This window comes from Pleuronectes platessa, chromosome 7 (assembly GCF_947347685.1).
Source record: "Pleuronectes platessa chromosome 7, fPlePla1.1, whole genome shotgun sequence".
Classification (NCBI taxonomy): domain Eukaryota; kingdom Metazoa; phylum Chordata; class Actinopteri; order Pleuronectiformes; family Pleuronectidae; genus Pleuronectes; species Pleuronectes platessa.
In genome coordinates, this window is record NC_070632.1 from 10349158 (window position 1) to 10894188 (window position 545031).

At 42.5% G+C, this 545031-nt stretch overlaps 37 protein-coding genes and 3 long non-coding RNA genes across 69 annotated transcripts; 22 read left to right on the forward strand and 18 right to left on the reverse strand.

The window, feature by feature from the left end:
• Positions 1-2088: 2088 nt before the first annotated feature.
• On the forward strand, positions 2089-4741 carry LOC128444266 (F-box/LRR-repeat protein 14). Its single transcript, XM_053426637.1, has one exon. The coding sequence runs from the start codon at positions 2695-2697 to the stop codon at positions 3904-3906; it is 1212 nt and encodes a 403-aa protein (XP_053282612.1). The 5' UTR covers positions 2089-2694; the 3' UTR covers positions 3907-4741.
• Positions 4742-6154: 1413 nt separating this feature from the next.
• LOC128444624 (ELKS/Rab6-interacting/CAST family member 1) lies at positions 6155-23053 on the reverse strand. 2 transcript variants are annotated; one of them, XM_053427190.1, is made up of 21 exons: positions 22880-23053; positions 20907-21667; positions 20622-20810; positions 17722-18013; positions 16592-16719; positions 16406-16480; positions 16150-16305; positions 15888-16055; positions 15496-15663; positions 15222-15359; positions 14975-15115; positions 14671-14811; positions 14394-14587; positions 13824-13835; positions 13252-13387; positions 13007-13138; positions 11911-12071; positions 11503-11650; positions 10810-10905; positions 9569-9754; positions 6155-9090 (listed from the first exon to the last, which is right to left on the reverse strand). In XM_053427190.1, exons 2-21 carry the CDS (start codon positions 21450-21452, stop codon positions 8953-8955), a joined length of 3345 nt encoding a protein of 1114 aa, XP_053283165.1. In that variant the 5' UTR covers positions 21453-21667; positions 22880-23053; the 3' UTR covers positions 6155-8952. The 2 variants fall into 2 exon arrangements, with proteins under 2 accessions (XP_053283165.1, XP_053283166.1); XM_053427191.1 differs by lacking the exon at positions 13824-13835.
• A 4166-nt stretch (positions 23054-27219) lies between these two features.
• LOC128444331 (serine/threonine-protein kinase WNK1) lies at positions 27220-57325 on the forward strand. Of its 7 annotated transcripts, none has more exons than XM_053426737.1 (28): positions 27220-27445; positions 30657-31896; positions 41163-41335; positions 41628-41848; positions 43469-43626; positions 44914-45002; positions 45096-45315; positions 45443-45544; positions 45689-46064; positions 46156-46316; positions 46753-46833; positions 47204-47239; positions 47450-47584; positions 49113-49192; positions 49283-49439; positions 49531-49647; positions 49927-50040; positions 50144-50192; positions 50290-50433; positions 50742-51715; positions 51811-51885; positions 52016-52135; positions 52232-52526; positions 53049-53211; positions 53314-53507; positions 53661-53798; positions 53896-54119; positions 54244-57325. In XM_053426737.1, exons 2-28 carry the CDS (start codon positions 31105-31107, stop codon positions 54616-54618), a joined length of 5763 nt encoding a protein of 1920 aa, XP_053282712.1. In that variant the 5' UTR covers positions 27220-27445; positions 30657-31104; the 3' UTR covers positions 54619-57325. The 7 variants fall into 7 exon arrangements, with proteins under 7 accessions (XP_053282712.1, XP_053282718.1, XP_053282717.1 ...); XM_053426742.1 differs by lacking the exon at positions 27220-27445 and adding an exon at positions 29250-29307; XM_053426739.1 differs by lacking the exon at positions 27220-27445 and adding an exon at positions 29288-29315.
• A 107-nt stretch (positions 57326-57432) lies between these two features.
• rad52 (RAD52 homolog, DNA repair protein) lies at positions 57433-61428 on the reverse strand. Its single transcript, XM_053426746.1, has 11 exons — positions 61278-61428; positions 60952-61007; positions 60161-60262; positions 59874-59967; positions 59714-59781; positions 59451-59569; positions 59286-59361; positions 58967-59196; positions 58375-58565; positions 57813-58052; positions 57433-57720 (listed from the first exon to the last, which is right to left on the reverse strand). Exons 2-11 carry the CDS (start codon positions 60994-60996, stop codon positions 57659-57661), a joined length of 1227 nt encoding a protein of 408 aa, XP_053282721.1. The 5' UTR covers positions 60997-61007; positions 61278-61428; the 3' UTR covers positions 57433-57658.
• Positions 61429-63229: 1801 nt separating this feature from the next.
• Positions 63230-70948, forward strand: prr5a (proline rich 5a (renal)). The gene is made up of 12 exons (XM_053426745.1): positions 63230-63364; positions 63440-63623; positions 65001-65131; positions 66765-66890; positions 66971-67051; positions 67587-67635; positions 67774-67831; positions 67922-68013; positions 68107-68247; positions 68618-68753; positions 68852-69130; positions 69238-70948. The coding sequence occupies exons 2-12, from the start codon at positions 63555-63557 to the stop codon at positions 69525-69527; spliced, it is 1452 nt and encodes a 483-aa protein (XP_053282720.1). The 5' UTR covers positions 63230-63364; positions 63440-63554; the 3' UTR covers positions 69528-70948.
• A 1033-nt stretch (positions 70949-71981) lies between these two features.
• Positions 71982-74200, forward strand: tmem60 (transmembrane protein 60). The gene is made up of 2 exons (XM_053426747.1): positions 71982-72125; positions 72351-74200. The coding sequence occupies exon 2, from the start codon at positions 72437-72439 to the stop codon at positions 72839-72841; it is 405 nt and encodes a 134-aa protein (XP_053282722.1). The 5' UTR covers positions 71982-72125; positions 72351-72436; the 3' UTR covers positions 72842-74200.
• On the reverse strand, positions 74021-84305 carry LOC128444102 (lysine-specific demethylase RSBN1L). Its single transcript, XM_053426410.1, has 8 exons — positions 83801-84305; positions 83449-83568; positions 81733-82424; positions 77759-77896; positions 77486-77628; positions 77098-77265; positions 76856-76967; positions 74021-76534 (listed from the first exon to the last, which is right to left on the reverse strand). Exons 1-8 carry the CDS (start codon positions 84288-84290, stop codon positions 74819-74821), a joined length of 3579 nt encoding a protein of 1192 aa, XP_053282385.1. The 5' UTR covers positions 84291-84305; the 3' UTR covers positions 74021-74818.
• A 5767-nt stretch (positions 84306-90072) lies between these two features.
• Positions 90073-96551, forward strand: LOC128444835 (nucleolar protein dao-5). The gene is made up of 2 exons (XM_053427496.1): positions 90073-93685; positions 95462-96551. The coding sequence occupies exons 1-2, from the start codon at positions 90124-90126 to the stop codon at positions 96160-96162; spliced, it is 4263 nt and encodes a 1420-aa protein (XP_053283471.1). The 5' UTR covers positions 90073-90123; the 3' UTR covers positions 96163-96551.
• Positions 96552-97190: 639 nt separating this feature from the next.
• On the forward strand, positions 97191-102003 carry fam185a (family with sequence similarity 185 member A). Its single transcript, XM_053427141.1, has 8 exons — positions 97191-98539; positions 98642-98751; positions 99474-99566; positions 100076-100214; positions 100938-100979; positions 101072-101167; positions 101256-101390; positions 101747-102003. Exons 1-8 carry the CDS (start codon positions 98122-98124, stop codon positions 101857-101859), a joined length of 1146 nt encoding a protein of 381 aa, XP_053283116.1. The 5' UTR covers positions 97191-98121; the 3' UTR covers positions 101860-102003.
• Positions 102004-103145: 1142 nt separating this feature from the next.
• fbxl13 (F-box and leucine-rich repeat protein 13) lies at positions 103146-119151 on the reverse strand. The gene is made up of 21 exons (XM_053426411.1): positions 119143-119151; positions 118886-118992; positions 117724-117817; positions 117549-117616; positions 113231-113385; positions 112710-112819; positions 112535-112633; positions 111589-111684; positions 111354-111489; positions 107867-107919; positions 107327-107427; positions 106710-106839; positions 106147-106245; positions 105859-105979; positions 105612-105774; positions 105079-105198; positions 104853-104976; positions 104657-104737; positions 104234-104368; positions 103565-103728; positions 103146-103457 (listed from the first exon to the last, which is right to left on the reverse strand). Exons 1-21 carry the CDS (start codon positions 119149-119151, stop codon positions 103268-103270), a joined length of 2355 nt encoding a protein of 784 aa, XP_053282386.1. The 3' UTR covers positions 103146-103267.
• LOC128444589 (leucine-rich repeat-containing protein 17) lies at positions 106238-111270 on the forward strand. The gene is made up of 7 exons (XM_053427142.1): positions 106238-106769; positions 108228-108373; positions 108458-108934; positions 109086-109285; positions 110010-110165; positions 110599-110740; positions 110824-111270. The coding sequence occupies exons 2-7, from the start codon at positions 108249-108251 to the stop codon at positions 111107-111109; spliced, it is 1386 nt and encodes a 461-aa protein (XP_053283117.1). The 5' UTR covers positions 106238-106769; positions 108228-108248; the 3' UTR covers positions 111110-111270.
• Positions 119152-119465: 314 nt separating the features above from the next.
• LOC128444591 (uncharacterized) lies at positions 119466-121750 on the reverse strand. Its single transcript, XR_008339165.1, has 3 exons — positions 121398-121750; positions 120692-120791; positions 119466-119549 (listed from the first exon to the last, which is right to left on the reverse strand). It is a non-coding gene; the product is annotated as an uncharacterized LOC128444591 (long non-coding RNA).
• On the forward strand, positions 121303-124888 carry armc10 (armadillo repeat containing 10). Its single transcript, XM_053427143.1, has 6 exons — positions 121303-121827; positions 121962-122107; positions 122254-122388; positions 122528-122704; positions 122808-122879; positions 123067-124888. The coding sequence occupies exons 1-6, from the start codon at positions 121569-121571 to the stop codon at positions 123316-123318; spliced, it is 1041 nt and encodes a 346-aa protein (XP_053283118.1). The 5' UTR covers positions 121303-121568; the 3' UTR covers positions 123319-124888.
• Positions 124889-125614: 726 nt separating this feature from the next.
• Positions 125615-144521, forward strand: LOC128444404 (DENN domain-containing protein 5B). Its single transcript, XM_053426880.1, has 21 exons — positions 125615-125885; positions 130697-130806; positions 131467-132172; positions 132614-132801; positions 134391-134909; positions 135023-135251; positions 136431-136581; positions 137591-137681; positions 137766-137885; positions 137990-138142; positions 138296-138374; positions 138470-138545; positions 138860-138988; positions 139072-139193; positions 139378-139523; positions 139681-139799; positions 140633-140817; positions 140996-141078; positions 141552-141678; positions 141923-142097; positions 143140-144521. Exons 1-21 carry the CDS (start codon positions 125777-125779, stop codon positions 143321-143323), a joined length of 3801 nt encoding a protein of 1266 aa, XP_053282855.1. The 5' UTR covers positions 125615-125776; the 3' UTR covers positions 143324-144521.
• Positions 144522-146130: 1609 nt separating this feature from the next.
• Positions 146131-152970, forward strand: sinhcaf (SIN3-HDAC complex associated factor). The gene is made up of 6 exons (XM_053426149.1): positions 146131-146327; positions 149367-149494; positions 149581-149680; positions 149779-149902; positions 150017-150167; positions 150721-152970. The coding sequence occupies exons 2-6, from the start codon at positions 149367-149369 to the stop codon at positions 151058-151060; spliced, it is 843 nt and encodes a 280-aa protein (XP_053282124.1). The 5' UTR covers positions 146131-146327; the 3' UTR covers positions 151061-152970.
• Positions 152971-153613: 643 nt separating this feature from the next.
• kxd1 (KxDL motif containing 1) lies at positions 153614-156340 on the forward strand. Its single transcript, XM_053426150.1, has 5 exons — positions 153614-153766; positions 154034-154154; positions 154669-154821; positions 154910-154956; positions 155039-156340. The coding sequence occupies exons 1-5, from the start codon at positions 153664-153666 to the stop codon at positions 155293-155295; spliced, it is 681 nt and encodes a 226-aa protein (XP_053282125.1). The 5' UTR covers positions 153614-153663; the 3' UTR covers positions 155296-156340.
• Positions 156341-156824: 484 nt separating this feature from the next.
• Positions 156825-162112, forward strand: ergic2 (ERGIC and golgi 2). 2 transcript variants are annotated; one of them, XR_008339094.1, is made up of 13 exons: positions 156825-156905; positions 157097-157253; positions 157950-158058; positions 158289-158335; positions 158421-158488; positions 158636-158676; positions 159049-159150; positions 159286-159378; positions 159504-159559; positions 159681-159779; positions 159873-159970; positions 160056-161161; positions 161259-162112. XR_008339094.1 is itself a non-coding variant. In XM_053426148.1 (13 exons), the coding sequence occupies exons 1-13, from the start codon at positions 157148-157150 to the stop codon at positions 161337-161339; spliced, it is 1143 nt and encodes a 380-aa protein (XP_053282123.1). In that variant the 5' UTR covers positions 156854-157147; the 3' UTR covers positions 161340-162112. The 2 variants fall into 2 exon arrangements, 1 of the variants encoding a protein (XP_053282123.1); XM_053426148.1 differs by having other exon boundaries at positions 156854-157253; positions 160056-160218; positions 161082-161161.
• A 478-nt stretch (positions 162113-162590) lies between these two features.
• Positions 162591-234219, reverse strand: LOC128443924 (membrane-associated guanylate kinase, WW and PDZ domain-containing protein 2). Its single transcript, XM_053426151.1, has 22 exons — positions 233922-234219; positions 214339-214455; positions 200089-200208; positions 196232-196456; positions 194147-194396; positions 193497-193576; positions 185241-185298; positions 184339-184460; positions 183503-183685; positions 179918-180444; positions 178547-178712; positions 173001-173032; positions 171724-171916; positions 171505-171620; positions 170880-171072; positions 170147-170386; positions 169302-169487; positions 168563-168878; positions 167719-167938; positions 167274-167417; positions 166614-166752; positions 162591-165672 (listed from the first exon to the last, which is right to left on the reverse strand). Exons 1-22 carry the CDS (start codon positions 234217-234219, stop codon positions 164978-164980), a joined length of 4620 nt encoding a protein of 1539 aa, XP_053282126.1. The 3' UTR covers positions 162591-164977.
• A 5738-nt stretch (positions 234220-239957) lies between these two features.
• On the reverse strand, positions 239958-249546 carry LOC128444363 (guanine nucleotide-binding protein G(i) subunit alpha-1). The gene is made up of 9 exons (XM_053426818.1): positions 249044-249546; positions 245683-245725; positions 245237-245378; positions 244056-244213; positions 243786-243914; positions 242660-242789; positions 242427-242580; positions 241162-241354; positions 239958-241064 (listed from the first exon to the last, which is right to left on the reverse strand). Exons 1-8 carry the CDS (start codon positions 249159-249161, stop codon positions 241164-241166), a joined length of 1065 nt encoding a protein of 354 aa, XP_053282793.1. The 5' UTR covers positions 249162-249546; the 3' UTR covers positions 239958-241064; positions 241162-241163.
• Positions 249547-258357: 8811 nt separating this feature from the next.
• On the forward strand, positions 258358-265402 carry LOC128444642 (muscarinic acetylcholine receptor M2). 2 transcript variants are annotated; one of them, XM_053427219.1, is made up of 4 exons: positions 258358-258487; positions 262848-263087; positions 263290-264150; positions 264648-265402. In XM_053427219.1, exons 2-4 carry the CDS (start codon positions 262917-262919, stop codon positions 264957-264959), a joined length of 1344 nt encoding a protein of 447 aa, XP_053283194.1. In that variant the 5' UTR covers positions 258358-258487; positions 262848-262916; the 3' UTR covers positions 264960-265402. The 2 variants fall into 2 exon arrangements, with proteins under 2 accessions (XP_053283194.1, XP_053283195.1); XM_053427220.1 differs by having other exon boundaries at positions 258434-258530.
• Positions 265403-268095: 2693 nt separating this feature from the next.
• LOC128444356 (S-adenosylhomocysteine hydrolase-like protein 1) lies at positions 268096-277602 on the forward strand. Of its 4 annotated transcripts, none has more exons than XM_053426805.1 (17): positions 268096-268409; positions 272333-272444; positions 272953-273090; positions 273214-273314; positions 273545-273647; positions 273742-273836; positions 274132-274238; positions 274315-274431; positions 274507-274570; positions 274679-274767; positions 274881-274951; positions 275052-275146; positions 275255-275353; positions 275916-275984; positions 276082-276160; positions 276277-276397; positions 276495-277602. In XM_053426805.1, the coding sequence occupies exons 1-17, from the start codon at positions 268236-268238 to the stop codon at positions 276499-276501; spliced, it is 1641 nt and encodes a 546-aa protein (XP_053282780.1). In that variant the 5' UTR covers positions 268096-268235; the 3' UTR covers positions 276502-277602. The 4 variants fall into 4 exon arrangements, with proteins under 4 accessions (XP_053282780.1, XP_053282783.1, XP_053282781.1 ...); XM_053426808.1 differs by lacking the exon at positions 268096-268409 and adding an exon at positions 269045-269108; XM_053426806.1 differs by lacking the exon at positions 268096-268409 and adding an exon at positions 269471-269582.
• An 8679-nt stretch (positions 277603-286281) lies between these two features.
• On the reverse strand, positions 286282-293496 carry LOC128444118 (ubiquitin-conjugating enzyme E2 H). The gene is made up of 7 exons (XM_053426425.1): positions 293208-293496; positions 289757-289833; positions 289488-289562; positions 289333-289372; positions 289098-289150; positions 288306-288434; positions 286282-287977 (listed from the first exon to the last, which is right to left on the reverse strand). The coding sequence occupies exons 1-7, from the start codon at positions 293258-293260 to the stop codon at positions 287853-287855; spliced, it is 552 nt and encodes a 183-aa protein (XP_053282400.1). The 5' UTR covers positions 293261-293496; the 3' UTR covers positions 286282-287852.
• A 3808-nt stretch (positions 293497-297304) lies between these two features.
• On the forward strand, positions 297305-303915 carry LOC128444961 (kelch domain-containing protein 10). The gene is made up of 10 exons (XM_053427684.1): positions 297305-297533; positions 298451-298543; positions 298810-299031; positions 300173-300327; positions 300431-300579; positions 300667-300751; positions 300842-300908; positions 301008-301055; positions 301148-301287; positions 301648-303915. The coding sequence occupies exons 1-10, from the start codon at positions 297449-297451 to the stop codon at positions 301855-301857; spliced, it is 1254 nt and encodes a 417-aa protein (XP_053283659.1). The 5' UTR covers positions 297305-297448; the 3' UTR covers positions 301858-303915.
• On the reverse strand, positions 303900-313607 carry LOC128444958 (uncharacterized). Of its 2 annotated transcripts, none has more exons than XM_053427680.1 (20): positions 313396-313607; positions 310464-310619; positions 310266-310372; positions 310065-310173; positions 309258-309374; positions 309106-309167; positions 308668-308820; positions 308377-308568; positions 308166-308265; positions 307944-308085; positions 307641-307824; positions 307329-307428; positions 306343-306470; positions 306199-306230; positions 305800-305912; positions 305557-305702; positions 305378-305472; positions 305218-305296; positions 305007-305115; positions 303900-304591 (listed from the first exon to the last, which is right to left on the reverse strand). In XM_053427680.1, the coding sequence occupies exons 1-20, from the start codon at positions 313463-313465 to the stop codon at positions 304518-304520; spliced, it is 2268 nt and encodes a 755-aa protein (XP_053283655.1). In that variant the 5' UTR covers positions 313466-313607; the 3' UTR covers positions 303900-304517. The 2 variants fall into 2 exon arrangements, with proteins under 2 accessions (XP_053283655.1, XP_053283654.1); XM_053427679.1 differs by having other exon boundaries at positions 310059-310173; positions 313396-313604.
• A 3440-nt stretch (positions 313608-317047) lies between these two features.
• LOC128444959 (zona pellucida sperm-binding protein 4) lies at positions 317048-321112 on the forward strand. 4 transcript variants are annotated; one of them, XM_053427682.1, is made up of 9 exons: positions 317048-318119; positions 318156-318378; positions 318607-318791; positions 318895-318992; positions 319072-319232; positions 319321-319513; positions 319682-319829; positions 319913-319988; positions 320069-320301. In XM_053427682.1, the coding sequence occupies exons 1-9, from the start codon at positions 317112-317114 to the stop codon at positions 320170-320172; spliced, it is 2196 nt and encodes a 731-aa protein (XP_053283657.1). In that variant the 5' UTR covers positions 317048-317111; the 3' UTR covers positions 320173-320301. The 4 variants fall into 4 exon arrangements, 3 of the variants coding, with proteins under 3 accessions (XP_053283657.1, XP_053283658.1, XP_053283656.1); XM_053427683.1 differs by having other exon boundaries at positions 317048-318056; XR_008339222.1 differs by adding an exon at positions 320828-321112 and having other exon boundaries at positions 317049-318378; positions 320069-320280.
• On the reverse strand, positions 321099-326609 carry tmem263 (transmembrane protein 263). 2 transcript variants are annotated; one of them, XM_053427685.1, is made up of 3 exons: positions 326288-326609; positions 323844-323914; positions 321099-322967 (listed from the first exon to the last, which is right to left on the reverse strand). In XM_053427685.1, the coding sequence occupies exons 2-3, from the start codon at positions 323908-323910 to the stop codon at positions 322669-322671; spliced, it is 366 nt and encodes a 121-aa protein (XP_053283660.1). In that variant the 5' UTR covers positions 323911-323914; positions 326288-326609; the 3' UTR covers positions 321099-322668. The 2 variants fall into 2 exon arrangements, with proteins under 2 accessions (XP_053283660.1, XP_053283662.1); XM_053427687.1 differs by lacking the exon at positions 326288-326609 and adding an exon at positions 325358-326281.
• Positions 325493-330683, forward strand: LOC128444963 (uncharacterized). 2 transcript variants are annotated; one of them, XR_008339223.1, is made up of 2 exons: positions 325493-326397; positions 329102-330683. It is a non-coding gene; the product is annotated as an uncharacterized LOC128444963 (long non-coding RNA). The 2 variants fall into 2 exon arrangements; XR_008339224.1 differs by having other exon boundaries at positions 329105-330683.
• Positions 330684-331705: 1022 nt separating this feature from the next.
• Positions 331706-340741, forward strand: si:dkey-103i16.6 (uncharacterized protein LOC557125 homolog). Its single transcript, XM_053426564.1, has 8 exons — positions 331706-331992; positions 337458-337689; positions 338421-338630; positions 339143-339375; positions 339497-339597; positions 339689-339850; positions 339942-340154; positions 340241-340741. The coding sequence occupies exons 2-8, from the start codon at positions 337466-337468 to the stop codon at positions 340394-340396; spliced, it is 1299 nt and encodes a 432-aa protein (XP_053282539.1). The 5' UTR covers positions 331706-331992; positions 337458-337465; the 3' UTR covers positions 340397-340741.
• A 36-nt stretch (positions 340742-340777) lies between these two features.
• Positions 340778-352785, reverse strand: ric8b (RIC8 guanine nucleotide exchange factor B). 2 transcript variants are annotated; one of them, XM_053426563.1, is made up of 10 exons: positions 352594-352785; positions 352095-352142; positions 351384-352007; positions 350008-350102; positions 348452-348602; positions 347797-347892; positions 347410-347554; positions 345334-345478; positions 345118-345237; positions 340778-343062 (listed from the first exon to the last, which is right to left on the reverse strand). In XM_053426563.1, exons 1-10 carry the CDS (start codon positions 352675-352677, stop codon positions 342954-342956), a joined length of 1617 nt encoding a protein of 538 aa, XP_053282538.1. In that variant the 5' UTR covers positions 352678-352785; the 3' UTR covers positions 340778-342953. The 2 variants fall into 2 exon arrangements, with proteins under 2 accessions (XP_053282538.1, XP_053282536.1); XM_053426561.1 differs by having other exon boundaries at positions 347797-347895.
• Positions 352786-355191: 2406 nt separating this feature from the next.
• rfx4 (regulatory factor X, 4) lies at positions 355192-370818 on the reverse strand. The gene is made up of 18 exons (XM_053426565.1): positions 370573-370818; positions 368194-368280; positions 367991-368051; positions 365611-365734; positions 364284-364345; positions 363711-363924; positions 363155-363232; positions 362875-363038; positions 362290-362390; positions 362115-362173; positions 361845-361989; positions 361438-361532; positions 360824-360941; positions 359676-359795; positions 358876-359037; positions 358556-358721; positions 358302-358440; positions 355192-356712 (listed from the first exon to the last, which is right to left on the reverse strand). Exons 1-18 carry the CDS (start codon positions 370613-370615, stop codon positions 356440-356442), a joined length of 2211 nt encoding a protein of 736 aa, XP_053282540.1. The 5' UTR covers positions 370616-370818; the 3' UTR covers positions 355192-356439.
• Positions 370819-373501: 2683 nt separating this feature from the next.
• Positions 373502-395467, reverse strand: polr3b (polymerase (RNA) III (DNA directed) polypeptide B). Its single transcript, XM_053427747.1, has 28 exons — positions 395302-395467; positions 395020-395052; positions 394422-394478; positions 394142-394206; positions 393940-394015; positions 393609-393709; positions 393314-393405; positions 393059-393176; positions 392306-392414; positions 391360-391482; positions 388558-388674; positions 388336-388473; positions 386969-387130; positions 386052-386252; positions 385077-385239; positions 383843-383996; positions 383627-383701; positions 383375-383473; positions 383141-383268; positions 381823-382032; positions 381548-381706; positions 380913-381030; positions 380182-380324; positions 377594-377697; positions 375307-375473; positions 374640-374753; positions 374335-374508; positions 373502-373855 (listed from the first exon to the last, which is right to left on the reverse strand). The coding sequence occupies exons 1-28, from the start codon at positions 395371-395373 to the stop codon at positions 373726-373728; spliced, it is 3402 nt and encodes a 1133-aa protein (XP_053283722.1). The 5' UTR covers positions 395374-395467; the 3' UTR covers positions 373502-373725.
• Positions 395468-396073: 606 nt separating this feature from the next.
• On the reverse strand, positions 396074-399147 carry endouc (endonuclease, polyU-specific C). The gene is made up of 8 exons (XM_053426860.1): positions 399008-399147; positions 398797-398850; positions 398411-398510; positions 398219-398330; positions 398017-398138; positions 397034-397146; positions 396742-396892; positions 396074-396658 (listed from the first exon to the last, which is right to left on the reverse strand). The coding sequence occupies exons 1-8, from the start codon at positions 399130-399132 to the stop codon at positions 396383-396385; spliced, it is 1053 nt and encodes a 350-aa protein (XP_053282835.1). The 5' UTR covers positions 399133-399147; the 3' UTR covers positions 396074-396382.
• Positions 399148-400065: 918 nt separating this feature from the next.
• ppfibp1b (PPFIA binding protein 1b) lies at positions 400066-421105 on the reverse strand. Of its 7 annotated transcripts, none has more exons than XM_053426763.1 (27): positions 420581-421105; positions 414539-414620; positions 413759-413964; positions 412707-412796; positions 412479-412592; positions 411713-411853; positions 411092-411184; positions 409477-409594; positions 409254-409298; positions 407784-407845; positions 407610-407694; positions 406651-406778; positions 406052-406149; positions 405520-405589; positions 405132-405306; positions 404685-404717; positions 403976-404117; positions 403587-403718; positions 403277-403427; positions 403032-403143; positions 402749-402837; positions 402432-402554; positions 402216-402341; positions 401941-402129; positions 401506-401670; positions 401263-401328; positions 400066-401165 (listed from the first exon to the last, which is right to left on the reverse strand). In XM_053426763.1, exons 2-27 carry the CDS (start codon positions 414600-414602, stop codon positions 401082-401084), a joined length of 2901 nt encoding a protein of 966 aa, XP_053282738.1. In that variant the 5' UTR covers positions 414603-414620; positions 420581-421105; the 3' UTR covers positions 400066-401081. The 7 variants fall into 7 exon arrangements, with proteins under 7 accessions (XP_053282738.1, XP_053282739.1, XP_053282741.1 ...); XM_053426764.1 differs by having other exon boundaries at positions 411722-411853; positions 420581-421104; XM_053426766.1 differs by lacking the exon at positions 409254-409298.
• Positions 421106-421792: 687 nt separating this feature from the next.
• Positions 421793-424641, reverse strand: si:ch211-245j22.3 (uncharacterized protein LOC563798 homolog). The gene is made up of 5 exons (XM_053427252.1): positions 424359-424641; positions 423682-423814; positions 423152-423301; positions 422940-423045; positions 421793-422229 (listed from the first exon to the last, which is right to left on the reverse strand). Exons 1-5 carry the CDS (start codon positions 424427-424429, stop codon positions 422093-422095), a joined length of 597 nt encoding a protein of 198 aa, XP_053283227.1. The 5' UTR covers positions 424430-424641; the 3' UTR covers positions 421793-422092.
• Positions 424642-424723: 82 nt separating this feature from the next.
• bmal2 (basic helix-loop-helix ARNT like 2) lies at positions 424724-437511 on the reverse strand. Its single transcript, XM_053427253.1, has 17 exons — positions 437384-437511; positions 432790-432919; positions 432622-432675; positions 432457-432498; positions 432120-432277; positions 431817-431896; positions 431269-431361; positions 430777-430894; positions 430111-430260; positions 429695-429938; positions 429366-429472; positions 428913-429063; positions 428744-428796; positions 428529-428640; positions 428351-428441; positions 427905-428004; positions 424724-427794 (listed from the first exon to the last, which is right to left on the reverse strand). Exons 1-17 carry the CDS (start codon positions 437442-437444, stop codon positions 427637-427639), a joined length of 1902 nt encoding a protein of 633 aa, XP_053283228.1. The 5' UTR covers positions 437445-437511; the 3' UTR covers positions 424724-427636.
• Positions 437512-480297: 42786 nt separating this feature from the next.
• Positions 480298-481892, forward strand: LOC128444889 (uncharacterized). Its single transcript, XR_008339199.1, has 4 exons — positions 480298-480405; positions 480811-480993; positions 481613-481699; positions 481827-481892. It is a non-coding gene; the product is annotated as an uncharacterized LOC128444889 (long non-coding RNA).
• A 23320-nt stretch (positions 481893-505212) lies between these two features.
• Positions 505213-514138, forward strand: slc17a8 (solute carrier family 17 member 8). Its single transcript, XM_053427147.1, has 12 exons — positions 505213-505313; positions 507049-507304; positions 507728-507846; positions 509780-509894; positions 510313-510400; positions 510860-510946; positions 511822-511964; positions 512052-512201; positions 512315-512447; positions 512747-512857; positions 513241-513368; positions 513809-514138. The coding sequence occupies exons 1-12, from the start codon at positions 505213-505215 to the stop codon at positions 514136-514138; spliced, it is 1761 nt and encodes a 586-aa protein (XP_053283122.1).
• Positions 514139-517293: 3155 nt separating this feature from the next.
• nr1h4 (nuclear receptor subfamily 1, group H, member 4) lies at positions 517294-529151 on the forward strand. Of its 5 annotated transcripts, XM_053426393.1 has the most exons (12): positions 517456-517774; positions 517883-518041; positions 518802-518985; positions 521443-521820; positions 523876-524016; positions 524916-525058; positions 525156-525254; positions 525645-525744; positions 525881-526027; positions 528133-528246; positions 528332-528622; positions 528790-529151. In XM_053426393.1, the coding sequence occupies exons 3-11, from the start codon at positions 518889-518891 to the stop codon at positions 528592-528594; spliced, it is 1482 nt and encodes a 493-aa protein (XP_053282368.1). In that variant the 5' UTR covers positions 517456-517774; positions 517883-518041; positions 518802-518888; the 3' UTR covers positions 528595-528622; positions 528790-529151. The 5 variants fall into 5 exon arrangements, with proteins under 5 accessions (XP_053282367.1, XP_053282368.1, XP_053282366.1 ...); XM_053426392.1 differs by lacking the exon at positions 517456-517774 and adding an exon at positions 517294-517449 and having other exon boundaries at positions 528332-529151; XM_053426391.1 differs by having other exon boundaries at positions 528332-529151.
• A 1118-nt stretch (positions 529152-530269) lies between these two features.
• c1qtnf13 (C1q and TNF related 13) lies at positions 530270-533171 on the reverse strand. Its single transcript, XM_053426412.1, has 2 exons — positions 533102-533171; positions 530270-531318 (listed from the first exon to the last, which is right to left on the reverse strand). The coding sequence occupies exons 1-2, from the start codon at positions 533169-533171 to the stop codon at positions 530270-530272; spliced, it is 1119 nt and encodes a 372-aa protein (XP_053282387.1).
• A 2605-nt stretch (positions 533172-535776) lies between these two features.
• On the forward strand, positions 535777-541841 carry ube2na (ubiquitin-conjugating enzyme E2Na). The gene is made up of 4 exons (XM_053426396.1): positions 535777-535930; positions 538264-538510; positions 539426-539566; positions 540519-541841. The coding sequence occupies exons 1-4, from the start codon at positions 535901-535903 to the stop codon at positions 540563-540565; spliced, it is 465 nt and encodes a 154-aa protein (XP_053282371.1). The 5' UTR covers positions 535777-535900; the 3' UTR covers positions 540566-541841.
• Positions 541842-545031: the final 3190 nt, after the last annotated feature.

Genomic DNA, 545031 nt, shown 5'->3' on the forward strand with positions numbered 1-545031 from the left:
CTTCATTCATTTGTCCTGATTTGAACATGGAAGAATGTTCAGCAGGTATATTCAATTTGTTATTCCTATAAAAAATCCTGCAGTTTTCCTCTGTGTGCATTTTCTCTCTGTTCGAGTCCTTGCAACAGCTCTGAAATAAAAAGCTGCAGAGACCCACAGTATACGAGGTGTAAAATGTCTGGAGAAGTGTGGGTGAACTCTGTGGTGGAAAACGACTCAGAGAACCAGAGCTTCACAGGATCCCGGAGAAATGTCAGAAGTTGTAGAGATTTGAAATTCCAGGGTCCTGAGTGAGCTGTTGTCCGGGCTCCAGCATTTCTAGCAGTATCCATGAAGTTAACTACAATAAACTCTTGTTGGTCCTGCTGGAGGCACTCATAGCAGACACCCTGTAAACGAAAACAGAAACATTGGCGTCACAAAATGGAATATTAATCCAAGGTGACAGTTTGATATAACAGTGAAATGTGTGATATTAACAACATTAACGCTGGTGTGTACGGCAGCAAGCACAAAAAGACCCTGAAACTGAAGCAGCTAAATGTTTACATGTGTGTTTTCCTGTTCGTGCACAGAAAATGTCTCTGGCATTTTATTGTGCACAGTTGTGTAGCTCTTACTGTGTGTAGGTTTCTGATGGCTGTTAATGTGTAACCAGCCCGTTGCTTTGTGTGAGCATCCGTGACCCGGAGCCACTGTGCCTCTCCTGTCAGTGTAAAGAACTCAGTGTGACTCTTCAGAGCGGCCGGAGGTGACCGGGTCAGTGAACGCCTCGCTGCAGTCACTCTGGGCCTCCTGCCAGGTCAAAGACATTTACACCAAGTAGTACACATGAGGGAGAGAGTTTTCACTGTGCTCCTCTGAATGGAGGCCTCTCTCTCTCTCTCTCTCTCTCTCTCTCTCTCTCTCTGGGCTGATGATGCATGTGTGAGTGGATCTAGTATTTTCATTCAGAGTCTGTTTCCATCTGATCAGGAGGAGGAGGAGAAGGAGGAGGAGGAGGAGGAGGAGGAGGCAGCCTCTCCGGTTGTCTGTAGTCTGTGAAAATATAATTACATTACTCCTGCTCTCAATCTTCTCCACAGGGAAAAAACACAGCTAAGACAGTTTTCTCTGGAGACGTTACTACACAAAAATATTTATGCTGCTGATCTTTTGCATCACGCAGCGTCATTCTACATATGCGCCTGGAGAGGTATAGTTCGCCCGGTGGAGGTTGGTTGCATGGAGTTTATTGCAACATCCACCATCGGATGGATCAGAGATCTGAGAATCCCCGGACAAGCCCTGCGCCCGACCATAAAAGAAACTGGGCCATAAGATGTTCGAGACATACACCCAGGTCTGATCAGCCTGTGGTTGGCCTTGTGATGAAAAGGAGAAAACTCTTGTTGACGCTGAGGTACACAACTGAACATATGTCCGTAACAACCACTGGTGGTCGCCAACATCCGTTAACTGGTGGTCGGCATCTTAACTGGTGCTGGAGACTTTCAAATGCACAAGAATATGCTCCATCTTGTCTCATGTAAGATAAAATAAGATATGATGAGATGAGATGAGATAAGATAAGATAATTCTTTATTAGTCCAACAATGGGGAAATTTGCACTATTACAGCAGCGAGAATGAAAAAAGGCATTAGTGAGGAATAATAGGTAACATGCAATACTTGGGTGTAAGTATTATAATACTTAGGTGTAAGGAATTTTAAAAATATAGAAGACCATGAATGGAATAAAAACTATTATATACAGTGCAAAAACAAGAAAAATGTGCGTAGCGTTAAAATATATACAGTGAATGGAAACTAAATTAGATAGAAAAAAGAAAGATAGATAGATAGATACTTTATTGCTCCCCGGGGGAAATTTAGGCTACCTAACTATATTATATCAATGGAAATTTTTTATCAGTTTTAACATCAAATTTATGTGGTCATCACTTATTTTAATCAAACCATATTTTGTGTGAATATTGTCAACACAGAAAATTACATAACTGCTGTGGGTGGAGGTGCTTTGGGAGCATCCATCCATCTGTTCCACTTACCTCCAGCAGGCGCCGCTGGTCCGCGGGTGAACCGGCTTTGAGCGCCCACAGTCGGCTTCTCATTAGTGGGAGACCGGGATGCTCCGCCGCTGCTGGAAATGCTTCAGGACCTGAAGGAGCCTGGGAGCCGTCTTTGTACCAGACACCAGCTCCGTCTCTGGAAGTTTATACCAGCAGGAACATTTCTGGATCCGCTCTGCGAGGAGCCAGAGTGAAGAGCAAGTTGTTTGGAGCCGCCTCGGAGCCGGAGGTTGTTCGTCTTTGACGCTCACAAGTTTAGACAGCTAATGCTAACGCTAAGCTAATAATATTAGCCTCGCTCGCTAGGTAAATACGCTGCCCCTTTTCGGACTTTCCTGCCTCGGCGAACCACGCCGTCCACCTCGGACCCGCGCCGGCAGGAGACACTTTGCACTACATCTGATTCAGGTTCGACGGGGAGGCTCACTCCTCGGAGATGGGTGGATTTTGGTGGCGCTGTACCTAAAGCTAAGTGGCTGTTAGCATACTAGCTAGCTGGCGGTTGCTAACGCCGCCGAGCCGGCCAGCCAGCAACTTCCACCGCGGAGTTTCAGCGAGCTAACCACGGCTCTATTGTCGCCCACAGGCCGCCTCTGTTGCTGGAAGCAGCCAGCCTGCACCCATGTTTGAAATGGAGACGCATATCTCGTGCCTTTTCCCAGAGATCCTGGCCATTATTTTCAGTTATCTGGACGTAAAAGACAAAGGGAGAGTAGCCCAAGTGTGCGCGGCCTGGAGGGACGCGTCCTACCACAAGTCGGTGTGGAGGGGGGTGGAAGCCAAGCTCCATCTGCGGCGGGCGAACCCGTCTCTGTTCCCCAGCCTGCAGACCAGGGGGATCAAGAAGGTCCAGATCCTCAGCCTGAGGAGAAGCCTGAGCTACGTGATTCAGGGGATGCCGCACATCGAAAGCCTTAACCTATGTGGCTGCTTCAACCTCACAGACAACGGACTCGGACATGCCTTTGTGCAGGACATCCCGTCTCTGCGGGTGTTGAACCTCAGCCTCTGCAAACAGATCACAGACTCCAGCCTGGGCAGGATTGCCCAGTACCTCAAAAACCTGGAGGTGCTTGAACTCGGCGGCTGCAGCAACATCACAAACACCGGCCTGTTGCTCATCGCCTGGGGTTTGCACCGGCTCAAGAGTCTCAACCTGCGCAGCTGCAGGCATGTGTCCGATGTGGGCATCGGGCACCTGTCCGGCATGACCCGCAGTGCTGCAGAGGGCTGCCTGTCTCTGGAGAAGTTAACCTTGCAGGACTGCCAGAAGCTGACTGATCTGTCCCTCAAACACGTCTCAAAGGGCCTGAACAAACTCAAAGTGCTCAACCTCAGCTTCTGTGGAGGAATATCAGACGCTGGGATGATCCACCTGTCACACATGACCCACCTGTGCAGCCTGAACCTGCGCTCCTGCGATAACATCAGCGACACGGGGATCATGCATCTGGCCATGGGCTCACTCCGGCTGTCTGGACTCGATGTTTCTTTCTGTGATAAGATCGGGGACCAGAGCCTGGCATACATCGCCCAGGGCTTGTACCAGCTCAAGTCCCTCTCTCTTTGCTCCTGCCACATCAGTGATGATGGCATCAACAGGATGGTGCGGCAGATGCACGAACTCAAAACTCTCAACATTGGACAGTGTGTGAGAATCACAGACAAAGGGTTGGAGTTGATAGCCGACCACCTGACCCAGTTGACAGGAATTGATCTGTACGGTTGTACTAAGATCACCAAGAGGGGTCTGGAGAGGATAACGCAGCTCCCGTGCCTTAAAGTGTTAAACCTTGGACTGTGGCAGATGACCGAGAGTGAGAGAGTGAGGTGAAAAGTAATCTAATTTAGTAATCATGTGTTTTCATTGTGCATAGCGCTCAGTTTCTTAATTTTGATTTCTAAACTGTGACTAAAAACAAGGAGAGGGACTCATTGATCACTGGAATATTGTTCACCTCTGCTGCAATATCCACCTTTACTCTGACTTTCTCAGTTTTATTCTCTCTCTCTCTCTCTCTGGAGGTGCATCGTTTAATCTCAGCCGGTGTTCAGTTCTTACTATCTAGCTACCTCACCCATCTAACACAGGAGTGCCTACGATTGCTGAACACCAGAGTACATCGCTTATTTTTGTGACTCACCCACCAGTGGAGATTTTGATATTTCAGAAAAGTGTCATTGCAGAATATTAGGTAGATGTTAAACTCTTAACAGAAAGGCTGGAGAACCTTGGATTTGAAGTTTTGATAGATTTTTTTTTGATCTGACGTATTTTTTTTTTACTTGTAACCAGTATTTTTTTTGTAATGAACGACTGTTGTTGACAAAATTGTACTTCAAATTGAAGTGGGTGGATCACTCCTGTTTGTCATTGTTTACGTATGTATAGTTGGCTATGTTTCGTATTCCTGAGGAAACAAGTATGTATCAGATGTTCCGCTATGCTTCTCTGTCTAAGGTTCATCAACACGACTCCAATAACGCATAGTAATTAACATGCTGCCAAGGCTTTATGCAATACCTTAAACTGATCACCAGTGGGTTTTCTCCTGAGGAGCTTCCAACGATAGTGTCAGAGTATTTGTTTAAAAAAAGCAGTAATTTAAGATTGTTTTATATTCATACAGTAGTGATATTTATGAATAAAGATGGCAAATATGTTTCAATCCTGTCGGTTATTTGAAATTGTTTCTCCCCCCCCCCCCCACACACACACTATTTCATTAATGATGATAATGTTGTCAGAACAGGGTCTTTTGATTTCTTATGTTTAGTAGCTCAGAGAAAGCCACCACTAAATATAACCCGAGTGAATCATGTAAATGAGAGGAAGGTTATTAATTATTTCACAGGAGAGATACAAATTATTAATACCTGGTATTTGACGAGCCTCTACAGCTGAGGGGGGGTCACACCTCATACTCATTTAACAAACTGACATCGCATCTATGGTTAATGTTTGAATCAGTATTTTTAACAAGTTGTAACGTCACACAGTATTTATTAAATCCCTTATCCCTTTTATTAAAATAATACAAAGTGTGTTTCAGCAACAATTCAAAGCCCCATTTGGCTAAATTTGTATCTTTCATAGCTTTACCAGAGAAAGACCTCAGCTCTCACATTACAATGCATGTTCTCAGTAGGTCTATGAGGACTCAAGGGGCCTGTCTATAATACTGATGAATGCTTTATGGTCAGTCACAGACACTTAGGCCCCGGTACACTCACCTTTCTGATGTCAACAATGCATTGTTTTCTTAAAGAAACAACCCACGCGTTCTTCATCCTGATGTCGAGCGTTCACATTTTGAGAAGTGAGGACACGTTTTGACCAAAGGGTCCATTTAGTAGCAGTAACTACATTTGTACCAAATTTATTTTATATTCATGTAGCATTATGATATACGGTGTAGATTCTACACTGAACACAAATGAACGCAAGTATTTGATACTCGTGTATTAACTGACACTTGTTTGGGTCACGATGGATGCTTGTGACTGGGTAACCAAAACAAATCAGACATTTCTTAAGGAGTTTAATAGATTAATATTGCAGGGGTGAAAGTCTGTGGCCATTTAATGTGGCATCTATTGCACTTCTGACCCGTCCTGGGAGAGGGATCCTTCACATGTGGCTCCCTCAGGTTTCTACCTTCTTTTCCCCCTGATAAATTGTCTTATTTTATTTTTTTTTCCTTACTCTTGTTGAAGGTTAGGAACGAGGTTGTCACACCTTGTTAAAACCCTTTGGTACAATTTGTGATTTGTGAATATGGGCTATACAAATGCAATTTGATTGAATCAGGTCAGAGATTCATCTCCCCAATAACTAATGTTATATATGGAAGAACATGAATATTTTTTCAGGATAAACATGAGATATAAGACTTTGACACCCAATACTATTTTAGATGCATTTTATTGCCTTTGAATCAAATCCTTAATAGCAGCAATTGTCATGAGAATTTGCCTTTAAAGAGTGTTTGAATAGGCAGATGAAACAAACTCATTGGGTGAAATTTAAAGTATAAGAAGCGGCATTATTTCTATTTTGGTCAAAAAACAAACAGACGAGACCAAGGCTTATAATTTATTTATTTACATACATACAAAATCCAAGTAACTCACACACATGTCTGTTTTGCTTTCTTTTAACAGTTTGATTCTTACCACAAACAGACAGAAGGCAGTACATTTCTTATCCAAACGCCAATGAAAACAGATACCATGAGTTTGACTGAAGCCCCTTAATCGGCTCTGTGTTCCTCAATAAGGAGTAAAAAGAAGTGACAAGACATTAAGGCAAGGGCAGTGACACACAGGCCATAGTGAGGAAACGGAAACAGTTGAAACAAACGCCGCCATTCTTTCTCCGAGCCCAGCGGTGGTCGGTACGAGGGTTGGTTAGGAGCGGAAAGAAATAAACCCTCACTCAAACTTTTACAGACGAGAAGTACAAAAACAAGCATCCAACCAACGGCCTCCAAAACAAGAGATGGGCTTTGTTTTCAATGGTAGTTGAAAATCCAGACACCCAAATTTATCAGTTTATCACCCACATAAAAGGGAGTTTGTTAGAAAACCTATTATTTTTTAGACGTATACTGACGCAGTGTTTTACCGTGTGTTCTGTTACATTATGTTCCGATTATGTAACACCAGAAGATGGTTGGAGACTCGTTGGAGAAAACGAAAGACAACACTGTAAATCTCAGGATAATACATTTACATCTCATGAGGTGGGAATCTATATATATTTAAAAAAAAAAAAAGATAACTAGAAATAAATGCAAGAAACGTACTCTCCCATCACACAGTCACGGTTTGAAAAACGTTTGTAGTTCACACATTATTTTGACACAATTTTTTTTGGACACTTCTTCCCTCAAGTTTCCGCTGAGGACAACACGCACTCGACTGTCGCTCTGTTCAGAGCAGCTCGCTCCTCAAGATTCTGTGCAAACATTCAATGCATATCCAGACAGTAAACATTTTTTATATATATGTATTCTTTTTTTATATATCTCTATAGAACATGACTTTCCGCAAGTTATGGCAGTACTGTCACACACACACGCACACACATTTTGTCCTGTTGACAAAAATTAGACACAAAAGACAAACTGCACTGCTTGTAACTTCTGATTATTATTATCTTTTTAAGAATACACAACACCTTCCACTTAATTACCTTTATTCAGTCACTGTACGTGTTAAATCTCACGTTATTTACAAACTGATCTAAAAAGTCAAAATCTGCTGAAAAGTGACTTTCATTTCTTGTAAATGTAGATGCACTTAGTAATTAAAAACCTCAGCCCTGAAGAATTCAAAACACGGATAATAAAAAGGAGGCGTCACTTGCATTTTGAAGTGACCAGACAAACACAAGAACAAAAGGGGCATCACTCGTTTCCTTTTGGGGAAACTGAAGATCAGGTGGGCTTTAAGTAAAAACTATGGGAACTTTGGATGAGACTGATCAGTGGATCAGATGAAAACAAAGAAAATCCATACATCATGCCTTAGCACCAATATTACAGAGGAACAAATCTCCCTGCGGTAGGTCCAGTACTGATCTCTGTGCATGCTCCAAGGCCACTAAAACGTTCTCAAACGAAACATTGCATACCTCATAACAAACTGGACGCTGTGTGCAAAACCCATCAAAAAAAAATTATACATCACCGACATTAAAAGCTAATTCCCCCCCCCCCCCCTCTCTCTCTCTCTCTCGTCCATTGAAAACTGAAGTGTAACTAGGTTCTGATCTGTGATGTGTGTCAGAGGTCAGGCCACCGTCGACCGTCAAATGTACCTGCGACCTCGTCCTGACTGCATGGACAGATCCACAGCTCTGAGCTGAAGAAACATTTGGACAACAGCTGCGTTTATTTGGTTAAAAAAAAGTGATGATCAGCCTCCAGCAGCTGTTTCTTAAACTAGTGACTGGGTTCCAACCTGATACTCGGGGAACACAGACCGAAATACAAACAAGCCTCTACATGGCTCCGTGATTTCCACACTGAGCTCGGCTCCTCTCTGATCCCCTCTAGATGTAGCAGCTCCCCAGATCTCCCAGGACACCATGTGCTTCCCTGCCCCATGTGAGGAATAAATTCCATCCCCTTTTAAACTTTAAAAGGGTTTGTGAAAGGAATCCAAGGGGTAAAAGACTGAGACAGAAGAGGGTGAGGTAACTGTGCTTGATCTGGCGGTTCCTGCAGTGAATGGCGCTGTCGGGGGAGAGGAAGGTCGGCAGTGTGCTCCAAGACTTTGTGCGGAAAGTTTGCTCCTTTCATCTGAAATCCTTTCTCTCCCAACGCACCTGTCCAAGACTCACAGGTGTGCAATGATATTTTTGCAAGTATCCTACTGGCAAAAATCAAACATGGCGTATTCACAAGTGGTAAAACGGGATGTGCTTAACTTCTGGAATGACGCTGTTGCACGTCTGACATCTGTTCGGCTGTCTAGGTTAACTGTCCCACTGTGAGCCCACCATCTGCCATGGTCATCATTAATTGATCAGACCTCAGATTGCAACTGGTAATACGAGTGGGTGACATGATATTTGCTCAAAGTGGCACATTTATCCACCATTTGATAAGACTGTGAATGTCCCTAATTTGATTTTTGCAGGCCTGGCAGTACAGACACATGAGACAGGGAAGCACTCAGGGGTCATGGGAGTTTGTTCCAGGGTGGACAAAGGGAACAAAGGGTTAGAGCTCAGTGGGTTTGTGATAATGCCCCCCACCTCTTCCTTTCTTTCTACCAGGAGCCTCATTGTGTGGAGGTAGGGGCACCTGGGCTCGGCTACAGGCTTTACAAAGACCACGAGTCAGCCGGGTTGGGTCCGAGGTCCGAGTTGTCAGCACGACTCCTCCAGAGCATTGACAACCTGCTCCAGGATGTCAGGGCAGTAGTCCGCGATCTGCTGGAGGACAGAGTTGGCGTACTCCTGCAGGTCCCCGCTCTCCTTCTCACACACTTCCAGCTCGTGCTCCAACTGGACAAAAGAGAGCAAGAGTTAGTCCAATGAGAATCAGTACATCTAGACACAACCAATCAGCAAGTTCTGCATTCATCTAAATACTAATTCCACAAATCTGTCTGTCTGTATGTGGAATGCGTATCTTGAGATCCATTCCTCTTATTGGCTTCACACACTTATGTGTTTATCGTTGGGGGTCAAAGGAAGTGCAGTTTTGAATTTGGACATCAGATACATTCAATAATAATAAACAGGCGCTCTGTAGCAGCAGCGGCTGGGCCTTATCATCTTTGAACATGACATTCTCCAGTTCGAGGTTCTCCCTTAATGAGTCCAGCTTCACTGAACTATTAATAAACAGTTGGAAGGTTTTTGGTGTAGTGGTGGTAGCAGAGCTTCAAGGTTCTGTGGACTGAATTCTGCAGCGGGTCTTTACCTACAGCAGCAAAAAGAGAAATCGGCAATAGAGCGAGAGCGAGAGTTTCTCCACTACCTGTTGGACACTCATCTTCTGGAGCTCCTCCTCCCAGTCTTCGGGGTCACCGTGGTGGTAGTGAGAGGGTGGCGTGAGCTGGCTGAGGATGCTGGGGTCCCGGTCGTGGCAGAGGTCTGTCAGGTGGGCGATGTAGAGCTTGAGCTTACTGCGGTTCTGGGACAGGGCTAGAAGAGGGGGTATCATCTGCAGGGGGGGTGGGGAAGGAGGTGAAGAGGCACGACAGATAAAGATCAGTAGAGTAGTAAAAAATATTTTTTCATCAGACAAACAAAAGGAGACGTTTTGCTCTCATTTCACTGGTTGAACACACGATGACAGAACCAAGCACAAGACACAAGTTGACAAAAGAAAGGTTTTTCATGGGACAAAAACAGAACATCGTCATCCACATGCATGCTCACGAACTCATCACCACCAACAACAATCAACCTCCCTGGGTACATTAACAAATGTGTGCTTGTTATTTATATATGTACGGCTCAAGAGGGGGTCTTACAAAAAAGGGACCTTCTCCCTCATTGATTATGTCGAGATTAAACCCATTATCCAACACAACACCTGTTTGTGTGAGTCAAAATTCATCACTATTCATTAGTGTCAGAGCAGTTACATGCAAAGCTAAGATGCTTTCGTTTGAGACAAGCGAGCCAGGATCAAACTCATCTCATCCTCTTAGCCCGTGCATGCAAAAAACCCACAGCACTGATCCCACGAGCAACAAACAGACAGTGTGGAGTCACAGGGGTGAGTGGTGAGAAATCACAGAGCAATGACGACAGCGATCACCAACATTAATTAGGAAGGACAAATGAATGGAAGACATGTGGACATGCCGCAACAGATACAACGATGGAGGGTGTGACAGGTTTGGCTTTTCACACAAGCTCACCCTTTCTGAACAAAAATGCTGAGAGAGAGAGAGAGATAGAGGGGGAGGGCAAAAGGTCGGCTACGCCCAAATACCCTCCTCATCATCCTGTTAGCCAGAGCGTAAGCCAATTGCAGCGTTAGAAAAGAACATTTGGTTAGTGTGTTTAAAAACCTCAAATGTAAAAAAAGGACAAAGGAAACATTTCATTTCATAACAGTAGTTCTCTTCATAAGGCAGATTTCAGTTCAACCGGCTTGACAACACACATGTTAATCAACAGTCAGCGGCAGAAATGTAAAAAAAAGAGAGAAGTATTTGTTGATGAATTTCGGACATGATCCGGCTAACTGGTGGTTCGGTAAGTTACCTGATCTGGAGAGGGCTTGTGGTTTGTGTGGTCGGGGACCGTCTTCAGATGGTCATCTTCATAGTTGTCTGCCATCAGCTTCATCCGGTTCTGAGTCTGTTAATTAAAAAAACAGTGAGGATTAAAAATATAGAATAGACTTCTTCTGACATGAAGACGAGAGGGGAGAAAGAGGATGGGGTGGGGGCATTTAAAGCCTAGTTGTAGTTGTCTTTTATTTACTTCATAAGGTTTATCTATGCTCAAGATTAAGATATGGAAACAAACTGCGCCTCCTGTCCACACTCTGCGCTCATGTAATCTGCATAACTTGGGAATATAAAATGATAACTTTCGACAGATATTAGGGGAAAAACGTAAAGGAGACATCTAGGGAATTTCTGTAGAAAAAGTTCCCATTGGTACCGATAATCCTTGGTGATTTATGCCAAAGACATATTTAACTGGTATTTGACATGCGATTTTGCAGGGGGCCAGGTGGTTACACAAACTATTGTTAGTAAAGTCACACTGGCAGCGAGAGTCAGTTCCCTCTTATACTTCCTCTAGCAGGACACTAAATCCCTGCACCCTGTCCTGAACTCATGAACATATCACACGTGAGACATGTAAGAAAGGGCATAAATGTGTTCGATCATATTAGGCTTGAACTGCCTTCATGTCTTAGTCATGTATCCCCTCCTCCATATTGACCTGCTGTTTGAGCTGTTGCACCAGTCTGTCCTTCTCCCGCTTCAGCAGGGCCACCTCGTCCTGAGTCTTCTTCTTCTTAGATGAGGACAACTCCAGCAGAGCGATGTTAGCGTCCTTTTCGCTGATAGCAGCCAACAGTGCCTCCTGCCTGTTGGGTGGATGAGGAAACAATGTGGCATTTAACCACACAAGTAAATAGCCCAATTATCATTTATAATTCATTGCACACAATCATCGTGCCAGCTGGAGAAGGCCAGAATCGGATGACATTATACAAGATGACTGTAGCAATCAATAATATTCCAGTCTACTCCTGTGTGTGTGTGTGTGTGTGTGTGTGTGTGTGTGTGTGTGTGTGTGTGTGTGTGTGTGTGTGTGTGTGTGTGTGTGTGTGTGTGTGTGTCTTACTTCATCTCGAGCACCTCCTCCAGGTGTTTCCGGCGCTCAGCTCGCAGGGTTGTGAGGTGTGACTCTTTCTCACAGAGAGACTGCTGGGTGGAGGACAGTTTGGCTCTCATGGACTCCAGCTCCTGTTTCACCTTCTCCATGGCCCCCAGCAGCTCCTCCATCTAGGTACACACACACACACACACAAAAATTCAATCATGAAAAGAGTAAGAACAGATTATCTAAATCCTTCAGTGAAAGCACAGGGCTTTTTACCTGAAGACTTTTTAAAGGATTTTCCAGATAAACTGCTCTAATAAGATGCAGGGCGGAATTTGAGGGCTTAAAGAGAAAGTCTGGAGATCAACTATAACACAGGTACTACAGCACTTCATTTATTTACCTGCCATTTACTTAAAACATGTACACAATTTAATCTGCAGTGTGAATACTTCAAACATTCCAAATCGTCTAATTTAAATGGATATTTAACGTTTGAACAAATTAAGCATGTTTTTTATAAGCAAACAATGGGTAAACAAAATGGCTTTTTTTTTTTTTACATGAGCTGGAAACATCAGCAACACTTTGTAAAGACATGCAGTCCAACAACAATCAAACTCTAAAAAACGACCAAACTTCACAAACATGTTCATGGCAGGGCTGTTGTATGGGACTGCATGAATTGTAGCGGTGTTACTGCTGCTGTATCCACCCCATGTAAAGCAGTGTTGCTCACTGATAAGAGGTCACATATACTGGGCTCATACCTTGGACCACTTAATGTGGGCGAGGTTCGACTCATGCATTGGTTTGAGTGAGTGCTTCTGAGGGGCGGTGTGTAGCAGAGAGAAAACAAGAGAAAACCACAAGCAAAGATAAAAGAACTGAGAAAGAAGGGGAGGCCAGAGGAGAGGAGGGAGGTGAAGAAAGGGATGAGAAACACCACCATGACAGCAAAGGGTATGGAGGAAAGAATCTCAATATCTGAAGGCGTTTGTTTTATCTCTATATAGATGTGTTTAGATATGCATGTACTGCAAGACGTGATCCTGTGGCTTGAATAATATTGCTCTGTCCTGATCCTGTGTGTTTGGGGTGGGGGGGATTCGTGTACCTGTCTCTCCTGCAGTGACCTGGCAGACTCCTCCTGAGCAAGCACCATCTCTCGCTCAGCAGTAATCTGGACGCTCTCTCTCAGGGCCTCCTCCAGCTCCTCTATACGATCCGACTTCTGACGCAGAGTGTCCTTCGGTGCGGGAGAGCGAAAAGAGGTCACATCAAGGTTCATCAGTGTGAGAGAAAATGCAAACCTTGCTGCACGGTACGTACAGTCCCAACGAGCCACGCATTAAGCTTTACCTTCACATGCTGGGAGTTCTCAGACAGGTTGTCCTCCCTTTTTCTAGCCTCATCCATGAGTCGAGCGTTCCTGCTTTTCTCCACCTGCTCCTTGTGCTTCAGAGAGGCCACCTTCTTCGTCTGGTCCTGCTTCTGCCTGTAGGTGCATGATGGGATAAACAGGAGGAGTTATGTACATGTCGGTCTATGGCTCCCCATGACAAATATATGCAAGTTTATAACGTGGAGGGGGGGGAAGGTGCAAATGAATCATGTTTTAAAGAGCTGTGACTATGAAAAGCTTTGGCAGTCACAATCGTAGCGATACAGACTTGCTTCGGCCAAATCTTCGACATCCTTTAAGGAGTCAATCACAGATTTGACTCCGGGTGAGAGACAGAGCAATAAGAAAGCGAGAAAGGAAAAGTGAGCATGAGCAGGGGTAATGAAAAAGACAGAGTTCAATATGTCAGGACAAGCCAGCACCACCGACTGAGGAGAAGCGAGAGGTGAGGAGGAGCAAATGGAGAGAAATGTGAGAAGAAAAGAGTCAAAAGAAGTCAGGGGGGAGAATGAGAAAAACAAATACTAACCTGGAGGCCAAACTGGTGGGGGTAGAGATTTCCGGTGTAAAGACAGGAAAGCAGTTAAGAGAAAAACAAACTCAGACTCAGAGCAAATACGGTGGGAAAAGGAGAGGAGAGATCAGAAAAAGGATCATTTAGGGTCTTTGACTCTGATGTAACAAGGTCACACAAAGACAACACTTCATGAAAGAGGGCTTGTCTATGTCGATTTCTGGAGCTGTAACTACCACTGTCAAAATATGGCAGTAGCCACTTCAGCTTTTAAAACGATACTACAAAAATACCAAATGGCAATAAAATCCACCATTAGCAGTGCCAGGGGCAACAGTCTCCAGGACCACATGAAGTCACTGAAGGGAAATTTGCTGCAATTAAGAGGAAGAGTGGTCACATGTACTCGCTAACAGGGAGGAAAACACATGTCAGGGACCTCAGGTGCTGAACAAAACTAAAACTACACGTAAAAGACTCAATCATTAAAAACGTCTATAACACAGACACAACAAGTTACAGACAATATGACTTCTGTGCTAACAAACGTGACACTGTCTACTTCAAATCCATGTTTCCACCCACCTCTCCAGCTCATTGATCTTTTTATCTTTGTCATTCTTCTCATTCTCCATTTCCCGGAGGATCTCCAGCAAGCGGTCCACCTCAGCCTGTGCCTTCCCAGAATCCTCCTTGTGGCGAGCCACTTCCTGCTCCAGGTTCTTAATGCGCTCAGCGACCTCGGTGTTAGCCTGAGCCTCCAGGGCTGCGTTTTTAGCCTGACAAGAAGAGGAGATGCTGGAAATCAGCTGTTGTCTCTTTCAGGGTTAGTGGACAGAGGGGATTGATCTATGTATCTTACTCTCTTGAGATGGTTCTCCAGTTTGAGGCACTCCTCCCTCTTCTGCTCCATTGTGATCTCAAGGCTCTTGAGTTTTGAGTCCTTCTTCAGCCCAGAGGAGGCCAGGGATGATGCATGCTCCTTCAGGTCCAACAGTGAAGTCTTCATACACACAAATACAAAAACAGCGTAAGTATAACGTATCACAGATTTTCATCCATTGGTCTAAGGAGGCTGAAAACACATTGTATCTGACATCCATGACTCATCATCCAACTGTTTTCTTGTTTAAGTGAGAGTTTGTTTTTTTGAATCCATTTCTCACCTCTCTGTCTGACAGGTCTCCCTGCAGTAAACTCAGTCGCTCCTTCAACTCTTTCAGTTCCTTCTTGTTAGAGTCAATCTCCTCTGTCTTCTCCCCATTGTCTCTGTCTCGCTGCTCCTTTAGACGCTCAATGATGCGTTCCTGGGTAACAAACACACGTTGTGTTCACAATTGCAATGCTACACATGCAAAGAAGTCTAATCTGCTAAGGCACCAGTCACGGGGGTTTGTGCAGACATCAATTCACCTTTTCTGCGAGAGACTCCTCCAGCGTGGTGAGAGCAGTGTCAGTGTTGGAAGTGTCTGCTTGCAAAGACTTGACTCTCTCCTTCAGGCTGCTCATCTGCTTCTCCTTGTCCCTCAGCTGCTCCTGCAGGTTCTCAATCTGCAGAACAAACCATCAGTCAAAATAAACATCCCGACAGGAAACATACTGAGACATGATGGATGCATCTTTGTAGCCATTTCACACACGAGACTCAACAAAAAGATCTTTTAAAATGGCTCTCAGTCCAAATCACCTTCTTCTGCAGCACATTCACTTTGCGCTCTTTAACCTCCAGCATGTCTTTGAGGTCATGGATTTCTCCGTTGAGTGTGCCCTTCTCTTCAGACATTTCTTGTATCTGCTTGCTCTTCTTATTCAGAGTTGTCTCTTTTTCTTCCAGGCGCAGACGCAAGGCATCCACCTGAACAGGAAACGGCAGACAAACTGTAACTGTGTCCAAATCTCAAGTTCAAAATAAAAAAGGCATAAACACATTGTTACTTCTGTGCTTTTGTTTGAAGTATCATCAGTAATAAGTGGCACAAACTCGTCCCTTACTGTACAAAGTACTACCTTTAAAGAGCACTTGCTATGTACCTATTCTTCTGGGCACTCAAAGCATTAAGACATGTATATTTGCCGTACCTCTGTCTGTAAAATGGCAGCCCGCTGCTCCTTGGCAGTGAGAGACTCCTTGAGGACTTCAATGTGCTGCTTGCTATCTGAGAACTGGTTGGTGAGCGTCTCAAGCTTGGTCTGCAAACCAAGCAGCTCAGAGTCCTTCCTGGAGAGGTCCTGCTTCACCTGCTCCATCTGAAGGACAAAGAGAAGACATGTTTAGGTTTAGATGTGAGGTGAGATGGAATCACAGCAGTCAGTTCAAACTAAATATCCTGTTGTCTCGGACCTTGTTTTTCATGAACTTGGTGTGGCTGCGGTAAACTTCCATCTGCTTCATCTCCTCCTGACGCTCCTCGCAGCTCAGAAGTCCATTGGATTTCAGCATCAGCATCTCCTCCTCCATGTCCCGCAGGTTCCGCTCCATTGCATTGATTTTTGCATCCTGAGGTGGATGAAGAGGAGTCAACACACATGGCATGCACTTCTGTGACACACCACACCACACATCATTACACACAGTCCCTCTGGTCAATATCCCCCACCTTCATGTCGATGACAGTCTGCAGAGCCTTGGTTTTGGTGGACTCGGGAGTTCCCTCATACCGACGGTGCAGCTCCTGTTGGGTCAAATGAGGTTGTATGTTGCTTGTACGTTTAAACTACAGTACAGATGTGAGCTTTCAGATTCATGTACCGGTTACATCTCCTGTGTTTGCACTAGACCTTACCTCTCTCAGCACTGTCACCTCTCTCTCTCTCTGGTCCAGTAAACTCTCGAGGTGATGCCGGTGCATCTCAGCGTCAGCCAGTCTCCTGGTCCGCTCCTGGTCCTCCTCTGATGCCTTGGCAGACTGACCTGACACAGGAAACACGACAAACCTTGTTAACACGATGAAGTCTGCATTGGAAAAATTAACTAAGAATGGTTGAAACCTATTTTGTAGTTGATGAGTAACCTTATGCATCCCTGTCTAATGACTTTATGACCTGAGCTGTAACTGTTTATGACATGACATGAGAACTGCCAGAGCCTTTTGCGACTTAATTACCCATCAAAGGAAGGAGTGGATGTATTCTTATCCCCTTAGGGAACACATGTGAATCAGCTGTTGTGTTTAGATTTCTCTCCTTCCCCCACCTATGGAACCTGTCTGGATTGGCTCAGGGGACAGCACTAAATCCTGCTATATAAGATGTGTGATTTTGACTGCTCTTCATCTTCACTCTGAGATCTTTAGGACTCTTGGTGTGTTGATCCTTTCTGCATACATGCAATACATGTTGATAACTTTGTTGTTTCCAGCCTCTTGTATCTCCAGATTTCTATCACAGGTCGCTAAAAGGCATTTAGGTAGTTGAAAATTAAGTCATTTTGAGTTGAGCATCATAAGTCACGTGATTTTTCTTACACAGACTGTAATTTCACAGGTTGCAGGATATTATAGATATTTTCTGGGTTTCTTTTTTATAGTGTACCGCTTATTCCACTTTGTCAACTGTGATATTTTGACTATTTTGTGCCCCTAAGACCATAACATGCAATTGCTCTGAGAGACAGCCCTCAAATGTTCTAACCCTGAGAACCACGGTTGGGTTTGTGAAGCACGCGTTGTGGTCATTTTGAAGAGAAGAGAAAAGAAAAGAAAGCCATATTTGGCCAAAGGGGGAAATTGTTTGGATTGAGATTAGAGGGGAAAGGAAGCAGCAACAACATTTTGAAGCAGCAGCTTGAATCTTTTGAGAACCAAAAATATTTGTGGAAGAAAAACCAACAAACTCTTATTTTTATACTTTTTTGAAGAATCTGAATCTATTTGTAAACCTGCTGCTGTGCTTCTCTCCTGAGGTTCAAAACTACCTTTGCTCTGCAGCATCTCCAGAAGCTTCTTGATGGATTCGTCTCGGGCTCCCAGGGTTTGCTTCTGTGTGTCAATCCTCAGCTCCATCTCCTCCAGGGTCTTTCTCAGGAGGAAGAGCTCTTTGGCCTGCCGCTCGTGCTCGGCCTGCAGCCGCCGGTAGTTCTCCTCTGTGGGTTCAGATGTCAGGGCCAGGTCCCGGCCGTGGCTGGAGGGGTCTTGTTGAAACAGCTGGTTCAGGTCCCTCTGGATCCTCAGCTCATCCTGGAGGGCCTGGACAGTCATCTGGAGATGCTAAACACAAATAAGAGACACGCGCCTTTGTAATCATTCATCTGTTTTACATTTTGTGCGCCAGCCTTTATTACAAAATGATTAATGATTTAAATGGCACAGGGTCTGCACATGCCACTTATGGAATGGAAGATAATATTGTGTTACAGCCAGTTTAAAATCAGCCTCTAATCGTGACTGAAAATTTAGTAGTGTCCTAACGGATGCACCCCCAACAGTCAGCGACAGTGTTACCTTTCATGCCCAGACAAATACAAGTGGTGAAACACTATCAGCCCAGTATAGTATTGCATTGTTTGTGGCATCTGACGCCATGGACTCTTGGCAGTGCTGCCGCGAGACAGTAACACAAGGCCGTGTTACACTCTGGTCTGAACCAGCTGTGACCGTTTTCAGATGACAGAACAAAGAGAGATGTCAGTGTCTTCGTTTCTCTCCTCCGCCCCCCCCCCCCCCTTCCTTTGTCATTCGCTCCTTCTACCAGCACACACTATTCATCCACCTTGCCTGCTCTCACCCCGTCTCTTCCCTCCAACACTCTCACCTCCCTCTAACCCTCCCTTTCCGTCAACCTCTCCATCCCCTGACTAAGGCTGACTCACTGCTGTGACTGCACCGATCCACCATCAGAAACACACACACACACGGTAAGAGGCATGCACAGACACGCACGACAACACACACTCACAGACACCTTCTCCCTTCCCCTCCTATATTCTCGCTCTCTCTGCCTGAGGAGAGATAACAGTCGGGCGTTTGAAAGAGCACAAAGCATACGATATGTGATGCACTAACTAAACAGTAAGTCACAGCTCGCGGTGACACAGCGCACACAAAACCAAACCCCTGCTATAAAAACCATCCACACCACAGGAAGGTTCCAATTAAGATACTCAGTGGGTGACACATGCTTCCTTAGTCTTTATTCTCTTCATCGTACCATTATAATCTTATATCTGAAATCACCAATATGGTCTTTTGGTCGATAAATATAATTTGCATTTCACAACATCCTATGATAAATGTGATTATTATTTATTAGCAAGACAACCGAAGACAATAAAGTGAGCATTTTATCTTATTTTAATGGAAAAAGGAAGGTGATAGCACTATCAAACACTATTACCCCATCAGAGCAAATGGCATACAAACATGTTGTGTAGAAGAGATTTGGAAAAACTGTGCAAATATCAGTAAAAAAAGCATAGAAATGCTACAAAACTACACATAAACATGAACCTGCAGCTGTAGGCAGGGCCAGCTGGGCCGATGTTCAATGAGGCCATGCAGTTTAACTGAGGCTATAATTAATCAGATGCCTTTCAGTGTATGTGTGTGTGTGTGCGCGCGTGCATGTGCATGTTTTCCGCTGCATGTGTGCAAGCATGGGAGGTGGAGACTTGATAGACGAAAGCAGAAATCTTTAAATTACAGCACCCACTAATTTGCCCTGCGTAGTCGGACATTACTGGGAATTAGTCCTCTGTGTGATTCTGTGACTCAGCAGGAGTGAAAACAGCACATTACACAGGTCGGCCCCCCCATTAGGAATCACAAAGACTATTTGTCCTCATTACTGAAACTTAATTTGGACGGCTCACACAACATACTATAGGCTTTAAAAATAGATCTTGTGATTATTTTGATTGTGCACATACAGGGTCTAAATGTGTATGTAAGGAGACACAGGCTGATGGTGCTAGAATGTGTCTCAACACTTTTAGATCCAGAGCCAAGGATGAGAAGAATGAGAGAAAGTTGACACAGATGACATGACAGAATAAACAAAGTGTTCAAAAGGCCTGTGTTTTTGCATTTGAAATCAGTAAATAAAAAGGTCAGTTAGATGATTGGCAACACGTATTCAACTCTACAGGTTCACAAGACTACCACTTCTTTTTGACAGGTAATGAAAGGATGGGATTTTTCACACATCTTTAAAAAAAAGATGGAATGAAAGAGGAGCTTTAGAAAACCATATAATCTTATGAAAGCAATAAAAGCAGTCAACAAGTCACGCACACAGAGCTTTTCTTCCATCTCAAGCCAGTTTGTCTGACAGGCATTTACCTCATTGTTTGTCATTTCTTTTATTATGTAACAAAAACAACTGTGCCAAAAGTATATGATAAACCACAAGAGTAGTTTAGGTTGAATATTCTTTACAAGGCAAAAATATGACCTCAAAAGTGCTATTTGCAAGTGCTGTGTTATAACTGACAACATTCTTAAGTTGATTTTTTTCTTATTTTTTAAAGTCTTTAATCTACTACATATTTACCTTCTTTTAAATTAAGTTTTAAATCTCCACATTTTTTTTATCCTGTTCACCAAATCCAGCAATTTCTGAAACGTATAGAGATGATAATGCAGCCATTAGACTTATGGCCTCTTTCATCTATTAAGCGTGAGCATATAGCTGCGTATAAGAGGATTAGCTAGAGGTTCAGAAAAGGCCTATAACCTATGCAGTGAGAGGAGAAAGAGGGAGAGCAACACACTTGCACTAAAGCTGACACACTGTGTGAAATCAATTTGAAACAAGCAGATTGATGACTCTGTTCCAAGTTGAGGCAATCTATTAAACAAACAAAAGGCGAACACTCACCTGTGCTTCATCTTGAATCACGCGGTACTGTTCCTTCCAGACGGTGATCTTAGAAACCTCGTCTTTCCTGAGCGCTCGCTCCTTCTTCAGCTCTGGGCTCCAGAAGGTCTTGATAGAATTCATAGAGGAACTGAGTTTGCTCTCCTTGACCTCAACGTCCCGCCGCAGCATCTCGTTCTCACGCAGAACCTGAGAGAGCGGGACAACGGGTTAGCACGTGTAAATACTGAGGGTACAAGTGTGTGTCGGCTCAAACGTCCTTAATGGAGAAATTTAGTGAATTACCTCTTTCAGTTGTGCCTGCAGGTCCAGTATGGTGTTGTCTCTGGCCTGCCTCAGAGAGTGGGGCACGGTGGAGGCCATGTGGTGGTCCCCAAAAGCTAGAGCATCCCCTGCCATCATGCTTACAGGCAACATAGAGTTGCCAGTCACTGAGGTGGAGATGTTGGGAGTGCTGGCCGCCACTACTCCACAGCTGTTGCCCCTTGACCCATACGTGACCCTCTGTCTCCCCATGGTCGTCATTGTCCCACCACTTTTTGGAATGTGCTCCCCGGTCATGCCGACCTCATTGTCACTCAGGTACATCGGCCCCGAGGTGGCGTACGCGGCGTTGAGGGACTGGATGTTCTCCATGGAGAGCGTCTTGCCTCCTGCCCCTCCAGGGCCCCCTCCGCTGCCTCCGGTGCTGTTGGTGCGGCGGTGTCCCATCCGAGGGGAGCGGGGGAGGCGAGGAGAGCGGCTCGACCCCTGATTACCGGTACCGCCTGCATCTCTTCCTGCACTATGGTTGGCCTCCCCTCTGCCGACAGAGCGGGCGCTGCTGTACATCTTCAGCGGAACGGGGAGAACGGAGCTAAACGCTGAACTGGGACAACAAGCGTTTGTTACGATCTCACGGATTCTGTGGTCGAGACTGGGAACAAACGTGCAAGGATGTGGAGGTGACCCTGCTTCAACTGGAGATGGTCTCGACGAGGTTCATGATAAGACTGACTTCCCTCTTCCAATAGCAGCTGTCCAGGGCAACTGGATAAGACACTGATCTGTAAAGAAAACAACACAGTTGTCCCCATCACATTTCACAGCGACAACAAAGCAGTCCATGTCAAACCTGAAAGCCTTTCTCAAACATATCGGTGTCATCGTGCAGTCTGGAGTTCACTGTGGGTCATGTGAGGCGTTTTCTCTCTCTCCACCACCAGCAAATGAGCGATATTGCGTTTCAGTCTCTGGTCCCAGTTTTTAATATCCATCCTTAAACAACACAAATAGGATCCGTGCTTTTCTTTCATCGTCCTGACCGGGCTCCTTCCTGCTGTACAGACGGTTATGCAACTGTGTATAAGTCATGTCTAAGAACAATAATTATTCTCAGATGGGATCCGTTAGCACAGACCGGACCAGATGTGCTTTGAGACACAGATGTGGAGTCTGAGGGCTTTCTCTCCCCCCCCCAATGGATGCGTCGAGGCTGTTGCCCTACATGTTCACTTCAGGTAGCTTTTGTGTTACGGACGTGTATGCGTCCGACAACATTTCCCACTATAGCCATTTAACTGGGCAGCCCTGCGTGGCCTTGCTAGCGGCTAACACACCGGCTAACGGTAAAATGCAGACATCCCCACCTTTAAACCCCCGTTATCCTCAAACCTCTGTCGTCTAAGCCTCACGCGGATGCAAACACATTTTCTCTGGAGAACTAAATCCTCCATCCGAGTCATTTTTCTTCCTGCTGACGCGGTGGATTAAAAACTAGCCAGGGAGACACAGGGGATCGACCTCGGTGGACATTGTAAGAGGGACATGAAAAAAACATTAAAACCACAGCTTGTGGAAATGAACGCAGACACACTCACAGCTACACAACCTGTGCATTAAATACAGGGTGAAGCTGTGGCACATTGAAGCCGATCTGAGGCGCGTTGCTCAATCCTCTCGACAGCCTCTGCTCTGGAGACACCCAGAATCCAACCAGGTCCATTTTCCTGCTCCTCTGCTCGGCGGCGTTTCGTACTCAGCTCCCGGTTTTCAAGACCGGGAGTCGGCTTCGGGTCGAAGCCACAACATAACGGTTAGCTTGAGCTTTAGCGACATATGGAGGCTAGCCCGTCCAGTTTGATGTGTGTGTATGCCTGTGTGTGTGTGTGTGTGTGTGTGTGTGTGTGTGTGTTTGTGTGTGTTTCTCCCCTCCTCCTCCTCTCCTCGCTAACACAACCGCCACTGGAGGGGGAAAAAAACACTCCACGCACAACTACCTCTCCTGGTGTCGGGTGGAGCTCAGGCCGGTGCCGGCGGTGGATCCTCGGTGAAGCGGGTGGAGGTCGGCTGCAGCAGCGGTCATGTTACGTTAATCGCGCCGTGGACGTGTATCAGATTTGACCATCTTCTCTCTCCAGCGGCTCAGCGCAGAGCCAGGACGCCTCGGTGACGTCAAGCCTGCTGCGCGCGCTCACGACAGCCCTCCTCGCCACGCGTGAATTTTAAACGCGCGGTCACGAGGCTGTGTGGTGTGGAGGGACCAAGGGACCGCGCCTGCGAGCATTTACTCACAAATACACATATATATATATATAATATTTTTATTCGGGTTTTAATTTCCTCCCTTGAAAATAACTGTAAATTATTTTGAAATACTGGATACATTTGTCCCCAGCCGTGGAATACCACCCACTACCACCAGGGGGCATGACTTGCCCGTAGGAAAATTACAACCCACGAAATGGTTGACGCAAATAACACATAATGAGAAAAATACTATTTATTTAATTTTGTTTTTAATATTTGTTTCTTCTTTGAGTTCTCCAAACAGGACAAAATAGCCCATACCTGTTTATATCAATATGTTGAAGTATTTGTTAAGGATTTCATTACGACAGATTTTAATGTCCCAGGCTTGTTTATTTGTCGTGGGTTAGGATATCTCTAGATTCACAAAAAAAATTCTTTTGATCTATATTTTCTATATTTTATAGAAAAGGCTTTCAGCTCAAACATATGTGATTAGTTGTGTATGGTAATATCATATATTCCTCAAAAATTATTTTAAATAAAAATATGTTTCAGCATCAGAATCAGATTTATTGCTGAGTAGGTTTTTAAAGTATAAGGATTTGCTTTGGTGCATAACAAAAGTTATTAAAGAAAATAGTTGGAAAGCAAACTAAGAGGTAAGTATTGTAGTTCAAGGAGAAATACAAGGACAGAAACATGGTGATAGTACAAGATTGATTTCCTTTTTCTTTTCAGCATAAGAGTATATAATGATAAAATAATGATATTTTAATCTATATTTATTTTATTTTGTTCTATGCTGGTCTATGCTATTTCCGTTTGTTCTTGTATGGCGCACTGTGTCTTCTCTTATTGTGCAGCACTTTGGTTAACCGGGGTTGTTTTGAAATGTGCTATATAAATAGACTTGACTTGACAAATCAAACATTTGCAGTGACGCTGCAACAGTAAAAGAGAAATGTGAGTGATTCCGCTTCACCTGAGGTTCATTTCCACAAAAAGACACTGACTGGAAGTGTCTAAATTAACAGACTAGAAAATAATTGGGAGGCAAACTGTATTTTAATCAGGCACGTGCACAGACATTTTGGGGTGCAGGTGCTCAAACCAAAAAAAAGGGCAACCATCCCCAAAATTGTTTATGAAATTAAAAATAATAATAATAAATAAATAAAAAACACAGAAGGATATTTTCAACTTATATATTTATTTTTATTAACAAACTAACTCAAATGATCAATTTGAATAAATAAATGAATAACAGGCAAAAACAGACAAAACAAGGCCATATTGAATAACCAAATAATATGTTAATGTTAGGGTTAGTGATGTGACGGGCTCCTCTGGACCGGGTAGGGTTACTGATTCTCCCTCATATGTTTTACAAGTTGATGGCCTGATCCAAGATAAAAGAGAGCTGCTAGCCTGAGCTGCTTGCTGCAGTTCCCTGTCCTTCTGCTTTTGGAGTCTCTCTTTTCTTGGCATTATGCTGCAAATTTTGTAAATGAGATAAATCAATGTTGTGCATAATTATCAAGAGTGACTTACATAATCTCTATAAAGTTGACAACAAAGTACACACACATTTTTTTACTGTTTTCTGACAGAGTGGAAGCATAAGCAGCATTACACTAGTAATATACCACAATTTACCTCTCCAGACTGTCATGTAGCTCAACTTAAGACCTACCTTTCATTTAAATAATTACGATTTTAAATTAAACAAAACTAGTGAACTTGTCTAATTCGTAGAACAGTAAAACTGCCTTTAAATTATCTGTCTGCCTGTCTGTCTGTCTGTCTGTCTGTCTGCCTGTCTGTCTGTCTGTATCTCTCTCCCTCTCTCTCTTCATTAAACATGACAAACGTCACTAAACAGCTGGACAAGGCTTTGAAATCACGGAGTTTTTTGTTTGTTTATTTTTTAGGAAACGTCGGACCAGTTGCGACGTAATGTTTTCAGCGGCGCTAATGTTGTGGTTCATTTATCACCAAACAACGTCGGGGGATTGCACAAACACCGTCATGAACTAGTTCATAGTTCAGTTCATGTCATAGTTTTAAGGTGGAAAGTGAGAATGAAAGACTTAACTTGGTAAAGAAAACCTTATCCATCACTACCCCTTTACTGTCGGAGTCTTTATCAGACAGTGTGTAAAAATCCCTCTCTGCTTTCTCTTGCCATCTGTATATGAGACCGAGAGCTGTTGTGTTGCAGGTATGGCCTGCCCCTTTAAGGATAGTTCGTAGTGTGTGACGTAGTGCACCAGGGTATTGTGGGAAAAGACGCTAAAAGTGTGTGTAGAAGTGACGGACCACCTAGCGGTGAGGCGAGTGTTGCTCCTGCTGTATATCCGAGAAATAAAGTGGCCGCATTCCAAGTAAAGAAACATCTCCTCGTACTTCTTCACGGAGCGGTCCGGACGGCTGGTTACCGGCCAGTCAGCGAGCCAAGATAACCAGTGACAGGGGCGGCTCCTGGTACAGGCGACATAGGAGACTGATTTATCATGACGTGACACATGCAATGTAAAACAATACATTAACGTCACACCATCATCCTCTAACCCCGGGGACGCACCGGAGGTAGAAGCGCTGCGAAAAGCGGTACGCCTCCTTTCCTCGCCCATGTTAAATACTTTGGCTGTTCGCACCAGCAGCGTAGTGTCGGGAAGAACCGAAGCGCCGCGGCCACACACACAAGCACATAATCTCCTCTGAACCAGAGCGGAGAAATGATGATGATGAAAAATGTAATATAAAAAAAAAATATAAAATTAAATAATTTATTTTTTAAATAAATAAATAAAATTAAATAAAAAAATAAAAATAAAATGCGCCCATTGCGCACATCCTGCGCAAAAGTCCATTGCGCACATTCTGCGCAGAAGTCCATCGCGCACATCCTGCGCAGAACCATACTGCGCAGAAGCCCATATCCTGCTAGCTTTTTTTAATACAATTTTTATAAAACTTTTCCCTGTTTATTTATTTAATTAATTAAATTTCATAGTTTAATATGTTTTGCAATTAATAGGAGAAATCCTGCAAATTTTAGAATTTCAGTATATTGCCAGCGAGACAATGGGAAAGAGTGGGATTCGTACCCGAGTCTCTATTGTGAGAGAGCAGAAGCCCTGCCGACTAGGCCACTCCGCCTGATGATAACGCTAAGGAATTAAGCAATTATAGCATTGACAAATTATCAGTAAAACTTCAGAGAAAATATTTTCTACTTTACTACATATATTTGACAGCCTTACTTAAAAGTTACTTTTATATTTTTGGCTTTTAGATACTGGATGATTTAACATACTTTAAAAACCTATTGTTAGAGAATAACGCAGTACTTTCCAACCTTGTCTTCGGACGCCTTACAAGAATCACTGTCTGCTGTGATGTCCTGAGGCTGCCCCCTGCTGGCTGCTGGGTTCCTCTGATGCTCTAGCTTGGTTTGTGCAGCTTGTGATTAAACCAAAGTTGTCCATAGAAGAAAATCTTTAATATCCTTAACGGGCAATTTGATGTACAACCAGCAATCATCAATTGATGACAGAGAGAGTAATTTTTATTCGTAAATATTGATGAATGAAGAAAAAATTGGGCTCCAGCAGAAGGGCACTTTTCTCATCCAGGGCAAAAGGGCCAGTTCTTGAGCACAACTAGGGGTCTATCTGTGCACGTGCCTGATTTTAATAAATGTCTTATTATACGCATGCCACTGCACTTTACTTTTTAAAATTTCTTTACAAACCACTACAGTCAACTACTTGTATTATGTACATTCTCAGCCTTTTTTATTTTATCCTATTGCCTTTTTTAATATATATATATGTTTGTATTATCTTGTCAACCTCATTCTGACCTGCATGCTGCTGTAACAACTACCTTTCCCCCGTGTGTGGATCAATAAAGTGTTATCTTCTCTTATCTTATAGCGGAAGTTCTATATTAAATGTTGTTTTTGTTGTTGAATTAATTTTAAGACTAAACTTTAAACCCCTGGAATAGAGACATAAAAAAGCACTGATAGCATGACTGTCTGTGTGTGCGTTGATGATGTCATCCCTCCGCGGCGCATGCGCTTGAGGAAGAACCAGTTTCTTGGGTCAATATGTAGCAACAGCCCCGCTTGTTTGAGAGCGAGCTCCCAAATCTTAACTCTGACATCCGCCGTCGAACGTGTCCTCTCCCCGCGGCAGGATTATACACATGTGTGTCTCCTCTTCATCTACACCGAGACGGATTCACGCTGTGCGGAGGATTTCATCGCCGCCGTCGGTCAGCTGTGTTGTGGATACGTTACGGAGGTAGGTCGCTGTCTGTCTGCCGACAGGTGTCGTACCGAGGAGTGATCGTCTGCCAGAAAGTGATTACCGTCCGCGGGAGCCTGTTCAATTGTGTCTCCCTGTTTACCTGCGTCTACATGTGAATCTGGCTCATTACAAATACACAGGGGTTTTATTTATTTACGTGGCAGGTGTAGCAGCTGGATATGCCCAGCTGTTATAAAATATAATTCCACACTGCGTAATAACAGACAAATCAACCGTTAGCGTTGTGATACTTCAGTCAAATTGAATGGGGGGGTTAGCTGGGAGGTGGGCCTGGCTCGGTAGGCCATCGGTTGGACCCGCCTAGCTAACGTTAGCTTGCCGTGTAGCTCTGGCGCTATCTCTCGCTGCCTGGTTGCTTTCCAACCGGCGTCACACTGGGCCAACGCATCCGGTGGTTTCAGCTCGGCGTTTACTGTTGGGCCACCAGGACACGGCGAGCTCAGAATGTGGCAGCGGCAGCTCGTGGAGGCACTTCCGGTGAAACTGCCACTGACTCGTTAAGGCAGTTGCCACTGCTGACACCCTGTTTGGGGAAACTACCGCTGAAACTTTACACCTTTGTCTTAAATGATGATGGCGTGAAGCTTTTATTAATGTAGCATTAACCAATTCATGTTCATGCCTTGTAAACTACAAAGTTTTTTTTGAATATTAAAGTCTCCGCACCTCTGTAGCCCCTTTTTAAGGTTCCATTATTAACATTTACCATCACTGACACAATATATCATTACAATAGACAATGCTATAATTTAATGCTTTAATTTAGTTATTATGATCTGCGGTTGCACAAACTACTGTAATATAAAAAAGGCGATTATTTACACATTTTGAATGTCTACCTGCCATCAAAAGTAGAAAAGGTTATATATTTCAAGTTGTTTTTGGTAACCTCGGTGGGGGATGAACTTGAAATGACTGGTTAGCCAGGAAAGTAGAAATATCAGTTTGCTTCAATATCCGTACGTTTCACTTTTTTAAAGAGGATAAACCAGCCCGAATCAATATTGCTGTCCATGGAGTCACCGTCAGCTAAATATAAATACTGAAGACATTCAACTTGGTTAAAAAGTAGTAGGTCATTAGCTGTTGGTTGTTTACAGCTTTTTTTTTTTGCCATTTATCTAGGATATGCACTGATGCTTTTACACAATAGAAATTCATAACTCTTGAGTCCTTGGAGAATGCCTACGAGATCCCATCATAAGGTAAACATTTGGGCCAAAGTCAACTTGAGATAATAAATAAATCTGTAAATGGTTTAAATGCAATTGGAAAGTAACATTTTGAGTTTCTCTTTTTTCTGTCTTGTAAGACAAAAACACTGAATACATGTATTCAGCCTAGAGAGATTACAAATAAATGGAGAGTTTGGCTGGTCCGACCGTTACAAAAAACTTTGTTCCTTTTGAGGTATTTCCATTTACTGTGGTACAGTTGTAGTCAATAAATTGCTACATGAGCCGTGGCATTTTTATATACTCAGGCACAGTATCAGTCACACTGTTACTGATACGGGGGAATACAGTCTTTGAGTTCTTGCATATGGATCTGATAGATGTGGCGTTTTTCTTGATTCATTTTGAGGTCAACCCTCCGAGAGCAAAGACACTATATACTTGCTTATGACAGTTTGTTAGATACACAACTTTAGTTGCTCTCAGACAGTGTGGCAACAAAGGCCACTGCCTCCAAACAGACTGGTACCAAAAGCAGCTGCCTTTACATATTCGTGGCAGTTTTTACTGACACAGGAAGTTCCTCTACGAGCTGCCGCTGCCACTGTGTGATCTTGCCCCTACTGACTCAATCAGGGGCGGAAGCTTGGACGTGACACGGTACACACGTCAGTACACCACAAACGCTCAATTTTAACTTAAAAAAAACGTGTTACACGTGATAACACACCGTGAAATAAACGCACCTCGGATTTCTAAACACAGCCAGGGATGTGGTTTTGAAAAAAACGGGACGTGGGAATCATTCATGGCTGGTTAAGGATTAGCTAACGACAGCTAACTCGCTGTGTGTGCTAGCTGTGGCCGTTAGCAGGCTAACAAAGAGCAATTGCTCCTCCTCGCTTTGTATGCTCGATGTTGCTGTATTAGATGGTCCCGGTGTCCCGTAGGAGACGGTGAGGAATGGGGTGCGTTCGGGGAAGAAGTGTGTGTGTGTGTGTGTGTGTGTGTGTGTGTGCTCGGTTTAAAATATGAAGCTAACGAATACGCGGTGTGTGTCAGTTTTTGTGTATCGACATGTTCTGGCCGCTAACGTCGCCTCGGTTTGGCTTTGACATTGTGGCTCCCTGAGCTGGAAATGGCTGCATCCGAGTCAGGGTATCGATGTGTAATAAGTAATAAGGTTGTCATTGCAGGCCTGTTAACGATCCCGGTTACACGTGTCTTCTGCTGCTTCAGTTTAAATGCTGTGGTGGGCTTGTGCTGCTTTAGCACGGTATGTGCAGAAGCCGTTCAGGTAATGGGACTTAATCTCAGTTAATCGTGTTCATTAACTTATTAAGTGTCTCTGTGAGTTTGATGTCGTCCTTGTGCCACAGACTGAGAACAAATCGGTTGTCATCTGTGCTCGGTTAGTTATTTCTGAGCTTGAACAAACGTGGGGCTGAGAGGGGTTACTGTGTCACTGCAAAGGGCTGCTAGATGCATTAAGTATTGGTCCCACCTTACTTCCTTCGGTGCTTACTTTAACTATTGATACAGATATAAAACATGTCATGCTTGCTAATCAGTTTCATGTTTTCTTTTAATCGATCTGGGCTCAGCAGGGAAATATTGTCCAGTGTGTAATGTGATTAAAGTTGAGGACCTGCAGTGGAGTCACGGTGACGGGAAACATGTGCCCTCACTGTGCATGACATGTCCTTCGGCAAGACACCAAATCTTATCAGAGAGGGAGTGTGTCACTAGATGGTGTTGCTTCAGTGCAGCCCACGATTAATGCTCATGTAGACAAGCAGTAGACTGAAGTATTGTCTGAGGCACTGGTTATATGGTTTGTGTCAGCTGTGCTTACCTGTAAAGCAGTGTTATTGAACTTGATGTATACTGTAAATTCTGCTCGCGAACACTTAGGCGGGTTTCTTACTAATCTTGTTGACACTTGACATAACGCGGGTTACTTCACAAAAGACGTCACTGAACTTTTGTTTTTTTCTGTTCTTTTGCAGTGAAACTCTACTGGAATATATATCTGGAGTGTGCCGACATCTTCCTTGGCTTGCAGTAGGACGTCCCTGTCGTAGGTTGTGCATTTGTTCCTCACCAGTGATCCCCTATGCTTGAGAGAACCTGGAGCCTGAGTCTGACAGGATGGATGGTGTGGACCTAGAGAGACTCGCAAATCAACATCAGCCCTCTGTCTCTTCCTACGGTGTTCAATCCTTTTCTATCTACGAGAGAACACCTCCCATTCTACACCTCCAGTCTCTGTACTATATGTGTAAAGACTGATCAATAAAAAGACAGCAAGAGATAGAAGTTGGAAGACTTTCTATCTTGTGCCTTTTTAAAGCAGAGATACATATTGAATATACAAGGCTATATCACGGACATGGAAATATCCTTGTTTTAATTTGACAGTAGTTGTACCCCCTTACTCTTGGTGTGGGTGGTGGGATGTCGGAAAAGCCAGATGACAAAATGGTGAAGTTCCTGGCACCCCCCCAGAAGAGTGGAGAAGGCCCCAGTTCTGATTCAATGATTAGTGATAGCCGCCAACCGGCAGAAGTGAGACGGCGGCATCACACCATGGAGCGTGATCGGTGTAACCCTGAACACCGTTTCTTGCGTCGGAGTGTCATCAGTGATTCCAATGCTACAGCATTGGCCCTCCCTTTACCCAGCAAGATCCCCATCCCTGCTCCCCAACGGGTTCATTTACGTGAATCCGTCCCTCAGCGGCAGCAGGCTGCTGCTGCTTATTTGCCCCGGACTGAAAACACCTTAGCTCAAAATGAAAAGTCTGCTGATAGTGGCAGAGGAGTAGTGGAAGGAAAAGACATAGAAATAGCTAAGGTGGAAGTAGTGCCTTTAGAACAGGAGCCTGCCAATGTACAAGATGTCTGTGACGTAGAGGTGGTGGTAGTGTCCCACTCCGTACCATGCTTGGAAAGAGATTTGCCAAGTCGAACAGAAACTGAAAGCACCACTGAAGTGAAGTTGCATCCTGGAGAAGGGGAGGAAGGAGAAGATAAGGACTCTGCTAAGGCACGGGCAGAGGCAGAGCAGAGGGAAGCTGAGAAAAAAGTGCAGGATGACATCGAAGAGGCAGAGTCGGTGGCAGTGGGAACATCTCCAGATGGGCGTTTCCTAAAGTTTGACATCGAACTTGGTCGTGGCTCCTTCAAGACCGTCTACAAGGGCTTGGACACTGAGACCACAGTGGAGGTGGCTTGGTGTGAGCTTCAGGTATGAAATTGGGATAACTAGAAGTTCTTACTGTTGCCCTTCACTTATTTCCATCACTCTCATTTCAGTTTTTTCTTCACTCTAACTCTGTGCATGTGTCTACACATTAACAGCTGGGAGGACATCAGTTACTCATGTTCTTTGATTGAGCGTCCTTTGGTGTTGCAGTCTCCTGCGAGTGTCCATGTTCAGGCCTGCTTTTACTAGGCCTGCTTTTACCAGGCCCTAAACAGGGTGGAGTTGAGCTAATGCAATTTTCTTCCACAATGTTACCTGAGATATAGCCTTTGTCATTTCCCTTCTGAGTCGGACAAACCTTGCAAATTTCAGTTTTTGGGTACAACTCAGTCAACAGCGGTCGTAAGGACTGCACATTATTTTGCCATAAAGATGCACTATCAAGGCTTGTATAATAAATGTTTATAACTATGACCAATGAATAACCAACACTTGAGATACAGCACAATACCCTTGAATAGATATCAAGGTAGACTTTTTTTAATTGCACTGGTAGTTTGCAGAATTGAGTAATAATGATAATGATTTCCTGTATTCAGTTTCCACAGTAGCGAATTACTTTAAAGGCCCCTTTTGAAATTAATTATTATAACTTTCCTCCACACATGCAGAATTATCTTAGCAACACATGATGCTGTAACTGCAAATTCTTGTCTGCAGAAAGGGGAGATTTGTTATTTAGGTTAGGATGAAAATCTATCCAAAATGCTGTAAGAAAAAAAATGTCATTGTAATGATTATAGTTTGCAAACATTTCCAGGAACTGTTGTAGAAAGTGTATTCGGTTATGTTTTATTCCTCTTTGTAAACCTGCTCTATAGAACCAGATATATTTATATCTTAGTTTTTTCCCCTAAAATGCTTGTCTAAATGCTTTTTGCAGATGTGCTGTCTCCAGCTACATGGCCCATAGCAAAGTTTGACCTCATTCGCCAGATGAATGTTTGCTTTTACTGTCACGCTTTCCCCATGTCATGAGAGGCACAGGCCTCACACAGCAGCACATACAGCCACAGCTCATGCACACTGGGTTCAGAACAATGTGAAGATTGAAGGCACGTGCCCCTCCCCCCTCACACAGAGCGAATCACGCACATGCGCAGTGGGTTTCTGCTCCGACCGCTTGTCTGAATGTAAAATGGGTCACATTCCTGATAGAGGAATCTCCTGTGTGAAGCAGTGCAGGCTGGTCTGCCTGCCAAGGCCTGTTTCTTGGGTCAACCCCCCGGCCTTCTATTTTTTTCTTTAATCTTTTTGTTTCAAATTCCGACTACAACAATTAGTTAAAATTACACTGTAGGTCGTTTTTATTTGTTTTTCTTGTCTAAACGTAACAATCTTTTTTTCCCCTCTTTCTTTCTCTTTGATCTAAAAACAACTTATCGGCCAACTGCTGTAGCACACATGTGAAACTTGATATTCTGTTCCTTACCCATAGTGAATGCTCCAATTTATCTTCTTTGTTAGTTCTTTGATTTCCTCTATGGCAAAGTGATATTTAGATGAGAGGTTCAGGTTAGTGGTAGGGCTACAGCTAAGGATAAGTAGACATCACAAGGCAAAAGACTTGAGTCATTCACAAGTTATTGTTTCTTGAGTCAATGATTTATTAATTTACTTGAGATCGGGGCTTGAATCAGTATGTGAGCAGACAGAAAACAATCTTTGTGATATCCTGTGACATTGTCTGGACCAGTTTGAAAAGGCAAGCGGAAATCCAATTGTCCTCATCCATCTGTTTGTTCACTTGGTGTGTAGAAAATGATCCCCCTCACTGCAGAACTCAGCTGGATCTTTGTCAGGTTCTACTTGTATTTAGGGTCCGATCCAGTGGATAGGGGAGATTTACTGCAATTCCTAGAATGGAATGAGAACCAGCTTTGTTTAAGGCTTGTGGTCTGTTCTGAAATATGAACTTGTAACCTGACACTCTCGTTCCCCCTTCGTTCCTCTGTCAACTCAAGAGTTTCAGCACTACAAATGGTTCAACTACACACACACTGGCTGAAATCCCCTAACATGTGGTCCTTAAAGCTGTCCCATGATCTCTCAACTGTTGTTACATTCCACATACATCCTGAGGGCACATTTCTAGAACATAATGTTAAATTACATACAGTATGTATTTGGGTTTTCTCCCTCAACTCTCAATTGTTCAGTGCCTCTTCAAACAAGCATGCTATTAGAACCATTTCTTCTTGGCTGCTTTTTGACAGCAATAAAAGAATTATTGACTATTTTCATAAAAATGCCAATATTTGTCTACAAAGAAAATTTATTCGGAGAGAGTTTGTAAGATTGCATCAATTCACAAAGGAGCGTGGGCTCATTCTGTAATACAATTCTTGCTTTGCTTCCCATTGATGCTAGATTCAGTGAGTAATCGGTCTTGCACCTTGTTTGTTCATTGGGAATTTGGTGTCAGCCAAAGCAGGACTCTACGCTTGAATGCTGATAAAAACCTGTCCAGCAAGTTTTCCCTTCTTAACTCTTTAAATCTTCCTCAAACATTGCAAAAAATGTCCAGGACAATACTGGCAGTCCCGTCCGGATGTAATGCAGTGTTGCTGCAGATCCCTACACTGGTGTTAAGTTTTACATGTAGGTGATCAAGCAAATGGGTTTTTTGTGTGTACTTTGTAATTTATCACATTTATTTTTGGGACAAGGGACCATGTAGGAAAGGACTTTTCATAAACACGTATATCTGTTATACCCTACGTCACACCAAGGTTTTAAGTAGTTAGAGCTATTTCACTCTGAAACCGGAGAACTCCACTGTTGGATGATCCGGTCAACTTTCCCTCAAGCCATGTTGCAACCACGGCTAAAAACTTGAGTGTTTTAAGTCTAAAGGAAATGGCCCTGGTTTAGTGTGAGGTACCATCTGTCCAAAGTCTTTCAAGAATTTTTAGGCGTCCACCCTTTTTCACCCACCCATGAACCCACCCATTTGTTTCGGATCTCACATTGCAGGCATGTCTGCTCAATAAGTAGGTCACCACGGAGAGGAAGCTGAGGAATACATTAATGCGCCTCCCTTTTCTTACTCAGTCATCCATCTTCGACCATGTCATCTTCCACTTATCTACAGTGCCTTGCATAAGTATTCACCCCCTTTGGACTTTTCTACATTTTGTCATGGTATAACCACAGATTAAAATTTATTTCATCGTGAGTTTATGTAATGGACCAACACAAAATAGTGCATCATTTGGAAGTGGGGGGAAATATTACATGGATTTCACAATTATTTACAAATAAAAATCTGAAAAGTGTTGAGTGCATATGTATTCACCCCCTTTACTGTGAAACCCCTAACAAAGATCTGGTGCGACCAATTGCATTCACAAGTCACATTTGCAAGTCACATAATTAGTAAATAGGGTCCACCTGTCTGCAATTTAATCTCAGTATAAATACACCTGTTCTGTGACGGACTCAGAGTTTGTTGGAGATCATTACTGAACAAACAGCATCATGAAGACCAAGGAGCTCACCAAACAGGTCAGGGATAAAGTTGTGGAGAAATATGAAGCAGGGTTAGGTTATAAAAAAATATCCAGAGCTTTGAACATCTCTCTGAGCACCATAAAATCCATCATAAGAAAATGGAAAGAATATGGCACAACCGCAAACCTACCAAGAGGAGGCCGTCCACCCAAACTGAAGAGTCGGACAAGGAGAAAATTAATCAGAGAAGCAACCAGGAGGCCCATGGTTACTCTGGAGGAGTTGCAGAGATCCACAGCTGAGGTGGGAGAATCTGTCCACAGGACAACTATTAGTCGTCTACTCCACAAATCTGGCCTTTATGGAAGAGTGGCAAGAAGAAAGCCATTGTTGAAAGGGATCCATAAAAAATCCCGTTTGGAGTTTGCCAGAAGCCATGTGGGAGACACAGCAAACATGTGGAAGAAGGTGCTCTGGTCAGATGAGACCAAAATTGAACTTTTTGGCCTCAATGCAAAACGCTATGTGTGGCGAAAACCCAACACTGCCCATCACCCTGAGCACACCATCCCAACAGTGAAACATGGTGGTGGTAGCATCATGCTGTGGGGATGCTTCTCTTCAGCAGGTACAGGGAAACTGGTCAGAATAGAGGGAAAGATGGATGGAGCCAAATACAGGGAAATCCTTGAAGAAAATCTGATGCAGTCTGCAAAAGACTTGAGACTGGGGCGGAGGTTCATCTTCCAGCAGGACAATGACCATAAACATACAGCTAGAGCTACAAAGGAATGGTTTGGATTAAAGAATGTTAATGTCTTAAAATGGCCCAGTCAAAGCCCAGACCTCAATCCAATAGAGAATCTATGGCAAGACTTGAAGATTGCGGTTCACAGACGGTCTCCATCCAATCTGACTGAGCTTCATCTTTTTTGCCAAGAAGAATGGACAAACCTTTCCATCTCTAGATGTGCAAAGCTGGTAGAGACATACCCCAAAAGACTTGCAGCTGTAATTGCAGCGAAAGGGGGTTCTACCAAGTATTGACACAGGGGGGTGAATACTTATGCACCCAACAGATGTCAACTTTTTTGTTCTCATTATTGTTTGTGTCACAATAAAATTTATTTTGCACCTCCAAAGTACTATGCATGTTTTGTTGATCAAAAGGGAAAAAGTTTATTTAAGTCTATTTGAATTCCAGTTAGTAACAGTACATAATGGGAAAAAGTCCAAGGGGGGTGAATACTTATGCAAGGCACTGTACATCTCCCTCCCAGGTATCCTTTGGAAGTTCTAGGAGCTGCCTGTCCATCTGGCTGATGGTATCCGCTGAGATTGACATGCTATATTTAAACAGTGGAATAGTGACTCATCTGTAATTATTCTTCATCATTGCAAGTCTTTAAGTTTACTTCACAATTTTGAATTTTAGTTGTTTATTTCTGAGATGGACATAAACAGAATTCGGAACAAATATCCTATTTAGTAAAGTGATTGCATATACATATGTTATCTGTGGAGTTATCCACAAGTGCAGGCTGTTTTCAGTTGGACGAGCCTTGCCTATGAAAAAAAAATGTTAAGCCGATGATTCACACAAATCAACAAAGTCACACTCAGCAAAACGAAATTTAGTGGCTGTCATCAACAATGAGAATACTTTGACGATTCATGGTGTGTGTCTCGACGTAATTAAGATCCGATGATGAGTCATACAGGCAGACGTGAAATAGCTTGGATCCATTCTTTTGTCTTTTGCTGACAGTCACAGTGATCTCTGACCTCATTTCCATGTGTCAGAGTTTCTCTGTAAAACAAAACAGTTATTTCCAAACAGACCTCAGATCTCAAACAGTATCTCTCAAAGGGCTGCATCGAGCCCTCAGTGTCAACCTCAGAGCAGGGACCTGACAGAGCCAGCCTTTGGCATGATCACGTGCCTTTTTCACTCACTCTATTTTTAGTATTGTTTGGTTATTTATGATGGCCATTGCCTAGAAGCAGTATTTTCTGCTCCACTTTGGTCAGACTGTAGTTAACTGGCTTTAGGTGTGTTTCACATTGGCTGGAAACCCCTTAGGTCATAATATGTCCAGATAGTATTGGGGCTCAATGATTATTGTTAAAATAATATAATGATATGTATAGCAGTATGTTTCTGATGGCAGGGTAGAATCTTTAAATGATGAATTGATTTTCATTAAGTTGTGTTCAACTGTTTTACTTTATTGTAGAGGAAATTAACATGGGTAGAATAAAAAGTTTTAGTTATAATTGAAATGAACTAATTTGGATGAGATCGTCACTGTCTAAAAACATCATTTTGTCAAAGCAAAAATAAATGAAGCAAGTGTGTTTTTCATATAGAGCAGGGAAGTATGATCAGATCACAAGTGATCACTTGAGTCACATGTAGAGACACATCCTACTGTGAGGTGTAAAGTGATGAACTTTGAGCTCTCCACTTATGATCAGATCCCTTGTGACACATGGTGATTAATACCACATCTGACTAGAGCCTCATTCACTGTTTAATTTTCCTCCCAGTGCAGCAAGTGATTTCATACTAAGGTTTGCTTACTGGTAGCTGATGGGCGAGGTCACTCTTGTTTAAACCTGAGAGCAAGGTGTTGCAAAAGTCTGTGTGTCATCATTTAAAATGGATAAAACGTTTTGTAGCCTTCATAATTTGTTTACATTTATATCTCTCAGTCAAAGAAATGCCTGCGTGGTGGAGGTGGTGGTGATATTTGCCCGCTGTAACAGATGACCCAGGTCATCCTCTGGGTGACTCATACCCAGATGATGACATTTTTTGACAAACACTCAGCAGTTAACCAATCAGAAAAGAGCATTTTGGGCAAAACACATCATTCCACACTGAGGCTGAAAAAAGGCACAGCAGAATCCTACTCTCTCAACCGTACACTGGGTTTATATCATATCTTCTGTGCGAATTGGGTTTGTGCTTTGACCTTGGTTGCTATGGGAACTGCCATTGGGGGGACTGGGCCAGCTGGATCCTTCCAGTGTCTTAACAGATATCCTTGATACAGAGAGTGAACTATTCTTTTAGGGCCAAGTTGGAAGTGATCTGTGGAAACACTGTGTAACACTACCCCAACAACTAAAAAAGGAAGAATTACTTCAGTCATATAAAGCTGCTCTGGTTTAAGTGCAGCTGCTGGTGCCTCTCCCTCAAAGGGGCGTGCAGAGTATGACCACACAACCAGGTGTAGAAAAAAATAGACATGGTCAGATTTTTGGTTTTGCTAATGGTGAACATCATGTTGAGGTTTTGAGCGTCACAATCTATATTAGGTCAATTAAGGGAGATTCTAAGAGGAAGAGGGATAAACAAACCACAGCCAACTCGGCTGATGGGTTGACTCACCTGTCATTCAAGAAAATCTGCACAAATCATTACTTTGTTATTTCACTTAAGTAAGTTACCTAAAGTGACGACACACAGTAATTTGTCAAAACGCATCGTAAGCAGGGACGTTAATTATCCTATGAATGTCATAGGTCTGGATAGGTAACCTTTGGCCTCGCTGCTTAGGGCTCGTGGATGTGATAGGAACTGTCACCAGTGACAGTAAGCAGGTCACATGGTTCAGAGCTTTCAAGTCTTTCAAGTTACAGTTGATAGGGGGTGTGATGTCTATCTCATGATTTAAAGATTGTAAATTCCTGGAGAGATTTTACTGGTCCGGGGCCTCTTAAAAAATGCTCCACAGGCCCTACATTCTTTTAAGGATTGATGGCTCCATACTAAATAACGCCTACATATCTACAAGTGACCTATTTCTCTGTTTTCTTATTTTTTGTGTTGGTCACTTCAGCACAAACTAAATACTATTATCTTACAGAATGTCATCATCCATAAGCCATATTAAGAAAGGGACAACAGCCTCGAGTTATCTTTGACAAGTACAATCTGCTTCTTGTCTCTGTACAGAAAAACGTTGAAGCCGCCTGTTAAGTAGAGATCCTGAAATGTTTAAGTCACAGCAGTGTGTTAGCATGTGACTTCACAAATCACCACAAATTCCTCAGTTTTTTATGCAGAGGTTAAGGTAGATGTGCGTTAGGCAAGTGAATTATAATATATCTTACAGGTAATGCAGTTCTTACTGGTTTACACTTGTAAAGGGAAGTATTGGCAGTGATTGTATGTGGAAATGCTTTCATTGATACAGCAGTTAAGTGTGTGTGGGGGTTGTGGTGCTACACACCCAAGGCCTGGAACTCTGTGACTGCTGCTGTGCATATTCTGCATGACTTTTTCACATGGGGCACAGAAAGACAAATGGGAGCCACTGCCCCACTAGATAAATACTCTAGAAAATAGGTCAGTCGATCCAAGTCCATGGAGCCTCCACTACTTGTCTGTCTTCTCTAAACCTCTGGTTTCTTGACATTCTTTCTGAATTAGTGTCATCTCCTCTGCTCCTAATTCTTTAAAGGTGTGTCATACACTTTTCATTTTGTGTTTCCTGCCCTGTCTCAGACAAGACAAATATTCACCCTGTAACCTCCAGAACGCCTCCAGCAACGGCCACAGCACTCTCAAATATTTTTTTCATTGCGTGTTGTCACTCACTGGAAAGTTCACAGTCTGGTGCTGACACACCCACAAAGTCAAACATGCATTCGCCACAGGGCTCCAATGGGCTGAATTTCCTGGACAGCCTGGTCTATTGCCAGGTCTCTGGGGTTTTCAAGGAAACTCTTTAGCTGTGGGGTTTCACACCCTAACTGTATCTCGCGCACGTTGCATATACAGGCCATACCAGGAATTGCTCAGGAAACATGAGGCTGGCTTTACACATTCCAGATTTTTGTGAAGACGCCAAACGGCATTTCTGCCTTATCCATCTTTATTTTCTAGTCATTTTATGGAATGTTAAATCCATCAGGGCATATTGCTATCAGGTCTATATACATTTCCCCACAAGTAATTGACAAACCCCTAAGCTGCCACACATTTGTCAACTCATATCATCCTTATCTTTATTCAGAATAGAAGACCAGTTGAGCACAACATTTGCTTCATACTAGTTACATATTTAATAATCATTAACATCTATCAATGTGGCTAAAGTGAACAATGCTAAACAGTCTTATTTACCAGAATGAACCAAACAAGAACGCTCCTAATAAATAATAAATTTACATGCGTTACAGCAGGTGTTTTTCCAGATGTTTACCAATGACGTAATGTACTGTCTATTTATAATATCCTCTGGTTATGGTGATTTATAATTTATTTCCCTCGCATTGCTTAAACCTACTTAAGAGGAGAGTGTGTTTCTGTTTTTTTGTTTGTTTATTTTTGACTTAGTCTGCACTGTACCTCTTAACTTGTTTTGGTTTTCTTCCAATCTGGGACAAAGCTAGACACGCTCCTTTTGTTACATAGTCGTCTGCCAGAGAAAACGGGGACGCATCCCTGTGTCTCAACTGTGTATATGCTTGAGTCATATGACCAAGTGCTGAAAGAAAACTATGTGTTCTAATACCTTTTTTATTAACCTTTCAAATACATTTTTAACCCTTTAACCTGGAATGTCTTGATGACTAACTTATGATACATGATTGCATTCAGATGCTGCATAGGAAAAACATTCTTTCATGGCCATTAATACTGATAATCTTTATCATTTCAGATATTTGTACCTCATCTTTTCATAACTCTTTATAAACCCATACACATCTTTATAAAGCATAGCCCTCTGAGTTGTAGAACATTTTCAAACGTCTCCTATTCTCCTTTTTGCCCCCTGCAGGATCGTAAGCTGTCAAAGACAGAGCGGCAGCGCTTCAAGGAGGAAGCGGGGATGTTAAAGGGACTGCAGCATCCCAACATTGTCCGTTTTTACGACTCGTGGGAGGGACCCTCCAAAGGCAGGAAGTGTATTGTTCTGGTCACGGAACTCATGACATCTGGCACACTCAAAACGTGAGTCTCCAACTGGGCTGAAATAAACCACAAATCAGGACTCGTATCATTTTGATAAAGCAGCATCCAGATTATTGATTATGATTTTTTTTTTTTATTATCTCAGGTGTAGATTTAACAAAGTAGTAATGTAATGATACTAAAATATAGTAATAATTGAATGATTATTTAATACAATGCTTTCATTTTGAAGTCTCCAGGAAAGACTAGCCTAATTTGTTCCGTGTTACATTTGATACTTTAGAGAAATGCAGCAGAGAATGTTAGAAAATGATGATCCATTTTCTTGCAGATATCTGAAGCGTTTCAAAGTGATGAAAATTAAAGTGCTGCGGAGCTGGTGTAGACAAATCCTGAAGGGTCTTCACTTCCTCCATACTCGGACTCCCCCGATCATCCACAGGGACCTTAAGTGTGACAACATTTTCATCACAGGCCCAACAGGGTCTGTCAAGATTGGTGACCTGGGACTGGCCACACTCAAGCGTTCATCCTTTGCCAAGAGTGTTATAGGTACGACCCCAAAGTCACTTCTATCTCCTTGCCTTTATCCTGCTTTGGGACAGCACCTGTTCTGAGGTCATGATGTTCTGTTTGTATTGACAATGATGGTGTTAGAAGAAGATGTTTTCCATTGTCTTGTTTTCTGACGATGTGGTTCAAAAACAGACCACAGCGTTTCAGCTGTCTCTCAAACCACAGCTCAAATGGAGGCCAAATAATGTGGTAATCTTAGGCAGATAACCACAAGGCTTTCGCTCTTTGCACTCCAACAAGTTTGGTCACTGTACAGAATATTCTGTTCCATGTTTCTCCAAAAAAAGAGAGTTTCTTTTCCAGGCAACTACTGAATGTAAGTAGAGCCAAACATTTCTCATCCTGTTAAATATTAATACCAGTATTATAATGGTTGTCATGCCTTCTTGCAGGCTAACCTGGTCATGGCTGAAGGTATGGCCATTGCGTCTGTTGTAGACTGGTCTTTGTCCTGTGGTTTGGAAATATGTGGTCTGTTTACCGGTAACACTGATAATGTTTAACATCTCTTTCTATGGATTTGCCTCGACAGGTTTTTTGCCTCTAGTGTTTGTCTCTTACTGTCTTTTAAAATATTGCAGGACTGCAGAATGTTTTTGCTCCTTCTTTGTGTCCAGGGAGCTCTCCACATTTTCTCTCTGTCAGCCTCTTGCCTTTTTTTCCTTTTATATTTTTATTTAATTTTTTTACCTTCACATTCTTGGGTATGTTTTTTAAAATGTAGGCTCTAGCCTCAGCTGTGCCCAATTCTGCTGTTTGGAATGAATAGGGTACTGCTGGTCATTGAGTAAGTATGAACTTAAATGGGCCTGGTAAGTCTGACAGTGTGCTGTAACATACATCAATATCAAAAACAATTACATTCAAATAATCAATCAGTTTTTCTGTGTAAGACCTGAGATTTAATGTAAGATAATTAATTAATAGAACAAGACTGATACGCATGAACACACTGCTCAACACAGTAACTAGCTATGGAACATGCTTCTCTCAGCCTTGGCCCTAACGTTTGCTCCTGCAGGACAGGAAGAGATGGTAAGTCAGACTACCAAAGGTAGGTGTAATATAAGAGGCAATGTTGATGTGGTTGTAAGGTAAGGTCTTGACAAAAGTTTTTTCCATAGCTGGTCATATTTTCATACCCAGATCATTGGCATCCTTTTGAAATGTCACTATATATTGGCCTGGATATAAAATTCCTAATTTTAAAGCTAATCTTTGAATGTAAAGAACATTCATTTTGGCTAGCGAGTGTGTTCTGCATATCGGTCACATTATATCGCACTGTGTTAAGGTCTTACACAGACAAACACGTGCCTTCTTCTCTACAGTCTAACTGAGCCCAGCTTCTCCCTCCTTTTTTGTTTTCTGTCTCTTTTTTTGCTTTCCTTCCCCTTTTTCTTTTTTTCTCTCTCTCTCTCTTCCAACTTTCACCTCACAGGTTCTACCCCCGAGATGTCAGCGGCTGGTCACTCTTCTCAACCTCCTCTTCCTCAACCCCTCATGGGTTAGAGGAGCAGAGGGTCAATGGGTTGTGAGAACCCCAGTCAATCAGTAAGGGAGTTCGCGAGTTCTGAAAAGTTGTTCTGATTTAAGGTACCCCTGAGTTCATGGCGCCTGAGATGTATGAGGAGAAGTACGACGAGTCAGTGGATGTGTATGCCTTTGGAATGTGCATGCTGGAGATGGCCACCTCAGAGTACCCTTACTCAGAGTGCCAGAATGCTGCACAGATCTACCGCAGAGTTACCAGCGTAAGTCCTCTTTTCAACCATCCACATCACCCCTATGCCCCTTCCTTCACCTCTTCCTATGTGCCAAGAAGGCTAGTGTCCCATTCTGGACATTTTTTATAGTTCGGCTCACTTCTTTACGCAGCTCATATTACATTTCTGTCCTCTAGTCTTGTATTTCAGCTCTAAACTTGATTGTACTCCTGTATCTCCTTTATAATTTCCCCTTGCTCTTATTGAGTGACCTTCAAATTTAGAAAACCTTCAATAGAAAACAAGCCTCTCAGATCACCTCATATTGTTTGAGTTTTTCTCTTCCTCGGCGGTGTGGTGTATGTTGGTTAATCATGTAGATATGAGGTGTGGATGATTGAACAAGTACAGCCCTGCTGTTTCTCTAAGGGCTAATGGTTCAGTCTTGTCATCATTGCAGAATGTGCAGTAGCTGTCTTAGGAAAAGCAACATATTTTCAGTGTTGTTCATACAGGTTACCTTTGAAATGCATGGGTCACTGATATGATTCAGTCATATGATTCATACAGTTATGAGTCTCATAGATAAAAAAAAATGTTCAACCTGTTCCCAGGCTGTTATCTGGAAAGTATGTCAGTTTATCATTAACTGCGTAAGCACAAATACTGAAGTCTTTGACACGTGACTCAAAAGCGCATTTTCATTCCCCCCAGAGCAGAGTAGTTATTTTGTTCTTTAATGAGCCGTTAGTAGCCCATACTGTAGCGCAGCAGACACACCTGCCTCAGTTTAGAAGCAAACTGCTATAGTGTTGTAGGGCCTACATATAGTTAGGGGAACATCCTCTGTTTTTACAGTTGTACTCCTTGGGGATATAGGTTGTTCTTTCTATTTTCTTATTTCAGCGCAGCTGTGCAGTTCTCATCCATTCATCGTCGCCCATCTTCCTGTAGAAACAGGCAGTTTCCTGTTGCTTATTGCCTCAATTCATCATCTCTCATCAGCTGTCCTCCACCGACTCATGCCCTCCTTTTCCCATCGCTTCACATTTCACAATCTCTAAATGCCGGCAGACAGAATGCATAACATCCCTTTAACAGATTGTTTCTTGGGAGCAACCCTATCCAATTCATTCAGCAAAATAAATTCCAAAACAAATTTAAAGGATAAAGTTAGTTTAGGTGGTCATTATTTCAGTTATTAACTATTTTTGTAATGCTACTGTTGAGTCTGAACTAAAAACGACAGCGAGATACCGGATGATTTCCAACATAAAAAAAAAGGTCAAGTGAGAATGAAAACTATTCTCATTCTGGGTTCTGTGTTTCCCATAGGGGGTGAAGCCGGCCAGCTTCGACAAGGTGGCCATTCCTGAGGTGAAAGAGATCATCGAGGGATGTATTCGTCAGAACAAGGATGAGAGGTCTTTAACTCAACAAGACAACATTTAATAAGTTGAGCACCGTCAAGGTCTCCAGAAAATCCTCTTAACTCACTGCCTGTCTCCTCTTTATAGGTATTCAATCAAGGACCTTCTGAACCATGCGTTCTTCCAGGAGGACACAGGGCTGCGTGTGGAGTTGGCAGAAGAGGATGATGGAGAGATTGAGGCCATGAAGTTGTGGCTGAGAATTGAGGATGTAAAGAAACTCAAGGGAAAATATAAAGAAAACGAAGCTATTGAGTTTTCTTTTGACCTCGTCAAAGATGTCCCAGAAGATGTGGCTCAGGAAATGGTGAATTAAACTATAAAATCTTTAAAAAAAAACTTATTAACACGTATAAACACTGCCCAACAAAAAAAAAAGATCAAGATTAGTTTTTGTTGTCATCAGTATCTTCTACTTTGTCTTTGCACTGTAGGTTGAGTCTGGGTATGTGGCTGAAGGTGACCACAAGACCATTGCGAAGGCCATAAAGGACAGGGTGTCTCTAATCAATCGGAAGAGAGCACAGAGGCAGCAGGTGTGTCCATACAAGCCATAGACTATCATGTGTTATCATATCTGTCATAGATTGTGTGTAATTGTGCCATGATGTATTCGTGTGACTCGCCTTGTAATGGCCTCTTTAGAGATTTTAATACTTTTGGTGCCGACTGTGTTAAAGGTCAGAGAAAATCAGGAGAAGAGACGTCTGGAAGAGGAGCAGCAGAATCAGGTGCTGCCTGTACAGCAACCAGTCCAACTAACCAGCACGGAGCTGCCTCCACCCCAGCCGGTGCCTCAGACTGTGTCTTTTATCCCTCCACAACCAAACCAACACAATCCACAAATGTGTGCTCAACCTGCATCTCAGAACCTTCCTATTTCGAACTACAACACTACTCAATCAAACCAAATGACTGGCATGGGTCAAGTGATCCCTTTTGTGCCCCAGTCAACTGGGCAAGTCCAAGTTCATGGTCAGATCATGGCCACCATCCAGCCGGAGTCGGAGGAACCTGAAGCCGACCACCACAAACAGCTGCAGCACAGTGGAGGAGGTTTGTATCAAAGAAGATTTATGGTCAAATACACCTACAGCCAGATCAGTGCGTTTAGAGTTTAATAACTTAACCTTCATGTGCTCCTCAGTTGGTCACATTGGAGACAGACTACCTAGTTCCACCATCCTACCTGAGGCCCAGCCTCAGCCTGGAATACCCTACAGCTCCACTCCCAGTCAGCACCCACAGCCCCCAGTGTCGTGCCTGCAGACACAAAATGAACAAATGCAACAGCAGCAGTTGTCACTGGTGAGTCATTATGAAAGTAGGACTGTGTGTGTGTGTGTGTGTGTGTGTGTGTGTGTGTGTGTGTGTGTGTGTGTGTGTGTGTGTGTGTGTGTGTGTGTGTGTGTGTGTGTGTGTGTGTGTGTGTGTGTGTGTGTGTGTGTGTGTGTGTGTGTGTGTGTGTGTGTGTGTGAAATGCATTTCCAGTCATTCCTTATAGTTAAGTTTATATTTATAACAAACATACAGACTAGTTTTCTGTGTATTTGATTTAGCTTGTTTGGCCGCCTGGTCTTTGTTTTCCAATGCCCAGTTATACAGTCAGCAGTCCTTGTCAACAGTATCAGTTGCGTGTGATGTGACCAAAATGAACATAATCCTCTCACCCCCGAAAGCATGGCCCAACGGAACTTAACCTGTACATTGAAACGTGCTCCGTGTTTACTTTCTGGTGTTCAAGGTTCAACCCCAGATTCAAGGTGTCCAGGAAGTTGTTCCTCTCGCACCTACAAACCAGTCTGTTCCCGGGGGACCTCAACAGGTACATGTTGTCCTTTTTGTGTCGTAACAACCTTTACACAGCAACTTACCACCAACTGGCTTATTCACTGCCCTCAAGTTAAAGTTCAAAGCTTGTGCCCTAAACAACACATCTAGCAGTAATGACAGCGTTACCTGAACAAACACCTAGCGGACACTCCTATATCACTGCAGCGAATGTGAACTTCAACCAGTCTGTGTCAGCACAAAATGATTGTCAGGGGGTGTTAAGTTAAACTTTAAAGCCTATAGCTTCAGGCAGCTGCATTAAAAGTAGATGAGTGTTCCAAGTCCTAGTTTTTCCCTTATTATTTTTCTTTGGATTCTCAACTTTCCTACTCTTACCCTTTGTTATGTTTTGTTTCTTATAGTATGGAGTGTACTACCAACCATCGCTCCCCCCTCAGGTAGATAAAACGTCCCATTTTCCTGTTGCCACACCCACAGACTTACGGACATCATGTCCTGGCTGCAGGGGGGGGGGATAAACTCCATGTCTCTATTGTTCTGCCGGGCAGTCTTTGTGGTTTCAGGCTTTACCCTCATTGCCACTGTTATAATGTGTCTGTTTTATTCTTGTTTCTACCACTCAATCTTTATCACTTCTATTCTTTTAGATTCCCAACCAGCAAGGGATGATCCCCCCATCATCTCAGTCATCTGCTTCACAGCAGCAGCAGCACCCAGAGAGCAGCTCTTCTCTTCAGAGCTCCACTCTACCACAGGCTCAGTCTGGAGCCCAACCGCTACAGGTGCCGCACACTCCTCTGCTGTTGAGACTTATTATGCATATATCTTTGAACTTGTCTCTCCTTCATTCATCATTTGCTAACATATGAATTTCCTACTGTCCTTTTTTATTTTTTCTAATCTTTTTTCTCCTCCTTTTCTCGCACATTATTTCTGCGGCCGTCCACTTTCTTCTTCCACTCTTGCGTCTGCATGCTACTCAATCCTGCATGACTTTTAGTCTTGGGCCAATGATCCAAGTACGCCCATCATGTCTCCTCCAATCAACGCTGAGCATCTATATTTCCAGTATCAGGCCTCATGCCTCTCTGTTTTGCAGGTACTCTATAGAGCACAAAAGTCACTTGTGTTTGTGTGGGTGTGTTTGGGTCAGGTGTGAAACATGTGTCTCGCACTTCCTGATACAGTTTCTCCTCCCTGTAGCATTTTCCTGGTTTCTCATTTGGCATATTTTTTATACATTTACATCAAATTCAATAAATACAGTCATGTAAATTATATTATAGCACATTATAGAGCCTTAGTAGACACACAAGTAAGTTAAGCTTAAAGATTCCTTTTCCATCCTCTGCATTAACACCACCACAGACCAAAATGTCTTCTAATTTATCAGAGCATTGCACAGTATTTGTTTTTATGATTCGGATTTGAGCAATGCCCCAGTTCATACAAGCTAGGTGCATGTAATAAATAAAATACATTTTATCACAGTTACAATTCAATGATAGTATAATAAAAAACAATAAGGCAGGAGCTGAATGGTGACAGCGGAGCTATAATCTGTGTCACTTATATTCAAATGACACAGCAGAGGAAATGAAATGAATTATTTACAAGCTACTGTTGCAGCCGTGTTCCAGGGCAAGAGCATGTTGAGTCAAGCCAGCTAGTATGAACAATATCAGAATCTTATGTACACAGTATGTTGTGTCTGGTTATCGAGGGATAGCTCCTGTGGGAATTCAGCAACATAACCGACTTGTTTTTGTGCTTAAACCTTTTTAATTTGTAATAGAACAAAATTTGAATAACAAAGTAAAAAGGAGAATTACAAGTCAAACAAACTCAAGAAAAAAAAGGAGTTCAAACTCCAGTCTGGGGTGAAAGTCATCCACCTCAACTTCATCTGTATGTACTTGGTGGCTCTTTACACTCTACTCTGACCTCATCCTAAAGTCTGTATGGCATAAAACAGTCAGCACTTAGACGCAAATACTACACCAATATTTTCTGTTCATGTTCTCTGCCTCATATTTACACTGAGGGCTGAATATTGGAGTCTGGAGCCCGATACAACTCATTTCACCAGGTGTAAAGGCTCCATCTGGTGGAGGAACTCGTTTTAATCATTACGTTTGCTTTCAATAGTAGGTCAGCATTAATTATAAAAATGAAATTGAATGAATGAGTAACACACCGATAAACAATCATTGGTTTACTGTTTTTAAACCCCTTAATTGTTTAAAATATATTAATGCAATAATAAGGGAACTGAAATCTTGGCCCTGATTTGAAGTCTTTTTGTTTCAGGCCTCTGTGAGTGTTCCTCGGTCAACATCAGGCGAGCTGCTAGCTGGATCTTCAGTTCTGATTCTACCATCTGTAGAAAGGTGAGATCCGCATTTTCATTTTTAATGGAGGTTTCATGAGCCCCACAAAACCTGCCCGATCTCCCTCTCATGGATTCATGTCTTTCACAGCTGCCTGTCGGATACAGCTTCTGGTCTTAGTGACGGCAACGACGGAAGTTCAGGAGGTCGCCATGACGGCCGCTCACTGAAGCGTCACCAGAGACGATCCGTGCGCAGCCGCTCCCGACATGAGAAGAGTGCAAAGGCCAAGCTGAACGTGCTCAGTGTAAGGAACTGAGCTGATCATGTCCTTTCCTTTTTATAATCAAGCTCTCGGTCACTTATCATTTAAATTCATTCAAATGGTTGTTTTGCAGATCTCTAATGTGGGTGACAGAGTTGCAGAGTGTCAGCTGGAAACCCACAACAGGAAGATGGTCACCTTCAAATTTGACCTTGATGGTGATAATCCAGAGGAGATCGCACAGATCATGGTAGTACTGGTTTGATTGATCAATAAACATTTATACAAATATTAACTGTCATTAACAGAATTTAATTCAATATATTTATATAGCTCTGCATGGCTACCACTCACAAAATCCTATTGAAATAACAGCTGATGACGACAATTCCCTGTGAAATGCACATTCAGCTTTTGTTCTTCCTCTTTAATATCAGCTGCCTCAACCATTGACCATAACGAAGCCATTCTGAGGATCACTCTCACAGTACATGTAATGGTAGTTGCTCATTTTTGTTTTCTGTTCCAGGTTGAGAGTGAGTTCATCTTGGAGTGTGAGCGGGAGTCTTTCATCGAGCAGGTCCGTGAAGTCATAGAAATGGCTGACGAGGATGGAGAAGGGATGAAGGAAGCTTTTCCTCAGGTAAGTCTTTACCACACATCATCTTCTTCACCCTCCATGACAGTTTGGATCTGCGCTGTCTGACCCTATAGATCTTTGCCAACGACATGTTGTCTCTTTGCAGATGAGTGACCTCCAACAACAGCCTGCGCTGTCTGTTCCCATGCTGCCAGGTAAATGACCTTTATCCAAATATACAGTGTTTAATGTCCAGTTATTGATTTTCCACCTGCCTCATATCTGACTTTTCCTTTTTGGCCTTCCCATCAGGTATTTCCCCCAGTACGATAGCGCAGGTAGTTCACTCAGCAGGACGGAGGTTCATCGTCAGCCCGGTGCCAGAGTCTCGTCTCAAAGAGCAGTTCTTTGGAGTTTCTTCTGCTAACACATCATTTGGAGATGAACCTAACTCTGGTGAGATTAAAGTTTTTATTCAGTTTGGAAATCAGATGTAGAAGATGTCTGTGTTCTATTATCATATTTAATATTAGTGAGTGGCCAAGGATTAATATTGTAGCACATATACGTCTTTATTGTTGGCTATTAAAAAAAATGTTGCTCCTAAAATATAACATCATAGAAAAAAAATCGCCATTGTTTATCATCTGCTTTTCATTATTTCACAACTGTTTGCACAAGCAGTCCCTGCTCATTTCTCTACATTTGTAAATTTGCCTTTATATAGTTTTCATATCCAGTAATTACTCCCCTTTTTTCCCTAGCTCCCCTTTTGGCACTGGGCCTTTCTCTGTCTGCTCCATCCGGGATCCTCCAGCAGGCCTTCAGTAACATTAGGCAGTCTCGTTTAGAGAGGGGCAACACGGTTGACCCCCCTTCTTCTGAGCAAGAGCCAGCCACCATTCCTTCCTCTGAGGCTGGTCTCGGCCTGAGTTCTACCAATATACTGGCTCCTCCGGAAGCTGTAGCTTCCACCACCAGCACTACTTTCCCTCCTGTGTCTCCCCCATCTACTGTGACATCCTCACTGCCTCCCTCCACTGGGAGGGTTTCCCCTCCACCTATACTCCACCATACCCAATCTCCCGTTCCTGACGCCAGTAATCCCAGTCCACCCCCTCAGTCTTCTAGTGAAACACCCTCCTCACAAGTTCCAGCACCAGCTCCCAACATCCCTCCCTCATCTTCTACCATTTCTCCTCCATCAGCACAGACCTCCGTCCCCGCAGTCCCTGGGCCTCAGACAAGTAGTAGTTATGTGTCTGTCTCTTCTGTTGCTGGAATTCCATCTACCGGTACTAGTACTCCCCCTGCTTCAGACCAGCCGCCTTTTAATGGTGCTGTTACAACCTCCCAGGCCGCCTCAGCTCAGCCACCACCTCCCTCCTCATTCACTGGTCAGAATCCGGTCCAAGCACAGCCAGTGGAGGCAGAGGGGGCTGAGCTCCAGTCAAAGGCCGCTGGTGGAGATGACATCCAAGCTCTAGATAAGAAGCTCCGGTCCCTCTTTAAAGACCAGAGCGCCGCCTCAGCGTCATTGGATCCTAGTCAGAACACGGGGACCTCCTCTCCTCCCACTGGGACTACTTCCCCTCCACCTGGAGCTGTCATGGTGCCTCCATCAAACCTTCCTCTCACTTCTGGGTTACAAGGGGTTCTTGGCTCTATCACCACCCCAGGACAGAGTTTGACCCCGGGAGGACATACCAATACCCCCCCAACAAAGGCCAGGGCACAGGTTAGTGAAAATTGCTGCATCTAATAATGAATCCAACATGCAGTCTATTGCAATAATGAATGATATAACTCTGCTCTTTGTTTGTATTTTTTTAGACTCTACCCACTGGTTTTGATCCAGCTGCTACACCCCCCTCTGACATCATACCCCCGTTTCCTGGACCAAATCAGGTGAGATCTACATGATCCCTGCAACACTCCCTGCCCCAGGGTTTTTAGAGCACAGAGTTCCAATATATCACGTGCACTACTTATTGAACCACTTATCCTGTTCCTAATTTCCTATTTGGAATTTCCACAGTTGTATCAACCTATGGGTAACTTGGATGTGCAGTTGAGGAGAGCTCTGAGCCCGGAGACAGTTCAGGAGGGTAACAGCGCACCGCTTCCAGCAGCAGGTTTCACTCTGGGACGATTCCAAGTAAGTTTGACGCACAGATTCAGAAAACATGCCGGTGAATTCTGACTTAAAGTTTGGGATCATTTTTATAATAATTACCTCCCTCCTCTTTCTCAGGTATCCATTCCAGATCCCCATAGCGCTGTTTCCTCTTCCTCCCTCACACCATCATCTACCACATCCTCCTCCTCCTCCACTTCTTCCTCCCCCTCAAGTCCAGAAAATACGCTCCACCGGTCATCCAGTCTGTGTAAAGTGGTTTCTGAAACTGATGGTGTTAGTGGAGCCTCATCCCTCTCTGCCGTTCAGGCCAGTCAGCCCACCACCATCGGACGCTTCCAAGTGTCCGCGAGCAGCAATGCCACATCCGGACCCGTCAACGGCTCTCAAGTGGGACGATTTTCAGTCACAGGTGTGTAACAGGTTCACAGCACATCCATTAAGTCTTAAGAGACTGGTTTGATAAAGCAGCTTAAAACCCTCCTCACACTGGACTAATGTGTCACATAGGGTCCTACTATATCACACACTGACGAGTTCCACACAAAACTGATGCTTCACGGTTTTATCGGTTAAATCACAGCTATCATCGTAACTGAACTGATAAAAGGAGAGATGCTGAAAGTAGTTTTATCACAGCCGTCCGTTTTCCTCTGCCTCCTTCATTATTTCTAAATATATTCTGTTGGCAGACGCTGCAGTGGGAATTATTAATGAGAGCTTTCATAGAATTTCGAAGTTTAGTGAACCTATCTATCTCCTCAGCTTAAAATGCATTTGGTTTTCCTCATATCAGAAGATAGTCTTTGAATCAGTGTATTTGCAGGAAACACTTTTTTTCTTAATCCCTCGCACACAGAACATAAATGATTGTCAATAGTACATTTTTATCCGTTCTGTGAGGCAGTGACCTCATGTGTTTTATTTCCCTCAGTGACTGCAGCGACAGGCTCCAGCCCATCACACGGCTCCAGCCGGCAGAACGGACCCTCGTCTTCCACCTCTGACCCACATAACACACATTACAGTAGTGACAATGACGACTCGGAGACTGAGGACGATGCTTTGCAGAAGGAGATTGGCAGTCTTAGAGAGAAGTATGTCACATATTCGTCCTATTTTACACTACTCTTATTATATGTTACTCCACAGCTATGAAATATTCATTTTTTCTTTCTTCTTTCTTGTCCCGCTCACAGACATATGAGCGAGATTCAGGCCTTACAGTCGCGTCAGAAAGAGGAGATTGAGGCTCTGTTTACGCGAATGGGGAAAAATGCTCCTTCCTCTGTCTGCTCCCCTGCTGCGGCCATGGCAGGAGGTCGACGTAGGCTGAAAAGCAAAACCTACAAATCCGGTCGCAGCAGTGGACAGCCCAGCCCCCTCCACTCAGGTGAGTTCACTGAACAGGCTGTTGTGTTTCTCAAGACAAATTTAATATCAACTTTGCGGTCAATACCTAGGTTTGTGTTCTGTTTATGCTTTACCAAAGATCCAAGTTGTTCATGGGTATATCTGAACCTCAGTCTGTGCTTTGGCTCCTCAGGATCCCCTCCAAAGCAAAGACCTCCCTCATCAGAGGTCTCACACATGACAACAGAGGCATCCCAAGCAGATGGCAGCTCGTCCATACAGCAGCTCCGATCCTCTCCGTCCATGCCCAGCCTCAGTAGCTACTCCGCAGGTTTGTGCACAGAGTTAATCTCATCTCAGTGACTTGTTGAAATGATTTCCTAAATGAATTGTCTCATTCACATCTCACCTCTCTTCTCATTTGTCAGGATTGAGTGGGACCAGCTCCTTAAACGGTTCAGGCCACTGTCGGAACCATTCAGCTTCGATGACCCAGGGGACTGGACCCGCTCCTGCTTCCTCTCACACCCAGAAGGGTCAAGTCACCTTCACTCAAGACCTGCACCAACTGGTGGATAACTGGGCCAGAGACGCCATCAGCCTCTGCAAGAAAGGTCCTAAAACTGGAGCACAGGCTGCACCGGGACAAGATGTAAGCCTTCACTCAAAATGATCCTTGGCATTTTATGATCACGTCTGATATTTATGTTTACCTCTTACTTTATATAATAATGCAGCGTCATCAGTAGTAAGATTTTGTTTTCCCTCTATAACAGATAATTCCCCCAGCCAACATGGGCCGTAAATTCTCAGCTCCAGGTTACCTCTGCCCATCGCTGCCCACGGCTTCTAACGCCACATCCACCACCACTACCCAGCTCCCCGCCCCCGCCAATCACTCTGTCGCTATGGCCCCCCGCAAAGGCTCCCTGGGCCCAGCTGCTCCGGGGTTTGGATATCCCCCTCCCCAGTACAGTGCTCCCCAGTGGGCAGGACCCACAAGCACGTGCCAGGTCGGCAAGCTTAATCCTGCGCAGCCATTACCTACGACAGCCTCAGTGACCACAATGCAACAAGGCTACCACATGGGAACCACACCAGCACCCCAGAATCCAGTCAGCCATGGAGGGTCCAACCTTAGGCCGACGTAGCCCAGTCAGAGCCCCGGTCCAGGAGGAGACTGCAGGGCCACACGGGGCCGAGAGCCAGACAGTCGCTGATTGAGAACCACTAGCTCTCTTTGCTAGTCAGCTGGCTGTGCTTTTTTTATTTTTATTTCTTTAATAATTTTGTGTTATGAGTCGACCTGTGTCCTCTCAGGCAGAACAAAAATCTGTTATCGGAGGGAGCGTGCAATACACACCCACAGCACATGAGTCCCACACTTAGCCTGCCATTAGCTGTGGAAATGAGCCGTGAGGAGTGAGGTGGTAGTGTCTGGTGATGTAACGACCCAGAGGCACAGCCGACAGCAGCCAAAGATGTCTTTCTGTGAGCAGACGCTGTAACGTCGTGATTTCTTTATGAAGAGGAGGGATTCTGGTGGACATCCTAACTGGTCCTGTCTTCAATGAGGACAGTTTGCACCACAACACAACACACACACACACCTGACTAAACATTGACCTGGTTGAGGGACTCGGGGTGGTAGGTTATGTCGTCTCAGAGAGTGAAGGGCGAATGTGAGTGTACAGGAAGTGGAAGATACGAGTGGGACAGTTGGTCTGTTCCAGTCGAAGCAGTAATGAGAAGCGAGGAGGAGAAGAAAGACAGAGTACGTCAGGCTGGAGTGTAACGGAGAGGGTCGGAGTATGGACACCTCCCAGATTAAGTAAACGCAATAATGGCAAAGACTAGATGAACTGTCCCTCGTAACTGTGGCCTTAATCCCCAAACACATGAAAACTTTGTACATAGATATTTCTTCACTGGGTTATGATTCCATGTTCAGCATATTTATGTCCCTGTGAGAGTCTTTGTGATTTGAGTTGTCTCTTATCAGATACATTTATTATACTGATTTATTCTTCACGTCTGTCCGGTAGGCCAGTGGGTCTGCCACATGGAAAAGCGTTGTCCTGGTGTTGACCGCCACTCGAAGCTGAAAGCTGAAGAGGTGATGCTGCTGTAGATCACAGACTGGGTAGTGGGTGTTTGCAGGGTGATACGTTATTTTTATTTACACAGGAATGAAACCTTGTCGAGAATCTTAAGTTGACACATTGAGCCGCTTCATTTAGTGTTTAGCTCTGCGATACATCATGTAGAACGATACAGTTTTGGTTTATTAATAGTAATATTTGTACATTTCTGAGTAAGGGGTGGGGTGGGGGACTCAACCTCCCCGCTCCACCCAGGTGTTTACAAAGATCATGCACATCTCTAGATTAACAGGTCGTCACATTTAATATATTTAGCCGCCACCTCTCAAATCACAAGTGTCTGGGGTTCTCTTCCTGTGGTCTGTTTTTGTATGCGTTATTTAATAAATCCAGCAAATGTTCTTTATGGACCTGTATTCAGCCATCAGATTTTGATGTTTCACTGTAATTATTATTAAAGGTTGTTAAACAACACGTAGATAAAGGAATATAAAAAGTGCAATTGCAGGGTTGTTGTTATTGGTATTCTACTCGCCACGCAGGAGTAAATCCTGGGGTTTATTAAGCTCATCATCTATAACTGCCCTGCCCCCCCCCCCCACCCACCCTTTTCTATTTTATTGTATATACGTTCATGTGAGGAAAGTGGTTTCACGTAACGCTCGACCACTCTACATGCACACGCACTCTAACCTGTAAACGTGAGGGACACTTTAGTGCCTTGCATCCTCACTATTGACAAGTTCCAGATTCATTTAGTCCTGTTGTATCTGTGACTGTGCTGCAGAAAAACTTAACCTGTAAACACAACCCGACACACAACTCAAGAGGATGTAACACTCTGAAACGATGGACCAGACACACAAACACACAAACGCACACACACACGCAGAACAAAGAGCACACTGACTAATGTGGAAACCAATTTTCTTTTCTCTCTCTACAGTTACATTTTGTGTTGGTTGTGTAATCAGCTGTGAATTTCTATTAGGCTCATGCGTACAAGGTTTTGGCTGGCATTTATTTCTGTGGATTTATCATAAAAACTGTTTTGTGGAAGCACTTGTTCAGGCAGCGAGTGAGCGCGCTGTACAAAGGCTCAGAAGTCTTCATGCTCTTTTCGTCTCCTCACCTCACGGTTGCCATGCTGTCATTGTGACTCCTTTGCCTGCTTGTAGATTGGATGAATAGTAAAACTTCTCTAGAGAAAAAATAAGTTACTGCAATGCAGAATATGCAATGTTTAAAGTTTTATAAGGGCCGAGGGGGTAATGGAAACATTTGCATGCTGATGAGGGTTGTTACTGACTTCAGTGTTTTTGATATTGGAATATTAGTGATCTTTTTATTATTATTTGCCTTCCTGAGAGTCATCACAAAGTGTTGACACCTTAAATTGCCATTCGCCAATATCACAGACACATTATCAGACGATCCGCATATGAGCTCTGCATGCTGGCTTCACTGGTGTGTTCTCTTACAACTGGCCACTGTACAGCACAAGCTCACAACAAAGCTTTAGGTCCATATGCTACTATGTAACAGTCACAGAGCTCCATCAGTACTGTGTGAAGCTGCTGACACCCAGTGATGTTGGTCAAATTCTTATCTCTGATCCCTCCCTACAGACGTCCTGTGATTCAGTGTCTGTTTTGTGTATGTTTTTCCACATTGTACAAAATGTAAAAACAAATAAAAATATCAATGAAAGCACATGTCATGTATATTGCTGTCATTAAAATGTTCTAAACCAGAATGTTATGTAGTAATTTGTTACTGACTGAACATTTATCCAGGGTGAATTGGGTTGTCTTACTATCACCTTATAGTTTAAAATACTAAAATGATATCTAAAGAACCTGAAACATTTGACTCGATTAGCAGCAGCTTATTAAAGTTTAGTATCTTTTGATCAGATAAGTTCTAGCATTCCTCCAAACATTACAACTGACTGACCTCTGTGGTATTTATTTATTTTTTAACACACCCAGGTAACAGCAGCAAAATTGGCTTCATTCGAACATTAAAATGAATATAAACACAAAATTAAATACGGCTTCATTCTATACAGTGCCGAGGATGTAAACTCTCAGGTGTCCAGCCTGCGTTTCTTCATGTGCTCTCCTTGTCTGTACGGACTGAAGCCTTCGCCTGTAAAGTGAAAACAAGAAATTAAATGATGCTGCATTGAATTCATTTAACAGCTCATTTACAAAAAAGCAAGTCTGCTCCTGGAGCTTCACCTGGTCTCCCCGGATACTGGTTCTGGTACTGAGGTGTGATCTGAGCCCTGTCCTGTCCTCTGCCGTGCGACGGGCCCTCGACTGGTGGTCTGCCCAGGGATCTCTGCGGGGTCCTACTGCGGGTCTGCATCTGATGATTCCCGGGCGTGCCGGGCCTGAGCCCATTGGACGGCGGCGCACCTGTGGGGACATCCAGCTCCTCGATCCCGTCCAGATTGAGGTCCCAGACTTCAGGGTCATCTGCAGACGGGGACGCTAACAGCTGAACAAAGGCAGGTTTCCTCACCTCATAAACTGTCTAAGTAAGTTGAGCCCTCTGGTGGTGAGTTTCAAGAGTTGGTCAAATATATTTTGTGGCATTAAAAGTCTCGTTTTTCTTCATGGTCTGAAAAGTAAAAAGTCACAGATTCCAGGAATAAAAGCTCAAACTGTTTTAAAGAAGTTTCACAGAAGAAATGTATTGTTTGAGAAAAAAAGACAGAACGGTCTGTCCAGTACCAGGTAATCTGAGTTTGAGGCAGCAGCTTTCAACGATGAATTATTTAACACGTGAAACCCTTACCTCCACTTGTTCCTCGACCAATAGGAAACTCCGCCTCCTCAGACTTGGCCTGGTCCTGGTTTTGATGCTGCATCTTTTCCTCCATCTCTTTCCTGAACTTCTGCTGCAGCTGCTGCTGTCGAAGCTTCCTCAGCTGCTTGGGGTCTGCGTGCATCTCGGACCCGTCAGCGTCCACCGGGTCCATGGCAGGTCTGAGAGGAGGACAGGGAGAAGTGATATCAAATGTGACAGCTACAGAGGAGATGAGGTGGTGTAAAGTGGCATTAGAGGTCAGTGTGGACATGGACCAAACTAAAAAGTCAGAATACACGTCAAAAAAAATAGTCCTCAAAGATGGTTTCTGTCCTTTTATGTCATTCTTATCACACTGATGTATGCTCAGTGTTATTTTGGTTTTAATTAATTATTTGCAGCTATTAACAACGGGTGAAACATAATGATCGATGGCTGAGTTGGTGGGAATTCCACAGCTTATAACCATGATCACTACAAAACAGTCTCTGGCTCCACAAGCACAGGATATTATCATCAAAATGAGTCAATAAATTGTTCTTAATCCAACATATGAACCCTTAAAGCAAGAGCTGTTCACCTGGTGCTGAGGTTCTCACTCTTCATGTCCGGAGCGGGGCCCGCTTTAGGAGTATGAACGTCTGAACAGTTCTGGTTCTGCTGGAGGATTCTGGGCTCCAGCGGCCCCCTGGCAGGACCGGGCGCAGGTACATGCTTTTCCTCTCGGACCAGACTGGAGACCCGGGCCTTCTCCGCTAAAGGCTCCCCCGGGGTGCGTTTGGTCTGCGCTGGGTCGAGAGGAGGAGGAGGCTGCGTGTGGAGGAGAAGTGAGAAGTGTCAGCTGCCACAGATTTTGAATGAAAATAAAAAAAACGCTAAATGCTAATTGTTGAATTGACCTTTTTGGGGATCTTGTTTATGGCGAGGAGATATTCTTTATCCAGGATGCAGTTTCCGAGGGAATTACCGAAGCATCTCAAGAGGACGGCACATATATTTTAGGTTTAAAAACAATCTGAATGTAGTTTTTCTTTATAAATTGAGTAAGAAAATGTCCTCAGTACCTCAGTGCTCTCTTCATGCCGTCAGTCACAGCTTCCTTTCTGGCTTTTTCCAGTGCCAGAGCTTTCGACTTCAGTCCCTCGCTGACTCCGTAGCCGACATCCTCGTGAAATGCCCCGTCCTGCAGAGAGGTGCACGTTACACACAGAGGGTGAGCGGGGGGGGGGGATGGAGAACATTTCTGCTGAACTCAGTTTTGATGAGACGATCTGATCATGTAACTATTTTAGCTAGAAGCACAATGAAGAAAAATGCGAGATCTCACCTTCAGCTGCACTTTGATAAACGCACTGACTCCGACATAAAACTTCCCGTTGATGAGGTCGATGAAGTCTGTCAAACACAAACAGATCCTGTTACTCTGGCCGTACGGCTGGTCTGATGGGAAACAGCATCCTCCGGAGAAGAGGAGCTCAGAGTCGTACCGACGTTCTGCTGCGAGATGGAGTGAGACCATCCGTTGTATCCAAACATTTCGTTGGCCAGGCCGATGACACGATGTCCCTCGACATAGCAGACCTGTTCAAACCAGAGCGACACAGAGCTGAAGCCGAGGGATCTTATGCAACTTTTGGTTGTAAAGTTTTTTATTCCTGCCTGATTTTTTGCTCAACCCATCTGTCGTGTTGATACTTTGACACATTTCTAGAGTTTGTTTCACCGCTGGAGCGAAACAGTCGAGACACTGACAGAAAGAAAAACAAAGACTTGCCTTCTGTCCTCCTCCAGCCACCCTGGTGCTGATGTACTCTGGACCCAGCCTCTGCCGCAGAGCGTTTTGCACCGCCTGGTACTCATCGGCTGTGTAGGTGCACTGTCAACACAGTACAGATAAGAGAGAAAACACACAAACGCCCAGACACACACAAACGCCCAAGCCCACACACACACTAAAATCTAAGTTTTTACTCTGCTAAGGAGGTGACTTTTACGTTCCTGTCCGTTGGTTTATCAGAAGGAATATAAACAAAATATCTATTAAATGTATGATGGGACATGGGCCAGGAAAGAACTCATTAACTTTAGGTGTGGATCCACAAGTTCTTTATTTTTATCTTGGCCTAACCTTCACCTAATTTTGGGGCCAAAAGGCAAGTCCCAATAATGTGACTGTGTAAACACACACATGCAAAGAGAGTAAGATGGGTGAACGTGCACCATTTGTAATGTGTGTCTATGTTTGTGTTGAACAACTGAATCTGAGCTTGTGTTTCCATCAGGGATGTTTGATGAAAGATGTGAGGAGACACTGGATCCTTCTCATGGACGCGCTCTGCTGTGAATCTGTTGCTCGGTTGTGTGAGTGGGATCCAGACTTTAACAGCAGACCCCTCTGTGCTCATCCTGCTCTTGAACTGGGAAACGCCACTGACTGGTTTTATCGTAGCTGAGCTTTGCCTTTTGCAATTCAGTGACCTGAGAGGATGCATGAGTTTTAAATGAACCTTCACAGGAGTGGGCTGAGTGGTGCGATGTGTCCCCGCCCCCCTGTGAACCACCTACCTGTCCGAAGCTCCTGGCTGCAGCGGGGCTCTTCTCCTTCTCCATGCTGCTGCTGGCTGCCGCATGGACAACAGCACTGGTTAATACAGATAACTAACTTATAACTAGTTAACCAACTAACTAGATAACTAATGAACCAACCAGCTCTGCCGCTCGCTTATCAGAGCCAGCAACACTTTAGCCTGTTCACTGGAAGCTAATCGGAAGTGTAGCTCCCTTTAGGGTTTGCACATCAGACTAGCTTACCGTCACTCTCTAATAACAAATGACACGTGACTCGACGCCGCAGTAAATGAGCTTATATACAAATAAGAACGCAAACTCACGTGATAATATTCCTTAAGACGAAGGTTCAGCGATGTATAAATCCCCCGCAGTGTTTGTCCAGCTGCTACATTTCAGCTAATATGAATTAAACTGATTTAAACCAGAGTCCATGAAGTAAACGCTTTTATGAACTTCCCGCTCGGGCTACGGGGGGCGGGGCCTATGCAGCCTTCAAGTCCGTCGGAAATAATAAAACGTATTTTTGTGTGTTGGGTTTTTGCAAAGATTATAATCGGGATTTATAAGACTGGTAACAGACGGTGTGGGTTTTTATATTAAGTGTTTGTGTCTTGCTGCAGTTTTGTTGATGTGGATTTCCCCCCATCACTTCTCCAGGGGTCTGCAGCCTCATCATCCTGCTGTTACCATAGGAACCATATTCGGTTACTGAGGGATTATTATTTTTCAGTACTGAGTAGTAAGTGTGTATTTAACTAAAGGTACTAGAGACACCGTTCACTTTCATTTATAATCATTGTATTCATATAATAAGAAAGATGTAGAAATATAATATCGGACTTCCACTGTGGAGTTTTTCCATTTGTTTTTATCCACACTGAGAAATTTTGCTGGTAATTAAATGAATAATAATAATAACACATTGTATTCCACAGGGTCCAACTGGACAATAACAATTAAGAAAACAAAACATCAAAGACACAGAGCAAAATGTTACACTACACAATGTTACAGTGAATGAAATAAATAAACTATCTTCCGTATAGGGTGTGTGGGAATCTCCTTGATCCAATGAGAGAGATTTACTGCACCAACAGATAACTGTCACAACATATAAGTGTCATCATGTGTTTATTTACTAATGGTTATATTTGTGTAGCAACAACAACAACAAAATGGAATTCTTATGTTTGGGGATTAACTGACAGTTTCTTCATGAATGATTTGTCTCCTACAAATGCACACACACAATGTATCTTCTAGTAATTTGCACACGAGACTCAGTTATTTACATGAGGACCCGTTCAAATGGAGGATTATCTTCAAAATGCCTTCACTGGCAGATGGCAAAGACACAGCTGCATAGATTAGGGTCAATGAGTGCTATACTGACTCCTATTCTATTTACTGTATATAGTTGTGTTGGCCACAGCAACAAGGCACATCCCTATGCCTGATTGTACTGTAACGAACTGTTACTACTGCAGCTACCGCCTGGTTTGCTCTCAACCAGCCTGTGTTTTTCATGTTGTTGGGTTAACAATCTGTGTGTGTGTATCTATAGTTATGAGGGCCAATTTCCGGTTCAATACCATAGCAAATTACCAAATGTTAACATTGTGAGAACATTTAGGCTGGTCCCCACTAATCCAAAGGTCTTTTTGGGGGTTAAGACTGGGTTCTAGGTTTAGAATCAAGTTTCGGATAGGGTTAGGGTTAGAGTTACTATTAGGGTTAGGTTAGGTTTAGAATTAGGGCTGGGCTGGGCAATAACAATAGTTGTCTCTCTAAAGTTGTCCTCACAACTATAGAGAGACAAGTGTGTGTGAGTTGTGTGAGTGTGTGTGCAAGTGTTTGTGTGCGTGTGTTAATGTCTCCTGCGTGAGTGTGCGTTGGACTGAGAATTGTCCAGACACGTCCGCAGCTCGATAAACTCAATGCAATTATGTTCTCTTAGATCCCACAACCCCCCCCCCCTTTTCCGTTTGGCAAACTGGTTGAACCAGGATGCGCGTCCACGTGCGGTCCGCGTGCACGCGTCCAGGTTCGTTTTTGCATCTCGTCAAAACAAAGCGGGGGCGCGCCGGCACAGAGAGCGAGCAGAGCCGCGGTGCACGCTTCATGAATGAGCCCCTCTCCTCCAGCACCGCAGCCTGGACCCTCCATCCAGCCGCCCGCGCCCTGACTCCGATGCCCCGCGTGTGTGCGCAGTCCGGCGGGGAGCAGCGCAGCCGATGAGCCCGGACAGTGGTCGTCTCGCGGCAGGACTACATGAGAACACGCACACCCCACCACCAGGAACAAGCCGACGGGAGAAGCAACGGTGAGTGCGGGCTGCGGTGGGCGGGCAGAGGCGCATGACACACGGGAACTTTGTGTCCGCCAACGAGCCAGGTTCTATCCAGAGGTGCGTCCAGCGATCCGCGCGCGTGTTGACAAGACGGCCACGTTGTTTACTGTCACGCTCGTTTTATCCACGCAGGTGAAAAACGAGAGGAAAAGCTCCACGTACGCACGACTGCCTGCACATTCCTCCCTACCGTGGACTGTTGACTGCGTGTCCGGCCCATCGATTCCCTGGGTTATGTCGAATAAACATGTGGATCGGCTGTAGCGGGGGAACAGGAAACAAATGGGGATTGATGGAAATGAAAAGAGGAATCGATGTGAGTGTGGTCGCCCTAAAACACAAGGAGGAGGAGGAGGAGGGGTGAACAAAAGCAGAAATGCCCAGACTGGCGTGGCATGTATACAGTGTGAGTGTGCGTGTGGGGGTTGTGTGTAGTCTGTGTGTTTGTGTGTCTGTTTATGTCTGAGATGTGATGTTAGTCTAATGCAACAGATCAGACACACCAGTCACTGATCTCTGGATCACACACAGAGAGGCAGGTTTGTGTTGTGTCTTTGTCTGATGACTGACAACAGCCCAGACTGTTGTTCTCCCCTCTGACCAGGGGATGGTGCTCCACCGTGTACAGTAGGTTTCCATGGGGAGACACCCAAATACACGGTAATACACAGAGAGAGAGAGAGAGAGAGAGAGAGAGAGAGAGAGAGAGAGAGAGGTTACGTGGCTTTTACAAGAATAACAATCTGCGCCCACTCACACTCTACATGCACACACATGCAGGTCCCTGTTTTCCCCTGATGTAATATGTGTGTGCGTGTGTGAGTGTACTTGTGCTTATATTTCTGTGAGGACCATTTGGAGCGTAGACTTTACAGGGTGAGGACATTTTGGCAGGTCCTCATTTTTTCAAAGGGCTCTTTGAGGATTAATACTTGCTTTGGGGGTTGAGATGAGAATTGGGTTCAGGATCAGGGATTTAGTTGTGATGGTTAGATCAGGGTAGGGGGGGGGGGGCGAGGGAATGCATTACACTAATGTGCTCACTAAGATAGGAGTTCAAGAAATTGTGTGTGTGTGTGCTTGTTTTTGTTGCCTCTAAAGGACCTTTTCCAGTATTAACATTGACTTTGTCAGGACCAGTAGACCTAACTGGGACCAAAGCCTGGTCCTAATGAGGCATAATGTCAATTCTCAGGTTAATTCTAAGGTTAAGTGTAAGACAGGAGTTATAGTTGGGTTAAGTTGAGGGTTAGGCATGAATCTGTACGGGTTAAAGTTAGGGTCAATGTTTTGGTCAAGCCAGTGTCCTAACAAGTATAGCCTTGCAAACTTGTGTGTGAGATTGTAGTAACTTTCGGAGCGTAGGTTGAGCTCCGATTGCAGAACACTCCTCCATAGTGTTGTAATAACGGTCAGTGACAGAGGAAACCAAAAGCAGTCGACTCCCTGTTTTGCTGCTGTGCCCCTGTGACTGTGAGATTTACTGTAAATTTGTATCTTGTAGTGCTTTTATGTTCCTCTTTCATTCATTGACTCAGATTTAAGGGCGGCAGCTGGATCTCAACTGTGTCAGAGCCTCAGACATTTGTCTCTGATGCCTCACACATCCATGAGAATAGCTGTTTGCCTCACGTTGCTGCTTCAACGTAAACCCAAATAACCATTCCTCCATCATTTCCTCCCTGGTGCTCAGATGCTCGATGGACTCCGGAGGAGGCATGCCTCCAGGCCCTCCCCCCGACCCCTGTCCCTCAACTTCAGCACCTTCTCCGCCCCTCCCCCGAGCCCGGACATGGACAGCAGCAGCGAGCATCCAATCAGAAGGTAAGGCTCAGTTCCTGGGATTAACATTTCACAACATAAAGCAGTATCCTGGAAAATGCATGAACTATTCATTAGCATTAGAAAAAGATCCCCTCGTGTCTGGTCCCAGAAGGTTTCATTAACCATCAGAGCTTCGCCTGCAGCATGTTGACCTAATGATAATGATCTGCTGGTGGGAGGTTGGATTGACTTGTTTCCTTATGAGTGTACATCTCATCAGTCTGTACACCTGCTTTCTGTGGGTTTTGACACTTCTGGGTCTGGAATTTTTTTTTCTTTCTTTAACATGAATTGAAGTTGAGGACATTTGTATGAAAGTGTGCACTTAAAATTCTGATCACACCCTTTGCTCTAGAAGTGAATCACGATTTAGGAGAATTGCTCTAATGGACACAGAGTTGATCCAGGATGGAAGGCGAAGGGCCCAATAAAAAAGGGCCAGCTTCTTCTATACAGCTCCAGAAAAAAGGAGAGAATTTGCGAGAAATGTTAACAGTAGTTTAAAGAACCGCCAACAAAGTTCATCTTGTTTTAACACATCTATAAACATTTATTTGTAATTAATTTTATTGTTACATTTTTACGAATTCAAATTTGTATATAACAATAATATTGTGTGGCTTTATAGAGATTATGAGGCAGAATATTTTAGATTTAATGGATTAAACATACAAGTAATAACATATGAATATGTCCGTTTCTTGATTGATGGATTTTGTGACCATTGGACGAAGCTATGCTAACAGTTTCCCCCGGTTTCCTGTGTTTGTGCTAAGCTAAGCTAACTAGCTCCTATCTCAAACTTCATATTTACCACACAGACCGGAGAGTTGTATCACTGCTCGTCCACGTCTAAGTGAAATGTTAAAATAAACTTTTAACCCCTTCGTGAGTAGTTCAGACAACACTGACACTGAATGTGACCCAGGGGGTAGAGATAGGTTTTTCACAAGCTGTTCCAGAGAATAAAAAAGAGGAGGAAGTGGATATGGTCATCAAATAAAGATATTATCAGCATCCAGACTACTGTATCAGCCGGTCGCATGTATTGTTCCACTTTTTGACTTCTTGTTCTGCAGCAGCTGTGTTGAAAACCCCTCTCCACTGTGTTGTATTGTGTCGCTGCTTCCTATCCCTGTTTTTGTTGTTGCCAATGAACCGGATGACTTCCTCCTCCACATCCCCTCAACTGCTTCACCCTGCTTACCCTGCAGAATGTTTGGCATCTGTGGTTCTGCATAAATATTTGTTTGCATCAATGGCTGTATTGTACCAACATGGAAGCAGTGAGGGAGGAAGAGAAGGCCCCCGACAGTGCATGTGCTATTGTTATTCCTTCTCTTCTGAGATCTCAGGCGGTGCGGAGACAACTTGGCCCACCTCTGGGCTCGGCTCCTCCCATCCTGCTCTTAACGTGCTGCCCCACTCCCGCGACGCATTATCCTGTCCTACTTCTCTCCTCCTCTGTCGCCGGCCACTCTTTGTCTTGTCATTGTGCTTTTTCTGTCTGTGTGCTCTCTCTCATTCTCTCTCAACCCAGCGCCTGACCACCCAGCGCCTGACCTTCTTTCTCTCCTGTCCATCACCTTGCGTACACATCCTCTCATCTCTTCCTTTATATCTCCCTCATGAGGACCCTGCACCGGCTGAAGTTGATGAGCTCCCCCAGCCTGAGCGAGCTGGGCAAGAGTGAGAAAAGTTCACCGGAGGACAGAGGGGAGAAGCAGAAGAGGGCAGGAGCCAACGCCACCTGGAACAGGTACAACGAATGAGATGCAGGAATGGCTGGTGTTTAGATACTCTGCGATTCAGACCGATTTAACGTGTCTGATGTTACAGCATCCACAACGCCGTCATCGCAGTCTTCCAGAAGAAAGGTTTGGCAGATAACGAACTCTACGTCCTCAACGAAAGTGTCCGGTGAGTTTAATCACAGAAATAGACGCATGCAAACACAGCACAAGGGAAACCTACCTTATTTTAGACTGTCGATGTCATTCAGTGCTATAATTAGTTGAATTACTGTCTGTTTTGTGTATGCTGACTGAATGATTTCTTGTGAATGAGGTTGTTTTTTGTGTGTGTTGTGTGTGTGTGTGTGTGTGTGTGTGTGTGTGTGTGTGTGTGGGCCTGGGGAGTCATGTGGTCCAGCCAGATATCTCATTATCTTACCAGACCAGATCCCTCCCTCCTGTCACATCAGCCTCCGTTGTAGCTCAGTAACACGTTTCCATGTACAGAAAAGCCACAAAAGGATTCACACACACACACACACATTTCTTAAACTACACAACAGACTCTGGATTATAACGCAGGGAAACATGGGGTTTGGTAGAGTGCTATTCGATCTGTGGTTCAGTCGAGTAGTTATGAACAAGTACACACACATTGTTACTGACAGCGATTGAACAGTTTCCATGATAAATGTTTATGTAATAATTGTTGGTTTTCTCAGGCATCTGCTGAAGACTGAGCTGGGGTCCTTCTTTACTGAATACCTTCAGGTAACGCACCTCTGGTTTCAAATGAGAACTTTATTCAGATGCAGTGAAACTCCCTGGTGAATTTAACAGAAGTATTAATTATAGAGAGAACACGGGACAGTGACGGCCCCTCAGATAATAACTGTTTTCCTTTCACAGAACCAGCTGCTGACAAAAGGCATGGTCATCCTCCGGGACAAGATAAGGTTCTACGAAGGTACGAGTGCTTTAATATGTCTGAAAATATATTGTAGTGAACCAAGCCTAAATTAACTGTCTTCTTTGGCTCCTCGTTCAATCGGTGCAGGTCAGAAGTTACTCGACTCTCTGGCAGAGACGTGGGACTTCTTCTTCTGTGACGTCCTCTCCATGCTGCAGGCCATCTTTCATCCGGTGCAGGTACACAAACGTCCTCAGACTCTGCTTGTTTGGGTTGTGTGTTTGCCGCCCAAAGGGTAAGTTTCCAACTGCTCTGGTGTTTTCCGTGTGCAGGGTAAGGAGCCCTCGGTCCGACAGCTGGCTCTGGTGCACTTCAGGAACACCATCGTCTTAAGTGTAAAGTTAGAGGACGCCCTGTCTCGACCCCGGGCCCGAGTTCCCCCCTCTGTTACACAGATGCTGCTTATTCTACAGGTACGGGCCTGTAGGCACCAATCACTGCTTCTCTCCTCTCGCACTGTTTGGAAGTTTCTGTTTTTAATAAGGACAATCAGCATTCAATAATTATGGTAATAATATGAGTAATACTAATACATTTATAAATGTATCACGTTTTACCAAGACATTTCACATGGTCTTAAAAAAACAGAGAAACCAAGGACATGCAAATTACTGAAAATGGAAATTACAAGTCAACAAGTCACTAACACGAGTGTGTGTGTGTGTGTTTGTGAGTCACTAACACAGACCATAATCATCTACTGTTTCACCCCTTTGGTCAAAGGTGAAATATATAATCAGCGTCATCTTTAGTTGACGCTCAGCTCACTGTGTTTGTTTATAGGGGGTCCACGAGTCCCGTGGTGTGAATGAGGAGTACCTGAGGCTGGAGTGTCTGGTCCAGAAGGTGGTCTCCCCCTACCTGGGCACCCACGGTCTTTGCTCAGGAGATGGAGAAGAGGCCGACTGCTGTGTCCTTGGTGAGACAGTGTGGATATAAACCCTAAAAGCAAAGTATTGATGTGGGGGAACGTTTTTTTAATCAACACTGTTCCTTCTTTTTCCTCTGGTCTTTCAGAGAAGCGTTTATCGTGGGGCTGGCCCAAGCCCGCAGATCAACCGTCTAAAAACCCTGTGGTACGATCCAAGAGCTACAACATCCCTCTGCTGCTGACCCCGGTGGCTGAGTATGACCCAGATGCCAGCTCTGTTGGCAGTGGGGGAATCCGACGCCACTCGGCCTGTGAGATTATCTCATGCTCGGAGGAACAAGGCCTGGCTTACGCTGACATGGCCCCGGGATCCGAACTGTCTGGCGCCTCCTCCAACAGGCTGTGTGTGGGCTCTCACTTCAATGGTACGACAAAAGACTGAGACCTCTGTGTCCAATCATTATGTTGTTTGTTATGGAAAAACAATAATCATAATGTTATCTGTAATAATCCAGCTCCCTGTCATTCACAGGTATTGTACAAGCAGGAGCCAGTGGCGTGGCCTTGCCTCTCCCGTCTCCCTCCATTCATCCCCTCCACTCCTCAGGAGCTCTCCACGGCACCGAGGCCACAACAACAATGACGGATCTTAGTAAGGGCGCATCCTCCTCGCCGCCCAGTGAATCATCCAGCCCCGAAACCATAATTGGACAAGTGCTGGACTCTGCAGACTCGGACTCAGATGGGATATTTATTGATTTCCCTTCTCACTCATCAGAAGCTATGGGGTACACTCGTGAAGGCAGGCAGAGCACCGTGTAGCTGTGGTCGGCTTTAGGAACACATGTGGTACATGCACCAATAACCTGGGACAAATATCAAACGTACACTTCATTACAGGGGCTCATTTCAAAGTGGTGTGTAACAACCTTGTAACTCTACAATGACTCTTTTTAGAACCATGAAAAACACAACACAAGCTACCCTATTAGTAACTAATTTAGCCTTTTTATTTATTGTTTTGGGTATTTTGGCTTTATTGACAGGACAATCCTGGTATGAAATGGGGCGAGAGAGCCGGGAAGTCCCACAGCAAAAGGGCCAAGTCAGAACTGAACCCGCAGCCACTGCAGGACGACCAAAGCTGTCGAGTTTGTCCTTTAAAAAAAAAAAAAACTGAAACACTGTATGATTTTGAACTGTTAAGTAAATATAATATATAAAGATGTCAATATTTATTACATCTTCCATAGAAACAAATGGACAAAGACCTCGTTGGTTTTGATCTTTTCATTGGTTTTGCTGACGAAAGCATAAAAACTAAACTATAGATTATCATCATGTCCTGTAAATCTATAGAGGGGCACCTTATCCTTCAAATGGTCAAATTACAGTTTTTCTATTGTGCTTTTCTAGGGTTACTCGTCTCTCAAAGCTTTACACCACGAGTCACATTTTCCCATTCACACACACATTCGTAAAGTGTTTATATGTGCCTTGCTTTACCACACACATAAACTCCCTTAGGGTTCAATGTTTTGCCAAAGGACACTTCAACACATGCTTGTTTGGAGGAGGATCGAACCACCAACCCTACATCCTGAGGATAAAACCAGTAAAACCGAATCAAAGTGGGAGTTACAAGGTTTTCACTCATCTTTTCTGCGGACGGGTATTTTACAGCTGCCACTTAAATGGAAAATGTCTGGAACTTTTTTTCATCATGAGCTTGTTTTGGCAGCAACACAGTGATCACGTCCCACTTTTGTACGAAACCTTCTGAAAATGTTGAATTGTTTTTTTTATTGTCAGCCGCACTTAAAGAGGTCCAATGCAAAATTCTCTTCTTAGAACATCAGTGTGACAGCATTTGCTTTTCTCCATTAGCTGTGTGCAGCAGGAGTTTGAGGAATATGCCGATGTTTATTGTTTACAATCGACAAAGACATGAATATTTTGACTGAATGTTGTCTCACACACTGTATTTTGCACCACCACTACCCTGTAAATAAAAGTGCATCGTTGGTTTTTAGGACAGCTAATTAGTGTAAAGTGAGCTTTTACCTTGAATTCAGATTTTAATAAGGCATTTTTAACTGAAATCTTTTTCAAACGATGTTTTACCTCAAGCGTTTTGTACTTTACTTTTTTGACAATCTATGATGTCTACGGAGTTGTACTTTGTATTAATTTGTTATACTAGCCCAGTAAAAAAATAAATACATTTTAGTAATGTTTAAAAACATGAGTCGTCGCCCCTTATTGTAAATAACTGACTTACTGGAAACAACATTTGTCCCGAGTGATGTTGTCATGTGTGTGTGAAAAGAGTATGATGCTGCACTGGTTGGTCTTCATGAAAAGAGGAGGCACTTAAGTTTTTGTACTTAGTGATGCTCCGTTAAACCACCTAAAGTCAAAACCACAGCCAGGCTTTTAAAAATAATGAGGTCATGAGTTTAGCGTCCCCCAATGGACAGCCCTACCCCTGCTCGGCTCTGGGTAGTTTGACCCAGCGTTGGGATTTGTCCTATTTGCCTCCACCAAGGAGTTCATGTTATCATCTGTGCTTGTTTGTCTGTAAGTTTGTCGCATTACACAAAGACAACTGCACTGATACAACTAAACTTACCAGAAGGATATAGAATGGGTCCTGGAAGATCCCATTGAATTTATGTGTAGCGAGATAGGCCTTTTCTCAATACATGTATCTTCATGAAAAAAATAATAATCAGGCACTGACGGATATTTTTGATTGTGTGAATTTTTGGTGCAGATCTGGATCTAGTGAATTTAAATGTAGTCTCATAAGGGGGCTGTTGGGCCTGGTGTAATATGTTCTACTGACTGCGATGCTAGTTTTAAAGGTTAAATGAACCGTATATAATTTTTTTTAGGTCTTATCAGCCGCTCAAAGCGTTTCACAGTGCACACTTACCCATTTATGCAAACTTTCACTAAGTACTTTGGAATGCAGGCTGGATGACTATCACCTGAGCCACAGTCATAACAACATCAACAATAACCACTATTTGCATTTGTATTTATAATAATAATAATGTAACAATTATTATTATTATGATAATTGTTAATATCCTCATTATTATTGTTGTTATTATTATCATTATTAATATTACCGTAATAGTTATCAATATGATTATCATGATCTCCACAGAGTTTGTAAACGAGCTCACAGACTTTGTTTTGCAGTAACCTTTCAAAAATGTAATTAAAGATTTATATGCGTGCTTTTATTTTGAAGACACCAAACGGAAATGTGTCGGTAGCTGTAGCTGTAGCTAGCTGCTGTGTTCTCGTATCGTTTGTTTTTTTCCGGGGCTGACGCTGCTCTCTCTGTCGTAGAAGTAGTTTTGTTAACTTCGGCTGTAAGAGAACACGCTGACCGTCCTGGTGATCGAGGTGAGACTCTTTCATTTGTGTTTTTATCCGGTTTTGTCGCAGTTAGTTGAAGCTCGCTAGCTGCTAACAGATAGTAGCCTCAGTCCTGGTCTAACGCTCAGTGAAGAACATAAACACTAGAGGTGGTGTTGTAAGACCAGATGTGAGTCTTATCTTCTGTTCCTCATGTGATCCTCACGTCCACCAGTGTCATGCGTGTGTCTGTGTGTGTTTGTGTGTTTTCAGGTGTGTCACCTTGGCTGTGGTCCTCACTCCTCTCCTCAGTTTCTCTCGGTGGTGGGTGACACTGGCTCCCTGCCAGTCCTCTGCCGATGAAGATGTCCCTGGCCCAGCGGGTGCTCCTCTCCTGGATCTTTGCCCTCATCTTCCTCATCATGCTGGTCCTCAAGCTGGACTCCAAGATCCACTGGAACTGGTTCCTGATCTTCCTCCCCATCTGGACCTTTGACACCATCCTCATCCTCATGCTGATCGTGAAGATGGCAGGACGCTGCAAGCCAGACTTTGACCCCAGAGACGGCGAGCAGAGCCTGAAGAAGAGGCTGTGGTACCTGACGGCCCTGCTGCTGAAGCTGGCCTTCTGCCTGACACTGTGCTCCCACCTGGAGAGGCTGGCTGACATGTGGGTCAGCGTGGTGTGTGTCCCTCTGTGGGTGCTGCTGGGGGGGGCGCTGGTGGAGCTGGGACACAGTGTTTTCCACTACAGGAGGGACTGAATCAGAGGAGCCTACAATACTTGATTTTGAACATGACAGACTTTTTACTCTCAGGCTTCTCGAGCAATGGATGCACCATTCTGATCCGCTGGACTGGGATCAGAGCTGACGCAGACCTTATGAAGCGCTTTGTGTATCAGGCTGACAGGGCCGATCCACTTGAGATGCTGTCTATTTGTCAATGTCATTTTAACATGTGATGTTTCTGCCTCGAGCTCAGCAAGTTACAGCAGGTTCCAAGCCCAAGAGGCTCCAAAGAGTTCTTCACACTGGTTCACAGGTTTTAAATCCGATAGGCGCAGAGCATTCACATGTGTGCACCAGTTCATTGTGACACTAAATGTTGCTCTACAATTCACCTCTACACTTTTTGGGGGGGAGGGCACACACTGTATGGACACACATACAGTATTGTCTGCTGTGTCCATGTAATACTAGTGCCACATTGACGGTATGAAATTACTCTCTGCACTAGCATGCACTGTGCACCACTGAACCATATATGTTGCTGTCTATGGAGTCTCTGTGGCATCTCTGTGTGTTTCTGTAAAGCAGTTAGAAATCTCACAACTTCCACATGTGATGAATTTGTCAGTGCATCCCAGAATGTCCTTCTGCCACTGAAAAGATTCAGTTTGAATGTAATCCGGAACATTCTCTGGATATATGAATAAGTCCTTTGCACTGTGCGGATAAAGAATTGTAGTTCACATCCTTGTGAATGCAAAATATAATTCTGTAATACATATAATACAATTTCTGGTGGCTATAGGGCCAATGCTCATTAACTGTTGTCAAGCTTGAGTTTCAATTCATCCTTTGTCAGTTATATTGCGTTAATCTGGCAGACGCTGGTCGGGGGGGGGGGGGTTACAATAGGTACATCCAGTTCCATCTCTGTGCTGTTTAGCTGTGGTCGGCCTTTTATTGGGGATAACTGAGCTTTTCTAACGAGTTAATGGTCTATTCCAACATGACATGCTGATTTGACCATTTTAACATCCTCTCATTTAGAAGATTAGCACCTACTCTAGCATTTTACGCAAAGTTCCTATGAGGCTGATGGGAATTTCTACAGATATCCCAACATGTGAGGGAGAAGTGGAGTGACATGTTTCCAAAGCAGTTGTTGAAACCTGGAGGATGTGAAAGGCAGGAGAGACATTAACATCGACTACGTATTTTTGAACCATTTATTGAGAGGTTCTGATCAGAGTATAAATCACACTACCAAGTCTTATCTTAGGAAATAAAATGTATTTACAACAAAATTTTCACATACATTGGTTTCAAATAAAAACAGACAGTAAATAATATAAATAAGTTCTATGGAAAATAAAACTTGTTTTACAAAAAATATATGCAATTTCTGTATACATTTTCTCACATAGGTGCTAATAACATCTATACTGTACAGTTTTGGTACATACAGTATCATTTACAGCCCTGTGTGAGTCAGAGACCAGTCTGAAAACAACTACCTCCTCCGCTTTTGGAGAGTTGGAAACAACAAACTCCATCGTCTAAAGCAACATGGCAGAGAGGATTTCACTGGCATTCTGTCTCAACTGGTGAACACACACGATTCCTACAGCAGGGAGTGAGACTGGTTGTTTTCAGATTGGCTAGTCCAGTACCTAAAATAGGTGCTTTAAGAGCGAAGCTAAGTAGTGCACAGGCACCGACGCACGGGTCACATTACAATTTGTATAGAGCCTACATACATTCGCTAACAAACGTGAAGTGAGCTACTTAGCTTACATTCTTAGGCACTGTTAAAATACTTGGGGGGGGGGGGTGCATCCACGTTTCGCTACCGGAGAAATTTGGCCGTGTCAGCAAAGAAATGGAATGCACCTGCTCGTCTAATTACAAATTAGAAAGACCAGTCCGTGTCTAAAGGAAGGATACAGTTGCAAATATTTTAACAAAGCCGCAGCATACGTTGCACAGTAAAAATAGAAGACACCGAGACATTCATAGTAAGAAGTCTTTCTCTGTTTGGGGCGTGTGTGTTTTCAGGGGATGTTTTAACAAGTGCTGCTGGGGCCGAGTGTCCTGTAGGGGCGGGGCAGGTTTCCCCTGCACTGAGTCCTTTACTCTGGCTCCTTTAGAGGGCACAAGTGTCCGACTGTCAGATCCAGGCTTAGAGGAAGAGCCTCGAGAGTCACTGTGGTGGTGCGCCTTAGGCCGACTGTCTGTGAAGGAAAGGGCGAAAGTTTGGTGAGCATCCATCGGCTTAAAGAGGTCAAAGGTGATGAGTGTTCGTGGTTTGTGTTCCGGCGGTTTCTTCCTCTCGTCTTTACTGCCGACGTCTTTATCCTTCTTTCCTTCTTTCTTAACCTGAATGTTGGCAGGTTTGGGAGGGCCCGTCTTCCCGTCTTCTCTCCCCGACTTCGCCTGCCCACTCGACATGTTGCTCTCCTTGCCCTCCCTGTGCCCGCTCTTCTCCTTCTTCCCGTGTGAAGACTTGTGTTTATGCGAGCAGGCGTCTCGAGCCTCCTCCCTGTCTGGCCTCGTGTGAGATGCCGCGTGTGCACCTCCCCTGTCTTTCTCGTGCTCCTTCTCTCTCCTGACATTGGCCTGCGTCTTCGAGTCCCACTCCTTGGCCCACTTCTCATCTTTCTGAACATGCAGGGAAGTTTGAGAGGCTTTGCTGCCCTCTCTTGTCCGCTCCTCATCCTCCTTTTTCCTCATCTGTGGCACAAGCTGTGTCGATGTGTTTCCCTCTCTTCCCGCCTCGGCCTTCACTTTCTCATGCTCTCTCACCCTCTCCCTCTCTCTATCCTTGTCTTTCGGCCTGTCCTTTTTATCCCTCTCCTTCTCTTTATTTCTATCCTTATCCTTCCTCTCCTTCTCTTTAGCCCTTTCCTTTTCATCTCTCTCTCGTTTTACCTTTTCCTTTTTGATCGGTGTGTTATTAGTGGTCGTTATATTATCTTTAGTTTTCTCTTTTAGACTTTGACCTGGCAGAGTCGTCTTTTGCGGCCTCTCTTCCTCCACATTGTTCTCCTTCCTAATTTGCTGTAGTGATTTTAAGGGTGTACTGTCCCCTCCACCCTCATGGCCTTTCTGTGGTGTCTGGCATGTGTATGCACTACTATCTTCCCCTCCCTTCCCCCCCTCTTTCTCATCCTCCTCAGCTTTAGGGTCCATTAGTGTATGAGTGAGAACAGCTTCGTCTCTCTCCTTCTTTACAAAGTGAACAGACTGTGTCGTTGCCAGCTCCTTCATCTCGGTGCCGTTCTCTTTCTCTTCCTCCTTGAAAATCTGTCGTGGCATATGTGAGGGCGGCCTCTCCCCTCCTTCGATGACCTCTTGCTCCAGCTTGATCACAGCCTTTACAGCAGGGTCACACTCCTTCTCTTCCACCTCCTCGTCCTCATCGTCCTCCTCCTCGTCTTCCTCGTCCTCCTCGTCTTCCTCGTCTTCCTCCTCCTTGATATGAAGCGTGATGTCCCTATGGGCACGCTTCTCTTCCTTCTTCACCTCTTCCTCCTTCTCTTCGTGTTGGTGATACTGTTTGAGTCGGATGTGCCAGGCCAAGCTGCAGACAGCAGACACCGTCTTGAACTGGTGGACGACTCCTCTGGGGATGAAGTAGATGTCATCGTGGTAAAGTTGGATGCGGGCGTATCGGATCCCCTCCCTCCGGAGCTGGTTCAGCTTGGCGTCATCAATCCACTGAACACACTGTAGAGACAGGAAGACACGTCATTCAGCGGTTCCACCATACAGGATCAACTGATGCACTCGACAAGCTAACAGAATAACACCGGGGACTTCCTCTGATATAAATTGATTATCAAGAGACAATGGGGAATGGCAGAAGTCAATGAAAAGCTCTAGTTTTTTTCTATTTTGCACTTAAAGACGCAGCGCTGTGATTTTACTCTTTACGGGAAAAAAAGTTTACATAACACGTGTAGTGTTCACTTGTATGTGAATCTTTAAAGAAGGTTTGACAAGCATCTGCTGCACATCACACTGACATGATTTATAAACCTGACCCACCTGAGACAGCGGGGGTTCATGGAGATCCAGCTGCAGCCTCATGACCACTTCTGGGAAATCTCCGGCGTGGAAACACACAACATCTTTGGTGATCCGGGAAGGGATGTCACTCCTGTGAGGCGAAAATTAGAGTTAAATCTGAACACAATAAATAACTTTTCTCATAGATGTTGTTACATTACAGCGTTATTAGTTTTTTAAACCATAACTAGATGCAAAGTACTTCTGCACTGTGTACTCACTCCTCTCCGCAGCGCACAGCCTTCAGCACTCCTACAGCAGCAGTCGTCTGTCTCTCAAACCCTTGACCGATGTGATCCGCGTGCGCTCTTGTACGATCCTCGAACAGCATCTCCCGGGGCTCACTGGCTCTGGGTAGATACTGCAGGTTCTTTATCTCGTTGGTGGACCTGAGAAACATTTATTAACAACTGTCAGGACCAGCTCATGGCACGTCTACGTACCTGTACATTGCATGTGCAGGTACGAGACCAGGCAAAAATAGTTCATGATAAATGGGGCTTTGTTATTCCAACTCTACTTGAAGCTAATTTTTCCACCTGAGGACAATAGTGAGAGGAGGCCCCCTGTGCACTGGTAAACATTTACAGACTGAGTATCTCCACACACCTTTTCCTTTTGAAGGGCGACTTCGGCATGTCTGCCAACGGGATCATCTGCTCCCCGGGTCGGACCCACATGATGGGGCCGTCGTCGCTCTCAGTGGGGCTCTGCAGCCGCAGACTGGAGAATGTTCCCCAGGGCAGAGTCCGCTGCAAAAACACAGGGTGAGAACCTTCCAGTTTCATAATGACTCGCAGCCATACACAAGGAAAAAGAAAGACAGATGTTCACAAGTCCTCTAGCTGAGTGTATATACACAAATATCACAAAAACACTGACCTCCAGGAAGGGAGATTCTTCTAACATGTTGATGAACTCTGGGAAGTAGTCTCCGACCTCCTCATCCACAGCTCCGACCAGACTGACCTGCCTCATGGCCCCGGCACGGTATGTTCCCTGGGAGTATGTCCGCTTCACCTGCAGCAGGGGAACACAGAGGAAACAGATCAGACTCTCACCCCCAGGCATCAATTAATCTTACTATGAATCTAACAATAAGAACACGTGTAGTCTACTGCCAGCTGAAATTTTTTTTAAACCGTATTTGCCTTTATGGTCAACTACTCAGGCAACCGTGGTCAATTATGAGACCAGCGCCACTGACAGTGTATACATGTATTGTTGTTATTCTTCTTATTGACTGCTTTCAATAAGGCCTTAGCTTCAGAGATCCAAAGCTGCACAGTACTTTATATACAGACACAGCAAAAGAGCGAAGTCCCTAATAAGTTAAATGACTCGGTACCAGTTGCTGTGACATAAATCACAATGCATGATAAAAGCTAATCTAAAATTATTTCTATGTTACCATGAATAAAACCATCAGTGCTACTCAATAAGAAAAAATATATGATAACGAGCACAAAATAACAAATAGGAGAGATTGTGTGCTCTGTGTTAATGGCTTCACCACAGTGCAAATAGGTGAGATGTGAAACCACAGAGGAAACAGGAGTTAGGTGTTTTGACAATTACAGATAACGACAGCAGACACTGATGTGGTCCTCGACGTGTTTACTTCACTGAAACCGAGGTGTGAAAAAAAACAGTTGTTCACACATGAATGAGAGTCTTACTCATGCAGAGTCATTCTCAAAACACTTTTTATAAGAATCTCCAGTCTAAAATTACATCATAGGTCAAATAACCACAAAAAGTCAGACACATTTTTACAAGCGAATTAAAGTTTGCACTTTAAAGTCAATTCATATTCATCTCCTCTGAAATCTGTAAGTTCCAATGGATTGACCAGACCAACACTTTATCTTACCCTCTGGAGACACCATCCCTTTTGACTTTAAAGGTCATATATATACACAAGATTCCCTGCCCGCACAAGCACCAGCATCTCAGACCGAAACAAATTTAGCTAGTTAGCAAGGAAAGACATGTTTGCATAATTGTGCCGTGCAATGTGTAACTCATAAACTCTTAAAAATGTGGGCGTAGCCGGCGTCACAGGAGACAGGTGTGTTTACAGTGTGTGTGTGCTCGCAAAGACGTCACAGAGCAGGAGGACGGTTGTATGTTCAGTGATGTTCAGTGATATAAACGTGTCCACCCGGGTGTCACGTTTACATCACTGAACATCCGAGCTCTAAGCCACCTCGCCTGTTAATGAGAGGAGGGCCCATGGTTTCCAACAAAACAATATCCTTACATAGAAAACTCTTGTTGGTTACATGCATAATACATAATCTTTAATTTGGTGTGAAAAAGGGGATTCATTCTCCAGAAGAAAAATTGCATAACTATGGATTAAACATAGTCCAGGACTGTTTTAAGACAAAGGAGCATTGATCAAGTGGCCATGTAACTAGTGTACTATGTCAACAATTGTCACTGAAAATTATTTAAAAAAGGTAAACAGGTTTCAAAAAGGTAAACAGCCATAGTGTGTGCCCCAGCCTGGAGGAAAACACTCAGGCCCCATAAAAATATGTTTTAGATTTTAAAAGCTTTTCTTTTTCTCCGTTTATTTCTGGTGTCCAGTCCACATTGCTCCAGAGTTTCTCAGATCCCTAAAAGAGGATTTAGGAAACACTGCTGACCCTATGTCAGTTTGAAAACTCCAGGATTACATTTTAGTCTGGATAGGTAGAAATGGAGACAAAGACATCCACATTCATTTTCTGATTGGGTCTCAATCAACAACGTTTAACCAACGAGCAACTAGGATAACAACTCACTTTCTCTCCAGGTCATAATATCTGTTCCTCCTCCGTAGCAGTTTTTCTGCATCTGACTGCAGAGTAAACTGCTTCCTGTTTGCACGGACACACGCAGGCCCAGTGTACGTATATGGTCATGTGATGTGCACTTCCACATGTGTTAGTATGGAGGGAAAAGGTTCCTGATCCGGAGCGAATAACATCTGGACAGAGACCAAGCCTCAGATAAAACTATACTGTGTGTTTGTATATGTGTTCCACTGTATCCATCACTCCTGCATGTGAACTAAGAGCAAGTTTATGTACAAGTCTGTGATTCAGACAGACCACGTTTAAACACAGCCATGAATCAATCAGTCACTTCAGTCGAGGATCACTCAGCAGCGCTGCTTCACCATCATTGTTTGCTGGTGGAAAAATACAAGTCCACCGTCCTAATAATCAACTGACGTTTAATACAAACTGGCTAAAATCAAGAAAATAAGCTGACAGCTGTATCGGGTTGGTCTTTGTACAGTAACAGGATCCAATGCATCATCTGCCTCATGTTGGTAGTGGAGGAAAATCCTGGTGCCAGACGAGCTGAAGCAGATCTGATTACAGAGCTCATGGAGTATCAGTGCGATCAAGAGAGAGACCTTGGACAAGTTTTCCTCACAGTGACGGGTCCTTGGAATGAACAATTTTAGGTGTGCCTGAGCTAAATCGATTCTCTCAATTTCTAAAAACGTGTTCAAGTGATGTACAGGCTGAGATTCAGGTGTAGGACTGACAAAAGTTAGGATTATTTACAAAATCCTGACGTTTTAAAATGTAAATATTGACTTTATCAAAGAGCTGTCTACACTGAATCAAGTTTCTTACTCACATCTAACAGGATGCAGCCACTTGTAACAGATATTAAACAATGTCTGCTGTTTCTGAACAAACCTCCTGGTTATTCTTTAGCTATTCATGCCTCATTATTAGAGTTGATGTTAATGTATTTCTAACACACGTGCAAATGGTTAACATTTTACTACTAAAATGGAAACAAACTGTGAATCAAATATTAACTAGAATGGCACTCAGTGGAGCACATACCTCTCACATCCCTTATGAAACCAGATTTTAATTCACTAGATCGAGATTGTTATTTGGATCTAAACCGAATAGCTTTAACGTCCCTGACAAGACCCATTAACTGTTCTCTGAGAAATCAAGGAAAATGTTAAAGAAAGTGGGGGGGGGGGGGGAATCCCGGATCTGCCCCCTGATCTCGATCAGCACCAATATTTTATGAGTTCTTCTTTGTTCCATAACATATCCTTCCACTAAGTTCCATGGAAATCTGTCCAGTAGCTTTTGTAATCATGCTAACTAATCGACAAATAAACAAATGCAAAGGATAATAACTTCCTCTGTAAATTTAACTGGGGGGATTTCTGACAACAATGACGAATTGGTCCTACAGACGTGAAAACGTAGGATGTATTTAGCCCTTAGTGACCAAGCTGTCGCGTACAGTAGCTCAAGAAAACAGACAAACGTTTGTGTGAGGTTTGTGTGCTCGATGGTGAGTGTTTTCCCCCAAATATGAGATACAACAAAAAGTGTAGAGTTACAACCAGAAAGGGATTTTTTTCTTTACAGAATAACTTCTAAATATGTAAATTTGAGAAACAGGAAACGTCAAACCAAGACTACAACAGAACAGTCTCAAATGCAGACCCAGTTGTTGTGTCCTTTACAAAGCGTACCACAACAGTTTAAAACTCATCCATAACCAACTTCAGCTCTGCCTTCTGAGACTGACGTGAAAGCACAACTCTAATGATCAATATAGAGAACTCAAAAGTAGGAGATTTTCAAGAGACCAACTACAAGTGACAACAGAAGACGCGACACACACCCTTACCGCTCCTAACACAACATGGCCACTGAAACACTTTGAACACGGAGGTAGGGATGGATTTAAAATCAGGTTGACTGCTCATACCTCCTGACTACAATCCAATACTTCACAGACACAAAGTGCACATGTCAGCAGCTTCTCACACACACACTGAGCCCCCCCCGTTCAACACAAAACAACCATCTCACCTGAGAATGGAAGTTGAGCATGGTTGTCGTCTCTATGTCCTTCTTCCCGAGCACCTCCATCTTCACCGGAGCGTTGGGGAACTTGTAGGAGAAGTAGTCCAGGAAGTCTGGGAGGTAGGACGCTGCTCCGTGAATGATGCCCATCACGAACGAGGCCGCTTGGCCCTCGTCCTCGCTGAACGACAGGGTCACAAACTCCTGAGCGAAGCGCTGCATCTCGGCCGGGGACAGAGCGGCGAGCTGCTCGCTGTAGGCGTGCGCCACAGACGCTCCCCCGTTGGCCTGCTGCTCGACTTGGATCAGGTGACTGAACTCCAGACCGGACAGGCCCGGCGCCGGGGTGCAGTGGAGCGGCGAGTTGTAGCCAAGCCGGTCCCTGACCATGGTGGAGATGGAGGCGGAGGTAGCGGCAGGGTCCTGGTAGTGTTGTTGTGGAGCAGCGGTGGCGTGGAGGTGGCTGCTGCCGTCGCTGCTGCTGCTGTTGTTGTTGTTCCCATTGATTCGACTGAGGAACTCGGGCAGACCCAGGGACACTCCTGAACAAACCGTCTGGCATGAGCGATGGTACATTTTGGGTCGGCTGTAGCGCTCCTTCCCCCGCTCCCCGTCTTTGTGCTTCTTTTTCTTCTTCTTCTTGAGTTTCTTCAGCAGGAGGTCCTCCTCGGAACCAGCGTTGGGCTTCTCCTCAGGCTCTGTGAGAGAGAGAGAGAGAGAGAGAGAGAGAGAGAGAAATTGTTTACACTGCAGGTTCAACTTTTAAACCTTACAATATGTAGAGCTGATTTCAGATATGAACTCTGGGAAATGTCTGGACAATTTGTTCCTGACTTTCTCCGGGGTTCTCTTTTCACATATAACAATGCAGCAGGAGATTTTATGAATCAGACACATTCAATACAAAAGGAAAATCTCCTGAGCTCTCGGGTGGGGGCTGGTGTCTGAGAGGAGCAGGAGTCAGGACGTGATGTTTAAAACCCACTGAAGAGATCACGTGTCTCTGTTTACAGAACATAGTCACCGGCGTCGGCTCTTATCACCACAAGCTCTCAAACCACGTTATCTCTCCAAGCTGACATCTTCCTCTGTGTCTACTATGACGCCTCTTTCTTGTGTTCTTTGGGGATTGTTAAACATGCGTCTGTCGTCAAACGGCCACGCGCTCAAAGCGAATCCTCTGGATAATCTCCTGCTGTATTCCCACATGGGCTCCCTCGGACAATAGCCAGAAAAGAAAAAGCCTGACTTGGACATTTGCCTCGTCACACTTACACAGCACCGTTGGAAAGTTTCAGGAGATTATCCGGAGTTCAGTGCACGTCTGCAAATAGCTCTGCTGAGATGAAGATTCAGAGCAACTTGTGGTTACATCAGAACGTCGAAAACTTTGAGCACAAGTATGGAAATGTATTCCACCAGGTTACATTTTAACAAACTAAATTAATGTGTCTAGTGTTTCTGGTTTGCAGTTTAAATTAACTAACTCAAAAAGCACATGCAGGTTTGATGTTTGAATAAGATATTGGATCCTGCTGCACTCATTTAATCTGTTTTGTGCTGATATAAAGAGACACTTTCATCCACAGATCCCACTGTGCTGCTGTGAAGAAGAACCCTGTTCACTGTGTGTGTCCAACACAGCAAAGTGATTAAAGTAATCACATATAATTCAAAGTCCTCCCGGAACAGTGAGGAATAACTTTGACTGCGAGTCGGTACCTTTCAGTGGAGAAGCCCCCTCTCCGTTCTCCCGGCTGATGTCCTGTGCAGGAGGCACTTGGTGATGTTTCCACTCTTTACTCTTCTTCGTGTCTCTGTCCTTCTCCTTCACTCGGTGATCTGCGGGGAGGCGGTGACACGAAAACACTTTTACATCCATGCGGAGACACATCGGTGAGGAGAAAACATTTCCACGTGTAGAAAACCTCCATCTGGGCCTAATAAACACTGGGGCCTGTGGCTCAGGGAATTATGTAATAATTCACTAAACGCTATTATCGCAGTATTTGCTCACATGCGGCTGTTTAGCAGACGCCAGGCGGGCGGCACGCACCGCTCCGTGGTCACCTACCTCTCTGGAGCGATTTCACGTCGCCGTTCTCGGTCTTTGTATGGCAGCTAGCTGGGCTCAGTCGCTCCACACCCGCGGGGGAGCTCCGCTGCGCTTCGTCGCCCTTCTCCTTCTCCCGGTGTCGCTTCTCTTTCGCCTTCTTCACTTTCACGGGCACGGCGAGGAAGTTGCTGATTTTGAAGATCTTCCGAGCGGGGGTCGCTGGCCCCGCGGCGGCGGCAGAGTGGCTCGCCTTGGCCGGGCCGAAACTCCATTTCGCTGGGCTTCCACAACTCTGCTTCCCGTTGTGTTTTTCCCCTGCGCACACCTCTCCGTTCACTCTCCGGTGCTTCAGGCCCTTCTCCTCCACCCGGACCTTCTTGGGGGGCGGCGGGTAGATGTCGCTGGAAGACTGAGGTCGGCTCTCCGGCGGCCGCTTGGCTATCAGGGGTTTAGGGGAATTTGTTTTGCTGTTTGCTGCGAAATGCATGGAGTCCACGGACTCGGCCATCTTGGAAGTTTCTATTTTTTACGGTCAGACGTAAGTGGTGCGTGAGAGCCAGCCTGGGGGCGGAGCTTAGTGAGCTGCGTCAGACGCACGGGGGGCGGAGAGTGGAGGAGGAGAGTGTTTACAGCGGAGTGACAACAACAAGCTGTGTGCAACTGGCTGTGCACACACTGCACAACACACACTGCATAACAGTAAGCTGTGTGCAACTGGCTGTGCACACACTGACACACAATGCACAACACACGGACACACGCTGCACAACACAACACACACTGACTGCACAACAACAAGCTGGGTGCAACTGGCTGTGCACACACTGCACAACACACACTGCATAACAGTAAGCTGTGTGCAACTGGCTGTTCACACGCTGCACAACACACACTGCACAACACACACTGCATAACGACAAGCTCTGTGCAACTGGTTGTGCACGCCCTGAGACACTGCACAACACACACTGACACACACTCACCGACTGACTGCACTGAACACAACACACTCACTGACTGAGTATAACTTGTCTTAGACTGACTGAATATAACTGAGAAACATCTGTGACTACATAGTTTGTAGTCACATATGTTGAGTTATTTATATTAGAACTTTTCAAAATGAGCTAAAAACAAAACACTGGAGAAGAGTTGATGAGATGAAATACTTGCTATAAACAGTCAAATGTTTTTTCAATTGAATTTATAGGATTCATTCACACCTGACAAATATTTTTTTTACTTCTTTTTCTCAGTTTAATCTTATTATTTACAAATATATGCTTAAAATAGAAAACATTATTCATACATATATGGATGTAGATAATTGACCAAGATTTTTTTTTTCCTGAGAGCAAAGCATTTCATATATTAAAATGATCTGCAGATGTTTTGAGAGAATATATCTGATTTCCAAAATTAACAATTTCCTGCTGCTTGTTAAAGTAATATATTCATTAGTTGTAAATGCATGGAATGACTCTCTATCCTCAGATCTTTCCTACAATGTCACTAGATGGCAGTATAGCGATGGAAATGTATATTTTTTGTCCCACTGAGCCTGACAGCTGTGTTCACTGCACAACAAGTCATCATATCACCACTGTTATAAACATTATGTGATTAAAATTTCAAGGAAATCCTATGACAACACACTACTTAGGTACTTGGATGAGAATGAACATGTTATCGTGACAGAAAATTCAAACAAATCCTATAAGAATGTTGAAAGTCACATTTCTCTGTGACGTTCTGTTAAACCTCTCGGACCTCGTCCATTTAACTGCTCCACAAATCTGCAGCCTCTGAAGTACAAGTCGTAATGTGTACACGGTGTTCATCAGTGCTGACATTGGCTTATACTAAAATGAGACTTGTTTATTTCGTTTGACCCAAATATTTTATTGGGCAAATGTTACACTGAGCACAGACACTAAAACAGTTGCTATAGAGAAGGAGACACAGCTCAGAGGACAACAAAGATTCTTTTGGTTCCCGGAACATCAGGTGGCCTAAAGTGAATAATCCTTTAGCCCTGGTGGAAAATACATTCACTCAAGTGCTGTAATCAAATAGAAAAATTGACGCTATGGTGCACCTTTTTTTAAACCACTTAATTATTCTCTTCTACTTGAGTTCAGGGGGAAATATTATGGTTTCTATTCACTCGTCACGTCTCTTAAACTCGTTTGTAGAGGATCTAATAAATATAATACATTTTTCAAAATTAATCTAACATTATAAAATAATCCAATCAAAACCACACTTCTTATTCATCACTGCATCAGTATTAAATAATATAATAAAATAATTTAAATCATACATATAATCAAAATAGTTTCGCCAAATTTGTGAATTAAAACACTAAATCGAGAATTGACACACAGGGGATCAAACCGTCGTCATTCTGGTAAGGGCTCAACCCTCTCTACCACATGAGCCTGAGTCACCGCAGTGTAATGATGTAACTTTTACCCAATTCAATAATCTGAATACTTTCCTTCACCACATAGACCTTTAGTATAGTGTAGTACCGTCCCCGGCCTGTAGTCTCCTCTTATAGTAAAGTTGGTAGAGACCAAAGGAAATCACAATGTCAACACACTGGGGGGTCCCATCATTCTGTGCACCCACATCCACTCTTCACTTTGTATAATGCATGATTAGCCACAGCTGCTTATGCAGCACAGATCCAACCAGAATGAACATCAGGACAGAAAACCAAATAACTTCACGGCAACTTTTAATTACCACATTTTATAATAACTGTAAAATTGTTTTGTTCATTGTGGAAAAATACCAGTTTATTTCTCCTACATGCCAGCTTCTCACAAATGTCCCCTTTCACCCCGGGGTTCCGTCCCTGTGGGCAAAAGGTGTCGGCAGCAGATAACCTGTTCCCACGTTACGCCTGCTTTTCATATCCTTCATCGAGACAAGGATTCTAATATATTAATTTCAAGCCACGTCTTAATGACGTCCAGGCTTTTGGAACAGATAAATTGACCTGAAGTTATCTAGTGTTGGGGAGCTGCAGGAAATCCAGCCCAGATGTGAGGGACACTTAGTCGTTTCATTTTTAAGAATCATTATCGGTCAATCGACCAATGAAAAACTTTCTCACACATGGAGAAGGAATGTATCAGTTACAGCAGAATTAGGGAGCTGGCCATGGAGATTTTAAGTGAATATGAATATGCGTGTGTGTGTCTGTAAGATAGACATAATAACGATTAGGAGTGCTGCTTTAATTTTAAACAGATACATACTGATTCCCAGGATTAATGCAGGTGTTGTATCATTTGATTTACAAAAAATAATATGTTTATTTGCTCTCAGAAAGCAAACAGTGAGTCAGCAGAAAGACATTCTCCAGGTAGGTTTGAAACCTTCAGGCGGGCAGATTGAGTGGGGTTTTACTAAAGGCTGGCGCTGGACCGTGACGACAGCCGCTGGGTTCACTCACTTGGAAATGGGACACTTATCCACATAACAGACGTGAGTGACGACAGTGGCTCCTCTGCCCAAAGTGGATGGAGATGAAGCGTCCTGCCGGGAAGCGCATGCAGCAAAACTAGACTGATGGTCAGAAGTTTATTCTAGTCTGTGTGGAAAAAAGCGCAGTGTTTACACGATCCAGGACAGAGAGCGGGCCAAGTCGGTACACTGGGGGAATTCAAAACACTGTATCCCAAGAGGGCACCATGGGGAGAAAAAAAAACCTGCTGTCCATAAATGGATAAAGCCAGGAGAGAGGGTATTACAGGGAATAAAAGAGCTCCTGACTGTTCTCTGCAGCTGAGTCACAGGATTTATTTAGATTGGCTGATATCAACTGAACAAACCCCGTTGCCCTTTATCATCCACATTCTAACCTCTAATCCTTTTCATTCTCCAGGCAGAAGGTTAACTCGCTGTGGCTGAGCAGCGACCGTCTGAGATTTGGCTGCGCTGCTAAAGATGTGGCTCGATGATAGTTAATCAATATGGAACAGTGTTCTGACAGAGCGCTCTTGAGAGTGTAAACATTTCTCTCACACTATTTCCCAGTGTAAGTGTTGTAGTATTGAAGAGTCTGCAGAAGGTGAAAGGATTCTTGAGTCCTGGCTTTCACCCTTTCGTCAAATTTCAGATGAGCTCATGGCTGCATTAGCATGGAGGAAGGGTCAAACTTGAAATTTCAAAATATAGGCTTGGATAGACAGCTGCTATTATGTCTATTCATTCACTACAAGGGTTGACTGTAGTCCACCAGGCTCTAGTTGTAATATATAAAAAAAATTAAAATCTAAAGTGAAAAACTGGACTGAAATTCAAAGAGTTGTTAAGCTCTTGTTACTCCACCCTGAGGCTTTTCTCTGCCAGTTAGACTCGTTTTTCATTTCATAAGTGAAGTTTCCCACAGTCCTCTCACTAAACAACTGGTTTCCTTCATCATTATTAAAGGACAGCTGAGAAACCTCTCCAGCTTCGGGCATTTGGAACAAATGTCCAGTGAATCAGACAGAGACACGGGGGTCATGTTTCCCTAAAGGCAGACTTAATAGATCCCGTTCAAAATATTTTAGGAGGCCACATGACTTTTGACCATATAAATGTAATCACTTAATCTGTTGGTCTAAGTGAGCATTGGTGCCAAATTTGAAAGGATAATTTTTAAACGTTCTTGAAATAATGTGTTCACGAGGCAAACATGTTTTCGTCACAGGGACCATGACCTTTGACCTTCAAACTCTAATCGGGTCATCCTCGAGTCTGACGTCCCTATGGGTGTTCCTGATATTTCACATTCACGAGAACATGAGGTCGCTGTGACCTTGACCGATCACTTTTGACCTCCGTAATCTAATCAGTTCATCTGTGATTCCAAGTAACCACTTGTACTAAATTTGAAGGAAATTCCCTCGATGCACTCTTGAGCTATCATGTTCACAAGAAGAAGATAAATGGACGTACGGAGGGACAGACAACTCCAAAACATAATGTCTCTGGCCAATGGCTATGGCTAGGACAGAGGTATAGGACAATTGAAGTATAACTCATCTCTCATATCCCGTGGTGCAACTGACATCAACATCCTGGATATGATAAACTGAAGCCTCATCATAGAAACTCCCCACTTAGCAGATCCTTCATTTGGTTTGATTTGTGAATATGCAGACTTCCAAGATTGGGGCTTTTAGCTTAGAATGACTAAGAAGAAAACCTTCAGAGACCTTTACTGTCTGTACACAGTGAGTTTGGCTTCTACACCCACAGATTGCATCACTGATTCTCTCCACTTTCTACATAATTCAAGGATAAGCACTGTCTGAACAGAGTCAATAGAACATGAGAAACGTCTCTCCCCTGGAACAACATGTATATCAAACAGCCTTCATCGACAAATCTGACTTTCCTGGTTTCTATTAACTCAGAAGCTGAACTGAACCACACAGCTTACATTAAAATGAAATACGGTCTTACAAATCTGAGGAGCAAATTCTTGGCTCTGGCCACTTTGTATTAAATGCATAGTTTGACCTGTCGCATCTGTCCTTCACATGTTTATAGACCACTGACAGGAAGCCTGAGGCGCGCCTGCCAAGGCAACTGTGGCACACATGCATATTCACGGCCATAATATACTTATCATTACATCATGAAGGGAGTATTTATTACAAATGGTCTTCATTAAATCATGTGATTAGAATGAGGATGAATTGAAATGTAACTCGAGTAACACTGAGAGCATATTCATCCATTGAGCTTTAACAGTCCCCTTATAGAACCACGTTTAATTCTGATCCATTAATTAATCTTTGGGGGGAAAAACCCACAATGTCATAGAAATTGATAAAAAGTTCCTTGATGTGCACTCTAATTTTATGGCTTCCTTCCAGGCCAATGTCCCACCTTTGGAACAAATTCCAAGGAAATCTGCCCAATTGTTTTGTGTAACCCTCCTGACAATCAATCACATAAACAAACTGGAATGGCCATGAGCAGTGTGAATACCTTTACCCAGGCCCCAAGAAATGCAATAAGGTTAATAACAGAAGGAGAATAAGACATATACTTTCCAATGTTTTCAACATTGTGTTTTCTCATGATTGATTTAGCTGTTATGACAACCCTATCTCAGAGATACCATCACTCTCACCTGTGTTCCTCTCGGGCGTCTCACTCCTCGAGTCTCGGGGATTTGCGTTCCACTGAACAGCTCCATCCCTTCTGCCTCCCTCCTCATCTCCCTCCCACCTCACCCCCTCCTCTCCCTGTCACTGTGCTTCACAAACTGAGGTGGATCTTTTTTTACGCTCTCTCCCTCCTCTCCCTTTAGTCTTTACTCCCGGGACGTGATGAGGATAACAGTGCTGTGGGTCTATGGGACCCTGCTGGCCCTGTCGAGCCTCTCCCGGACCACAGGGGCCTCTGGTGAAGGAGACCTCCTGGGAGATGGGGGATTTGCACCCTGCGCTGCAACTTTGGAGCTTGAGGGGCCATGCATACCGGGGCAGGAGGAGGACACATGCCCCTACCTCTTCACTCTGCCACCGCTGACTGTTCATCTGCCGAAGCAGCTCATAGAGCTGGAGAAGATCATGAAGGATCTGCAGAAGCTGAAGGACAATGTGGATCAACTGAGGAAGATGTGCGCTGATTGTACAGTAAGACAAACTGAGAGAGTGTGTGGAACGCAGAGAGAAGGAGAGCGTGTGGCGACAAATGAAGGAACAGATAAACAGGAGGATGAGAGGAAGTGGGTGAATGACAGAAAAGATTTAAGAGAGGAGTTTGGAACAGATGTGGCTCAAGTGGAAGTGATGAAGAAGGTAGATGGTGACACTGACTCAGAAGTAAGAACAGTTTTAGAAGAGAGAGGGAGAGAGAAATGGAAAGCAGAGGGAGAGAATATTGAAGTGGTCGCAAAAGAAAAGGAGAAAACAGCAACCTTATTAGAAGTGGCATTAAGAGATGGAAAAACTCAAACAGAGGGGGGAAAGACAATGGACAAACTGGGGCAGCAAAAGGTGCCAACTTCTGGTGAAGAGGGAAGAACAGTGGACATGATGAGAGACAGAAATAAGGAGAAGGAAAAAGGTACAGCGAAAGACAAAGAGGGCGATTTAAAGGAAGATCAAGTGGATAAGCTGCAGAGTGGGAAAGAAAGAAAGACGACCAGTGATAACAAACACAAGGAGAAAAGTGAAGAAAGTGACAAACACTTGAGGCGAGATGAAACAAAGGAGACAGATAAAAAGACCCAAACTGAGGAAAACAGGGGCAGTGATGGAATAAAGATGTCTGAGGACCACGATGAGCATACTAATAAGGAGCGAGAGCAACGTTTGCAGGACAGGAAAAAGAAAATGGAAAGGGGTCTAAGAGTGGAGCAAAATAAGGAGAAACCAAAACAGACTGAATCCATTGGGCGCGCAGCAACACAGAGGACTATAAAAGAGGGGGAGGAGGAGGCGGAGGAAGGGGAGATGGGCACAGAGATCAAACCCGAGGGAGAAGAAATGGTCGGGACTGTGCAGAGAGACAGCGACGAGGATTTAACGTCCAACAGAGCGAGCGAAAGGACAGACTTTGTTCCAGTGACTCCATTAGCTCCCATTCGTCCAACACATGACTCCGTGGACTCAAACGAAGTCACAACCTTGACGTCACCTCCTCCTGCTCCTCGTCTTCTGTCCAGTTCACGTTTGATACCACACGACATTCAAGCAACGACGATAGCTGCTCACAGAATTACGACCCAAAGCACAGACGGTGACGGGACCAGCATCTCTGAGCACCCACGCCCTGATGCAGAGGCAGATGTTGGGGCCACAAGGACGCCAACAACAACAACAACAATAAGCACACTGGGCGTCCCCGGACAACAGATAACCAGCAGCCCTACAAGGTTCACATCAACAACTAGTCCGAGACCTGGGGTAGGTTTCCAGGATCGATCTATCTCAACCGTGGCAGCTACAATCACCTCAACTCACCGTCAAAAATTATACACAACTACAACTACAGGAGTGGAAGACCGCAGCCAGTGGACAGTGAAGAGGAACGCCAGCTCAAACACTAACGCTGGAGTGAAACCTCGACCAAAGCCTGGTGAAAAGCATAAACCAGGAAATAAGCCTGAAGCCGACCGAAAGCTAAAAAATCCTAAGAATGTCCATAAACTTGATGGGACACCTTCACCCGGCGAAAGAATTAACAACGACCAAAAGCAGAGGCCTTCGCTCCAAAAACCCACAGCCGAGCAGAAACCCAAACCTGGCAAAGATCCTCCAAAAGTCCAAATTAAAAAACCAGACCAGGGAGCTCCACTTCAACATGTGAACAACAATCCAGGGCCTAAACAGGATCAGGATCTCACAACGGATAAAAACAAATTAGATGTTCGAAAACCAAAATCTCCTCTCAAGTCTGTACCTCCTGTCCAGAGACCTACATCTGATCAAAGACTAGTATCGATAAATTCAACTGGTTCTGACAAAGATCCTCTGACTGAGCAACCGAACTCTAAACCAGAGAAAAAGCCAAATCGTCCTCTTAAAGCAGGCAAACCTCAGCCAAAGCAGAAACCTGAGAAAAAGCCGAAAGGTAACGAAAAAGAAGAATCGGACTTCACCTCTAAATCAAACCAACATTTCACGCCTGAATCTGAAAAAGCAGAAACAATTAAGCTCAAGGCCGCAGAACCTGAGCAAGAGTCTGTGACAGAACTAATGAGGAAATCTGATGAAAATCTGTCTCCTGAGTCTAAATTGAACCGAGACTCAACACCTGGACAAAACATTTCACAAGATCGTATTAAAATACCTTCTGATAAAAAGCCTAAACCCAGCAAGAAAACCCCTGTGATTAAACAAAACCCTAAACCTCGCACCCTCCCTAGACTTTACCCCAAACGTCCAGAACTTGGCAAAAAGACTAAACCCAGTGTGAAGCCTAAACTTGGCAAAGTACCTCAAAAAAATCAGAGTCCTAAAAAACCTGTACCCGGCCCACTGCCTGATCTTAAACCAGAATCTGTACCTGATGAAATCCCTGCAACAAAATCCAACAAAACATCCAAACTAAGGCCTCCCACCACACCCGGGCCCACACTGATGCCAGGAGCAACATCTGGTCAAAGGACAAATCCAGCAGTGCTACTAAAGTCGAGCCCAAAGACCAAAACAGATTCAGATCCTCACATCAGTGGGACGACCGCGGATGGCATCCAAAATTCTCAAATTTACGTGCCACCTACATCTGGTGCTATAAAACCGACGGCTGAGGCGACTCATTCCCCGGCAGACACAGAGTTCAGCCACAGCACAAAAAAAACTATCACTCCGGGTCCAACGACCTCCGACAGCCGCGAGCCTGGACCCTCTCCTCTGCTTCACGCTCTCCTCCAAGGCTTCACCGTGAGCCCTGACAGCAGGGTTACGTCTGATCTGAGGCCACAAACAGCCGGACAGCCCTCATCGATCCCAATGACAACAAGACCAAACAAAATCATCCACAGGATCCTCCCGAGTGTTATCGCTAGCACCAGTCCAGGATCCACAAGGCCAAATCCAGATCCTAATGCCGGCTCCAGCTCACAAACCACGATACGTCACGATGTGGAGGAAATGGCTCCCAGACAAAATCCACATCCAGACAAAATCACCCCTCCGGTCCCTTCCCCCCGAGCCCACACGACCTCCACACTTAGCCCTGACTTCAGGTCAACCACTCCGGTCACCTCTGGCCCTGAGTCCCCGGCGGTCGAGTCGTCCACTCCGAGTGCACGAGAGCTGCGGGTTAAAATCAACCAGGTGGCCGTTCTCCCCAGTATCGTGCGTCCAAAAGAGCTTCCTGAGGACGACCAGGGAGGCAGCAGGACGGGCCACAAACTGCCAACATGGACATCATCGAAAGGCAAGAGATATTAATTCAAACTGTCACAACACGTTTGTTTGATCTGTGTGCCGAACAGACATTGAAGCAAATAACCCAGGTTTGAAACATCATGCACAATATTGTAATCATACTTTAGCTTGAAATCTATAGGGAGAAGACATAAACAATTTCACATTGAAATACTTTAAAATTTACAACTTATATCCCTAACGTCTCCTGTCTTCATCAAAAACTACAATGGCAGTCAGTAGAGTTCAAACCTCCACCAAGGCCCAACAGTCCCCTGATGATAACATATTGAAATTCCCATCTGGATTTTTATCTGCGCCAATTTACGCACGTTCATAAACATTAGGCTCCTAAAAAAAAGTTATTAAAAAATAATTCCTGGATCTGCCCTCTGATCCAGATCCACACAACGATGGAATAATTTCAGGTTCCACCAAATTGCGCAACAATCTGTTGAGCAGTTGTTTGTGTAATCTTCCAAACAGACAAACAAACTAACAAACAAATGCAGATGTAAAAATAAACTCCTTTGCAGAGATAATAATAAGGTCTTAGATAAATCTGCTGAGGAACTGTTGTAAATTATTATTTCAGTGCCTTATTATTGTCTCTCTTGTTAAAAAAGGGAAATTGGTATTAGCCTGACAGGATTTAATCCCCATATGGCAAGTTCTAATGATCCTCATATAAAAGAAGACAGTATAACTATATGGTTTGTGAGATCATCTTTGTGCCATACATCAAGGCTATTTGTCAAAGGAGGAATTTGCATATGTGTGCACAATGTGCGTGGTGATAAGGGATAAAACCACAAGAATGCAGAGGCCACCGTGTTAAACACATCCTGCAGAGCAGCGTGGGGAACAGCCAGTGATGTGTTAGGCTTCAGATGAGTTCAGGCTTCATGCAGACCCAGGTGCAGATCAGGGGGATGACCACATCTGGTCCCCTCATTCTTTACACACGTCACACATCAAAACATTAAAACATTGAACACTCAGTTTATGTGTTTGTTATTCTATTGCTGACACTTATTTTGAATTTATCTACTGTGGGCTGTAAGTAGAATATTCTACTCAGCCCGGAAAAAGGAGGCAGAGGAAAGATTGCTTATTTTTTAATGGTGAAAGAAAGTGAGTTTAACAGAAAATGTGAAAAACCAATTAGGTTTAGAGATAACTATATCAGCACTGGGTGACACTTTAAACAATGCAAATGATTGGATTCAAATATTGATAAAGGTGAATTACAAAACAAAGTAAATTCTCACTATTTAAGAAAGTGAAGTGGGAAAAAAAAATCCACTGTGGGAGGCCTTATAACAGAAACTCTTTTATGCCAGTGTAAGAAGACAAAGATGAATGCTAAATTAAAATTTAGATTTAAAATGAGATATTATGTCATGGTTTTGTGATGTCGAGTCCTTATTCTGAGATACTAAGTTGATATTTTGAGATAGTATGTCATTATTTTGTATATATTATCGAGTTATTATTTTTGAAATATTGACTCATTATTCAGAGGTGTAGTCATTACTGTGATGTATCTATCAATAATGACTTTCAGGAATGTTGTAAAACACAGGGGCAGAGTTTCCATCCTTCAGAAACACGGAACTATGATGAAGTAGGTTCTGCTCTGACCTGTTGAACTCGGGTGACCTCAGCCAACATGTCTGCATGGTCTTCATCTGCCAGATACGAGCAGAGGCCTCAAAGCCAGAAGAAGGATTTGCTTTTGAAATGTTTTTTAAAAGTTGTATTATTCTCTCTTCCTCCTGTGCAGTGAGGAGGGACTGCTCGGACCACCTGCTCAGAGGGCAGACCGGCGGCGGGGTGTACCTGGTGACCCCTGACATCCGCAGCCGGAGCTTCTCGGTCCTCTGCGACATGGAGCTGCAGGGCGGAGGATGGACCCTCCTGCAGCGGAGGCTCGACGGCAGCGTCAGCTTCAACCGCACATGGGCCGAGTACCGCTCCGGCTTCGGGCAGCTGCGCGGGGGGGAGTTCTGGCTGGGGAACACCATGATCCACCTGCTGACCCGGGACAGGGACATGGTGCTGCGGGTGGAGCTGGAGGACTTCGACGGGGTGAGGGAGCACGCGGAGTACGCGCAGTTCAGGGTGGCCAGCGAGCGGCTGAGCTACCGGCTGACGGTGGGAGGGTACTCCGGCACCGCGGGGGACGCGCTCCGCTTCAGCGGGAGCTACGACCACAACCAGCGGCCGTTCACCACCCCGGACCGGGACAACGACCGATACCCGTCCGGGAACTGCGGGGCCTACTACAGCTCCGGTTGGTGGTTTGACGCCTGCATGGCTGCCAACCTGAACGGGAGGTACTACGTGGGGACGTACCGGGGAGTCCGGGACGGGATCTTCTGGGGCACATGGCCCAACATATCCACAGAGTTGTACCCCTCCAGTGACAGGAGGTCCTTTAAAAGTGTCCGGATGATGATCAGACCCAAAGGCTTCAGTCCATAACATACATATCATATATAATAATAATAATAATAAAACTCATCACACTCTCCTCACTGTTAATGTGCACTATCAACACAACACTGCCACCTGGTGGTGAATGAAACGAGGATGTATATATTTTAAAAGGCTATAATCACAAGTACAGTGTACAATAAAATGTAAAATAACTTGAGAGAGATTTGTTCAACGACGAGAGAGAGAGAGATCCTCTTATTTTTCTATGACGATTGTGTGAATCTGACGGGTATGAAGCCAAAGAGACTGATATTTTTATTATTACAAGACTGGAAGTCCAGTGGATGGTTGAATGAAGCTGTGTGACATAATGTTTTATAATGAAGTTTGTTTTGTGAAGATGAATAAAAATAGATGACATTAATTAATCGCAATTCCCTTGTGTGTGGTCTGGTGACTACAGTACAAAACCACCGGTGCATTGAATAACACGCAGATAAAAGATCACAGATACGTGGGGACACTGTTTGTAAACAGATATGTAGACTTCCTGCTTAAAATGGTGTCAGTTTAAAGGGATAGTTCACCCAAAAAATGAAAATTCACTCATAATCTACTCCCCACTATGCTGATGGAGGGGTGGGGTGAAGTGTTTGAGTCCACAACACACTTTTGGAGTTTCAGGGTTTAAACAGCCTTGCAGCCAAATCTAAAGCAATTGAAGTAAATGGCGACCACTTCTTCAAACGTAAAGAGGTTATTCACACAAGGTCTAAAGTCTAAAGTCTAAATATCGGCTGTTATTCTCCTCTGGGCTCTTTAGGACATTAAGGCTAAAATGTGGTGTAAATAACGACGTTTCAAGTCGAATCTGAATGTCGGGGCTTGCAGACACTTGGACGACACCACAGGATCAGTATGGTGGAATTTTAACTTTTATGGTGGAATTTTTTAACTTTTGTTATTATGCGTTTGAAGAAGCGGTCACCATTAAATTCAATTGTATTGGATTTGGCTGAAATGCTGTTTACCCCTGAGACTCCAAAAGTGTTTTGTGGACTCAAACACTTCACCTATCACCTCCATCGGCAAAGTGGTGAGTAGATACTGAGTGAATTTTTGTTTTTCGGTGAACTATCCCTTTAAGTTAACTTTATTAGAAAAGCAACCACAGATTATTCAGGTCAGATATAAATGCTCGAAACTCGGCCTCCATTTCCCTAGAGCCTTTGCGTGAAAACGTCACAAGAAGAGTTGCTTAGAAATGCATCCTGATTGGACAAAACCAGAAGGGGGTGGAGCTGTGTTTACACAAGATTGTACTTCTGGTCTGTCAAGTGAGAAGTGTGAGATTGATCCAGACCAGAAGTAAAGTAATTTGCCTTCAAAATAGAAGCAGCAAAATAAAAGGATTAATCACAATCAGAAAGAGACTAAGAGAATTACAACAAATAGTAATACAGAATATAAACTCATATGTTAACAAGGGTTAATAATGATCTTACAGTTGGATCTGCTCATTATGTCTGTGTTTACATGAAACTACTCCTATATTAGATTTATATATTAACTCTATATTTACCCAAATCCCCCCATAGCAAACCCAAGGCCTGATTGTATTCCAGCTTAGCCTCATGATTTTAGAAAATTACTTTTAACATTTCTTTAAATCTACTTTGAATGGCAAATATCAGCAGTAGGTGTTTAGTCTTTTCTCCTTTTTTAACCCTTTCTTTATATTCTCTAGTTTGAATATAACGGATTTATTCATGTTTAGATTATTAACGTATACCAGCACTGAACATAACAAGCTGCTGGATCATTTGCTTATTTGTTAAAATTGTAAATGTCGCTTTTATCCTGAAAAGCTTCAACAGGAAGTCTGGTTTGATAGTCCCCAGTGTGATTGTGGGGACCATGTTGCCTGAGTGGCTGCTCCCCTTGTGTTGACATTAACCTGTGGCAGTGTAAAGTGCGGATGAGCCGGTTCATCCCTCGGTGACCATGATGTTCTGGAGCTCAGCAGCTCAGCGGGGAGGTGTGGTGCTCCTCCGCCGCTGGTCCCTCACTCTCCCCCGGTGTCCTCTACACACCTCACGGTCCTTCTCCACCTCTGTCCCCGCCGAGTGTCCCGCTCACCAGGGGGCGCAGCAGCCTGTCAGGCGGTGGGATCTGACCGTCAGCCCCTTCGTCTCGGTGCGGGCTCGCCTCTCCTGCAGCATCTCCATCCGCCCGCTGGACCCGCACACCTTCCCGGAGGCCGACCGGGCCTTCGTCGCGGTCCACGCGGCGGACGGCGAGCAGGAGGTCGGTCTGGATCAGCTACACGTGCGGTACGATGACCGGAGCCGAGAGCTGCTCATCTCTGCAGGGAAGGTGAACAGCAGCGTGTCCATAGAGGTGGCTGCTCCCATTAAAAGCAGTGAGTGTGAGGTGATGGGTCAAGGGAAGAACATATGAAACCTGTCATTGATCATCCTTCAACAATAACGTGTGTGTGTCTTTGTGTGTGTGTCTGTGTCAGATCTGTTCATTACCACCGAAGGACGAGGCAACGTAAGTGTGAGGAAAATGGAGTGTGACATCTGCAAGGTGCAAACAGAGAGAGGGAACTGTTTGCTGGAATCTGTCAAGGTGGGTGGTGGCATGAAACTTGAACTAATGATGAGAGATAGAAGAGGCCCTGATGTGGGGTAGCCCTCATTGTGGGTCTGAAAAGATGATATCAGCAGATATGAGACACTTTATGCTGCTTCCAATTTATTCATCTGTTCAAAAAAGATTATCGTTGACATTCAGGAAATGCATGGCTTCAAAAACAACATCCAAAATAATAACAGCATATGTCACAAAAAAGTACTAACAAGAAAACCCTGTGGGGGTCCCCCTCTTCAAACGTAACCACAAAGGCTTCAGTCCTTAAATAATAAGAGCTGTGGTTTTAAATGCCACATGCTCCCTCAACAGGAAATGACTTAATTAGAGGAAGGAAATTAAAACCACAACAGTATGTCAAACAAATCAGGACATTTCTGCTCAGTCCAAAGTACAGCATGAGACGCAGCGATATTGACATCTGACAATAAGTGATTCCAGGTCTTTTCAATTGTGGGTTAGAATAATTTTTTCAGTTTTGAGAAAATACACCACCTCTTAAATCCGGCTGGTGGGGATAGGTGGAGCTGGGGATTCCCATTTCAACAATATCAATGAAAAGTGGTGGATGTTGTCATGACCTTATTAGCAGAAGGGATAGTAAGCGAGGGGGACGACACTCCAAACTAATCAGCTCTCGGGGGGGTTTTCAGAGAGACTTGTCCCGCTGGCTCGTCTCACTGCTGTGTGTTGTCTCTCAGAGTCATCAGGTGGAGGTGCAGTCCAGTGGAGGACATGTCACAGGTGTGGGCACCATCCACGGCAACGTGGACATCAGCACGCGAGGGGACAGTGTGAGTAGGAGTGTGTTTTTCCTTTGGAACTTGTTGAACTCGCACTCAGCTGACATTAGGGGGCAGCAGCAACCTGAACACACAATCCATAACTGTCCAACTATGACTGCAGGCATGTCTGTCTGTGTGCGTCTGTTTTTGTGTGTGTGTGTGTTTTGTGTCTCCATCCTAGAATGTTCTTAACAAGAGCTCATCCGATGGACATCAACCTTTCTGGGTGTATTACTGAGGACCCAAAGAAGTGTAGTGATAATTGTGAAGTTATTGAATAAGCAGTTCCTGAGAAAATCAAAAGTCGGATTTTTCCTCCATTTATTTTAAACTGTAATCCATGTTATTTTTTAATTAAGACACAACTCTCCGATAGTGTCCCTGGCGACATCATGGAAGGTCTCGCTCCAGGACACCTCGCTCATCTGTCCTCATGTGTTTAGAAAGCTCTGAGCTTTAAGTCTAACTACATCACCTGCCTGTGGCCTCGTGCACTGATGGGTTGCATCTGTTCGCAGGCTGTGGATGTCAAGAAGCTCCAGGGCACCAGGATGAATGTCTCTACAGAACACGGGCCCCTGAAGGTCAAAGCCATCTATGCCGAGTCCAGCTGCATCTCCTCGTGCTCAGGCAGAGTACAGCTGGGCCACGTGCACGGTGAGCCAGTAAAGTCTATTGTGTGTTTTACTGGGTGCAAACTGGGAAACAATTCAAAGCAAAGTGAAGATCTCACAGCATTGGACAACATCAGAGCACAAATATTTGAATAAATATTTAGAAAAGAAAAGTAAAACATAATAAAAATGATTTAAACAGTTGGTAAGAACATAAAATATCCTGTAGCTGTTGTTGGTCACATGTGAAATCTGGGAGCTCGGTGATCATTTGGCTTCGTGTGACACATCTGGGTTGTGTTAACTTGGTCGGTAAGGCAGGACTTTGGAACGCAAGGAATTCTGGGCTCTGACCCAACAACGTCCTTTTAACGGCAATGTGCTCACAATTATCCATGTATTCTGGACTTGCTTGTTTTGGAGGTGGCTGTAAAAGAGGGTTGGTTGTAAAAAAATAACTAAAAACCATTGCAGGAGGAGGTGACCTAATCAGAAAGACAGCTCCATGTCATGAGCAGAAGGATGAGCGTGTCATCCTCGTAGAATTTTAAACTGTTCCTGACACCGTTGAGCCTCACATCATAGAATCCATGGAAACAATTATCCCGTGAACTTCAATAGTTTCGGTTTATGATACGTTGGAGCAAATGCTGTGTCTCTAATATTCCACAATCCTTACGTCTCTGTTTACCTACATTAAACCTTAAATGATCCGACAGCTTGTTATTTGAGTTAATCCTGACCTTGTGCTGCCCTCGATTCAAAGGTGACGCCTCCGTGAAGAACGTGTCAGGAGATACAGTCATAGGTAAGCAGACTGATCACATTATGACTTGCGTATGTTTTCTATCAGCGGCTGCTGAAAAACAAAACACGTGAGGCTTTCTTTGCTTTTCCAAGATGGTTCAAATAGTTTCCTGGAAGTCTTCTCTCACAGCGGAGGCATTGATGTCTACGTGGGAGATGGCGGCAGTGCTGTACTCCACAGCGAGGAAGGTAAACACACGGTGTGAGGAAAATATATATATCTGATGAACCATAGGTACCTTTTCGAGGTGTATTCTCATTCTCTGGTGGTGCACAGGAGCTGTGTCTGTGCGCGTGCCATCCTCGCTGAAAGCCGGGGTGGAGCTCTGTGGAGCGGCGCTGGAAATCAGCCAGGATGTTATTCTGGACGGAGCAGAGAACAACACGGCTCAAGGCCAAACCACAGTTACTGGTAAAACATTACTTTTCATTGAATCAAGCTTTTATTGATTGTTCATGAAAGAGCAAGGATCTCTGCCAAAGCAACAACAGGCTCCCTTAAATTCAAGCTGTACTAAATTGCACAAACTCATAGATATCAGTCCTGTAAGTGTGTTTTTCATCAAGATTTCTACATTCATAATTCACAAAAATGGAGGAAAATACCACAAATTCTGGAAAATTGCGAAAACTCACAAAAAAAAAGTTTTTTCACTAAGTTTCATGGAAATCCGTCCAATAGTGTTTACTTTATCCTGTTGAAAAACAAACAGGGACAATAATCTAGACCTTTTATTCTTTTCGTCACATCCTCAAATCTTCTCTCAGGTTATCTGAATGGAGCGTCTCCAGTGGACCGGTGGGTGAAAGCTCGGGCTGACAGGGGATCCGTCACCCTGAAGACACAGAGCTGGTTTGAGTCGTTGAAGCTGGGGAGCTGAGTTGTGACTGACAGGATTTTTATTTTCCTGCACCGAAGCTTCACACTTACTGACAGAGACGTTTACCTCACTGATGCATTCTACTCTCTGCTCAGGATACACTGTGCTGTCGATGAGGAAATGATGTCTATATAGTATTTAACAAATGTTCTTTATAGGTTAAATCACTGTACATACTGTATCATAACATACTGAGGGTGGGGGAGTAAACTCTAACTTACAACTGGTTTGTTCTGAATATTATTGATAAAATATGAACTAGAAAGTTTTTATAAGAAGTCTCAGTTTGTGACATTAGCATGATATATCTTTAACTATTTTACTCTTACACTGTCATATCTAATTAGTTACAGATCATTCCTGTTATTGAAAGAACTAAATGTTCATCTTAACAATGAATATTTATATCTTTAAACATATTTTCCACAATCCTCTTTGCATATCCCAAAAGGGCCACAGGTTAGAGCCTGAATTGAACTGAACTATAATGAGCTTCATCTCAGTGGAGTATCATCTATATCCCAGAATGAGTTTTCACATGAAACAAATCCACACTCTGTCAGACAGTAGAAATAAAGTATCAAAGCGATACATCAAGGTTGTAAAATGAAAATTCATCACTCGAATAAGCATAAATAGACAAAACACTTTTAAAGAGAACGGGAACAACAATGTGTTCACAGACATACGCTCGACAAAGATTACAAATTATAAAATTGTTTAATGAGTGCCGACATTTTAACTGGTTTCAAGAGTCCAAATTTAAAGTGCTTCATATCTGGTTTAACAAATTAACAATGATAAAGCTTTGCCACAACAAAAGTATAAAGCTACACATTTTTTAAATATGAACAAAAGTCATGTCTTTGTTGCTAAATAGGGCCGGCCACACTGTCCCTGTAGTATCATCTGTGATAAATCATTAGTTCTCAATTGTGTCTACAGCTCAACTGTAGATTGTATCTGTGTCATCTAAATCTATGTTTCTTTTAACGAGATAAAAGAAGAGCATTTTAAATTAAGTTTGTCAGTCAGGAATCCAACATGGTTAGAGGGACAAAGATCAATATTACCAGCTAAGATTTACATTGAGAATGAGGCTAAAATTTAGTTGTTACAATTGAGTCGTGGCACATTTGCGATGGCTGGCTGAACAAAATATATGTGAAGCGCAAGAAATGCATGCGTACAAAATAAATTAGCTGTATAAGGAAAAGGGGCCCGTGAGGAAAACAGTGAAACATAGAAAAGCCTACAAGGGTCAAAGTTAATGTGAAAGTATGTGCGGCTGATATTGAATTATCTCTAATGTTGCTTTGTCGAAAAATGCATCTAGTACAAAAACATGATGTAGAGCTGCCGCTGTTATTTGATTGATTCTTTTTCTAAAGCACTAGTAGAGATCCGTTTAGATCCTCTCTGTACGCGCTAATCTGGTGATCACTGAGTGCTCCACCACTTCCCAGGTGTCTATAGTCTTGATGGGCTTCGTTACTTGAGGCCGAACCTTGCCCATGTTGTGTACAGGCTTGAATGGGCAGTAGTCATTGCTGTGCTCCCAGTGCTTCACACGAGGCTGCAGCTTTAAGGCGGCCGCCCTGAAGGAACACATACACACACACACACACACACACACACACTGCTCATTAAACATCCTCATGCAGGACTTTGCGAAACTCTTTTAGAAGTCTAGTTTGTGTCCTACCTGGAGATGTTGCTGCAGCAGGTCATCTTGATGGAGGACAGCGGGGGGCAGATCCTCTCTAGGAGTCGTTGCGTGCGATCTGTGAGAAGCACGCAGCCGCTCACATCCAGCTCTCGCAGGTACTGAGCTTCACCCGTCAGATACTGCATCGCCATATCGGTCATCTGAGGCAGGGCAGAGGAAACAGGAAAGCGTGGCATGAAATGACAAGGACACTGCAGAGGGAGGTCGATGCACACATTAAAACACAAGGTGTTGGACCAATGAAACAATGTGAGTAAAGAAAAATGAAGGGCAACATAACAAGGTGCCTTTGAACGCTTAAAGATCTCAGTTTGCTTGAATTAAATCAAGATCCACGACTTATTCCATTGGAAATCAGTGAAAATGTTCAAGGATCTGGATCTGTGTCCTGATCCAGTTCTTCCCTGTTCCAAACTACATCCCGCTACCAAGGTTTGTGATCATGCGTCCAAAAGAGTTGTGTTTCTTACGAACAAACAAAAAAACTAAAAAAAGACAAGGGTGAAAAGAAACTCCTTTTCACCATGTTTCAAGCTACTGTACATGCTCTTCATCCTTCTTCACATGACATGACAAGGGGAAAGACAATAGACACTTAGGGCTTCAAAAGAGTGTGTTTGCATGTGTGTGTCTGTTTGTGTGTACCTTTGGACAGCCTGACATCCGCAGTGTGAACAGACTCCTGCAGTAGAATGAGAAGGCTCTAATGGCCAGGTCAGACAGAGCGACGCAGTGAGACACATCTACATGTTCCAGATCTTTCATGTTCTGGCACAGGATCTGTTGTAGTGGGGAACGAATGAAAAGATGGAGAGATGTTAGATGAAGCCATGAAGGTTAATGGGAAACCACATCTCCAACTAGACTGATAAAATGTCACATCTCCATCTTCACATCTGTTTGTAGGCACAAACAGTAAGTGAAGGAAATAAGGACTTTTCTTAGAACTGACTAGAAAACGGTGAGTACGTTTATTTCCTGTCAGCTGTCGACATTAACAAACACTGGAGCACAAAGTGAACTAACTCATCAAAACTCAGGTGTTGAATCTCTAGCTGTATTTTTTACCTTGATGCCATTATCTGTGATTTTGACACACTCTGCGAGCACTAAAGTCGTCAGGTTAATCTCCTCCATGGCAGCCAGCCCCTAAAAAACACCACACAAGTTCCAGGTTACAGACTGTTCAACACAAGAGTCCGTTATCTGCTCTGCAGGAATGTGCGACAGTAATCGAGTGTGAGAGCAAACATGGAAATGATACCTGGTCCTGGATGTTGCAACCTCTGAGGTCAAGCGAGCGGATGGAGCTGCCTCTCAGCCACTCCAGGCTCGCGTCGGTCAGCTTCGCACAGTAACTCAAGTTGAGGTGGGAGAGTTTACACAAGCTGATCGATTGTACACACAGACACACACACAAACAGAAAACAGCTGCAGTGTGGCACTAATCAACAGACCATTATGTGTATGTTTGTGTGTATTTTGTCTACCTGTCTGCGATCCTCATGACAGAGATGTCGGTGATCAGACTGCACTGACTGACATTCAGCTCCCGCAATTTGCCGGCTGACCAGCCTTCAGTCAAATATTTGATCCCAGGATCACCCACCCTGAAACGCACATTACGTCATGTACAGTATGACATCACCATCTTTGTGAGACACATCTTTGATGCTGTAGTGTCCCGGAGGGCAAGCATCAAAGCTAACGACACAGACTGATTAAAAAGGCTGGTGCTTTGGGAAGAAGTGGCTGAGGACAGAATTACAGACATCATGGACGAGGCCTCACGAAACAACCGACAAACTAAAAGAGACTTCAGCCACAGAATCATTTTATGTGGCTGTGTGAGGGAGGTATAAAAGGTATTTCAATTCATTTTCCTTCCCCTCAAGGACTAATTAAGTTATCTATTTATCAATCTATCTATCTATCTATTTATCTATCTATCTATCCTACTGTATATCTATCTTTCGATCTATCTAAGCTAGCGTGAGATGCTTCAGCAGTTACAAACACACACTTGCTGCAGAGGGAGATGTCCAGGTACTGCAGTTTCCTCAGGGTGGCCATGAACTTGAGGCTGGTGTCGGTCATTCTAGAACATTTTGCGGCGTGGAGTCTGAGGAGGCCTTGTGAGCCTCTGCACAGAGCCTTCCAGCTGACGTCTGAGAGCTGGGAGTTTCCTAAAGACAGAACAACTCTATTCAGCTTGTGTCGTTTCATGTGTATATGGAGGCTTCAGGCTCGAGGATGCAACATGACCTGACCCTCTGTACTGAAGCTCTTCAGCGTGGCTGCTTCGCTGATGGCTTTGAAGGCGATGTCAGAAAGATGAGGAGCATCCAGGAGAGAAATGGCAGAGAGATCGCGACAACTGGCAAGTAGTGCCTATAAGAGATGAGGGAAGATTCAAACTGGTCTCTGCTTCAGGGGGTTAAGGGGTTAAGGGAGTGTGGACACACAATTATGCATGAGCTGACTAAAAAAATTCTTTTCTATATTTTCTCATGCAGCCCTTACAGAAACCTGAGATTGTAAGAAATGCACAAACTCACCAGGATACAGTTATCAGACAGTGTGGGCATGTCATTGATCACAACTTCTCTGAGCGAAGGGCATCCCGCTGAAAGGTGCGTGAACCCGTTCACAGTGATCTGGGAGGAGAGAGGGGAAAATGTGCGTCCACGTTGGAATCTGAATCACTTTCCTGGATGCTGTTTTCCTCTGTCTCCACATTCTCTGGGCCCCATAAAGTGAAACCAAACATCTGGAGCCAAACTAAACGTACGCACATTTCCAGAGAAGAGCGTGTTTTATGTTGCGGCGCATGTGTCTCATGTTATGGAGTGTGCACATCATGAGTGGGTGGGCCAGAGATGATTGTTTAAACCCAGCCCTCCGCTTGGTCACAGCTGCCTTTGACTCTGCTTCTCCTTCACTTTTTCATCCATTCGCTTGAAGCACTGAACGAGTGCAAACAGTCAGCAGGGGGAGAGCCAGAAAACGAGAGGAGACACGTGCGAGCAGAGAGCAGGGACTGGAGTTATCCAGGACATACTCTGCATCTGCAGTTGAAGCTGTGACCATACACCAGACCAAGAGGAGAGCAGCAACTGACCTGAGTGCAGCCGGACAGGTTGAGGTGGAGGAGATTGTGGCAGCCCTTCCCAGTGGTCAGGTACAGAAATCCTTTGTCTGTGAATCTGGTGCAGTAAGCCAGACTCAGGTACTGAAGGTTGAGACAGTTCCTGTTCAAAACGGATTGTTAGATTCATTTCTAAGAAACAAATTACTTGTGTTCAAGCTTTGTGTAAACAACCGATGTTTTAATGTTGTGCTCAACGAAATTCTATCATGGGACAATGTGAAATATGTACGAAAACATTTTACGTGACACTGCTACCCCCGCGAGAGAGAGAGGGAGAGAGAGCTAATGACTGTTACTGTTGTTTCACTAATCTTTCGATGATGCAATCACACAGACTAGCCTGTTGTGTTGTAAAGTCCACATCTGTTATTCTCAAATCATTACACTGGCTGTACACACTCTGCTTTCCGACATGAAATAGGACCCAGCAGGCTGCTGGTGGTGGACAAACACAAATGGGGATAATTCGGGGGTCTCTAGTGCCAGAGGCCAGGAAAAGATCACAGTGATACACAGCTGTGTACTAGAGCACGACTCGAACCACAAGACCTAACGTCTGATGGATTTACCACATCTGGAGTTTTTACCTGGACAGCTCTCTGAGAGTATTGTCTGTAACAAGTGTGCAGGAAAGGTTCAGGTAGAGCAGGCAGGGGCAGCCCTCCACAATATCCTGAATCATCGCATCCTGGCAAAGAGCACAGGGTCAAGTGTTACCAGCACAGCAAGACAATCAAACACAATCAGTGGTGCATTAAACACCAACTTTTCTTTGTGTGTAATCTTGTCTAAAATCAAACAACAAACAAACCAACAAACTGACTGGGGTGAAAACATAGCCTCCTTGGCCGAGGTGAAAATGTAATAAGATGCTGGAAAAATTTGACTCTAATCTCTAAATATGATAAATTATGATCATAAAGATGAAGACTGAGCAATCGTAGAACATGTTTAAAGGACATTATTGTTAATTTATCATTTTCAATGCTTTATCAATGTTAAATTGTTAGCAAACGTACAATAAAGTTTGAACAGGATTATTCGTGATGAGAAGAAGATGGATTTTCTTATAGATTTAGGATTTTATCACCATGTAAACATTATAGTCTTAACAGTGTTTTACTTACTGTGACATTAAAACAGTCGGATACATTGAGCTCCTGGAGATTTTTGCATTCACCTTAGACAAAACAAGGTAAAGAGTAAAGAGCAGATAAACAGTTGATTCAAATGTGCTGTCCATTTCTTTTGGAAATACATTCCTCAACAACTATGATGTAGGTTGTAATTTGAAGATATATAGTGTGTCTTGGTTCAAAGCTGTATATACATTCCTGGACGGCTACGATCTCTTATGTAATGTGCAGCCTCTGTGCAGAGACGGCAGCAGCTTTGTTTCATCAACAATAACACTGCTTCTGTTTTCAAGCCTGTCTTTCTGAGACTTTTCAAACTTCTGCTTTGGCTCCAGCTCTTCTACTTGAAAAGACCAACCCTGCAGAACTGAGGATGCATATGACCTCCAGTCTCCTCTTCGCCTCCCTGCTCCTCCTCCTGCTCCCGAGCATCGACATGAAAAGGTCGGGAAAGGGAAGAGGCCTCAAAGGAGCACGACACAAACTCACAGGCAGCCGGTATGGATTTAGACTTCAGTCTGATGTGTTCACTCCATTTTATCACAGACTCTAATGATAATTTCTTGTGTTGAACACTGCCAGGGTCAGAAGCAATGGGCGTCACAGCAGATCAGGCGCCCACAGGCTTCTGTCAGGCAACTGCTCCGAGTCAGCAGAATCTGGAGACGTCTTTGTGGACTGTCAGGAACGAGGTCTGACCTCCGTTCCCAATGCCCAAACCTGGTCCAGAGCACCCAAGCACCTCCTTCTAGCCAGCAACCGTATCAAAGTCCTACGTGAGGGGACCTTCTTTGGATATGAGAGATTAACTACTCTGGACCTGCAGCAGAACCAGATCTCTTCAATTGAGGATGGGGCCTTCCAGGGCCTGGAAAATCTGAAAACCCTTCTGCTGCAGCACAATCGTCTGGAAACGCTTAACGAGGAGGCCCTCATCCCCATGCCAAACCTCCGCTACCTGCGTTTACACCATAATCCCTGGAATTGTCTGTGCTCGATGGACGGTCTTATAATCACCCTTCAGGTCCCAAGCAACCGTAATTTAGGAAACCATGCCAGGTGAATGTTTACGCCAATGGATGATGATCCAGTGTGATCTACTGCTCAGATCCCAGAGGTCAAACAAGTCATCACTGAATCGCAGAATGACAAACTGCCTCCAAGTGTCACATCAGAAGGATTCATGACTCAACTGTATTTCCTGTTCTAGGTGTGCAGCGCCCGTCAGGCTGAAAGACAGGAAGCTGAAGCAGATTGATCCTGAGTTACTCTGTAAGGCGTCGACCGGTTTCCCACAGGACGACACCCCCGGCCCATTGGTGCCGGTTCCATTTCGCAGCAAACCAGACATCACCACATCTTGCCACACCTACCACTTCCCCCAAATACGAATTGACTGCAGCAAGCGAGGCAAGTCTGTCATCATCCTATATTTGTTCTAATATGGCTGATTAACTGTACCCCATATGCTTTGAGTTATGAAATTCAGACCGTTCCATATGGAGCAGAGGGGTTAAATTAAATACTTGTGTAAGCCAGAGAGTTTGTTTGCTCATGATGAAATATTACTGTTGCCTGACTAGAATGAATAAACTTTAAATTCCCTGAAGGAGCTTACGGGCTAGACACGGAGTTGGCAGAGGGACACATCTGGTTTTGGCAGGTGTTTTTTATTCAATGTTATATTGCTCGCTTCCTCCACATCGGACTGATTCTATGTTAAAGCCATTTGTCACCTTGTGAACAAATTGGAAAGCACCAGCTAAACAAAGTTTGGCCACTATTTCGGAACAAGTCTGTTGCAAAACATAAAGAGGCATTTCAAAATTTGCTAAGAATAGAGTAAATAATGTTTTACGGCTATTTGTCTCCTACTGGCAGGAGGCCTGGACATTAGTGTCAAACTCAGGTCGTGGATTGAGGCAGAGCACATTTCACAGCGTCTGTATGAACTAGCAGTGCAAAACTCAGAGCAGTCTTTGGTGGGACAGATCTGGATGGTAAAGTTTTAAAGATCTAATGAGTTCAGAAAGTAAATTCGGGGCATGTGATTTTAGTTAAGTTATCTATTAGCAGTCATAAATAATGGAATGTATTTGAGGACCCCCTGTAAGCCCTCCCTCTGTGTGTTCAGGTCTGACCGAGGTGCCGACAGGTATCGCAGAGGACGTTGTTCGCATTGATCTGTCAAACAATTTAATCCGTCATCTCAAAGCCAAAGACTTCCAAGCAGCGAGGAGCCTCAGATTCCTGAACATTAGTCACAACAACATAGAGCACATCGACACAGGTAAAAACTTGTGTGTGTTACATTATTGTTCCTGTAAATCTGTGAGTCATTATCACTGAATGTTGCAATATGTGTGTCAGTTTTTTACACCAAGGGTTAAAACTTACACAATCAAAGCTGCATTTTATGACATGAGAGCTTTGTTACACAATACAGCTGACTATTGTTCCCGATTCACTGTTTTTAGAAACATTCTGCTGCATTTGTGCAGATTGTTTTGAATAATGAGTAAAACATATCATAAATGGTTATTGTACCCAAGTGATTAAGGAATAAACTGAACGTGAGCCTCTACAGTTGGATCTCAGTTTGATTGCACCACTAACTTTTACTTTTCTTGTCTAAACAGCTACTAGGCAATAGGACTTAATATTTTATGCTAAGTGAGAAACCAGCGGCTGCTTTGCCCATGAATCTCTGTCCTGTCTCGTAGGGTCCCTGTCTGGGCTGCTGCACCTCCATGAGCTGGACTTGTCACACAACAGCCTCCATTTTATCAAGTACGGGGTTCTCGAAGACCTTTACTTCCTGTCAGAGCTAAAACTGGGAGAGAACCCTTGGGTGTGTGACTACAGGTGGGTTCTCCTGCTCAAATCTGTACAATTGAATTGGCCACAAACGCAAATCCTTATTAAAAATCGGACTCCATTTTCCTCAGCATCCACTACATGGTGTACTGGCTGCGTCTGCACCCAAGAGTGAGGCAATCTGGCCTCATCTGTCGCTCCCCTCCTGAACATACGGGGGAACGGGTGGAGGCCTATGTGAAATCCTACTACATAGTGTGTCCAAAGGACAGACAGAGCAGCAGAACAGACCGAGAACAAACAGACCCTGCGCTTTGGCCCTCACCGATGGAGGCGCAAGGAGAGCTGGAGGAGGAGGAGCTGGAGCCCAGCCACTTGAGGGTTCCGCAGAAATACACAATCTTCAGACTGTCCTGAAAATAAAACCTGGACCCTGATTGTTTTTGTTTTCCCCTTCCTATCGTTTCCTTTCATTATATTATAAAACAGTCTGTATCAGATGGAGAAACGATATTTTTCAGTGCTGCTTTTATGTGTCGTCAGTGTTGTGTAATCCAAATATAAGATTTGTCAACTTATTCACTGTCTTGTAATTATTACTTGTAAATCATGATCTGCAATGCACACACAAGTGAAACCTGTTAAGATGGAGAAAACTCACTGATACATCTGAAGCTGTTCCATGTCAGTGACGTGCAGCCTCGCAGGTTCAGATAGATCACAAATGGTCGGTAGCTCTGCAGAACCTGTTTCATCGTGCTGTCGGTTATCCAGTGTTTCTCTACAGAGACGTTGATCTAACAGGGATGAAAATTATGAGGCATTTGAACTCCTGTTATAATTATGATTTAAAACATTTCCCTTAATCAAATACACGAATAAACCTCTGTACAGACCTGGCTCCACAGTGTGCTGGATTGGAGTACAGATTTCCATGCCCAGCAAACCTCAGCACAATTCAACCTGTCTCCCAATTCTAGATACTGAAAGATCTGAAAATAACAGAAATATGATAATGCTGAAAAGTGTCAGATGAAAGAGGAGAGACATAATTTCTTGTTCGACTAAAAATGGATGCAGCTAACACCTCCTCTGTGTCAGATATTATGAGAAATATCCACAAATCAGTGAAATTGAACAACTTCCACACTCTGACTGACTTTTGGTCCATAAGTTTTTAATTTCACACAACCAGCCCCCGCTATTGGAAAAATCTGGCCGATGTCAGGGGGCAGCAAGGCACCCAGATGTGGTGTTTTATTGCCACCTCTGGCACTGCCACTTTGCAAGGCACAGTGAACAAGCAGCCCTTTTCTCTCGCTCCAAACATAGGCATGCTGGAGCACTATTTATTGTGAGAGGTGTTGGACAGAAACTCCAGAGAAAACAAGGCAAAAAACTGCTCTCGCATTTCCAGCCAATGAGAATCCAAAGCAAACAGGGGCTACAACAAGTCAGTGTTGGAAGAGTGGGGAAGTTTTCAAAATATTTATAATCGAGATACTTCAACGATTACATAAGATCTACAAAGATATTACAATTAATATACATGAAACCATAACTCTGCAGCAGATATTGTCTTATAAACATGGTCGTCTCTGTGCTGAAAGGTGGTAGGGAGACTGCAACATAGTGTGTGGTGACTGACTTTAATCAGCTGGCCTCTCAGAGACTGGAAATATGTTTTTAGTGATTTTCTTTGAGTATTATGTAACAGGCTTGTATGATCTCATCAGCGACTGCTTTGAGAGCTGAGAAGTGAAGCAGCCACGCTTGAAAACCAAGGCCAGTGTCAGTGCGCGTGTGAACTTCATGAACACTGGGAGGTTTAAGATCTACTACCTTCAATGAGAGGCTGTGAGGGAGCATGGAGAGTCGGTCACATTCTTCTCCAGTCTGGTTTTCTCTGTTGACTGTTTCGGAAAAAATCATATCCAACCTCTGCAAGAGGAATACAAAGACGATGAGGAATGTTTCTAGAAATCAACATTTCATATCAAATTCCGCATAAAAGTACCTTGAGGTATTCTTTTGTTCTCCTTGACTCCATTGCAACATTGTTCCATGCAGCTATAATGCGTCGAAGGCGACGGGCGTTTACGAGTCTCTTAAGTTTCTCGACAGCAGCTAGGTTGCAAAGAAAATAAACATCTCTTCAACAACACAAGTGTTTGTAATTCTGCATCTGTTTTTTTTTTAGCCAAGGATAACTAAATCGTAGCAATAAAATCATGATCACAAAGTAGCATTCTAGTGAATCTTGAGACAAATTTGGCATTTAACATTAGAGCCAAGTTTCAGAGGTTAATGGTGAATGTACAGAGGACAAAATGAGTCACAAGAGTGGGTGTTTACAGCGGGGGAGAAGTTATTGACAGGAAAGACTTTCAGTTTGGACACATTTCTTTACCACAGCGCTTGTTTTCTCTGGCGTTAAACACGAGAGTCACAGTATGCAAAAACAGTCAGTTCACATTAGTTCAGCTAACAGCCCTCATGAAAACTCTTTTTACTCAGAAATACTTGGAGGTCACCTACCAGCCTGGGTCATCTTGTGTAATTCTACCCATTTCAACCATTTGGTGAGTGTGGCCTGCTGGCATCTCCTCTCAGACTGCTTCATTCTCACGTCAATCTTCAGGGACACCACTGCGGTATCTCTCTTGCTCTGCACAGTGAAACTCTTCCACTTCCTGTGGACACAGGTCATCATTAATTCAGAGGACGGGTACGCAGCCAGGCTGTCGGAAACCTGCATCTACTCAACAGGACAGTAATCATTAACACTGAAATAATACTCATGGATTCATTTTAATCATTATGGCAAATAAGTTCATGCTAAAGATTTTCTCAGCTGAAGCAGGTTTGGACATTGAGACAGATCCGAGCGTTCGACACAACAGTGATGGGCCCGAGATGGAGATGATTGAGGAGGTGAAAGGGAATCTGTGAAATAGAATATCCTCATGCACGCGCTCACTTGTTGACAATGATCCAGAGAAAATGTTCAACACTTTCATTCACGTGTGTCAAATTACTGCCTGAAGTCCCTCTCTCTTGAAACGTTTCTAAGAGTGAATTTGTGAGGGGTGAACATGTATATGTAAACAGAGGTTTAAACATCTGATTGTTCCATTGTTGAGTTGCTATTCTGTGTTTTCAACATTCATCTGGAGTTAACCTGCTGTTATCAGCTGTAGAAAGAGAGAGAGCAGGGCAGTGTGGATGAGAAGGGGCAGGACTTGTGTTGAACTGAGCTGTTTTCAGACCTCACTTTAAGTTATGAGTGGACTGGATGTATAGGAATAATTAATATATTCAAGATGAAGGCATAAAGAGGGATGCAATGTGATGTTTTAAACTACCTGAAATTTGTCAGATACATTTCTGGATTCATTTGAGAGATATTTAAGTCTCTGCTCCACTGCTCGTCTAATTGGTTTTCACACAGCACCACCTGCCTGCAATCACCTCGCAGCAGTCTGTGTGATCAGAGTGTGAATGTGTGAGGATCCTTCCCTGTCGTCTTCCTGCTCTCAAACTTTCTCTGGTGAGAGACAGATCGGAGCATGATCGACTCTTACCTGGTCTGGTAGTTTTTATATAGTAGTCTGTTGCTGCTGCCATGGATCTTCTGTTTGGGTAAATAAGACACAAAGAGTGTATCTTTGATTATATTGGCTCCGTTCTAAGTTTTTTTTCATGATTGTCTCTCAGGGTTTCTCGGATTTGCACTCTGTTTTTATGGGGTTGCATTTGTTTTCCTCCACAGAAAGGTATGTTTCATTTTAATATTTTTTTTAATCTTTAGTCACAGCTATGTTCAACCTCATGAATTTAATGTTTGTTTATTTCCTGATAGGTTGGAACATTGCACATGGCCACTATGTCGATGAGAACCCACAAACCTCAAACCAGTTTCACTCTGGAGCCTTTCTAAGCACAGACTTGAAGGATCCAACACAGGTTACAGCGGACCAGAGCTTTGCTTCCCCTCAGAGAGAACCGGTTCATTTTGATGATACCAGACTCGGTGAAAACATGGTGCAACACCAACCAGACGCGGGACAGGAGCAGGATGATTATTCGGCGGTTCCCTCTGCTCCTACTGTGCAGAAATATGAAAGCGACCAACATCCTTTCGGTTTTTTATTGAAGCAGTACACGCCCGTGAAAAATGTGGAGGGCATCAGCTTCCCAACAATTAAAGATCTCCAACGGTTCATAGAGACGATGAAGAGCTCCTATTTAATACCAGGAAGCGACTCAAGAGGACATTTTCAAACTGCTCGAGAGACAATGAAAAATGAGTTGATTTCTGATGCTCAAAGGATTAAGGGAGAGTCTTCCACGTCTAATTCTGTGCACGATGGATCTGCCCATGATGACCACAGTGAAAATGTAGTCTGGAATGAACCAGAGGCCAACGACCACAAACCAATAAGCCAAAGCCTCTCTTTTTTTAATCCCGTCGACTCCACTGAAAGTGTCACTTCTCCCAGTGGTTATGACGACCACGACTCTGGCTCCAGCTCCGCTTTCTACCCGCAGCATAATTTAGGAGCCACAGAACAGGTTTCAAGTGATTATGGAAGTTTGGCCAATTATGGCATTTCTGGGGAAAACACAGATATTTTCTCAAGTGCTGCTGATGATCAAAATGAAGTTCAGTCAACAAGCCACAACCTCCCTGAACAAAGACTTCCTGGCCATTTATTAGGAAGGTCCCTTTCTTTCAGGAGCCATGTGACTGCATCACCTGTAACAGACATCCCATCTCGAGATCTCAGCTTCTATTCAAGTAAGAAATTAATTGTAAAACCTCTATCCTCTGAGGAAACTATGCAACAACCCACATATCTTTCTCCCAGTGGAGACTCTTTAACTGGGTATCAAAAGAGTAGAGATTTCCAAACAGAGGAGAAGCCCAGAACGACAGAAGCTCCACAGAAGCCTTTTGATTCCTATAGTAAAAGTATAATTATTAGAGCACCAAGAAGACAATTATACATGCCAGGTGTATCCAAACACAAGGAAAGACCTGACAAATCAGCTCAGATATATAAACCCACTGTTGGGAAGGAATCAAACGATATGAACCCCCCACCCATCATCCACCTGCCTGAATCCTCTGGTTCCAACTTTGACCTTTCACCTCAGAGGAGTAGCAGTCATGTGGGTGTCGAAGCAAGTGAACCTCAGGATCAAGTGTTTAGCAAAAAGCTGCCGCTCAGATCTCACCTGTTCAGTGTGGAACCTTCCAGCTCTCAACAGTCAAGCAGACATGATGGCTATCTCCCAAACCAGAGAGTCCGTGTTTCCCGTCCGTCCATCGGTGCTCAGGCAAAACATGAGAAATCTGGCCTGTCCAGACAGAATCGAGTGTCCACCATTCAGGAACCAAAACTAATGAATGATTATGCTCCTATTCAACGTTCTCGTGGCTTAGAATCCACCCAGAGGGGGATCTCATCTCAGATTGATGATGTACATGCCAGTTATCCAACTAACTCTCCCCCAAACTCAAAACTAGAAGTAGTTTCAAGACTATTTGGCAATGAAGCAAAGTCCGAAAACTTTGACAACACTGAGTCTGAAAGGTTTCCATCTGGTAATACACATAAAAAAAAACGGGATCCCCAAGGCATTTCTCTAAATGGTGGATCTGGTGGTGATACCACAACTGACCCTCTACATACCTTCAGACAACCACCCAATGTACAGAAGCATCCAGTCAATGTGAACAGAGAGCTCAGCACCACGGCCTCCCGCCGCTCTAAAACACTGTCCAAATCCAAAGTGTCAACTTCTACACCCGGTGGTGTCTTTTGGAGAAAAAGTGGAAACACAAAAAGGCTTCCTCCTCAAAGAGGCTCCAAAGCATCACCAAAATCCACAAACACATATGTTAAGCAGTCAAGAAACAGCTATGTAAGGAGCAAAGTATTTCTATCAAACTCCCGTTATTCACCATATCAGCACGCTGAAGACAAGACCATTAAAGACCAATGGAAATCTGACCCAGCACAAGAAAAAGCCCCGCTGTTTGATGGAGGTGGAGAAAAGTGGAGGAAGAATCAACACTTTCAGTGAGAGGAAATGGTATGGAAAAACGTTTGAATATTTACATGTAAACATAACTGCTGCGCCTTTTAACTGGAATCATTTGATATAAATATGAAGCTGGAAATATTTGCCACATCTTGATCCTTAATAAAATCATAGATGTTGGTAAAGAGTCAACTTGAGTATGAAAATTGTGGCTGTGATTTTTTTCTTTTTCTTTTTCCTTTCTCTCAATTGTAGGTCCGATCCCTGATTGGCCGAGAGTCATTTGTGATTGTAAGTGTTCCTACTAAGGACGTTTGTTTAATTCTCAAATTCCCCAAAACTGAAGTGTAACATTTCTTTTGTTTTGTTTCTCTTTCCATGCACACCAAGTTGATATTTCTGAGAAATTCCATGTAAGGTGAGTTTCATGGCCCTTTTATCCCCTATAAAAAAAAATCATAACGCGTGCTTGTTCTGAAGTCAGTACTGTAGGTGCTATATGACAATGGATATCGTGATACAATATAAAATCTGATGCACTGTCAATATCACTCCCTCTTGGGAACTAATTCTAATAATTTGGATAATACTTCGACACAAATTGAAAGTTTTCACAGAGGTTCTAAACAGAGGTATTCTGATTAATAACCCCCTTATTTATTGGTACATAATTCAAAAAGTATTTTATTGATATTTATTATTCTATTAGATACATTTACAAAATGTGCTATATAATGATATGCATCTGGAGATGATGTGACCTATATCGGGATGAGATATTATTCACGTAGCACAGCAGGCCTACCTGAAGCAGGAGCTTGTTAGACTTTTCCTGTAGCAGCAGTATGCCTTCTCCAGCAGAATGAAGAACAACTAAGAATGAATGCACAGCAGCAGTTATTATAAAAGTACTGAAACTGACTCATTTGAATCCAAGTGATTTTTTTTTTTTCAGTGGCATGCATGCTACTAAACCGTACTATGTCGTCTTCTGGATCGATGGTGGCGCACATACTCCTGCGAGTCAGAGAGGGCGATGGTGTGCACCGGTTTGCATCCAGAAGAAACTTGTACCTTGAAAAAACAAAGTCAGAAACAAATGATGATCTCAACTAATATACTGAATTGAATGAATGAACTATGCCTTTTAAAAGGACTAAATGTGTTATAGTAAAAGGCTAAACTTAAATGGCTAAATAGCTGGAAAAGTCCTATTCAAACTAGAATCTAAGTTGACAATAAGCATACAGTTAAGATGGAGAAGATACCAATCAAAATTAAAGCTTTGATTATTCATAATTTGTACTTAAAGGGTCCCTTAAATCTCTTAATGTAAGTATCGTATATTCTATGTAGCCGAGAGGTCGATGATGTTGTTGATGATGAAGAAAGGACTCCGAGGACCTAGTACCTTCAGTATAACAAAGTTTATTACACAGAAGTTTCACAGGTCAGGACGGGCATCTAGAAACCCGGAGACATCACACAGCCAAATGGTGAAAATCTGACTTGCAGGGGTCTTACACACAGTTATATAGGGACATTGGTTCCTCCCTTGACTTCAGGTAAATGACGTCCCCTTATGGGATGTTTGACTAAATAAGGGCACGTTTTTGTGTCCGAACATGAAGACACATTGGTCAAAAAGATTCCATCCACCAGCTGGTCAAGACAACTCCCTAGGTCAAAGGTCATACCAAAAAGGTAGAGAGTAAATAAGACAAACATCTGGTGGACTCTCTGAGAATGTCTGAGTGTCCAGAGGGCAAGCACCATAAGTGTAAGCCTATCATTATGTTTTAAGCACATGTCAACATGTTTTACTCTAACGAATACACGACATAAGAAAAGTCCCAGTGGTGGGGCACCAGGGAACGTGATGCAATTGTAAACACAATGTGATTATTAACCAAATTTACTATCTGCAATTTGTTTATGTACTTCATTCATGCCCTTCCTCTCACCGAACAACATTTAAGTGTCAAGGGATTTTATGTGTGGAAAGCTGTGGTTTCTTCCCTCCCTACATTAGTGTTGATGGCTCACCATGATTTTCTCTTGCAGCAGTAAAAGAAAAGTTGGAAAAGTGAGCCACCGTGTGCTCGTCTATAGAAGAGTCCTAGAAGAAGGAGGTGCACCTACCAGTCTACATCCTGGACATAATCCGGTCCGTAGAGGGCCAGAAGAGTGTTCTTCAGAAACTCTATGGGATCACTGGGACATGACAGACCTGCAGCTGTCAGCAAGCTCTGTTGTCAAAGAGGAATATGATAATAAAGATAATGACCCGTTGATCAAGAATAATGAAGATTCAGGTGATTGTCAAAGAAACAGATGGTTCTCATGTGTAAAAAGTACTGAGGAGCTGACCTCAGGGCTGTGGTTCTCTGTAATGTTACTGTCCACATTAGTTCCACTTAAAGGTTAATGGTGTAGAATTTAGTGACATCTAGTGGTAAATTTGCATGTTGCAGCTGAATACCCCTCACCTCACCCTCCCCTTCCAAACATTAAGAGAACCTGTTGTCATAAAAAATCAAAAGGTAGAGGGGAGCCGCTCCCAATGGAAATATACAGTATTTAAATATAAAGAGCCCATTCTGGGATAAAGAAAAAAATTTGTACAACTCACGATGAAACACGCTAGTCAAAACATCACTGGGATTATTTGATATTCAAATATCTGCCAATAAAGTCATAGAGGACCTTTAAAATAACTCGCCTTAGATAATTGTGGCAGAACCCGGTTCAGTTCTATCTCTTCCAGAACAGGCTGTGTGTTCGCCATCTTTAATCTGTTACACGTCTGCAAATTCAAAATATCACGTTAATATTCAGTAAGGGCAAGCTCAAAACGTGGCAGCGGTAAGTCGTAGAAACAGCCACAGATATGTAAGGGTGCCTTTTATGCCCCTCTGTTTATAAGCAGCTGTCTTTGTTGGCAGCCGTCACAGTTGCCACAAGTGTTTGGGGCTAGTTGTCACTGCCGCCACACTCTGAGAGCAAACAAGCTGTTTGTGATTCATACAATAAGACATATACTGGTTTATTAGATAGTTTGTTAGCTCTCGGGGGGGGGCTGGACTCAAAATGTATCAAGAAAAGCTCCACATCTGTCAGATCCACATGCATGATCTTGGTGTCTCTGAATATGCAAGAACTCACAGACTGTATTCCCAGTATCAGTAACAGTGTGACTGTAACTCATTGAAAAGAAGGCAGGGTTTCAGTTTCAGTCATTAAGAATCATGTTCCTTTGACATCAAAGCCAAGTCCTGCTACATTCGTGGCACATCTAAAAATAAAAGTTCAGGAGGCCGGAAGTTTGATTTGATTAATGAGTGACCCTTACTCCTTGTGCAAGTTGATGGGAACAATGTCATTTGTTTGATCACCGAATATAAACCAGAAGATTTTGCATGAATTTTCAGAATTATAGTCAATTAAATGTGTCCCACACTGAGATTCTTGTAAGGTGTCAGAAACTACACCTTAAACTACTGGGTTATTTTCTAACAATAGGTTTTTAAAAGTTTTTAAATCATCCAGTATCTAAAATCCCAAAATATAAAAGTATATTTTAAGTAAGGCTGTCAAATATATGTAGTAAAGTATAAAAATATAATGGTTATCACCAGCAGCATAGAATGACAGACACTTAAAAAAAAAGATAAATGGAAACTAACACTACATTCAAAAAACGATCTGATTTGCATATCTGTAGGAAAGACCAGATATTAAATCAGATAAAGATAAGAACAATAGGCTACATAAATAAACATATGGAAATACCTGAATATACAGATGGTAATGCAGTGAAGTATCCACTGGCCACCGCGTTGCACATTGTTACAGTAATATCACTTCATTTTTAAATGCAGTTAAAACAACTCAATATCTAATCAAAGTGATGACACAATACTTAAGAGAAGAAAAGAACCTCTTTACCTTGTTCTCTGTGATCTTTAGGGAAACCCAGTGTGGGTAGTGCTAATCTCCATTATGTGCTGACTAGTCAACTTCTTCCATGGAGGCTGGATTTCTCTGGCTTTGAAATAAAAAGGTTGTGTTATTTGTTCTGTGTCGCTGTTAGGAGTCTGACGTGTGGCACAGGCACAGCTCATAAATGATCAGTAGACAAAAATAAAAGAACAAACGTGGCATGGTCCCATCCAATCTTACTAAAGTTTAACCTAAAACATTTTTTTCAGATGAAAAACAGTATATCTGCATATTAATATAGAATATATATATATATATATATAGGCCGCATTAAAACACAGTCCACCGAGCCCAGAGAGGAGAAGAGCATAAAACAGACGTTGCCAGGTAACAACAAAAGTTACGTTAAATGTTGGACAACAAATGACTTCGAATGTACAAAGTTCACATGGCTAAAGTTTACTCGAATGATTTTAATTAAAATAAGTATTTATGTGAAAATTAAAAGGGTTTTCTACCTTATAAATTACTATTATAAAACTTTATTAGATCTATCTGTTTTGTTCATACCCCTCATAACCAATAACTCCGCAAAAGTTTTGGTCGGCCAACCTGAGCCTCCCGGAAACAGACCCAAACATTGTTGACAACTGTAGCTGGTCAGCAAACTTCTCCAGCTCGCACCACGATGGAGCCGTGTACGTCACTTCACCTGGGTTAATAGTAGTGTCCATCGGTAGTCACCAGTGTTAGCTAACTAATGACCCGGGTTAGTTAGCAAGCAAGGTCACAGACTCGACTCCTGACGCGTCTGAGCCTCTGTAGCTTGACGTTGGTTAGCTAGCAGGGCTCGGCTACAGTTAGCAGCAGCAGCAGCGGCAGCATGGGCGATGGCAGCATCACTCCCCGGTTCGGGAACATGAAGGCGCTGCTCGGGATCGTTGCCGGAGCCGGAGCTTCCTACGGGATTTACAAGCTCATCAGCGGAGGCAACTTCAAGAGGAACAAGAAGAGCAGCACCAGTGACACCCCTGCTGCCAGGAGCGGTCAGCCCGGGGATGGTGCCCACCAGCCGGGCAGCCTGTTGGCTAAAGTGTCCGGACTGGATGTGGTCTGTCCACGACCTGCGCATCCTGCATCAGGTACCTAATAATAATAATAATAATATAATAAATGATAAAGTAACCGATGCTCTCACCAGCCAGCTTATTTTTGAGTGTATATTTGCTCCAAGTTCCCTGTGTCATGAGGTTAAATGGCTTCTTTTGCTCCCAAGGTGTTATCATCCATCAGTCCCCTGGAAACCTGGAGCCCCAGCACCTGCACATGCTGCTGTCATGTCTGCAGAGCAGCAACAGTCCCTCTGACAGATGTCGGATTCTGCTCACGTTAGGAAACGCTGCTGCCTTCACTGTGAATCAGGTACAGTAACTGAATGCTTTCTCTAAAAGCTTCTGCACGTCAACTTAAGACTGGTTTCTTTATTGCCAATAAAAGAGACTTGAGTTGTCCTAAAATTCATGTATCTTCAGTCATTTTCTTCACTCTCTTTATCCCTGTTCCTCCAGAACCAAATACGGGAATTTGAAGGGATTCCTATTATCGCCGGCTTCCTCTCAGATCCGGCTGCAGAGGTTCGAGTGCAGAGTCTGACTGCTTTAAATAATCTCTGTATGAACATCCAGAACCAGGAGCAAATCAAGGTTAGTTTCCATCCTGTACAGCATATATCAAGCAGTCTAACTCTGAGATGGGGTTGTCTTGTGTTCATGTTCAATCTTGTACATTCATTTCCATTTTCTGCGGGACAGACCTGTTTCACTCAAAATCTTTTCTTCCTAGGTTTATGTGCCACAAGTGCTGGAGCTGATTGAGATGTCCCCGGTGAACTCTGACCTTCAGCTTGGTGCTCTCAGGCTGCTGACAAACCTGTCAGTCACAGACAAACATCAACACTTGCTAAAAGACTCGATTACACTGTTACTTTCTCTTCTTGTTGTGAGCAATGAAGCATTACAGGTAGGGAGATCATGATATTCCATTCGCACGTCTCTGAGATATTAATAATATGGTGGTATATAGTTGTTGGTACATCCTCATAAGTGAAGTAATTTTGTTTCAGGTTCAGGCTTCTAAAGTCCTTGTGAATGTGTCCTCTAATCCAGATATGATGGATGACATTGTTCAAGCTCAGGTAAGGACAAAGGAATGAAAAGGAAGTCTTAATCCTTTCCAGTGTAGTTTGCATGTCTGTGCTTAAAGTTCATCAAAACAAAGAAATATTGCATAATTCAACATCATATTTGTTGTCAAACTGTTGTAGAACGGCTCCATATTTCATTATCCTAATGTGAATCTTGTTCTTGTTGTTTTGCCCCAAGGCTCCAGCGTCTGTTGTGCTCCTGTTTGACGCACGAACCGCCCCTGCAGTGCTCCTGCGCCTGCTGACATTTGCGGGGAACTTAAAGTCCTGGAGGCCCTCGGCCCAGGTAGCAGATGAGCTGAGGCGGAAGCAGGACTGCCTGTTCCGAGTCATGTTGGATGAATCCTCCCAGCTCCACAGCAGGCTGGTCCAGCTGCTCTCACACCCCGATGGGGAGATCCAGGCCCACGTGGCTCGTATCCTGACGTAGACTTCTCTGTCTGCGTTCCTCATCCATGCACTGCTTTTGCTTCCACACACTTTGCCAAAGCCATCAACCTATCACCCTTAAAGTTGAATCATAAATCGGTTGACTTTAAGAGCAGGCTGTGTAGCTTCCTGCCGATACTCAGCTTCCACTCTCACACACATTACCTACAATCCCCAGATCAATATTATTACCACACAAAACTAAATGATCTGTTCCACCTCACAAGCCACTCCCCCACCCACCCCCCTAATTTACAGTTACTTGTGATTTGTTGATGAGCAGAGCGTGAGCAGGAAGCAAGAAAATAAAAAAAACTTCTCCCTGTTTGCTTCCTGCCACCAACACACTGTTTCCTTCAGAGCTCCACAGTGCCCTTCCTTCTTAACACCACTGAGGGGAAATTTCTGAACCCAAACCCACTGCCAAAAGTTTTCTAGAGAATGTGTCTGTATGACCTTTGCAGCATGACCCAATACACCACCCCCTGTGGTTGAGAGAGACACTTCTTATTGGGAGAGCTGGTTTCTTGTTGCACTCCTCAGCATGCCTTGGAAACACCAATGAATGGCGGTAATACAGCTCCAGTCCTTGTTAATCTATCGACATGTTGGATTTCAAAACTATGCTCTTATTTCAAGCGAAAGTAAGATCATTTGTCTGTTGATTTCATTTGAAAAGCCAAAAGGAGCTTAGACCCAGAAAGAGGAGATGGTCTCACATTCTCTGAATCTATGACCAGAAGAAGGGTTCAGTGTATGAGGAAGGTTTTGAAGTTGAATCACTGCCGTCACTGCGTTAAGAAAAGCTACCTGACGTGTTTATGGGGCTTGGTTAGAAGACCACCTGGATAAACCTTGTACACCAACCACAGCTGCCTGTACTCGGACACGAACAGTGTTACTGAATGTCTCGACTGGCCAACAACCACCTGTGAATCCTCCAGGGAGTAGCTGGAGGAAGTTCCCAGGGAAAAAGGATGTCTGGGCCACGACCATTGTTTTACAGTTACCGCGAATACAAATGGAGGAGAGGTCCTCCTTTGACAAAAAGCAATAGTGATAATAGCTGTGATTTCTGTTTGTGAAAAACGTTATGCATAAAATAACTAGCTCGTTGGATGACAGCAATGATTGAATTATAAATAAAAGCCTTGTTGTGTTAGGTTGTGCTCTTGCTGCAATAAGACAGGTTTCAAGTGATTGATCCACATTTCTAGCTGCAGGACTGAAGCTGTGGACACATCTGCTCACTTGTATTTACACAAAGGGAGGAAGGGTGAAGGTTCATACCTCTGACTTGCATGAAAAGTGATGATTATCTCGGAATATGATTTTATTTCAATGCAAGGATTTTATGGCATGAATCGATCCAGGTGTATAGAAATGCTGCACATTATTGATGTTTGGACACTGACTTTATTTTAACACAAATCTGAAATATCTCTCAGGCAATATACTTCTAATAGAAAAGATAGAGCAGGAAGAGGGTGGTTTCCTTTTGACCTAGATTATCATATTTATTTAATGAAGTTTACAGATGAAATGAGACGTGAATGTGTGTTTGAATGGTTGAATAAAAACCTTATGACCTATGATTGTGAATATCCATCTCCCTTATTTCTCATGTTTAATCAAATATATGAAACAGCATTAAATGCGTGGGAAACGGGGATGAGCAGGGTTTTGGCTCACGCTTGTCTTACATCTGAGAAATGTCAAGAATCAGAAGATTTAAGGGGCTAATGGTGGCCCAGATTAGATGAGTGGTATATGGGCCATATTTACCATTTACCACCTGGGCTACTTTAGGCTCAGATCCATTTTGTTAAGGCCCAAAAAGCCAGAAGTGCTGCATCACTGCCTGAAGTGGACCAACATCTGGATGCTAAGAGAGAAGTGCAGTGCTGTGTATGTGTTGTTTCTCCCTGCCTGTATTTATATTTTTATATTTTTATGTTTTATTTCATTGCTGCACATTATGAGATGTTGTATCTCAATGGGACTTTGGTAGTTATATAATAAAGGATAAAGAAAATGTTTTTGTTTTTTTAGATAATCTATGATCTTCAATTAGCAAATTTGATATCTTAAAAAAATCACAGCCTGATGATGATGATGTGTTTAGGTCTTTGTCTCCCTCTCTCCCTCTCTCCACCCCTCTCTCTCTCTCTCTCTCTCTCTGTCTCTCTCTCTCACACAAACACACACACTCACACTGCCTCCTCCCCCTCTGAAGAGACGAGGTGACCATCTCTGGATCATCCCGACCGGAGTCACACGGCGGATCAGTGCGCGCACCCCAGCCGCCTCACATCGCGTGGATCAGGACCTGAAGGACGAGGTGCCGGTGGAGCATCAGGGACCGCGCAGCATTTCGGATTAGCCGCATCAGCTATGAACATCATCCGCGGGCTTTGGCAGAAGTGAACGGGAGCTCTCACACCACCACACCGTCGAGGATGAGCGGGACTGCGGCGGCCACAGCGGCGGCTTCCTGCCGCTTCGCCCACTACTTTGTTGTGTGTGGAGTGGACGCGGACACGGGCCTGGAGCCGGACGATGGAGCAGGTAGAGTGTCCACACAAACACGAGAGAAACACATCCACAATGCAGAAACCCACCATGTGTGTCATGTTTAACATGTATCTCATTGAAGGCCCATTTGTTCCATTTAAATGTGTTTTGATTGGACGCCACATATTTTTTTTTCTACATTTCACAGGGTTGTTGACAACACAATATCTGCAAGTGGCCTGTGTAGAATTGACCAACAGCAATTTATTTTCTATTTTGTCATATTATATTTTGTTATATATTCCCATCAGAATTTGCTGGTATGATTTTTTTTTTGCCAGGGTTTGTGTGTTTATCTTTTGAAACAACATTTGGCTACAGACTATAATTTTGGTTATGAAACAGACAAACCGTCAATCAAAACACATCCAATAGAATAAATATTTCCTTGTGAATTCGAATGGAATTTAAAATGATTATTGCCCTGCGTTATGCCACAGTCTTGTTCCTTTGTGTCTTTGCTTGTGGGTGGAAAAAAAAACCCACATTGCACGTCTGTCCCTTGTGTTTTCATCATGTAAATCAAATCATTTCAGAATATACACGGTATATAGCTTCGCTGGTTTTCTGCAAGTCATCCACTGCTACAGCTGCATGAGGAGGATAACGCAGAGAAAGGGATGGAACAGAGAACGGACAACAACATCGTCCTGTCTGCCTGATAAAGCCGGAGTGGACGGGTTCATGCGGTTCTTCATGGATGACACAGGGTTGTGTGTGCATGCATACTGATTACACGCTGCCCTGTGTGTATGTGAATAAGCGCTGATTGTCTCGGCCCTCATCATCCTCCTGGTCAAGATGTTTGAAGGAAACAGGACTAGTGATGAATTAGGGGGTTGCTATGGCGATGGCAGCTGCAGTGATGCTGCCTCTTGATGGTTTATCTGTGGTGGAGAGGACAGAGCCGTTAGAACCAGAGACATCAGGTGGTGCTTGTGTCTTCTGAGCTGCTGACACTCGGCTCCTTGGTGTGGGGACGGTCACAGAGGAGACATGTCCCCACGTGTCCTGCTCTCTCTCTCTCTCTGTGTGTGTGAGGAGACAGAAGCGTGCAGGTGTGATGAACACCAACACCCTGGACGTCACCTCCAGGTTTGAGTTCTGAGGCACAAACAATAGTCACACCCTGATTTCCCCTTGTCTCCTTTGTGGCAGCAGTAGAGCATCTCCCTCGGGGGGGAAAGATGGAAACCAGACGTGCTCATCACCCCCCCCTCCCCCTCTTTCAGTCAAATGGATGTTGGATAACGCCACAAATTAGTCAGAGCAAGAAAAATGTCAAATGTAGGGTGAGCTCTGATGGAAGGCACTGCTGCAGATTAGTTAGTGCTGGTAACTAACCAGCGAGGACTTTGATAGCCGGCCCCCTGCGGTGAGTGACAGCACTGCTGGCCATTGTGTATCTGAGCTCTGCCAATCTGCTTATGTAACAGCAGGTCATCTAAGACCCGCTGCAGCAGGAGGCCGTGCTGCTGTCCAGTGATCAACGTCCATCTGTGAACGTGTGTCGGCCTTTGCATGAGCATAAGGTGGTCGAATAAGCTGCAAGCAAGAGGTGATTCGTTCTTTCATGGACATGAGCCTGAGAGCAACACACAAATGTTTCTGTGAGGTCATATCTTGTGTGTGTTTGCGTGTGTGTAGTGATATCAGTGCACGCCTACATGGACACAATCTGCTGTTGTTGGCTTCTCAATAGATGCCACTGTGTTTTTCTGCAGCCAAATCAAATTTCACATGACGTTGCCCGTTTGAGTGCTGAATGGCCGAGGCTTCAGCTTCCGTTCAGGCCACATGACTGTCACAGGGGGATGACATCAGCGGAGGGAGTAGAGAGAGAGTAGAGATTTTAGAGCATATCACACTCAGTAATACTCGTGCGGACGTATTTTAGTTTTAAGCCCTCAGCACATTCTTTTATCCTTTATTTTAAGCAAACGAGCCCACTACCAAGTCTGTGTCTCAGGCTCAGATTAGAATCCAAATTTATTAATCGCATGATTCACTTGAGACGTAAAGACAGCGATTTAAGCAGGTTGAGTATAAAAGGAAGAACGTGCCGTCATTGTGATCTCTTTTCACATCTGTCCTCATCCGCTCATGTAGTGATGTGATGAATGGGACGGGGAGAGTAATTCTGATGGTGAGTGTGACAGATGCTCAATCCTCCCTGATGACGTGCCTCTGTTTTAGCAATGCCGACCATTTGGGGCCATAAATCTTTGTGATGAATGTCTAAACCGTGGGATGATTATAAAACACGCTGTCGTGCTCCAAAAACACTGACAATATTTACGTTCTAGTGATAATAGGACGATGATATTAGAGTGAGAGGGAAGAGTCGGTGGAATTTGGAGTACTGAGGATTAAAGCAGCAACAATCAGATGAATTGAGTCAAAATAGAATAGGCAACAATTTTATCAATCATGCAATTGTTTAATCCACTTCATAAAAACAGATTTGGATTTTTAGGGGCTGATGCCTATACGATAGTAGAGAGTAAAAAATGTCAGATACAGATATATCGGCCGATATATGTATTTGTTAAAACCCTTTTCAATCAATCAATCAATCAGATTTTATTTGTACAGCCCATATTCATAAATAACAATTCGTCTCATAGGGCTATAACATGTTGAGACATCCCCTGTCCTTAACCCTCAGCAAGAGTAAGGAAAAACTACTTAAAAACCCTTTTAACAGGGTAAAAATACATAGAAACCTCAGAGAGAGCCACATGTGAGGGATCCCTCTCCCAGGACGGACAGACGTGCAGTAGATGTCAAGTGCAGGAAAACATCATCAAGATTAAAGTTTTTTAGCAGCATTGATGAGGGTAAACATCTTGAAGGATAACTTCAATACGATATGTCAAGTAGTCAAGCTGCAATCATAGTCCATGGTCAGCAGCCGGCTAGATAATGATCCATCATCCTGGTCAGATCCACTATAGTCCACAGTCATTGTCCACTGCCGCTTATTAAGGTCCATCATCAGGCGCCGCCTCGGCCATGGTCCACCACCATTATCTCACTCCAACGCCACAAAGGATCCATCATTCCCACTAAGATGAGCCTCTGTGGCTTTAGTTGACAACTAAATGTTATTGAGGTCTGATATTTTACAGTTTTACCCTAAACTTGATCATAAATAGCTATAAATGAAAAGAAAACATAAAAACATCCAAATATATTGATCAAATATAGATACAAATATCTTTTCTACATTGTTTATTGTGTAAAATATCGACATAATCAATATACAATACACTAATATCAATATGTCTGTGAAAGGATCATTGCGGTTATTTGGGGTTGCCAGTTAGACAAATCAAATCAAACTATGATTATTTGAAACATTACTTGGGTTTTTATGTGACAGTTTTCTCTCATTTCATAGATAAGATGATTAATATGATTCATATGAAAATAATAATTATAATACTTGATGATGTAATGCGCTTTGAAACACTCTGGCTGGTGTATCTTTTCTTGCTTGTATGTGTGTGTGTGTGTGTGTGTTTGTGAGTGTGTGTAAACAGAGGGAGGAAGCCTGCTCATTACAGTATAAAGGAAACAGCCATTTAAGGCGTCATCCAAACACAAACAAACCTCCCTCCACCTCTTTCACAGATAAAAAGAGAGGGAGAACGAGAGAGGCTGCTTTTCTCTGGGCTCTGAACGAACTGTGATGGGAGCTCGTGTCAGGAGGGGTGTGGGTTTTAACTGGATCAGCTGATGGAACCCGGGCTGACGTAAACCAGCTGACGTGCGGAATCTTCCAGGCTGCAGCGGATGTGGCTGCCATGGCAACTAGGTGTCCCTGTGCAAAGCTCCATTCTGTTCCAGTTTGTTTCCTCAGCAGAGAACATGGACCCCCCCTCTCCCCACCGTGATCCATTCCCTCCAGTGTGTCCACCTGCCAGGCTGACACGCTTTAACTCGAAGTGGTGCTCCCTCCTCACTCCGGCTCCTTCGCGTCATCTCGTCCATCAGTCGGCTTTTTCTTGTGGTTGTTTTTGTTCTCGGGGAAGATGTCAGTCAAAGCGGAACACTACTGCTGCTGAGAAAAGTCATGGAGGACACTTGAAACGTGAGGAACTCAGCGAAGAGTGGCGTTCAAGGGCATCCCCGCAGAAAGTGGATGAATGATGAAAGCCCCCCCCCCCCCACCTTCACTTCTGTCAGTCCATTACACACACATTAGTTTCTTTCCGCGGCCTGCTCTCTCTCTTCAGCGGCTCCTCCTCGTCCACTCGGGCTCACACACACACACAGTCCTCTGAGTGTAAAGAGGAGACACTGGAGCCAGGCAGAGCAATGCATCAGCTGTGTGCAGTGCGAATGCAGGAATAGAGATTTTCTTACATGCTCTGCAAACTCAGCCCTTTTGTATAAATGTGGCTGTTGCATAGAAACCTCTCATCCTTTATCCTCAACCTGATAAAACTCCCCTTGTATGAGAAAGCAGTGTATATGTGTCATCGTGGTGTGAAGGATTCTCTTACTGCAGGAGAGTTGCTGCACCACTGTTCCCGTACTGTCTCTATGGAAATGAGCTGCGTTACATAACCCCCCCCCCCCCCCCTCACTGTAGAACGGCCTTTCCTGTTGACAGCGGATTATTATTATTTTTTTCGGTGTCTTCCTGTCCGAGCCTTTTTTTCATGACTCAAAGCTGCTTTCATTTTTGGACGTCCTCTGTTCCGTCCTTTCCCCCCGTTGTTATGAATTGTGACTCAGCAGGGATGAAGGTCAAAGATCGCTGTGCACTGACCTGATGTGAAATGTCTGTGTTCCAGGTGAAAGCTTCGAGCAGAGTCCCGTTAGACGATCCTTCAAGTCCAAGCTCCTGGTGCACTACCCTGAAAACACAGACAGGAACCCCTTCAGTAAAGATGCCGTCAACATGGTGAGATTTTGTTTTGTGCATTAAATGAACTGTTAGTTACAGGAATCAGATACATTTTTAGATTTAGTCTTTGTTGTAACCTGGTCTCCAGAGACATTATAGTAATTCATATTTATTTATTAATAGCATCAGTCAAACCGTTGGTCCCAATAAACAGTTTTAATGTGGTTGTATTGAACCATAAAAAGTTCATTTTTTATTTTTAATTAAAGTTTTTCAGAAAGAGAAATGAATCATAATTTCCAAAACTCAACAAATTCAAAGAACTGTAATGAAATTTATAACTATAATAACTAAATTAAACGACAAACATCCAAATGGGACATTTTCCATTATCTGAATTTAGATAAACAATATATTTCCCCCATTTTTTTTATATTTTCTATCAATGCTACAATATGAAATTTGTTCATGTGCAGATTTTAGCAAACCAGTCCTCAAATGAAACCGGTTTTCCCTCCATGATGTTACAGTCACAATCCAGTCAGATGCTCCACAGGGGGCCACTTGTAGGGACCCCCAGTGTATACAACCTTGGATTAGATTCTAAATTGTCCTCGAGGATTTCAGAAACACCTGAAGGTTTAAGTCGCAGATCATTGTCAACATTAAAGTGCCTCTTAATTCTAACCCTCTTTCCCCCTCTTCCTCTGTCTTCAGCTGTGTATGCCGAGGGGTCTGTCCTTCCGCACTCAGACCGACAGACTCGATCCTCAGTTCCACTCATTTACACTCTCCTCTGATGATGGCACACGTTCCTACGGCTTTGTCCACACGTTCTACGAGGAGGTGACCAGTCCTCAGATCATCACTGCCATGCACACCCTCAGTCAGATGCACCACGTGGAGCACCAGTCCTCCTCATCGTCCTCCTCTCCCTCCTCCTCGGCTTCATCCGCCTCCTCGCCCTCCACCTCCAGCATGGACTCTCTTGTGAGCAGCCTGGACGAGTCAGACGCTGAGTCCCTGGCTGCGGTGTCTGGCTGCGCAGGCTCCTTCGATCCAGCACGCGACACCCTGTACGTGTCCAAAGCCCTCTGCCTCCTGACGCCGCTCCCTTTCCTTCAAGCCTCACGACAGTTCCTGTCTCAGCTTCACCTGGCTGCGACGTCGCAAACAGCTCCACCTCTTCCTCTGGAGAGCTACATCCACAACATCCTGTACGAGGTGCCCCTGCCTCCACCCGGCAGGTCGCTGAGGTTCCACGGCGTGCATCGCCCCATCGTGTGCCAGCGGCCTGGGCCGGGGGAGCTGCCACTGGGGGAGTATCCTCTGGGAGAGGCCTTCTCCCTGCTGGGTGTCGACAATATGGTGCAACTGCTTACCTGTGCATTTCTGGAGACTCAAGTTCTGCTTTGCTCTCAAGGTAAAAAGCCAATTAATCAATTAGCTTGATACAAATCAAAGGAAGATATTTTTATATTATTATAAAGAATCAATTTAAGACAATGTGTGAGACCTTAATCACTATCTATCTTTGCTTTTACAGAATAAAAAAATACTCAATGCAAAGCAGCTGATTGTATTAATATTATAATATGATCAACATAACATTAGAGTTCCTTATTAATAGAAATGGTCCAGACAAGTTCAAAACATGGTGCAAAACTACAATCTAAATCTCCACTGATCCAAATTCACAACAATTCGATGTGTTCCTCCCTGACTCGTACCACGTACTGCCAAGTTTCGTGGAAAATCCGTTCAGTTGTTTTTGTTTAATGTTGCTCACAAATGTTACATTGAGTGTGACTATCTGAGTCATTCTCCCTAATGCCTCATATTTCACTTGCTCTCCTCTCCTCAGACTACCAGCGTTTGATGACGGTGGCAGAGGGCATCACCACTTTGCTTTTCCCGTTCCAGTGGCAGCACATCTACCTGCCCATCGTCTCTCCGCCATTGCATCACCTCCTGGACGCCCCCATGCCCTTCCTGATCGGCATCCAGCGCAGAGATGGAGCTCAGCGCTCCTCCCTCCACCTCCCACACGAGGTACAGCTCCGGATAAGCAGCTCATTTGTATTTATTTATTTTACATCCGGATGCAGACATTTCAATAAACATTCACTCAAAAAATAATCTAACAATCTTTTGTCAAACTGAAACTCTATCACACACATTTGCTGATCGCCTCTGTTCTGCTTGCGTAACAATTTGCCTCCGGCCTCGGTCTTGTGGAACAGAGACGCCACGTTTCCACAGAGCTGCCCCCCCCCCCACACACACACACTTCAAACCCAATCCTGCAACTGAGATCACTTTATGCTGCATGAATCTCTCACTGACGCCGCTTTGAAGTCGCTCTGCCCCAGAAAAAGAGGCGATAGAAAAGACAGCTCGAGGGGGGATGAAAGCAAAAAAAAAGCAGGGCAGGAAATATCCAGAATAATGGGACTCGCTCCATAATTAATGAGGATTAGGGATCACCGCTTATTTCTTGAGTTGTGCAATTTGAAGGAAATGGGAAATGTTTTAATAATGCATGTGTGATTGGTTGGAATAAAATCAGAAACGCAAGAAAAGCCCAGTTTCCCTGAGGTGATCTGAACAATTCAGTGGTTGATATGCTCACAAATTGATCTAATGCACAAAACAACTGGAAAAAGGAATTGTATTTGTGTGAGTTCTGATCCCCTTGTTCTCCTTTGGCTCAAAGAGAGGATGAAAAGACGTTGAGGAGTGAAGACATTAACTGTCAGGCCGGAGGATGTCTGCCTCTGTCCACTCCTCCTGAGGCCGTAAACTGTCGACCTGAGGTCATTGCTGGAGGTCGAGTGGCTGCTGACTGCGCTGCTTACAGTAGCAGTTTTTAAAATGAGTTCCTATCCTTCACGTAAAGTTCCATCAGTCATTGCTCGGCAGCTATGCAGGCTCAGTTTTCACACAGGTTAATGGCGTCATTTTCTGGTGTAAAAGCCTGATGATAGCAGCGGTGATAGCATTAATCTTTACCTAAGCCTTCACATGCTAATGTCCTGTGAGGGTTTATCACAGTGAATTGCTAAGAGTATAATAATGAAATATAAATCTTCATATCTCCTAATTGGATATCACAGCTCAGCCTTTCTATGTCTACAAGAGATGAATAAGAGTCCGTGCATCGTGAAAGTAGACTGTGTACAAAGATGGCCACTCAGCTCCACTTGTTCCCATCACCCAGAAATTAAGCCAAAATATCCTGAAAATATCGGGAGCTGGACTCTGCACAGTAGTGATTGTGGGATGGAGCTGCAGTATTCAGGGCCAGCCGATGAAACGCACTCTACAAATTGAGTGTCAGTCTCATGAGGTTTCAAATAATTACTGGAAAGTCAGCATTTGAACCAACCTCTGTGTGATGAAAACAACCGAAAATGACAGATACCATCTAAGAAAAAAATATTTGACGTGTGTGTTGACAATGGCAATGTCCCATCCATTAACATGGAGTTGGGGTTTTTGACCCACACTGCAGCCAGCCACTAGGGGGCGATCAGGACACTTTGGCCTCACTTTGGAGGAGCTGCCATGTCATGTTAAACCTTTATTATCTGATGGATGAGCCTGTTGATTATAATTGTTTGTCTCCCGCTTCCTCACAGGCAAACCTGTGTATCGTCGACATTGACAACCACTGTGTCGAGGCCCCCGAGGACCTGCCCATGTTTCCAAACCAGGCCGAGCTCATCCAGGAGCTGAGCGAGGTCCTGCTGCGTTTTGGGCTCTCTCCCCAGGGAGGTGTGATCACAAAGCCCCCCACCACCCCCACCACCAACACCCCCGCCTCGCCACGCGTCAGCAGCCTGGTCCTGGAGGATCTGATGGAGGACAGAAGGAACGGGAACCTCGGCGGCGAGGAGCTGGCAGTGCTGGAGAGGCTGCAGGCTCTGGCAAGGAGGTGCGGAGGAGGGAAAATGTCCGACGGCGAGCAGACGCTGGGACACGTGTTCGAAGAGGAGGAGGAAGAGTTAAAGGCTGCGAAGCTGAACATTCAGCTGAGGGAGGTGTTTGCTGGACGGTTCTCTGCCATGTTCGGCCGGTACGACGAGTTCGTCATCCACAGCGCTCTGGATCTAGACTCATGGCTGAGCAACCGAGAGGGCACGTTCAGCTTTGACAAGGTTACTATTCTCCAATGATCTAAACGTATATCAAAAATGTTTAAAATGTTTTAAATTTTTGATTGTGATAGATAATCAATGCTTTTCTTCACTCCTGGTTCATAATGTTTCAGGGCTCCTTCCTCTCGGTTCAGCCCACGACTCACCTGCGTTTCATGTCTCGGTTCCTGGAGACGTCCATGTTTTCTTCTTTCGTCGATGGGAAAGTGATTTCTCGCTGGGCAGAAAGAGATCCACTGCAGCAGCTGTTTGACAACCGGCTGGAGAAGGAAGGACTGTACGACACAGACAAGGACTCGCACAACTGTCACTACAGGAAGTGCACCACGCTCTTTGAGTCAGGTACAGTGAAGAATTACATGCATTGGGGCCGAACAATTACAAATTATGGAAATCCCCATAGCATATACCTTTTTATTATTGTCATTACAAATCAAATTAGACTTAGGGGAACATACTGGTTTGGCACCGACCCCAGAATGAAATCACATCATCGTAATTTTCGATTTCTTTCCAGTGAAGTTAAAATGAAAAAATACCGATGCCTTTGAAATAATGAGTGTTATCGCAATTGCAATATTTGTGTAATATAATCTATTCAGTTGCAATATGATTTTCTTTTCCAGTATCCCTCCCTAACATACACAGTGATGCATGATAACATATACAATATGAACACTGTATTCCTATATGCTTCAGCACAAGGCACAAATGCAGAAAAAGCCCACGTCAAAGCTTTTTCAGGTCCAGTGTCACAGCTGATATTGTTGCTCTCTCACCAGGAAAGACTTAATCTGACTTGACATCATCTCCATAGAGTCTCATGTGAGTCTCAGTAATTGCATGCAGTCGTTTAAGAAGCTGTACGGTTTGATCAACCTGCGACAGACCGAGAGAAACACTGGGTTGTTTCACCAGTGTCTTTTCAGGCTTTAGCAGTGGATTTAAATCCCAACTGCTAATGTGAACTGTGAATGAAGTGGGTGCCAGATTTTTGCAGAGTGAATCTGTAAATCTGTTACCATCTGTCCCTCTGTCCGGAGGTTATATGTCCACTATGTTGCTCGGCCTTTCTGCAACCACAGTTTCCAGCACGGAGGTTTTTGCTTTAACTCTCCACATTGGGGAATCCTCCACCAAAACGTTTGCATTTGGAAATTATAATTGGTGGATAGAGCTCTCGAATGAAAAGGAAAATTAAACAATCTGATGAATAATTGAGACACAATAGGAGCGGGACAGAGTTTGACTCGGGGGGGGGGGGGGGGGGGGATTTGAGAGGGGGTGAACTGAATAAAATGGCAGAGAGAACATTATATAAGAAAGGCTAAATGCTTTGTGTCCTCTGAACACTGTTGCTCACATCTCGGATCGTCTGCTTCAACATGCACATTCAGTTTTTTAATCTTACCGATTTGTCTCTTATTCATCTCATTCTGTATCTCCCTGTGTTTTCTTCTATCAAAACAAGCTGAGTAGCAATTAACCAGCTTGAATACGTGTCTGTGTGTGTCTCTGCAGCTCAGGCCACTGAACGCAGACTGCTGAAGGCCGACCACACAGCCATCCACCCCCACCTGCTCGACATGAGGATCGGACAAGGTCGTCACCAGCCGGGCTATTTCCCCAAGCTGCAGGCCGATGTGCTCGTCCAGGGACACAACACCAACAAGTGAGGTTTTCTGCCGTTAGTCAGTGAGAAAACTATTTCAACCAGGGCTCAATCCACGTAAGACCGAGGGGTAGTTCTTGACCTTCCAACTCATTTGAAAATGTATTTATATTTATGCTTAAACCCATATATCCACACATTTTAGTTTAAGAGGAAAGTCACTGATTGTCATTCTAGATACATGTGTGATGTTGTAAGTTTTTCAATTTATAATCACATTAAAAGAAATGTAGAAACCGCTAAAATGATTTGCTAAATGTGATGGATGAATGGTTGAATGTTAAATGAAGATTTAGAAAAGTGACATATTTAGACAACACTAACTTACCAATATAGTTTATTTATTTGTTTATTTGGAAGGATCCCCATTAGCTCTACCCTAAGACAGAGCTACTTTTCGTGGCGTCCACATTTAAGACATACATACAGATATCAAACATTTAAAAAAAAACATTAAATACCAATATCAAACATTTAAAACATACGTTACATTATAATTATAAATATGTTACATTATAGATATCAAAAGTTAATATACATACAAATAGTGATCATATAATATTACAAATATCAAAAATAAATTTAGTGGTTATGCAATATTACCTTTGTCATGATATAAAACACTGATATATACAATTCAATAGAAGTGAAAAACTGCAAACCATGTAAGCGAATACTACTCCTTTATGTACAGTACCTCACCATCTAGTGTCACAAGTATGCAGTAAATAGTTTTATAGCCTAAGTAAATGTATATATGTGAAAGGGATTCATAAAATTGCAACCAGCAACCTGCAACCTTTTCTGTCTTTAATAGTTTAATGCAACACGCAGTTTAAAAAGATTAAAAAAGTCCTCCAGAACCGCTGCATATGGTTCTTGTCATTACAGTACATCATAACATGTAGTATCCAGGTTCTACCCAAATCCAAACATGTGATACGAACACAGAACCTCATTTGCGAACACTTTTGTGAATTTAATTTTCTCGTGTTCTCTGGGTGCACAGGTGGTCCAGTCGCGTGACAGCATCCCGCAGGTCTGAACCCAAGAGGTCGACGACAGCTGATCACTCGGGAGTGGATAATGAACAGAGACAGGTGCTTCTCATCTTTCAACACTCGGACTCTCAGAGGCTTCAGGAAGGTCACCTCTGATTCATGACCTTTTGGTTTGCCCAACAGAAGCACACGTTCATGAGGAAGAACCTCCGCCAGGCCAAGCTGCTCGACCCGTCGCCTCAAGCCGTCACTCAGACCCACCGAGAGTTTGTGGACGGGCTGCTGAGCGAGTGTCGTCTGAAGGTGAGCGCGCTCGTTCTGCGTGGCGAGGGGGAGGTGCTGCTGTCATTGATTTCTCAATTTAGTGCTTGTGGTTCGTGGCCATAAATCACTCTCTGGCTCTGTAGACCAAGCGGATGCTGATGGAGAGGATGGGGAAGGAGAGTGTGGATCTGGGTCAGGGAGAAGCCAACATCACGGGCCTGCAGGAGAACACACTCATCCACGGCCTGTGTGACCTGCTGGAGAGAACCTGGGGCCACGGTCTGCAGCTGAAACAGGTCAGACACTCACAGACGTGTAATTAGACATGCCCTCAAAACACAGAAGCATCTGGAGCTGTGCAAACACATTGGCATCAAGCACATGTCAACACAAAGAGGTGACTGCATGAAGCGGTTCGATGTTGACGAGTGTGTTTTTATCCCAAACAGGGGAAGTCTGCTCTCTGGTCCCATCTGCTGCACTACCAGGCCGCCCAGGGGAAGACAGAGACACCAGCTGAGCCTCCAGGTCAGACACTCGCCCCGCTGTTATGGTTTTTCTCTTTTTAAATCAATGAGCTCAAACTTGACTGATCATCGGTGTTGTACTCGCTGCCTGTTTAGGGTCCAACGGTTCAGAGCAGAGGACGTTTGATGAGGGCGCTCTGCTCCTGAGAGGATCCTTAACACAAGACATGAGGTAATGACAGCAAATGTACTGGGATGCTGGAACGAGTCTTGTATCTGTGTGGTGGAGGCTGGTAACGGTGTGATTCTGATCTCTGTTTGATTACATATGCAGATGGAAAAAAAGGCCTCAGGCTACAAATTAGTTTCCACTTTCAAAGAACAGATATTAGATATTTTAGCTGAGATCTAGAGGAAAACAATGTATCCAATATCTAATATTTCCAGAAATCTAGCACAGGCAAACAGCCCACTACAAACAGGCAGTTCGGTTCGGTGAGTTGATGATGGATGAAACATTAAGGGGTCATTACATTAATCCTCCAGGTTTATCCAAACCATGAGTGAGGGTCTGTCCGAGGTTGGCCAGGCCCGGTCCTGGATCCATCTGGCTCTGGAGAAGAAAATGCTTTGCCAGCACCTTAAAGAGCTGCTCACGAACCAGAAGCTGCTCAGGTCAGAATTCATCCACCGTTGATTCATTAGATTTATTATTAAAGGCTGTAACTTTGACAGAGTTTTCTCTTCTTCCCTGACAGGCAGCTGTACAAACCTCATGCATTCCTGCTGTGCGAGGAGGAGAGGGAGCAGTTTCTGTTCCACCTGCTGTCTCTGAACACCGTGGACTACCTCTGTTTTACACGGGTGTTCACCTCCATCAGTGAGTCCTGTGAACTTTAGAGAGAATTTACTGGTTGGATTATAGCTTTAAAAAAAAACAATGAAAGTTTGCTTTTGTGTTTACAACTTTCAAATAAAGGTGTAGGTCCAGCAAATAAAGGTCATTTTAGTTGTGAAAGAACCGGCTGAATGATTTCGATAACCTTTTCTCTCGGTGTCTCCAGGTATTCCGTACCGTGTCGTTATTATACCCATGAAGAAGCTGAGCATCGCCATGGCAACTGTCAACCCCTGGGTGTGTGTGTCAGGAGAACTCGGCGATTCAGGAGTGAGACAGATCACGAAGAACACACAAGAGATTTATTTCCAGGTTTGTATTCACCCCTCTGTGTTATTATCAGCATACACATATAACGGATGCACGCACACGCACACACACACACACACACACACACACACACACACACACACACACACACACACACACATAGAGCTGATGTCCCTGTGGTCTGTGCTTCTCCTTGCAGTGTAAGAACCTGGGCAGGCTGAGCACGCTGGAGCTGGGACAGGAGAACTCGGGTTTGCTGGCCAAGTGTCTGATCGACTGTGTGATGGTGTACAATGAGATCACCGGACACACATACAAGTAAGACCTGATTCTAAATGAACCTTTGTGTCACATACTGGATGTCCAATGTCCAATAACATAATTACAGGAACCAAACTCCATTTTCCCATTTAGTTCTATTTCCCCATTATGTATTAAGGTCTGTGGGCTGTAACTATGTTTTCTCTGTTCTTTGTGATATATCAGATTTACATCAGTAGACAGTTTTCCAACTTGTGTCTTTTGAGCCTTGTTGTGGATTATACAGTTTTAGAATTAGTGGATACTTCATTGTTGACTTTCAGAATACCCAGAGATGAACAGGCAGCATGTTATGTTGATCATTTTTGTGTACCATGTATTTGTACATTATATGTGGATTATCATTTTTTTTTACTGTCAAAGGGTTTAAAACACATATGTCCCCTTAAAGCTTGTACAAGTTTCACCCAATTCAGGATTCCACATTAACAATTACGTAGACATAAAAAACAAATGCCACTCCGTAGAGCATTACCTCTGCCATGGGTCCTGTCTCATAATGTTAGAGCAAGTGATTAAAACATTCCTGAGTCCGCCCCTCCTGACCCGTGCCAGGATTGTACTCGGCTCAATCCATTTAGTAGTTTTTGTGTAGCCTACTCTACTTAATGACGAGGAGGAAATAAATATAATGATATAATTTACGTCTTGGAAAAGCTCTAATCTAAATTATATTTGATTTTAAATTATTCATCAGCGATGTTCACTCAGGACACTCCACCAGCTGATGGGAACAGATGTCCCTCTCCTTCGCCGTGTACTTGCATAATAAATAGCTTTTAAATTCTTTTTTTGAATATAATGAAGCTCTGTGTCCTCTTTCCTGTCAGGTTCCCATGCGGCCGCTGGCTGGGGAAGGGCGTGGGTGACGGCAGCCTGGAGAGAGTCCTCATAGGTCAGCTGGTGTCACCTGGTGGGGAGGAGGACTCTGGAAGGTGGACAGGGACGCCTCCGGAGCTGGCCTCTCCTTCTCAGAGCGTACGGGCAGTGCTGGAATCGCTTGGCAGCCGAAGCAGTACGTGCTGACAAAGAACACATTCTTTAGTACAATGGCTGACCTACTTGTTGGTTTATGCCCACCACAATAACACATTCTGCTGCTGTATCACCTTTCTATTGAGCCCCTGTTCCCTTCCGCTCGTGTTTGTCATCGCCCGTCCTCATGTTTCTGTTTGTGACATTTATCTTGTCAGGGATGCAGTCTGTTGAAGTGCAGGAGAACATGAGGGAGACGGCAAATAACCTTGTGAAGCACTTCCACAAACCTGAACAAGAGGTAAGTGACTGTGAGAGTGAGCTCACGCATTCATGCAGCCTGTTGGTTCACTAATATACAACGAGGAGAGATGGTTAATGCAGAGAGGAGCATCTCTGCAGCGACACTCTGACGCCTGTGTGTTATTTTGATCTCCACCACGGCTCATTATCCCAGCTCCTCCGGCCCAGGCCTCCTTTGTGCATCAGACTCTCTATGTCAGCAGCAAGTTGAAAGAGCAGAAGAGATTTGATGGATCGGTTCAGTAACAAGCCTCCAACTCAGTGCCGTAACATATTCAGTGTAAAGGCTTTAATGCACAGGCTCTGTTCTGTTTACATGCCCGTAGTAAATTAAAGGGGGAGCATCCTTATATATTAGACATTTTCCCTGTTCTCTGTTCTGCTTCCCATCACTTCTATGAGATTTGCTGAAGTTGTAAGATGAGCCTCGTGCTCACAGTTCCTCTGTCCTCGTGTCTTTTTTCCTCCCAGAGGGGAAACGTGACGGTCTTGTTATGTGGTGAGGGGGGGCTGGTGCTGTCTCTGGAGAATTTCCTCCTCCACGGGCTCAAGTCCAACCGTCTCTTCCAGCGGAACGTGTTCGTGTGGGACTTTGTCGGTAGGTGCAAGTGCAAGTTCATCACGATCATCCAGAAATGTGACGTTTGCGTCTCCCAGATGTCAGACCCCTGTCTCCATCTAGTGGCAGTGAACATGAACTTCACATATTCAATTCCATGCAACAAAACATGATTGATGTTTCATTAACATCAGTGTTACAGCATCCATCTCCAGTGTTTTGTCTTATTTTTCAGTATATTAATAAGTCATGCACTGACGTTCTGGTAAACTCTTCCCCACAGAGAAGGCCGTGGTTTCCTTGGAGAGCGCTGATCAGATGGGTGATCTGCAGGGATCCACCTTCACGAGGGGTCCGCCGTGCGGCTCACTGTGCCACTACGTCAACGCCATCAACGCCTCGCCCCGCAACATCGGAAAAGAGGGAAAGTTCCAGCTGTTCGTCTGCCTGGGAATCAGGTGAGTGTTTACCATATTACGAATGGCCGTTTTAAAACTCAAGCGAGACACTTGAAACACTAAAACTGCTTTCAGAAAAGCACTGAGCTCTAAATATTCTCCTGAATTTTTCTGGCGGGGCTGTATCTGAGTGGGTTGCTCTGGAGATTCTCCTTTTTGCTGCCAGAGAATGTCCATGTGAGAATACTGCAGGATCATGGCCACAGAATTCACTGGTGACATTTCTTACAGATGAGGGATACAAACAAACAACAACATTAATACAAATATACCAGGATGAAAAACATGGAATACACTGAAGAAGATGTCAACTTGGAAAGACAATGACATTCAAGAACTATTGACGATAAGGACAGATGGCCTTGTCAATGTGCTGTAAACAATAACACGTGATTCATGCTCTGGAATTTAGACATCATGTCTTGCCTCCTGTTTTCTTCACCAGTCCAAACCTGAATGCTGCAGGGATTGTCCTGTTATTGTGAGTGCGTCTGAGCCAGACAATCTCCCGAAAGTCAAATAAAATAAGAATATAGATTTATTTCTTAAAAAGGTCTTTGACTTGTTAGGCTTTTCCTCCCGAGGCCATGAGGAAGTGGCCTGCAGCATAACTGCTTAACTGTTTTCTCTCACTGACCTATTTACATGACAGAGTTCAGGGAGGGACAGTGTCCTCCTTCGTTCTCTAATGGTTGGACAGAGGCAGAGGCACAAGTGAAAACAGTGGGATATGTTTTAAATGCAGGGAGCTTGCTAGTTCATAGTTATAATGTTCTCAAAGTGCACATGTCAAAAAGTGTCTTAAAAAATATATACAAGCCACGCAAAGCAATCAAAATGCTCTTTTAAAAACTATTTTTCTGAAGTGTCTTTTTTTTTTTTTTCCTGCATTAACTTGTTTAAATTTGTAATTGCACAATTTATTTTCTGTTTAAATGTCTGTGAAGCACTTTGCTATAGATAAATGTATTACGATGATGGTTATTATTTGTATTATTATTATTATTATTATTGGACCCTGACCACCTTCTCCTCTGGACAGGGACCGGCTTCTCTCTCAGTGGCTCCCCCTGTTGGCAGAGTGTCCCCTGACGGCGCGGACGTACGAGGACAGTGCTCTGCTGAGGGACCGTGCAGCCGTACACTCCCTGTCTCGCATCGTCCACACGCTCAATGACTTCGCCATCACCCTGGAGACGGCACTGGTCAAAGGGGTTGACCTCTGACCCTCAACGAAACGCATGGAGACTAACAGCCCCCCCGCCACTTCTGTGCAACGTACTGCAGGAATGCTGATGGGTTGAAACGTTCATCTTTCCATGACTTTACGAGACTTTATCATTATTAAAAAAAAAGGACACTGGACCAGAGGAAGCTTCAGACGTATTGCCTTGTTCACTGTATTCGCTTCAGGACACAGTCTGGTTTTTTCGCGCTGCGCTTTACACTGTGAAATTCCTGGAGGAGAAAATCCAAGTCGTTAATCATCTCACATTTACAGTAGATATTCTCACAGCTCGCTCCGTTTACTGCACCTGACCCTTAGGACAACTATAACTCTCCTTCTACCGCCGTATTGCTTGCACTTGGAATTTAAACTTAACACATGCATGGCCAAATTCTGTTTCCTTGTTTGTTTTATGTCTTTAGTGTGTTGTGACCTGAAATATCAGGACTCAGGCCTTATTATAGAAAAACTATTTCTTGACGTGATTCATTGAATATCTTAGTAAATATAATAAAGAAAGCTAAAGCTCCTACAGTATAATATGTTATAATAGGTTGTATTATTATGCTCTTGTTATACTGTGAAACGTCTGGCCTGATTCTCTTTGCTTATTTCTTTGGGGTCACAGACTGCAGAGTCGTGCTCATGAGATCCTCCCATGTTGAAACACTGAAACCAAACTGGTGTCCCAGTTGTGTCCATTCAAATAGTCTTTACCATTTTGTCAGATTTTTTTTTTCTCCTCTCTCATTGTAAATATTTTGCTTCATTAGACTTTTGATGGAACTGTGGCCATTTGTTCTCATGCTAAAACGAGTCTGTGACATCTTTCCTGTATAGAGGCATCTTGTTTGTGTCTGTGTAAAACAATAGATTCCACTATACTTTACTGATTATGTGGATTAATAGTCGCGTTGTTTATTTCTGAACTGTTCGATTGTCTTTGCAAAAAAAACAACCACTGACAATGAATAGAGCACAGGTTCTTAAAAAACAGCTAGGTATTATTTTGATGTTGCATTTAACAGTTTGAGAATTGTGAAAATGCTCTCTCCTGCACTCTCCTGCAAGCACTCTGTAACCCACAACGACCACGCCTTTATTATCATTGAAGTACAGATTAGAGAAAGCAATAATGAGCTGTTATTTATGAAATGTGTTGTAAAAGATTAAAGTAAATATTGACATACCTGATAGGTCTTGGTCCTGTTTTTTGTGCCATTTATCTCAAATCTGTGATGTTTGAACGGATATAGTAAAAAACGCTCATGTAGTAAAAGACTAAACAAAATAGACTTTAAAGGCCACTCCCTTCCTAGTTGTTGTTTTTTTAACAGTTGATGTTAACAACAAATTTGACTTGTAGATTACCAAATGTTGACCAAGTACTAAATACATATACACACAGACAAACTGTGATCTGTGGACATCTAAAACATTTGAGGAGAGTGTTTGCCCGGGCAGCAGTGGTGTGCATACACACAAGGGAGACAGAAATCCACCACACAGTGTAATGCAATCCCATTCCATAACCTACTGTAGTGAAGATTGGGACACTGAATTTCCATCGAGCATTTTTTGAAGACATATAATTATGTAACTAAACGACATTTTGGTGTTTGTTTTTTACTTCCAAAGACTAAGAGGGTTTATTGCAGAGCCACAGAGATGATCGCATTAGAGTATGACTTCTCACTATCTGCAATTAAAGGCTCAACGACAGTCATGTAGGAACTCAATAACAGCAGCAGGAGCAGAGAAGGAGAAAATATTTACATACTAAAGTTAAAGTACAACTATACCACAGGGAAAATACTACAGATAAAATAAAGGTCTGGCATTGAACCGTCAGTATAAACGAGGAATTACATTTTTTAGATTAATGAGCTGATTCCTTATTTGACTAATGGACTGATTGTAAACTGATTGACGCTCATCACAACTGCCTAAAGTGAAACTTTAAAAACACTCGCTCTGAACAACCAACAAACCACGAAATATTTGGCCTTTTTAAGTGAAAATTGACATCAACCAAATATTTGCCAATTCTGTTCTTTTCAAATTGTAATAGCTGAAATAAAAGGAAGTGGGAAGTAGAAATAGCAAAGTAGAATTTAATATAATATGATATAATGTAAGAATAGAGTAGTTTAGAATATGTTACGTTATAATATAATATAATGCTATGTGACATAATATAATGTAATGTAATGTTATAGAAGAGAATATATTATGTGATATATTATAATATCATATAATGTGTTGTGTTAAGTGTTGTGATAATATAATACAAATACAATATACTATAAATATATATATTCGTGTTCATGGCACAGTATTAAATGTACTTGGCTAAATCCCACCAATGGACAAACTCGTTCCAGAGGTGTCATCACACACTGTTATTTACGTGCAGCTACAGACAGTGTGGTTATGTGAGGGGGGGGGGGGGCGGCTCGCTGGTGGCCTGCAGGTCCTCCGCCGACCACTGGACGGAGACCCCATGTTCCAGCCTCACTGTATTCTCCACTAATCGGCTCCGCTGTCACGCAACAGAAAGCAACAAAGCGCATCTTCGTGCGAGGCGCCTCCTGGAGCCCTCGCCTCCTCCAGACGGGCCATCTGGCGCGGTGTAGTAAAACCACAGGCCCCGCCCCTCCGCCGACATTCTCCAATGCGCCATAGCAACCGGGGCCGAGCCCCCTGTTCCCGCGCAATGTTCCCATCCTTATAAGGGCAGCAGAATGCAGACGCACGCCCACGTCACACGTCGTTTATGCAAATGGCTTGATTGAAGAAAAGGAAAAGAGCGTCCTGCTCCGCTGTGAAATGGAGGTGTGGATACGGCGCATGCGCAGTGCGTCCACAACTCTCCAGTCCCGTCCACAGGCGCAGACATCAACAAGAGAGCGGGTTTACTGGTGCGGCTTGATTTTCATAACAGTCCCATCGCGACCACACGGAGCTGCACTTTGACTCGGCCGGCCGCGACGCAGAACAAGGTAAAAGAATGACGCCATTTTGTTGTGAAAGTGTGTAGTTGTTGTGTCGCTTGTGGTGGAGGTTAAAGTCCCCGCGGAGCTTTCACATGTGTGTTGAAAACAAGCTTCCACTTGTCCGGGAACGATCGGTGTGTGTCCGGGGCCTGCTGCAGCGGCCACCGGGTGCCCGGCCCCACGTGTGTCCACCTTACAACCGCGGAAAGTGAGCGCAGGAGATGCGGGAGAAAAGCCGTAAAACGTGATGCGTGAAGCCGCGGTGGAATGGCCTCCGTGTGCACGCGTGAGGCGGAGCACGGGCTGTTGTTGTTGTCGGTCGCTTCGGCGCGTTTGTGTTTAAATCGACGGCTGGATGGGACCAACGTGTGTGTGTGGTAGTGCGGTGTTAAACTTCATGTTGAATAAAGCGTGGTGCACGGTGCGTGTGCACAGCGGCTGCAGGCGGCTACACATCTTCCCCGGCCAAATAAACCAAGTTGCTCTCACGCCCACTCGGAGCGGAGCTCCGTCTCAGCACGCGGGTCGCTGCTGTCAACAAAACAGAAAACACCAACTGTTTACTATCAACATCCGCTTCCTTAAACTCCACCCGGCTTAAAGATGTGTATTTAATTGCGTTAGAAAGCGGTTTAAACTGCGACCCGCCGCTTTGAACTCGCTGAACATGTAGTTGGACTGTTGCAGCGACGCGGCTCCGGAATAACAAAGAGTAAAGATCAAAGTACACAATTCCCCGCGAACTACTTTCTCTCCTCGATCGCATTAAAAGCCGTTTTTTTGGTACGCAAGAACCGTGTCGGTGTGAGTTTGTGAAGGACCACGTGAAAGTTGGCGCAGGAAAAGTCGGCCATCGTCGAGCTGAGGGCTGCGATCATAAAATGGGTGCGCATGAAGCAGGTCGTGTGGAGAGCCATGCTTCCTCGCCGGAGTGGGCGGCGAAAAACTGGCGACTCGCACTTCGATGGAGGCAAGTGCGGTGCTCGCTGCGTGCTTTGATCTCGTGGGGGGGAGAGGACGGGCTGTTCGCGACACTCTGCGCCGCTTTCGAGAGCGATTTTTACACTTTCGATACGAATGCTGCAGTTTTTTGCGGAGAAATCGCATCACACCCCCTTCTCCACGCCACCTCCGCCTTTGAAGTGTGTTGCCATGTTGAGTTACGTCACGTACTGTATTCTGCAGCAGAGATCGTCGGCCACTGACAGAGGACTCACACGAAGGCCCCACAAAAACATATTCTTGAATATATGCACATTGTTGCTTTTATTAAAAAACTCCTACAAAATTGCATCTGTAGAAATTATCAACAAAGGTTGATTTACGTTTCCATTTATCGGCCTTGTGATCATATAAATGCTTTGTTTTATTGATTTGTTGTCCTTTTATATTATCTTTTTTTTTTAATCTTACCCACCCCGAATAATGAACCTGTATGTTAACGATACTCATTACTCTGAGGAACACTTAACCAGTCATACAGTGTCAGGAGCAATCTAACGACAGTAACCCTGTGCACTACCCATCCACCACAAACCCTAATTATTTATTTACTATACTGTTGCTAAATTCATATATACTGTACATCATACAAATGCACTACAGCATAAGATTCAGTGTGTGTGTATATAAATATACACATATATGCATCCTGTACATAATGACCCACACTTGATCCCGCAACTTTGCACTCTGCACCTTCAACTACCCCATACAAGTAACCTTTAGGTTATTGATCATAGTTCTCTCTCTGATAATAATTAATATTTAGATGTTTACTCTCCACCTTTTCACATTTTGTTTTGAGTTGCACTACTCTCTTGTACAATTTCTCTATTGCACATAGTGGTCATGTTTTTTCTTGCTAGTTCTGGCAGTCTGTTGTTAATTGTCTATTTGTGTTAGTACACTGAATGCAACTAACTACACAAGATGCCCAGTGTATGTACTTGTGCATGGCAAATAAAGCCCATTCTGACTTTTCATTCTCTGTACATGGAGAGTTAGAGTTACAACCTTCGCTCAGTAGCAGAAATCCTTCAACTTTAATAATGATGATCTGATATATATCTTGATGATTATTGATTGATTGCTCTTTTTTTTAATCACTTCCTTTTTCGGCCATATTTCTCATGCTGTCTCATTCTCTTAGTTTTAATGTCAAGTTTTTACCTGGTAGATTTAAAGCTTGGACTTGTTAAAAGTTTTCACTGTGGTATTCCATTCTAACCCAGTGTATTATTATTTCTTTAAATACTTCCACACCAGGAGCCCTTTTTCTGCACTTCTCACCTTCTCCACCACCTTTCCGACCTTTTAAACAACAGTATGTGATAAAAGCATGGGAGTGGGAGGTCTGTGGTTTCCCCTGCTCTCTGTCTGCTCTCTGTGGCTCCGCACCGTCAGAAGACCCCGAGGACTGATGGCGAGAAAAAAAAACAGTCTGGGGGGCGCGGCTCGCAGTTTGCCGCAGTTCAGGTCCACATGTGCTGTGCAGAATAAATCTTGCCTAGCAACTAAACCCTTATTCCGCTGCATAACCTGCGCATCTCGAGTGATTTTGTTTTACTCCTCGAACACATTCATCCCATTTCTCTTGCAGCACAACATTGCATTTATATAATCTTGATTTTTAACCACGATAATTATTCTCTGCAGCCTCGAGGCTCAGACGAAATGTTGTATTTTGAGTTTCCTTAAACGGGGCGTTCGTTCTGTGCGCAGCGCAGTGACATGATCTGTCTGACACGCTGTCTGACTGCTGACCTACTTCCCTCATGTGGGTCACAGCGGAGAGATGCTCCAACAAAATCGCTTTCCCTGGATGTTTTTAAATCTCCAAACCGTGACCAAAGCACTCCGTATTTACATTTTAATATTCATTCATTCACATGTGGCTAATCTGCACAATAAAACACAGCGTCTGATCTGAGCCACGAGGCTGCTGCTGCTGCGGGAGCATGATGCAGCTGACTCACGCGGATCAGAGTCCGGGGATGCTGATGCTTCTTTAATTTTATGTATTTGTCTGTTTTCTGCTGGCAGATGTTTGGCTTTCACAAGCCGAAAATGTACAGGAGTCTGGACGGCTGCTGCATCTGCCGTGCAAAGTCGTCCAGCTCTCGTTTCACGGACAGTAAGCGCTATGAGAAGGAGTTCAGGAGCTGCTTCGGGTAGGTGACACACCTAAGCACATGGTCTGTAACGCATCTCATTGATAGAAAACCTTTCCCACTCATGATGTGTAAACCTCTCACAGGTTGAGTGAAACCAGATCTGGAGAAATCTGCAATGCCTGTGTGCTTCTGGTGAAACGATGGAAAAAGCTTCCGGTGGGAACCAAGAAGAACTGGAACCATGTGAGTGTGGATCTCTGAGCTGCTGCTGGGTCATGATAAAATACCAGAACCATTCAAGCATATTTAGTCATTGAACATTTCTCCATCCCTCTGCACAGGTTGTGGACGCCAGGGGAGGTCCCAGTTTAAAAATAACCTCCAGGCCCAAGAAAATAAAGTCCATCTCTAAGAAAGCTCGGCCGAGTCAGATCAGCAGGCTGCAGAAAGAGCTTAAAAGAAACAGTGAGTTTTTTTTTTTTTTTTGGGTCATTTATTTTAATAGCAGTCACTCATCTCATAATCTAAATGCCTTGTCATACCTACCACATGTCTAACAGCTAATAATCTGCTCACCAGATTCCGATGCTCACAGCACCACCTCCAGTGCCTCTCCGGCTCAGTCTCCCAGCTACAGCAACCTGTCGGACGACGGCTCTGACACTGAGCTCAGCCCGGGTTCCAGCCGCTCCCCGGTTTTCTCCTTCCTGGACCTCACCTACTGGAAGAGGTAATAAACAGTGATACATCTTTATTCTACAGACTCATTTAGGATTTAAAACAACACACCAGATTTTTTATTTTTTATTTTTTATTTTATGTTACACACATTTAGAAAATCAAGACGCAATTTTTGTAAAGGAGGCCTTTTTGTGAATTTACTACATATTCACATTGTGAAAATGAAAAGTTCTTATAGCCTCTGCACATCAGTAGTCCACCAACACATCATGCATAGTTCAAATTAAATTTTTCAAGGTATCTCTGCATGCAATAGCACTATAGACATGACCTGGAGCTTTAGGAATGAAGAGGGAATATTAAAATATAATTTTTTTTAGCATTGACTGAATGGAGTCTATACAGCGACCAGAGAGTCAAAAGCTTAAAACAACTGATGATGTCTGTCACATCATTTGAATAGTTATTTAATAATGTCAAGCATCATTAAATGGCAATTTTACTCTATTTGCAGAGTCACAGTATTAATTAATGTTAATGAATGACTGTAGATGGAAGGTTTCTCCTGCTTCATTCACTCTAGTGTATTGTGTTCTGTGTAGGCAAAAAGTTTGCTGTGGAATCATCTACAAGGGTCGCTTTGGAGAGGTGCTCATCGACCCACATTTGTTCAAGCCGTGCTGCCGCAAGAAACAGCGACAGCAGCAGCAACAGGAGGAGGAGGAAGACGAGGAGGAAGATGAGGAGGAGGACGAGGAAGAAGAGGTGGAGGTAGAGGAAGGCCAGGTGGGAGCTGATGTCGAAGGGGGAAAATCCCAGGCTGAAGAGGAAGTGAAGGAAATTCCAACGTGTGAGGAAAACGCACAGCCCGCTCAGCTATGCGTTACCATGACAACCCCTCCAACCAGGGGCGTAGTGATGGCGGCAGAGGCAGGGTGGTAAATCCAACCCCCCCTCCCTCCTCCCTCCCTTTGCACACATCTCTGAAGAAATCTCGGGGTTCGGTTTTTTTCTCTCGAGCACTCACAGAAAGAAGTTGCCTCAGATTGCCTTCAGTCACAAAGCAGCTGAAAATCCTTTGGTCTTCTCCATAATGGTGTTGGAGATTTGTTTATTATGTTTGAACTGTAACTTATGAACTGTCGTGTTTCCTTTTTGTCTCTCTTTTTTCGTTTGTATTTAATATTCTTCCCATTCTGATGGCGGATCCTCATCCATTGTGTTTTTGATATACATTCGATTGAAATGCTGGAGCTCTTGTTCGCTGGTACATCTAAAGATTTTATTCCAAAACGCAATAGATCCACCGGCTCAAAGAAAAGGGTGCTACTTGAAATTCATCACTCAACATTTCAAACATGCAACTGAAATCATTCTCATTGGGGATATTTTACAAGCCTGTTTAGATTGTCTCTATACTCAGAGTAGATGGCTCTTTCCTTTTGATGGTGGATATCTCGTTTTGGAATGAATGACACTTTACACTGATGGAGCACAGACCTGTACAGTAGCCCTTGTGTTTGTCTCTATTCACATCCACTCCTATCAAAGCATTTGTGTTTGTAAACTGGATTAGCGTCTCTGTGTGCAAATGCGTTCGTGGTCCCATTGAAACGAGGCCTATTCACAGCTTCAACAGCAAATACACCAGCCTTAATTATGTGTTACAGACAGTGCTAGTGTTAATTTTGGATTGGTATTAAGGAACAAAAAGGGACAGTAGCTATAGTTATAGTGGCCTGAGCAACACACAGTGCATTTTGCATGAAGGGCGAGCCACTCATCCAAAAGACCTAACGATCTTATGCATGAGTCTACGAAAATTGCATGGCCTTATATAAACTGTAAATCTTATTTTTTATTTTTTTGGATCCATTTCTCTGGAGTTTTAACTTATTTTTGTATGTAAAAAAAACTTAAAAAGAAAAATAGAAAATCTCTTTGCATAATAATAATACTTCAAAATACGACAGCAAAACACATAATCGGTCTATAGTCATTCAGCAATATCAGCATCAGTGTTTTTCCTCATTCCTGGGTCAGTATACGGTAAAAGACTTTATACAAGCTAAAATTCTATGCCATTGCCTCTTATATACCACACGTGTTGTGATATATAGCCTAATATTACTTTATTTATCAAATGAAAGCCAAAGCACATTGAAATTCACCCAATGTCAAATCAATGCAGGTTTTCTATGGACACTTGTGCTTGTCCGAGGTCATTTATATGTATGTTTATGGTATTCTGAAAACCAACACTAATATGAAATTTCATACCTGTGATGTTGTAGTTGGGAGCAGAGGGTGTGTTCTGTACATAAGGGGTTGGGAGAGCCACGTGGCTCATATATGGGATTAGTTATTTATTTATTTCATATTTATTTGTATCACTGCGTCCCTGCTTAGAAGTGTAATACTATGAATTCTGCTCTTCTTTAGCTTTTGCGTAGCATGGTTTTTGTACATCAGAAATCGAATGTAATTCTCACGCAGGCTCTGTTTAACGTTGCGTTGAATTACCGGTTGTCAATATTTGTGAAATGATGTCAAGTATTTATTTACTCATCGGTTGAGTTGCGTGCAACCTAACTTATTCTGTATCTTCATTTTGGATCTGTATCCTATAAGCAGAGAAATGATAGATTGCAGACGAAATGTACTTCTCCCCTGTTTAGCCTGTAGCTTAAAATGTTCAAGAACAGTAGGTTATCTAACTGTAGACTTGCATGTACTGTTGCTATGCATTTACTTAGCTGACCAGTTAGACAAAGCAGTTTTGTATTTTTTATAAATCATGTACTTTTTTTACATGTCCCTTAATAAAACCAATTTTGTGATTTTTCTGGAAACATGAAATTACTGAAGTTATTTCTATGAGGTGGGTGAATCCACACGAGTTTAAATCGAAATCCAATCATCAATTCATGATTGGAATGATTAACTTCTTTTGAGAACATCTACTTTCAGTATGTCTGATATAAAGTTATGTAACAAAGTTAAAGTAAATTTACAACATTTCAAAGATATTCCATATAAATGCTTCAACACTGCGGGATGCTTTAACACAGTTTTTTGGATGTTACCTATTCATGAATGTAGCACATTTCAAATATTATTTCTGAACATAATTACGTAGTTATCTAGATATCTATATTTGGACAATTATATATAGTGTATTTTATTTGCACATATATTTAGGTCCTACATTTAAATAATTATTATCTACATTTGAAATCTATGTTTAGCTGTCTATAACGAATAGATATTCTGGAATATAGGAAATTAAAATGTATATTACTTTGTATAATATTTAATGCAATGTGAAATTCTAATGTTTTATATGTTTAACAAGAACACCGTTTTATCTTTCGGTGTGAAGTGACCACCGTATCGTTGTTATTGTCGATAACAACGAATAAAATATTGTTAACCATGCGCATTTGTAATTTGCGCAGATTTAAATAAAGAAAAGAAAAATAAATTAAAAAAAAGAAAAAAGCCCCGGAAACGTCGGTCCTGTGACCGGAAGTGCAGAAACGCGGATGTGCTTTGTTGTTGTTTCTCCTCGGCTGTCAGCTGTTTTCTGCAGAAGTAGAGTTATAATAGCAGCAGAGAGAGGAAACAGTCGCTCACCAGAGGAAGAAGGTAACACGACCGCTGCTCTGCTTGTTACTTTAGCTCGGAAGCTAACGGGGATTATATCCGTGCTATCTATGACTCGTTGCAGCTGCTGTGATGAAAATATCCGAGTCACTGGAGAAGATGTGAAGTTTAATAACGTGTCTGTTCAAAACTACAGTTCCTTTTAATGCAGATATCAGCCCTGACATCCGCTACTAGAGACGCTGCACACGTGGTTTCATTCAGCTCTATACCACTCTCACAGGTCTGACTTCAGGTTTGTATTCCCAGGTGTTTTCCTCTGGATCGTCGTCATGGAGGAGCCCACAGCCTCCGGTGTGTTCTGCGGCCGAATGCTGAGCATGGTCAACTCCGAGGACGTCAACGCCATCATCCAGGCTCAGAGACACATGTGAGTGTTGGTGTCATCTGATGACCATCACGTGTCACTCCTGCTTCCTCTTATCACTGCATAGGAAATGTTGTGCTGGTTAGACCTCGTTCAGACCTGGTATTAACATCCATCCTGAGGGATCCAGTCACAAGTGGTCAGCTCTATGTACAGGTCTGAATGCACCCAATCGCATCTTCAGTGCTCCTTTAGGTCTGATCACCGCTATGTGAACACAAATCCTTACTAACTTACTCACTAGTACTGAGACACACACACACACACACACACACGCACACACCAAAACATACACATTTGTAAACTCAGACTTGGTCAAATAGAACATGATTGGGTCTTTACCAGGTGATTATTTTTTGTGTGATCATTTGTGATTGGATTGCTCTGGAAGGATGGTATCACCAGGTCTGAACAGGGCCTCATACTTTATTTGACAGTGATGCTGCTCTGTCCCTTCCTCATTGCAAACTGGCCCCTGAAGATTATTGTTGTTTTGCTGATTAATTGCGGGAAACAGGCTCGACCGCTTTGAGAAAACCAACGAAATGCTGATCAACTTCAACGGGCTGTCAAATGTGCGACTGCAGCAGATGAACGAGCGCTTCCTGCTCCACACACGAACGCTGGTGGAGATGAAGAAAGATCTGGACAGCGTTTTCAGACGGATCAGGTAAACGCTGCCCCACCAGGGGAAACACACACAGACACACAAACACACAAACACAATCTCTGATTATTCGTCTACTTTTCTTCCCCAGGACACTTAAAGGGAAGGTCGCTAAGCAGTACCCAGAAGCTTTCAGCAGTGAGTTCTCATTTTCATTTGTCATGCCAACAATCCACTCCTCCAATTCAGCTCAACCAAATTTCATGTCTGAAATATCTAGATATCCACGAGTCACCGATTCCAGAGGACGACGATGACCAGTTTGACCCAGTTCCCCACAGTCTCCCCACAACGATCACCACGGCCACCTCGGAGCAGAGCACAGAGTCATGTGACACGAGTCCAGATGTGATCTCACCCACTGTGAGCAGATGCTCCGAAGATCTGTCTCAAGAACCGCCTGACACGCCCACCTCCGACGTCCCAGAGACGGCTGTCTTACAGGACGAAGGGCCTGACTCTGTACCTGCGGAATAGAACAAACACTTTGAATGGATTTCAGTCACTTGTAGTTGAGCTTCAACCTTAAAGTGATTTTAGCAGGAAGGTGGTGTTGTATTTATGTTGGTCTTCATGATGTTTGCTCGTTTTTCCAGTCACACTTGAAGTATTTGTTGGAAAGAGCTTCACAGCCTTGATCGTGGAGGTGGCTGTGAACTCTCTCCGAGGATGTTTGCCATGCTTGTTTGTTTTTTTGCCTACTCAGCACTGAAATAATGCACATTATACTTGAAGTTGTACAGTATGTAACTATGGATACACATGTCTTGATCACACCAGAGTAAAAGCCCTCACTCCTTATATGTTCGGAAGCATTTTCTGTTTGAAGAGATGTACTTCATGTAACTTGAATGTGAATGTTTTCTCTGCATTATAGTTAGTGTGCAAGTATTTAATACTGTTGTTGTGGTGATAATATTGGCACAGCATTATTAGTCTATGGACCTCTGTTACAACCAATGATTTCAGCAGAGTTTTATCTCCTGTTTATCGACCCAAAAAATCATGTCTCCTCTTCCATCTCGGGGAGGTTGGATACTAAGTTCACTTTTAGTTATCTGTTATTCTGATACAGAAAACCTTTTAAGGACCCTATAGATTTTCTCTTTGAGATGGAAACCACGTTGTGTGAGTGAATGATCCAACCACTCTGCTTCAATGCTACTGATTAAAGATGCAGTTATGGTTTTAAGAGGAAATTCGTAAATCAAAATCCAAAATAGGCTTAATTTGTTATTTCTGTCATATTATCTATTCACACTCTTATTTCAACCGGAATGTGTTTGTGTTTATGTTTTATATACTTAATCAGTGATATGTCTAGCTAGACAGTAAGTATAAATTAAATGAAAGTGAGAACAATTACTGATGCTTGACAAATTGGTTTTACAGAGGTGAATAATATCTTTGGTAAACTGTGTTCTTCAGTTAAAAAAGATGTGATGTAACAACTGCTATTACAAACTGAACCTGTTAATGTTCCAACAGAAAATAAAACAAGGATGCAAAGTGATAGAAATTACATTTAATGAAATGATGAGTGTGCATTTATGTTCCTCATTAGAAATAAATAACTTGATGTGCCTTGTGAGAATAACCCTGAGCAATAGAAAAATAAAATTATTATAATATTACATAGTTGAACTCCACACTTGTGTGGGTGCTGAGGTAAAAAAAAAATGCTTCACTTTAATAGCACAGATGTGACATAAATATAAACATTTATTTGACTCAAAGCTCTTAAGTAAGCAGAGAATAACTGGTTGGTTAGGTTAACTCAAACGTTTTTTATAGGTTAATCCTGTAGAGTTACCAAGTTAAACTACAAAAGGAAACTTCCTCCAGAGAACTCTGGAGCCTGGAATCTAAAACCAACCATCAAAATGTCCGAAAGTGCATGAAATCATTGTTTATATGCTCAACAAAGATGTTCTCCAGTTTTCATAAATCACATTAAAAGCCCTGAATTGGTGTTGGCAGTTCGTCTACAACCACCAGAGGGCGCTAATTCGGGATGGGAGCAGTTTTTCCAGACAACGAGGTCAAACGTCACAGTGACTTCCACGTCACATGACCGGATACTCCAGGTTCGGTGTTTAATCCTGATCACATACACTGTAAATATAGAGTCAACATGGATAATTAACGCTTTAAAAAACAATACAACCATGTTTAATTTAACCTCCGCCATGTTCTAGCCTGCTAAGCTAGCAGGTGCTAACGGTGAGCTCGATTGTTGTAATGGTCAAACGTTCAATCTGAACTTTATCGATCTCAGCTCGTCTCGAACAACCAGAGTCTCAGAGGATCGTTGAGCTCCAGCTGCGACATGAGGAGACTCACGAAGAAGAAAACTCTCACTCTGGTCAAGGAGCTGGACGCTTTCCCCAAAGTCCCGGAGAGCTACGTGGAGTCCACAGCCAGCGGCGGGACAGGTACCGACACAACACAGACACTACAGACAGCCGACAGATACACACCACAACACAGACACACTATAGATACACCACAGAGACACCACAACAGACCACAGACACCACAACAGAGACACTACCGACACAACACAGACCACTGACACAACACAGACACACCACAACTGACACACTACTCAGACACTAGAGACACTACAGACACTCTACAGATGCACCACTACAGAGACACTACCGACACACTACAGACACACTACATAACCCAGACATACAACAGACAAACAGCACAGACACAACACTGACACCACAACAAACACAATACAGACACACTACACAACCCAGACTCACTGCAGACATACTACAGACACACAACACAGACACAAAGCAGATACACCACCACAGACCACAGACACACAACAGGCACACTACACAGACACAACTCAGACACATGACAAACTCACAAAAGACATCATAACAACCCACAGACACACAACCGATTCACCACAACACATGGCAGATACACAGCAGGTGACAGACTCAACTGTAGTGTCCATGGAGGGAGTGTAATGTCCCCTGTGTGTGTGTGTGTGTGTGTGTGTGTGTGTGTGTGTGTGTGTGTGTGTGTGTGTGTGTGTGTGTGTGTGTGTGTGTGTGTGTGTGTGTGTGTGTGTGTGTGTGTGTGTGTGTGTGTTTCCTCTACAGTGTCTCTGATCGCCTTCACCCTCATGGCTGTTCTCGCCATCCTTGAGTTCTTTGTGTACACGAGGACGTGGATGAGATACGAGTACGAGGTGGACAAAGACTTCAGCAGGTGAGACTCACACACGTGGTTATTATTGTTGTTATTATTATTATTGTTGTTGTATTTTATTATAAAATTATTTGAATGGGCTGGGTGTCTACTGCAGTACAGTTCAACATCAGTACAGACGACTTCCTTCAAATTGATCCTTGCAGGACTGTTCATCTGTGTTAGTTTGAACTTGGTGTTCATGATGAATGGTGTTAATGGACACGTCTGCATCTGCTCTTCATTTACAGTAAACTCCGGATCAATGTAGACATCACAGTTGCTATGAGATGTCAATGTAAGTACAAACATCTTCGGTTTCATTGTCATTTCTTTAGTTTACAAAAGAAAGTATGATGATGTGTTTTTATGCTTGTGTTCAGATATTGGTGCAGATGTCCTGGATCTGGCAGAAACCATGGTCGCATCTGATGGTTTAAAATATGAACCAGTGAGTTTGAGCTCCTACATTTACTTCACTCAACAATAAAGACGAGGAGAAAAAGTGTTCAACTCCATTACGACTCTTATTTATTAATTTTTATTCAATTCTTAAAGCTTCTTCATACTTGTCTCACAATTTCTTTTTCCTTTCCAGGTCAACTATGAACTGTCTCCACAGCAGAAAATGTGGCACATGTAAGAATAAAACTGGTTGTACCTAGAATATCCTGGATCCTTTCTTTTATTTACATTCAGCAAGCAGTTGTCTTTAAGTGGCAGATAATCAAGTGTATACTCAATGCGATTGCTACAGGTTGTTTTGAAAATTACTATAATGTTCAATTAATCTGTTAATTATTGATTTATTGTGAATTAATTGTTACAGCTCATTAAGTGGCAGCAGTAAATCTAAAGCAAACCAAAGATATTCGCCAACTATATAAAGTAGTAAAGTCATTGGTACCGTGTGATTTCACCTGATTTGTACTGATTTAGAATTTAAAATGCTGGTTCACCTTTTGACTTTCCTCTAATTCGAAGTGAGCTCTAACTTTCTGTCTCTGTCAGGACTCTGCTGCACATCCAGGAGCGTCTGAGAGTAGAGCACGCTCTTCAGGACATCATCTTCAAGGCAGCGTTAAAAGGAGATCCTCCTGCTCCTGACCAAAGGTACAAGCTCCTAAAATATTCTCTTTTCCTTTTAAAGTTGGAAAATATTATTACAATGATAAGGAATTGATCAACCTCACATATAGCTTTAATAAATAATTCCCTCGTCGTTTTATTTTTTCCTTTTCCCCACAGGGACGACAGCATCACTTCCCTCACCGCCTGCAGGATACATGGACATATGTATGTTAACAAGGTGGCAGGAAACTTCCACATCACTGTTGGCAAGTAAGTGTCTGTCTGGTGATGAACACGCTCATAATGATGTGTTAATAACTTAGTTATTAGATATGTTGCATTTATCCAGAAGATGAGAATTAAACCTGAACATGTTGTATCATTGTCCTCCACAGGTCCATCCCTCACCCCAGAGGTCACGCTCATCTAGCTGCTCTCGTCAGCCATGACTGTGAGTTTTTTATTTTTAACAAAACATTGATGCTCTGCTTCTTTAATCACAGTACAAATGAAATGGGCTGTGACATATTAAATGTTGAAGATAACGGTTCTGACTTGTCACTGTGCTGCAGCTTATAACTTCTCTCACCGGATCGACCACCTCTCCTTTGGAGAAGCGATTCCTGGGATAATCAGCCCGTTGGACGGCACAGAGAAAATCTCAGCTGAGCGTACGTCCGTGGCCTCAAACACAAATCAATTATTGTTTTCATTTATGCTTTAATATGCTTTTTTATTGACGGTGCTGTGACAATTCTCTGTAGCAAACCACATGTTTCAGTACTTCATCACCATCGTGCCCACCAAGCTGAACACCTACCAGATTTCTGCTGAGACGCATCAGTACTCAGTCACAGAGCGGGTAGGTTTGAATTCAGCTCATGTTTGTGTATTTGTGTTGTGTGCTATCTTTCAGTGCGTTAATATGTGTTTGTGTTCCTCTTCAGGAGCGAGCGATAAACCATGCTGCAGGCAGCCATGGGGTCTCAGGGATCTTTATGAAATATGATATCAGTTCTCTGATGGTCAGAGTCACTGAACAGCACATGCCTTTCTGGCAGTTTCTTGTCAGACTCTGCGGCATCGTCGGAGGAATTTTCTCCACCACAGGTAGATAAACTGTTTTACCTAGTATAATGATTCATCAAGTACCAGATGCATATGTACAAAACTAAACTGGAGCTTTATGATGATTGGGCTGGTACCTTTAGGCAACAGCCACACGTATATGTTTTAGATTTAAAACACGTCCCTGTTGCTACATTTATATATGTTGTTGTTATTGTTGGTTTGAAATGTTGTGTTGTAGTATGGACGGGCAGAAACAAATCAAAACAATTGACTGCAGGGGGTATAATCTGCTTCCTGTTTACACTGGTACCCACATGACCAGTGTATGTGAATGGTCATGTGATGTGCGTTTACAGATGCATTTAGTATGGAAGGGAACTATTATTATTATTATAATGGAGTTAAAACCCTTTTTGTTTTACAATGCTGCTTAAACACTTATACTCGCATATTCTGAGCAGCCATTGGCTTGAAATGGATTAATTCATCTACAATATAAAAAATCCATTAACAGAAACTTACAGAAAGAGAAAGATCAAGCAAAGTGAAAATATAGGAACACACTCACAAACAGTCCCACATGGAGCTAACAAATTCATTTTTATACTGGTGTGAACTGAAAACAGAGGCAGCACATGTAACCACTGTTCCTCATGCGGTGATGGAGTCACTGTAGAAGAAGAGTTCAGTTAATGAGAGCAGACATTCAGTCTTACATAAACAGAGTAAAGCATCTGGGAAAAAGCCATAAATCCTGCTGCATGTATTATTTATGGATTTCTGTCAGATGCAGACTCAACATCGTCTTCTATATAAAAAAGCACAGAGAGATCAAACCTGCTTTCACCTCATCTGAGCTCATGAATGTCAGTGTCTGTGAACCGGGTCTTTGTCTCTCGCAGGGATGCTCCATAGCATGATCGGCTGCCTGGTCGACGTCATCTGCTGTCGTTTTCAGATGGGAATCTACAAACCTCTGACGGTAAACCAATCAGTGATCCTCGCTTTGAATTGAAACCCGTTGTTAAATTGATGAGGGAAATCTAACTCTCTTGGTGTTTTTCATTATTAATCATCAGGAGGCTCCTCTGAATGAACAAGAAACCAGTGAAAGCTCAGTTCCTCCTCCTCCTCCTCCGGAAGATCTCTCACAACAATGAGACGACAACAACTCAGCTGCCGTCGGCTGACGACTCCCCAGCTGCACCTAAACCACTAAAACAGCACAGCCTGACTCATGTGGGTTTTTGGGCCGAGGCTGAGATTAGGGAGCAAAATACAAACATGAAGAACAGGAATTGAGAAGATATATATAATTTTTAACATAAAATGTGAACAAACACATTCTCTGCAATGTTTATCCTGTAAATTTAGTTTAAATATCGGCAAACGCAGATGGCGATACGTCTGTAAAAGGCTCATATTGACCTGCTGATAAATTGATCGGGTTCTACCAATCAGCGGTGAGATGCTGGGAAAATGTTTACAAGTTGTTTTATTTTGAAATATGTGTTTCTTCTGAGAAATGTGTAAATAATTGTATCTTGTTTATTTCTATTGGATGGATGTGAGATTGTTATTGGTACCTCCTCTAATGTAATTTCCACTGGAAGCGTCACCAGGACCAAACTACACACATGATTTACATCATTATTACAGTGTGTTCAGACCCACACAGGAGTTTCTGCTGATTCTCACCTTTTCTCTGCGTTATATTTCCAGCTACACACTTGATTGACAGATGTGGTTTTAGCTTTTTTCAGATTTTTTCCCCCCATGTTCTTTGGTGACATCAGAAAAAGCAGTGAAGAAAGTGTTCAGCCCCGTTTAGAACTGTGTGAAAGTCTGGTATTGTGCCTGTGTGTAAATGATTGTTGCAAACATGAGGCTGACTTGTTAAATAAAATCCACTCTGATGTGGTTTCATTGTAAATAGTTATCTGTGTCTCTGGTATGTTCCCCCACGAGTGCTGCAAAAAGATCACCTTTGCCTAAGTTGACATTCTCAGGTTCCCTTTTATAAAAATTCACAGCTTGAACTTCAAACTGAGGCCTTTCCCGTTGTTTGTGTTGGATACTGAAGATGTTTGGTTTTAATATCAAAACACCAACTTTAATTTCCTGATATTTACATCTGATCTAGAGTTCTAGGTGAGCAACAGTGTAGCTATAAAGCAAATACAATTTTAATATTTCGTTATTTATCCCTCACCTGCCATCATATCATCAAACATTAGTGATAATGTAAAAATCTGGAAGTGAAAACTGATGTTGAATGTGTGAATATTCACATTTGAGAAGCTGGAAATAGAATTTAACACTTTCCCCATTAATTGATTAATCTATTGACTTATTGTTTCAGAGGTTATGAAGTAAAACAACAGCCAGAGAATAGTATTTTACACCATGTCAAGAGTTTATTTGACAGTATTTCAGAATATCTTTCAGTAAACAAGTTTTTTTATTTTTTAGCAAAATGTAATATATCAGTACTGTCGCATTTCATAAAAATAGTTGTTCACGTCTTTGAAACTACAGTATCAATGATACAGTAAACCATATTTGTAGGAATACAGCTGTACAAGGTGAATAGTACACAATTAACACTACACAGTTATACTTGATCTCAATGGGGATTTATGAACGTGCCATCCTTCACGGGTTCAGATAAAGCATTTTTTTGTTTTGTTTCTGTTTACAAAATCACTCACAGCAGGCAGGGGGGGAGGGGGGGGGGGGGGGCTGGATGACATAATCTCTCACCTACATACACTGAACACCTTCCTACGGCCTCATGGCTGGTCCCATGCTAATCGCTAACCTGAACCACAGGTGTATTCACCCTGTCCAGTCAGCTCACCAACATCCAGAGGACTTTTTACCCAGAAGACACTGGGACGACTCTTTACGCACAGGGTCGTGCTCGAGTTCCAGATCCAAACGCAAACGGCTCGGATCTGTCGTCATTCAATCCCACTTTTAACAATGCTTATGTTTCTTCTTTTAAACTTATATTTCCTTCAGTACTCAAAAACGGTGGTGGTCGATTTTGAATGAGAGCAAACGAACAATATCAAAATGGAGATAAAAGCAGGAGGATGGTGACTTGATCTGTGGTTTAATAGCAGCATGCCTTCGACTCGATAAATGTATGTTTCACGGAAAATCGCCGCTTCCTGCGCTTGTGTGTGTGTGTGTGTGTGGAACAGACAAATAAAGCTGAAATTAACACACAACCGAAACCAGGGTCCACTTAGATAATAACCCTGTCTGGAATAACGTTCACGGCTCGACTCTCCCAGGTTTACTCTCCAAGACGAGGGTGTAATGCTACAGGCTACATCGTTTCCCCTCTCTCGACACCAGGGGGGGACGAGGGCAATCGTAGACTTTGATTCGCTATAAAGCTGAGAGTGCATCAAGATAACTGCAGATACTGCTCGGTGTTAAGTCCGAAGGAAACAGGCCCCACAACTCAACGGGCTGCTGATATGTGTGTGCGTGGTCACTAACATCTGTTTTGCATTCAGTTCCCAGAACAAAACAAATCCCTACAGCTCTGCATTAGTTTGAGTAAGGCACTCCGCCCCACCTCGTAACCATCGGCCTCCTCCTCCCCGCACCGATGCCCCTCTCCCACAGTGATGTGGTGCACTTAGCACAGTAAAAGGCATAGAAATGGGAATTATAGACGGGACAGTTTTTTTTTTCTTCTTTCCTGTTGAGCATCAAATGAAGACAGCACAGCTTCGAAATTCTGCACAATGACTGCATGGTTGACTTGTGATCGTGTTGTGTACATCACTCAGAACAGTATGATGAGTTCTTACTAAGCCAACTGTCGTCAGTCACCCAGAAGTTGAGTTTAATGAAGAAAAAAAAAGAAGAAGAAGATGTCTGTCTCACATGAGACTGTTCAGCTCCACAGAGGATGTCCTCCCGATGTTCTACCTCTAGAAGACATGTGAGTCCCTGTGTTACGACATGGTGGTTTTACATCCATGCACACGACCACTGCCTCCCTCAGCGGTTTGGTGACTCTCACAGTCTTTGATATGTAGTCATAGACGAGGCCGCGGAACTATTGATCCTAAAATACTGTCCTGTGTTTTTTATCTTTTTTTCTAACTACAACACTGCCTTAAAAAACACCGACAGGTTTGTTTTGGAGTTTACCAAATGTACATATTTATCACATCTTTACATTTACAGTATATGATATATCGGTAGGCGTGTGAGATCTTGACATATGTCGGGTTAACCACATGGGTCAGTGCCATGTCCTCCAGGAGTTTCAGTGTCACTTCCTCCATCTGACACATTTGTCGTCTCATTTCTTGCCACTGCACAGAGAAAAATGGAGCACGAGTAAACCTCTTGGCTGCACATATGTCTCTCTCCGGAGACCAACCTTTTTCCGTATGAGGTTATGTTGCACTAACCGATGTGAACCAGATTCCGTTGAGCGGTTAAAGTATGTTAACTCAGACATCTGAGTCTCTCCGTCTGGGATCAGAACATCAACTCTGGCCTCCGAGGGTCTAAAATGTCTTCATACCGAGTCCATCAGGGTTTATACTCTATGTCACAATAGCTGTGAACATTTCTCTGTTTTTAAGGTGGCGGGTGTAATAATCATCTGGTAAGAACAAAACAAAATATGATTTTAGAAGTAAATGGAGAAGAAAACAGAACAGAACGAGGGAGCGAGGGAGATTTACAGTTGTCTAAGATATCTGATGGTGAACTGAATGAGGAGCCAGACAGTGTGATCCAGTTCAAACCAGCTAGATCCTTTCTACCTGCTAACAGTGGAGGTCCAGGACCTCAGCGTGCCAGGCAGTTTATCAGACCCAGGAATGTTCCAGGGTCCGGGGGAGGCCGCTGCACTCCTCGCAGGAGGATCCTCCACAGTTTTCGAGGGGCAGCAGAGCCCACTGTGACCACCGGCCCTCTCCTCTTCTCTGAGGTACAGACCTCGAGACACCGGCCTCTCCTGGAGGTTGACGTGTCCATCTCCACTTGCCAGAGAGGCTCCGTTTGAATTCACACTCACATATGTGTCCCAGGGCCAGACAGTGCTCATGGCCTGTGTGTGCAGGCCCTTTCTCTCACAGCAGGGGGAGCACGTCTCCTTCGGCCTCTCTCTTCTTTCGACGGCCCTCCCCAGGACAGCTTTATGAGGCAAAGCCCGAGGCTGTCTGTCAACCAGTCCACCGTCCACCTCTCCAGACCCCTGAGGGGCTCCCTGCCCCCTGATGATGCCCCTCTGCTGGGTGGACCTGCCACCTGTAGCCCCTCTAATGGAGCAGTGGTCTGTCAGCTGTGGAGCTTTCTCTGCCATGCACACTGTGGCCTCTAGGAGGAGTTGATGGGGGGAGTCTGGGGCTGAGGCTGGATGGGATGAGAGCAATGGAATCGGGTGGGGCTCAAGGGTCACTTCCTGCAGGGCAGAGTGGGCTGTAGAAAGGGAATCCCAGGGGTTGGTAGAGTCTGCTGGGCGGGAACAGAACACAGTCAGCTGCACTGAGATGAAAAAGAGGGATGGGACCAGCATGCACGTGCATAGAGAGAGAAAAGAGAGAGGAGAGGAGGAGAAGAAAGAAAGATGTACATAATAACACAGTGACACAACACATCCTGATAAACCTGAGAAACCTGCATGCATTACATTACATTTCATTTAGCTGCTGACCACGTGATTTGTTACACCCACTGCAAACACCACATCTACACATACAGACGTGTGTGACGGGACTTCTTTATAATATTATAATGTCATGTGACAGACTTATCCTCACTGCCCTCTTCAGGAAGATGCAATTTCAACTGGAGAGGGTCACTTCTTGTAATATTGCACGACAGCACAAACAACACACACACACATACGTCTGCTGTTTATCTCATGCGTACACTCATGCACACATGAATGCATGCCTCGAGTAAATCCACCGAGCACACAGATTAGACAGTATGGAGAGGGAGACGTGCAGTTTTTCACAAACCGTGTCTTTAGAGTGGCCCATTAGGAAGAAATAGGGGGAGCTTAGTGTGTCACCTTTCATGCACATGGAGAGGTTGGGAGGTACCATTCCTGAGGGAAGGCAAGTAAAAGCCTATACCAATCATTAAACTTAAAGCAGAGGGGCTAGAGAGCAGGTTGTTATTCTAGTGTTTGATCCATTTTTTTTTTCAACATAAAGAAAAGTTTTAATTCAGATGACAGAATAGAAGAGGAGTAAAAATGCACAACGATATTAATACATGTTGTTAATATGCTCTTGAGAATATTTAGCATTTGCAAGAAAAAAGCAGTTCTGGTTAAAAACAGTGATCAGTTCAGGGACTAGAGACAGAGACAGAGAAGAAAAGTTTGGACATTCGGAGACGTCTGTTTCTGTCCGGGGGGGGGGGGGGGGGGGGGGGGGACTCACCATAATCTGGCACCTGTCCCGTGCCTCTCTTTAACAGCAGCCTGACCCGCCGGCCTCCCGCCTTGATGAGTTCAATGGCTCGGGCATGAGTCATGTCTCGAGTGCTGTCCCCGTTAATCTCTATGATCTGATCCCCCACCTGAAGGACACACACAGAGGGCACGGCCGGAGTCTGTCAAACTGTGCTCGTCCAAAATACGTCTGTTCAACACAACCACTGGAGCAACCGGGAAATACACTTAGACAGAAGTTACAGAGGGTGAGCGGAGGGTTACTCTGTCACCTGGTTCACATGCACTTATTCTCTTCCTTCTCTAGCATGTAAGTCAAGAGGGAGAGAAGGACAGACAGTAAAAATAAATATCTGAATTACAGATACAGAGCAGAGGAACAACAGATGTGTTTTTAAAAGGTAAAAATACTTATTGAGATTGAATGCTTAGTGTTATACTTTTACACCAACTTTAAATCTACTTAAATATAACACGAGGACATGTGTGATTTTATTTTTGTCAGAAGTCAAGATTTACAAACTTAGACGCATTCTCATGTGAGTGACTGGATTATTACACTTCACATCTTCATATCAAACCAACGGTAATCATCTCCCAAAGAGCATTTTAACTTTATAAATGTCTGGTCTCATCTTCATCTCCTCACCCTCATCCTTCCATTACGTATGGCAGGACCGTCTTCAGCAAGGCGCAACACAAACAGGTCCATCTTGTACTCTCTACCTCCGCGGATACTGAAGCCGAAACCTTTGGCACATTTCTCCAGCTCCACTGTGAAGTAGTCGTAGTCCTGCGGAACAAAACGCACAGCGCATGCAACAACACCTAGAGCAAATGACAGTATGTGACCATGGAGAAAAGAAGGATCTCAGGCACGCTCCCCACTGTGTGCACACAGGTGTGTAGACTTCCTGCTTAAAACAGTGTCAGCTTAAAGGGATAGTTCACCCAAAAGTGAAAATTCACTCTTTATCTACTCACCCCTAGGCCGATGGAGAGGTGGGTGAAGTGTTTTGTGGACTCAAACATTTCACCCACCCCTCCATCGGCATAGTGGTGATTAGATAAGACGGTTGTTGGCGAAGCTGTACCTGGGGTCTGAAGTCAGCAGGGAGCCCCAGGGGGAACTGTGCTGCGGCAGGATGTGGTCTAAAGTCCAGCAGACCCGGCGGGTGTCGATAGTCCAGGGTGGGAGGCTGTCGATAATCGGTAACCGGCGGATGGCGGTAATCTACCGGAGGTTGCCTGTAATCAGTGAACGGAGGATGGCGGAAGTCAGGTTTGACATCCTGTCTGGCTTTTACCTCTGACCTGTGAGGGTAAAAACAGAGCTAAATGAGAGGAGAGGTTTGTGCCATGATGGCGGCGCTGTTTTAAAGCTACACACTGGACCTGACTGTCCCTCTGAACTCAACCTCACACCCCCAGGACATCTCGTAGATATGTACACGCTCACAGTTCAGCTTGCCACAAGAGGGACGAGGGCATAAGGATCAGTGAGCGTGTGCAGGCGACGAGGCTCATCAGCGGGAGGATGGAGATATCACTCTGTGTTTTGAGACTTTTATCAAGGTCCCACTTGTAAAACGAGCACAAATCCAGAGCGCTGGGAGTGCTGCTCTCAGTGTCGTGATCTGACTCACATGCACTTGCACTTTCAGAGTTTTGACACGGAACTGGGCCTGATCGCTGGGTTCCTGCATTATAGAAGAGGTACCTTCAGTAAATTATTCACTGACACTGTAAGAGCTAAGTGGCGTTACGCAACAAAGTTGAAACCAGCCTGAGACTGAGAGTCGGACAAAAGACGGCTCGCTCTCATCTCTACACACCGCTGGATGTCGGTCACCTTTAAAGCCTCCTTCAAGACACAGAACTGTTTAGCAAATCTCACAAAACGCTCCTGCTGGATACCGACAACATCATCCGTCTTACCTGCCGTCGTGGAGGTAGAGCTGTGGAGGGAGGCCGGAGGGCTGGCTGACCGGGCTCTGCTGGGATCCAGCTGGTGGGGGCTGGGAGGCTGCGGGTGCAGGAGGGCCCGTCACCGCTTGACCCGTCTGAGTGAGTGTCTGGCCGGACTGGACAGGTGCCTGACCTGGCTGCATGGCCGTCTGGCCCGGCTGGGGAGCCGTTTGGCTGGGCTGGATGCTTCCTTGGCTTGGCAGGGCTACAGGGCTGGGCTGGGTCTGAGGGCTGTGTTTCTGGGTCATGGGGCTCTGCTTCTCTGAGCCGGGGCCAGAATGAGAACCTGTGAGAGAAAGAGAGTCAGACAAGAGTTCATCCTCGGTGGAACATATCAGCCTCTGAAGGTGGAGAGATGTAGACAAATCTGAAAGAGATGCTCAGGAATTTTTGTTTTGTAGCAATATATTTGATCAAATGACTGAGTTACCTGCTGAAGAAAGCTTGTTATAAAATACGCAATCAGAGCATTTGATAGTTTCTCAATGTCATTAGTCAAGGTTGAAAAAATGGTTGCTCTTACTGAAACATTCGAGTTTGCTTTGGCTTTTTGTCGCGTCAGAATATTTCACATAAAGTTTCACCTTGACCAAACAAAATAAAATACATCCTGTTTACTGACTTCAGCGGGTTTTCATCTTCGAGTACAAATACAAACCTAAACAAGCAGCCATTAAAAACTCCCATTGACAAACCCTCAGACACTCACCCTCCTCTGGAATGATGTGCAGCGTGACCGTTAGCCCAGCGTCTTTGATGAGCTTGACGATGTCTGCGTGAGGCATGCTGATGATGGACTGTCCGTTCACAGCCAGGATCCGGTCGCCCACCTTCAGCTTCCCGCAGCGGTCTGCCGGGCTGCCCTCGATGATTCGTCCTATTTTATGAGGCACAGCTGGAGACAGACAGAAACGAGGGGAAGGAAAGATGTGGAAACAGTTTATACAGTCAGTTTAGTCAGAGTCAGTTTTAAAGCAACAGTTTTTCTACAGATATACAAATATGTTTAATGAAGCTCTATCACAAACCTTTATATTTTATCTTAATATCTTTTATTGCCAAGAATAGTTACAGAAAACTGAAAATTCATATCAATATTCTCTGTGTTTGATAGATGTGTGTATTCCTCCAAATCGACTCCAGAATCCCACAATCTGTTTAAAGACAGCAGCTCTTAGTGTAACCACACAAAGACGCATTTAACACTAGTAACACTTACTTTGCTTTGAATTAAGATCAATATGGGACTAAATAAATAGACCTCGGCTACTGCAAGTTCTCTATCTATTGACTGGGATAAGAAACACTGCTCGAGTAAATAAATTGGTAGGGGACCCGGAGCCCACTGGTTATTAGTAAAGCAGACACAATGAATATTAGATTTGTACTTCTGTTTTACTCGGAGTAGAAAAAAACAATCTGATCTCCTATAAGTGCTTTTAATAAATGTTTAATATTTAACGGTTTCTCAAATATACGACCGACAGAGACATCATGTCATTCCCTCAGGATCGTTGGTCATTAGGATTTAATCTTTAGCTTTAGGCAACTCACTGATGACAGCGGCGTTCTCCGGTCTGTTCAGGGAGCTGATGATGACGAAGCCGAAGCCCTCGTTCTCCTTGCGGTGAATCACCACATCACTGGTTTGCAGCCCGGATCCCTCTGGAGGAGAGGTGGCAGCGGGGGCAACGATGGCTGGAGGGCCCGAGGCCGAGGCGGCGTCGCTGCGTGGGGAGCTGTGTTGTGTCGACACTGAGCCGGGGCTGCGGCCGTTCACAGGACACAGTTCACCTGGAGGAGAGGAGGCGTGAGAGGGGAGAGGACGAGTGAGGGCAGCCTCTGTGCTACTGTAAAACACAATCAGTTCACTCCCAGAGGCTATTTATTCATTTTTTAAAAGCAGCTCAAGATGTAGCCACCGGAGGAATTCCAGGTCTGCACACCTCTGCACCTGCAGCTGGGACTCTCTGTAGAGGTCTAAGTCTGCATGTGTCTGCCACATGACATCACTGTTGTATTACACTTAACGACCCAAACCACAGAGGCAGCTACTCTGCTCCCAGCGAATAAAGGATAGACGTGTGATCTACGTCTGCAGAAAATGTGTGTGGGTGAGAAGAACACGCAGATCCCACACACAGACTGTCAGCATGTGTGTCCTGTCCAAGTCGTCTTCTTCCACTCGATGCCAGTGAAATGTGCAGCATGTTCTCCAGGCTTCGTAAAGTGTGAAAAAGAAAAAGAAAAAGAACAAACAAAATAAACAGATCAAACTTGTCCTCACCGGGCATTTGCACTCTCCTCCTCACGGTCAAGCTGACTTGACCGTTGCGAGCAGCCGCATGCATCAGGTCTATCACGTATTTGTGCGGTTTCCCAGCAACCACGTTTTTATCCACAGAGATGAGCTCGTCCCCGGGTTGCAGCCGCCCATCGCGCTCGGCGGGCGTGTTCTCTATGATGGCGCCGATCACAATCTGTTTAAAGACAATCGATGTTAGCAGCATAGAGGACGACGAGGGGGGACGAGACAGAGACGCGGGGAAATCACACACACGTTTCTTTATCGAGCTTCTTAAAGTCGTTTTGGATGAGTGGAACTTTTTTTTTTTTTTTCACTTTCCAAAGATTCTGCAGCCATATTCTCCATGTATCACAGTTTGCATGCTGGTGGACACTTGCACACGTTGGCAAGGCGTTACTTCAGTATGGGAGGTACTGAGCAGTTAGAGGGTGGGTGTATGCGTGTGTGTATGCGTGTGTGTGTGTGTGTGTGTGTGTGTGTGTGTGGATGGATGTCATGTCTGTTGTGTGAGCTGTAACTGGATGAAGAGTGTGAGATGAGGTTAAGTGCAGGTTTGTGTGTATGAGGTCAAAAATGTGTGTGGTCCAGCCCGTCCCATACGAGCCTTGTCACGGGCGTCCGGACTCACAGCCTGCACGGCCTCGTCTCCCCCCAGGATACGGAAGCCGAACCCGGTCTTCTCCCTCAGCAGGTGCACCTCCACCTCCTCATACTCTGGACCTGGCACGCGGAGAGGCAGACATTTACATTTAATTCCATCCTCTACTATGTGTGTGACGTGACAGTAGCTCCCTCTACCATGATCTAAAGGGTCTATACTCACGTCGGCTCTCGTAGATGGCTCTCGACTTCTCATAAAGGTCATAAGGGTCAGGTTTGCTGAGGTCGAAGCCTTCGGTTGAATCCGGCACAGAGGTGCGGTGCTGCGGCTGGTTCGGGAACGAAGTGCCAGGCGGCAAGAGCTGACCGGACAAGCTCGCCTGGGGGCTGCCATGTGGGTCCCACTGGTCTGTCAACTACAGGAACGAGAGATGTTTAATTGAAGGTATGGGATCCCATGTTCACCGTGACCCAACACGCCTGTTCTTCAGTTCATGGAGGTGAGCAGAAGAACCCTAATCCCCATCTATTCCAACACAGGCTACAACTGGTTAAAATGTGACACTTCAAGAACAAGACATGAAAATGAGAGTTGGAATCTGACGCCACCTCCCACTTGAACAATGGAATACTGCGTTCTAATGGACCAGTCTAATCTGTGTAGTATTGGATCACTTTGGGGCGGCTGTGCACGATGGAGCTTCATGTGTCACTTCTTGAATCAGCTGTAGAATGATCAACATACACTGTGATCTCCTTTTCAAGCTTTTCATATGAGTGGAAGTTGCAATAAAGTAAAACAGCTTTTTAAGGCAGATTTAATAATGAATTTACTTCCCTTTTAACAATTTAAACTCACTCTTACATACAGAGGGCTTTACAGTCAAGCTCCTGCATTTTGTGGCTGCTCTACTTCACCCTCCTCACTCATCAGCGTGCTCTCCTAGGTCCACTAAGCTAATGCACTTGTTCCCGCCCACACACTTTAAGAATCATGGCACTGGAGTTTTTGACGCCGTAGAACCTAAACTGTGGAACATTTTGCCCCGAAGGTCTGACGATTATGTGGATTCTGTAAAAAAAACCAGCAAAAGACCCATCTGTTGAAACAGGCGTCTGGGTAATCTGTTTGTAATTAAACTTTATTTACTCACTGAGATGAGATGAGATTCTTCATGTCGGCATATTCTGACTAATATCATGAATGATTGCTGATGGTACGAGTGGTAACAGCTGCAGTGTGAGTGTGAATCTGAGGAGCTTTTTCCCATCTGGCTGGATCTGATGTGATCGAACCAATGAGCTCAGGTCAGGAGAGACTGGTTCATTTTACAATAAAGCAGAAGACAAATGCCTCCGAGGCAACAACAACGATCCTATCAACTGTTATTTCTCTTCCTGGCTTCGAAAAACGAATCACACACAGACAAACACACACGGACCAACACACAATGGACATACAGCGAGCACGCGGACGCACATTTGGTTCAATCATTGTACCTGTTTGGACGCCTTCCATGGAGAGATGTGGCCTGAGGGAGGAAGAAAGAAAACACAGATGAAAGAGAGCAAACGCCAACGATCCGTCTGTGCCTTATCAAACACAAAAATACAGACAATTAGAATTATACAAACAAAAACATGTGTAATGGAAGCTACAGTTTGTGAAAAGGTTTCTGCGAATGCGAGTTGTTAAAATACTCAGTTTCATATTCTTCTGTTTTGACTTTGTGTAACTTTTCCTGAACGGGTTTTGGTCGTTGCATTTGTTTTCAACATAATTACATCATTAGCTGCAGGCAAAAACAAGGACCCCCCCTCCCCCACACACACGCACTCACACACGCACACAAACACTTATCTGTGTAGGTCATATTTTATCTGCATGTAGAAAGCAGGGAGCACTATGCAACAATCTCATCAGCACGGCTCCCCTGTGATTCCACTGAATCAAAGACATTCATTACATGTATGCTGCTGAGACCCAGTTAGACGTGAAGGGGGGAAACATGCGAAGGCGGCCTCGTGTGTAAACATGAAGTCTGAATCTTTACACATGTGGATAGAAACACATACAGACATTCATCATGCACAAGACTCCCGCTGCACCGCCGATGAATCTTTTAACAGACGCTTGTAAATTATCCTTGGGGGGAATCCAGATATATAAAATTTAGTTTATAAGATTTGTGAGGAATGGATTCAATATATCTATGGAAGTCTCACAAACGACATCTGCCTGCTCTTTTAGATGTGGGAGATTGGCACTTGGCGACGGCCCAGAAATCAGCCAGCCACGGGAGATTTGAGGAAGATGACATATGACACATCACTTCCAGTCCATGAGAAGATAAAATGAAAAGTAAATTCATCTCTGCCAGTCCCCACACCGTTTAACTGTAACTTCAAAGTTTTTTCACACTTTTTAACCTTAGCCCTCCACTCAATTAATTATAACTACCGGGTAATTATAATCAAAAGCAGAGAGAAATAAAACTCCTCCTGTCTGTTACTGCCAGGAAGGTTTGAGGAGAGCTGTCTGTGGTGCTGAACTGATTGAGCACCGTGGCAGCAGCAGAGGGAGCGCTCTGAGGGGAAGTTGGGAGTAATAACCGGATTCTGCAGGGAATACAGGCCTTCAGGGACACTGCTGAGGAATTCTAATAACTCATTCTCATGAAACATTCCTTAATGACACACTGGAATGAGTGGGAGCCACCAGGCAATTGTCCACTCATACTAAAGAGGAGCGTCATCCTTATGGATGCATTAAAGCTTAATTTAAATGCTAATCTAGTTCATTGACATATGTGCCGGATGTGTAGTGCTCTCGTATGCACGCTGATGAATTACAAATGAATGACTGATAGACAGGTTTCATGTGCCGTCTCTCTCTCTCTCTCTCTCTCTCTCTCTCTCTCTCTCTCTCTCTCTCTCTCTCTCTCTCTCTCTCTCTCTCTCTCTCTCTCTCTCTCTCTCTCTCTCTCTCTCTCTCAGTGGTCAGGCAGTCTGGCAGGCCGCAGTCACAGACTAGCCTGCTGAGTTCTGGAAGGCCTTCAGATCCGCCTGATTGGCTCGTGCAGCCAGACAACCTTTTCTTTGTTGCCATGATCTGCATCCTTATTGGTTGAGCAAAATGTCTCCAGCCTGTGGTTGGCTCTACTTCAAATTGGGATGTCGGGAAGGAGCTGTGAACACGACCAGAGCTCAGTGGAACTCTGGCAGAGAGCCCACGCTACAGCGGAGCAGTCAGACACAGAGACAAACACACACACACACACACACACACACACATAGTCACACATTCAGCAGAAGTCTAACACCTTGTCTGTAACACAAAGAACCAATGCTCCCAGTCACATATCTGCAGTCATGTGTGCTCCCTGAATTCTGCAAAGATATCCTGCATCTGCAAACACAAACAGGCTCCTACTCCTTCCTGATATTTTGCATATATGAGTCAGAGAAGGGGACCTTATCCTCTTCCCCCCTACAAGGAGGAGAAAGTCACACACACAGAGCCAGAGAGGTTCCTGGTGGGTCAGGCCGATAGCCCCTGTGGGACCTCTGTCTTGATTTGTTTGACAGATAGCACTGATTTCAGCTTCCTATTTGAATGGCGTATCTGACAGGGAAACATGTGTGTGCCTTTGCAAAGGTTAACCACCAGGTGGCAGATGTTTGCTCTGCGGACATAAGATTCACTGCTGCTCACTGCCAACACACACAAACATGCCAGGCACGCACACAAGCGCACAATGTATTATTTTTATATTCCTGCAGCAAACACTTGAGTCATTTGTGCTGCTTATCACACTCAGTTTTAACGTAATAAGGTGATTGAATAACTCACTAAACAACATGCAGAACACAATCAATTCACTTGCATAAAGCAGCACTTTGCCAGTTCATCTCCAATACATGTTGATATTGTACCAACATCACTAAGAGCTATTGTCTCCATTGTTTCTCACATCTGCACTGCAATAAAAATCACTGTCAGACTTCAATTAATTCAACCTGAGACGCACATGAGACTGATTTCCTTCATTCCTAATTAACTATAACTCATAAATGGAAAAGCTGATCTATAATTCTTCCCTATTGCTATGTAATCATCTCAGAAACGGTGCAAAGGAACTCTCCTGGAAAACTAAAAAGTGAAACGACAAAATGAGAATGAAAACTTGACAAAGAGCTGCCGGGCGGCTCGTGGACAGCAAAAGGTGAAACTGTGAACTTTGTCTTTTTAAAAGGCCAAACAAGAGACAGTGTTAGACTCTCTGGACTCACATCTTAGTGATAAATCACCACAGGTCGAGTTCTCTCTCTGTGTGTGTGTGTGTGTGTGTGTGTAGGTGTTTGCCAGATGCCCATGGGCTCAGCAGTTCACGCAGCCTATAAGTAATTATCAAGTCATGTTTCACCCTGTGACCAGAACACTTTTTAGAGCGAGAGCACATGTCAAACAAATACAACTTTCACGTGTGCAATTTAACTTCCTTGCAGGTGGCCAAGCTCACAGGAAATAGTCGAAGTGGGGAAATGGCCACACTCCATGGCGCTCTGGCAATATTACAAGAACCCTGCACTTAAAACTTCCCCACTGTGAAATCTTTTCTCATTCCCCTTTTCAGGTACTTTAAAAAACTCCATTTTGATTTATATTCTCAGACCCAGGGTATGTGGTCTTCTGCCTCATTCATTTCAAGAGGAAAGTAAAAAGCTGAACGTGTGCAGGAGAAAACTGCAGGTGGCGAGGAGCAGCTTGTGTATGTGCAGCGGTTTGTTACAGAGATTGGACCTGAAGCATTATGGAAAAACCCTGGACCTGAAGTTCCCTTTTTCACTCTCAGTTTAATACACGAAGGGCTTAAACTGAGAGCAATCAAAAATATATTTTTCAGGTTTAAGTTGAAACAGTGGTACCATGTGAGAATGTTCCAGAGGAATCAAAGATATTAATGAATCATTTAAATGTACGTTTGGAGCTTTTTGGCAGAAACTGTGCGTGATCCAGAATCTCATCATAACTGACCATTTGTACTCAGAAAACTGTAAAAATACTTTTTTTTATAATCAAAGCTTCATCATTTCAGAATTCAGATTTCAGTTGGTACATAAAGCCAAACAGCATCATGCCAACCAGCTCAGTTTGCCAGTGAGACACTCTCATTTGTTTTGAGCAGGAGTGGCTCCAGTGGGAATGTAACTGCTTTCCCCACAGCACTGGTGATGCTGCCTCTCATCCCAGAGCTCCACTGCCTCTTACATGTTCAGCTGCTTTATGATAAAACACTTCCCCATATTCAAGCTTCAATAGAAAAGATAAATGACATGTTGGGGATAAAGCTGCACGGGAGAAAACATGGTATCACACACGCAACAGTCACTAAGACATCTGCTTTGCATTCTTTGTGTATTCTCTGCATGACTCAGCACATATGGAATGCACTAAATAAGACAATGTTTTCAAAATTCTAGTAGTAATAGTATCCAGGGCTGCTTGCTGCTGTAATGATCCAATTTTCCCACAAGGTAAAAATTGAAGTTTAATATTTCTCTCTACCAAAATACAGAAACGTTTTGTCGATACAACAATCCAGAATTGATAAACTTTTGAGTAAATCCTATTGTTATTTCAAGACGTAATATGATAAGTTGTGCAGTTTTTCCTCAGGCAAAATTCTTCTTCTACCTTCAAAACTGTTAAATATTCCAAAAATAAAATGTCACCTGGAGACTTGAATAAAATTACATGAAAGTGTTCAAAAATAGAGCAGGTTTTCAAAATGATCATAATCAGGATCTCTCTGACTGTCAGCTCCACTCGACTCGCTCCTGTAAAGCTGCAGCTGGGGTTGAAGATCTCCACCAACTAGATTTCAATTCCGAAGTCAGATTATATTTAGCTGGACAGTCGCTCTGCACTGGACCCTTCTTTATGTTTTCCAACTTTTATTCTGGTCTTTCAAAAGGTGCAGAAAAGCCACATGCACTCTGACATTAATCGTACTGTAATTATTTTTACCACAGCTAATGACAAATATAGATCAAGGAGTGTCAGCAGGTACTAAATGGGTTTGTGTGAACCTTTTTATTCCTGGACTCCACTACAGTGGTTTTGCATTAGTCACACTTCAATAAAAAGTCCTTATTTATGTCAAACTGCCTGTGAGTCAGCTCGTCATTGAGACGCCTGACTGAAACAACATCAGCTCAGGCCTCCTCAAAAGTCCACCACAAGTTTATCAGTGAGCATGAGGTGATCATCCAACAGTAAAACTGAGTAGGTAGTAGCTAATAAACTGGATGTAATTGATTGGAAATGGCTAAATCCATCAGTACATGTGAAAGCACAAGCCCAATGTGGAACATGAGAGTGGACAGGAGGAACATCCACAGCAACACAGATTACAGTGGGACGTCTGTTCAGTAAATATTGTGACTTTACATTTTGACGATGTGACTGAGAAGTGGTTCTAGTTTGTAAATGTGGGAACAACGTACAGAATATCAGGAGATATAGAAGCCCATTTTATTGCTGAACAGTGAACCTGCACTGTTGGTTATTTGTATGCCAGAGTCTATTAAAGCCAATAAAACTATTTGACTGTTTTGGAAAAATGAGTTGTGTTCAGAAATATATGAATCTGTGCGAGTCACATATAGAAAGAAAACTTTGGACCCAAGCCTTCAATTTAAAATCTGAACTTTTGATTCAGAACTTTGGCAAAATTTAAAATAAATATCTCACAGAGTAGAATAACTAATTAAAATAATAATAAAAAGTCATTCGCAGTCACTATATATCCCCCAAAACAATGCAAATGGCTTTATCCATCAATACAAGTATCAATTTACATTATTTTCCAATACTTTAGAGTAAATTACCCCAGATTTTATTACGTAAAATGTTTAGGCTTCCTTGTCTCCCTCCTGAATGATGAACGGAAAAGAGTGAAGTTGTACTGGAAGTGTATAAAATAACAACCAAGGAGACAAACAAAGAGAAAAGAAAGAAGGGAACAGTTCCTCTCTCTCACCTGTTCCTCTCTGTATCAGGAGCGTGGCCTCTGCTCCCACAGGACACTCTTTCAGCATCTCCACCACTCGCCCGTGTCCAGCTGAGGCCACCGGCTGCTGGTTCACCTCCAGGATCAGGTCTCCCTCTATCAGGCCCGACGCTGCCTGTGAGCCCGGGTCCAGCACCTGCAGCACAGGAGCACCACGTGTCCACCCACAGTCAATTTCATCTGCTCTGATCTAATTTGTGCTGAGAGATATTAATGAATCATTTTCATTCTGCAAACCAGTTATCTATGGTTGGTTCATAAAGCCATTTTATTTTAAATGATATTAACTGGTTCAAAAATCAATCAAGAAACGTTATACTGATTAAAGGTTTATAGGACCAATCATTCATTCAAGATACTTTAAAGTGCAATTACTTTACTCCGGTAAGCAGAGTTTTTATTTGTTTAAAGAATAATAAGTCTTGAATGTCGAACATAAAGCAATTATGTGTTAAGACAGATGTTCAGTTTTTATGTGGCTACATAAGTAAATACAACAGGGATGAGAAATAGCATCTGGGACAATGAAGCTTATCTGTTCTTCACTGCCGGGACTACAAGTACACAGGTTAGGAGTTTTTATTCTATGCACCACTGGTCAAATATAAGAACACTTTCCCCAGGGTAATGTCTCAGTGTTTCTGCAATGAACGCACATAAATTATAAAGACATGGATCTTCATTATGCAGCCGAACATGACTCGTGGTTTTCTGCCTAAAATGCATCAACAAATATTTATGAAAAATTAAACAGATGTTCAATGCATGTTTTGCCCTTACAGGTCTCTTTCTTTCCCCTTCTGTTCACTTTATCCCAAGTCAGCTTACTTATATATACTTGCAGTGCACTATTGTCTATAGGATATAAAAACAGTTTGTTCCAACACTGACTTTGTACAGGCAGAGTTTTGGAGCCATCAAAGTCGGGGACACCTGTAGGAATTGTTTGTTTCAACTTACAAGGATTCATTTGCTTCCATTTCTGCAGAAAAATGTGAATTTACCAATTTCTCAATAGTGTTTCTTCTTCAGTAAAGTCTTCATTCATCACAGTGGCAGTAGCAAGCAAATCCAACACAAGCGGAACAGATTTTCATATTATCTCTTTCTTCTGAGTTGCATTGGCTGATTCAATTTGCCTTGACCTGCTGTTTTAACTCTGCCACAAGTTGAATGTATAACTCAACTCAAATACTGAGATAATCTGATGACTGAGATCCAACTGCTCACATCCTGAGACACAGACAGTGAAATACAATTACAATTCAAACACTTCTAAAGCCTCTTATTTCTGCTCTAATCAGAGTCTACTCAGTGAAAGAACAGTCCCTGGTACGTCACCTGTTTCACTCGTTGACCAGTGGGACTGTCAGCAATAGTGAACCCAAATCCTTCCGCTCCTTTCACCATAGTAACCGTCAGCAGCTCTGCCCCTTGTGCAGTTGCCCCGGCAACCCCTGCAGTTCCCGAGGAGGCCATGGACACGTTGTCTTCGTGAGGCGTGAGCGCCGAGGCTGAGCCGGGCGTGGTGGGCGGCAGGGAGGAGCCGTCTAGATGCGTGTCCCCGGGGTGATGCCCAGCCTGGGCCAGAGCCTGCGGGGGCAGCTGGGAGCTCAGGGACAGATACTCCAGGTACGGGTCGTAGCTGCCGCGGCCGTTCACCACCAGGGGGCGGTGCTCCAGGCCAATGGGTGTCAGGGAGGCGCTCGCGGCTGCATTGGGGTCCTCTGGGTCGAAAGGCAGAGGATATCCTCGACAGAGCACAAGGGTCACACTCTGACCAATCGGCACCGACTGAAACAGTTTGACCACGTCGGCGTGCGTGGTGCCGAGCACACAGATGTCATTGATGTAGACGATGACGTCACCTGAGGAGGAACGAGAGCAAGGACAAAGTCACACCACGTGACACAGACCTCATCATCTGCTCTCAGTGGTTCGTGTGCGTAAACATTCTGTGCCGCAAAAATACAACTTGTCACTTCCTGTTGCCATAAATGTCATGTCTCTGCGGCAGCCGGACACGAGGGCAGCAGCACGGAGGAAACACACTGTCCCTCTCCGGTATCACACAGGAATATAATAACCGTTCATGGCCACTGCAGGCGATCTGCAAGTGTAGGTGTGAGACGGAGAGGTGAGGCGAGACGGGGTCAGCGTCTCTGAGACTGTGACAACCATCTGGTGCACACAGCCATTAACAGAGACCCTCTCATCATTAACAGCTCAAATATGTGCATGGAGCTGCACAGTCACAACGCATTAGGATGATGCATTTTCTAAAGATCTGGCGGTGAGAACGTTTTTGATCTTTGTGTGTAAGAAAAGTTTGATCTGTCAGGTCCCACCCGCGCTGTCTGGCAGTCTAAAGCCATCACTTCACTAAATCGTACATTTCTATTCACTTTCACTGGTTCCCCGTTGACATTTTTCTCGCAAACCAATCACAGCGAGGTGAAAGAACTTCACAAATGCGACACCAGATACTCTGTCATCTCTGCTGTAGTTTGAATGTGCGGAAAGTTATGGATTTCTGCTTTAAAGTCACAGCCCCATGACAAATGCAGCTGCCTCAAATCCTCTATTTCACAGTTTTGGGAGGCACACTCTTTCGCACATGCAGATACGCACACACTCCACGTGGGCACGTGCACACAGACAAACACACACCCTGACATGTCACACGCACAATCCTACACAATCCCTGAGAGCAATGCCGCACAGCTCAAACAGGCCAGCTAATCTCAGCCAGCGAGTGCCCGTATGTGGCAGTGTGACTACGCCTGTGTGTGAGTGGGAATGTGCGTAACACGAATGTCACAGAGCAGAGAGGAGCAAGAGAGAGAGAGAGCGAGAGAGAGAGAGAGAGAGAGAGACAAATCAGAACAGAGACAGAGAGAGGGGCTGACAGACCAGGATAGAGGGATGAAGAGAGAAAAACTAAAGAGGTAGAAAGAGAAGGGAGATGAAAATATATTGAGGCTGGAAGCAGGGGGAAGTGTCAGATCACGTGGTTAGATAAGAAAGCATAATAAAGGGTGAGGCAGATAGACAAAGAGAGATGGAGATAAAATGGAAAGAGATGGACTCCAGATAAAGAAGAGAAACGAATAGACAAAGGGAAGAGACATAAAAGCTCAGAGAAGCGGAGAATTCCCATTTCTGAAATTAGCTCTAAATGAGCAGTGTAGACACCAGTCGTGCCAGACAAAGGGCCAAGTGGTTCTCAGAGGAACAGGTAAAAAGCCTCATCAAGCAAATCCTCCTAGCTTATGAGACTCCAACTTACTGTGACTTTAACGTGCAAATATACAGTAAATGTGCAGGTTTGGATCTGATGTCCGTCTCGAGGATGTTGTTTATGAAAACATGCTGGTTTGTTGCAGGGATCCACTCGTAACCCTCCAGAAAAAGCAGGTTCCCTCACCCTCCTACCGAGAGGTGAGCCATGTTAGACCGTATTACCGCGGTTCGGATATTAAAGGACGTTTGGTTTTAGGAATCAAAGTACAAATACAAACATGGGACAGTTCAGTGGCGCTGCTGTACCGCTGTATGACATGTTTTTGGATGATTCTGTGACCGACGGTGCAGCTGCAGTGTCACGACAAAAGCAGAAATGATTCTCCTAATGAAGCAGCTGTTGTGTGGCGACAGTCTGGAATCAGTCAGGGCCCAACAAATGAGCTCCTCTCATTCTCTTTAACAGACGCAGAGTGTTGTGGTGCACTGACAGAGGGCAGAGAGTGCGCTGAGAAACTGGAGTCCTTGTCTGGGACACACGGTGCTACAGGCACTAACATAGGGCATCCCAAATATGCCACCGAGGGCCAATGATGTCCCCTTTCAAGAGGAGTAGATGTTTGAGGGGAAACTGAAACCTCTACCACTCGGTTTCTCATTTGCTTCGTGAGTATCGCTGCAATTTTGTGAACATTGATGACATAAATAATTTTCAGGGGATTTAAACAACTCTGCGTTGCGTTGTATCTCTAAAAGATTCAAAATGGTGAACAATGATTGAAGAGAAAACCATTGCAACAAAAACATCAGCTGTAAGAAGAGGTTTAGAAGTTTTATTATAAAAAGGTTTTTCATGTGCCTTATTTTTTGGACTGTTGTTTGTCCATCCACATGTGTCCGTCCCTTGGATCGGTGGAGGTTGACGAGGAGGAGAAGCTGATCTGTGCTTCATTTGGACGAAAACAGACCAAAAAAACTCTGCAGGACCTCAAGACAACAGAATATCACCCACTGGTTTACGATTCTGTTTCTGCTGTTATTGTTTTAAGTAAGTCTGAAGTGAAGCTGAGGCAGTGAACTACATCTGGCATTACTTGTAACACCTGCAGGGAAACAGCTTAAAACACATGTGAGGGCTTAATATCTCCTAAAGGACGATAAACACGCTCCAAACTACTTCTGGAAAACAAATGACCTGAGGATGAATTTGATAATGAATGATGATAATGAATTTTTAAACTGAAATCGATAAGTCACTAAATCCCTGAAGACAACATATCAAAGACACAAACATAATGTTATATTGTGTGTGACGTCTCCGAGGCTACAACCATAAAACCTACTGACGCACTCATGCTTAGGATAAGAAATATCTAACTGTTGAAGCCAGAACTTCACAAAAACACACAATTTACTGGACTGTGTTGTCCTCCGCTGGCATTCAGGTCAGAAATCACCTCACACACAAATAAAAACCTGCTTGAATGGAATTAGTCTTTACATCAGATCTGCTTTGGCAGTTAATTATTTTTGGGGAAATTATTACCAGAAGGATTATTTTCTGCTCAAGCATTTATATGAACACGCAATTATAGTATCAGCAGTGACAGCTTGTTGTTTGTTTGAGGTCTTAACTTATTTCTCAAGCAGTTGTAGAAATTCTGCAGAGATAATCATGAGTACCTGTGTCCATCTTTCCATCCTGAGCGGCAGGTCCATCTGGTATCACACTCTTCACCTGCAGGAACTCGTCCGGCTCGTCGCCTCCGATGATCGTGAAGCCAAATCCCATGTTGCTCTTCTGCAGGCCGGTGGACAGGAAGGTGCCCTTCAGTTGAGTCGGGTCTCTTGTAAATAACGGCTTCTCTGTGAGGAGAGAGGATTTTGAAATTGTGATTATTTTCATTTCCTCGACATTGTCAGAACTACGTACATTAACATTTGGTTTGTCAAATAATTCCTTTAGGATTTTTTTTTTTCGGTGCTGAATTAATTAACTGCACATTTCATCTGAATGTGACAACACCAATAGGACCACATGTCTTTAAATTCCCTGATGAGCTGAGTCATTTGAAATGCAGTTTTCCCTCATATGAAGCAGTACATGATGCACTGGTCTAGGACGACCTCATATGCGTGCCTGGATCAGCCCACTCGGGGCCCGAGGGCGAGCATGTTCTCTGTCCCCCGCACTGCCAGCCATCTCCATTCGACCCTGTACATTGTAACATTGTGCATCTGCCCCATCAAATATGTACGAAACTCCCCATTCTCTGACATATTTGGGGAAAATAAGAAAAACTGCACAATGCTCGACATAATCAAAATCTGTAAAGACAAAGGAACAAACAATTTAAACATCTTTCAGCACATGAGTTTTCAAGGGTCCTTTGTGCCCTGGAGACCATGTGCCGTGCATGCCCTTTATGCAGTCCTGGCATTTTCATATTTGTGCAACTGAGTGAGTATGTCAGCATGTTTTTATTACTGCACATATTGTCAAAGTGCTTCACGTGTACCTCTGTATATAGTGGGCAAAGGTAGAGCGGACAGTCCCTGGCTCTGCATCTGTTGCTGCTGCTCCAGGCGTCTCTTTGCTTCGAGGACTGGGTTCTCGAACTGAGTCCTTCGATTGATGTGACTGAAAATATAGTGAATCATTACAAATAATGGAGGGCCTTTCGATTTCAGCAACTTAAACCCAAAAGTTAAAGTGCTCATTCAGAAAAATGTAGCCTTCAGTGTTACTAAATAACCTCATACACCTGTGTGTTAGCTCGACTCAGCCATGAATCATCTGTTAGGTTTATTGCACGTGTTCGGGGGGGAAAGATTCATCAATGCTTTGAGTCAGGTGCCCTCATGTTATTTCCAGCTCACAGGAGCCAGAGCAGAAGAAGATAAAAGAAATGAAAACACTATTTCTCTTTGTTGAATGTGAATGAAATTACTCGGTATAAGAGTAAAGGGTTATACTCCTTATACCACTGAAAGTCAAAAGTCAAGCTCACACACTTGAATTGAGAGCAAAAAATATATACTAGCCTTCGACACATGAGTGTTTCTATTGGCTGTAAGATATTTTTTTCTTTTTATAATAATACTTTTTGCTAAAAAGATTTGAAGCTGCATCCAAATTTTGTAAGGGAATACGTATTCATTTCTTATTACAGTTAATCTAGCTTTATTAAAAAATGTGAAGTACTTCAAAATAAAAGCAACATATTAAATACGTTTGATTAATCCTCAAGATTTTATCTTTCAGACGAACATTTTTTGTCAAAGTTCCGGCGAACGAGCTGAAGGACATGAAAAAGAAGTGAGACTTTATCCATTTATAATTAATAACCAGATGTTGTAAACCGTGGAAATGCATTTCCTGTTTGACTACAGAGTTAACCAAGTCAACAGGGAGACTTACTCTACATAGTAGCTGCCATAGATGGGGTCATCTATCTTCTCCCAGCCATAGGGCAGCTCTGAGACGCAGGGGGAAACAAGAGGAGGGAAATTAAGTCACTTTATGCTGAGAGCAGAAGAAGGGGGAATGTAGACACTAAATTGAACCAGTGAGGGGAGACGACATGAATCTCAGGGCTCACAGCTAGACGCTCCCAAAGTGCTACTTTAACAGAGAGACAACACTTCGATCTGCAGCGGTGGCTTCTTCATGAAGACAAGAATCACAACAGAGACATCAATATAAAGCTGCAGGAGGAAAAAAAGAACATTTAAATCGTCTGGCACATCACATCCTGCCCTCTCTCACTTTTTCTTTCATTCTCTTCCCTTTGTCGTGTGCACAAATCCTTCAGGGCCAAAGTAGCTTCACTAAGCTACTTCATGTTTGTCTCCTCTTCCTTTCACCCACCCACTCATTTTCATCTTGGAAGTCTTCCTCTACTGTCGTGTCACTCGTCTCCCCTCCTCTGCCCTTGTGGCTCTCTCACCTCATCCAACCTTTTGCTGATTTATCACTCCTTTTCCCCATCGTAAAAAGAACTGGGTCAAGGCAGTGCTAATATTCACAGGAAACAAAACCCTGTTCTTTTCTTTTACTTCTTCTTACTTCCCACTGACGCTCCCTCTGCAAACTCCAGGATATTTTGTTTTTTCGGCTTTATTATTCATACTTCACTGAGGCATAATCAATACACAGAGGAGATTGATCCAACACTATACGGCCGAGGTAACACACAAATACACACACACCCACAGTAGCAGTCGATCCCCCGGAGCTGCTCCCCTCCCTCTCAGACTTATTAGAAGCACAGCACGTCTGATTAGGATTCATCAGTGAACACCACTGAAAGGTTGATCTTCTTCCTTCACATTAATTCATCCGCATGTCTTGTTTAATAAGAGTATGAGTCTAATTCATGACTATATCTGTAAGTGGGCATTCTCCAGTGGGAAATAAAAGCAAACCTGATATACGCTAACGGTGAGTCATCAGGGACCTGGCATGAACTTATTACCTAAACACACACATGCACGTATATATACACAGAAAGAAGCACAAAAGCTGACAGCCCTGCTGCTAGAGGAGCTTGAGATGAATAAATAAAAAGCTAGACAGAGATGGGATGGAGTGTGTGTGTGTGTGGCTGGGAGTTGGATTAGTATGGAAAGGTGTGTGGTGGTGGCAGCTGCAGGGAGTTTAGTTCGCTGCTCAGTGGATCATTAGCTTGCACAAGACAGTAGCTACTCATGTCTGCCACTGGAAACGCAATGTAGCAGATCAACATGAAAAAGTTTTGTGTTTAAATCAAACTGGGCCTGATTTGCAACCTTGTTTCCTGTGGTTTGATGTGAAGGTTCAAATTCATATCAGGAATATGATTTGGATATCACTGGGAATAAAGTTCAACATGGATTTATGGGTATTACGGGTTTTAAATGAACCATGTCTTCTCAACTTCACTTCGTTATTCTCGAAATCTACCAGAAAATTCTTTAAATCAGCCCCAATGCTCATCATAGATTCTAGATTATATTCAGGTAAAGTCTGTTTGTGTCTGAACACTATTTCACATTAAAAAAAACTTTGGCTGCTTTTATGAGATAAAAAGTGGGTTTTAGTATGGAAATTGTTATGTTAACAAACTTAACTTACAAGTCGTTTTGTGTCCTGTTCAATTTGGGTATTAATTATAGGAAAATTGAAGAATCCTGCCAAGTTTTCTCTGAATGATGTTTTTATCGTTCACTTGTTAGGAACGAAATATGCTGAACGGTGCATTCGACAGATTTAATTTATCCACGTTCAGTTTCTGTGCAGTGACTAACTCCGGATAGTTGCTTTCAAATTAAAAGCCCATAAAGAAAAGCATTATCAAAATTATTTCTCCAAGCAAAGTGTGGTATTGGCAAAAGGACAGAAAAATTATAAATAATAAAGAGCTTGAAACACAACCCGAGCCTCTCAAGTCTTTTAAGGAATCAGAGAGGCAGACACACACACACACGCACACACGCACACACACACACACACACACACACACACACACACACACAAACACACAAATCTCCAGCTCTATTATTTTTACAATGATCTGGTCGGTGTGATGCTGATACTGTGGCATCGTCCCCTCATGCTGTAATGTAATTATGAACAGATATGTTATCTTGATATCAATAACCCATGTGTGAACGCGTGCCGCGGAGTGTGTGTGTTTGTGCATGTGTGTGTGAGTGTGTGTCCTGGCTTGCTAAGCCTGCTGAGTGTGCAGCTCAAGGTGAAAAGGGTGTATGCCGCAATTATCTTTTGTCTGCTTTACCGTTTGCTCAAAGTGTCGGCACTGGGCCGCCATTACCTTAAATAACCCTGCTCCTCCCCGGGATGGAAAAGTCTGAGGGATTCACACTTCAAACCACCTTAAATTCCCTCCCAGCCCATCCACGAGCCGCCTTAAATGTCTGACTAACTCTTCCACGAGTCGCTTGCCCTCCCCCTAAAGTGAGAGGGAGACAGTTTCCATGGAAACCACGAGTGGTCTTTTTTGCTCGCCCGAGCTGAGGGCTCTGTCTTGTCTCTATTTCCTGCCATTAAAATAAAGAGAGACACGGAGAGAGAGGGAGTGTGTGTATGTGTGTGTGTTTTATGCCTCCATATGAGTCTATATTTGCAGTGTGTGTGTGTGTATGTGTGCGTGTGTATAGAATGAGCATCGAGGGACTTGTTTGTGTTCTTGTTTAAAGGTTTGTGTATTTGCGCCTCTCTTGATATAAAGTCTAATTGTGGTTGCTGTGCATTAGATGACTCATCTTCCCACACACACAAAGTTTCTCCCAACAACAGGCATCCACACATTGAACTCAGAGGCCAGGTCGAAACCTCCATGACTGGACACAGAATGGTCAATGTGCAGAATTGAGAAGGTTTGATTATAATTAGCATATTCCTTATGTCATCGCATCATATTTGCATTCTGCCTGGTGCTGGATAGTTTCAGCCCTGTATCTGTTTGTTTATCTCCTACTCTCTGTGCTCACATGTACAGGAAGTAAATAAAGATGAATTACACATACAGCTGGTTTCATTTACATGTTACTTACATACATGTTACATGCAGAACAGTGAGGGAATTGTGGCTCAATAAGATGACATGTTAACATCTGGTTTTAACTAGAATCATTGAGCCTGATCGCAAAATGATAAGTGACGAAGAAATATATTCTTGACAGATGTTTAATGAAAGATTGATGAATTTCATATCGGTGTTAACCGATGTGAATAAAATAATGAAGTTGATGAGCCTCAAGTTACTTGAATTAATGAGTCTATTACAACATAGATCTGTCGAAAGAGAAGATCCTTGGTCTAAGAATCATGAAGCACAATAGAAACACCTCAGTATTCAACCATATGATAGGAGCAGATTAACAAGTCTGGTTCACTACAATTCAGAACATTGTTGTTATTATTTTCCTAGGAACGGACACTGACCTCTCAACTTTGTTCAGGCCTAAAATACGATAAACACACTATTTTAAGTATCAAAATATGTATATGTATATGTATAGTAACAAATTCCCTGATTATAAAAGGCAGATATGAGCAGATTTAAATATTATGCGCGTAAGCTGTCCAGTCGTAAGTCGTGTTTGCATATAATTATTCAGGTTTGTTTAAGAAATCTAAGAAAGTTGTGTATGTATAAGACTTTTATTTGTATGCGTGTGAGGTTTTCAGTAAAGTTTGTGAAGAAGTTGGATGTCATGAATATATATGTGTAAATAATGTTTCTGATTGCTCCTCAGAGAGGGAGCAGGAAAATGTGATCACAGGGGAGAGAGAGACGGCCCCGATCAGGACATGTCTGAGTGGAAGAACAGGGACCGAACTCAGAGGTAATATTTTGTCCGTCATTATCCGACAGATCTTTGACTCTACTCAAACTCAAACCATCTCTATCTCCATTCATCTCTTTCTTGCTGATTTTAAAGAAGAGGCTGCAGCAGGGCCTCGCTCTGTTCATCCTCACCACCTCCTGCCTCTAAACGAGCATGAGCAGCATATTTTCATCAACAGCACTGAGATTACTTTGAAAGCAGCCAAGGGATTGAGTGCGTTTCAAAGGCAGGACTGAAACCAACACTTGCCGGGATTTGAAGCTTGTCCTGCTCTGTTCTTGCCTCCTCTGAGGAGATATGGGCTCGTGTTACGTAACAAAAGCCTTGCCTGACAAAAAGACGGCAAGCGAACCGGATCTGTGGTAACAAGTCTTAGAACTCTCTGAGTCAGCTTCACCACGCAAATACAACTGCAAACACAGAGTTCTATGCAAATGCAAAAAATCCATTAGCAGGCTAATGCGTTTTGTTTATGCACACACAAAATGCATCGGAAAAAACACACATATAATTCTTTAGAAACAAATACAGCATCTTGTGTTGAGGATTGTTTCACATCTGTCCTGAGTTATTTGCCCTCCACAGCAGCAGGTGGTGCTATGAGGCTATTGTGAACGTGAGACTGATGGCTAACTGAGCTTAGTCTCTGACAGCTACGCACAAAGCTTTGTTTAGAAGAAAAAAAAATTTGCATTTAAATTCTCACTTAGAACAAGGCAAGCACGCAAGAAGTCTAACCTTCAGAAAACAGGCCTACAGTTCGTCACTAAGAGCCACATGGAGATCATTAAAGGAAAAATAGCAGCTTGCTGGATTGAATGAATGTAAAAGCTTCAGTCATCCAAAAGGCTGCTGCGCCAGCTGTAATGAAAACAATTAAAAAAATGATAATTTCCTGGCAACTAAACCTGTTTATCTTGGGGCCAGAAACACAAAGGTGCTGTGAGAAGATGTGATGTGTCACCCAAGACCTTGACAAATGTCTTCAATTTAAATTCCTCTGCCAGTGATCACTGAAGCATCCTCTTCCTTTAACCCCGTGCATTTCCAAAGATAGAAACACGCGCCGACCAAAAAACAAGAAAGCCCAGATCAACTGCACAGGATCTAAACAGCAGACGAATGTAAGACAATGAAGACAATGAGGAGAATGGAAAGACTGAGGAGACTGAGGAGAGAGAAAAAAAGAACTAATGAAGGGGCGTGCATTTAATTTAAATACATAAACGTGGCTCAGATATCTATCTCATTCTTCTCTGAGAGGAAGAGATCTGCAGCGGTCATGCAAAATGCAAACAACAGAGTGAGATCACATGTCACTGAGTTAACATGGCTGATCGCCCGGTTCAGATGCTGTCACTGACATATCCTAAAGGAAAACTTTGATCTCGATGATAGAGACTTGGAGTGCAACCTGCCAGGTAGGGCTAAATATAACCCCCATGCTGTTGGCTGTTTGTGACCTTCTATCAAAATACTTTTTATAAAGAGCAGAAGTGAAACTGGGGCTGTTAGAGGGTTATGAAAAACATGGTATTTTGTGTAGACATTCATTTCCCCCAGCGGATGAATCACATCATCTCTGGTGACACCCTGACTTTTCCTCCAGCGCCACCACGTGTTTGACAGTTTAGTGTTTTAGTGAAATGTCTTGACCACTATTGGATGGATTTCCATAAAATATGATACAGACATTCATGTTCCCTACAGAGTGAAATGTAACATCTTGTCCCCTGATGGTCAAAGATAGATTTTACTTGACATTTGGTTTAAGACCAAATTAACAGCAGCCTCGCCTGTATTTTGTTTTAGCATACAAACAGGCTGAATGATGATGTTAACATGGAGGGCTGGGGAATGTGGCAAATCAAAAATCAACAGGACAAATGTCACATTACTTCAAGTTCAAAGAGCGATTATAGCTCCTGAGTGAAGGTTGTTGTTTTAGAATTCTTCTTCATGGGCAGAGAAACACTCGCTACACAGCAAAACATATAAAAAATCTGAGGTCGAACATTCAAACCCATCGTGTATTATACCTCCTCAGCATGCGTGTACAATGAATAAGAATTATATTGACAAATATCGAGCATTGGTTATATTGTCATTGATGAAATATAAATGGTGATAGTTGCCATTTTTCATCACTCGGCCCTATAAGCAAAGTAAATAATATACCTGCCTAAAATAAACACGTTAGCATGTCATTATTAACATATTAGCAGGCCGATAGTCAAATTAATAAATTCTAATATTGCGTGCATAGCATGTAGATATTTATTTTGTATGGTTAGTGAACCCGAACCCAAACAGAGCCTGAAGCAACAGCAAGTTGTTGCACTGATACACAAAATAAGTCTTCACAGAGCTGGACAGCTGATGGAAAACTGGCTTCTGAAGATCCCTGACTGTGGTGAAAACTGATCTTTGCTCTGCCAAAATTAAGCTGAAATACTTTGGAGAAGGGTTTGTGACAAGACAGCAGTAGTGTGTGTGTGTGTGTGTGTGTGTGTGTGTGTGTGTCTGTGTGTGTGTGTCTGTGTGTGTATGTGTGTAGAGAGAGAGAGAGAGAGACTGAAAACCAGTTTGTGCAGAGCTGAGTGGTATTATTGGAATTCCTGTCACACTGCAGCCCTTTACTGGAGAGACGGAGGGAGAGGGAAAAAAGAGGGGAGGAAAATTGAAGAGAGGGAGATTGAAAGGGGTAAGTGACAGAGACGAGAGGTAGAGGAGTGCAGAGGGGAGAAAGGAGGAGGGCGGAAATTGAAGAGATGGAGACCAGAGGAGAGCCGCAGAACCTATTGATTCAGATCTTGCTCTGGTGAATCACATCACAACCTGATTTGCCGACTGAGGGCGGCGACAGAATAAGGGACGTATGATCAACCTCACTGTAATAATCTGATCCCACTGAGCCAACACAGGAACCCTCTTAATCATGTGACTGACATCAGCGCTCGACTCTCGTTGATCAAATTCATGTTCTTGTTTATTTGGCATCTGAAATAAAATGTTTGGACACCTAAGATTTTCATTCAAGTAAATTTGCTTCCCTTGTTTCAAACCTTGAAAAACAAAACCACTGATATTCTATGGTCTTTTGTCAACAAATTCTTTGAAAAGACCGAAAAACAATGAAGTGATCTGACTAATTTGTCTTGTTTGTGAAGCTAGAGTCTGATCTACTTCCTTTCTCTGTGTCATAGACCACCTTCGGCATCTAAAAACACATAAATGAGTCACTGAATTCCACGAAGAACCATCCTGCTGCTGCAAATCACCACAGCAATCATCTGGGACCCTGTTAGAGCCCCGATGATAAATCTGAAGAGCCATGAATTGATGAACAGGTTAGAAAATAATAAAAACAATTTCTGCTGCACGAAAAACCTTATTTTTCAGACTACTTTTATAGATTTACCTCTCGAGGCCTCTAAAATCAGTCAAGTTAAACAATTCTTGGAAAAGAAAATCACTCTGATGAACAGGCAGAATGTGATGAGGCTTTTTCACCGTCTTTTGAAAAGCTCTCGTTGTACCTGAATTAACAGCAGCTTAAAGTAGTCTGCAAAAAAATTAACTTTGTACTCCTGTTTGCGTAGCGGTTGAAAAGTATTTAGATTTATTTTAATTTTAATTACAAAGCTCTATATTATTGATCGTTTTAATACGAATTTTCAGTCGGACAAATCAGCTCAAAGCTGAACGCAACAAACAGGAGAGGAAGTCAGAGAGTAACAAGAAACACGCTAACACATTGTTGGTTGTTTCACAGGATCTGTTGACAATGAGACAAATCTAATGCATCTGTTATTTTTAAACACAATGAGTTCTGCAGCACATGTTAGTGTATGAGTTTTAGTTGAGTGTGATGTCATAAAGAACGTGCACATTAGATGAAGAAGAGACAGAGACAGTGAATATTGACTGTATCCTCAATGCATTCCTCTCAGCACATGAAGCAAGACCTATCAATATTAATGAAAAACTAGAAACCTGCAAAGCTACAACTTAAGTATCACGTCTATTCTTTCTCTATTTCATAACCGGTCCTCCTCCCCAACCCTGTGGTGAACAGTGCGACCGGCGGCAGACTAACAAACACCTCAAACAACAGTGTTTTTGTGCCCTTTTTCTCGCGAAGAGAAAACATTGTGGAGCAGCAAGTCAGCTGCAGACAACACAGGTACTCAAACAGCAGGAAACGCAGACACGGCACAAACCCACAAAGGTTGAAAAAAGACGAGCTCGGCTCAGATGAACACGCACCGAAGCTCAGAAGACAAGAGAGCAAACATGCAAACGGGTCGTTCACACTCACCGTCTTCCCTGCATTCTTCTGGTGGCTTCGCTTTCTTAGCGAGCCGAGGATCAAGCCATGATGTTGTTTTGGTGTTGTGACTGAAGGAGGGGAACAAGAAAGGGACGTGTACATGAACGAGATAATAAAGGGAAGGGGGGGCAAACGAAGGTCACGCAGAGAGTGACGGTGAGGGTAAGAGAAAGAGATGAGAGCAAAGTAACACTCGTGACCCGAGCATGTGTGTGTGTGTGCAGGGGCAAAGAGAAACAAGGGAATCTCCAAGGTAAACTTAAATGGTCATTAATCCACTAATTAGCCCTCAGCCACTAATTAGTAAGGGTGAGAGGAGAGGGCAATAGTTCCCAGGGTTGTGCATTTGTGTGTGTGTGTGTTTGTGTGTGATTAGCAGTATTGAGTTACATCAACTATTCAATAGAACTACAAAGTTCACACAGCCAGCCATATTTAAAACGTCGCACATTTTGTGAGGTGCATCACATTTTTCCCCCTTTATTATAATTTTTAGAAATGTTCCTTATCATGTTATAAATAAAGACTTTACCTCATGTTACAGACACAGACATGAAGGAACATGCTGTTTCTTGGGGGGTAAACCCCTTATATTGCAATAAAAAACAATAGATTTATATAACTCTATTTTCTCTTACTCTATGAAGTAGACCTCCCCCTTCTCAGTGTAGGCCATCTCCCAGTTGTCAGGCAGAGGACCGAGCTCTTCCTCATCGGCATCTGGGACTTTGATTGGGGATTTGGTAGGAGATTTTGGAGCCTCTTCATCTTCTTCTTCTTCTTCCTCTTCTTCGGTGGGGGGCTCAGCGCAGGCTGGGGCCTGGCTGGAGACCTCAACAGCAACCTCCCCAGAGGCATCTGTGCTCTTGTCCTCGTGTTCACTGGACTCTGGATTGAGCACACGCACGCACACGCAGTCACACACACACACACACAGAGTTATTCTCAAATTCACTCTGTACACACATGCAGACCTGGATGCACACGACACACGCCATGCATGATGAGTCAGAGCCGAGTCACTGCAGAGCTATGAACCCCCAGGAGGGAGAGAGCAGGAAAGAGGAGAGCGAGAGGGGAGCGATGGGGTCTGAGGACAATGAGCATGAGGAGAAAACAACATGGAGATGTCAGAAATGGAGAAACAGGGAAAGACATTGACTTCAGGGGTCAGGGACTGAGTCAGAAACACAGGGAAAGTTTCTTTTTTTTTGAGTGAGCAGAAGAGCTGGTGGCATGTAAGTCAGAGGATGGGGAGCATATGATGAAGGAGAGTGGAGCACATGAAAGGGCAATATGTGCCTATAATATCTACTGTCTTAAAGGGAATGTAAGATGGAGGAGAGTCAGTGCTATTTCACAATACTTATTAGATTTCTGGGTCTATATCTCTCTCTAGACTTGTTAAAATGTGTTGCAGAATCTCACAGGACACTTTAGGTAGAGTCAGGAGGTCATTTTTATCCAGGCACTGTTTGAAATGAGAGAGGAGGCACTTTTCCAGTGTTTCTAAATCAATCCTTTTTTTCCTGTGACCAGCTAAAATGTCTTAATCTAGATTTTAATCTTTCATGCATCAAGATCAACCAGATAATTATATCTAGTTGATCTTGTTGAAATTAATATGGGGTTGGGCACTAAACAAAATCAATTATAATGGCAATTAAATTTTCTGCAATTTTAGCAATAAAACAAAATTCCAAATTGTGCTGATATAGTGCTTATGTATTATGCGAGCAGTTCAAAAGTATAGCACATAATTGATCCACATCAGATTTGTAAAATGTGGAAGAGTTTAAAACCACAAGCTTCACTCAGGACCCCAAATCTGTCTTTAAGTTCAGAAGAAATAATAAAGCGACTTAGGATAGTGATTTATCGTGATAACTATCAGTATACACAGATTTTTTAATCTTTTTGATCATGTTTGGCTATATCGTCTAGCTCTAAGTGAAATTAGCACAAAACACGGCTGTCAGAGAACGGGGGGGGGGATATAACAAGACTAGAAAGAGAGATAGGGGTAAGGAGATGAAAGAGCAGAGGCCAGAAGTGACAGGACCACAGAGGCAGGGGAAGAATCCAGGGAGTTGAGAAGGAAGAGGATGGTAGAGGAGCGGAGGAGAGTGGAGGAGAGTTGTGGTATTTATAGAAACAAGGACAAAGGCCAGTGGCAGGAGAGCAAAGACAGCAGGGAAGACAGAAATGAGAGGACAGAGAGACGATAGCTGGAGCTACAATGAGACTATGGACAGCGATCGGGGTGGAGGTGTTAAGGTGTCTTTATACATTCTTCCTGTTACAAGCTTATTAATAACTTTGTCCTTGTCACTTATGAGTGTTAGATCTGCACCGGCTGAACGATAAACTCTGCAGATATGAAACAGGACTGATGGCTAAAACAGACTCTTGATTTATCCTGAAGGGACAATAACATATGAAAGTGAGAGTTGCTATTACAACTGGCTTGATGCTCTGGTTTTACTCAATCATGCCAGTGAGACTCTCATAAATAACTCAGGGGGCAGTCAAAGCCTTCACACCAGATTGTCTCCGCACCAAAATATGATATAATAAAATGCCTTCATGGTCAGGGCACTTGTGAAACTCAGATCGAATTTAATTTGAGTCAGTAGCAGATGGAAAATTTGCAATAAAGGCATCGAAACAGGAAATTGATGTTTCTCTCTCTCTCTCTCTCTCTCTCTCTCAGGCGACAGTACCTGGTGTGATGGCCACCCCATTGCCATTGACTATCGGGCTCTCCTCTTCCTCCTCCTCGGGCGGCTCCAGGCTGGCGCGTTGCTCCATGTTGCTGACTGACTGGTTCCTCTTCCTCTTGCCCTGGGCGCTGGGCCGGGCTCCGGGCAGCAGGGCCTCACTCACATTCAGAGGAGGGGCTGCAGGGGACGGCTCGGCTGGAGGTTTTGGTGTGCCGTAGAAGTTATCTGAGGGCAGAGAGGCACGGCAGGGTTTGTGTCAGTGGCCATATGTGTGACTACCTCAGGTGATATAACGCACCGTCTGTTAAGCAGAGCAGAGGTCCACCCATTGAGGGCAACACGCGGTTTGAACAGATGATTTTAAAATGTAAGATAGAACCAGCAGGAACTCTATTTGACTAAAAACTTGGGATTTTTTATAAATCTGAACAATTTTTTGGATTTGCATGCTGGCTGATGTCTGAAAAATGAATAAGCATTAGCTGTGGCTAACAGTTGAGCTCTTAGGACAGATCTGCCTGCCAGAAAAAAAAAAAGTCTTATGAGCTGAACTCACATTAGAATCCAGACTTTCATTTTTACATCATGAGCAACTTTTATTTAAGATGCCAGATACTAATGCTTAGTGTACTAAAATGACAACATATTCTCATTTCATACTGAAATCTTTTCCATTTTCCAGTCTCACCTACTTAAACAGACGTGGAAATAAGGGCCAACACATTACACAGTGGATTTCTTTTAAAGAAATAGATAAAAAGAAAACATATAACACAGCGAGGGAGTAAAAAAGTCCAGCCGCCTCATGGACATCAATGCAATCAATGACTTCCATCATTGCGTGTTTTTCATCATCCGTCCTATATGTCCTTCTTTTATAAGGAGGAGCCACCTCTCTGACTCTGTGTTCCAGCCCTGAAAAGGAGACGCTGCAGGTTTCTTCAAATTCATTTACTCTTCAATCGCTGCTGTATGTCCTTCCAGTCCTCACCTTACAGCTCACAGTTTTCTAAAATACAACACTTTTAAATAGGATAAAAACTGTAAACCTGTGACACCCACAAGGTAAAAGTAAATTAACTGCATTTCTATAGAGCTATAGATATTCTTCTACCTCACGTCATTCACAAAGACACCTCAACATGACCTGAAACACACACACAGCCGAAACCCAAAGTAGTGACTATTCATTCAGAAATGTCTTATCTTGCTGCATATCCTCAGCTATCACTCAACAGGCCTAAGGAGCTTTATTCTGCAGAGGATATACCAATGTATGGTTCAACCTTTTTTCAGTCTGTTTCAGGTTTCATTTTTTTGTAAAGTGCAGTAGTTTGGTCTAATATGACATATCAACACTTTCTCCTCATGTAGATTGTGTCCTGGAATTATTGTTTCTCTGTGTGTTTAACCACCTTTTGTTAAATACAAGGAACATGCTGCTTAGGCTCTGAAGTATTTTGGACATGATATGGTTATGGTGTTAACCGTGTTATTATAATAGACAGATCAACATTAGGTTACAGTAAAATAGCCTAAATTTCAATGGTACATTTCCGGTTGAATTAGATTAACTGACTCATGAGGTCACTGGCTCTCAAAGCCCAAACCAGCTGCCTGTTTATCTTAATGAAGATGACTCTTCCTAAACTCCATCTGTTGCTGTGGACAGACATGGGACAGTATGTTTAGAGGGAGATTATTTTACAGCTAGCTGGAGGAATACCATATTAGTTAGAGGTGGAGTTTCAATAATGGCCAATTTCTTTTCCTCAACAGGAGGAGTTTTTCCGTCTCCTGAGAGAAAATAAAATACTTGTTGCAGAGTCCTAAAATGCAGGACCCCAAAAATAAATAGAGAAATGCCTCCAAGGGCAAGCAATGTCCCTGTTTAAGCTAAATTAATGATTTAGAGGTTGAGAAAAACCCTGCAGTGTGGTTCCTCTGCCTAATGATGCACACAAACCCACTTTAACATAATGATAGCTCCTCAGTCAGGCTACAACTACAGAGTCTTAGAAAAATACATGTCTCCATTAATATGTGTGTTATCTATAGTTTTGTTTTAATTAAGTGTTTCAGTGAAAAAAAATGTTAAATGTTTTTCAGTAGTTGACAATTTCCCAGTCTTTTGATACGCCTCTGGAGCCATCTTGACTGCACCCACTGTAATGATGGTATGGGAAATTAAGACAAGTTAATAACAGCACCACATATAAGTATAGCACTCTCTGTTTGACACTGACTAACACCGAAGCGTCGGAAATGTCATGGCTTTCTACAAGTTCAGATTTTCAGCTGTGCTTAATATACTTTTTTGACTCTGCATATTTGCTCTAAAACCATAATATAGCCCTGCTTTTATTTGAAATTTAAACAAGACCGTCACTGTCGGGGAAATATTTCGTGATTAAATATCAAGAGTTAGTGAGAGGCACTGATGTCTTATTTTATAATCCTTCCAAATGGAGAGGAGGGGGGGTTTCACAAAGAGGAAGCGGGGGACATGGGCGATGGGAGGAGACCAACAGCAAGAGGGAAGGAGGCAGCGCTGAAGGACAAACGAGGGATCAGCAGCACAGAGACCACAGACATCAGTCTACTTCCATCGCAGCAGGAGGCGGATAGATTTTAAGGAAGGCTCAACTGCAGCCACCACTTCCTCAAGAAGCGCAGTCACCCTGCTGCCCGCCAAAGAGAACTGTCACGTCCTGACCAAAATATAAATGTTCCCACACAGGCACATATGAACGATGATTAAAGTATGAAACTGCATGGGCAGCGAGCACCCACCTGTAAAAGCTCTAAACACAACCTGAAGAGATGCTTTGCAGAACATAAGGCATGCAGAGATACGTTTAGGACAAGGTTCCTCTTTATGAACCAAACTGGTTTTGTAACATGCAATATCTGCCTTCAGTTGTGACCTATGGTTGTGACTCATCACAAACCTGAGTGATACACAAAACATGCACACGTGTACACTACAACTACCTTGAAGAGTTTCCTGATGATGCTTCATGTCTGATTTCCTTCAATGCCCTTTTCCGATCCTTTTCCGTTCTTATCTCTCGTCTCTCATTTCTTCCTCTCTATATTTCTACTCTCTCGTTTTTTTCTAAGGTGAATTTCAAAAGGAGTTACTGCACGTACAGCGCAGCCACCCAGAAAGAGACAGCTTCCCCCAGTGGGAATTAGTAAGCTCTGCGAAACATTCACCGTAAACACGCAAGACACACAATTCGAAAATGAATGTATAAAAAAGGAACACACACATACGCGCACATGTTCCTGTACCCCCCTAGACACACACACACACACACACACACACACACACACACACACACACACACACACACACACACACACACACACACACACACACACACACACACACACACACACACACACACACAGTAATTTGTGTGTGAGTGCGTTCAGCTGCACAAGCTCTTCATTTGCTACTGGGCAAATGAACCAGCAAATCCCCGATGTGTAGATGTATCCCTGACACCGTAGCAAAGCAGATGCAGACTTAACATGACTCGGAAATGGCATTCATCCAGCTCCCACGTGCACACACATGCATATACACACACACACACACAATCACAAATTTAAGTAGTCAGTCTGCCTTTGAGGAAGCTGTCGTACACGAATCCCTGCAGGAGACTCATTTTGTTTACCTGAGCTGTGTGTAGGAACATCACCTGACACACCTGATCCATCAAAGATATCCACATTCTAGCACAAGACGCCGGATTCATTTAGAAAATAGTCAAATGACTCCAACGTCATCTGTTCCCTGTAGCACACAATGGTTCCTGCCCAGTGGCCACAGCGCTCCCACAGCTCACCTTCATAGGTTCCACTCTCTAGCAGGGCTCCACTTTGCTCCAGTTCCATAAAACGCTCCACACTCACGAAGCTGTAGTCCACCCCCGGCACCTCCCCCTCCTTAGGCTGCCTGGTGGTACCTGCAAAATGAGAGAAAGGGGGTAGAGAGAGAGAGAGGAGGGGGGGAGAGAGGAAGAGAGAGAGAGGTCATCAGAGCCAAACAGGGCACTTGAGAAGAAAAGGCAGGAAGGCAGATAAAGAGCCCAGAAAAAGGACTGGACAGAAAAAGACGGCATATTTGAGGCTACAAAGTGTACGAGAGGAAGTGGGAGGGGAAAGGAAATGGAACAGAAGAGGCTGAGTGAAGAGTCATCGCTTGCGATCGCCAAATCCATTCACACAATTGAGTGTGAGTGACAGTGTGAGACGGAGGGAGACAGCTATAGAGGAGAAGGGGAAGCATGCTCAAACAGCGAGCCGCCATCATTCAGTCCCTCTACGAGCCAATCCGGTGCCGCTTTAGTCACGAGTGAGTCGATATGACACTTTAACCAACTATAACTCAAACCTCCGTGCCGACCGGGTTATTGTGGAAAACAACAGGAAAGCAGAGGCGCCACATTACCATGCAGCAATTACAGCCTCCCTACATCAACGCTCTGGAGATCTCCATCAGCACTGCAGCGTCGGGGCTCGGCTCTGTGATTGCAGCGATGGGAGCGTCGAGTTTAATGAGGTGCCGTGTTTGTGTCTCTGCCAAGTGGATTTTCATCCTAGGCTCAGTCAGGTCCGCCGGTGTCGATCCCCGCTCTACATTGATCATGCCTGAAAACAGTCTCTGGCCCAGTGCTCTTCCCAGCACTCGGGCCCCAACTGGCAAAATCTAAGTCAGATTATTGCAGACAGAGCAGCGCAGGTGCCAGAACTCCAGATCTGGATGAAGTGTAATGTTTGTTCTCCAATGGTCCAGGAGTACAAAAAGGGGATGAGCAGTTCTGACAAGGTTATGACGAGTGAAAAAACAAGTTCCCCTCTCATTCTGCATTTAAATTCCATAGTTTTCTGACCATGTTTGACACCTAAGTACAAATTGTTAGATGTGTTTCATGTTAACTGCAATGCAGACTTATACTATTACTATTATGATAAAAGGAGTACTGTGAAGGGGAATTCAGTAAATACAAGAGTATATAATTTCCTCACGAATAAAATAGCAACATAATTGAAGTGTGAGCTGTGAGAGTGGTGGACGTGTGGACATGCACACACACACACACACACACACACACACACACACACACACACACACACACACACACACACACACACACACACACACACACACACACACACACACACACACACACACACACACACACACACACACACACACACACACACACACACACACACACACACACACACACAGGTTAGTCATCCTATGAAGAGCTGAACTTCCAACTCCTCTCCAGAGTGTGATATCTTAATCATTAGATCTGTATTGATTGTCTGTCACCACTTCGCTCCTGCAGTGCATCCACTGAACTTTCTCTACTGTATTTACTTCACCCGTGGGAGCAGAGATGAGAGCTGAGCAACACACAAAGAGCGAGGAAGTGACATCGCACCATCCAGCACCTATAGGCCATCTATAAGGCTGCTCAGCGCTGCCATACTGTGTACAGAGGGGTGTTTGTCTGCACTTTATCTCTGCCTGTCCCCTGACATGTGTGTTCAGCCAGGTGTTTGTCTTTGTGGCTTTAAAAGGCGATAAAGTGCCCACTGCCAACAGTAATCTCATCACGGAGCTGATCACAGCTCAGTGGGACACTGTGCTTCCTCGACACTGCAGATATGAGTGAGTGTGTGTGTGTTTTTCAGTGTGTCCCACCAGTGTTTGATGTACTCTGATTCAAACTCTAAACCAGTTGAATACATTAGGAGCAGTTGTAATGGTTACATAGTGGGGCTGTTTTTTCTTTTGCAATGATCCGATTATTAATGCATTACAGAAACATATGAAGTAACAGTTAGTATGACACGATTCACCACATGTTATGCAGTGTGAGCCAACATGTGTTGATTATTGCACAATGCGATTCAATGTGACACAATTCAAATAACATTTTAGATCGTTTGCAGCTCAAAATATGTTTCATTATTCCATCATCTGTTTCTCTTGTACAGGAAGTCAGTAAACCAATTAACCAGGGCTTTTTATGGTTTTACAACCTCCCACATTTGACAGTTAAACAACGTACGGATCCTCAGCGCTAACGATGAGTCACATGGTGCAATACGCCGTAACTACCGTCAATTGACAGATGTGCTGTGCTTCCGACAGGTAAGCTAACTCAGCAGCTAGCAGAAGTCACCGGTTCTGTAGCAGACTTGTCAAACTGTCCCGTGTCACTCGTAAAAAACTTCTGATTCGTGACATTTCAGTGAAACGTGCAGCTCTTCCTCCTCCGAGACAATCTGTGACTCGCATGAGACAGATTTGACGAATATTTGCCTCTGACAGCTGCGGAGATGAGAGACCCTCCTTCATCTAAAGCCATCGATAAAGCATTGAGTGGAACAAGTACCAGTCCCTGCTTGCAAATATCAATTAGCTATTATATAAACGCAGATTAGAAATATAAATGCATAAAAGGAAAAAGAGCTAGAAAGTTAGCAAGAGTTAGAACCATCTCAGTAATAACAGGTAGCCTGGATGTTTGATTCAGGTAGTATTCATATATTAATACAAACAAACAATGTCAAACCTCAGTAAGTAGTTTACCCCTGTATGACTAACATAATTAGTTGCTTCAAATAAGTAGCTTTAACTCAATCAATATTTCTTTTAAATAGCTGTAGGTTGTTACTCATTTTGTCCGGCTCCTGTATAATGTAATATAAAATAAATGAGTTGCCAATAGGAATCATTTTGACCATTTTAGGATGTATTGATTTTATTCCCTGGTATTTTATGAGACTGCAGTTTATGTGCTTATGTCCTGGATTGCATTATATCACAAGATAAAATATCTTCCCCACCCCCATTAGTTGACTCATCATCCCTCCTCTGACTCAGACTGTACAAAGATTTAACATGTTGACCACCCAGTGCTCAAAGACAATGTCTACACAACTGCATTTGTCAAGAAGCTTCACAGACCAGCACGATGAGACCCACTCACTGAACTACACCACACGGGAAACTTAAAAACAAATCTTGAAGGGGACCATCCATTGTGTGCAGATCTACTCTGAATACCACAGCAGCCCGGCCAGCCAGGCGGGGCCGGTCGCCTTCCACTGGGTACAGCTATTGATCTGTAAGATCAGAGTGAAATTATTCTGCTGCCCACACCAGAGTAGGCAGAGCCTGTTGGAATACTGATGACGTGCCGATGGCCTTCTCCCACAGCTTCCTTCACTGGACACACCAGTCGAACAGCGAGGGAGCGAGAGAGAGAGAGAGAGAGAGAGAGAGAGAGAGAGAGAGAGAGAGAGAGAGAGAGAGAGAGAGAGAGCGTCTTGGATCTGAGCTGAGAATATTGATCGATTATCTGGCCTTGAGATAGGAAGAGAGTCTGAATGTTCCTCTTTCCTTTCTTTTCACACATTTCTACTCAGAGCCATTTAACACATTATCTGTTTTTCTTCCCTGCTCTCTGCTCTTCCTCTTCCCTCAAGCAACACAACTTAATAACTGTGAAGTCGACCTTGTTATTAAAATGAACACTGTTCCCAGAAAAATCCATGCTCTGCTACTGCTGCCCCTGATGCTGCCTTTTTCTATCTTCATGCTATCTTTAACCATACACCAACTCCCTTTTTATTCCTTTTCCTTATCCTTGAAAACTCCGGGAGAAACCAAAAATGATTCTAAAAGAGATTCTATCTATAATTGATGAAGCCTCATGGATGAAGGCTGAAATGTCTCCAGCTCAGTTCAGGGGTCATTTTTCTTTATACTTTTCGGTACATAGCCACAAAAGCTCTGATACAGAGCTTTAATAAATGAGCTGAACAAACCAGGACAAGCTGCAGGTGCTGAAATGAAAAAGTAGCAGCAGACTGAGAGCAGGGGCAGTGACGCTTCCCTGAGCCAAAACCAAGGCTGCTGTCCATTATTGATTGAACGTCGTGCTCTCGCTAACAAAGGATAAAGTCGGCTGTGAACCGAAATGGTCTTTGCATTACAATCGGCCGGTGTAGCCAAACCTCTCAGAGGTGACGCTGCGAGTATGGGTATGAGCGCCACAGAGATTTATGCTTAAATGACTTAAAGCAATAATAGCATAGTAAAGCTTCAGAGCTGCCACTTTAGGGGGTGAAGACATTCTCCAGCTCGAACCAATGGCGGCCGAGCGCTACAGAATATTTTAACATTAGTGGAAGTGCAGGAGAAAGAGAGAGAGAGTGAGAGAGAGAAAAGAGAGATTACGTAGAAACATAACAAGGAAAGTCCATTTGGCACTAAAGCCAAAATAGCTTAGATACTGAAATAACTCAGACGATAAGAGGACAAATACCTTTGCTGAATAATAGAGTGGCAGAAGAGTGGCAAGGAGAAAAAAACAGTAAAATACAGCAACAGAGAGAGAGTGAGAGAGAGAGAGAGAGAGAGAGAGAGAGAGAGAGAGAGAGAGAGAGAGAGAGAGAGAGAGAGAGAGAGAGAGAGGAGTGATTGGTTAGCCTCGCTGTGCATCCACTGCAGCCTGCGACTGAGCTGGATACCGGGCACGTGTACACATGTTTGTGTAATGAGACAGGAAATCACCAAGAGGGAGCAGCGGAGCGGGGGGGGGGGGGGGGGGGGGGACTCTGAGCTAAAAATAGACTATCGATGGACTGATTATCATAATAAAGGGAGGGGGAAGGTGGTCAATTACAATCTCAGTTTGAGATTGTGTGGGAACGCTGAGATGGGGGGGGGGGGGGGGGGGCTTATAGGTATGATTGTGTCCTCCAAAGTTCTGAGACAAATTGCTGGAGAAAGAAAAAACTCCTGCAGCATTTGCAAACTGAGCGGTAACTGGACAGAGCTACACACCTGGACTGGACACACATGGTCCCACCTGAGCCTCCAGCTCTTCATCTCAATGTGCACAGACATGCATTGTGTTTGTCTCTCCAGCCCCTCATGGTTTCAGCACATCATCCATCAGAGCCATCAGGCTGCTGTGGGAGTTGGAGGGATTTGTTACCGGGAGCCAGGTAACACCAAATCTAACGGTAACTAAAAATAATCTGTAAAAAGGTGAACGGGCGTGATGCTCCTTCACATTAATCCACCCGGGGATTATTGTGAGAGTGTGAAAGAGAGGATTCAAACGTGCAGGTACCGGTGCGTTAGCTCACCTCTCCTCTGAGCTCAATGCAAGTCCAACCTCACCTAGTAGTGCTGCATGATTCTAATGCAAACCCTTTCATTTAAATTGAGACATGTTGCTATTTGGATGTTACAATCCCACAGGTTCTAACTATTTTCCATATTTTCTAAAAACTGTGTGTAAAACGATGCATTGAAAAAATGTTTACCCATGAAAAACCGATCCATGTGGGAATATAAAGGCAACATTGGATTTTGAGATAGAGCCCTGTGGCCACACCAAATGAAAAAATACCGAGATGCTGTCCTTAAAAAAAACGAAACGTGTTTACCCAGAATCCTTTTCAGCAAGCACGGCCACACGGCAGCACGAGCGCACGGAGGAATGTGAAGCCTGTTGTTTCCAGCACAATACCCACACGTTCACTGCTGCTTTCTTATTCACTTACTGTCTCCTTCTCGCATCTGTCTATCCATCCATCTGTCTTACTCTCTTGTCTTCTCAAATTGCCTTCCACCTTCCATCTTTCTCTCACTCCACTCATTTCCAATTTACCTCATCGCCTCTTCCATCCATTTGTTTCCCTACCGGTAGCCTCTGTATCCCCATTACTCTCTCTGTCTTTTCTAATCCGCTCCCTCTTCCCTCGTTATCCTGCTCTTTCCTTTTGTCTCTCCGTCAAGCTCTGTCTCTCGCTTTGGTCTCTCACGTCTCATCCACTGTCACTGTTCAACCCCCCCCCCCCCCTCGACTTTTCCTTCTTCCCCGGCTGGCAGATGTGACGTGTGACAGCAGGTCTATAGGAGAGGTTTGATTGAGAGCACACACACACACACAGACACAGACACACATCCTTATTTACACTACAAAGCCGACACTTCAGACGCAGCGCCGCAACATAGCAACAGTATGACAGGAGCGTCTGCTGCCACGACAACACGTCAGCGCCTGGCAACACAGCTTTGCCATGGCAACAAGCCGCAACGTCTACATTTGCTTTTCTACAGAAACAATATTTATGTCAGATGTGACACGGAGACGTTGTGCACACACAGCCGTTTTGGCTTGTTGCAGTCACCGAGGTGCTCAGCTCAAGCCTCTGGTCTGTGTCTCGCACTTCATCAATCAATTACCGTCACAGCCGGGCCGCCGAGAGCTCAAACCTGGTTACCTGAGACTCATTCAGCTGGTGTGTTTAAGCGGCCGGGCTAAACTCAGGACAGCAGCCGCCGGGTGGGTGGATTGGACTGAGGGACCTGGACGTCGGCCTCTCCGGGGTGAATCCCTGGTTGAGGCGGGACGGAGCTCTGCCCCCACAGATTCAGTCTGTTTGCAGTCGGCAGTGAGATAGTGTGTGTGGGACGGAGGAGAGATTGGACTACTCGCTCGGTTACAGACACATCCAGTGGGACAGTTAAAAGACAGATTGCTGCGAGACAGTGGTGGTACGGTGGTTGGCAACAATGCATCACAGCAGGAGGTTTCTGGATTATATGGGTTAATCCGGTTAATCTGGATTCTGCTAATTGGCAAAGTGAGTAGGAGCGTGTCCTGAGTGTCTCTCGCTACCATCCCCTGCTAGCATAAAGGATAGTGGACGGATGGGTGGATGTTGTACCTGCCTACAAAAGTAGTTACAATAAGAACCAATAAATATAAGATTTAAAGGCTAATAGAGCTGAGATGACATCTGGTCAATGTTTATAAACAAAGCTTGTATCTAGTTGTTGTATAGCCTGTGTAATGCCAGGGTCAATTAGTTGATATTTGATTGGTTTAGTTCGGAAGCTTCATACAAGAGGACAGCCAGGATCTGTCCAAAGAAAACTAAATCTGCACTGGAGACATTGGCAGGTAGATTTTCTCCCTTTTTTTCCTTATGACTCCTGACCACAGCTCCATATTTACTGTAGTATATTTACATATTTACCGTACTGGTCTGATGGTATTTCTCCAAAACGTCAAACTCTTTCCTTAACATCTATCAATCATCAACCTAACACAGGTACAAAATGAATCCTGTCTGTTACCCTGAGCACCAGAGACAAGTAGTCATTACTCGTTCTTTAATCAAGTGCTGGATTGATGAGTCGATAGACAGGAAAATAATCAGTGACAGTTCTGAAAATCGGTTGTAATAATTTCAGTCATTTATCAACAAAACATTTTGAGCGTATTATCTTGTCTGTGCGGGATGGGTTTGGAAAATTGGGGGAAAGTATCGACTAAAAACAATGGGAATTTCTATTGCAATTGGAAATAATCATTTCACTCCTACTTTGTTTAAATTGAAATTATGTTTTTGTTAATTATTTTACTCTCTAAGACATTGTTATTGCACAGCTGTCTGGGTGGAGACAGTAACATGCACCTGAGAATTTGAGATTATCTTTTTTAATGAAAAGAGGATTTTTGTAGAAATCTCTGCAAAGTAATGAACTGAGCTCGAACAAATGTAATCTGCTGTCAGCCTGAAAACTGTTATGTGGTAGAAATGTTTTTAGACTCTACCAGACTACACTTAAATTGAACTCTATTGAAAAGGCCCATCTCACTATTTCTGTTGAATATATCTTCTATATACAGTGAGGTCGGTATGGCATATCTGTATATGTATATGTATACATATATGTTTGGACATTTTGGACACACAACTCAAGATTTCAATGGATTTCTGTGTACATGACAACCTGCTTTCGTAAAGACGGACCTTTCAACGGCCTGAGCAAAGGAATGAGATCTCAAGAAAGAAGGTAACGTTAATTTCCGTCAAAATAGGACCTGTACCTTTTCAAGAGATATTCCTTATAAGATATTTGTCAGGTTCACTAGCAGCTGCAAAGACATCTGTGTCGCCCAGTGAACGGCGACTGGTGGAGCTGGTGTCTGGGTGACATTGAGAAATTACACTTGTACTGAGGTGTTTCCTCTGGTGATGGAAATCAGCCCTGATAGGCTGAAAAGCACCTTTATTAGTCTGCAGGGCTGACTGACACAAGACGACACTGTGCGCCTCTTGATGATTCACACGCACTGAGCTGGTACCCGGTGTGTGTGGTGGTATGCACTGTAATGTGTGTGTATGTGTGTGTGGAGGGGTTAAGGCTGACCGGAGTAACTAGTCATAGCTCACTGAGGTGTCTGTGCTGTGTTATGTACAGTGAGCGCAGACACCTCAGTGAGCTTGGCGACAATAGATGAGGAGGGTGAGGTGATGAAGAGGTTAAACTACAGACAGGAGCACAAGTATTGAAAGCATCACAAAAAACGAATTAAGTGATTTGCTGCTGAGTGAGAGGATTGAGCTGAGGAGCGCAAAATGAGACAGCACCTGTCCAGAGCTTAGAACGTCGAGCACTTTGCAAACATCACCAATTCATTAATCATGTTTAATATTTGCTATTTTCATTTAATAATATTCACATCATTCCCTCGCAGTTTCTTTCATCTGTGGAACAACCTTATCCAGTGTGCCAATCAAACTGCAGGGAGCACAGAACCACATCAAAGCGTGTCAGCCAGCCCTTTAACAAGAGCAAGCCAGCAGGCAAATCACCCCGTTAAGGAGAAGGTCTCTCGGGGATAAAGTCTCTCTCACACACACACACACACACACACACATAGATGCAAGGACACAATCACGACAAAGAGGGGTCTGTTACATTCCCGTTATTATGTTATTATCAGTTCAAACTATTAAATCTTAAGACACAAACAGAATAATCAATGGATGTAAATCCATACATTGTACATGTGCGCACACACACACACAGTCTATAAAATTCAATCTTCCACTGTAACAGACACAAGAAATTAGTGTTATCTTTATCGCCTCTTCCAACTTCACCATTACCACGATGACAAACATCCTGAAATAACCATCATCACTCGTCTTCCTCGCCGTTTGCCTTATCACCATTAGACACAGAACCAAATTAGAGTTAAGGCTCCCTCAGATTCAAGTATGCAACTCTAAAGAAGATTAATCAGTTTGCAAACTCTCAACAGAATTCATACTAAAATCAATGTGTTCCAACAAAACGCCCCAAAACTCAACCTATATTCTCGGTTCAGTTCTTTTCAATTCCAGAAAACAAATTTGGCTGCAACAATCACATATTTTTCTTCAGCCAAACAAATGGAAAAAAATCAATGAGATGGAGGTGGGAGAGTTTGGTGACTACACGCTGGGACAGATTCCTCAAATCGTCACAGAGGAACAGACTCAAGGTTTCTATCAAGAAGCAGATTTTGTCCCTTTGTACTTACGGTGCCACAAATGATCCAAAAACAGTGACAAAATAAGAATCACACAAGAATAATGGTAAAACTAATTAAATGTATTTTAAATTTATAATAAAATAATCAGGCATGTTTGTAATGGAGGCAGCGTTTTGAAGCGTGTAGTGTGTGGTAGGTGCAGAAAGCAGAAAGTCGACAAAATGCTCAGATCAGTCCTTTCCCTTCTGCTCATTGGTTCCTGAACCAGGAACCATGAATCATTTGAGCAGCAGGTAGAGATAGAAACATGTCAAAGAAGTAAATTATTATATAATAAAATCGGGTTGGACATAATTAAAAGTATATTTAATTAAAACCCAGCTTTGTAACAGCACTACATTGGCACCCATGAGTAAAAACTGTTATAAAATAACAATATAAAAGTGTGAATACAAACAGTGTATCTGTGTAGAGAGATAATGTGATGTTTACCAACAAATACACTAACTACGCATAGGTTTTAAAATGATTAAATTAAATAAATATAATCATTTTAAGTTAAGTCCAGTCACCAGCAGCAGCTCCATCTCAAAACTAATTTGCCTCATATCTTAACAAATAAAATTCCAGTGAAACGTTTGAAATAGAAAGCAGAATGAAGATAATAAGAAAGTCCGTTATCACAAAGACAACCTGTTAATTGCAGATTGACCAGTCACAGCGGATCTAGATGAAAATCTTCTCGGGTGTTAAGGGACTTTATTTCTTTTCACTATCAATAAAAAATGGGAAATCATTTTGTGGAAGACTGACCCAACAGGAAATTGAGTTTTAAACTACACATCGAGCAGGAAGAGAGATTGGCTGCTAGAAAAAGATTACACACACACACACACAGAGTGATGCTGGCTGGGGAAAACCAAAATGGAATATACAAGAGCCTTTAAACTATTTATTATATCAATATATTTTTTGTACTGAATGTGTTTTCTATTTGCACTGTCACATACAGAGTGTGTGCCGTTCTATATGTAAAGCAAAGATGGTTGAACAATACAACAGTCCTTTAAACATAAAACATGATTTACCTCTTCTTAGACATTGTCCATACAGTGCAGTAAGTAACACTACCTGTGGAGGTTTATGTTTTGTGGAGAATAAAGCTTGTTACATGCTTGATACTTAGATGTTTACATTATTCAAGTCTTTTTTTTTTCATCTCGAGCTGTGGTGTTGAGCGACATGGTGCAGAGAGCAGTATAAAGTATTTTGTCCAGGAAGGTGCTTGATACAACGCCATCAATTCTGCATTAACTGGAGTTTACATTAAAATGTCCTGCACGCGACAGGATTCTTCTTCATCAGTATCAGCAGGGGCCATCAGCCCTATCATCGTCACCAGCCTCCACATCCTGGCCGTGTTCCTCCACAGCTTTCTTATCTTCTCCTCCTCTGAAGTCTCCAGTGGAGGATTCCCTGCCAGAGGCTGCGAAGCTGCGGGACAGCATGCGTCCAGAGTCGCGGATGTGAAGTGACAGAAGCGGCATGTACACTATTTATAGGCTATCTGAGTAGAGAAACGTGCTGCTCACTGTTGAAGCTATTTATAGAGCCTTTTACTGAGGCCTCTGAGTAGAATGGAGGAGAGGAGATGGTTCTCTGGGGAATGACTTACGAGGCTCCCTCACATCTTCTTCTACCCCCAAGGACCACCTCCTTGGACTCACGCGCCTCTGCTCAGCTCATCCCTCCATCCTCTTCCCATCCTCTCACGTCGACTCTCGGCTTCTCAATTTTGCTCCTCTGTCCGCTCTCTTCTTCCCTCCACACCTCTCCCCTGCTGATCTCCTCCTCCTTACCACCTCTCCCCCTTCATTTTTCCCCCACCTTCTTTTAAAGGCTCTTTGCTCATGTCCGCATTCATCATCTGCCCTCTCTGTTTACTATACCCCCTCCTCTCCGTTTCTCCCATATATTTTCCTGATGTCCTCACTTCTTCGTCTCGTTTTACTACCTTACACTCATTTCAAACAGCCCCTCACACTATGCAGACAGTAAACCACCTACAACTCTTCTCCAGGTTCCTCAACAGCAAGTGCTCCTGCAGAGGCTCAGACTCATTTTCTGAAGTGGTCAAGTGATCCGTGTAAATGAATTGAAACAGTGCCACACATTTCTACTGAGAAGTATATTAGACTATCAGTAACAACTGCATCCAATGTTTCAATCTGAAAACTGAGATTGATCGCCCATTTCCCCCCAAGTTCTCTCTTCCTCTGCCTTTTAGTTTTCCTCTGCTTGACATTTTGTGAAACCACTGATTAACTCTTGCACAAGCTCTTATTTATATCAACCTGTGAGTGAGTGTTGCTCCCTTATATAGTGTAAATATGTGTCTATATGAATGTTCTTTAAGTGGAAGTCGTGTTAGCATTTGGCATGTGTATGTGTTGAAGTGTGAACGCATGTTAAACAAACCGGCAAACAAGTAAACACACAGAGAGCCTGCAGGCAATGATGTGAAAAAGGTTATTAATATCAGACGGGAAATTATCACATTGCATTCACTACATTTTTGGGGGGGAGAATAGCGAGACCTTGAGCCGAATGATGTAACAGGATGCAGGAGTTGATGTCAGCATGTGAGCCTTCTAGCTGTATGAACACACACTCTCACACACCTCCTCCCACGTCCTTCAGTGTGACAGCATGTTGTGATGCAGAGTGGCGTCTGCTTGTCAAGCTGACAGACTCGCACTGACAGCACGGTCAGACCGCTGCAGACACGGGAGGAAAAAACACTAATTTTATACCCCTCCGAGCCACAACAACAAACTGCCTGCCAGGCACGAGCAGCGCGGCGCTCAGGACCATCGTCCATGATCTCTAACTGTCTGATGCTGTGTCACTCTTAAGGTTGAGCAACGCCGGCTCCTGTGCATCTGCAAATGTATATGAAACGTCCAAGCGTGCAGATGACCTGCAGACCAAAGACGAATTAAAGCAGGTCGGTGAATTCTGTAATATCACAAAATGTATTTAAATAAATTCAAATATTCAGCCTATGATTCAAAGCTGCAATGCAGGGGGTCTGTGAGTTTGAATTTCTATAATCTTCATTCCACTGCATCAGCTTTGTTAAGTGATAGCCAGTTAATTATGGGGATGTCATTACCACTCAGACATCACACAGAATAACCGTCTTTCTGTTCTCACAAAAGGGCTGGAAGTGATTTCAAAGATGGCGAAGAAACTATGGTTCCTGCTTCCAAAAGGGGCCTGAACCGTCCTTCGGCCTCGACAGGGCTGAAGTGAGCGAGGACCTGCAGTGTTGAACCTCAGCCAGTCCCCATCACCTCAGCTGTCACCCTGTCAGTCCACTTTCGCTGCACTATTACACAGCCAACAGGCTCAGAGAGGTAGAAAAGGAGAGGGAAGCAGGGTGGGCTATCTGGAGGTAAAACTGAGAGGCAGAGAAAATGTGACAGAGGGAGGCGGTGACCAAAAGCAATCAGGGAGGGAAAGAAGGAGGGAGATGCAGGGGGAACATGAGGGAGAGCAAAGCATGAAAGCAAAGAGATAAAGTGGAGGGAGGGAGGGAGGGAGAGGAAAAAGAGGGAGAGAGAGGCTCAGGGACTGTGCAGCTGTGGAAGTGAATTAAACAATCACTTCTGTGTCAGCAGCTCAACACACCGGCAGAGGACTTCCAGTAGAGTCGAAGTGCTCGGCCGACGCAAAAACTCTCAATGACGTCAAGAGGTAGCTCGGTTTTCTAATGATTCTGTATCCGAATCTGTCTGTTGACAAACAAACAAACGGCCGGCTTGTTCACCTTAACACCCAGACAACACAACCGAAGGTTATTAGACAGGAGCCTGATACATCAAATCAGAGAGCACTGATCCACATGCTGCATGAAAGCAGTCACATCTGTAGTCTGCAGAGTCGAGCATCACAGTGGCTCCAGTCTCCAGAGAAGCTGATTCACGAGCCACTCCGTGTATTGACAGCAGGGCGAGCTGCCGGGGACGACGTCCCCTCCATGTTAATCGCGGCAATGACATCGTCCCCGCAACAGGTTAATTGATCGCACAATACACAATCCACAACCTCATGCAACCGACAGGAAGGACGTGTCTGTTGGAGGCTTCGTGTGTCCAGCTGGTTCAGTTTCTCACATACAGACAAAAAACGACCTTCTTCCTAATGTCCAATAGATTAACCTGGTGTTACCGTTGTGCACCAATCAAAAGCTGGTATCTGTTTTTAATGGTTAACAATGCTGATCGGTGTGTATCTGCGTGTGTGTTGTGCATGTCGATGTGTGCTGAAGGGGGGGAGGGCGTCACGGCAACGCAAGCCTCGAGACAAGAGGGTGGTTGCCGTGGAAACCTCAGGCTGAGAGCTCGGCAGCCGGACGATGGAGGGAGAAGAAGGAGCGATAGACGGAGAAAGAGCATGTGTGATGAAGACATACGAGAGCAATGTCCCGAGGGCGAGGAGGAAAAAAACTAATACAGAAAAGGAGAAGGAAAATAGAGCCGGGGGAGGAGGGAGGGGAAAGCGATATCTTTAAAAAAAAAAGAGATAAAGACAATGAAAAACTACACACACACACACACGGCGAGGCAGAGGGAGAGGAGGAAAAGATAGGACTGGCATGATGGAGGGATGGAGGCCAGAAGGAAGAGGAGAGAAGAAACAGGGCCATGGTGCACTCACAGGGAACGGTGCGGAGGTAGAGGTTGTCTCTGATGATCTGCTGGTGGTCGTGGTCCACTGAGCCCTTGGAGAAGCGCAGGTTGAGGTAGTGCCGCAAATCCTTGTCAACCACTCCCCCTGGACACAATGACAGGAAGAGAGATGTTACAGCTTGCTTTCATTGCGTTGGAGTGATCTCCAAACATATCACTGGATCTTTTGGATCAAGATCTTGAGCACTGTCCATTCATAGATAATTAATGATGCCTGTATTGGAAACAACCAGAAGATGCACTCAAACCCACAGAGCTTATAATTCTAGTGGCCATCCTGAAAGGTTCCAATGACAGCGACCATCTCACAACGAGATCTGGGCAAAGCCATTCAGGAGGAATCAAGAATACTTCATATTGATGGAATGGAGCAGCTTCAAAAGATTTCCTTCATCCTAAGTCTCAATATTTTTCTCAGCACGTGCAAACTTTGTCTAGCTTCAACAAACCTGATACAGAATGAATTATATTAGAAACTAGCAGGTGTTGAAGGCTAAAATTGAAGATGATTTTTTGTTAAACCTGAAGGAATAAAAGGTGAAAATTAAGGTTCAGGGCACTACAGGAAAAAATGTCAAATCTCTGTTTTAATATGATGTTAAAATGGTTTAAACACGTTGAAAGCTCTCACTGATTGTCACACCAAAGTCAAACAGCAACAGTGATTATACACACTGACATTAATACACACACACACACACACACACACACACACACATATCATGGTAATTGTGTAAACCAGTGATCCCCTTGGGGCTAAATGTGCGGTGTCAGCAGGTTGGGTGACAAAGGGCTACAGAGGACAGGAGCTCACACCACTTCCTCTCTGCCGCTCGGTCTCTGTGGCTGGAGAAGCTGTCTACCTTCTCGCTTGAGTCATTTACCTGAAACACGAGGGTGAGAAACTTAAGTGCCGGCAGAAGCCAACCGAACAGCGGGCCAACGTATCTGTGCTGCACACACACACACTGTATGATAATGGCCATGAATAGTTTCTCCTCCCTTCATTCCAAATCAAAGAAGCGAAGGAGGATGAGAGGAGGAGAAGTTGTTCTCCACACAACGCTCAGTATGCAAGACTATCACATCCGACAGCGGGGGGGATGAGGTTATAAGCCATGCATTGACAAATGATACACATGTCTTCGAAACTCATGCATACTCTATGTGACCTCCTGCCAAACTAATTTGACAGCGTTGGGCCTACCCATAAAGATGAATGCAGCGGTGACTTGTCAAAGGAAACATTCAGCATACACAGTCAGAGAGAAGATTCTTTACATCCACTCTCACTGCACCGGCTGTGTGAATACATGCATGCATGACTGTGTAGGACTGTTGACTGTGGCTCTGTAATAATGAATCCTTTTGGAATAACATCTTATGTAAACTGGCACCATTTTAGCGAAGGCTGTGAATTGCTTCACAGAGGAGAGGAGAGGAGAGGAGAGGAGAGGAGAGGAGAGGAGAGGAGAGGAGAGGAGAGGAGAGGAGAGGAGAGGAGAGGATGCGAGGGACAGAAAACAAAGGAAGATAGGGAGAGATCTTGATTAGGAAAATTAGGACTGCCGCAGTTTTCAGAGGGCTGAACATCAGACATTTGACATGCACAGACACCAACACACATATATGTGCATGCACAGCAACACACACACAAAGACATGGTCAGAGGGAGCGATGGAGAGACATACACCGTCAAGAGGAAAGCAGTGCACCTCATCAGCAGCTACCACAGATGTTGAGAAAAGCCGTCCTCTCTCCACAGGTATACATCCACAGACAGCCTGTCCTCTCAGGCGTCCTCTAGCCTTGCAAACAACCGCTGCACATCTTCCGCCGCCTTGGTGAAAACCTCACTGTCGTTCCCTCCTGCCTCCGCTTCTCAGCCGCTGCTCCAGCACACGCAGCACACGGCCACAGCCAATTTTAATCCCAGAGAGGAGGATGAGGGGGAAGGGAGATGGTGAGAGACGCGGAGAGATGGAGAGAGACGACGACCATCGGGAGAAAAGAGAGGAGGAGGAGGAGGAGATGTGCCAGTGGGATGCCGGGCTACATCAACCTGCCTGTGGATCGGCGAGGCAGCTTCCACAGTCTTGCAGCAGCCCCTATCTGCTGCTGCAGTTATTGCACTGGAGAGTGTGTGTGTGTGTTTTTATGTGTCTGTGCAATTTGTGTGTTGGACTGAGATTGAGAGAGAGAAACATGTAGTGCACAGGAAATAAATGTCCATGTTTGTGAAAGCATTTGTAGATGTGTGTCTGTCTTTCTGTGTGTGTGTGTGTGTGTGTGTGTGTGTGTGTGTGTGTGTGTGTGTGTGTGTGTGTGTGTGTGTGTGTGTGTGTGAATTCACCCAGATGCTCCCTGTCATTCCTCAAATACTCGGTGTGTCGCCCACCAGATGCTCTCCCTCTTTGACCTTGTGTGAACGTCACCAACTAGAGAGAAAATACTGAGAAACGCAGAGGCAGCAGATGTCACACTGAGGTTACACACTCGTACGCACACGTGGGCCTGATGAGCTCACAGCTGCAGATGCCAGTGACGATGCCTTGAGCGCCGTCTTGGGCAGGGTTCGGTCTAAACACACGGCATAAACAAACACCAACTCACGATATGAGCACTTAGCTAAAGGGCTCAATTGAGTGTGAAGGAGGATATAGCTAAATATATCTAAAAGGAGCTTTATTGGTGCAATGTTCAAATTGAGCAAATGTAGCGTGCTCAGAGTCAAACCTGAATCTGTAAACATCACAGTCAGCTTATTTTGTGACTGGCTGCTCCGGCAGAGCAGGAACAAAAATTCGGAGGAAGACAGTTTTATAGATTTTTCCAAAAAATTGTGGCTCACCAAGGGGAAAACGATGACAGCCGCGATCAGTCACAAACTCATCAAGGCAAACAGCAATCATTGCAGCTACTGCTCAGCGGTGCATTGCATAAGTACACAGGTCCATGCAGGTCACAGAGTCTCCTGCCCATCAACTGGTCCAATCGTGTAGTGACATTTCAACAAGGTGGCCCATTGAAGCTGTCAGCACCACATTCCGTCCTGCAGCTCACTACCTGCAGTAACTGTCTCCTCCGGCAGCCTCCACCTTATTAATCAACATACCACGAAAGCACAGCGGCTCTCGGTGGACGTGTCCTCTGAATTTATATGTTCAATATCTTGCAGGATGTGTCTTCTCTGTTACTGCTGGAGAACGTAAGTCTTCAAAATGTAAAAACAACTATGCAGTGACAGGTTCTGTGTGATGAGAGGGAGCATTAAGACACAATCTGTTTGTATGTTTAACCTTGTAAAGCTTTTCGTTTCCAGATAGAGGCAAACACGACATGCCTTTGTTGCTTAGCAACACAAAAAAAAGCTGATTTGTTTACACAGCTGTTGATTTACCAAACACACCAGCACTGTACTGGGAGCAGCACCGGTTATCTGTTTCTCAGTATATCAATAATCCTAAATAACTTATTTCAATGATTTGATGGTATCCACATGGGAGATATTCTACAATAAAGTGCACTTCAAATGTCAATAAACTCATCATAGAAAAATCAATACAAATCTAAATCAATAACAAATCATCTAACGATTGGGGCATTTATACAATAGACTGTTTGTAAAGAGGGACTGACTCATGATTGGTTGAGCGCAGGTATTAGAAGGACATCCCAGCCTGAGCCTCACAGACTCCAAATGGTGGCACTGGCAGTGGTCGTTTTGTTTTTTTACTTAACCATGGGGAATGAGGAAGTGGAGATCTGTCGTCCGTCTTTATAAACAGTCTCTGGTTTATGCTCTCAGTTGATGTGATACAGAAGAGCTGGACGAGTGGGGAGAGAAAAAGGAAAAACATGACATGCGATTGGACTGGAATAAAGAGAAATTGCAATTTACGTGACATGCATCACAGCCCCTATGATCTGTGAGCGGAGTGCTAAAGGTTATTTTGCTCTACAGAACAATGTGGAACAGAAGGAAGGAGATATATTCATACAAGACTCATAAACAAAAGCCATTTCAAATGAGGGCACAGCGGAAATATATAAACTACTCCATCCTAAACAATAGATATTTCTGCAGTTTTACAATTCATAATCTGTGAGCAGATCTAATTGGTCAGTTAGTATTTTTTTATATGACAAGCACTATGAAGGTATAATTTGAGACACCCTATAGTGAGTAAATCTAAAGCATAGTTTGACATGTAACAGACGTCTGTATAAAGAAGCTGCTGTTCTTCCACTTAATGATGTAAATACCACAAAAAAACGACCCAGAGCCCACAGGCTTGTTCTGGTATTTACAACACTTCAGTAAAGAGCCTGCAGTTGATTTCAATTATCCCTGTGAACAAGAAGAAGCAGATTTGACATGAACTCAATCACTGTTGCTGCTGATGTGGTTTATTGACTCTCTCTGAGCAGCTAGACCAACAGAGCTCCCACTCTCACAGAGGACTTTGATTTTCTCCTCATTAAACAGGGAGAAATTTGGGATTAACGTCTCTTTCAAATGTATTCTACACCATACAAACGTTTTCTGTGACACTTTGACCACATAATAGAAGGAAATCCCTTCAGCTCGTACCTTATTTTGAATATTAGAGATGACAACAACTTGATTTACTTGATTTTTATGTTTATGTTTACGGCTGTATTGACAAATGGGTCATAAATCAGAATCACTTCAGCTCGGTGGGCAGTTTTTAATCAAAATGAATCTGACCTGCACAAATACACATAGTGTTGAAACTCCCATTGACCAAACCTTAATATATTTAATATAAATTTTAATTCAAGACTACATCCATACTAATGCCTTTATAAAATGAGGATCAAATTTCTTCCCAATTTTTCGTTTCCTTGTTTAAATGATCAAAACCTTAACATGGTGTTGTTCAACTTTCCATCTTTCCCGGCACGTTTATCTGGGGGAACATTACGGCACAGGAGGATTAAAGCTGTGAGACAGCAGGCCTGATAATGATACAACTCTTCTCCAGGAGGTTAATCCTGCACTCAACACCCTCAGCAGGTCAAGATCACACTCCACGTCTAACCTGAGGCTGAGCTAACCAGCATGCACACTACCAGCTCAGACAAAGACTGGGAAGTCAGATATTCAACACAGCAACACAGAGCTCATGCTAATTCCATTTCTCTTTTCCTACTGTTACTGTTACTTGTTGAATTCCACTGGCAGACACGATGTTAAATTGTATCAGTTTTTTGACCTTTTAACTTGTACTGAGCTGTATTTGTGTTAATATTTGGGCTGCAGGCTGAATTAGTCCTACTATTGTTTCAGATGAGTGACTTGATCTGCTGTTTTCTCATATTGTTATATTTAGGGATGCACCGATATGGAAATTCTTGGCCGATACCGATATTTAAAATAACAATCTGGCCGATACCGATACCAATACCGATATTTGTTTATTTTCTTTTTGTTGTTATTCATTCACCCTTTTGTGCCAGAAAAATAATTAAATCATTATTAAAAAAGCACTATTCATCACTCTTATCTTTTAATGAGCACAAATTGAATCAGATTAATGAAACAATCTCTGATTTAACTAAACTTTATTTAACAGAGACCTATTAGGCCCATTTTACCGCAAGTTGAAATGGTTCCTTGGGATCTTAATGAAATGTCTGTAACATATTTTGGTCAAAATACCACAAGGGTAATTTAAAACAGCACCTTTTTACCCTGTCTAAAACAGCCCTGTTAAAGTATCATTATAGAGAACGCTCTTCTCATTGATTTACGGTAGCAGTATTGCCCGTTTATTAGATGTGTTACGGCTTCTGTGTGTATAACGTATGTTGTCAATTCCCTTGTTACCTGTGCATGAGACGGATGAATAGAGCCGGTGCACATGAGAATAAAGTACTTAAACAGACGCTACGCTCATACTTTTTACGCCAAGTTACACTGCGTGAGTCAAGATAACTTAACAAGCCCTCCTCAGTTTTACCTGTTTTGAGTGTCGGGCAGAAATCACATCGCGTCAACACCCACCGTGGCCCTTCGCGATGCTTGTTTTAATTAAACAGTCGGATTCCCCTGGTCCGCACCAGTTCTCAGTCAGCTGCTAGGCGCCAGCCGGAGGGTTCCCCCAGCAGTCGCCGTAGCTGAGGTGATCCGCGAGAAGGGCCCGACACGAGTCCAGAGTGGCCGCCGCTGACCGCGTACCCAGTCCCCTCCCCGCCTTCCGCGCCGGCGCCGTGAGGTGCCACCGGATGAGGACCTCCCGGTGCCGCACACTGAGCCTCCGGCGGCGCGGAGAGGAGGGCGACGGAGGGACTGCTCCCCCAGCCGCGGCACGTGCCCAGCGGTTTTACCACAAATATGAACATCGGCCAATGATATCGGTGAAAGTCAAGTTTATTACCGATAAGCCGATATCAGTAAACGTGGCGAATATCGGCCGCTACCGATGTTCGGCCGATATATCGGTGCATCCCTAGTTATATTCTTATTATCGCTAATTACTGCTTGTTTACATTTTATAGTGTTATTGTTTCAAATTACTAATTAGGATTAAGTGAAAACTGTCCAGCATCAACCAAAGTTAGCAGCAGCCTCCCAGAAGCAGAATACTCACAACACAACCAAATGCAGGAACCCGGCTGGATTATATTTTAGCTCCTTTTCCAACATCTGGCTTCAATAACTTTGATAAAGTTACAAATTGAACAACAAGTTAGCTTTGTCACTTTTTGTGTCCCTGTTAAACACTTTCGTCATCTGTCAAATCAAGTCAGCACATTTAAAACAACAGGTGTTGAGCCAAAGTGCGTTATAAACATGGCAAAGGAAAAACACACAAGAAAGCTTTTGAAAACTTGGAACTTGCTAAATGTTTCTGTTTATCATGTGTATTTGCAATGCTCTGTAGTTGGTATTGCTGCATGTACTTGCAGTAGATGTGTTTTCAAAGGGATGAAGATGGTTTTTTAAGGTTGCTTGTGTTTTCTTGATTTTGGTTGTTGAGCTCTCAGGGCCACCGTACAATGTGAACTTCACAAATTGGGGGGAAATGGTTTATGTTGATGGTTTATCTGTTTAACTTGCTAATAACTTGTCTGTAATTTAATCTGGAGCTTGCTTGAGGGAGGAGCAGTTCGGTGTAGATACCAACAGGAGCCATTCTGTTTGTATTGGGGAGGCATAATTAGGTCGGACCGGCCCCTCTCTTCCAGGAGGCCGAGAGTGAAGGGAAGCAAATTGATTTTTTTTTAAATCTCTCTCCTCACAAAGTTTTACCATTCTGCTCTTAAGTGCAAACAACCTTGTAGTCATGCTTTAGGGACAGAGGCCTGCATGCAAACTCTGACTCATACTGCACATGAACAAACACACACACGAGGCCAAGTGTTAACAGATACATGTAAAACAAAACCTCATAATTACAGAGGAGAAACAGTGAGACAGAAACCTGGAGCAGAATCAAGTCAAAGTGGAGGAACGTTGCAGCAATTCTCCAAATCCGACCTCAGTGTAGTTTGACGTTTTTCCTTTTGAGGTGAGGTTGACCAAATGTTTCCACACTGGTGTAATAACTCCATCGTGATTGGTTCAAGAGAGTTATGTATAACATGCAATTGAATAAAAACATGAACCAGCACAAGGAGAATACCACGGCGAAGGGAAAAAGGGAGCCACAAACAGTTCCTTCATCCTGTACCCAGAAACAAGATGGTGAACATTTGTCTCACAGGTCTCAGAGAGTTTCAGGATCCTTACACCCCTGCACTCAAAACTTTCAACTCCAAAAACACACCTCCGATGTAACTTTTCTGCACATGATCCTTTGTCTTCTGTTGTTGACACACACACGCACACATAAACAATCCCTCCTATCCTCTTGCTAAAGCACAGATACACTAGATATGCACCAAAAAAACCCCACAACAGATCGAACTTCAGTGACACAAACACATACCCGTGCTCAGCAAACCGAGGGGCTGCCTGGCCGGTTAAAGGCTAAGATCTGAGCTGATGGTCGGGGGTGTCAGGGGACGCTGAGGTGAAGTGCTGCTGTACCCCGGTGGTTGTCATGGAGAACAAAACTCACAGTTTCTGATCGATAGCTTTTTCCAACACTCCCACAAGAGGTCACACAGGCCACAGAGAAGAACCAAACTGCAGGGCGGGAGTCTCACACACAGGCTTACAGTAAATAGAGGAAGATTTCTTTGTCTCTCATTCAAATTCTGCTCCACTGTGCATCACACACAATGTTCCCCCGTGGTCATCTCCAGCAAATACCACCAGAGCCAACCACTGAACAAACACACACACATTCACACACACAGAGACTATCATCATCCATTTTATAGAACTCCAACCTCAGTTCATGTTTTATACTACTGCTATTTTCACTGTGTATACATAAATCACCTGAGGGAGGATAAAGAGTGAATCTAAAAATAAATATAACATTTTCACAGCAGGAGCATGTTTGCATCAAGTTTATGTGTTTTCCTGCCATGACGAGACAAAATGTCTGCTCATTAACATGGGGACGATTTAAGCAACAGAGGTCTGATAACAAACTGATATGATGCTGTCATGTTCAATGTAAAAAAAAAAGATTTATTCAAGAAGTAACAGGGGAAAAAAGGAAAAAAGGAATTTCCAGCTGCAGAAATTAATGTGTGTAAAAGGAAAGATGGAGGTCTTTTTATTATTATTATTATTATTATTATTATTATTATTAATGTTTTTGCATCAAATGAGAGAAAACAACTGTCCGCTGTTTAGTTTGTTTGTTTGTGTGCCTGGCTCCTGCAGACTTGACATGAAGATGCTTACAACATAAACAGGTTAACTTAGTGTAGAAAGATAAACTCAAAGACCCAACAAACACTTCACACGTACCTTACTGTCACTTCCAATGGAGATGAAGTTGTAATTTCATTCTTCAAATCAACCTTAATCACCGTAATTCTCCGTAAACTCACGTTTAAACCTATGTTTACACTTTATTCTGGCTTGAAACATTTCTATCTTATCTTTAATTAATTTCTTCAGACCAGGTTCTCTGCATTTTAACAACACTTTTCAACTATTCTGCATTTCCTACTATGCTTTTTGGACTCTATTTCTATAATTCTTCTATTCTTTACCTCATTTCCTTTCTGTTTCTCTTTTGACCCAGCTGATATTTTAGTTTCACACTTTCTTTCTCTCAGCATCTTCCTCCCCCTCTCCAGCCTTCCAGGTAAGACCAGCATTGTCTGCACACTCTGTTTGTTCTTGTCTCGCAGTCCCAATTAAATACAGAAGGCCTGTGCGTGTGTGTGTGTGTGAGAGAGAAAGAGAGAGAGCAGGAGTGTGTGCACTCTGCAAAGGTAGTGAGTTTCTACACGTGAAGACCATTTAGAAGGGGATGAAGTATCTGTTTCCAGTACTCCTAATTGCATTATTACAACAGGCGGCAGGGCCCATTATTAATAGTAAATGACAGACACTCTCTCCTAAAGGTCTTAATATTGATTCCCCTCTATCCTCAGACTCTTCTTAATGATGATGTTCCTCCATGTCTTCCTCTGCAGCACCGTGATCAAGGCCAGACACACATTTACAACCTCTGAGTCCCTGTAAAGAGAAACAAGCCACCACTACAAATGAGACGTCAGGATTAAAGGAGGGAGGTTATAGGAATTGCCAGTCCTGATATTCCTCATACTGTCCTCCTCCCACACCTCCCCTCACCTCAAGTCAGCACTGATGAGATAAACACAAATGTACACGAGGTGTGTTTGCGTGCGTGCAGCGGCTCCTGCTTTAAACGTGGCTTTCTGGAGATGTTTGTCGCTCTTGATTGCAGTCTCCAGCTCGAGCTCCTCACACTCTATCAGGAACAACAAGCAGGACGTCTCCTAATGAGAAGCAACAGACTAGAGACTCAAAGAGGCGGAGAGGAAGGTGTTTGTGGGTTGAAACACTTTGTCTGCAGAAGGAATTTGAGCAATGATTTAACACAATGATTGGGGAAAAATATATTGTTGATTCTTCCCAATCATATATACATATATACCATCTATATACCATATATATATATATATATATATATATACCATGGAGCCTCAGGGGAAAAGAGAGTAATAAGAAACTCATTGGTTCTGGGGGTGCAGCGGTCGATAACCAGAGGGGTTCAAACCAGCAGGGGTTCGTTCAATACAAAAAAATGAATAACTCTGACTGTGGCTGAGAGAGGGCCGCCCTCTGAGCATCGTAATGATTCTCCTCTCCAATGCTTCATTTGGCTGTTATGGTCTGATAGTCTAATAAAGTCTGTCTGTAGTGATTAAAGGGACCTTCATGGTGCTAAATCCAAAGCAAAATGAATTGAATTCAGCTCGACTGTACTGACCTGACTGCTCCTTTCTTTTCTCTATTCAAAATGTTAGGGTGAACTATATATGAAAAGGGATATTATATACGTCAGCTGGAGAACTACTTAGAAGTGCTTCGTGACAAGGACCTTTTCCTCTGAATCTCTAACTCAGTGCCTGTTGCATTATGGATGTCTCCATATATAAATCGCTTCAGATATTATTATTATGACCAGAAAAGGTCACGAGCAGAAATTGGAGCACTTAATACAATCTTGATAGTGTACTTTACCATAATGGTTTGTTCAACTGTATTACACTGTAGTACTTCGTCGCTGCTAATACAGTGAGTCAGCTCCAGAAAGAATATACACAGTAGATACGATACGTAAACTTTTCATCACAAATGGTCAAACTTTGCCACAGTTACCATGGTGATGCCATTTGGTGAAAACGTTTGTCTTATTGTCAACAAGTCGACACTCTCCATTTGACACCAGTTTTAATGGTCACGGACCAGTTCAGATTTCTACACAGCAGCAACTGTTAGATGAAATAAAAGGTGTGAATCTTTACCCTGATAAAATAAAGTGGACAGTAAAGTAAACAGCATCATCTGAAGTTCAAACTGTAGGTGCTCTTAAGGACACTGACTGATTAGACAGCTACTGTCCTCTACTGGTGGGAAGAATCACTACAGTGATGGAATGGTGCTTAAAGCAAACACATCATCTGAAAAGGAAGCTGTATGCTGCTGCAGTATAATAACTCCACGAGTGTAATTCAGATTCATACACTGAACCACCTTTGATGAGGTAAATTCTGTTGGAATCATTATGTCTTCATTTTGAAAACAATGATTGATATAATATCAGTTGTAACCAGGAGCTCCTGTCCAGAGATGACCGGTTCATAAACCCATTTTAAACAGAGATCTTGTTATATGGCCTAACAACATCAGCATCCTGTCCCATCAAACCACCTCTCAGGTGATGTGTAAAACTCCCACTGTAACGTAGTGACAGCTGTGTCACCCCATGTTCGACTGACAGGTATCTACTGGTGACACATTATGCACACATGTGGTTCATTCACATACTGAGCCTGCAGTGACGGTTTTCAAGAAAATCAAGTAAGCCATTTCTTTTTTTTTTTATTCTGAGACACTAGCAGCCACTGATCCTGACGCCAGCTCTTATAATCCTCATCAGTCAGATCGGAATCCCACAGTGAAGCTATCAGATTAGCGCTGCTGGCTAATCTACACTGTGTCAATGAGTGAAAACCATCCGCTTCCTTCTGTGCAGCTGCTGTGCCTGACTGAATAAGATATGATTCTGTGAAAGTGTGTGTGTGTGTGTGTGTGGGGGGGGGTGTTGTTGTTATTTCAGCACCGACCTCCGTATCACATTCAGAGATAGAAACACGCAGGGAATATTATGGAGCTTGTGTGTGTGTGTGTGTGCCAGCAGACTGAACAGGCATACAAGGCCACAGACTGAACTGAATGACTTTCACTGGTTGTCGTGATGCGACAGATGTCCAGGCTGCCTCTACCTCTGGATGTGAGAGATGGTTGAATCCTGCGGTGTCCTCACTGAACCCCCGACTCCATCTGAGTGAAAAGACTCCGCAGTAGTACATTTCGTTTTTGAAAACCCTTCGGAGCCTTTGTCACAAGACTGAACCAATTCTGTGTCAACTGCTGCAGTGGTAAGAGGATCCTGAGATGTTTAGAATTACAACGAGTCATGACACAGGGACAAAAACTGCATGTTTCTTGAACTAAGCAGAAGGAACATAAATTAGTCTGTGTTAGTTACCTTAAACTATGGGTGCTCCACCAAGTGGTTGGAGGAGTAAATACAAATAAACATGAGAGAAAAATGTATATTATAAGTGACATTAAGTCAAGACATTCTGATATTGAACCTCGAACAATCTTGAGCTGTCAATCATGACATGTCACCGAATTATCATAGCATCAAGGAACTAATTACAACAAAACATAAAACCTTCGGAAAAATGAACTGTTGAACAAACAGTGTGAGAACAGCCAACTAAAATAAGAGACACCATCTAACAAAAAAAAACTTATTGTTTGGTTCATCTCACATCCACCCTCATGACAGAGGCAGAGTTCATGAAACGTACTGCAGCCAGCCACTAGAGGGCGATCAAGATTATTTGGCTTCACTTTTGAGGAGCTGTCATGTCATCCATCTTTATTTACTCTATGGTCGACACCAGCACAGGCCTGAACTGGTCCGATCAGAAAACTGGACACAGAGTGGACTGAGGCTTTAAGTAAAACTGCTTTGACAAAACCTCCTGTCAGTCGTGTCTTACAAACACAAACACATCTTCTAAACACATTTCACAAACACATGAGGCCACGCTGTCCCAGATTGTCTCATGCAGAGTGTCCATGCTGAGGAGAATTACATTGACCTAATTCACGTAACTGGACCAGTTTAGATATTTGTTCATTGGAAGGCTGAGCTGGAGTTTGATCCTCTGAGCAGAGCTGCGGCAGCTTCTGGCCTCAATAAAATCACCCTCTGACAGAACTCATCTCTTGGTGAGTTATTAATACCAACGGAGCAACATGTCAGGCCTTGATTCTTCAAGCTTGTCATCAACAAAGCGACGAGAGGGCAGAAGAAGGTTTCCTCCGCTCCATCTGTCCCTCCATACTGTGCTCACGTTAGGAGAACTGGCAGGAATCGTACAGGCAAGTCAGAAAAGTTCTTTCACCTCTCTCACTGAAAACAATGTGTCTGTACTCCTGACTTGTGCACTGGACACCACTCTCACCAGCTCCCTCCAAGCCGTATCTCACACCATTGTGCCCGCAATCACACAAATTAAACTAGAGCGACACTCAGTAGAGCTCATACCCCCGCACAGGCCCAGCAGTCCCATTAAATTCAATCAAGCTGCTCCAAGCTTCATACACTCAGAGATATCAGTTTCCTAAATATGCTTGATTGATTTTTTCCCTCAAGATCCATGAATTATTCCCTGGGAAAATGTTGAAAATCACCTTAGCTCACAATGTTAAAGACAAAGAAAAAGACCACTGGACCCAGTCCAGAGCCACAATGACATTAAATGGGCACTTCCCTGGCCGACACCACATCCTTCCATTAAGTTCTGTGATTATCTATCGAGTAGTTTTTGCTTAATCTTGTTTACAAGCAAACCATCAAACGGACGGGGGGGAAAGCATAACTTCCTTGGCAGAGGGATTAAACATGTTACAGCTCCAGAAGGATAGGGGGCATCGATAACATCCTTTTAAAAAAGAGACATTCAGTCCCTTTCATCTTTTGGTTGAACTCGTATTTTGATTCTAAACCATTTTGTGGTTATAGATGAAAAAATCCTCCCAAAAATAAGATTTCTAAATTTACTGGGTCGTAAATGCGACCCCATTGTCATTGAAACTTCCAAATGTGCTGAATGAGAATGTAAAACTGTCGGCAACTTGGAGAACTGTGCATCAAATGGACTGTCAGAGAGTTAGAGTTATGGAGAGAAGTTTATATTTCGTATCAACTATATGGAAACATACTGTACAGGAAAACTGCTGAGTTCCTGTTCCCAGTAATGGTGGGGGCCCCTGACCTGGCCTGTATAAGCTGCTGCACAGTGTGACGGAGGCTGGTTGTGCTCCACTTAGATGTTAAAGGGCATGTTAACATTTTCAAACTCATGTTGCTTTCCCGCAGTAAGGACCACATATTGTTCTCATAAACCCGGGTAGATGACAGGTCCTGGGGTCTTCCTCCCCCACAATCCTCTCGGAGAGGTAAAAAACACAATTTGGAATGTAGAAAATCTCATTTAACAAAAGGCAATATCAGCAGCGATGTGTTTGTGGCTCTAAACTGCTTTTCTCCTCCAGAGCTGATACTTCCTGGTGGAGAATATAGCGTTTTTTCGGTTTATTGTTATATGATCCAGAGCAATGTCTCTGGATTGAACCTTAATTTGAACGGACGGGAAAAATAAAAGTCTAAAAATAGCTGACATTAATATTATTTATATCACTGCATTTGCTCCATAGCTATTTATGACAAAAGAAATGCATGCTAATTAAGGCGACTAAAAAGAGAGCTGCGTTATTTAGAGGTGGATGCACATTTTATTCAACCTAAATGATAAGCAGCACTGAAATGGAATTAACCAAATATCATTATGAAAATTATGTTCTGTAAATGAAATCAGTAACTATTAGGCTCAATTAGGGAGAAAGGAAAGACAAAGAGGAGGACATCACTATTTGTCCATTGTGCTTGAGTCATTATGACAAGTTGACACAACAAAGACGGGTCATAATTACAGAAACAGGCACTTTAGTTCATCTTATTTATGAGGAATCTGTCAGTGACAATATGAAAAGAAAAACAGACGACTGCAATTTCTTTGTCTCCCAAAGTGTGTCTTCTCACACCCTTTACCATGATCGTCCATGAAAAAACTCCACCTCCCTTTTCACATCTCTTAACCGTCACACACACACACACTTGCACACACACGCACACACACACACTCACACTCACACACATGCACGCTTACACTCACACACACACATTCACACTTCTAGCCTCTCCATACTGTGCTGACACCTCTAGGCTCGCTTTTATAAACCTGCCACGCCGAGTCGAGCAGCTGTTTGTGTTTGCACCTCGCTCCTGCTTGATGCTGCTGAGGAGATGAACACTGATGAGAGATGAGAGATGCTTAGCACTTGAAATATGTACAGAGCCAAAACCAGCATTCAAAATAAAGTCTACAGCAATATGTTCTTGTACATTACAAACGCATTCGGAAGAATTCTGATAATTTAAGTTGAAAAACAATAATTTTAATGAAATGATTGAAAAGCACTAACAACATTATGATGGCCATAAGGCCTGTATTGCAGCGATATTTATATAATTTGTTATAAACTGTTTCTCAATCTGTGTGCTTAACCAGATTTGTAAGTATGTAAAATAATGTGCTGAGATTCACAGGCACCTGCAAATGACAAATTCAGAATCTGTGTGTGCGTAATCAATTTTGTAAACGTGTAAAAAAAAAAGAAGTGTAATGAGATTTGTAGATGTGTAGACAAATCTATAAATGGGTGCATAGATCTGAATAAAACATAGGGTATTAAAACCGATGAGTGTATGTGCTCAGTTACATTGCACATGATAAAAGGACCTGTAGCGCCTTCCAGATGGCAGCAGTGTGAAAAGATGGTGACCTGGGTGCAATGAAGATGTTTGTGGTGGAAACAGCAGGTTCTGTTAGTGGAATGAATCCATCACTTGTTTTATGAGTTAGGGACCGTTGCTTTTTAACTGTGGAGTCTCAAAATGTCCTCAGTGAAAACAAGAGTTCAACAGCTCCAGAAAATATGTGAGCGCCTGACTGTAGATGTTTCAGAGTTTAACTTACATATTACTCCTTCCTTCTGGCTAATGTCCCACTGTACAACCAGTAATCCTCCCCCACCACTCACTCAGGCATATACAGTAATATATGTGCAACATCTCTTTGTAACAATGGAGTCTTTTCTCACACCATTGCCCAGAGACTGTGTGCAATATTATTCATGTAAACAATGTGCGATATTGCACGTTGTGTAAATACTCACATTATTCTCTCTTGACTACACTTGATATCTACTCTCGCCTTTATCCTGCTGCTGCAGCTACGATGCAAATTCCCCCCCTGTGGGATTTATAAAGTTCATCTTATCTTATATAACTGTAAGAGTCGGTTTTGTTTTGATTTTGTAGTGAAGATGGGTAACTTGCCATTAGTTGAGACAAGGTTTCAGCAAATCCATGACAGAGAAGTGAGACACTTGAAACAGTCAGAACCCCCCCCCCCCCCCCCCGTATTTGTATTGAGAGGAAATGGAAGGACTGTTTCTCAAATTCAATGAGACTTTTATTATCTTATTTAAAAAGAGACGTCATTTACGTCACAAGATTTTCACTTTATTACCTTATTTGCAGTTTTATATATCTTACCTTATTACAACAGTTTTTCGTTTATAATGGGGGTCTATGGGAACAGTTAGTGCGAGAATCTCCGGCTAGCCGCCAAAGAGAGACGGCAGGGAACCAGCCCAGGGGAGTGTGTTACAATTTCCATTTTTCTGAAGTGGATTCCCAGTTATTTTTGGTAGTAAACATGTGCAAATTATATCTTTTATACTTTTTGGGGGGTTTAAAAATTCATACTTTTTACATGCAACAGATGTGCTAAGCAACTGCAGGCTGTGAATTAATTTGCAAACATCACTTTAAAAGCTTGAAATATCTTTCATTTCCCTTATTCTCCATGTCACATTCGGGTGTTGAAATGCTTTCCCTCAAAACCCGGCCTCTCTGAAATAGCAACTGCTCACATGCATATTTGCTCTGCTCCTGTGCAGAAGAGAGAACTGTAGTGAGAGTAAAGGTCAGGGTCAGAACAGAGACGGGCCGTGACCTCGCTCTGGAGGCCGGTCAGGCCTCTCTGTCACTGCCCTAGTCCCCCCGGGACGGATGAGGGGGTTTCTACATCCTACCTGACTGAAAATAGCTTTAATAAAACGAGTAGGTCTGTGCATGTTCGCATGGACAGTCAGACATAGCTGTGCACCCAGACAGGACATCCATCTCTGATTTGTCTGCGCGTGGCCTCTGAGCCGAGCGACTGGACTGCTCCTAGACGATTTCTCTGCGGGTTGCAAGTGTGTCAGCGTCTGTCTGGAAGCGCACTCCCATAGACACACTCCTTTCTCCAATGGATGGTATTCAAATAGTAATATGACAGACAAAAGGGAGAAACAGAGGGGGTGAGAAGAAAATATATACATACAGAAGGGGACAACAAGCTGTACAGACTCAAAAAGGAGTGTGTCAAGGGCATTTTGACTGGAGAACAGGCTGAGCTGGGTGGTTCAATAAACAGACTCATGTATAAATGGATAAGAGAGGGAGGAAGAGAATTGAACTGTGAGATACATGCACATTAGCATTTAACCCCTCACACATCACAAGACTCGTCCTCTGTCAGCAGCTCCGACTCAATAATCAATCACATTAACACAACCCATGAAAACATTGAGCTGGATGTGCGAAGGCAAATCTTCTGTGAGCAAACTCGGCAATGTCCGAAAATAACTAAACCGCTTTGATTGTGTTGCTTCACTGATGTCCCAGAAACACTGTAATGTTCATTTCATGGCTCAGGACGCTGCCCCCCCCCCCCCCCCCCCTTCTTTCAGCCACTTATTGGGACTTAAACTGAGCCTCGGAGGGTGTGAGGCTGATAAACATCTCCTCCGCTGCTCCTTCAATCCAATGTTCTAGTCTCACATATAGTTTGCTTTTACACTGGCTGACAGAAGCAGGTCACTCAGTCAACAGTGTTGCCATGAATCCACTGCTACACTCAACAACATTACAACAAGCCCACAGCTCCAGAGGCCACAACAATTATACAACACACGATCAGAGCATCGGCCGACAGTGACAAAACCCTCAGAGGCTTATCAAAGCGTGACTGTGTGTGTGTGTGTGTGTGTGTGTGTGTGTGTGTGTGTTTGTGTGTGTGTGTGTGTCTGTCCTTTAGTATTATAATTTAAACCTTTGATTTTCAAACTTTTATTGTTATTTCTATTCATGTTATTGTAATTTTATCCAATTTATCAGTTTAATGTTTATGTATTTTATTTCTGATTGTATTATGTGTGTTTGTTTTAATCTGTGTCCAATGTTTATCTTTCCACTTTCCGCATAGTTTTGTGGTTACAACTTCCATCATGTTTTTTGCAGCACGTTGTGCTTCCACCTACACTGAAATGTGCTATTTAAATAAAACTTTGTTTGTGTGTGTGTGTGTGTGTGTGTGTGTGTGTGTGTGTGTGTGTGTGTGTGTGTGTGTGTGTGTGTCTTTCTAGAGTTTTTAGAGCCAATTTTGTTCAAAAGCCATCATTGCGCAGGATATTTTGGTCGGTCTTCACAACTCAAATGGGCTATTTGAGGATTAAGACTCATGGTTAAAGGGATAGTTCACCGAAAAATAAAAATTGCCTCAGCACTATGAGCATGTGAGGGGTTCACGCTCCCATTGCTTTGTCCGCTAGCATCGTTACTTCCGGTAGGAAACTTTTAGGCTTAAAACACAGTAAATTATGGCGTATCATGTCAAATATATATGTCGGGGCCTGCAGACACTTGGATGACACTACAGGAGCAGTAAGTTGTGGGGAACAAGGGGTCACTTTGGCTGCAACACTGTTTACCTCCAAAAGGGTTGTGTGGACTCAAACATGTCACCCACCGCTCCATCAGCATAGTGCTGAGGGAATTTTCATTTTTTGGTGAACTATCCCTTTAATGAATGTGTGTGTGTGTGTGTGTGTGTGTGTGTGTGTGTGTGTGTGTGTGTGTGTGTGTGTGTGTGTGTGTTAAATCCACACATGCTGACTACAGTATGGATCGATATGAAAGCACGACCAACAGTAATCAGGCTCCACGACACGTTATTTACATCCGTGCGTAATTATACCGTAATAACACGTGTACAGCACAGCAAAAGTCTAGACTGTCAGCCGACACACTCACAGTGTCTGTGTGTGTCTGTGTGTATGTCTGTCTGTGTGTCTGTCTATGTGTGTATGTGTGTGTGTGTGTATGTGTGTGTCTGCAGCTCAGACTCTACGCTACAGCAGCGGAGAGAAAAAACATCTGATCCACGGCGCAGGCCTGTTTTTGGTGAGACGAGGAGCTCGAACCAAAACAAGGAGAGAACCGCAGGCTGTGGCATCGCGCCCGGGCGGACACACCCCCTCCAGGCAGTGGCATCGAACCAGTGGCACTGTGGTAAACAAACGGCGGCGGCGGTCTAATCATTATCGTCAGGGATCCTGGTGGACTGGACCCGTCATTACGGCTCGTAATTACAACCCAGCAGCAGCAGCAGCAGCACACGGGCCTACAAACAGCTATGCGCTTTGTTCCACCAGAACACACGACTTGTGCCTTTTACTGACAGACGAGTACACGGATGACATCTTGATCACACCAGCCCCACACACACACACTCACACACACACACACACTCACACACACAGACAGTTACACACACTCACTCCACCCCGCCTCCCTCGTGCGCTCCCGGTCCCCCTCCTGGTCTCACCTTGTTTGACACACTTGAAGCGGACCGGGTCCTTGCAGTGCTTGATCACCGCCGTCACGTCCCGGGTGGTGAGCCCGGCCACCGGCATGTCGTTGACCTCCAGCAGCAGCTCGTCCTGGGCCAGCTTGCCGCTCTGGATCTGCCCCTTCCCTTGCTTCACCTCGCCGAAGTGGGGGAACTGGCCGTTCTCCGCGCCCCCCTTCAGCTCGAACCCCAGCTCCCCGTCCTTCCCCCGCGTCACCACCGCTTCGTGGACTTTGTTGGTCCAGTGGTTCTTCTTCTTGAGGCTCTTCGACATGGTTAGGGCGAGTTGGTCTCCACGGGCTAGCCCATACAAACGCCTCCTACCATTTCATCTCGTCCCAGCCTTTGTTGGCGACCGACCGGCTGCAGCTTCACGGCGCCCGTCGCTCCATCACCATCGGCGGCGCACGCCAGGCGCAGTGTTCGCTCGGCGAGCCGCGCGGTCGGACGGACGGAGGGCTGCGGTACGGCGCGGCGGCGGCGGGCGGGCGTGTGGAATGATTATTACTCTGTCAGACACACAGACGCAGGAGACAGATACTGGCGGATGACCCGGATGTGAAGCCTGAAGGAGGGGAGAGATGAATGGTTCTGGTTCGGCGTTAAAGGATGGAGAGGAGGGGAAATAACAGGAGGCGCTTCACTCCCACTACACTGCCAGGGGCGCTTCCTCAGGCTGACTGTGATCACACACAGACACACACACACACACATACGCGCAATGGCATGCACGATCAGGCTGGGAGGAACCTCGGTTTTCACTGTTATACTGTATATAAACCAAATCTGTCTATGATATAAAGCTGCAAACATGTTGGAGAAATGAAGTAGCTTTGCTTGACTTTGTAACCAGATGGCCCCAGTTTGTGGTTATTACTGTAAATTAATGACTCGATTGTTTAACACTCCATGAACCACTTAAAGCACATGAACTGCAATGAGATAAAGGCCTGAAGGCAACACCAGTGTCCAGGAGACATCTTGTAGAATTTAAAACCAACTATAATTATTACCATTATTCCAGTTTGTATTGTGATTACATGCTGCACCCAACTTATTGTGAGTTTAAGAATATATAATCAGCTTTATATGTCACTTCCATTATACACTTACTGCACACATGAGAGTGAAATGTCATACTACACACTTAAAAACCATATAAGGAAACATTAAGACACAAGATCTATACATGTAAAAATTAATAAAAACAAGAAAATATCAGCATTCATCGAAGGGAACTTTATCAAATATGTCACAAAACAATATATCTGTTTAATAGATTATGTTGGGGATATGTCTTGGTTTTGTAGGTTTAGACTAAAAGTCTTGGATAAGGTTGGGAGGAGGGGCTCTCAATCCATTACCTCACTTTAACATGTTTGACAAAGAACAAATGGACAGCAGGGAGAGATAGTTTCCTCGTGTTGTCGTTTGAACAGATATCAAAATGTTTAGGGCAACATGTCCTGGGTTCAACTCCCCACTGACCAGACAGTCCACTGTATGTGTTTCCAACCCCTTTCTGTCCATCTTCACCATCTCTATCGAATACAAACACAAAGTGCCCCCAAGAAGTACTTCAACTATATGACCTCTTGAATTTGGTCACCGTTACATAATTGCCCTGATGACATAAATCCAAATCCAACTGGGAATGACAAATCCCTTTGTCGTCATGACTTTTTCATGAGTGCATGGCTTTCCAAAGTGGGTGAAGTAAAGTTTCATTCAATATTAAACAGAAAAGTCACGAGCCGCTCCTCTCGATCCTCTGTGGATGACGGTCCCTCTTACTGCCACTCACAGTGTGTGTGTGCGTGTGTGTATTTTCAGGACATGCAATGTGTTTTTGTAATGCGAGTACCCTCCCTACAAAACAACATTACTGTACACATCCCCTTGTGCATTTGCAACCAGTAAATAATCCATGAAAAGCACTGGACTCACTTTGACTGTCACTTTACTTTACTTCAGTGTCTTGGCATATAGGTCACACATGCATTCTGGTCACAGCGAGTGCTCTTGACATCTTTTCTAAGCCGATGATGATGCAAACTAGATGATTTATCAAAGACTAACCACCACAGTGGAGAAACAGCACTGACATAATCCAGAAAACTGCCTGGATTAGGAGATAATGTACTCAGAGGGGAAATGAATCTCTGCTTTGCCTTATTTGTGCCTCTGCTGGTGGATGTGAGAACTGCAAAAGGCCTGTCGTCTGCACCAAAATACACTGTGTAGTTCAGAGATTTGGAAACACGTTATAGTAAATTCACAGTCCAGCAGAATCTGAGTCACAGTTCCAACTGCTGTGTGATTTAAAACAGGATTATAATCTGGCACCTTGGGGTTCTTTGTAGTATTTCTTTCTCCACGGGACTCATTGTTCCTCATGAGCTCATCTATCTATATCTGGATCAGAGTATTTCACTATTTTGGACTTAGCTTTGTGAATAGAAGTGCGATAGAAGAACAAAAAAAGAAAAGCCATCAGCTGTCGAAAGCTTTGAGCTGGAGCGGCTAAATTTGGAGTCACTTCAAGCAACTCGTTGCCGTTTTAAGATTTCCTCCTGACAAGGAACTGAAGTAGAGCAGCAGCTCTCAGAAGCGTGTCTGGGCGGCCAGTCACACATGGATGGTTTCAGTGGGAGCTGAGTTTACATGAGCTCATAACAGGGTTGTGATAACGTCCACTGGTCTGAGGTGTAGTGAATACTACTGCAGATATTTTCTGAACGAACATTCAGCATTTGCAAAAATCTCAGCTTTTAAGTGATTCTATAAGAGGCCCAAGCGAAGAGGATACTTTATCTTTGTTATCACCCTGCATGCTGGCACAGCCGTAGGGAGAGTATTGTTATCGCCCCTGTGAGTGTGTGTGTGTTTGTGTGTGTGTGTGTGTGTGTGTGTACGAAATAACTCAACAATTACATGGACCGCTGATTTGTCAAAGTGACATTGATCAGAAAATGATTCCCCATCATATGATATCATGTGATACGTGACATCATGAGGAAGTCACGCATAAGTCAAAAAATGACATCATCTGTTGTTAAAAAAGTGCATTATTCCGAGGTGTCTCTGCATTCTATTGAACTATAAACATAACTCATAGCTTATATAGATCAAAACATCATGTTTGATCAAATTATCATGACATCATCATGTCAGAAGGTAACAACATAAGGTCATAGTGGAGTAATATAATAACTTCTGCCTATCATAACATTAGACACTTTTCTAGTCACATGCCATAGATGATTCATCATTATGACATGGCCTCATTACAGAATAGAAAGTTAATTGCCCCTCCTATTCTTGTTTTACCCTCTCACTGCCCGCTGTGTGTTTGAGCAGCTGCAACAGAATCTTACCCTCTCTGTCGGAGTATTATTGATCCACATAGAACCGTTATATTATCTGTGATCGTAAACATCAGAAACATCCATAGAGGCTGCCTCGGCGTGTTAAGTGGGGGAGGGAGACGGGGGGGAAAAAGGATATTATTTCACATCATCACTATAGACATAAAATAATGAGCATCCTAAAGCACTCTGCCAACAACACCAGGCAGCCTGCACACTCAGAGGGGGATTTTCAATAGAACTCATATGGATTTAGCTCAGTGCTTCTCTCTCTGACTCTTTGCTCTCTGCATTTGCTGTTGGGGAAGAAATGCATACTAAGTTGTTTTTATTGCTCGGCAAAGACGGGGTGGAGCGGGGGGGGGGGGGGGGGGGGGTCACCTTCACGCAGACATTCATACGCTCTCAACAGGGCGAACAGACTCCTCCCGTCTTTATCATCATTATTTAATCCACGGACGCGCCCGGGCGTAAAAACTGAGAACAGACTCCAGACGAACACATCCAATATCACCTGCTGCATTTGGACATAATATTTCGAAGACATTTTAATCTTTAAAGATATATAGATAACACGGTAATGTCAGAAGTTGGCTGGATTGTCTCGAATAAGCACCAGAATAAGTTAACTAGACTGAATGGTTCAAGGGAATTGGCGACTGAAATCACTTTGGCTTGTTCTCAGAGCTCAGATTGAGATTTAATTATGCAGGGGAACTTGTGATGTATTACACCTGTAGGAAGTCCAGACAAACCAAACCACACAGGGATCTTCACTAGAGCCACAGAGACAAAGCAGCTGACATAATAACAGACATATTGGTATGGGCTGCAGGTCAGTCCATAGAATAACAAGAGAGCTCAGTAATGATATGTTGGAGGTAAAGTGGACTGTGGGATGCCGTCACATTTTTCAACCATAATATTTCCGGCTCCATAAGATTTCTTTGAAAAGATATTTAAAGCTGCACCAATCGGTATTTTGATATTGACTATAATTGATATTTATGATATAGTATAATAGTATAATTTATCAAATGAAAACTAGAAAGGCACAAAGGCCAAACCATCCAAAAAGATTGTCTAGTTCTTGCAGCAGAAATATAAAAGAAAGCAGGACCGTTCTGAACATCCAAACTATTTATTTGTCATAAAAAATAATTAAAGAAACCTGAAAACCCTGGATCTGCTCATTAATTTGCATTTACACTAAAAATTAAAGAGTAATAACTAGCACCTCTTAAAATCACGAGTTTAATTTAGCTGACAGTCAACTATTTAACATTTTCATATTTATACTAGGTGTTTATCTTATCTAACTACTCACAAGACAGGGAATAGCATATTTCTCAAAATGTTGAACTATATTCCAAAATAAACGTATAAACCAACCATATAGGCAAATACATCGTTGTTAGATATTTTTTAAAGTTAAAAAACATCAGTGCTGCCTTTCAAAATCCAGTCTCAGTGGTAAATAATCCGTGTCTACATGATTATCAGATAAAACTCTCATTGCTTATAAATTCTCTCTCTTCCAGTCTTCTCAGATTTGAACACTTTTAAGTGATGTACCACTTGACTGCAGAAACATGAGCTGGTTATAACATACTGTCGTTTCTTCAGATGTGATCTGATGTTTGGAATAGATCCTTTTTGCCTGGACTCTCTGGTCGGCTCCAGTCTGCAGTGACGTTCTGTTTGATCTCCTTCATTAGCATCATCCTCCTCTTCTCTTTCCTCAACCACATACCTTGGTTTTGAAGAAGCTTCCACGTCCTCTGATCTCCCTGGGAGGGCTTTGGAGATTAGTTCAATGAGTCTGCAGTTAGCTTTTGAAATCACACAATGACTCCCAAAAATAGTGTCCTCTAAGCTAATGCCTAATCGTTGTTCTTGAGCAGTGATGGCTTATCTTAGTCTGTGAGGCAGGAGTCAGCCTGAGCACTGCTGTGACCAATTTACAGGATGAGTGTGAGCTTCATTTCAGTGTTTATTATATCTAAACAAATTTGAGAACGAGTTGTGTTCTGGTATCATATCACGATCTCTAAACTGTTTATTTTTAATGGTTTGTTGGCTGATGAATAATATAGGAGACTCTTGGCCACAGGTCGGTTTTAAATCACCTCAGCCTGTTGGAAAATTACTTTTTGATTCCGGTCAAAGATTAATTAGTCCTAATCTCAGGGCATTTCCAGTGTACATTTTAAGTAAAAGGCAGATACATCTTTGTCAGACACAATCTGTTAATTATATTAAAAGTGGTGAGTAGATTTTTCCTCAGTCGTCTCATTTATGACCATCAAGCAACAACCACTTACATAATGTGTCCACTAGATGGAGCTATTTGCAGTTGTAACACAAAGACCGCTGCCATTATATTTTAGTGTTAAAAGTCAATCATGATCCTAGATTGAGTGTAAAAACTATGAAATGTGGAAATTTGAAACTTGCAGGACAGATTCTGACTGATACACTGAAAATCTAAAGAGCATTAATTATGAAAGTAGCAGCCAGATTGTATATTGACATGTTTTTTTTGGTCTTCATATCAACCTTTAACGTTCATCTCCATCAGGCAAACTTTCACCTGCTAAAGGAATAAATAAATATTTACACAAAAAGAGACGAGAGAAAAGGGTGTTGCATAAGTTGCCATGGTTTCACCACAGCCCCTCTTTTATTAGCAAAATCATGGATATTAGTCCACTAATGTCCCCATCCAATGGAAACAGGGGACTGGGGGGGGCTCTAGGGGAGGGGGGGTATGTAACGCGAAACCACCACAGCTCATAGTCATAAACAGAGCACTTGTACCCAGCCACCTGTCCGTCCGTCCGTCTGTCCGTCCGTCTGTCTGTCTATGCACTAAACTCTACATATGGTCCTATTGTCTGCTACAAGGCCGCCATTGGCATCCTCTTTTCAAAGCTTCTCTTTACGTCGTGATTCAATCAGGAATGTTTAAGTTTGTGGCGGCGCTCCAACAACGTGCGCTCGTTAATTAGATTGAGTAGCTTCTATTTGGCCAGTTAGAAAAATAAAAAAAACTTTGAAAGAGGATGACAAGTAGAGGAATAAAGTCCCTTTGTTTTATATTGTGCACTCACTGAAACACTCAGTCACACAGGCTTTGGGCCTCAATCAAGAAAAGAAAAAAAGCTCCTGCTCGCAGCACACACGCAATCTCCACACATCCAGAGAGATTTACACACTTTTCTCACAGTATGTCAGAGTCAGAGTGAATTGGTCTACAGAGTGACTTGGTCTTGCTTGGTTTTGAAAAAAGATGATGCAACAATGAAGTAATGACAAAAAATGGATAATATGGACTCCAGGGGGCTTGCAAAGAGTTGAATGGTAACGTCTACAGAAATCTAAATTCAAAGTCAACAAAAATAAAACACTGCAACTAAGGCATGCAAGGCACAAGCGCCTGGAAATAAAGACAAAAAGTGTTCATTTGTGGACCAAAAAAGAGGTGAAGGCCCCCCTTTTTATATAAAAATTAAAAATAATGATAAGGTCAAAGAAGCACATTTTAAAAACTGTGAAAAATCCCCAGACATAGACAGTTGTACAAATATTTTACACAGAACATTTTTTCTACAGACCGTCTTCAAAACTTTTAGAGATGAACATAAGTTAATAAGAGGTTAAAAGTGACATTCTCCGCAGGGTCCATAAAGGTCCCTCCAGTTTGACTCCTCTTGAATAAAGTCACTTGGTAAGTCGGCCACCAGGCTGCCTGGACAACAACAAAGAGAACGATACAACGTGATTAGAGGAGAAGAATGTGACAGACCACCTTCATCCTGCTCGTCCCCTGCAGCAGCAGACTTTACCTTTAGAAAAGGCCACAGTCCTTCAGGTTGTTCTTGATGATGACGTCAGTGACGGCATCAAACACAAACTGCACGTTCTTGGTGTCTGTGGCGCAGGTGAAGTGAGTGTAGATCTCCTTTGTGTCCTTCCTCTTGTTCAGGTCCTCAAACTGGCACTGGATGTAAGCTGCTGCCTCCTCATACGTGTTAGATCCTAGAAGGAGGCACAAAAAGGATACAGTTAGGAGTAGTACAAAAAGAAAATTACCTTTTTACCATAAAACAAAATAAATAAATACAATTGCAGAGTAGAACACTCCAGATTTGATTAAATAAATGTCTTTATATGCACTTAAGTACATCCGTGCAATATAATGCATTTCAATACAACGGTCCTAATTATATGTATTTATCATTCGTTCAAGCAGTGAGATTATTATTAATGGTAGTTCCTGATGTAGTGGATAATATTATATTCTGCCCCCTGAAGTATGATAAATGTGAAGGATAAAGAATTCTCAGTAAAATGAAGTCCAGACTTTGTAGAAAAGGTCCACGTAGCAAAGAGAAGCCTGATTACTTCACTATATTGGATGTTCTCAGAATCCCAGAAGATATTCTACATCATTAGTTACTGGTTTCACAGTAATGCACAGTTTTTTCTGGGGAATTTCTCATTTCTAAATAGGTTGTAATTTATTCTTTCAATTAAATATATGCAAGTAGCAATTCTATTGGTGAACCTGACAATGATGTATTGTTTAAACATGAAGCAGCCCACACTGTTGAGGAGCAGAGCAGGGAGGAGGTTTGTGTCAGCTGTAGAGACTGCCACACCTTTGAGTGGCCACAAGAGGCTGACAAACTATGTTAAAAAAAAAATATATATATAACCATGTTCTGGGCCTTCAGATGAGGAACTAAAAACCAAACAGCACGAAAAACTAAGCTTTAACATCGCAAGTGATTTTAATCACATCACTCATTAATATGAGGGCATAGCTGCTTTTGTGGTACATTTTCAAGACGTGTCGCTTTTTAACTTATTAAAACCTCTTCAACATGATTTTAAAATCATCTTGTTTTGCAATCGTTAGCACTTTAATAGACCTCGAGTTGAGACTGATGACATTTGAGATTTATAGACCTCTGGACTTACATGTAAACTATTCCGCAACGTAAAGAGCATATATATATATATATGGCACCTTAAAGGATAACGTATTCACATGTATAGCACAGCCGAGCCGCACACAGGTAACCCTGTATACGTTTCTTTCTCTCACCTGCATATTCTGGGTAGCAGATTGTGAGAGGACTCTTTTTGATCTTCTCCTCAAACAGGTCTTTCTTGTTGAGGAAGAGGATGATGGAGGTGTCTGTGAACCACTTGTTGTTGCAGATGGAGTCGAACAGCTTCATGCTCTCATGCATTCGGTTCTGAATGGGAAAATGTTTGAAAGTGAATAAAGAGGAGGGGATGAATCACAGGCTGTGTTGAGTTTAGACAGGTTTTTACCATCTCCTCGTCCTCGGCCAGCACCAGGTCATAGTCACTCAGGGCCACACAGAAGATGATGGCGGTGACTCCCTCGAAACAATGGATCCACTTCTTCCTCTCTGATCTCTGACCGCCTACATCAAACATTCTGCAGCAGGAACACGGAACCACAGTGTTACATCACTGCAGCACTCCAACAACACATTTTCACTTTGAAGCATTTCAAATCTGATACTCTATTCATTGGACAATAATTGTATATTTCTCTGTAGAAACATTTTCTATCCTCAGGGGGATCCTGGAAATACGACTGGGACATAATGCTACCGCTCTGGTCTTAGTTTGACTCCGGCAGGTGGAAAGTTTTTTTCCCTGGCATATAAGATATCCTAATCATCTGACTGTACACAATTTATCAGCCTTTAATTTCTCTTAATTCATTCAGACCCTGTGCTCATGATAGATTTCAGTTAGGGAGACATTATTATAAGATATTACGATATTAAGGATGTGGTAAGGGTCAGAGTAGAGTTTACCAGGACTGTTGGACCTTGGCAGAGGTATGCTCTCTACTGATCATAGTTGGTAGAGCTATAACCATATGTACCATTTGGTTTGTCTGTCATCAGGGTTACTCAAAATCAACTGAACACATTTCTGTGAAATTTTTAGGGCAGGTTCTTCTTTGGATCACAGGCCATGATCCATAGAAGAACCCTTGGAGTGGATCTGCGTAAAAAAGGGGATCCAGGCCCCACTTTCTTTAACATGGTGAGATAGGGTGTTAGCCTTGGCAGAGGTATGAACTCTCAGAACGCCCTTTTGGTTTTCTGTGGTTTTCTCTTACAAATCAGCAGCTAGTGATGTAGTTTCAGCAGTTTCTGACACAGCTAAGTTTGATATCTATACATTGACTTACAACAATTTGCGCTGTGTCATTCCCACACATGATTGTTGCCATTTTTGTCACCATTTTTCATGAAGGTACATAGATAGCCGTGTAAAAAGATGAAACCCCATTTTTGACCCTCTATAAAGCTCCAATTGGGCCGTACTTTTTCAAGGGGTACATACAGCTTCCACAGAAAACAACCCTGAACCCATTTTACTCAGTGAACGGATCACCCATGGCAGTTGTACTCACTTGAAGTGCAGGTCCTTGAAAGTGAAGTGTGTTTCTACAATACCAGTAGTTTTGACTCTGGTCCGCAACACATCCTGTTGGGTGGGTACATAAGAACCGTGGGATATCCTGTCCAGGTCATTTAGGTAGCTTAGAAAAAAAAAAAAGTAAAGTGACAGAAAATAAAGATTTACACTAGATACAGAAATAGAGGTTTGCGGACTAAGACTGATGAGTGGTAGTTATTCTGTCAGGTCCACATTAGATCCAGTGTCAGTGCGTACTACTCACTATGCTGCAGAGTCGTTGAGCTGGTACTCTCGGGAGCGGCTGAAACAGGCCTGAACTCCTCCGTCCTTCCACAGCCGCTGGATGACCCCAGCCAGCTCGCCTGTCATGAAGCCTTCTTCTGCTGAACCCGCCAGGACGAACAGCTGCCGTGCATCATCCTGAGGAAACAAAGCCAAGAGGACAAAGACAAAAGTCCAACGTAAGTCGCAATCCACAACTTTTACACCAACAAGGATGGTTCGTGTAATTTTAGTTACCAGTTATACATTTTAAATTCTTTTAAAACTCTAACGATAATGAATGTTTACAGTGAATTCATTGTCAAAACTAACAGCATCATGGTATCACAGAAAAAGGAAATCCCAGTTTGTTTAATAAAGTCCCAACTGAGTGAATTAAATAAGTAATTTCTCATAAAAAGAAACAAAAAAATAACTTCTTCACACTAAAATATCTCTGGTAATTAAAAACAGCTGTCTTTAAGAATAAATAAAGAGATAAATTGACAATGAGTTTGTCTCTGTCCCGGTCATCCTTTTACATGAAATTAAAAGCGACAGTGTCTTCAGCAGATCAGGGGCCAAATATCGATTTCTATAAAGCAGAAAATCAGGAGAGAAAAGCTCTAGGTGTAAAATTGGTCACGATGACAGAGCCAGGCCAGTCACGCTGAGGCAATGACTAAGCCTCTTGTTATTCCAGGAAATATCTTGAAAAGGAAACAGGAGTCTCTTTAGTATGAAGAAGAAATAAAAACATTCAGCAGTTTGCACTGTGTAAATTTGCAGCTAATGGTAATAACACGCTACACTTTTGCAAAACCCCAAACTAATTTACCAAGTCTCCAAAAAACAAGGGAAAAAAAGCAATTTACTGTAAAACACGTTGTTGTTGTACAGACAAGTTAAAGTAAAAGTCCTGGTCAGCAGAACATAATGTATAGTCTTAGGGTCATACAGACAATACTCATTTCAGTAAACCTTGTGATATTAAAACCCTATCAGCTCTCTGTGACCTGCTGCAGATGAGCGTGAAAAAGAAAACTGTTCAATGCGGCATGATGACCTTTGAGTAAGTAGCTGTATGCCCTTACAGCACTGAGGTATACATTAGCGCTGAAGTTCAACCTATAATAGGCTAAGAAGAGCGTAAATGCCAGCTTTGTTTTCCCTTGCACTCACCGCTCTAGCGGAATCAGAGAAGTCGATCTTGAGGCGTCCCATCGCTCTGATGATGGCGATAATGGACTGGATGGTGTTGCTGTAGACCACTGCCTTGTACTGCTTACACTCCTCCTCAGAGTAACCTGCTTCGTGGATAATCCTGGAATACAAAACAAACAATGTAAGTCAGGAGGCTCCAGGTCGCTGAGAAACGTTGATTAACCAAAGATTATTATGACAACAGGCTGCTATGGGCTGAGAATGGCAAACTGTTGTGCCAGCATATTTCAGACGATGGAACCAAATTGTTGCTATATACTGTCACCTACAAAAAGAGAACTAAAATTACAGTTATGCAACATAAACAAACGTTTTACTTGGTAAAGTGTTATTAGCTCTGTGTGAACTCTAAGAGCTGTCAGTGTAACTCAAACACTGAACATTTGTTGTTCATCCACACTTACTTCATCTGTTTAACAATTGTGCTTTTCCCAGACTCTCCAGCTCCTGAAACAGAAAAGATGGGGCAAAACAAAACATTCAATATATTTCAATTAAATATTAAAACAAGTTAAACTTTAAATCATAATTAAGAAAGTAATGAGCATCATGTCACTTCGAGTATGAATCGCAGATAAGTGGGCCTCTCCTGTCATTTATTTTGATGTGACACACACGTACAGACTTAAACATTGATGGAAACAGATGTAAATATCATTTTGGCCAAAAGTTCAGTTTTATTACTCCGCTTCCCATTAAGTGACAGGTAACACACCTGAGAAGGAAACAATTAAAACCAGGTCACGTTATCACACATCCATGTGTTTTTGAAGATGATCTTTATTAGCTTACTGTCATTTTAAGCTGCATTGGCGTTAGATTAAAAATGCACTCGTTTGATTCTGTTAAATTTACAGTGAAAATGCTTTCCCTTTAAAACAGAAAATGTCAAACCAAACCAATTTGTATTCTAAGTCACTCTAAAGGCCTGGAGGGGGAAAGAAATCCCAATCCAAACTCCTAAATGGATATTTCATATCATCTTTGACACCTCCAAATTATATCTATGTGAACCCGTAGCATATTAGTTGCTACACTGTGACATAATGCAGTGAAGAAGTGTCTATGGGTCTGTCGGGCCAGGTCACAGTGCAATTGGATTAATCAACTGGATCCTCTCAGCAATGAGATTATACCAAGCTTAACCGTCCCTGGGTTAGAAACTCACGCTGCTTCAGACTGATTGGCTAGATGCAACTGTCAGAAGCATCTCATATGGACCATTTTGATGTATGTGCCATCCAATCCCAGCGCTAAATGGTGCAGGATGTCAGCCTCCCATCAATCTATACATCCATCACCTATACCTCTTATCCTCTGAGGGTTGCAGGGGGCAGGAGCCAATTCCAGTTGACATTGGACAGGTTGCCAGTCTATCACACAGCCTTCAAAGGCTTCCTGCAGCTCCCTATGAGATCCTGGACTGTTTTCAGCTGAGCACACAGCATTTTAATTACCGCACCACTGCAGGGACTCACTGTTCCCCAGTGAGCAAAACTGTTCATCAATTCACCGTCCCATATGATAAACAGCCACCCAGCGCAGGCACAGAGCTAATATTACAGTAAACATCACAACACACTTAGGTTTAATTCCCAAACACACATTCAAGGCTCATTGAGCAGCTAAAATTGAAGTACCCAATGGCTGCTAAGTCAAATGGTTCAAGTTTGTCACTGAGCTATAATATTTTATGTGGCTACACAGACTGAATCAGGGAACATGCATACCTCTCAGGCTGCATGAGATGCAGGTATCTCCCTCAGCAGATAATTAACACTATGCCAGCATCAAGCAGGCCATTTTCTGCTATTGTATCATGAACATGACGCTGCACAAAAACAAAGAGCACTCTTTATGATTTGCAAACATGACCTACATCTGAGGCAGACCTCCCACTCTAAACATCCATCTAAGGAGCATGTCATTTTCCGATAACTGCATTAACACAAACACCCCCGCTGGGATGCCCGACAGAGCAGTAAACTGCAAAAAGCACGAAGGGGAAGGCAGCCTTTCTATCTTGCTCAGAGACACACACACACACGGTGGAAAGATATTCAGCGTTACAAACGTGGAAGTGAGCCGCACTTATGCGTTCAAAGATATATTGAAATAAACCCATCACATTATAAATCCACAAAACAATTCCACCTGTCTAATGCAGGTGCTTGTGGGATTCATGGCAGTGGAAAGAAGCAAAACCATGAAAATTCAAATCAGGTCAATCTCAAATGACGCACACACACACATACACACAAGCACCGAGGGCTGCGGCTGTGCAGCTGTACAGCGTCTGTGGTGAAGTCACATGTCGGAAAATAAGTCATGCCACAGACACAACCCTGTTTCTTAAGAGCTTCAGTAAAACATGCTTGATACTGTTGCATCCTCCGAACAGCTTGTGGACGACATGGCCCGGGCAGATGTCCAGTTATATGGACTCGTCGTCTCTGTTGTGTGTATGTGTGTGTGTGTGTGTAGTTACCACAGATGACTACTGCTGTCAGCCAGGCTGAATAGGTTGCTATGCAACCTCATGGCCGACGTTTGACTGAGACAGGCAGCAGTGGATATCAGCACCCAGCGAGAGGAAGAACTGAAAGGTGTGGCAGCTGTCTTTAAGACAATTACACACATGAAGCTGCGAGATGAAATACTGGTGCAGGGATGTGAACATGGACATCACCTGGAAGATTGTACAAATACACGTTACCGCCCAGCTGGTCGTGTGTCCGTGCTGTACAGGGAAAGGCTCGCTCCCCACATTCAAATGACCACACTGATGTTTTCCCTCTGCAGACACCACAGCAGCTCAACACAACATGGATCACGCACAGTACAAAACCATCACAAACCAGATGTCAACACATTATATCTAGAATGTGATCATTTACGATATTGTGTACATCTCACGAAACACTGCAGATAGGATTTATTGTTCAATTCTTTCCTCCAGGTCCTGATGGAAATCATCACATTAACTGTGTTAAATTACATCGCGAAAGACAACAACGTGTGTCTGTGTGTGGTGAGGATGAGGATTAATAAAAAAACATATGATCGGGTCTATAGACATTAGCGTGTTCCGTCCAGTTAGCCAGATTTCTCCCCCTTTTTTTAAGGGCGAACCGGCCTAAACAACGCCTGGTGTTTGTTGTATGTGATTAAACGGAGGTTTAACATGAAGACGGCTCACGACCTGAATGTTAATCACAGCCGTGAAGACGAGGGGCCACAGCCGCGGCAGCACTGCGGCCATTTCAGACTTGTTGCGGGATAAAAATCTCATTCACAAGTTCGAGCCCCTCTGCGAGCTAACTAATCCGAGGCTAGCGTCGGGGCGCTAACCTAGCTACAGCAGCTAGCCGCTTAGCTAAATTAGCTCACTGATTTAACGGCTGGTCGCTGTCGGGATTAGAACTAATCTCGCGCTGAACTGATAACTGGTTGATTGTCGGAGCTGCTTTTAATTTATGGAGGTTAACAATTAAATTATAAAGACACGAACTCCAGAGGCAAACTTTTTTTTTTCTTTCTTTCCTTCTCTTTCCTTCGTCTTCACATGAAGCCGAGATCGAGTCTGAACTCCTGCGCACGTTCCGTCAACTTATTCAACCGTGAAACTTTACAGATGGCGGAAACGTGCTTTGATACATGTTGGGTTAAAAAGAAGATGAAAAATAACCAGGGACGGAAGGTGGAGGGTTCGATCCCCAGCCAACCGACCCGCAGCCCCGCTCCTCCCTTTCGTGTTCCTCTCACCGAGCAGCAGCAGCTTCACCTCCCGAGCCGCCTTCTCTCCGTCGTCCCGCAGGTTCCTGTCGATCATCTTGCTCCTCTCCTGCGCCACCTTGTCGTCCGTGCTCAGCGTACATCCCATCTTCTTCTGCCCTGGCCTCCGAATAAATAAAATCTGTTGTTTAAAAATAAAAAGAGCGGAACTCACGACTACGACGCAACTTTAAACTAGGGGCGCAGCGACATGCAGAGGCTACCGAGCTAGCATCCAGTGAGGAGGAGGAGGAGGTGGAGAAGAAGAAGGAAGGAGGAGAAGGAGGCGGTCTGTCTCTGCTGCTCCGCGGAATCGAACACGCCCTTGTCTGTCTCACGCTCCGGTGTCACAAACCACGACGTGTGGAAATGGTAGTTATCCACAAAGTGCGGCTCTTTGGGCGGCGGGCTCTGCTCTGTGTGTCCGGGGAGAAGCAGCAGGAGGAGGCCGATGCTCTGAGTCTGAAAATGTTCGCTTCCTGTTCTTCTTTCAACGAAACCCCCCCGGGACTGCGCATGCGCCGCAGAGCAACAAGCTTCTTTCAAATCTTCAATCTTCGAGCGAGTCGGACCTGTGTGATGTCAGGGCCGTGCATAGACCTGCAGAGTGCCCTCTGTTTAAGTTACAAAGGGGCCCATGGAGCAAAACATATTTATTTTAGCATAACACGTTGAAGTATTGAAACCCTTAAACAAACTGGAATTTAAACAAAATCATAACCAAGTCATACTCTAGGGCTGCTGCACATACACGCTACTAATTGTGTCGGAGTCCCCCTCTTGTTGTGTATACTTGTACAGCTAAGATTAAATACAACAAAACGTTTCCAACTCAACTCCTGCTTACGCTGCAAAATGTATCAGCCTTTTCCGCCTTCTCAGCCATGACAACATCCATAGACCTTCCCCTGTTTTGGTTGTTAGCTGCAAAAAAGAATACATGCAAGTGTGGCAAGATGACAACATCCATGTTTTTCTTCTGAATTAACAGTTCAGAAGGTGACAGAATGCACATGAAAGGTTTTTACCAGCAACAACGATAAACAAAAGAAGAGGAAGAAGGATGACTCAAGTTCCTGTGAAATCTCAAGTCTCTGGAATCTCCTCTGTGAAGTCGTATCCTATAAACAGGAAGTGTGTGGTCTGACATTCTGGCGTAGTCATGTAGTTTACGCATTTGGACAATTATAATATTAAACATCAGTTAAATCTGCTATTGGTTTCCTACGTTTTTAAGAGAGATTACGAGTTGAAAATACTCTTGTGTGCACAGCCCCTAGACTGAAGCTGCTCTCAGACACTGAGCTCTGGAGATTCTCCACCAAAACATTGATGCACTAATGTAGTGTCAAAGAAAGTTTTTTTTTTTTTCAAAATATCTATTGTATACTTATTCTTGGGTATATGGGACTTTGGGTTTCCAGTTTCCACTTCCCCCTGTGGCACAATAAACTAGTGTTCAGACATTCAGGAGACAATTCATGCAAATCAGCTGATTGTGTTTGTTTTATGAAACACATGAGTGGGAGAGAGACATCACACTTCATCCATGTCGTCCCTGCTGATTTGCATCGCCAGCTTCTGTCATGAGCTGAAAATGCAGCCCATACAAAGAAACTACAAAATTCCTGGATCTGCCCCTAATCCAGATCTGAACTGAATGTAAAGGGATCTTCCTCGGAATCATGCCTCACCTCTCCACAAAATTTCATGAAAAATGGTGGAGTAGTTTTTGGACAATCCTGTTCACAGCAAACAAACAAACACAGGCAGAAACATAACCTCCTCGGTGGAGCTAACCAGGAGATCCTATCAGCAACTGACTGAGGATCTAAACAAAAAATGTACTGATGGTCGCAAAGTATGGAGGCTATAAAAACATCCAGCTTGAAAACGTCATTCAGAAATGGCAGCTAAGGGGAAGTGTGGAAGTCGAGACAAGATCTGAAAGTCAGGAAAACTTTCAGATAAAACCGCACATCTGCTGGAGGAAAAGGGGAAGTAAAAACCTCCATGTGACTGAAAAGGTTCCACACGAGGGTTTGACTGACACAGAAGCATATGTGTGGTGCTCACATGTGCAGGAAAACCTGGAGGAACCGATACCTGTGACCTCATAACAAAATTCAAAGGTCTGAGGTATATATGTAAGGAAAAGCCAGAGTTGCTTTGGAAACTAGTGCTGTGGACTGGTGTTACTACGATGGCCAAAAGTGGGTTTGGACCTTTACACCCTGGAAATTGTAAAGGATAAAGGGAAGAATGGAATTAGTGAAATGTCACCAAATTCTGAATGCAATGTCAAGCACTTAGTCAAGACTGAAATGATTGGGGGTCTGCACTTATAGGGGTACAAGGGCCGGCCGATGCCGCCTGCGACTGCCCTAGCCTTGGGTACGCGGGGGTCTCAGAGAGATGGAAAAGAGACTCTCAACAGAACAGTGGTCCAAAGCAAACCTTGAAATCCACCATGAGCTACTTCAAGAAAATCAAGCTGACACGTGACCCTTCAAGGTCATGGTATCTAATGTCTGTTTGCTGCAGACGCATTTACTGAATGTCTTTACTCCTAAAAAAATAAAACATGTTTGGTTTGGTCAGGGGACCCCAAACCTTTTTCATACAGCTTGTCAACTATGTAAAAAGTTTAGCTTGATTAAAATTAAATATTTGTGAAAACTGTGAAGTAACGAAAATTAAGGCTATGTATCTGATAATTGAACGTTTTTAATTTAATATATTGATTTTATAAAATGATTTATGAAATGTATTTATAAGAATTTCAACTTTCATAGTTTTTGTATACATTTTTAATTTAATATATCAACATTTTGAATTCATAGTTCAAAATATTGATTTTGATCTTATATTAGAGTTACCATCTCATAAAGTGACGAAAATAATTGTTTTTAATTCAAAAGTAAAGATTTTCGAACATTATGAATTATAAAAAATATTGAACTTTTTATTCTGCCTAACTTTTGTCTAGTGTATCCTTATTCTGGTGTAAATGGGACGTTGGGTTCACAGTTTACACTTCCTTTTTTTCCCCTGACACAATAAACTAGTGTTCAGACATTCAGGCGACAATTCAAGCAAATCAGCTGTAAATAGATTGCTGTGCTATTTGTCTTTTATGCGAGTAGGAAACGCGTGAGTGGCAGAGAGAGAGCGTGAGACAGGCATCACACTTTATCTGTGTCGTCACTGCTGATTTGCATCGCAGGCTTCTGTCATGAGCTGAAAACCCTCAGTGATATGTTTGCATGGGCAGCTCATACAAAGAAACTACTCAGACAGGGACACATTCAGTAATGATGTGTTGCTTAATAGTGATGAAACTACATTTTGGAATTAATTTCTTTCTCTTTTTCCGCCTCTTCTCACAATATTGACTGAAAACGTCTTGTTTAAATCCCAAATTCTTCAAATACTCAAATTCAAGGTTACAAAATAATAAAATGAAGTTAAAAAGAGCTTCACACTCACCCTCAGTTTCAAAGGAAAGATATGAAATGGATGGGTAATGAATGGGCAATGTATGGCAGCCTTTGCATCAGCATTAACTCTTAAAGAGATTTAAACTCTACTGGGTACAAAGATCATTTGGTTGGACGGTGGAGCCCTGTTGACGCGATGCAAAGATAAGCTGCGGCTCACAAATGAGGGTCACACCCTGTGGTCAGGCTTTCTCCACGACCACATCCAGGAATTCAAATGACCGGCGGATGATTGTGTGATTCAACCTCATTAGCTTTGAGGGCCAGATATGTACAGCCTTATACGAACCGAGCATGAATATATAGATTACAAATGTTGTGACACGAGAGGTTCAGAAGAAAAAGATGCATATGGATGAGTCTTATTTCATGAGTTATATAATAACTTGGAAATGACTCTATCGACCCACGTGCTGTAAATATGGTGAAGGACATCCATTCAAATCTGTCTTTGCCTATGTTGTGCCACACGTAATGATCAGGCTCAGTTGACCTGACATAATGTTCGCGGTGTTATTATTGGGATGGGAGAGGATTTAAAAAGTGGTCAGAATTCATCTCCTCACTTTGCATAACATTTGCAGATGTCCCCTGCAGAATGTAAACTACCGCCATATTTATTTTCCCTGTTGACTTTGAGCGAACATGGAAAGTTTTTTTTTCTCGATGCACAATGATGCACAATGAGAAGAAGAGGCAGTCGGAAAACAAACCGTTCAAAAACCCTTCATCATTGAACGATACAGGATGCATCCAGTCAGGGTTCTGAAAGGTGTGATGGTTTCTTTGTGTTGTTTTTTCTTCTGACCGGGGAGACGTGTGTGATATTGTGTTGCTATGCCAAAGCACCCCAAGCAACAGGAAATGTTCTGACTCCTTCAAGTGACAGAGCCTCATGAGTGCGAGTGCGAGTTGAATGGTGAAATGACGGAGCAGCCTGTCAGCACTCTGATGCTCATTACGTTCCACAGAGATCGTGGCCTGCAAGTGGGACCCATTAGTGTGTGTGTGTGTGTGTGTGTTGGTGTTTGTGTTGGTGTGTGTGTAAATTATATCCAGCCGTTGATATAACTGCACATACACCTGAAAAACATATACTTTCTACTCAGCCCTTACTACATTACACATCATTCTCCTCCAATTAAATATTTAAAGGGTCGATACCCCCCTGAATAACTGCAGGACTGAGACCAGTGCATCTGTCTGGTTGTGGCAACACCAGGCTCCGGTCATATCATCATCTGCTCGGTGTCAAAGCCATCAACCAGGAGTCAGTGGCTGGTCGGAGGAGGATTGAAAAGCTCATTCACTAACAACCCAGGTCATTAAAAAACACCCTCCAGTGGAGACAATCCCTCCCTCGTCTTCACCTCTTATTAATTAAGCCTCATAGTTATGTCACATGATGACAACACAGCCATCTCCATGAGAACTGAGCGAAGGCCACCAGCTCATGAAAAGAGACAGACAGCTTGTAAGAGTAGACCTGAGTTATGATGTCTGGTGACAGTGCAGATCACACGTTATCCACACGTTTCATCATCAGACGCTGGAGTTACTATCAGGAGATGGTTGAATTCAGTCATAAAACCTGGAACTGTATACCAAGCTATATTCATCTTCATTCATTTGGTGAGTGACTGGTTTGTAAAACGCTGCAGGCATGGTCAGGTCCTTTTTTGTTTTAGGTTCTGTATTCGGTTGATTTTGAGTGACAGCAGTTATCCACATGAGGCCGAGTTCATGAAGAGAGAAGTTTTACATTTGTCCCGCAGATGGCAGCAGAGCCATGAAACTCCCCATCAGGAAAAGACACAGACATGAGAGCAGTGGCTGACGAATGGACATTTAATTTGACCTTTAAACACAATAATACGACACCTTCCATCTGTGGTTTTATGTTAGTGACGAGGTTCCAGCTACGTTTGAACATACCAATGATTCCCAAGGTGTCAGTGGATCTGGTGAAAGATATTCTTTCGGAGAAACCCTTAAACAGATTGAACTACTTTTGTTTTGGTTATCTCTGTTTTTATCCGTCTACCTTCAGAAGAAAGACTTGTTCTACACCTAAGCATAAAAGCAAACACTGTTAGGAAAAGGTTTCAAAAGAAAAATATATATCTCTTGACTTTCTCCATGACAAGGTGCCTGCTGAATCGTTCTAGAGTTTAAAGACTTGAGTGCTTTAGCTTTAATGTGGGAGTATTCCAACTGTAGGTCTACGGAGACCAGGATTCCTTAATGTAATTCTGCAAACTTCATCACCATTAATTGGCAATGAATTACAAAATTCTCAAAAGTTAATATTGTTTAATACTATGAAATGTACTATCTATGACCATTAGCCACAATTTGTGCATCTGAAACATTTTTTTTATATTCATGGATAATATTATCAATATTACCAGTGTAAATATATATATATATATATATATACATATACCAGTGTATAAAACCCTGTCCCCTGTAAAATAAAAATTATGTTAAACTCATTTCACCACTGTTACCTATGCCAAAGACAGAGGGCAGACAGAAATGATATATGTCTTCATTTGATATTACTTAGTATTGTTATTTCATACAATACAGTGTTTTCTGATGTAAGAATAATTATTGTTTTTATCCTGTTTAGAAGAATCTTTGACAGTTATGTGTAACCATCAACATTTCTCATTACAGGTAATTTATTTTGGTGAATATATTCATGTATATGCTCTGGAACTTTAAAGATTCATTTAGTAGATTTTAGAGACATCTAGTGGTGAAGCTGCATGTCACAGCTGAACACCCCTCCCCTCTGCCTCCCCTCCCGAACATGAAAGAGAACCTTAAGTTGTCATAAAAACTCAAAAGGTGCAGAGGACTTGGTCCCGATGTAAATATAAAGTATTTAAATATAAATAGCCTATTCTATGGTAAAGAAAACAACAATTAGTACAATTAAGATGAAACACACAAGTGAAAACCCTACTAGGATTATCTTTTATTCAATTTGTACCAAGACATCCCTTTCACCTAAGTCTTACACACTGGACCTTCAATGTTTTAATGTTAATGCAGGCTACATGCTAGCTTATTCATCTGGAGTTAATATCAGTGTCAGCAGTTAAACAGATTCCAGGTTATCCAGATCCCAAATGGACACGATAATGAATTATAATCGGTCTTTGATGAGAGATTATGCGGTCCCAATTTGCTACTGGTCCTGACGAGAGTTACACTAAAGTTACAGTAACATTTGCATATGAGCACATGTTGTGTCATTATGCACAGAGAGAAATAAATCAAGTGAGAAAAGCTAAATTTGTGCTGTGTGACTTTCGAAGTTTTCTCTCTCCCTCGGTCACACTTGTTCTGACCTCCATGGCTTTGTTAATAAACTGAATGCACCAGTACATTTCAGGAAATGTGAGGCTGCCATTGTGTGTGGCCCTTCTCCATTCAGACTGCAGCTCAGGGGCCCGAGCAGATGACCTCATTTCCCTGCAGCCAAGGGGCTTTTTCTTCATATAGTGAAGAGGAGAGAGCTTCATGAAAGCTGTTTTTATTTATTTAGTCCTTGTGCACATAGAATTGCTGATAAAACAAACTCTTGAGTAAGTATGTTACTGTCACTGTGGCGACACTAGGAGATGTATTTAGTTTCTTAAGATTTATGGTGTGAGAATATTGTTCCTGTAAAGGTGATACATTTGTGTCTATATTTAAAAAGTAATGATCAAGGAGAAGATTTGTGTGAATGGGCAGTGTCTCTCTCTGTGTGTGTGTGCGTGTGTGTGTGTGTGTGTGTGTGTGTGTGTGTGACTGATGCCTTATAACTCAGATTATATATATCACATGCCCTGAAGCTGGTCGCCTTTATGGTTTCTCTTTTCAATTCCAAACACTTTCATGAATGTATAATGGACCCTGTCTGATTGGGGGGTCAGCTTTCGAGAAACCCTGCTGGAAACCCGAACAGTTAATGTATTTGATGGAACTGAGACCTTTAACCAGCCCATTCGCATATGGCAAGTGGCCGGCAAGGAAAACACACAACTATACGACCCCCATGAATTAAACAGTCAGTGTTGAGTTTTAAAACCACACAAGAAACTGCCTGGAGGAAGCAACGTAAAGAACATTTCTCTGGTTCTATTTTGGCATTTCACTGAATCAAGAAACTCCCCATAAAATATGGTAGTGTATGATACAAGTGGTTCTACTACTTCACAAAAACTGTATAAAAGTAAATGTTTCCGTGAAAAATGTCCAGCTTCTCGTTTGGTTGCATTGCAAACATACTGACATTTCTGGACTATAAATCACAAGTTGGGATTGTGCGACTATTTCTTGGTGACTTGTGGTTATTCTCTTTTTCCAGCGTGGTCTCCAGTCTTTAAGTTTTTTGGTAATTTTATCTTATTTGGTCAAATATTGTACGTTAACATGATCTCCAGTTGTTGGGAGAGTGGAAGTCACATCTGTACGAACATGTAACATGAATAGATTTCCAGTCAGAGACGTGTTTATCCTGAAAAGCAGAAGATGTAACAAACTGACTGCAGCTTCATATCTATGTTGGGACATGACAGTGAATTCATTGGATTCGTGGTCTCTTCTCAGCAAGAAGGCAAATAGGTGTATTTCCAAATCTATTCCTCAAACTATATAACATTCACATGGTCATTGACCATTACACCATTAAAATAGGTTACTAAAACTTATGGTGATACATGCGTAAAGCCCAGCGAGTCCTGGAAATTCAAGGAGCTTGCAGGAGACAGGAAACCAAACACGCACACTGGTCGTGGAGACAGAGAGCCTCATATTGATTTGCGTTCATGACAAATGGCGAAACGGCGAAAGTGGAGCTCAGAGGCACACACACCAATAGGGTTTTCTACATAACCATATTGACATAAGAAAATAGCCAAATAAAGTTTTCTGTTCCACAAAATCATCTCACAGATCAATATTGATGTGATCTGCCGAAACTCTGAGTACATCATATCATCAAATTTACTGTCACTTCCATAATATACACTCAGCACAGATGGGAGCAAAATAGAGTTCTGCACAGATCAGTCACGTTTAAAATCCACGATCATTTTCTCATGAAGTATATTTCCTTGCCCAGCACAGGTCTGTTTGTTTGATGACACACTTCTCTTTACGTTTGCAATATTGTTTTGTGGGAAAGGTCCGTTATTCTCCGGGATAATTCCATCAAAGTAAGGTCATCCACCAACTGGGGCAGCCTGCGTCACCGGTTTGGTTAAAAGGTCACAACCGCGGAGACTTAAAGGTTAAAGTCCCACAGCAATGAAAAAAAAGCAGTGTCCTCCTGTTTTTAATAGTGCTCTTGTATTTTATTTCACGATGCAGCCACTCAAACCTTTTCCACATGATCGCCCACAGCTTTATAGTGCATGAGAACATGATGTGTTTTATTTGGGGGGCGGGGGGTGTCGAGTTTAGTGCTCTCCATGGTTCTGAAACACAGGTCTCTGTCTGTTTCTCTACGTCCCTTGTTTATACAAATGTTTGGCCCTAGCTCAAGAGATTTTTATACCGATAGACCTCATAACCCCTCCCTACTCTCAGTCTGTCTGGTAAACACACACACACTAACACACAGACACACGCACACAGACACAGACACAGACACACACACACACACACACACACACACACACACACACACACACACACACACACACACTAACACACAGACACACGCACACAGACACAGACACAGACACAGACACACACACAAACACACACACAGACACACACACACACACACTCACACTGATTCTTGTCAGAGGAGGAGCGACATCAACGTCAGGTTACTTTCTGCTCCTCTCTCTCTGCTTCAGTGTGTCGACAGAAGTGACAGGAACATGGACAAAACCAACACAGCTCCACAGCGTCGTTCCCCACAGACGAGGTAAGACGACATTTCCCCGTGGATTTCTACCAAACTGCTGCAGGTGAGAAAAATCCTCAAAAGTTAACCTGACTATCAAGAGATTTCAATTCCAAATCTCGATACAAATTATAAAATTGCGTTGTCCAACTCTATAGATGAGCAAATATATGTTTTACCACATATGTAAGTTGGAAAGTGCATTTGCTACATTTTGAATTTCAAACAAATCCCATGTGTATCCATATAATCTCTCTGCTACTGTAAATTAAAAAAAGTAAAATAATGATAATCTTCTCATAATAATAATCTCATAATAATAATCTGCACTCATTGCAAAACTAGACGGTGAAGAAATTAAAGTAAACACTATGGGGTCATTGTAATACAAAAAAGGAGGATTACAGGAATATAATGTGATAAATCAATTTATTGATTGAAATCTTGCCCTCCCTACACTTTTTCCAGTTCCTGACTTTTTATTTATTGTACAGTAGAACTGTGTTTGTATTGTTCCCCCGAGGCTGCTGCAGAAATGTTTATCTTCATTTGTCTGTTCTAAGCTGAAAGGTTTCAGCATCAGATCCTGACTCTGGATTCCAGAGTCTCCCTGCTCCCGAGGAATCCCCCCTGCCCACTCTGTGTTAGTGTTTAAAAAGTAAATTAGATTTCAAACAGACGGCTCCTCCCTGAAAACTGTGGAGGCCTACGAGAAGAAATGAAGTTAGGTTTGTTAATCTTTGCTCATTAACTCTCTCCCACTCACGTCCCCTGAGATGGACTTGTTCTGCTGGCACTATAGTTTCCTTTTTTTCATTTGATCATTTTCATCTTTTCCCTCCTGTCTGAGATATTTCCTCTGTAGTTCCACATTTCAGTTTAATTTGATTTTATAGTCTATTCCATTTATTATTCAAGCTTTGCTACTTCCCTTGCAGTACGTTCAGTGTTTTTTCGTTTCTCTGTTACACTGCAGTGTGAGGCCAGAGCTCAGGTTGATGTGAAATTTCCCACTCCTCTTGGAATCACAGGGAACCCACTTACAGTAACTAGGGCAACAATATCAGGATATTTGCTGCAAAATACTGCCATGGAAAAAGCTATTTCCAATCCGTCAAATGTTGCTTTTATAAATCAAATACCGTCAAACAATGGCTCAGACTTAGTGTATGTGCTTTATGTTAATTTCTTTCTTTGTACCTTTACATAATTTGCAGTTGTTGGTTGAAGTCACGTCAGTGCAAACATCCAAAATGAAGAGATTTCCAGCCAGAGACGTGTTTGTCCTGAAAAGACCGAGCAAATAATAAAATACATTTACAAGATAAAATCCTTTCGCAATGACACAATGAAAAAAAGTCATCCCTTTGATCCTTGCGGTCGTTAAATCCGTCTTCTGATGAAACTGTGAAATGTCGGCTCTCACGTATGTGTTTCCACAGCTGCTCTCTGTCCCTGCAAACAAGCCCCAAAGAGAGCAGAGAGGTTTTAAAGCGGAGCTCCTGCTGCCAGAAGAGAACTGCAGCACGAGCAGCGTATTACCGGTACAGCTGTTACACAGGCGGCATCTGTTGGATCTAATTACTCTCTGTGGCCTCTGTGCCTGTCAAAGAAATGCTGCTGGCCCCTGTGACTCTCTCCAGTCGCCCTGAACAACAGCAAGGGAGGTCCAGGTCCTGTTAGTGTGAGTGGAGGGGAGAGCAGAGGTGTAGGTGGAGGTGGGCTCGGGAGCAGGTAGTGATCCCCTGATCTCTCTCTCTGCAGCCATTACATAACATATAAACATCTTTTCACAGGCTTATTAGACAGTAAGTTACGAAATGTGCAGGAGCGTTTCTAGGGATTTTGGGGCCTGGGCAAAAGACACCTATACATCGAATCATATTAACCTCCTAGACACTGAGTGGGGCCGATTCATCTCAACTCGGGGCCCCAAGAAAGTGTTCTGCAACTTTACTTGATTAAATAATTGATATTAACCTCAGTGTATTGATAGCTTCTTAAAAACACATTCAACAAATAGTACTCCAAAGCAGCATCGTCATATAGGAGGGATTTACTTAAATGTTGAATTCAAATAGAGTTGTAACGTACTGGTGCTTCCTCTTTAGTATTCCTATTTTACGTTCCTATTTTACGTTTTTACGTTATATCAGATGCAGTAGAGCAGGACACATCATCCATATTTTAATTCCACACTTCCTGGTTCCTACGTTACCCACAATGCCACTTGAAAGTTAACAGCTTGACCAAGGGGAATCTTGTGCTAGCTTGAACCGTTAGCACCAAGCTTGGGTTACCGAGGCCAGGTGACCTCACCTGTCTCTTTCCCTGCTGTACCAAACGTTAGCATTAACAGCAGGTTTTTACTAATCTAGCAGAAGTTGTGAGTTCAGTAAACTTCCTTCCTTCACTTGATGCTAACCCTTGTGTTGCGCTACTTAGCTGTTCCCTGGTCAGGCGTTCCCTGCTCATCTCTTCCCGCTAATGAGTCACTGCACTAGAGTCTATTCTGCCCTGAGGAGGCAGCGCTGCTCGGACTCCATATTACAACCTCACGTCTCGTAAACACAATGACGACTGAGGCTCTTCCCAAACAGCCATTACCCCCACCCACTCTCAGCAGCAAACCGCTTTTGGCAGTTTACAGCACCTTAAAAGGATGATGTTCTTTTATAAATATAAAATTCATTGACAGAAAAAGTACTATTAGCCTAGCTCTTCATCCATTTACATAACTTTTTTACCAATAATATTTCTAACTTTTCTGATTCCCTAAATTTACCCTGTATTAACCATCACTGCTACATGGCCCATTCATAGCTCCACCTTTTGAATCCCCTCAATCTGGTCATGTGAACAGATTGTTGTCCAATTCACATAATTAATGCACGTGCACTTTAACTTATAACCCAGATTCTTACTACATTTGCCCCAATATTATATCATCCACTTTCACCGTAAGAGCAAATCGTCCTCATGACCCAAACCCATATGAATCACGAGATGTCAAGGTCGGGTCACGCACACACTCGAGCTCTATCTCATTTGTGACACAGAAGCCCCAGAATGGTTCCATGATGATAGTGATACTGGTAGAGATGCTGTAATGAAGTTTGGTCTATCTGTAAAAGCAGGAAGGAAACATCTCAGGTACAGTGCGCTGTTATCATGCAGTCTAATGGAGTCACTTACAGGGTTTCAGCCGTGTGTAACAACCCTTGTATTCTCATCTAAGTGTCTTTACATTGATTTTCTGATCAGAATACATCAGTTAATCACATTGGTTATGCTGTGTACATTTTCCTTTTTAACATAATGCTAACTGGAATGATACTTTGCCTTAATTGTGGTGTTTTGCAGTCAGTTTGACTGACTGGAGCCATTTTATAAAACACAACCCATTGCAATACAAAATAACATTTGCATATGATACATTGTTTAGTAGATGCTTTTATCCAAAGCACCTAACGGCGACATAGGGGCAGGATTGTTAGCGTGGGTGGCCCCAGAGGAAATCTGTTAGAACTCACAGAGCAGGTTGATCACAAAGCACAAATTATTCTGAACATAACAATTTATTTAGACATCGAGAATTTGTCCTGCTATGACACTAAAACCATGGTTTCACAGACAAAGCCACATAGACACAAGCAAGACACTCATGAGCATTCAGTAGCTTTTCCAAATGAAAATCTAAATGTGCAACTCTTGGCAGCACCTTTTTCATATCTAGGAGCAGAGAGGTTTTTAGGAAATGACTTGTGTTTATGCGTGCAGGACCAAAACAACAACTTGACATTTTTGAATTGGCTCTCAGGCACAAATGAGATACTCTCAAAGGGCATTAAGTGACTTTAAATGGAAAATGAAATCAGTTGAGGTATAGGTGGCCCTGTCTGGTCAGATTGGTTCAGAGTTATGGCTTTCAGGTCCATTAATATCTTAACACAAAAATAGGGACGTTTCTGACCTTATATTAGTCGGTTGAAAGTTTTTTAAATACAGTTTATACAATCAGCATCATATCTAAAATTAAATGACACTGTAGAAATTGATTTGCAGATATGAGACAACACCCACTCTGCAGATTGACAGTTAAACTCTAAACCAGCCTCAGCTTGTTGTTCCTGATATGAGTGTGTGCTGTTCATATTTAATCACAGCTTCTGCAGCCTTTATTTGCCCACCTGTTCATCCTTCACACCTGAGCCAAGCTGCAAGCTCAGAACCATGCCATCACCTGCCGGCTGTGTACACGCTCAGCTACGCATGATTTAGCATCTGGGACTGAGTGGGCAGATAAATCCACACGGTGGCACAAAGTCCGAAGTATCAAAAATAGTTGTGTAGAAGCTGATTCTTTCATTGTGTTTCTCAGTACCAGGTGTCGTACAGATGTGACCCACGCCTGAAGCATCTATGAGAAGGACAACCAACAGGAAACAGAATGGAGACCGTGAATTCATCCCACGACACCAACATCAGCAGCGTCGATAACAGCAGCCTCTTCTCTGGGAGTCAGTACACGGCTGTGGAGATAGTGCTCATCGTCCTGGTGGCCGGAACTCTGAGTCTGATCACCGTCATTGGAAACATCCTGGTCATGCTCTCCATAAAGGTTTGACTTTTCTCATTTTAATCATTCGTGTTTAGTGTGTTTCTGCAGCATCCTGAGAAAGCACAGCCAGATTAGGAGATATGACTTTCAGCGGGTGCACCCCTTCGAAGAGTTGTAATCTAATAGAAAAGAGAAAACATAATTTACGTTTTACAAAAAAAGATTAGGATCTGACCGCCGGCTCCTTATTGTTTCTCTGAAGGTAAACAGGAACCTGCAGACCGTCAACAACTACTTCCTGTTCAGCCTGGCCTGTGCAGACCTCATTATCGGTGTCTGCTCCATGAACCTCTACACTGTCTACATTGTGATTGGCTACTGGCCTTTAGGAGCTGTGGTCTGCGACCTGTGGCTGGCTGTTGATTACGTCGTGAGCAACGCCTCGGTCATGAACCTGCTCATCATTAGCTTTGACCGTTACTTCTGTGTCACCAAACCGCTCAGCTACCCGGCACACCGCAGCACCAAGATGGCGGGCCTGATGATCGCCGCTGCCTGGGTGCTGTCCTTCATCCTCTGGGCCCCGGCCATCTTGTTCTGGCAGTTCATCGTGGGTGGGAGAACCGTGCTGCCAGGTGAGTGCTACATCCAGTTCTTCTCCAACCCGGCGGTTACATTCGGGACGGCCATAGCAGCCTTTTACCTGCCAGTGGCCATCATGATCTACCTCTACTGGCGCATCTCCAAGGCCAGCCGCAGCCGCGTGAGGAGGGACAGCAGGAAGACCTCGGGGACCAGTTTGGGGGAAGGCCACTCTCACAGCCCGGTGGACACATGTGATACCCAAAGCAACTGCGTGGAGACAAGGGAGCCTCAGGAGGAGGCCGGAGGTGGGAAAGAGAAAAAAATGTTGCAGCAGCAGAACGGAGGTGGTGCCTCTAAGAAAGAGACGAGTGACCAGACGGACTCTGAAGGCGTCCAAGCTTCTACATCTAAATATATGGTTGCTGTACCTGTGCCAGCACAGACAGGATCAAACGGTGGGAAAAAGACAAATCAAACTCCATCCCCGCAGAGCTCAGGGGTGGACAGGCAAAGTCTGGTCACAAGGACACTGGTTAAGGTAAATGTTTGTTTGCTAAAACCACAAAACTGCACCGTGTTGGTTTTAAAAGATAGACCCACTGCCTCTTATACCAAGTTCAAGCAAAACCATTTCCAAAGTCGTCGGATCACTGCCCAGTTCACGCTACATGACTTGCCCTCCTGTGATCGGGAGTCTTGTAGTTGTTGATTTCATACAACATGACTGACTGGCAACAGGGGGTCATATACTACATGATCTTTAGCCCCCCCAACCGGTATCTCTGGTCCAATCTGATGGGCTGTAGTAGTCGCAGATTCATTCTAGGCGAGCCTCTGAAATTTAAAGAGCTCCCACATGGTAATTGGTGGCTGCTGATCGATTTCAATTTGGCTCCAAAATTTGTCAGCTGGTTTGAAAATCATGCTAAAGATCGTTTTGTGCAAATATATAGGTTAACATTTCCAATACAAGTTTATAAAATACAGTAAAAATAAATAAAATAAAGTTTATCCTCTTTTAATCTCCTTTTCCAGGTAACAAAGCAGAGCGCCGTGGCAAAGTGGAAGAGGAGGGGCATTTCATCCCGGGAGAAAAAGGTGACGCGCACCATCATGGCCATCCTGGTCGCTTTTGTTGTCACGTGGACACCGTACAACGTGATGGTCCTGATCAACACCTTCTGCACCATCTGCATCCCAAACTCACTGTGGACCATCGGCTACTGGCTCTGCTACATCAACAGCACCATCAACCCAGCCTGCTACGCCCTCTGCAACGCCACCTTCAAAAATACATTCAAGCACCTGCTTCTGTGCCAGTACAAGAAAATACGTGGAGCACGATGAGCGTTAAAACACGGACTCACGTGGGTGATGGAGTCAATATGTGATTGTGAGATGACACTAATATTCGAGAGAGCACGCTGCGGAAATACGGAGTAGATGTGTTCTCACTGTTCACTTGAAATTCATAATCATACTTAAATTCTAATGACTTGTTTGTCAGGATCCCTCCAACACGAGTTTCAGCAGTATGTTGTTTGATATGCAACCTCATTTTTACCTCAGCATTAAACGTGTAGTTAATGTGATACAAGTGTAAGTCTACTGTAAAAAGAAGTAGAAATAGAAATATGAAAAATACACTGTGTTGTTGACATGTTGTTGCAAAAAGTGACACTGAGCTGTGATTCTGTAAAAACCTGCTTGACCCAAGACGAGAGAAAGTGTGTGTGTGTGTGTGTGTGTGTGTGTATGTGTGTGGTGTGTGTGGTGTGTGTGTGTGTGTGTGTGTGTGTATGTGTGTGGTGTGTGTGGTGTTGTGTGTGTGTGTGTGTGTGTGTGTGTGTGTGTGTGTGTGTGTGTGTGTGCGTGTGTGTGCGTGTGTGTGCGTGTGTGTGTGTCTGCATGTCTCCTCTATATATAAATGTATCAAGTCATATTATGCTCATGACATCTGTAATTAATCCATGTTGTTGTGAAATGAGCCTAAATGTGAGATTTGTCCAGATCTTTCCTTCTGTCTTGAAATGTTATATGATCTGTTTCCTGTAAATAAAAGATGTCATGATAACACATTAAACAAAGCATCAGGTTTTTTGTCATAAACCTAATACAGTGTATAATGTGCTCTGGGTTAAACATATTGATGAAAAGGATAAATGATGACATTGGAATAAGAACACATATTACAGAGACGGCCATATTAATATGTTTTTCTGTGGAGGCACCTTAGCAGCAGGTACTATAAAGTAGGATGAGGTTAGGGATGTCATTTCAGGTTTAAACCTGGGATTTCAAAGTTTTCATGTTTCAGATGGTGGTTGACTTCTTCACCATGGTATCTCATGTTCTGCACCTGATCGGATCAAAGCAGCCCTAAGACCAATCAGATTTCTAGAAAACTCTCATACAGGATCCTGACAGGGACACAATAGCTTACAATAAAGTGAAGGATATTTAAATTGAATTGCTGACAAGCAATCATGCAAAACCATGAGAAGTCCTAAAATCAACAAAGGGTCCTACAGTGAAAATCTCTCCAGCCACCTAGGGAGATATATTTATACCCGTCGTCTTTTAACACCACAGACTGAAATTCCTGCACTGAATAGAAATGAGAATTTGGCTAGAGAGAGAGAGAGAGAGAGAGAGAGAGAGAGAGAACAGGACAGGACACAGTGTCCCTCTCCCACTGCTCCACCCTCTGGACTCGGTGTCAGAAAACCTCCTGCTTCCCATCAGACACAGAAACAGAACAAAGGGAAGAAAACTGAATTCCTCCCACAGTCTGACCACAGACTCAAGAATGGACAGAAGGTTTCTCTGTCTCAACTGTGGGAAAACGCCTCTGTGTTGAAGTTTTGCGCCCTCTACTGGAATAAAGAGCATGTTCCTGTTGATACTTCCACACCTAAGATTTTTTTTTTTAAGATTAAGATGCATTTATTTATCCCAAACACATGCACAGGCTCACTCATGCAGGTAGGGAAATGTAACCTCTGCTTTTGACCCATCTGGTGCAGGACACACAGAGCAGTGAGCGACCATGTACGGCGCCCGGGGAGCAGATGTTGGGGGAGTAAGGTGCCTTGCTCAGGGGCGCTAGACAGGGTAGGGAGAATCCTCTTGGATTTTTGGACAGATCAATCCAGGTTCGTCTTTTTGTTGTTTCTCCGTGGAGTCGAACCAGAGACGAACCAGAGACCTTTTCTGCCCATTGTCCAAGTTTCTGCCACTAGTCCACCGACTCTCCTTCTCCATCACCTGAGGGCTCACTGGTGGAAACCTGAACACTTTTAACCATGTGCTGTTTGCACTGGTGCCACATTTATTAAATATTTGTGACAATGAATAGAATAGAAAACCTTCCAGCACAAAAATCCAATTAATCAAATAAAAACAACAAATGCAGGTTTTATAATGACGGCCACCACAGTTGGAACAAAGTTATCTTTCTTTTACCCACACACAGTAGAGAAACAATGACTGGTGGCCACTTATCACCATATTGTGTAAACATGTATTGAGATCAGATACATCTGGATCACTATCAAGATCCACACCAAATGTCAGAAGTCTACAGAAGTCTGATTATTTTTTAATCAAGATCTCTGCGTTATTTATTGAGAAATTTAGAAAGTGATAAAGAAAGTGAAAAATAACACTTGGATTCGCCTCCTGAATCAAATCTGTTCCAGAAGTTAATGGATTCCTCCTACTGCACTTTCTTCCAACAAGTTTCAATTTAATTGGTTCTGTGGTTTTTACGTAAGCCTGCTAAGAGACAGAGAAACAGTCAAACAGAAATAAAAACATAAAAAGGCAAGAAAAACCTGTTTGAGTATTCGACCCTTCCCTTAGAGATTATCCAAAACTGCCAACTTTCAACATGTTAAACTTCAACAATCAATCCTAATGAACACAAGAAGTCTATTTGATTAAATATGGTTTATTTCTGCATATTTGCCATTTTGTCTTACACTCTCTTTTATCATCAGGCTCATCAAGCAGGTGGTCTGTGACCACAAGGCCACTATTGATGCTGGAGTTTAATGTAAACACGTGTGTGTTTGTTTATGATGTAACCCTTGGCTTGTTGTGTGTCTTTGTTATCAGATGTTATCAAAGACAACGCAAAAACAAGAAGCGTCTCCACGGTTCTTAACACATTAAGTATTTTATTTGTATAAACTGGAGACACTTTCAACACCAGAGACTGTACGAGGGCCCTCGTCCACATCTCCATCGATCCCACTTCAGTCGCACTCAGGAATCACATTCTTGCATTTCCAGGCTACATATCGCTCCGTGTCAAAAAGCCCTGCTCACTTCAGTGTTTACTGTGTACACACTGCATCCATGACTAATTATCTACTTTACATTTAGTCAAAGTAACCCCAGAACTGCTGTTGTTTGGAGTCAAAACACCACATGCATGTGGGCAGCACACGGCTGAGCTATCACCTGCTCTACTGTCACAGTCATACGAGCAGGACTCTCACTGCAACACTGGCAGCCAGGGGAGACATGGCAGAGGAACAGGACCACACAGGATCCCCCTCGGAGGACCTGCCTCTAACTCAGGGTTATCCTTAACTAAGAGCTGGACTGAATGGAGAGATGGAAGAGGGGGGTGCTCCTGGCTCCACAGATCAGGCAGGGAAATGTGGCCCCAACCTGCTGCAGATGCTGAAGGCGGCAGAGAGCAGGTGGTCTCCTCAGGGTCAGGACAGAGACGGAGATGACACCTCTGGGGCAGGAGAGCTGGTTACTGAAGCTCTGAAGACAGACATGGTGAGCAGGGACACTGATAAACGTCATGAGTCTGACCCCACGGGCAGCGTGGATCTGCATATGCTCAGACTGTTAATGATTTGAGCTGCTATGGAAAGGCCCCCGTCAATGTTTGACACGAAGACACAGATTTACACATCAAACTCTGGTTGGGGATCTGGAGGAGTACAACTGTATATGTATTTTTAAATATTTTAACTAGGGTTATGTGAAATTTGATGCTGATAATGAACTCTTTGAGTCTGTCTATTGGAGTGTAATGGCACAGTAATCGGGCCGTCTTTAAAACAGGTACAGACATGGTGGAACAGCGGTGCAAAAGGTTGCCAGTTCGAAGCCCAGCTCATTTGGGTTTTTCCTTTGTGAAGGTAACACGTTCTTCCCATGTCAGCGTAGGTTTTCTCTTGGTGCATCCTCCCACAGTCCATAGATTGATGGAGACTGGAGGTTTTTAGGGGATCATGGGTGTGAATGTCTCTGTGAATCGTTGTTTGTCAGCCCTTTTCTGACTCTGTGGTTCTCATACCATATTTGGACAAGAGGGCGGAGGTGGAGAGGTGGGTCTGAACCGGGCATGTCCCTTTAAGAGTAACACTGCAGAGCTGCTGGCTCATTTAGCAAAGAGAAAACAGTAAATCATATTGTCTGATTTATAAGCAGAAACCGAAGATGACTGACTGTTCGACTGACTGTTCGACTGTAAGGCTTCATTTTGTTTCCACTTTCCTGTTTCTTCTAACATGGAGCTGCCTTCTCCTTTCTGTCTCATTCACAAAGTGAATGTATGGCCATACATGTGCTGCCTATATAGCCTGAGAGCAGAGTGCACTTTACTGAGCATATACCCACATTCATCCGTTCACTGAACTCTCTCATCCTTCTCTCCATCTGCAGCCGGTTTCTCCTCTGTCCTCTGTGAGCCTCACAAAGACTCCATTCACTTCCCCGCTCTCTGTCCTCTCTCACCTGTCACCTGGGCCTGGGGGGCACGGGCGTGGCGTAGAGCGTCACTCTGTGTTACTGTGTAATCGGTTCAACGGCATCAGCTCGCAGCACTGCAGGGTTTTCAGAGGGTCAGTGTGGGAGCCGCCTGCCAGCATGAAGAAAGTGTACAGTCTAGTGAACATAACTAAAGCCAAGGACCAGGAGGCAGTGCAGCCCATCTGTATCAAGGTAGCACTGCTTTGATTTTAGAGGCATTTTCATAAGAAAAGGTAATTGGAGTTTTATTTTGAAGGGCAGTGAGTCAGACATTCAGGTGCAAGCTGTTTTAATGGGAATACTTGTACAAACGTTGCCCTTTATGCTTGCTTTTTTAGACTACTACAACCTTGAGTTTTCCTGTCATAGAAAAGCAGAGTAATGTGGAAAAAGAAAGGGAACAGCCTCAGTCTTTATTTGTGCTTGAAACAGCAAATCAATGGACCATTGATCTCTGAAGAATCTGTTTTCACAACCACAAAATAATGATAGTTTTTTTCATTCACTACTTCAACTGTGAGTTTTCTTGTAATAGAAAAGCAGAGCAATGCGGGAGAGGAAAGTAAAAAGCCGTTATTATTATTTGTGCTTAAAAACAGCAACTCAATGCACAATTGTTCTCTGAAAAGTCTGTTTTCACAACCACAACATAATAATTATTTTTCATTGTACTTTCACAGTAGCCAGCCTTGAATTCAAACTGTCAGTTCTGTGACCATTAAGTTAACTTTGACTCTGCTCCAAGTCACAGCTTAATGACTTTTTGTGTTAAACATTAAGAGGCTGCTTGAGTAAGAACCTGCTTCTGTAAGTTTGTATTCAAGTGATCATTACTCAAAAGTTAAATTTGACAAAAGTCTGTATTTTAACTGTCTTTATAAAATATTGTTGAATATAGATTAAATCAACCTGAAACAATTTTGCCCCCAACCTGAGTGAAGCAGGGGTGAGGTGATTTTTTCCAATCTTTGTTAATTGATGACCTCAGCTTGAGCTCTCTGTGTCACCTTGAGTGACCTCTGGGATCTCATGTGGTCTAATAACAGAAAGTCAGAGGGAAGCAGGAAGCTGCTCCACAGAAATCCTCCTTTCAGACGTCCACAGGTCTCAGGTCTAATTGTTGCTAACGAGGACTTGAAGGCTCAGTTTGAGATCTGTAATGAACGTCACATGAGTGAATAAGAGTTGGCTGCAAGAAATATTTCTGAAATACCTGGAAATATTTCTCAGTTTGGCTGATGGTGTGAACCTCCAATAATTGACTTGATACTGTCTTCGAGTTTTAATTCAGCGTCACCTCTTTATCATTATAATGTTTCCAGGTCACTTACTCTTAGCTTCACACATTTGCAACGCTAAATCAAAGGAACATATTTAGTTACTCTAACATCTTAAATAGATGCTAATTAGAATACAGCGACATTCTAAAATCAATAGATTATAGTTTAAATGTCTACAAATATAAAAGTAGTGGGTAGTTGTGTAGTTAGCTATTGTGTTTAGCAATAGCAGGTTGACCAAACAAACAAATTGTCGAGACCATCTTTAAACAAACTTGCAAGATGTGTAGCTTCCTAACTTTTAACATCTTATCTCCTAAATGTCTTGGAATGTATAAACAAGAATTTGAGAACTACAGCCTATATGTGTTTGAGTAACCTCCTCGCAATGTGCAGCATCACAGTTAAATATAATCCTCTCTTCACCCATTTAAAGCTGTATAAAAAACAGACAAGGCATTAACAGCCTTTTCTGGTGTTTGAGGATTAGTTGCTCGGCAACTTCAGTGTTTTAACTGCAACGTAATGCTGTGGAAAATGAAAAAGGGTCAAGATAAATGGAGTCATCATCCTTTATGCCTGATTAAACATCATAATCAGGGTCAGTCCAGGGTCAGAAGTTAATACCACATTCATCACACTATTACATGCAATGATAATAAAAGAAAATGTGGAACTAATCCAAAGTATTTCAAATGTACCAGGAGTAATCTAACAGAGAACCTTACATTAAATGGCATGTATTCAGTAATCTGTAGTTAAATACATTTAAAAAGTATAAACCTCCCAACTCTGATTACTACTCATCAGCAATTTAACATTGCTCTCTCATAAAGTTGGGGCACTTGACCAAAAGAGTAAAAAACTGTGCAGCTAAGACATTAGCTGACTTTTAAACTCAAACTGGATCCTACGTTTCCCAGAATGCAATTCAACAGCATCTTTCATTTGACCTAATTCCCACATCTGTCCAACCACATGGCCAGTTTGTAAACTTGTCTCAGAGCTGATGCCACAACAACCCTGATGTTCTCACCATGATTCCTCAAGAGCCACACACCAGTTTGAACCAACAGGTTTCTCCTCCCTGTACCTCATCTCATCTTTACATGTTAAAGTGGTGGAGGATCCCTTTAACTAAATGACTCCACTCAATCCATGTGTATGTGTGTAGGAGTATAGTCCTATATACAGTAGCTCTGTACACAGACTTGCAGCCGTAAATCTTCCAACACCTCATGCACATGTGTACTTTTGGGGGGTGGGGTCGGTTTGGGGGTGTGTCTGGGGGGGGGGGGGGGGGTGCAGGCCATGCCCCCCTCATTGGAGCCAGACCCCTCAGGCTCAGGCAGCAGAGTCGGACTTGGCAGCCAGGGAGCCAACATGGCCAAGTGGGATCCGTGTGGCAGCAGCGCAGCCTTCACACAGCCACACTGGACGGTGAGATAGCAACAGACTCAACGAGGAGTCGGGACACGAGGAGGAGGTTCACGAGAATTATGGGGGTTAATAGAAAAGCTGCTGTGATGTGAGGGGCTTCAGTGCAAGTGTGCCTGCATCATCATGTTGTGACCTGCAGTGGAACAACAGCTGATGGCCTCTTTCTCATCCTGTTTGTTCTGTGCGTTTGTGTCTCTTCTTTTTTTTTTTGCGTCTCCACAGCAAATACAGTTCACTGACCAGAATGAGGAATTCAACAAGCGTCCAACCAAGACAGGTCATCGCTCTCTGTCCCACTCCATCTCACAGTCGTCTACAGACAGCCACAGCTCAGGTATGGAAACATGAAGACACACCCACACACACACACACACACACACACACACACACACACACACACACACACACACACACTCTCACACACTCTCAAACACACTTAATTCTAATCACATGTCTTTGATATATAAACTGAGCCGGTTCTGATCCCATCAGCACGAGAACCACAGGCCTTGAGGATTAGCCTCCCTGCTTTCTCCCTCAGCTTAAATTAAAGGAATCTTAATTTAAAGGAAAAGTCCTCTGAAGAATGACGTCTCTTTTATTTGATGAGAATCGGCTCTGTGAGCCTTTTTCAAACATGTCAGTCACTGCCAGGGTTTGTGCAAAAGGCTCATTTCCAAAAGGCTCAGGGGAAAGACTCACCTGGTTGGAGTCTCATACCAAACAGGTCATCGAAACAACACAAACAGAATCAATGACAAGCTTTCCAACAAGCTGCATTGCTATAAACGTGCACATCAGCTGAATATTTCTATGCACAATGTCTAATTTCTGTGGTGCAGTGTGCAGCGACAGCTCCGAGGATGAGCCAACTCCCAAAGGCAAAGTTCAGAAGACTTCCAAAGGCTTTTCAGACTTCTGCATCAAAAGCATCAAGCAGGCTGAGTCTGGACGCAGAGAGATAGAGATCGCACAACAAGGTGAAAACACACAATCCCCCTATTTATGTGAGAAAGAGAAATAAAATGTCATAAATACAAAACGATTTATCATTTATTGAGACGGTTCACGATGTCTGTGCTGACTGTGTCTGTGGCATTTAGAAATGCCAGCACTGATGGTCCTGAGGAAAAGAGCAGGTGGAGAGAAACCTCTGGCCGGAGCCAAGGTTGTGGGCTGCACACACATCACTGCACAGACAGCGGTCAGTGCAACACACACACACACACACACAGACACACACACACAAACACAATGTATTTACTGCTTTTACATGATCAGCGTGAATGCATTTTGTCTGTCACACAAGACTTTGTAGGCCCTGCTTTTAAAGGTGCTATTTAAATTAAATCAGTATGATTATTATTATGATTATTTTATCATTATTTACAGGAGGACTGATAGAAGTTGAACATTTGAGCCGGTGTCTTACAGGTGCTGATTGAGACTCTGAGTGCGTTGGGGGCTCAGTGTCGCTGGGCGGCCTGTAACATCTTCTCCACTCAGAACGCTGCTGCTGCTGCTCTGGCTGAAGGAGGTACACACAGATGTTTACCTGCTGCTCCTCCGTTTTCTTCTCTTTCTCTTTTCCTTCTCATCACAACTCTCTTTGCCTCTCGTTAACCTCTCAGGCACCTCCGTGTTTGCGTGGAGAGGAGAGTCAGAGGACGACTTCTGGTGGTGTATTGACCAATGTGTCGGTGCAGAGACCTGGCAGCCAAACATGGTACTGTGAGTGGGAAGGGCACCAAACAGAAACTGTGCAGCTCTTTAACACAGTTCACTCAAAGATTTGATTTTTTTTTTTACCAGGAAGTTATGTTGATGTTTTAGCACTTTAAGCCAAAACAGTGTTCATTCCCTTTATGGCTTTGCAACAATCAATATCTTCAAATCAAACAAATCCTACCGATTTGAAATATACTTAATTCAGTTTTGGTGAACGTTACCTTTGATTTGTGTTTAACAGCTACAAAGATTGTGCAGTTGCAGAGTTCATCTGTCTTTGTCCTCCTTGTCAGATTCTGGACGACGGAGGCGACCTGACCCACTGGATCTACAAGAAGTACCCGAGTCTGTTCAAGAAGGTCAAAGGCATCGTGGAGGAAAGTGTTACTGGAGTTTATCGGTCAGTTTCCCACAATGCTCCAGTCTTTTCCTGCACGTTATTCTCCAGCTCACACGTGTATCTGCGACTGTCTCAGGTTGTACCAGCTGTCTAAGGCCGGCAGACTGTGCATCCCGGCCATCAATGTGAACGACTCAGTGACCAAGCAGAAGTTTGACAACCTGTACTGCTGCAAGGAGTCCATACTGGACGGGTGAGGACTCGTGTTGTGATGCTACACTGGTACAAACACTGGGGCAGGGATCTGACTGGTGAACTCTTCCCTCAGGTTGAAGAGAACCACTGACGTCATGTTTGGAGGAAAGCAGGTGGCGGTGTGTGGATACGGTGAGGTCAGTACAACTGCTTCAGGGTAACTCCAGTCTTTAGGAAAAAAAAGAGAAATTATCAAGTTTAAATTTGAGCACCTGTCTCTTCTTTCTTCTTCTCTCTCCTCGTAGGTTGGTAAAGGTTGCTGCGCTGCCCTCAGGGCACTGGGTGCTGTCCTGTACGTCACAGAGGTGGATCCCATCTGTGCCCTTCAGGCCTGGTATGAGTGGAGGAAGCTTTTATCAGCACAGATGTTTCCTTCTGTCGCACACTGTAGCCAAACATCTGGAAATATGCTAAATAAAACCCATTCTCTAATCCCCCCCTCCTCAGCATGGACGGCTTCAGAGTGATTAAACTGAGTGAGGTGGTCAGACAGGTGGACGTGATCATCACCTGCACAGGTGACTTTTACAAACAGTACTCTTAATGAGAATATCAATAGAATACAACACATTAAAGTCTATTTTCATCAGGCTTTATTGAATCTATACTTCTCTGCAGGGAACAAGAACGTGGTGGGGAGGGAACATCTGGACAGAATGAAGAACGGCTGCATCGTCTGCAACATGGGACACTCCAACACTGAGATAGATGTGGTAAGAACACTGATTGCGTGGGATCCTGCGTGTGTTTTATATATGTGTGTAGATCTTTATATGTTGACATGGTCGTGTGTGTGTGTGTGTGAAACCTTCCGCTCCCAGGTGAGTTTGCAGGCTGCGGATCTGAGGTGGGAGCGTGTGAGGCCTCAGGTGGATCACGTGATCTGGCCCGATGGGAAGAGAATTGTCCTGCTGGCTGAGGTGATGATACTGTTACTGCTGTAATTATCACACAACTCTACCGAGGGAATAATACACAGAAACACTTTTACTGTGAAATACAAACATCCTGAAGGGGCTCAAGACGCTGCTCTAATTAACTGGCTCTCCTGTTTATTACACAGCTAACATCACTGAATTAGATCAAACTATATCGGTTACTCCATTGTCTGTGAAGTTCCTCTTTTTTTGTTTGTTCAGTTCTTCCCTATCAGAAAACTCTCACATGGTGTTTCCCATATCACTGCCATCTGTCATTGAAGGGCTCGGTGCTGATGAGTCGAGCAGCAAGAAGAGATTTCCCTAAACATTTTAACCTCTGACTTGTTTTCATCTGCTTGTTTGTTTGTCTCTCAGGATAAAGTTTAATATACTGGACAGATCAGGTCTGGAAAGAACCGGGATTTTTCAGTTTCTTTAACATGACTCTGAATGCCCCTCTTGATAAAGTTTATATTTCTTCAATACACAATCCGCGAGGTTATGATCGATGGGTTCTGTCACATTCTTTATGTTATTTTCAGTCTTCAATTCTTCCTCTCAGGGCCGTTTGCTGAATCTGAGCTGCTCCACAGTGCCGTCCTTTGTCCTCTCCATCACTGCTACAACTCAGGTACGATAATGCAGCTTTTTTATGGATTAACTTAATAAAAGAACACAGGGATCTCTTCACTCTTCTTCACGTGTAACAAAAGTCACTTGTGTTTCAGGCGCTGGCTCTCATAGAGCTGTACAACGCTCCAGAGGGACGATACAAACAGGACGTCTACCTGATGCCCAAGAAGATCGGCAAGTCCTCTGCTCAAACAGCCTGAAACACACACCGCTACAGTTCTCCTGGTGTATTCAGGCAGAAGGTGACGTGGACTTAAACATAATGAAGTGTATCCTTATGTGTTTTTCAGATGAGTACGTGGCCAGTCTTCACCTGCCGACATTTGAGGCTCACCTCACAGAGCTGAATGAAGATCAGGCCAAGTACCTGGGCATCAGCAAGCAAGGGCCCTTCAAACCAAACTACTACAGGTGAGGACGTGAACACTCTTCCTCTGACAAAAAATGCACACGTTGGCCTTTTTGTATTTGATAAGAATAATATACATATATATATATGTTTAAACAGGTATTAACTTGTGAAGCTGAAGGACAGAAGCTCTTCAGTCAAGCTCTTGTGGATTTTCATGTTACTCCAAGTCCTGTGGGCAGAGCACTGGCGCCCCCTCCTGTGTGAAGTTCGCTTTCACGATGACGTCACTTGTTTTTCTGTGTGTATGTGTGGTTGCATCTGTTTTATGTGTTGAACTGCTCCTAGTTAGACAGTAAATCCAGAATATACTTAACAAAATGTAAAGAGACACACAAAGAGCTGAATTTTTTTTTATCTTCACTTCGAATCATAGATAATGACACTCATTGACAGGAGCAGGAATCAGTAATTTCACCAACAACAACGTATCACTGAGAAAAGAACACATATACACATTAATACATATAAAATGGTCTAATGATCACATGGCCTATGACTAAATATTTTTAGTTTAGCCCTTATTGAAAGCCTCTCGTTGTGTTTCTGTCTCATAATTCTAATAAAGCAATAAAGTAAATTGTGTATCAGAAAATGTTTAAATGTGTAACAGTCAAAACAGTATTTTTCTTTGTTTGGTGTCAGAAACAGTCTCAAGATCAAACCCTATGAAAATATTACGGAAGCCCAATTTCACCACTGTGATGAAAATAATAAAGATCCTGTAGGCCATTTTAATGACAAGATTTCTCAAAATTATGACTTAGTATTCCCTAATTATGATCAAAACGCAGCTAACTGATCTTAAAAACTGTAATCTCTTTATATGCGTTTATTAATGATACATGATCTGAGCGTCGAGCATCTGTCCTGTATAACACATTTAAAGTGGTTGTATTGAACGGAATTGTATGTGTTTGTAAACAAAGCAACTCACATTAATCCCATTCAAAAGAATTCAGAATGCAAAGAGCAGAGTGTCAGGTGACTTTTAAAATACATGTCTAATGAATAACGTTCATATATTTGATAAATATATGACATGCTAGGTCATAACTATGAGATTCTACTTTAAGTCATACTTTTGAGAAGGTTTGTGAATATAATGATTAACAGGATTTAAAAAATGTTCATCACAGTGGCAGAAATGTGCTTCTATCAAATACAGATTGTTTAAGTTTCCTATTAAACTCTAAATAATGATAAATTGCTCAGTGATCCAGTAATTATGGGAGACTGTTTTGCCCGCTAGGTGGCGTAGGAGCATTCATTTCTCTGATTGATAATTACAATGGTCATCAATGCTACTTTCCTTCTATTAGCACACTTACATGTTTAAGCACACACGTACACACGTACACACACACACACACACACACACACACACACACACACACACACACATTCACACTCTCTTGCAGACCTTAACCTTACTTTTCTAACCTAAACCTAAACTTGACCTCAACTTAACTTCACCTTAAACTTAAACATATCTTCAACATTAAATTCAATGGTTTATGTTACTGGGATTAAGAAAATTCTCTATGTCTCCATGATGTGACGATGTCAACACACATCACAGTTACTGTATCTGTGGTGAATGAAAAGGGTCTGTGTTTGAGGTGCTGTGCATTTAAACATAAAAATATCACGCTTAAATAATAAATGTCAAGACTGAGCTTTTTTGTAAGAAATATGACTCTAATGGTGAAAACAGATTCCAGTTATTAATTCTGTAAAACAGACAAACTGAATTAATAAGAAATAAACAACATGCTGCATCTCCATAGCGTCCACATACAAAACATCATATATATCATATCATTGTCTCAGGTAAGATTTACCATATGTATATAGTATAGATACAATCTAAACTAGTATTTATCACATCACTATTGTGGTGATAATTAGAAAAAACACATGATCAAGATGTATTTAAATATCTTAACATGTAATTCAACAATTAAAAATAATCATTATTCATACGTATCATAGTCAGTTCTTTATTTTAGTGACCTCCTATAATAGGTACATTGATAGTTACGATTCATTTTAATACCACGACAGGTTGTTTCGCAGCCGTTTGAAGTTGTAGTTTGATTTAATATTAGTTCACGAAACCCTTTCTGATCCAGACAGTAGCTTCACTCACAGGACGAGCTGTGGACATTGGGGGGGGGGGGGGGGGGGGGGGCTCCTGCCAGACGCTACGTAATAAACTGCTGCTCGTATGAGAATCATTACCTGCTTGCCTCGATGGCTGCACCCTGTCTGTCTCTGATCATGAAGAACTAAAAATACCCCCCCGTTCCTGGATTACTGTAATCCAGCGCCTCCTTGTGTTTGTGTGTCTGTGTGTGTGTCTGTGAGTGTGTGTCTGTGTGTGTAATGGCTGAAGGTCCTTCCTGAACTGTACACTGTGTTTTGTGGGACATCAGACTGAAGGTGAGTAAAATATACCACCAGTCCCTCTTCCTCTTCCCTCTCCTCCTCTTCCTCTCTCTGATAATTAAAAAAAATACTTCACTATTTTACCTCAACCGCTTCATGTTTCACCAAAGTGACAATAAATAAATCTGACAGACAATAAATCGTGTGCCTGCACCCAACTCTGGCTCAGTCTCTCTGACTTTCAGGTCACTTTACATCACTTCTGCAATTCACCTCCTTCCTGTTGTACTATAATCCTATGAATTGAAACGCACCATGCAGTTGATATGTGTTTGAAATATCTTTATTGAAACAGACAGAGCAACACAAGAACATACACTTACTGCAGAGGAACAGTTGACACCCTGATAAACAGCCATTAGTGTAAGAGATTAATGAGGGGATCCATTAACTTCCACACCCGATCTAATCTAACGACACCCCTCATTCTCTTGTATTACCACCGGTCAGAGGGGGGTTGTGTGTGTGTGTGTGTGTGTGTGTGTGTGTCTCCTTGCCTCCTCCCTGTTCAGGGATTCTCCCTAAAGAGCTTTGATGCCGTCTCTGCATCACTACAAGGCCTAATCACCCGCACCAGCTGTCATTGTGTCGGCCTCCCTCCTTCCTCTCTGTGCGTCCACTGGCACCACTTAACCTCACATCCTCTGCAAGCGGCATTAATGGACTCTCATCACACTCGTATTGAAACACGATCAACGCACATCAGCCGCTGACGGCTCAGACGGCCCCAAACCGGACTAACGCCTCAGAGACACAATGAAACGTCTGGTCCTCGTTTGATTGTTGGGTACTTTTGTTTAAACTGCAGACGATTTGTCGTTTTATTCTAAAATGTGTAGATTTAATCTTTCTGGATTGGCCTTCCTCTCGTCTTCCTCATGACCCTCTGCTGCTCTCAAACTAAATACTATCGTAATAATCTTGCTGCAGTTCCCTATTGTTAAAGGATATTCTGTACCTGTTTTAATCCAGTTATAACACACAAAGAAGCAACACTGAGGAGGTTATGTGTCATTGCTGTTTGTCTATCTTTTAGGGGATTATCCAAAATCTACTGAGGGTGGAGTACGAGCCAATGAAGAACCCATTGACTTTAGGTGTGGATTCAAGAGGGGTGGATGCAAGCATTACGGAGAGATATTCTATTTATTAATTAAATATTTAAATCCAAGATAAAGTATTAGAAGTTTGCATTGCATCCAAAGACAAATCCTAAATGTCTTTGTGCTTTATTTTATACAAATTTGCTGTCATTTGATCTGTAAGAGAAATTTATCTTCCAGAAATTAAAAACAGCAACAGGATTTTAAAAGCACTGTTTCAGTATAGCCCAAAGTTAACCCTAACCCTAACCCCAACTTTTTCATACATTTTCTACGATCAAACCTTATAATATATTTTATCTACCTAATGTTCCAAGGCTAATATGAGGTACATATTTTCCACCGAGGAGGTTGTGTTTCAATCTTCATTGGGTGTTTTTTTTAATCTGCTATTCAGCCAGATAAACAAAAGAACTATGGTCAGGAAAGAACCTATCACATTTTGCCATAGATCCAGATCAGGGGGCGGATCCAGGATTATGCTTCAACCAATTTAATGGAGAGTAATTTAAAGATATTGCTGAAACTAATCAGACATTGTTAGGGAACTGATATTTATGAGTGTGTGTAATTTAGCGTAGATCCAAACAATAAATCTGGATTTAGTGAAAGTGGTTTCATAAGGGGACTGCTGGACTTTGGCAGAGTAAGAACTAGTTTTAATGTGATTTAGGCCTAAAAAAGTCAAATTCAATAATTTTTACTCCATAAATGATAAGAACCATGATTAAGAAACTATGTTTAATTTGTGTTGAATTTAAAATTCCCAGAAACATCACTGAGGATGTCACCTCAATGGCAGCTGCTGTAAAGTGTTGTAGGACTTGACGAATCCCGGACGTACTGATGAATCTTTTGGGTTTGATGGTTTGACGCAGCACTAACATCACTGGTGTTGAACCTCAGCAGTGCCTCAGCTTAGACCCTCTGTGACTGAGCGGGATCCTGTTGCACCTTTAGCTGAGCTGCCACCGCTGACACCAACACTGAGGATTTACAACCACAGGCTGGTTCCACAGCCAAACACATGAACACCATTGATTTATTGATCAGGGCAGATGATAGTCAGGTCAGTGCTTAATGGCCTTAGTATGGATTTCTGGGTTTGGGCCCGCTAGTCAAAGGTCTCCCCTGGTCCATACCTTTAGTGTTTGAGGTCTAAGATTACACTCAGGGTTTGATGTCATGATCAGCTAAGTGTGGCCGGGACAACCCTGAGGGACGCCATATATCTGAGGGAGGCAGGACAAAGAGAAGCTGTAATGTCCTGATGTTTGTCTAACAAACAGAATCACTGGACTTATGCTTATCTTTTTCTGTGGTCAACACCCCCGACCTGCCACCAAGACGCCTCTGGACACGGAATCGAATCCTCCGCCTCCGGAGATGAGTCCTGGGACGATGGCTCTCGGTCAGTTGTTGGCAAGTCTAGAACCACCTGATCCTTCCAGCCCACCAGAGTGAGTTCTACCATTGCCAAACACTGTGGGAGAGTCAATGCCACCAGATCTGCGTGATGACTGAGGATCAGGTTACATGGGACAGCGTTTCAGAGATGGAGCACAAGCGGAGGGCCTCCATCGCAACCGTTGAAATCTGAGATGCACGGTGCAATCGATCGGATCCATCGTTCATCCTTCCCTCCCTCTCCAGTCTGGGTGTTTCTCTCACACAGACAAAGATGCCAGGATGTTTATGAGCAGCTGAGAGTCTGTCTCGTCCGATATTGGCACTACACATGATTGCTCAAAGTACGAGAAACAAAGCAAAAATGTGCTAGTGCCAAAATGGGCAAAGAAGATGGGAAGCGTCTTTTAAGGTGGTTACGAGCGGATCTGTCTGTTGCTTCTACGTTTTAAAGTTAAAGCTGAATCTGGAAGTGGACAGGATGGATCTGTCTCTACTCTGTTTATGGCCCTATGGTAATTCACTGATTGTGTGCTGTGACAGTGAATTCTACCAGTGCCATACACAGAACAGAAGGAGATATGATTCACAGCTGAATCAGAACCTGAACATCTTCACTGCTTTTCTTGTCTTGTCTGTCATGTGGAAATGAGCTGATAGAATCATAATCATAATCACCTGCCATCTGCTGCCGGCTCGTACCAGCCTGTGGTTGCACCTTTCTAAAAGTTTCCATTGGAATGTTGTTCTGGTTTTAGTCATTTTTGGTAATTTTTCTGGCCTCTGTGTGAGCCAGACCCTGATCTTGATCCTGGTGGAGGAGCTGCTCTGCCACTCAGATTGATTCTGGCTGTAGGGAATGATGCGCTAAGTGATTTTTGAGATGCTCCAAATGGGTCCCAATGCGGGGCTCATCTTCCCGTTTCCGGGAGAGATCAATAGAGTAAAAAGCTGGAGACAGACAGAGAGAGAGGGAGAGAAGGAGAGAGAGAGAGAGAGAGAGAGAGAGAGAGAGAGAGAGAGGGGGGGGAGTAGTGTATAAACAGAAATCAGAAGAAAACTAATTGTAGGACTGAGTTGCATGTTATTTGTTTCTCCTCAGTCTCTTCTATGATTAGTTGGGGATTAGTGTCGAATAGATAAATAAAATATGTTCAACAGAATCCGATGCAATTATATTCCAGGCTCTAGTGGAGGATAAACACCTTCTGTAGTCGCCTTTCGTGGAATAAAGTCCTCAGATCTTTACATCATGTAATAAATCTTAAAATGAGAACATGAACTCATAATTTCAACTTTTTTTTTAACCCTGGTGACACGTACTGATTATAATGACATATGGATGGTAGCCTGATTAAGGTAGTTAGGGAACACACATGCATTCATGGAGCTTTACCTAAACATGCAGAATTCTTCTTACCTTGGAGCAGATCCTACATCCTCACTGTTCACAACACCACTTAGAAAAGGGCAAGAAGACAGTTGAGCCTCCACACGCATCCAGCAGCAGAACATCTTCACAAGCACACAGTCACTCAACTGAATCACAGATGAGAAGTGCGAGGCTTTTTCATCCGGAGGAACTGCGCTGAGTTTTTAGTATTTTAAACTTCTTCTTCTTCGTCGTCGTCGTCCCGCTGCTGCTCCGCTCAGAGTCGCTTTAAACTCCGCATCTCCACCTCTCCGTCCCGCCCGGCTCCCTGCTTGTTTGGGCTGCATGTCAGGGGATTTGCTAGTGGACAGGTAATTAGTTGGTAAGCGGGTTAACCCAGTGGCAGAGTAGTAATCCACGCCGCCCTCCTCCCTCTCCTTCTGCCGCCTCTAAACAGAGCCGGCCTGCAGCGCGCTTCCTCTGCGCCTTTTACGCACAGGAGGCGCACTGCGTTGGCGATGGCCAGAGACACTGGGACACCGCTATGCTGCTCATATCAGTTTGGAATTATTCAAAAAACAAGTCAGGATTATGATTAAACAAAATGAATCATTAAACTAGATCCTATTTTACACAAACCCTGAAACAAAGCAGATTGTAACAGAAGAGAAAAAAACGGTTATCACTTTCAAATCCTCCACAACATCCAATACAACCCTGTTGAACAGACATACCAGCATCCACCGGGTGTGGCATCTCTCTGCGGCCAGGCTGGTCGCTGCTCTCTCTCCCTCCATCCCTCCCTCCCTCTCTTCCTTCCCCTCCTCCTCTCCCATCCCTTCACGGGACTGAGGAGTTTCTCTGAGTCCATGGCCTCCTCAGCTCCTCGTTTTATACGCGCACCCAGAGGTCCGTGCATGGCTCATTTACCTGCTGTCGGTGATTATTAGCCAGATTGCAGGTGGAAAAAGAGGCATCATCCTTTCAGCTGACGTGAAGCCGTCATGGTGCCACAGGACAGGTTTGGGTTACGGCTCTTTTCAAAGTTGACGCTGAAATCCACCCGGTCACCCTTTGTCCTCTCCATACATTATGAAGGAGGCGCAGCCGGCCAGCAGCCTGCTGCTGCTGCTGCTCGACTTACTGTGACACAGGACTTTATTTATTCAAATATAACCTTCTGATATCAATGATTAATAAGTCAGGAAACTCATCCTCACTCGTTTCTATCAGTTATTGGTGGATTACAGTTTTTCAACCTCTTAAAAAGCAGCTCCACCCTGACTCTGTTACAAGTTTATCATCTAAACACTGTCAACTATTAACCAGCCAGTTTCTGTATTTCATTCTGATACCACATATCTATACAATCGTTTTTATCACACTTAAATTAATGACTGTATCTCATAGCTGCTGCAGACATGGACGTATCATGGAAAAATGGGGCCTTGGGCACCCTGCCACCCCTTACAGAGGAAAACCCCCTATACTAGAAAGAAATATTTACATTTTTGTTTCCTTGTTATGACGCCTCTATGTAGTTCTGTCAGGGTTTTGTCCCTTCTGTTACATTTTGGGTCTTTCCTTAAAAAATATATTTCCCTTGTTCACCTTCTTGTCAAAACTTAAAAACGGATGAGGAAAATGAGATATAATTTAATATTATTCTCATAAAGGAGCTGGTCATCCACATGCACGAGCATAACGAACCTGACGCCAAATTAAACTGATGTTGAAACAGGAAACCTGCACAGAAAGAGGCTCGTTGGCCACACACCTATGAATATTTCATGAGATCATTATTGTCTGCCTGTGTCTGTCAAAGAGCATCATACTCCAGCATCTCATGTGCCGGGCCTTTTTATTTATTCATCATGATGGTTTTTTAAATGTATCCAATCCATTGCTGTCATGAAAAGTCAGGAACTTACCGTACACTTAAAAAAAAAAATAGTTTCTAGGTTTCCAACCAACTCCAGTAGTGTGGCATTCAATTTAATTCTTTGAAAGTTTTACAATGTGAAGAAAACATACTATGGAGGTCAGAACCCACCTTTATCCACACTTTGCCGTATTGACTAAATATCTATACAGCACATTATCATTTCAAAATTATATGTATAACAGCAGCAATGGGCCTGTTCTATATAAGTGTACCAGTGTGACATTGAGGCAGCATGTACAACACCAGGAACCTGAAGCTGAAGCAGCTAAATGGAATCATTGCTTTTATTTATTTATTTTCACTCCTTTGCTTTTCCTACTGACATGTCAAAATGTCTCGATGGACAGAATAATAATGTACTTTAAAAATGTTTTATAGGTTTGTGTCATTAAATTCTTATTAACATGATTTCATAAGTTAGTTTGTTTTATATATTTAAAGGTGAAGGGGTTTTACATAGGGCAAAACAGAAATTAAGGTTTGTACCTTTGTGTCTGAAAGACAGAGCTGCCATCTAGTGGCCAGAGAGACAAATATAACAATCATGACTAACTTCATTTTGTATGTGACTTGTCCCACAACATCCGACTAAATAAAGTTAAACTACTATATGTATATTTTTTAAAGAAGATTTTGAAAATACAAAAAATGTAAGGCAAAAACAGTCATTTTCTTACCACAGGTCTTGAGATGTTCTGACACCGCCTCATAAACAGAATAGTAACATTGACAGTTCAGGTTTATTTTTTTCTTGTTTTATTTCTTTCTCCAAGTTACAAGGGAAGCACATTTATTAATTTTTTGCCTTTAAAAAAAAAAAAAATCGGGGATATCTTGACTTGTGTCTTGGACATCGGGCTTAAAAGACAAAAATAAAAACATTCAAAGAAATTATAGGCATCAGATATATGTCTCATTAATAAAAAATACATAATACACTGATGAATCCAGATGATGACAAACAAGGCTGGAGAGTGGATTGTTCTTGTGACAACTGACTGTGTATCATGTCGTCCTACACCAACATATATTTGGTTACCGAGGCTAATTCCAGCCAGTTTAACTATTTAACAAATACATTTTAATGCCATGTCAAAACTGTGACATGCTGGTTTTAGTAACCTATCTTATTCTCAAATGAAGGTAAATCCTCTTGCAAGACACCGTGGAAGAGATCCTGATATCATTTAAAAAGAAAATAAAGGGAATATTATAATTAATTCAGGTTTGACTATAATCCTATTTTTCTCCAAAGAGAAAGAAATAGCCCATTTTGATGGTGATGAAGTAAGATACTAACTTACAGATGTTTTTCTTACAGATACAACAAAGTCTACAAACAGGTCTGAGGTGCATTGAGTGCACGCTGCAAACAAGTATCAGGCTTGGAGCCTGCAAAACACACAAGCCAGTGCACCACCAGGAAATTCAACAGTAAACTGTCACTTCTCTGTTAGCACCTCCTCCGCACAACTGCTGACAGACACATGAACCTGTTCGGGGTTAAATCAGGACCAAAGCGAAGAATCTGAAGAAGAACAAACCTGTGCTCTGAGTTTGAACTCATCGGAGATGGCCATGCAGGAGTTTGACACTTTGAAAACACTATTAATTTCACCATAAACACTTTATTTTCAAATCCAACCTGAGGAGGAATTCCTATGTGTTCTGCTTTTTTCGGGGAGAAGTATATGTATATAAAAAAATTAGGGCTTGAAGATTAATTATAATTTTGTCCCGCCATCTTGGAAAACAACAGGCCATCAAACAGCACGACAAAAGGACACGAGACAGCGTTGAGTGGTTGAAACAAAGAGCACTTCTGTCTCACAACGTAAATCTTCGTCCATGGAGAGATTTGCATAAGAAAGGGGGTGCAGGGGTGCAACACGTCTTTGGAGGATTTGATTCAACAAAGAGTCATCCCACAGACAAAGATGTATTAATTCTCCTCATCTTTACAGGACATAGTCTTCAAACTAGTGGGTTACATTAAGTATTAAACCATACATTATGATAGAATTCACCACCCGCAAAAAAAACTAACTATCCCTACGCAAGTCAAACACCTATTATAGTTCAACACAAGCAATAGGCAAATTTTAAGAAGTTCAACAATTCCACAAGGACCTGGGTAATCCCCCCCGACAAACCCCGCCCGGCTCACAGAAGACGCAGGCCTCCTCTTCATTTCTACAGCGTTACAGCTCCACAAAGCCCTACACAAACTTCACTTCTGTGTCATGCCACAATATACAAAGATACTCAGAGAATGACAAACACTTTCCTAAAACGGAGAGAAGGAGGAGGAGGAAGAGGAGCAGGAGGAGGAGGGGAAGGGTGTTGGAAACAAGAGGGATCAGGATCGTGAACCTTGTCCTCCACTTCTCCTGAGAAATCAGTGGTCAGTGTGACACGGGTTATCAAAACGCCATGATTCTTCCTGGATCACATGCACACACAGACACCCACTGGCGTTTTCTGGTTGATGCATCGGTTGTTTGACGGTGTGTGTGTGATGTGTCAGCAGAGAGGGCGTCTGCAGCCATGCCGTCCTGTGGCCCTCTGGTCCTCAGATCCTCGGGGGTGATGATTGTAAGGGAAGCTCCTCTAGGCTGTAGCGGCAAAAAATGAAAGGGGAAGGTGGGGGGCGATTCCACGCTCTTCTGAGTCTTGGGCCTGACTAGAAATAACGGATCGTGATCTTGCAGACATCTGTGAGCGAGTTGAAGGAAATGTTGAATAAAAACTACACAAAAAGAAAAACAAGAGCGTGTTGCAACAGAAAAGCTGATGAGCTGCAGGTTGTGGATCTAAAGAGGAAACCGGGTGTAAACAGTCTAGTTGTGTTTCGATGACAGTCCTGCTCCCCGCGCTGGTCTCACTGCTCAGTGCGAACTCCGCCGAGCAGTGTCACTGAAGCCGCTGAGGATCATGGGATTGAATGATGAGCTCCTCTCTGATCTGTCGGTGTGAAGGAGGGGGCAGGCGGTCGTGAACTCCTAAGTAAGGGTTAATATTCAGCGATATTATACTGCAAATCCTCGTGTAGCAATAAAAATCGTTTGTGTTGCTGTAAAAAATTGTCTTAAATATGAATATAGTACTGAGTTTTTCTGCTCTTTAGGAAATAATAGTCTGTTGTGAGGTGAAGTGGGGCGGGATCTTCCTCCCCTTCACTACAACTCCATGTCCTGAGCCTCGTCCTCCGAAAAGTCTGACATGGAGCTCTCGGAGGAAGAGTTGCCCTCTCTCTCCTCCTGCTCCTTTAGAGCCTCCTCGGTGGCGTACTTCTGGATGTACTCTGAAAGAGAAACACGACGAGGTAGAGAGATGGCTGACCATGGGATGTTCACAGTAACTTGGCAACAACCGAGCAGCTTCTTATACTTTCACAGAGTGTCAGGTGATTTCAGGTAGACCTCAACAGATTCATATTGTGTCAGACATTTCGCTCTGTGGTTGTTTTCCTTTCAGCTTGAATTGCTACAGTGGCTCCTTGCAAAATCGCAGTTGCATTATAGGACTGCAAGAAATCTAAATTGAATATTTTAATGAAAAACACTGAATTATTTTTACTTCAACAGTATATCCACTTTTAATAATTATGTGGTCAGAAGCTTGTGTGCTACCTTTAATCTTGTGTTTATAATCCTCTGGCCGGTGCAGGTACATGGCGGCCGCATCTCCGTTCAGAGGGTCGATGGGGTTGGGGTAGGCGAGCAGCTGAGGGAGGAACGACTCGAAGATGTTGGTGAGGTCTGGTGGATGTGGGGAGAAAGATTAGTCAGTACACAACAAATCAAATAAAGCCACACACGTTACAGCAAGCTGGACTTGCTTTCATTACGTAACGAGTCATCCTCTTGTGTTTACAGCTACATCTTCATCCACTAAAAAAAAAACATTGGAAAAAACTATTGACACATTATGGCTGTGGTTGAAATGTTAAAGGAGACAAAGGAGGCTGATGTTCAGGTTCATATTTCTATTTGGGTTGTTACTTGAACCTGTCTGATTAAGCCTGCTGTGATTGGTCAATAGCTTCCAGCTCATGTCAGAAATGTCCGACTCCGCTCTCACTTTGCCTGTTTTTTTTGGAGGTTCTCCTTCAATACCAATGAAACCCTCTCTGAAAGTTGTATCACTATTATTGTTGTTGTTAACAAAGTGAGTATGTTCACTACATCGTGTTCAGAGTCCTCTCAGCCTCAGCACCTTCTTATCTGTCACTATGACCTCAATACAAGAGGCAGCTATCACTCAAGTGTAAGCCGATTAAACCAAGATGCTCTGCCTGCAGCTCTACTGTCGACGTGCATGCTGCTCGCCTTGAGTTGATTTATTGGTCATTACTGTTTAACCGAGTGACTGGTATGACTACATAAGGGTGTGCTGCGATGAGAGCAGTGACTGTGACCCACCGTAGAGAGCTGTCCAAGTCTGGTTAATGACGTCTAAACACACCGTGCCTGACCTGAAAGACGACAAAACAAAACACCGTGACTCACACAAAATAAGAGCCTCACAGAGGTTGTCAAAGCAAAGGAGGGTGCAGAGTTTGGAGTGAGTCAACGAAACCAAACAGCTGAATATCATCGACAGCGACAATAAAGAAGAACTAAAGAGGAATAAATAAAGATGAATAGTTTGACTTACGCTTCATCAATGTTGGGATGGAAGATTTTATTCATGAATCCTGGGAAAAAAAGCTTTAATTATGATGCTGTCCTCGGTTTAACAGAACTTACAGTAAAGTTATATCGCTCATCAAGATTCAGCACAACACTTGATTCTTGATGATTATTTCATACCTATAGATGGAGATTTGAAGGGGTATTTATCCGGCAGGTCCACCCGAACCTTCCACACACCTTCTTCATATGCCGCTGGAAAAAATTGAGATTGATCAAAAATATTCTCCAAACTAACACAGTACTAAAAAAGCATTGTCCATGTTGTTGAAGGAATATACAGTATGGCATTTTGGAAAACACATTTATTAGCTTTATTGAGAAGGGTGAGATGAGAGGACTGATATTTTTCACAGGTGAAAATGTGGTAAGTTGGAGGCGGCTCTTACTTCCAGGTGGTCCATGGAACTTGACCACAAACTCGTTGAGTCCACTGAGGATGGTGACCTCGTGCTTGCTCTCAATGCTGAACATGTGGTTTAGGAAAAGGAGCACCCAAACAGCCGAAACACATTTCTAACAAAACATATTTCCATTGTGCCTACATTTCAGACTCTCCCCCTGTGTGAACTTGTCTGGGGCAGAAGTCAAACGTAGGATCAATAACGTGAGGCGGTGAGATCAATTATGCAATGGCCACTCTCAGACAACAAACAACCGCTCTCCTTGGCAACAAAACAACTTCACAATGAGTCAGGACGGAGGAACGTAGATCTAAAGGAAGAATAGAAACTTTTTCCACTGCACATTCCAAAATAATCACACATCACTCATTCATTCCATATTATAAAAAGGTACTAACATTAGAAAAGGGTCTATCAACAACCAAACATTGAGTTGCTGTGTGCATTGAGCGTAAAACCTGTGGACTGATGTAAACTTTCATGTTTCCAGGCCGATGACAGCTGGACAAGATGGAAGGTGACTTGGGCGGGAGGATGTGTCATAATTGCAGCGTGTGGCGACAGCAAGGGACGCGAAACTGAGTTAACTGTCTGACTGCAACACGGAAAGTCAGTCAACGGCCATGACACTGACTCTATGAGGCATGGAAATTTAAAACAACCGACGGAACTGTTACACCCTGTTTCATCATCCAGTCATAAATCCTTTTTCCATCTCCATCTCAACAATCTAAGCAAGGTAATGCTATAATGTCAGTTTAGATGACACAAGATAATTAACATTTTACAGATGAAGGTTTCAAGACCTCAGTCACGAAAAAGAAAATGTCATGCAAACCACTAACCAAGGAGAAAAGGTTGCTCTGAATGTGATGTGATGGCTCTAACAAATAAAACATCTTATAGATTGAGGCCTGTGCAGTAGAAAAGGCCATCTCTCTCTCTCCTGCCTTCCCCCGAGGGTTATCCATAGAAACCAGGCATATGCTCACTCAAGAGTAAAGTAAGTACACAAGGGAAAAGCTTTATTTGGACTAAGGCTCCCAGAGCACTGACTTCTCATGACATTGTGCTTCTTGGCTCTATGTCCATTTATGCAATCAAAAAAATGTAATGTCCTCACCTGCAGTAAACCATGTGGCAGTAAATCTGGTTCTGACTGATGTACATGTGTTGGACTAACAGTGATGTTTGTCAGGATGGTGACATACTGTAGCCGTGGCAAGAGGCCTGAATCAGCTGGTCTAATCCAACACATGTGATTTAAAGCCACAACATGAGACTACTCTAGATATACACACGGTATATTCTGTTGAACACCAAGTTTGGAAACTGTTGGAGTAAGATCCACAAATGTAAGAACTGCAGGATGAAATGTGTTTTTCCTTAGTGACTCCTGATGTCTATTTATAGATCTCTCATTCATATTTCATAATCACATCGACGAAAAACAAAAACACTTACTGTAATCTGACTTTCTCCTTTGTTTGTGTCCTTTTTAATGACAAGACTGTATGCCCATTACCACACCTTTTATAAATCTGCTTTAAATGACATGCACACAAAAAAAACTTGTACCAATTTACCTGAACATTTAATCTGCCTGAACTTAGACAGGAGGAAGTGTTAAAATATCCAATTAATACGAGTAAATCCTTGAATCAGCTCCTTTGTATTATTAGGTCAATTTGTCTGTTTTCAAACCGATTGTGCTCAACTGTTGAAAAATACTTAAACTTGCAATAATTAAATCAGAAATACTCTATTTACAGAGACACAAGCGTAACTGGATATCTTTGTTGTCATGGCTGCAAAAATATTTTTTTTCATTCACAATAACATATCAATATACTTCTGATTAATCAATTGATCGTTTAGTTTATCAATTGTGAGAAAGCAGGCCAGGCCCAGGCCAGGGGGGACGTCTTCAAATTGTTTTTTTTTGTCTGATAAACTGATCCAGATGACCAAACTTTACATAAAAACAGAAAACAACATTTCACAAACTGGTACGACATGGAATGAGCGAAACTATTATCGGTACAATATAAATCTTCTACGGACTAAATTGACGAATCAACAAATCGTCTAATTGTTGTTAATGACCCTGGAAAACAAAACGCCCTGTCCCCGCCGTGGACCTCACGCTCCCAGCCCCCAGTCCCCGTGCCCCGGACAGCACGCTTGTTGTTCCGCGATCAGCTGTGTGAAGCCCCGCCCCCTGCCATGTTCCGGATGGTAACAGGCCGACCAATCAGAGAGCAGCATCTCGCTGCAGGACAAAAACAAAACAATGCAGCTCACGCTGTCATTAAAGCGTTCGAGCAAACTTGGGTGCAAACTGCGAATAACGAGCAGCCACACAACGATACACACACGACACGACAACACCAGTCAGCTGCCAACAAATTAAAACACAATGTCGTCGGAAATCAAGCCCCAAAGAGAGCGATGTTAATAAAAATAATTATATTTAAAAAAGGACAACGTATCATTGGCCTTTTTCCCATCTCGCCTTTCGACAGCTCAAACCAACATTATATCTTAAGAATTTATTTTTTTACTGTAAAATATGTTGTAGACACGCAAACCGTGACTTATTCAGCAAAAAAACACGACGTGTATCCTGTTTTCAGTCCCTTTGTACCCTCCTGGTATTTAGGCCTCAATCTCTAACAAAGCACAAAGTATCAAAGTCCGTTTATATAATGGTATTAAACGTTGTTATGTCTATACTCGATCATTTGTCAAAGATCGTCTCTGTTACGCTCCAACGACCTCATTTGTTCGCTCGGTGATTAGCATGCTACACAGCTAGCTTCGCATGCGTTAACGGTGCTGAAAACACAAATACGCGGACGTGTCTTTCCGAACGAGTGTTTCCAAAATGTAAAGAAGCCCTCGACAATCCCTCGCGTTGTGTTGTCAGTCCGATGGGAAGGTATTTTTACGGCCAACGGGCAATCGCATCGCCCCCCCCCCCTCCCCGAGCTAAAGCTAGCAACGGCCAACAGCTAACACAAGAGTTCGCGAAGCCTAGTTAACGTAGCAGCAGATTCCACTGGTGATAACAATTGGATGCTAGCAAGAAGAAAAAAACACACAAGTAATGTATTAGCATGCTAACGTTGGCTAACTGGCAAGTAACGCCACACGAACAGCAGTTGACGTGTAGCTCCCTTTGGCTATTCGGCTAACTTGGGCGAGCTAACGTTCCAGCTGTCCCTGTACATCACGGGGTTGAGGGGGTTAGACACTTTTTCACAAGATTGACTAATCTCTCCCAGGCAGGAAACACACACTATACATCACGACAACATCCAACACGGAGAAACTGAGCGTTTAACCCCCACCAGCGCAATGACACTGGCCATAAAAACAAGACGAGCCTGTTAGCTCGGGTTATTTCGGCTTGTTTATGTTCAGGGAAGGATACAGTTTCACCACGTCGGTATCCATTCGCCTCTTGCCCGGACTTGGAGACGACATGTTGTTTTTTCTGTTGTTGTTTAAAGAAGTGATCTAAAAAATACTGCGACTCTCAGCGTGGACGGACCGTATCAGCAGCCTCCCCGCAACGTCCATAAACAAGACACCATCGCCCACTTTCTTCTGCTCCTCTCACCGTGGATCTCCAAGGACTCGTGTGCGCTGCTCTCTACCCACACTTCTCGCGTCCTGTCCGGGGGACTCTGCTGCTGCCAGTGACATCAACCTCCAGCGACGGGAGGAGGGAGGGCCCAGGTGCAGAAGCACGCGTCACAGAACTCGACTGCTGCTCCGTGTCGGGCGTTATCGTCAACGCGAACACCACCGCTGTGCTCAATCCTGCGGGGATTCACGTTTTAAACACGAACCTTTCCTCTGGGTCGTTTTTTTAAAAGCAGAAGCTCAGCATAGAAGGCTCAACGGCGAGGGTGTGCTTTTCTATCACGCACGGATCTATGGTGAAATGAGCTTATTTAAAATGCAATAACAAGCACACAAGGCCAAAGTTGGGTTTTTCTCTCAGTGACTCTGTGTCCACCAATGCTATGAATCATCATATGTCTTAATAGATAAATAAAAGTTGTACCATTAATAAAATAAAGGGAAAATTATTGAAATGTGATGGACTGAAGCCAGATTTCAGTCATTACGTACCAATCCATGCACTCAAAATATCTGGAAAGCTGCAGATGTACTGTGATTGTTGTTCAATTGCCTCATATTGCCATTGTGTTTCATTATATTCACATTCTATTGTCTACTCTGTACATATGACATACTAATACTTTTCTGTTTGTCAAGGTGGGATACCTCCTTTTTTTAGACATATTGTAAAGCCCATTGAGGACGATTTGATTTTCGACTGGAAAAATTTGTATAATAATCATCATTGAGAACAGAAGTACAGTATACTTGTTAATCCATTGTTTTCAGACAGAGCATAAGTCACTGAAGATCATCTCACAATTCTGTTTCCATGTCCGGTAAAGTCAACTTGTCTGAAACCTGAGATAATTGTGGTCATCACATGACCTCTTGATTCTCATAAAACATCACCAGCAATGTACCAACACCTTTTGTTATACTGATGTAGTGGTGTGATTCATCTCAAACTCAGGTTCTACAGCCACACGGAGCCGAGATGAGAGTCGTTGATGTCACATGATGTAACTGTAAAAAAGGTGAACACGATACAAAACCTTGGCTTGATACGTATAAAGTGTCTGCTGCCTGGAATCACTACACATTGAAGCAAATACCACATTGTTAATTGTCTGAGGTGTCAGACTTCCATGTCCCTCATGCTGTAGTTTAGTCTGTAGATCTTCATGTTAGTACAGTCAGTGCTGTTGTCTGTGTAGTGGTGTCACCCTTGATGGTGTCTGTGCACCACACCACTCATCTCATTCCAGTTTGACAATTTAAAGGTCTCGCTCCAAACGTGGAACACTGAAGACCTCAGACAAGTTCATCATGTTACCAAACTTCAAAGGAATCCTCATACAAACTTAAGTTGTAATCAGTCAAGATTCTTAGATTCTGAAGGGGCAGGTTTGTGGAGAACATATTTTGAGGGCAAACTTTTGATTGTTTTTGTTGCTGTGTGTGTATTTGTGTACGTTAAGTTAAATACGTGTGCTTGAGGCAGATCTCAGCGGTATCTCAACACTGTCATATGAGGTGCAGGGACTCCTGCTAGAGATCCATCCTTCCACAGATACCAGCAGAAATATTTAAGATAAATTAAAGAAAGTCAAAACAAAGAACACCGGGCTTAATGAACTGAAAACCACTGCTCATACTACAGAAAGAAGGAATCTATCCTCACTAAGTTTGAAAAAACTAATATTTGCTTTGTTTCCACCTAATAGTTTTCTCTTTGATCAACTTTGTTCTACAACCATTAACATATCTATAAGCTATGTAGTACTTCCATATATGTATCTGTTAATCTTGATTTGTGATTTGTGTCTTTTTTTCTAAAAGAGAGATTTCATGTTTGCAAGTTGAAAAAAACCATCAAACTGAACTATGTTTACCTTGTTTCACATGGAAGATTAAAACAAGCTTCGCCAACATGATTTGTAGCAGAATCACTGGGTTGTCAGCTGTAATCTTCAAACCATTGAACAAACAGTGACTTTGAATCCCCCAATCACTCTAGTCAATGAAAAGTCACTTGAATGAGATTGTATAAAGTGCTGACCTCCAGAGATCCATGAGTAGATCACTGGATGGAACAAAAAGTTGACGACTCATCACTCTGTCATTCTCATTACCGCAGCTGCAGCTCATGATTCAGGATTTTCTTACTGACTGACAGAGAGTAGGAGAAGAAGTCAGTGCTGGACATGTCACAGTCTACTGAGCGACTGTCTGTGTGAAGTAAGGATATGTTTCCTGGGTGACTGAGATTCTTGTAACCTATGTAAACCTTGAGTGAACCTGCTGATGTGAAGCTGTAATGCAGTAAATGTATGAAGGAACATCGTGTACCCTGTGAAACATGAGGTACTTCTAGCTGAATGATTGGTGCACTGCTATCTGAACAGACACAGTTTGCAAGAGTTATTTTACTGTGACAACCTCAGGGTCTGGACAGGCACAGAGGGCCTTAAATGTTAAACATTAACACGAGTACATGCACACAGTAACACACAGGCTGCGCAGTGTTAAAGTGTCATGTTAAACATTTGAATTGCAGGCAAACAACACAGATAAGACAAAGTAATGATATTAATATACATTAATATTACCACTGAGATGAGTCTGGACTATCTGAGATGAGTCTGGACTAACTTTTATTTGACCACAGCCTGTGAGAACAAGTCGTGGTAGCTTTCTACAGGTTGATCGATCTCTCTGGTCTGTTTTGCTCCGTCGTCCAATCCCAGTGAGCTTCAAATCCAGATTACCACATGTCAGCAAAGCAGCCCCTGAAGATCTGGGGGAAAGGTTGACACAAATTTGATCAGAAGGAATCTCTTCAACCACATGTATATCGCAAGAAATTTATTATGCTTTATTTTTTCTCTGAGAGTTTAGAGCTAGATGTACTGCAGCAAGCAGACAAATTACCGAACATAAAGTCAGTGATGCAATAATAACTTGGAGACAAAATCAAAACTGTATTTAAAAACACAAAGAGCTTAATTACCATATTTTCTCTTACATTGTTTGTAGCCACACCGAAATAGTTTCTAACACTGCAGAAGCTTTGATTCTCTATCTAGCTTTTGCTTGCATTCTGGATATGTTGTACTTATCAATGCAAATTTGTGTTTTATTTTAATTTTAGAAGTCTGATTTAAATGTGCGTGTTGTGGGTTGTGTCTTGTAGTTAAACTTTAACATGATACGTTTATCATGGACCAAACTTTAAAGAAGTCATGAAGTCACTGATAAACTTCAGTAGTAATCAATCAGTCAATCAAATCTTATTCATGTAGCCCATATTAACAAATCACAGTTTGTCTCATGGGGCTTAACGAGGTGTGTCATCCCCTGTCCTTAACCCTCAACAGGAAAATATCAAATTTTCCCCAAATAATGAAAATTCGTGAAAAATATAATCTATAATAAACGTACAGAGGTCCTTCCAGAGTTTCCTGATGTGATAGCAATGCCAAAAAAGGTGCAGGACGGTTTCTGGATGCTCACGACTCGGCTGTACTCATTTATCACCAACATCACAATCCTGTATAGCGGTAACTGGATATGCTGCACTTAGCCAAAGCTAATCAGTCTTTTATTTTATTCCCTCTCTACTAAACTCTTTTTAACTCAATATTTGTAATTGCCTTTTTACATTGTCTTTGGTTGCTTCTACAATGAGCCTTTTACATTATGTGTGAAGCACTTCGAATGACCTCGTTTTGGAAGTGGACTTTATAAATAGTAACAGTCTTGTCTTGTATTACTGCAAACGTTTGTAAACTATAAACAACACCACGTGACTCGTTGACGCGACGTGCAGGCTCCCCCCCTCCCGCGATTGGTCGGTAAAGGCCAGCTGTCTGTGACGTGGCAGCAGGTGTGGGCGGAAGCTGTGTGTGTTTTCTTTTTCTTCTCCTCGCTCTGCTTGTCGGAGCCTGAGATCGGATGTGGCGGCGCTCGGTTCCTGATCAGCTGTGACCCTCCCCTCTCTCTGCCTCTCTCGCTCTGTGTGTGTGTGGAACTGCTGCGAAGATGTCGTCGGCCCAACACAACGGGACCTGTAGTCAGCTCAATAAGTTTGAGAAGCTGTCGTGGAGGCCCCCCACCCGAGACTCTGGTTAGTAAACACAGCGGCTCCGCTCCGCTGCCTCCTCGGCCGCAGTCTCTGCAGAGTAAACAGGGACTCTGTTTGTATCGCCGGCTCCAGGATGCTCTTCACGCTGCGAGTTAGCAACGCTAGCTGCCGAGCATCCAGCCGCCACAGCACACAGGCCAGAGTTAGCTTCAGCTGCTACGGAAGCTAGCAGAAACGAGAAAGTCCTCCAGGAGGCACCTGCACAGCCTTTGTTATTGTTCGTGTCTTTAAATGGAGATTTAACACGTGAGAGTGAAAGCAGTGATGAGGGTCAGTTTGCAGGAGGAGGAGGAGGAGGAGGAGACGCAGCAGAGCACACATGGCCTTAGCTTGACTGAGACTGAGGAGAAAACATCTCTGTTCACCTGCAAAACTGAGTTTGAAAAGTCAAACTTTATATGTTTTAATGATCATCAACACCACTAGATGCTAGATAAAAAAAAAAAAACGAGTTGCCTGATTGACCTGGCTCCCTGTTACATTCCGCATTGAGTTAAAAATGTAACTTGCCCTCAAACTACATCAAGGATTTAACCCCAATGTGCCTGGGTGCTCACTTGGATCAATGCAGCTCTACTGGTTATTCCTTGATTCAAGCCCAGTGAGTCTGGGTGACAGGGCCTTTGCTGTTAAAGCCCCCAAACGGTTGTCAATCTATCTGTATCAGACAGGAAACCTGTGTCTTTTCAAACCTGAACAGTTTAATGAATGTTTACCATATGTAGTGTTTTAGTTTTCTTGTCTCACTCTGTTTTATCCCCACTGGATTATGAGCTGCTTCTCTTTCTCATGTTTGATGGGTTGTTGTTTTTATTTCTCATTTTGTCTTTCTGTTAAGCGCCTTGTAACTTTTCTTAGGGAAAGTGGTATATGAATAAAGCTTGTTTTATTATTAACAGGCTCTAAGAAGCGGGCTCGATGGCTTCAGGCTCGACGCATCTTCTCCCCTTCCTGCCCCAACCTGCGGATCCCCAACAGGTTTCTGAGAGAAGGTGACGCTGACACTGCATGATCTCCCTCTCCTAGTTTTATTTTCAAGTCGAAGAAGGAAAACAAACGTGGATGTAAACTTACTGGGATCCTGTTCTTGTAAAATATAAACTGTAACTAATGTTGTAAAAACTCATCATTCACCTTGTGAACCTTTTACCTTTTATGCCTTGTGTGTTTTTGTAAAGTTTTTGTAAAGCAAATAAACTAAAGTTCTTTTCCATTCACATCAATGACTCAAAAAGTCTTCACCTTACTCCTCCCACAGGACACTGTATACCTCCCGCCCGCAGCGGTCACCGCTGTGTGGCCGACAGCACAAACCTATACGTGTTCGGAGGCTACAACCCAGACTTTGATGAGGCCGGTGGGTCAGAAAATGAAGACTACCCGCTTTTCAGGGAGCTTTGGCGGTTTCATTTTGCCACAGCCACATGGCAACAAGTCCGCACAGAGGGCTTCATGCCCACAGAGCTGGCCTCTATGTCAGGTAAGGACAGTTGGGTTGTCCTTATTTCATTAGAAGACATGCACCGAACGTCCAAACATTGTCCTGAAATTGTCCAGAGTGTCTGGATGTGAGAGAGCAAATGTCTGAGTCAGCTGTTAAAACATCCTGCAGCGTTCTTTATACTCAAAAGGCAATTTTCCATTCACTTCATGTCTGATTAGCTTTAGAGGAAACTCATTGACACTACGATGATCTGTACTTGATTGTTTCACAAAGGAATCATTGTGCACACAGGTGACAAAGCTACAGCTAGCTGTGCAACACCAAGAAGTGCAACATTGGGTCAGAAAAGGCCAGGAAGTCTGCAATCAAATAGACTTGGATGTAAACAACCTAGATGTTAAAGTATTAACGAAAAAATGTCAAAGCATTTGTGAGGAAGAACGTGTTTGTCAGACCTCAGGAGTGAGTTTAGTGAGTGATGTTGAATGTAAACAGAAACTTTGTTTTCAACGAAACTCCTCAGGACACTTGGTCGACTGTGTAAACTGACACTGCAAACAATCAGTGCAGTGACTTCACCTGGAGTAACCAGATTACAGTTTACTGTAGTGGATCAGAGGATGTCCCAGGATGCATCTGTGATCACAATGCTGAAAAACTGTGTCGCAGACCACCTCTCCCCTCTCACACAGACACACACACTCTCATCCTCTACGGACCGATCTTCATCATCACACTGCTTTAAAAAAAACATCATTTGGAGTTTTGTAAACAGAAATGACATACATGATTATTTGCATGTACAGACGTCAGATCAGATCAAAAGCGGACATCAGTGCCAAGTGTACACTGTCTGTTTGTTCTGATGGGTGTGACTGATAAAAGGAAAACACCTCATATTGTTTTGAATCGACCAGTCTGAAGAATGAATCTAAATAATAATGAACTTGCATTACGGCTTTGTGAAGTATCCAATTCACTGGAGCTGATATTTTTGAATAAAGACTAAATGTGTCACAACAAACCATTATGGCTGAAGCGTTGGGACCTATACATTGTAATCTGTATAGGTAATGGAACATGCTTGTTTGGTACAGACACCAGTAAAAATCTGATATTGGATCTATAACCAGATACTAAACTGAGGCTTGACGCTGTTGTTGTCTGACACTTTCAGCTGTTTTACATGGCAGCAACCTGCTTGTGTTCGGTGGCACTGGGATTCCATTTGGTGAAAACAATGGCAACGACGTCCATGTCTGCAACGTTCAGTACAGGCGCTGGAACCTGCTCGGCTGCAGTGGGAGGAAGCCCAACAAGATCTATGGGCAGGTAATGGTTCCTCTGTCGAGCTGCTGAGTGTAGAGTCGAAAACCTTCTCGTATGTAGCAGATTATTCCACCGAGAAATACCTGATACATTTTCCACTCTCCAGGCCATGGCCATCATAAATGGCTACCTCTATGTGTTTGGAGGGACAACGGGCTACCTCTACAGCACCGACCTTCACAGGCTGGACCTGACCACCAGAGATTGGACCCACCTCAAGCCCAACAACACGCCGTCGGATCTGCCTGAGGAGAGGTCGGTTAGCAGAGCCCATGTCTGTGCTGTTGTCCGTTCCCATCGTGGTAATTAGAGCGTTCAGAAAGTCAAGGCTTTGTTTTCCAGGTACAGACACGAGCTTGCTCACGACCGACAGAGAATATACATTTTAGGAGGTGGAACTTCCTGGACGTCGTATCCCCTGGACAAGGTGAGAGGAACCAGCACTGACCGAAACTGTAGATAAACACAGCTTTAGTTGTTTATTTTTTTTTTATAAATAACTGTTTGCCTTCTTCAGATTCACGCATACAACCTGGAGACAAATTACTGGGAGGAAATCATCACCAAACCTCATGAAAAATTAGGTTTGTGATCAAGTTGTTTTTTTATGAAATCGTTTTTTGTGCTGAATGGGAAAACTTCACAATAATTTCCCTTTGTTTTGTTTGTCATTTTCCCGACAGGTTATCCTGCCGCCCGCCGCTGTCACAGCTGTGTGCAGGTCAAACAGGGTGAGGAGTTTTCTACACAGCATCCCCGTGAACACACTTATCATGACTCAATATTGGGTTTTAACCACGTCTCACTCTGCTTTTCACCACAGAGGTGTTTATATGTGGGGGTTATAATGGAGAGCTGATACTGGCGGACCTGTGGAAGATCAACCTGCAGACTTTTCAGTGGACCAAGCTGCCCGCTATAATGCCAGAACCAGCCTACTTCCACTGTGCTGCAGTCACTCCGGTTGGTAAAACTATATATGGCACAGGATCTCATTGTCTGACCTGGTCTGTGATTATTTGCTGAGGGGCTGCGATTAATATAATGAAAAAAATATTATTATTGGTATTGAGAATCACATGCAGATTAGGCACCCTATGTATTTAGGCAATTAAAGGCTTGATGCCCAAAATATCTAACAGAAGAAGGAAAGAATGCATAACAACTTAAGATGAACAATGATTTTTTAAAACAGAATGGCAGCAAATCCTAACCGAGATAAACCAGAGAATTGGACTTAAAATGATGAATTGACTGTCAGTCGCTGATTTAATGAACTAAATGTTGCAGCGTCTCATCTCCTGATCCGTTCCTCTCCTTCAGGCCGGCTGCATGTACATCCACGGCGGTGTCGTCAACATGTCTGGGAACCGGAGGACGGGCTCTTTGTACAAAGTGTGGTTGGTGGTGCCCAGCCTGCTGGAACTGACCTGGGAAAAGCTGTTGAAATCCTCCCCGCACTTGGCCAAGCTGTCCACCCTCCAGCTGCTCGGCCTCGGACTGACACACGCGCTAATCCAGCGGCTCAAGTAGAGCGAGCACAAAGACTGACGGAAGCGGCCCGGCATTGGGTCAACGCTGATCACTTGACAAAAACAATTCTTGAAACCAAGTCTGATGTCAGATGGTGGGGGAAAAATACTCTGAATGCCTTCTTTTTTTAACTTAAGTCTTATCTGAATGTGTTTTTTTTTTTTGTTTTTTTTAATGCAAAGTGCAATGATTTCTTTTTCTCTGTATGTGAACGTGTCAGATTGGAGTTTGCACGTGTCCGTCAGAAGCCGCATGTCCGTGTGGAAACCAAATTCACTGTCGATGACTGCTTGTTGCTCAGAGGTATCTTGTGCTGTGCTCATAGCTTCAACGTGCACTTTTTATTTTACCACTCATCACTGTTGCAGACACTTGCGCAGCGTGAGCAGGAATAGTTGAATGTTCCTAAGACCACTTCCTGAATGGCTCAATGAATGCTGCTATTGCTCAGAGGCTGAGATACTGTCTGCTTGTTTTCTCTGATGCCGACACGCTGCAGCCGATCAGCTGCGGCTGGGTCCACTGTGATGTACTGAAGCTTTAGGAAATGACCGAGGTTTCAAACAGGAGAAAACCGCAACCGGTTTTCCTGAGAGACGGGAACATTTCTGCTCATTCAGAAACGTGTGAGATTCCCTGAAAAGTGTCACACAGCTGGTTATGCATAACCATGATACCTCTTTAACAGTCAACATTTTTCAAAGCATCATGTTTTAGCCTGGAGGACTTTCTGATTGCATGCTGATTTCGAGCTGGGATTATAACTCCACTGTTCCGATTTGAAAGCATTCACGTCACTGGTCACATTACTGAAGCTTGTGATCAGACAAACAAAAAACCCAAAGCCTCTTTTTAACATCTGGGGTGAAGTGATGTGAAGAAGCTTCACATCACTGTGAAGCTTCTTGTGCCTCTTGGATTCTTCTGTTTGGGGGAAATGGAAGTTAAAGTTTAAAGTTAGAGATGAATTTTACACACTTGTAGCTCCACAGCGATTCTCAATCCTTTTTTGATTTCTCCATTCGGTGCCTTCTGAATTTCCAAAATGTCACACATGCTTTGTCTTTTATAATATTGTAAATGAGTTTTTTAAAGGCTGGTTACTTTACAATCCTGCACTTTTTCTTTCCCCATGTAATTTACCTGGTGCTCTCCACATGAGGCTTTTGTTGCTGAACTTTTCTGCTCATGATTAATCGGGAGACACGACTGCAGCTAAAGGTTTCATCATCAACTCATCTCCACACAGACATAAGATCTATTTATTTTTATCACTGTGATGTTTTAACCTTTTTATTTTCAAACTTTAAACTGAACCAGGTCATGTAGCTGCACTTTCTCTTTTCACCCAATTGGCTGTCATTTCAGTTCTCTCTTCAAAACGAAACTCCATTTAAACTTTTTTTGATATCGTAACATTTACTCTATTGTTTTTTTTAGCTTTTGGTCCGTTTTCTCTCGACGATGTTCGGCTGTAGTGTTGTGATACAAACTAACTGTAATGTGAGACCATTCTTTTTTTTCCATTTTTAAACCAGGACCAAGATCAGAGTGGTATGTGAAGAGTATGTCGGTCGTACTCAGGATGTAAAATACTGTGATCAGACTCTCACTCTGTTAAATGTCAGCAGGCTCAGTAATTTCCTGTGAAATCAGATGTCGTCACACTCCCGATGGTTTCACAAACAGATCTTTAGCTGTGACTGTAAATGTTGAATACTGTAGAAATACTCGGTCACTCGTGTTCACTTTCAAAATCCCCGTTTTTCCCATGAGCTCTGGCCTTATTTATATCAGCCTCACTGCACGTTGACAACTGGTAAATGTCCCACATTGCTTAAAGAGTGATGTGTTTATACTTGCATCGTTTTGGATGTTAATGTAAGTTCAATGATCTCATGCATGTCTGTATGGTGTGCATGTCCCTTCTCGTAAACTCCTGGGAGAAAAAGGGGTGAATCCCTCCTCACGTGCAGTTATGGTTGTAATGTACATTTATGTTTTGTAATTTCTGTCTGTTACAACAATAAAGACACAGGCAGTCGGTTTTTCATAATATTATGTTGTCAGATGTTATTGCTTTACACTGTGCAGCCATGACACACTGCAGTGCTGACAGAGCACACACGGAGAAGTGGGCAGGGATCTTATCACTGTGAACTCATTGTCACTTTAGCAGAGACCTGCCTGGGTGAGCGTCCTGCCATTTCAACCATATTAATATTAATGGATAAAAAGTCACTTCATAGACATATTCCATATTTACATTGGAGTTAAAAAGTATACAAAGTTATAACAACAGTAACCTAACAACAAAATAACATTAGTGCAGATTCTTTTCATCATAATATCCATTTGTGTTTAAAATAAAAACTCCTCTCCTTCACCACAGTTCACTAAGAGGTCTGTCAGCTTACAAACTTACAGTAGTAGGAGTTACATGTTTGAGCAGAGGAAAAAAAAAAAAGTAACTTGCTCACATTAAAGTGTTCAGTTTCATCACCTTCGTAACTGAGTAAAGCATAAAAAAAAAACGAAAAAAACATTAAGTCCCAAATGATCAGTAAATATAAACCAACATGGAGTGGTGCTGAATTTGTACTTTGAGTTTTTTTCAGGCTTAAAAAGTGAAACTTTGGGTGAAAATCAAAGATCCACACTCAGCATGCAGCTGGAGACGGAGCAAAGTAATACAGAGCCAGAAGAATAAGGTAGACAACCACCAGAGCTGCGCCTGAGAAAAACAAGACGGCAAACAAAAGGGAAAAGTGAGACCCTATTGCTCTTACATGTCATTCTATTAAAACACCAAATTAGATAAACAATCCTAAAGTATTCTTAGGATTTTTATGACAAAACCAGGAGAGAGGTAATAACGTTCAGATAGACACGTAGAGACCGGTGTTACTTCTCTTACTGAGGTATGATGGGAAGATCTAGTTATTAGTGTGTTATTAGTTATCAAGATAATCTTATAATATCCTCTGGATAATTGACTTGTGTTTTAAAAAGACCGGTGGGTTCCTGACTAAAACAATTGGGAGACTAACTGAGGAATCTTTTAAAACATCAGAGGAATGAAAAGTCAGTGGATCCATTGTTTGTTATTTTTTCGCACTGTTTAACACTTTTAAACACTCGAAACTCACCCTGAAAATAATCCGACTTTCCGTCCATGAAGATGTAGTTGACGACGATCACACTGAACATGCTGGCCCACAAGTGCAGGTCACTGAATAACAGCACAAAGCCCACGTCCTACAAGAAGCAGAGATGGTGTTTTTACCGTAGAAAACTATCAAAGATTGCAAACATGTGATATTTATGATGAATAAATCAATGAGGAGAAGAGTGTCTTACATAGAAAGCATTAAAAAAGACCAGTATTGGAATCTGCAGCATGCAGACCTGCACAGCAATACAGCTTCCCACCTCCAAACTGAAACACAAACATCATTTATAGACAGGTAACACTGTAAAGAAGCTGTGTGGGTACTTGATTCAGTGAGAAATGATTTACCTGAGACTGATGTTGTTTTGGAGAGCAAACTGGATCCCGTTAACAATCTCAGGGATCTCTGGAACCATAGCGAGAACCGTCACCCCGATGAAATACTTGAGAAAGAAAGAAAGAGGAAATGTCAGTACAAAGATAGTCGACAAGCCCGTCCCCGAGTGTGATCTGACTCTAGTTGCCACCTGAGAGATGTTGGGCTGGTTTAAAATCGGCTGGATGTGCTCGGTGGCAAGATCGGCACAGGCAGACGTGAGCACGGTGGCCATGATGAGGATGATCAGAGACCTCCAGCGAGACCAGTGGACCACTGCTCCATGTTGGCGGGTCACTGAACAGACAAACACAGAGATACGATGGTGTGTGAGCGGGAGATGAATACAACCCTCACTGATCTCTGCACTGCGCACACTGAGATCGGTTCGTACCCTGTCCCTCTCCAACCTGGATGTTGTAAATGTGGGAGTGAGTCTTCAGTGTGAAGATCAGACCGATGATGTAGGCGATCGGCAGGAGGGTACACACAGTGAACACCAGCGGTCTGCAGACAAAAACACACAATTAATGAGAGGGAGGAAATATACAGAGGGGTTTACAGCTCACTGAATTATTTTAAAAACCCATAGGACCACAATTGAACAGGTTTTAGCACATTTACTTTTATTTCACTTTACATCTTTGCATAGAAAACCACTGACTTTTGAGCCAACTTGTGATTTTTGTCCACATTACCAATTGATGGTAAAACACAGCTAAAACACACAAAACTACCATTATGCCCCATACTCTCCATAAGTAATAAAACAAAATTAAATGTAATTCCTTACTCAACATGGTTGTGGAACAGTGTTCCGTTGCTCTGTTGAATAGAAAAATAAAAGCCCATTATACACAGAACAATGCCTGTAAGTCTGTGTATGATAAGTTGTGTTACGAAGGGTTGTGAGCTCTTCCTGGCTCCTGATGCTGACCAGATCGTAGTGACAGTTGTGGCAGACGAACGGGGCGCTGCTGTTGGGGTTAGGTCCACTGGAGCTGGTGCAGCCTTCGCACACCAGGTTCCCATAAGCCTTGGAGAACAACGTGGGGGCAAATACACCTGCCATCCACAGGAGGGAGGATTCAGTGTAAGACACTGTGGTAATTATTTTACACTGCAGTTGATTCTAGACCTGCTCAGCTGGTTCTGTCGCTGCTGTCAACCCCTGAACAACATTCAGTTATTTTGTGTGCGAATGGATTTATGTTTGAACTCCGGCTGATTGTGTGATCTTATGATCTCATGACACTCACTATGACAAGTTTTTTCGAAAAAGGAAAGGAACATTAATTGTTAATTTAATTAGCAAATTCTTGGGATCGGTGCCCCGGACCCAGGGGTCGGGTTATTTGTTTTTCTTTAAATTTATTTCTTTTATCATTTGTATGTTTTGTGAATGTGTATTTGTTTGTTTGTATGTGTTTCTTTGGTAAAACATGAATACAATTTGATTAGAAAAATTATTAACATCCACTTTCCATCTATTCTAGTCTATTATGTATATCGATTATGTAATATTCACTGTAGTTCAGTGCGATTCAATTATTTCTCTTAAAAAATTTAAATGATCAAAAAGTTCGTACAAGAGATAAATGTAGACACACAAGGTCAGAACAGCAGCTCAAAAAAGGAAAAATGTACCATGAAATGACTGTAGGTGGCGCAATTGTTCAACATTTTGGCATACTTGTTATTTTTTAGGAGGCAGAACCATGTTTACATAGGGAGGAAGAGACTGCTGCTGTTTACTTTCCTGTAGATCATGTGAACGAGTGCCAGTGAGTGTCATGAGACCCGGCTGCAGAAGAAAATATGCCCCTCCCTCCATAAAATGTTTTATACAGTGACCTTTAATATTATGACCTCCTGTGTCCGACGTTTCCAAAAATGTGAGCTTGAGTATTCTTGGAAACTTACCTCCAACAGAGATGAAAAGCAAAGCAGAGCTCACTCCTGTGGAGCGACTGTTGAATCTTTGTTCGCTGTGTCTGAGTCCACCGATTATCATGCAGATGCCCTGAGGACAAAGCATGGAGGATAAGAGTGTGTGTGCGCGGGAACATGATTTGTGTGACTATATGTGTTAACATCGATTTAGTCGTCTCTGTATCGAGTCTACAGGTTGAAGTGAGTTGAAGTGAACTGACATGCAACCTAAAAAATAATCTAACTCCATGACCTTGTTTTATTTTGAAATTTAAACAGTGAGGTGAATGTGGCTGGGCTTACAGGAATGAAGAGGATGCATCCGAGCAGCGTCCCAGTCAGCGCCGCTTTAACGACCTCCTGCAGACACGGGTTGGCGGCCTGGTGACCTCTGATCAGGGCGGTGATGTAGAAGGTCAACTCTGTGATGGAGCCGAAACTGGCGTTCACCACTGCACCCACAGCAAAGTTACTCTGAGCCGAGATGCTGCAAATGCAAAAAACGATCATCAATCTACACCTACATTTACGTGTTTCATACACTTAAGGTGATGTCACATCTCAATTTCTCTCATTGGGTGTTTGGAGGTGATGGGAACAGCTCACCTGGCGATGCCCATTCCAATGTAATACGACAGAGGTATCATGGAGCCAAGCGCTATGGCGAACTTGACGTTAGAGCTGGCGTAATCGTTTTGTTTGTCGATGTATCCAATTACAATAGCAACGATTACCAGAGGGAGGAGGTCTGAGGTGGGGTCAAAGATGATAACAGCTCCTCATGTGACACACACACACACACACACACACACACAAGTGTAAGGATACTGACAGCGAACACATTGATCCCATCAACAGTGTACTTGTAGTAGTACCAGTTTGTAGCATGGTAGCAGCACAGAAGCGCTCTGGTCTCGTAGCATTGACGCTGCAGGTCAGGTAGAACAAAAAAAAAAATCAAGAAACGTGTGCACAAGCATCAAACTGACATGTTTAGGATTTGTATGATTTATGTGCTTTGGCTGATGTGTTCCCTTACCTTTCTTTGTGAGGTGGAGGAAAAAGAAACGTCCTCAGGAGGCAGGAGAAGAATGACGGCCAGCGTCCGTGCATTCATCTTGGACACGGGGATGGTGAAGATCAGGATCCAGGAGAAGAAGCAGGCCAGGGAGTGGACGACCACCAGTGGCGGGTATCCCAGCAGCAGCCACACGTAGGTGGAGAAACGACGCTAGAGGCGATAGCAGAGTAATGACAGGGTACACTTGATTTCTATGTGGCGGAATGTGCACAGTGGTTTTCATACATTTCTTTAGGTGTGTAACTTTACCCAGAAGGGAGTGCAATGAGGTCGTCTCGGGCTCTCTGGGACTGTCACCTCTGTGGTTGAGGGCAGCAGGACAGGGGAGTTCTCGTCCACCCCGTCTGTGTTGCACTCACAGTCTGGGGCTTGCTCACAACATCTCCTCAGTGTATTTCCAATCTGGAGAAACACAACCGCAGGACATTGATTTATGACTCACAGATAAGGGCTATTTAACTTGATATGGTGTAATCACAATCATTTGTACGGGTGTTTGTTCAACTGTGTTCAACTGTCACAAATGTGTTGCAATGACAAGTTGCTGCAAATGCCACGTGTTGCGGACTTGTGGCGTGTGTCAGAAACACAAAGGTTCTGCTTTCATGACCACGGTGAGGAACCCGCAGGTGGAAAAGAGGCAGGAGGAACGTCCCAACATGAACGGAACTCAGATCCAAGCCGTACCTCGTGGATTGACTTGCCGAAAGGCCACAAGAAGAAACAGGACAACTTCAAGCAAAGCTTCCCTGAAGACAGAGAGAGAAAAAAGACTGAGAGGAATGGTTGATGATCGATAATGAACCCCATCAGTATTCTTTATTGGTCAGCTCACCTACCATATGGTACACCAATGATAGTGATGAACATCAATATGCTGACCAGGAAATATGCCAGGGAGACCCACCAGCCAAAGAGAAACACATACAGTATATTTCCACATGTGATAAAGTGACCTGACACCAGGAAGAAAAAAAACGATAAAACATGAAAACATTTCCTCCATGTGAATTGAATTAAGTGCACACGAGAACTCTTGTTTTAGTTTAGCCACCATTTCTATCAGTTATAATAAAATCACACTTGTCTGGTGAATTGTTGAGATCCTGGAACATAGTGTTGTGGTTTGATGATCAGACCGGTTTTAAACAAACACACTTCTCTCCTGGAGAGGGAGCTCAGTCACGAGACCTGGAGGAAGCGTGTGTTTGCTTGAACTAGAGCACAAGGGGACGAGTCAGTGGTCCAGAAATGTATTTCTGATTTAAGACAAATCTCAAATGTGTCCATGCCTTTGTTACGTCCAGACTTAATTATTATCAGGCTCCACCAGAAAGTGTTTAAAGACTCAGCAGCTCACTTGTCCTTTGCAGAACTTTTACAATTGTAAAAAACATATAATACATCAGAGGAGAGAAAAACTGAAAAGGCGTAGTGTATCACCTTTAAGGATTTACCACCAAATACAATGACTTGTTTACAACCTGTACGATCATCTCACCACTCTGATCTCAGCAGTTCTTTAGGTGAGTTCAATGTTCGCATAACAAATGCAAACACAATGAACACGAAAAATAATCACATATAATAATGTTATAAACTGTAATTATTCATCAGCTTAAAGGACAATAACCCTATACCTGAACCTGAATAGGGTTTGATGGCGTTCAGTTCCGAGTAGAGCTCTTTCACGACCTCCGACCTGTCTTCAAAAGGACGCTCTGTCACATGGCTCTTCCACTTCCGAAAACCAAACTGACACACACACACACACACACAGATTGAGGATTAGTTTACCATCTCTGCTGAACTCAAACCACGTTCATTAGCAGTAGAAAACTTCTCACCCTGTAGTTGTTGACCAGTTTGTTGGCTTCCACTTCGTTCTCTGCCCTGATGGTTCTCGTGCTTTGAATCTCCTCCCAACTGTCGTCACATGTGTTGTGGTTTGAACCTGAAAGGACGAGCGACAACATGACAACTCAACATCTGTAAAATGTAGAGAGAGAGAAACAAATCCAAATCAGGTGGTGCTCAGTACTCACGTGTGTGTGCAGATATGCACTTTGTGGTGCATATTCGTTGTTGTGGACAAACGGACGGATGTGTGGGTGGAGTGCCTGCTGGGTGTAGGGGTTGACCTGGGTCATGGATCTGTTCATGATTGTAACTTGCCTGGAGATCATGATCCCACGAAGGATCTGCAGTAACAAACAAGAGACTGATTACCATCCATCCATCATACCCCTTACCTTTAAAGGTTGCGGAGAGAGCTGGAGTCAATACCAGCTGACAGGGGCGAGAACACCTAGAGACAACATCCAGAGACACACAACCCTTCATACTCCGATCACACCTAGAGTAACCTAACACCTAACCCCGATTTGCATGTTTCTGTACTGTAGGAGGAAGCAGTGAACCCCAAGAGAATACAGACAGACTTTTGTCTTTGTGAAAACAAGTCTTTGTGTTGACAACAATGTCCTCGTGCTCTGACTTGTCGCAGCTCTATCATCAGTTACACAATTTATTTCGTTGTATCTCCATTGTCTACAGTGCAGAGTCAGACGGGCTGAGTCAAATGACTGGAACGGCACAACCCAGAGCCCCTCCTCATGTCGCTCATGTGGTGACACAGCTCGCATGAATGTTCAGACGTCTTGGAGTCACACTGGAATCAAACTCAAATCACACACACTGGTTTAAAAATAACCCCAAAACTCTGAGAGCCCGAACAGAGACATGAATGACCCTTACTGTGGAACATCACCTCAATCGACTCATAGTATTCAAATCAAATCAAATATGATTTATTGTCCCCATGGGGACATTTGTCTGGGCCCAGAGTGCTACAGCGTCTGCAGAACAGTACCACAAACTCACAGTGCACAAGGACATGTCATGTAAAACCCAGAATTATAATCCAGAATAAAAGTGAGTGTAACATTAGACCTGCCCTAAAAGCATTTAAAATGATAAAACACTAAAAGGATATAACTCAAAACAGATGAAAGACAAAAACCGCCGTTTAGGCTTAAAAAACAAAGTGCAAAGGTTATTGATATACATGGCCGAAGCAAGATGTCTCCTTATGGAGTAGTGTGTGAGACGATGGGATAGACGTCTTTCACTTGTAGGCTCTGTAACGTCTCCCTGAAGGTAACCGGTCAAATTCAGAAGACGTTATGTGTGATCCCGTGAGCCCTGAATGCATCACCCCACTGACGGCATGTACAGTATTTATGTCCACACACATTCATCACATATCACTGTACATGCATCTACATGTGTCTTCCACCAGTTGCACTGTACACATGTGTGTCTGTCTTGAGTCCAGCACAGTTCACTATATCAACTAGCTTCGCTTCAAGGCATCTTCATATTTGAACATATTACTGCCTTTGACAATAGCTGCATCTGTTCTGCAGGCAAACCAGTGGCATGACTGTAATTAAACCAAAGGGTAAAACATTTTGCTTGGCTCTTTCAGTCATTCATTCATTCATTCATTCATTCATTCATTCATTACCAGGATTTGATCTTTCTCAGACGCAGCCTTGACAAATGCTAACAAACCACTGTCATCATGAGACAAGCGACCACCAAAGTCACGACTTCTCCTTTTTGTTTCGGTGAAGTGCAGTTTGCACAGTTTTAGGTAGAGTCTGATTTTGTTTCCTCTTTTTCTGTTTCTGTGTTTGTTTCCTGAAATAAACTGGGGTACAAAAGATGGCCCAGAGAGACAGAGACAGAGAGAGAGAGAGAGAGTGGTAGTGATTGTGTTAGTGACTGTGCAAAGATAGAGGATCAAGCAGCATTATGTTGATTCACTCAGCTTCACCCCTCTGTGCAGAGGAGGAAGACCTTCAGCTTCATGACAAATATAAAACCTTAGAACAGACGGTCCTTGTTTATGTGATGAACATTTGAATACATTTAAGTCAAGTTCATTCAATTCAATTTGGCCACTTACCTACATAATGTTGACTCTTCCTCATTTGGCATTTTTTTAAACTTCAAAACCAGAAATGTTGCACACATATAGTGAAGGGGAAAATCTGAGCAAGGCCTTTGTCATTTATTACATTAATTGATCAATTAAACAATGAACTATTCTGATACTTGATAATTCATTTATGTAATCCATCAAGCAAAAATATCTTTCAAAAACATTCCCGATAGTTTCAGCTTCTCCAGTAAGAGCAGTTGCTGTTTTTCTTTGTTTTATATGACCATAAATCCAATAGCCCTCTGCGATTTGGCCTAATATTATAACAAGATACAAATTCTTATGTAAGTTGATATGGTAATTAGCATTATAAATGTCTCATTGTTCTTTTTATCAAGTTTAAACTCTGTATTATGGGCTGAGAACGGCAAAGACTTAATAAACAACAAAACATTTAACGAATCTGAAGTAGATAAATTATTAGATATCCAGTTATACCTCCTCACTGTCAAATTACAATAACTACTGCATTGATATTCTATAACAAAGCCCTAGAATCCAATATATTTGGGATGTTTGTAAACCACTGGACTAGATCACTATTTTGTGGCATAATAATAATAATAATAATAATAATAATAATAATAATCCCCAGAGCTCTGTGTTTTGGAGATATAATGGATGTCTGTCCCTGATTTGTCCCTGACACACAAACACACCCCCACGCGCGCACACACACGCACGCAAGCACACACACACACACACACACACGCAAGCACACACACGCAAGCACACACACGTGCACACACTCGTAATGAGCACAACGTGACAGCACCATATGTGACAGCTCTGTGAATAACAACCGTCCTGACTCTTTCCAGCCGCGCAATGAAATCCCGCTGAACAGCAGCCGCTGACACATAAACATGGAGACCGGTACCCACGCAGCTGTTAAAGACGCTTCTCGTGTGGCTGCACATAAAGTTTTTCTTTCCAGAGAATCCGGATTTCTCGCCGCAGCCTCTCACCTGCTGGGAGCTCCGCCGGCCTCCTCCTCCGGCTGCCGGTGTCCGGACTGTGTGCTTGGGGCATAGACATGTCTGTCTCCGCTTGAACTCTAATATTAAGCCACTTCAGTGCGATCCTCAGTGGAACGTACGCCGCGGACGCACTGAATCACAGAGGCTGTCGCAGTGGCTTCTGGGGAATGTAGGCCCCTGCGGTTGAGCTCCTTAAAGGGATAGTTCACCCAAATACTGACAATTCACTCGTTATCTAATCACCGCTATGCTGATGGAGGGGTGGGAAAACACGTTTGCAGTTTCAGGGGGTAAAAACATGGTTGCAGACGAATTGTAATTACAATTGTAATGGGGGCCACTTCTTCAAACATAAAAAAAACATCCCTCCATGCTGCTCCTGTGGTCTCATCCAAGTGTCACTTAGATTTTCTGTTTTTTCCCCTTAAAGTCAAATTGATGTTGTTTTCCTAATTTCCTCGTGGTTTTTTTTTTTACTTGCAGTGTGTGGAGCTCTCTAGGCCTCCATAGTATAACACATAATCATGATATCCATTATCTCACTTCACTTTACATAGAAAATCGAGATCCTAAACCTTATAGAAAAAAACTAACAGTTCCCACATGCTACCAGATCACATCATTCAAATCCTCTAATGCTTATTTCAATATCAAAATGGCCCTCAATGGCTTCAATACCTCTACCAAGGCTCAACAATCCCCTATGAAAACACATTTTAATCTGCATTTGTATTTGAATCTGCAATACATTACACACAACGTTATTATGACAGATCTTTTTCTTTTAAGTTCCCTGAATTATTCCTAAAGACCAAAAATTCTAATAATTATTCACAAAATAATAAAAGTGAAGTAGTTGTGGCGTGAGGCCTTGTTTTTGGTTTCCCACCATGGTGTTGTTGCTGTTTCCTGTACATAAGCCATCAAGGAATTAAGGAGGCTCTCCTAAAATTGTGATTGCTGTGGAGTAATGTAATCAGAGGTTGTACATTGATCTAATTTAAACAACTTTCCAGAGCAGCAAATGGTCAAAGCTTTTACTTGACATAATTTAACATAAGTTGATCAAGTTAAATTTATATAAAATCCAAATAACCAATGAATGCAGTGGCTGTCAAATACATGTATTGGCGTACAAATTACAGTTCCTTCTGTAATGAAGAAGGATCTTAAAATGGAAATACTCAACTAAAGTACGACCTTAAAATTCAGGAAACCATAGCATCAAGACTTTAAACTAAGTTGACAGCCGGACTGCTGGTACTTTATTAACCTTTTTTGGGGGGCTTTATAAAACAGGTGTAGTCATCATCCAAACAGATGTAGTCATCATCCATCTATTTCTTGCATCAACAATCTCGAAGAGAAAAACAGTCAAACACAAATAAATGAATGAAAAAACATTTCATAAAACAAATTAGGACAACCTACTTACAGCAATATTTATTTTTAATTTACTTCCTGAAATCTAGTTTTTGTGGATTTTCCCTTAAAATCCAAATGTTAGTGCTGAAGCCATTAATGCAATGCATGATGTCTTTTTGATACAAATACCTCCACAACATGGCCAAACACAAGTATTACATGGACTTTATTTCTCTTCTCTCTTTTTTCTCTCCTGACTTGGATCCTGGTTGGTAGCTGATTATTTTGTAAGTACACAGCGCTATTGTTCAGCTATGTGTGTTTTTCGTCCAAATGAAACTTAATGAAACGTAAGCGTCTTAAAAAAACAACTCTAATCTTATCAATCAGTTGTTTTGTTGAGTACATTCTCAGATCAATACTTTTACATTTGCGTAAATCTGATCTATTATATTCATCTACATTTAGGCAGGCTATATATTTGCACTTTATACTATGATTCAATTAGTATCAACCTGTAATACATTAACGTCCCTTTTACAAATAATTGTTTAATTCTTATTTAATGTAATTCCCTTGCTCGGTTCCATACACTCAGGAATTTTGCTGCCACAGCCTACGTTGTCTGGTGTGATTTGTAGCTTATACTGGCAAATGTTGACAGAGTTCAGTATTGAATGAGTATTGATGTGTGGGAGACATTACTAAGTCAGTCTGCTTACTTTGACTACTCAATACTTATCAAGGCAGCTATACTGGTAGTATCACAAAAGTAAATCAATGATAAAAAAAACATTCCACTTGCTTTGAGTTAGTTTGCTTGGTAACTTTAAGAAAAGTGATTGGAAATGAAATGCAATGCCGTAAATGCTCCTTATCCTTATCATGCCCTTCACAGAGGTTAACTGCGGGTTTTAATCTTTTAATGTTTTTGGTGTGCGACAAAAAACCTGCTGCCTTTAGACGCACTAAATGTGTGAATATATATGAATGTCAAAAAAACGTACTGTAAAGTGCTTTGAGTGGTCATCAAGTCTAGAAAATAATTATATAATACAGATCATTTACCATTTACAAAGTGTTACATAAACTAAGTCCAGTAATTTGAACAGTAGCTAAATAAACATGAGGTGACAAATAAAGCTCGAAGCCACAAAGACCTTTGATAAGGTTTGTGTGACCCCGAATGGTGGACTTGCAAATAAATACTGTGATGTCAAACTTTCCGTGACCTGATTTGTGAGATCAACACGTTTCAGTAGCAATGTGTTTGCTCCATATTGCAAATATATTCCAGATTACAGCTAAACTAAATTAGAAAATATAACTGTAAGAACTGTATCAGTGATGTCTTCCCTTCAGAAAAGAGTCAAAACATGATTTTCATGTACCCTAACAACTAGATTGAATGCCATAAGTTATCTGAAACAGTTGAACATTTTTGCTAATTTTGAATGTAAGATAATATATCCCAAATCATTATGGATAATAATCAATATCTGCGATTTCATCCAATTTTGGGATCTTTTTAGAATTTTTTGGTTTTCGGGCATCTGATGGCTAGCTAGGGTGCGGGTTAATATTAAAGCCCACGGAGCTAGGAATTTGAAAATGGCATATGAGTTAAACTAAGTAGGTGAAAATATTATTCGGAACATGTAAAATATTAATTAAATAATAAAATAACATCCCCTCTACCGTCACTTTAACATCTTATTACTGTACAATTCTGAGCTCTTAGAACAGATAGAAAGATACCTTCTAAAACATTTTTTATCTGTTACCTTAACAGCTAAAATTACCATCCGATACTGTACAGAGTCATGTTTAGCAGCACGTTTTTCCTGCAGTGGATTTAAAGTTCTCAGCTAGTCATTTTTTGAGGAAGAAACAGGTTTTGATTACATAAAAGCATTGTGAGTGAATATGTTACAAACTGGTAACACAGCAGCAACATAAAAACTCATTTGGACTGAAGAGCAAACAATGACACAGGTTTTACAGTTTTGAAGAAAATATAAGGCCACAAAGACCTTAAAAAAGGTTTTTGTGACCCAAAATTAGGATTTGTCAATCGATAGTTCACACACACTGATAGGACACACTTTATCTCCTTATTTCAGCCATACAAACTATTACTTAAAGTTGCCCAACCGCTTATCAAACATTACATAATGCACCCCCCACATGCTTTTAGTTGGCTTTAGAAAGCGCAGAAGACTTGATTGGTGATAGTTTGGACTTGGAGGCGGGGTTTAAACACAGATCTGATCACTTATAAATGTGGCAGCACACATAAGTAGTGCATTTGGGGACTGTCCTTGAGCTGCAGTGAAACCATGGCAAAGCGTTGGAGTGCCAACTCTTTGGTGGGACAAGTACTGCTAATCTGCTTAGTTGGGACAAATGTAGAGGTTTTGGGCCAGATGGCAAAGAATACACCACCAATCAGACGTCCGAATCAACCAGGTTTGCAACCGACCGTTACTCAACAGAATCCCCAGATCCAACCGGATGTCAAGCCAAGCTATCCTGGACAGAATCCACAGACAAATTTCCAACCAGGTGGCAATCCAAGCTATCCTGGACAGAATCCACAGACAAATTTCCAACCAGGTGGCAATCCAAGCTATCCTGGACTGAATCCACAGACAAATTTCCAACCAGGTGGCAGGCCAAGCTATCCTGGACAGAATCCACAGACAAATGTCCAACCAGGTGGCAATCCAAGCTATCCTGGACAGAATCCACAGACAAATGTCCAACCGGGTGGCAAGCCAAGCTATCCTGGACAGAATCCACAGACAAATTTCCAACCGGGTGGCAGGCCAAGCTATCCTGGACAGAATCCACAGACAAATTTCCAACCAGGTGGCAGGCCAAGCTATCCTGGACAGAATCCACAGACAAATTTCCAACCAGGTGGCAGGCCAAGCTATCCTGGACAGAATCCACAGACAAATTTCCAACCAGGTGGCAACCCAAGCTATCCTGGACAGAATCCACAGACAAATGTCCAACCAGGTTCACAGTCAAGCTATACTCAGAATCGTCGACCAACAACCTTCCAACCAACTCCAATGCAAAAACTATATCATGATAGCAATTCCCAGATGTCAGGACCACGTAAACCTCAACAGCCTCAACAGGAACCAAAGTATCCAATGTATCCACAGCCTCCACAGGTACCAAAGTATCCAACGCATCCACAAACTCCACAGGAACCAAAGAATCCAATGCTTCCACAAATTCCACAGGAACCAAAGAATCCACAGCCTCCACAGGTACCAAAGCATCCAATGCTTCCACAAATTCCACAGGAACCAAAGAATCCACAGCCTCCACAGGTACCAAAGTATCCAATGTTTCCACAAATTCCACAGGAACCAACGCATCCACAAACTCAACAGAATCCAAAGAATCCACAGCTTCCAAAGCGTCGACTGCCTTCACAACAAGTTAAGGTGCCAGAGACACCTGTGGTGCAGTTTTGTGGAGTGGAACACAATGTGAGAATCCAATGTGGCGGTCATGATATCTCTGCTGCTGGATGTGAAGCAATAGACTGTTGCTTTGCTGACCACCAGTGCTTCTACGGAAAAGCAGGTGAGTTTTTGAGAAGGTCATAATACTCTTTATTGAGAAGAAAGTGATGGTTTACTTGTATTGATTGAATAGTGTACTTCTAATAGCAATGGGGATGTAAAAATGTAAATGCATGATTATTTCCAAAGAACAATCTGGTAAAAAGATGTTATACATTATTCAGTTGTTTATACACAGTCAATATTATGTAATCACTTAACTTATCAATGCCTGTTTTTGTGCCACCAGTGACTGTCCAGGCTACAAAGGATGCCCAGTTCATTGTTGTAGTGGCCAAAGATGCAACTCTGCCCAACTTGGACATCGACACAATTTCACTGATTGGGGAGGGTCGATCATGTACAGCTGTTGACTCTAATTCAGAATTTGTTATCTTCCAATTCGCTGTCACTGATTGTGGCTCTGTTGTTAGGGTAAGACTTTGATTTTCCATATCTATTCCCTACTTATTTCCCCCCCAAAAAAACGAAATAAGGCCAGTGCATATTTTCACTCTACTTATTTTGCCTTTTGCAGGAGGAGCCTGGTGTTATAACCTATACGAACTGGATGACATCCTCATATGAAGTAGGATTTGGGCCTAGTGGAAGCATTACCAGGGACAGCATCTTTGAGTAGGTGATCATCTTTGAGTAATTCAGTGTTAATATTAAATGTCTAAACAGCAAATTCATCCCATATTTTTCTTGTCAGATTGCTCTTCCAGGCTAGGTACACGGGCACCTCCATTGAAACTGTGATTATAGAAGTATTTCCATTACAAGATCCTCCTCTACCAGTTGCTGCTCTGGGACCCATTAGAGTACAACTGAGGTTGGCTAATGGAGAATGCTCATCTAAGGGCTGTAATGAAGGTAAGTGCAGGTCAGCCTGGCAGTGTAGCTTTGGTAGATTATTTCATAACATTGGCTGTCATACTTACCACTAACTCTGCTCTCATAGTTGAAGCAGCCTATAACTCTTTCTATACGGAGGCCGACTACCCTGTGACCAAAGTACTGCGGGATCCAGTGTACGTGGAGGTTCAGCTCATTGAAAAGACGGATCCAAACCTTGTCCTGACTCTTGGTCGCTGTTGGGTAACTAATTCCCCCAATAGTCACCATCTGCCTCAGTGGGACCTTCTGATAGATGGGTAAATAAAGCATCAACTTACACTGTCGAGTTGACAATGACATGTTGGATATTTGTGAGAGTTTGCACTCCTTTCAGGTCTGGTCACAAGAAACAGTGAACAGGGAAATTGCTGCTTACCTCAGACTTCTTCGTTCAGCTGCGTTAACATATTTTGCTCTTCATCCAGGTGTCCCTACAGCGATGATCGCTACTTGTCCTCACTGGTTCCAGTCGGTCCCTCCTCTGGTCTGCCCTTCCCAACTCACTACAGGCGTTTCATTTTCAAAATGTTTACCTTTGTGGACAGCCACTCACTAGAGCCCCTGAAGGAGGAGGTAATGATGATACAGGCTGATGAGAAACTTTGGGAAAAAAAAGATTTTGGTTTTGCCCTGCTGACACTAATGTCCTTGTTTAGGTGTACATTCACTGTAGTACAACTGTGTGCACTCCTGGAGAAGGCCGCGTCTGTGAGCCCTCATGCCACAGGACAAGTAAGGGATGAATTTATAATGTGCAGTGTTTAGGAGCAATATGAGCTTGGATCTTACTGTGTTTGTATGTCTGTTTACAGAGAGAGAGGCCGAAGCATCCCACCAGACAAGGAGTGAGCAAAAATTGGTGGTTACGGTTGGACCTGTGACCATGGTTGACCACTCACGTTCGGACACCAGTTAATGTTTCATCTGGAGCATTAAGATGGTTCAGTTATGCTAAAAACTAAAAAACAAAGTCTGCAACAGGAAGAATGAAATGAATCACCAAAGTCTTGTAACCAAATATGTATTAAAAATATTGGCTTTAAAACGCTATGAGTATTTCCTGATTATTTTTGTGCATAACATACTTTTTCTCAATTAATTGTCAAGGATATTCTAACAAACATGATCCCCTGGGATCGTCTGGATTGAAAATGACTCCGTTTAAATCAAAATAAATGTTTCTATACATGTTTGCTGTAAACAGCAAAGAGTAGCAAATCTATTTATACCTTACTGTCCTGATTCGATCTTAGCATTGTTTCATTATAAATGTAAAGGTGATAAAAGATAAACTTCATGTAATCTGGTCAGCAGTCGACCAATTTTGACAGGACTTAGTTTGTAAACTTAATCCAAACATTTATAGATATAGACCAGTGTTAATTTTGGCAGCTATTTTTGATTTAGTCTTAGTCTTAGTCTTTTGACGAAAATGCATATTAGTTTTAGTCACATTTAGTCATTTTTATCCTTCTTAGTTTTAGTCTAGTTTTAGTCGATGAAAACGAATTACATTTTAGTCTAGTTTTAGTCACATTTAGTAGCCACATTAAACAACTTTTCTTCTCTTCTCAGGCCCAGGGACCATGTGTTGTGTCTAAAACTGCATAATAGTCTAGCTTGCAGTACTTAGGTTGTCCATTAGATATCCCTACCAGCATAAGTCTTTAGCAGGGGTCGGCAACCTTTACTTACTTATTTTGCCCCCTCTTCCCCCAAATAAAATGTGTCTGGAGCCGTAAAACATATTTGATAACAAAGCTAATAAAGTTTAATATAAAGTTATACTATACTAAACTATAGTTTGTTGCATTTACGAAATTATAGAACGACAATAAAGAAAACTCTTGACATTTTATTGCTGTTTGTACCTGTTACAACAAAGGAAAACACCGAACACTTATGAAGAGAAGAAAATACACAGACAAGTGTAGGCCTACTTTGAAATAATTTAAACACAGAACTTTGTAGGGTTATTTGAGTCCTCCCAATATTTGTGGGAAATGTATGAAATAAGAAGAACCCTATTTTTAAATAAATAAAAACGTAACGAAAAATCCGTTTTCATTACGTCATGGAAAAAAGATCGTTAACAAATATTTTTCGTCATAGTTTTCGTCAACGAAATTAACACTGATATAGACTCATTTTGTCACAGGTGGAGCACAATACAGTGCATACACAACCTTCAGCATATTTTATTTCAAATTAATTATTCTAACTGTTCAGCCAACCTTCTGCCAAACTGATAAAAAAGGTATTTGAAAGCTTAAGTTCTGCATCATCCACCAAGGCTTGAATAGCATTTTATAAATAAAGGCAAATTTAGAAAAAAGGTGTTTTACAGGTTTGTCATTTTAAAACGTACTTGATATTTGAAATTCAAAATGTAATGCCAAGAAAGCCAGCCGTCAGATTGTGACAACAGTAAACACAGTGACCTGAAGCAATATGGAGGCAACTACGAGAACACTTGGGAAGAAAACTTATCTTCTTTGGTGCAATCAACAGATAAATGCCATTATCCAGCTTTTATTTGTTTTCAAGGACTTTATGAGAGCAAAATAAACCGACAGGTCGCAGTAACTGTCAAAACAACCAGTCAAAAGAAGAGCAGAATGTAAAACATGATTCAATGAACTTGGACTCTACTGGTACAGTCACAGTAAATCAATTAATGCTTTGACTGGAGATAAAGTTCACCAAAATGTAAATATTCTTATTTTTTATTTTATTTTTAGATTGCGACACATTTTATTGTAATATGTTAGATTATGAAACAAAAATACAAGTTGCCTTCCACTGAGCTGACAATATAATCATCAAAAGTATTTCAAATATTCAGGTGATTAAGTGTAGATATGAAACTGGACTGTTGTTGTATAAAATCACATCTTCATCAGACTGTTTTGTTTATTTGTGAACAAAGGTGAATACATGTCTATTATTTGTTAGTGAAATATTTCCATTTCCAGTCAGTTTTAGATCATCACTGATCATTGATTGTCTTGCAGGTGAAATTAAGCATTTACACCCTGAGCTGTTCTCCTGCTGCAAAAGTGACTGTAGGGAAAACACAGACATGACTTTTCGTATGAAAACATTTAACTCATTCGAGCAGTTTCAGACACTGTTGAGAATGGTTTGATTTATTTTCCTTTAACAGTTGGAGAGTCTTTGTAAGTTCTTGCTTTGCGGGTCCATACCACATAATAACAGAAGCTAAAGAAAAAAAACAAAAAAAAACACAGACCCCCTCACCCAAACATGTTCACTGAACTTTTTTTGTCCTCTTTTGGTCTTTACTTGCTGATGAATCCGAACATTGCGTGCTCACACAACTCGGCTGAGTGGGCTCACTCTCCTCCTCCTCCTCCTCTTCCTCCTCCTCCTCCTCCTCCTCCTCTCCCCGTCAGTCAGACTTGTCCTTCTTTTTACCTCCTCCTATGGGAACTCTGCTGACCACTGCAGAGCCGACAGAACACACTCCTCCAGCTACAGCGCACATGCCGCCTTTAACCAGCCCCACTCCCATGCCAGGCACAGCCACTGCAGTGCTGACGGCGCTCTTGGTGAGGTCCAGACTCTTTCCTCCAATCCACGCCACGCCGCCCACCGTTGCTCCTATAGCTCCCCTGGTGGCACCATACAGGCCCCCCGCCAACCTGCCAAACATGCCCGGCTGTGCCTGTGGGTGGTCCTTGTTGCCCTCTGATTTAAAACGACAAAAGCAACAGTTTAAGATTCAACATGTCACCGCCACCTTGCTCATGTTTCTCCTGTCAAGTCAAAGCGTATTTAGACAGCACATTTAAAAACAACCAACGTAGACCACAATGCTGAACAGGCTTAAAATGATATTAAAATGATACATATAAATAACAGAGAATAAATAGAAAATACAAAAGCTATAAAAGGGTAAACATCTTAAATAATTGAGAATTAATAGATTGCACATAACAGATGAAATCAAGGTCTCTAAAGTCAAGAAGGCAGAGGGACTACACGTAACGTAAGAAAACAGACAATAGACCAACCATGCAGATGTTAGCACGACACATTCTGAAATAAGGGAAACTTTTGGTAAACTGTTTAAATATTTAGCATAAAAAGTTTATTATAATTTCAAACATTTCATTTTTGCTTTTTTAAATGGGTTAACGGGGCCACCTGGTGGCCTCAGGGTCTAAAGCGGTGGAAATATCATCTCAACAACCCGTATTTCCTGTCATCTCTTCACTGTCTCCGTCACATAAAAGCAAAAGTGCCAGAAAAATACACTTCAAGGGTAAATCTGCCGTTATATTTTGTATTTTGTATGATTGACTGTATCTGACTACAGTGGCTGAGTTAATGAAAAAGACGGATCATGTCATCCAGAGCAACATGCAGCTTATCACTGTTTTCTGCCTGCTACACCTGTATTTTGAGTCCTTAAAAACAGCCAATCACTACGCAGAAGCAGTGATTGATCTCTCTGATAATTGGCTGAAAACTGTTCTATGACATGACGTTGAACTTTTGAGCACACAGGCGTGAATAAACAGAAGTTTCCCCTCCTCAAAAGAACTGTTGGACCAAACTTGCCTGTGGTATCTGGCTCATTATCGAGGTATGCAGGCTTGTCCTCAGGTGCCTGCTCCGCCTGACTCATCTCGCTGGGTAAAGAGAGTAAATGACATAATTACAGAGAGAAACTCAGACCCATTATGAACACACGTGCTGTAAAGTGGAGGTTTCCTACAGCCAACAGTGATGCTGTTACTCAAAATAATTGTCACCCTTATGATGTAAACCCTGCAGAGTCCAGTGCCTGTTGCATATTTTGTCTGTTTTTTTCTTCCAGTCTTGTTTGTCGAAAGGGAAACAGCAGCCACAGATATCTGCTTTTCCATCTTCTTCCAGTCTTGTATATTTGATCCACAGTCCACACGCAGCATTTGTTTTTCTCCTCTTGATACTCTTGTGTAAAAAGGGCATCACAACTAAACTGGTGGAGATTTCATCCTTCAAGACCAAGTCAGTGGTTGGAAATTGAAGAGGAAATCCAAACAGATGAAAAAATTTAACGAAAAGACAACATTAAGTGTCTTAGTTAGGTTAAGAGGCTTTTGTACAACTTTCCTGGAGGGATGGAGCATGATTCTTACAAAATGTATTCCCCGAACTTGCTGTTTAGAAGGTGGTGGGTGAAGAGCACTGTCGGAAATCAATATCGTCTGATATGAGCATTTTTTTCTTGGTATAATTTTTGACATATTCCCCGCCCCTAGTATATTCTATTACCTGTTATTTAACAAATACACCACTATACCAACTTGCGCACACTGATAGATATCGCTTCACTAAATATGCCTGATTTCCCCCATCCCCATCAAAATCAATGCATTATTCCCTGAGATATATAATGAAAATGTTGACATCAGCCAATCCTGCAATGCTGAATTAAGTGATAAATAAAATTATTAGATCTGTCCCTTAATCCTGACCTGCAGCAGAATAAGTGGATTCTTCCTCTACCCGTGTCCCATCCATCCACCGAGTTTCATGGAAATACGTTCAGTGTATCTAGCTCACAAACAAACTAACTAACCAACTAATGGACGAGGGTGAAGACATGGAACTCCTTGGCAGAGGTTTTGGCTAAAGCACAGATTCTGGAGAGAGGAGATGACTGTTTGGTTGAGTTCACTGTGAAAGTAGAGACTGAAAAACAAATGAACATGAAGTGGACTATGATGACGACAACAGCTTGACATACAATTCCACCGACTCACACATTCGACCATAACTGACAGTAACTCCTCAATTCCTTTGTCATTGCTGCTCCCTTCATCTCTATCAGACACGTTTCTTGTTTACAAACATTCACACACTTGATTCCATTATGTAACAAACTCTTTCTTCTAATCCGTGTTTTTAAATACTGTTGTTTTGCTGATGTTCTCAGTTACATGCAGCATCTGTTTGTTTTGGGTAGTTGTTCCTTACTCTTGTTGAGGGCTAAGAACATAGGAGTTCACACCTTGTTAAAGCCCTATAGACACATGTGATTGATTTACATGTCCTTACCTTACACTTAACTACTGATTATTACTTACCAATGCCTATTTAGAGATCTTGCTGCTGTAAAATCGCATCTTATCTGATCTCAGAGGACTGATGGTGGTGCAGGTGTACCCTGTGCTGAGGTGTTTCTCTACGTGTCAAACAGCCTTATCGCCAGTGTGCTCGTAATGGGGCTGTAATAGCCACAGTGTGTTACAGTAATAAAGGAGCCTGCTCTTGGGTGTTGCTGCTGATCCCAAAACAAGGCAGACCTGTTCCCAGCCGGTCCCGGAGCTGCACAACTGGTTACAACACACAGCAGCAGCACGGACACACGACTGCAAACGCTGCTGATGCTGAATAACAACAGAGCTTCTGGCCACACTGAACTTCTGTGACAGTTGTTGCTCGTGGTGATGACACGCTGCTCCTCTCCGGGAGTCGTGTCTCATCCGGGTGGTGTTTGAAGAAGTTACGAAACACGGTACACTGTTGTTTGTGTTGACGGTCGTGATGTGGCTACACAACGTGTGATCACTGGCTTTCGAGTCAGATTTAAAGCAGCAGGTAGTTGGATGGAGGCCTAACTCCCAAGCTAGGTAGCTAGCGCACAGCATCTGTTTACATGAACCTTACGTTAAACTTAAGCTAACGTAAAGAAGCAACCGTGGACTCTTGCTGAGAAAGTTCCCGTACGAATGAAAACGTAGCAGCAACTTTTTGTTGTTTTAAAGCTACGTGTTGTTTTTCGTCTCGTCTCAAACCAGGAGCAGATTGTGTGATGACTCTTTTACGTGCGAACAGAACAGACACGTCAACCCTCACAAAAGACCACTAACGGTTTCCACCGCAACACCCCCCACACTTATATCCGTGTTTCGGCAGCTTGTGTCCGGGGCAGAGTGATGCGGCGAGGCTGGTTCCTCAAGAGAACACGGGTTCAAGTCCCTCCACACAAAGTGCAAACAACGAGCAGATCGTACCTGGTCAGTGACGCAGAGATCCGCGGTAGTGTGGGCTGTGTGTGTGGAGCTGAGCGGGGGCACCTCTCTGGTTCCTCGGTCCTGGGACAGTGGAGCTGCTGCTGCTGCTGGTGAGTGACTAGGTTGTGTGTGTGTGTTTTTAGGAGGATCTCAGTCTCCACCCAGGAAAAACACACACACACGCACACACTCTGTACTGATGACTTCACACATGTAAAACAAAAAACAAGCTGGGGTTGTCCGTGTTTACAACCTGTTTGGTTAGGACTGTGCAGCGTGTATTGTTCACAATCAATCAATCAATCAATCAATCACATTTTACTTGTACAGCCCATATTCACAATTAGTCTCACAGGAGTGAGGAAAAACGTTTTAACTGGGGGGAGGAATATATATATAGAAACCTCAGAGAGAGTCACGTGTGAGGGATCCCTCACCCAGGATTCGTCTATGACAGAGCACATCAACATCTTCTAACATAAATGGAGTTGTATTTAGATTTCAAGTATTTATACAAAAGATGAACATTAACAGAGATGAACGGAAAGTTTACTACAATTCAAACTCTTTCCACTTTAAAATAGGGAAATTACCCTTCACTCTAATGCTCTGCAGCATTCATGAGATATCCTTCACCAGAAATCTTTTAATCTGAATCAAAGTGATGGACTGAGAGAGGGATACAAATGTCACACTATTTTATTTATTAGGGCCTGAACACTGACAGACAGTGAGGCCCTATTGAAATTGTAATGATTATTATTATTTTGCAGGCAAATTAATTTAATTTAATTCAATTTTTTTTTTTATTAGATTAAATTAAACTAAATTAAATTAAAAAAAAAAAAAAACTGCTCGCGCACATCCTCCAAGACCAGAAGACCATTGCGCACATCCTGCTTAGAAGGCCACTGCGCACATGTGGGCAGAAGACCATTGCGCACATCCTGCGCAGAAGTCTAGTGCGCCGTTTTTTTTTTTTTTTATTAATTTAATAAAAATTATATTTTCCTTTATTTCTGTTTTTATATTTATTTAATTTAATTTATTACATTAAATCCTGCCAATTTTAAGAGCTAATTTTTTTGCCGGGAAGAAGATGGGAAAGAGTGGAACTCGAACCCGAGACCCTCGTATTTGAGGACCATCACTCTACCGACTAGGCCACACCACCTGCTGAAGATAGAAATATTATCATGTGTTTGACTATATTTGACAGCCTTACTTAGAGGTTACTTTTTATATTTTGGGATTTTAGATACTGGATGATTTAACATGCTTTAAAGACCTATTGTTAGAGAATAACCCAGTAGTTTCCAACCTTCTTCTTCTGACGCCTTACAAGAATCACAGTCTGCTGCAGCTTCTTTCCATGTGATGTCCTGAGGCTGCCCCCTGCTGGCTGCTGGGTTCCTCTGCTGCTCCTGCTTGGTTTGTGCAGCTTGTGATTAACTGAAGTTGTCCATAAAAGAAAAATCTTTATTTTCCTTCAATGGCAATTTGATGTATAACCAGCAACCAGTGCACGACAAAAATAAACCAATTTATACAATTTAAATAAAACACAATATAAAAAACGTATAGACTAAGTAGCAGGGGGAAATTAGCTTTTAATAAATGAATTGATAAGTCGACTAACAGTAAATTCCCTGTCAACTATTTAGATATTCTAGAAACATTTCATTCTACTTTTAATTTCCAGTATGTGTAGTATGTGTCAATGAATTAAACATGGACACTACAGGGGTATATCAGGCAGTCCATGCCCAACATACTATATTGCAATCTTTCTGCAGCACGAACCTGAGAAACAAGAATACATAACACATCAGTATCATTACTTAGGTTTCCATGGCTGTGACCAAACATCTGCACTCCAGCTGTTGTCCTGCTTTGCTAATGAAAGAATACTGCATAGTCACATGCAGTATGCGTTGAGAGCACAGCATCCTGGTTTAAATGTTACTACCAACACATCTCCTTTGGTACTCTGTGTGCATCAATCATACTGAGTCAGGGTGAAAATTAAGATGAATTACACTACATACAGTACAAGCGACACAAATGTGTTGTACTAACAGGAGAAAACTTCCGTCAAAGTCGTACACAACACGATATAGATGATGGGTACACAGTTGTAGCGATGGTGGATACTTGTGTATTCAAAACAAATGAGCTGTTAAAAGACCTACCTCGTACATAGCTAACTGTCAAGTAGATAAACTACAGGTCTATTAGAAGAATTTAGATAAACCATTCATATTAGAAGAAGAGAATTTCCTTCTCAAACTGAGAAACTGTCTCTGTTTACACCTTAATCCTAATGTAGCTTAAAAACCCAAAGCAAAGAATTAATAAGAACTGTACTTGTGTATCATTGTCCGCTGTATAGCCAGTTACAGTTTTTACGTGGGTCGCATCAAAAAGTTATTTCAAGTAAAGTTGTAATAAAAAAATAATAAAATCAAACTATTCACACAATGTGCTCCTGTGCCAATATCAGCAAACAGCTCGAGGAGGTTTTGAGTTACAACCAGATACTCTGAAGGTACATAAAAAGGAGGGATAGTGCAAAGGAAGCGGAGAAACAACACATGAAGGCAGAGCATGAGAGATGGATGGAGTGGATGTGCTAATAGTCCATTAAAACCAAGTATATTTCCTGTCAGCGTCCCTCTTTTGCAAAGTGCAAGATTGAATTAGCTTGGACCCCTAAAGAATGTTTATATTAAACTATGAAATGGTCTCAATCTCCTTATTCGCCTTCCCTCAATGTTTCTCCTCCCTCTCCCTCTCTCCCTATCCCTCTCTCAGCAGCAGAATGACAGGCTGGAGGTGGGATCACATCCGATACCATGCAGCGAATCCAGCCTGAGCAGCAATCCAAGGCGCAAACAGAACCTGTCCCGCTGGGTGTCGGAGTACGGCCATGGCGAGTTGACCGGCATATGACGTTCCGCTCGACGCCGCTGGATGCACAACAAAGAGAAAAACAAACCTTAACAACAACAAACTCACAACAGTTCCTCATAGCAGCATGATGCATACAAAGAGAAGTATAAAAACCCAATCATTTTGGCAGCATAGTAGGGACATTTGCTGATGTCACCACCCGTGGCTCCATGGACAGACAAGCCAGCATCTAAAACATCCTCCTGGATTATTGTTTTTTATAGCTTACAATTTTGTCTGCCTGTGTGTGCATCTGTATACAGTCAAAAAGTTATTGGGGATGCATGACAGTTTGTGTGTGTATGTTGGGGGGCACCAATTTGAGGGAGCATGTCTGAACATGTCACTGTGCAGCATCAGTTCTCCTGTGGAATCGTTTAGAAATGAACTGTCCCTCTCATAATATAAAATCCTCAAGTTCCTTTTGTACAGAAAAATAGGTATATCACCTGCTGCAGTTTTTGTTTTTATTTACTTTGCTTATTTACACAATATAAGCTGATATACATATTGAAATGTGTCGTCTTAAATGATAGTTCCCAGAGAGCTTTCATCCTACCTTCAGTACAATGTAATGCTCGGAAATACAATAACATTAACATTCAAATTCCCTATTAAATGGAATGTTAAGCCGTAATGCATAAATTCATCATGGTGAATCCTGTGAAAACCTTAAAAAAAGGGTATTTTTTATAACTATAATGAAAATATATTAGATTGTTTTAATTCTTTGAAAAACCTGATGCCCAATTACGCACAATGCACCTCAATGGACTTCAATGTGTAAAATCAGATCAGAGCAGCTCATCACTTTTATTCAACAGAATAATCACTTCTAACACAATATATACAAAATCATTCAGGTACAAAAACTATTTGCAGCTAATGTAATGTGCAGGATAACGTCTCAGTGAAAATACAAATTCAATACAGAATAAAAACATTTGAGTCCTTGTGCATTTTGCTTTTTAAATTCGTCCATATTCATTTTCAATCTCCACTGGAGTAAAACGTCCACAGAGTTTCCACATCGAGGTCGTGTGTGTGTGAGCACAAGTCAGTTTGTACCCTTTCAGCAGGACAACGCTGAAAAAAGAGAGACATTAACTAATCCTCTAGTTTTGAACTCCAGAAAACGTCCACACCCAATTCAGTAGATATTTACCAGAGTTCATGCCTGAAAACGGCTTTTATGTCTCATGTATGTGACTTTTTTTTTAAAGGTGCTGTATATGTGTGTATTATCAGTTGTTTCAAACCAGAAACAGGTAGTTAATGTGTTTTCTTCATGGTTCAGAGTCTATACAATAAAAATGTTTGATCTTCAGTGTATTTAAAGTCAGAGAGGTCCTGAACACAGGCATATCAGTCTCACTCTGAATTTATGGAGCAAAGTGTTTTCATAGAACTTTGAAATATCCAGAAATAAACTGATTTGATTGTACACATGTTGGACATTACTTTGAAAAATCTCTTAATCTATCCCAAATACCACAAGACGACCTCCTCCCCCTCGAAATAAGAAATGATGTGTGTCCTCTTTTTTATTAGATCCTACATCAGATATGAACCCTTTAACGGTAAAACAATCTAATTGTCATGTGTTTTCTCACCAGAAATGTTAAAATGAAGGAATTTAACAAGGCTGAGTTACTTAACAGGCAAATCAGGAATCTGTTCCAGGGCCTGGGGGTTTGTGGTAAATTGGCTACCTGCATATTTGTTTTTGGACATATATTTTAAAGTGAACTGATTCTCCTCCTGACATATTTAAAACCAAGCTGAAGAAGCTGATGTTCTCACAGGCTTTTGAGGGTCAGAGGCAGAACTTTTTTTTATGAAGGAACAAAGTCTCCATTTATCATACACACACACACACACTTTTTATATAGTTTATTCAGTACACCTTGCTGGAACTATATAGTTTTTAAATATAGTTTCCTATATTTTTATCAAACGTATGATTGTATTTCCCTTCAAAACATAATTCTACAACTTTTAAAACTTGGCCTCAAACTAAATATTCTGCCCTTTTTTCCCATGCTTTGTGATACAGTCAATCCATTCTTTAAAATGCATGACCTCTTCTTCCTTCTTTCCTGTGCTGGCTACATATACTGTAATTGTGTATACTGTAAAATGGGGGGGGGGGGGGGTGGGCTCCTAGAACACAGACACACATGCACACACACACACACACACACACACACACACACACACACACACACACACACACACACACACACACACAGACACGCACACACACACACACATTTTTGCTGTCTAATGTGCATTCAATTTACTTGTATGTAATTTTTGCACTCCACTTTAGTTCAAAGACCGAAAACAGGAATTTGCCTTCTTTGTTTTTGTTTGCATATATTTGATAGTAATACAAAAATTAAAAAAACACAACCGGAATAGGAGAGCGGAAGTGCAGCACCACGTGACTCCAACACTGTTTCCCGCCCGTATTCGTAATGGCTTATTATGCAGCCGGAAGCAGCCGCAGATTGACAGCTCTCTCCTCTCAAAACTCCCCGCTCATCTGCCCGCAGATCAACAGAGTGAGTTTGAGAAGGAGACATCTGAACGTCGAGTCAAGCCGAGGCTGTTGTTGTTGTTGTTGTTGATCTGACTGTGAACAACACAAACACCGGGAGAGCTCAGACAAGCTCGGTGCGTTTCCTGCTGGATGTGAGTGAAACAACAGAGTCTGCAGACTGCTCCTCATCCTCCGGCTGCACAGAACGGTAGCTATCACGAATCATGTCCTTATTCTGACGTTAAATACACCCTTATTATTATTATTATTATTATTAGGAGGTCTTGGGATGTGGACTTCCACCTTGCAATAACATGTGTCTATGATTTCGTGGAGTTTAGAGTCAATGCTTATGCTGTGATTATAGGTAAATATACTCATGTCACTAAATATTCACAAACGTTTGTTTCCAGACTCTTGCAGCTCTCCAGAGTTTGTTTATCACGTGTGACTATGCTCAGTGTTATTCCTCTTTAATGAAATACTCTTATTGATCATATTTACTTTAAGTTTGTTGACCACTGAGGGTCAATATGCACCTGACACCGGTGTAATGTGGAAACCTCCAGTGCAGACACAGTGAGATTGTCACGTCCAGCAGTTCAACTGTTTGAAATGTATTCTTAAATCCACAGATTCTGGATTTCACTCCCAGGTCATTCCCCAAGTCTTAAAACCTGTCTGGATGGGATATACGTGCTGATGCCTAACTAATGCATGATCCAAATGCAAAAAGCCATTTTCTTAATCTGTTAAAAACATAATATTTAGAAACACAACGATGTCCCCCACAGGATTCCTAAGTCTAATCCTCAAGCATAATAGCATCGTTTTATAAAGATAATTAACAGAGCAAACTAAAATGACTTTCAGCCACAGGAGGCATAATCAACGTCTCCACATGTAACTGCAACCGTCCACACTTTGTGCCGTATGTTATTTATTTTGTCACAAAGACGAATGGCTGCATATTGACTGTATTTTCCGGTTAAACTGGTTTGATGGTTTGAAGATTAAACTGTGGATCTTTGTAAGTAAACAGTAAACCCTCATATAGAAGTTATTCACACACCACAGTGTTGTGTGGCACTGGTTGTTTTTCTTTTTCAAATGTAATGAGACAGAGGCTCCAGCAGGCGGCAGTGTAGCCTTACTGCTGCAAAACCTCAGCTTGGTTGTGAACTTTGTCTTTTTAATGTGTCAGAACCATAGATGAAGGGTCAGAACTCAGTCAGCAGTTGCACAGCGATGGGAGAGTTGTGCTGTTCAAAAGATATTGCCTCTCAGGATTTGTCACAAACACAGTGACTCGAGCTGCTTGATGCAAAATGACCTCAATGGTTAAATGTCTTGGGTTTTCCAAAGGTCGATTCTGTGAGCGTAACCGACCCTTTGAAGGAAACATTTCATCTTTTAAACAATCAACAAATACATATTAACTGTTCAACTCAAACTCATCATCAAAGCCCCAAAAAATCAAACCTTTATGTGGCTCCAACTTCTCAAATGTGAAGATTTGCCTTTTTGGGGTCAGTTTTCATGAAATTAAAATGTATACAAATGTGTGTATAGTCAAATATTGATGTGTTTAAATTTAAAATAAAAAATTGGGAGAAAAGGTGATATTGACTTTCCTGTTTTGTTGGAGCGTTATATTTCTTGTATGGACCGTCTTTATTTTGTAGAATGTCAAAATGCTTCGTTACATGACTGGAGGCCTAACACGTTGGTGCAAACTGTGAGTGGACGTGTGTTTTCAGATTCTGAATCTGTTGGTTTAGTTTACACCACGTCTGATTATTGGTTGAGTGGTGTTTGATTCCGGGCCGGTGCTTCGTCAGAGGAGTCACAGGGCGAGTCGTTAGTCAGTCATCGACCCACTGGACACAACTGTCTCTCCACCAGCCGCCTCCTCACCCTGTTAGCACAAACAATACACCAAAACAAATTAGGACTCGCTGCTTTGTGTCATCGGAGAGTCCGACAAAGATGTTTCACAGAGTGAAAGGTCATTAGTGAGCAGGTGGGGAAGGAGAACATAGAGCTGTCCCCTCTCCAAATAAGTAATGAAGAGGTTTCCATGGTTACCTGGTGCCCTTCCTGCATTTTCTTTTTTCTTTTTTTGGGGGGGGGGGGGGGGGGGGGGCTATAGATCAAAGCTGGCGGTTGTCAATCTGCTGTAAGTGGAGGGTTAAATGGTAGGTTGAAGGGGAAAAGAGCCTCATTAAAATTTACCAAATCCCCTTTAACACGCCGCTGACATGTTACTAACAGGTTGATGTTGACGTCAATCATAATGAATATGATTATAGATAAACAATTTAAATCAGGCGAAGTATTTTTACTGGAATCAAAAGAAAAAAATTATAATTTAAAACAAATTGCCCAGGGGGAAAAGGCAGTTTTTTATACGGTGTATATAATCAGAAACAAAGCAATAACAAATGCAAACGCAATACAGCCGGATGAAGTGGATTCACAGTATTTTATAGTGCAGTTTTTATATGAGTAAATTAAGAGAAAAGTTTATTTTAATTTCTTAGAAGCAGACCTGTTAATGCATTGTTGAAATGGTCAGTGCTGTTAATATAGAAATTTAATTAGTCCCTGACCAGACAATTTCAATAATTAATTAATCATTGGGCTAAAATAATATTTATTCATCAACTTTATTAATCACAGCTAAAAATGTCAAACATCGATTCCAGCTTCTTGAAATTCTGTTGCTTCCCCCCCTCCCCCCCGTTTTTTGTTTTATTGTAAACAATCCCTATAAAAGTCATTGAGCTGAGTTGGTTCCTAATCAGCTTTTCATGTGGTTTTTAAGAGAATCAGTAACAGTGACATGTGACATGTGACAGGACAGATACATGAAACAATCATCAGTGCAAATGAAGGTCCTGACGAAAACAGACGTCTAACAGGTCAGAGTGGGAAGAAGGTGAATACAGTGCAATGAGCTCTGGTACCGGCGACCCTGAGACTGGCAAATAGAAGAATGTGAGCTGCATCTTGACGTCTGGCTAACTTGGGATGTGAGAAGCTGCAAGGAGGCCAACAGGTGGCGCTATCACAAGAGACACTGGGGGGAAAAAATTGGTTCAGTGTGATTTTCTTATTCTCTATGGTGGTGGACCAGGGGGGGGAGCTAGAGGATGGATCATAGCCTGTGATGATTATAAGGTGATGTACTGAGATTGAAGAGGAGTTGGTGTGAGCCTGGATGATGAAGATGTGGAATTCTCAGTAAAGTGTAACTTCAGCTGACCTCAGTGTGACCAGAGCTCCGATGGGTCAGTGTCTGGGAATGGCTGCGTAGGTGCAGGCTCTTTAAATAACTGGAGGAAAGTGTATTGTTGTTATAGTTATGGTTCATCTGTATAATGGCTTTTAACATTTAAAATGTCAGTTTTTTCTCAGGAGCATTTGTTTTTGGTGTGTGCTGCTTTTTTTTTGCTCAGTAGACAGAAAACCATGTTTCTCAGAATTATAAAAGTATATAAATAAATGATTAAGGAAAAAATATCTATTAAAAATAAAATAAACCTGTGCATGTTGGTCAAAAAATACATATGTCTATATCTGCTCTGTGTGAAAAACATGACTTATTAAGAATAAGCAGAGAGAGAATGCATTAATACTCAAATACTATTCTCGTCTGCTTTCAATTAGTGATTTTTAAGAGTAAGAATAATCTGGATCTTCACATAGATTTTTTTCAAAACAGGAAGTTGAACAGCAAATGTTTTTGTTTATTCGACACAAACTCCTGTTGCTCCTCGCTGCCGTCCCAACGTTTTGTCTCAGCCCCCGGTGCTGGAAACGGATTACTGTTCGGGGGTGTAATGGTGAACACTGGGGTGTGCTCAGTGTTGTGGGACTGTCCTAATTAGATGACTGTAACCCTCATATGAGCAGCCACACTCCTGGTGGTCCGGGCCTGGGACACGCTGAGCTCAGCTTTTCGACTGGGGAGAGTGTTGCAGTGTGAAAGGCCAAAGAAGAGGGTGGGAGGTGGAGGGGCTTTCAAATCCTTTTAACGCCTTTTGTCATTTATACAGGGATTTATTTGTCATTAAAGAATAATGACAGCATGCGTGGTGGAATTGAACCTGACCAAATCTGACCTAGAATAAAATGATAAAGAAAATGTTGAAAAACAAGTTAATTGAGATTTTTTTTTTTCGTGGACCTCAAAATGTAAAAGTTCCTTCCTCGGGGGCGTGTCCCACCCATCCATAAAACTTGAGCTGAGTAGTTTTTGTGTGATCCTGTAAACAAACGACTGCAGAACTGTGCACGTGCTTCGTCTGCACTAGTTTAGGGTTCTTGCTGAAGTGTCCTTCATTAGTTAACTTTGCCCTCTGCTGCTCTCTTTTCAATTGTTGTAACCTTTAGTCGCCTCATCAGAGTTTCCTCCAGTCAACTCATGTTTAAGTTCTCTTTCTCTCTTTAAAAGTTTTCCCCTATCAGTCCAGTTTAATTCAGTAAATATCATATTATAGAATGGAGGGACTGGGTCTGCTGCTGCTGCTCCGCACCATCTGTGTGAGACCTTAATAACTGGGCTGCTGATTTATTGCCTGTACTCAGCAGTGTCTTTTTGAGAGGAGCCCAGACAAAAGGCGAGACCCTCACCCCCCCACTGTTTTTAATAGTCCTTTAGGATGTGCAGGGGAGAGAAAAGACTTCAGTAATGTGCGGGCAAAGTGAGAGAAGATTGAGTGCCTCAAATGAAAGTAGCTGGATGTTTAACATGGCTTAAAGGACTTTTTGTTAGCCAACTTTTACATTAATCTCTTTGTTAATAACTAATTCTCCTTATTTGTTAATGTAGCAATTGAAAAAACGCTTTGTGACGATCGTTTCTAATGCCAGACGCTGTTATTTTTATTTGCCGGCCATGCTTCTGCCGCGTAAACCTCTGGTGACCTCAGCCCCCCCCCCGTCCACCTCCTTTCCTCCTTCTCTTCTTCTTCATCTCCTTCTCCTATATTCCCTCTTTACTGAATCCCGCCTCCGTATCATTTATCTCTGCATCCCCTCTCTCCCCCTCTTTCCTCAGTTTAAGGGGGCCGTTAGGGGGCATCCTCTTTTCTCTCCCAGCTGGGTTTGTTGACACACAGTCAATCTATGGTTCTCTTTCACCTCTGCCACCCCTCTTTTTTACTCTCCCCCCCTCCCCCCCAACCCCACACCCCACAGCTCGACCCTCCGCTTTCCTTGAACAGTAAAGCTGCCACAGCTGTGGACTGTATTAGCATAGCTGCGGAGGGAGGTGGGGGGGGTGCTAAATATATTGCAGCAGTTACCTTTTGTTCAACAGTTGACAGGTTTAAAGCATCTCAGCTCCTCTCTGTGCACTGAGCAGAAAAGGACACCCCCATGATTTCTGTGTAACAGCTTTTTAAATATGGGACACGGGAGACAGAGGGAGAGCAAATAAAAAATCAACTAGTTTGAAACTGGTTAATATCTAATTAGTGCATTTAAAAACAATACAAACAAAGAGAAAAGGCATTGAAAGGAAAACAAACAAGCAGACACTTTTCATTTAGTTTTTATGTCTGACAATTCAAATCTCATTGGACAAATCAGAAAAACAGAAACATCAGAGCCAGGAACAAAGATTTCATGTTTCGCTTGAATGATTTTCTATCTCGCCGTCAACAGGTGTCGGAATGAACAGATCCAGGTCCAGCTGCCATAAAAAAGGCCCCCAGCCTCATGCAGTCCCCAGGATAACCCGCAGCTCCACCCCCCAGGTCCGACAACCCGACCCAGTAGAGAGCCAGGACTCTGGGCCGGGCCCGTATGGAAAACTACGAAAGAAGCAGGCGGACTCGGCTCTGGCGCAGGACCTCAGCAAGATGAGCGTGAGCGGACAGAACGTTTTCCCCACCAGGTGAGGACGCAGGTACTTTAAAAGCTCTACGGACATTAGAAGGAAAATGAGGAGGAGATGTCCTTTAGGTTATTAATCAAACATTAACCTTATATACACTTAAATACCCAAATACATAGATTTATAAATGAAACCACACAAATGACGCCTGTGTTCACTCTCCCTGCTCTGTGAGGTTGTACCTGAGCCAAATGCTCACTTTGGTTTACTGACATGCTGATATTTGGCAAATTAACATTTGCCAAATTACACTAAGTATATAGGAGACTGATATATATAAGAAGTCTATGCAGGTGTCTGAGGATTCTTCCTCTGAGAAACATAGTCAAGTACAGAATTCATTTCTCTAACATTAACACCAAAGATCACCTTCCTTTGTGTCATTTATTTTCTCTTTACACGGCCATAAGCAGTGAGTGAGGCTATGATCTCTACTTTCCATGTAGGAGAAATGAAGAGGGGGAGTCTGACTGAAACTTGAGGCCTGAGAAATATTTAGATTTGCATGAACCTGGACCATGCAAACGATTTCAGACCCATCCAGGCGACCCCCCCCCCCCCCCCCCCCCCCCTATTGTTATTTGGACAGGAGAGAGATTGACAAACTAACACGGTATATTGTATTGTAAGTATTTTTATGTTGGTGACGGTTCCACACAGGGTTTATTTAATGGAAAGAATGAATAGGTCTCAGGATGTGTTTGTGTGTCTTTTCTCATCCCACTCTCCAGTAAAGAAAAGACGTCCAATGACCCCGTGCAGGATGGACAGTCCTCTGGGTCCCGATCTCCTCAGGGCCTCCCACCTACCTCTGCTGCCAAGCCCTCGCCCCGGAGCGGTCTGGCATCTGTGGCTCGGCTGGTGAAGCTGGGACGCTGTAAGAATGTGGTGGTGGTGGCTGGAGCAGGAATCAGCACGGCCAGCGGCATCCCAGACTTCAGGTAGGTGTCTCTGGGTTTACTCCCTCTGCACCCGCATGTTTTTATTCTCTGTTATTACTTTTGTTGTGCTTCACTCTTTACCCTGAAGTGTAAACCTGTGTCTCGTTTAAAGAAACTGTCCGGTGTTTCAAAAAGATGAATGAAGGATCAGTGTGTAGGATTTATTGGGATGTATTGGTAGAAATGGAATATAATATTGATAAGTGTGTTTCCATTACCTTTGAGCCTTTTATATCTACATCAGCTCCTGCTGGTCGTCCACTTTGTTTCTACAGTAGCTCAGAACGGACAAATCAAAATGTCACCGGAAGGCTTCCGTAGATTCTCTGTCATGCTTGGTGGAAGAAGCAGAGCTAACGATTATTATCATTGGTTGCAATCAACACCTTCACCACTAGATGTCACTAAATCTCCCGTACTGAACCTTTTTTGCCCTATGAAAAAACACGAGATCAGCTGCTTTGCATCAGACGGAAATGTAAAAATGTCTGGTCGTCCACATTTGTTTTCAGAACTCCAGGCACAGGTCTGTACGCCAACTTGGAGAAGTACAACATCCCGTACCCAGAGGCCATCTTCAACATCGACTACTTCTCCGATGACCCGCAGCCTTTCTTCTCCCTGGCCAGAGCTCTGTATCCTGGTAGCCATCGACCCAACTTCATCCACTACTTCATCCGCATGCTTCATCACAAAGGCCTGCTGCTTCGCCTGTACACACAGAACATCGACGGACTGGAGAAATGTGAGTGAGAGGAAACAGATGTTTAAGAAAACGTACACACACAATAACATGTGTAGTCTAGATGCATAATGTGTATAATTGAATGGAGGACCTTCATAATATTTGATAACCTTCTTCATAGTATGTGGCATCCCAGACGACAAACTCGTGGAAGCGCACGGTAGCTTTGCCACAGCTTCCTGTCACCTGTGCTACACTCCTTATCCTGCTGTGGAGGCCAAGGTATGTCGGCCTCTCGGCTCCAACACCAGCAACAGTAGTAGTAAGATGAATACGGATGCAGTAATATTTCCTGTATTTCTTTGTTTCCCAGCATGCTATTATGAAGGGCAACGTTCCCATCTGCACATTCTGCGCCGCGACAGTCAAACCTGACGTTGTGTTTTTTGGAGAGGACCTGCCGCAAAATTATTTCCTCCACACGAAAGACTTCCCCAAAGCAGACCTCCTGATCATCATGGGCACGTCTTTGCAGGTAAACGCCAACGTTTCTACGTTTAATAGATTTCCGGAACATTAAAGTAGGTAAATGTTAAGCTCTTTTATTTATGAACTCGTTGTTTCAGATCGAGCCATTTGCCAGCCTCGTGAACACGGTGCGCTCCACTGTCCCACGTCTCCTGCTGAACCGACACGCCGTGGGTCCCTTTGTGAAGGTCCCACTGCGCAGGGGAGACCACCTGGAGCTGGGCGACTTGGAGGACACAGTCCGGAGGTTTGCTGAAATGCTCGGCTGGAACGACGAGATCACAGAGCTGATGAGGAGTCAGGAAACGTTGGTGGGTTTCACCTTGAGCCCGAGCAAAACAAGTCGTAACACTAAGGTACTTGACTCTAAAGGCGTAATCTCCCTCTTCCCGTACAGACGTCTTGTGAAGGCAGAGTTATGTCTGAGCATCCAGGTCAGATGGAAACGTCCGGGCCCACACCAGGGGGTCAGGGAGCAGCCAGCAGCGGCAGCGAGGAGACCGACTCGGAGACAGACAGCAAGAGCTCTGCATCATCCAACATGAGCCACTGACTTTTCAGGTTTCAGACTGATACAGGAACGTTTTGTAACAGTTTCCTCTCTGTTAAGTTCACACTAACACTGTTCTTCAGTTTAATGTATGCATTTAAATTCAATTGTTATTTTATTAAGAGTTTGATGCTCATATGTACAAATGAAAAGGTTTTATCTACTTCAACCACATTTAAAGCACTTATTATTATGTGGGTGAGGCTCCGTTAAAGTCTGATCAAAGTAAAAATAAATAAAATGTTTCTCCAAGTTTTTTTTATACAAAAGCATCATCTTGGTTATGTCTTATATCCACACAACATTGTATTTTAAATGATATTTAATAAACGTATGGTGTCATTTGCATCTTTTCTGTTGCATGATTGCAAAAAACCACAAACATGAACTTATTCTCCAATTTATTAACTTTTCAGTGGACGACTGACTACATAGAATAAAAGTGGTGCTATTTACAGTTTGTAAGTGTGCAAAAACAAAAAAGGATTCTAGTAACATAGTCTTTGCAGAATGTGATCAACATGCAGTTTAAATGTATCCCACAATGATTGTGCAGAGAAAACTAGGCATTTACATGTGTGAGAAAAGAAACTGATCCACAAGTGACCAATTAAAGGGAAACAACAAAAGAAATGGCCACTGGATGGTTTGATAACAATCGAAATTGTGCGACTTCTATGCCTTTGCAGACATGGTGCATTGAAGCTGTTCAGCCCAAAACCTACCTAAGACACTTATAGTTGGTTTTCCCTTTAAGCCGTCACAGTATCCACATTACTTTTTTGTCAGGACACAGTAGTGGTGATTCACAGTCCAGGTGAAAAGTGGGCTCATGATTTAACAACTGAGCAGTCACCACATTCTGTGATCATGAAACAGGTTCTCTGGTTTAAGCAACATTCAGTTTCTTTGGATTGAAATCAGCGATTCATTTTTATTCCTTTAGCCACAAAGAACCAAAGATTTTAGTTCGGAGGCCAAATCTGTTGAGTACCCTAACACGCGGCTGACTTCAGAGGTGGCACTTAATTGTTTTTAATCAAAAAGTGTACCAACAAAAAGAAATTATATATAAATATATAGACTTAGCTGGATTTTTTATAAAATTAGCAAATATTTCAATATAGAAAACAAATCACATTACTCAAACGGATTTAACATCATGCAGATTTGGCAAGAGAAATGTAGAATAGAAAATAATTCCTTTGAAAACAATTTGTTTACTAGTGTTGTACCATCCATTTAAAACAATTTGAATTCACTTCTTGCACCAAACAACTTCCAGTGACATAACAGCGAGCCGACAAGCCCCTAATTCAGAAAGTTTCCTTGGCTACTAACTGATGTGCAGCATTCATGACAATAACACAAACTAATAAAGACTCGCTGTGAGCTGCGAGTTCAAACTATCCACACCGGCTCTGCCTGATCTCTAAATATACATCAGTCCTCAGGTCCGGTCCGAACAGGCCCCGTGATTTTAAACCCAGGAGAAAATTCACTGTCATAAGTTTATGTTTAATGTGTGTTGTATTATGTGCACTTGAATTATCTCGATATACAAACAGCAGACAGAACATGTAGCAGAAAAAAATGAAGAAACCGAGTGAGAAACAAGAAGCACACGTGGAGGAATGTTAATTTAGATCCAATTACACTTAATAAACCAGGACAACAGTGTTTTCAATGAGAAACACAAGATCCAGCAAAATGTATGATATTACCTTTATCCTCAACTCAGGGAGCCGGAACATAAGTGATGAAGGTGCAACAGTAACCACGGAGGCCTCCGATGCTTTATGGTGCATCTAGCATCAAGTCCACTTCGGCTTTAAAGAAGTGCTAACGGCAGCAACACAGCCCCTCAAGTATCCTGTGAAGTGAGCTGTGTCCCACCTCAGGGCTCCATCATCAGGAGTTGTTTTTCTGAACTGATAAAGTCGCTACAGGCTGAAAATTCCATCAGATACTCTTTGAAATAGGTTGAGAAAAGGACTATGTTTGTGCAGGCTTCTCTATCCCACAATCCACTGCAGGTTGGTCAATTGTGTGATGTTATAAGTTTAACCATGTTGCCTTAACAGATTTGCAGACATCACATTTACCAGAACCTGTGTTAACTCTGCTCCGCTAATTTGGGGCCACTTCCTGCTGATGAACTGAACTCAAGGTGTGGAAAAGAGAAGCCGCTGTTAGTTTGGGTTTCTGTGAGTAGAAGTCAGATAAATCATCCACAAGACTGATGGCTGTCAATTTAAACAGACTTAATTTATAGGGAGCTATCAGAACAGTATAGTGGGTGTTTTGTGTGACTACAACTTAAAATGAAATGTTTTCTGATCCAGCACCTGTACGTTTTATATTGTGACTGCTCTATACTCTGTTTCTGGGACATTTAGACTTTCTCTTTTAGAGGTTCAGCTTATAGGTTCTCTGAAGGACCCCCCTTCATGGGTAGAACCCTTCAAAAGATCCAAGCCCCTGAAATGGGACAAAGCTTTAGATGTGTTGGGGCCTGCTGGGCTTAGTCTGGAAAATGTGGCCTCGGATGTGCAGAGCACTAGTCAGAGTCTGATCCTGAGTTGTCTTCAGATGGGTCACAGAGCGTTTCTTCAAGAGGTGCTAACGTCCCGTCCGGCCTGACGCCCATGGGCCGGATCAGGTTCTGCCTGCAGATACACAAAATCAAAAACATCAGGCAAACACATCTGCAGCTGGATGAACAGCTGTTTGATTAGATCGCCTCAAACATAAAACTGATCCTCATTGACTTCTTGTATATTTTAATAGTAAACTAAATTTGAAGTAAAATTCTATGGCCTGGACCATTTGTGTCTGGACAGTTTTAAAGAGAGCTTTCACTTGTACATCTTTACTCTCTTACATCCACAACTCGAGGACCCTCACTCAACAAACCCCTCCCCCCTTCTTTATGGACACTGGCCCCTGTCGGGCCATCCTCTTTCTCCCTCTCGGTCCTCACCCCCTCCTCTCCTGTGGCAGTTTAATTACAGGATCAGCGCTCAGCCTAATCTCCTCAAAGCCACGGCTGCCCCTTCATACTAATCCAATTATACCTGCACTTTGTGTCACCACTCCCTCCCTGATGATTTATCATCAAAGATTTAAAGAGGACCCGTTTTCATTCATTCCAAAGATTCAAACACGAGCGGCCATGTAATTCCTCCAATTAAATTTAACTTATCCTGGGGAAAATCTGCAGGTTAAGTTCTTAAAAGAGAAATTGAGGAGAACGTAAGGTAGCTAGATCTGAGAATATTGTAGCATTGAGTTGATGTATTTCCACTGATGAAATCTGCAGAGGCATCACCTGTCCCCAGCCTCAGATAATTGGTCAAAGTCAGTAGAATGAGAACTAACAACACCTAACAAACAAAAACATGAACCATTCATCTCTACCAATACGAGCAAAAGAAACCACTGCTCTGCTCCTCATCAGGGGCAGAGGGGCTGGCAGATGTGAGGGGCTGTTGGTTGTGGTTGGGTGGGGGGTGTAAAATATGTGCTAATTGGAGGATCAGTTAAGCAGTTAGGGGAGCACATTCTTGTCAGGCTTTGACCGATCTCCCCAGAGCGGCAAGTGTAGTGAGGAAGCACCTCTCGGTCTTCACCACATCTCCTTAAAACTCCTTCACTGAGGAGGAGAAGAAAGAGGATGCAGCCTCAGAAAGGAATCTTCCTCTTCTGGCCACACGTGCCTCATTATAGCTCAACCACCTCTTTGGCTCTACAATGACGAGGTCAGCTTTCTTATGTCTGCACATTTGTTCACCCACGTCTCTTCCTCTTCGTCCACGTTCCATCTAAATTGCTTTGTCTAGCTGTACCTGTGTCTCAGTCCACTCCCTGTCTGGCTTTTCAGAATGAGAAGAATAAAGTCAGGACACGTGTTATTATTAAAAACCTGAATGCGACACATAAAGGAGCCGGGACCAACAGGCCGACTGTGTACCAATTAGGTGATAATTAATGGAGAGGTGGTAATGATGTTGCAGTGGCGTCCTGGCAGCTTCCATTTCCTCCAGCTGAATGCTGCTGCGTGCTAGAAGTCCAGGCCTAATTGAAGCTGCAGCTAATGGCTAGAGATTCTTCCTATGATGAATCAGTTGGCAGGGAGCGAGCTCACTGTTACTTTTGTGCAGGCATCATGCTCGACTAACGTTAGCTTCTGTTCGCTAAGGAAAGGTCAACATAAATGCAGAAGGGCCCTTTGCAGAGGGAACAATAACGAATATGAATAATTTGAGCAGTGGAAGCAACAAAGGGAAAAGTTAATCATGTTAGTCTTTGCCTTTGCAAAAGAAAAATAATTGTTTGTCAAAGAATTCCGTGATGGTCTTGTTTTTCTGTTTGTTTCTTACAAGACCTGAAAACACTTTTTTTTAAACCAGTCTATTCCAGTTTCCATTGCACACAGATGCTCTCCACCATCACAAATCAACAAATCCTCCAGAGCAGACATGGCAACAGGCCCACTGTGATTTCCCTCATACTATGGCCTTCTGTTATATACAGTATACAGTAGCATAAACCTGCCCAAACAAATCTGTGAGGCCACATGAACAGGATTTCTTAAACTGATCCTCAGTGCCGTTTCTGACCTGAATGATAATGTCCACTTCAATATAAATGACCCAGTTCATTTAGCTCATGATCTAAGTGTTGATTGAGATTCTGCAGCCTCGAGCAGAAGCTTTCTTTACCTTGACAGCTTGTCAAACATATTGACCAGTTTCTGGGCCTCGTACTCCTTCTGCTCCTCCGTCATCTCCTCGATGGGGTTCGGCATGGGCTCCTCCACGTGACCAGTGATGGGGTTGATGCTGCAGACAGGGAGGAGAGCGGGCTTGATGTGCAGCTGTGAACTAATTCACACATCATCAAGGCATAAGCAGTCATAACATCAGATTGTTACTCACAAGGGTTTGGCTGTCTTGTATTCTTCTGTGTCCGAGTCTTCATCTTCGGAGTACTGAGTCTCTCCTCTCCCTCCTGCAAGAAGTCCTCGAGCCACCAGGAGTCCTGCTGCATTTCCATATCCTGTGTACTTCAGCAGGTTGTCCACTGGAAGAGGAAACCATAAAGACACAAGGGTGTGATATTATATATAATGTTCATGTGTGAGCATAAAGCAAGATGTATGGAGGACCATACATGACATAAGTAAAAATAAATAAATAAATAAATGTATAAATAAATACAGAAATAAATAAATAAATAAAAAAGGAAATAAATAAATTAATACAGAAATAAATAAATAAATATGTTAATACCAAAAGAAATGTCAAAATAAATGTCTTGAATATATTTGCACATTTATTTATTCCCTGATACATTTCCTTTTCATTTGCAGTGTCCTTATGCTAATGAGAAAGGCGGGCCTAACCGCAGTCTCGAGCAGGATTGGTCACAAGAGTGTAATGATCCAGCCCTACCACGTCTGCCTCTCAATGCTGACTGGTGTCCAGTAGCTGTTTGCAGCGTTGAGCCAGTTCACACTTAAAATGAACTAGTTCAGGTTCAGAGGGTTAGTTAAGGTTATTTTTTATTGGGATGATTTAGGTGTCAGTAGTCCTGACTGTGAGCGTCACGTGTTCTACTGAGCACAAGGAGCGAGCCGAGAGGAGAAGGAGGAAACAGAAACTCCAGCTCGGTACAAACCACCTGCAGCTTCTGCTCTGATCATGAAGCCGCTGATCTCTGAGCAGATGTGACCAGAGAAGCTCTGTGTTTCCACTCTTCTACAAAGTCACTGAGCGGCTGCTTCACGGTGAAGAGCTCAAGTCTCAGTCACTGCCCGTGTCTCTGAGCGAGTGTGTGACGGAGCGCAGGGGCTGTGTGTGTGTAGCTCAGTTGACCAATCCTGCTCGAGACTGAGGTTAGGCCCGCCTTTCTCATTAGCATAAGGACACTGAAATGTGGAAATAAATAAATGTGGAAATAAATAAAAGTTGGAATAAAAGTGGAAATAAATAAATAAATGTGGAAATAAGTTTAAGACATTGATTTATTTAATTCTGCATTTATTTCCACATTTATTTATTTATTTCCACATTTATTCCAACTTTTATTTTTCGATTTCAGTGTCCTTATGCTAATGAGAAAGGCGGGCCTAACCTCAGTCTCGAGCAGGATTGGTCAACTGAGCTACACACACACAGCCCCTGCGCTGCTCCACACACTCGCTCAGAGACACGGGCAGTGACTGAGACTTGAGCTCTTCACCGTGAAACAGCCAGTTAATGACTCTGTGGAACAGTGGAAACACAGAGCTTCTCTGGTCACATCTGCTCAGAGATCAGCGGCTTCATGATCAGAGCAGAAGCTGCAGGTGGTTTGTACCGAGCTGGAGTTTCTGTTTCCTCCTTCTCCTCTCGGCTCGCTCCTTGTGCTCAGTAGAACACGTGACGCTCACAGTCAGGACTACTGACACCTAAATCATCCCAATAAAAAATAACCTTAACTAACCCTCTGAACTTGAACTAGTTCATTTTAAGTGTGAACTGGCTCAACGCTGCAAACAGCTACTGGACACCAGTCAGCATTGAGAGGCAGACGTAGGGCTGGATCATTACACTCTTGTGACCAATCCTGCTCGAGACTGCGGTTAGGCCCGCCTTTCTCATTAGCATAAGGACACTGCAAATGAAAGGGAAATGTATCAGGGAATAAATAAATGTGCAAATATATTTAAGACATTTATTTTGACATTTCTCTTGATATTAACATATTTATTTATTTATTTCTGTATTTATTTATTTATTTCCATTTTTATTTATTCATTTATTTATATATTTCTGTATTTATTTATACATTTATTTATTTTTACTTAAGTCATGTATGGTCCTCCATACAAGATGGAGTTAAATAAATACAGCAGTCTAAACTAAACTACAGACATATTATTATCCCCGCTCTTTTATTCTTATTTTCTCATCTGATGTGCTGTATCCCCTGTTCCTCCCTTGATTTGACAACCACCTTCCCCCTCTTACCGCTCTCTTTGCAGAGAACGAAGAGAAACTCTGCAGCCATCTGCTTCACACCCATGTCGACGTGAGTCATAAGGCGAACCAACTTGTTTCTGACCGTGGTGCCAATCTCTGGCCGGACTTTCACTTCTTTCAGTGGGGGGAGCACCTGAAAATACAGAGATTTCCAACAGGTCAGAATCAAGTTTTTCCCACCATTATAACCAAGCTGTTAGACCTAGTCACAGCTGAATACACACACTTTACCACCCTATTACAATCTATAACAGAATTAAAATCTGCTTATCATACCGGTGAGTTTTTAATGCATTACTCAGACGTTAAAGCAATTCATATGCTCATTTTCCACAATAAAGAAGCAACTCAAATGGCTCAGGTCTGTGACTGTACCTGAGTTTTGATATATCTGCGGAACTCTCTGTGTTGTCTGGATCCTTCAGTCATAAGGCTGAGCACCGGAGTGAGCCCCTCTTTGTAGTTGGAGCCCTGCTTGTAGTGACACAGACAAAAAAGACTTCACATGCGGGACGAGCTGAAACACTGGATTAATGTCCACCAGTAATACACATGGTTAATATGAGGGAGATGGAGGTAAAGACAGAGGACAAGTGAGAAGTCGAATAAACATGAGGTAAGAAAGACGAGAGAACACCAGATAAATCATGTAACATTGGTGTAACGGCTGTTTAGGACAATTTAACTGTATGTTTCCAATTAAGAGATCAACCAGGGACTTAAACTATGTTTCCCATTTTCCTTGAATCAAATATATAAATCCGCTGCATGCTAGAGTCCTGAAATGCATTGTAGTTTACATGCTAAATGTTTCTGTAATGTTCTATACTGTCAATTTCAATTGGTGTACATTTCCTTGCACTGTAAAGTAGTATATTCCACAAACCGTACAATTATTTAGGATGCATTACAGTTTTAGATTAACTATCAATGACACATTAACACAAATAATGTAACAAGTAATGCGCACATGTTCAGACTGTGAGCTACAGTGTGAGCCACTATGTTCACTGCAGAGGAGGAACTTTACCTTGTCGATCCTTTTCTCCATGAAATCCAGTAACATCTGGACTGCATCCATGTTTTTCCCACCATATCTCTCATGTCCACCCTGGACAGGCACTTCGATTAACACATCCAGGCAGGACACGGGCAGGTTGTTAAGTAAGTTGACAGCATGGCTGGTAATAAAAAAAACAACTTTTAATACTTTAACATTCTTCCACAGGATAGAATCAAACAGGTTTAAGAAGTAAATAGAATCAATATTTTAAAGCTTTGGATCAGTTTGCTTGAGAAGGGTCAAAGACCCTGATGCCAAAGGACCACAATCGCATATTGTTTTAAATCTACATTTTCGAAGAGCTGGTCAGGAGCTGCCTGATGACTTCACAATGTGATCTCCTCACTTCTCATGATAACTTCACTAACACACATTTGTACCACATTGTTTAATCCGACACAATGCAATGTTGTGCAGACGGCTACAGAGGGCCAGAGATACTAGGTTTCAAATAGTTCTCCATTCAGTACTGTGCTGCTGTGTTTGGTACAAAGGGGAATATGTGAGTAAAGCACAAAGTAAAATATACGGTGTTAATTAAAACCCAGAGTTTGAGGCCAATTTGTTTAGCATTTTCTCTTCAAATATTCAGAGTAGAAAAATGGTCATTGGCATTGATTTGATTGTCTCAGTATACTTAGTTATGATATGATATGGAAATGTGTGTGGTTAAAAGCTGACTTATAAACGGAGATTTTTATTTTTCTGGTCAAAAATAAATGTTCCTCCTGTGAAAGAAGTCCCACATTAGCCAATAAGAGATAATTGGTGAAACTGGTGCAATAGTGGTGCAAACGGATTTAGATAACAAAGACTAAAATAAACGACAGGCTAAATTTGGAAGTTGAATTTGACAAAATAAATCCTAATTAACTCAACACATTGTAACTACATAAAAACGACTAGTTCTCCCCACAGCCCCAGTTTCGACGCAGACAAGATCTGTTACTTATTCACATTTAAACAAACCACCACTATGTTAATTGTGGTCATTGGGCCAAAATCCCATGAGCAGTTCAGCCGCCAGTCTGACAGGTAATGAGGAACATCAGTCACTTTTACGTGACACTGTTTGAGTTTGAATCCGGGGCCAAAGATTCTTGGCATTCCTGCATTAAATTACCTTTAGAATAAGATACTGCTGCCGTATAACGACCGCTAAAAGCATTTAGAAGATGAAACACCCAATAAGGCTCCAGAGAAACATCTTTGCTGTGGTGTTTTTCCCACGATACTGAAGTCTACCAGATATCACTCTTCATTTGTAGTGAGCTGCTAACTCACAGCTGCTCAGTGGACACTCAGGGCTTGTGGAGAGTGGGTGCTTACATGCGAGTCACAGCAGGGGATGTTCCAGTCAGTACACAGATCTGGTTATTTCCCTGTCCTTTGTCTGTCTGTGTGCGTTTCTATGCAAATCAGTTTCAAATGACGTTTGCCAAATATCTTGGCTGTTGGTCTTGTGTCTCTTTCACAGGTCATAAAGTGCAGAGCGCCTCCATTCAACGTTGCAGCTCTCCTACCTGTGTGCCTCCTCTGTTTTCTCCTCCGTCTCAGTCCTCAGCATCAACAGATGACGCAGGATGGCAGTGATTAGCCGCAACTGGTGATCGTCCTCCTGACAAATAAAGGAGTTTTAAAAACAATAATATCAAGAACGCTGTTTTATTAAAAGAGAGTTAAGCAATAAAGTACAACATGTTCAAACTACAATGACAGGACCCTAAAAGCAAATGGCCAGCTTCAAAAATAGGAACTTTAATATTTTAAGAGGGGGTCTAAAGAAAGATAAGAGCAGAGGATAGCAGCGTTCTAGGGTGAAGCATTTTCTTGGGATCTTTTAATTTGTAAAAGATGACCGAGGAGAGCAGGTCCTACATGAGTCTAAGAGGTTAAATCATATTAAGCCATTAGGACTTACACTGTGTTAGCGGCTGCCTTTGTAGTCGTGTGGGCCTTTCAGTGCCAGTTGCATGAAATGTAGCATGTTTGAAATATCTTCTTAGACAAGAGTTCCAAGTTTAATTCTCATAATCTTATATCTACTGTAACTACAGACTATTACTACAATACTGACATATTGTCTAACAGTGTATTTTTCATATCTCATCTAATCTTATTCACAGGAAAAGAAGATAACATGTCTGACCTGTTTATTAAAGAGAGAGCGAGTGTGTCAAGTATAAGGTGCCAAATACTGGAAAATGCTGGATCCATTTTAGTGAGTGGCACCAGTCTAACCATATCTGTACCTTCAAATGTTACATATTATGATTGAGTGGAACTTTTGCAGGACAAGTTTAACATGGATGTTATGAATTTTGTTTTAAGGTTTTTAAGGTGGTCACACTCATCAGGTTAGTGCATCTTTTTAGGGCCCCCTGACCGAACCTCAAATTTTGTGTGATAAATAACATCAAAGATGGCTGTGGACCATTTATACAAATCATGAAGTCTCTCCCAAACATCTTATAATAATGTCTCAAGGACTGACGCGACTGCCCTGGCCCTTCAGGTGCCAAACTGGTCACAGCTTCAGTAAAAGGATTGTGTGTAAACGGAATGGTGAGGTTAGGTTTTATGTGTGTTTAATGTCACATGTACATTTCAGAGATTCATCTGACCAAGGCTTACTGTCTGATAGTGAATAAGCAGTGAGCAGCGCCTTCCTCAGAAAGATGCTACCAGAACTAATGGTTGGTGAGACATAAATGCCGGTTGTGGGTAATCGAACGTATGATCGTTGTGGTCCTAGACAGTCTAATCCATAATTGAGCAAATGACAGACAAACATATCTTCTCTGCTCTATCAGTGCAAACCCTGATTAGTGACGAGCAATGGGAGCTCTTACTGGGGCATTACACACTGTCACAGCTTTACGACCCGCGACACACTCACCTCACCAGCGTCACACAAAGTGAGGTTGAACAAGGCCTTCAGTGCCTCCATTGCTCGCTCGTTGTCCTCTGCAGGCATGGGCAGGGCCTGCGGATCTGGAGGAGCAGCCTCATAGGGGCCGACCCAGCGCACATGCAGGGTGTGCTCCAGGACCTCGGTCAGTAGCTTCACTGCGTGCCTTTCTATCCTCAGAACCCCTCTGACGTCAGGACGCAGGGCAGAGAGCAGGAAGAGAAGGCGCAGTGTGAACAGGCCCACCTCGTGGTGCCATGTGCGGGCCGTGCGCAGGCTGGCACACAGGCCGTTGACCAGCTGCACGTCCACACTGACCTGCTGAGCTGCCGGACTGTTGAGAATCACGTTGCTGAGGCACTTCAGGGCCTCCACCACCACCCGCTCCTCCTCCTCTGAAGTGTCTCCCTGCGAGCTCGTCTGGTCGTCACCTCCTTCCTCTGCCGCACACAGCCTCGCCAGCCCCCCCAGAGTCAGCATGCCTTCCCTGGTGGCCACGGGTGCGAGGACACGCTTGTCTCTGGACAGGATGCGGAGGGACTCCAGGCATGTCTTCTGACAGCCGGGCTGCACCTGCCTCCCCAGCACTGACAGCACACTCTGACACAGCTTCTGTAGAGGGAGCAGGTGGAGAAACACTCATCACAACGAGACAGGAGCAGATCTGGGTCATTAAGAAAGGAGATTAACGGGGCTTACACTCCTCAGGGCTTCTTCTTGTGGGTCAAACGTGAAGATTTGTGTGTTCTGAAACAGAAACAATGCACATTGGTGAAACAGACACACGCACACATATGAAACACGTCTTATCACACATGTTTGGCGTGGTTTATCTGTGATACAACACAACACACATGACACATTAGTCCTAAAGGGCCTAAGCCTCTTCCAACCACACATACATGTCAATAAGAACATTGCTAACACTGCTGATCCTCTGACAGGCAACATTAGCATCACCAGCTCTCCATGGCTGCTGTGAACCACATGCTACAGACACGTCGGGCTCATTCATAGTTTCTCTGCTGATATCTCGACGAAGCAGTCATCACATGTCGCTGCTTTCATTCGGTTGGGTTTTGCCAACAAGGTGTTTAGCTAACTCACGGCTAGCATAGCTGCCCGGCTAGCTAGCTAGCGTTAGCGCTGCGGTTTGTTTTGGTTGATGTTAAAAGGAAAAAGCGGAGCCGCTCCTCACCTCTCGGTTGTACTGACGCAGAAGCTCCTCAGTTTCCTGCTCGTTGTTCGATTCCAGCTGCGACAGGATGGCGTTTAAATCCATGGTGAACACAAACACTGGACAAGTAGAGCAGGCAGCTGGTTATTGACGTTACCGGCGAGTGTTGTGAAGCTAGCGAGCTAGCTGCCTGGCTAGCCTGGAGAGGGAGGGAGGGAGGGCGTGCGTGCGTGTGTGTCACCATCAGCTGCTCTCCTCTGAGTTTATTCAATGTAGTACAGTTATACAATATACATAAATATCTCATATTCCACACACCAGTATACTTACTGTATACCATTTACTATACTTTATACTACTGCACAAAACACATCATATCTCAACTTGAATACTCCCATTACTGTATCCTGAGATTAGATTACTTTATTTGTACCCGTAGATTTGTTTTGCAGCCAACAAAAGAGGAAGCATCCATCCAAACACAATTCAAAATGATAACACATAGAAAACAAGATTACAAAAACAAAAAGTGCTCAAATGCTTCGCTGTCAATAGAAAATAGGATAAGAACAAAACTATTTCTGTAGCGTTTGGTTTTAGCCCTTGGGACGTGAACCTGACTGAGTCTGTTTCTATTCTTCAAATACAGGTCACCAAACCATGACACCAAAGAAAATGATAAAACAGACTCAATACAAGCCTGATAAAATAGTGTCAGCATCGTTTTGTCCATATGAAAAGACAAAACCTCATCACTTAAACCAGGTGTGAATGATGGCCTCCTGCAGGGACATGTGGTTTATGCACATGTGATAACACAAGATAACACAAGATAACATGTGATCTATATGTTTTTCTAAAGGAAAATACACTAAAAGAGTGAATAATAAACATCAAATCATCCAATAAGCAGCCAGCTTTATTAGTTAACCATTTAAAGCAGGAAGTGTAGAGGAAACGTGTTCATTGAGAATCGTGGCATTAGCTTTGATTCACTGGATTATTTTGTGTAATTTGAAAATGATGCACTTTACAAATCAATCAATAAAATATCTGTGTTATGTGTTGAGAAATTTATAAGAATTACAAAAAAAAGCCCAATCTCACAAGTGAAAAGGACAAATAAAGGATCTGCTCCTGATCTGGATCCATGTTTTTATTTCCCTGTCTCATAACACATCCTTCCACCAAGTCTCATTGTTATCTGTCAAGTAGTTTTCGCGAACAGACCAACACACAGATGATAACATAATCTCCTTGGAGTAGATGTGTAGGTAATGAGACCCATCAGAGGTTTCAGTTCTCTGGGTCACTTTTGTTGCTTATGTTTCTTGCTGTGAGTCAGATCAGTTCCTTACCCTTCAGTGAGGAATAAACACACCTCTCCATCACTCTGCCCTTTTCTCAGGCCCCTGCTTGAAAATGACCGGCCCTAAAATTGATAGTGTACAACTCTGACACTACAAGGTCTTTATGAATAACCCTGCTTTCTATATAAAGGTAAGTTTTGACTCAATATAAAAAGTGACTACTCGATAAAGCATATATTTTGCCTAATCTGAATGAGAAGAATTTACCAATGAAGCCATATTGTCAGCATAAAGGTTTGAATAACATATGTGAGATGTTGCCAATACTTTATTAATTCATCTTAAATCTTAAAAAAGTCTTATTGTTGTTTTTGAATACAACAGTGAGTAAGGCAGTGGTGCTGCAGATGTTTAGACTTCTGTGGATCTAGAGATCTATGGCACAACATCATTGAATTGGATCAGGATGTGTCGGCCAACAGTGTGATCTTGTGTATTCCTTCTAATATATATTGCTACAGGCTGCAGCCTAGCCCTGAATATAGGAGTTGATTGTTATCAATGCACTTTTGCATGTGACTGATACAGATGATGCACATTATCCATTTATAAATCCTGCGAGTTCAAACTAAAAATCCAGTTAATTTCTTGTTTATAGTATAAAACGAAAGAAAATCTATTTTAGCATATGCATGTAATCGTTACGCTGCAAATTTATGTTATAGTATTTGTTAAGCACATGACTAGTTTCTTTGAAGGAGGAACATGTGCACGTGTTTCTCACAGCTGACAGCCTCCTCCTGGTGCTCACCCACACTCACCAATCTTCCTCTGAAATCCTCAGCGGATATTGATACTGACACTCAGGTCAGGTGATTAAATCACAATGAAGGCGGCCCCCTTTTTTTTGTCCATTGCTGTAAACACGTTCTCGGTTTGGAAAGTATCCGTTGTGAATCCCGCAGAATGAAACAGAACACAGGGGATCTATGTTCTAATAAATACAAACCTCGGCAGGGGTCAGAGGTCAAAGGTTACGGGACTGAGGTACAATGACCTCGGCACAGCGGGACATTCTCTCTATTCAAATGTGATTCTTTCTGCAGTGTGGCCTTTGTGCTACTGGCCACCCCCCCCCCCCCCCCATGTGTTGTCAATGGGATGCACGGAGAGAGAAGTAAAAATCACCTCCTTATCAACATCTAAACGTGTGTGGGGATTGTGAGAGAAGGCTGAAATCAATTCATGAATTTAAGTCCAACACTTATCTGAAGTTACAAAAATCCACATATTTGACAAATAAGTAGGATGTGATTTAAATAATTGTATTAGCCATCCTATATTAAACATAGAAAGCAAACAGATCAGTGGAATTCAAGACTTTGCCCCAGTGCTGAAACGGATTCGGAGAATTATCAAGATACAGAACAGACAGACTATATTAAGAGAACATTTTGACAAAGACAACTCACAGCTTTAGATTGTGAAATTATTTATGTGGCAACATCTTTCCCACATACACATCAGTTTGGACTGTGATAGTTTAACAGTCACCACAAATGGTTTCCAGTGCTTTTATTTACAGAAGAAAGTGACTAGAATTCATGTTACTGTACACTTTGATATTTTCCCTTTTTATAAATACCCATAGGGTAATAGGTCCTCAGTTGCTTTGAGTGCATTATAAAAACACACAACCCTAATTAATGGTTAATGCGTCCTCTACTAACCATACAAAACAGAGAACAAAGTACCAGTTGTAACATAGAAAATAAAGAACAAACCATGTTACAGAAAATACATACTCAAATATATATATACATATATATGTACATATATGTATATGTATATATGTGGTCACAGGGAAACAGCAGAAAAGCTTGCGACAAAACAAACTCACACAGTTGTTTTTGAGTCACAGCATTCAATCATTAAAAACACTATCCAAGATGAAGACACCTTCACACGCCGATCAAGGTCTCATGAGTTTCTATCTGTCACTCGTTAAGTTCTAGCTTTGTGCCACTGTTTGATACCGGTGTCCCAGGAGAACGTTAAGGCAGTGCAGTTCATCATTTATCTGCTGCAGTGAGTTCAGGACACGACGCTGCACAGGGCTGAGAAACCAGAGACAGGGGTGTCACTGAGATTGTACTGGTGTCAGTAACAGGTTACAACACACTGGTCCATCAGCCAGAGAGGTGACTGACCGACGGCTGGTTGGAGGATGTGCGCGGTGACTTGTGAGACCGACGAGGGCAGAGGTGTACATTCCTAAAAACAAAGGCACAGCTTGGCAGCAGCATTGCACTGTCAAAATGATTTTGCTGCAAGTTTTGACAATCTGTATGATTTAATAGTTTTCTTCCATCGCCTGCTGAAGAAACTTTTGACAAACACCGAGATCATCAGCGTGATTGACGGAATGAGTCTTTTCAAATTGTCTGTACGTCCACACCATGATTCCTTCGTGTACTTGATTGGAAGTGTCCAGAGACTTTGCATCCACCTGTGTGGCAGGTCTGGAGCTTGTACATAGCAAATCAGTGCTTGAAGGCTATTTAGCCCAGCCTGTGGTGGCCTCTCCATTGATATAGGCGAAGCCGGGGAAATGCTGCGAGTGTTCGTACTCTGAGTTCCTGCGTGGGCCCAGGGGGGAGTACATGTCCCCCGAGGTGGCATAGCGGGATGAATGCATAGGTGGGCTGGTGTAACAGCTGTTGGTCGGTGACACATCCGGCCAGCGAGAGGCCACAGGTGTGGGGTGCAACCGAGGAGTGCTGCCCATCAAGCAAGGCTCCATCCGAGACATCTGACCGTTGAGTTGGTACTGTTGAGGAGAAGAAGAGGAGGAGAGACATGAGTGGAATAAAAGCCATCACACTCCAACGTTTTTAACTTGTAAACTGAAACACAAATTTTCTCAGATCACTTAGAGAAGACATAAGTCCCGTGTCCTCCAAGCTACAGTCCTGTTCATATTATATGTGAATCTGTGATAACCATGTAACGTCGGGTGTGAACTGACCCTGCCACCAATCATTTCCTCTCAGGATAATTGCTTTACAAGTTTTAGCAGACTGGACAAAATAGAAAATTAGGCCACTTAAGTAAATTAGACATTAGCTGGAAAACTGGTCTTCCTGTGTTATTGTTGTTGCCCTTGGTGCCTGACCACAAACACCAGCTGAGGAAATCTGCGTGTTGACTGAAATATTTTCGGACAGATGTGGATCCGACAAAGTTTTCTATTGGTGTCAGCTCCATCGCCAACCTCTCGTACGCACAAAGCTCCGGCATTGTGCCCGATTTAAGCTCAGACAGTCTTTAAAAAAAAAAAAAAAAGGAAGTTAGACCCTTTTCCCTTTTCTCACTAAATATAAACACGACAGTCGAATCCATTATGGGCGACCACGGCATGGAAAAAGACAGTCACTGCAGGTCAGAGAGCAGGACAGACGCCTCAGCTGCCTCTTGTTCACAGGCAGAAAAGAAACCATTGAATAACAATATTTTAATAAACGCCCCCTTGCCCCGCTCTTTGGCGACTGGCTCAAACAGATGAAGAGACTATTGAGAGCTGGAGAGAGGAGTGACAGAGCAGGGCCCCTCTCTGCCCCGGCCGGGCCACCTTTCACTTCCCTGCTTCCGCTGTGTGGAGAGGCTGATTCTGGGACTTTAAGAAACACGCTGAGCGCTGAGGCCCCTGTCGGACCCCCCCCCCCCCCACCGTACGAGCAGTTGAGGCTCGAGGACCCTTAACAGGAAATTACCAGCAAAAGAGTAAACTCTCAGCAGCCGGGACATTAGCTGGAACACCACCGACTCGTCAAAACAACACCTCACTCAAGTGTAGGTCTGCCTTCACAGGACAGTTCAGAGACAGGCTGATGATATTCTCATTCAAAAATCAACTGCACATGAGCTGCTAGTGTGCAAATAAGGAGTACTTTATTATATATGAATTAAATAGGCATAACTTTATAAATACTGTATCCTGACATGTATTACAGGGCATAGTTATACTCTCAGGCTTCCAGAACATCTTCTTCTTATTATCAACTACAAAGCTAATTAAACCATCCCAAAATGTTATAATTATAACATAATATTCTGCAAATATGCATGATTTTGCATAATGTGTACTTCAGTTTTTAATTTAGCTGATTGCTAACTTAATATCTTCAGTTTAGGTACTCTCTTAGCAATGATGAGTAACTTATAAAACTTTTCATTTAACTTAATAGAGTGAATATATATTATATGATATATAAACAGTTTAGTTGCCTGAATTGTTTCATCTATATTTGTGATTTACGTTTTAAAAACTCGGGCCTACATTAATGGGTTAATTCATTTCAATTAGCAAATTCACTGACTGATTGTTATTGGATGGTCTTTGTGGTGGTGGACACTGACCTGTGCAGATGAGCGGTGGTAGGCGGAGTAGTGGAGGGGGGCGGGGAGCGCCGGCTCATGGGCCAGACTCGGGTACTGGCTCTGGATAGAGTGAGGATGCTGGTTGGCGTAGCTGCCGTAGTTGTAGCTACCAGTATACCTACAATACAGACAGCAATACGTTAAAAGAAAGTATTCAACAAAATGTGCTAGTTAAGTTACTAGTTTACTAAGCGTACGAAAACTTAACATAATCGTGAAAATCATGTAATTACCCATGCTCCTCTCTGTGGGTGTACACTGGCAACCGGTGTGCGGAGGAGGGAGGAGGGACGGGAGCGCTGTTCCTCATACAGGACAGCTGCTGTCCGGCCTCTGGAGCGGAGCCGCCGGCTGTTGTCACTGTGTATGTAAGGGACCAGGTATATGACTGAACAGCGCCTGGTAGACATATATAGACACAGAGACAAATGTGTTGGCGCAGAGAACCTATGCTCAGTGAACCCTGTTATACCCTGCGTGTGTGTGTGTGTGTGTGTGTGTGTGTGTGTGTGTGTGTGTGTGTGTGTGTGTGTGTGACTGATGCCTGCCTCACCTGTGGTGGTAGGGACTCCGGTGTACTCTGGAGACACGGCCGCTGTGGGGGAGCTGGTGGAGGAGACGCCCACAGAGTGGACGGAGCGAGCAGGGGAGAAGGATCCTGGGGACGGGGAGGTGGGAGTGGTTTCTTTCACCGGGAACTCCTCCTCTCTCTCTGCTGAAGGTGAGAAAAGACGACATTTTAATACAAGAGGCGGTGTTTGGTGTTAAAGAGCCAAAATAAATCTAGTTACTCTGAGAGGTTCAAACTCTTTGTGTTCATCAGTGAAACATGTTTGGATTGTAACTCAATGACATGAGAATAATTCAATAATTCAAGTTTCCTATTTTTCTATTCTTGCTCTTCTTGTTGAAGGTATATTACATTCGACTTATTAAACTATTCTATATCTATTAGTCAACAAACCCATAATTCCTTTTTTTGGGGGGGGGGTCTTTCTAATCTGCAATTATGCCCCATAATTGTCAAGTAAAATAAATACTAGGACATTTGAAGCTGTAAAGATTTTATTATATATTATTTTATTTTTATTATTTATTATATTGTTGATTACGTTGAATATAAACCAGTAAACATTTTAACCGACAATTATTTCAAGTCATTTCTCAATTAGTTTTTTGCCTTGTGAAATGTAACCTGTAAAAGAAAAAGGGGAAAATATATATCACAATTTCCTAAGCCCAAGCTGATGGCTTCACACTAAACAAGCGTATATAATTCAAACAATATAAACCCAACAAACTACTACATAGCACGTTTTCGCAGACAACCTGTTGTGCGTGCAGCGGCCTCACCTGTGCTGCCCTCACTCTTCATGGCCCTCATGAGGTCGTTGGCTCTCTCCTGGCAGTGCAGCGACTCCAGCAGGTAAAGAACATAATCATCGAACATGAGGTGGATCAGGTGGAAGGAGCCTGGACACAAACACACAGGACAAGTGTTATTCATCAGAAACAGCTTTGACCTCATCAGGTTAAAGAAGTGACTCGGTGACAGGGAGTGAGGCTCAGTTGAAAAAGATGCCAGTGGAAGACATTAATGATGACGACCATAAAGATGTTTCTAAAAGCATCTATTTGATGACTTCACATCCTGCACACTGACAGCACGGCCCCTGTTATTAGAAGGAAGCAAGTGCGCTGGTTTCCATGTACCGACCCAGGGCCAGAAATATGTCAGCTGACCCCGGGGTCGCACGGAAGACGAGACCCTGGCCTGTGAGGGAGTGTCACAATTGTGTCATTGTGCCGGTCGCTGCCGCCACCACCGTGCGCATAATAAACACTTGTGGCTATTTAGGGGGGAGCAGGGTATAATACTGACCGGTCGTAAAATGGAAAAGACAGGCAAACACATCATGTGCACGGTGGCGGGGGGTCGGCTTTTGTTAATTAGCTGTTTGTGCACGGAGACCTGCTCTATCAAAACACCGCAACCAGCTGTGTCTTTGATATTCACAGACACGGCCAAAGACACAAGTACAGGAAAGAGCAGCCATTTGCTTTTCTTTCATTTTCACTGCTTTTCACTTGGTGCAAACCTCGGCCGCCCACAACAAGCACCGGCAATTTGCAGAGTGATTTACTTGTTCGTCCTATTTGAGAATCTTGAAATGTTTACATGGTGAAGCTGAAAGTTTAAACCAGTTTCACTCATCAGTGGTGATATATGACAAACGCAATTTGGGCTTGGAAAGTGCTATATAAATAAAATGTATTATCATTACTTTAGAAATATGAGTTTAATCCACTCGCTCTTTTCATGGACATCCCTGGTTAAGAGTTATTAAATTTAAATTAAATTTCCAAATTTTGCTCAATTGGTTAAAGTGTAAAATGCTCAGTGCAAATTCTTCTAAGTGTTCATTGATCCTTATGTGGAGCAGAATTAAATTGAATTTCCCTCCTGCTGCAGGGATGATGACAAAGCATTAGTTGCTCACCGAAGCTGGGCGCGCTGTGGAGGGTCATATCCCGGATCACTCTGGTACCGAAACACGACCACATCAGCAGGAACTGCTGGGCCACCTTCTTCAGGCAGCCGGGCCTCTTCCCTGCCACCTAGAGAGAAGATTTCCATGAGAAAAGAGGGGGAAGGGTCGGGACGCCGGGGTAGAATTAACCCCCGGGTCCGTATTGGGGCTTAACCCTTAGGAACGAAAAACATGTCAACAAGTCAACTATTTAATTTGCCCCCGGGGACACGCCTTCCCATTGAACTATTGTCTGGGCAGTCCAAGACGTTGCCAGGGCGACCACATTTTACAAGCCCATATCTGGCCATAATGGACGCAAATGGGAAGCTTGAAGACATCATTAACTGGGAGGATTGCAGGCTAAGTGCCTGTGTGTAAAAAGACACGCAGCAACGAGTGGCTTTGAGCCGCAGGTGTCTTTTTAAGGGCAAAGTGATCTGCTGTGCAAATACTTTAAACATTTATCTGAAGTCACTTCTCAGAATCTGTTTAAATCTGCGGGACTTGACCTTAACACATTGACTTTTTTCAAAAATGTGCTGAGTCAGTGCACGTTTAAAGAGCAGTATTTTCTGTCTGACCTTGACGACACAGCGGTCCACCATGGTGTCCAGCCACTCGATGTACGCCTCGATCGGGGACTGCTCCTCCAGCAGGCGGTCGAACTCCTGATACACTGTGACAGGAGGCAGAACGTCAGGTTACGTAGGATTCAACATCACCCGAGACTAAAACAAACGTGTCCCTACGACAGCTTCTGCGTATCTGTGACCCCTGATCCCATCAGGACTGATGACTGGAGATGCTCCGCAGGGTGTTTCAGAGCAGAGGGAACCTTTTTAACCTTTAGCTCTCCATCATTACAGCTTTGACTCTGCCGGTCGTGGGAATGATTGTCACTCGGTGGGTTGTTTGCGTGAAGGTAAAGTGTAACTGTGTGTGCGGCTGGAAGTGTTCGAGTGGAGTCAGTTTAGCTGCATAGACTTACAATGGATAATGAGCTGCCTGTGCTCCTCTTGTGAGTCCTCCATGGTGTAAAGTGTCTGCTTGGTGATGCTGTTCAAGTCCACATTCCTCCAGTCCTCCAGCATTTGAAAGGTGATGTCGGAGCTGTTTATCACAGTCCGCGACGCCTTGGGGACAGATGCATCAACAATATTACTCACACGAGCAGACACCCGTTTCACTTATCAGCCGCGATCAGCCCTTCATATGGATTTTATTAAAAGAGAAAAAGCATTCAGAGCCCGACACATACCTGACAGAGATGGTTTAACGATGTTTGTCGCTTTAGAATCTGAGAAAATCTCCTCGATACTGGCAACAAAAAAATAAGAGAGTGGTTACTCCTGTGAATAATCAATTATTTCATCATGCATTCATTTTTTGTAGAATGCGTGTTTTTAAGATGTTACCAGTGGATTGATACTTACATTCGAATTTGATGTTTCTCAGGTTTTCAGGAAGGTCATGAAGTGCTATTTTAAGCCACTCATCGAGCTGTTTGGCAAATTTTCGAATAACCTGAGTCAAACTGTGAATGAGAGAAAACAGAAACATGGAAATCTATTAAAAACGCAGTAAGTGGAAAAGAAAAAGGACAAATCCTCACGTTTTGGAGGCTGGAAACATGGCGGAATATTAATTATGACTAATAATGGCTTTATTGAAAAATCATTTGAACAATTGAGTTTTTCCACTGGTTAATTGTTTTATTCACTCCTTATTTCAAACTCAAATATAATAATTGTGCTTAAAAATCCAGAACTGAATTAAAAGCTGACGAGTTTTTTAAAGTTTTGTTTTCTCCAAACTTTCCAAACTCGATTCAAAATGTTTCTGCAATTCTTAAATATTTTTTCTTGAAAAGTGGATCTTTCCTGTGAAATGATTAAACACCCTACTCAAGACAGAGGGTCGTTTAATACAATTTTAAAATGTATGGAGATCATTAGACAAACTGCAGATTTGCAAAAAATAAAGGTCTGTAGTCAAGTGGAGGCTCCAACCCGACTCACCTGTCAGGCAGTGCTTGCAGGACGGTGGGCATCAGCACCCCAGAGATGGCCTTATAGAGGATGGAGTCACAGACACCGACTATGTTCACCACCGTGGCGGAGCCGAGGACAGGGAGCATGTGGGGGGGCATGCCCTGCCAGAAGTGCAGCAGGAAGCTTTGGACCTGCACGCAAAAAACACACACACCATGACGTTACACACAAAGAGTTACACAAAGTCAAACTTTCTGCAAAAGAAAGTTTGATTTAAAATAAACAAGGGTTAGAAGAGACGCCTTGCCTCGTCGAAGTTGGCTCGGATCACAGTGTCCAGTATCCTCTGACAGTGCGTTCTGTACATCATGATGAAGGTTGACACCTGTGGGCAACAACACAACATTCATCTAATTGCCTCACACACTTAATAGCCTTTTTCTCTCTCTTTTGGTGGAAAACCAGGGTACAACAACAAGAGAATAAATCTTAAACAAAGCATGTGAACCAATAAATACACGTAACAGGTCTAGGCTGGAGCGGAGTAATATAAAACGAGCTTTAGAGATCAGCAAAACACAAACCATTTAAAATCATGGCCCCTCTTTAAAAGCTGGACAGCTAGTGCCTGTCCTTTGTCATTGCTAGATCTTATTATCTCCCCCAAAAGATTAAGAGTTAGTGAGGAGCCAGCATATAAATCCTCGGGGTCCTTCTCTAAACGCAGACCAAGTGGAAATCCAGATAAAAGAGCCAGAGGGGGCGCAGAGATGGCAGGGAGAGGTGGGATGAGAGGGGCGAGTGGGTGTGTGTGTGTGTGTGGGGGGGGGCTGTAAGGATGGACTTTTAAAACTCCTGTTTACCCTCTCCTCTGGCAGGCTGGCGGGCAAATTTAGGTCTTTGACATTTGGAAACTCTGGCAGGAGCGTCCCCAGCTTGGAGCGCGGTGAATACGCCACTGTCTGCTTGGTGACCTCTTTCTTCCCCGTCTCGTTCACCCACGCCGCTCCCTTCTTGGAGTACATCACATCATAGTACTGAGAGGACTCCTTCACTGCGATGCCGTAGTAGTGGTACCTGCGGAGAGGAGGAGACGCGGGTTATTCTTCCCCAGTCGAGTACGAGTAACACTACTATCGACAACTGTGAAAGAAAAAAATCAGCTTTTTGTATAAATTACAACTGTTTCGTAAAATGTCTTCTATCAGATCATTCTCATAAATCTATTCTCACCTGTGCTACAATTTTAAATCTTTACTTGTATCAAACTCAACATTAATCTGCTTTGTACCAGATAGATTTGTATAGATTTTCAGTAAACTGGAAAAATACATTTTCCTTTATGTTTAGAGATTTTTCGTGTTTTTCTATTCATGATTCTTTGTATTTTTGTGTTTAGATTTCTTTAGGACAAAAGCCAAACTAGACCAACTCACTTGGACTGCCCTCTCGTCCCCAGTCTTCTGGTAGTTAACGCTGGAAACTGTTGCCTTATGATCTGTGGATGTGGGAGAGAAACAGTTCATTTACATCAGATTAATCTGAGCCTTTTACATTAATTCATAAAAATTAAGTGAAAAAGAAAGTCAAATGAAGTCAATAGCATCTTTATAAAATATAGACTTGTGTACTTTTGACTCGGTGGATAGTAGAAATCTATGCGTCAGTAACAGTATGTATTAATGAACAGAAAAATATGTACACATAAAGTATACTCTGTAATACTCTGTACTTGTTCATTCAGTTCCTTATGATAAAGTGTTTAATAAAGTTTGTCAGCAGAACAACACAAACATCTCATCACTGTGTCCACTGGGAGGTCTGGGAGGAAAATAAAAGCTTTGAGAACCATCCATTTATGACATCCAGGGGTATTACTATTTTTTTTTTTCTATATCAACAGTCTCCCCTCATCCATCCCCTCTCCCTCGCGCTCTCTTTCTCTCCCCCACTCCCTCCTTCTTCCTCTCCTCGCTTTTTGTCCAAAGAGATTGGATCCTTGGTCCAGCTCCTGGTGCAGAAACTTTAGCAAACAGTGTAGCTCTCCATTGTGTGGGATGAAAAAAGAGGCCAAGCTGTGAAGTTTCTGTCAGGCCCCGCTTGATAAATGAGCAGACAGGGAGGCAGTCCGGGCCCTCTCTCGTTTTTTTGTCCTGAATCAATGAAGCCTTCCTAAAGGACACCCCACACTGCTCCAGCCACTGATCTAACATTCCGCAACATCTCACCCTTCCAAATTTCCTTTAATTACACATTAATCCAGGCCCCTTCTCTTTTTCAATATCTTCCGACAGGAGCTGCAAAGGGGCGGGGGTGGGCCTGGGGTTGGGGGTTGGGGCCGGAGTCCAGGGTACAGGGGATGGCTGGGGGTAGGACGGCTGAGGAACTTGTTGGGGTTGTGGGAACAGACGAAAGCACATCTCCTTTGGCTCTAGATTATGTGTTCAGTGAGCGGCCACAGAGCTTTGCTTCACACTGAGCTGCAGACGATATTACTCCAACACAGCAGCCAGAGCCCGGGCGAAACCAAGCCAGGCATGAAATGGTCCGACTGAGGCTCATTGACGGGATGTGATTATTGCTTTTCATAGAGGCTCTAACATCTGACTGCCGCCTCGGCTCTTCTTCTGCTTGAGTCCTTAATGACTTTCAATGACTTCTAATACATTTCAGGAGGATGGGTTCGAGTTAAACTGGATGAAGGTGTGAATGAGGACGTGTCAAGACTGTTTGACTTTCATCCGCACAAGAATTTAGTCTTACCTTTCCAAAACTGGCTGCGTTCACAGGCTGCGTGTCCTGCTTCTCACTGAAGTCTAGGTAATGCATGTACAGGGCACTTCGGGGGATGCACACACCTTCAGCTATCTCATAGTTCTCCTCTAGCCTGTGAGTAATGAGGTTCATCAGAATTAAAACAACTCTGGTATTTGTTAATACAACATGTTAACATAAATTAGATGAAATGAGAATACAATGACATTTCTGGTAGATATAGTGGAAAATGCTAATGGATTTTACAGCAGAGCAATAAAAGCATTTAATGAGGTGACCACAATGTAAATGTTTTTATTTATTTATGTAAGAGAGTGATTGGTGGAAAAATCCTGATAAATTCAAGACATTTCGACATTTTGGTCAAATTCTCTAACATTTGCAGACGTATTTTATCAGACTGTTTGGATATTTCCCTGGTTCCTGTTTCTGCTTATAAAACGCTGTGTTGGTTCAGGAGTCCTCCTGAATGTCAGGGTCCAGACAGTTAGAGTAATTAATGTGTAAATAAATCCTCTCTACAGGATGCACATCATACTCGCCATGGTACTGTAAAATGTATTTGCATTGACACACTTGCTAAGAATGTGAAAGAATGTCCAGTATTTCAGATCCCAAAGAAAAGCACAAGACAACACTTTGTTGTGTGTGTTAGGTCGACAAATGTCTGAAGAACTTTGCTGCCATTACTGATGTGGCTCTGATTTGTTGTATTTTTCTAATGTTCTTTGTTATTCTTCTGGGTTCCTTTTATTCACCATCTACATTCTGCCGCTGAAGCAAACTTTGCCTAGACAAAATATTGACTTTGATCGTAGATGATGCGTTACTGTATGTACCGCCCCCTAATGGTCCCGAAAAGAAACCACTCACTGCAGCTTTAAAGCCTTGGCTTGAGAATAGAAAAAATATCATCCACAACTTAAAAGTAACCAAATTAGAAAAGGCCTTTGGGACACATCATCACCAGGAGCTGCTGACGTTGCATTGAACCGCACATATTTGTGGAAATTTGATATTAAGTTGATTTATTCTATATGATTTATCATATTTAAAAAGGTACCGAAAGAGACAGTATCTGGCAGAATAGCTCTCACTGTGCTGTAGTTGGTGATGATGATCATGTAGCCACCAGATTTGGAAATTATTCCGGTTTCTGCAGTTTTCAATGTTTGTAAAAACAACCTCTTCAAAATTATAAGATAATATATGATATCATTAATTGATGACCACTTAATTATTAAGTGGTCCCTTCTCTGAAGGACAGAATTCAGAGTCGTGACTTTCATGACGGGAACAAGCTGCATTTTCACTTCTAACAATTTATTGATTTACATTTCTTACCTTATTTCTACATCTTAAATAAATACCTCTTAGGCACTTGTTTTCTAATGGACCATCCTGCTATAAGAGCCTCATGCTGCTGCTCAATGAGACATGACTTCATTTTTTTGTGAGTTATTGAAGATAGTCTTTGACCTGACTTTTTATGCCCCTCAAAAAACTTTGAACTCTTCTGAACGAAAATAGAAAAAGGAAATTTTCTTTTAAAGTTTTCACATTTTCAAAACAAATTAACTCAGTAATGTGTTTATCATTTTGTCCTGGTGTAAACATAGATCTTAGTTTTCCGAATATTTAGATGTAAATTAGGGTCCAACAGTCCTGTGACAACATGTTTTGTTTCTGGATTATTTCTCAATAAAAAAATGAATTTGTAAAATAAAAAAATACAATGTTTACATTTAATCCTTCTATAAAAAACATTATAAATATATTAAAGGGGGCAGTTAAAATATAATTTGAGTCGATAATGCGTCCCTTTAAGAATTAAATAACTGGTAAGTGACTCCACTCATCGTCCTCACCCTAGGTTTAAGCCCCCCCACAGTGCAGCTTAAATCAATATTAATATTCATTTAAGCCCATGTGTGTTTTAATGCTGTTAAGTAACAGGTGTCATTGGTCATGGGGCTCGGCCACAGGCCACAAGTATGAGCTTTGTATTTTGTACATGTGGAGGATGTGAAGTCAAATATACAATCTCATGAGATTATTTAGATCAATATTATTTAGTTAAATACAAAGCAATAAACCACACATGGGCTTAAATGAATATAAACACTGATTTAAGCGTGTGTTTTATAAATTTATGATATTAACATGATGAACCACACGGTAAAACATGCTCTCGTGTTTGTATTATTAAAGTCAGAATAAAATCAACTAATTGTAAAGGTGATATTTAGTATTCTCTGTATGTTACACAAAATTAGGGACAGCTTAACTAAAAATATTATGTTTTGAATTTGCTTTAGTTTTACAGAGGAATAAAGAATAAAACATTCAGATTTATTGTTAAACTCACCATTCCAGAGTAGCTGGTGTCGAATGTGGTTTAGAGGCTCTGTTATTTTCTTTTTCTTCTTCTGTAACAAACAACACGTGCAGAGTTTTACACATAACCGGACACAATGTGCAAAACGTGACATGATATTAACTAACACAGCAGTTTATGGGAATCCTCAGTGAATTCAGTAGATGAGGTGTAACAGCATTGGTCGTGCTTACGTTCATCGTTGGACATGTTCCCCAGAGACGTGTGACTCGAGTATCGCTTGCTCTCGCTCTCGTTGAGGCATCTTTCAATCCAACTCTCTAAGAAAAGACACCAAGGACCAAAGATCTCCTCTTATTACTCAGCAGAAACTTTGCATAATGTCATTTAGACGAGCGAATATGAAATTGTGGATCTGTAAGAACAATATAATTTTAAGAATTTAACACTGAACACTTATTTATTTTCATTTGGGTAAAAACATCACATGCAGCTGTTTTCTACTAACTTGAGCTTTTTACTTTAAACTGAATATCTGACAATTTAAAAACTGAATTGAACTCGCAGCCAAAGCCTTATTTACACAAACATGAAAATCGCTGCGTGCACAGACATTATAAATGTCACTAATGTGACAGGGTGAGCTGACAACAGTGGATTGTTTGGGCAGCGCAGCAGCCATGGCTCTATTTGAGATGTTTTCACAGAGACGGCAGGAATCCAGCATTGTTCCCAGGAGACTACGAGCGTACACACTTGCTTAAAAGAGCCTGTGCACATTACTGAGGCAGTCTGCTGGAATAGAGGCCATTGTCCCGTTTTAATTTCTACTTAGAAATAGCACGACTGGTGAGCTTTCTGTGACCGAGCTGCAGCAAAACACCAGAGCTTTCATGTGGAACCTGCCTGACCGAGTGGAAACCCATTTAAAATTGCTTTGATTTCTTCAAAGAAAGGATTTAGTATTTGATAAATGTCATTAAGAAATTTAATGTTTGGAATTGTGTCTTTATTATTTTTTGGGGTTTATTTAAATGCAAGGGTTAGGGTTAAAATTATTTTTCTATAACGCTAAGTCACAGCTTCTTCTTTATCAGCCAGTTGTATTACACTTAACATTAGAGATAGATTTGGGAGAGCCAAATAAAAAGCAGAATATTTTTCATTGAACTGGAAAATAAAAAACTACTATGTATCCCAAAATACTTTACGCTCCACATGCAAAACTAAAGTAAAAAAACTGTTACTAATCAAATCTAAAGTATAAACTGATCACAAAAGATTTATTTAATTGAGTAAATCTCCTTTTTTTCTGTTTGTGACCTGGCGACAGTCACCATTACATCTGTTGCTGGGACAGCCTGTTGGCAGCAGGACCTGTTGGTGCAGCCCATTCACAGAAGGTCAGGGACACTGAGAAGTTTGAGAAGTTTACACACGACGAGGTTCTGCATGTCGGTGTTCGGCGTGAGCTGACAGAAAAAAAGATGCGTCTGCGTGAAGAGTCCTAAAGTCACAGAGCTCGAAGACGTGCATAGGGTTTTGATTCACTTGTTTGATTAAGGTGTTTTAATAATTAGAAGCTTATTTTTGACTCTATTACAGATGCTGGGATTATCGTCAGATTTAATATTATTCTGATTATAAGTATTCTGTATAACATCCTAATTATAATGTCTCTTACACAATAAAAGAACCAACAGCCTGAGAATTTGCATATAACTTTGAATAAAACACCACATGTTGTCGCTGACATTTCTTAACATTTACTGACAGCGTTTGTTTCTGTTTGATGGAAGAAAAAAACGAAAGAAAAACAAATGAAACCAAATGAAAAAGTGAAACCAGTGAAGTGAAGCTAATTCTCCACAGAGGCTCAGATCTCAAGCTTCATTTGCCACAGGAGCAGATAAGTTGGGGATGGAAATAATTGGATTAAATTCGATCAACAAGTGAAACAGATGTTCTCTCATTTATTAACACACATTCAAGACTTCTCTGCTTTAAGCTGCAGCAGCAAAATGTGCTTTTTCCATGACTGAGGCTTAATGAAAATGCATTAATCAAACATGTTTTAATTTGAAGAAATAACTCCACCTCTGCATCACTTGATTTTCCTTTTTCTTTAAATTAAATACTTCAGTTTGCAGCTGAATATATTCTTAAGTGTTCCAGCTTTAGACTAGAAGCAGAAAAAGAAACTAAAAACAGGTGCATGATGCTGCTCATTGACGTGCACTTGTTTTTATTTCCCCACAACTACTGACCAGTGAAATTTCTAAAACTACTTCTACTGAACAGACAAGAAACCACCTGTTGTAGGCTTTAAAGACTACTCCATGTTTTCTGGGACTTTTCCTCAATCCACAGAAGTCACACTTCTCATTACTGCACGTGACCAAAAACACTGTCTAACAGATCCTGAGTAATTAAAACGTTAAAAAAAGAGATGAGAAAAAGTTGAAAATCAACAGCCAGGCAGCCGGACGCCCCCACAGAGCGAGTTTGAGACGTCCAGAGGAGCAGCAGCAGAAAAACTCAACGCACAACGTCTCTGAACAGAAGCAGATTTCCTTCACACATCCACACAAGCAGAGTTGAAGGGGACTGACCTGTGGAATCCATATCAGGCTCCTCCAGCAGCCCGCAATGCATCCTCTTCCCATCAACAACGCTCGGCTCCTCCAAGAAAATGGCTTAGTGCACGCTTCCCCCTCCTCGGCGGCTCTCCCCTGGTCTCGCTCGGTGTTTCCGTGACCACTGCCCGTCACAGGAGATGTTGAGGATCTGAGGTTCGCCCAGAGAGGGGTGGTGTTGGCGGAGGAGAGGGGGGAGGTGGGAAGAAGGGAGGAAAGAGGGTGGTGGGGTGGGGGGGGCTGGGGGGGGTAAGAGACTCCAGAAAATCCAGCGGGGGGAAAGCCAGACCCGTCAAAATGTTTGCTGATGTTTCATGGGAAAGGGGCTGATTTTATAGGAGCCCTGATGGGGACATGTCATTGATAGGCTTGGAAGGCTGATGAATGGCCCCAAGTCAGATGGGGATGTGGCAAGGCTCACTGGAAGTCTTTTGTGGGGCTGTTTTGAATAAGAAAAGCTCCCTCCCGACGGAAAAAAAGAGGCTTAGATCTACACAGTCCCAACACTGTGGCCTCCCCATCTTCCATTATGGCATTTAATTTAAGTTTTATACACCTCCCAGCTCCAGACAAACATACACAACCTCTGCTGCTGATCCTAACTGCGGCTTCACGTCCCTCAGAAACTTGTTGCCACATTCCCTCATCACCTCATTCCACCATTAAACGGTGTTTGTGACAACTCCGCCGCACGGCCGACGCGTCATGTGCTCAAACATGTATCCACACATGCTAGAAACGGCACAAGTGTGGATTTATTAATGGGCGTTTTCACCTCTTTTCGCTCACTCTTTTGCTTAGTTTTGGTGTGCCTGGGAGAAGAGGGAACGGTCACAAAGGGGGGGAAGTAAAAGTGCAAAGCCCGAGGCTGGGAGGGCTCTGATGGAGTGCCTGAGAGCTGGAGAAGGGAAAGCTGTGATTAGAATATGAATGGAACCACAGGAGAGGGGGAGAGGAGAAGGGGAAAGAAGAGGGGAGAGGAGAAAGGCGGATTATGGCTGAATTACTCACCACACCATGGATAGCAAAGGGAGGACTCTCTCCTGCACTGCGCAGGCGCTGATGCTGCTGCTCGCCGACACACAACGTGCAGCCACCTGGGAGCACGGGTGGGACAGGGCGGCAGCAACATGCCACGAGACAACGTGCACAGTCACAGTTTGTTAAAACAGGGATGTGTAACTGTTCAGGGTCCGACAGGAAGGAGAAAGCTACTGGAACAGGGGGGGGGCGGAAAAGGACAAGACGACTAAAAAAACTAAAGAAATTCATTTTGACGTTAAACTGAATAAATCACAAGTAAAACACTATAATGACCCTTTAATAACTTAATATTCAAAAGAGGCCTAAATGGTCGTTAGTGCAAAACCGTGACCCCAACATAGGATCTAATTAATTTCTGTCAAATAAGGAGGAGGTGGAGTCAGCCGGACGCTCTTTTTTTTTTCTTCATCCCGTTATCTGCTTATTAGAGCCTCATAAAATAGGACAGGTGCAGCCTCCAGAGAGCCTCTTCCACTCGTCCTATTCTCACACACACAAACGGATGTGTGCTGCTTTTGTTCAGTGAAAAGGCCCCAGTTGAGTCATGTGTGTATGTGCGAGTGGGGGGTATGGTTACGCTACATACGACACGTTGCTGGTGTTAAGGCTTCGGTTTGAAAAGAGGAAACTGTACGACTCAAAGAAACTTTCTCTTCCTCCTGCTGACGTGAATGAGGCTGCTGCTCTGTTTGTTTCTGTACGTTGTCCCTCAGCCTCGTTGTGTTTGTCCTCCAGTCGAGTCACCCTCCACTTTCCACTGACAAGCATAAAAACATCTTTTAATAAAAAATAAACACAAATAAAACTCATTTTAAACGTGTTATAAGCAGATGGTTAGTTTCTGATGGATGTTGTTACATCAAGCAGAAAATATGTATCAACAATCCATCAATCCATCATGGACTTAGAGATAATTAAATGTTTTTGTTTAACAATTTTCATAAATGATTATTTATTTAATAAATTAATTTGCAACATAATTTCATTGTTTGAGTTGTTTTGAGAAGAAATATCGAATGTGAACACTGACAATATTTTAAACGGTCAGAGAAAAAAAAGACATTTGATGAAATCTAATTATAAAAGGTCTTTGTTTCAGATTCTTTTGACATTTTTATGGACCAAATAAATGAATCAATTAATCAAGGCGATAATAAAAGACTAATTTATAGCAGGCTTAAAAATAGAAGAAAACATTTGCACCTTGAGTTTTTGTCCTGAGCATTTGAATGATTTGGTCTAAACTTGACTGTGTTTACTCACCACTGTCGGGTTTGTAAACATCAAGTGAAGTTGATTTATATTATATGTGATGTTAATAAAATTAAATTCACATTATTGTTTTTGCCAATGTTTGCTCCTCGTTTGTTTTCTGGGGTTGAAATTATAATACAATCACTTGTCAGCTGAGTGTCGGGTCTCACGTGTTGGATCTTTGTAGATGTGACGTTATCACATGAGACAAACGTCCTCAGCAGAAATCAAACCTGGACGTTCGCACAAACCATCAGGAAGCAGACAGAAAATAAAACTAGATACAACCACTAAAAAGAAAAAAATAAAGATAAAAATAAAAAGAAAGTAGTTTCAGGTCTCTGATTTGAACACCGGGAGCTTTCTGAAGTTTAAAAACGTATCCGTAACAATCCGGAACACTTGATGGTTTGTAAATCTTTCAACAGACTTACAAAGCATGCATTCCATATTTTTTGGAGCTTAAGGTTGCGAAAGAAACATCTGCAGTTTTTCCATTGAGTTATTATCCATGTTTAATAACTCCTTTAAAATGTCCTATTTACCTATTTATGACTAAAGAGAATATGTTTAGTTGAAAAAATTAGAATGTACGAGACACAGTGGCTGATTTGAAATATTATCTGTGTTTATTATTTCCATATACAAAGAGTAGGTATCAACAGAAATGAGTCACAGGTCAAACATTTTGTAAAAAAAACAAAATCGTCAGCCTGTTTCTTGCTGCTCCTTCAAAAAAAAGCTTTTTACAAATAAACCATGTTTCAGACGTTGTCAATAACAAATCTGACTCTTTCACTCACATACACCGTGTGTCTGTCCCTCGCCCGTTCACTCGTTGTAACGGGACAGTTTGAGTCGAGGGATAATGTTCATGGACTGCATCTCCTGGAACAGCAGCTTGCAGGCGTACGGGATCCGCAGGGAGGAAACGTGGCAGGACGACTTACAGTAGTGACACCTGGGAACAGAGACCGAGAATCAGACGGGACACAAACCAGAAGATTTGGGTCTTCATCATCGAGGCTGCTCAACAGTTTCTGGGCTGCCCTGTGAAATGTGCTAAAAGATGACATTGTATCATATTTAACACACGTTTAACCATTCAAATGTTAACAAAAGCACTTAGTAGGCTGCCTGCCACTCAAGGTAGAGGAAGCAAAAAAGCATGTGAACTGAAAACCTGAAAACAACACGTTTTTTTATTTTTATTTTAAAAAGGAAAGAGGTCGTCAGAACACATCGGAGAAGCTTTCACTGATGAATCTGAATCCACAAGATTAGATCCTTAAGTTTAAATGTTAAAAAGAGCAGATTCAGTAGCCAATGAGAACACATGGATCAGGTGAGTTGTCATGAGTAAATGACAAAAGCTCTAATGTTCATTGTTGAGATTTGTAGTTTCCATTATAAGATGACCAGTGTACGTGGGCTGCTCACCAGCCTGAGTATCCCAACAGGCCGCACTGTCCGCACACGTCCACCTCGAAGGCGTCACTGGAGATCATGAGCCGCTCCAGCAGTAGCATGCTCGCTCCGTAGCCGATCAAACAGTCGCGCTCCATCTCGCCCAGACGCAGACCTCCGTCTCTGGAGCGGCCCTCTGTCGGCTGCCTGTCGGTGAGAAGGAGGGAGGAAACAGACAGAGGAATGTAGTTTGTCATTCCACCTGCTCTGATAAGATCATTTTATTTCTATCAGTAGTCAGTGAAATGTGGGTTAAATTCCCGAATGGTTGACTTTACCTGGTGAGGACGGCTCTGGGGCCTCGGGCCCTGGCATGCATCTTGTCTAGGACCATGTGCTTCAGTTTCTGATAATACACCGGTCCATAGTAGATGTAAGCCTCCAGTGGTTCTCTGGGGAAAATACAGCAACACAAAGATCATTAATATCTAACTAATACTGTAATACAGAATACATTTCACTAGGATGCAGTTAAGTGTCAGATCAAAGATCAAATGTAATATCCACATGTTTACAGTTTACATACATGTATGAAATACAAGGGATGACTGCTTCTGTTTTTCTTGTAAAATGAACATTGATGGATATGTTGTTGATTGTGTTTTTTTTTTTTACAGACAAAGGAATAACTCATTAATCCCAGATGTTGTATTGTCTTGTGAGAGCAGGGGCTGCTTTAGAAACACTATACGTATACTATGAACATTCATTAAGGTGAAAACGAGGAAGAAAAACATGAAATCATGACATTGCTCAGAGAAACTGGTTAAATATGTTGGATATGATTATTTCTTAATGACAAACAAGTTTCCTTTCTGCATCACGTGCTGAAATAAATACAAATCAGCCACAGACGAACAACACAATCTAAAAGGAGTCATACTTAAGAGAATGTTAAGCAGTAACGGGACATGTTTGTGTTAATGAGATGAAACTGTTTATTACCCTGTGATTCCTGAGGTGACGAAGTCTTTGCCCTGGTAGTTGTATCCGTAACGGACGAGGTCCTCACACACGTCCTTCACCTTGCTGCCGCCGAAGGCCGTGCCGTAGTGGAACCGTCCGTCTAAGACTCCGGCCTTCCCAGCCAACAGTTCAATCAACTTCCCCACCTGACACGAACAGAGAGACTCTTAGACGCCCAGGAATCCAACAGACAGACACTTTGCAGTGATACTTGAAACTTGGCTCAGGTGTCTCCCATGGCGTTTCCACACATTGTTTTTTTGCCGGCTGTGTGAATTGAGGACATAATTTTGGAAAAGAACACAATTGTCTATATATAAAAGATTCCCAGCTGAAAATAAATACCAGAGGAAAAACCAAGTCATGAGGATGAGGGAGCTGCTTGCAGGGCTCAAAGACGGGATTGTGATGAGACACAAACATTTTCTGCTTTCTACTGTGTCCCCGATAGAACAGTGTCCTCTATGATTTAATAAAGACATGTATTTATTCATTTTCGGTTTGCGGACAAAGCCTGAGAGGTTCCCTGAATCCTGAGAGATTCCCTGAACCTGATTAGAGGCACGAGCAGCGCAAAACAAAAAATCAAGGAGTTAGTTCAGCCAACAAGCCCAAAATATGTTTTGTCCAACCCCAGCCGTACTCATCAGGTCCCAACGGGCTCGGGTCGGGTATCCACACTCTTATTTGGTCAACCAGGACTTTACATTGCTGGCCACATTCAGGATATTGGTAAGAGAGGTGACCAAGAACCTGATGGTGACCTTACAAGATCATAATGGACACTCGACTGAGCACCATTCTGAAAGCAGAGGAAACTTCAACATTTCCTATCACTGCAACACTCCACTGATCCTTGGTGAAAACCTGGTCCAGAGCTCAGGACCTGAGACTGAAGGTTCAGCACAAGACAATGTCTCATAATTCACTGAAACTCTCTGAATGTCAATCTAACATCTCTGGAGAAACGTGAAAATATCCAACGTGAAAGAGCTTCAGAGGATCTGCAGAGAAGAAATCCCCAAATCCAAGAGAGCAAAACTGCCCCAAGAAGACTCAAGACTGTAATCACTGCCCAAGGACACAAGCAAGTGTTCCTTCACAATAAATGTCTGAAAGTTGTTTTTTTTAATTAGTTTTTTCATGATGTGACATTGAGTGATAACCTGGATTTTAACATGAGATTGCAACATAACAGAATGTGAAAAAGATAAAGGGGTCTTTCTGAATGTACTGTACAGTCTCCAGTCTGAATCCACTTTCACCTAATTTACATCCTCCCTGTCACAGCATATTGATATAGATGGTGAGCTTAGAATACACATGTACCCATCGGGGTGGGACCAGCAGTCCAAGGATGACTGATTTCAACAATTCCTCTGGGGTCGCGCCCGGAGGACCCCTGACCCCGTCACATAAAAGGAAACACCTACTCTCATTTCACTCTCAAACCACAGAAACATCCTCCCGAGCCAAACATTTCTGAGCCTTAGCCATGACAACCGCTGCCTGCAAACACACTGGCACTGACAACTTCAGCAGTAAAGATCCTGCACGTTTTTTTATAGTGTAAAAGGACAAAAAGCCGCCAGATACAGGGGCCAAGTTCCATGTCATTCATATTCAGCACCATCATGTACTGTGCGTGTTTGATAAAACATCCACACGCTGCGACGGGAGCCAGCTTCCCTGGCAGCAACAAATATCTTTTTGTGACCAGTAAGATTGCTGCTTCATGGCGTCAATGGACGTGTGCTCTGGAAGCCAATGATAACCCAGAGGAGACGAGTGGGATAATGAGGGTTTTGTCTCAGAAGAGCCGACACCAACTTATGAAGAGCGACGGTCAACACAGGAGACCGAGGTGGTTTCAGTCTGACCTGCCACAATAACAACTGTAAACAGGTTCATGGTTAAATGTCAAATTAAAACCTTTATACTAAAAACAATAGTTTTTGATTTCTTGATAAATGTCACACAGAATTTTAGAGATTAAATGATTATGTGAAACTGAAAATGTATCTGCAATTATTTTGATAATTGTTTCTGTTTAAATCACTTATTAAGCCAAAATGCCAAAGTTGGAAAACTGCTCACATGTAAACACATTTTATTTATATTATTTATGACAGTAATCTGGATTCATTTGGTTTTTAAATAATTGAACTTTGTTAAGGGTTATTTTATACTATTTAGTGGAAATTAATTAGTAATAACAGATTGTTGATTCCTATAACATATGTCTTTCAGCCGAGAGGAGTCGTACCGTCATCCTGGAGGGATACCCATGAGGGTTCATGATGATATCTGGACAGATGCCAGTGTCACAGAACGGCATGTCCTCCTGTGGGACGATGAGACCGCAAACACCTGAATACACACACACACACACACACACACACACACACACACACACACACACACACACACACACACACACACACACACACACACACACACACACACACACACACACACACACACACACACACACACACACACACACACACACACACACACACACACACACACACACACAGAGATTGCTGTTAATGCACGTTTGTACAAACATCATGTGACTGCCTCTTCACAGAAATTGCAGATGAAGCACAAAGACATAGATTTTTTTACTACTAATGTTAAAATAAATGTCCATTAATTAATCAGGGAATCAACAGAAAATAAAACAAAAAAAAGTAGTACAATATTTAACTGTTTAAGTTGTTTCAGGGTTTGTTTGTTAAGTAAAATGTCCAAACATGTCCTCTTGGTTTTAGCTTCTTACGTGTGATAATTCGATTTTGGAGGTGATGGGCATTTTCATTACACTTCACAGATAATCAAATAATCAAGAGATTAAAGAAAAGAAAACTATATTAGCTGCAACGATATCAAACCATTAAAACCAGATTTATTTCCCAATTTAAGTGTCCTCCCACTTCTGACTAAAAAAACTCTCACACTTCTGGTAAAACTGTTGTTGTGTATTGCTGCTGGAAGCTGAGGACCTCTGGCGGAGCATCACATTTCCATACTCATGTGGACAGACAGGGTCTTCTTTTGATTCACATGACGTGGGGGACAGGCGCCCTGGTAGCCAGGAGTTTAAGTGCGAGTGCAAATGTTTGCCGAGGGGCCGAAGCACTCTTCCCAGGCCAGGGTAAACAGATTGTAGGCCCATTTGCAAATGAAAAAAGAGAAAGAGGGGAGAAGAGAAGGAGAGCAGGAAGTGGAGAAAAGGTGCTTAGTGCGACAGGGAGACCGGGATTACACATCCATGACTTTCAGTTCAACTCAGAGGAAGTGGAGGGGATCAACTGGAGAGGAGAAATTGAATTCGAGCACGTGGATAAAATTCACTATTAGTCCACAAGTCAGCGACACAACACGGTGCGGACTGCTGATGCCTTTAAAGGACGCTGCAACAGGATGTTGACTGGGAACAAGTGCAACGACTTGCTGGAAAGTCATCCAACAGCAGGAAGAAGGTGGAAAGAAAAGAGAAAAAGGCGAGTGCGACAGGGCCAGAGGAGAAGGAGAAAGGGGCAAAATAAAAGGAAAGAAAAGGCAGTTCCGAAAAAAGTTTGAAGATCAGGCTAAAAGTGAAGTGAAAGAGGAGGAAATAAAGTGAGAAAACAGAGGAGGAGAAGGTGAACGGAACGATTGAGAGGGAGGGAGAGAGAGAGAGAGAGAGAGAGAGAGAGAGAGAGAGAGAGAGAGAGAGACACTAGTTCCCATAGCAGACATCCTTGGTGTTGTTTGTTTTGTGTGAAAGTGAATGATAAAAGAGGCATGAAATCAGCAGAGAAAGGCAAGACAACAGCGAGGGTTCAGAGCCCTCCATCACAGCTCATACAGCTCCACGCTGGAGGCTCGCACAATGGGCCCCTACTACTGACAACCTCTCCACCTCCTCCCCCTACTCCACAGCTGTGTGTGTGTGTGTGTGTGTGTGTGTGTGTGTGGGTGTGTGTGTGTGGGGGGGGGGGGACCAGTAAATAATTAACTTATTCTGCTCTGCTGACCAGGACTTATGAGACTGGTCATGAGTTGCTACAAGATCTATCGCTAAATTCACTTCTAATTAAATAATTAAACCCTGATTTAGGATCAGTTCCAGATTCTGTTAAAAACATTTGACAAGAAAGAAAATGTGTATTTTGATGTTGAATAAAAAAAACCAACTGGAATAAAAATGCAGGCTTTTACAAATTGTCTGTTTTCAAAAGTTGGTGTGAACGCATGTGCAGTGAAATCTGATTAAAAAGTGGCCATACATCATTTACACATCTGGGCCTCTCCATCCAGTTCTCCTGCTAACCCAGCGGCGACCCCTCTCCCTCCGTCATTATCTGAGACAGAAGACATTGTCCCATCCCGAGCTGACCGCCCAGTGGCTGTGGCGTTAATGAAGAGAGTAAATTATGCATGGCGCCAGTTAGCTTTTTGATTAAAACATCATACAAGCCCTCTATAGGGGAGGTGCAGCAAAACAATGGAGGTTGTAAACACTTTTTTCGCCCCAGCAGCAGCAGAATACTGCTGTGGTGTAATAAATTTACATAGTCTGGCACAGGACAAAGAGCCAATTAATTGAAAAGAGCTCTTGAGAGATGAGGACAGGGGGGCAGTGACAGAGCAACAGCCACTGGGACTTGACTCAACAAATGCTCCGACACAGAGACGGCCGAGGAGTCTTTTCTTGGTCCGGTCATTTACAATCTTTCATGACTATTTCAAATTTGGCCTTGAAATGAATTGAAAGTTTACTGTTTTGTGCAAATTCAGGTTTGAGTTCAAGACACTGGATGTTGTTTAAGAGAGAAGGCGGAGTGACCGAGCTGAGGGTGGCACCTTTCTGTCCGTGACGACTGCTGAACTTGTCTCCTATCTCCGGTCTCCGGGTCTGCCTCAGCAGGATCTTGATCAGGAAAGCATCTTCGGCGTTGGACGAGATCATGACCTTCTCAATGTACGAGTCTGTTGAGCCCTTATAGCTGCAAACAAATAGGACGCCAAACTAATGTTATTCCTCATGTCGGCAAATACTTGTCGGTAGGTGTAACAGGTGTAGTAACATGTGTAGTAACCGGTGTAGTAACCGGTGTAGTAACAGGTGTAGTAACAGGTGTAGTAACAGGTGTAGTAACCGGTGTAGTAACCGGTGTAGTAGCCGGTGTAGTAACCGGTGTAGTAACAGGTGTAGTAACAGGTGTAGTAACAGGTGTAGTAACAGGTGTAGTAACCGGTGTAGTAACAGGTGTAGTAACAGGTGTAGTAACAGGTATAGTAACAGGTATAGTAACAGGTATAGTAACAGGTGTAGTAACAGGTGTAGTAACCGGTGTAGTAACCGGTGTAGTAACAGGTGTATTAACAGGTGTAGTAACAGGTGTAGTAACCGGTGTAGTAACCGGTGTAGTAACCGGTGTAGTAACAGGTGTAGTAACCGGTGTAGTAACAGGTGTAGTAACAGGTGTAGTAACAGGTGTAGTAACAGGTGTGTCCACAGCGAGCTGACGCAGGCTGAGATCACAGTGAACTTGTAGGGAGGGGGGGGGGGGGGGGAGCAGACGTGCACTCACCCGACGGGCACGTCTCTGTACTGGGGCTGGCCTGGCTGGTTACTGCCCTCCAGTGGTGTCTGAGTGACAGTTGGCATTGACTTGTTTACCAACACCTGCTTGTTCTCCACTTTCTCACCTGTGGCAAACAGAAGGGCGATCACAGATTAGAGAAACACCGTTAGTAAGGCAGCCCACTTGGACTAACGGTTGTTGTTGTGCGCCCTTTTAGATGAACTGAGAGCCGTGCGTCTCGGGCAGGTGCGGATTCTGTCCTCCTCTGTCCCCCTAAGTGCAGAGCTCTGAAATCTGGATCACGCTCTACTGTCTGCAGCCTGAGTGTCTTTACTGGGTCGTGGTATGTCAACACAAAATGAATGTGATTTAAAAAGCAGCTAATACTAGTGCTGTAAGTGAGGACTACAGTCTATTTATAATTATGTCCAACTCTCAATTATTACATTACATAATATTAATTAAATACTGTTACACTGCTCATAACATAAAACAGTAAAAAGCCAAAGTAAAACACAGCACATTAAACTATCCCTCATATCTAAAGATATTAATGATTCATCTCATTTACTGGAGCAGTAGTGTCTGACGAGAGGAGCAGCAAAGCATGCTGGTCCTCTCCTGGTCCTGTTGCTACTCACCAGGGGAGCAGATGCCATCAGCATCCAGGATGCTGTGCCTCCAGATGGGCTTTCGTGTGGCAGCATCCAGCATCGGGCCCATCACCTTGTCGAAGGTCTGGTTGGTGTAACGCCGCAGCGTACACTTAGCGTTTTTATAGACGAGGCAGCGGCCAAACCCTGGAAGCATAACACACACATAAATATTATATAGGTTGTAATAGCCTTTTTTACTGCACTCAAATTGAGGCCGAGTCTTATGAGGATGAGCTCTTGTTAACTCCGGCGGGACTCACCTCTGTCGAGTGAAGCTTTGTTAAGGATCAGAGCGTCTTCAATGTCGTAGCCGCTATAGCTCATCACAGCCACGGTGGCGTTCTGACCAGCAGGAAGCTTCTCAAAGTCGATGAGCTCAATGGTTTTTGTTTTGACCATCGGTTTCTGAGGATACGCCAGCAGGTACATCAGAGTGTCGATACGGTTCCTCTGATTATAGCCAATAGTGCCTGGAGAGAGGAGACACAGATGATTATATTTGGTGGAAAATTATATTCAAAAACAAAATGTAAGTGTTTCACTGCACATTTTAAACCGATTGTCTATAGTTCAGTTATAAGAGGTGATTAATCCTCCTGTTGTTCAGGGCGGAGCCTGGTTATCAGCATCACAGAGCGACACAGGAGGAGGAACGAGGCCTGTTATGACATAAAGCCCGGCCTCCATGGAAGCCTTGACATTTGTCAGATGCTATTACTTCACAATCAGGCTACAAGCACAGAGTCTGTGATAATAGGCCCGGGCCACACAACCAGATTTGCACATGTATAGGGCCGTCCACACAGAAAAGACAAGGCAGAGGATATTGTGCCAAATATAGTTCCAGTCTGTGTTTTTGTAAGGACGGGGGGATGGGGAGGAAGGGCCGGGCTGAGGTAAAGCAGTGGGATGGGGGTGACAGAGGTTCTTACGAATGTTAGCGGTGCCGTTTGGGGAAGTTTTGGTTACCAAGGAGCTGCGGGTGCGCACTCTGTGGTCTTTCGCAGCTGAGCACACTGACCCCCCGAGCACAGCCAAAGCAGACACAATGAATTGCTAATGACACTCTGGGTGACTGGCAGGGAAAGGGCCTCCGCACACACACGCACAATAGAGAACCTACGCAAGCGCCCCATGTTTGATGTCCAAACGCGCACGCACACACACACACAGACCCACACAGACCACCCCCCCCCCCCCCACACACACACATACATACACACACACACACACGAAAAACACTCAATCCCACATACAAATGTATTGTGACAAGAGGTAGAGCAGGAGCAGAGTTTTGGGGGAGACGAATCAGCAGGCTGCTTGTATCTATGTTGTTTGTTATTCTAATGTCCTTTTGTATGATTTTAACTTGTGCAAATAAAAATGCTAAACTCTGAACCGGCAGATTTAAAAGGCTTAAGAACGGTGTTCATGTGAGATTAAATTACTGTAAGTGTTTGTGTGTGAGTGCATGCAAAGAGGTGCAGCTGTGTGGAGGATGTTTGAGGAGGGATTTGAGATCTTCACATTTCAATGACCTGCCCGCTCACTGAAGCTACCTGCTCAGCTCAGTCTTACCCATTGCCTGTTTGCCCATAGCGCACTGGTACGTGTTCCTGGGTGACTGGTTGTGGTGGGGGTAGGGAATGAGGCCGGCACACACCCCGAGCAACGTGAAGGGCTCGATCTCCAAGTGTGTTGTGAGTCTGCAGACAAAATAAGAAACAAATACGAGATGAAATAAACACATCATGTTGACCAAAAGGATCCTTTTCAAAAAATTTTATATCAGCAACATCGTGCGTCACTCACTTGTTGATCATGTGTTCATAAAGGGCGATCTGACAGTCGTTCTCCTCGTTCACATCCAGGTACTCCACAAGACCCTCATGCAGGAAATCCTCAAAGTTTCTGGAGGAAAGAAAAGAGCGTTTCAGAAATTATTCAAAGAAAAAATTATATATAAACTAATTTTGACTATTTGCTATTTCAATATACACAATTATCGGCAAAGAAAAATATATACACTCAAAACCTTGTAGCTCGCCTGACTGCTGGTCTCACCTGTAGCCCTGCGACAGGTCCTCAATGTGTTTGTTCTTCACCATCGGCTGCCCCCTCTTCACTATGATGTACGGCCTGAATGGGAAACATAGAAAAATGTAATAATTCATTGTATCCAGTTGTATCGGTAAAGTCTGTTCTATTTATTGCATATCAACATAATCTATTTTAATGCCTTTTAAAGCCTTAAGCTTGGAGGCATACTGTCATCCTGACCTGCAGAGGCGTCCTCCGTCAGACGAGATGTAGACGCAGCGGTCGGTCAAGTTGGTGGAGATGGACACAAACTCGTTGATGAAACCTGCTCTACGCATCAGCCTGAAGGTGTTGACCAGTTTATGATGGTCTCTGATGACACCCAGAATGTTACCTGTGGAACAGATACAGACACAAGCACAGATTTAAAGAAGAACGACTAAAAAAATATATCCATCATCTATCACAACAAATAATTTGGCTTTGATTAAAGGTATAATCCAACATTCTTCTCAGGTGAGACAAACACGAATCGAGTAACTTCATTTTTGCTGCTCGTCTTTCCCAGTTTGAGTCTAAGGTAAAGTTGAAACTATTTGTAGTTTTCATAACTCTCCGTTAATCATCTCGTATCTAAACGTTTTCTAAAGTGAAAAACATGCGTCATCAATTCCTGCAGTGCAATTTAACAGCATCAAATTTCTTAAATGGTTTGAGCAGCAGTCGGAAAAACAAAGATATTCATATAAAACATAGAATATCAGCAAATTCAGAGATTTGGCATTTTAGCTTGCAGCTGATTCATTTTCTAGTCAATTGTTTCATCTAATGAAAGATCGACAATGAACCAAAAAGCTACAGGTATTTATGGGAACATCAAATGGTGAACAGATTCAACGTTTGGGTTAAATTCTGTGAGAAAAACTCACATCCACAAACTTAAAGCTGAAAGAAAGAGAGACACAGCGTGCATATACAGTGGGACACCCTGAAAGCAAAGCTCCAACTGCCTGCAGGGGTTTGTTCATATCAAGTCCGACAGACAAACGAGCAGAGAACAGAGGAGACACTGTGCTCTGCCTCTGTGTGAGGGCACATTTGCACTGAACACACTCTGAAGGGCTTTGACACCTGCTGCTACCAACTAATTAAATGGTATGGCAGCTAATATAATTTGACAGTTATCAGCGGTGAGACAAACATATACAGTAATTAAGGGGCCAAGTTCTGACTCAAGAATAATACCTACTGCTGCCATGAAATTAATGACTTATCAGCCTCCCTGCAAAATGCAAAATTACCGACGCTAAACTAAACAGAATATTTTCCCTCATTCATGTTCATAAGCAACGCGTTCCAAACAGGGAGGATTAGAATTTCTTTTCAAGTGATCTGAAGCAAAAGCATCCAGTGTTAATTCTCTCGTCATTTGTTTATTCAGTTATTAGGCGGCGTGGCTGCGGAGGAGTTTTACCGTTGAGGAAGACGAGGAAGACGCTCGGGTAGGAGAGCTCCTCGCCGCACAGCAGGTTGACGTCCTCCACCCCCAGGTTGAAGGCCAGTTTGACGATCGGGCCGTCCTCCATGTCCGTGGTGATGTGGGTCATCAGAGCCAAGTTCTTCACCAGACCACAGGCCTACACCACCAGCACAACGATGTTTGAAAGCGTTTCGTCTCTGTGCCTTTACTCAAAATAATACTTCACACGACACAATAAGAGCACGCAACTATTTGGGAAAATGCTAATCCAAATCTACATTCAAAGTACAACTTCAGCTGTTAGGGGTCTCTCCTTCAAAACAATAACAAAAGAGCTTGATGAAGTCACAAAGCAGCAGGGAATCATGGGAGCTTTTGTCATTCACCACCACTGCTTATGAAAGTCTCCCTGACGTGACTCAGATACAGTTCATGTTCACGAATGAGGCAAGGTACAAAACTTCTATTCACATTATGAAGCAAAACAAACAGTGGAAGGAAAATCCAGCTAACTGGCTGACAGGGTGTTTTTAGTTCCTCTTATGTTGTTTGCCCTTGAAGTTTTAGCGGAGACGAACAAAGCCATGAGTAAAAACAGATATGGTCCAATTAGAAGGCGAGAACAATACAATGTCCTGCTACTTTAAATCAAACTATGTATTTCTCTGGTTTACTGGGTTACTATCTTTAAATCTATAATTTAACATATAAAGCTTAAAATATAGCAACATTTTTAACCTCACAATATTCAACTTTATAACATAATCTCAATTTGTTCCTTTACTTCTGAAACTATCTAACATCGCTGAAGTATGTCTTTGGTTAACAAACCTCTCAATCCGCACCCAGTGAGATTTATAACAACTGTTCTGGATTAAAGACCAAAGGTTTTACACAGTGTGGAGGGACCTCTACTGCCCCCACTTCATTGGGTCGGCAGGAGCAGGTCAGGTGTGCAGCGACACTCACCTCGCCCTCAGGCGTGTCAGACGGACACAGCATGCCCCACTGTGACGGCTGCAGGGAGCGCGGGCCGCTGACCTTCCTGGTCTTCTCAAACTGGGAGGAGATCCTGGTCATCATGCCCAGAGCCGAGATGAAGGAGAGACGAGACAGGACCTGAGTGACGCCCTGACGGTCCATCTTGAATCTCTTCAGAGACCAGTTTCCCTGTGGACATTAAAAAAACAAGGAAATCCAACTTCTGTTTTCACTTTATGACTCATTAACACATTGTTATGAAGAAAATGAATCAATGAATCAGAAAATATAGGTTTTCTATATCAATTAGGTTATAAGGAGTTTGCTGGTTGACTAATTTCATTATTTGATCACAGCTGACTTTTGAAAATCTGTTAACATCCTGCTGTTGTGATGACAGTGTTGTTGTCTCAGGTCAGATAATGTTTTAAATTCTGACATGTGTATAATGTAGTATATAAAGTAAAGTATAAGAATATATCATTTACTTTCACACGTTGAAAAATAATAAAAATATATTGAAGATTGAGTGTTCACCTCAGCTGCTATCGAGTGTTTTTAAAAATGAAAGTAATGTTTTTCAGCCACTGAGCATTACATTAAGTTTTAAAAGTTTACTAATTTTTTTTATAAAGTAACTAATGACTGTTTAGATAAATCAGAAAAATATCAAATGACTCTTTTGTACCTCAGAGCTGTCTATAGAGAGAAAGGGAGAGGGAGAGGGAGAGAGAGGGGGGGAGAGAGAGAGAGAGAGAGAGAGAGAGAGAGAGAGAGACTGAGTGCAGAGATTCTTCAGAATGACAGATGTTTTGTGGCAGAAGGATTTGAACATCTTCCTCCAGGGGAAGAGTAAATCCTCTCGGTTTAATGATTTCATTACATCCAGGGTGTCGCACACTCACCGTGGATATGGCATTGACCATGCCGTTGGTGATCTGGTCCTGCCGCATGTGCTTCACCACATCAAACTGAGCAGCTCTCTGCTTGGGAATGATCTGGTCAGCGATTTTCTTCAGCTCGGAGTTGAACTTCTTGAAGAGATCTTCAAACAGCAGAGACAGCAGCTGGAAAAGGCAGAGAGAGAGAGAAAGGGAGAGCGTTGTTGATAAAAAACACGTTTGACAGATATTAGTCAGTCGTCAAGTCTCCAAACTGAACACAGAGGAAGACAATCCTCTCAGAGTTTGAGATGTCATTGTTTCTTCACACAGTCTGACAAATCCCAGATCTCCTGGCGCCCTGCATCTGCTCACAACTCTAATCAGCGCTGAGGTGCGTTTACAGTCAGATTTAATAACCAGGTGTGCCGGCTCACTGATAAGCCTGACCTGGCCTCCGTCCCAGGTCCCTGTCCTCCTCTGCCAGGCCTACAGGAGGCAACCTCTCCCACAACCCCCACCCACCCTGTGCATTAGCATACATCAAAACAAACAGGCAGCTCTGCTTGAAATTAATAAAGAAATTAAGCTTCCGTCGCGCAGCCAGGCCAATTAGTTGAATGTCAGGGAACCATAATTGGAGAGTGAGGAGATTGCTGGCGTTGTTAGTGTGTAAGCCCCCTATTGAAAGAGGGCTCTGGGCCCCCCCCTCCTCCCATCTCCTGCTCCTTCTACAGAGCAGGTTGGGGGGGGAAATTAAAGGCCTTAAGACAGCAGTAATTACATTATCAGAGCCGGGCCTGCGGATTAGCTCAATCGCTCCAGTCAAGGCAGCAATTCTATTGTCACGGTGCTGAAAAATCCCCATGCTTCCACAGCCTCCGGATTTTGGTGCCACTGCATATCTCTCTCCTGACAAAGCCAGGCTGAAATACAGGGGGAGGGGGGACGAAAACAAAACAGGGAAAAACAAAGCTGAGGGAAAATAATGAGAGTCTTATTAAAAGACGGAGGCTGGAACAAAGATGCAGGTGAGAGATCAGGGCTGGAACAGCTTTCTGTCCTCTGGTCCGCTCCTGTGATCCATTTGCACTAAAGCTTGTGAGCATTATTGGTACAATCCTATACGTATATTATTAATGAGCGTCAAGCGTGTGTTGTGCTCTACGGGCTCTATGGGTGAAGAAAAGGTAGTTGCAGGGAAATGAATAAACAACACAACAACGGGGGGTGCCTTTAATATCAGAACTGAGGTCCGGCTCATTTACAGAATCCCGTTGATCAGTTCACAAATGAACAAATAAACAGAACCTAATAGGACTGATGTTTTGTTGAAAAGTGAAATTGGGTCGTGTAGGAGCTGTGAATGTGACGGGTGCATGAAGACGTACCTGTCCCGCCAACTCAAGACGTTTGTTGCCATAGTAATCTCTGTCGTCCACCTTGTTTTTGTTGCCCTGGGCCAGAATCACCCTCCTCACCATCACAGCCAGGTAAATACACTTAGCCCGAAAGTTGAACTCTTTGACCTGCAGAGAAAACACACAGTGATTACAGTTTGTGGCATGTACGGAGTTTGATTACCCATGATTCCTGTCTGTGTGTTTACGTACGGGCACATGTGTGAGGATAAGAGATGCAAGGAGCTCTCTGGCCTCCTCCATCTTGGTTTTCTTGGGGCCTCCCCACATTCGCTGTCTCCGCACTTTATTCCCGAGGTACCTCAGAGCCTGAGACCATAGGGCAGACAGAGCAGAGGTCAGAGAGCAGTGGACAAGTCAATCTCGAAAACAGATATAACAAAATGTTTATATTTCCTTAGTTTGAAGATTTGTTTCAAAATACAAATCTTTTTCAAAAATCAAACATGAAATGGAATTTGCCCAACCAACTCAACCTGCTGTGTATAAAACCTTTACAAATATATACAAAAATAATTGATTAAGTAGCTGATACAAGTCAATTGATTGAATTACTAATTAAACACTGTGGAGGTTGGGGCTGTTGGGTGATCATGGTCGTCCTCAGCATCGAGCACAACTGTGTCAAGGCTCATCCGTGTAAGTTGTAAGTAAGTTGAGAAGTTTTTACATGATATGCGATATGCAGTGTTTCATACATTATACAGTATTACAGTAGTACTTTGAAGTAAAAAAGTGTCCTTAATTTGTTTTTAAACACCAGACAAAAGAGAAGTGACAGGAGCAAGAGCTGGAGGAGGACACAAAGGCCTCAAAGCTCCTCAGTTCCATTCAAACCGGAGGATGTTGAAGTTACATGGGCAGAGGTTCAGACTCCAGGCCACTGTTTGTCAACTTTGACCATTTTGAGACACATTTTGACAGAAGCCTCAAAAGGCATCAACAGTCAAGTCGGCAGTGTGACAGTCAAGAGTTGTGTTTCAAGACGTGTGTTTCAAGTCTGGATGTGGAATTCTTTTTATTTTCTAGAGGAAGAGAACAGAAAACGTGTGTATGAGGACTGTGGTAGGTCAAGCAAATCACAAAGGAAATAATGGCCATTGCATGGACGCACACACACACTAACACCTGAGTCAGTGTGCCTTTGGATCCCTCTACACAGCTATAGAAAAGGTCAAAGGTTAATGAGGCTGCAGACTTTCTGAAAGACCACCCACCCTGCCCTCCATGATCCAAAGAGCATATAGAAAATAGAAATAATAATATGTGAATACACAACTCTAAAAAAACAAAAAAATATATAATATATGAACACACATATAAATATATATACAATTATCAAAATGTTTTCTGTGTCTATGTATACATCAATAGGAAAAAAGATGACTTTCAAATGTGGTTTAGGCAGATTACTTACCATCTGATAATCTGATAATGTTTCTTCAGCCTTATCTGCCTTTAATTATATAGATTTAGGCCTCATTGTGCAGAGTACAATGACCCAATGAATACCATGAAAAGACATCATGGCTGCTCCCAGACAGACGAACACGAGAGCTACAGCGACTGGTTGCTAGGAGGCAAACATGGCCTCATCAATGCATCACTGGTTCCTCCTCTAACGACATAATCTTTATTTGGCCGCTCGCATTCACCTGAAGATGTCAAAGAAAACGTGTGGGCCCTTCTCAGTGACCGAGAGGAGTGAGAGCCATCACTTAACTTCATAAGACAAAGCCTGAGTCATCGATCTCAGGGGGACAAAGACAATACCCTCTGTGGACAGCAGTTAGTGGGCATCAAAGTTAATAGGCACACGTCAGGGCTGGGTTTGATACCGTTGTTTATTTATATATAAGGCAGAATAATACTGTAAATACTATGTGTAATACTAAATACTATTGTTCTACAGATTTTGGGGTGCAAATGAATTCATCTGAACAGGCTTTGATTTATAAACAATAACCAACTTTACAATTGAACTTTGAATTCAGTTTAATCAGCTTGAAGTATTTTTTTTATTTTTAACGACTTAACATCAACATAATAAACGTGTTTTAAAGAAAATGGCATTAGTTTTAGGAAATAAGTTTATGAGCGCTGAGCGAGTCACTTACACATCCTTATGCCAAATACGACGCTGCTTAGCTTAGCATAAAGACAGCTGACAAATTAACATGTAACATCTTGTTTGTTTGATCTGAACAGAAACCAGAGGAAACACACAAGTTGTGGTTCGACACAAAGTCATGTGACTTTCTGACTCCTGTTGTCAGGGTGAGGTTGCCAGGCAACCAGCTACAACCCAAATCAATGTGCTGATTTCACTGTTGGACAAAGCTAAGCTAACTATTAGCCTGTTAACGGTCTCTGTGGTTAATGGCTGCATGTTGTGCTGCTATTGTACAGTAATGAACAGGCGTCATAAAGTTAAAAAAAGCAAATGAGTGCATTTGCCAAAATGTTGAATTAGTCCTTTAGTGACTATTTTCTGTCAAAGGAAGAAAACTCAAAGCGTCAGAGGACGAGATGTCCTGATACTTCTTAACCAATACTCGTCAATTTCCAAAAGTCTTGATCAATGTATTTAAACCTCTCTCCCTGTTAAACGCTAAGACATCAATTAAACTTCACAGCTCAGGTTGTGAAAAATGTGAACTCATTATTTACTTCAAAGACTTTAAAAGCTCCTTCCTCATTGGTAAGATTGTTTAGCAACACATTAAAACTAAATGAAGTCGTGGTTCTGTTCACTCAGATTTTTAAACGTGTAACTTTCAGTTTATGCTATTGTTTGAATTTTTCTCTTTTTGTCTTCGAAATATTATATGTAAATAGATTTCCTGTTATTTGTTTGATTTGCATTCTGTGATGTTCACCATTTAAAAACACATGGTTTGAACATTATGTGTCAATTACTGAAGCGTCTTTGTAAATCCAAATTAGAAGAGAATGAAAGCTCCCTGCTGAGGCCCAGCAGGATCACTGATGTACCTGCGTCTGTGTGAAGATCTGAGCTTTCTGACACTCCTCCAGACTGGCGCCGAAGCTGGCCATGACGTGCTCCTCTGTACCGATCATCTGCACTATCTCCTGGTCGCTCTCCACACCCATACCCTGTGTGGAGGACATGGAAACAGAGTGTGAGCATTGAAACTGGATAGAAAGCAAGATGAGAGACAAGATGGTGGACAAATGCAAAACTGTTTTAACATTCAATATGTGGGGCCAGATAAGAGCTCAATGCAAAGGTGAAACACTCAGACATTTTGCACCTGGAGCAGGAGGTGAGCAAGGAAACGTGAGATGGGTGTGTGTGTCTGCGTGTGTGTGTGTGTACAGGGAACGAGGGGTGAACTGGGAGTCATATGGTTCTCTGACATTTGCTTATGGAAATGGGAGGCTGTGGGAACGTATCCGTGTCCCAGACTGGATCTGGAAGAAGTCACCCAGGATGTACAAGTACACAGCAAACAGAGCGAGCAAACTGTGTCCTGTGGATAATGACTTCAGCTCCCAACACTCGGCGCTCACAGGCTGACATGTTTGAAGAGATTTGTCCTCACATGGACAGAAGTTAATGATGCCAGCTGGCTCACTGACATTTTCAAAAGAGAGAAAAGAGCAACACACGAAAATGAATCTGATGTAAAACAACTGAAATGACGGATCTCCAACTGCTCAGTGACGAAAAACAAGACCTCGCAGCGAATCCATGTAGTACTTATACTGTGTGAAATAATCTAGATATTCAGTAAAGCAAAGTTAAAGATAAATTGAAATTGAAACGGATAAAGTTACTTTGCAAACAAACAAAGATCTTTCTTCTACAGCCTGTGGAATGTCATCATGACAAACAGCTTCATCTAACTGTCCTGTAGCCCCCTCTACTGGACGCATCAGCTCTGCCAGGCACCATCAAGTCTAAAATCCTCTCTACCTTGAATATGATGGCGATGGGAGCGTCCTCTGACAGCGTGTTGTGTCTCAGGTAGAACCGGCCTTGTTTAACGATCATATTCGTTCTGCTTTTCTTCTCGTGAGTGGAACTGGAATTATAAGAACAAGATACAATGAAACACACGTTAGAGGAGATGAAGAAAAGTTTGAGAAAGAACGAGCAGCTTCACAAAACTCAGGAAATCTTTTTGACTAAGGAGGTAAATATGTGCAACTGAGATAAATGTGACTAGAGAGAGTCGTCATTCAACTTAAACATTTCTCTAAACAATGTCTCTTAATGAAGCACAATTAAATAATCAAATGTCAAATGATCAAGAATTGTTCATATCGAGAAATTAACAAACAAAAGTGAATTTGTGGTTTATATGTTTATGAGTAACTGCCTGTTTTGTTTGTGTTGTGAACAAGTGTGAAGGTGATGTGATGCACAGTCCTGCTAATGGTGTCATGCTGTTTGAATGAGTCAAAGGCAAATTTAAATAAATAGGAAGAGGAAGCAACTAAACCTGGATGTATACAAAGCAGGTTTCCAAATTTTGAAAATCAACACACAGGAAGGAGATGTTACTCATTTGTTATGTTTCTATGTGCAACACGGAAATCAATCAGACACTTGGTTTGTTTGCAATAAATTAACTTTTGGAGCACAAAGTATTAAAAATGTGTTTCATTAGTGGCTGTACAGACTCTTTAATAAATGTAAGTGTAAGAAGATATGTGATCACAGTACCTGGTGACTGAAGCTCCCACTGTTCCCTTCCTGTCCTGATCCACGATGATTCGATTCTTCGACAGCTGCTCCTGGATCAGAATGACCTTCTCTTGACCTTTTACAATGAAATATCCTCCTGTGAAGAGACACAGTGAACACGGTGAACAAACACCAGAAAAAATCACTTGTGCTGTCGCTACTTTTCTTTTTTATTCTTTCTTTCATGTTTTTGTGGGCTGGATGTTTTTTATAGTGTGTATTCATACTGTGTACCTGGATCCAGAGGACATTCGTTGAGTTTTGCATATTCCATGGGCGTCTTTCCTGTGAGGACACAGTTGGAGCTCCGCAGCATGATCGGCATTCTGAGAACAACACACAGTTAGTTTTACATCAACACAATCCTGTGAGGAGATGATTATTGTTTGTTGCATTAAGGAAAAAACAGAAATCACTGAATGTGAAGGTGATTTCTTTCCATCGAGGTCAGAGGTAAAGTTGCTGTGGCAGGAATTGACACTCTGGAACAAAACAAAGACAACAAACAAACAAACAAATGCTCTGCTACCTTCCGATGGGCAGGGCATTGCGGATGATTCTCTGACTGCCGCGGGTGTACTCTATGTCCACTGTGATGGGAGCGGAGTACGTCATGTCCCTGAGACGACACTGTGGAAACATACAGGACGATGAGCTGCATCACATCGGAGTCCGATGTTCTGACAATTGACATTAACAAGAGTTATTTTAATGTTTAATGACAACCAATCTACTAACTGACTAATAATAATTTAACATTTTTGAGTAATCAATCATTTGTATGTCTTCAATTTGCTTTTTATGTCTGATTAACTGCAAATTTATTTAATTTAACATGAAAACCTTAATAGTAAACTGACCTCGTGAGGAGACACTGGTCGAGTTACGTTGAAGCTTTCCTCTACATCAGGCATCCCGACATAGATATTGAGGTACCTAGAAGAGAAACGTTTATATATTTAGATTTGACGGTTAAGTGGACTCATGTATGTCTGCAGGTTGACCGTGTTGAATGAGAAACAGTGAGTTAGATCAGTCAAAGAGGTTTCACGTGTGTCTTACTTCAGGTACCACATCGGATCAGCATCACTTGTGATTTTCTCATTTGCTTTCATTATTTTCTTGATCTGCAAAAAAAGACACTCAAGATGAACTGAAATCAAGACGATACCGAGGCAGCTGTGACTCTCACACACACACACACACACACACACACACACACACACACACACACACACACACACACACACACACACACACACACACACACACACACACACACACACACACACACACACACACACACACACCTCCTAACAGAGAGACACACAGGCGTTTTTACCTCCACATTGATGAAATAGTTGAATGAGTCAATGTGCTGCTTCACCAAACCTTTCACCTGGAAAACAGATAGGCACAGTGAAATAAAAAAGTTTTTATTAGTGCTGAATGTGCAACAGTAATGTAATTCCCTTAAAGCGACTAGAGATGAAACAATCGAAATAAAAAAATGATATACAATATGTAGTTAGTTATGCACTGTGTAATCGCAGTGAGGAGGTTGAACAATTTAGTGATCTGCTTTGTTTGTCAATCTCTGTCCATAAAGAAGAGTAAAAAAACCCACAACCTTCCCTCAGGAGCAAAAATCTGTCTTTAAACTTACTACTACTACTACTACTACTACTAATAATAATAATAATAATAATAATATAAATAGATTGTGGTAATTATCAGTAACAACTGATATGATATTATTCCATTTTGATATAATTTCAGCCATATCACCTTGTACGTTTTCTTATTTCACATATCAATATGAATATAACTGCTTATGTCTTCACAGTGGTTATACATTTATTTTATAGACGTGGGATAGAGTTTAGTAAAAGCAGGTGAGTTCAGGTGTGTGTGTGTGTGTCTGTATGTGTGTGTGTTACCTTCAAGAAGGCTGGTAACAGTTTCCATTTTTCCTGTCAAAAGGAAACACACAATAAGTCAGTTGTTGTTAAACAGTTGAAGTTTTTGTTTGACACATTTTATTCTGAAGCTCGTTTCAGGATCAAATGACAAAATGTCTCCTGACAACTGCACCGACTAAGTTTAAATGCACGAACACACACACTGTACTGAACGTGTGACCATGTTGTGTTGCTCTCTGTTTCCACCACGTTAGCTTGTGTGTGTCTCAGCTTGTGAGTCTGAGTCTGGTCCGAACTCACCTCCACCGTGTTGACAGGAGCCGCCAGCTCCTGAGGAGTCATCTCACAGAACTCTCCTCCTAACACCTCCATGTTGCTTTCTCCTGTCAGCGGACACACACAGAAACTCCGCTCACACAGACTCTGTTGATGGACGCTGCCGGAAGTCGCTGCAGCATGCGTCCATGTCGTGTGCTACGCTGTAAAACGTCCGTGCGGGCGGAACCGAAGAAAGTGTTCCGCCTTTTGCTAATTCTCCGAAACTGAGAAGATAACGATATAAACACTGGAGTTGTTTTATTGTCACATAATGTTTGTACGTGAGGTTTAACGCCATGAAAATACACATCAGTAAAAATGCATCACAAACAGAGGTGGTAAATAAAACTGTTTTTTGGATACTGGTAGATTATGGTTTGTAGGAAATTCAACATTTACTGATTATATTTCAGTGCTGAAGTCACCAGTCAGGTTAACTTGGAAGTATTTGATAAAAATGTAAATATGATGTTTTACTGCAGATTTAAATAATAAATAACAATTAATAAAATAGTTTAAAATAACAGATTTGAAAGGCTCATAATGCAAAATACAAGACTAAGATAAAATAAATTAACAGATGTTTTCTCACTCACCTCTACTGGTATAATACCGTGCAAATGGTTTGATTTGTCGAGGTTTTGAGATATTAATAATGTCAGAACTCATTAATCAAAATAAAGAAAAAATAACTGAAGATCTCACAGCATTGACATCTGCAAATATGTTGACACAACAATATTATGACACACTATAATACCAATGTATGTTTTATTACTGCCAGCATGTGCAACAACAACAACAACAAAAACGTCAACACTGGTAATGTAGGTTTTTGGAAGGTGAAAGTATTTTTCAAGGTTTAACTGATTACATCAACTACATGGTTGCAAAGAAGTGATTTAAAGTAGCCGTGTGTAGAATAAAAAGTATAATTTTCATGATTATGTTTTTATTTGTGTATTATCATCTTAAACTAACAGTTATTGGGATACAGGGATCCTGTACATGTAGACTTTAGATGCTGGACACCATTAAATGCAGGTGGTTTTCAGACGTTCCTTCAGTGTGAGTGCTGCTGCACATGTCTGTTGTTGCTGCTGAGCAGTTTGGGGTACGCTGTGTCGAGGGAGCGTCCTCGTCTGTAGACCACCAGCTCCAACTGACACTGGTCGATGGTGACCAGCACCTTGGTGCTCCTCTCCGTGCTCATGAGGAAGACGACGGTGAAGATGGCCATCTCAAACTCAGGGCTTGTCCCGATGAAGGCGCTGCCAACAGGCTTCACCAAGCTGTGCCAGCTGAACTGGAGGTTGAGGACATGGTCGTCTTGATCGGGCTGTGGACAGAAACAGTCATTTTAAAGACAACAGGTTGTGTTATCAGGTCAAACATGTCCCCCTGATGAACTGTTGCACTTACTAAGTCACGGGCGCTGGCTTTGTATCCTTTGTAGTCCAAGTTGCTGTTCTTTTCTTGCAGGTAGAACTGGATCCAGTTGTGGAACCCAATGATGTCTGTTCCAAATTTAGTTTCTCCAACAAACACATGCTCGAATCCACAGGAGTCCATGCTGATGAAGGTTTCCATTTTAATATACCAAGTAAAATTAAATATTAATTCAATGATTATTACTGTGCTTTCTGTACACACACTCATTTAATGACGAATCAAATGAAAGGACAGTATTTTATGGGTTGTTTCAGTATCTCACCCTGCGTTTCTCTGTCTGTGGTAAAGGTTGAACCAGATCAATTTCAGTTGATCCTTAAACTGCCTCAAGTTAGACCTGGACTGTCCTTTACTCACCAGGTACTGATGAGCTCGCTGTGGACAAATCACATCACGTTAATAGCAGCAGAACTCAGAAGATAGAGGCAATCACATGTGCAAAATGAGAGAAAACGGTTTGGCTACAAAACAACTTTGAAATGTCCAACAGTCATTTTAACTCTGCCTCTTTTAACGGCAGGTAAAAAGGATTAATTTTTTGGGATTACAGGCATCTCACTGTTTAAGGATGCCACACCTTTGTTGAACAAGTTACTCCACGCATGAGAAATACACATATACTTAAACTCATTAAGAAAATATAGATGGTAACGAATGATTGATTGTGTGTCAAAATTAGAAGAAGATAATTTCATTCATTTAAAAGATTTTTAAAAAGAAAGAAAAATGAGGTGCCTCTATATTCATATATCTTAAAGCTTGATTAAGAGAAACCTAAACCTGTCTTGTGGAGAAAGAGTAAAAAAAGCTTTTGTCCTCATGCAAACAACAGTCATCTGCTCCCTCTTATCTAAGCCTTTCTTACAAAATACTACATGTCCATATTTTTCCTGGGATTCTCTTTGGGGAGACTGTTGAGGCCAAAGCAGCATTCCACAGCTGCAGACAGATGTTTTAGATGTTGTTCTCTCTCTAACATGTGTTCAGTGTCGCTCTGAGGCAGGAAGAGACAAAACTCTCACTGTAGTCCAGCTCCTATTAAATGTGGGGAAACAAAAAACTAGAAACAGCTGTTGGGAAACAAAACTACTTTGTTTATATGTGTTGTTACATGATCTTCTTTGTGTGAGAGGCCTGAGACATGGAAAACAAATGGGGAGTAGAGGAGAGATGGGGAGTGAGTGAATGGTGGTAAAAAGGTGTGATGCTTGTTAGATGCAACTAGTTGTAACATGTCGAATGCACCTTCATGACTTCTGTCTGTAAGACGGCATCCAGGAAGAGATCAGTCTCACGCTGCTCTTCTGCTGTGACTCGCTCGGCCACGCCTGTGGACCGCTCGTAGTTGTCCAGCAGAGTCATGAGCCCTGCCGGTACAGAAATCACATTGACTGCACTGAGGTCTGCTGATGAGTGAGACCACGTCCCTCCGTTCTGCTGCACTTACGGGAGGTGGTGGTGATGTTATTCAATTTGATCTCATCTACGTTGGAGAACAAGGGCTGGGAGGCACGGTCCTGAACAACGTGGGTGCCCGGGCTCACATAATTGGCTCTGCCCTGTACAGTTCAAACACACAGCACAACACTTAGTAAAAACAACAGTGGGAGTGTTGTGTGAATGAGAGTGTGTACTGTACCTGGACAGATACGGTGTAGTCTATCCCAGGCGTCAACCGATTCACATCCAACCTCCACAGCTCATTGAAAAGGGTGGTTAGCTCCTGATTGACAGCTGGTCTGTTACAGACAGAGGTTCAGTACAGACAACTACAGATATAGAGAAACGTGATCAGCACAGACACTGAAAAGACATAATTGTTAGTTTACTGTACCTTTTTTTACATTACATTTCATTTAGCTGACGCTTTTATCCAAAGCGACTTACAATAAGTGCATTCAACCCCGAGGGTACAGACCGAGGACGAAAAAAAAAAAGAAAACTACAAAGTGCTATAAGTAAGTGCCATTTAAAGTGTTAGTTTCAAACGTTTTTAGTATATATATATATATATTTTTTTTTTACCTTGCTGCCTCCAGACCACTGAGAATCACTGCAAGGACCAGGACTCCACAAAACCTTTACAGACATTTGACACAAGTTAGACACAGACAGTAAAAGTAGAGACATAAAAAAAAACTTTTTAAGATTGTGACAATTGAGCTAAATTGAACTTGTGTATTGGGAATAAATTCTCTTCCAAGCTAATATGAGAATAAAAAATGAAAATACATACATTTTAGCCATGATACTTGTTGCACGCGTCGTCTCCCTCAGCTCGAACTGTCTCAGACAACTCACTGTGTTCCTCTGTGGTTCTGCCTCCAGCAAACACTGGGACCAGTTGCATTCACTGCGCATGGGCGAATCTGGACAAGCTGAGGTTCACTCATTTCAATTTAAGACAGCAGAGGGCGCTTTGTCACAAGGATACAGTTCTTCTCAAATGATTCCAGGCATTTCTCCAAATTCTAAAAGGCAGTGTTCAAAACTTGGACAGCTTTCATAAACATAAACATACATTTATTTTTATATTGTTTACACTTTATCATCCAAGACATTTGTTTCGAGGATGTGGATAACTTATTCATTGTTGATCTCTGGCATGGCCATGTGCGTGTTTCTTATATAATCCAGTATATGGGACTTTAATCTAACATGTTCACATCTGTAATTAGTATTTAATTTAGCACAGATCCAAATCATCTAATTTTGAAGAGCTGTATTATTATTAAATTGTGTTCACAAGCTCCATGTTCCTGGACAACTGGGAACATGGAGGCTTGGCAGAGGTTTGCCCCTTGAACTGGCTTCATATACACCCATCCTAAAAAATAAAGAATGGTCCATAAAATGACTGGACACAAACTTTTTATAGTAGACAGAAAGTAGGAGTCAACATTGTGTTTGATCTGTTTTGTCTGTCCACACATCGTCACGTTGACTCGATGAAATCCTCCAGATGAGTCAGAACAGACGTGGTTTCCATCGTTTACACCTGATCGACATTTACATTAAAAAAAAAATCTGACATATCGAAGAGGATGGTGTCACCACGTGTAGGTTTAAATGTCTGTCGAGGTGGGAAGACAATAAAAAGACTGAACCCTCTTCTGAAAAGGTAAATATCAACACATTTCTGTAAAAGTTATTTATTAATCTGCCCTCCCCCCTTGACCTGGAGGTTGTTTTATGCAGATTTCAACATGAAAACAGAGCAATGATTTAAAAACAGGCATTAGACCTGATAATTATGTTGTATCTGGTGTGTGTAGTTAAGAATCCAGACATATACAGGCTGCTTTATTCTTTAATGGCCTTGTTTTGTAGAACAAACATTTTTCCCACATCTCCCACTGTGCTCATTCATAACTTGATTTGATGATGAGGAAAAGCCCAATTGATTTAAATAACTTTATTGGTCCTAATCTTGATCTAAACGTACAAAAAACTATAATAACCCCACACAATTTACGTTCTTAGGTATGACCTTTACAAAATTATTACTTTGAGACATTATCTAACGTCACGTTTAAACTCTTTCCAAAAATAACTGTGAGCCAACAGGTTTCCTTTAAAAATCAGTTTGCGGTTCTAATAGAAGAAACAACAAACCCGTGTATAAATGTGATGGATTTTAATACCATGCCATGATATTCATTTGTACAATATGATATGTAACGGTGCAAATGCATGCAGAGTATTACTGTTGAGTGAAAACCTGTCAAGTCTCCAGGAGGAAACTTTATAAGACAATTATTAATTAGCAGGTTTTAGGTCGGTAGAAAACATAGCAGCTGTTTCAGAATCATTACTACTGTCAAAAAACAGGGGAAATCTACTCAGCATATTGCTTCTATAAAGTTCACCTCTTTTCCAAAAATTTCTACAGTCAGAAGTTTAGAAGACATATATTAAATCTATATGTGCATATTCTAGAAGTCATCTTTCTGCTGGTTGACACTTTAGTTCCTCCATAAAAACAAAGAAGCCAGCACATAACCGAGTACAAAATATCTCCAGAAACCAGCTGGCAGGCGAGCAGTGGTGTTGCCCCAAATGTTCCCTCCATCATCACACGACAATAAAGGAGACAAAGTTCAGGAGTCATAGTGGGCGACTGGTCTTTACGTTTAACAAATCCATTATCTAAAAACTGAGAAAAATAGAAATACACTAATACTTTTGGCTCATCTCTGAATGTAACACTAAAATGAAACGTGGGAGCGTTGTTGGGTCTTCGTGTGGCTGGAGAGGTTTGGCACAGAGTTTCATTCACAGCAGGACCAGGTCTGGAGGGGCCGACGGTCTCACGCGTTCGAGTCCTCGTCTGTTACACTGAGGCTCGGGGAATTCGAAACCACTTTGAAGAATTCATCGTCTTTCAGCATGCTCTGGTAAAACACAGGACAAACAAAATGTTTTGACTTCACAGCCACAATATAAATAAAATATATAAAAAAGGTGTGAACAAGAACTGTAGATTCTCACCGTCAGGTTTTGAATTTCCTCAGAGAAAGCTCCAATCTGTCTCACAGTTCCCTCAGAGTCCTCCATCTGAGAAAGAAGAGAAGCAGCTTTAAAACAAAACAAAAAAACCTGACACTCACAGTAGATAATAAAAACCAGATACACCCAAGGAAACACTGGTGAAAACACACAGAACAAAGAACAATTGTGTGTTTTTAGTAAATGTGTTTTTTATAATATGAGAACATGGTGGAGTTTACTTGCCTGTTCGAGCCTGTCGAGGTCGTCCTCGTAGATTTGGAGCTCGTAGCCTTTCTGGAAGCTTCTTCCCTTTGGCATCTCCACGTCCATCGGACACACGTACTCCTCACTGTCCTCCTGCTTCTTCTTCCTCAGACTGCCAAAGCTACCAAAGGACAGCTTCTTCGGCTGGTATGAGAAAAAAAAGAGAGAAAAGACAAATACACAATTTATTTAGCTACTTTTTCTGTAGTTTTTTTAAGAGTAATGTTACCCATTTCTTTCGTTCATTATAATGTCCTATTTTCTCTTATTGTCTGTGATTAAATGATGAATGAAAATATAATGTCGATAGTTTTCTTGGAGGTTTTACTGATATTTAACATCTTTTCTTTCTGTGTAGTCCAGGTACAAGCAGTACTGGAGGATGAGCAGTATCCTCAGTATCACATGTAGTACCTTGACCTTGGTGGTGGCAGTAAGCAGAGTGTAGTCTGGGTTTTCGAGACACTCCTGTTTGAGCTGCTGGGCCTCGGAGCCAATGAGCAGGTTGAAATGTGTGGCGAGGTGGCGACGCAGCAGAGTCTTGTTTGGGGGGATGTTCAGAAGCAGCGCCATGGTCTCCACGTTGTACCGCGGCTCCAGAACCTGAGGAGAGGGGCAATGTGTGAGGAGCTGTGGATATTTGAGGAGAGTCTGTAATCTCAGGAAAACAGAACAACCGACTCCCTTACCATCAGGCCACCGTGCACACCACTGCCTCTCAGGTTGGGAGCGTATTCAGCGAGATCCACAGAGCGCAGCCACTCCATCACCCTGTGGTTGGTCCACTGTGAAATCTCTGCTGGAGAGATGTTGTTCTACACGCAGAAAGTGGAGAAAAGAGATGAATACATCGAAACTAACAGTATATTTGAATGTAGCCATTATTAGAGGCACGCTGCTAAAACCTCATCAGACGGACGACGACGCAAGCAGTTGGGCTCGTAGTTGTTGAGCCGGAGAACTTGAATAGCTCTCTTGATGCTGAGGTGATGCAGGACGCTTCCCACCTTCAGAGAAAGCAGGTCATCCTGAGGAACAAAGTTAGACGTCAGTGATACAGTGAGTGAATCGTTAAATAACCAGAGGCTATCACAGAGGGTGAGACTGTCTCCACTGCAGCTCAGACTCAATGTGTTATAAATCTAATGAGAAGTGGCATTGGAGTTGTCAGAGCCACTTATCTCCGGGGTCTGTGGAGGAAGCGTCTCTTGCCAACACTCACCACTGTCATATAGTGCAGCATGCGGCCGTCCACTCTCCCCTCATCAAACTGGGTCTTATACTGAGGCAGACCAATGTCATCCAGCCATCCTGAGAGAAGGAGCAAAGGAGAAAGCTTCGTCAGTACAGTCTAATCCCTCGACTACACGAGTGCAGATGGGTTCCCCTCCGTTGAAAAAAGAAATCCCATTCAGACAAGATCACAAAACAACTAGAAACATTCAAACAAGCATGTCGGGCCAGTAGGTGCTGATAGAAGCGACATAAAAGCAGTGATTCCTCACTTGTCACCCAGTTGTAGTCCAGCTTTCCCTTATTGTCCTCCTCCTCTGAGCCGAGAGCCTGCAGAGCCAGCTGCAGCTTCTTTCTGTGCAGCGGGTGTTTGATGCCCAGCTCCTGAAACACCCACAAGTAGATGAGTGAGAACTATGCAGCCCAGGGTGCTTCTACACAGAACAGTCCAACACCAACAAGAATCCTTTGCCTGCCAGCTTTGGTAAACTTATTAAATTATTCTGCCTGGTCTCACCCTCTCCAGGTCCTGTTGTGAGGCCTGTAGCAGCGTCTGTCCAGAGGAGATCCAAACACGAGCCATGTTCACGTAAAGACCCAGACCCTGGCCCTGCAGCCAGTTACACACCTGATCCTTTGACCAGCGTGCAAAGGGAGCATCAACCTCACTGAGAAAGAAAAAGTATAAATTATGAGATATTACATGCTTTGTTATCCTGATGGGCTGCTTTGTCCATCGTCCCTGTATGATCTCTATATTTCATTGTACCGCAGATTGAAAACAAACATTCCGAGTCTTATTATTCAGGCTGAATGCACAGACTCACTTGTTGACTTGCTGGAGATCACGTGACCAACCCAGTCTGGGTCCTGCTGTGGCTCGCACACCACCGCGCTTGAACTCACCCTCTGATAAGTTGTCATCCAGGGTAAATGTGGTAGACTGACTTCTTTTTAACCTTAAAAATATGTCATTGTTAATATTAAAAACACAAATTAAACTAAATCCAGTCAGACAGCAGTAGGACTAATACAGGATCTTATCTGCACACTTTTATATATTTGTAGCTGATATTGAAGAATTACATCTTCATCCATTATTCTACCGGCATTTAAATAGTTAAAATAAGTCTCTTTTATGACTTAGTAATGAGTGGATTAGTCGTGAGTTACTTAAAATTATGAGGTTGTGATCCTCAAGTCATTTTCTACTCACTTTCCAAATAGTTTCATTATTCCTTTGGATTTTTTTTTGCCTTCTGGGGTGGTAGGGAGCGTGTTGGTACTGTCACTGTTAGCAGACTGCTGTGGCAGCCCGGCCAGATCCAGATGGTCGGTGCCCTGTTGCTCTGTTTCAGCTACACAAACAAATTCCAACAGAACATCATCAGCATCAGTGTGGGAAACATACACAGATCAGTGGAGAGAGAGCCGCTGCACTGGGCCAGAAAACACTCCTAAAACAGACTGAGAGGTCAGAGCATTAAAGAAATGTCCCGTATAGCGAACAGTACATGCATTAGTTTATGTCTGACTGAGTCTGGAGTAATAACCTTTTATTTCATTAGGTATAAAAGAAATTAGTTGTTTTGTTTTAGATTTTTAGTTTGGGTATTCTCTGGGTTCGCAACTTGAATTTGCATTTAGGAAGAAAACAGGGTGTAAACAAATACATGCAGGCAAACCAACATACACAATAGACTGGCTGAATGCTGGACAGTCAACATGTGAGCAGCAGAGGGTACTGACAGGGGTGTGGTTGTTAAAGTACTGCAGCTACTGAAACGTGATATGATAAATAGATGTCAGTTGATGGATGATTTTAGAAAAAGGCAAAGACGTATAACCCAGCAGGATATACTCTGTAGTTTCCTTTGCTTGGAAAACTACTGCAACGCTACAACGACCCAAGGTCAATACTGTACCTAGCATAGGCGCACTCGCACTCCGGCTGCGGTCTTCACGTGTTACAAAGCACACGCAACACACGACAGGGTCCAACAGAGAAACAACAAGACAAGAGGGCAGATATAATTGAAATGACAACAGGATTGGGAAGGTGGAAAAAAACAGACATGTGTACAGTTCACACACAGACACACAAAAAAACAAATGCACAGGACGAAGGGCAAACGACAGCACAGAAACAGACTTCCATAATTAAATGGGGACCACAGGTTGTGTGGGCTGCAAATTATGGTCCATAAAGTGTACACCATGGGTGTGGCTTGAGAAAATAAAAAGTGGTCATGGGTAAAAACGAAAAATCTTCAAGAAAATCTCACTGTGTCATTAACATTCAGTTAGAGCCTAAGCTCACTTCACTGAACACACAGTAAACTAAGTTGCTAAGTTATATGCAATGATCTTACCAAGGTTGGGAGTGCTGCCGGACTTTTTGCCACCGCGGATCTTGAAGAAACCTTTTCCAAAAGATGATCGAGCTTTTCTCGAGCCAAAGCTGTCGTACTCTGTGTTGGCGGGCAAAGTGGCCGAGGGACTCAAAGGTGGCTTTTCACTCATCTTACCGTTTTCCTCACTTGGGCTCTGAAAGAAGGGAAAACCGTACTCACATACAGCATCAGTGTTTACACATATTTTGCTGGAAGCTCTGGTTAAGTGGAAAACTCAAAAAGAGTTTGCTAATTTGATTTAATTATAATATATGAACACCTGTCTGATATACAATTATATATATATATATTTTTTTTTTTCATAAAAAGGACTTCTTTCCACATATCATTTTTTGGGGGGTTTTACCTTTTCATTATTGCCCTTATCGCTCTTATCCAGCTGTTCCTGGCTGCTCGTCTTTGTGGTATCTTGGTTACTGAAATGAGAAACCACACCAATAAACACTTTCATTCATGGCAGAGAGGTTGAGATAGTAAACGTGTGTCACATGGTCATTAGAACCGGCAGTGTGGTGATACAGGACATGAACTGCTGTTACACACATTGTTCTCATGTGTTAAGTATAGAGGGAAACTGTTAGAGCTCCTCAAACCTCGTGCGACTGCAGCCTATAGACAGAGAACACTACTGTTTGCAATGTGCTGCTCTTAGGACAAAATATTGGGATATTATTAACACTGTGAAAAAAGTTAAATCCCTGTTTCTTTAGTTTAAAAACGAATAAAGACCCTCAAATGACACACATCAGCTACACACTGGGCATTGCATTTATGATTATGAGTAGTGTTAAAGTTATGATGTTCAGCATCTACTGGAAAATCTCTGCCAAACAGTAAAGCATAGAATTGGAGTGGGTGTAGGGAGTTTCAGGTTGTACCTCTCCATGTCTGTTGGTGAGGACTCAGACACTCGTTCTGGGTCGGAGGGGCTCGGTGCAGGTGAAGACTCGTCACTCAATCCATTTAGACTTTCCAGCTGAGCCCGGATCAGAATGTGAAAAGAGAACAGGCGAAATTAGACTACTTAGAGCTCAAAGTCTTAAAACATGATAGTACAAATCAACACACACGACTGCTGGACTGACAGGAGATGTTATTTCATTAATTGGACCTCGTGCCCTTCAACGCTCGTATCCCAAGTGTGAAATTTACCAGAGTTAATGATGTTTTTCTGACCACTTTAGAGTTTTATGCGATGTGAAGCAGCTCGAGGGCAAGAAAGGTACAGAGCGAGAACCAATTAACAACAAGCACTAAAGCAGGAAGGAAATACCACTATAATAGTTTAAGGTTTCCAATAACCGTTTGTTAAATGTCTTAAATCTCATTCTACATTTTGAGAATATAAATTAAAAAAAAATTATATTTCAATACAAACCAACAATATATTGTTAAAATCGTGTGCTGTAAACCATTAGAATTTACTTTAACCCCTGACTTGTGATAGCCACACTGCATCATATGATTCTGTACAAACCTCATCCGGACTCATCCTTTTCAGTTGCTGAACATCTGTAGCTTCATTCCTTTCTGGCTCAAAGGACATGGGGATGTTTAAGAACGCAAGTGAAGCATCACCAACATACTCGTTCTCTTTGGTTTTGTCTGGAGGGGAGAACAAATAAGAGACAACTGAAATTACTGTATGCTTTGACTAGTAAAATAAGAATCTGCCGTTTTATTTGGCATTCATCAACCAATCACAGAACTCATAGGAAAACAAGGAAATAGATAAAAGGGGCTGCTGTTTGACAGCTGATGCAAGAGATTTCTATAACAATGGCAGTTTTCAAATTTTTCCGTACTCTAAACACCACAGATTTGTCATAGATTTTAGAAAAATTTAAAAAGAGCACTAGATCCCTGAGGAAAATCAACAATGGCTTTTATATTATGACAAAATAAGGCCACTTGTTGTCTTAACATTTGAAATCGGTCTCAAACCTATGATATACTTTGAGAGTAATTTAACATACATTCGATCTGTGGTAAAACGTAAACCTGTCAAAATTAAACTTATTGCTTGTGCAGCCGACCTACTTTAGTCACCAACACATTAAAAAGGTCAGTGTGTAGGATTTTGTGAGATCTAGTGGTAAAGTTACATGTTGCAGCTGAAGACACCTCCCACTCCAAACATGAAGGAAGACCTAATGTTGTAGTAGTTATTACAAATGTGATTAGTTTCTCCATTCTGGGCTACTGTAATAGACATTGTGGCCTCCTTGGAGAGGACCTGCTCCTGATGTTGATATAAAGTATTTAAATATAAAAAGGCCCATTTTGGGGTAAAGAAAACAACCATTCATACAATTTAGGTGAAACTCACGAGTGAAAACATCACTAGGATTATTTTATATTAAATTTCTGAATCCCTTTCACGTAAATCTTACAAACCGAACCTTTAAAATTCATCATTCATCTACTGAGTCTCACCTTTCTTCCCCTGCACGGACATCACCATGTCTTGAACTTTCTTGTACCGTAACAGCGACTGTTTTAGTTCCTCAATCTTACGATCCTGCAAAGACGAAAACAATTTAAAACGCACAATGAGGACAAGTTGAATCAATCGATTTGTTAGAAAGTGGAAAAACTTTTCAAATCTACCTTCTCTTCATTGGCTGCCATCAATGATTCAACTGCCTTTTTCATTCTCTGCACTTCCACATCTATTCAGGGGAAACAGTGATTACAGACAAAGAACTGTTGAGCTCACAGTGTTTGAGGAGGCTGAGAAGTGGAGATGCACAAAAAGCCTGAACACACAGGGTGAAACTTCAAGATTCAGACCAAACTGGCTGGAATATTCCTGACCGTGATTCCAGTAACATCACAGCCTCTTTGTTTTTCCAAGAATCTTTTGAACATCCTTGTGTGAGCAGGTGGACATATTTCACACCTGTAGAGCATTTTCACTTTTCAGAACGCACACTTTGCCACAAAGCTGAATCAGCAGTAGACCCTCCACATTCAGTGAGTTGGGAATGAAAGTTTCATTTACAACCAGATAAAAAGAAACCAATGTTCTGTTTACAGCCTCCTCTTCAAAGTTTCTACCTATACTTGAAACCATAACGGATCAAATTAAATTTCAGTTAAATTTGATGCTTCTAATACAAATAAATTATAATAATAAACATTTTAACACATTTAATGGGAAAATTGGTCGAGCTATGTTTTTTATTCCTCCTAGCATTTGCCTTAGTATTCTGAGCATATTACATTTGCCTAAAATGAGATATAACACACAATGTGGAATTCTAAACGTTTTAATTGACAGACTATTATTATTATATTATTATTAATCATTTCTCAAACTTTCTAAAGATGTTTTGATAATATTGATGTCGTGAATTATTTTGCTCATGATCATTATTAACTGAAAATGGGCATATGTGGCCACATTCTTTTAGCAGTGAGAACTTAAATGTGTCCTCCTGAGTTTCATATTCCCAAATACTGATGACTGACATCTACCTGTTGATGCAGGTTAATACCAGGGCCGTTCTTAGGGACGGAATGTGTGCACGGAGGGAAAAATAAAATTGCTCTACTCGGGCGAAGGATCACTGACGGGTCAAGGTGCAGACATGAAGACAACACTGATTAACAACGATCCTGTCACACAGCACTGCACATGACAACATCAAAGGTTAGCAGAGCACACACTGGCTTTTGGTGTGAGCAGTACAGAGGAGGATGGTGCAGATGATTATTATTGGAGGACATGAGGAGGGAGGATGAGTGAGCAGCCTGAATAGATATGACAAACAGTTCATTCCTCATTCCTGTTGAAAACAGAGAAGCAGACATTCCTTGTTGCTGTTCCAGGCTGGAAACTAAAAACACAACGATAACACACACAGGCTGTTTGATGACTTTGGATTCGTTCAGCTCAAAATGGGAAAAATAAAAGTGTCACAGAGGTGTGGTGCTCTGTGATCGGGTATTAGCACTCTGATGGGTTATAATGGACAAGCAGAGTTCACATGGCTCATGCTCGTTCATGCAAACAGGGGTTGAGATGGGTGCAGTAATTGAGTGCAATGATAAACGCAAACATAAAACCCCCCTTACGTTTCTCTTTCAGCCTCTTTCTAAGAGTTTCATCTGGATGAGACACTAAACAGGACAAAGAATTATGAAACAAACACTGGTTGGTGGCAGATTCTGTCGTCTGCTTTGCTACGTATACACAGAAATGACCACTCCATCATATTAACATCAAGTTGAATATGTGAGGTTAATCATCATGCATGTTTGTTTTCAGACAGGCTTGTGAATCAATGGACACTCCCACCTCTCTCTGAGGGATCTGCACTGCTGAAGGCCATGGCACTGAAGCCCGTCTCATCCTGCAGTCTCCTCATCTCTCCGTCTCTGCCCTCCAGCTGCCTTCTCAGTATGGCCAGCTCCTCCTGTTCAACAGAAGACAACAGTTAGGACATCTCCTCCACCTCCGCACCGCAACACTACAAACAAACCACAACACAAGGATTCACCGATGATGACGTGGTGTACAAACACGCAGGCCACACCTGCTCTGCTGTGTGTGGGGTGCAGGGAAAGCACTTATGTCTGGGAGGGCTGAGGGAATGGCAAATACAGGAACAATTATATAAATTAAAAAAAGTACAAGGTTGATTGACCGGAACAGGAATCAAGCATGGAGACTAATTAGATTGTAAGGAGATTTGAATGACGGAAATTAGTAGGATGAGGGAAAAGAGGGATTAAAATATAAGTTTTGGGGAAAAAGCTAAATTAGGATATAGCTCTCATCTTGAAAACTTTAATATGATTTAACTGGTGTTTTGTTAAAGAAGAATCAAAAAAGAGCTCATTGTTCTTTACTATTCATTTAACTGTATGGCACAGTTTAGTAAATCAAGTAATTTCATTCATTTCCAAAAATAAAATTCCTACAGAGCTTTTCTAGTCGTGACCACTCAAAACACTGTCCAGTAAAAGTTACAGTCACACAGTCATTCATACAGTGCTTCTATATGCAGCACTTTTTTGACCACACATACTTCACACACTGACAGTTCAGCCGTTCAGGGTTCAGGTTCTTGCCCGAGGACACTTTGGCATGCAACATGACATCATTCTGCCTAAAAGGGTGAAAAGAAAACTACTGCAAAGCGGATTTCAGGATTTGCTCCTCAAAAATAAAAACAGAACAGGAGCCAAAGGGAGAGGTCAAAACCATAATCATATGGCAAGCACGACAGTCATCCTGAGAAAAGCCAACCTTCATAGCCTGGAGTGTGTGCTCCTTCCTCTGTTTCTCATACTGCATCTGGCCCATTTTGATTTTCAGGCTAGAAAGCTTTGCCATTAGCAACTAAGCAGTAGAGAGACAAACCAGGGAAGAAGGTAGATAGAGATGCAGGAAGTGAAAGATAAAAGAGGTCAAGAAGGTAGAATACCTGAGTTTCAAACCAAAGATATTTAGAGTAAAAACTACATTTAAAAATGGACATTGGTGATCGACAGTCCAAAGTTAATGGCTATTGCAAAAGTCTTCCCCTTTAGGTTTCATTCAAGATAAGACATGGAAATAATAACAACCAATGTCCAGTGAACAAGGGATCCTACAGATCAAATGGAGTCGTCTCAATCATATACAACTTAATACAGAGTCACTGGATTCTGTGAACAGGAACATTTCATTAATAAAATCATACTAGGAGCAGTTATCAGAGGCAGACAGTGATGTTGATAAGATGTTTTTGAATGAACACATAATAGATACATTAATTCAGGGGGGACAACATGGTGGTAGGAATAATTCTCTCTTAACTGGCCTAACCATACTACAGAGCTTGAGACGACAGCTACTGGAGATAAATAAACAAACAACCAGGAAAGAATACAACGTTAGCCTTGAATAGATTTTATATGAAACTCACCTTTGTTGATTTAAGTTTCTTTTCGAAAAGTAGTTTCTCACTCTCCATGTCTGTCAACCTGTACCGCAGTTCGTTAATTTCAAGAATCAAATCCTGAAAGAAGAGAAAGTGCATATCACAGAAATATGGTGAAATAGTTTAACTACTGGATACACGGAAGTTATATTTATACCTGTATAATCCGATGTACATCTGTAAATAAATATATATATATACACACATGTTCTGTGTAGTATAACCTGGAAATTAATTATTTGTTCCTGCTTAACAATATGATCTGTTTGAAAGTGTTCCAAGTTTTCTGCATGGTATCTGGGAGCAGTACCCCCCCCCGCCCACACACATCTTATCACATTAAATGCTGTAACGCTTTTGACCTGACTCCAAATAAGGTCCAGCAACATCTATAATGATTCATCTTTAATAGCAACTAGCACAGCAGGCGGATTTCTCTTGGTTAGTCGGGTGAATGTTAAAGTTTATTTTTCTAATGGTTTGCAGCTGGTTTGGGGCAGACAGTAAAAATCAGATGTCCCTTTCCCACACAGGTCGAAGACAACGTGAATTAGTGTTTGGTGTGTGTGTGTGTGTGTGTGTGTGTGTACTTAGACTTCAAATTACCTCACATACCTCACTGTCCCTAAATCTGTCATCAAAGTTCACTCTGTCCTTGTCAATGTTATTGAGCTTCAGCTTCAGGTTGGACACTTCTGAGATCAGCTCATGCTTCTGGGTCTCCAGAGAACTTCTGCACTGAAGCTCCTACAATGATAAATTAAGACAGATATATATATATATTAAAAAAAAAACTTTGTGAATTATATTGCCCTTGTGGTCTCAAAATAATGTGCACTAAAAGATACATTCACACACATGTTTATACAGCGCTTTTATATGGAGTACTTTATCTATCACACATCATTTACACTGTGGGAGTTTAGTGCCTTTCCCAGGGACACTTTGTTGGGCAGCCCGGACGCACGGGATTAAAACCAAACTCCTCCGCTTGTGGACGACTCGCTCTTCCTCCTGAGCCACAGCCGACCACAAAGCTTCCATGTTCACATTATTTAATAGCACTATGGGTGAAGGTGATGACAACATTCCCACGGGTCACTAAAGCGTTGTATGTAGACTTGTTGACAGTATAATGATGAACAAAAATACAATGGCTCAGTGCTTTGAGCTAAAGGAAGGCATGGACAGTTGCCAACATTATATAAATAGCCAACAGCAAACACAATCAAGTGATAAGAGGAAAATAACTTGCATCTTCCAGCTTAAAGTCACTGTCTAGTCCGAACCAGTGCAAAGCTTTCCCAACTGGGTGACTCCTGAGCTGCATTATATATGAAATACATGCATGCACACACACACACACACGCACCTGTTGCAGCATCTCCTCAGTGGCGTTGAGTTTCTCCCTGTGCTCCTCCAAACACAAGTCCAGATCCCGAATCTTCTCTCCCTGAGCTTCCACCTGGTCTGTCAGCACGCTCACCTGCAGGGAACCATATCATTACTTTTATCTTAAGAGACATTAAAAAGGTCTGTGCTGTAAAAATAGAAACATAAGATTTGAGTTCCTTTGACTTTGTTAAAACTGGATGGGTACCTGAAGCACCAGAGACTCCTTATCACTTTCAAGTCGGGAAAGTCTTTCCTGGTAGTGGTCACCATTACCCAGAGAGACATGTCCATTGGACTGCAGGGACAGAGGGAAACATGGATTAAACAAAGAACCATAAGAGATGATTTTAAGTTCAGACATGGGGAAATTGTTCCGATGAGTTAATTCATTCTGCTGTTTTTAAAAAGGTTTCAGTGAAATGATCTCAAATGAACTGTTTCATATAAAAGTGTGACCTGTTACACAGCTTTACTCTGCTCAAACAAAACCTTACATGGCTGAGAAGAAAGCTCACATTCACTCTGCTTTACACAGAGTGAGTTACAGCATTACACAAAAACTCAGTCATTTATCTGGCCTCCAGCCCATCACTCTCCAAAACAACACTCTGGTTCCCAAGAGGCTGGCGTCCTTCTTGCAGCACACTGGCTGAGACATTGACAACATCAGCATTTAATGGTGCATTCCCACGAAACTGTGTAGAAAGGGACAGTCTTTTTTTCGATTAGCAAACAAGTCGGGTTTTTTTTCTTAGACACAGGTTTGTTTGCCCACGTTTGTCTGTTTTAATGAAACACACAGTGAGCTTATCAAGCAGCAATCCAGATGTGCTAAAAGCTTGTTTGGAGAACATCCTGTTCCATTATCTCAGACAAACCTTCCTCCCCCGATTACACAACCTTTTCTTACATTAAGGGTTTCTTCATTCAATCATATCAAATGTGTATTAAGAGAAAATCTCAAAATAACTCAGCTTTAAAAGAGCTAATTTTATCAGCAAATAGACGATGGAGTTTCAAGATGTTCAAGGCAACTCGAGTCCCATCTTTTACACCTTTTAAGTCTAGATTAATCAGTTATGTGAAATCTGCCCTGAGGCTACACAGAGGAAAACAGAAGAAATATTGATGTTATATGCAAAATGTGCGTTTTCCTGGGGCCAGTTTCATTACTTAATCGAGTCAATGACACTAGCACTGTTATTTTACAAATGTTATGAGTCCCATGTAAATATCTTTGACATGTGAGCTCCTCACCAGTTGACCATGGAGCCACTCGACCAGACTGTCAGCTGTGGAGTCAGGGATCTGGCAGCGCAGATTCTCCCTTTCCTCTGTGTCCATCATCTCCAGGACGCTTCTCAGGTCTTCCAGGAGGTGAAGAGCCCGCAGGCTGCCCATGAAGGGGGAGGTGGGCGACTGGCAGTCGAACATCCCGTTGGAGTAGTCCAGGGCCTTGGAACCTGAGGTGGAGCACAACAGAAGAATATATCATATTAGGAGGAGCTACAATTCAAATAAAGACAGACGTACCGTCTCATACTTCACTGCGTTCTTATTTAAAAAGAAGAGAATAGACAATTATGTAGCTCAGGTTCTCATAGTGATTAAGGCACATTGTAAATATTAATTGTGTCAAACAAGGGTCATGGTTTGACATCTGATCTTTGTAAGCCACATGTTTTTAAGGCCCTTGTGGCAAATTATGTTAAGGCACTCCATTGTATATAAGTTGGTGTAACGAATGTAAAAATGCAACATGGGAGAACATGGCTTAGAGCTACATATTCTAAATGTGGACACAGAGACTGCTGCACTCACATATCCAGAGGTCACATGACTACTATCTAAATGTCAAACCAAGACAAAACAGCAAAGTATCTTTTATCACCATTTACTCAGCCTCAGAGTTACACATCAGAAGCATTGCTGTTTTCAGGTTTAAATGAACGATATAACGATATAAATAAACTGATTTACATATAACTGCCTGAATGAAATGTTATGCTGATGCTTGGAGCTGTCAGAGAACGTTACCTGCTATAATGCCATCCATCTGCTCCAGGGCCGCTGCCAACATGTCACTGGCATCAGCCATCATCTTCAATCACTGATAAATCTGGAAGGAGACAATTCATCTTAATTAATAACAAAAACAAGCCCTCTGTGTTTTAGTCATTATGAAAACTCCATTGATATGTTCATCAAAAATGCTCTAAAATTAAAAACCAGCTAAAGCAGTGTATTGAAGTTTGATTTATAAAAAAAAAAAACTTGATTAAAAGGCTTTGCACTTTAAACGTGTACAGGGACATGAAGGATTTTAAAATCAAAACATTCTTCTTTATTGTGACTACAAACCCAGTAGTGTGATGCACGGATAATAGTTTAGTCTATGGAACAACAAGTCCCCGTGTGCCTGGGATGTAACTATCAACAGTGTAGGAAGAGGACTAATCCTGCAAACCTGTGACCAGTGTTTAGCTTTCTAGGCTTCAAAGTGCAGTGATGTTGGCGTTAAGCGTGTCATTACAAAAAGGTCCCCACCTAGGAATTAGACTACAACTGCAGTACGTCCTAAGCAACCCTCCATGTCTGAAAGGGACTGCGTCCGGTATAACAGCACGTTTGTGAGACGGATTTGTTTGCTTAAAAAAGGATAAGCTGAGTGATATGAAGAAAAGGCCATCCATCTAAATGGTTATATGATAACCAGGGTATGTGCGCTGCTGAGTTGTTCTGTCTTATGTTAATTCTGTCCCGGTAAGATCGATGAATAATGTATTTCAGAATATCAATCAGGCCATTTACGTTTAATATTGGCACAATGAATGTCCTGCCTATGGGACACTGGACTTTTGTTGGGAGCTCAGTGGAGACACATTTTAGTGTCCCAGTGCTGGACATCTGCCAAGACAACACAGCAGTTCCTTTCTCTTTGGGTGTTGAATCAAAAGACACAACACACACACGCACATGAACACACAGTTCTCCACGCTGCTTTTAAAAGGATAAAGATCCAGCTTTATTATCAATAAGATGACTCCTCATTATATCTCTGTTTTTTGTTTACACTGAAGCCAACAGGCCGGCATATTGGCGCCATGGTGTGCGAATTTACACAACATGGCATTTCAGAATCAGAGGTGTGAGGTGTAACACAATGGTTGTCCCTTTAGCCCTGATGTTGATTCAGCTCTGTGACTAACTTCACAGCCTGCAAAATGGCAGAACATCAATAGCCCCCCCCCATACCATGTTTGTACCATTTGCTCAAGACACCAGCTTGAACTGCAACAACTTACCCTAACCCCTGTGGTAACCGTTATGCAAACCTAACCTTACCCTCAACTTAAAACATTTCTTCACCTTAATATTTAATGACTTACATAATGGGAACTTGTGTTTCGGCCATAAATAAAACCTAGAACACACACACACACCTTTTCCTTTAATCAGCTGCCTCCCATCCTGGGAGTGGCCAACACTGGGACATAGGACCATTTTCAAACCTTGTAGAAACCACCCACAGACCATACACTGTTATTTCAGCATTCCTGTGGTCACATTTTCCGTTATGTGTAAAATAAGCATGCACTAAAACATAAGAATCGTCACAACAAGCAGAAGGCCATGGAGAGATGAGAGGAACCAGCAGGCCACCAGTCAGCTCCGTATTAAACTGCTCAGTGGTTTCTGAATGTGGGTAAAAATACTTCTCTCCAGCTGCCTAAAGTAAATGTCTGTCCCATTTCTTAAACAAATGGGAAAAGCAGATATATACCATGGCATTTAAAAAGGCAAAACAGTATTCAGAACAATTATTTCCAACTTGGGTAGAACGTACAAAATCAACAGTCATTTCAAAAGGTGACATTTAAAGAAAATGTCATGCCCACTGAATTGTGAAATACCTACAATCAGCAGTAGCACATCAGGGCCATGTTGTCAGAAAGACATGTAACGTTAGACAGAGGCAGAAGGAGATCAAGAAAAATGTGAACTACATTTCTCCAAACACACTGATGCAATTTGTTAAGCAAAAATATTCTATGAAGAGAAAATTAGGACTGAGATCTACAGTCATTTTCATTGTTTAATAACATGTATTTTTCTCACTCCATTGATTAATAATTTCCATGAAATGTCAAGACTGAAAACTAACAATCACCATCTTGAGACCCAATCCACGATTGAGAAGAATCTTTAAATTCAGAAATAATAAGCAACTTGCTTGAAGACTTACTTTGACAAATGAATGGCAGCTTTTTCTTCTTCTGTTAACTGATTAGTCAACAAAATCATGTAGCAGACTCCAGTGAAACCTGGATTGGTTTTACTATTCCAACAGACTAACAATTTAAGTCATACATGAACAGCAGATTAAGAACAGATTTTCATTAATGTGACATCTTGGACAATTTATCCATAGCAGTGGTGGATCATTGGAAAAAGAGAAGGGAAGAGGCCCAACTTCATCCAACTCACGCCTCTCTAGAGTCAACAGCAGAACTCCAGCCTTTACAGAGCCTGGATTGTGATGACTCAACTTGGAGCATAAGGCTGGAGGGCATCCCCCTTAAAAAGAACCTGAGTCAGATTTTCTCTTACACGAGACGGCCCAATATGGGTACGGTTAACACATGGCTTTTAGAAAGCATACCTCAAACACACCGGCCAAGACCAGACATGCTGCTTGGAAAACCTGCTGTCCATGTGTCAGTCGGTGTTAAGACCCTGTCTGTGCCCTGGATGAAGCAGTACAAGTGCTCACAGAGTCCAGCACAAAGAACACCTAATTACAGAGGAGTTCACCGTGCCTCCATGGTTGGGGAATCAAAGGTAAACAAAAGAGAGGTGTAGAGCCAGGAGAGAAGGTGATGGTCACCTGCATGGTCATTACTAAAAATAAATAAATCCATGTCTGTTCAACCATGGTAGAAAACGTACTTATCTGTTATATTTCAAAGAAGAGCAACTAATGATCAACTGTACGAGAAGAACATTTTCAGCTCTATTGTGTTTTGGAGAATCGAAGATGACGAGATCTGTACCTGTGTTGGCTCGGCCCTGAAGTATCCATCTGTACAAGCCCACTCTCAAAGGAGACATCTCAAAGATCCCAACAAGCGAGCATCACGCTCAAAAACAAAGTGTCACTGTCTGGCCTTCTAGAAGAACCACTTACAGCAACCAGAGGACGCATACAGAGGCCTATTGTTCGTGGTATCAGGGTATTTTGACTGTAGGACAAGGGGCAGACAAAAGATGGGGGGGGAAAATACACAAAGCAAAGCTACAGTCTGCACAACACTACAGCACCTGCCTGCCTGCAGCCTGTCTCCAGACCCGAAGAGCCACACAACAAAACATTCAGAAAGCAATCTTGCCCTTTGGTGAAAACAGGCATATAATTCATGGAGACATGCAGGGAATAATGAGCACAAGGGGGAGAGTGGACCGCTTTAATGGCTTTTCAGATCCATCAGCTTCGGTCCCTTCAGGCAGAGAGATCCTACGTAACCCATCCTCGCTGGACACTGCACAGAGAGGGCTCTCGCGCACACACACACACAAACACAAAATGGAAAACAGGATAGAAGACTCAGAGCCACTTGTCTCCGAGTGGAAAAAAGTGTTTACAGCAGTCATGCATCTGGCTTTAACAACGTGCATTGAAACTGGTTACACTGGTGGTAAAATGGCCTGGGGAGACAGGAATTTACAATTCAGACATAACTCATACAGCACTTTCATTTAGCTATTTTTATCCCGATGACAAAGATAAATCCGTGACAGTTTCTGTGGATATGAGGAGATGGTCCAAGCCCCACCGCATAATGACACTTTCCGTGTTTTGAGTCATGCAGGCCTGGACTAAGTGTTTACCTTCACGCAAAGTTTCCGTGAACGAAAAAGCCTAATTCTGACTTGCATACCTCATCCTGTTTTACCTCACACAGTGAACGCTCTATTCTCACTGAAAACCCCAGGGAACGCCTAAGAGTAGCTTCTGTGGGTGTATTCTGGCTCTGACCACAGTGGTGTGTCCGACACAGGATGCTTATGATAATTGTATTAGGGGCACAATGACTGCTATGGTTTAATCTCGTGACAGAGCTAATGTTATTGTCTCCCAGTTTAAGGGTGCATGAAATGAAGCCAGGGGGCTGCGTGTCCAGTGATTCACGGACACAGTGGAGGCATTCATCAGCTGCCTGCAGGTCACCGCTCTGGAACAACCTGCAGCTATTTCCAACCTGGGAAAGCAGGCAGAATACACCTTCACTAATTTTAAAAAAAGGTACACAAGAATGAACAGGAATACGATTGTGAATCTCCAAATTTTCTCAATCTTAAGACAAACTAGAACTATAAACAAAGAAGCACATGTGGGTGATGCAACGTAAACACACTGATCAAGATAGAAATTGAGTTAAAGAGTTAAAAAGCCTCCGTGTGATAAGATCGTCCAAGAATCTTTTTCTGCCTGTACACGTGGAAAAGATCAAATAAAAATTGTTTATGTTTGACAGCAGCGCACATTCTTTTCACATTACTCACAACTGCACTGTGTGTTCCTTTACGTGATGTTGAGCTTTAATTCACTGAATAGTGCACCTGTGGGGCAGCAGGTTGGGTAATGTTAACAGCTGAAGGTTTGCACAGTTGTTTTGCTGTGTATACTACTGAGTCTACTTGATGCAGGTTTGCAGCTCAGCTTCAACCTTTATTATCACACTACTTATATAAATTCCTTGCATTTTTTTTGCTGCAGTCTAAGGAACAGGGGCTTTCCCTCAATTCTGAAGAATAATTAACCTTGTTGAGGAATCCCCCAGAGTTAAATCACACAGGGAGACATCTTTAAATTCCACACCTCAAGATATTGTCTAGTCTGAACTGCACAAAACAAACTGAAACATAGTGAGTACTTCTACAGGGTCTGGTCCCTGGAGTGCAGACATCACTGTTGTTCTGGAAACCATTTGGAGAAAGGGGAGAGTAAACTTTTAAGGAGGTCAACAGGAGGACAATACAACAGCTGATCAAATTTCACACGTGGAAAAAGGAAATAAAATCTCCAGGCACTAAAGCACTAAACTAGCTCACTTAGTTTTACAGTGTGTTTCTACTCGAGTCGGGAGAACAGCACCTAAACGCAACATCAAACCAAGACCTGGGCAACATGTCCAAATATTATAATCTCATATTGGTCGATTACACCACCTCTCCTATTGAATGTCACAGGGATATTTCCTGAAGACAGATTTCTGCTCTTTTGTGGATGTGGAGGTTTTAAACTCTTATTACAGAGAAAGAAAGAAAGAAAGAAACACTCACAAACTGTAATTACATTGCTATTGATTCATGTTATTTGTACAGCACCCACACCCACTATCTCACTTAAGTTTACATAGTAAGATTGAGAGCTAACAATATTATAGAAAACGATACAACATCAAGCGAGGACTTGTTGCAGAACCAGAACCAGGGTGGGCAGACATGTGCCTCGACTGGTAGCTGGGGTGAAGGAAAATGGGGGGAGAGGAAGAATTTGATTTAAGTCCTCCAGAGAAAAATCTGTGAATAAGTTTCCTTGTCCAGCTCAGATCAAACCGGATGAAGTGTAAAAAGAAGTAGCCTCGGGCTGTGGGAAGAACGAGCCTCAGCGTGAGGAGCTGACGTTTCACTGACTTCTGCCATCATACGAGGTTTTTAGACAAGTTTCCTCAAACATTAAACTTTTATCACGAAGTTAAGTCTAAATACAAGTTGCCAGCAGCTTTTCGTACAGTGCAAAGTGTTAAAAAAAGTGACTCCCACGCGGGGATTTAACTACCGGTAACTTGTTGGATATGATGGCAGCCCCCCCCGGTCCCTGAAGGCATCCAGTTAGGACCCAGCACCGAGGGCAGGACCGTCAACACAACACAACACAACTATGACTGGAAGAATAATAACTATTTAAGAAAGTGGACAAACGTTCTCTCCACGTCTCCGAGGAGCCGCCGCAGCTTTGTTCGCTTCGACTCCCGAACCCGAGTTAGTGGAAACAATCACGACAGAGTCACTCACCGCCGCTCCGCTCGGAGAAACCTGGGATCTTTCCCGTTAGTTTGCCTCGTTTTCCCGGTTTTTAAAACCAACTCCGCGGTGTCCGGTTCGTCGACTGCTCGGTGCCCACCAGTGTTACGCTTCCCCCCGGGCCGTGCACATCGCTACGCCATCATGTCGGGAGTGACGGGGGCTTGCTGGGAAAAACTTCGGGACGTCACCGCTGGAAAATCCCGCCCTGCCGCCTCCTGGACTGGGCCCGGATCCCGGAGCGGCTGGTTTTATGTGACCGGAGTCGTGGCGCGTTCACCGGAGCACGAGCACGATTGGACACGAGAGTCTTTCCACCAGATGGAAAAACTAAATCACCGTTAATCTCAACAACAAGCGAGACACGGAGTACTACCTTAAAAAACAACAACAACAAAACTTTGTTTGTCTGTAATACAACCAGACTAAACCACACACATCAGTCGCATCCGATGCACAACGCCCGTGTTGAAAGAAAACGCTGGAGATTTATCACGTTTTTCCTGAAACTCGAAAGCACCAAAATTCCTCAAAGTCTGGGAGGTGCCAGCGTGTCAGTCTCCAGCGAGCACACGCGCCCCCTGGTGGTCTGTAGGTGTCAGGGGTGGAACAAGCACAGTACTTGCAATGAAATGCAAAAACAGTCAAATATAGGTTAGCTTAGTTGTAATGTTTTGTTTAAGTAAAAGGACAACTCTTTCTTGCACACATAACTTTAAAGTAGGTAAGTAGGGATTTAAAGTGTATTTAATACTTCCTGTCTCAGACCATAGTCACCACAAAGTGCCTCACATAAATAAGATAACACCAGAAAACAGAGAGACAATGAAAATGTATAATGTACAAAGGACCAGTGTGAATTTACTGGTTTTCAGTCGTTTTTTAAAGGCTTCAGAATAAGTAGGTCTGATGAGTCACATAAATATCATGTAGTGAAAAGGACAATAATTCCAGCTGAACTGGAGTAAAAGTTTGAAGAAGCATACAATTAAAATACCCAAGAAAAGTACTTCTACATTATATTTCAGTACATGTGCGTTATAAGGATAAAGCAGCCATCTACCATCGAGGCCCAGAACTTGTCAGCAGACAAGGTATTTATGTTTTCTCTAAATTTATTCTGGATTGTCACAGTGTAAAATAACCTGGCCACAATTGCAGGGTCAATACAATAATACAAGAAGGACAAATAGAGTTTCAAGGTTTTATGTTATGTGTTATTTATTTTATAAGGAGATGCATTCAGGCACAGAACAAAAATACAATATTAACAAGCACAACACAATGCAGCCAAATAAAACAATAATAATCAATACTGTGACAAAATAACTGTATGTCAAAAAACTGCATTTTCTGGTGCATCCCAGTGTCTTCCGTGAAGTCACCCAAATGACATCGATATCATTTGTCACAGCAAATAGAAACTGTGTTGCTGCAACGATTCTTGGACATTTCAGTTTGATAATTTCTTTGCACTGAGTGAATAGAATATCCCACCACGTGTCAGCCATGGGTCCCCAAAGCGGAGGTGCTCCTCACAGGCCTCTCCACCTTCACGGTGCTGGGGTCACATTCCAGCATCTCTCTGATCCAATCATCGTCTAGCGCTCCCTCTATGAACTCCTCCAGACTGATGTTGGCTACAGACATAACAAGGACAGAGACAAAGAGCACAGGACAGACTCTATTAAAATCACCGGCTTCTGTTTCTTCCTAAATCTATGCCTGCAAATGTTTGAATCATTGAGTGGGAGGTTAATATGCTTTAATGCTTTCATTTTGTTGTTTAAATTAAAGCAATTTAAATTAGTTATGTGCCCACTTCCTCTCTTGAACTAATGTTTTAGGTTTGCAATACCTCACTTGAAGGTTGTTATAAATAATAATTCTTTAAGATTAGCATCACTTCCATACATTTTTAAACACTAATATCTGTTTGTATTTATATAACTTCCTAACTTAAATTGAACAAACTTTATTCATTTGTGTGTAACCAATTGAAGCCATATTTAAATGTTGGTATAAGCGATTACATTTTTTATTTTACTTGCATTCCCAGAGAATACCCTAATATTTATCAGTGTGTAAATAAAAATCTAGATCTAGTGAATTTAAATGTGCTTTCATAAGGGGAATGCTGGGCCCTGGAGGAGGTGCTCCCTGGGTGCCCTTCTCCTTCTACGTTGATCTTAAGTCCTTTACAAAAACACAACCTGAGGACATGAGGTCGGTCTACTGAAAGGAAAAAGGCACCGAATGCTCGACAGAGTATGAGTGTGACATCCATTGTTTCAAGCTGAAATAACACTGCACCACAATTTCAAGCAGAAAGAGGAAACTATTTCCTCACCGTTATTGTCTTTATCTAATCTCACAAATATCCTGTTGGTACATTCTTCAGCTGTGAGTGGGTTGGGCTTGGCCATAGCAGCGGCTACGCTCATCTTATTAACTGCCTATGAACAGAGAGAACAACACAGAGGATGAGCTTCAAACATGTGACCTGAATTTGTATTTTCAACACAGAAAAGTGCACGCACATGCACACACACAAACACGCACCTGCATGATCTCCAGCATTTCCTCCTTTGTTATGGCTCCATCTCGGTCTTTGTCATAAAGCTTGAATGACCAGGCCAGTTTGTCGTGAGCTGAACCGTCAATCAGCAAACTGATGGCCATGACGTACTCCCTGAAATCAACCACCCCGTCCTGCAGGAGACAACCTGCATCAACAGCTTTGTTTATGGGATTAAAAGATTATTTAGCACTAAGACATTGTTATTTGTTATAGGGCCAATAACAGTAAAAACAATATAAATTACTGAAATACAATTTTAATCAATGGTTGAATAACATTTCAATAAATATTGATGTATTTCCTATGTATAGTGAAGGCACAGTGAGAAGGTTTTACACAATTGATCTCAGAATTGAACAATCATTTGCTTTTTATCATTTTCATAAAGAAGTCTTTCAAACCACAACATTCATTCAGGAGTTAAAATCTCTCTTTAAATCCAGAAGAAATATAATAACAATTAGATCAATTAAAAATATACAGATGTGTCCTTCAGAGTAGTTTTTCTCACCCCATTGTTGTCCAGCGTGCGGAATACCTGCTCTGCATACTCAGCTGACTCACTGCCCACTGTCCCATTGCAGAAATGCCTCTGAAACTCATGAAGAGTGATCTGCCCGCTGGGACATTCGTGCATAAACTTCCTGTGACAAAAAGAGGAAGACCTTCATTTAGCTGTAAACCCTGGAAGGTCAGTTTGAATGAAGATTCACATTTGCAGCAGGAGAACCCGGAGAGAAAAATGAAGAGTTTAGAGAATCGAGGTCAACCTGTTCCCGTCCTGTGTGTGTGCAGATTACCTGAGTTTGAAAGCTTGTTTACACCTTAGGACTCGACTGCTAAGATAAGTAGGCTGAATCATTTTGAACCAATTTACCACAGGGGGACAAGGCCGAGCCATTCAGCAGCGCGTAGTCATGGAAAATAATGTGGGGATGAACACGCTCCGGTTTGTACGACTGCTCACATTCAACGAAATACAGAATAAGGAAAAAGGTAAAAGATATTTGTAGATAAGAGACATTTTGTAGATTTATCAGGGAAATATCAAATTATATAAAGGACACCTCTTAAGTGCAGTTTAACTCAAGGTTTTCCTCTCACTCTCCCTCGTACATCTCCTACCTAAATACACACGGCACTGAACCTCTGTAGATCTACTCTAAAAAGCCAAATAAGAAATCTTACCTGAACCACTCGTACAGCTCAGTAACATAGGCCTCTCCTCTCCTGCAGGGCAGGTTTGCAGCTTGGCCCATTCTGTTCAGGAGAACCTACAGCTCTGCATCCACCACTGCCTTTATATACGCTACAAATCCCAGGCTTATGCCACGCTTTCTTAATTTGTGCCAACCACCTCATCACATATCACTTAAATCTCTCCTCAGAGGGAGGAACGGTGACGGAGGGAGAGAGGGTGCAACAGAAGGCAAATGTAATTAGTTAAAATGGAGGAGGCTGCTTCTTAATCCGCTTCACACTAAGGACGGAAAAATGCCGAATGAAAAGCTCAAATGTTCTTCTGGTGTTTGAAAATATTCCCAAAGTTCCTCTTGAGGGTTTAGTCAACTAATATTTATTAACATGACATCCTGAGAAGACAGCCCAGGCATAAATAGCAGCAATAATGTAGTTAAACAGATACAGTAAGTGCTTCCTCTTGGGCCCACGAATCAAACAAGAGTGAACTTATAAAAATGGCAGGAAGTGATACAATGGAGGCAGCAGCCCCAGACTGCCTGATACAAGCCCAAAGGTTGTTAAGTTCCTTAACAGGTCTAATGGTGCAAAAAAAATACTTTCAAAAAACAAAACAATAAATGATAGAGTAACAGCATGCAACTAGACACAAAGCAGGGTTTGAAATCAAATCGGGAGGTTCCCTAGCTCATATACAAAGTCTATAGTGTTTTATTTCAAATGGAGACAGAAGGAACATTTGTGTGACCCTCTTTGCAAAGTTCATCACTGAGGGTCAAATGCTGAAGTGAGAGCCTTCTGGGATATTATAGTGCAATGATTGAAGAACGAGAGGAACAAAAAATAAGAAAAATTTACATATTGCTTAAAAGAAAAACCAGCCTGTGTCTATGGCACAGCTCCGTAGCTCTGGTTGTTTGGTTAGTGTTGTTGAGTGTTGAAGCCAATGTGTACAGCTCCCATTTCCTCTGTGAATGAGCTTCCACTTCATTCCTGATGTGCACAGTACGCTATGTTGCATCGAGTGAATCCAATCAGCCCTCCTTTAAGTCCGTGAAGGGGCCACGTGGGAGGCAATCCCCAGAAGCAACAGGTCCATTGGTTGACAGAGCAGAAATGTCCAAAGGCACTTTGGACACAGGCGGGAGGCTCCTTAAGAGCTCAGCTGCTCCATCCAACGGCTCCTCGTACTTTCAAGTATTTAGAGGTAGAAGTCAGTTTTCTCCATGATTCACAACCAACATTTCTATCCTCAGAGCTCGAGTTCTTATTTGACATATCACAGGTTCTGACCCGATAAGTGTAACATACACAACAGTCTTGTTTTTCTATAAGCCCCCAAATAAACAATGTCCCAAGGAGCTCATTGAACGACTTTCAGTAGTTTTTCTTCTTAATTTCTTTATTATAATGTGTAGACTTTGTTTATTTTCACAACTTGGTGTTTATCCTCAAAATAACTTTTTGGCATCGGCAAGGCATAAACAACCAATATTTTCAATTTCCACTGACAATAAATTGAGGCATTTTAGTCAATTCAAATTTTTCCATCTCACTTCCACATGATCACTAACATATAGCTCGTAACATGAAGACTATGAGTGTTGAAAAAAGACGTGCAATCGTAAGCAGGGGCCAAACAGAGCTCTGGATTAGCTTAATGGATACAGGAACCATACGCCACATTTTCACGTTCTCACCAAAAGTCCTCAGTATGTCTAGCGTCTTCTGAAGTTGAGTCATGCATGATACGAGAGTGACAATAACGAGGAAAGATAAAGAGACGTATCCTAAAATTTTGAATTTATGGAATGAACGGTCTGCATAGCATAATCCCTTGAATGAATGCAGGGTCACGACGGGCAAATAAAACATAAACACGTCTTCTGAAAGACCGTCAGTGCATAAAAGTACATGAGGAAAAAAACAAAAACCCACCTAAAGCTATGGCTTAGCTGCCAGATTACAAAGCAGACAATCAGTATGAGAGGAGAGTTACAGATGAACAGGTACAGACTGGGGACTCCGACCCCACATACCAATGCACAGCATGCGGGAGAGAATGTGAAGCGTAAACTGAAGGACAAAACACTGCTACACTTGCATTGAACTGTTGTTTTCTGATTGCATGGGGCGGCTCTGCTTCCATCGCTCCCTGAGTTATGACTTCCACCATGAGACTCAACCTGAAACGGGCCTTCTGTTCAGCCACTGCTACCAGACCTCCATTCCAGCACCTCTAAAGTGCTGTTCCACTTGGCATGAAGTAATACTGTTGTGCTCCTAGTTAACCCATAAGGAGAACATGACTGGTAATAAGTTGCTTATCTCCAACAAACGCATGAAGGTGATGGCTTCTGTCAAATGATGTTAACTGCTTAGAGCTAAAAGCAAAAACAAATCCAGGGCAGCCTGAAAGTGAGCACACGTAAAATTTAAAATATTCTTCTAACGCAAACTATCCCTTTAAGACAGATATGGCCTGAAGACATGGTGTTTGCAATCATACCAAATTAACATATATACAGCAAAGTTCAAGTCAGTGTACAAAAGAGGTTATTGGACCCTTTCCGAGGAAAAATGTTCAGATACTGACAAGAGGAAATCTCTGAGCAGCACATCATTAGGGTGACTGTCAAAGTTAGAGGTTTATGGAAGTGTGGTCTTCCGTGATACAATGCCTACCTACGGTTTGAATCCTGAGGGTGGGGGGGTCACAGAGATGGGCCACGTTGTCACAATGTCTTCCTTGCATTTTAATTAAACATACAGTACCAACTCAAATTACAAGCTTTTTAAAAAACATGAAGTCGATTCAGTGCATTATTTTGCTTTGTCACTCCCAACCTTTGATCACATGTTGTTGGAGAGAAACTCAAGCAGGAATCCGGAGCAGTCATGATGTGCGTCTTGTCACTGTTATTTGTGATCGTGGGTTCTTAACACTCCTGAGGTCTCCTCAGTTCAACAGACAGGAGACATGAGGAGAGCATTAAGGAAACAGCGCCTCAGGGCAGGCGGAGCGCTGCAAGGCCTCGGGGCGAATCCTCCGCCCGAAAAGGGGGAAATAAGAATATCCCTTATTGACGTCGATCCTGCTCATGCCACACGGAGACTACACAGCTTATGTGGATAAAGGTAGCTAATAAATAAAGGTTTTTAAAAACCGAATGTGGCATCACGAAGCAGGCAGTTCTTGTCATCAAAAAAACTGATGGTCCAAGTGTTTGTCAGTGTGCCTCAGATTCACACTGTAAGAGCAGATTCTATAAAGACCAGCGTATGTCTTCAAAGTCCACAGCCTCGCCCAAGTTTGTGTCCGACTCCAGGAGGCTCATGATCACGGCCATGGCGGCTTCGTCATTGCTAAGGCTACTAAGGCCTGGTCCAACTACACTGTCCAAATCCATCTGAGAATTCTCCCCTGAGGAGAGATGAAGAGGCAGAGGAACAAAATGAGATAAGATGAGATAATCAAACATGATCATAAACCCAGTTTAGAAATAAGCTATAAAACAGAAGCAGAAATCGAACCCATGAGTGTCTCTCCTCCAGAGAAAGCAGCTGCCTGGGGCTCATCCTCGGAGCTGGACTTTCCTGCTATCTCCATATCGGCTGCCTCTCCATTTGGCACCTAGAGACCGAAACAGGACGGAATCAAATCTGTGCTGGTTAAACGATGGCTTTCAACCAATCAAGTAACTGGGATTGTTTCACATTGCGGTCAAGTTTATCTCTGAAAATTATTTCTGCAGAGATTACAAGTGAAGCATTACATTGAGATTGGAGTCAAATCGAAAATGTCTTCATAAAAATATAAGATACCTCAAAGGTCACAATGACAGATCAGTGTACATTAGTGAAGAAATATGCACATTTTGTACAATTTTACAAATGGTAAAATAGTTGTGTTGTGGAGTTCACCTCATGAATGACTGAGACAGATGTATTAATACAAATAAGCATGTATAGAAACTTACATCGTTGCTGGTTTGATTGTGAGTTGGTGGGGACTTGTCCTGTTGTAAACTGAAGGGGCTGACGTTTCCACTGGAAGGGGATGAGTTCATCCTAAAGAGGCACAGACACAAATTAAAAGCTACAACAACCGTGGCAGTAAAAACAGTGAAACCAACTTCTGGTGTTTCGAGAACCCACCTGTTGAAATCCAGCAGCTCGTTGGCAATCTGCGTCCCTATGCTTCCTGCATAAATCATTCCCCCAGGGGTGGCGGAGATGCCTGGGATAATGGGAAGGGACTTCTTGCCATCTTCCAACAGAAACAAGATGTTAGGCGGGAACAGAAATGGTGCAGAAAAGACATCGGATTACATCTCCTTATTTTTCTTTTTCCATAATCCATTTCAACTGACCGTCAGAAGTCTTGCTCGACTGTTCAGACTTGTTTCCCGACCGATTGGCTTGACTGTGATGGTGCGATGTCATTGGATGAGAAACCAGATAAAGCAACAGTGAATACGATTCTTTGTCAGGTACGGAGCTATTCAGGTAAGAAAGAATCTGATGGAAGCATATACTCACGTTATGACTGTGTTAGTTGACACTATGTATTCTACTTCTTTGGTCCAGGGATTTACAAAACTAAACCACTGACTTTGCAGAGTGACAAAAGAGCCACATTTCGTTTTGAACTTGTAACAGTTTGTGTCGATTTTCTCTTTACTCCGCAGCACTATGGTGGAAAAACAGACAGATTAAAAAGACTTAACAGAGGAAACAGCATCAGAATCACCTGCTTAGAGCACAGAACATCAAATACAGAGGCCTCACAGAGACCTACTTAAATAAACATTGTTTTCAGCAGGGACAGAAACTTAACATGTGATGTACCTCAACACTGCTGCTGAACTGTAAATAAACATCTGATCTGAATTGGTCCAAATAACTAAAAAAGTGACGCTTTCGTCTTAGCAGAGAACGAAATCAACAGAAACAAAGACGAACACTATGAGGGGACTGAAGAATGTATTTTACCTTTTCGATGTCTATCAGCTAAATGTGGTAAGTCGTCTTGGTGGAAGTACTCGTAGCATGATGTCCCAAGCAGTTCTTGGGGAAGATACCCAAGAAAGGTCGTAGCTCTGCAGGAAAAAAAAGCTAAGTTATCCCGGTATCATGAGTTGTATACACGTAATATGTTATTTAGAATACCGTGTGGGCTCTCTTTGTTTCCCCTTTGACACCCACAATCTATTATGTTAATAAGCATCAAAGAAATTTGAAATGTCACTGAAATATATATGTGAAATGTGCATTGTTATCAAAACCATGCACCAAACCCCCCCTTGTTGAATTGACTCTACCTTTGATCGACAAAGGTGAATTTGCCATCCATGGCGTAGCGTGTGATGAACTCTGTGGGTTTTACTCTCACTTCTCCGTTAACCTGGGGAGATGAGTGAGAGTGGATGCGTCCCACTGCCACCAGGCAGCTGAAGTGGGAGCTGTCCTGCTTGTCCGCCTCGCCCTCCCCCTCTGCTCCCAGCTGACTGGTGGGCCAGCTGCGCATGTAGCCTGTACAGTGGACTGTGCAGTACTTCTGCGACTCTGTAGACGCATTAAGACAGAAATGACACACATCAAATAAGACAAACACACAAAGACAAGATATAAGTACATTTATTCCTTTACACTGAAACTGTGTAACTGTTAAAACTATACAGGCTGTTTTCCATTTAACAAATGATGAAACCCTGACTGTAGATAATGATTTACTTGCCTTTCTTTTTTGAGGAGCTGGCCTGGAATTCGTTCTCCTCCACTTTGATAGACACCTTGTTGTACTTCATGCGACAGAAGAAGGAGCGCCTTGCGCCGGAACACAACCGTGCGCCGCCGACTGGGAGGTAGGCCTGGACCTGCAGACCGGCTGGGGAAAGGAAAGAAGTGTTAATGTGTTCCCTCTCACACACTCACTTATCATAGGTCACTTATGGGGACTTATAATTGAGTTATTAATTCTCTTGAGACTTACTTTAACCATAACTACTACTTACCAAATCCCAACAGGAATCACTGACCCAGGAATCAGCTTTTTCCGCATTTGGGGACACAGTTGTTGACAAGTTTTATTTAACTAACTGGTTTTTGGCCTGGAATTGGTCCCCAAAGGTAGCTATGACAAACCTTCAAACTTCTAGCTTTGTGTAGACCCTCAGTTGAATCATAGCATTCCATAACCCCTTAACCTGACCTTAAGCAACATAACTAAATGCCTGTCCTAAACCCCCACTCTAACCGAGAGCCAAATCTTACCATAAAAACAAGTCACAACCTTTACACGGCCCTTTGAAGGTATGTCCGAAAAGCAAAATGTCATCACACCTTATGGTCTAATAGTTAAACTGGTCCTCACAAAGTACACATACAGATACAACTGCTTTACTTTTAGCATCTATTAGCCGTTCACGAGGGTATAACTCAGTAGCTGACAGCTGCTCCTTCACTTTCCCCATGTCCTTAGGGTGTATGTAATCAAACAGGCTCTGTCCAATCAGCTCCGCCTAGAAGAAGAGAAGAAAAAACACAGCTCGTCAAAAAGAAGAAAGTTCCCACGGTCATACCAGTCTGCATCTAGAGCAAGTCCTGCTGACAAATAGCCAATTTCACAAAGTATAATGACTGAACTGTTGACCCCGGAGCACACCAGATACTGCATAGAGCGAGAGTTTTGAATTTAGCAATTTGGCAAAATCCTAACAGATCTATCAAGATTACAAATGTACAATCAGAAGAATAATGAGGCATAAACATTGGATACATAGATTACAGGCAATGGTTTCAATGCAAGTGTTTACATTAGTGCCAAGAAAACACAACGCATCTGGTGTGTCCGGGGTCTTCTCTGCAGATACAGTAACAAATGTAAAAGTGTTACCCGACTATAATTTAATATCTTCGTGACGGACTCTGAGACAAAAACTATCTTTCCACGATCACATCCCACTACAAACAGGAACCCATCTGCCGCCTGCACAACAGAGAGACACGGGGGAGAATAGGAGGAGCTGATGAGATGACATGATCAAAACAAAGAGGCTACACTGAGTAAATATTACATTCATATTTTTTACATTATAGTTATTTTTATATATTTATTTAAGTAATAAGAAGCATTTAAATTAATCAATAAGAAAAGTGATTACAACTTTAATTAAAATGTTATAAGTTATAATACAAACATTATAAATACTATCAGCAGTTAAACAATGCCAAAACATTACCTTTTTTGTTTTTAAATGCTTGTTTTCTTTGGCATGTTTTGTACATTTCTAATTAATGTAACTCACAGTAAAGCCGGGGCGTTGCCAACTGCATAGGTTTGTAACCAATACATGGTTTAGGTTGGTAACCTATGCAGCTGGAACTGACCAAAATATGGGCAGAGTAATTCATTTAACATCAAATCATAATTCTCACTGGTACCTTAAGAACAAGGTGCTTGAGCTCCTCATTAGGAAGGAATGATGGCTTATAGTTCGCTTCAGAGAAGGAACCTGCTGAACCTGAAAATACAGACACAGTCACATCAGATAATTTGCTACCATCAGTAAATTGAGTTAAAGGAACATTCTTCTTCATTCAAACCTGGGTTTCTATGTTCAGAGTGTCAAGCTATCAATCCTAACCCTAACAGTAAATGTACGGTTGAGTGCATGAACATGATCACAGGACTAAACCCTATTAACAACAACAGTCATGTCGTCAGGTCATCAGTTGTCTCTGTACCTTTGAGAGATTTGAGGTGCTGCACAGCCATTCTAAGCACAGTGAGTTTGTCCAGTTTGCGAGACATCGGGTTACAAGTGGGGATCATGGCTGAGAGTTTGTCGATGAGGATGTTCATTTTGTCCCGTCTCCTCTTTTCAATTTGGCTGTGTGGCTCCCTGCAGACATACGAAATAAGGAAACCATTCAGAGGACTCAATATAAGAGTTTCCTGTTATGACTCTATAATCCATCTGGGAAATGTATCATACTCTATATTTGGAACTTCACAGTGGATGTTTTAAGCCTGAAAATAATATCATAAAAACATAGACAAGTGTTGCCCAAAAAAACCTACCTGAGACATTTCATTTTGACGTGTTGGTCATCTCCATCCGACCTGTGGAGAAGAAAAAACACATTTAAATTATTTACATACTGAGCAGCATCATGGAAATGAGTACTATTTTCTCGGCCCACTAATCAATTAATTATCTCGTTGCTCAAGCTCAACGCAGATTACCCGTTTTCGTCGTCTTCCATATCTGCATCAGGGATGGAAGCAGATTTTGAATCCCTGAAAAGGAGAAAAACAGCAAAGTCAATTACAACAGCATAAATTTAAGTGATTGGATTGATGAGATTTTCTTGAAGTTCTAAACAGACTAAAAGAAGTCACACTCAGACTCACTGGTTGTCTATGCTGCCCTTGCGCTTCCGGGGCATCTCCATGCTCAAGGACATGCCGGCAGCTGAGGAAGCGGACATCAAGCTGGACAGAGACATAGCACAGCTTTGGTTTTCCTCGACCAGCAGGTCCTCTGAAACGCACAAAACACAATGAACTGCATCTGGTCACAAGGGACTGAATGTATGTCTGAATGCATGTTCCCATTCTGCTGTATTTCATTCTGTCAGATGTATGTGGTCATATTAAAGGTTTCCACCAAAACAACCAATGTAAAACTACATTAACTCACAGACTGAGTCATGTTATTCCTTAAAATTGGCCGCATATGAGTCTCAATTGTTCAATTTACTATGAGAAGCAAGAAATGAGAAGCTGGAACCTGACAAATTGTTGTAGCTTTCAGCCTTTTGTTTGATAAGTGACTGGATCACAAATAATTGTGAAATGATTATAGGTGCACAGGATTGGGTTCTTCGATTATTCTTTTACGCACTTGTATTTATCCAGTGAGGACCTTTACTATTCCAAAAAGAGGTTGTGTTAAAGATAAGAAGAGCTGGCTTGTGGCTAAAAAGGTTGAATGCTGAGATCTGCAGAGCATGAAGTAAATTCTTGGTGTGGTAAGTAAATCTTTAACTGAGCCTCCCTCTTTCCCTACACACACCCGTGGAGCAAATCCTCATAACCTTCACACAGCCAATAATCAGCCTACTTATTAACTCATAACTGGTTGTTCTGGTGTAACTGCTGTGAATTGACTTATGGGAGCGTTGGCCTCTGTACACGCTTCAGACACAAGTTTCTCTGACGCCAGCGTGGGGCTGGGCCGATGCCATCGTCCATTGTCAATGGCTGTCTCTAAAATAACAGAAAAATATATTTCTCACGAGCCGTGTCCTGATCTTGCATTTTTTGCCCTGATTCATATCTTTGAATATTTGTTACGAAGTGCAAACGCTTAACTAGTACTAAATAATTATTAATACGCATGTCTGATACATTGACAGACCACAGCTGCAACTTATTTTTATGAGCTTTTATTCCAAATACGGAAGGTCATTGATCAGAAGTCTGTCCGATTAAATCCATTGATATAAATGAAAGAGCATTTTGAACACTGACAACAGTGACATGAAGCAAAATGCAAAGATGACTCACTCGGTTTGATTTCTCGGGCACTGCTGAAACATTAGTAGTGGTTGTTCAGCGCTTAGACAGAGTGGAGGTTCTTCTCTCACAAACCATCTTTGACAAGTACTGACAGCAGTAAGCAAACAAACCTTGAAACAGTCAAGTTTAATTTGGGCCTGTAATCTAGATGCTCGTTTGACTATATAATAAACTATTGTTTATTTTAGAATAAGCATGTAATAAATCTCTTTAACTCCACAGCTCATTGTCTATTCCAAAAAGACGTGTAGCTACCATGACTGTGATTTATTCCCATTTCTCAGCAGAAGGTGAGATATGTATGCGAGAGACACCAAATGTGGCTCATATCCATGAAACCTATTTTTAACTCCGCTCCACCGACCTTGTGACCCAAATAGATCAGTAACAACCTGGTTTTTAATCCCAGTCCCACTGTACAAATCTGATGGATTACAGGGTTAGAGCGAAGGCACCTAGATTACTGGACATCACGCCAAACCCTCGTCTCTCTGCCAACTCATCCCTCAGTCAAGCTCTCGCGTTCATTAACTTGTCCATTTACTGAATCCTTCAATGAGTATCTGCTGCTACTGCTGCACTCCTAACCCTAACCCTAACCCAACACCCCCCACGCTCTGAAGCTCTTCCTCACATTGTCACAGAGTAAAACGATCACAAAAAAAGGATTGGTGTTTTTCAGTTGTATTTGAAATGATTTCGCAATCACAGCCACAAAAATAGTTTAACTGCAGGAGTGTTTGTATCCTTGGATCTAATTACAAACAGATGTGCATGGCTACAATAAAGGTTTGTCGAATTAAGTCATGAGCTTCCCTACTTCACATCAATTAGGTTAATCATACCCACAAACAAGATCTGAGCACAAAGGCTGCAGTCTTCAACTATTGCCAAATTAACGGCATGATTTGATAATTCCCTACTCACAATGAAAGCGTTAATGTTTCTTAAACGCAAAGTTAATTGCGCAATATTGTAATTCTGATTAATATGTAGGTGGCAAGAAATAATTCATGCCCTACAGCGGTGCAATCTGAATGTGGAAAAAGAGATCACTGGATTACAATGCTCATGAAAACATCTCGTTGTAAACTTCTCACAGGAAACTAGACAAGAAAGTCTCAATGAAAGGATCACTGGTTATCCAGACTGGGTAGATTTTAATAAATGTGCCCTAAAAATACTTCTACATAGATTCACTGATTTGTGATGAACATTTTAATACAGATTAAAAAAAAAGTAGAATCAAACTAGAAAGGAATGTCATCTAAAGATGAACCCATTTTCCAACAGTTTTATTGATCAGTAGAAAATGTAGAAACCATTTTATTAAGCAGTATCAAACAATAAGTTCAAACATTTATTTTTTTCCAGCTTTTCTTTGTTTACATGATAAAAAGCTGGATAACTTGGTGTTTTTAAACTGATGGCTTGTGGGGGAAAAAGTGCAATATGACAAAATAAACCGAATTATTGAATCAATTAATCATAAGCAATTACTCTTAAATGACTGGAACTAGTGATAGTTTTATATTTTGGCGTCAAATATGACCTCAAACTATGAATGTTTATCAATTATTCTCATAATCTTGTATCTCTACAGTAAAACTAGTTAAATCACTTTGTCAAAGTTGTTTTTCTTGCCATCAAACAAATGTAATCTGTTATCTAATGAACGAGTTTGGGAAAAGCTTGAGACTGGTCAGTAAAACCAGTCTCAGGGCTGAATAAAGTTAGTTGTGCAGTTCAATTCTTGCAGGTCAGAAGTTTAATAGAGACTGGACGATACATTGATGGCCACTGTATATCTAATAACAGTACTATAATCAAGTACACAGAGACAAATATCTTATCAAGTATACTCAGCCATCTCCATACTCTTTATACTACAAAGTTGAAACAGAAAAGTGAAGAAAGCTACATTCGAAGTGGGCTATTTACAAAACAGTATTATCAGAATCAGATTTATTGGCCAAGTAAGTTTGCACAAACAGGGAATTTGACTCGGTAAAGTGGCTCTCAGTTGCTTACAAAGAATACACATCACAAAACAAACATAACAAAACAAAACAAAGCAAAACAATACTCAACTCATGTATAATCAGTTCAAGCACAGTCAGTTGTTGAACTCCAGTAATACTACTCCTCTGTTGATTCCATAAAGATAAAAATACTACTGGTGCTTTGTACGCATGTCCAAGGGGGGAACATTTGTTTAAACACACAACTCATTCATATCAGGAATTCATCAGGACCAAGTGGGGAGTCTGTGAGGAAGTCCTGACTGGTAACAACAATCCTGATGTTTGACCTACATTCAATGAAAGCATCGTGCAACACCACAGAGATGCATTGTGTAAACACCACCAGAAGTACAACATGTCTTCAGATTCTAGAACAACAACACACCATCTCATTATGATTAAAGCTTTTATTGGCAGGCCTTGACATTTTCCTGGAAAGTTGGTTTCCTGGAAAGCAGTGAACACTCCCTGGTGGCTGCGGAATTATAAGCTCTTTCTAAAAGGCTTCCGACTGAATGAGACACGTTCTCATATACATGTTCAAACAGAATAATAAAAAGAAGGTGTGTAAACAACAGAGGGCTTCTATAGGAGCAAGGTTAAATAACAAGAGTCGGTTTAGTGAAGGGAAGTCGGTTTGAATGTGGATTTATTACAGTTTAAAGTGAATTGATGTGGAGTCAGGAGATAATAGTAATACATATATAAATAAAACAGTGCAGTACAGTAAACGTAGAGTAAAGCCTGATCCGTCCTGTTTAACATCCGATCCTCGGTTCAGCGGGTTCATCCTCTCGGGCGAAGCAGCGAGCGGCCGCGGATCAGCTCGGGCCTGAACGCGAGCTAACGTCCCCGCTTGGTATTCACAACGTGACAACGCTTCTTCCAGAAACCACGGAGCACCACCAGCTGTGACAAAACCACTCCGAGTACACCACCATCACGGCGCGTAAAACTACCTCCTCCTCGGCCGTGTCGAGACAGTTTCCTCCCGGCGAACAGGCCAAGCTACGGCGGCTAAGCTAACAACCAGTTCGGTCGCTCGGGTCAACGTTAGCACAAGCGACGCCGGGACACAAACATGTTTATTTCGCATTTAATGCCACTGCCAACCGTGACAACCCGGGATAACGATGTGTGCGGACGTAACGCGGGGCTCAGGCGAGAAAGGGAGCCGGGTCGGGTTACATAGACGACGGGGAAGGCGAGTTTGCTCTACTGATCTACTGACCTAGTTTTGGAAAAGCGCAAAGTTACGGTCAACCGGTGCAGAACACCCGGGTGAACACACCGCTTCCCCCCGCGGCTTGACAGTAAACACACTCATAGTACACACATAGTACTACACGGCGTCACCGTTCAAAGTGGTAAAATAACAACTCGCGGTGTATTAGAGTTACCTGCCGGTTCTCCGCCTCCCGCTCTGTCACCGACACCAGCCGATGCATTCCCGGCCGACATGGCTGGAGCCGGTGCGCTGGAGCCCGGGACTCCAATGCATGGATGAGGCGGTGGACTCGCTCCGGGACGCGGCTGTGCTGGCGGGGCTCGTCGTGTGGAGAGCCGAAGGGAGCTGGATGCCTGCGCCTTGTTTCAGTCGTCCTCCACGGAGAAAAGCTGAACGGCGGCGGCAGCAGCGGTGGAAATGGGACAGTGTGGAGGTGGTGGAGGGGGGGTAAGCGGAAGGCAGAGCGCAGTCTCCTCCTGTCGGTTCACCGGAGTCACCGCCGCTGCTGCGCTTCCCTTCACGTCCGCTGGAAAACCAGTATCCCTTCTTCCTCTTTTATTTCATTAGTCTAGAAACTATTTCTCCACCGTTTCTGTGTAGATGTCCTGCATGGTAATGCGAAGGACCTGTTGTGGTGTGTTGTACGCATGTCTAAGAGGGGAATATTTCTTAAACACACGACAATCTCATATCAGGAATTCATCAGGACCAACAACAATACCATCTCATTATGATTAATACTTTTATGGCAGGGCTAGACATGTTCCTAGAAAGGTGGTTTCATGGAAAGCCTAAAGTGAACACTCCCTGGTGGATGCGGAATTATAAGCTCTTTCTAAGGCTTCCGAATGAATGAGACACGTTCTCATATACATGTTCAAACAGAATAATAAAAATGGTGCGTAAACAACAGAGGGATTCTTGAGGAGAAAGGTTAAATAACAAGTCTGTTTAGTGCAGGCAAGTCGGTTTGAAGGTGGATTTATTACAGTTTAAAGTGAATTGATGTTGAGTCAGTAGATAATAGCAATACATATATAAATAAAACAGTACAGTAAACGTAGAGTAAAGCCTGATGTTACATTACTGTCATTCTTACTCTGTATTCTCCCACATATCATTGTGATCACGTCTTAATTGTTCAGTCCCAGTTAGAAAACTACACTATTTCTCCACCGTTTCTGTGTAAATGTCCTGCATGTTTATGTTAAGGTCTTGTTGGATGTTTTCTTATAATGTGAAAAGCATAATCATGCAATTAAGTTTCCAAATTCCTTTATTTCTCAACATACCTCCTCTGTATCAGTTTTATTGTAAATGTTATTTACAAAACAGTGTTATTCAACTCATGTATAATCAGTTCAAGCACAGTCAGTTGTTGAACTCCTGTAATAATACTCCTCTGTTGATACCATAAAGATAAAAATACTACGGGTGTGTCGTATGCATGTCTAAGAGGGGAACATTTGATAAACACACAACTCACTCATATCAGGAATTCATCAGGACCAAGTGGGGAGTCTTTGAGGAAGTCCTGACTGATAACAACAATCCTGATGTTTGACCTACATTCAATGAAAGCATCGTGATTAATACTTTTATTGGAAGGGCTTGACATGTTCCTAGAAAGGTGGTTTCCTGGAAAGCCTAAAGTGAACACTCCCTCGTGGCTGCTGAATTAAGAGCTCTTTCTAAGGCTTCCGACTGAATGAGACACGTTCTCATATACATGTTCAAACAGAATAATAAAAAAGATGTGTAAACAACAGAGGGATTCAAGATTCAAGATTCAAGAGTTTATTATTAAATGCACAGAGATAACATTGAGCAGTCCCTGGCAATGAAATGCTTGAGTCACAGGCTCTCTTCTAGCAATGCTAAAGAAATACAACCGAAAAAATAGAATATAAACAATTTAAAATACAAAATACAAAATATATATCTAAATATATACACAGCTGAAAAAAAACAATAGTGCAATTATGTGCAATAGTGCAAATATGCCACGGTGCTTGTTTAGTGGAGTTATTGCAGTTCGGAGGAGTTTAAAAGTCTTATGGCCTGGGGGATGAAACTGTCTCTGAGCCTGGTGGTGCGGTATACCGACGGCCAGACAGCAGCAGCCAAACATTTTTATGGCTGGGTTGAAAGGGATCTTTAATAACTGGTTGCTCTTCTTCCTGCACCGCTGGGTGTAGAGGTCCTCCATGGATGGTAGCGCCGTCCTGGTGATGGAGTCTGTGTGATTGGTCCAGGACAGGTCATCACTGATGTGGACCCCGAGGAACCTGAAGCTGCTGACTCGCTCCACCGTGGCCCCGTTGATGGAGAGGGGGGCGTGTTCCTCTCCTTGTCTCTTCCTGTAGTACACGATCATCCTTCGTTTTGCTGACGTTGAGATGGAGGTTGTTGTCCTGGCACCAAGATGTCAGGGCTCTGACCTCCTCTCTGTAGGATTTCTCATCGTTGCCGGTGATCAGGCCTATTATATTATACCGAACAATCAGCTACCTGATTTTGATTAGGTCGAAACAACTGTTGCACCAGTTGTGTCCCTAACATTTCAAAAGAGAGATTCGTTGTCCATAAAATAAAATCTTTATTATCCTTCAAGGGCAATTTGATGTACAACTAGCAACTAGTGCACGACAAAAATAACTAATATTAGAAAGCACCGCAAGTAGAGGAGGAGAAGAAAGATCAATATAGAGGTAAGAATCACCCCGATTGTGGATTTCATTAATGTTTATTTTTGTCGACGTGACATGATATGCTATCAGTACAGCTGATTTCAGACTCTTTTTTATATTTTTTATTGTATATATGTATTGTTTTTTTTATAGCTTACAATTCTATTTGCCTGTGTGTGCATCTGTAGACATTCCAAAGTTATTGGGGTTGCATGACAGTTTGCGTGTGTATGTTGGGGGGGGGGGGGGGGGGGCAATTTTAAATCTTGCCTAGGGCGCCAACATTGCCAGGGCCGGGCCTGCTACCTCTGCTACTGACATCAACAGTCAATATTTGGGGGCGTGGCTTGTTGGAAAGCCTGGTGTCAGCCTGTGATGTCAGCTGTCCTGGATTCCTCTGTTCTCTTTAGTGAGGGCGTTCTCCCTTTAGTGTGTACTCTTTAGTGAGTGTTCTCTTTGGTGTGTGTTCTGTTTGGTGTCTGTTCTCTTCGGTGTGTGTTCTCCATCTAGTTGATAGGTGAATGTTTGAAGTAGGCAAACAGAGAGATCCCTTACTATACCCAGGAATCAACCTGATTTTTTAAAACGAAGCCAGTAGCAGAAGTATTGAAAAACAATATCAGAAACAGGAATATGGACATCAACAGCCTTTTACCCATTGTGACGTCCTATTTCGAAGGCATGACATCAAAACAATGGAATCTTTCGAAAGCAGGCAAACCTGATGTGGCCACAATAACCACACTGGGAGAGAAACTGCTGGAAATTGTCTTTTTAGTGACACAATCCACCCTAAAGGGTCATGTGAGCACCGCTGGGCCTGTGTCTCTGAATGGTGTGATTTGCTCTTTGGGCAACACACTTCCTCAGATTTTTGCTCAGGCTCTTGACGTTCCAGATGAGGTCAAGCTGGTCAGCTCAGACAAGTTGACAAGGTTGATTGCTAAAGAGATTGCAGAGTGTGTCAACTCTGTCCTTTCCATGAGCGTGGACACTGTGAAGGAATCTATTCCTCGTATCACATCTTCAAAAAGACTACAATGTCTAATTCAACAGGCTGGCAAAATGATCAAAGGACTCATGAGGAATCTGAAAAATCAACAACTGGTCGATAAAGAAGACTGTCAGGCATCATCCTCATCCCGGAAGACAATCTCAGGAGACAGAGAAAGTCTTCTGTCTGCAACATCCAAAACTGTCCAGGAGATCATTAAGGATGAGGTCTCTCACTTCACCAAATCCTCTTCTGATTATGAGCAGTTGGAATCTGGCTCCACTCTGGAGATTAAGAATGTTGCAGATGACGTTGCTGAGGTGATTGTGGATGAAATCATGTCGCAGAGCGAAGTTGATCTAGAATCAGCCCAAAGCTCACCCTCTATGAAGAAAATGTGTGGATGGATTAAGAAAGGCGCTGCAAAGCAGTTTGCCCAAGCTTCCATTTGTCATATTGTGGAGAGACTGAATATCAAGTACTTTGACAGCCCTGACAACCCAGCCTTTGACAAGGTTTTAAGTATGCAGTCAATGCAGTCAGTCATTAGTGATATTGACGCTCTGCTTCCAACAGTAGTTGGTGAGACACAGCAGGGGCAGAATGTGTCTCAATGGATTGAGGATATTTACAGTGGTGAAACCCTGGAGTTAACCAATGAGCTGAAAAATATCCTCATCAATCACATTGATAGGATGAGACCTAAGATCACCTCAGGACCAAAGCGCACAAGCTTAATGGTTTTACCGCCACGGGCTATCCTATCAGCTGACATCCTTGCCATGGCGTGGTGTTTCCTTGGAGTAATGAGGTGGTGGCTTCACACACAGGCAGAAACTCTTACTTCCTGGGTGTTAACAAAAAGTTTCGAAAAATCTATATCATGGGGCCCGCTCGGATGGGTCACTCTGCAATCTTTCGAGAGTCAATGGTCTGGCTCAAAAAGCGAGGTGACCACTTCTGCAGATAGTCAAGGGTCTGGCCCGGAAAGCGAAGTGAAAACTTCTGAAATCGAGGAAGAATACAGCGAAGTGCAAGAGGACGGAAGGAAATCCCTCATCAGGATAATTGTTATGAAGCTGGTTCGGAGGATCTTTGATAAAGCACAGGTGTTCGTAGAGCTCAGATCACCAAGCACCATCATCGAGCGTCTGGTCGAAAAAATATGGATCGAAATCGAGGATGACGATTTTGAGATCACCCCAAGAACGATGAAACACATTGACAAAGTAATTTTCAAAAAAATCTGCAAAAAGTTTCATGGTGTTGGAAGTGTGCTTTTGGAATTAGAAATGAAAGACCCACTACTTGAAGAGTATCTTGTATCTTCCTTCAAAGATCAGCTTATGTCGCCAAGTTCCTGTGGATTTTTCTCCTTTTTTTGCTTCTCCAAATACTTTTCATTAAAAAATATTTTCTCTTAACAACAATGTAGTTTCTCTTGTGTTTGGGCTTTTTAGACAAATTGCTCCCCTCTACGCCTCTGTGTAAATCTACTGTTGTTCGGGTTTCCTCCTACTTTGCCCCCCACTTAGTTAACACAATACAGAATCTCCCAACTGAGAGTGTGTTTATGTGCGTGTGTGAGAGTGAGAGAGGGAAACAGGGGGGGAAAAAATAAGAGAGAGCGTATTGAGGGAATGGGGGAAAAGGAGGGTTGTTTGTAAAACAGCGAGGCGTAGTGTGATGTGAGTTGTAAACTGACAGGTGACTAGCTTGTTGGTCTAACCTTGCAACTTGAATCCAAACAACTGAAGCAAGCACATGAGTGCACACACACACACACACACACACACACACACACACACACACACACACACACACACAGATAAGTGTGACACAAGCGGCACATGGGAGCACAATGTTTATCAGACCCCAAAGATTTGCACAGTAATAATTTACTTTCTCCCGTGTGTGTGTGTGGGTGTGTGTGTGTGTGTTTTGGCGAAGGCACCGGTGAACTCTTGTGTGAAACTATCTCTCTTCCCACCTCCCTACCTCCTTCCCTCTTTCTCGATCACCCCTCCATCTCACAAACTGACACCTCCTTCATCTCATTGACACCCTCTTCTCTCACATTCTCATTAATATGACTGTGAGAGGATACTTCACGAAGTACAAAGGGATTTATTTCATATTAACAACAACTTGGATTGACAAGAGCTCTTTTGATTTGCCACCTATCATTTCCATGGCGATCCACCGTTAACTTGAAATCTATCCACTGCCCTGGCTGCAGCAGGATGGTTTCTGTTTACACCGTGTGACTCACTCTGCTGCTGGCAGCTGGAAAATGGCAGGAAAAATAAATCTAGAAAAGACACAAAAGTATAACTTAATCACTTTTATGAGAAAGTAGCTGAGGCTACACAGCATCAGTGGTCACGTCTCCACAGTAATGCTTCTCTTGTCGGAATGTCAGGGACATCTAGAAAAATAAAATAAAAGGAACAACGCATGTTGCGATTTTTGTGGACATTAAAAATTTGTGTATTTATTAATGATAAAGTTTTATTTAAATTTTTACTTAAATTTAATTTTTTTCATATTAATTTTTTTATTATACACATCTTTTTCTTTATGTTGAACTTTATGTTGAGTTATTGTGAGTTATTCTTATTTTCCTTGTGTTAAAAGACCTGATGGGTGTAGAATACTTACAATAAAACAATTATAATTACATGTCACATTACATTCATTAGGCCACATTGCCCACACGTTACATCTAGGATCGATTAAACACTTTAGCACTAACTGTTGAGGTAAAAGTACTTTTAAACCTGCTTGAATTAAACATATATTTATACAATCACGATATATATGCTTAGACATATATTTTAGAGCCCATTAATATATTGGAAATTCTCTATAATTATTATACTGATATATCATTCTACATAGAATTATATCGAATTTCAATATAATTATTATATTGATATATAATTCTATATATATAGAGTTGTATAGAATTTCTAATTAATTATGGGCTGACTTGTATCACACTGGACTAGAAATGATTACAATAATTCTATCTCAGGTTAGATAATAGCCTTTTTATTTCTATTGAATAAACAACATTATTAGATTGCTGTTGTTGTCTTTGTTGTAATTTACCACCCGTATGTTGAATGGCTGTATTTTTAGTTGTTGGTGCACATAGAGAGACCAACAACTATAAGATTATTTTATAAGTCCCGCAGTAAAGACTGCACTGGACAGATGTCAGTGTTGGGCCAGAGCCCAGCGGGGGGCCCCCAGACACTGGAGCCGAGAGGAACAAAGGGTTGTTAAACTTTGGGCGGGAAAACATCCTCCTGCAGGCTCAAGAATCTCCCCCTGGTGGTGGAAAAATGTTCTGGGAATGCCTTGGAACCCCCGCTGATTTCCAAGCCCAGCCCACTCAGGTCCAGCTCTGACACTCAATTGGCTTAAAGCCAGCATCATCCTATGACCAACTCCTCAAGGAGGAGGACCTATCAGGTAATTTAAAAGCCCATGAACCCCAAACATCGCTGCCATTTTACCCTGCTCTGAAGACAACACCAGGCCCCCTTCGGGGCCTCCCAGCTGATTTAGTTGCTAAAGGGGGCAACCTTAACTTTTAGTTTATCAGCCATTTCCTGCTCTCTGAAGACGTCAATAGACCATTCCCGGTCTAGCTAGATGATTTTAGTTGCTAAAGGAGGCAATAATTACAGACGTTTGTTTCATTTCCATTTTCTTTTATTTCTTTTATCTCAGTCGACGTTTTTATTTTCAAAAGGACTTTTGCTCTTTTAACTTGAAAAGACCAAACAGGAAATTGCACGCGGAACAATCTCAGACTGTTTCACTTTCCCCACGGACTTGAGTTTTCTTTTCCCAACGATCTACAAACGGCTTCCACAGCCGTCCCCTGCAGAAGCGCGAGATTCATTCCGCTGAGGAGCACGAGCTCCACATCCCTGAAGAAGAAGGACGACGTTCATCCCGTCGAAGCAGCATGAGAAAATCCGCTGCTTGTCCGGTCCAGCGGCCGAAGACCGCTTGAGAGACCACGTGATTCACTGGCCCGACGCGCACGCACACCGCGAGGGTGGTACAGTAAGAGGCTTTATTGTCTGGGCAGATGTTAATCTAATACGTAGCGTATTGTTTTAATACTTGAATGTATTTGTTTTGTATGAGACCGCCGAGTCTCTAGTGTTTAGCGGCGATTCGCCACTTCCGGTTTCCGGTTACGGCCTTGTGCCACAGTTTTTAAGCGCCGTGAGCAGCGTCTCCAGCTCATTGTGACCGTTTGAACAACTTTAAGGAGACTTTACCGGTCAAACCTCGGCACACAACGCCACTTGGGTGCTGAGTGGTAAAGTAAATGTAACTTGTCTCTGACGGTGCTTTTAAGAGCTTTGCTCTCTCCTTGTATGCTCTCTCTCTCTCTCTCTCTCCTTCTAAACCGACCTATACACACATCCGATCTGTATTTAGAATACAGTTCATGTAACATAGTTAAATCTATATTCAGAGAGGCTGGACACATCTGGAAGCCATGCGGCCCAACGCCAAAGCAGAGACAAAGAATTCTCTTTGTCTGAAAATCCCTTGGTGTAATTCATGTGACGACCACCAGTGTGAGCTCCGGCCACATGGTGTCATTATCATAGACTCCATTTTGAATAACGCAAGTTAAACCACCATTTTGAATCTATTATTGCCACGCCTCCTCTCTCCCTCTCATCCCATTCTGGCTCTAAATTCATAACGGCTCCACCATCTTGTTTTGTAGTCAATCCGCCATTTTGAGAGTTTTTAGGCCTTGATTCCACGAATCATGATCGGCCGCCATCTTAGATGTGACGTCACCACGTGACTGCGTCATCGCCACGCCCCCTTCTTTTTCTCTCGCTCTCTCACACACACACACACACACACACACACACACACACACACACAGACACAGAGACACATTGATAGACACAGACAGATACACACACACACAGATACACATAGATGAATACATGTGTTTTTCTAAATTGTGATAAGCGGCTGCTGTTGTTATCTTTGAAATATGGGAGTTTGTTAAAATGATGAATCATTAAATAACACTAACTTTATTTCACATGCATACACATAGACACACACACACAGAGAGACACTTTGACACAGACACACACACACACACACACCGAGACAGACATACATAGGTAGACCGCCGGTTTTACATGTATTTTCTGAATTGTGATAAGTGCTGCTGCTGTGTTTATCTTTGAAATATCGGAGCTTGTTAAAATGATGAATCATTGAATAACATAACTTTATTTCCCCTTTTTAATAAATACTTTTGTAATTAAAGTATTTGTATTTCTGTGATTATTTGTACATGTGTATGTGAATACAGCTGGATTATGATTGCCTGTGCTCGAACTTAAAACCCTTCATTGTGTATTATATAATCATTAATATTAAATATTGAGATTATTAATATAATTTATCACTTGAGACTGATAACTATAGTTTGACTCGTTGGTCCCTGTAACCAGGGTGGTGCCCCGCGACAATAAGCAATGATTACAGATTTGTATTATTCTTAATTGATAATTTTATTGTTTTCATTAATTATTTTAACTATTATTAATGGATAACTGTATCATTTCTAATTAAATGTGTTACATTTCTTAATTAATAGCTTTATCATTTTTGATTATTTTTAAGAAATAATTGTTATTTTAATAATCATATTTCATGATTATTAATAATTAGCCAACGTCAATTCTACTCCTACTATTGCACAACATCAGCCTAGTTTAGAGTTTATTATGGACTCATGTGTCACCTCCTCATTCCAAACACTAGATGGCAGACATGACTTATTCAGAAACAAGATTCCAAGTGGATTCTCAATCTCCTGATTCACATTCAGGTAATTATCACAGGTAATAAAGTCACAAAGTTACTTTCAAACAGCTGCTGAATGCACCATTTGTGTCAGAGCTGTTATGCTAATTATCAATCATATGAAAGTATTAAAGTTGAGAGTTCTATCTGCAAAAAGGACGTACATCTAATTGTCATGTTCCACAAAACTGTCTCTGGAAAAAAGAAGGCCTGTGATATTTCTCGACCTGTCCACGTGGCATACCACCTCGTGCCCACACACACACACACAAACACACACCCCTGAGACCCTCAAAGGATAAGCAGTGTAAAAGAAGGGTTGATGGAGTATTGGCACAACTCTCACTAAGCAGTAAGTTTTCAACAGCCAACAACATGCAGTCCACTTGTTTAAGTTTTCAAATCATAACCTCTATATCTTTTAATGCTATAGGCTCTTCAAAGAATGATCTTAACGCTGGAAAAAATGCATTTCAAATAATATCCAATCACTGTCAAATAGTTAGAGATAAGATGTTGAAGTTCATGAATATTATATCTGTCCCTCCTCTGTGATGCAGACATTGTGAAACAGCAACATGGAGGAGCTGGCAGAGAGTGTGAGCGTGAACCTGGAACTTGATGGCTCTGTCTTGGGTTTCACCTGCTCGCATGTTACACCACAGCCGCCCAGCTACTCCTGTCTCTCCTCCATGCGACTTGTCAAGCTCGTGCATATTTAATTGTTTGTCCAATGGGCTGCTATCAGATGAACCTAAGTAGGTGAAGGGGTGGTGCTGCATGGGGAGGTGATGATGAGGATGACGATAAAGATGATGATGTGTTGGGTGAGGGGCTTGGTTTTGGAAAACCAGCTCCACCTGCCCCTCCTCACCAGCGATGGATGAGTTATGAGATGGAGAGGAGATCTGAGCGGAGCCTTCAGTTCAGCTGCAGACAACGGGTTCTCATAATGCCCAGACATTAAAAAGTGGATGCTACTGTAATAGAAAATTCTACTGTTCCTGTAGTGCCTGTAAACACAACACAGGTACAAATTTACCTAATCATAATTTGTAATCTGATACATCTGCATCAGTGACCAGGCTAACATTAAAACATTGTTTGAAACAATGTTTGTCACCACTAGTTTCAGATGAGTCATTGAATGTATGTGTGTTCTGAAACTTTCTCTAAAAATCTATTGTTGGATACTGTGCCAGACTGTGTCTAGACAAAGTTCCTGTTTCAATGCTGTTTCTTAAAGGTTGAACCTCTGTTTTTTATATACCGTTATTGTGTTGATCAGATGATCTGCCTGCTCCATGTGTACAGTACATGTGTTTTTTTAAGTTCCTGCTACTGTTTTGCGGAACTTGGAGGGGCTTCTTAAACTGCGAGTTCTGAGAGGCTCTTTGCACTCTCAAGCACACAGCCTTGCTCTGTGTTTGACTTGTGTCCGAAGCTTCGTAATAAAAGAATCAAACTATCTGTTTGTTTGATTCACTCTTTATTCCTGACGACGACGTAAAATTGCCATCACACTACGCTTTTATTTTTTTCTGCATGTATCAGCCTTGGATGGATCTTTTGGAGATTAATGTTCCAGAGGCTCTGACCGAACGGCACTTTGGAAGGAGGAGTACTTCAACACCATCTCTGAATCAGCTCTGAAAAGCGGACAAAGTCTGTGCTACCTCTGAGGGACCCTTGGCACCACTCTGAGGTGGAGCCAGCCACCGGTGCCACAAACTCAGGGAGTATGGAGAAAGGCTTCTAGCAGATTTAATTTTTAATTTTTCTCTTACAAAGTGTGCCAGTGAGGTATCAAGACGTTGTTTTGAGACAAAGGTGGAGAGAGAAGCGAGAAGATCCAGGGAAAATGCCTTTTGGTGGGTTGAAAGGTTTGAAGGAGCAGGTGTTGACGCCTGGGAAGGAGGAGGTGAAGAGCAGTGTGGGCGACTCTCTGGGAAAACTGCAAAAGTGAGTGGGTTTATGTGGAGAGTGGTTTCGAGGGATGTTTCATCCAAACCCAACAGTTTTTTAGAAGATATTGTTCGACTGCATGTAATAAGGTTAGGCTTTTCACTCATTGTCCTTATATTACATTCACAGTGGAGATTAAAACAAGATTGTTCAACTACACGAGAGCAGAAATATCTAGTGTCACAGATCCTGGAGGCGAGGCCATTAAGCCCAGCGTGTTCTCAGAGATCCTGACGATAAATAAATATTTGATACTTGTGCTTGCCAGGCAATCCCTGTGATGCAATCAGAGATTTTATTTTAAGACATTGATACATATTTCATATCTGATGCATATGTAACAGTAGGACGTGTGTGTGTGCTGGAGGTGGGAGCCTTCATATAGAAGAGAATTTTAAGGGATAATACACTTAGATGGCAATTGCCTGGAAGATGAGTTTTGTGTGTGTGGCATTAATATGTATATGCTCTGTCATCATTTAGAAATAAAGTAATCCATTATGAAGAAATAAAACATAAGAAGAAATTAATAATAATGATAATAATGTTATAAAAATGTGCCTATCATTTCCCAAATGTTAATGTGAGTATTTTTTTTACTCCTGGGTAAATTTTTGGGAATTGACGCCACAAGATAAAAGTGGTTTTAGTGGATCACAACATGAGACAGATTTAAATAAGATAGCATTTTTTATTAGTTTCTTAATTAATCCACCAGTTTACAACATATTTACAGCCCGATCACATGACGTCAGTGACCAGACAGAAGCTGTTAATGCTTCTTTGTTGCTTTTTGGAAATATCATCTTCGTTTTTTTGCAATTTATGATTACTACACTCTTTCTCTGAGAGTAAGTGTAATACATATTATCTCTAAAAGGATTCTTTCATTTTAAATACAGCGATGTGTGCTGCAGCTGTTTACATGCTGTTCTACAGGTGACATCAACTAACAGTGCTGTTCATTCAAAGAAAAAGAAAATCCCCATAAATTCTATCAAGCTGCACCAAATCACACTCACCTATAGGAATTAGTTCCCTAAGATCCATTGATTGTTTCCTGGGAAATCTGAACATTTTGAGAAATGCCAGATTTTCCTAGTTCCTGGATCTGCCCTGTGATCTAGATACACGCCAAAGATGAAATGGGTCCAATCCTTTTGTATAGAATTGAGAAACTGTGTTTTGCTGATTATGAGTTCAACATTGCATTTTTAATTTTAAGACATATTTTCATCTTTTAAATTCTTCATCTTCCTCTATAAGCCATTTTTTGCTCTCCTTCTGCAGATGGCTCAGTTCAACTGGGATCCAGAGACAGTGGGGCTGATCCACGGCTCCTTCTTCTCGGGCTACAAAGTCACTCAAACCTGCGCAGCTTTCCTGGAAAGCCTTAAGTGCAGTGTTGTGCATGAACGAAAGCAAAAGATGAGAACTGAACGCAACTCAGGCCATACCTGCAACACAACAGCTCTCGGTCTCATGTACAGATGGCAAGAGAAAGCAGAGACGCAGACTCAGCAACTACATCCGAGATCCGATGCACCTTATTATTATCTGAGGGATTTTTACACACTGTCTGATAAGGATTCCGACACTAAAGGCAAGGGGTAGTGATGGATAAGGTTTTCTTTAACAAGTTAAGTCTTTCATTCTCACTGTCCACCTTAAAACTATGAAATGAACTGAAATATGAACTACTTCGGAATTTAAATGGTGATCTATAAACGTGAACTATTCAGGTTTACTTGTATGAACTGAACTTTGAACTTGTTCATGAGAATAGTGAACTTGCACAACATTGCTTAAGTGAACACTCCCTGGTGGCTGCGGAATTAAAATGCTCTTTCTAAGGCTTCCGACTGAATGAGACACGTTCTCATATACATGTTCAAACAGAATAATAAAAATGGTGCGTAAACAACAGAGGGATTCTTGAGGAGAAAGGTTAAATAACAAGTCTGTTTAGTGCAGGGGAGTCGGTTTCAAGGTGGATTTATTACAGTTTAAAGTGAATTGATGTTGAGTCAGTAGATAATAGCAATACATATATAAATAAAACAGTACAGTAAACGTAGAGTAAAGCCTGATGTTACATTACTGTCATTCTTACTCTGTATTCTCCCACATATCATTGTGATCATGTCTTAATTGTTCAGTCCCAGTTAGAAAACTACACTATTTCTCCACCGTTTCTGTGTAAATGTCCTGCATGTTTATGTTAAGGTCTTGTTGGATGTTTTCTTATAATGTGAAAAGCATAATCATGCAATTAAGTTTCCAAATTCCTTTATTTCTCAACACACCTCCTCTGTATAAGTTTTATTGTAAATGTTATTTACAAAACAGTGTTATTCAACTCATGTATAATCAGTTCAAGCACAGTCAGTTGTTGAACTCCAGTAATAATACTCCTCTGTTGATACCATAAAGATAAAAATACTACGGGTGTGTTGTATGCATGTCTAAGAGGGGAACATTTGATAAACACACAACTCACTCATATCAGGAATTCATCAGGACCAAGTGGGGAGTCTTTGAGGAAGTCCTGACTGATAACAACAATCCTGATGTTTGACCTACATTCAATGAAACCATCGTGATTAATACTTTTATTGGAAGGGCTTGACATGTTCCTAGAAAGGTGGTTTCCTGGAAAGCCTAAAGTGAACACTCCCTCGTGGCTGCTGAATTAAAAGCTCTTTCTAAGGCTTATGACTGAATGAGACACGTTCTCATATACATGTTCAAACAGAATAATAAAAAAGATGTGTAAACAACAGAGGGATTCAAGATTCAAGATTCAAGAGTTTATTATTAAATGCACAGAGATAACATTGAGCAGTCCCTGGCAATGAAATGCTTGAGTCACAGGCTCTCTTCTAGCAATGCTAAAGAATTACAACCGAAAAAATAGAATATAAACAATTTAAAATACAAAATACAAAATATATATCTAAATATATACAATATATAAAAAAAAACAATAGTGCAATTATGTGCAATAGTGCAAATATGCCACGGTGCTTGTTTAGTGGAGTTATTGCAGTTCGGAGGAGTTTAAAAGTCTTATGGCCTGGGGGATGAAACTGTCTCTGAGCCTGGTGGTGCGGTATACCGACGGCCAGACAGCAGCAGGCAAACATTTTTATGGCTGGGGTGAAAGGGGTCTTTAATAACTGGTTGCTCTTCTTCCTGCACCGCTGGGTGTAGAGGTCCTCCATGGATGGTAGCGCCGTCCTGGTGATGGAGTCTGTGTGATTGGTCCAGGACAGGTCATCACTGATGTGGACCCGAGGAACCTGAAGCTGCTGACTCGCTCCACCGTGGCCCCGTTGATGGAGAGGGGGGCGTGTTCCTCTCCTTGTCTCTTCCTGTAGTACACGATCATCCTTCGTTTTGCTGACGTTGAGATGGAGGTTGTTGTCCTGGCCCCAAGATGTCAGGGCTCTGACCTCCTCTCTGTAGGATTTCTCATCGTTGCCGGTGATCAGGCCTATTATATTATACCGAACAATCAGCTAACTGATTTTGATTAGGTCGAAACAACTGTTGCACCAGTTGTGTCCCTAACATTTCAAAAGAGAGATTCGTTGTCCATAAAATAAAATCTTTATTATCCTTCAAGGGCAATTTGATGTACAACTAGCAACTAGTGCACGACAAAAATAACTAATATCAGAAAGCACCGCAAGTAGAGGAGGAGAAGAAAGATCAATATAGAGGTAAGAATCACCCCGATTGTGGACTTCATTAATGTTTATTTTTGTCGACATGACATGATATGCTATCAGTACAGCTGATTTCAGACTCTTTTTATATTTTTTATTGTACATATGTATTGTTTTTTTTATAGCTTACAATTCTATTTGCCTGTGTGTGCATCTGTAGACATTCCAAAAGTTATTGGGGTTTCATGACAGTTTGTGTGTGTATTTTTGGGGGGGGGGGGGGGGGGGGGGGCAATTTGAAATCTTGCCTTGGGCGCCAACATTGCCAGGGCCGGGCCTGCTACCTCTGCTACTGACATCAACAGTCAATATTTGGGGGCGTGGCTTGTTGGAAAGCCTGGTGTCAGCCTGTGATGTCAGCTGTCCTGGATTCCTCTGTTCTCTTTAGTGAGGCCGTTCTCCCTTTAGTGTGTACTCTTTAGTGAGTGTTCTCTTTGGTGTGTGTTCTGTTTGGTGTCTGTTCTCTTTGGTGTGTGTTCTCCCTCTAGTTGATAGGTGAATGTTTGAAGTAGGCAAACAGAGAGATCCCTTACTATAACCAGGAATCAACCTGATTTGAAAAACAATATCAGAAACAGGAATATGGACATCAACAGCCTTTTACCCATTGTGAAGTCCTATTTCGAAGGCATGACATCAAAACAATGGAATCTTTCGAAAGCAGGCAAACCTGATGTGGCCACAATAACCACACTGGGTGAGAAACTGCTGGAAATTGTCTTTTTAGTGACACAATCAACCCTAAAGGGTCATGTGAGCACCGCTGGGCCTGTGTCTCTGAATGGTGTGATTTGCTCTTTGGGCAACACACTTCCTCAGATTTTTGCTCAGGCTCTTGACGTTCAAGATGAGGTCAAGCTGGTCAGCTCAGACAAGTTGACAAGGTTGATTGCTAAAGAGATTGCAGAGTGTGTCAACTCTGTCCTTTCCATGAGCGTGGACACTGTGAAGGAATCTATTCCTCGTATCACATCTTCAAAAAGACTACAATGTCTAATTCAACAGGCTGGCAAAATGATCAAAGGACTCATGAGGAATCTGAAAAATCAACAACTTGTCGATGAAGAAGACTGTCAGGCATCATCCTCATCCCGGAAGATAATCTCAGGAGACAGAGAAAGTCTTCTGTCTGCAACATCCAAAACTGTCCAGGAGATCATTAAGGATGAGGTCTCTCACTTCATCAAATCCTCTTCTGATTATGAGCAGTTGGAATCTGGCTCCACTCTGGAGATTAAGAATGTTGCAGATGACGTTGCTGAGGTGATTGTGGATGAAATCATGTCGCAGAGCGAAATTGATCTAGAATCAGCCCAAAGCTCACCCTCTATGAAGAAAATGTGTGGATGGATTAAGAAAGGCGCTGCAAAGCAGTTTGTCCAAGCGTCCATTTGTCATATTGTGGAGGGACTGAATATCAAGTACTTTGACAGCCCCGACAACCCAGCCTTTGACAAGGTTTTAAGTATGCAGTCAATGCAGTCCGTCATTAGTGATATTGACGCTCTGCTTCCAACAGTAGTTGGTGAGACACAGCAGGGGCAGAATGTGTCTCAATGGATTGAGGATATTTACAGTGGTGAAACCCTGGAGTTAACCAATGAGCTGAAAAATATCCTCATGAATCACATTGATAGGATGAGACCTAAGATCACCTCAGGACCAAAGCGCACAAGCTTAATGGTTTTACCGCCACGGGCTATCCTATCAGCTGAAATCCTTGCCATGGTGTGGTGTTTCCTTGGAGTAATGAGGTGGTGGCTTCACACACAGGCAGAAACTCTTACTTCCTGGGTGTTAACAAAAAGTTTCGAAAAGTCTATATCATGGGGCCCGCTCGGATGGGTCACTCTGCAATCTTTCGAGAGTCAATGGTCTGGCTCAAAAAGCGAGGTGACCACTTCTGCAGATAGTCAAGGGTCTGGCCCGGAAAGCGAAGTGAAAACTTCTGAAATCGAGGAAGAATACAGCGAAGTGCAAGAGGACGGAAGGAAATCCCTCATCAGGATAATTGTTATGAAGCTGGTTCGGAGGATCTTTGATAAAGCTCAGGTGTTCGTAGAGCTCAGATCACCAAGCACCATCATCGAGCGTCTGGTCGAAAAAATATGGATCGAAATCGAGGATGAAGATTTTGAGATCACCCCAAGAACGATGAAACACATTGACAAAGTAATTTTCAAAAAAATCTGCAAAAAGTTTCACGGTGTTGGAAGTGTGCTTTTGGAATTAGAAATGAAAGACCCACTACTTGAAGAGTATCTTGTATCTTCCTTCAAAGATCAGCTTATGTTGCCAAGTTCCTGTGGATTTTTCTCCTTTTTTTGCCTCTCCAAATACTTTTCATTAAAAAATATTTTCTCTTAACAACAATGTAGTTTCTCTTGTGTTTGGGCTTTTTAGACAAATTGCTCCCCTCTACGCCTCTGTGTAAGTCTACTGTTGTTCGGGTTTCCTCCTACTTTGCCCCCCACTTAGTTAACACAATACAGAATCTCCCAACTGAGAGTGTGTTTATGTGCGTGTGTGAGAGTGAGAGAGGGAAACAGGGGGAACAAAAATAAGAGAGAGCGTATTGAGGGAATGGGGGAAAAGGAGGGTTGATGTGAACAGCGAGGCGTAGCGTGATGTGAGTTGTAAACTGACAGGTGACTAGCTTGTTGGTCTAACCTTGCAACTTGAATCCAAACAACTGAAGCAAGCACATGAGTACACACACACACACACACACACACACACACACACACACACACACACACACACACACACACACACACACACAGATAAGTGTGACACAAGCGGCACATGGGAGCACAATGTTTATCAGACCCCAAAGATTTGCACAGTAATAATTTACTTTCTCCCGTGTGTGTGTGTGGGTGTGTGTGTGTGGGTGTGTGTGTGTGTGTTTTGGTGAAGGCACCGGTGAACTCTTGTGTGAAACTATCTCTCTTCCCAATGCCCTACCTCCTTCCCTCTTTCTCGATCACCCCTCCATCTCACAAACTGACATCTCCTTCATCTCATTGACACCCTCTTCTCTCACATTCTCATTAATATGACTGTGAGAGGATACTTCACGAAGTACAAAGGGATTTATTTTATATTAACAACAACTTGGATTGACAAGAGCTCTTTTGATTTGCCACCTATCATTCCCATGGCGATCCACCGTTAACTTGAAATCTATCCACTGCCCTGGCTGCAGCAGGATGGTTTCTGTTTACACCGTGTGACTCACTCTGCTGCTGGCAGCTGGAAAATGGCAGGAAAAATAAATCTAGAAAAGACACAAAAGTATAACTTAATCACTTTTATGAGAAAGTAGCTGAGGCTACACAGCATCAGTGGTCACGTCTCCACAGTAATGCTTCTCTTGTCGGAATGTCAGGGACATCTAGAAAAATAAAATAAAAGGAACAACGCATGTTGCGATTTTTGTGGACATTAAAAATTTGTGTATTTATTAATGATAAAGTTTTATTTAAATTTTTACTTAATTCTTTTTAATTTTTTTCATATTAATTTTTTTATTATACACATCTTTTTTTTTATGTTGAACTTTATGTTGAGTTATTGTGAGTTATTCTTATTTTCCTTGTGTTAAAAGACCTGATGGGTGTAGAATACTTACAATAAAACAATTATAATTACATGTCACAATACATTCATTAAGCCACATCGCCCACACGTTACATCTAGGATCGATTAAACACTTTAGCACTAACTGTTGAGGTAAAAGTACTTTTAAACCTTGCTTGAATTAAACATATATTTATACAATCACGATATATATGCTTAGACATATATTTTAGAGCCCATTAATATATTGGAAATTCTCTATAATTATTATACTGATATATCATTCTACATAGAATTATATCGAATTTCAATATAATTATTATATTGATATATAATTCTATATATATAGAGTTGTATAGAATTTCTAATTAATTATGGGCTGACTTGTATCACACTGGACTAGAAATGATTACAATAATTCTATCTCAGGTTAGATAATAGCCTTTTTATTTCTATTGAATAAACAACATTATTAGATTGCTGTTGTTGTCTTTGTTGTAATTTACCACCCGTATGTTGAATGGCTGTATTTTTAGTTGTTGGTGCACATAGAGAGACCAACAACTATAAGATTCTTTTAGTCCCGCAGTAAAGACTGCACTGGACAGATGTCAGCCTAGTTTAGAGTTTATTATGGACTCATGTGTCACCTCCTCATTCCAAACACTAGATGGCAGACATGACTTATTCAGAAACAAGATTCCAAGTGGATTCTCAATCTCCTGATTCACATTCAGGTAATTATCACAGGTAATAAAGTCACAAAGTTACTTTCAAACAGCTGCTGAATGCACCATTTGTGTCAGAGCTGTTATGCTAATTATCAATCATATGAAAGTATTAAAGTTGAGAGTTATATCTGCAAAAAGGACGTACATCTAATTGTCATGTTCCACAAAACTGTCTCTGGAAAGAAGAAGGCCTGTGATAATTCTCGACTTGTCCACGTGGCATACCACCTCGTGCCCCCACACACACACACACACACCCCTGAGACCCTCAAAGGATAAGCAGTGTAAAAGAAGGGTTGATGGAGTATTGGCACAACTCTCACTAAGCAGTAAGTTTTCAACAGCCAACAACATGCAGTCCACTTGTTTAAGTTTTCAAATCATAACCTCTATATCTTTTAATGCTATAGGCTCTTCAAAGAATGATCTTAACGCTGAAAAAAATGCATTTCAAATAAGATCTCATCACTGTCAAATGGTTAGAGATAAGATGTTGAAGTTCATGAATATTATATCTGTCCCTCCTCTGTGATGCAGACATTGTGAAACAGCAACATGGAGGAGCTGGCAGAGAGTGTGAGCGTGAACCTGGAACTTGATGGCTCTGTCTTGGGTTTCACCTGCTCGCATGTTACACCACAGCCGCCCAGCTACTCCTGTCTCTCCTCCATGCGACTTGTCAAGCTCGTGCATATTTAATTGTTTGTCCACTGGGCTGCTATCAGATGAACCTATGTAGGTGAAGGGGTGGTGCTGCATGGGGAGGTGATGATGAGGATGACGATAAAGATGATGATGTGTTGGGTGAGGGGCTGGGTTTTGGAAAACCAGCTCCACCTGCCCCTCCTCACCAGTGATGGATGAGTTATGAGATGGAGAGGAGATCTGAGCGGAGCCTTCAGTTCAGCTGCAGACAACGGGGTCTCATAATGCCCAGACATTAAAAAGTGGATGCTACGCTTTTATTTTTTTCTGCATGTATCAGCCTTGGATGGATCTTTTGGAGATTAATGTTCCAGAGGCTCTGACCGAACGGCACTTTGGAAGGAGGAGTATTTCAACACAATCTCTGAATCAGCTCTGAAAAGTGGACAAAGTCTGTGCTACCTCTGAGGGACCCTTGGCACCACTCTGAGGTGGAGCCAGCCACCGGTGCCACAAACTCAGGGAGGATGGAGAAAGGCTTCTAGCAGATTTTATTTTTTATTTTTCTCATAACAAAGTGTGCCAGTGAGGTATCAAGACGCTGTTTTGAGACAAAGGTGGAGAGAGAAGCGAGAAGATCCAGGGAAAATGCCTTTTGGTGGGTTGAAAGGTTTGAAGGAGCAGGTGTTGAAGCCTGGGAAGGAGGAGGTGAAGAGCAGTGTGGGCGACTCTCTGGGAAAACTGCAAAGGTGAGTGGGTTTATGTGGAGAGTGGTTTCGAGGGATGTTTCATCCAAACCCAACAGTTTTTTAGAAGATATTGTTCGACTGCAGGTAATAAGGTTAGGCTTTTCACTCATTGTCCGTATAATACATTCACAGTGGAGATTAAAACAAGATTGTTCAACTACACGCGAGCAGAAATATCTAGTGTCACAGATCCTGGAGGCGAGGCCATTAAGCCCAGGGTGTTCTCAGAGATCCTGACGATAAATAAATATTTGATTCTTGTGCTTGCCAGGCAATCCCTGTGATGCAATCAGAGATTTTATTTTAAGACATTGATACATATTTCATATCTGATGCATATGTCACAGTAGGACGTGTGTGTGTGCTGGAGGTGGGAGCCTTCAAATAGAAGAGAATTTTAAGGGTTAAAACACGTAGATGGCAATTGCCTGGAAGATGAGTTTTGTGTGTGTGGCATTAATATGTATATGCTCTGTCACCATTTAGAAATACAGTAATCCATTATGAAGAAATAAAACATAGGAAGAAATTAATAATAATGATAATAATGTTATAAAAATGTGCCCAACATTTCCCAAATGTTAATGTGAGTTTTTTTTTACTCCTGGGTAAAATTTTGGGAATTGACGCCACAAGATAAAAGTGGTTTTAGTGGATCACAACATGAGACAGATTTAAATAAGACAGCATTTTTTATTAGTTTCTTAATTAATCCACCAGTTTACAACATATTTACAGCCCGATCACATGACGTCAGTGACCAGACAGAAGCTGTTAACGCTTCTTTGCTGCTTTTTGGAAATATCATCTTCGTTTTTTTGCAATTTATGATTACTACACTCTTTCTCTGAGAGTAAGTGTAATACATATTATCTCTGAAAGGATTCTTTCATTTTAAATACAGCGATGTGTGCTGCAGCTGTTTACATGCTGTTCTACAGGTGACATCAACTAAAAGTGCTGTTCATCCAAAGACAAAGGAAATTCCCCATAAATTCTATCAAGCTGCTCCAAATCACACTCACCTATAGGAATTAGTTCCCTAAGATCCATTGATTGTTTCCTGGGAAATCTGAACATTTTGAGAAATGCCAGATTTTCCTAATTCCTGGATCTGCCCTGTGATCTAGATACACGCCAAAAATGAAATGGGTGCAATCCTTTTGTATAGAATTGAGAAACTGTGTTTTTCTGATTATGAGTTCAACATTGCATTTTGAATTTTAAGTCATATTTTCATCTTTTAAATTCTTCATCTTCCTCTATAAGCCATTTTTCGCTCTCCTTCTACAGATGGCTCAGTTCAACTGGGATCCAGAGACAGTGGGGCTGATCCAATGCTCCTTCTTCTCGGGCTACAAAGTCACTCAAACCTGCGCAGCTTTCCTGGAAAGCCTTAAGTGCAGTGTTGTGCATGAACGAACGCAAAAGAACGCGTTCATTGAACACGTTCACTTTTATGAGAACGATGAACTGAACCCAACTCAATGACAAATAATGAATTTGAACGGTGAACACGTTCATATTGTAGCGTCCTCGCTTATAGACGACAGGAAACTTCTCTCTTTATGTGTAACTTTATTAAAGTCCAGGGAACACGACACGCTTCTTGTTCGTAACTCCGACACTCCTATTATAATCCACCACTGTGTTCTTCACTCCCCTTCCTCATTCACGCCAACTCATCAGCCAATGAAAGCCTGGCATCCCACAAAACCCTACAGCCATTGGCCTAGACTGTCACGTGCCCCACCCCTACCTGTTCACTGACCCTCGGAACACAATAATCTTTTCTCCAATTATAAACACCATTGGCCCACATGCCATCAGCTGTGTCAAGGCCTTGGGAGTGGCTCCTTGTCACTTCCTTATTCCAATATCAAGAGGATGGCCTACGCCTGCGCACTTTCGAGGAGGAAGAACCAAGATCTGCTGTTATTAAATAGACAGGCGCCGGCTGTCTGATGCGTTCTGATGGTTCTCGTGTTCTGATGCGACTTGCTGGATGCCCATTGCTTTGCTGATTGTTACCTTTCATTGCTTTCTAAATAAATACTTGATTGAACAAGAGTTCGGCTCATCTTCTCATATTTAGCATAAACGAACACGCTTAACAATTTGGTGACCCCGACGTGATTACTAAGAAGAAGTTTCGATGACGAGATCCTGAAAAGAAGTCTTTTGACCAGAAAGACCGGAGACCCCCAAGGTCCGAGGCTGCTCCTATCGATTCTCCACATACTCAAACCAAAAGGTAAGCAGAAAACAAATTCTGTTTAGTTATGGATTCTGAGTGTGCGGGGAGGAGAAAGGAGGTAAAATAATATGTGTAATATTTTTAGGAGGCAATGAAAGGCTACGGCAAAGCAATGTTAATCAAGGGAATGAACAAAGGTTGTTTGTAACAGCAATAAGTCTAAACAGTGCAGAGTCTTGGCGCAACAGATAAGTCTGTGACGCACAAATCCTTAAAACTAATTCAGATTAGAGAAGAGACACACCGGTGATCGGGACTAAAAGAAGAAAGACGACTTGAGCAAATGTTGCATCTCTGCAAACTAAGTTAGTTCTGTCAGACAACTCACGTTTGATCATGTAATATATTTATTACAACAGATTTAGTGTTTGGCGTCTAGGCTCCAACTTAATCACTCCCCCATATGATTACACAGGAATGATGGGAGTGATGAGCAAATACTTGTAACCCCCCGTTGGAGCCTACAGGTGGATGCTGGGCCTACAGGTGGATGCTGGGGTGGTGGAGGGACTGTAGCAACAGGTAGCCATACTGCAGCAGCAGTGCGAGCAAGAGGGGTTGATGGGAAATGTCTCTCTGGTTAAATAGACCACCTGATAAGGTGGGTGTGTATTATAGATGGTTGTGGAGATTGAGGTATATCACATGATGTATGTCACATGATGTATGTCACGTGATTGGCGCAGCGCAGCTCGAGTTGCCTGCCAGAACTAGCTCGCAGGCATCGCCATATTTCTGTCAGACAACTCACGTTTGATCATGTAATATATTTATTACAACAGATTTAGTGTTTGGCGTCTAGGCTCCAACTTAATCACTCCCCCATATGATTACACAGGAATGATGGGAGTGATGAGCAAATACTTGTAACCCCCCAAAACTGCACATAGTCGGAGCCTGACGTACGGATCGGTATCTGCTATGTGTGGCCATTCTCCGTAGGGGGATTAGCCTGCAGGAGAATATGCTAACTAGTGAACCTGTTATGTGAGCCATTCACCGCCGCGGTGTAGTCATTCGCTGTAGCCAAATTGTCTGCGGGGGAATATACTACCTGGTGAGGTTCCCTATACGGGAATATAGTGAACTTGGCACATGGCAACATATGCACCGGAATTTCCCCTTTAAGCCCAGCAAACCACCTGAAATGTAATAAAATAATCAGTCTGCAAAGCACATACAAATTATTCACTCACATGTTTTGTTTGTATCGCCAATATTCAAAACATGATTCGTTTCATTGGGCTTAACAAATGCGACATCCTGTCCTTAACCCTCGGCAAGAGTAAGGAAAAACTACCAAAAAACCCCCATAAACAGGGGAAAATGTAGAAACCTCAGAGAGAGCCACATGTGAGGGATCCCTCTCCCAGGATGGACAGGAACAGATGTATGCCACGGCAAGGGTGCAATGAATCCCTTGGCATCGTTTGCATTGTATCGTCACCATTTGAGGGGATGAAGGCGCGCCGAAACATGCCTGTGACTACCCTGGACGCAGAGACGTGATGGATCCCGAGATCTGACATGCAACAAAGGATTTATGCAGCGGAGAATACATATTAAAACATCAAGGCTGCAGATGATATTTGAGAGTCAATATTCCTTCTTGTGGTGTCCAACATAGCATGAGTAGCATTGATGATGGAGTGTTGCAGTCCTAGCGGTGCCACATCTTAGTAAGTGCGGGGACAGCATCCAGGTGTTAGGCCTCAGCTCTGGCAGGGATGGCGAAGCTTTGAGGAGATCTCGTCATGCATTTTCGACCATTGATTGGTTGAAGAGGGATGCGAGCGTTTGATCATAGAGGAGAAAGAACAGAAAGCAGTATTATTCTTAACAATGATAATTCAGAAGTCTCGACAAGATCTATCAGACTTGTTGTGAACATGTGTTCTTCTAAGACTAGAGAGGATAAGGTCATGTAGAGGATTAAATAAGCGTCCTTGTCAGATTTCCTATTAGACTGCTTCCGTTATCGTATACTCTGACTCACCTTGACAACAATTCAGTAATAAGGAAATATAAAGCCAAGGTAAATGTTAGGTAAGACTGTCATCATTGAGGATTCATAGCTTTTCTATTGTAGCAGCATTGACACATGACAAGGTTATTGGTTCTTGATCTATTCACTGTTCTGTAGGAATTGGATGAATACCATGGGGTCAAGACGCTCGGGTATGGTTGGACAGATGGGATTTCCCTCTGCTTAAACAGACCGCCTAATGCGGTGGATGAGTGCTGTGGCTTATTGTGGCAAGTGAAGTATGTCACCTGATATATGTCACATGATTTATGTCACCTGATGTATGGCACATGACTGAAGCAGCGCAGCTCGAGTTGCCTGCCAGAGCTAGCTCGCTGGCTTCGCTCCATTTCAGTCTGACAACTCACGTTTGATTATTTATCTTATTTATTACGATATTTATTATTCACAGTAGAACATGTTTGTGTTTGGCGTCTAGGCTCCAACTTAATCACTCCCCATATGCTAACACAGGAATGATGGGAGTGATGCGCTAATACTGTAACCCCCCAACACTGCACAGATTTGGAGCCTGACGGATGAATCGGTATCTGTTATGTGTGCGCCATTCAACGCCGCGGTGTGGCCATTCTCCATAGGCGCATGCCTGCTGGAAAATATGCTACCCAGTGAGCCTGTTATGTGTTCCACGCCACTGCGGTGTGGCTATTCTCCATAGGCGCATGCCTGCTGGAGAATATGCTACCCAGTGAGCCTGTTATGTGTTCCACGCCACTGCGGTGTGGCTATTCTCCATAGGCGCATGCCTGCTGGAAAATATGCTACCTAGTGAGCCTGTTATGTGTTTCACGCCACTGCGTTGTGGCTATTCTCCATAGGCGCATGCCTGCTGGAGAATATGCTACCTAGTGAGCCTGTTATGTGTTCCACGCCACTGCGGTGTGGCTATTCTCCATAGGCGCATGCCTGCTGGAGAATATGCTACCTAGTGAGCCTGTTATGTGTTCCACGCCACTGCGGTGTGGCTATTCTCCATAGGCGCATGCCTGCTGGAGAATATGCTACCTAGTGAGCCTGTTATGTGTTCCACGCCACTGCGGTGTGGCTATTCTCCATAGGCGCATGCCTGCTGGAGAATATGCTACCTAGTGAGACTGTTATGTGTTCCACGCCACTGCGGTGTGGCTATTCTCCATAGGCGCATGCCTGCTGGAGAATATGCTACCTAGTGAGCCTGTTATGTGTTCCACGCCACTGCGGTGTGGCTATTCTCCATAGGCGCATGCCTGCTGGAGAATATGCTACCTAGTGAGCCTGTTATGTGTTCCACGCCACTGCGGTGTGGCTATTCTCCATAGGCGCATGCCTGCTGGAGAATATGCTACCTAGTGAGCCTGTTATGTGTTCCACGCCACTGCGGTGTGGCTATTCTCCATAGGCGCATGCCTGCTGGAGAATATGCTACCTAGTGAGCCTGTTATGTGTTCCACGCCACTGCGGTGTGGCTATTCTCCATAGGCGCATGCCTGCTGGAGAATATGCTACCTAGTGAGCCTGTTATGTGTTCCACGCCACTGCGGTGTGGCTATTCTCCATAGGCGCATGCCTGCTGGAGAATATGCTACCTAGTGAGCCTGTTATGTGTGCCATGCCACTGCGGTGTAGCTAATCGCCATAGGCGCATGCCTGCAGGAGAATATGCTACCTTGTGAAACTGATTATGTGCGCCATTCACCGCCGCGGTGGGGCCATTCTCCATGGCGCATGCCTGCAGGAGAATATGCTACCTGTGAAACTGTGATGCGCACCATGCACCCCCGTGGTGTGGTCATTCGCTGTAGGCACATTGTCGCGGGAGACTATATACTGCCTGGTGAGGTTCCCCCCAACTGCCCTGGCTGTAGGAGAATATATTGTGAACTTGGCACATGGCAACCTATACCCCAGAATTTAACACTCTAAGTCCAGCAAACCACCTGAAATGCTGGCAATCATGGACAATCCGTCTCACCCCTCCACAAAACACTGGACAAGCTAAGGAGCAGCTTCAGCCAAAGACTCATTCAACCCCGCTGCTCTAAGGAACGATACAGGAAGTCGTTCCTCCCAACCGCAATAAGACTGTACAACGCATCTACCTCTGTCAGAGCCACCATCACTGAACTAAACTAAATATACCTGTCTCAATTCATCATTTTATACAATAATATTGTCTTTTGCACACTCTGTCTACATATTCTTACACTCATAGTACATTATATTATCTATTGCATCGCCAAATACTTATATCCGTACTATATATTATATCATACTCTTTGTATATTCTTTGTATATATAAGTCTATATACACATATTTATACATGTGTACATGTTATTATTATTATTATTATTATTATATTTGACTATTATTATATATACTGTTACTGCTATTATTACTATATACTGCTATTATATTGGTATAATTACTATCATATATAAATATATATTATATATACTATACAATTTTTTATATACTATCTAACAATAACATTACCATCATATCATCAGTACTATTACCATCATCTGCCACTGCACCTTATCTACCTATTTATCTTGTGTTTCTGTTTTTATTCTTTCTACCTCAATATTTTATTCTATTGTATTTTATTGTAATCAAATGTACCGGCTGCTATGACGACTTAATTTCCCTTCGGGGATGAATAAAGTAATCTATCTATCTATCTATCTATTTACAGACCTCAGAGTGACAAAGGGAGCCACAACAACTAGGGCTGCACAATTAATCGAATTGCATGATCGTCAGCGATATTGACATTTAAAATGCGTGCTTTGCTACATATCAAATCAAGCGCTTTTTCGACTAACATTCGCTAACCACCAGAGGGAGAACAAAATGGGAGTTGTCATGCACGCACCCTGCAGCGGTAGCCAGAACAACGTTTTGTCTGCAGCCAGTTCCGGTATTTCTTAGAGAGTAGAGACAGAGAGTAGCCAATCACGGTGTCGTGTGAAAGGTAAATCAATTATCAGGAGCAGAAGGCGAGGAGCTAGTCCTTCGAAAAGGATCATCAACCGTTGTATGGTAGTTTTGGAATTTAGGGCAAGTGATGATAACCAAGAACAAATCATGCCAGAGTGCGTTTAGAGTTGTGTTTGCGCCGCATAGCAATACAACTACCTTGTTTAACCACCTGAAAAAACGACCCACAAACCATAGTACAACAAGTGCATCAAGGCCAAAACTAACATTACCTCCCTGAATCTCCGTCCATGTCCAACGTCAACAGAGAAAACCATAAACGACCATGCATGGTGCGACAGCGTATCCATCCCCTTCCCGAAGACACACTGGAATAACTGATGCGATCGCATTTCATTTGGCCAAAGACATGTGTCCAATAAATACTGTGAGCAATGATCAAGCACAACAATGGAGCCGTACATGTCCCTGACAATTCACTGCATTGATTGTAATTTGCAATGAAGAGTTGATGCTTACAGACGTCATTTTTTCCCATAAGAACCGACAGGAGAGTCGATTGCCCAGGACCTAATGAAAGATGTGTACATTAGCTGGAATGTAGCACAACATGGAAGTAAAGCAGTGTTCTTGTGCCTTTAAACATGAAAATGCTATAAAAATATATTGTTCCTAAAATGTATGAATAATCATGATATTAATATTGATCTAATAATCGTAATTATGATTTTGGCCATAATCATGCAGGCCTTACGACAACGCTGCGCACAGAAGTGTTGTGGTGTCTTGACACAACAGTAAACCACCACTCTCTCACATCCAATGAAGGATGTCCAGAATTTTCTGGTGCACTTCCTCAAAGTGCACCAGATTGTAGTTGACAATCCGAAGACAAAATAGTTGCCCGCGAATTTAATATTCGATCATTCGTTAGTTACCTCATGCGCGTGTTATTCGCGCAGCTGTAATAAACTTTGTTTTACCGGAGGTGCTGATGGAAGTAGCTGAGGAGTGAGCCATCTCGCTCCCTTCCTATCCCTGAAACTCGGGCATGTGCAATGCGATAAATATAGCACATGGCACGTCCGTTGCGAAATCATCGCATGCCAGAAGTCATATATACAAGTTATTTACAATTATTGCATTCAACATCTATGAGGGCCCACCTGAGGGCCCAGCACCCTGCACAAGATTGAACCCCAACCCTTGGTTGGAGGAAGACCACTCCACCCACATATATATTATATTATATAATTGAAAGTTTCCGGAATAACAAAACATATTACCTGCTAGCCTTTGATTCCTTTGGGAAAGGTACTGTTGTCAGGAGACAGAAGCTTCAGACCCATGGCTGGAGATTGGACTACAACTCCCATAATCCTGCTGGAGTGACGTACCAGGAAGTATTATAACACGAGCCGGTCCCGTAATTTTGTTTACATCACGTGCAGGGAAGATGGCGTGTGATTCCAGCCTGAATTGTTTCATTCATAACGTTCAGTGCAGACTTCATTCAGCAGAGGAGACAGGATGAAAGCCCCAGCGGATCCAGGCGCGCTTCCTCTGCCTCCGAGGGACAACATCCCGCGGTGAGGGAGAAGTTGGTAGAGCAGAGATGTCCCGGGAAGAATCCGTCAGCGAAGCTGCCGTCAGTGACGCTGCCACCAGCGTTTGTTCGGCCTCGCGGAGCCGCCTTCAGTCAAGAAGTAGTTGAAACTAACTCGTGGCTCAGACCCGATGAATTAAACGCTTCGGGTGCGCAGCTCCTCCAGGATGTGGTGCGCGCTGAGAGGCCCGCGGGAGTCGTGGCGCAGACGCTTGACGTCCGATTCACACGTAGTGAATCTTGAAGGACCGAGCCGAAATTTCGGAAATAAAGCGAACTTCTTCAGAGGAGGAATTACTCGGATTGAGAGAGACAACGACCCACGGAGGAACATCGGTCACTTGGTCAATGGCTGAGACACTGTAGCAACAGGTAGCCATACTGCAGCAGCAGTGCGAGCAAGAGGGGTTGATGGGAAATGTCTCTCTGGTTAAATAGACCACCTGATAAGGTGGGTGTGTATTATAGATGGTTGTGGAGATTGAGGTATATCACATGATGTATGTCACATGATGTATGTCACGTGATTGGCGCAGCGCAGCTCGAGTTGCCTGCCAGAACTAGCTCGCAGGCATCGCCATATTTAGTGTAGGATTCTGGAGGAAGTTGAGTAGCCTACACAGAAGCGAGGTGCTTGACTTGCCAGAACCACCGTTGCTTAAATCGTTCCTAAATTTAAGACGTCGAGATCATAAAAATATTATTGTCATTCTGCAGGTAGGAGTTGGCCTGGTCTTACGAGACAGGAGCTTTACTAAGAAGACACATCATTGTTTCAATTGGGCACAAATAACGGAAGGCTGTTACGAATAAAGACTTTGGAAGAGGAAATTACTATATAATAATATAATAATTATAAATTAATATTGATTATATAATATAGGGAGTTCTATCTGAAGGAACTAGTGTGAATGTTTCTTTTGGAACCATAGTAGATGAAATACAATCAGGAAAGCGATACAGGTGAAAAACAGTACTGTCCCCCTAAACCCACATAACCCAGGGTGTCTGAAAGGATGCCAAGGTGGTTGCCTTGGTTCCATTTTTTTTCTTATTATTATTTAATTAAAACACTTGCATGATACTGTGGATTTAGAGAGAAAAGGGAGCTTCTTCTCGACACAAGTTTTGATGGCTGTGATTCTTCTGATCACAGCTATGTTTTGACGTTTTTTATTTTTGGGTTTTACTGAGTATAGGTTTCTTTTTAATTTTATTTGTGGTGTTGTGTTTTTTGCTCATGGCTTTAGTTGGGTTTGTTTTTCTGCCTTGCCCTTTTCTGCCCTTTGCCTTCCCCGCGTTGTCCACACCTATCAGGTGTGGAAAGGTGGATTTATTGACATATACTACATACATTACACATACATTTATTGACATACACCACATACATTCCTTTGACCTCTTTATTACACTCTGCAGAACAGTCAACACTTTGTACCACACATCCCAGCTCCCTGTTTCAATTCACACACACACAAAGTAGAACACCAACAGCAGATAATGAGCAGACCTTGGCCTAAAATCTCTCCCCCACAACACACTAAGGCAGCTGCTTTGAGGCAGGAACATTATGACCTCTGGTAGCCACGACAAGTGCACGTATGATATCTTCATCACACGACATTCCAAGAGGATGAGGCACTGCCCCGTCTAGATGCAGCAGCCTCCATCTAGTTTTGACCAATCCAAGACGAACCCCAGTCACGCCCAGTATATCGATATATAACCTATGTTCGCACTCTGTTTAAGCGTCTCTTTTCCTGTGCAGGCTCCTGTGTAGAACTAGAGACCCATGCATGTTCAATTGCTGGACACCGCGTTTTCCTGACCTGTGACCTCTGAATAACTTTCTTAATTTCAACTTGAGAACGACGACTCCTCTCCTTTGATTTTCCACCCACAACAAATTGGTAGCAGAGGATGTTTTTAGACGATTGAAAAGAGCGGAGTGGAAATCAACCAGTCGGGGAGGAGGTCGTCTCTCGGACGGGAAAGAACCGCCCTGCGTGGCTTGTCTCTCTCCTCGGGAACCTGATCAAAACAGCGCTGTACTATTAAAAGATCCTATTTAATTGAAATCTGCACATTGTCATGATAGGAAAAAACCTAAATTTTTTATCAGTAGTACTGAGGGTGAGTACAAGTTGCCAATGCTAAATTTGTAGTAATTAAAAGGTCTGAAAATGCTGTGTAATATGCAAGTTGTCTTTCTATATTTTAATAAAAGAGTACCAGCAGCTTACACTGTAAAACATGACTAAATGAGTTGGTGTAAGAGTAGCTGAAGGAAAGGTTACCGGCAGCTTACACTGTGAAACAGGTCTACACGAGTTGGTGTAAGAGTGGCCGAAGGAAAAAAGGGCAGCTTACACTGTAAAACAGGTCTAAATGAGTTGGTGTAAGAGTAGCTCAAGAGTTAAAATCAGCCAGGCGCACGTTGTAAAACTTCCACGACGGTGGTTAACGTGTGGGGTTGGCGTGACGACACACACTGGAAAAAAACCTGGATACAGGTTGGTGTGTGGGCATGTTGCTAGGGATTTAACTCACCCATTCACATGAATCTATAAAAAAAAAAAAAAGGAGTTAAAATTCATCCAGACACGCGTTGTAAACTAGTTCCACGACGGTGGTGAACGTGCGGTTTGGCGTGACGACACACTGTCAAACAAAAAGCCTTAACAGGTTTGTGTGTGGGCATGTCGCTACGGATTTAACTCACCCAGGCCCTCCAAATCTCTATAAAAAAGGGAATGGAAAGACCTAACAATTCGATTACCACGAAAAGTATAATAAGATAAAATAAGATATAAAATTAGAAGAAGTGACTGTGGGGGAGACTGCTGAGGAGCGGCCCTTTTTGCGGTCTCTGCCCGTGTGTTAGTATTCCTACAAACAAGGAAATTGTTCCATACACATTGAGAGACGCTACAAAGGATATTAAGACCCATTCTAAACAACACCCACGCACACACTGATAGTAAAGCGCAGACACATTCCCTCCGACTGACGGAGCAACACACACACAATTTCGTGGACTGACTGAACAGGGGAGGTCAAAATGGAGGATTGAAGCCATCCCCACCAGACGGGAGGATGCAAAGTCAGTGATCAAGTGGCTGCAAAAGGACTTGATCCCCCGTCACGGGGTTCCACGGTTCATTCGCTCAGACAATGGCACACACTTTAACAACACACACCTAAGAGAGGTAGAGGCTGCCTTGGGCATAAACCACAAGTTTGGCTCAGTGTATCATCCACAGTCACAAGGACTTGTAGAAAGAGCCAATCAAACGCTTAAAGCCAAAATTGCGAAGGTTTGTGCAGACACTAAAATGACATGGGTTGACGCCCTGCCATTGGTGTTGATGGCAATGAGGTCATCCCCAGGCGGTAAGACACACCTGTCGCCACATGAGTGTCTGACAGGCAGAATAATGCCTGGTCCACCCAGGGATGGAGGTCACGTGCCATCCCTGGATGTCTTTGAAATTGAGATGTCAAGTTATATGACGGCTTTAACTGCTCTTACTGTAGCTCTCTCCAATCAGGTCTCCAGGGCCCTGGCGACTGATCCGGAGGCAGCTGCAGGACCGAAGGTAAAAGTTGGTGACTGGGTAAGAGTTAAGGTTCACAAAAGAAAGTGGCCAGAACCCAGGTGGACTGGACCGTACGAAGTGAAGGAGGTTACTTCACACTCGGCCCAGGTCAAAGGTAAATCAGGCGCACCTTGGCACCACCTGACACATTGTACCCCAGCACCTTCACCTTCCCGCCCATTGGCTGAAATAAGAACTAATTTGAAAAAAAAAAAATGGAGGAGGAGAGGAAAAAGAGTCAAGGTCAGCTTGCTGACTGAGACAGAGAGGGAAATGACTGACTGAGAGAAACAGAAATAAAAAAATAAAAAAATAGACTAGAGGCAATATACGCCTGCCATTTGATGTATGTTGTATGTATGGATGGGAGGGGTAAACTTGTAAAGGACTTGCCAAAGAAAGTAAAAGAATGTTGACTGAAAGTTTGAGAGATTAGCTAATGACGAGAAAGATAAAGTAGGAATAAGAAAGATCTATAGGAGTGAGATGTTTCAATTCAGTAATATCTTGCTCTGAGAAGGATAATAGAATGTAAAACTTGAGGGGTAAAGAAAGTAGGGGAAAAGATGTGGGAATAGAAAGATTTTGTACGTGCACAACAGGATGAAAGGAGGGAGATAAGAGTGTTTGGGAGTCAGAAAGCCATCTGGGGAGGGCCAGAAGCCTTACAGCTTACAACTGGCGTTAAGATCACAAAGAGGGGTAGTTGTTTGTTTCTATGTTGTTTGTTTGTTTGTTTGTTTGTTTGTTTGTTTTAATAAGGCTTCATTCAGAAGTAAAGAATTCCAAACTGAATTGTTAAAATTACACTTTTTGACAGAAATGTCAAAATAAATGTCTTAAATATATTTGCACATTTATTTATTCCCTGATACATTTCCTTTTCATTTGCAGTGTCCTTATGCTAATGAGAAAGGCGGGCCTAACCGCAGTCTCATGCAGGATTGGTCACAAGAGTGTAATGATCCATCCCTACTACTTCTGCCTCTCAATGCTGACTGGTGTCCAGTAGCTGTTTGCAGCGTTGAGCCAGTTCACACTTAAAATGAACTAGTTCAGGTTCAGAGGATTAGTTAAGGTTATTTTTTATTGGGATGATTTAGGTGTCAGTAGTCCTGACTGTGAGCGTCACGTGTTCTACTGAGCACAAGGAGCGAGCCGAGAGGAGAAGGAGGAAACAGAAACTCCAGCTCGGTACAAACCACCTGCAGCTTCTGCTCTGATCATGAAGCCGCTGATCTCTGAGCAGATGTGACCAGAGAAGCTCTGTGTTTCCACTGTTCTACAAAGTCACTGAGCGGCTGCTTCACGGTGAAGAGCTCAAGTCTCAGTCACTGCCCGTGTCTCTGAGCGAGTGTATTTAACATGGGCGAGGAAAGGAGGCGGAGCGCTTTTCACAGCGCTTCTACCTCCACTGCGTCCCGGGTTAGAGGATGATGGTGTGACGTTAATGTATTGTTTTACATTGCATGTGTCACGTCATGATAAATCAGTCTCCTATGTCGCCTGTACCAGGAGCCGCCCCTGTCACTGGTTATCTTGGCTCGCTGTCTGGTCGGTAACCAGCCGTCCGGACCGCTCCGTGAAGAAGGAGGAGGAGATGTTTCTTTACTTGGAATGCGGCCACCTTATCTAGGTGCTCCGTCACTTCTCCTTATAACACACTTTTAGCATATTTTCCCACAATACCCTGCTGCACCACGTCACACACTACAAACTTTCCTTAAAGGGGCAGGCCATACCTGCAACACAACAGCTCTCGGTCTCATGTACAGATGGCAAGAGAAAGCAGAGACGCAGACTCAGCAACTACATCCGAGATCCGATGCACCTTATTATCATCTGAGGGATTTTTACACACTGTCTGATAAAGATTCCGACACTAAAGGCAAGGGGTAGTGATGGATAAGGTTTTCTTTAGCAAGTTAAGTCTTTCATTCTCACTGTCCACCTTAAAACTATGAAATGAACTGAAATATGAACTACTTCGGAATTTAAATGGTGAACTATGAACGTGAACTATTCATGTTTACTTGTATGAACTGAACTTTGAACTTGTTCATGAGAATAGTGAACTTGCACAACACTGCTTAAGTGAACACTCCCTCGTGGCAGCTGAATTAAAAGCTCTTTCTAAGGCTTCTGACTGAATGAGACACGTTCTCATATACATGTTCAAACTGAATAATAAAAAAGATGTGGAAACAACAGAGGGATTCAAGATTCAAGAGTTTATTATTAAATGCACAGAGATAACATTGAGCAGTCCCTGGCAATGAAATGCTTGAGTCACAGGCTCTCTTCTAGCAATGCTAAAGAATTACAACCGAAAAAAAAACAAAAAAAACAAAATTTTTAAAATAGAATATAAACAATTTAAAATACAAAATAGAAAATATATATCTAAATATATATATATATATACACAGCTGAAAAAAAACAATAGTGCAATTATGTGCAATAGTGCAAATATGCCACGGTGCTTGTTTAGTGGAGTTATTGCAGTTCGGAGGAGTTTAAAAGTCTTATGGAATGGGGGATGAAACTGTCGAATCACCCCGATTGTGGACTTCATTAATGTTTATTTTTGTCGACATGACATGATATGCTATGAGTACAGCTGATTTCAGACTCTTTTTATATTTTTTATTGTATATTTGTATTGTTTTTTATAGCTTACAATTCTTTTTGCCTGTGTGTGCATCTGTAGACAGTCCAAAAGTTATTGGGGTTGCATGACAATTTGCGTGTGTATGTTGGGGGGGGGGGGGGGGGGGGGGTCAATTTGAAATCTTGCCTAGGGCGCCAACATTGCCAGGGCCGGGCCTGCTACCTCTGCTGCTGACATTAACAGTCAATATTTGGGGGCGTGGCTTGTTGGAATACCCGGTGTCAGCCTGTGATGTCAGCTGTCCTGGATTCCTCTGTTCTCTTTAGTGAGGGCGTTCTCCCTTTAGTGTGTACTCTTTAGTGAGTGTTCTCTTTGGTGTGTGTTCTGTTTGGTGTCTGTTCTCTTCGGTGTGTGTTCTCCATCTAGTTGATAGGTGAATGTTTGAAGTAGGCAAACAGAGAGATCCCTTACTATACCCAGGAATCAACCTGATTTTTTAAAACGAAGCCAGTAGCAGAAGTATTGAAAAACAATATCAGAAACAGGAATATGGACATCAACAGCCTTTTACCCATTGTGACGTCCTATTTCGAAGGCATGACATCAAAACAATGGAATCTTTCGAAAGCAGGCAAACCTGATGTGGCCACAATAACCACACTGGGAGAGAAACTGCTGGAAATTGTCTTTTTAGTGACACAATCAACCCTAAAGGGTCATGTGAGCACCGCTGGGCCTGTGTCTCTGAATGGTGTGATTTGCTCTTTGGGCAACACACTTCCTCAGATTTTTGCTCAGGCTCTTGACGTTCCAGATGAGGTCAAGCTGGTCAGCTCAGACAAGTTGACAAGGTTGATTGCTAAAGAGATTGCAGAGTGTGTCAACTCTGTCCTTTCCATGAGCGTGGACACTGTGAAGGAATCTATTCCTCGTATCACATCTTCAAAAAGACTACAATGTCTAATTCAACAGGCTGGCAAAATGATCAAAGGACTCATGAGGAATCTGAAAAATCAACAACTGGTCGATAAAGAAGACTGTCAGGCATCATCCTCATCCCGGAAGACAATCTCAGGAGACAGAGAAAGTCTTCTGTCTGCAACATCCAAAACTGTCCAGGAGATCATTAAGGATGAGGTCTCTCACTTCACCAAATCCTCTTCTGATTATGAGCAGTTGGAATCTGGCTCCACTCTGGAGATTAGGAATGTTGCAGATGACGTTGCTGAGGTGATTGTGGATGAAATCATGTCGCAGAGCGAAGTTGATCTAGAATCAGCCCAAAGCTCACCCTCTATGAAGAAAATGTGTGGATGGATTAAGAAAGGCGCTGCAAAGCAGTTTGCCCAAGCTTCCATTTGTCATATTGTGGAGAGACTGAATATCAAGTACTTTGACAGCCCTGACAACCCAGCCTTTGACAAGGTTTTAAGTATGCAGTCAATGCAGTCAGTCATTAGTGATATTGACGCTCTGCTTCCAACAGTAGTTGGTGAGACACAGCAGGGGCAGAATGTGTCTCAATGGATTGAGGATATTTACAGTGGTGAAACCCTGGAGTTAACCAATGAGCTGAAAAATATCCTCATCAATCACATTGATAGGATGAGACCTAAGATCACCTCAGGACCAAAGCGCACAAGCTTAATGGTTTTACCGCCACGGGCTATCCTATCAGCTGACATCCTTGCCATGGCGTGGTGTTTCCTTGGAGTAATGAGGTGGTGGCTTCACACACAGGCAGAAACTCTTACTTCCTGGGTGTTAACAAAAAGTTTCGAAAAATCTATATCATGGGGCCCGCTCGGATGGGTCACTCTGCAATCTTTCGAGAGTCAATGGTCTGGCTCAAAAAGCGAGGTGACCACTTCTGCAGATAGTCAAGGGTCTGGCCCGGAAAGCGAAGTGAAAACTTCTGAAATCGAGGAAGAATACAGCGAAGTGCAAGAGGACGGAAGGAAATCCCTCATCAGGATAATTGTTATGAAGCTGGTTCGGAGGATCTTTGATAAAGCTCAGGTGTTCGTAGAGCTCAGATCACCAAGCACCATCATCGAGCGTCTGGTCGAAAAAATATGGATCGAAATCGAGGATGAAGATTTTGAGATCACCCCAAGAACGATGAAACACATTGACAAAGTAATTTTCAAAAAAATCTGCAAAAAGTTTCACGGTGTTGGAAGTGTGCTTTTGGAATTAGAAATGAAAGACCCACTACTTGAAGAGTATCTTGTATCTTCCTTCAAAGATCAGCTTATGTCGCCAAGTTCCTGTGGATTTTTCTCCTTTTTTTGCCTCTCCAAATACTTTTCATTAAAAAATATTTTCTCTTAACCACAATGTAGTTTCTCTTGTGTTTGGGCTTTTTAGACAAATTGCTCCCCTCTACGCCTCTGTGTAAGTCTACTGTTGTTCGGGTTTCCTCCTACTTTGCCCCCCACTTAGTTAACACAATACAGAATCTCCCAACTGAGAGTGTGTTTATGTGCGTGTGTGAGAGTGAGAGAGGGAAACAGGGGGGAAAAAAAAAAAGAGAGAGTGTATTGAGGGAATGGGGGAAAAGGAGGGTTGATGTGAACAGCGAGGCGTAGTGTGATGTGAGTTGTAAACTGACAGGTGACTAGCTTGTTGGTCTAACCTTGCAACTTGAATCCAAACAACTGAAGCAAGCACATGAGTGCACACACACACACGCACACACACACACACACACACACACACACACACACACACAGATAAGTGTGACACGAGTGGCACATGGGAGCACAATGTTTATCAGACCCCAAAGATTTGCACAGTAATAATTTACTTTCTCCCGTGTGTGTGTGTGTGTGTGTGTGTGTGTGTGTGTGTGTGTGTTTGTGTGTTTTGGTGAAGGCACCGATGAACTCTTGTGTGAAACTATCTCTCTTCCCACCTCCCTACCTCCTTCCCTCTTTCTCGATCACCCCTCCATCTCATTGACACCCTCTTCTCTCACAGTCTCATTAATATGACTGTGAGAGGATACTTCACGAAGTACAAAGGGATTTATTTCATATTAACAACAACTTGGATTGACAAGAGCTCTTTTGATTTGCCACCTATCATTTCCATGGCGATCCACCGTTAACTTGAAATCTATCCACTGCCCTGGCTGCAGCAGGATGGTTTCTGTTTACACCGTGTGACTCACTTTGCTGCTGGCAGCTGGAAAATGGCAGGAAAAATTAATCTAGAAAAGACACAAAAGTTTAACTTAATCACTTTTATGAGAAAGTAGCTGAGGCTACACAGCATCAGTGGTCACGTCTCCATAGTAATGCTTCTCTTGTCAGAATGTCAGGGACATCTAGAAAAATAAAATAAAAGGAACAACGCATGTTGCAATTTTTGTGGACTTTATTAATGATCAAGTTTTATTTTAATTTTTACTTAAAATTATTTATTTTCATATTAATTTTGTTTATTATACATATCTTTTTTTTAATGTTGAACTTTATGTTGAGTTATTGTGAGTTATTCTTATTTTCCTTGTGTTAAAAGACCTGATGGGTGTAGAATACTTACAATAAAATAGTTATAATTACATGTCACATTACGTTCATTAAGCCACATCGCCCACACGGTACATCTAGGATCGATTAAACACTTTAGCACTAACTGTCAAGGTAAAAGTACTTTTAAACCTGCTTGAATTAAACATATATTTATACAGTCACGATATATATGCTTAGACATATATTTTAGAGCCCATTAATTAATTGGAAATTCTCTATAATTATTATACTGATATATCATTCTACATAGAATTATATCGAATTTCAATATAATTATTATATTGATATATAATTCTATATATATAGAGTTGTATAGAATTTCTAATTAATTATGGGCTGACTTGTATCACACTGGACTAGAAATGATTACAATAATTCTATCTCAGGTTAGATAATAGCCTTTTTATTTCTATTGAATAAACAACATTATTAGATTGCTGTTGTTGTCTTTGTTGTAATTTACCACCCATATGTTGAATGGCTGTATTTTTAGTTGTTGGTGCACATAGAGAGACCAACAACTATAAGATTCTTTTAGTCCCGCAGTAAAGACTGCACTGGACAGATGTCAGCCTAGTTTAGAGTTTATTATGGACTCATGTGTCACCGCCTCATTCCAAACACTAGATGGCAGACATGACTTATTCAGAAACAAGATTCCAAGTGGATTCTCAATCTCCTGATTCATATTCAGGTAATTATCACAGGTAATAAAGTCACAAAGTTACTTTCAAGCAGCTGCTGAATGCACCATTTGTGTCAGAGCTGTTATGCTAATTATCAATCATATGAAAGTATTAAAGTTGAGAGTTATATCTGCAAAAAGGACGTACATCTAATTGACATGTTCCACAAAACTGTCTCTGGAAAGAAGAAGGCCTGTGATATTTCTCCCAGTCCACGTGGCATACCACCTCGTGCCCACACACACACACACACACACACACACACACACAAACACACACCCCTGAGACCCTCAAAGGATAAGCAGTGTAAAGAAGGGTTGATGGAGTATTGGCACAACTCTCACTAAGCAGTAAGTTTTCAACAGCCAACAACATGCAGTCCACTTGTTTAAGTTTTCAAATCATAACCTCTATATCTTTTAATGCTATAGGCTCTTCAAAGAATGATCTTAACGCTGGAAAAAATGCATTTCAAATAAACTCCCATCACTGTCAAATGGTTAGAGATAAGATGTTGAAGTCCATGAATATTATATCTGTCCCTCCTCTGTGATGCAGACATTGTGAAACAGCAACATGGAGGAGCTGGCAGAGAGTGTGAGCGTGAACCTGGAACTTGATGGCTCTGTCTTGGGTTTCACCTGCTCGCATGTTACACCACAGCCGCCCAGCTACTCCTCTCTCTCCTCCATGCGACTTGTCAAGCTTGTGCATATTTAATTGTTTGTCCACTGGGCTGCTATCAGATGAACCTAAGTAGGTGAAGGGGTGGTGCTGCATGGGGAGGTGATGATGAGGATGACGATAAAGATGATGATGTGTTGGGTGAGGGGCTGGGTTTTGGAAAACCAGCTCCACCTGCCCCTCCTCACCAGTGATGGATGAGTTATGAGATGGAGAGGGGATCTGAGCGGAGCCTTCAGTTCAGCTGCAGACAACGGGGTCTCATAATGCCCAGACATTAAAAAGTGGATGCTACGCTTTTATTTTTTTCTGCCTTATGTATTGCTTAAGTGAACACTCCCTGGTGGCTGCGGAATTAAAATGCTCTTTCTAAGGCTTCCGACTGAATGAGACACGTTCTCATATACATGTTCAAACAGAATAATAAAAATGGTGCGTAAACAACAGAGGGATTCTTGAGGAGAAAGGTTAAATAACAAGTCTGTTTAGTGCAGGGGAGTCGGTTTCAAGGTGGATTTATTACAGTTTAAAGTGAATTGATGTTGAGTCAGTAGATAATAGCAATACATATATAAATAAAACAGTACAGTAAACGTAGAGTAAAGCCTGATGTTACATTACTGTCATTCTTACTCTGTATTCTCCCACATATCATTGTGATCACGTCTTAATTGTTCAGTCCCAGTTAGAAAACTACACTATTTCTCCACCGTTTCTGTGTAAATGTCCTGCATGTTTATGTTAAGGTCTTGTTGGATGTTTTCTTATAATGTGAAAAGCATAATCATGCAGTTAAGTTGGCCAAATTCCTTTATTTCTCAACATACCTCCTCTGTATAAGTTTTATTGTAAATATTATTTACAAAACAGTGTTATTCAACTCATGTATAATCAGTTCAAGCACAGTCAGTTGTTGAACTCCAGTAATAATACTCCTCTGTTGATACCATAAAGATAAAAATACTACGGGTGTGTTGTATGCATGTCTAAGAGGGGAACATTTGATAAACACACAACTCACTCATATCAGGAATTCATCAGGACCAAGTGGGGAGTCTTTGAGGAAGTCCTGACTGATAACAACAATCCTGATGTTTGACCTACATTCAATGAAAGCATCGTGATTAATACTTTTATTGGAAGGGCTTGACATGTTCCTAGAAAGGTGGTTTCCTGGAAAGCCTAAAGTGAACACTCCCTCGTGGCTGCTGAATTAAAAGCTCTTTCTAAGGCTTCCGACTGAATGAGACACGTTCTCATATACATGTTCAAACAGAATAATAAAAAAGATGTGTAAACAACAGAGGGATTCAAGATTCAAGATTCAAGAGTTTATTATTAAATGCACAGAGATAACATTGAGCAGTCCCTGGCAATGAAATGCTTGAGTCACAGGCTCTCTTCTAGCAATGCTAAAGAATTACAACCGAAAAAATAGAATATAAACAATTTAAAATACAAAATACAAAATATATATCTAAATATATACAATATATAAAAAAAAAACAATAGTGCAATTATGTGCAATAGTGCAAAAATGCCACGGTGCTTGTTTAGTGGAGTTATTGCAGTTCGGAGGAGTTTAAAAGTCTTATCAGAAAACCAGTCTCATCAGAAAACGTTCAATGGCAACGTTGGTCCACTTGGAACGACGTTACCATCTCACAATCTGAGAGGCCAGATTGTGAGATGGTAACATTTACTCCTCCTATTGTTTTGCATTGGCGTGTTCTCACGTCACGTGACTCTCAAGCTCCCGTCTGCGGAGAGGAAAACATGGCGGAGATTCCCTGTTTTTTCAGATAAAAATATAATTTTGTAACTTAGTTTGGGCATAAAAATACATTCTGACACCATTTCTAGCAAGAAATGTGCTCTTTGCTTCCACAGTCTTCAGCCAGTTCGTGCTTATGATAAATATTTTAATAGTTATCACGCATGTTTTTATCGTTGCTATGATTGTTGCCATGACGCTGCCATGCCACCACGGCGCAGCTTGGTGTTTAAATCACAGTCCCTGCGTGGTGTCCTTCAGTGATCGTGAATGTTATTCATGTTATATAATAGTAATATTTGAGGCTAGATTACATCTCTAATGAGAGGGGTCCTGCGAGTCTGTTCATACCGAGGCCGGACCGAGTGCGCGACCGGACCGAGTGCGCGAGCGGACATGACGTGTGGCTGTCGTAAAAACCCTATTTGTAAACAACCAGTCCTTTAACTCGGGGCTGCGTCATAAACACGGAGCGCTTGGAAGACCACGATGTCATCTTCCTTCTGTCAGGTAAGTAGTTTATTGTTTTTAAAGATCGTTACGATCTAGGTTTACAGTCCGAGTGCGGAGAGAGTCCGTCAATCCACACTATGGACGCTGTTCATCAGCTAATACGCCATTGTTAGCCACATGCTACAGCCCACATTAGCCTGTGCTACCTGGGAGGTGAATACATGGTTATTGAAACCAGTTCAAGGCGCTTAGCTCATCATTGAGGGACGCTACAATATAAATATAAACATGAATTTGATTTATGAATGCTTTAGATTAATAAGGAGTGTATTTGTCTACCATTACTCCACAATATCAGATCAATTTGGTTTAATGTATAGTATGCAATATGACAATGTTTTCATGTTATGGAGTTGCGATTCATTTTATAAAACAATTGCTATGTTCTGTTTTTTAATCAAGGAGGATCCAAGTGAAGCTACAGGAGTTTCATTAACGTCAATAACTTGGACCGAACACTTTGTTTTGCTTGATGAAGAGCAGGAAGGGCAGCCTGGAGAGAAAGAGTAGCCGGGTTGAGCCCACTAATATCATCCACGTACCACGAGGAAGATGAGGGAGAGAAATGATCCTACCATTAAAGAGGTACTTTTAAGTTACATACCAGAAACACCATTTTATATAATTTGCCAAATATACATTTTTATTAAATCCCCAAAGTACGCTTGCTGAAATACAAGTTTATATCACACTGAAAGAATTTTGATCAATCATGCTTCCCTGCTGTGATTGTTTAACTGGGAAAACAACTTTTTCCACAGGAAGGCAAGTAAATTTAAGGAATACATGTGCAAAGTTTTCCTCTGTTATGTATAATGATGACCCCCATCAAACATAATGTTAGCAATATTTACACCTTTTAATTTATACTGTTTATTTCTGTCTACATGTGTGAATTTGCCTTCATTAGTTTCAGAAAAGAGCGATGATGTATCGGTCAGTGGGTGGCAGCACGAGACTCCGCAAACTAGTCTGTAAGCAAAGTAGACGAAGGCATCGAGGTTGCGGCCTGCCATCATTGTTATTTTGCTTAAGGGACTGAATATGTTTCATGCAGGAATATTAGCATTTCCCTTATATCTACCAAAACTGCTTGTTTCACAGACTGCAGTTTTGTTTTGATCCGATGTGGTGTGCAAATACAACCGTATCTGCAATGGGTTGTGGGGCATTAACATTTGTAACTCTAATTTTGTTTTGACAGACTGTGAAAAGAACGTTGAGAACATCACCACTCTACAGGAAGACACAGTCCAGTAATGGGTGTCAGAAGTTCAGTAGTGAACGACAGGTACTCTGGAAAAATGTGTGTCATTGTTGTACAATGTCCTTTGACTCTGTTTAAACAAGGTCAACACAAAAAGGTTTGATTGTAAACTGATATTGGTACGAATTCATGTTATTCTCCTCTTCACAAGAAACAAACAATCAAAATTACCTGCAGAAAGCCCTTGATGGACGCTTAAGCTGCATCGTCAGACTGGTGAGACAGCAAGATGCCAATTTATTTGTGTAACATTCTGTGACCAAATGTATAGATAACATTTTGTAGATTGTAAAAATAGATAACCCATTTATTACAAAAAAACTACACTAGAATTACCTTTTGACTTTAAGACAGATACACAGTTAGACAATCCGAAAACATGCAGTTATGCCTCCGGCGACTCGCTATAACAGAGGCATTAAAATGTTAGTGTAGTAGACTAGATTTTATTGATGTTACATTGGACATATTGTATGGGTTCACAAAAAATATATTTGGTTTCACATTTTTGATGGCATAAGCAGAGACATCAACTCAGGAAAAAGATTTCTGTAGAAAAGAAAGCCTTGTATGTGTGTATATATACATACAAACGCACTTTTAAAAGGTTTTGTTTTTTATCATATACTCTCAGGTAGTACTGAGGCATTTAGGGAGATGAGACGTGAGGGCCTACTCTGCGTGCTCAAGAGAAGATTCCACAGAGTTCAAGCTCAGCAGGCTGCAGCAGGTTTGGATGAATCCTCCTCTGAAGAGGAAAACATGGCGAGGTACTTCACTGATGAAGAAATGTGAGTGCTGTGATCAGGTAAACTCTGCTGCAATGCTACTGTTGCTACTGCCTGGTATTAGCTTGGTGTTTGGTAGCTGTTAGCTTTAGCATATTACATTTTTAGTGGCCTGTCTGACGTTTATGTTTAAAAAAAAAAAAATCAGAGGGAACCATCTTCATAATTTAACACTATGGTTTGTTTATGTCCTTCAGTTCTTCTCAAGAGAAGCAGTACAGGTGTGCCTCAGCTCCACGGTCCCTCCTGCAACCTCCGCTCCTGATGCTAACCTCATGTCCCATCACACCAAGCAGCAGACCTGGATTGACAGACCTTTCTCCAGAGCTGCCCCCTCCCTCTGAAACCCCCCTCTCCAAAACACTTCGTTTTGCTGACGTTGAGATGGAGGTTGTTGTCCTGGCACCAAGATGTCAGGGCTCTGACCTCCTCTCTGTAGGATTTCTCATCGTTGCCGGTGATCAGACCTATTATATTATACCGAACAATCAGCTACCTGATTTTGATTAGGTCGAAACAACTGTTGCACCAGTTGTGTCCCTAACATTTCAAAAGAGAGATTCGTTGTCCATAAAATAAAATCTTTATTATCCTTCAAGGGCAATTTGATGTACAACTAGCAACTAGTGCACGACAAAAATAACTAATATTAGAAAGCACCGCAAGTAGAGGAGGAGAAGAAAGATCAATATAGAGGTAAGAATCACCCCGATTGTGGACTTCATTAATGTTTATTTTTGTCGACATGACATGATATGCTATCAGTACAGCTGATTTCAGACTCTTTTTTATATTTTTTATTGTATATATGTATTGTTTTTTTATAGCTTACAATTCTATTTGCCTGTGTGTGCATCTGTAGACATTCCAAAAGTTATTGGGGTTGCATGACAGTTTGCGTGTGTATGTTGGGGGGGGGGCAATTTGAAATCTTGCCTAGGGCGCCAACATTGCCAGGGCCGGGCCTGCTACCTCTGCTACTGACATCAACAGTCAATATTTTGGGGGCGTGGCTTGTTAAAGATGGAAAGCCTGGTGTCAGCCTGTGATGTCAGCTGTCCTGGATTCCTCTGTTCTCTTTAGTGAGGGCGTTCTCCCTTTAGTGTGTACTCTTTAGTGAGTGTTCTCTTTGGTGTGTGTTCTGTTTGGTGTCTGTTCTCTTTGGTGTGTGTTCTCCCTCTAGTTGATAGGTGAATTTTTGAAGTAGGCAAACAGAGAGATCACTTACTATACCCAGGAATCAACCTGATTTTTAAAAACGAAGCCAATAGCAGAAGTATTGAAAAACAATATCAGAAACAGGAATATGGACATCAACAGCCTTTTACCCATTGTGACGTCCTATTTCGAAGGCATGACATCAAAACAATGGAATCTTTCGAAAGCAGGCAAACCTGATGTGGCCACAATAACCACACTGGGAGAGAAACTGCTGGAAATTGTCTTTTTAATGACACAATCCACCCTAAAGGGTCATGTGAGCACCGCTGGGCCTGTGTCTCTGAATGGTGTGATTTGCTCTTTGGGCAACACACTTCCTCAGATTTTTGCTCAGGCTCTTGACGTTCCAGATGAGGTCAAGCTGGTCAGCTCAGACAAGTTGACAAGGTTGATTGCTAAAGAGATTGCAGAGTGTGTCAACTCTGTCCTTTCCATGAGCGTGGACACTGTGAAGGAATCTATTCCTCGTATCACATCTTCAAAAAGACTACAATGTCTAATTCAACAGGCTGGCAAAATGATCAAAGGACTCATGAGGAATCTGAAAAATCAACAACTGGTCGATAAAGAAGACTGTCAGGCATCATCCTCATCCCGGAAGACAATCTCAGGAGACAGAGAAAGTCTTCTGTCTGCAACATCCAAAACTGTCCAGGAGATCATTAAGGATGAGGTCTCTCACTTCATCAAATCCTCTTCTGATTATGAGCAGTTGGAATCTGGCTCCACTCTGGAGATTAGGAATGTTGCAGATGACGTTGCTGAGGTGATTGTGGATGAAATCATGTCGCAGAGCGAAGTTGATCTAGAATCAGCCCAAAGCTCACCCTCTATGAAGAAAATGTGTGGATGGATTAAGAAAGGCGCTGCAAAGCAGTTTGCCCAAGCTTCCATTTGTCATATTGTGGAGAGACTGAACATCAAGTACTTTGACAGCCCTGACAACCCAGCCTTTGACAAGGTTTTAAGTATGCAGTCAATGCAGTCAGTCATTAGTGATATTGACGCTCTGCTTCCAACAGTAGTTGGTGAGACACAGCAGGGGCAGAATGTGTCTCAATGGATTGAGGATATTTACAGTGGTGAAACCCTGGAGTTAACCAATGAGCTGAAAAATATCCTCATCAATCACATTGATAGGATGAGACCTAAGATCACCTCAGGACCAAAGCGCACAAGCTTAATGGTTTTACCGCCACAGGCTATCCTATCAGCTGACATCCTTGCCATGGCGTGGTGTTTCCTTGGAGTAATGAGGTGGTGGCTTCACACACAGGCAGAAAGTCTTACTTCCTGGGTGTTAACAAAAAGTTTCGAAAAGTCTATATCATGGGGCCCGCTCGGATGGGTCACTCTGCAATCTTTCGAGAGTCAATGGTCTGGCTCAAAAAGCGAGGTGACCACTTCTGCAGATAGTCAAGGGTCTGGCCCGGAAAGCGAAGTGAAAACTTCTGAAATCGAGGAAGAATACAGCGAAGTGCAAGAGGACGGAAGGAAATCCCTCATCAGGATAATTGTTATGAAGCTGGTTCGGAGGATCTTTGATAAAGCTCAGGTGTTCGTAGAGCTCAGATCACCAAGCACCATCATCGAGCGTCTGGTGGAAAAAATATGGATCGAAATCGAGGATGAAGATTTTGAGATCACCCCAAGAACGATGAAACACATTGACAAAGTAATTTTCAAAAAAATCTGCAAAAAGTTTCACGGTGTTGGAAGTGTGCTTTTGGAATTAGAAATGAAAGACCCACTACTTGAAGAGTATCTTGTATCTTCCTTCAAAGATCAGCTTATGTCGCCAAGTTCCTGTGGATTTTTCTCCTTTTTTTGCCTCTCCAAATACTTTTCATTAAAAAATATTTTCTCTTAACCACAATGTAGTTTCTCTTGTGTTTGGGCTTTTTAGACAAATTGCTCCCCTCTACGCCTCTGTGTAAGTCTACTGTTGTTCGGGTTTCCTCCTACTTTGCCCCCCACTTAGTTAACACAATACAGAATCTCCCAACTGAGAGTGTGTTTATGTGCGTGTGTGAGAGTGAGAGAGGGAAACAGGGGGGGAAAAAATAAGAGAGAGTGTATTGAGGGAATGGGGGAAAAGGAGGGTTGATGTGAACAGCGAGGCGTAGTGTGATGTGAGTTGTAAACTGACAGGTGACTAGCTTGTTGGTCTAACCTTGCAACTTGAATCCAAACAACTGAAGCAAGCACATGAGTGCACACACACACACACACACACACACACAAACACACACACACACACACACACACACAGATAAGTGTGACACGAGCGGCACATGGGAGCACAATGTTTATCAGACCCCAAAGATTTGCACAGTAATAATTTACTTTCTCCCGTGTGTGTGTGTGTGTGTGTGTGTGTGTGTGTGTGTGTGTGTGTGTGTGTGTTTTGGTGAAGGCACCGGTGAACTCTTGTGTGAAACTATCTCTCTTCCCACCTCCCTACCTCCTTCCCTCTTTCTCGATCACCCCTCCATCTCACAAACTGACACCTCCTTCATCTCATTGACACCCTCTTCTCTCACATTCTCATTAATATGACTGTGAGAGGATACTTCACGAAGTACAAAGGGATTTATTTTATATTAACAACAACTTGGATTGACAAGAGCTCTTTTGATTTGCCACCTATCATTCCCATGGCGATCCACCGTTAACTTGAAATCTATCCACTGCCCTGGCTGCAGCAGGATGGTTTCTGTTTACACCGTGTGACTCACTCTGCTGCATTTTTACTTAAATTTAATTTTTTTCATATTAATTTTTTTATTATACACATCTTTTTTTTATGTTGAACTTTATATTGAGTTATTGTGAGTTATTCTTATTTTCCTTGTGTTAAAAGACCTGATGGGTGTAGAATACTTACAATAAAACAATTATAATTACATGTCACATTACATTCATTAAGCCACATCGCCCACACGTTACATCTAGGATCGATTAAACACTTTAGCACTAACTGTTGAGGTAAAAGTACTTTTAAACCTGCTTGAATTAATCATATATTTATACAGTCACGATATATATGCTTATACATATACTGTAGAGCCCATTAATTAATTGGAAATTCTCTTTAATTATTATACTGATATATAATTCTACATAGAATTATATCGAATTTCAATATAATTATTATATTGATATATAATTCTATATATATAGAGTTGTATAGAATTTCTAATTAATTATGGGCTGACTTGTATCACACTGGACTAGAAATGGCTGTATTTTTAGTTGTTGGTGCACATAGAGAGACCAACAACTATAAGATTCTTTTAGTCCCGCAGTAAAGACTGCACTGGACAGATGTCAGCCTAGTTTAGAGTTTATTATGGACTCATGTGTCACCGCCTCATTCCAAACACTAGATGGCAGACATGACTTATTCAGAAACAAGATTCCAAGTGGATTCTCAATCTCCTGATTCACATTCAGGTAATTATCACAGGTAATAAAGTCACAAAGTTACTTTCAAACAGCTGCTGAATGCACCATTTGTGTCAGAGCTGTTATGCTAATTATCAATCATATGAAAGTATTAAAGTTGAGAGTTATATCTGCAAAAAGGACGTACATCTAATTGTCATGTTCCACAAAACTGTCTCTGGAAAGAAGAAGGCCTGTGATATTTCTCGACTTGTCCACGTGGCATACCACCTCGTGCCCACACACACACACACACACACACACACACACACACAAACACACACCCCTGAGACCCTCAAAGGATAAGCAGTGTAAAAGAAGGGTTGATGGAGTATTGGCACAACTCTCACTAAGCAGTAAGTTTTCAACAGCCAACAACATGCAGTCCACTTGTTTAAGTTTTCAAATCATAACCTCTATATCTTTTAATGCTATAGGCTCTTCAAAGAATGATCTTAACGCTGAAAAAAATGCATTTCAAATAAGATCTCATCACTGTCAAATGGTTAGAGATAAGATGTTGAAGTTCATGAATATTATATCTGTCCCTCCTCTGTGATGCAGACATTGTGAAACAGCAACATGGAGGAGCTGGCAGAGAGTGTGAGCGTGAACCTGGAACTTGATGGCTCTGTCTTGGGTTTCACCTGCTCGCATGTTACACCACAGCCGCCCAGCTACTCCTGTCTCTCCTCCATGCGACTTGTCAAGCTTGTGCATATTTAATTGTTTGTCCACTGGGCTGCTATCAGATGAACCTAAGTAGGTGAAGGGGTGGTGCTGCATGGGGAGGTGATGATGAGGATGACGATAAAGATGATGATGTGTTGGGTGAGGGGCTGGGTTTTGGAAAACCAGCTCCACCTGCCCCTCCTCACCAGCGATGGATGAGTTATGAGATGAAGAGGAGATCTGAGCGGAGCCTTCAGTTCAGCTGCAGACAACAGGGTCTCATAATGCTCAGACATTAAAAAGTGGATGCTACGCTTTTATTTTTTTCTGCCTTATGTATCAGTCTTAAATGGATCTTTTGGAGATTAATGGTCCAGAGGCTCTCACCGAACGGCACTTTGGAAGGAGGAGTACTTCAACACCATCTCTGAATCAGCTCTGAAAAGCGGACAAAGTCTGTGCTACCTCTGAGGGACCCTTGGCACCACTCTGAGGTGGAGCCAGCCACCGGTGCCACAAACTCAGGGAGGATGGAGAAAGGCTTCTAGCAGATTTCATTTTTAATTTTTCTCTTACAAAGTGTGCCAGTGAGGTATCAAGACGTTGTTTTGAGACAAAGGTGGAGAGAGAAGCGAGAAGATCCAGGGAAAATGCCTTTTGGTGGGTTGAAAGGTTTGAAGGAGCAGGTGTTGAAGCCTGGGAAGGAGGATGTGAAGAGCAGTGTGGGCGACTCTCTGGGAAAACTGCAAAGGTGAGTGGGTTTATGTGGAGAGTGGTTTCGAGGGATGTTTCATCCAAACCCAACAGTTTTTTAGAAGATATTGTTCGACTGCATGTAATAAGCTTAGGCTTTTCACTCATTGTCCTTATATTACATTCACAGTGGAGATTAAAACAAGATTGTTCAACTACACGAGAGCAGAAATATCTAGTGTCGCAGATCCTGGAGGCGAGCCCATTAAGCCCAGCGTGTTCTCAGAGATCCTGACGATAAATAAATATTTGATTCTTGTGCTTGCCAGGCAATCCCTGTGATGCAATCAGAGATTTTATTTTAAGACATTGATACATATTTCATATCTGATGCATATGTCACAGTAGGACGTGTGTGTTTGCTGGAGGTAGGAACCTTTATATAGAAGATAATTTTAAGGGTTAAAACACGTAGATGGCAATTGCCTAGAAGATGAGTTTTGTGTGTGTGGCATTAATATGTATATGATCTGTCATCATTTAGAAATACAGTAATCCATTATGAAGAAATAAAACATAAGAAGAAATTAATAATAATGATAATAATGTTATAAAAATGGGCCTATCATTTCCCAAATGTTAATGTGAGTATTTTTTTTACTCCTGGGTAAATTTTTGGGAATTGACGCCACAAGATAAAAGTGGTTTTAGCGGATCACAACATGAGACAGATTTAAATAAGATAGCATTTTTTATTAGTTTCTTAATTAATCCACCAGTTTACAACATATTTACAGCCCGATCACATGACGTCAGTGACCAGACAGAAGCTGTTAACGCTTCTTTGCTGCTTTTTGGAAATATCGTCTTCGTTTTTTTGCAATTTATGATTACTACACTCTTTCTCTGAGAGTAAGTGTAATACATATTATCTCTAAAAGGATTCTTTCATTTTAAATACAGCGATGTGTGCTGCAGCTATTTACATGCTGTTCTACAGGTGACATCAACTAACAGTGCTGTTCATTCAAAGAAAAAGAAAATCCCCATGAATTCTATCAAGCTGCACCAAATCACACTCACCTATAGGAATTAGTTCCCTAAGATCCATTGATTGTTTCCTGGGAAATCTGAACATTTTGAGAAATGCCAGATTTTCCTAATTCCTGGATCTGCCCTGTGATCTAGATACACGCCAAAGATGAAATGGGTCCAATCCTTTTGTATAGAATTGAGAAACTGTGTTTTGCTGATTATGAGTTCAACATTGCATTTTTAATTTTAAGACATATTTTCATCTTTTAAATTCTTCATCTTCCTCTATAAGCCATTTTTTGCTCTCCTTCTGCAGATGGCTCAGTTCAACTGGGATCCAGAGACAGTGGGGCTGATCCACGGCTCCTTCTTCTGGGGCTACAAAGTCACTCAAACCTGCGCAGCTTTCATGGAAAGCCTTAAGTGCAGTGTTGTGCATGAACGAACGCAAAAGATGAGAACTGAAAGCAACTCAGGCCATACCTGCAACACAACAGCTCTCGGTCTCATGTACAGATGGCAAGAGAAAGCAGAGACGCAGACTCAGCAACTACATCCGAGATCCGATGCACCTTATTATTATCTGAGGAATTTTTACACACTGTCTGATAAGGATTCCGACACTAAAGGCAAGGGGTAGTGATGGATAAGGTTTTCTTTAACAAGTTAAGTCTTTCATTCTCACTGTCCACCTTAAAACTATGAAATGAACTGAAATATGAACTACTTCGGAATTTAAATGGTGATCTATAAACGTGAACTATTCAGGTTTACTTGTATGAACTGAACTTTGAACTTGTTCATGAGAGTAGTGAACTTGCACAACATTGCTTAAGTGAACACTCCCTGGTGGCTGCGGAATTAAAATGCTCTTTCTAAGGCTTCCGACTGAATGAGACACGTTCTCATATACATGTTCAAACAGAATAATAAAAATGGTGCGTAAACAACAGAGGGATTCTTGAGGAGAAAGGTTAAATAACAAGTCTGTTTAGTGCAGGGGAGTCGGTTTCAAGGTGGATTTATTACAGTTTAAAGTGAATTGATGTTGAGTCAGTAGATAATAGCAATACATATATAAATAAAACAGTACAGTAAACGTAGAGTAAAGCCTGATGTTACATTACTGTCATTCTTACTCTGTATTCTCCCACATATCATTGTGATCACGTCTTAATTGTTCAGTCCCAGTTAGAAAACTACACTATTTCTCCACCGTTTCTGTGTAAATGTCCTGCATGTTTATGTTAAGGTCTTGTTGGATGTTTTCTTATAATGTGAAAAGCATAATCATGCAATTAAGTTTCCAAATTCCTTTATTTCTCAACATACCTCCTCTGTATCAGTTTTATTGTAAATGTTATTTACAAAACAGTGTTATTCAACTCATGTATAATCAGTTCAAGCACAGTCAGTTGTTGAACTCCAGTAATAATACTCCTCTGTTGATACCATAAAGATAAAAATACTACGGGTGTGTTGTATGCATGTCTAAGAGGGGAACATTTGATAAACACACAACTCACTCATATCAGGAATTCATCAGGACCAAGTGGGGAGTCTTTGAGGAAGTCCTGACTGATAACAACAATCCTGATGTTTGACCTACATTCAATGAAAGCATCGTGATTAATACTTTTATTGGAAGGGCTTGACATGTTCCTAGAAAGGTGGTTTCCTGGAAAGCCTAAAGTGAACACTCCCTCGTGGCTGCTGAATTAAAAGCTCTTTCTAAGGCTTCCGACTGAATGAGACACGTTCTCATAAACATGTTCAAACAGAATAATAAAAAAGATGTGTAAACAACAGAGGGATCCAAGATTCAAGATTCAAGAGTTTATTATTAAATGCACAGAGATAACGTTGAGCAGTCCCTGGCAATGAAATGCTTGAGTCACAGGCTCTCTTCTAGCAATGCTAAAGAAATACAACCGAAAAAATAGAATATAAACAATTTAAAATACAAAATACAAAATATATATCTAAATATATACACAGCTGAAAAAAAACAATAGTGCAATTATGTGCAATAGTGCAAATATGCCACGGTGCTTGTTTAGTGGAGTTATTGCAGTTCGGAGGAGTTTAAAAGTCTTATGGCCTGGGGGATGAAACTGTCTCTGAGCCTGGTGGTGCGGTATACCGACGGCCAGACAGCAGCAGGCAAACATTTTTATGGCTGGGGTGAAAGGGATCTTTAATAACTGGTTGCTCTTCTTCCTGCACCGCTGGGTGTAGAGGTCCTCCATGGATGGTAGCGATGGTGATGGAGTCCGTGTGATTGGTCCAGGACAGGTCATCACTGATGTGGACCCGAGGAACCTGAAGCTGCTGACTCGCTCCACCGTGGCCCCGTTGATGGAGAGGGGGGCGTGTTCCTCTCCTTGTCTCTTCCTGTAGTACACGCTCATCCTTCGTTTTGCTGACGTTGAGATGGAGGTTGTTGTCCTGGCACCAAGATGTCAGGGCTCTGACCTCCTCTCTGTAGGATTTCTCATCGTTGCCGGTGATCAGGCCTATTATATTATACACTTGTTCTTGTTTTGGTGGGAATCCGAGCTTTAGTCCTGTTGCCTTATCTTAAGGGAACAGGGAACTTATCTTATTTGATCTGTGTTATGTGATTTTTGTGTGTCTGTGACTGTTGACATTTTTTGTATGCTGCTGTCTTGGCCAGGCTTCCCTTGGAAAAGAGGTCATTGTATCTCAACGGGACCGACCTGGTTAAATAAAGGCAAATAAAAAAAAATAATAAATAAATTATACCGAACAATCAGCTACCTGATTTTGATTAGGTCGAAACAACTGTTGCACCAGTTGTGTCCCTAACATTTCAAAAGAGAGATTCGTTGTCCATAAAATATGGCGACGCCTGCGAGCTAGTTCTGGCAGGCAACTCGAGCTGCGCTGCGCCAATCACGTGACATACATCATGTGACATACATCATGTGATATACCTCAATCTCCACAACCATCTATAATACACACCCACCTTATCAGGTGGTCTATTTAACCAGAGAGACATTTCCCATCAACCCCTCTTGCTCGCACTGCTGCTGCAGTATGGCTACCTGTTGCTACAGTGTCTCAGCCGTTGACCAAGTGACCGTTGTTCCTACGTGGGTCGTTGTCTCTCTCAATCCAAGTAATTCCTCCTCTGAAGAAGTTCGCTTTATTTCCGAAATTTCGGCTCAGTCCTTCAAGATTCACTACGTGTGAATCGGACGTCAAGCGTCTGCGCCACGACTCCCGCGGGCCTCTCAGCGCGCACCACATCCTGGAGGAGCTGCGCACCCGAAGCGTTTAATTCATCGGGTCTGAGCCACGAGTTAGTTTCAACTACTTCTTGACTGAAGGCGGCTCCGCGAGGCCGAACAAACGCTGGTGGCAGCGTCACTGACGGCAGCTTCGCTGACGGATTCTTCCCGGGACATCTCTGCTCTACCAACTTCTCCCTCACCGCGGGATGTTGTCCCTCGGAGGCAGAGGAAGCGCGCCTGGATCCGCTGGGGCCGCTGGGGCTTTCATCCTGTCTCCTCTGCTGAATGAAGTCTGCACTGAACGTTATAAATGAAACAATTCAGGCTGGAATCACACGCCATCTTCCCTGCACGTGATGTAAACAAAATTACGGGACCGGCTCGTGTTATAGTACTTCCTGGTACGTCACTCCAGCAGGATTATGGGAGTTGTAGTCCAATCTCCAGCCATGGGTCTGAAGCTTCTGTCTCCTGACAACAGTACCTTTCCCAAAGGAATCAAATGCTAGCAGGTAATATGTTTTGTTATTCCGGAAACTTTCAATTATATAATATAATATATATGTGGGTGGAGTGGTCTTCCTCCAACCAAGGGTTGGGGTTCAATCTTGTGCAGGGTGCTGGGCCCTCAGGTGGGCCCTCATAGATGTTGAATGCAATAATTGTAAATAACTTGTATATATGACTTTCTTATGACTTCTGGCATGCGATGATTTCGCAACGGACGTGCCATGTGCTATATTTATCGCATTGCACATGCCCGAGTTTCAGGGATAGGAAGGGAGCGAGATGGCTCACTCCTCAGCTACTTCCATCAGCACCTCCGGTAAAACAAAGTTTATTACAGCTGCGCGAATAACACGCGCATGAGGTAACTAACGAATGATCGAATATTAAATTCGCGGGCAACTATTTTGTCTTCGGATTGTCAACTACAATCGGGTGCACTTTGAGGAAGTGCACCAGAAAATTCTGGACATCCTTCATTGGATGTGAGAGAGTGGTGGTTTACTGTTGTGTCAAGACACCACAACACTTCTGTGCGCAGCGTTGTCGTAAGGCCTGCATGATTATGGCCAAAATCATAATTACGATTATTTAGATCAATATTAATATCATGATTATTCATACATTTTAGGAACAATGTATTTTTATAGCATTTTCATGTTTAAAGGCACAAGAACACTGCTTCACTTCCATGTTGTGCTACATTCCAGCTAATGTACACATCTTTCATTAGGTCCTGGGCAATCGACTCTCCTGTCGGTTCTTATGGGAAAAAATGACGTCTGTAAGCATCGACTCTTCATTGCAAATTACAATCAATGCAGTGAATTGTCAGGGACATGTACGGCTCCATTGTTGTGCTTGATCATTGCTCACAGTATTTATTGGACAAATGTCTTTGGCCAAATGAAATGCGATCGCATCAGTTATTCCAGTGTGTCTTCGGGAAGGGGATGGATACGCTGTCGCACCATGCATGGTCGTTTATGGTTTTCTCTGTTGACGTTGGACATGGACGGAGATTCAGGGAGGTAATGTTAGTTTTGGCCTTGATGCACTTGTTGTACTATGGTTTGTGGGTCGTTTTTTCAGGTGGTTAAACAAGGTAGTTGTATTGCTATGCGGCGCAAACACAACTCTAAACGCACTCTGGCATGATTTGTTCTTGGTTATCATCACTTGCCCTAAATTCCAAAACTACCATACAACGGTTGATGATCCTTTTCGAAGGACTAGCTCCTCGCCTTCTGCTCCTGATAATTGATTTACCTTTCACACAACACCGTGATTGGCTACTCTCTGTCTCTACTCTCTAAGAAATACCGGAACTGGCTGCAGACAAAACGTTGTTCTGGCTACCGCTGCAGGGTGCGTGCATGACAACTCCCATTTTGTTCTCCCTCTGGTGGTTAGCGAATGTTAGTCGAGAAAGCGCTTGATTTGATATGTAGCAAAGCACGCATTTTAAATGTCAATATCGCTGACGATCATGCAATTCGATTAATTGTGCAGCCCTAGTTGTTGTGGCTCCCTTTGTCACTCTGAGGTCTGTAAATAGATAGATAGATAGATAGATAGATAGATAGATTACTTTATTCATCCCCGAAGAGAAATTAAGTCGTCATAGCAGCCGGTACATTTGATTACAATAAAATACAATACAATAGAATAAAATATTGAGGTAGAAAGAATAAAAACAGAAACACAAGATAAATAGGTAGATAGGGTGCAGTGGCAGATGATGGTAATAGTACTGATGATATGATGGTAATGTTATTGTTAGATAGTTTATAAAAAATTGTATAGTATATATATAATATATATTTATATATGATAGTAATTATACCAATATAATAGCAGTATATAGTAATAATAGCAGTAACAGTATATATAATAATAGTCAAATATAATAATAATAATAATAATAACATGTACACATGTATAAATATGTGTATATAGACTTATATATACAAAGAATATACAAAGAGTATGATATAATATATAGTACGGATATAAGTATTTGGCGATGCAATAGATAATATAATGTACTATGAGTGTAAGAATATGTAGACAGAGTGTGCAAAAGACAATATTATTGTATAAAATGATGAATTGAGACAGGTATATTTAGTTTAGTTCAGTGATGGTGGCTCTGACAGAGGTAGATGCGTTGTACAGTCTCATTGCGGTTGGGAGGAACGACTTCCTGTATCGTTCCTTAGAGCAGCGGGGTTGAATGAGTCTTTGGCTGAAGCTGCTCCTTAGCTTGTCCAGTGTTTTGTGGAGGGGTGAGACGGATTGTCCATGATTGCCAGCATTTCAGGTGGTTTGCTGGACTTAGAGTGTTAAATTCTGGGGTATAGGTTGCCATGTGCCAAGTTCACAATATATTCTCCTACAGCCAGGGCAGTTGGGGGGAACCTCACCAGGCAGTATATATTCTCCCGTGACAATGTGCCTACAGCGAATGACCACACCACGGGGGTGCATGGTGCGCATCACAGTTTCACAGGTAGCATATTCTCCTGCAGGCATGCGCCATGGAGAATGGCCCCACCGCGGCGGTGAATGGCGCACATAATCAGTTTCACAAGGTAGCATATTCTCCTGCAGGCATGCACCTATGGCGATTAGCTACACCGCAGTGGCATGGCACACATAACAGGCTCACTAGGTAGCATATTCTCCAGCAGGCATGCGCCTATGGAGAATAGCCACACCGCAGTGGCGTGGAACACATAACAGGCTCGCTAGGTAGCATATTCTCCAGCAGGCATGCGCCTATGGAGAATAGCCACACCGCAGTGGCGTGGAACACATAACAGGCTCCCTAGGTAGCATATTCTCCAGCAGGCATGCGCCTATGGAGAATAGCCACACCGCAGTGGCGTGGAACACATAACAGGCTCACTAGGTAGCATATTCTCCAGCAGGCATGCGCCTATGGAGAATAGCCACACCGCAGTGGCGTGGAACACATAACACGCTCACTAGGTAGCATATTCTCCAGCAGGCATGCGCCTATGGAGAATAGCCACACCGCAGTGGCGTGGAACACATAACAGGCTCACTAGGTAGCATATTCTCCAGCAGGCATGCGCCTATGGAGAATAGCCACACCGCAGTGGCGTGGAACACATAACAGGCTCACTAGGTAGCATATTCTCCAGCAGGCATGCGCCTATGGAGAATAGCCACACCGCAGTGGCGTGGAACACATAACAGGCTCACTAGGTAGCATATTCTCCAGCAGGCATGCGCCTATGGAGAATAGCCACACCGCAGTGGCGTGGAACACATAACAGGCTCACTAGGTAGCATATTCTCCAGCAGGCATGCGCCTATAGAGAATAGCCACACCGCAGTGGCGTGGAACACATAACAGGCTCACTAGGTAGCATATTCTCCAGCAGGCATGCGCCTATGGAGAATAGCCACACCGCAGTGGCGTGGAACACATAACAGGCTCACTAGGTAGCATATTCTCCAGCAGGCATGCGCCTATGGAGAAAAGCCACACCGCAGTGGCGTGGAACACATAACAGGCTCACTAGGTAGCATATTCTCCAGCAGGCATGCGCCTATGGAGAATAGCCACAACGCAGTGGCGTGGAACACATAACAGGCTCACTAGGTAGCATATTTTCCAGCAGGCATGCGCCTATGGAGAATAGCCACACCGCAGTGGCATGGAACACATAACAGGCTCACTGGGTAGCATATTCTCCAGCAGGCATGCGCCTATGGAGAATAGCCACACCGCAGTGGCGTGGAACACATAACAGGCTCACTGGGTAGCATATTTTCCAGCAGGCATGCGCCTATGGAGAATGGCCACACCGCGGCGTTGAATGGCGCACACATAACAGATACCGATTCATCCGTCAGGCTCCAAATCTGTGCAGTGTTGGGGGGTTACAGTATTAGGGCATCACTCTCATCATTCCTGTGTTAGCATATGGGGAGTGATTAAGTTGGAGCCTAGACGCCAAACACAAACATGTTCTACTGTGAATAATAAATATCGTAATAAATAAGATAAATAATCAAACGTGAGTTGTCGGACTGAAATGGAGCGAAGCCAGCGAGCTAGCTCTGGCAGGCAACTCGAGCTGCGCTGCTTCAGTCATGTGCCATACATCAGGTGACATAAATCATGTGACATATATCAGGTGACATACTTCAGTTGCCACAACAAGCCACAGCACTCATCCACCGCATTAGGCGGTCTGTTTAAGCAGAGGGAAATCCCATCTGTCCAACCATACCCGAGCGTCTTGACCCCATGGTATTCATCCAATTCCTACAGAACAGTGAATAGATCAAGAACCAATAACCTTGTCATGTGTCAATGCTGCTACAATAGAAAAGCTATGAATCCTCAATGATGACAGTCTTACCTAACATTTACCTTGGCTTTATATTTCCTTATTACTGAATTGTTGTCAAGGTGAGTCAGAGTATACGATAACGGAAGCAGTCTAATAGGAAATCTGACAAGGACGCTTATTTAATCCTCTACATGACCTTATCCTCTCTAGTCTTAGAAGAACACATGTTCACAACAAGTCTGATAGATCTTGTCGAGACTTCTGAATTATCATTGTTAAGAATAATACTGCTTTCTGTTCTTTCTCCTCTATGATCAAACGCTTGCATCCCTCTTCAACCAATCAATGGTCGAAAATGCATGACGAGATCTCCTCAAAGCTTCGCCATCCCTGCCAGAGCTGAGGCCTAACACCTGGATGCTGTCCCCGCACTTACTAAGATGTGGCACCGCTAGGACTGCAACACTCCATCATCAATGCTACTCATGCTATGTTGGACACCACAAGAAGGAATATTGACTCTCAAACATCATCTGCAGCCTTGATGTTTTAATATGTATTCTCCGCTGCATAAATCCTTTGTTGCATGTCAGATCTCGGGATCCATCACGTCTCTGCGTCCGGGGTAGTCACAGGCATGTTTCGGCGCGCCTTCATCCCCTCAAATGGTGACGATACAATGCGAACGATGCCAAGGGATTCATTGCACCCTTGCCGTGGCATACATCTGTTCCTGTCCATCCTGGGAGAGGGATCCCTCACATGTGGCTCTCTCTGAGGTTTCTACATTTTCCCCTGTTTATGGGGGTTTTTTGGTAGTTTTTCCTTACTCTTGTCGAGGGTTAAGGACAGGATGTCGCATTTGTTAAGCCCAATGAAACGAATCATGTTTTGAATATTGGCGATACAAACAAAACATGTGAGTGAATAATTTGTATGGGCTTTGCAGACTGATTATTTTATTACATTTCAGGTGGTTTGCTGGGCTTAAAGGGGAAATTCCGGTGCATATGTTGCCATGTGCCAAGTTCACTATATTCCCGTATAGGGAACCTCACCAGGTAGTATATTCCCCCGCAGACAATTTGGCTACAGCGAATGACTACACCGCGGCGGTGAATGGCTCACATAACAGGTTCACTAGTTAGCATATTCTCCTGCAGGCTAATGCCCCTACGGAGAATGGCCACACCGCAGCGGTGAATGGCGCACACATAGCAGATACCGATCCGTACGTCAGGCTCCGACTATGTGCAGTTTTGGGGGGTTACAAGTATTTGCTCATCACTCCCATCATTCCTGTGTAATCATATGGGGGAGTGATTAAGTTGGAGCCTAGACGCCAAACACTAAATCTGTTGTAATAAATATATTACATGATCAAACGTGAGTTGTCTGACAGAAATATGGCGACGCCTGCGAGCTAGTTCTGGCAGGCAACTCGAGCTGTGCTGCGTCCAATCACGTGACATACATCACGTGACATACATCATGTGACATACATCATGTGATATACCTCAATCTCCACAACCATCTATAATACACACCCACCTTATCAGGTGGTCTATTTAACCAGAGAGACATTTCCCATAAACCCCTCTTGCTCGCACTGCTGCTGCAGTATGGCTACCTGTTGCTACAGTCCCTCCACCACCCCAGCATCCACCTGTAGGCCCAGCATCCACCTGTAGGCTCCAACGGGGGGTTACAAGTATTTGCTCATCACTCCCATCATTCCTGTGTAATCATATAGGGGAGTGATTAAGTTGGAGCCTAGACGCCAAACACTAAATCTGTTGTAATAAATATATTACATGATCAAACGTGAGTTGTCTGACAGAAATAAAATCTTTATTATCCTTCAAGGGCAATTTGATGTACAACTAGCAACTAGTGCACGACAAAAATAACTAATATCAGAAAGCACCGCAAGTAGAGGAGGAGAAGAAAGATCAATATAGAGGTAAGAATCACCCCGATTGTGGACTTCATTAATGTTTATTTTTGTCGACATGACATGATATGCTATCAGTACAGCTGATTTCAGACTCTTTTTATATTTTTTATTGTATATATGTATTGTTTTTTTATAGCTTACAATTCTATTTGCCTGTGTGTGCATCTGTAGACATTCCAAAAGTTATTGGGGTTGCATCACAGTTTGCGTGTGTATGTTGGGGGGGGGGGGCAATTTGAAATCTTGCCTTGGGCGCCAACATTGCCAGGGCCGGGCCTGCTACCTCTGCTACTGACATCAACAGTCAATATTTGGGGGCGTGGCTTGTTGGAAAGCCTGGTGTCAGCCTGTGATGTCAGCTGTCCTGGATTCCTCTGTTCTCTTTAGTGAGGGCGTTCTCCCTTTAGTGTGTACTCTTTAGTGAGTGTTCTCTTTGGTGTGTGTTCTGTTTGGTGTCTGTTCTCTTTGGTGTGTGTTCTCCCTCTAGTTGATAGGTGAATTTTTGAAGTAGGCAAACAGAGAGATCACTTACTATACCCAGGAATCAACCTGATTTTTAAAAACGAAGCCAATAGCAGAAGTATTGAAAAAGAATATCAGAAACAGGAATATGGACATCAACAGCCTTTTACCCATTGTGACGTCCTATTTCGAAGGCATGACATCAAAACAATGGAATCTTTCGAAAGCAGGCAAACCTGATGTGGCCACAATAACCACACTGGGAGAGAAACTGCTGGAAATTGTCTTTTTAGTGACACAATCCACCCTAAAGGGTCATGTGAGCACCGCTGGGCCTGTGTCTCTGAATGGTGTGATTTGCTCTTTGGGCAAAACACTTCCTCAGATTTTTGCTCAGGCTCTTGACGTTCCAGATGAGGTCAAGCTGGTCAGCTCAGACAAGTTGACAAGGTTGATTGCTAAAGAGATTGCAGAGTGTGTCAACTCTGTCCTTTCCATGAGCGTGGACACTGTGAAGGAATCTATTCCTCGTATCACATCTTCAAAAAGACTACAATGTCTAATTCAACAGGCTGGCAAAATGATCAAAGGACTCATGAGGAATCTGAAAAATCAACAACTGGTCGATAAAGAAGACTGTCAGGCATCATCCTCATCCCGGAAGACAATCTCAGGAGACAGAGACAGTCTTCTGTCTGCAACATCCAAAACTGTCCAGGAGATCATTAAGGATGAGGTCTCTCACTTCATCAAATCCTCTTCTGATTATGAGCAGTTGGAATCTGGCTCCACTCTGGAGATTAAGAATGTTGCAGATGACGTTGCTGAGGTGATTGTGGATGAAATCATGTCGCAGAGCGAAGTTGATCTAGAATCAGCCCAAAGCTCACCCTCTATGAAGAAAATGTGTGGATGGATTAAGAAAGGCGCTGCAAAGCAGTTTGCGCAAGCGTCCATTTGTCATATTGTGGAGAGACTGAATATCAAGTACTTTGACAGCCCCGACAACCCAGCCTTTGACAAGGTTTTAAGTATGCAGTCAATGCAGTCAGTCATTAGTGATATTGACGCTCTGCTTCCAACAGTAGTTGGTGAGACACAGCAGGGGCAGAATGTGTCTCAATGGATTGAGGATATTTACAGTGGTGAAACCCTGGAGTTAACCAATGAGCTGAAAAATATCCTCATCAATCACATTGATAGGATGAGACCTAAGATCACCTCAGGACCAAAGCGCACAAGCTTAATGGTTTTACCGCCACAGGCTATCCTATCAGCTGACATCCTTGCCATGGTGTGGTGTTTCCTTGGAGTAATGAGGTGGTGGCTTCACACACAGGCAGAAACTCTTACTTCCTGGGTGTTAACAAAAAGTTTCGAAAAGTCTATATCATGGGGCCCGCTCGGATGGGTCACTCTGCAATCTTTCGAGAGTCAATGGTCTGGCTCAAAAAGCGAGGTGACCACTTCTGCAGATAGTCAAGGGTCTGGCCCGGAAAGCGAGGTGAAAACTTCTGAAATCGAGGAAGAATACAGCGAAGTGCAAGAGGACGGAAGGAAATCCCTCATCAGGATAATTGTTATGAAGCTGGTTCGGAGGATCTTTGATAAAGCTCAGGTGTTCGTAGAGCTCAGATCACCAAGCACCATCATCGAGCGTCTGGTGGAAAAAATATGGATCGAAATCGAGGATGAAGATTTTGAGATCACCCCAAGAACGATGAAACACATTGACAAAGTAATTTTCAAAAAAATCTGCAAAAAGTTTCACGGTGTTGGAAGTGTGCTTTTGGAATTAGAAATGAAAGACCCACTACTTGAAGAGTATCTTGTATCTTCCTTCAAAGATCAGCTTATGTCGCCAAGTTCCTGTGGATTTTTCTCCTTTTTTTGCCTCTCCAAATACTTTTCATTAAAAAATATTTTCTCTTAACCACAATGTAGTTTCTCTTGTGTTTGGGCTTTTTAGACAAATTGCTCCCCTCTACGCCTCTGTGTAAGTCTACTGTTGTTCGGGTTTCCTCCTACTTTGCCCCCCACTTAGTTAACACAATACAGAATCTCCCAACTGAGAGTGTGTTTATGTGCGTGTGTGAGAGTGAGAGAGGGAAACAGGGGGAAAAAAAGAAAGAGAGAGTGTATTGAGGGAATGGGGGAAAAGGAGGGTTGATGTGAACAGCGAGGCGTAGCGTGATGTGAGTTGTAAACTGACAGGTGACTAGCTTGTTGGTCTAACCTTGCAACTTGAATCCAAACAACTGAAGCAAGCACATGAGTGCACACACACACACACACACACACACACACACACACACACACACACACACACACACACACAGATAAGTGTGACACGAGCGGCACATGGGAGCACAATGTTTATCAGACCCCAAAGATTTGCACAGTAATAATTTACTTTCTCCCGTGTGTGTGTGTGTGTGTGTGTGTGTGTGTGTGTGTGTTTGTGTGTGTGTGTTTTGGTGAAGGCACGATGAACTCTTGTGTGAAACTATCTCTCTTCCCACCTCCCTACCTCCTTCCCTCTTTCTCGATCACCCCTCCATCTCACAAACTGACACCTCCTTCATCTCATTGACACCCTCTTCTCTCACAGTCTCATTAACATGACTGTGAGAGGATACTTCACGAAGTACAAAGGGATTTATTTTATATTAACAACAACTTGGATTGACAAGAGCTCTTTTGATTTGCCACCTATCATTTCCATGGCGATCCACCCTTAACTTGAAATCTATCCACTGCCCTGGCTGCAGCAGGATGGTTTCTGTTTACACCGTGTGACTCACTCTGCTGCTGGCAGCTGGAAAATGGCAGGAAAAATTAATCTAGAAAAGACACAAAAGTTTAACTTAATCACTTTTATGAGAAAGTAGCTGAGGCTACACAGCATCAGTGGTCACGTCTCCATAGTAATGCTTCTCTTGTCAGAATGTCAGGGACATCTAGAAAAATAAAATAAAAGGAACAACGCATGTTGCGATTTTTGTGGACTTTATTAATTATCAAGTTTTATTTTAATTTTTACTTAAAATTATTTATTTTCATATTAATTTTGTTTAATATACATATCTTTTTTATGTTGAACTTTATGTTGAGTTATTGTGAGTTATTCTTATTTTCCTTGTGTTAAAAGACCTGATGGGTGTAGAATACTTACAATAAAACAATTATAATTACATGTCACATTACATTCATTAGGCCACATCGCCCACACGTTACATCTAGGATCGATTAAACACTTTAGCACTAACTGTCAAGGTAAAAGTACTTTTAAACCTGCTTGAATTAAACATATATTTATACAGTCCCGATATATATGCTTATACATATACTTTAGAGCCCATTAATTAATTGGAAATTCTATATAATTATTATACTGATATATAATTCTACATAGAATTATATAGAATTTCAATATAATTATTATGTTGATATATAATTCTATATATATAGAATTATATTGAATTTCCAATTAATTAATGGGCTGAATTGTATCACACTGGACTAGAAATGATTACAATAATTCTTTCTCAGGTTAGATAATAGCCTTTTTATTCGTATTGAATAAACAACATTATTAGATTGTTGTTGTTGTCTTTGTTGTAATTTACCACCCGTATGTTGAATGGCTGTATTTTTAGTTGTTGGTGCACATAGAGAGACCAACAACTATAAGATTCTTTTAGTCCCGCAGTAAAGACTGCACTGGACAGATGTCAGCCTAGTTTAGAGTTTATTATGGACTCATGTGTCACCGCCTCATTCCAAACACTAGATGGCAGACATGACTTATTCAGAAACAAGATTCCAAGTGGATTCTCAATCTCCTGATTCACATTCAGGTAATTATCACAGGTAATAAAGTCACAGTTACTTTCAAACAGCTGCTGAATGCATCATTTGTGTCAGAGCTGTTATGCTAATTATCAATCATATGAAAGTATTAAAGTTGAGAGTTATATCTGCAAAAAGGACGTACATCTAATTGTCATGTTCCACAAAACTGTCTCTGGAAAGAAGAAGGCCTGTGATATTTCTCCCTGTCCACGTGGCATACCACCTCGTGCCCACACACACACACACACACACACACACAAACACACACCCCTGAGACCCTCAAAGGATAAGCAGTGTAAAAGAAGGGTTGATGGAGTATTGGCACAACTCTCACTAAGCAGTAAGTTTTCAACAGCCAACAACATGCAGTCCACTTGTTTAAGTTTTCAAATCATAACCTCTATATCTTTTAATGCTATAGGCTCTTCAAAGAATGATCTTAACGCTGGAAAAAATGCATTTCAAATAAGATCTCATCACTGTCAAATGGTTAGAGATAAGATGTTGAAGTTCATGAATATTATATCTGTCCCTCCTCTGTGATGCAGACATTGTGAAACAGCAACATGGAGGAGCTGGCAGAGAGTGTGAGCGTGAACCTGGAACTTGATGGCTTTGTCTTGGGTTTCACCTGCTCGCATGTTACACCACAGCCGCCCAGCTACTCCTGTCTCTCCTCCATGCGACTTGTCAAGCTCGTGCATATTTAATTGTTTGTCCACTGGGCTGCTATCAGATGAACCTATGTAGGTGAAGGGGTGGTGCTGCATGGGGAGGTGATGATGAGGATGACGATAAAGATGATGATGTGTTGGGTGAGGGGCTGGGTTTTGGAAAACCAGCTCCACCTGCCCCTCCTCACCAGTGATGGATGAGTTATGAGATGGAGAGGAGATCTGAGCGGAGCCTTCAGTTCAGCTGCAGACAACGGGGTCTCATAATGCCCAGACATTAAAAAGTGGATGCTACGCTTTTATTTTTTTCTGCATGTATCAGCCTTGGATGGATCTTTTGGAGATTAATGTTCCAGAGGCTCTGACCGAACGGCACTTTGGAAGGAGGAGTACTTCAACACAATCTCTGAATCAGCTCTGAAAAGTGGACAAAGTCTGTGCTACCTCTGAGGGACCCTTGGCACCACTCTGAGGTGGAGCCAGCCACCGGTGCCACAAACTCAGGGAGGATGGAGAAAGGCTTCTAGCGGATTTTCATTTTTCATTTTTTTTAATCATAACAAAGTGTGCCAGTGAGGTATCAAGACGCTGTTTTGAGACAAAGGTGGAGAGAGAAGCGAGAAGATCCAGGGAAAATGCCTTTTGGTGGGTTGAAAGGTTTGAAGGAGCAGGTGTTGAAGCCTGGGAAGGAGGAGGTGAAGAGCAGTGTGGGCGACTCTCTGGGAAAACTGCAAAGGTGAGTGGGTTTATGTGGAGAGTGGTTTCGAGGGATGTTTCATCCAAACCCCACAGTTTTTTAAAAGATATTGTTCGACTGCATGTAATAAGGTTAGGCTTTTCACTCATTGTCCGTATATTACATTCACAGTGGAGATTAAAACAAGATTGTTCAACTACACGAGAGCAGAAATATCTAGTGTCACAGATCCTGGAGGCGAGGCCATTAAGCCCAGCGTGTTCTCAGAGATCCTGACGATAAATAAATATTTGATTCTTGTGCTTGCCAGGCAATCCCTGTGATGCAATCAGAGATTTTATTTTAAGACATTGATACATATTTCATATCTGATGCATATGTCACAGTAGGACGTGTGTGTGTGCTGGAGGTAGGAACCTTTATATAGAAGATAATTTTAAGGGTTAAAACACGTAGATGGCAATTGCCTAGAAGATGAGTTTTGTGTGTGTGGCATTAATATGTATATGCTCTGTCATCATTTAGAAATACAGTAATCCATTATGAAGAAATAAAACATAAGAAGAAATTAATAATAATAATAATAATGTTATAAAAATGTGCCTATCATTTCGGATTTTCAAAATGTAATCGTGAGTTTTTTTTTACTCCTGAGTAAATTATTTTGTATTGATGCCAAAAGATAAAAGTGGTTTTAGCGGATAACAACATGAGACAGATTTAAATATTATGGCATTTTTTATTAGCTTCTTAATTAATCCACCAGCCTACAACATATTTACAGCCTGATCACATGACGTCAGTGACCAGACAGAAGCTGTTAACGCTTCTTTGCTGCTTTTTGAAAATATCATCTGCGTTTTTTTGCAATTTATGATTTACGATTTTTTTTATGAATACTACACCCTTTCTCTGAGAGAAAAGAGTAATGCACATTATCTCTGAAAGGATCTTTCATTTTAAATACAGCGATGTGTGCTGCAGCTGTTTACATGCTGTTCTACAGGTAACATCGACTAACAGGGCTGTTCATTCAAAGACAAAGGAAATAGATTAAATGTCAATTATCAGGTCCATGTCAAATAAAAGTAAAATGTCGCTGAAGCCTTTTTAGTCAAATTTGACTACAAGACGGACTATTTTTTTTACCCATTGCTTTTATAACTGACATTGTTTTAAAAATCTTGGGCCATTTTAACTTAACTCATGATTATTTACTTTTCCAGTGCGTTAGTCCATAAATACATAAAATTACCAGTTGACACTTCTGTGAGCACTGGTTACTCATCAAGTACTAAGGTAATAAAGGCAGGATTTCATTGCTTGATAACAAAGAACTTCTCCCATTTTCTTTCTAATATCTGTCCTGGTGGGGATGAACTGCATAAGAGGTCTTCTGCAGGAGGATGAGAGATTGGAGCAGCGACATAGTAAAAGAGATGGGTCTTTGGTTGTGGAACAGGTGCTGAAAGCAACCTGATCATAGCAGATCTGTGACCCTTTACCTTGCGTGTCATGGCCTCACCTCCTGCCCTCTGCAAGAGAGTGCAGAGACTTGTGTTACTGTGCTGTTTGGTTGCCAAAAGCAACAGGACACGACATTATCAAGTGAATAATGCAGAAATCCTTACATGACTTGTGGCCAAATTCAGATATCATAGAATTTAGGCACAAAAGACACTGACATTTGATGATTGATATTCATAAAAATAAATATTTTTACTTCAGGATGCTCGGATGACAAATACTGTGTTCCGTGCTATTTTCTCCTTAGAAAAATAGATGGTAGCAACATAGAAGAAGAGGACAACATTGAGCTGACAGAGGATGGGCGACCCGTGCGATCAGCAGGACTTCCTGCCCCACTGGTGGACTGCAGCTGTGGCGGTCTCCCTAAACGATATATCATCGCCATCCTCAGCGGCCTGGGCTTCTGCATCTCCTTTGGCATTCGGTGCAATCTTGGTGTGGCCATCGTGGAGATGGTGAACAACAACACTGTCTATATCAATGGGACTCCAGTGCTTCAGGTACTCACAGGACCCTTTGGTTTATAGTTTTGAAGACATTTTACAATGAGTGACAGTCTGGCCTTCACAGACTAAATTGTGGGTTACTTAAAATAAAAAAATAAAAAATTCTCAGTCCCCATAAATTCTACCAAGCTGCACCAAATCACTCACACCTATAGAATTTAGTTCCCTAAGATCTATTGATTTTTTCCTGGGAAATCTGAACATTTTGAGAAATGCCAGATTTTCCTAGTTCCTGGATCTGCCCTGTGATCTAGATACACGCCAAAAATGCAATGGGTCCGATTCTTTTGTATTGAATTGAGAAACTGTGTTTTGCTGATTAAGAGTTCAACATTGCATTTTTAATTTTAAGACACATATTTTCATCTTTTAAATTCTTCATCTTCCTCTAAGCCATTTTTCTCTCTCCTTCTGCAGATGGCTCAGTTCAACTGGGATCCAGAGACAGTGGGGCTGATCCACGGCTCCTTCTTCTGGGGCTACATCGTCACTCAAATCCCCGGTGGCTTCATCTCCAACAAGCTCTTTGCCAACAGGTCACTCACTGGCTTCACGGCTGATTGTGATCTCCCTGTAGCACTGTTCACTCAGTTTTACCAACTAAAGAGACTGTTTGACAGAAACAACTAACTATTTTATGATGATGACGATTTGACTCCGGGTTCTTCTGACTGAGATTATTGTCTTTTGTCTGACACATTTTGAACAGAGGATTAATCACTTCTATAAAATGTTGTTGTTGTTGGCTGCCTCAGATACAGTGCAGAGGAAAGTGATGATGTTTGATAGGAGTGAGGGGTGCAGAGTCAGATGATGCTTTGAGTCATGGTTACCGCAGGCCCTGATCATATGTTAAGATATAATCATAACAAAGGTCTATAAAACCAAATAAAGGTTTTTTTGGCGGGTGGGGGAGCACCTGCCCAGGGACTCGCCGTTAAAGGGTTAAAGCTGTATGGTGTGGTGAGCCGTGCTGATGGAGCAGATAGCAGTCCTGTAATAAAAGCTTCACAGGAAAAGAGGACACGCCACTGACAGAGTTAATAATGAAAGATCCTACCTCTGATTTCTCTCGGCAACACCAGCCACTGGAATATTACAAGTGTCACTTACACACTGTTTTGGAAAAAGAGGAGGACGGGGGGATGAGGTGAAGGAGAAAAGAGAAGGGAGCTATGTAGCACGGCGGTGATGAAGCAGAAACTTGGGGATTGAAAGGGATGTCTTTATCTCAGCCGGTGACCGGGAGAGGGATGAGACGTGTCTCATTGTGAGGCCGACTGTCAGATATGTGGAGATATACAGGATCCCAATATCACATATCTTTCAGACACTGGGTTTCATGTGTTGTTGTGTTTTTACCTGTTACAGACTGATCACAATACAGTTAAGGTCGTAAAGTATTGTTGCAGGACTGTGTTATATCTTAAATGAGTTGAGAAATTTAATATTAAAACAGATAATTTCTCTTTAATTTGCTGGAACAAAAAAATTATTTTCACTTTTTAGTTGCATCTGCTAACATGGATGAGGCTGGATATATGATCTATGCTACAGCCAGCCACCGAGGGGGGGGGGGGGGTCAAGACACTTTAGCTTCGCTTCTGGGGTTGTCCTCATGTCGTTCATCCTTGTATAGGCAACCGTCATTATCTTGCTAGCTTAGCATAAAGAATTGTGGACTGTCTGAATGAAACAAAAAAAAGTTGGCTAAATACTGTCTTAGTATTTAATGGTGGTTGCAACAAATTGTCTTTCTTGCACTTTTATTTCACATCAAACAAATGACATATAATATTATCAATCAATAACCTGTGGAAGAACCTGAATAGAGCCATGCTGACCATAGATATATATAAAAGCTATATGTCTCGTCTGCGTTGCCGGCCAACGGAGTCGAACGTCCGCACATGGCGGCCATCTTGCCACAGTCAGCTCGCTCACCCATAACACTGTGTGGGTAGTGGTACATGTACTTTTTAAATCAAATAGAATAAAATAATTCTTGATTTATTTATAAAGGAAAATTGTGTACCTATTTTAGAGCAATATTCTATTTTTTAGAACATCACATAATTATTCATAAGTATGCAGTGTCATAACTACATGTCTGACGTTTATAACAAACCAAACCGTTTAAAAATCGGTTGAAAATTGAGCAAGTTATGGTTATTTAAAAAGTACATCAATATCAACACAATGTTATGGGTGAGCGAGCCACATGTGGCAAGATGGCCGCCATGTGCGGACGTTCGACTCCATTGGCCAAGACATCTAGCCTTTATATATATCTATGATGCTGACTCCCTCCTCTCTTTCTTATCTTTACGCTAAGCCAAACTAAGCCAACAACCTATTCCATCGTGACTAAGCATGATTCCAATAACTATTCTTGTTATCTGTGAGTGATACATGTGGACGTTGATGTTTTAAGCTCTTCTCTTTTTTACACCAAATGTTTTGCTACAGGGTGTTTGGGGCGGCCATTTTCCTGACCTCAGTGCTGAATATGTTTATTCCAGCAGCTGCTAGGGCTCACTACGGCTGCGTCATGTTTGTCCGCATCCTGCAGGGCTTAGTGGAGGTAAGACAGAAATGTTGGAGGCAAATAAAGAAGAATGAACACTGGGTCACTGAAACAATGGTTCAACATTTGGGGAAATATGAATATTTGTTTTTGTGGTGAGAAATAAAATCAACATTCACAACTGTAGGATAAATGTGAAGCAGTAAGCAAATATCACCAGTAGCTGGCTAGCTTATCTTAGCATATACATTGAACACGGTCCCATCCAAAGTTCATACAATCTACACTGCAAAATCTCCAGGGCTTATATTCAGCAAAATATTATCTAATTTAACATATTAAGATTTCAGTGTCAGCTCAAGAAACAAAATCTAACCTCCTCAAAACAAAACAAACAAGTGTTTAAACGTATTTCAGTGAATCCCAGGCTTCATCCCAAGTCAAGCTAACTTTTGACGCCTTGTCCCTCCTACAGGGTGTCACCTACCCAGCATGCCATGGGATGTGGTCCAAATGGGCGCCACCTCTTGAGCGGAGTCGACTGGCCACCACTTCATTCTGTGGTGAGTGATACTTCTGTTTCTTCCACGTACGGAAAATGCTCCAGAAAACACCATGAATCAAAACCCTCTTAAATTGACATTAATTGAACATAGCTCACCTGCGTCCTCTGAATGAGGGTCTCTGAAAACAGCGCCTCTGTCAAGGCACTGCCAATGGCTCATTTCAACACAGTAACACTGAAGTAGTCGCGAAATGTAATGTATTGATTCATGGACACGTTTTGGTCACTCACAGGATTTAGGGTTAGTGAAAATATTGTGATCTGACTGAAAAGGTTTACAGAGATTTGAGATACGATGTTTATTTCAGACACATTTTCACTCTACAGTTTCGGTTGAATTTGCTACAATCAAATGACGTTAATTTCTGTTTTTTATCAAATTCAAAGTTGTGAAAAAGGAAATAAAACAAGAGACAACATAATTTTTTTATTTGAAATTTTTGTCCTTGGTTCCCAGGATCCTATGCGGGAGCAGTGATCGCCATGCCTTTAGCTGGAGTGCTCGTTCAGTACGTTGGCTGGTCTTCAGTCTTTTACATCTATGGTAAGAGGGATCTGTCATAAACACACACATTAAAGAGGCAAAGGTCCAAAGAATAAAGAGTCCAGAGTCGTAGTAGTCCAGAGTCATGACAACCTTTCAGGGTATATCTAATTCAATTGGTAGCACTTCTTAGTAATCTTAATCATTCTTTGTAAATGGTCAGTAAGTCTAAGTAAATGTTTTCTTTTTAATTTTTAATAACTCAGGTTGTTTCACATATAACTTGTAAGCCTTTAATGAAATACAAATTTCCACCGGCTGGGAAAACCTTTAAGGAATCTGGACAAAATTACATTTAGTAAATCCTTTATAACGTTTATATTTTATGCTTATTTGAAAAAATATATTTGCCAGAGAAGCCCGAGTTTGATTCATAAACCCTCCGTAAGCCATTAATAAAGCTACACGCCATATATGTTCACGTTGATTAAATACCCTGGATGTTGGTTCATGACATCCTGATCCCTGACTCATGCTGCTCTGTGGCAGTTACACTTAGTCTGCTCTGCACAATAACTGTTATCTGAATTGCTTTTGAGTTTGATTAAAAGGATTAACACTCGCACAAAATTCATACCTCGCCAAACGTGTTTTAATAAAAAATCTACTCTGCTTCTGCTGTGATACAATCTCTTGATTTATTGATGTGAATTAGCATTTTCCTGTCTGGGGCTCCGTGACTCATACCTTACTCATTTAATTTTAATAATGAAAGTTATTGCGGCCCAACGAGGGTCTGGGGTTGTTTTAATTAGTCTGTCCTGTCCTCACGCTGCTCGGCAACACTTTACAGAGCCGTCACCACAAAGATATGCATCTATCAGTGCACGTGTATAAATTCATCTGCTCTGTGTTCACGATCCTTTCATGAAAAGGAGTTTTTGGGATCTTATGGTACATACTGTGGCTCCTGCTGGCGTACGGAAGTCCTGCTGAACATCCCACAATCACCGAAGAGGAGCGGATGTACATCGAGACGACCATCGGTGAAACAATCCACCAACTGAGTGCAACTGAGGTTTGTACACACAGTGTTGGACGGTGCCTTTCAACTCCACACACACTGCATTGATGACACGCACTGACTTCTGTCCGTCAATCACAGAAATTCAAGACTCCATGGCGTCGTTTCTTCACCTCCATGCCCGTCTACGCCATCATCGTGGCCAACTTCTGCCGCAGCTGGACCTTCTACCTGCTCCTCATCAGCCAGCCGGCCTACTTTGAGGAAGTTTTCGGTTTTCCCATCAGCAAGGTAGGTCTCGCAGTGTCGCCACAGTAATTCCACCGTCAGTGAGAAACATCCATGATGACAGATTGGTCGTCACATTCACCTTGTTGTGTCCTGAATGTGTGACCTGTCGACAGGTGGGGATCCTGTCTGCTGTCCCCCACATGGTGATGACAATTGTAGTCCCTATCGGGGGTCAGCTGGCTGACTACTTACGCATCAACAAAATCATGTCGACCACAAACGTGAGAAAACTCATGAACTGTGGAGGTACGTGATGTAAACTAGAGGCAACACATTCTTTCTTTCTTAACACTGGAATTCCATGACTTGATAGGCTGCTATCTCTTCTCCTTTGCTACATATTCTTCATTAAAAGTTTTTTTCACCTAAAAAATGGCAGTGCAGTGAATAAAGATAAGTACAGTACGTTTCCATTGCAAATGAGTCAAGCAGAAACTATGCAGGACACTTTTAAACCTCAGACTCACTGATTCAAACACTTAGATGGACATTTTGTCTCTTTTACGCTCTAATCTCCTCCATGGTCTGGTCCTGTGTTTCCACAGGTTTCGGGATGGAGGCCACTCTGCTGCTGGTGGTTGGGTTTTCTCACACTCGAGGAGTCGCCATCTCCTTCCTCGTTATGGCTGTGGGCTTCAGTGGATTTGCCATCTCAGGTATTACAACATCAGCAAACAAAGATAAATCTGTGCCTCATCTGAAATTAGAACTAAAGAAATTAGGGTTTCGCTTGATACTTGAAAAATGTGGAAACCCTCCAATGCACAGGATGTTGCAGGAAAGTTTTTTGTAAGTGTCATTTCATCTGTCTATTTGATTATGAAAGAATCTAAAATTAAAGTGCAGTACTTTTTCTTTGGATGTAACACTGTCTCCATGCCTCATCCCACCAAACCTTCTCACTGGCCTCTCTTTTGAACATTTTATAGATTTACAGATAGAAACGTGCAGTCGGAACTGAATCATATTCAGTTTTACAAAATATAGAAATCTTTTTTTTCACATTAATCAAACACCGTCTTGTGTGCTCTGTGTTTAGGTTTTAATGTCAATCATCTGGATATTGCTCCTCGCTATGCCAGCATCCTGATGGGTATTTCTAACGGTGTGGGAACCCTCTCTGGGATGGTGTGTCCCCTGATTGTTGGAGCTTTGACGAAACACAAGGTACAAATGATTTTCAACACTTTTACTACACTATGTAATATAGTAGCATATGTTTATTAGTTGTTTGCTCATATTTTGACTGCAACTGAATATGTTTTTACATAGGTCAGTTGTGGATCTCATATTCTACAGAATTTCATATTCTGTTTGAATTCTTTGATGTATTATTAATTATTGTGTGTTTGGTCTATGTATTAAAAAAACATCTGAGACTGAAACTCTGTCCTTCCCTTAGATTTCCCTCATTACATAAACATATATCATGCTTGCTTCTTGGTTCTATACTTAACTTGTATTTATAATTAATAGAGCTGTGAAATGTATTATACACACTGCAGCTGTAGTATTTCCAACGCCATTAGTAATTCAGAGGCTTTACAGAGCTCATCCTCAGAGCTATATCATCATAAGATCACTGACTCCATTCATCTCCCCCACAGACTCGTCTGGAGTGGCAGAATGTCTTTCTTATTGCGTCCATGGTGCATTACACAGGGGTCATCTTCTATGCCATCTTTGCTTCGGGAGAGCAGCAGGTCTGGGCCAACCCCGAGAGCACAAGTGAGGAAAAATGTGGCATCATTGATGAAGACGAGCTGGCTGAAGAGACAGAGCTCCAAAGCGAAAACACTGTGGCCCCCAAAATGAGTTATGGCACAACAGACAATTCATCTGGCCGAAGACATGGCTGGAAAAAGAAGAGAGGTGTGACCATGCAAGAGGAGGAGGAACATTGCGGGAACGGGGACTTCCAGGACGGGTACCAGTGAGCCTGGACTTCCTGAGCACTGGAATCTGGTCACAGAGGAATTTCCCATCTGTGGAAATGTCTGAAACATCTTTGAAGAAGCAAGAGATCAAACGCACCTCAAGACTGCTGTGTTTTTTTTTTTTTGGGGGGGGGGGGGGGGGGGGGGCAATGTAGCATTTTAAATGTAAAGTACAACAATCCACAATTTGTAGAAAGCAATCATATGGGAACAGAACAACTAGAAGGGCAGGCAGTGGAGCACATACCTCTGCCAAGGTCGACAGTCTCCTTAAATCCAATCGAGCTGTGTTGAATTGCACACACTCATAGACAGCAGTCCCCTTAATATCCCCCACTTTAAACATTCATGCTTTATCCCCTGGAAAATAAGTGAAAATGTCAAAAAAAAATTGCAATTTTCAAGAGCTTGATCAAATATTCCTTTGTCTTGATCCAGGACAAAATGATATGGGTTCTTTCTTGCCCCACTCCCATCCTTCCTCCGTGTTTCATGGAAATCTGTCTTGTAGTTTTAGAGTAATATTCCTGACAACCAACCAACCAACCAACAGGCAGACAGGGGTGAAAATGTAAACAATTAAACTGTGAAATCAAACGTAATCTTGTAGAAGCCTACTTGAGCAAAATAAGAAAGAAACGTCTTCAAATACGAGATGATATCAGAAGTTGAATATTAAATCTAATTCTACAAATACTTAAGACAAATATTCTTAGTAATAAACTAAAGAAATGACATCCAAACATCCATGGAGAAGCGGCTTCAATCCAGACTTGACTTCCACCTTCCGCCTGTGCTGATGGTTCTCCCCCTGTGCAAACGCTGACTGGACCTTATGTAGCTTTCCTCTAAACATACATAGTTTTTGACATTCCTCATGTCCGCTATGCAATGTGAATGTAATAATAGGTTTGACAGCAGACCACAGTGTTAATGTTATGAGCCTTCTTATTTGTTGGTTTTTGCTTGTATGTATTTGCTGCTGCTGAATGATTACAGTCTGTCACCGCTGGCCTCCCCTTGTCCGTCGGATCTCAGTTCTCCATCCGTTTGTAAGGCGCGTCTTCCAGCATTATATCAGCTCCATTATTTATAGTGTTCTGAGCTCATAATGGGCTGAAATGGATGGTGACATAACTCTTTGAAGCTTTTAGTGTAACTCTATTTATTCTTTTGGTGTTTGTCTTTTTGCAACCTCTCAATGTTTGATACATGGAGACCCAGATCGTTTCCAAAAAACGCTGGAGGCTGATGTTTCACTTTGATCCTAGAAGAGTAAAGAAATTCACCCTCATTCTTCCTCAGCACTGCTAATGATGAGACAGTAGCGTATGATCATATTGTTTGAGGGGGCTTGGATTTGATTTGCACTTTACTTGATCACATCACAGATGTAATGAACAACATTTCTGTTCTGTATGCCGAATGTTTAGAAACATAAAATCCATGAAGAGCGTCAAGGGTCTGGATTTGTCATGTTACTTGGTGTATTCAAAAAAAAATATATAAATGATTTATCATCAAATGACAAATTGTTCTGTTGATGTAAGGGGAACCTGCACCAAATTAAGATTTTCTGCTTCTCTTCTCCACTTCTCTGAGACACTTTCTCTTTGTGCATGAAGAGACATCTGTGTCTATAACAGTGCATATTGTAAATATAGGCACATATAACTGTCAACTAGTCCCCTTGAAATAACAGTGAAACACCACACCACTGCCTTCAGACCAGGTTTTTAATGGTCAATCGCTTTCCACTGCCTTAAGTTAGTTTTAACAATGCTACTGACCACAAATCATTATAAAGGAGACATATTATGCCCATATTAAGGTTCATAATTTCAGTTAGTGTTACTACTTGAAATGTTTTAAATGCTCTAATGTTAAGAAAGGTCTCACTTTCCTCTAACTTTTCAGCCTCTGTCTGAAACACGTCATGACATCATGATCACCTGGATGTGTCAGCCGTAGAACTGACGAGGTGTGTCTGGAGTTTCAGTGTTTTCTGCTCATAGAAACAATGACAACAGTGATGATTATAAAGTAACTTTAAATATTTGAAAATTAGCAAATAACCCTAACCCTAACCCTTAACCTAACCCTTACCTACATGTCTTAGGATGAAAATCTAACTGTGAAATCTATAAAACAGTTGTTGAAATATTTCTGTCTGGAATCAAAGTGTCCTCTCTGGAGCCACAGAGGGGAAAATAACTGAGAGGCTAACAGGCTGGTTTAAAACTTTCCCACTCTAGTGTAGGTCTTAAGTTCCATTATTATTATTTTTATTTGATTTGATTGTTCCCTTCACTTCAGCTTATTTCTGAACTTATTCCTCACACAAAGCTGTCATGAAGTCAGTGTCACGTCTAAATTAACTAGCTCGTTATCTTCTGACAGTGTGAGCTGTCCCTAACACGGCCTGTTTTTGTTAGCGTGCTTAAATATTCCAAGGGCTCCTCTGGTTCCCATCACTCTGTGGTAAACATCCTTTGTCTTATCTGACTTCATCCGTCTGCTTCGTTTTCACCACGAGGACGATAATTACTGCACAGGGTTTTCCTCGCCAGAGTCCAACTCGCTCCTCACATACACACGTAACAGTTCCAAATCATTTCTGTGCATTTGGTGGTCAATGAATAGTGTATTGATTATTTCCTCTTGCATGTTGATGATAAAGCTTCAAGGCCACGGACTTTGTTGCTGGTCCCGACCGTGCTCCTGCGTCCTTGAGCGCATGTGGTCGATTATGTCACTCTGCAGGATTTGTTTCTGTTGTTCTCACAGTGTGTATGGAGTGAGAAACAACACGCTGAAGTGAAAGGAAAGACGAAAAAAAAAAGACCAAACCTATTATGTCCCCTAGTCCTCATGAAACCAAATTAAAAATAGTTTTAAACCTCATCAGTACTTGTGAGAACCTGGACTACTGTACGTGTCCTCCGCTCCCCAGCGGACGCCCCTGCCAGCTCATTCCTCACATGCTGTCAAACACAGACCACATAGTCCACAAACAGCCAATGGCAAAGGTTCTGTTTATTTCAAAGAGACTTCTGTTGACTCAGAAGGGCCTTTGGATGGAGCAACAACCCATCAATGATTAAGCTTTTGTTTTTTTGGGGGGGACGAATTTAGGATTATTAAGACATCAAGGGATTTGAATTGCAGCGTGCATGATGATCTTGGAGTGCACAAAGACAACAGGGCAGGTCCACCGAGGTATGAAGGTGCCAATATAAACAAATGTGGCGTAAACTGGCCGTGCACAGGCCAGTGACAAGATAAAAGGACTTCTACCATTTCAAGGACAGGTGATTACCACACAGTCTGAGTTTTATGTGATAGCCTCAATTTCCTGGTATGCTGATGGAAATATACTGTGAAAGAACCACGAAAAGGATTTGACACAAAAAGCACATCATCCTCCTGTGTTTTTATTCAACGATTTAAAAAGACATTTTAACTGTTGGACTTTGGACTGATAGCAGCTCATCTGCTCAGCTCAGATGTTTGTGTAATGCCGATGACTGGATGTAGGCGCCATGTGTGATGTTGGTGTATGTGGGTGGGATTTGTGACCCTCGGCTGTTAAGAGGAAATTCATGAGGCAGCCTCTTGTCTTGTTATGATAAAGAGGTATTTTTTTCTTCTTCTTGTGTTTAGTTCGGGGGGGGGGGGGGGGGGGGGGTTGACATGGACAGTTTAATTAATAACCACCATCCATTTCTCCCTGACCTCAACTAGTCACACATGTTCTCACTGGAAATCCAGACACAAGCGACCGTATGTTCCTCAGCGGCTACTGATGGAGCTGTAGAATCACACTGTGGATAATCAGACACCAGGAAAGAAGAGGAACAACTGGTACCAAGCAGGGATTGAGTATTAACCGACTGGAATAAGGTAAGAACTGCAAGATTGAGGATTTATGTATTTCATGTTCACGAACCTGTGACTTCCTATGAGCCACTGGTGAGCCTCTGGATCTGACAGGTGGAGAGGTGCCTGCTTGGCTGTTGTGTGTGCTGTAAATGTGGACTGGAGGGTTTTTTCCGTAGACCTTGTGGGCTGCTTTTTTCCTCTCAGGGGAAATTATGCTGCGTTGATTAAAAAATAAATGTGCCAAGTGAGGTCCACACAAGTAATGTTTCAGTAGAGGACCTTGTATAACTTTGAAAACATGTCTGTTATTCATGAAATATAAGCACATCTACAGTTCAGCTTTATAATAGTATTAAGGAGTTGTATGTTCAAACGGAGACTTTGGAAGATTATATTATGTTCAGAAAGATTACCTTGAAAAGACGATCCTGTCTAGAGATTCATGCTATAAAGTGGGCCCTACAGACGTAATGTGTACTTGATATGGAATGGGATAAGTCATACAGTACATTTACTGCTTAGTCAGAGCGCAGAAAGTAAAGTCTCCTGTCTTGGCTTGTTCTCCGGGAGGACTCGCTGCGGTCTGACTTCCATCCCCCACCTCGCCGCAGGCAGCTACCAGACAGATCCCCCCCTGTGTGGGTGAGGAGACCTGTCTGGTGGGTTGATGTGGAGACACCCGGGCTGATGTTTAATTACTCTGTGGTGCAGGAGTGCTCAGGAGATTTGTTTCTCTTTTTACCATGTTCCACAAATCACACATTTTCTGTTCTTGTTACAGAAGCTAACAGAGGGCCACCACGGTTCTGCGGCACGGTGCAAGTCTGTTTTGTTTTTTTCCTGTGCTGGTGCCCGACGACCCTCCTGAATGAATGAGTGGGTGGGTCCCGACATCAATGTGGTGGGGCCGCTGCAGATCCCACCCAGCGATGAGTTCTCCATCTCAGAGAGCGCCCACTTGTTTGGTAAGTCTGCTAGGCCGAAAGTAGCTCATGTAAAGAGCTACATGCTAATATTGGCATGCAAATATAGTGACATGCTGTAGCTTTAATGGGAACACACTAGTACTGCTAACACACAGCTAAGGCTAGTGTGAATAGTGACACTGACATTTTGACCACATTATGATTCTAGATCGAAAGGCATCACCAGAATTATTACAGTTCTTCAACAATCTTTCACAGCAAACCGTCCAATAGCTATTGAGACATTTCTCTCAAAACCACAGGCGCCAACCTCATGGTGCTGCGAGAGGAGACGTGCCATGATCATCACCACCATTACTTGGGTGCTCCAACTGGAAACCAGTTACTGTTATAGTGATCCAGTCTAATTGAAAGTAATGGGTTGGAAAACATTTACAGAAACACCTGCCTACCACACAAACATGCTCCTACATGATGATGTAAAGTGAAATAAACAGTTTCACATTATACATCTCTGGTATGAGGATGAACTTTAGAAGGCTATGGTTTATTATTACAACAACCAATCAGCTACCAGATGCAACAAGCTGATTATCCAAGATCCACCATCAACCGACCAGAAGCAGTTGTAACACTTTGTGCTGCAGTTGAGAGGGAAAGCAGAGCGCTGAAATACAAAGCTCAAATTAACTGTTCCTAAAAGGTAATAAACTATTAGAAAGCAGGTAGATAACAGTTGCATCTATAAACTCTTAAGTGTGCACATGTTCCTCATACTAATTACATAGACAAACAAGTTTCTCTGTAATCTCTGACTCACAAATCCAGGCACAGCGCACAGTAGCAGTCCGCCGGTACCATCGCCCCAATCAAGAAAATGACTTTAAACATTAGCCGGCTACTTGTAATTATGTAAAGACGTGATTTTTTGTGGTTAATGAGTAGCCGCGCCAACCTTTGCTCCCCTTAGGATTTCTCAAGCAAGCGCCAGACCGGCTTTGTTCTTCATCAGCTGTTCTCACGTCTTTCGATGACGAGTTCTTCCATTAGCATAAACGAATGGCGGACGATTTCTTTTTAGTCGGGCAAGAAGAGAGGACTGACCCACAGAACAGAGGTGCACTGGGGAGATCAGAGAGTAGAGCCTCTGACAAGTGTGTCTGGTCACACTGAGATGAGCATGGTCCAGAAGAAGTCTTCAAGAGGTCAGTGATACGTAAAGTTTACAGATATTCAACTAGTAGAAAGAGTAGCTGCTTGTTTTAATGCTAATCTTTCAGTTCAGTCGAGGGATCATTCTTTTAAATTCTCTCCTCATCGCCCCCTACGGACGTTTTTAAAGGAAACGTCAGGTCATGAATTCTACCAGCTCAGAAATCAGTAAAGCTGAAACAACATAATAGGATCACATGAACATTCGTGTATCAGTTTCAAAATTGCCAAATTGTTTGGAGTAGAGTTACATGTCATTCTAAAAGACACAGTGTGCCCTGTGCAAGCCAGCCGTTAATCATTTATGGGTTTATAGTATGTGATGTGTGTGTTGCCGACTACTGCTGAGCCCGTCTCTTCTCTCACGAGCCCTTCAAATCAACCCAATAAAGTTTTTTTTATCACAGTTCAGGTTTCAAGGATGAATGTGTTGAATGTTGATCAAGTTTTAAAGTAAGAGGCGATAAATAATAAAAAATTCAATTCTAAATTTATTTCCTTTGCCATCTGGCTGATATTTTCTCTTTAGCGGCATCGGCTCTTATTTCAGTAAAATAATGATATTAAAGCAACATTACACAATATCTTTATTACCTCAGCCAATGAGGTGTGTCCGTTGGTTGTTTTGTTTGATTGTAAGCAAGAAACGTAGCGGAAGGATTTGGTACGAGCAATATTTTCAATAATTTCAAAATACATGCAGATTCATATGCACAAAATGTAAAAAAAAAAAATTCACTGAGGGGAAAACAGAAAACATTAAAAAACAGAAACAACACAGCTTTACCTTAATGCACCCTGTGTCCAGCATTGTGGCCACCAACACTTGATGATATCATGATATAACTAATAATATGACTTTAAATATACTGTATATATCACTGATTAGATTAGAAGTTGATAACTCTAAGTCTACAATGCCAGGAAAGGAGAGGGAGTTACGAGGACTCCAACTGACCTCCCTTCCTGGTTGGTGCAGTCCAGGTTTTATGATGTTGAATCATGTACATGTTGCTGAGAGTGAAAGTTCATTCATGACCTTGAAAATGTCCATTTACAACTTTTTTCCTAAGCTTTCTACAACATTTTATGATCTTTCTCAACACATCAAATTTGCAGTCACCTGAAATCGAAATTTATGCCATGTGATAACAACTTGCCTACCTCAACCTGCCAAGGAGGAAACTGATATTTATTCAAAAGCTCTGAAGAAAGAAAGCGTTTTATTGCTCTTTGTTCTTTGTCAAATTTATTTTATTCATCCTCCTCCTCCTCTTGTCTCAGATATTCTGGCAGATCACGGCTGTTCTCTCCTGCAGGATCCCGACGTCTTACCCTTCACCGTCTACCCCAGCATGCAGTACCCGTCCATGGAGCCAACCATGCCACCCGCACCATACTACTCCAGTCAGAACTACTACCCCCAGTACAACGGAGACGAGTGGTACTCAAACACAGGGATATATGAACTGAGGAAGGGAGCCCTGGAGGTCAGCTACGATGCTGAGATGGAGGACACGTCTGCTGTGGTGTCCACCGTGTGCAAGAGGACCCGGCACATGTCGCAAGCTGGAAGGGTCAAAGGGGAGGAGCTGTGTGTTGTGTGTGGGGACAAGGCCTCTGGATATCACTATAACGCTCTCACCTGTGAGGGCTGTAAAGGTGAGATTGGAAATCAAAACATACACAAATCGTGTAGCAAGCCTTTAAGAAGTCACATTGAATTCCTTGTGTGTGTGTGTGTGTGTGTGTGTGTGTGTGTGTGTGTGTGTGTGTGTGTGTGTGTGGCAGTCGATGATAAAAGCTAACCACTTTTCAGGGATATGATTATTTTCACTATAGGTCAGATCTTTTTTGCTTAATAACAGCACTAAATCCCTGCCCTAATTTATCAAAAGACAGGGAAAATAACCAATTAAACCCAACATAACATTTCAAGTCGCTATTAATTCAATCAAGACTTAAAACTAGTCAAGCATTGAATTAATCAACTAATAAATTCAAAGAACACAGTTGTGCACAGTGCAAGGCAGCGTTTGCACTGTTTAAAGTGAACGTCCCGGCTCAGTCGAGGCAGTTTACATATGAGCAGGATGACATTTGGCCGACATTCCAAAATTAAGTTAATGTGTGTAGCTGTTGACTTTTAGGGGCCAGCCATGACGGGGCCGCTCGTATCTACAGTCCAAACAGAAGCTGGTGAAGAGGAATATGTGGACAACATGAATATTCTCTGTGGCTGCAAAAATAAATACATGTCTGATTAAATCATATTTAGCTGCTACCGCTGCTACCGCTGCTGTTCACGCTGACATATTGCTGCTGATTCCATGTTCAGCTACGGGCCGGGGAACATGCAGCAAATCCATGCAGTTAAACCACTCAGGCGTGTTCAAAGTGAACAGATGACACTGTAAATGAGGAAATACCTCACTTAGAACTTACACTTTACAACCATGTAAATGTTCTCCACCTGGTGACAGTAAGGTTGTGGCCTTCAGCGGCTCCTCCCCATGTTTTATGACACTGTGAAATGTGCCGTGATTCCTGCCAACTGCAGGGTGAATGGATATGAGTGTAATTCCACACGGTGAGGTTGGACAACGCCTGGAGGGCAGCGGGGCCTGTCCTGCCGTTTGACGGAGAATGGGCTCAGGTCTACCTGGTACCGCTGCCAGATTGGGTTCCCTCTCAGCTTTCTGCTGCACAATGCAGGAGCAACCGGAGCTCAGTTACTCTAATGCATGACATTGTGCTTAATGTTGGATGTCAGAATGTCTAATGACTGTTCCAACGTTATTGTGTGTGTGTGTGTGTGTGTGTGTGTGTGTGTGTGTGTGTGTGTGTGTGTGTGTGTGTGTGTGTGTGTGTGTGTGTGTGTGTGTGTGTGTGTGTGTGTGTGTGTGCGTGTGTGTGTGTGCGTGTTCTAGGGATTCTCTGTGTGACATAATTAGAACAGTGTGTGACCTGTGAAACTGTAGTTTTATTTATTGATGATTAGATTCATTACTTTTGAATAATTGTGGTTTCAAGAAAAAAGGCAGAATCTGCACTGTGGTTGAAGAACCTTTATTTTGAAAAGCATCATTATCACACCCATTAAAAAAAATACTCCATTGCATTGCATATGTATGAATTAATTATTAGGCGAATATTCTCAAAGTATCAACATGTTAAAATCAATGCTGCAGAAAGTATATATATTCTATTATTTAAGGATTATGATTATTAATATGATTGAATAGACTGCTAGGGGATTGAACCACTGACCTTCTGGTTGATGGATGATACGTTGTACCTCCTAAGCCAAAGGCAGCCATTAATACAGCATTAATATATAAGCAGCATTTTAAGTAGCTGGTGGAGCTACTTTTTAATACTGTATCTACTGATGGATGGTGTAGAAGAATCTATGATAATTCAAAAAAGAAAGTAACCAATTTAGACGATTTTAGTTTTTTTAAAGATACATTTGTGTTTGGTCTATAAAAGAGAAATAAGTACTTGATAAACACTTGATAAATACTTGAAATTGATAGTTAAGTAAAGTATTTGAGCACTGAACGTTACTTTCTATCACAACACTATGGCGCAACAGAATATAGAATATACTACTGTATGCATTCCATTTCTTTATGATAGTGCCAAATGTCTTGGCTTTGACCAGCATCTTTTTGTACCATGCACATAACAATTCTCTGTCTTTCCCGTGCGCAGGTTTCTTCAGACGGAGCATAACAAAGAAAGCGGTGTACAAATGCAAGAATGGAGGAAACTGTGAGATGGACATGTACATGCGCAGGAAATGTCAGGAGTGCCGGCTCAGAAAGTGCAGAGAGATGGGGATGCTGGCTGAGTGTGAGTATCCCTGCTCGTCCGGAGCCTCTGGTGCTGACCAGGTTCTGAACATTCACGTTGGTTAACCTGATGACATGTTTCTATTGACTGTCATGTATCAATTCAAACTGATGTGCAGTGTTCACACGAACACCGTCTCTTTAGTTGGTGAACCCTCATTTTCCCCTCTGACATGGGCTGTTTAAGTTTTTACTGAGGATTGAATATCACATAAAAGACAATGGAGAGTTCCTGGTTTTGTTGCAGTTACAGGAATAGCAGCAGTAGACAGACACCGTATGCTTTATAAAACAAAAAACTGACAATAAAATAAATTTACTCCAGAATTATTTGGGTCTCAAAGGTCTCAAGTATGAAGCGCTCCACACATTTCTGTGACTCTCCAGGGGATTATTAGTTGTTGGGTCCATTACGAGCCGTCAGGTGAAAAGAGCAGGAGGATAGACTGGACTCCTGTTGCTCATAAATAGTGAAGGGAAGCCGTGATGAATATTGCAGGGTGGTTTTCACGACTTCACCTGCAGGCTCAACAAATTAGACCTTTTAAGTGTGAAAAGACAGATGATGATTTACTGGAGACGTCAATGTTTTATCTCTTTCATTTCTTTTCATTTCTTTCCTCTCTCCGAATCAATTCTTTTGTTAAAAGGGGACTATCTTTCTTTTTGATGGAAGTAACAACAGAGAAATGGAGATGTGAAGGGACTGCATTTCTTATTATCAGACTTTATGGGATGACAGACTTGTGAGGCCAAAAAAGGTAGCGAGGCCAATGTGACCTTTGACCTTTTCCCACCCAAATCTTATCAGTTATCGTTTATAACTGCATGACACGGTTGTTGAATGAAGAGCTGAGATCTCTTCAACACACATAATGGAGCCCTCCTCACTGCTGGCAGGTCTGCTGACAGAGATCCAGTGTAAATCTAAACGGCTTCGGAAGAACACCAAGGCGTCGCCGGGACAGTCCACTGGAGACGAGATGGAGGGGGTGGACAACACAGACAGCAAGCAGGTCACCTCAACCACCAAACTGACAAAGGTCATCACAAATACACTGATTTTGTCACACACATTGTGATGGAAAAGTGTGTGTCACTTCTGAATGACTGATTGCTTTCTTTTTTTTCTTAATTCAGGAAAAAGTTGAAATCACCAAAGCGCAGCGGGCCCTCATGAAGGTCATCGTAGATGCTTATAACAGACACAAAATCCCTCAAGACGTGGCCAAAAAACTGGTACATTACCATTAATGTTGTTTCAAACTTCAAACTCTATTCTGATTATTGTCATTAATAATGTCCACGGATGCGCTGTTTACAGGTTGCAACAGAGAGTTGCACATTTGTACCATGGCCCTGAAGATAAATAAAACAAATAAAAAACCTCAGTGACAGGCATTTCTCCATTAGCAGTTAATGCTGCTGGGTTTTTCTCATTTGCCGTTATTTGCCTGTCAGGGCCACCGTACACGCACCAGTAAAGACATCAGTCTACTGGTGTTCATCTGCTAAAGTTTGCACTCTAAAATGTTTAGGAGTGGATTGTTAACATCATCATAGATAAGACCCAGAACACCAGCACCACCCTAATGGTGTGAACTGTTTCCTGCTGTGCTTCCCCCGCAGCTACAGGACCAGTACAGTGCAGAGGAAAACTTCCTCCTGCTGACGGAGATGGCAACGAGTCAAGTTCAAGTTCTGGTGGAGTTCACAAAAAATATTCCAGGTATTTTTGATTTTTTTTCAGATCCTGTTGAATACAAATGGTTTTATGAATGTATTTCAATGTGGAGACCATGACACATACTGGTAGTTGCCTCATTATTTCTTTCTCACACTGTGTGGTATCGTCTCTTTGGCAGGGTTTCTGTCTCTGAATCACGAAGATCAGATTGCCCTGCTGAAGGGTTCGGCTGTGGAAGCCATGTTCCTGCGCTCGGCTCAGGTTTTCAGCCAGAAGATGCCCAACGGACACACAGAGGTTTTAGAAGAGAGGATACGCAAGAGTGGTGAGTCAGGGGATGTAGTGCGCCTGAGAATGTCTGTTTCTGTGATGCACCGGAGTTCTAACTTAGCACAGTGTGAACTGGAATAGAGCTCATAGGACCACCAAGGCTCAACAGTCCCTTTAAATCAACCTGAACCTGCATGCATCCGCAACAAAATTCCAATGGGCTCTTCCCTGACCCACACCACATCCATCCCCCAGGTTTTATGCTAGTTTTTGTATAATGCTGCAAACGACCACTATCTATGCGTTCATCAGCTAAAATCTAGTGACACCTGCACATCAAACCACCGAATGTTAACTCCTGATTCATGGCCTTCAAGCCTCCTGGGCCTTTGCTCCACCAGCTGCAGCAGGTTGAAGGTGCAGCATCCTGGCAGTCGTGGTTCCATCTGCAGTCGAGCTGCCAGTTCTGCTCGGATCCTCCTTGAATAATTGATCTGCCTGATCTGTGTGATGCAGGTGGGAGACGTGTGCTGATCTGTTGATCTCCAGTGGGGTGTGGGTTACACGTGCACACACACCCGCACTGGGTATAGTTTCACTGCTTTTAGATGTGTGTGTGTGTGTGTGTGTGTGTGTGTGTGTGTGTGTCAGTGTGTGTCCGTGTGTGCAGGGAAGCTCGCAGCTAATTTGAACCAAAGTGTTTCTGCTATGGGAAGTTATAGTTCTCATAAACAGCCGTCTCTCTATTATAAGTCAAATCAAATAGTTGATTGAGTGGTGGTTTAAAAAAATCATTGATATGTATGCGAGGTGTCATTGTGTCAACCAGGCTGGACAGTTAGACAGGCAGCGGCAGTGATGGCAGGTGTGTGTGTGTGTGTGGGGGGGGGGGGGGGGGGGGGGGGGGGGGGGGTCCCTTGGCACTTGGCTGGCATGAATAGTAGGGATGGGAGATATTCACACTAAAGGCCAGTCTGGGAGAATCAGGGAGCAGAGCTGTCTGAAGAGACCATTGTTTCCTATCAGCACATCTAGAATGCTATTGTCCACTTCTCTTCCTCTGAGCCCCACTGGCATTTCTGAACGCTCGATGATGGGTCCGAGCAGACAGACCCCCACCCGCCCCTGTTGGTTTGAAAACTCAACGCAAACATTTATAATCAAAATAGAGGGTTTAATATTAAATCTTTATTTACTGTTGAACCACTGTAAGAAGAGAATTTGATTTGATATGAGTGTTAACATTAACAGTACAATACCTGTTGAATGAAATTAGCCCTTGCTACAGTGACCTGTGCTCCCAGTTGTGTTTATAAGATTTGTTTGGTCTTTGGTCAGAGTTGTGTTGTTTTTCAGTAAAATGACACCAGCTAAATACATGAGTTTCTGTGTAGTGGTAGATCAGCTCCTGAACCTTTTGTGTAGAAAGTATTTAATTGTTTCGGCTGTGGATGATCATTCAGGATGTAGATGAATAATGATGCAGATCAGAGAGGACTGTGGATTGACTGTCCCGGCTCAAAGTGCAGAGGGTTGTGCAAGACAAACTCTTTATTCCTCTTTCATTTCCCGCATCTCATTCTTTAGATTAACTCTTATCTCCATCAATGAGAGTTTATTTTCACCCGTGTCCGTTTGTTACCTCTTGTTGGTGTGTAAGCAAGATTACATGACAACAACCGGAAAGTTTATCACAAAACTTGGATGGAAAGATGTTTCTATTAAAATTTGGATCATGGTGCAGATCCAGGAAAAATTGAAAATGGGAGATTGAGTGTTTTATGACCTTTTCACAATTTTACCACAGAATAATTCATGGATCTTGATGAGATTATTAACATTAGTTCAACATAGTGCTGAGCAATGACAGTAGATTTAAAACTCTAACTATTGTTAAACTTCATGAGACAGAATCTCATGTGTCAGTTCTGCTGACACATGCTGCTGCCGTTTTCTGTTGTGTGAGTTGTAACCACGCATCCTTACTTTAATCGAGTTTGAATGTCGTGCTTATGAGTGAATTTTAATTTTTAGGGTAAGTATCCCTTTAGAGACAACTCTTAATCCAAGGTCTGAACTCAACTTTTGAGTTTTTAAAGACAGCTTCTTGTTCATGAAAGAAAGAATATAAAGAATATAATAAATTGTCATTTTCTGCAGGTATATCAGAGGAATTCATGACACCCATGTTCAACTTTTACAAAAGCATCGGGGAACTCCACATGATAGAGGAGGAACAGGCTCTCCTCACAGCCATCACCATCTTAACACCAGGTATCAACGACTCCCTACCCCAGACAGGCTGTGTCATATTGTGAGCTGTTTAACTCAATATCTACAATCTTTGATTCCCTAAAAGACGTATCGCTCTTCCCGTCTCCAGATCGGCCCTTCGTGAAGGACCAGCAGGCTGTGGAGAGACTTCAGGAGCCCATGCTGGAGGTGCTGAGGAAGCTGTGCGTCCTGCAGCATCCGCAGGAGCCGCAGTACTTCGCTCGTCTCCTGGGCCGTCTGACGGAGCTGAGAACACTCAACCATTACCACGCGGAGATGCTCACATCGTGGAGGATGAACGACCACAAATTTACCCCCCTGCTCTGTGAGATATGGGACGTGCAGTAGGGAGCGGGAAGAGAGAGATGCCCTGGAGGTGATGACATTTAGACCTGTGAGACAAAAGTCACCATTCAACTACATGATGTGGGAATTAAATCCCTGCAAAACTTGTGTTGCAGCACCTTGACATGTAGGGACTCTGTGAGTTCAGACTATTGCTCTACTCACACCATCATTATGTCTATTTACTCACACATGCAGAGGAACTTGAAATGATGGAGGTGTTTCCAGCACAAAGAGGAAACTGTTCAAGGGTTCGGCTGAAGCAGATTATAACGTCTAACTGCTGTGGACATCATGTTAAACCCTCATGTAAAACTTCATGTAAAACATGTTGAAGGCCCAGCGTGATTCGTCAGGCAAGTGCAAACACTGGAACTCATTCAAAGCGAAGGGGTGCTCATATCAAGTGTAAGGTTTTTAGACGACATTCAGTTTGATATTAGCTTTGTTTATTTTATAGTCGTAAAAGAAAACTTCATACAACTCGCTTCATTTAAATGCTGTAAATATGCAAATGTTTTATGTTCTGCCTCAATAAATTTTAAGATGAAAAAGTAAAAGATGAAGCTTGTTTTCATACATGTTTGTACAAAGGGAGGAACGAGCTTTTTCAATGAGGAGAAGATCTAGAGGTAAATCATCTGGTAAATGAGAAGAATTATGATATGATTAATAAATGAAACTTAGTATCATAAATCTAAAAAATCTAAAGGTTTCTCTGATTAGATATGGATTCCCCTTGCATAACTTAAAACAGCAAACACACAGAATTTTTTTTAATGAATTATTTATAGCCATATCTAGTATTTCATTTCTATGGGGTATCAAAAAAATACTGTTGACAATTTCTTATCATTAAGTTATGAAAACAGTATTTTTCTCTTTCTTTCTTTCTTTCTTTCTTTCTTTCTTTCTTTCTTTCTTCCTTTCATTCTGATGTTAATTGTAGTAGCAGTGGCCTGACTGGTTGTTTCAGGGACACGTCAATCATCCAGTTTATCTCTCATTTGTCCTTTCAGTGCTGACAACATAATTTTACCTTAACATTTAATTGACTTTTTTTTTAAGAAAACAATAAGGTTTTTAAATCCATTAAAATGTAGGTATTTATTGATGCTAGCCTGAAATGCACAAAGCACAATTACAGATACAGTTTATCCACAAAATAAAAATTCCATATAAATCACAACTATCCCTCACGACTCATGATGTATCTCAGTCTCATTTTTAACACTTTACAGCAAATAAACTTTACATGATTTACATTATTGTCTTAATGTCACATATAATCATTTTGACATGTTAAACAAAAAAATGAAATAAAAACACATGTATATGAGATCCAAAACCCGATTTTTAATATAAACACCCATATTATATCATCTTTGTGTGTTTTACAGTTAATTGCAGGTTAAGGACATAAATAACCATCCTGCGGGTTATGTCCATGATTGTGTCATAGCACCATCTTGTGGAGTAATTTGGCAATAAATATTGCAGCTGGGATGGCATTATGTTCTATAAAAGAAAAGAAAATACAAACAGAGTTGTAAATGCACTGACGCTATACTGACCACGGATTCAAAAATTAGACTCAAGATTAGAAACAACCTACAGATTGTCTGCAAAGACATAATTATTTCTTTTATCCTTTTCTGCTGTTTTGACAAGAAGACATCTAGAGGTGAGTTCTGTCCTGGTTGGTCGGAGATGTGAAAAGTTCTGCTTCAGGGTAAACCAGGAATCCAGAGAAGGTGGTGTAGCGCCCCTGGTTGCTGTAGACGGCGTAGCGCTCGTCCTGCTGACTGTACAGCCACACGCTGTCGCCCCGACGCAGAGACAGCAGCAGACTCTGACTCTGCATCTCCCGCCTCTTCGACGTGTCCTCGTCAAACACCATCGCCTGCACCTCGCCCTTCCCAGTCATCAGCTTCACGGACACGGCCTTACGGGGGTGTTTCCCCACAGTGAAGGCAAAGAAGTAAGCCCCTGGGTAGTGGCAGGTGAAAAGGCCTGAGCTTTTGTTGAAATGACCCCCGATGTTGACATACTCCACGTCAAAGGTCAGAGGGGGCTTGTCCTGCAGCCTGCTGCTCTGACCCATGAGTGTGGACGTCCGTGCCACAGAGAAGGCAGAGCGTGGCTGCTCGGCCGCCTCAGGAGGGCACTGGGGCTGGGACAGGCCCGTTGGGGACAGGTGGTTGCTGATGTAGCTGGCTGTGGGGACGTCAGGGTAGATGAGGTAACCAGAGAACGTGATGTAAGGCCCAGCGTTGCTGTACAAGGCATACTGAGGACTCTGCTGCAGAAGTAGCCACACTGTGTCCATCTCCTTCAAGCCGATCATGACACTCTGACTCTGAACTTTCCTTCCTTTCTTGCGGTAGTCATCATACGCTATCGCCTGCACCTCCTCCCCGTTCTTCACCAGTATGACAGAAAGCATTTTCTTTGGAAACTTCCCCACTGAGAAGGAGAAGTAGTACGCCCCAGGGATGCGACAGCGGAATCGACCAGTGTCTGGATTGAAATCCCCTCCGATGTTGACCAAGAGCCTGTTGAAGGTCACGGCCTTCTGCTTGCCTCCCACTACGCTGCTGGTTTGTGTGGCGGAGAAGGCAGAGCGCACACTGGTTGTTACTGGGGGAGCATGAAGGGGAGAAACGTGTCCAGAGAAGGTGAGCATGATGAAAACACATGCCAGGAGGCAGTGTGTGCTCCAATGAGCTAAAAGAAAGGAAACCAAGGAAATAACCGTTACAGATGAAAGACACATATCACTGTGAGGGAGATAGAATATTTAAGTTTTTGGATGTTCCAAAATAAATCTTGTTGGGGATATCAGGAACACCAGAGGATTCACAAGATAAATCTGAAAGTTCATCAGATAGATGGAATTGGAAACACTTCCTAATAAACACTTCATATCAGGTTTGTTTATTATTTGTAATAAAAGAAGCGTGAAAACAACATTTCCTGTTTTATCTGGCGTAATGTGCTTACGTCTTTCTTATTTCTTGTTGGATTTTTTGTTACTGTTGCCTAATATGAGATTAGTATTGATTTTCTCCCAACAAGAAAATGAAAAGACATATTTCTTTTTCTATAAAGGGGGGGGGGGGGGGGGGTGGAATATTATGTCAGAGAAAGTTATCTAATCTCTCTGGCCTCTCTATAGTCTTTGGTTATTTCTTATAAAACGCAATAGGCATCTTAAAATACTTAAATGAAACCTGATCAACAATAAAGTAAGTCAGTCAGTCAGTTAGTTATTTAGTTAGTTAGTTGAACTGCTCACAACTCAAAATATATCCCGCTGCAGTTTGACTTTGCTTCATATAAGTCTATAACAACCCCTATTGAATAGGCCAAGTCTTTTATATCAAACTGACCTCGACCCTTAATGTCTCAGAGAAAAATGTTCTGAGTTGATAAGCAAGTCTGTCTAAACCCTGTCAACACAGATGTTCACGCTGGAATCCGGTGCTCAGTGTGAGCAGCAGCCCCCGTGATGTGGCTGATACTGCCTGTTCTCTCTGTGCACTGAGAGACGGGACCAGATTAACAGCTGGTTCATCTGCTCCTATGTGTGTTGAACAATGGGACATTTCAGGGGGGACGGTGAGGTGCATAGGGGCAGGTTAGAGAGCTGAAAGACACCCCCGCAAAGTATAAATAGAGCATTACATTGAAGTGTGGATGAGTGTCGGCAAATCGGTTTGTGCTAATACGATATAATAGTTGGGAGAATTGTGGATTTTTGAAATCTTTTGGGGACTTCATTTGTTAACATTCCTGAAAATCTGGTATTTTATTAAACACATTTGGATTCAGTTAAAAAATTCCTTTGATTTAGACTGAGCTACTGAAGATGCCATAAAAATACTTTGATGAAATGTGCCTACATTTGCAGAAACAGCAAATTTTTTTAATCAAGCATGGTCAGAGCAGCTTCCGTGGTCATAACTACATGAGCGGAGACGTTGCACCTGTAAAGGCAGCAAACATGAGTTGTAGTTACAGGCTCAGATGGACACCTGCCTGTTTCCCCCTCTGCTGCCTGTAATACACTTAGTTTACTAAAAGACCAAGGATAGATGGTAAAAGCTAAACTGTGGTGGCTAACCCAGGGTCAGGGTCAGGAAATGAGTGAAATAGCAAAGTAAAAGTTTGAATCTCCTCTGACACGTAATGTGTTGTTACTGCAGCAGAATTGTGAAATGTTAACTAAGCTGAGAATCGCTTATAATTCGAACAAAACTTAACTATCTCCACTATGTCTGGAGACTACTGCCGAGGAAAATTATAAAAAATCAGTACATTTTCAATTCTATTTATATTTCTACATAGGAATTGTGCTAAAAAGATGAACCCATTACAAAAATATGAAACCCACCTGTTGAGCGATGTTGGAGCAGGAACAACATACTGGACTTCTTCTTCTTCTCGGTCGGAAACTTCAAATAAAGTTGTCCAAGTTTGCTGCACTGCTGATGTTCACGTAACAGACCTGACACCCGAAGGGACAAAGCTTTTGTCCGTGCAGATGCGTCAGGGAGGAGCTCCACACTCTCTCCCATCTATAGCTGCCATTCCAACCTGCAAAAAACAAAGGGGGAAAGTAGCTGTGTCAGGCAGCTTTAAGAGTTGTGTCTAATCCACACTTTCTTTGGTTTGAAACAAGTGGAGCAGCACAACACACGCAGACTTCGATAAGAACACCACAACAAATGTGCTGACAATTTAGACTCAGTTGAAAATGTATATTCACAGTAAAATCTCTTGAAAATAACTTTTCTTATCTTTTTCAAAGGGTTCAATAATGAATGTGTTAAATGATTGTAATCACTATTTTAGTGATGTAAATTAAAGATTTTGTATGCAATCATTTTTACTTTGTGGTATACGCAGATGCAGTCATACACACAATATTATGCAGTTCTGGGTGGAGTCTTTGTATAGACGCAGTTGTACAAAAAGTATTTGTATGAATGCAATTGTACATAAAGTATTTATATAGATTCAGTAGTACATGAGGTCTTTATAAAGATGCAGTTGTAATTGTGGTCTTAGATGCAGTTGTACATGATGTGTTTATATTGATGGAGTTGTACATGTAGTCTTTGTAAAAAGAAAGCTGCATATTGTTAGGATTTCAATATATTAGCTATAGTCTGTGTCTAACTCAACTCTAAATTAATAAAGATAGAAGTAGTTTGAGCCAGATAAGGCCTTCACGCAAATGATTAATAATAACCCTTTCCTTCCAAGTGTTTAATCTTGAAAATTAGAATGTGTCTGCGTCACAATGCTGTTTTGTTGTTTTAGTTAAATTGTTTTGAATGTCTGTACAAACAGAACATTGTTTTGATATAGCAAGAACACAATAATCTTCTCTCCAATTGTCAACACCGTTGGCCCACATGCCATCAGCTGTGTCAAGGCTGGTCAAGAGATGAACATTTTGAGACTTGTCACTTCCTTATTCCAAAGCCAAGAAGGAGGGGCTACGCCTGCGCACTTTCGAGGAGGAAGAACCAAGAACTACTGTTATAAAATAGACAGGCGCCGGCTGTTTGATGCGTTCTGATGGGTCTCGTGTTCTGATGCGACTTGTTGGATGCCCATTGCTTTGCTGATTGTTACCTTTCATTGCTTTCTAAATAAATACTTGATTGAACAAACCGAGTTCGGCTCATCTTCTCATATTTAGGATAAACGAAAACGCTTAACAATATTAAGTCTTTATATAGATGCAGGTGTAAATTCCCTTTTTGAATAGATGCAGTGGTACTTTATTTATTTATAGATTCAGTAGTACATGATGTCCATATATAGATGCAGCAGTACATGGTTGGATTATATAGTGTAGTAGTACCTGTTGTCTATATATAGATGCGGTATATGCAGCAGTACATGATCTGATTATATAGATGCAGTAGTACGTGATTTGTTTATAAACTTGCAGTAGTACATGTTGTCTGTACATAGATTCTGTAGTACATAGATGCAGTATCATGTGCAGTAGTACAGGTTGTCTGTACATAGATGCAGTAGTATATCGTCACCCTCTTAAACGAATGGCCCCTGTTTCTCAGAAAACACAAAAAAAATTACCAAATATTGAATATATGATATTTTTTAATAATTTCAGTCAACAAGGTTATGAAAAAAATGTAATAAACGCAACAGTCACTCCATCCTTTGACCTCTTTATCAGATCCGCCCTCTTCATGGTGTGGATGTGTTTTATCTGCATTTTCAACAACATCAACAAGTGTTGAAGGTATCGTCTGCTCCATCTAAAGCAGTGTGTTGGTCTGGTACGTGCTGCTTCATGTCTTCTCATTGTCCTTTCCAGTGGATGAGGCCTGATCGGTGTCAGAATTGTCAAGTGCATCTCTTACCGAAAAGTAGAAACATTTCATCCTTTTGAGGTTTAAAGTCACAAATGTGGGATCATTCTGAAAAACAGTCATTGCCTTGTGGTCACTTGTATTAAGCCACAGATTCTGGAGCCTTTCCACTCTTTGATAAATGCTAGCTTCATGGACTTAGCTATTTTGCTGACTAATATGCTGAGTAAAAAGACTGAATAACTATGCAATATTTATAGCTTAGCCTATATTAAAGCAAACCTCATCACTTAGCAATGGGGATGAGGCCTGAATCATGGAAATAACTTCAGTTGCTAGGTAGATTTTTGTTCTTCTTGATGCAGCCGCCATTTTGAAAAGCTTTTAAAAGTCACACTCTTAGGCCATTATTCTACAGGGGTAGATTCAGATGATCTGTTCAGCTGAGGATGTAGTTGATTTTACCTGAAGAGACCAACCAGCATAAATCATGAGGACATGATTTAGGCAAAAATAACATTTTTGTCAAAAAAAAGACTTAAGAGCTTATTTTAGGAAGGTGCCGATATAATATGTGTTTAGATAGATGCAGTAGTGCAAGGTGTATTTATATAGATGTAATAGTTCACGGTGTATTTATATAGTTGCAGTAGTACATGTTGTCTTTACATATATTCAGTAGTATTTGATGTGTTTATATAGATGCAGTAATACATGATGTGTTTATATAGTTGCAGTAATACATGTTTTCTGTACATAGATGCAGTAGTATATAGATGCAGTAGTACACGCAGCAGTACATGTAGCGTGTGTTTGGCGCTGACAGTCTCTGATCTGCTGATCTGCTCCTCATCCTCTGTCAGGACGCACAGGACCCGGAAGACGTGTGTTCGCTGTCAATGCCAACGACGGAGAGGAGACACCGAGACCTGAAAGCCCTCATTTAAGACAAGATGGCAGGTCTGCCCCGCAGGATCACCAAGGTAAGGATTCACACAGTGAACAGAGACTTTTCTGAGGCGACCTAAACACACATTCTCCGACCGAAGCTCCGCCGGTGGGCAGTTTTGTATGCTAACGTTAGCATCTAGCTCGCCAACGCTGGTGTGCTAAAGTAACTTCCGCTTCACTCCTCGGCTCACATACACGGGCGCTTTTTTAAGATGGCGGCTAAATGTGCTCTGGGTCGGGCTCCTGTTTTCTCAAAATACCTCTGAAGCTCTTCAGTTTATATTCAGACCAGACTGGTCTGCTAACTGAGTGGCTTGCTAACCGGGCTAACTATGCTAACAAACGGCTCTAAACGGACATTAGCTAACCCGGGCTAGCTGTGTTTCAGCTGTGTTTCTCGATTGGAAAAACAAGAACACCCTGTTAGTCGGGTTCTCCGGGCTCTAGAAATTTAATCTGGCTACACGCGAATTGAAGATGAGACGGTGGCCTCTTTACTAGTCCTCGTGTTATATTCTTATTAAATTACTACTCTGTACCAACCAGTAGCTGAGCATTAGCATCTTAACGTGGTCATAAATAGTATTAACTAAGCCAGCAGGATGATAGTCCTGCTGCATCAGAGTCCATGGAGCAGTATCACCTGATCTTGGCTCGCTAAACAAATATGATCCATTATTATCTGCGCCACACAAACCCACAGCTACATTATTTGAATGGTGACGTCATGGTGAGCTATAAGTGCAATATGCAGGGACACATCTAAATTAAATACATCTTTAGTGGGGACTCCTTTCTCCCCTCCCTCCCCCCCACACACTCACCCCTTTTGTTAGGTGGGTTGACTCAAGCGTCTTTGAGAACTTGCCATATTTCTTATGTGGGTTCAAGCTGCCTCGGGTGCATCTGTCTTTTCATGCAATCCCATAATGATGCTTTAATTTGTGGGTCTTACGAGCTCCAGCTGAACTGTCTGCACCACAGTGGAGCACCATTACCCTCTCCACCAGTGTGGTAGCTGTCATGTTGTATATTTGCATGAATTCAGTCTCACTTACCATCTATTGAAAAAGAAAACTAGAGCTTGCCTATTTTGTAAAGGAAATGGGCCTACCTTTGTATTGAGCCTGATTTAAAAAAAAAAAAAAAGAATCATGGGAACATAAATGGTGTCTAAGAGGAGTTTGCACAGGTGGGTTTGTAAGCAAACCACAGATCAAGGGGTTGGTGGGAAGGCTGGGAAAAGGTGCTCAGCGACTCGAGTCCTTGAGCCCTTCGACCGTGTGACTGGGACTGGGAGCCCCTCTACTGTCTGTGTTTTCACTGCATGGTTTTGTCTGTGGGTTATCTGAAATATTTCAGGAATCTCATTCCCAGTGGAATTCAGGAGAAGAGGGTCCAAAACAAGAGGGGTGGCCTTGGACAGGCATGGTTTTCGTACATCGCTGGTTTTCACATTTATGTGTTTATTATCCCGATGTAGTCAGCTGTGATATGGTGATCGAGGCTACATTTCAAACAGCCATATTAATAGGTTTAAAATAATTGAAGAACAAAATCAAAGGGCCTTGAAGAGCAGGATAAGTGTTGAACAGGTCTACATTGTAGCATCCAGACTGTACAGTACAGAGTATTACACTGTAGTTTCTTTGTTTCAGGGACCTCTCAGGTGTGGCCCTCGCATACCACAAGCCTGCTTCTCTTTCACCGGAGAGGTGTGATTCTGTAGGTCACTTGTCTCTTAGAAGAAGTTGGGTGTTGCCAAGCTGCACTGGCTGATGAGAATGTCAAAAATGTTCTCTTTCCTGCGTAGAGTGTTGTGAAGCGGCCACCTCCGTCCAATTTATTGGCGCCTCCTGACAAGATCTAACTAATTGTTAGTTCTATCATACAGAAGCTGCGCAAATCAGTTATAGTAATATTCATCTATAGTGATTATTAATCCTGGACAAACAGGCTCCCTGTGAGCAGTTTCCCTCGTACTAGAAAAACTGTTGATATGTTGATAATTTAGTTTGTTGTGTTTTAATGAATACACCTTTAGGTGACTGTACCAAGGCTCAATTCCACCCCACCTAATTTTCAGGTAGGAAAAACCCTGGTGCGGTGGCTGAGTCAGTGTCACCTCTAGAAGACAGTTAAGTGCTGCACAGATTCACAGCATTGAGTCACTATTGCAGTCAACGCCTCCCTCCTTCCTTTCCTCCCGTGTTGTTAGAACCAAAATGACAGTAACTCTTTTGCAGGTCTCAACAGGGATTTTAACAATCTTTCCTATAAAAAGTTTTTTTATTACCATTATGCAATTCCCAATAGCATTTACTCATATATCATTTTGTTTGTTTCTTTGTTTTTCTTTTACCAGGAAACTCAGCGCTTGCTTACAGAGCCTGTCCCAGGCATCAGGGCAGAGCCAGATGAGAGCAACTCCCGCTACTTCCATGTGGTCATCGCCGGACCTCAGGATTCACCATTTGAGGGTGGCACGTTTAAACTTGAACTCTTTTTACCAGAGGAATATCCCATGGCAGCTCCTAAAGTGCGCTTCATGACCAAAATATATCATCCCAATGTCGACAAGTTGGGAAGAATATGTCTTGACATTTTGAAAGGTAAGTCAGCATGTTAATGTCACTGCTCGTGCACCTAGAAGATTGTGTTTTATGACCTTTTGGGTTGGATGGGTTGGTTCTAAAATGCGACAGACACAAAAATGAAATCAGAAAAGAAAACAAATATCTTGCGGTGAATATCTCTATACAGCAGAGTAAATAAGTCACTTCCTGTCTCTGCCTGCTGCACCCGGCTGCTCCACCTCTCGCCTGAATAATGTGGAGGATTCAATGCTGTTATGAAGGCGTCTGTGCAGAGAACCTCCCGCTGTGTTGTGCATATGGGAAAGGCAAACTCTGGACAAACTCCGTAGTCAATTCTCCGGTATTTTACCCGGAGGTCATGTCTTTAAACGGTTCATCAATCAGGGTCACGCTTCCCACAGGAGATCATACCTTACTTCACCAAAAGCATTGATAGAGAACAGGCATTTAGTTGAGCAGTGGGTGAACTATCAAACTCATTGTCACCTGCTATTTTAAGGTAAAACAGTTGCTTTAATATACATGTTCCTCCTCAGATAGTTACAATAACACTTGACAGAATGTGTATCTTCCCAAGCAGCTTTAATAGGTACTTTGCATTGGCATCGTTGAGTCAGGCTTTTGATTATAGGAAAGCATTGTAGTTATTGTGCTCTCGATGTGTGATCTATGAGCGACATGACAATTTCAGCTTATTCAAAACTTCAAGTGCCTCAAGTGTTACACTTTTTACCCTGAAATGGAGCTTCTAGTCACAATGGTTGCGTATCACCTTTGTCACTTCACAACTCCAGCAGCTTTAAAATAGATGAACTATTCCTGTGTTTTTTCTATTACTCTACTTTCATCATATTACACTTGATTGTAACCTTGCTTATCTTAATCTCTATTTTGGTCTAGTAAATATCTTTTATTTTTTATTTCCCCCAGATAAATGGTCTCCAGCTCTGCAGATTCGCACAGTGCTGCTTTCCATCCAGGCGCTTCTAAGCGCTCCGAACCCTGATGATCCTCTTGCAAATGATGTTGCAGAGAGGTGGAAGGCCGACGAAGCTGAAGCCATTGGAATAGGTAAGAACTAACTGAGTAGGCTGTGGCTGGGGGGGGGGGGGCAGTAGAGTGGTCGTCCTGTTACCAGAAGGTCAGTGGTTTGATCCCAGTGTCCTTGGGAAGGATAATGGACCCCGAATAGGACAAAGTGCTGCCCATAGATGCACTGTGTGCGACTGGCAATAAACTGCACTGTGAAGTTGTCATCAAGACTAAAAAAGCGCTGTATAAATATAGACCATTTAACTGTGATCTGTTCAGGTTCAAAACAAAGTTGCAGCGACATCCATTAGAGGGTCACTGTGCAGAGCTTTGTAACTTCTACACTCAGCCATTACAAGCCTCATCCACTTCATTATTAACACAGAGCCAAGTTTACTGCACTTTATATCCAGCTCTTGTCTAGTGTGCTGTCCATTAAGGCAAAATCTCAGCATTACATCCTTGAGTCGAACTGAATGTTTGTACCAAAATTAAGAAATACCAACAAGGGTTCATGAAATATTCTGTTCACCAGAACGGGACGCACAACCTGAAATTATAATGCCTCCGGTCACAGGCTGTTGCTGGTGCAGAGGCATACAAAGTTAATGTCCAATCCTGCCTAAATATATCAGTTACTGGAATATGATGAAACTGCAACACTCTCACATTTTAATAAACTGTGAAACTCTATTTGAAAGGTAGTTTTATTTATGAAAAGCTTTTAAAATACTCCTCATGACAGAAAAGTCCTGAGGGTAAAATGTGATTCATGACTTCATGAAGTTCAGAGCTCAATGACAAATTTACCTATAAAGTTGACAAAATATGAAATTACGTCTGTTGGTGATGTTGGTTTTTCTAATATATTTTACTCCTGACTTGGCATAAAGCTGTTTCGAATCAGCTGTTTCGAATCAACTGTGTCTCAGAGCGGTCAACTTTCATCAGTTTGTGTTTTTATGGTGTTTGTTTGTTTTTCCCTTTACAGCCAAGGCTTGGACCAGGCTTTACGCCGGAAGCAGGAATGAAGTGTAGAGCAGCCTGACAAGTGGAGAAACGAGCGGAAGTCAAGTGTGAACACAGCTCTTCAGGTTCTTCCAGGACCTCTTCCTACTTCATTTGCATTTAAGGACACAGTCTTACATGAATAAATATCGAAATTAATATCTCTAATATAAATACACACACACATACCCGTTTGTTACAGAATAATAATGAATATAGCGTAAAGGAAAAAAAAAACTGCTGACAACTGGTGATTTGAATGCACACTAGAGATTAAATGGCTTGTCCTTGTCCTAACCCACTACTGTTGAAATGCATGGGCAGAGGTTTTAGATCTTCTCACCTGGCTTTCTTCGTCCATTGATTTTTTTTCGGGAGGATTTTACCAACCGTGCTCAAACATACACGTTTAGGGGGGAAGATGGTGTTCTGTGTAGGGGATGGCGTAAGATGGGTGGAGAGGAGAGACTGTCCAGATTTGGTCAATACGGTATACATTTTATGTTTGTCTACTTTTTTTTTTAAAGGATCTTTGTTTTATTGTGCTGCTGTGTGTTTATTAAAAGCAGCTAACCGCTACTAACCCGCTGCAGACACTCACCTGGAGTCCAAGCAAAGTTTCATCCTGTGAAGGTGATGCAGCAGGACACATAAGTAATTATAATCACGCGTCTTCTTTAAGTCAAATCTGGCTTTATTAAGTTCAAAATAAAATGACTAAAAAAAATATACTCGCCTAGCCTGCCACATTAACTTTCAACCACTCTGTAGACCTGGATATAAGCTTGGGGAAGGTGAGATTGAATGCAGAGGGTGCGGTGGACATTGAGGACCTTTTAGTTTTAGCGCATAGTGTTTGTTTTACTACCATATCCAGCCTTTTATTTGTGAATCGTTCTAATGCCATACTAACTCCTCTGCTTGTTGTTTCCCCTGTGTGTCACCTCAGTCTAATACTTCAAGACGGTGGTCTACTTTTTCCAATGGCATTTATTTCACAAAGCAGGGATTACACGTGAGCTGTCCTGTGTTTGATAATTTGAGTTGGTGTTGCGGGGCTGACCTGTTTGGGACATAATGCTTAGTAGTTGCGGGATCAAACTCCAAATGATCGGGGGAGGGCCGTTGGGACTCGTGATGGTCGTAGTTGGTCTTTGGCTGAAAAGTCTGTATTCAATTCACTGTCTGTAAATTCATTCTCTCTATTCATCTGGAGTGGAAATGTCTTCCTGCTCCCAGGATGCTATGGAACAGTTCACCTGCATACTTTTATGTTCTGTAAATAAAATCTATTGATTAATAAACAGCTACCCGTGTGGGACTCTTGATTGACAGGACATGTGAGTGTGAAACCTTCTGTTGATGTATATTATCGTTTGTAGGAGGGCTTACAGGTTGGATTTCGAGACCTTGGTCAGAAAGCTCATGAGCAAAGCCAGTGAGGAAATAAGTACGGTTATAAAGTACCAACTTCAAAATCCAGTGTGGAATATAGATGATTGCATGAAATACCACTATATCAAACATCACTTTAATCTCATTTGAGAATAATCACCTGAAACTAAGAATTGTCTTTTAGAATGAGGACTTTATTTCAGGAGCTGGTCCTCTTCCACAGAATCGTCCAAGTCTTCTGCTTATATTTATTTGTATAAACATGGTTTGGTCCTTGACTTTCCACACACCTTTTAAACCTCGGTGTTGCTTTGGATCTTGATCAGCATCACTTCCATCATTCCCAAATTCACAATGATTGGGTTATTTATTCCATTTAGAAATAATAATAGTAATAGTTATTATTAGGGCCCGAGCACTGATAGGCACTGACAGACAGACCAGGCAAACAAAAGGGCTTACATCAGATCAACTTCAAATTGAGATGAGTGAGAAGAACAAAAGGAAAAATGGGAGCAGTGAGATGAAATGATTAACTCGTTTTTATACAAAGCAACAGCTCATTAGCTCAAGTGGTAACACATGCCTGGTTATTATTATTATTAGAGTGATCTCTTGTTGTGCTCCCAGATGTCTGTGGTCCTAACAGTCTACACTGGGAACACATCAACACACTGACACATTGTCACTGTTGAACACGTCTAATGGATGCAGAGTGGAAGACATCCACTAGAGGGACACCGTCCTGAGCTCTGTACCTTCTACACTCAGCAGAAACACATTTCAGGCCTCAACCACTTCACCAGATGAAGCTTATGGCAAGCCGATTGAGCATTTATTCCATATCCTTGATATCAAGTTTCAGTCCCCTCCACTAGTTCGGTCATTTTCAGCACTAGTTGGACATTTGGTCGCACTAGTTTGGCATTTTACTGAACTAGTTGAACAAAAAATCGTACTAGTCACTCTGTTTCAGCAACTAGTGGCACTTTTGTTCAACTAGTTAAAACAGAAACCTTACTAGTAACACTGTGTGCCGCACTAGTAGAGCCAAAGTCTCTACTAGTGGGCTTTTTGCTGCACTAGTGGCCCTTTGGACCGAACTAGTAATGCTGAAAGTGTTACTAGCTTACTAGTGAGCTGCAAAAGCTCTGACATGTAAGCTAGTCAAACATGGATTCAGCTTACTAGTAAACTAGTGGCCTCCAATTTTCTGCACTAGTAAACTAGTGGGAGCCCAAATGCACACTAGTGAACTAGTGTTTTTTTTGACCCCACTAGTTTACTAGTACACATTTTGCACCTTACTAGTTTGCTAATAAGGTCAAAATAGGCGTTTTACTAGTAAACTAGTGTTTTTTTTGACCCCACTAGTTTACTAGTACACATTTTGCACCTTACTAGTTTGCTAGTAAGGTCAAAATAGGCTTTTTACTAGTAAACTAGTGGTTTTTTTGGCTGCACTAGTTTACTAATGTGCATTTGGGCTCCCACTAGTTTACTAGTGCAGAAAATCGGAGGCCACTAGTTTACTAGTAAGCTGAATCCATGTTTGACTAGCTTACATGTCGGAGCTTTTGCAGCTCACTAGTAAGCTAGTAACACTTTCAGCATTACTAGTTCGGTCCAAAGGGCCACTAGTGCAGCAAAAAGCCCACTAGTAGAGACTTTACTAGTGCGGCACACAGTGTTACTAGTAAGGTTTCTGTTTTAACTAGTTGAACAAAAGTGCCACTAGTTGCTGAAACAGAGTGACTAGTACGATTTTTTGTTCAACTAGCTCAGTAAAATGTCGAACTAGTGCGACCAAATGTCCAACTAGTGCTGACAATGACTGAACTAGTGGAGGGGACTGAAACTTGATATCAAGGATATGGAATAAATGCTCAATCGGCTTGCCATAGAAGCTCACTACTGAGTTTTACCACCAGGCTGCGTCACTGCTCTGACAGTGGTTTAAACCAGTGGTCTTCAACAGGGGTACCGAAATTTTTGGAGGATAAGACAAAAAAAAAATGTTGTTGTTTTTTTTCCCAAAATTTTTTTTCACACAAAATTCATGTCTTCAGAACCAGAATTGTATATATTGTCTTTAGATACACATTGACATGAATCCAACATATTGTAGCGAATGGATACATTTAGGCAGAAGATGTTATCTTTCAGTCAGCAATGCACACATTCAGCTACACACAGGAGCTCTCTCAAGCTGGGCACCGGTTCACAGCACCTTTCATGCAAATACGACAGCACAGGCACTAGCCAATCAGATTGCGTTTATGCTCACGTCTAAAGAGCGCGAAGCTCAAAAATAAAAGATGGCGGACCAAACTCCGTAGATGGTCGTATTTGTACCGAAACGTTGTTTGTTTGACCTTTTTTTGCTTAGTTTTTTTTTTAATTTACTGAGTAATAGATGCTGTACAATGTAAAAAAAACATTACTGTAACTGAAAAATAAGTCTGAGAGGATTTGCGAAGTGTCTGAGCCACCTTTCTAATGTTAGCATGCTACTACCCACAAGGGTAGTATTGAGTGCACAATAACAGGGTAGCTATGTTTATACATGGCACTAGGCCCAGAATAATATAAACACTATTTTATGCAAATTATATAGTAGGGGGTCCCTGCTCCATCTCGCCATCAGTTTTTCAGACCTTGATCTGAAAAACGTTGAAGACCTCTGGTTTAAACATTGAGTTTAATGGTTATTTGTCCTTAAATCCGCAGGAAATTACCTTATATTTCCTTTCAGATATTATGAGAAATGGGGCAAACACGAGAACCTAAATGCTGACTTAAGTTCATATGAATAATATTTAATAAATATTTACCTATAGTTGCTAAGATATAAATCAAGTGAGTCATACTACAGCTGGAACAATAGGCAATGGCCAAACTTGATTAATTTCCCTTTTAAACGATACAAATAACGCAATGTCAAATGTAGTGTAAAATAAAGCTAATTTATGCTTTCAAATAAGCCCTCAATGTTATTTATATGTATTTCCTCCCTGTAAATGATCACATTTCTGTATAAGTAATGGAAATTGGAGAGATAACGCTCTTCTATGGGTAACATAGAGGAACCTCGGTCATAG

Bases quoted from the DNA above. Each gene is read 5' to 3' on its own strand.
- LOC128444102 (XM_053426410.1), bottom strand. From the start codon at position 84,290: ATGGCCGAGTCCGTGGACTCCATGCATTTCGCAGCAAACAGCAAAACA. The intron at 83,569-83,800 runs GTAGGTGACCAC...GCCTCCCCGCAG, and splicing joins CGTGAAATCGCTCCAGAGAG to ATCACCGAGTGAAGGAGAAG. The intron at 77,266-77,485 runs GTGTGTGGAGAT...AATGTTTCTCAG, and splicing joins TCGCCCTTCAAAAGGAAAAG to GTCCACCAACGAGATAAAGA.
- ergic2 (XM_053426148.1), top strand. From the start codon at position 157,148: ATGAGGAGACTCACGAAGAAGAAAACTCTCACTCTGGTCAAGGAGCTG. The intron at 158,489-158,635 runs GTGAGTTTGAGC...TTTCCTTTCCAG, and splicing joins ATGGTTTAAAATATGAACCA to GTCAACTATGAACTGTCTCC. The intron at 159,151-159,285 runs GTACAAGCTCCT...TTTTCCCCACAG, and splicing joins CCTCCTGCTCCTGACCAAAG to GGACGACAGCATCACTTCCC.
- LOC128444356 (XM_053426805.1), top strand. From the start codon at position 268,236: ATGGAAGAGGGGGGTGCTCCTGGCTCCACAGATCAGGCAGGGAAATGT. The intron at 275,147-275,254 runs GTAAGAACACTG...TTCCGCTCCCAG, and splicing joins CCAACACTGAGATAGATGTG to GTGAGTTTGCAGGCTGCGGA. The intron at 276,161-276,276 runs GCAAGTCCTCTG...TGTGTTTTTCAG, and splicing joins CCTGATGCCCAAGAAGATCG to ATGAGTACGTGGCCAGTCTT.
- tmem60 (XM_053426747.1), top strand. From the start codon at position 72,437: ATGAAGATGTCCCTGGCCCAGCGGGTGCTCCTCTCCTGGATCTTTGCC.
- rad52 (XM_053426746.1), bottom strand. From the start codon at position 60,996: ATGGAGAAGGAGAAGAGCCCCGCTGCAGCCAGGAGCTTCGGACAG. The intron at 58,566-58,966 runs GTGAACAGCTCT...TCCTCCTCTCAG, and splicing joins AGTGAGAACCTCAGCACCAG to ACCTGCCATGGACCCGGTGG. The intron at 58,053-58,374 runs GTAAGGGTTTCA...CCCCGTCTGCAG, and splicing joins TGGTCGAGGAACAAGTGGAG to ATGACCCTGAAGTCTGGGAC.
- fam185a (XM_053427141.1), top strand. From the start codon at position 98,122: ATGATGTTCTGGAGCTCAGCAGCTCAGCGGGGAGGTGTGGTGCTCCTC. The intron at 98,752-99,473 runs GTGGGTGGTGGC...GTTGTCTCTCAG, and splicing joins GTTTGCTGGAATCTGTCAAG to AGTCATCAGGTGGAGGTGCA. The intron at 100,980-101,071 runs GTAAGCAGACTG...TGCTTTTCCAAG, and splicing joins GTCAGGAGATACAGTCATAG to ATGGTTCAAATAGTTTCCTG.
- LOC128444959 (XM_053427681.1), top strand. From the start codon at position 317,112: ATGGCAAAGCGTTGGAGTGCCAACTCTTTGGTGGGACAAGTACTGCTA. The intron at 318,993-319,071 runs GTAGGTGATCAT...TTTTCTTGTCAG, and splicing joins ACCAGGGACAGCATCTTTGA to ATTGCTCTTCCAGGCTAGGT. The intron at 319,989-320,068 runs GTAAGGGATGAA...GTCTGTTTACAG, and splicing joins GCCCTCATGCCACAGGACAA to AGAGAGAGGCCGAAGCATCC.
- ppfibp1b (XM_053426763.1), bottom strand. From the start codon at position 414,602: ATGATGGCTGATGCCAGTGACATGTTGGCAGCGGCCCTGGAGCAGATG. The intron at 405,590-406,051 runs GTACAACCTGAA...TTCTCATTTCAG, and splicing joins TCACCAACAGACATGGAGAG to TAACCAAGATACCACAAAGA. The intron at 403,144-403,276 runs GTGAGACCAGGC...TGGGTGTTTCAG, and splicing joins CACAACAGGACCTGGAGAGG to GAGCTGGGCATCAAACACCC.
- rfx4 (XM_053426565.1), bottom strand. From the start codon at position 370,615: ATGCATTGCGGGCTGCTGGAGGAGCCTGATATGGATTCCACAG. The intron at 361,533-361,844 runs GTAAGTCTATGC...CTCCTGTCACAG, and splicing joins CAGGCAGCTCATTATCCATT to TGTATCAGGAGTTCGACCGC. The intron at 359,796-360,823 runs GTGAGCAACTAA...GTTTGTGTCCAG, and splicing joins CCACAGCGCGCCCAGCTTCG to GCTCCTTCCACCTGATCCAC.
- LOC128444961 (XM_053427684.1), top strand. From the start codon at position 297,449: ATGTCGTCGGCCCAACACAACGGGACCTGTAGTCAGCTCAATAAGTTT. The intron at 299,032-300,172 runs GTAAGGACAGTT...TGACACTTTCAG, and splicing joins AGAGCTGGCCTCTATGTCAG to CTGTTTTACATGGCAGCAAC. The intron at 300,909-301,007 runs GTTTGTGATCAA...TTTTCCCGACAG, and splicing joins CAAACCTCATGAAAAATTAG to GTTATCCTGCCGCCCGCCGC.
- LOC128444835 (XM_053427496.1), top strand. From the start codon at position 90,124: ATGAGGATAACAGTGCTGTGGGTCTATGGGACCCTGCTGGCCCTGTCG. The intron at 93,686-95,461 runs GCAAGAGATATT...CCTCCTGTGCAG, and splicing joins AACATGGACATCATCGAAAG to TGAGGAGGGACTGCTCGGAC.
- LOC128444118 (XM_053426425.1), bottom strand. From the start codon at position 293,260: ATGTCGTCTCCAAGTCCGGGCAAGAGGCGAATGGATACCGACGTGGTG. The intron at 289,563-289,756 runs GTAAGAGCCGCC...AATTTTTTCCAG, and splicing joins GTTCCATGGACCACCTGGAA to CGGCATATGAAGAAGGTGTG. The intron at 289,373-289,487 runs GTATGAAATAAT...TTTTTTTCCCAG, and splicing joins CTTCAAATCTCCATCTATAG to GATTCATGAATAAAATCTTC.
- prr5a (XM_053426745.1), top strand. From the start codon at position 63,555: ATGTGGATCGGCTGTAGCGGGGGAACAGGAAACAAATGGGGATTGATG. The intron at 67,636-67,773 runs GTAACGCACCTC...TTCCTTTCACAG, and splicing joins TCTTTACTGAATACCTTCAG to AACCAGCTGCTGACAAAAGG. The intron at 68,754-68,851 runs GTGAGACAGTGT...CTGGTCTTTCAG, and splicing joins GGCCGACTGCTGTGTCCTTG to AGAAGCGTTTATCGTGGGGC.
- bmal2 (XM_053427253.1), bottom strand. From the start codon at position 437,444: ATGTCGGCCGGGAATGCATCGGCTGGTGTCGGTGACAGAGCGGGAGGC. The intron at 432,676-432,789 runs GTGAGTCTGAGT...TCTCCTTTTCAG, and splicing joins AAGGGCAGCATAGACAACCA to GGATTCAAAATCTGCTTCCA. The intron at 430,261-430,776 runs GTAAAGCAGTTG...TCCTTTCCCCAG, and splicing joins ACGGCTAATAGATGCTAAAA to CCGGTCTGCAGGTCCAGGCC.
- armc10 (XM_053427143.1), top strand. From the start codon at position 121,569: ATGGGCGATGGCAGCATCACTCCCCGGTTCGGGAACATGAAGGCGCTG. The intron at 121,828-121,961 runs GTACCTAATAAT...TTTGCTCCCAAG, and splicing joins ACCTGCGCATCCTGCATCAG to GTGTTATCATCCATCAGTCC. The intron at 122,880-123,066 runs GTAAGGACAAAG...TTTTGCCCCAAG, and splicing joins ATGACATTGTTCAAGCTCAG to GCTCCAGCGTCTGTTGTGCT.
- LOC128444589 (XM_053427142.1), top strand. From the start codon at position 108,249: ATGCATATGACCTCCAGTCTCCTCTTCGCCTCCCTGCTCCTCCTCCTG. The intron at 110,166-110,598 runs GTAAAAACTTGT...CCTGTCTCGTAG, and splicing joins CATAGAGCACATCGACACAG to GGTCCCTGTCTGGGCTGCTG. The intron at 110,741-110,823 runs GTGGGTTCTCCT...CATTTTCCTCAG, and splicing joins CCTTGGGTGTGTGACTACAG to CATCCACTACATGGTGTACT.
- LOC128444363 (XM_053426818.1), bottom strand. From the start codon at position 249,161: ATGGGATGTACGCTGAGCACGGACGACAAGGTGGCGCAGGAGAGGAGC. The intron at 245,379-245,682 runs GTAAGTGTGGAT...TTTGTATTCCAG, and splicing joins ACAATTGTTAAACAGATGAA to GATTATCCACGAAGCAGGTT. The intron at 242,581-242,659 runs GTAAAAACCTGT...TTTCCCATTCAG, and splicing joins TGGCCGAGGACGAGGAGATG to AACCGAATGCATGAGAGCAT.
- endouc (XM_053426860.1), bottom strand. From the start codon at position 399,132: ATGCGCAGTGAATGCAACTGGTCCCAGTGTTTGCTGGAGGCAGAACCA. The intron at 398,851-399,007 runs GTATGTATTTTC...ATGTCTGTAAAG, and splicing joins ACAAGTATCATGGCTAAAAT to GTTTTGTGGAGTCCTGGTCC. The intron at 396,893-397,033 runs GTGAGATACTGA...AACCTTCATCAG, and splicing joins CACAGACAGAGAAACGCAGG to CATGGACTCCTGTGGATTCG.
- LOC128443924 (XM_053426151.1), bottom strand. From the start codon at position 234,219: ATGTCGAAGAGCCTCAAGAAGAAGAACCACTGGACCAACAAAGTCCAC. The intron at 184,461-185,240 runs GTAAGTCTCCCT...CTATATTTTCAG, and splicing joins TATGGCAGCTACTATGTAGA to TCACATCAATCGAAGGACTC. The intron at 167,939-168,562 runs GTAAGACGGATG...TTACCCTCACAG, and splicing joins CTCTACCTCCACGACGGCAG to GTCAGAGGTAAAAGCCAGAC.
- LOC128444642 (XM_053427219.1), top strand. From the start codon at position 262,917: ATGGAGACCGTGAATTCATCCCACGACACCAACATCAGCAGCGTCGAT. The intron at 263,088-263,289 runs GTTTGACTTTTC...GTTTCTCTGAAG, and splicing joins TGGTCATGCTCTCCATAAAG to GTAAACAGGAACCTGCAGAC. The intron at 264,151-264,647 runs GTAAATGTTTGT...CTCCTTTTCCAG, and splicing joins TCACAAGGACACTGGTTAAG to GTAACAAAGCAGAGCGCCGT.
- si:dkey-103i16.6 (XM_053426564.1), top strand. From the start codon at position 337,466: ATGAACAGATCCAGGTCCAGCTGCCATAAAAAAGGCCCCCAGCCTCAT. The intron at 337,690-338,420 runs GTGAGGACGCAG...CCCACTCTCCAG, and splicing joins CAGAACGTTTTCCCCACCAG to TAAAGAAAAGACGTCCAATG. The intron at 339,851-339,941 runs GTAAACGCCAAC...TCGTTGTTTCAG, and splicing joins TCATGGGCACGTCTTTGCAG to ATCGAGCCATTTGCCAGCCT.
- fbxl13 (XM_053426411.1), bottom strand. The intron at 104,977-105,078 runs GTAGACAAAATA...ACAATCGATCAG, and splicing joins GTCATGAGGATCGCAGACAG to CTTGTGTAAACTCTCCCACC. The intron at 104,738-104,852 runs GTATCATTTCCA...GGTGTTTTTTAG, and splicing joins GTTGCAACATCCAGGACCAG to GGGCTGGCTGCCATGGAGGA.
- LOC128444624 (XM_053427190.1), bottom strand. From the start codon at position 21,452: ATGTACAGCAGCGCCCGCTCTGTCGGCAGAGGGGAGGCCAACCATAGT. The intron at 12,072-13,006 runs GTACACGAATCC...GTGTGTACCTAG, and splicing joins GGTCACTGCAGGAGAGACAG to ATGGAGGAGCTGCTGGGGGC. The intron at 9,091-9,568 runs GTAGTGGAGAAA...TCTTTTGTCCAG, and splicing joins AGAAGATGAGTGTCCAACAG to TTGGAGCACGAGCTGGAAGT.
- LOC128444958 (XM_053427679.1), bottom strand. From the start codon at position 313,465: ATGTCTATGCCCCAAGCACACAGTCCGGACACCGGCAGCCGGAGGAGG. The intron at 309,168-309,257 runs GTAGGTGAGCTG...CTCTGTCTTCAG, and splicing joins TATCATTGGTGTACCATATG to GGAAGCTTTGCTTGAAGTTG. The intron at 305,703-305,799 runs GTACGAACCGAT...TTGTCTGTTCAG, and splicing joins CCAGGTTGGAGAGGGACAGG to TGACCCGCCAACATGGAGCA.
- sinhcaf (XM_053426149.1), top strand. From the start codon at position 149,367: ATGTTTGGCTTTCACAAGCCGAAAATGTACAGGAGTCTGGACGGCTGC. The intron at 149,681-149,778 runs GTGAGTGTGGAT...CCCTCTGCACAG, and splicing joins CCAAGAAGAACTGGAACCAT to GTTGTGGACGCCAGGGGAGG. The intron at 149,903-150,016 runs GTGAGTTTTTTT...TCTGCTCACCAG, and splicing joins GAAAGAGCTTAAAAGAAACA to ATTCCGATGCTCACAGCACC.
- LOC128444404 (XM_053426880.1), top strand. From the start codon at position 125,777: ATGAGCGGGACTGCGGCGGCCACAGCGGCGGCTTCCTGCCGCTTCGCC. The intron at 139,194-139,377 runs GTGAGTCCTGTG...CGGTGTCTCCAG, and splicing joins ACGGGTGTTCACCTCCATCA to GTATTCCGTACCGTGTCGTT. The intron at 139,524-139,680 runs GTTTGTATTCAC...TTCTCCTTGCAG, and splicing joins CACAAGAGATTTATTTCCAG to TGTAAGAACCTGGGCAGGCT.
- LOC128444266 (XM_053426637.1), top strand. From the start codon at position 2,695: ATGTTTGAAATGGAGACGCATATCTCGTGCCTTTTCCCAGAGATCCTG.
- ric8b (XM_053426561.1), bottom strand. From the start codon at position 352,677: ATGGATTTAAACGCCATCCTGTCGCAGCTGGAATCGAACAACGAGCAG. The intron at 352,008-352,094 runs GTAAGCCCCGTT...CTCCCTCTACAG, and splicing joins AAGAAGAAGCCCTGAGGAGT to AAGCTGTGTCAGAGTGTGCT. The intron at 350,103-351,383 runs GTGAGTGTGTCG...TTTATTTGTCAG, and splicing joins CTTTGTGTGACGCTGGTGAG to GAGGACGATCACCAGTTGCG.
- LOC128444331 (XM_053426737.1), top strand. From the start codon at position 31,105: ATGTCGGAAAAGCCAGATGACAAAATGGTGAAGTTCCTGGCACCCCCC. The intron at 45,316-45,442 runs GTGAATTAAACT...TTTGCACTGTAG, and splicing joins AAGATGTGGCTCAGGAAATG to GTTGAGTCTGGGTATGTGGC. The intron at 45,545-45,688 runs GTGTGTCCATAC...ACTGTGTTAAAG, and splicing joins AGAGAGCACAGAGGCAGCAG to GTCAGAGAAAATCAGGAGAA.
- polr3b (XM_053427747.1), bottom strand. From the start codon at position 395,373: ATGGAGGTGTTAGGAGGAGAGTTCTGTGAGATGACTCCTCAGGAGCTG. The intron at 383,474-383,626 runs GTGAGACCAGCA...TCTTTCCTCCAG, and splicing joins GACCTGTCGCAGGGCTACAG to AAACTTTGAGGATTTCCTGC. The intron at 381,707-381,822 runs GTGAGTCCCGCC...TTATGCTTCCAG, and splicing joins CAAAGCTTCACTCGACAGAG to GGTTTGGCCGCTGCCTCGTC.
- tmem263 (XM_053427685.1), bottom strand. From the start codon at position 323,910: ATGAGTCAGGCGGAGCAGGCACCTGAGGACAAGCCTGCATACCTCGAT. The intron at 322,968-323,843 runs GCAAGTTTGGTC...GTTTTAAATCAG, and splicing joins TAATGAGCCAGATACCACAG to AGGGCAACAAGGACCACCCA.
- kxd1 (XM_053426150.1), top strand. From the start codon at position 153,664: ATGTGCTTTGTTGTTGTTTCTCCTCGGCTGTCAGCTGTTTTCTGCAGA. The intron at 154,155-154,668 runs GTGAGTGTTGGT...TGCGGGAAACAG, and splicing joins ATCCAGGCTCAGAGACACAT to GCTCGACCGCTTTGAGAAAA. The intron at 154,822-154,909 runs GTAAACGCTGCC...TTTCTTCCCCAG, and splicing joins AGCGTTTTCAGACGGATCAG to GACACTTAAAGGGAAGGTCG.
- si:ch211-245j22.3 (XM_053427252.1), bottom strand. From the start codon at position 424,429: ATGGGCCAAGCTGCAAACCTGCCCTGCAGGAGAGGAGAGGCCTATGTT. The intron at 423,815-424,358 runs GTAAGATTTCTT...TTTTTGTCACAG, and splicing joins GAGCTGTACGAGTGGTTCAG to GAAGTTTATGCACGAATGTC. The intron at 423,302-423,681 runs GTGAGAAAAACT...TGTCTCCTGCAG, and splicing joins GCACGCTGGACAACAATGGG to GACGGGGTGGTTGATTTCAG.
- ube2na (XM_053426396.1), top strand. From the start codon at position 535,901: ATGGCAGGTCTGCCCCGCAGGATCACCAAG. The intron at 535,931-538,263 runs GTAAGGATTCAC...TTCTTTTACCAG, and splicing joins TGCCCCGCAGGATCACCAAG to GAAACTCAGCGCTTGCTTAC. The intron at 538,511-539,425 runs GTAAGTCAGCAT...TATTTCCCCCAG, and splicing joins ATGTCTTGACATTTTGAAAG to ATAAATGGTCTCCAGCTCTG.
- c1qtnf13 (XM_053426412.1), bottom strand. From the start codon at position 533,171: ATGGGAGAGAGTGTGGAGCTCCTCCCTGACGCATCTGCACGGACAAAA. The intron at 531,319-533,101 runs GTCTGTTACGTG...CCTTTCTTTTAG, and splicing joins TTTGTCCCTTCGGGTGTCAG to CTCATTGGAGCACACACTGC.
- slc17a8 (XM_053427147.1), top strand. From the start codon at position 505,213: ATGCCTTTTGGTGGGTTGAAAGGTTTGAAGGAGCAGGTGTTGAAGCCT. The intron at 512,202-512,314 runs GTAGGTCTCGCA...ACCTGTCGACAG, and splicing joins TCGGTTTTCCCATCAGCAAG to GTGGGGATCCTGTCTGCTGT. The intron at 513,369-513,808 runs GTACAAATGATT...TCTCCCCCACAG, and splicing joins GAGCTTTGACGAAACACAAG to ACTCGTCTGGAGTGGCAGAA.
- nr1h4 (XM_053426392.1), top strand. From the start codon at position 518,889: ATGAATGAGTGGGTGGGTCCCGACATCAATGTGGTGGGGCCGCTGCAG. The intron at 518,986-521,442 runs GTAAGTCTGCTA...CTCTTGTCTCAG, and splicing joins AGAGAGCGCCCACTTGTTTG to ATATTCTGGCAGATCACGGC. The intron at 525,745-525,880 runs GTATTTTTGATT...TCTCTTTGGCAG, and splicing joins GTTCACAAAAAATATTCCAG to GGTTTCTGTCTCTGAATCAC.